This window comes from Diplotaxodon limnothrissa, linkage group LG19, assembly GCF_057381915.1.
Source record: "Diplotaxodon limnothrissa isolate DT_005_m linkage group LG19, D_limnothrissa_male_GT1.1, whole genome shotgun sequence".
Lineage (NCBI taxonomy): Eukaryota > Metazoa > Chordata > Actinopteri > Cichliformes > Cichlidae > Diplotaxodon > Diplotaxodon limnothrissa.
Genome location: NC_140614.1, coordinates 32,267,008 through 32,817,553, shown reverse-complemented (window position 1 = coordinate 32,817,553; position 550,546 = coordinate 32,267,008). Strand labels below are relative to the sequence as shown.

The following is a 550,546-nucleotide window of genomic DNA, read 5'->3' as shown; positions in this document are numbered from 1 at the left end:
AATGTGTATTCTAAAAATGTTCTGTTGGGACCAGCATCAACTTTTCCATTAACTTTTTCTGAGCTACAGTAGCTGGTCAGTTTGATTAGACCAGCCTTCACTCCCTATGTGTCTCTGGTTCACAACAATCCCTTCCTTGGATCCTTTTGATAGATGCTCGTCTAGCCATCTCAGTTTGGTCCTTGCCAAACTCGCTCAGATCCTCACACTTACCCATTTCTTCTGCTTCTAACACTTCCTGCTTCTTTGAGAACAAAATGTTCACTTGCTCCCTAATCTATCCCACCCACCACACTGATTTGCACTTTCACTTCATATATATTGTACATTACTAATTTATGTTTCTTATGTAAAAAATAATTGTCTTTTTTACTTTTCACATTTCTGAAACAATGAATGAAACAAAGGTGTTGTCACCAGAAGCCCCGCCCCCTGGGAAGGGATGCTGGAGGGATGCTATTTTTTCCCTCTGGAAAATTTCTGTGGTCTGGAGTTCTACACTTTACATGTGTAGATGTTTTTTGTTTGTATTTTTATATAGGATGGTTGTCCAGCTGGTTATGTAAGGCAAATGTAAGGCTTCAGTTAGCTAACATTAACTGTCTGCAAATGATAAGACAACAAAATCAGCAGTAATGAAGTATAGTGTGAGCTAAGTTTGATTTAATGTTTTATTTTTCTGTGTACATTAGCAAGGTAACAAAGTTGTATCACTGTCTGTAGTAAGCGGAGTAGTAAGATTTAGTTCACATGTTTTTTTGTTGCAAATCTTTACTGTTGGTTTGGCTGCTCTGTTAGAAGTGTGTGACCAGTTACATTACCAGCACAAAGCCATAGCCACTGTAAAAGTGCATACTAACACATTGATGTAGCTACTATAATATGCCATGTACACACTGAGCTGCAGTGATTAAGAAAGTCATCGTGGTTTGGTGCATGGATTTAACCTTCCTTTTATTTTGTGGGCTTGTAAAAGACACATAACAAAAACATTTGGAAAGCTGTTATACTAAAATTTTGACCTGTTCAAATGGCAGGCAGTTCACAGGGGCTGTGGCTATGTGCTGGAAACGTTACTTCTCTCACAAGAGAAAGTCACTCACTTCTTACAAAAATGTGATAGTAACTATGCTGTAAGTCAGTTTCACAAATACAAATATGTAACATATGCATGTGTTTAATTGAAAATTTAGTTAACCATTATTTTAAGAGAAATCTGTGTAAATATAAGTACCATTAAAAGGTCAAAGGTTTGATGAGTGCTTTCCTTTGACTGATCTGCGTAGGATCTTCGTATTTGGTGAGTATACCTCAGACGTCTTCACACTTTTCTTTAAAGTCATTTGCATTTACATTAAAACATTTTGATGAGCTGCCTGAATAAAAGAATTTTGGTCAAAAACTGAATTTTATGCAAACGCTTAATCTATTAATTCATAACTATCTGTAGTTCTAGTATCTGTATTAGTTCCCTTTGCTGATGCTTTTTTTTTTAATGTAATAGCATCTATACACGTGCATAAGTGTGCACGTGAGCCTGAAAGTCACATCCAAGTATGCCAGTGTATTTAATTCTAATGAAGAATTCAGCTATAAACTACACCAATAAGCATTTTCGACTCCACTCCCCCCCCCCCCCCCCCCCCCTAAATATAATACAAGAAAAAGGAAAATAATGCGTCAAAGGAAAGTTCAAGAAAGTTTTCTAGCGTGTTGCCAAAAGTCCCAGAGTTGATCTGTTATTAATAAAATAACTTATTAGGATAACGGGCATGTTGTAATTCACCTTACTTCTAATTTTTTTGTTCTATAAATCTCCTCTCTTAACTGTGAGCAGGCTGCGTGATAGATTTTCTCCTAATGTGGCACCCACCGACAGGAGCCATGTATTATGTACAGTATAAGGATTTTTGTTTCTAATCCTGTTGAGTTTTTGCGTGCTAGGAGAGCGGAGCGGGGATGAGCTTGCGTGCCATGCCGACCTGGCATGCGCGGAGCTAGTTCACTGAACTACGGCTTCCCCGGGGAGCGGGGAGAGGAGGGGAGGGTGATGCGAGGCTGCGCTGGGAGATTAAAATGAGACGAGGGAGAAAGCACCGGTAGAAATGGCTTCCAGATTACCCCGACTCGGCGTAGATAGCCAGCAGACAGTTTGTTATGCAAGTCTTAAAGAAAGGGGCATGCCACTGTCCAGAAATAATTTTTTTCGAATAGTATAGACTACAGAAAGATTAAATGGAACAAGAAAATTGGAATGTGGCAAGGTAGGGATATTAGTCCAATTTGGCCTATACAGCTTAAAATAATTGCCAGTCGGAAGCTGTGGTACTGTCTTTTGCACCTTTGTCTCAGTCATCAGTTTAGCTTTGTACAGTGAAAATTAAGGGAGACATAATTGTTAAGCTCAAGAAAACTTTTGCAAAATCTTGCTCAACTACAATTTAATTTTATACTAAGATCCCATCCCTTAGGCCAGCGGTCCCCAACCTTTTTTGCGCCACGGACCGGTTTTGTGTCCGACAATATTTTCACGGACCGGCCTTTTACGGTGTCGCGGATTAATATAACAAAACAAAACCAGTACCAAAAAAGAAGATTTATTGATAACACACAGGAAAAGACCAACGGGAACCGAGTTAATGATAAAAACGATAAAAAACCCCGAAAAATAATTTTCACACCCGAGCCTCAACTGTCTCGGCCCGGTACCAAACGACTCACGGCAAGGGTGTTTAGGACGCTGCCTTAGGCTATGTGCTGACTTTATAGTTTTATCACAGGATTTAAATTTAAATCTAAAATGAAGGATTTCCATGTATTTTAAAAAATGACTTTAATCATAAGATAAGATAACCGGGTTTTATCTGTCATCCAGGAAACATTAAAATTAATCTCAACATGAATAAAAGATGAAGAAGATGGGCGGCATTACTATTAATACAAAAATCTGACATTTTATTCACTGGGACTGTACCAGTGAAACACCCCCTCCCCTTCTCCCCTTTATATTTTATATATTTTTAATATAAAATCTAAGATTTTATATACACTTAAGATTATTTATCATGTTTTAAGTGCTGGGATAATACCCAAAGCATTAGTATAACACATAACAGAACTGCCTTTACCACAGCTTCAGTGAAATACTGCTCATTGAATGACAATCATTACTTGCCAGAATTTTATTTTATTTTTTTCACATTTTTGTTCTTTTTACTGACTCTGCAGCACATGGAAGGCTTTAAAATATCATCTTTGGGGCCCTTCCAAAGACAGTCTGAGCAGAAATCCACCTTGAAAAATAAATTACTTGCACATGGAGAAATTCCTTGAAACGCTTGAAAACTACAAGACAACACCTGCTGATTGTTTTCTAAAGATGGCTCAGGGATGTGAGGAGAATCCTGCTGAAGTTAATTTGGCAGAGTAAATATTTATTTTAAAAAAAAGAATCAGAAGTATGTTTTCCTTTTTTATTTCGTAATTAGGCGGAAAACAAAAGAAGATGTTCTTAACAAAGACGGACAGATTTTGGCATTCCTCGGACGTATATAGAACTTACCAGAGGTTTGGACAAATTGGCTGATGGGTTAAAAGTAGCAGGAGACAGACTGAGACCTCAAGCTTCAGCTCGTGTAGGTGTGATTATGTTTTCCCAGGTTGAAAATCCAAGCCAACATATTTGGAAGCTACTGGGTTTATTTTTCCAGATCTTTTACAGTCTCCTAAAGACAAAGAACTCCAATTGATTTTCCAGAGTTTTGGTTAGCTTCACTCTCCTTTCACATTGTTCTAGCTGACATTCCTCATTCAGAATTGTTTGAACTTCAGTAATGATCATGCAACTTTTACCAACTGGATTATTACAGCATTTTACTAACAAAACCCAGTGTATATTGTATCTATGTTATACTGTATATTCTCTGTACAAAGTACTTATTGTTGTTTGTCTAGAGAGGTTCTTATGAAAATTATTGGCATGTTCTCTTCTTTCACCGTTAGATGCCAAAACATTTCACCATGACAGCATTTTGTCTTTTGAAATAATCTCTGCTCTGTTTTGCAGTTTAATAAAAAAAGTAACTTTTTTCTCTTAGGATATGAAACAGAATGTTCCTGGGTTTTTTTCTCTATTCTTTTTACTGGCTCACATATTTATGAGCTGCTTTGTCTCTGGCTCTCTTTGAGACAGCCTGTCCCAGGCTGGGATCACTGCAGGTGGGGAGGTTGAACTGGTCAGATTGCGGCTGAGGCAGCCAATGGCTCATCCACAGGCTCACTGAACATTATGTGCAGTATGGATCTTACCAGTGAGTTGCTCTTCTCATTGTGTACACTCAAAAAAATAAGTCATTGGATGAACTCAATTGGACTGATGGCAGGTTTTCCACGTAATACATCTATTTTGGTCCAACCTAATCTACATACATCATGACAATTCAATTAAATTGAGTCAGTAGAACACAATTTCGTAAATACTGCTAAAATGAAAAAAAGTACATTAAAATGATGTGAAAGGTTTTGGTTGGTCCAACTCAATACAATGTCATTCACTTGAGCTAGATTTTCATTGCATTGAAATCATTATTTTGAGTTCAACTAAATCATAATTTTCATTACCAGAAAACTAATTTAATTATTAAAATAATGACAAAATGAATTTGTTTTTACAACTCAGGTTTATTCACTTGAATTAAAAGCAGAAACAGAATATTTTGTAAATAAACATACATGTCACATGGTCAAATCAACCTTAACAAAAATCAAAGTGCTCACAAAAAAGTGCTGACGTACATTTGTAATGAATGTCAAATCTGAATAGCACACACCTCTGTACTACTAGGCAATACTGAAAACAAACTGGAATCTGTAAAATCAGATTTCACTTCAGAATCATTGTATATATTTATAGTGACACTTGCAAATTCACAATGATAACCTACTAAACATTGCAATTCACACCATAGTATGGCAGTCACTGAAGATTTGAAACAACCCAACAATACATAAATACACACACATATACATAAATACACACACACACACACACACACACACATATACATATATATATATATATATATATATATATATATATATATATATATGTGTGTGTGTGTGTGTGTGTGTGTGTGTGTGTGTGTGTGTTTTCATGACGAACATTTTTCTGTTACCAAGGGGGAGGTATTTTAATAAAAAAAAAATCTTTCAACTTTACTTCTCCAAAACCAATTACATGTAAACATTTACAAGCTTATAAGAACGGGACGACCAACTTTAAAACACTGGAAGACACAAAACTTGTCAACATTTTTCTATTACCTTTGCAAATCCCAAAAGCAATCAAAAAGAAAATGGTGGTTACAACCATGAAACTTTTTCTGAGCTAAATCCCCAGTCTTTTCATCCATCTATAGTAGTACAGATTAAAGGTCACATCACTCACAACAGAACAGCAGACAAAAATAGACAACTTCCATTTGGCCAAAAAAAAGAAAGAAAAAAAGGTCACAGTTTGAACAAAAGATATAAAAAGGCCAAAATCAACTTTTGTGCTGGGTCTTGTTTGCCTAAGCAAACATCTTCATTTTCATTTGCTGCATCTTTGTACTGAGCCTTTGTCCATCCAGATTCATCAAAATCTTCTGACAGAACTCAAACGTGTACTTGTGGTCATTTGGATAGCTCAGATCAAGTGCATAAATCAGTCCAAAGAGGACGATGAATGCCATGATGACACTACCGAGGTTGTTCATAACTGTAGTACCTTCAATGACAACTCCAACATCCTCTGGCTCCTGAATCCCTTCTCTTCTGATGGTGTAAATACAGTGACAGTTGCTGCAGTGGACCTCAACCGTTCATCCTCAGTGGAGGAGGTCTGAAAAACAGGTTGTTTCAGGTTTAAGGGCTCTGTCACTTGGAAGGGGACATATTATGCAAAACTCAGCTTTTGTATCCTTTTGTGCTGAAACATGGGTCTCTACCGCCTCTATAAACACTCCAAACATAAATAAAACCCGTCAATCTGTTTCCTATCAATAGTTTGGGTTCAGGTATTATGTACCTCCCTTTGGGAGGGGCTTGATATAGAGCAGGAGCTCCTCCAGTGTCTATCAGTGTGTGTGTGTGTGTGTGTGGGCTGGGTCAATTTCCCTTATTTCATCACAATTGGGAACCTTTTGAAACAGCTTGTTTTATGCACATTATTGCTGAAACCAGGAGATTGCTGTAATGGCAGTGACACTAGTTAGTGTCTTGATGCAATCTGCTGTGTTCCTTATAATGAAGACTTTTTACTAATTGGCATAATAAACTGAACTCCACTGGAGTGTTTACTTTCTGAAGTGCCTTGAGATGACTGTTGTTGTGATATACCGCTATATAAATAAACTGAATTGAAACACTGACAGAAAATGGATGAATGTTTTGTCCACATTTACTGTGTTTATAGAGGCAGTAGATACCTACATGGCAGCACCAAAAGAATGAACAATTGAATTTTTGCTGAAACCGTCCCCTTAAAAAGTGCTCTCCAGTGCAAGTTTCAACAATGACTATTAAGAATAATACTATTTCACAATTATATTGTCTCTTTTGAATATATGAGGATTTTGTGTGCGATGAACCTAACTCAAATTGAATCTAGAAAAGAAGGTGTGATAAGCGTACCAGATACTCCTTGAACAGTAGGTCTGGATCTTCATTAAAGTAGATCACCAGGCTTTTAAGAGTATGCTCCCTCTTTATGTCGATGTCATCATACTAATGCAAGGGTGGAAAAAAAGGGTGAAAAAAATGGAATTGATTGATTGCATTTAATTGATGGGTTTATCATTAGTACCGACCAAACTACTGATCGCCATGATATCCTTGATCTTTTGGCCCTTTGCTCCCCTGAAATTTTTGCATCAGCTTGTCTGTTAAATTGTCCAGCTGAGCCAAGAACTTCGCCTGCAGGGGTTTTGTAGTGATCTGCAGGAACTCTGCATTCACCTGGAAATAAAACATACACAAATATAATAAACTAGAAGTTTAAATACAGACTGCTGAATCAACACACTGAAAGTTGCTAAACATTTGAACCATCAGTGAAGTTTGTCAAGACCTAAACTGTTTTTAGCTGAGTTTAGGAATATATCGCCACCTGTTGCTTTGGCATGTTCCTAGCAGCGTTTTCCTTCATTTTTGCGTTTACCTGTGGACGGGATTATTTTTTAAAACGAAAACGGAAAATCTCCATTTTCAAAAATACCTGTGTAAGTGTGGACGTAGCCGAAATCTTTTATAATAAGAAATAGGTTTGAACGTCATGGGAGTGCGCATTGTGCTGCCTGCAGTTACTCTTCCGGCCACATGGTTCGCTTTTGGTAGCACCCTCAGTAAACTATGTAGTGCTTTTAAAGACACCTCAAAACGATACTTTCTACTAGAAAATGGCATTATATAATAATAAACACAGAATACCATATTTTTAGATTATAAAAAGAAAACAGTAAGAAAGAAGTTAGCTATAGGACATCATCTTTCATTGAGCACAATGGCTAGCTGCTAATAAGCTAGCACACGCTCCGACTTAAAAGTTGGCAGCTACACAATTTCTCCTCTAAAACAAGGCACTTTTGAAAAGACCTGGCTATATTGTCAAAAAAAAATAGTATTCAAGCAGAGAAGAGAATGGTAGCACCACCAAAAGTTCAAAAAACAACTGTTACAAGCTTCTATGATAAATAGCATTATAGATTTAGCTGATAAAGAAATACACAATTGGATATATGGAAAAATAATATGTTACCTTACCTGAAGGTGTAGTTTTATCCAAAAAGTACAGAGAGGCCAAGAGCAGCTGGATTCATTTAGGTGATCCTGAAAGAGCGCAAAATTTTCAAAGAAGGCGGACCGTTGTGTAACTCAGTAACTTTGTTCTTGTGACAAAGACTGCTTTGAGAGAAAATAATTTAGGTTCACCACACGAATAATAATTGCAGTAACGCTGGAGTGCTACATTTGCGTTGAATGAGATTAAAAATAATGTTTAAGCTTAAAGAGGGGCTTGAATTGATTTCTTTGAGTTTACAAATACTTAAGTGCAAAAATGTACTCCTCCTACCCCCAGTGCCCCAACAAACTCATTCATTTTGTGTTCAGAATCAGCCTCTGCTGGTTTTGAATAATTTTAGGTTTACACAAAGAAAATCAAATTAATTTGGTATTTTTTAATTGCATTTGTGAACAACTAACATAATTTGCATGTGTTCTTTGAAAGGAGGACCTGAATCTGTTTTTTGAGTGTAATTGGGCGGATAATGTTCCGTGATTCCCTCTTTTTTGCACCTCATATGTTCCGCCTGAGTAGCTCGGTTCATTTTAGTATCCTGAAAATGGAGCCGGGTCAGCAAGCGGTCAGGTTACCCCCTTCAGTGCTCCAGTTCTGCTGATGAGCCGGTCGGTATTACTGCAGCAGTGGGACAGATTCCTCTGAGGTTATTATTCATCAACTGTTTTAGACCCAGAAGAGCCCGGCTGTAGTGACGCTGGTGCACATGCAACTTACTCTCTGTCAAATTTTGCTTATACTCCAATTGTTTAGCATTAGGAGAGTGAGAATGTAACTATGAAACTAATCTTTGCAATGAAATCAGATATATATTAGAAGCAAATCAAGTCTTTTTATTGTGCTGAAGTGGGAACAAACGCAGCTCTGGTAGAACAAAATAGGTTTGTGTGGATGGGCTTTTGTGCTTTATGTACCACATGCCCACTTGCATGCCATTGCTTTGTGTTTCTGGAGCTGTAAACTGTGACGCAATTACCATGGAGAAACTTTACTATGACTTTACTTGACTTAATTTTAATTATGTTCCACTTTGGTCACTTACCTGTGAAAACCTCTCTCTCTTCACTGTTGGGGTGCATGGTGTATTAACGTTTTGTATGAAGCCTTAAAAAGCTTCTTTTTTGGGTATTTTTTCATATTTTTGAATACTGGTTGGGATGGGTTTAGTAAGGAAAGTCGTTTTGACTTTTAATGCGTATCTTTAAATTATTAGCAACTCAATGATAAGAGGTCAGGGACAATAGTTTGGGATTTTTTTTGCCCACTTACTGAAAAGAATAGGGAAAATAGGGAACTTGTGTGGCTGAATTGTTTATAATAGTGTTGATGAGCACAGACAGAGTGATTACAGCTCTTAGTGCAAACTGATCAAAAGCAAAACTGTGATAATTGGAGATGATAAAACTCCAGCTGGCTCTTACCCTGTGGTGTCCCTCAGAAAGGAGAGTCGTCATATTGGGTGACAGATGGCTCATGGCTGCGTTTCATTTCTAGGGGCTTAGCTCTAGTCTGTGTCAGAGAATGTCTTTATGCTTCAGAGAAAATAATAGTGCGGTTACCAGATGAATGAATGACATTTATCAGCAGTTTAAACCCTCTGTTCTGACAACATCCTCTAATTTACACGTAGCAAATTAATCCCAGATATTTAATGTGTTCTGACTTTTCTGTGTGATGTCGTTAATGTTGTTACTTCTCTCTCTTGACTTCTCTGCCTTTTCTCTACTTGAGAAAAATAACCCAGAATTAAAGCTGACATCGCAGCTTCAGTCTCAATGACCCAGCACAGACATTTTTATACCTCTTAGTCTGATAATATTTTGGAATTCATGCAAATTTGAGATACTCGAAGAGTGAGCCAGCAGCTCCATTTACTTACTAAATGCAGTGCTGCTAACAGGTGGATCCTGTAGCATAGTTTCATGTAAATCACCTCACAGCTTCTCGGATTTAGCTCATTCTGGCACGTTCTGCAGTCCCAGCTGCAATCGTCCTCTCTGTCAAGACTGCAGCACGCTGGAACTGCTGACCTGCTCAGCTGTTTGACTGAAACAAGCTGCACAGACATGCATGTTCACTGTTTTTGCAATCTGTTTGCATAAGGAACATTTACCAGATTCACCTATGTGTTTGTGTAGCAAGATCCGCTGTCATGACCAAGCACATTTTGAATTTTATAATTCCGTTCTGCGCATATATATATATATATATATATATATATATATATATATATATATATATATGCACTGCTTTTATCTTGGTGGTATTTAGGATTGAGACAAGATCAAATGGATTTTGTCTATATAGGGCATGATCTTTTCAGTGCTGCAGTCATTTGTGGGGGAATGTAAACACATAGCTGTCAGCAGGGTAATGACCATTAGCAGTGATATCGTTCAGAGAGAGTGTTTAAATGGTGTCCATTGTTGGGTTTGATAGAGTAATGCTGATTTTTGCACCAGATGAATAGAAGCACTGTTGGTTTATTCTCATATTTGGTCTACAGGTAAAAAAAAAAAAAAGCCAATTTATCATTTTACTCTTTTTTTATTGGAGTAGTCAAGCTTAGAGTGTTTTTTAGCCTTTTAAAACTGTTGTTGTGAGAAGCTTTTGCAGCCATGCACAGCGACACTGACCTCGTGTTTTATGTTGGATGATATGTCTTTTCCTCCCATTCGACATGCTTTGTCAATTCATTATTATGTAGAGCTCAGTGAGAAACAATGCTTGAGTCAGATGTGAGGATATCACATGTCACATTATTCTTGAGCAATGCAGTTCCTTTAGCTCTTGGCTACACGCAAGATACGTTTTCTTTCTTTAAGTAGCACTCCTCACATGACTTTATGAATGGTGTAATTTGAGACACGAGCTCTACCAGGCTTCCCATGGTGGCTGACTTAGACACAAACAGTGGCACGTTTCTCAATCACGCAGTTTCTGCAGGGGGGAAAAAAGCTAAGGTTGCCTCACAAACTAATGAGCTCAAGAGAGAACAGTGTCAAAGTAGTCCCTTATGGACGATATATTCCATATGCTTACTCGGAGGCCAAGAGGCACCCTATACCTCACATCTGGCACAGACCACCAATAGCTGACATATTCTTCCTCTGACCATCGAACCTCTAAGACAGAGGCTGCTCCTTTCTTTTTTTCCCTTAATGTTTCTAATCTTGTTCTGCACTATCTATAATCTGGGACACGGATGTGATTATTTTATTACCAAAGCCATTAGCTCGATCATTTAATATAAATACATGGAAATTGTGGATTTCTTGTTCCTGCCAAATATGAGTATCACGGTCTTTGACTACCTGCAATTCTGTGTAGGGCAGGCTGTATTTAACAGCGTTTTAAACTTGAACCTTTATCTGACAACATAGAAAGACAGCTTTTAGTATTTTTTTGTGTTTGGGCAAACCTGAATATTAGAATCAGAGCTGCTAAAATTCTTCCTTTCCGCAGTAACTTTTGGTAAAATCAATGGGAAGAGATGCTGCCATATTTCTCAATATGTCTTTCATGGAAGGTTAACTGAGGACATGTGTGTGTGGCTGACTGCAGACAGCCTTTCCACTGTGGGGTGTAGTGAGGCTACCAGAGTTGTTTTGTAAGACTTTTCTAAAAGGTGAGCAATATATCCTCCCTCTCACTTTTATACACTCTGAGGACAAGGAGGGGATTGCTTCGCTCCTCTCATTCTCCTTCTCTGCTCCTTCGCTTTATTACTTCCGTCAGCCCTAATTTGGGTTGATGGGGTGGCTGTTGCATGACAAGACACATGTCTGGGCCCCTGCGTGAGAAGGCTGGCTGGCTCTTGCTGAGCTTGTTTTCTTTGCGTGACCATGTCCCTCCCTCTGTCACTCCTGGAACCTCCCAGCAAGGCCCCCCCTGACCCTGTTCATGCCCTCGTTAGCTGGCATGTGGCTGGTTTATTTGCTTTGGCCAGCTGCCCGTGTGAAAGGCTAATTTTGACTATGCTCCGGGAGGGGCTATCTTTAGAGCGGAGCAATGGTAGAGGTGTTTGGTGGAGGTGGTGTGTGTATGTGTGTGCAGATAATGCAGGTGGGGTGTCAGGATGAGCAGCAGGAAGAACTCAGCGCTTTGTTTGTGCATAGCAATGTGCAGTTGGTATATTTTAATGTGTGACCTGCGTGCCTGGTCAAAGAGAAATTTGCCCCACTGTAACTGCTTTTGAAGAATGACATGCAAAGACAGGTCACCCAGAGTTTACCGTCCCAGTTGCAGTCCACAGAGGGTGCTGGAGAAAAAAGGAGCATGAGGATCAGGGCAGTGTATGCAAAGTTCACTTGTTCCCACTGATGTAATGTATCGAAATGCTCACGCTAACATGCATGTTTCTGCATATACTCTCTCCTGCCAAACTTCCCCTATAGTTTTCTAACTGGGTGTACAGATTTACATATTGAGCCAGAGAGACAGAAGGATGCAATGAAACCCTTTCAAAGGGTTTCCAAAGCACCGTGTGATCATACAGCTGGGAGTAAAACTTGTGTGAACACTAAAAACAACTTTAACTTTGAGGTCACTTCATCACACTGCAAACACCTGCAAAAGTGGGTCATTTTGGGTATGCTGCTATGAGCAGAACAGCAGCTTTACTTTGAACATCAGCCAGATACAAAACTTTTGTTTTAGAAAGTCTTGTATCATGCAGTCTTTTTGTTGTTTCCTTCTTCCACTTTCAACACGAGGGTAGTGAAATTAATCAAACAAAGCTGAATAATTTGAAATAGTTGGTGTCCGATCTATTTGGAAGTGAGAGAAAAATGACACTGAACCAAACAGTTTTTTGGCTTCTACTAATCTATCTTATTGTGGATTAATTAAATTAGGTTAATTTTATCTTTAGTCATATAGTGCCAAATTACAACAACAGTTGTGTCAAAACACTTGTAGGGTAAAAACCCCTATAAGAATACAGAGGAAACCCCAACAAAGCAAAGTAAAAGTACATCAAAAATTTGACTTCAACCACTTGTTACGCTACCAAAACCCACCCAGCCTCCAAATGCAAGCTTCCACACCTCCGAATTTAAGCAGTTAAGCTACAGTAGCCAAAGAATGACTAGTGTGTACCTTTGTGACCTTTGAATTTTGCACTATCTATAGATAAAGATAAGATCCTCGCTGCCTGAATGCATTTCCACTGGTTGTGTTGATTGTACCATTTGTCTATTATAATTTGACAGAGGTTACAGGTTAAAGCACATGTACCCCTATGCAGCTGACATCACTTCCTCCTAATCCTGTAATTCAGTGAAGTGATAGAGTGAACAGCAGCAAGATGACGGACCGTAAATCAGAATACAATGTCAGAAAAGCAGGATAGTACAACCCCACAGAGTCACAAGTATGTTCCAGATTAACCTCTGCCGCCCCGTCACTCAATACCTCTGCTGGGATGGAATCACTTGAAGCCGTCTAGGTCTGCACGCTGGAAGTTATGCTTTGGCTGTAAACACAATACAATAGGAAGGAGACATCACAGCTCCCTATAACTTGCAGAGAGTTGTGAAATTTTCATTTGAAGATTTTTAAACATGTTATTAGTAATTACTGCATCAAATATATTTAATAGACAAAATCAAAGTGGTGTGGGAAGAAAATTTATTTGCTCCAAATGAACGTTCATCAAGCCTACATTTTGTGGTTTGTCCAATACCATTTTGTGCAAGAGCTGGACCACATACTGGGGCAATACACAAATTACTTTGAAGACCCACATCCTTATGTTCTGAGACTCATAAATGACAAACAAGACACATTAAGAATGCGCCATGGAGAAAATGAAGAAAAAAAAGCTTCCACTGCTGTTCCAGGAAACAAACTTTTCTGGTGGTCCTTCACATTAAACTGCCACTAACCCAAATGCAAACACACAGATACAAACAACATTTGATTAGGACTGGCACAAAAGTGGATGCTTTCCGAATTTGTCTCCTCATGTGATCTTAGCTCATTTATTTACACAGAAGAATATATACTTACTCTTGGATGTCTTGTGGGTAAGATGATTAGGAGCTCCCTACGGAATTAGACACAGGAAGTAGAATTTATAATGCTAAAGCAAGAATGTGGCTAAGCTAAAATCAGATCCACATTTACCAAGATACATATGTACATATTGATAGCAAAAGTATTTACTGCATGCTGTGTAATACTAGAGGGCAGTACATAGGAAGTACATGCAAATCTGTGAACTTTGAAAGAAGGTAGAATTTCCAGCTTTAAGCATGATTTAGAGTTCTTTGGGAAAGCTGTCTTAAGTTATGATGTAATCTTTAACTCTATGCCGTAACTTCCCACTTAACCTGATGTGTACTAAGGTTGGGCGATTTGTAAACATTTTCCAACCAACAATCATCAGTACAATAACCGATGATGGCGATATATTTGCACATGTGCAGACTTTTTGATGGGCGGAGCAATGTAATCATGCACGGATTGATTTGCGCGTTTACAACACAGAAGTCCGAACATGGATGAACTAGTTGCCAAAAAAATATAAAGTCGCCAATTTGGGATTTCTTTGGCTTTAAACCGGATGAAAAAGGTAAACCTAAGGATGTAACCAAAGCAGTGTGCCGCTTGTGCAGACGTAGAAGTGCGAGCAAAAGACTCAAACATGACTAACTTGCATGAGCATCCAAATGTCTTTTCCTGAACATAAGCTACTGGCTTTCTTTCTTTCTTTCTGTCATGAGTTTGAGTAAATGAATCGCTGCATTTGGGCACACACTGAGGAGGTGCATTTGTTCACAGATGAAAGAGGGTGTTGTTAAAACTACTAAGACTGCTTCTATTCGCTGCATCATTATTAACAAACTTACTCATAGGCTGAGCCTGTTGTCTATTCGCCCAACCCTAATGTGTACTACATGTCAGGTCAACACAGCCTGGAACAGTTGCGTTGAGTCCACTTGGAGGATGTGTCCACACTTGGTGCATTGCATTGTACAGGGAGTGCAGAATTATTAGGCAAATGAGTATTTTGTCCACATCATCCTCTTCATGCATGTTGTCTTACTCCAAGCTGTATAGGCTGGAAAGCCTACTACCAATTAAGCATATTAGGTGATGTGCATCTCTGTAATGAGAAGGGGTGTGGTCTAATGACATCAACACCCTATATCAGGTGTGCATAATTATTAGGCAACGTCCTTTCCTTTGGCAAAATGGGTCAAAAGAAGGACTTGACAGGCTCAGAAAAGTCAAAAATAGTGAGATATCTTGCAGAGGGATGCAGCAGTCTCAAAATTGCAAAGCTTCTGAAGCGTGATCATCGAACAATCAAGCGTTTCATTTAAAATAGTCAACAGGGTCGCAAGAAGCGTGTGGAAAAACCAAGGCGCCAAATAACTGCCCATGAACTGAGAAAAGTCAAGCGTGCAGCTGCCAAGATGCCACTTGCCACCAGTTTGGCCATATTTCAGAGCTGCAACATCACTGGAGTGCCCAAAAGCACAAGGTGTGCAATACTCAGAGACATGGCCAAGGTAAGAAAGGCTGAAAGACGACCACCACTGAACAAGACACACAAGCTGAAACGTCAAGACTGGGCCAAGAAATATCTCAAGACTGGTTTTTCTAAGGTTTTATGGACTGATGAAATGAGAGTGAGTCTTGATGGGCCAGATGGATGGGCCCGTGGCTGGATTGGTAAAGGGCAGAGAGCTCCAGTCCCACTCAGACGCCAGCAAGGTGGAGGTGGAGTACTGGTTTGGGCTGGTATCATCAAAGATGAGCTTGTGGGGCCTTTTCGGGTTGAGGATGGAGTCAAGCTCAACTCCCAGTCCTACTGCCAGTTTCTGGAAGACACCTTCTTCAAGCAGTGGTACAGGAAGAAGTCTGCATCCTTCAAGAAAAACATGATTTTCATGCAGGACAATGCTCCATCACACGCGTCCAAGTACTCCACAGCGTGGCTGGCAAGAAAGGGTATAAAAGAAGAAGAACTAATGACATGGCCTCCTTGTTCACCTGATCTGAACCCCATTGAGAACCTGTGGTCCATCATCAAATGTGAGATTTACAAGGAGGGAAAACAGTACACCTCTCTGAACAGTGTCTGGGAGGCTGTGGTTGCTGCTGCACGCAATGTTGATGGTGAACAGATCAAAACACTGACAGAACCCATGGATGGCAGGCTTTTGAGTGTCCTTGCAAAGAAAGGTGGCTATATTGGTCGCTGATTTGTTTTTGTTTTGTTTTTGAATGTCAGAAATGTATATTTGTTGTGTATTTTGGGTTACAACAGGATCCGTAGTGGGCATGCCCCGATGCATTATGGGAAATGATGCTTTTCGGCTGTTGCTCGGGCTAGCTCCATGTTAAGTTGCTCCGTTATAATAAATACCGCAAGTTACGTTGTGGTCCGAGTATCATTGTTATACTAGTAACCCGGAGTGAAGATATAACAAAAGTGGCGACGAGGACGTCTGGACCGACGCTGCAGTCCGCTTTGGAGTTTTACATTTTTTTTTCCTGCTGATGCCTCGCGCTAACCTGGTGTTAGACAGCGCCGGAGGTAGGACGACGCTACCGGTGTGCGAAGGTGGATGCCGTTTTTTTTTTCTCAGCGAAACGGGGAGGAATGTACAGCGGACAGGACGACGAAGGCAGACTCCGTAAGTGACGTTAACCAAAACATAAACGGATAAAAGAGACGTTACGAAAAGGAACAGTTGTGAGGGGAAGAGTGCCATTCAACCAGGAGCCGAGTAATGGCTGGAGTTACTGGCCCTATCGGTCCCTTCGACGAAAGCACGGAGCAATGGAGCTCATATACGGAGCGTTTTGGATATTTCGTTGCGGCTAACGACATACAGGATGCTAAACTGGTGCCCATTTTTTTGAGTGTGATAGGCCCAAAGACTTTTACCCTGCTAAGGAGCCTGCTACAGCCAGCAAAGCCAGGCAGTAAAAGTTTCACAGAGATCGTGGACACACTGACCAAACACTTCTCGCCCAAGCCCCTCGTGATCGCTGAACGGTTCAAGTTTCACAAGCGAAACCAAGAAGAGGGTGAGTCTGTCACAATGTTCGTTGCATCGTTACGCAAATTAGCTGAACACTGTGAGTTTAAAGATGTTTTAAATGACACATTAAGAGACAGACTCGTGTGTGGTTTAAGAAATGAAGCTGCACAGAAGAAATTGCTCACGGAAAGTGATTTGACTCTTGAGAAGGCAATTAATATCAGTGTGACCATGGAAATGGCATCAAAAGAAGCCCATGCGCTACATGCTACAGACAGAGTACACAAACTAGACAATGGTAAAGCAAATGCACAGGGACCATGCTTCCGCTGTGGCAAGTTAGGACACCTTGCTAGTGATTGCTGGTGCAAAGAAATGGATTGCAACAACTGTGGAAAAAAAGGTCATGTAGCACGGGCATGCAGGAACAAAAGGTGCAAGGATAAGGGCTCAAAGCCTGGGAATAAAAGAGGCACTGCAAGATTCAAAAAAGAAAGACATGTTCACACAGTTAAGCTTCATGAGGATAGAGCAAATGACTCCTCAGATGAAGAAGTGTTGTCTGCAATAAATACTGTGCGAATACTGAAGGTGGACGAAACCTCAGACGGCTTTTGGGTCACGCCCAAACTGGAGGGACATGTTGTAAAAATGCAGATTGACACTGGGTCAAAAGCATCACTAGTGTCATATAATGTCTATAGGACATGTCTGAAGCACCTTCCACTCAAACCCTCCGACACAGTATTTAAAGGATATACTGGACATCGAGTGCCTATGAAAGGAATGGCAGAGGTGACTGTTCAATACAATGGCCAAACTGCTAAGCTGCCTGTGTATGTTACGCAGAAGAACTGCCCTGCTATAATGGGACGTGTGTGGCTCAAAACAATCAGACTCAACTGGCAAGAGGTGAGAAAGCTGTCGCATGGTTCCTCTCAGCTACAGGCCATACTGGGAAAACACCAGGAGGTTTTTCGTGAGGAACTGGGCAGCATGAAAAAAATTACAGTGAAGCTGCATCTCAAGCCTGACTCCAAGCCAGTCTTTATGAAGGCTAGACCTGTGCCGTACGCCATTCGGCCCAAGGTGGAGTCTAATTTAGACGCATTGGTCAAGAATGGTGTTCTGGAGCCGGTTACGACCAGCGAGTGGGCCACGCCCATCGTTCCAGTTCCTAAAAAGGACGGCGGAATCCGGATCTGCGGAGACTTCAAGGTATCCGTGAATCCTGTATTAACAGCAGAGCAGTATCCCCTTCCACTGATTGATGACTTATTTGCTGGTCTGAGTGGAGGACAAAAGTTCAGCAAAATAGATCTCAACCAAGCTTACCTGCAAATGCACGTTGAAGAGCAGTCACGTGACATGTTGACTATTAACACACATAAGGGACTTTTCAGATTTTGCAGGTTGCCTTTTGGCATCACATCAGCTCCAGCATTGTTTCAACGAGCGATTGATCAAATCCTGAGCGGATTACCTGGTGTGCAATGCTATCTGGATGATATCCTGTGTACAGGAGCAGATGATGAAGAGCATCTGCGCAACTTGGATGCGACCCTTCAGAGGCTGAAGGAATACGGATTGAGAGTCCGTAAGGAGAAATGTGACTTTTTCCAGTCATCTGTGGAATATCTAGGGCACGTGATTGATGCAAATGGACTTCACACTGCACCTTCGAAGATCACAGCAATCGTGGATGCACCCCCACCACGAAATGTCAGTCAGTTAAAGTCTTTCTTAGGGCTGTTGAACTACTACGGACGGTTCATACCCAACTTGGCATCACTCCTGAAACCACTGCACAACCTGCTACGCAAGGAAGAAGCATGGGAGTGGACAGCAAGCTGCCAAGACGCCTTTCAAAAGGCAAAGGATTCACTGACTGCATCTGAGGTGCTAACCCACTTCAATCCCAAGTTCCCAATTCAGCTTGCTTGTGATGCTTCTCCCTATGGGGTGGGGGCAGTGATTTCCCACATTCTCCCAAATGGCGAAGAAAGGCCAATTGCATTCGCATCAAGGACATTAAACACAGCAGAGTCCAACTATGCTCAGCTGGAACGAGAGGCGCTGAGCATTGTATTCGGTGTTCGGAAATTCCACCAGTACCTGTACGGTAGGAAGTTTACACTGTTTACTGACCATAGGCCTCTCACAACCATCCTGGGACCCTATACAGGGATTCCATCTCTTGCTGCTTCACGTCTCCAGAGGTGGGCGTTGATATTGTCAGGACATTCTTATGACATCAAGTATCGCAAATCGGAGTCTCATTGCAATGCAGATGGGTTGTCCAGGTTACCCCTTCCTGTTAAAAAACCCCGTCTCTGACACAGTTGAGATCCTCTACTTCAGGGAGGTAGAGACAGCACCTGTTTCGGCTGTGCAGGTGAAAAAGGCGTCCAGAAATGACCCTGTGTTGGCAGCAGTGCTGGACTGGATCATTAAGGGTCTGCCTGCAAGTAAGGGTGTAGACCTGAAGGCTTTCCTGGGAAAGCGGGCGGAGCTTTCTGTTCAGGCGGGATGTTTGCTGTGGGGGAGGAGAGTCATCATTCCCATGTCACTGCGACCAAAACTGTTGAAGCAACTGCATGCAGGACATAGTGGAATAGTGAGAATGAAGGAAATAGCGAGAAGCTATTTTTGGTGGCCAAATATGGACAAACAGATCGAGGAGATTGCTAAGAACTGCTCTTCGTGTCAGATGGTCCGGAACAACCCACCACTTGCTCCTCTTCATCCCTGGGAGTTCCCACAGGAGCCATGGCATCGGGTACACATTGACTTTGCAGGTCCATACGAGGACAAAATGTTTCTTGTAGCTGTTGATGCACACAGTAAATGGCCTGAAGTGACCATCATGAAATCAGCCACCACTGAAAAGACCATAGAAGCTCTAGGAGAAATGTGCAGTAGGTTTGGATCTCCTACTCAGATAGTCTCTGACAATGGACCTCAACTGGTTTCACAGGAAATGGAGGCTTTCCTACAGGCTAATGGAGTGCAGCACATTACGTCAGCTCCATACCATCCTGCAACGAATGGTCTTGCAGAAAGGTTTGTTCAGACAATGAAACATGCACTGAAAACATCACAAGGCCAAGGAACACTGCATCAGAGACTGCACAAGTTTCTGCTTAACTACCGGAATAGTCCACATGCGACCACAAGGACATCTCCTGCCAACGCAATGTTCAAAAGAGATCTGCGCACTACCTTTGATCTTTTGAAACCCTCAACTGTGAAGGACACTGTACAAAAACAACAAGAGAAACAAATCATGTACAGGGGTCAAAAGGTCAAGGGCAGAGTCTTCAGCACCGGCGAGTCAGTGCAGGCCAGGAACTACCGAGGAGTACACAAGTGGGTTCCTGCAACTGTCATTGCTCAAACTGGTCCAGTTTCATATACAGTTCAGGTGGCCGATGGAGTCTGGAGAAGACACGTGGATCAGCTACTCCGGTCCGCACCAGTGTCTGCAGAAGGGTCTTGCGGAGATCTTGAAAATGCACTCATCGACTCGTCAGCCCCTTCACACACACAAGTAGAGAACTCCACCACATCAGGAACAGTGGTTCCACCTGTAAAGGAGACTGTAAGAGAGACTGAGACATCTTCGGTGTCAGGAACAAAGGCTCCACAAGAGAGCACACAGACTGACGTTACCACAGACCGCCGATACCCCAATAGAGAGCGGCGGCCTCCTGTTCGTCTGAGTTATTAGATGGCACCTGACCCAAATGAACGGGGCAGAATAATCCCCATGGGTCATGGGGGAGGTTGAGGTAGTCCACCCTCACTCCCCAAGATAGCAATTAAAAGAGTTGGTGTTGTAACCTTACAGTTAATAAGAGGTGAAATGTTTGTGAGGCTATTACTGTCATGTGCCAGTGAAGACTGAAGTTTGTGAGTAGATCACCTGTTTATTTCATAGTACATCCTTTGTAAGAGGGGAGGAGATGTTGTGTATTTTGGGTTATAACAGGATCCGTAGTGGGCATGCCCCGATGCATTATGGGAAATGATGCTTTTCGGCTGTTGCTCGGGCTAGCTCCATGTTAAGTTGCTCCGTTATAATAAATACCGCAAGTTACGTCGTGGTCCGAGTATCATTGTTATACTAGTAACCCGGAGTGAAGATATAACAATATTTGTGAATGTGGAGATGTTATATTGGTTTCACTGGTAAAAATAAATCATTGAAATGGGTATATATTTGTTTTTTGTTAAGTTGCCTAATAATTATGCACAGTAATAGTCACCTGCACACACAGATATCCCCCTAAAATAGCTAAAACTACAAACAAACTAAAAACTACTTCCAAAAACATTCAGCTTTGATATTAATGAGTTTTTTGGGTTCATTGAGAACATGGTTGTTGTTCAATAATAACATTATTCCTCAAAAATACAACTTGCCTAATAATTCTGCACTCCCTGTATGTCTTTTTGGTGAATAAGAAGAAAGGCTGCTCAGTACTTAACACTGTGTGGTAAGGTTTTACTCCACTAGCCCCATTGAGCTCAAGCCTTTCTTCTTCTTTATGAAAAAATAAATAAAATCTTGTCCCTCCCAAGTTGAAGGAAGTTGTTTTTTGTAAAAAGAAGTGGTGTCATCTGCATAGACGTTTATAACTAAGTTTGCATGAACTTGTGCAAATAAGCTGAAACCAAAACATTTTTACCCCCAACTTTGCAAAACATTACTCATTTGCATTCACAGCATTATCATGGGGTCATTTTTCTGTGTTCATCTGGCAGCAGGGTTTTTTTGTTTGTTTGTGGGTACAGTAAGTGTGTACATAATATGCTATAAAGCTTAGTGATGCAGGGAAATACTTGTTTGGTGAGAATCCTATGCAAATTCTTTTCTATTTGTAATACAAGCATACTGGGGAACTCAGCTAAAAAGTAATTTCTTATCTGCAGCTGCAATAGTCTGCAATAGTGTCCTTAAAAACGTAGAACCTGTTTAGCAACTAAAGTCTGCCTTTTATAAAGGTTTTTAAGTGTGCAGCATTAAACCAGGAAGTTAGTCCCTGTAGTAAAGGATTTGTGTGAAGCAAAATACCACAACTTCAACAAGTGTGAATTTTAAAGGCCCAAGCAGCAGCCAAGTCAATAGCAAGCAAACCAGGCATGAGCGAACCCAGAAGACTTTAGAGTCTTAACCATAGTTTTTTATGTTGGTAAAATGTGGTACCCAACTGGTGCTTATGAGGTCTGTTAAAACCCTGGTTTAATGAGGGAATTCTTCAGAGTGAGATGCTGGAAGCTGCTTTTAATGAAGGATGGTAAGGGTCAAAAAGTGGAAATCTAATGCAAGAATTATTATGGAATTATTATTGATTAATCGCATTTTCTATGCTGTTCCCCGTTATTTAACCTGCTTTAAAGTTTCTACAAGAACTGAAACACAACTTTTACAGCTGCCACTTTAACTTCCTTTGCTTGGAGTTTCACTCAAACATTCTATGTACGGTAGTAAGAAACAATACATTTCCACCTGTTTTCAGTTATTATTTGTCTGCTTTCATAGCTCACAAAAACATATCACAAAATTCCTTTTGCACTTTTTCATGCAAAATGTGCACAAAAAAACCTCAGACTTCAAGTGTCAACTGAATGATTGAGTAATTTTGATGAAGAGTGACATTTGATAGACAGATCAGAACATTCGAGGGTTTTTCAGTTCTCCAACTTTTCAGGCCTTGTGCATCACTAAGCTGTGAGTGATTGAAGAGACTGATGAGGAGTTGCTAAGGTCGTGGGGGGATAGGGGGAACCACGTTACGTAACATTAAAGGCAATGAACCTTCCTGGTGTTGCACATAACGTGAGAAGAGTGGACAGGAAAATATAGGGAGGAGAACCTTCAAATTTAGAGGTCAAGCATTCAATCTGAATGTTTCAAAAGGTTGCGCCCCTTAGACACCCCCTCCCTTTTTTCTTCTCCTCTTTCATGACCCCTCCACTTTCTCCATTCTCCCCGCAGCTGATGAAAGACGCTGATGAACAGCAAAGACAGCACTTAAACTGATTTCCAGGACTCGGGAAAGGCAGTTCATCTCAGTCAAATCCTCTGTGTGTGCGTGCGTCTGAAGCCATCTGGCCACCCCACCTGAATTATGGAAGGCAGTGTTCTATTTGGAAAGTTTTCCAAGTCATGGTCAGTAACCTGAAAGCACCTTTAATATTCCCCCTGCTCTCTCCCTGTTTTCCTGTAGGAAGAGGCCTCATTTTGTGCTCCCTGCAAAAAGTAACACAAATTCTCTGACACACCCATAATAAATCTGTACACTTAACTATGGGCATAAGTGCTTAGAGTCACACAGAAGTGGGGGTGCTCACAGGTGCCCCTCCACTAAGACTTATGGCTAGTCCTCCCCCACTCTGCAGTCACGCAAGCGCTGCCCTGCTCCTGGACCTCAGCCTGATTTTACTGCAGCCTGCGGAGAAACCAGACACTACAAAGGCCCTGGGTCCACATCAATTTCATGAGCAAAGTTACCAGGAAATAAATCATTTTCAGGATTCTTTTAAAAAGCAAGGAAAGGAGAAAGGGTCCTAGCTAGCGCGCTACCCAGACCCATTGAAAACAACATAGCAGGGTATGGGGCGCCGTTTGTAAAGTGAAACATGCTGAAATTAACGGCAACATTTTTCCACATTTAGCTCAAAACCTTACAAAAACATGTTTTTTCGAGTAATTTTTTACAACATTTAGTAAAATATTTGTAACTTTTCATCAAATGTTAAATATTAAATCTAAATGTTAAATCTAAATGTTAAATATTAAATCTAAATGTTAAATGTTAAATATTAAACCAAAATAAAAGCTTCCCGAAAACCTCCGGTGCAAAATTGTGTCTGTTCTCCTCACTTCTCCCCGCCATGTGCTGCTTCACTTCTTGCCTACGAGCGTGCTGCAGCGATTGTGAAGTGGAGACTGCAGCTGCTAAGAGTGCACTACTGCTGAACCTTTGGATGGCCGACAAAACGGATCTTCCGATGTTTTCAGCTAAATCTCCTAAAACAGTCAGTGATCACTGTTGACCTGCCTCGGCTTTTATTACCGCTAATCATTTATTTAAGCTCAGTTTTTAAAACCTTAGGATGTAACTACAGCCCAGCCCATGCAGCAGTATATGAATGACTAACCTCGTATTGTGGATGGATTATCTCAGTTGTTCTCCTGGCTGAAGTTTGGTCCTTTTACAGCATCCTGCCATGCGATTACATTTGTTCCTGACCACCGAGAACACTCACGTTAACTTTTATCGAGTGGAAAAAAAGTTAGCTTGTTTATATTATGCTAACATAGCTGTGTCGCTAGCGGTCATGTAGCACATCATTATATACCAGCTAGCCCAACTTCAGTAACCCTACAAACGTCACTGCTGTTTAGTTTTCTGTCTTCATTTATGCTGGAAGTGATAACAGAGCTGTACGTTTTAATTTGTTTCCAAAACCCCGCAGTCAGGACATGCTATATTGTATTTAGATCAGTGGTTCTTAACCTTGTTGGAGGTACCGAACCCCACCAGCTTCATATGCGCATTCACTGAACCCCTCTTTAGTGAAAAATAAAATGTGATTTTTTTTACTGGTGCACAAAATGAGCCATGCATGTCATGGCGGAGGCTCTGCCGAACCCCTGAGACTGAGTCACTGAACCCCTAGGGTTCGATCGAACCCAGGTTAAGAACCACTGATTTAGATAGAAGCTAGCGAGCTAACTCCCTGCTAACTTCTAACTCCGTTAAATGTCATAAATTCCGTTTTCATGGATGCCTGGATGTTAAACTCAATTGTTACACCTGGTAGAGCAGAACGCTGATCATTTTATTAAAGATGAAAGACTTTAGAAAGTTTTTCAACTCTCAGTAATGCCATAGTGATCGTTTGATATATGGACCTGCAGCGGAGTTTAGGCCCAGACACGGCTAGTGACGTCAGACTGAACAATCGGATAGACGTTCCAGCCCTAAACCTAACCTTATCCCTAACTATAACCTTATTCTTAACCTTTACTAGCAGTTAAATGACGTAAAACAGTGTTTTCCAAAGTAGAAAATGAATGAACATGTGTAGATTGAGTCCAAACGGTTCTCATGTGCTCTCCTTTTCCCGATGCCGTCATTTATTTATTTATTTTGTGCCTGTCCCGTTTGGCTCTTTTGCATCAGAATTGTTGTCTAAAGGCGAAGAAAGATGCCCAACGGATTTACTTTACCAAATTGACCATCCCAGCCTTGCCGTAATGGTCCATTTGATTCACCTTTTATTGTTTATTTTATTTTCACTTACTGAATACGGGACAGACTTGACTGGAGGAAAGAAGGGGAGAAAGAAAGAGGGAAAGAGAAACAGCTGAGAAGAGGGACGGGGGAGAAGGGCAAAAGACAAAAACCAACAGAACGGGCAGAGAAAAAAAAACATCTATCGATCACCTGGATCACCTGTTGAGAAAGAAAAAAGAAAACAAGCAGAAGAGAACAAGAGTAATAGAATAAACAACATCACAATGATATATGGGAATATGACAGTAAATACTAAATATTAAACATTATTGTGCAGCACATAAGATCAACAGAACACAGTGTGCTTTGAGGTAGGAGCCAAAAAGGGTGTAGTTTGTGGGTGCGATCACCCGTGTGTACACCTGTGAGCATGGACGCGCTTGTTTTTAAAAGGTTCCTTCATGTAATGATCTGCTAGAGGGTGTGGGGGGGCCACAGCCCCGTCCTCCAGGGCATGAAGCAGGTATGGAGGAGATCAAAACTCCAGACATCCAGAGGCCCCCAGAACACAAGAGACCAAGGAAGACCAACAGAGGGGCAGCCGCACCACTGTCCCAGAAAGAGCTGAGGAGAGTCCCAGATGAGGGCTCACTCAGCAGCCGCGGAGCAGAAGCCAGGGGGGGTTGCAGTGACGCGCCCGTGAGCTCCGCCGGCAGCCAGCCGTGCCTGAGTGACCGAGCCCCAGGCCGAGAGGCCGAGGGCACCCCACCTCCGAAGTGGCCCGAGCGAGCCCCAGGCTCCAGGCCCCGATAAGGAGTGAGCCGGTGTGTACCTGGATGTCCACCCCCAGACACAAAGAACCACCAACGCACCGATGTCTGAGGGAGTCCGCCACTGGCAGGGGAAGTGGTGGTGCCGTCATTTAGGAACGTGTTGGGTACCCAAAAGCATAAAATGTTGACAATTTGTCACCTAGTGAAAATTATTACGCTTAGGGAGTGAGAACGTGTCTGACCACTACCGGCACACTTTTGCACCGGAGGTTTTCGGAAAGCTTTTATTTTGGTATTTCCGCTGATCCGTGCAATAAATTTGCATGTTAGCCTAAACATTTAGATTTAACATTTAGATTTAACATTTAGATTTAAATATAATATTTAGATTTAACATTTAGATTTAACATTTAGATTTAACATTTAGATTTAGATTTAAATATAATATTTAGATTTAACATTTAAAATTCTGTTTTAAATATCAAAAGTTACAAATATTTTACTAAATGTTGTAAAAAATGACTTGTTTTGAGCTAAATGTGGAAAAATGTTGCCGTTAATTTCAGCACGTTTCACTTTACAAACGGCGCCCCATAGCAGGGGAGCAGAAAATGAAGTCGACCGTACGTTTCTAAGAGTCAACTTTGCTTTGTCACACATTTGCTAGCAAATAGAATTGATGTTGTGTCATCTCAAATTTGATAAAAGCCAGTGTTAACCAGTAACCGGGCAAATAAAAGATAATAATTTTTCCCTCTTTACACGCAAGTCTCCGGGAACAAGACCTCGGGTTTTATAGGTCATTTGAGATTGAAAATTTTGCTTTTACAGGCCAGGATTCAGTCTAGACTCCCTATAATAAAATGCATAAAAGCTCCTGCACACAGATTGTGGTAATAATGCATCCAGTCAGTCTGGTGATTGGAAACTTTAACTATTCTTATTCCACAGAAACTGAGGTTAGGACGACCTTTCTGGAGCAGATTTTGTATTTTATGCACTTTTTTCTGCCTATATTTCGATATAGAACCAAAATGTTTTCCAACTTTAACGTGCATGTTGATGCTAATGTCTTTCTCTGAGCCACTACTGTACATGTGGTATGACACTGAGAGCAATTAAAAAGCACTTTCTTAGTTCCCATCTACTAAGTGAAACACATTAACACGTGTTAAAATTTTATTTGGTTTTTCACTCTGGTAAGGGTTTTGTTGAATAGCGTGAAAATGTAACATTCCCTGTCATTTTCATTATGAAATCATCTAGACTGACGCACAAAACAACAATCTTCCCAGAACATTTCTCAGAGATGCCTTGATTTATGTTTTTAGGAAAGCAGTAAAACTCTGCTCCAAATCTGTGCGGGGACTTTTACATACTTTTGATTTAGTAAGTTAATGAATCAAAAGCAGTTGTTTTTTTCACCCTCACATTCTGGCCTATCAAATCTTTTGCTATTGAGATTAATGTTCACAACTGCTTACCACAGAGCTATGAGTTGTGATCCTGCATCTTAGCCTCTGCTTTTTAATTTTGCATGTTCTAACATAAGGACACACACAGGTATACCACAGAAGCCTGCTGTGCTTTGCGTAAAAGCCCTTCTTTTGGAGCAACACAAATCAGACATGCATGGCAGTAATTACCCCAGTTTTTGTCTGGCACACTGTGGTCATTTAGGAGATTAATCAGTCGTAGATAAATAAACAGTCCTTCCTTTCTCAATGTCACTCATCGAGGCTCAAGTTCTGAATAAGGAAAAACTTTATTATTCATTTAAACAGCTCAGACTTTTATTTCAAGACTATGTTGTGTACATACAACAGTTTCTTTCACAAGACAATTTGCTTCTATGTATGAAAATCATATTTTGTCCTGATAAAATACAAAAAAAGTTATTACGACATTTTAGTCAAATCATTTATTTTGTCAAATAAAAGCTTGACAAACTTCATATGATATAGAGTACATGCAAAGATTTGACTTTAAGGCTACTTTAATAAAACTGAGAAAAGCAAATCAGGTTCCCTCTAAATGAAAAAATAATATGATATTTTTTAAGGTAGTATAATAAAAATAAGTACTAACGAAATCCACAATTCCCAAAAACCACTAAACAAACAAAACAGTTTGCCAAGATACACTGCACTTATATATATGCTAGTGAAATACAGTAAACTTTAGAGAATAGTTTCAACATTCAAATACCCTCAGGGAGCTTATCACTATAGGTAGTCATGAGCTCATTTCTTGTTTGCCAGTTAAGCTTCCCGCACAGTGGATACTGGTCTCTCTGGACTCAGAGTAATTATCTGAAGGCACGCAACACACTAACTGGCGAGTTCAGCCCCGACACTGTGTAGGATATGTGAGACAAGCCTTCCTTTCACCTTGATTCTGCTATTTTTAATCACATTGAGAAGCACATCAGTCAAAAAAAATAAATGTTTAATTTCTTAAACGTTTAAACTCTGCATTCCACTCTATGACTGATTCAAGAGGTCTGTAATACAACCTTAGTCAATGATTTACAAAACCCATATTTTATTTACAATAGACCACAGAAAACATTTTTAAGTTTACTGGTAAACGTGAAAAATCTGCTTTTTAGCAACAAACTAAACAAATGACAGATTTGTCATAGAACCATTTAATGTGACAGTTACAGTGTCAGGATTGTTTTTGCTATGGGAGAAGCATGAAGCAAATTTCAATGGATAATATATACATATTTTTAAATGTTTAAATTCAGACTTTCTACTGTTTCATGAAAAATAACACTCGTTTTGAATTTGATGGCAGCAACATTGCTCAAAAGAAGTTGGAGGCGAGAAAAGGCTAGAGAAGTAAGTAGTACTGAAAAGAAACAGCTGGGGGAACATTTTTTAAATAGTTAGGTTAACTAGCAACAGTTCAATAACGGGACTGGATATTAAAGATAGGCAGAGGTTCACCAATCTGTCATTGTGTTCACACAGTTCACAGTGCCATCCAAAAATGGAGGTTAATGCTTTATCATGCAAAGAAGAAGCCATATGTGAGAATTATCTAGAAAAGTTGCTGTCTTCTATGGACCAAAGCCCATTTAAAATGAACACAGCCAAAGGGGAAACTGTTATTTGGTCAGACAATTCAAAATTTTAAGATTCTGCTTGGAAAAAATGGATGAGGATGGAAGAGAAGGAAAATCCAGCTTACCAAAATTCAATGACTATACATCTCTGATGGTATTGGGCTGTGGAATTGGAAGCCTGGGCATCTGGAAAGGCACCATCATTGCTCAGAGGTATATGCAGGTTTTGGATCAACATATTTTCCCATGCAGATAAAGTCTTGTTCAAGGAGTTGCTTGGATTTTTCAACAAGAGAATGCTGAACTGCACAGTGCATTCATTACAGCAGCTTGGCTTAATAGTGGAAGAGTCAGGTGCTGAAATGGCCAACCATATCACCAAATAAAAACGTTTGATGCATCATGATAATAACTCAGAAGACAACCCAGCTAGGATCCTATATCCAACAAGATGGAATGTTCTTCTACCAAACGTCCAGCAGCTCATCCCAGCAGATGTTTATGGATTTCTGTTTAAAGGAAGACAGGTGCTACACAGTTGTCAACATGTCCCTGTCCCAACTTTTTGAGAGGTGTTACTGCCATCAAATTGAAAATGTCCTTATGTCTTTGACATGTTTCACTTTCCCACTTTAACATTTTACACCTTAACATCCTGACATGTTTACAATTGTGGTTGCGTATTCTGACTGAATCACAGCCTTCTATGAATTATTTGGCGTGAGTAAGACAAGTTTGTCTGTTAAAATATAAAAGCATGGGAACAAACAGAGTCGTGCTCTGAAATGACTTCCAGAGTACTGACTCGAGCTCTAGTCCACATGAGTATTTGCGTCAAAGAAGGTAATCTGGGTTAGTGCTTTCATGTCAGAAAAGCCATTCAGCGGAGAGCACATGGGAAGAATGACCAAGTTGTTTCTACACAGAGCAACCTGCTGGAACTATATGAAATAAAATGCTGCCCTCTTGTGTCAAAATATGGTAAAACAGCAAGCCTTATGCATAAGGAGACGTTACAGCTGTGTTTGATGTAGCTGTGCTGCTACTTTGTGTGTGGATTTTGCCGTCTCCAATAACCTTGCTGGATTTATAATAGTAGATGAACAGGAAGAAACCTATACAAATAAAGAAGAAGGTTAAGGACTTTTAATCCAATAAAGAATGAAGTCAGCTCACTGTGACAGTTTTAGATTTACCTTGAAAGGAGTTGAGGATGGTAAAGATGTAGTAGGAAGCGATGAGCAAAGGTCCGTAGCTGAAGAAAGCAAAAGCCCAGGTGATGCCAAGAAGGAGGAACAGGCTCAGAATGGTGGAAGTGTTGCTCTTAATGGAACTATTGTCTTGGGCCTTTCCTGCTTTTGGCATTAGAACGATTTGCCTTACAGTTAGAATGAATACACTCAGAGTGAAGACGAACACTACAGCATAATAACCAATGTTGACCCCCTGGTGGATACCAGCATCAGAGATCCAGCACCTGAAAAAGGGAGTACAACGTGATCCTCTGATGAAGATGTTTGTGTTTTATCCAAGAAATCTATTATCAGATTTACAGACTTACATTGTTGCTGCTTTCCCCTCATTTGTATTAATATTAATAGAATTATATTTCTGGGAGGCAAGAAGAGCGATCACCACCACAGCCGGTATGACTAAAGAGAAGATTAGGAATATAAATTCTCCTGTGATTATTATTCATAATATGAGAGCATAAGTATCATTTTTGGCTCAGGTCTCTTACCCCATCCTGTGATGCAAATCTTCAGCATGTAATGTTTCACTTCAGTGCAGATTCGACGTAGACTGAGGTACAAGTGTAAAGCCTGCATGAAGAACCAGGTAAAAGTGGCCAACATCCCGTAGTGCAGAACTGCTGCTATTGCCACACATGCACCTTTGATACCCAGATTTGAAATGCTCTCATTGGTCAAGAAGGACAAGTTCAGGATCAACATGGCGACAAAGAGGTTCATCAGAATCTTTGTTGCTTCGCTTGCTTTCCTCTTTCTGTGGAGCAAATTAGTGTGCGTAAGAAAAAGGACTTTACTGAGGTAAAAATCCAAACTGCCTCGGATCTCTTACCTGACGAGAACGTGCATGAAGAGACCGACGATCAAGAAAAACAGCGACAGTCCACAACCGATTGAAGTGATGTAGGTCAGAGTATTAACATCAGAAGTGCTAATGTTTGCAGGTGTAGGTGACTAGGTTCAAATAGTTATGTGTCAGTATGTGCTGTAAAAAAAATAATTTCTTATTTCCTATACAGCTGTCTTACCATGAGTATGGCAAAAAAGGTTAGATGTGTGCACTGGCAGGTGATGCTGTTATTGGTCTCCACTGTTTGACAGCCATCTGTGATCCAGAGTGATTTCCCTGTTGGACAGCAGTAATACAAAGAAGTAACTGTTAAAGACAGACTTTATCACAGTAATCAGCGTGTGTGCAAAATGTGAGTGAACACTTCAAAGGTCTTTAATTCCTGTGGTTTTCATATTAAAATTAGATATATATATAGAGAGATCTATTTGGGGTTTTTTACCGTTTGCATCTGTGCTGTTTCCATCCCAAGACATGCAAGAAGCATTCGCTCCTTTCTTTATCAAAATAGAAAATGAAAATCAGAATAAGTTTTCCTCTGAACTTAAATTGATCATTATTTCTGTTATGACATCACACTTACCTTGTCCACATTACTGTACTGAATCTCGATGGGTTGTGAAAGGTTTTGTGTTATGGCATGCATAGGTTCTTTCTCTTCAGCACCCTCTGCTGGTCATAGTGGAAATACTCACCAGCTTTTATTTTGGTGGGGTTTTTCTGTGTTCCTGTGGGTAGAGGAAACAGGAAGCTGGTCGCTTGTTAGCCTGCAGAATATGTTGTTGCTCTTTAAAACGTTTCTGCCTTGGAGAGTTATTGCTTGTGAGTATTAATGTACAACATGTTTACAAGTTTATTTGGTGCATTTCTATTACATAGATTTGTTTAGAAACCAGTTATTTCATGTGCTATGTTTATCTTTGAGGAAGCTAAACTCGCTAAGTTGTATTGTGATCAATACTGAGTCGCTGTTGATTACACATACTATATAACAGTATAGTTCATATCCTAGAAGTGTGTGTAAAGAGGAAAAGACATCTTGTGACATTTACTTTGTGTTTGTTTTTAGTTTTACGGGAAGAAAAGGATGTCAATCATTGAACTACTGACGAAGTAAAAAGCCTTAAACTTACTTCCGCCTCCAATGTTCATTGGAACCGTTAGCTGTCTGTCAAGTTGGGCAAAGGGACGCACAATAAGGACAGAACAGTAAAAAAGCAGCTTCTCAGCGGGCAGAGATAATCAAAGACAGCAACTTCGTCTGCCAGCACGTCTCATCTCTACTACTGCTTACGCTTGCCACACAGCAGCATTGTGGGATGGAGGACACACAAGCCACAAAAGAAATAACGCAGCTGTCGGCTCTAGAGACCAGGTCAGTGGCCTCTATAGCATCGAGTGGATCATCAGCCAGTCGAGCCGCTGCTGCAGCTCGTGCTAAACTGGAGGCAGCTCGCGCACGAGCCGATTATGCCAAAATAGAGTCAGAAATGATGATTGAAAAGGCTCGCATAGAAGCCAAATTGAACACTTTACAGTATGAAAAGGAGGTAGCAGCAGCTATGGCTGAAGCCAGCATCCTTGAGGTTGCAGCAGAGGAGTCTGTCAAAACTGAAAGGAAACCAGCCTTTGAAGAGACTGCTGAAAGGACACGGCAGTATGTGGAGCAGCATCTACAGCCAACCGAGAGTGCTAAACCAGAGGAAGAGCATAGAGAGTCAACTGTTCATGAGCTGAAGCCCACGATTCAACCCAGGCAAAGCTTTGGTACTCCATATGTTGAATCTCACTTGTTCAAAATGAGAAACAAAGCCATTCCAACATCAGGGCTATCTCAGGAACCAAAGTCTGGTATTTATCCCCACTCAACACCGCACCCACCAGAGAGCACAAGGGAAAGGTCGCCTGATCGAGTCACACCTCAACTCCTACCAGATGGCAGTGCTCAGGTGGGTGATATAGCAAGGTACTTGGCACGGAGGGATCTTATTAATGCTGGTCTCACAAAGTTTGATGACTGCCCTGAAAATTACTGGGCGTGGAAATCCTCCTTTCTGAATGCAATCAGTGGACTAAAACTCAGCCCCAGTGAGGAGTTGGACCTCCTTATTAAGTGGCTAGGGCACGACTCAGCACGGCATGTGAAAAGAATAAAGACGGTGCATGTCTGTCGTCCTGAAGTTGGACTGGACAAAGCCTGGGAGCGCTTGGAGGAATGTTTTGGCTCTCCAGAGATAATTGAAAAAACACTGTTCGACAGGCTTACAAACTTCCCAAAGGTCAGTAGCAAAGATCCTGTTAAGCTGAGAGAGCTTAGTGACCTGCTGCAAGAGGTTGAGGCAGCAAAATCAGAGGGTTATCTCCCAGGGCTAAGCTATCTTGACACTGCACGTGGTGTCGCTCCAATTGTGGACAAGTTACCACACAATATCCAGGAAAAGTGGCTCTCTCAGGGTTTTAGGTATAAAGTTGACCATAGTGTCATTTTTCCGCCATTTTCCTTTCTCTGTGACTTTGTCTGCAGAGAGGCACAAGCCCGCAATGATCCAGGCTTCAGGCTCTTAGCATCTACAACAGACCACTTTAGATCAGATACTACAGTGAGGAAGACCTATAAGGGTTTGGTCTCTGCTCACAAGACGGAAATATCACAGGGGAAAGCTGGCCAAGACAGCGTGAGAGAGCAAACCTGTGATGTGGAAAGGCAGTGCCCTATTCATAAAAAGCCACATCCCCTCAAGCGCTGCAGAGGGTTTCGCAATAAACCCATTGAGGAGCGTAAGACCTTCCTCAAGGACAATGGTATCTGTTTTAGATGCTGTTCTTCCACTAGTCACATGGCCAAGAACTGTAGCACAACAATCAAGTGTACAGAATGTGAAAGCAGGAATCATATCTCTGCCCTTCATCCAGGACCACCTCCTGCAACTCTCTTTGGTCATGGCGGGGAGGGCACAGAAGAGACAACTCAGCCTGCTATAACATCGACTTGTACCGAAGTATGTGGAGAAGCTCAGAGAGGAAGATCCTGTTCTAAGATCTGCTTGGTAAAGGTTTTCCCAAAAGCGCAGCCAGAGCGAGTGACAAAGGCTTATGTCGTGCTCGATGATCAGAGTAATCGGTCACTTGCCAGGTCAGAGTTTTTTGATGTTTATGGCATAGAGGGGTCAGAGTCTCCATTCACACTTCGTACATGTGCGGGAACAACAGAAATGATGGGTAGAAGAGCTACAGGCTTTGTAGTGGAGTCACTAGACGGAGCCACATCAGTCACGCTGCCGACAATAATTGAATGTAATAACATTCCGAGTAACAGAGCTGAGATACCTACCCCTGAGGTGGCAGCAGAACATGCTCATCTAAGGCCAATAGCCCATCTCATCCCACCACTCGATCACAAAGCTGAGATCCTCCTTTTACTTGGACGTGACCTACTTAGTGTCCACAAAGCGAGGCAGCATAGAAACGGTCCTCACAATGCCCCATATGCACAGAAACTGGACCTGGGATGGGTCATCATTGGTGATGTCTGTTTAGGTGATGCTCACAAGCCTGCAGCTGTGGATGCCTATCATACTAATGTGCTTGAGAACAATCGCCCATCCTATTTCAGACCATGTCCAAATATGGTTCATATCAAAGAGAATTATGGGTCCAAGTCTGAGCGTAAAGCCTTCCCTACCACCGAAACACCTATAGTTAAGGCATGCACTCTTGGAAGCACCATCTTTGATACATCCGAGGACGATAACAAAATCGGCCTTTCTATTGAAGACAAACTGTTCCTAGAGGTCATGAAGAGAGAGATGTTCATAGATGACAGCAACAGCTGGGTGGCGCCACTTCCATTTAAGGGACCTCGCCAGTGGCTGCCCAACAATCGCGACCAGGCCGTCAAACGCTTATCCTCTCTTCAGCGCACCCTTGAAAAAAGGCCTGAAATGAAGAGGCATTTCTTTGCTTTCATGCAGAACATATTTGATCGTGACCATGCTGAACTGGCTCCTCCACTTGAGGTGGACAAGGAGTGCTGGTACTTACCTACGTTTGGGGTGTACCATCCTCAGAAGCCGGATCAGATTAGGGTTGTGTTTGACTCAAGTGCAAAGTGCCATGGCGTCTCTCTCAATGATGTTCTCCTCTCTGGACCTGACCTCAATAATAGCTTATTGGGAGTATTGTTGAGGTTCAGACGTGAAACTGTTGCAGTAACCGCTGACATTGAACAGATGTTTCACAGTTTCATTGTAAGAGAGGACCATCGAAACTATTTGCGCTTCCTCTGGCATGAAGACAACAATCCTGCCAATGACATCTGTGAGTATCAAATGAAGGTTCACGTGTTTGGCAACAGCCCCTCACCATCCGTAGCTATATACGGCCTTCGATGTGCAGCAGCTCATGGTGAAGAGGAATTCGGATCAGATGCACGACGCTTCATTGAGAGGGAGTTCTACGTTGACGATGCGCTTATGTCAAGGCCCACAGCCAGTGAATCTATTGATCTAATGAAGAGAGCACAGGAAATGCTTGCCACATCTAACCTTCGCCTGCATAAAATAGCATCAAACAGCTCTGAGGTTCTTGATGCGTTTTCTCCAGATGACCGTGCAAAGGGGCTTAAAGAGCTAAATCTGGAGACTGATGTGACACCTACACAGCGAAGTCTTGGTCTGATATGGGACCTAAAGAAAGACGCCTTTACCTTTCGAGTAGCAGAGACAGTGAAGCCCTTTACAAAGCGAGGTGTTTTAGCTACAATCAATGGTCTTTTTGATCCCTTAGGATTTGCTTCACCGGTTACAATCCAGGGAAAGATGCTGCTGAGAGAACTTTCAAGTGAGGCCCTAGACTGGGACACTCCACTGCCTAGAGAAAGGGAGGCCGAGTGGGATACATGGAAAGAATCTCTTGTCGATCTCAAGAATGTACATATTCCAAGGACCTACGCTTCTGCTACGATGTCAACAGCAATCAGAAAAGAGTTACACATCTTTTCAGATGCCTCCACTAAAGCCATTGCAGCAGTTGCTTTCCTAAAGACCACTGGCGAAAATCAGAACCATCAGGTGGGCTTCGTTCTAGGGAAAGCAAAATTGGCCCCACAATCTGCTCATACAATTCCAAGACTGGAATTGGGAGCTGCTGTTTTAGCTGCAGAGCTTGCTGAAGTCATCACAAGTGAACTGGACCTAAATCTTGAGGCAGTTGAATTCTACACAGACAGTCGTGTGGTTTTAGGCTATATAAGCAACCAGACGAAGAGGTTCTATGTATATGTTGGCAACAGGGTGCAGCGAATCAGGAGGATTTCAGGACCAAAACAATGGCACTATGTCCCTACGAGCTCTAACCCTGCTGACATAGGCACACGCTCGGTGCCTGCCGCCATGCTTGGTGACAGTGCCTGGCTTAAAGGACCTGCCTTCTTGTTACAAGCTAGTGTTACAAGAGAAGCTGAAACCTATGACCTTGTGGACCCCGAGTTGGATGATGAAATACGCAGCTTTGTCACTCACACGAGTAATGATGGGTCTCTGCTTGGATCGCAAAGGTTCAGACGTTTTTCCTCTTTGAAGAAACTCCTCAAGGCCCTTAGTTTGCTCATTCATATTGCAAAGGTCTTCAAGAGCAAAGATGAAGGTCCTTCTTGCAGTTCATGGCATCATTGCAAACAGTCTCGCACAGCAGAGGAACTGACAAAGGCTGAGATTGTCGTCATCAAAAGTGTGCAGAAGGAAATGTTTGAGGAGGAACTTGCCTGTATTGCTAATGGTAAAGACATACCAAAACACAGCTCTTTACAAAAACTCAGTCCCTACTGTGATGATCAAGGACTCTTGAGGATAGGTGGAAGGCTCAAACACGCCAACATCGACTACAAGGAGAAACATCCTCTCATTATTCCAGGTGGTAGCCATGTTGCCAAGTTGATAGTAGAACACCATCACCAGCGAGTAATGCATCAGGGACGGGTGTTCACAGAAGGTGCAGTCCGTACTGCTGGATATTGGATTACAGGAGCAAGGAGGCTAATCAAACAGATTATCCACAACTGTATCACCTGCAACAGACTTAGGAAGAAAGCAACTGAGCAAAGAATGGCAGATCTGCCTTCTGATCGTATCAGCACCGAACCTCCTTTCACCTTCGTGGGTTTGGATGTATTTGGCCCTTGGTCTGTGGTCACAAGGCGCACAAGAGGAGGCCAGGCAAATAGCAGAAGGTGGGCTGTTCTTTTTACGTGTCTTAGCACACGTGCTGTGCACATTGAACTGATTGAGTCGATGGACGCATCAAGTTTCATCAATTCCCTGCGTCGATTCTTCAGTTTGAGAGGGCCTGTTAAGCAGATTCGATCCGATTGTGGGACTAATTTCGTTGGTGCTTGCCGGGAGCTAGGTTTCACACTGACAGATCCCGACGTGTCAAGCATTAAAACATACCTGGGAGAAGAGGGATGCACCTGGATCTTTAATCCACCTCACTCTTCTCATATGGGAGGAAGCTGGGAACGTATGATAGGATTGTCCCGACGTATCCTGGATGCAATGCTTCTCCAAACCCCGCACTCTCACTTGACACATGAGGTGCTTTCTACTCTAATGGCAGAGGTAACAGCCATCATTAATGCTAGACCTTTGTCTCCTATCACAACAGATCCTGACACACCCTTCCTGTTGACACCTTCCATGCTTCTCACTCAGAAGGTGTGCACTCCTCTTCCCCCTCCGGGAAGTTTTATTGAGAAGGATCTCCATCGACAGCAGTGGAGGCAAGTTCAACACCTTGCAAACACATTTTGGACCAGATGGAGACGGGAGTACTTAGGGACACTGCAAAGCCGGAACAAGTGGCAACGTAACCATACAAACCTCAAGGTGGGAGATTTGGTGCTCATCAAAGACGCACAAGCGAGGCGGAATGAATGGCCAATGGGACTTGTCAACCAGATCTTCCCGGATAAGGATGGCAGGGTCAGGAAGATTGAAGTGAGGGTCTCGAGAAATGGAACTATTAATACTTACCTGAGACCTGTGTCAGAGACAGTGTTATTGATGTCCCCAAAGGACTGAGAAGTATGTGTGTCATGATGGTAAACATTGTATTCAGATATAATCTGTAAAATCTTGCAGTTTATGATGTTTCAGTTGGTTCATAATGGTATTTTACAATACCAGACGGGGAGTGTTATGGCATGCATAGGTTCTTTCTCTTCAGCACCCTCTGCTGGTCATAGTGGAAATACTCACCAGCTTTTATTTTGGTGGGGTTTTTCTGTGTTCCTGTGGGTAGAGGAAACAGGAAGCTGGTCGCTTGTTAGCCTGCAGAATATGTTGTTGCTCTTTAAAACGTTTCTGCCTTGGAGAGTTATTGCTTGTGAGTATTAATGTACAACATGTTTACAAGTTTATTTGGTGCATTTCTATTACATAGATTTGTTTAGAAACCAGTTATTTCATGTGCTATGTTTATCTTTGAGGAAGCTAAACTCGCTAAGTTGTATTGTGATCAATACTGAGTCGCTGTTGATTACACATACTATATAACAGTATAGTTCATATCCTAGAAGTGTGTGTAAAGAGGAAAAGACATCTTGTGACATTTACTTTGTGTTTGTTTTTAGTTTTACGGGAAGAAAAGGATGTCAATCATTGAACTACTGACGAAGTAAAAAGCCTTAAACTTACTTCCGCCTCCAATGTTCATTGGAACCGTTAGCTGTCTGTCAAGTTGGGCAAAGGGACGCACAATAAGGACAGAACATTTTGTATTTTTGCCCCCATTTCTATTCCCACTATCTCACTGTTTAAATAGTATTTACTGCTGTCATCCTGTTAAGATTAAAAGATTGTTAATAGATCAGGTTTGGTCAATATGTTTATACATATGAAAAGTAAGTTTTTAGTTGAGCTGTACTATTACCACATGCTGCTGTGGAAACAACAGAATTCCAAGAAATGATCCATTTCCCTCCACCGCCATTTTACTGGCCTCTTTAGGAATTTTCATTAAACGAAATGGGCCTGTAAAATTGCTGTTTTCTCCTTTAACAATCTTTCAAAATGAGAAATGTTTATCAGCAAAAACAATTATAAAATAATGATGTCATGCATATGTATTATACAAATTAAAACTAATATATGCAAATGAGCATTAAAGTATCTTTTGTATTTCATCAGAATGTTCAATAACCAGAGTAATTTTCACTGAACTCAGAAATATGATTTTTCTGGCAATTATTCCATGCCTCAGACATTAGAGAGTTAGTAATCCACAGTCTTAAAATTGTGTCACGCTCTTTTATCAAACACCTTACCTTCACGCCAGCGTTTTCTGTGAAGGCAAAGTTCATGTTGGCTTGATTTTTCTGGGAGAGTTTGGCAATCACTCCTGTGATGTTGCCCATCTTGATTGTTGCTGTGCCAAAATTACCCATCATTTCAAGGACAAAGGATAGATTTTTCATGACGTCTCTGTAACACGGAGACACAGTTAGTTTCTTAAAGTAGATTTCAAAAGTGCACAATATTGCAAAAATATTTCTATGAAAACTGAGATATCTACACTGGGTTAGGAATGGTATGGTTGATGGAAATGTCAATAGTGTCATTGTCATTGCTGGTGGTTGTTGTGGAAGATTCGCTGGAAGAATTGATGCTGGTGGTTGTTGTGGATGGGTTGCATGACACAGTCCATGTGTCATTATCACTCACGACATATTCTGTTTTATGTAAATGTACACAAAGTATGCAAACACACACACACAAACACAAGCGGGCTGTTGTTACACTTGCTAACATTAAATATTTGTTTTTAACTGATTTGATAAACAAATAATTATACCTGTGAGGTTTTCACGAAAGCTCCCTTTGCTCAGTTTCATATTCATACTCATATTCTTCATACCTTGAACACATAAAAGTATGAAATTAGAACTTGTGCACTGTCACTGCTGTCACATTGTTTCATGTAGAAATTAAGAGGAAAAGGTTTGTGAATTTACTTTCACTCAAGCAGCGGTTGATGTTACAAAAAAAACCTGCAACAAGATGGAAAGTGCATCAGCTCATTGGTTGGAAACCTTTTCAAACTGATCAAATAAACTGAAAATTTGACCACTGTGCACTAACTCACTTCTTAGAGGCTTACCAGGGCTGCTTTTGTTGTAGAGCTGGGATGGCATACATGAATAATTATGCTCTGGATCCTTCATCACCACAATATCTTGCTTGGATAAAATCTCTTCAGTTAAATTTAGCCTGTATTTACCTTGACTATCTATTTTTACTTCAATATTGCAGTTGAAATCCGTGTCGTTACAACACTCTAAGAAAAATTTAAAGCACAAACACATTTAGCAAATAACCAAGACAAATGTTTTTCCCCAACAGCTTGAAAGCAAAAAAAAAAGAAAAGCTAAAAATTAGATAACTGTACCTGCACGTGTATTATTTGGTTGGATGTTGAAACAGAGTTTAGTTCCATTGTCCTCTTGGTAGATACTTTCTAAATTAAAATATAAAACCCCAGATTACTAAGTTTGTCCTTTAACCTAATGATGATTTTTTCCTGTATTGTTTTTAACTTACTTGATGGAAAATATGAATCAGCTAGTGTTTTGGGACTGATAAAGAGGGTATTATTGGGTTTACTGTCTCCATTTGTGCCTAAAAAATTTCAACGTAAAAATATGAGAAAAATATTTTGAGAAATACTGGTTTCTTTTAAGCTAGATTTTGTTACTTACCTGTGCTGTACAACAGAAGCATTAGCTCCACGGCAAACATCAGGCAATGGTTTACAGCCAATGGTAACATTATCCTAAGGAGAAAAGGGAGCCTGCAAATGAAAATGGAGCAAGCTTACTTATCACAACCTAAAACTTAATAAGTTCCAGCTTCTATTTCCCAAATGAGAATATGTTCTGCGTTGTTGAGTTTCACAGCAACTTGAACTTACAGTCATTATTTTTGCTGACAAATATACCTTTGATATCTTCCTCTTTACTTTGACTTGCAAATAAACTGGTCCCCCTTTTTAAATTATATGTTTCCTCAGAAAAAACACTGCCAGAATGCTACTCCCCCCCCCATGGGCTGGACTGTAGGTCTGAACATAAATGCTCCAGTAATACTTTATCCCTTGTACTGATATGAAATCTAAAGAATGTGCAGTTTTTAAAATGTATCTGTGCTCATTTCAGGTTGGATGGAAAACAGGAAGTCATCACTCTGATTGTGCTAAAACCTTCTAGGTATCCGCAGGTTTCTAAAGATGTGCAGTGTATAGGATTATTTACAGTTGTAGTCAGATGTTTACATACGTTCATCATGGGCTTGAATGTTTATGCAACAGACATCTTACTTTAAAATATAAGATTTGAGTGCACAAATTATGATTTTATTTTGGATTTTTTTCTAATCCACAAAATGTCAAAAGTATACATACATTCTAATATATGTACGTACGCCCAGTAATATTTGGTTTAATGTGACGTGGCAAGTTGCACCTCAGTGGCATGCTTTTGGTACCCATTAACCAACATTCTTCTTGGCAGTGTTGGCAGAGTTAGTTTAAATCTGTTGGTTCCCTGGCATGGGCCTGGCTTTTAAGCGTACAATGGTGTGAAAAAGTGTTTGCACTTTCCTGATTTCTTAGTTTTTCACATATTTGTCACACTTACATGTTTCAGATAATGAAACACATTTTAATATTAGACAAAGGTAAATAAATACAAAATGCATTTTTAAAATGATGATTTCATTGATTAAGGGAGAAAAGTTATACAAACCCATCCATCCATCCATCTTCATCCGTTTTATCCGAGGCCGGGTCGCGGGGGCAGCAGCCTAAGCAAAGAGGCCCAGACCTCCCTCTCCCCAGCCACCTCCTCCAGCTTATCCGGGGGAATACCAAGGCGTTCCCAGGCCAGCCGAGAGATATAATCTCTCCAGCGTGTCCTGGGTCTGCCCCGGGGCCTCCTCCCGGTGGGACATGCCTGGAACACCTCACCCAGGAGGCGCCCAGGGGGCATCCTTGTCAGGGGTCGCCACTTCAGCACGCAGTCAAGTTCTATACTCTTGCTAATGACCTACTAATTGTATTCAGGTGTGTTGCACCAGGGACACATGGAAAAGTTTCATGACACTGGCCCTTGAGGACTGGAGTTTGAGACCCCTGTCATATGGAATATGACAGGTGTGGTTGAACTGCATGAAGACTCTGAAGTTTCTCTTCTCTTCTGGCAGGACAGGAATGTGGCCTTGTCCTGTGAGCTACAGTAAGGATGTACTTAGAGTAGAACTGGACTGTCACCGGCCTCAGGCTCTTCACCCTTTTCAAAGACAAAGCAGTCATTTAGATAAAATATTAGATATTGTTTACCTGTAAATGCACAAAGTCAATTTAGAAATGTAATTATTGTCAAGAGTGAACAAGCACTGGTAGTGTAATCTACAGCTGTGGCCAAACGTTTAGAGAATGAGAAGTGTTGTTTGCTTATTTACAAAGTTTGCTGTTTCAGTGATAGTTGTATATCATATTATATCACTTCAAACAGAGGTGATCCAGTAATGCTGCACAAATGAATTAGACTAACTATTCACTTTAGCTAAAGTTATTCAGTTAGCTAAAGAGTTGGGATGCTGTGTAAGATATAAATAAAGCTAAAATACAAAGGTTTGGACAGTTTTGCATGTTTCCCTACTGTAGGGGTCTCTGCAAGCATACAGAGGGGCACTCTGAGAGGGTCCAAGATGACAACTTTGGAATTCTACTAGAAACAGTCGATCATATTTGTTGTCAAAGCTGAATTCAGGGCAAACTACGCTAAATTAGCGTTTTAGCTAACAGCTACAATAAGCATAAAAGTTACTTCCCCTCAGTAACACTTTCGGTCCGCTAGTAAAACGTAGTTCTATTAATCTGCACTTGAACCGGAACTGGATGTAAGTTCCAAAAAACTGAATTTTGGAACTGAAATTGAATTGTAGAACTGAAACTGAATGGTGAGAAGTGAAACTGAAATTATTCGAGAGCTAAATTTTTAAAGGATAAAATGCAGTTTCAAAGCAAATCAATTCATTTTCAAAATATAAAATTCAATTTCAATTTAGTTATGATCATTTTCAAACCAATAAATTGAATTTCAAATTAGACTAATTCAAATTCAGTTTTTAAAAGCATTTATTCAAGTTACAATTCAGATTCAAGCCTAGCAATTCAAATTCAAATTTAACTTATTCAAATTCAGTTTCAGATGGCACAGATTTCTGCCCATAAATGTCACCGAGCAGTGACTCAGTTTGTGGTCAAAGGCTTGCACCCATTTACCACAGCAGATGCCCCCAATTTTCGGTAAGTGAATGTGTTTAATTGTAGGCAGGGACATTACTGGATATTCTTGTGTAATTGCTACAGAATAGTTTATGTTCCATCCATCCAACTTGACCAACACTGATTATGACTGAGTTACAGCAACTGCTTGATTGCAGTTGTTGCTGCTAAGAGAGGCCCAACCATTTATTAGGTTTAGGGGCAATCACTTTTTCACGCAGGGCCATGTAGGTTTGGATTTTTTCCCCCTTAATAATAAACACCTTCATTTAGAAACTGCATTTTGTGTTTACTTGTGTTGTCTTTGTCTAATATTTGAATTTGTCTGATGATCTGAAACATTTAAGTGTGACAAACATTAAAAATAACTTTTTCCCACCACCAACTATATGTCGAATAGTGTTGAGGTCAGGGCTTTAGAAAGGCTGTTCCAGAAGCTCAATGTTAGCCTGCTTTATTTATTCCAAAACCAGATTTGATGTGTTTGAGATCATTGTCCGGTTTGAACACCCAGTTGTGTTTAAGTTTTATGCTGCTGAGTTGAGGTGAAGTTGAAGACTTTAGAGGTAGTCCTCCTTCATTATTCTATCCACTTTGCGCAGTCTAACAGTGTTCTGAAGGCAGGACTGTGATGCAGCTTTCTGCCTCGCCACTAGAGGGCGCGGCCGTTTTGTGAGTAATGTTTGACTGGGATGGAAAATGGTGTTCATGAAGGCAGTGTGAATCACAAGTTATGCTCGGGAGCAGTTTATGTGGGTTCAGTGAGAGTGTGCGTCCATAAGACTGGTGAGTTACAGGATATTTCTTGTGTAAGAAGGATAGCCTGTATGTTTTCTTGCTCTGGACGTCCTCTGTTTGTACATTTTCTATAAGCTAAATTATCGCTAAGCTAAGCGGGCTAAGCTAAGCTAAGTTCGCCTAGGCCAAACTGAGTTCAGTTTGAGTTGGTGATTTGTTATGTGTATTTGCCTTCTTTAGTTGGCATCATAAGTGAGTGGGGCACAAGAGTTAAGTGATGGGAAGATGTTTATTATTTAGGTGTGCTGAGAGAAAATGGAAAAAGGACAAGCTGCACATTTCTTTTAATATCCTCAGAGACTCTCTTTTAACCTATCAGAAAGCCGTTAAAGAGGCCAAGTCCTCCTACATATCAAACCTGGTTAGCAGTAGTGTCCATAAACCTCAGACTCTGTTTCGTGTTTTAAATTCCATTGTTAATCCTTGCATATCCACCAGCCTCACACCTTCTGCCACCCTCTGTAATGACTTTCTAAAGTTCTTTGTAAACAAGATTTCCTCCCTGCAGTCTGTCATTCCATCTCCACCTTCCAATCCCTGTGTTTTTTCTTTGTGCCATTCTGCCTTTAATCAGTTCGAAACAATCTCTCTCTCTCAGCTGCATGAAATAGTCTGCAAGGTTAAGACTACCAACTGTTCCACCGATGCTATCCCCTCTTGGCTTCTGAAGCAGGTTCTGGACTCAGTCGGACCTTTCCTTCTGGTCCTGATCAATGCCTGCCTCAGTTCTGGTTGCTTTCCAACACCCTTCAAGCACGCTGTTGTTCAACCTCTCCTTAAAAAGCCTAATCTAGATCCATCCCTACTCTCTAACTATAGGCCCATTTCCAACCTCCCTTTTCTGTCCAAAGTACTGGAACGAGCCGCCCTCACGCAGCTCCAGCTATTTCTTGACAACAACGATCTCTATGAGAAGTTCCAGTCTGGTTTTAGAGCTCGGCATAGCACAGAAACCGCCCTACTGAGAGTTTTTAATGATTTGCTTTTAACTGTTGACTCTGGTTGTGCTGCTGTCTTAGTAACCCTGGACCTGACAGCAGCCTTCGACACTGTAGATCACAACATACTGCTAGCCCGCCTTCAACATTGTGTCGGTTTAAAGGGCACTGTCTTAAAGTTTTTCCAGTCCTATTTGAATAATAGGAGTTTTTCTGTTCACCTTGGTGAACTGTCATCTCCCAGAGCTCCTTTAACCTGTGGCGTACCTCAGGGGTCCATACTAGGCCCCCTGTTGTTTATTCTGTACTTGCTCCCTCTGGGCGATGTGCTCCGTAAACATAATGTGTCCTTCCACATCTTTGCCGATGATATTCAGATCTACCTCCCTCTGAGGTTGAACTGCAATGTTTCTTTGCAGCCGCTACTCTCCTGCTTGTCTGACATTAAGACTTGGATGACTCTTAACTTCTTACACCTTAATGAAAGCAAAACTGAAGTCATTGTGTTTGGGCTTCCTAAAGATCCCAACTTCTCTCTTGACTTTTTGGGACCCCTAACCTCCGATTGCACTTCTTCCATTAAGAGTCTTGGAGTTATTTTTGACAATGCTTTTAAACTTGATAAACAAATCAGCTCTGTAGTTAAGGGATCTTTTTATCATTTACGGATTTTAGCCAAAGTCAAGTCTTACCTTTGCAGGAACGATCTAGAAAGAGTGGTCCATGCTTTTATTACTTCACGGCTGGACTACTGTAATTCCCTCTATGCTGGCCTAGATCGTTCCTGTCTACATCGCCTTCAACTGGTGCAGAACGCTGCCGCTCGCCTGTTGACCGGTTCAAAAAAAAGAGACCACATCACTCCGGTTCTCTGCTCTCTCCACTGGCTCCCAGTTGCTTTTAGGATTGATTTTAAAATCTTACTGCTGGCTTTTAAGGTTTTAAATGGCACTGCACCTTCTTACCTGTCAGAACTCCTTAGTACTTATCGCCCCAGGAGATCTTTGAGGTCAGCCGATCTGATGCTTTTAGATGTTCCCAGGTATAAATTAAAGACAAAGGGAGAGAGGGCGTTTGCTGTGGCTGCACCCAGACTGTGGAACAGTTTACCTCCTCACGTCAGATTCTCCAAAAGCCTAGAAACTTTTAAAACTGCTCTTAAAACTCACCTCTTTTCATTGGCTTTTAGAAAGGTTTAATTTATTTGTTTATTTATTTTTTATTTGATCAACGAGGTGTTTTACGAAATTGTGTTCTATTGTATTTTTATCTGTATTTACTGTACAGCACTTTGGTCAGCCTTGGTTGTTTTTAAATGTGCTCTATAAATAGACTTGACTTGACTTGACTTATTTTCTTTGTTGCCAAATATGGTTCAGACTATAAGTAAAAGCCGCCAGCTTAGTATTAGGGCCTATAAGACAAGTATGTGGCTGTAATATGTTATATGGTGATTGTTGTTGTCTATAATTTGATTGTAATTTGTGTTCTATTTTCCATTCTGTTTGTAGAACCACACACATACCCACACCCACGCTAAATCTGCCATTAAAGAGCTGAACGGTCATCCCCTGTCCTCGTTATTGTCTGGAGGGTCATAGTGGCACTTGACCTGTGCACACCCTGCGATCATCACCGTAGAACTGAACCTCATATCAGAAATCATCATAACAAACAGCACTGTGCCAGAGAATGATGCTCATCCTACAGGATGCATCATCGTGTTTGACAGCTGGTACTCCCCTATACTCCTCTAAATGTGCTTCTCTTCATTGTGACCAAATAGCTCAGTATTTGTCTAGTCTGACCATAAAACCCTTCTCCAGAATGCATTTGGCTTGTCCATGTGCACTGCTGCAACTTTCAGTTATTTTATAAAATCACTCTAGATATGTGCGGTACAATCATTACACACTGTAAAAAGAGTAGTTTGAAGAAATCATTAATAACCAAAATTTAAAGAAAAGCATAATCTTTTATTTTAAGACTTTATTGTGTATACACATCATTTTTTCCCACAATACTTTACTTATATGTATGAAATATTGTGTCCTGATCAAATAGAAAAAAAGTTATTACAACATTTCCATTTACTACTACAATAAAACCACAAAAATGAGAACTAAAAAAGCCAATCAGAAGATTTCTGAATGAAAAATATATTAACATAGTAAAAAGTCATTGAACAAATCAGACCTTAATTTACCTAAATATGGTAAATTTTAAAGAATTGCTATAATTTTTATTTCAAAAAAGCTATTTTATAAATAAATACTAATGATTAACTTGACAAAAAAATCTACCACAAGCAAAGGAGTTTGTCAAAATACACTTAACATATTTAACTCTTTATTGTCATTGCACAGTTGTACTTTGTATATATGGGTACAACAAAATTGTCCCACTGTGATACTAAAATAAGGCAGGCAAAACACAATAAATAAGTAACATATATACAAAATAAAATATGTAGTGCAGAGAAAGAAAAAGGGAGATAATCCTATCCATATGCTCATAAAATGTGGTACATTTTAAAGAATAGTTTCAACATCCGAATAACTTCAGGGATCTTATCACTATAGGTAGTGTTGAGCTCATGTCTTGTTTGCCAGTTGAGCTTTCCCCACCGTGGATGCTGTTGTCTTCAAATTGTGGGACAATTTCAGAATAGTGAATAAAGAATAATGATCCTCACCATAAATTTAATGCCTAGCTTTTACATCTGAAAAGGCACCATCAATCCTGAGAGGTACTGTATGTAAAGGTTTTATATCAACATGTTCTCCCATGCAGACATCTTTTTCGAGGAATTGCTTGGATATTTCAACAAGAGAATGCTAAGATTATTAAATAGCATTTTTCTACTCTCCCGGGGTACTCAAAGCACTCAATGCAACATGCACCATTCACACAAGCACTATCTTCTATGCTTTAATCTCTGCAGGAGTTTGCTTCATTCTTTATGGCCACTGTTTACATTCTGCCAGATGCAGATTTGCATGCAGCTCAGTGTGCCCTCGAGGAGCAGGTACTGCACATGGATCAGGCATACCCGGACACTGTCATTATGGCTCTTGGGGACTTTAACAAAGCCAATCTAAGCCAGGAACTTCCCAAATATAAACCGTATATTAAATGCCCGACCAGAGAGGAGAGGACACTGGACCAGTGTTACCCTGCACTGCACTCGAACTTTCTGACCACGTCATGATCCATCTGATCCCTACGTACAGACAGAGGCTGAAGCTCTCCAAACCTGTCATGAGGACTAAAAAACTGTGGAGCAATGAGGCTGTGGAGGAGCTTCGCACGTGTTTGGAGTCTACAGACTGGGACACAATGAAGGCTGTTTCTAACAGCTTGGATGAGTTTATGGACACTGTCACCTCCTATATCCACTTCTGCAAGGACAGCATTGTGCCATCACGCACCAGGGTGAGTTATAACAATGACAAACCCTGTTTTACTCCTAAACCCAAAAAGCTGTGGCTGGAAAAGAGAAAGGCGTTCAGAAGCGGAGACAGGGACTGCTACAGAGAGGCCAAGTACAGGTTCAATAAAGAAGTGGACATTGCTAAATATCAGCGCTCTGAGAAGATGCAGCAGCAGATCTCAGAGAATGACTCGGCCCCTGAGTGGAAAAGTTTTAGGAATATCACTTGTAGTGATGGGTCGGCCGCGAACGAAATGGCTCTTAGAGCCGTATCTTTGAAGTGAACAATGCGAGCCGGCTCCTTATTGGGAGCCGTGGGGTTTTTTTTTTTTCTTTCTCTTGCCCTCTCTTTCACTTTATGCTGCAAGTCACCCTTGTGTTTGCGCTGAGCAGAGACGGCAAACAAAGCCTTGTGTTTGCGCCCCTCCCTGAGCTGAGGGGGCGGGGGCGGTAGTTACACTCGCAACAGCAGTAGCACCAGTGTTGCCAACTTAGTGACTTTGTCGCTATATTTAGCGAGTTTTCAGACCCCCTTAGCGACTCTTTTTCTAAAAAGCAACTAGCGACAAATCTGGCGACTTTTTCTGGTGTTATTGGAGACTTATTTATGACGACTTTTTGACTTGAAAGCGGGTTGTCAACATGTCCCTGTCCCAACTTTTTGAGAGGTGTTACTGCCATCAAATTGAAAATGTCCTTATGTCTTTGACATGTTTCACTTTCCCACTTTAACATTTTACACCTTAACATCCTGACATGTTTACAATTGTGGTTGCGTATTCTGACTGAATCACAGCCTTCTATGAATTATTTGGCGTGAGTAAGACAAGTTTGTCTGTTAAAATATAAAAGCATGGGAACAAACATAGAGTCGTGCTCTGAAATGACTTCCAGAGTACTGACTCGAGCTCTAGTCCACATGAGTATTTGCGTCAAAGAAGGTAATCTGGGTTAGTGCTTTCATGTCAGAAAAGCCATTCAGCGGAGAGCACATGGGAAGAATGACCAAGTTGTTTCTACACAGAGCAACCTGCTGGAACTATATGAAATAAAATGCTGCCCTCTTGTGTCAAAATATGGTAAAACAGCAAGCCTTATGCATAAGGAGACGTTACAGCTGTGTTTGATGTAGCTGTGCTGCTACTTTGTGTGTGGATTTTGCCGTCTCCAATAATCTTGCTGGATTTATAATAGTAGATGAACAGGAAGAAACCTATACAAATAAAGAAGAAGGTTAAGGACTTTTAATCCAATAAAGAATGAAGTCAGCTCACTGTGACAGTTTTAGATTTACCTTGAAAGGAGTTGAGGATGGTAAAGATGTAGTAGGAAGCGATGAGCAAAGGTCCGTAGCTGAAGAAAGCAAAAGCCCAGGTGATGCCAAGAAGGAGGAACAGGCTCAGAATGGTGGAAGTGTTGCTCTTAATGGAACTATTGTCTTGGGCCTTTCCTGCTTTTGGCATTAGAACGATTTGCCTTACAGTTAGAATGAATACACTCAGAGTGAAGACGAACACTACAGCATAATAACCAATGTTGACCCCCTGGTGGATACCAGCATCAGAGATCCAGCACCTGAAAAAGGGAGTACAACGTGATCCTCTGATGAAGATGTTTGTGTTTTATCCAAGAAATCTATTATCAGATTTACAGACTTACATTGTTGCTGCTTTCCCCTCATTTGTATTAATATTAATAGAATTATATTTCTGGGAGGCAAGAAGAGCGATCACCACCACAGCCGGTATGACTAAAGAGAAGATTAGGAATATAAATTCTCCTGTGATTATTATTCATAATATGAGAGCATAAGTATCATTTTTGGCTCAGGTCTCTTACCCCATCCTGTGATGCAAATCTTCAGCATGTAATGTTTCACTTCAGTGCAGATTCGACGTAGACTGAGGTACAAGTGTAAAGCCTGCATGAAGAACCAGGTAAAAGTGGCCAACATCCCGTAGTGCAGAACTGCTGCTATTGCCACACATGCACCTTTGATACCCAGATTTGAAATGCTCTCATTGGTCAAGAAGGACAAGTTCAGGATCAACATGGCGACAAAGAGGTTCATCAGAATCTTTGTTGCTTCGCTTGCTTTCCTCTTTCTGTGGAGCAAATTAGTGTGCGTAAGAAAAAGGACTTTACTGAGGTAAAAATCCAAACTGCCTCGGATCTCTTACCTGACGAGAACGTGCATGAAGAGACCGACGATCAAGAAAAACAGCGACAGTCCACAACCGATTGAAGTGATGTAGGTCAGAGTATTAACATCAGAAGTGCTAATGTTTGCAGGTGTAGGTGACTAGGTTCAAATAGTTATGTGTCAGTATGTGCTGTAAAAAAAATAATTTCTTATTTCCTATACAGCTGTCTTACCATGAGTATGGCAAAAAAGGTTAGATGTGTGCACTGGCAGGTGATGCTGTTATTGGTCTCCACTGTTTGACAGCCATCTGTGATCCAGAGTGATTTCCCTGTTGGACAGCAGTAATACAAAGAAGTAACTGTTAAAGACAGACTTTATCACAGTAATCAGCGTGTGTGCAAAATGTGAGTGAACACTTCAAAGGTCTTTAATTCCTGTGGTTTTCATATTAAAATTAGATATATATATAGAGAGATCTATTTGGGGTTTTTTACCGTTTGCATCTGTGCTGTTTCCATCCCAAGACATGCAAGAAGCATTCGCTCCTTTCTTTATCAAAATAGAAAATGAAAATCAGAATAAGTTTTCCTCTGAACTTAAATTGATCATTATTTCTGTTATGACATCACACTTACCTTGTCCACATTACTGTACTGAATCTCGATGGGTTGTGAAAGGTTTTGTATTTTTGCCCCCATTTCTATTCCCACTATCTCACTGTTTAAATAGTATTTACTGCTGTCATCCTGTTAAGATTAAAAGATTGTTAATAGATCAGGTTTGGTCAATATGTTTATACATTTTATAAAGATCATGAGTAATTAGTTCAGCTGTACTATTACCGCATGCATTTCTGGAAAGAGCAGAATCCCAAGAAATGATCCATTTCTCTCCACCGCCATTTTACTGGCCTTTTTAGGAATTTTCATTAAACGAAATGGGCCCGTCAAAGAATTGCTGTTTTCTTCTTCAACAGACTTTTAAAAATATTAGTAAAACAAAAAAAATAACAAAAGAAGAACAAAATAATATTATTAATTGAAGGTCATAAAATTGTGTTGCACAAACACCTTACATTTACTCCAGAGTTTTTTGTGAAGACAAAGTTCATGTTGGTTTGGTTTTCCTGGGGCAGTTTGGCAATCAGTCCTGTAATGTTGCCCATTTTCACTGCTGCTGTGCTGGCGTTACCCAGCTCTTTAAACAAGCATGATAGAACATTCATGGCATCTCTGTAAGACACACCGTTAATGTTTTAGAGCAGATTTCAAAAGCGTGTATTTATTTTTATTTGCTGTTATTGTTCTGTAGAAAACTGAGATATTTACTTTGCTTTGTCTGGGCTGGTAGGAATTTTCTCCAGGGTATAATTAATCTCTTTGTCTAGACTTTTCAAGACTGGTTTCTTACATAACACACATGTTTTATTGTCAAAGATAACGTAGTGTGTTTCTGTTACATCTGCATAGCACAGGCACATACAAACATTCATGGAAAAAAGCAGGAATTAAATTTTCAACCCCGTGCTCTCTTATTATCACAGTACTTACTAAAATGTTGTTTTTTTAATGATCCTGTTAAATAAACAACATAATACCTTTGCAAGCCACTCTGGTATTGGTTTCATTATCTAAACAACTGTCAGCATTCACTCTAATGCTTTTGGAACCTTCAACACATAAAAGTATGAAATTAGAACTTGTGCACTGTCACTGCTGTCACGTTGTTTCATGTAGAAATTAAGAGGAAAAGGTTTGTGAATTTACTTTCATTCAAGCAGCGGTTGATGTTATAAAGAAAACCTGCAACAAAGTAAGAAGTGCGTCAGATCACTGGTTGGAAACCTTTTCAAATAAACTGAAAATTATGACCATTGTGTGCAAAGTCTCATGTCTTAGAGGCTTACCAGGGCTGCTTTTGCTGTAGACCTGTGATGGCATACACGAATAATCATACTGTGGCTTCTTCATCACCACAATATCTTGCTTAGATAAAATCTCTTCAGTTGCATTTAGGATGAATTTGCCTGGTCCGTCTCCTTTTACTTTAAGGCTACAGGTGAAATTGTTTTCGCTACAACAATCTAAGACAAATACAGAAACAATCAAACACTTTTAGCAAATACCCAAGACGACTTTTTTCACCAACAGTCCGAAATATAAAAAACAAAAATTAGATAACTGTACCTGCAAGGCTATTGTTTGGCTGGATGTTGAAACAGAGTTTAGGTCCGTTGACCTCTCGGTAGATAGTTTCTAAAATATAACAATTATTTATTATATGTATTCTTATTTATTTAATAATCATTTCTAAAAACACAGGGTACTATTGTTTTCTTTGAACCTTTCAAAGACTATTATTTTTTCCTTCATTATTTTTGAACTTACGTGATGGAAAATATTGTTGAGTTAGTGTTTCATTACTGATAAAGAGAGTATTCTTGGGTGTGCAGTCTCCATTTGGACCTGTGAAAACTGACAACATGAAAAATCTGATTATGAGTTGATATTGAGAAATCTTTTAAGCTACATTTTGTTGAACTTACCACCCTCACTTATGTGGTTGCTGAGGAATATCCCATAAAACAGAAGCTTCGCAGCAAGCGTCCGGCGATGATTTACATCCATTGGTAACATTTTCCTAAAGAGAAATGGGAATCTTCAAATGAATCTTAGCTTATCACAGCCTGAGAGTTTAAGTACCTTCCGGCTTCTATTTCCCAAATGAGAATACGTTCTGCATTGTCGAATTTCACAGCAACTCACGTCCAGCTTACAGACATCACATGTTACTGACAAATATACCTTTCATATCTGCTTCCCTGCTTTGACTTGCAAATAAACTGGGCCCACGTCTCAAAGTTTATGTTTCCACAGCTGGCAGAATGGCACCTATTGTCATGGGCTGGAACAAAATGTACACTGTAGGCGTGAACACAGATGAATTGAGGTTGAATGAGAAATAGATGGTTGTAATTGTGATAGTGCCTCAGGGATGCATATTAAAACCTTTACTTTATATCCGCTCCTCATGGGCTTGACATGGTAATTTGTGGTTTATAATAATTTCGTCAATACATACATCTTTAATGACTACGAAACAAGAATTGGGTGCTCAAGTTTGAATATTTTTTGTATTTTCTACAGTGTTCTTAAGTTCAAAAGCCTCACCTTTACTCCTCCACAAGGCTACATCTACACTAGCCCAGATAAATTTAAAAACTGCACCTTTCTTGGCTGCTACTTCAAAGCACATTGTGCGCTGTCGGTCCTGCGTGCTGCACAACAACATTGAATATTTAGTATTTACTGCTGTTTACACTTAGCTAGATTAATGCGATGGTTTTGTGTTTAGTATGGTTTTTTTTGCTTGTTTCTCTTCTTTTTCTCTCAACAGGTGATCCAGGAGATATTTTTCTCTTCTTTCTCTTTTTAAGTGCCCTTTCTCAATAAAATAAGATATAAAATAAAATAAAATAAATAATAACAACAAAGGTCAATCAAATGGACCAGTATGGCAATGCCACAATGATCCATTTGGCAAAGTAAATCCATTGGGTATCCTTGTTGGTTTTCAGACAACAATTCTGATGGCTAATGAACCAAATGGGACAGGCAAAAAAAAGAAAATTAAAGAAAGTCATGTATGCTGTACCATCATTCCACTTTAGAAAAAGAACAGTTCAAAGAAACCATTAATATCCCACAATTACCATGACATCCATGCCCATTCTGACCACAAATGCAGTTTGTGTCAAAGATGGGGCTGTAAGTGGGCACCGATTTAGCTTAGAGGCGACCAGGCGACAGGCCACGTGCCGTGTGGGCAGAAAGCAGCGGCAGTAGCCCCCTGCTGTGTTTCTTCCTGTCTATCTTCACTATCGGTATCCAACAGAGGCAAAATGCTAAAAAAAAGGTTTGGCTACATGAAATACCTAATAACGTTCCAGTCATTTTCCTTTACAGTCGCACTGAACATAGATAACAATAACTGTGTAATCTTTTTTAATTTTGACACCTTAAGGCATAACTAAAAAGCTCAAAGCAACCTTTTGGCTTGCATAATGCAGAATGCAAATCCTGACTATTTATTCCCTATCACAAAGCCACGCTTGTGTCCTGAAGGTTGCATGAGGGAAATAAACAAATTACTTTCGCAGCCCGCCAAGCAATGAAAGCAAATTACGAAGGTTACCCAGTTAGGTTTGCATTTCTGTTGACGTGCAAAACATCATGACATTTCGAAAACCTCATCTAAAAGATTTTCATGAATTCCAATGAATGGCTATAAAGGTATTAGTAAGTACTGTTTTTATACAGTATTTTCTGAATACTGTATTGTACTGCAAATGTGCAAAAAATCTCTCTAACAGTATAAATATATAAAATAAGTTATTCTAATAAACAAACTACTATAAATATGTTAGGTAATCTGCCCGTCTGTCATCCAGTAGGAGCCTGAGCTGTACCACTCGGAGAAGGCAAATAAACAGATGTGAAAATGTTTTGCTTGTGTTTTTTTTTTAGCACAGTGGAAATCTTTACAGTCATCATCCAAACAGATCCGCTGGCTAAATATGCCGTTGAAGGCATATATTATCATATTTCATGTAGGACTCTCTCGCTTGGAAACTTGTTTATCAAGAAGGTTACCTACTGACTTTTCTAATCCAAAAGTATTATAATTACAATACAGATTCCCCAAATAATTGAATAGATTTAACAATCTTCTGTGGTAGCAACTTGTGTATTGACATTTGATTGTTTTTATTTAAATGTCAGTAAACAAGTTCCACCAAGTCAGTCCGTCTGGTGGGTGCTACATGGAAAGCTGCTGTCAAGATTCAAACGTCTTGATATGATATTCTCTCAAACAATATTAACCATATTCACAGTGCCAAAAAGTTGATTCTGTTCATCTGGACGTCACGTTTTCAGTGGGGGAAAGGTTTTTCACTAATCCAAGCAACAACAGGACCAGTATCAGCAGTATGTTTGCTCTGGAACTGTGTCTTCATTTCGCATATTTCACACACAAGGGTCAGTATTACAGGCAGGAACATGGGTGTGCCATGGGTTCCCCAGTTTCACCCAATGTGGCAACTTGTACATGGAAGAAGGGGAAAAGAGGGCTCTATTATCCTGTGCTGGAACACCAGATATGTGGATAAAAACTGGGTGAAAATGAAATCTCAGATGCACCAAAATTCACTGATCACATTAACTCGGTGGACTGCCGGGTCGCAGGGGCAGCAGACTAAACAGAGAAGCCCAGACCTCCCTCCCCCCAGCCACCTCCTCCAGCTTATCCGGGGGAACACCAATGGATGGATTAACGCGGTGGACCACACATCAAGTTCACTAGGGAGGATATGAAAAATGACACGTTAGCCTTCTTAGATTGAAGGATTTGCACAAATCTGAATAGTTGATTCTGTTCATCTGGACATAGCGTTTTCAGTGGGGAAAGGTTTAAGGGGCATTTAAAAGTTCATGTGTACCGTAAACCAACGCATACGGATCAGTATTTAAGGTTTGACTCTCATCCTCCACTGGAGCACATACTAGGTGTCATCAGGACGCTACAACACAGAGCGAACACCATCCCCACAGACAGAGCAGCTAGGGAAGAAGAAGAACATCATGCCAAGAAGGCCCTGAGTAAATGTGGTCATCCCAGCTGCACATTTGTCAAAGCTGGGAGGACGCCTAAAGAAAGCTACACGCGATCCAGGAGAGAAGTACAACTGCTGCCTAAGCGAAATCCATTAGTGATCCTTTATGTGTCCGGATTAGAACAGCTGAGATGCATTTTCTCGAAACACAGCACCTCTTTAGCTTTCAAACCTCAGAGCACATTGCGCCTAAAAACTGGTCCACCCCAAGGGTTCCCCAACACAAACACAGTAATGTAGTGTAGCACTGTGCCAGGAGGATTGCCACCAATACATCGGAGAAATCAAACAACCGGCTAAGCAGATGGCGCAACACAGAAGAGCTAACTCGTCAGGCCAGGACTCCGCAGTCTATTTACACCTACAGACCAGTGGACACTCGTTCAGTGATGAAGATGTACACACCCTGGACAGGGAGGAACGCTGGTTTGAGCAGGAAGTCAGAGAGGCCATTTATGAGAAAAGGGAACGACCATCTCTGAATCGAGTAGGGGGCCTAAAGGTACATCTTTCACCATCTGTGACTGCTGCCATTCCCCAACTCTGTGAATGTTACTCACGGTCATTGATTAATTATCACTGATCAATGCTTTGATCAGTGTTTGTTGATCAAAGGTCATGACAGTTTGCATATTAATGATCAGGAAACTGACCTTACAGCCTATTCGTCAGTGATATTAGCTTCAGTCATTATGCAAATGTACTGTTTATAAAGTCCGGGAAACCTGCAGTGAGCTGAAACTGAACAAGTCACTTGGATTAGTGATGAAATGTTTCTCCCATTGAAAACGCTGAAAACATCCAGATGAACAGAATCAACTTTTTGGCATTTCCTTACCTGAATTACTGAGCATGCATCAAGACATGTTCAGATTGGATGTATCATATTGGATGTACATCTACATGGTATCACTGGGAATTTTTAACAAAACTGTGTTGCATTTTTTGTTTTATGGACATTTTTGTCTGCATTTTCTCCTTCAAGGCCACTTTACATTAACAACCAGGACTGAATGTGAACTTAAGAACTATAACGTGCGCTGATGCTGCCCTCTGGTGAACATTTGAGAGAAAGCATGTTATACAATTAGGTCCACAAGTTTTTAGACAAAGATGCAATCATTAAAAATTTGTTTCTATGTTGCATTTGAATGAATCACCTAATAAACTCACCTAATTTTAAATATAATGATTGTTTTTATTAACTCAGATGAAAATCCTTTGCTGCCGATGACTTCCTACAGTCTAGAGCCCATCACCAAATGCAACCTGCCTAATGCAACCAAATTATCATAGCATAAATAATCCTATTTTGTTTTGATAATGTTTGGCCTTTATTTCAGAAGGGTTAGTTTTTGTGATAGTTTTTCATTTTCTAAGAATATGAAATGTTTTTTGTTTGGGGGGGGGGGGGTTATAGTCTAATGCTACAGAGCTTTATTTTTGTTTCTTCATTTATTTTTACTTGTATGTTACATTTATGTTTGGGGCAATGTAAACCCGATAATTACAATACAATATATTTATTGGGTTCACCTACAGTAACAAGTACTGTGTTGGACCCTCTCATACCTAAAAAAACTGTCTTAATCCTTTATGGCAGAGATTCAACAAGGTGCTGGAAATGTTCCTCTGAGATCCTGGTCCTTATCACATAGCTGTTGCAGATTTGGCAGCTGTACATCCATAAGGTACGCTGTTGGATTGAGAACTCGTTACTGGAGGCTGTTTGAGTAAAATTAACTCATTTTCATGTTTAAGAAACCAGTTTGAGACGATTTGAGTTTTGTGACTTGGTTTGTTGTCCTGAAAGAAGAGGCTTTTCGAAGACCCTTACACTGTGGTCATAAAGAGATTGACAAGGTCAAGAACAATATTCAGGTAGGCTGTGCATCTTGTGTATCACAGCCAGCGTCTAAATAATAAGGGAAATCCCATTCAAAAACATGAAAGACCTAGCCAAACAGCACTCTAGATAAACTCCACTGCAACTCACCGCACACTGATGGATGACAGAGCCTTTAGAGAAACGTCTCGAGCTCCTCTGTGGTTGTTAACGGTCTGATAATGTAATTACAGCCAGCCTGCGAGGATCCTAAGCAAATTAGCGCCCCACCAGCAGCACTAAACACATTTTAAACCCGGTCACAGCTCTGAATAGGCCTGGTTGGATTCATTGATGGAGTTTTTATTGACAGCTTGGAGTCAACTCAAGTTATTGGACCATGTGGTCAGTCTGGTGATGTCATTGTTATGCTCATTGAGTGCTTTATGGACATTAGTTGACATTGCTGCACAATGTGGACCAGGTGAGAAAACAAACGTCCCTTTGAACAGGAACAATTTTATGATTGAAGCTTATTGTGAAGATGAGGCAGCCATTCACTTAATGACGGTGGTAGTTAGTATGTTACAGTATTGCCTTTGTTTCTGCCACTGTTCATCAATAAATAAATAGGTGTTGCCTGGTGAGAAGTCCAAGATAATTAGGGGCTTTCCTTTACTTTCTCTTCACAGCATTGTTGTTGTTTTCAGGACAGGTTTTCCTGGTGGATTTTCACACTGCAGGGTAGAAATAAGGGCTCAGTGCCGTATGGCAGATGAATATTTGATGGCCCTTAATGGAGCCTTTGCCGTCATGGCATAGCTGCACTGTTCCCTCCGCTTACACTCCGCTCCACTGTAGTGGAGCCGTGTGGCCGGCATCCATTTTGGAAAGCTTCCCTGGTGGATTTGGTTGCCTGACTTGCTGCACACAACAGCTGCAGAGATTTCATCATACTGGTTGGTTTGCTAACTATGAAAATCATAAAGCAGACAACTGGCAGCGATGCTGATGCTCTGTAGGATACAGCGTATAAGATATCCACATCCGTGCACGCAGCACCTCCTCACACGCAGCTGTTACCCTTTGTGCTGCACTGCGTCTATGAGCTCGTCAGTACCAAAGTCAGCAGATCACCTGTCATGTGCGACACAGCGATAGCCTCATGTTACACATCATCCCATATACATCAAGATACGTGTCAATATTTATGCCCTCTGGGTATAAAACATTGTCGGCATCAATCCCGTTTGAGGAGATTAAGATCTTAACTTTGGAGAAATATGACCCCGCTTGTCATTCCAATTAGAAAAGTGACAGTGAGCCAGAGCAGCTATGCATTTGCCTGGTGACCTCATCCTCTATACAGCACAATCCATAACTATCTGACAGAAGAGCTACTCCCACTAATGTTTCACTATTGGCTTGGTGGCATGAGGGGATCAAAGTGTTTGAGAGTCTTAAGAGTTATAGATAGAGGGTGTGAGGGAAAGGACTTGGCCTTGTGTTGGAATGCAGAAGTTCAGATGTTGTGTGTGCATGCTTTAGGCACCTGTTTGTGTTGTTTTTGCATGTCTGAGCCATGCATCCATGCACGTATAAACAAACACGAACAACCATAGGTACCGTTCACATTATCAGTCAGTTATTTCTGCTCAGTAAGTGAGCAGCTTTGGGTGGGTGGAAGGTACAAAGGGTTCAAACAGTGCACTTTCTCTTTTGATAAATTGCAAAAGGAACATTCACAGACATAAGCAGCAGTGACCACAAATCAAAGCTAATCCCTTTGTGGTGTCTTTAAATGTAGAGTGCAGCATCACTGAGTCTTGATTCATCTTACTGGCTGTCTGCCACCACTCACAGCTTTAACCGATGTGGCGGAGCGCTGAGCACTCTGATCGCTCTACAGCCTCAGTCTAAAACCTTATCAGCTTGCAATTAAAATATTTCACAGTGCAGACGTAATTCAGTTTTAATGCAGTTTGGCTGGCTGCAGCTGAAGCTCCACTTTTGTTTCCTTTTTGCACAATAAGTATCATGTAAAAGAATGTGAAAGCAAAATATCGAGTAAATATAATGAATTGCAGACATACTAAATAGAGCAAGAAAAGCAGGCGGCTGAATTTCTCCCATTAATTTTTCATCACTTCTCTTTTACAAGGTCACCAGTGGCGGTGCTCGGCCTCCCTGGACCTCCAACAGCCAACAAAATAAACAAAAACACGGTTGGATGAATACTGCAAATATCAGATGGGAAACATCTTTGTGGTTTACAGACATGTTTGCTAATTCATGATTACCTCGGGTCTGTGTCGGGACTTTTCCGATTTAAGAGCTTCACTGCTTTTGGTTGCCGTGCCAACTATGACAACAGGAACCAAAATGTTGTTTTTTTAAATAGAAGAGATAAACACAGTGATGGCTGCAGACCAATTGTGAATGACATTCTTTTCATGAAGCGCATCAGATATCATACTGTGCTTGCACTTTTGATCCGATTCATTCATCCTCCTTCGCCCATCCTCCAGATTTCTAACCGTACTATGACATCACCGGTCTGCAGTCTATTACTGAGGCAATTCGCCATGACATCAACGTCTGCGGCCAGTGTCTCTCTCGTTCCCATGACCCAATAACTTACCTCTTCTGGTGTATCAGCGACCCCAGTACAGTAACCTTATCCTGGACCTCATGCTTGAAACTGAAGCAGTCTAATCAGAGGGGGGTAAGAAGGACCAGTGAGGAGTGAAAAGAACCGCAGACTAAACTAGGGTGGAGGTGGGGAGGTGATGTCCAGCTAATCTGCTTTCAGGTGTGGAGCGAGGAGGCCGCACTGAGGTGTGAAGGGCCCGGGAGGGTGCCAGGGGCACCAAAATGACACATTCTTGTGTCACAATAGAGATGTAAACGAGGAGATGAGTCTTGCAAGAGTGTGAAAAAAGCAGGGAATGAAAAGAAAGGAATGCAGTGGTTCAGTTGATGACCTGGTGATGACAGATCATTGGGTGGTCTAGTGCAATTGGCAGGGAGGTGAGAAAGGGGTAAGATATTGGGTGAGGTAAATGACTATTTATTTACATTTTTGAAAGGGTCAACTGTTTACTTGTTCCTTTAAATATCACCCTGCACAGCATGTTAATATATTTAAAAGAAAAAGACATATCAAAAGTGCACTTAACCACCTTTATTCTGTCTCATTGACAGAATTGTCTGAAGGATATATAAAGAAAGGAATGATCTCATTTTGAGAAACGCCCATGGATCCACTTTCATCATGAATTAATAGTTTCATTACCCAAGGGCAGAGTAATGTGCGGCCGATATTTCTAGGCAGTTCAATTGAAATAAAGAATAGGTCCTTTGTGGTACGCAGATTCTTTACAAACCCTCTATTCTGAGTACTTTGTGGTTTGTTTCCATCTTTAAAATAGGCGATGCTTTTCCATGTTGTTCTGTTAATAGTAGTAATTCTGACTGCAAAGGAAGGAGACAACATGACATCATTGTCTTTGTGCTCAGGTACTGGGTTGGTGACTGTCTGCTCTGTCTGAAACGCCGCCGGCAGCTTGATTTGTCTGTCTGCCCTGTGTTTGCCAGGATTCCCTGCCTGGCACAGAGCCAGTGGGACAGAAAGGAGGGCTGGTTGCGATCAAGAAGGACGGTTAAACAAATAGCTTTTAAACAAATAGCTTCACATTTTGGGGGAATAAAATATGGTGTCTGTAGCTCAGGTGGCAGAGCAGGTCAGCCACTAATCAGAAGGTCGGTAGTTCGATCCCAGGCTGCACCCTGGCTGCATGCCAAATATCCTTGGGCAAGATACTAACCCCGTGTTTGCCTACTGGTGGTGGTCAGAGGGCCCGGTGGCGCCAGTGTCCGGCAGCCTCGCCTCTGTCAGTGCGCCCCAGGGCAACTGTGGCTACAATGTAGCTTGCTATCGCCAGTGTGTGAATGTGTGTGTGAATGGGTGGATGACTGAATGTAGTGTAAAGCGCTTTGGGGTCCTATGGACTAGAAAAGCGCTATACAAATGCAGGCCATTTACCATTTACCATTTGTTAAATGTTAAAGCAGAAAATCAATGCATTTCTTAGACTGCAAGCAGTTTGCTTTGCATGAAGACTTAAATCGAGGGCTTACCTGGTTATACACATCTATAAATAATCTAAATAAAAACATTGAAGCACTTCAGACTGCACGGCATAATTGTGAAGATTCTTTTGTCTTTAGAGAGGACTACATGTTAACACAAAGCAGTAAGTCTCACACAGCTGATAACACACCTAAGACTGTGCACTGTTTGAAGACTCTTTGTGTAAGTTATGGTCATCAAAACATCCAAAGGAAGAAAATGAGAGTTCCCAGATGGACCTAAAAGAGGTCCCTTTGTTAAGGACCACATATTCAACCCTGGACATTCCCTCAACTGCAGGTGGCCAGAAGCTCCCCGCTGAGAGCCGGAGAATCCCAGAGTCAGCACATTAGCCTCTGAAAAGGAGAAGATTGGGGATTCAGTGACAGCTGCAGTGAGAAGCTCTAGCATGCGCGGAAAGCCACCTGATAACTGCTGTAAGGATTTAAGTTAGCTTTAGCATCTAACACTTCCTCAGATATGTTGTTGTGCATTAGTTACACTGTAACTTTTTTTTGCTCTGTTATTTGTCAAAGATTGTAAAACTTTACATTAATACATTCTCAGACTTCGGGGAATGAAGAGGCTACTTTCATTGACCAGCTGGGTAGAAACAGTCACAACCTTGCTCACACAACCTGTGCAATAACAGAGGTGGGAGGTAAAGTTTGAGGTGTGAGCAGAGTGAAAATTTCACAGTTTATTAGGTCTGGGCTGAGAAATCAATAAAACTGCTTTCATGTGAACTTCACGGGGAAGAACAATCCAGACAGGTTCATTAGTGAATTATACTTGATTCTTTTTCCCCTCACTACAGCAGGGAGGAGACAGCAAGCAGCTGCCTCGGGGCAAAATGAAAGACAAAAAGTTTGTACTTAATGCATGCTATATAGTAGATTTCTTTTCCATATGGGAATGCTAACATAAAATATGTATGTTGATCCATATGTTGATTCTTTTCCTATGAATATTTAAAATTGCAGCTACGTTGAGGGTTACACTGCTCTGTTTTGCATTGTGTAATAAAGCCGCAGGGCTCTTAAATGCAGTGCCAACATCTCTTTTTCTTATCAGAGACATGCTGATCAATAAATCATATCACCTGACAAGCCGCATCAAACAATGTGAATTTCAAAGTCAGGTGGGATAAAGCCAAACCCCCCTAAAAAAACTTTGTTGGCTATCACAATCAAAACATGAAAGAACAAAGCCACTCTACAGGGAAAAATATTGATCGAGAGCCACGGTGAAGTGTGGAGAGGATCTACGCACCCACAGTTAGGCTGGACAGATGCCGGGGTTACAGGAAGGTGAAGGTTATAAGTTCAAACTGCTGGCAGCTGAGGAATAATGTTGTCCAGAGGTTGCAGAAGGGTTACTTCTTTTGTTGCTGTGCGAATATTGTTTGGAAGCAATCAGGATTTCACGTTTAAACCGCACCAACTGCATGCGATGAAATCTTTGTGTCTGTTAAGTGACTTGAAAGTTATTTTGAAAGGATTTAAATGCCTTGAGGATGTTATTTATAGACAATGGATTCTGTTTGATTTCCACTATCTAAATTCTCTTCCACTTGAAAGGGGACCCTTCCCCTCCATTAATAATTGACATTTTATTACTTATCCTCCACATCGTGGCAGGCGTGCGCTTTGATGTAAGCCATATTCTTTTATCAGCACTGTGTAACGTATTGATTGCCAGGCAGATAGGAGTGCTATCAAAGGGATTCCTCGTGGGGCAGTCAACGCTGGGTCGCCTCATACTCCTGGAATTTGGTAAAGCACGGGTCTCTCTCACTTTTCCATCTCTTTGGGTCCTCTTGCTTCTTCTTTGGTTCATCCTGCATGCGTGCCTGCTGCTTATCTGGGTTACATATTCACAAAGAACAACAAAACTGTTGAAATGACATCATCTAAAGAGGATTGGGTTCATTAGGGGGGCAAGTTGCCAAAGAAGGAGGAAGGGTTTCCACCAAAAGAAACTGGTATTGCTGGGTGGACTGGCTCCCCAACCCCCCACTATCTGTTAAGTCTCGTGCTCTGGCTGATGATTACAACGGACGATCTCATTCATAATGCTCATTGTAGTTTGCTGGAGATGCTTATCGTCAGCTGAGTGACAAACAACAGTGTGTAAATACTGTAGACTTCAGTAGGCTGTGGTGCATCAGACAAACACAGTATAAGGGAAAAACGTGAATAGCTCTCACTTGGAATTCACCCAAACAACACCCAGAAGACAAAGTATAGGAATCGCGTGCGAGCAGTGGGGCAAAATACTCAGTAGCATTGTGAGAAAGATAAGCGCCATCGCTTTACACATGAGACGGATTTACAATTTCAGGAGATTTGTATAATCCATCCATATTGGCAAACACAGAAATCCTTTGTTTATTCTATCAGAAGCTCTCCTATTTAAAGATGTTTCATACATCGGAGTCCCGCGTGCAGATGCAGCTGCTTTAACAGCCAAGCATTGATTGTTATTTGACACTGGCAGGCCAATTGTCAGAAGCACTCACAGCAAAACACAGACAGCAGTCGTCACGAGCCTATCGTATTTAACTCAACAGAAAACACATAGTCCATTTTCACTAGTGAACACTTAGAGACCATTAGCATTAGTAGTGTAAAAGCCCGGCTCCTTTCCATCATCAATATCTCATAATTGAAGGGCTGCATGAGGCCCAGACTGGTGAAATTCTCCCACACCGGCGGTTCTGCTGTTGTCGATGACTTGTCCGCTCTGACTGACTGCACTTTTGTTTTCCGCGGATTAGGCAATCTGACTTCATCGAGGTCCGTGAGGGGGTTCGCGTAACGCTGCCTGGAGGTCACTGCACCCATGTGACCCCCTCCTCCTGCCCCGACGACAGCCCGTCGGCTCTCAAGACTCAGACTGTGAACGTGGTGACCCCACCTTCCTCGAGCACGCGCACACATGCAGACCAATGCTGTCCTCTGCGCAACAAAAAACCCCAAGTGCACGCACGCGAACACGTCCGCGCACGTACTCTCAGACTAGAGCGTAAATTTTTAATGGAATATACATTAAGGAGCATTCATGGACTGATACATGATGTTTCCCCACAGCTAATATTTCAGCAGACCTGTATCGGATCAGGATTGAATGATTGATTTTTCTATCAGGCTGCTTTGCTCGAATGAATAATTCAGGATTATAGCTTGTGACACCTTAAGCATATTGTGTTACTTGCTTTTCATCACAAGGTTGTGTTTGATTTTTTATGTGTTGTCTAATAAAAAAGTTTAAAAGAGTATGGCTCAAATCTGATGAAGGTTCATTGGATTTGCTATAAGGTCACTGCATTTGTTGCCATTGTAGTACAATTATGCATACATGTGTCTGTGCACCAGTACATACATACATATATATGTATTTGAAAATACTCTGGGCACATGAGCGTACGTGCTTGCTGATGACTTTCTCTTGGCCTCCTGTCTGTGATGAGAAATGTCTGAGGTCACACGCTGATTACTTGTCTCCACAAGGGGTCAAATGACTCTTAAATGTTTTGTTTACACTTCTAAAACCATGGCTGGGCTCTGAACCAAGTAGAGCGAACTCTCAGAATTCTACATAACTGAAGCTGAACTCTCCAGATTCGGTGCGGGTGCGTATTAGCCAGTGTGACGAGAGAAAAATGCAAAAATAATTAGAATTTAAATGAATCCAAAACAAATGTTTGTTTGTATTGGTAATTACATTTCTACAAATGACTTTGAACTGTAACTGTGAACTCGCAGTGATTTATTTACACTTAGTGAACTGCTGATTTCTTAAAAATTGCATAATAGCTACAATTTTCTGCCCCAGATTCAAAGAATCGCAAAGTGAGAAAATACATAGCAGTGTGTGTGTTGATTCACAGCTTAAAGAAAGATGATATTTCAGTGTTTTTTGTTTAAAAGCTCCTGCATCTTTCAGGAGCATCTCCTGTTTCAGCTGGCTACAGTCCTAGACCTTGACAAACAAGTGCTGGATAATTATTCGAACCAGTGTTAAATACAAATTGCGCAGACCTGCACTTGAAAGGACTTGCTGATGCACATCAGATACAGTAACTCGCTGGGCTGCGAGGCTTGCGCCGATAGCCTCGCCGAATGCAGCCGATTGAACCAAACGAACACACGGAGCAAAATCACAAAGAAAACTTGACCCCATCATGAAACGAGTGAATCTCATGACTCACTCTACTCTGTTTCACCCCGATGACAATAACGAGGGCAGGTGGCTCCAGCAGTCATATTTGATGTCCCACATCAGACTACTTACACCTGAGGAGTGTGACATCATGATGACTCTAAGCTGATAACCCGGCAACAGACCAGCGGTTGTTGTGAGGATAAAGGATTAGCCTCCGTTTGCTTTTGCTGCTCTTTGAACCAGAAAAAGGCTGAAAAGGCTCGCACATGAAAGGACCATCTTGCTGAGAAAGCACCGAATTGGGGCGCTACCTCTCATCAAAGAGGTTGACTCACTTCAAGCACAGAGAGCTCTTTTCCATTGACTGGGGAAAGAGGGGGGTGACGGCTAATGTGCTGCTTCTATTTGTCTTTGCAGGTGTCAATACGTGTATGTGTAAGATTTTTGTTTGGTGCGTGTGTTGGCCGTGTCTGTCTGCCATATCAGGTGCGGTCTCTGTCGCCTTCCTACATTGTTAGTGGATAATGAGTTGTGATTAAATATGAATGCTAAGTGTTTGGTGGCTGGAGCCCAAAGCTGAAACCGGATCCAGTCAGGCCCACGGGCAGCATAATTAGTAGCTGATGATAGATGCCATTAATGTTGTTTTTGCACACGCTGTTTGCGGGGCTCTAAGCTGGACCTCCTCAAGCAGTAGGCTGCCTTAGCCCATCCATAGTTAATTAAGTGGCAAATAAATAAATCCTAAAACAGCCGCGGTTATTCCGTGTTGCTGTAAAAACAGATTCTAATCAGCTTTATTTCAATTGTTTAATGAACAACAGCGATTAAATAGTATGCCATTTGTGACTTTTATTTGATCTCCTTTATTATCACCTCTGGGGACTTTGTGTTGAAAGCGTGACGAAAATCCTGTGGAAAACAATATCAGCATTTCAAAGATTTGAAGGACCAGTGTGATGTCTTTAATGATGGAGAAAAGCCCTTTGTGCACGCTTGAAGGGCTGTGTTTGGTTTTGAGTGCTCTTTGGATTGTCATATCCCTGGTGTGAGATTGACTCATTCATAGCGAACAGACTCCCTGTCTTCACGGTAAGCTTCTGGGCCACATCGCAGTGGACACCGCCGCGCTGTCTTCTCTTCCGAGGGAGGCAGAGGCATGTCCACGGCTGTAAGGACTCGTCTGGCTTTGAGGTGCCGTGGCTTTAATGTGTGGAGCAGATTAAACAGCATGGTCTTTGTGAAGTTTAGATAGCTGGTCAGCTCTCCCACACAGCTATCCGCTCTTATCTGTCTGTGTGCATGTTTGTGCATGAGCGTTACGGGCTGGGGCCCTCGCCGTGCACTCTCTCAGATTCTCCGAAGGGCTAGCAGAACAACTCGGCACACCAGTCAGTCTCATTAACTGAAGCTCAGACTTTTCAGGAGGATCCTGCCTATGAGTAGCCAGCAGGCAAAATATTAAGAGAAACGTGAGGGACCAGCTCCTGCATTTCAATTAAATCTTCTCGCTTGACATAAAAGCATCACCTGCAGCCAGTTAACTGCTGGACTTCAGTATGTCTCAGCTGTGATATAAAGTACATCACATCGCCCAGTGAAGTTCAGACAGTAGTCGGTTCAACAAAGGGTCAGAGTATGTGAAAATGTTCCCTGTGCCATTACGCGTCAGATTCCTTCTTCTCCCACAGAGACAAATGAAATAAACGTCTATACGCTTTGGACTGTACAGCCACGTAGTTGCAATAGGTCTGTTGGTTGGTATTATAATTATATCATTTGTTGACAACAAATAGAAATTCATTAGATTAATAAAAATGTTTTAGACGGAAACTTCTTTCAGAGGCAAAGTGATTGTGTCATCATCCTGAGTCTAGACTCACAAAGTGGGACGTTGCACACTCTGATGCTCTTTTAAAGAATCCTTTAAACCAAACCAATGCCACGAGGAGAACTATGGGATTTCTAGATTTCTCTTTAGTGTCTGTAAGTTTATGTGTGCACCCACGAAAACAAAGGCCTTTTGTATCTGGGTCACCCACGAGAGTGTGAGGTTTGGCCGTCAGTGTGCAAGCCAGACGGGGATGTATGATTACCAGACGGCCCTTACAATAGGTGGCCATTTGTGTCAGCGCTCTCAGTTACGGCGGTCAGATCGGATGTCATTGCTTCATAACTAGCTTCACCTTCACAATTTTTGAAAGCGGCCGGGTTCAAGCACAAAACTACCCCACTCCTCCTCTCCACACCTGCTACATTATTCAATGTGTCTTCACCTGAGAGGACCTGTGAGGGGTTGTAGACTGACAGAAAATAGACTTTGGTTTCTAACAGTGGCACTGCCTACCAGAACAGAAAAACACAGCTCATACATGGGTAAACACATGTAAGGACATAGGCAGTAAACTGTATATCCTATATACTTTGATTATGTTAAAATACCTGCAAAAACAATCACAATTCATTGTATTTAATTTTGCCTTTGACGATACTTAGATAAACAATTAAAGCAGTAAGAGTGAATTACACCATAAAAAAGCAAAGCTCAGCTCAGTTTAAAATGGTATTTTAAAAATCGATCAAATGAAACAAATAGTATACAGCTAACGCCGTCAAAGTGACTAAGCTTAAGAGTCCAGCTCTTGGATGTGAGGGGGTACGGTGTTCCAAAGTTTGGATACAGTTAAGAGAAAACCCTTGCACCCATAGTTCTCAGATTAATGGGAGGTACAGTAAGCAGACATGCTGATGAAGACCACAGGGAGAAGGAGGGAGTGTGAGTCTGGAGAAGATCAGGGAGATTTGCAGTGCAGAGACTATGTCAAGCTTTAAATGTTAATGGCAATATGCAATATAAATGGTTATTCTCATAGGAAATTTACACATTCATATAAATATAAATGCATGTGTGTGTGTGTGTGTATGTGTGTGTGTGTGTGTGTGTGTGTGTCCAAGGATTATTTATGCCGTGGAGAGCTAAGTTTGTTTACTAAGTCGCAGCATGGTCATGTGTCTTTTTTACGAGTTTTCAAAATCCAAAGTATTCTTAAGCAAAGACGTTTTAAGGTTTGTCTTAGGTCAGTTTTATATATTTAACATTATTTATATGTTTTACCGCTTCCAAGGCCAGTGTTATAACTGAGAAATTACCTAATGTGTAATACATGTCTAATTAAAATGTAATTATTCCTGAATATTGGTCGAGAATAAGATTCTTAACCAAAACTTATAAGCCAGTAGCAATAACAGACAACTTATAAGCTCAGATGTTTATGGCCACAAGAGACAACTAGTTGACTTGGAGATTTAAGGGAATGTTTCTCAAAATCAAAAACTATTCCCATTTTGTGCATGCAGCCAAAGAGGTGATATGTTTTAGCTTATCCTTATACTACTACTACTTTGGATGGATGTTCATTTAGGTAGTTTCTTGTGTTAAAGTGACATAGTTCATGTATTTATAAACAATAATTATCATAATTACGTTTTCTCTATTGTAATTACATAAAAGGTTTCACAGATTTTGATTTTAGTAAGTATATGTACAAATATTTTCTGCACTTCTGTTAATCAGATATATATGTTAGATATATGGAATTTAGTGATTTGATTTGCTACATGTAATTTTTATATTACATGTTAGATGTCATATTTTGAACAATATGAACATGTAAAATGAAGACTATATTAAAATATATATTATAACATTAACCCTCGAGTGACCCTAGCGAAAAAAAGGGACCATTTTGGGTACGAAGGGCAAAGGATGGGTATAAATTTTAAGGGATGCTCAAGAGTTAAGTATTTTTTGCCTATTAAAAAACATTCAACTGAAGACTCATTTCACTCACTTATATAAAAACAAATTAAGGTGCAATATGGACATTATGAACCATGCTGGGCATCCTCTGCATCCCCTGCACACGGCCATAAACAACCAGAGGAGTCTGTTCAGTGAGAGGTTGCTTCTCCTAAAGTCAAGGACCAGCAGACTTAAAAAGTCCCACACGCCAACAAACTGTTTAACTCCTCGCTGGAGGGGAGAGGGAGGGGAAACGGGGACAAAGGAGGGGGGAACAAGTAAGCTGTAGCGCCTTTTCACTGTGCAATAGTTTTTGTTAATATCCAACAGTGTAATAGACTCACAATACTTGAAATGTGCCGTTCCCTTGTATTCTTATTCCTATTTATTCTATTTATCCCTTTTGTATTCTCTGTATTTATATATGTGTATATGTGGTATATTTCTGCTCACATTCTGCAACTTCTGTCGGTGCTGTGCTACTGGAAACTGAATTTCCCGGAGGAACCCACCCGAGGGATGAATAAAGTTTCATCTAATCTAATGTAATCTACAGGGCAGTGCAGGGCTTTGTATCTACCACTCCGCTGTGATATAACGAGCGGTCACGGTCACGTGGCTTTCCGTTGCCCTGGAGATCCACCCATTTGTAGTTAGAGCAACAGAAGATGCCTGGGACAGTTCAGCCATAACTTTAAACTTCTCCTGCTCATACATGCTTGGAGCGATCTTGTCACACTGAAGTGGACACGCAACGGGATATCATAGCGTGGCTCAAGCACGTTCATCACAGTTTAAACCGCTTGTTTTGCACAACGGAATACGGCCTCCCGTCTGCAGCTAAACACCCCAATAGCTTTTGTAATAGCTTTAGCCCGGTCGGATTAGGCAGCAAAGGGCTGCTTAAACTCCTCTGCTCCTCCACTTGGACCGCTAGCGCTGGCCATAACTGACCACGCACACCATGCACATACTTTTAATTCTTTTTCGCATCTTCGGATCACGTGCGTACCGAACCGTGGAGTGGGATCGGTCTGGATTTTGGATCAACCGTGATCCGTTGCACCACTACTGAACATACATATACACGGTATAATCGGGGCGACCGTGGCTCAGGGGGTTGGGAATCGTATCTGTAACCGGAAGGTCGCCGGCTCGATCCCCTGGGCTCTCTGTCCTGGTCGTTGTGTCCTTGGGCAAGACACTTTACCCTATTTGCCTACTGGTGTTGGCCAGAGGGGCCGATGGCGCGAAATGGCAGCCTCGCTTCTGTCAGTCTGCCCCAGGGCAGCTGTGGCTACAACCGTAGCTGCCTCCACCAGTGTGTGAATGTGAGAGTGAATGAATAGTGGCATTGTAAAGCGCTTTGGGTGCCTTGAAAAGCGCTATATAAATCCAATCCATTATTATTATTATTTTACTATTATTATTATTACTATTTGGAAATTACATTTTAAAATAGGCAGCAGCACAAAAACTACTTGTTGGCCTGTTTTGAGGAAATTCATATTGAGGTTTGAGTAAATATCAAGGAAATAAATGTAAAACAGTGTAAATCCAAGTCATGAATGATGTGTGTATATGTGTGCGCCTAATATTCCAGCTCCAGATGCTAATTCTATGATCTTGATCGTGTTGTCCAGATAAAATCTTCAGAGGAAAATCTGAAGAATACAAGTCATATTAAACAAACATGAAGGACTACAGGATGAGATTGCTGGGTGTCAAGGAGGCAATCCCTCTTTTGTTTTCAGGTCACCTCTGCCATTGGGTCATGGTCCTGTGCAAGTCTCATCTAACTGGCTTGTAGTCAGGATGTGGTTGCCATGGCACATGTCCAGTTGAAACAAATGAAATCCATCCTTCTTAGTTTCCAGGCAGGATTCACATGCGGAGCATGTTTTGCGAGATGCTCTGTGTGTGTGAGTGTGTGTGTTTGTGATGAATTGCGTGTGCACATTCATATAGAGAATGAGATATCAAGAGGGAGAATGGGCTTTTGAGGTTACAGAGGAAGTAGGGCATGTGATTGTGCAGCCACGTGCATGCTCGTGCGAGAAGGAGTACTACTGTAAGTGTGTGTGGGCGTGCACGCATCGCTCTTCAGAAACAGTTTTCTGATGTAACATGAACCGATGCCCGCCTTCTCTCTCCCAGGCATCTCGGGCGTTTGTGGGAACTTATTTCTGAACACTTGCTTCCACCAACCAAACAGGAGTCAATGACTATCACACCAAAGAGACAATAAGGGCCAAGAGCTGTAGGTGAGCACATCGCTACAGAGCCTTAATCCACATACTGATAGATGCGACTCAGTTAAGTCAACAAGGTCTCCAATTTAAAATGCATGTTTCTAGATGATGGCGAGAGTAGCAGTGAATACATCACTGCGAGTCACTATTTGTGCTTTAGATGCCCGCGTCTGTGTCCCACTGAGAGTTGGCCTATAGCTTCAATGATTGCTGCACTTCTACACTGCACACTAATGTTTATTAATGAATAACTTGGCTTTGTTTTCCAATGATATTTTAATGTCATCAATATGTACTTAGGTTTTTCATTAATAATTAACGCCAGATTCTTTCAAATACTAAACCATTTAAATGCAAGGTTATCTAATATACATGCCTATCTGTTTCTTTTCCCAGCTGACATGAGAATGTATTGTAGCGCTAGCTTTCATACAGCGTGTACAACAATGACCTGTACTTAACGGGATTCTATAGTAATTACAGGTGTTTTAAGTGTGTGTGTGGTGGTGGTGGGGTCGTCTTTGTTTGGCAAGAGTACAAAAGGAAGCAGCAAATAATGCTCATCTTTGAGCCTTTTGTTGCCGCTCATGCAAGAGGTGATCGAGTTTCCAATATCACTGTGCATGAGGAAACATATCCCCTTTTCATGCATACCCACCCCTTCGAAGAAACTGCAGGTGGGACAAAGGCCAACCTAGCAGTCTATCCAATTAACGCATAACAGAGGAGGCAGAGACCCGTGGCTTCTCACACAGCTCAGTGGTGGGACATGATCACAGCTGAATGACAGTGAGAGGGAGAAAGAGGAGTTGGGGTGGGGTGTGTTACGTGTGAGAGAATGCAGAGGGTCGGCCCCAGCTCCAGCTGTCCCAGGGTTCATTGATCAGTGATTGGAGACAGCTCTGCTGACAAGAGGGGGCAAATTACCAGTATCTGCCCTGCACTTGATAACAATATGCCTACTGGAGACAATTTAGCATAGACCTGGATACTGTATACGGATAATAGTATATAACAAATTCAAGTGTTTTCAGTCCCATCTGCCACGGATGTGTAATATCAAGCACCTAGCCATGCAGTCTGCCTTTAAAAACAATTGTGAAATTATGGGTTGTTCACTGAATTTGAATGTTAGGACGCCACCAACAGGTCGGTTCCAGGATCAACTTTAAGGCCTGATTTAGACTTCTTGGGGGAGTCTTTATAGAGCCTATACATTGCCTCACATCATTGTCAGGATTTGTGTGCATGGTGTATTATGTGTTAATTACTGTGTAATTGTGCCCCAGGGGTTTATATGCAATGCTGTCCAATAGAAACCGGGGTCATTGCTCTTTGTTGCTTTCAGTTTTATTCAGGGACAAACATATTTGTTAACTCCACTTCTTTGAACATTCCCTCGCATCCATTCCGATAGCTTCAGCATCGTAAGTTAAACATTTTTATGATGTATTTGGATTGCCAATTACTCTGTAATTTGTGCTTTTTCTGAGATGACCTGATTTAAAACCTCTGATAATGTGACAGTTTCAAGAGCTATCATACTGTCCCAGTTAAAGCATCTGTGAAAAGCCTCTGATTGTTGTTTTTGTGATAAAAAACAAAAGCGTGAGTATTCTCTGCAGGTGCCTAATTAAACTGATCAAGATGCAGTCCTCTTCCAGCTGAATCTAGGTCATTTCTACCGACACTGAACAAACACAGGCATAAAAACTTCTGAAATTATAGTCTGTAAATGTAACCTGTACTTTTGTTCAAACACTGTGGCGATCAGAAGTGGAAAACATAATAAATTACACTTGGGCAAAATGTTGACATGAAGCCCACCTTTTGTGGATTTATAGACCCACAATATAGTGTCACATTAACATAGAGGTACATAGACCACAGTTTTAAAGAATACACTTATCAGCAGCATCAACAAAAGCACAAATGACACGGTTTAGATGTCTTCAGCTGCGAGTGTGGTACACAGATCTCTCATAAAGCCTTTCATAGATGTTGACTTGTCTCTTACACTGTTATACAGTTTCACATCCATTACATATTGAAATCATTCTAAAAATGACTTCTTTACTGCAGAGTCTATGACAGGTCAGAGTGACCAGCAGAAATGAATATAATCAGTGTCTGACAAAATATTTAACTAGTCTACCTTGGTATATATTTCACTTTTAGCAAAAGTCTGGTTTCTCCACTAAAGTGTACTGCTCTCTAAGGTACAGGATGTGACCTGCCTTTTCAAGTAACTACTGAAACATAGATATCATACTATAGTGACTTGATGCTGTTCAGTATATTATTGTCCCAGTAAGAAACTGAGTCTGTGAATGTGAATACACCTACAGTACTGTGCAAAAGTTTTAAACCAAACCTCATTTCTTTATATTTTGCTTCCAATGAGCCAATAATTCTTGTAATTCTGCTTTTGCTCCAAGCCCTCCATCCTGGACCCCCCTCCACCTGCTCGGGCCTGGTGGTCTGCTGTTTTTGGGACTGTCTGGAGCCAGCCCTTAAGAGGGGGTACTGTCATGGTCCTGAGTCAGGGACCCAGTAATTTGTGGACAGTGTCTGAAAGTCAAGTACTTAAGAAAAAGGGGGGAAAATCTAGCAAAGACCTGACACAGGATCAGAGAGATGCATCTGGACCTTAAATGCATCTACTGTTTGCTAAAGCATCATCGGAAATGGCTTCAGTGGAGTGGTGTCTGTAAAGAAGCCATTCTTAGGGAAGGGAAATGGGGAGAAAAAGGCTGAGGTGTCCCAAATTACGCAAGAACGAGACTGAAAATCAGCGATAACAGGTTTTGTGAGGTGAAAATCCAAATTTAAATCCCTATCAATAATGTACAGACGAGGTCAGGAGGTACAACGGTGAATATCTACAGCTGTCTGTAAAACACAGTGGAGGCTCTATCATGTTTTAAAGCCCCACTTCAGTCAATGATTTTGAATATCGCTGCCATCAGATTTCAAACCTGGCTTAATTTTTCAGTTTCCAAACACAATCTGAAACAGGATTGTGCAGTAAATGTATACCTTGGGTAGAAAAACACATCAGTCATGGCTTTGCTGAGCCTGGACCTCAACATCAGTGAACCAGTGTGGCATCATCTTGACAGAGAACAGAACAACAGGCAGACAGCATCCAAAGAAGAGCTCTGAATGTTCTTCAACAAGCCTGGAGAACTATTCCTGTAGACTACTTTACATAAAGAGAGTTCAGGCTGCGGTCAAGAATAAAGATGGTTACACCAAATATTGACAGTCAAGCTTATTAGGATTACAGAACCTCTGTTCTATAATCATAATAAGCTGTGCTTCCACACATGTGTTTGCGTTGCAGTAGATCACTCTACCTATTTCTCATTTTCCTTGCAAAATATAAACAAATGAAAGACGTTTGCACAGTACTTACCATAGAGAAAAACACAGGATGCAGCATACTGTGATATATGCTTCGAGCTGTAATCAACTTTAATTGTGGGCTGAATTATTTCAGCAAATGTCAGGTAAATATATTAATATACAGCTGTCAGGGCAAAGAACGGCTGAAAAACACCACAAGATGACAGCGCTATCTGACCAGAGCAGCCAGATGATCAACAGTAGTAGCGAGAAAGCGGTCTCGTGCTCTGGGGAATTTCCCCTTCCACGTGTCTGATTACACGACCGAGAAGGCCGGGTAACAACAAAGTCGGCTATTGGTTGCAGCACCCATATGTAGCCGGCTCTTAAAGGGATATGCTTCCTTCGCTTGGAAGCAGTGCAAGTGTGCCGGAGGGAAAGCAAGCCTCTTTAAAGAGGGTTTGTTTACTAATTTTTCGCGCCACGCCCCGTTGGCGGAGTCAGCTGACATGCCTGCAAAGACATAGGCTGCTAGCGCTTTTCCTCGCAGAATGGAAGTAGTCGTGGAGGCGATAAGGACTAAAGTCGTTTGACTCAGCGGGATTCTGAACTCTTAGGCTTTTTTCTTTTGTTTTCTTTTTGTTTTCCGGTTATAGGACAGTCGTTACAGCGAAGCCGATCTGTGTGGTAAGTTCACGGGAGACACTTTTAAACGCTGTTAAATGTCCTCGTCCAGGGCACACTCTGTCCACCGGAGCGAGCTGATTACATGCGCGTCCTTAAAAATAAGAACCGACAGCGCAACGTGCCGCTGCCTTCCATTCGCGTCTGCATTCATTCGCCCTATGTTACTGCACATAACCACCGGGCTTGTCTGCTCATAAACGCGGTTAAATGTGCTGCCTGTCATTCACCCAGCGCAGATTTGAATTACACCGGCTTTCCCGGTTTGCTCAGCCCGGCTTGGTGAATGGACTTCAGACCGCGGGGCGCCGAGTGCGTCCCCGGGTGCTCTGTTAAAACGCAGTAACGACTGTTTTCTTCCTATAATGAAATGAATCAGCGTATTACACATATGCCCACGCTTGTCTTTATTTCACGCCACTCAAGCTGTATTTTTGCATGTCTTTTCGGTCAAATGTCGGTTTAAAACGCGCTCTGCTTTATTTCTATATGTTATAAAAGTGTGGCCGAGCTTGAGCGTGAGAAGGCTTCATTTCTCGGTGTGAGTAATGTTACATAAAGCCGATACTGCGTGGTGGAAGGCTCTTAAAGCCGTTGAATTGAAACTGTGTCAATAACAGAGCTCCCTCGCCACCACCGCATCTTTCCCTCCTTCCCCTTTGTTAATTTGTCTGCAGCAGGGGGAGCTACTGTCTGACACAAACATGCAGCTCACTGCCTGGTCAGTAGAGCAGCACAGACAGCAAGCCTGTGTATCTGGAAGTTGAACCTAAGGTTTTCTCTCACACACACACACACACACACACACACATGTTCTTTCGGTGTGTTTGTCAAAACAAAGCATTAAGTGGTTTTACACACAGGGTTTATTGTGAACGCACACAGTATATCGTGAGGTCTGGGCATGCTAGAGCCAGGCCAATCTGCTTATGCTGGGTGAAGAAATGAAAACTCCTTTCTCCGGGAGCTTGGCAGGCTGACAGACCAGGGAAGGGAGAGTGGCGTAGGATTATCCTCAAAGACTGTCATTACCCTTTTGCTGTGGATCCTAATTTGGAAGTGTGGTAGTAGTCTAACCCCGTAATACAACTGCAGTGGTGACTTTGAGTTTTGCCAGTGAGGCCAACTTGAATTTCACCCGTATTTTGATGACTGTTTGACCCACTGTATTATTCAGAGTTGAGTGCAGTCTAGTATTGACTCTGGAGAGTTTGCCAAGTGCTCCTTGAGATTCTTGCCACACTGCGGTAAATTGGGTATGATGAATCATAATGAGGCATTTTATTATTGGCATCAAATATCTGCTCTAATATCTATATAACTTTCATATTTATATACATACGGTGCAGCAGTACTGTTAAAATACCAACTATTAGCAAAGTTAGTAATTATGGGACTGTTATTGAAACCCCCATCCATGTGCTTAGCACAGACAAAAGATAATCTACCTCTTATTTAATCTAGGCAGCAAAGTCCTTTAAATGTATCTGTGGCTCAACTGACTTGCCTAACCACAGTGAATTATGTGGTTTCATCACTGAGTTGAGCAGAGCTATTTGTCTAAATAAGCACTGAGATCTTTGCCACAAATTAAGGCAGACCGTTTGCTCATTTTCTCTTCCCCAACTTATCCACTGTGGTTTTATTGATTTGAGGGCACTCATTATAGGCCAGACAGGTTGTCTATAATGATAATGAATGCTTTGGAGGAAGGAACGACTAATGAATGTGTCTGAGATCATCTCATCAGCTCTTAGTGTGGATTTCTCCAAGGTTGGATTCATTAGCGAAGGGAACTTGGGACGCCGTGCCCCGCTGGAAGATGAACTACACGTGTTCGGCTTTAACCTTTCCTTTGTTCTTTTCCTGTCACGTTACTTTTAAGGCTGCTCGTTTCAAAGCGCACCCCGTATGGACGATGAGGAGGACGATGTGTTTGAGCCAAAAGCCAACTGTTGGCGCACCACATTCAGGGAGATAAAGTGTGAACATCGAGGCACACAGACACCCGGTCCTGCCCTGGTACCAAACAACGGCATGCTGCCCTGTGGAGTCGCAGAGGAGCCCAGACCACTCTTCTACGGTGAGGCTGACAACATACCATATTTCAAAAGAGGGGAGGAAAAGGGAACACTGCCTTGTGCGTGATAACCGGTGTTATAAAACCGACGCACGAGAGCACAATGCGAGACTCACCGTGAGGGATGGTTAACAGCGTTACTGCGCTGATCTCACCTCTGGCGCCTCATAGTCGTCATCACATTCACTTTTATGGTCTGTATGCAGTGTACCCAGCTGCTTTGCTATTCAAAAGGCGCCAGACTGGCATTGTGACTGAAAGGATGTGACAGAAGTGCTCACCTGTGCAGCAACGCTTCAGAGAGCTGATTATCAGTGACAGCAATAACTCTGGTGCCATAAACAAGTAACCATTCCAGAGGAGCTCTATAACTACTAGTCATGTGGGTTTATTTTGTGAAACTATTAAAGGTCATTAAAAAAGACAAAGGAATAATCACAGCTGGGTAAACTGTGGATATATAGCTGAGCAACCTGTTTGCTGAAAGGCGCGTTCGGCAGTACTTCAGGAGACTGATGGATCTCCTTACCTGTGTGTAAAAGACTGGCACGCTCGGCGTCATTGCTGTATTGAGATTATTTTGCTGAGCACGTGTTGTTTACAAAATAATAAGCATGAGTCCTGACACTCGACAGGTAACGCAGGTTTTCGATTGCACTTCCCGGCACGCTTCGAGCTCGTCGGGGATCACAGAGCGAGTCGACAAGGAAGCACGGAGCAGCAAAACAGCATGGAGCGCCTGCCCCGCCAGCGACCCGCGGCTCGCAGCGTGGAGGCCTGCATTGGACAGAAACTCCAGCTCATAGGAGACCAGTTTCACTGGGAACGCCTGCAACTGGTGAGGAGGATGGATGCGTTCGGCTGATTGTGCAATACTGGGAGACAAACGGTGGTGCCGAATGGTAGTGAAACAAGCATGCTTTTAGTGCCTCACATTAAGTGTGGAGGGCAACCCGATTCTTTTGACAGTTTTCAAATTTGACTAAATTGCAGATTGCTCCCTGTGCCTGATAACAGGCAAATACACCTATATTGTTTTTTTTTTGTTGTTGTTTTTGTCAGATAGTCTCTATGTGTCCTATCTGAGCCAGTGAGATGAGAGCAGTAAAGCCAGGAAGATACGCCAATGTTCTGTCAACAATATAAGAAACAAAAGACTCCATAAAGCGTAAAGTTAAATTTGCTGCCATCAAACTAGAGACGAAACTTGTGTCCGTGTGCGAATAAGCACCACAGGTTAAGTGTTTATAAAGTCGGAGCAGGGAAAAGTTAAGTCCACACATTAGCCACATCATCCACAAACCTTTTTTTTTTGCTCTTTTTAAATCAATATTTGGATCTCATTTTGATCTGACAGAGATTAATTGTGGGTCAAAAGTTTCTTCTCTATTACGGTGCTCGCTTTATATTTGTTTTGGAGAGGCTATACACATGCAGAACTTTACCCCAGTACCTAACCCCCACCCCCTCTGCCCCTCTTTTCCCTCAAGCCAAAGACATTTCAGAACGAGGACAGCCCTTCACCCCCCCCACACACTCCCACCCCACCCCCTTCCCCTGCCTCCTCTTCCTGTTTATTTCTCTCTCTTTTCCCCTGTTTCCTTAATGTGCTCTGAAGGCTGTTGGTGTGGAGGATGCCTGCACTCAAACAACACACGGTGGTCACAGCGACAGTGTCCACTGTATCGGCATATCACTGCTGTTTGGGTGTGCTGTAAAACCTGTGACATGCTTTTATTTCTTTGTCTTTAAATATGCACAAAATATGCACAGACCCCCCCCCCCCCTCCAGGGAGATTTCCTGCAAAGTGCAAGTACTTTTGTTGCACAGGTGGTTAACAGTCTTTACACACATATTTATTTCACACATTTATACACGCACACATGCACGCATGCTGATACATCCAGGAAAAAAAGCAGAAGTGGTAGAAGTAGGTAAACATGTTGTAACCCGAAGCTCCCCACGTGAGCCCAGAGGGGAACAGCTGTGGTTCCAGGGAGTCTCAAGGCAGCCCCTTCCCTTTGCGAGGCGCAGCCACAGGAGACACACGCACACACACACCCAAAAAATACGTTTTCTCAGTCATAGGCAGACTGCGGAGGTGAGATCCATAATAATGATGGTTTAAGGATGTATACGGGGGGGGGGGGGGGGGATGGAGAATGGAAATTGAACTTCACATGATCAAATAACAACTGTCCTAAGCTGTCTTAAAAACTCCCTGTGGGGAAATGGGATGACCCGTGCACATAAAAATATGTATACATTAGGGCTGCCACGATTAGTCGACTAGTCACGATTACGTCGACTATCAAAATCGTCGACGACTGATTTAATAGTCGACGCGTCGTTTGAAGCTTTGTAAGATCCCAAAAGACGCAAGAATAAGAAGCAGGATTTAAGAGTGTAATAACGGACTGAAACAGAAGATGGCAGCACTGCATGTACAAGGATGCCAGCTGCCGTTAAACCCCGAAGAAGAAGAAGCTGTGTCCCAGAATTCATAGCACAGCCCAGCTCAGTTTCCAACAATGGCGGCAGCTAGTTAGTTTTAATATTACTCTTATTATTCTTTCTGGGTCACAAAATAAACGTTTAACATATTTTCAGGCGAGAATGTAGCTGTGTAAACCTCAAATATCTGCTCAGTTTATCAAGACACCACATATTTTCAAAAGCGCTCCGACGTTTTCGGAGACGTCTGTTACCCACTAGCTCGATAGCTAGCCGGAGCTAGGTCACTAGCACCGTGAGAACACCGGACTCCCGGCAAATTGTTTTCAAACCCACCGCCGTCTTTCGCTACTCAGGTTAAACATGATATATGAGTCACTTAGATAAATTAAAAATGTTATTGTTTGACTTTTTTCAGTATTTTATTTGTTCCTGAGTAAATCGGTTTGGCTGAGATTAAAGTTTTTACACAGCTGAATAAACGTCAAGCAGACAGCTGATTATCAGAAGTGTGAGATGCTCCAGAATATACTCCGGTGTCCTGTTATATTTTAGATAGCAAGGAGTTTATTAAACTTCACCAAAACAATCTGCAGATTTCATTAAAATTGAATAAACTATCATCTTGTCTTTATTTTTAGTTAGCACAGACCTTAAACACTTAAAGCTGTAAGCTAATGATAGTTATATAAGAGCAGATGCTGCTGGTGCAATAAGCTGTAGTTTTACGTCCAATGGATGATGATCTGATTAGTCGACTAATCGCATAAATAATCGGTGACTAGTCGACTATCAAAATAATCGTTTGTGGCAGCCCTAGTATACATGTATATATATATATAATCTTTTTTTCTTTTTAAATTTAGACTCTAACCTATGAGACAGCTTCTGATTTTTCTCATGCACTTTGTCAAGCAGATGTTATTTATACCGCCGCAGCATGACTCATGTATTGTGACACGGGCAGACACACACACAGATAGGGTTGCCAACTCCCTGAAAAATAAATAAGGGACACCTCGTGGCCAGGGCCGGGCGACCCAGTTGTCTTCACCCTTCCCAGTGTGGTGAATTTTCTAGCTCTTTTTTTGTGTGTGAAATTATTTTTTTAACCATTTGACTTGAAGTTGATTTAAGTAGATGCATATTCTATTCTTTGTGATATGAACACATGTGAAACAAATGATCATTTAGCCATTTATTTTTAGCTCAAAATGACAACATTAACACAGTAAAACAGGTCTCTTTCTTAAACAGAAGCCTGTCATGCTTAACTTTTGAGAATATAAGTAAATCTTTCTTTAAAAGCACTCTGTCCTGCTTAACTTAAAATAATAGAAAACAATAGAAAGAAAAATATTCTTGTAACAGTGCACATTTAGTGCATTTAGTACAATTGGCTTCAGTTGAGGTATTATTTCAGCTCTTCTAATGCTAATCAGCTGCTCCTGTTTGTAAACCCGCTTGTTCCCATGATTACGCATCATAACTCATCATCATTATTCATCTATGTATTACTTTTATGTATTAGTCATCTATTTGTTGTACTCATGTATCCTTGCAGTTGTTTATTACACAAAATAAATTATATTATCACACTTCTGGCCACATAGCGCTGATATTCACTGCACATGCCCATATTAACGTTTTCCAGCCAGGTGTTTTCCTTTTCCCATTCTTCCCTTTCTCTGAGGGGAACAAACATTGCTGCTCTAACGCTGGGCTTACACTGTGCGATTTTTGGCCCATTTTGAGCCGATTTTTGAGTGATCGGACCGATTTTGGCCTTCATCGTGCGTCGTGTAGTATACGTGGGGTAACGAGAAGTGATTAACACCTCACGACCAGCTCCCGATCATCAATCGCTCGTGAGGGTGTCACCACAGCCGCTCACACTGCTCGCGCGCAAACGTAAACGTTGGTGAAAAAGACGGCGCAGCACAGCAGTGCAGCGTGCGATCTGGACACAAGCGATGGAGGCACTACTTGTAGAACTTTGGAAAGCTCATCCGAGCCTTTTCGATGTGGCATCACAAAATTATCACGACCACAACAACCGTGAAAATAGTTGGATTTACATGCTGCTCAATCACAGCTGCCTGATCATGTTTTTCATTAGCAATTTAGCAAAGTTGATGGTGGTGGTGTGTCTGTGTGAGTGAAAGACAGAGAGCGAGCGACAGATTTTCTGTTATAACCTTCATGTTATGGAGGCACAGTGTGAGCACTCAGGTCGCATCAGAGCATCGGGTGGTATAGTGTGAGAGTACATCGTGACCTGCAAACTTCTAACCCCTGCGAGTCAATCGTGCAGTTTGAGCAGGAGCTGAATAACGTGACTGAAAAAAATCGCACAGTGTTTGCCCAGCTTTAGGTGTACTGTCATCCGAGACTTGCACCGCAGAGTCGGCGTTTGTTCCCCTGTTGGCCATGCTTCTTGTTGTGGTCATCTGTTGTCTTCCGGTATTTTCTCCGCAAGCGACCTTTCCTCGACCAATGAGATGAGCAGTAATCTGAATTGTCATACTCGAATTGTCATAAGTGTGCTGTCAGCTCATTGGTCACAAAGCAGGAGAGGGGCTGGGAATTATGTTTTCAAACAAAGTGTTAATTCCATTAACATTTATAGACTACTTTTGATTCTCACTGTATTACGGGACAAAGTGCGTCCCTTATTAGCTCAATACGGGACGATTCCGTATTTTAAGGGACGGTTGGCAACCCTACACACAGACGGTCAGACAGGAGGGTTGCTATGTGTGCGACCAGGATCTACTGACGCACATCGGAGGCAGGCCTGGGTCAAGAGATGAGGAAGTGGTTTGTGCTCACTTTGCTGGTTGAGTAAACAGCAGAGAGGACAGTCAGAGTGAAAACCATCCTGTAAAGTCATATCCTGAAGACACATATGCCTAGATAGTGAATATTTGATAAAGGCCAAAAAAAAAAAAAGTTTTTATTTTCTTTTGTTCTCCGAGCATGGCTGTGCTTCTGCTACTGTGCTAAGTGTCTTCGTGGTTTGCTGTTATTGAGGGATGTTTTTACAACTCAAACACTTAAGTGTGGTTTTGGATGCGTGATTCCACTGAAGCCTCTGTAATTACTATTTCTGGTTCTGGTTGTGCAAGTTATTGTATTGTGCGTGCATGTGTACATGCTCATGCATGAATACACCCATACTTGTTTTTCTGCTTTCTGCTCTTTTGCCGTCTCTCACTTCTCAGTATCGCACGGTCTGGCAGTTAGCACAAAAAAAAAAGAAAAACTCGCTGGATAATAGCGGTACTGTTTGCCAGGTCTCGTTCCTGTTGCTCCTGTCAGTAGGCGAGTTATTCAGCGCAGACACTTGTCCCAGAGCAATCTAAATGCCTTCGACTGCCATCGTTTTTGATGGATTTTGGTGCAACGTGGCTGCCGGTGCTCTCTCCATGGGAGCCCGTGGCCCCTGGCGAAAGGAGGGATTAGGTGGCGGAGGGAGTGCTGGCGGATGCTGACAGATAAATTGCTCCTCAGTCAGAAAGTGCTGGAGGGGACTCTAAGGTCCCCAGAGGGATGGCTGACATTAGCCGGGCCTGCCATTTGAGACACAGCAATAATGGCATTCACAATGGCAGGAAGACTGCTTCAGCCTGCGCAGGGCAAGGAGCAGAGTTGGGTTTCATCCCCATGTTTTTTTAAGGGAGACGACTCCTGGTGCTTTCCTTTCGATAGGAGGTGTTGAAAGCAGGGTTGAATATCTCCTCCGTGTGCGCGCCTGCACACTTACACGCAGCGGTTGTCGCTTTATCTCGTCACTGTTCCAGTGAGGGCACGGCCCTCTCTCCTTTCAGCACTTGTGGAAGGGGAGGGAGGAAAGTGGTGCTGGGAGCAATGACAAATGGTATTTACTTTTCTTTCATTGTTCTCTGATTATTTGTGTTGACGGGAACGTCTGTTTGTGCTGTTGCCTATTAACTCATGCAACCGCTATGTTCGCATGATACTCGGCCCTTCTCCGCTCGCCGATATGAACAACGCGGGGATTCTCGCTGCAGAGGCTGGCCTGTTTGCTCAAGCGATAAGGCAGAGCTTGCGAGCAGCTGGCTTGACAGACAGCTTGCACTGATAAAGCACATCAGGCTGGTGTCAGCGTGACGACATAGGGAATCTGGCTCCACTCTGCTTCTCTATCGCTGGCTAAATTTAGAGCCTCATTTTGACAGTTGGTGTCGTGACTCATGACTAACTTGCAGCAGGCCTGCACACCTCCTTTTGTCACTCTTGCTGTTTTTTATTCTCTCACTTTCTTTGTGTCTAGCTTGATGGAATGGAGGGTGAAAGGTCACAGGGGGCATTCTGGTTTGGACTGTAAAGACGAATTCGCTTCTCATGGAACTTGACTCATTTTGAGATTTACGCTCTGACAGAAAAATCCTCTGTCGTTAAATATTGACATACAGTATTGATATAATTGCATACCTGCATCCCCCCCCCCCCCCCCCCCGCCCGCCCCCCTTCCTTTCATGGCAGAGCCGGCCTTGTGTAACTTAATAAACTACAAGACTTCAAGCATGGCGGCTTCCAGCGATGCAACATTTTGTGCTTTCTAATAAATACCCCCTTTGTTTATTCGAAGTAGACATTACACTATTATTATATACTTATCAAAATATCTCCAGGGCAAAATTTAGACATGTCATAATGAAACAAACAGCTTCCTGGTTGTGTTTACCGTAGCGTTTTTACCTCTTTTTTCAGGTGAAAGCAAGTAGAATACAAACATGCTGGCTGGAAACTGCTGAAGCTTATGCAACACCCTGCAAAGTTCACCACAGTGTGATAACGGTATGGAAACCCAGAGGCTTATCACAGTGGCAGTTCTTGACTGTTAACTAGGTCAAGGTTTGGACACTAGTCGTGCAAATATGGCGTATCTAATCGCTGCCTTAGGATATTTTGGCTTTTCTAAACAGTAATACAATGTTATCAAGACAACGTAGTACACTTTCATGCATTGTTTTGAAAAAGTAATCTTAACCCCGCCCCCCAGTTGTTTTCAGTTTACGGCCCTCTTGGTCTGAAAATAGCCTCGGAGCTATCAGGTGTAGCGGAGTCTGCCTTCCGTCCGGGGCATGAGATCTTCAACTACTGTAGCCCTCTCGTGCAGACACGTGTGTTTTTCCACAGACTCCCTGCCTCTCATCAAGAGCCCTCTAATCCCATTTGGTGCAATTATCTTATCTCAGCTTCTCAATGGCAGAGATAGCATTATCCTCCTAATCGCACACAATCCAATTGGCTCGCAAACCTGAGAGAGTCTCCTCCTGAGCTGCTGGCTGCTAGTCTGTGCCAGGAAGATTAGAATAAAAAAAAGTGTGACCGTGCGATAAATGTGTTTATGGCTAGGAATGTCTGTAGGGAAAGCCCGGCTCGCGTAAAGGATCCTGCACACAAAGGGAATCCTCTCTGCTAAGCATCGCTGGGAAGCGGAGCGGAGTGCCCTGAAAATATCGGCGTCTCGTTACGTTTTATGCTCGCTGTGAATTGGCGTCGGTCGCCGACAACAAACACGACGCGAACCCCAAATAATGGCTGCATCTGGTGCTGTGTTTTGAGTTTCTAACTGTTGTGCGTTTTGTCTTGTTTTTGTTTCAGTATCACCGAAACCAAAGGAACCAGGGGCCGATGTGGTGGCGCCTGGCCGCGGCCATTCTCAGCCTTCTGTTTGATAGGGGGTTCATAGCCGGAGGAGGGGGTGGAGGACGGAGGTGAGGCGACCTTGTCCCCCGTTTTTCATTCATCTCTGTGAGGAACTGGACTCCTACTGGCACTGTCTAATCTAACACGGGTCTGTTTGGGGAGAAAACAATTGAGGTCACCGCGGGACGGAGACAACCAACTTTTATACCAGGTTGTGTTTTGGGGGTTTTTTTGTTGTTTTTTTTCCTTCAAAGAAGATGCCATGTTGCTCTGAGATTCCACTAATGGGCAATGTTCTTTCTTTTTTTTTGGCATACCTGTGGTGTAGTGGTTTTGTACAGTACATTGTTCTTGTTCACTTTAATGACCTCTCACAGAACCTGGGAATGCCTTATTCAGTGTCTTCTGCCAGAATGAGTATTGAGCAGTTTTGACAGGCAAGAGAAGATGGTTAGGAAGTGAAAGAAAACGCAGAGGAAGTTTCCCAGGTGACCAGTCAAGTCGATTTTTACTAACTTCCAAAGAGGCGACTTCTCAGAACAAAAGCATTTTGCACCTCACCTCAGTGGAACATTTATGTTTTCTTCATTTTTTTTTTTACTTTCAGTTTGTCTTTTGTCCCTCCTTGGTTTTCTTTGAACACGACCTCTTGGTATTGTTCAGAAATACTGGGAACAGTAGTTTCCGCGCGTGTGAAAGTGAGCGCACGGTGATATGTCATCTTAATATGCAAAGAGAGTCACGCGATACATGTCAGATGTTTGGGTCTGCTGACTCTCTGGGTGGAGTCTGCGCTTCTTAACGTCACCGTCTGGTCAAACAAGCCAGGTGACTGCATGCAAACTTGCCAGACATCAAAAAGAAAGTGAAAAAGGAAAACAAGGCATGTGCACTTGGACATCTTGTGTTGTTATTGTTAAAATCCTTTCACTTAACCTGGGTTTTTACTGGGTTTACTTGTCATTTTAGCCTTTTTCCTGCAACATATCGGGGGGCAAATGACATCTGACATGTAGCGCACGTCAACGTGCCGACTCTTGCACGCATGTAAACAACTATTAGAGGTCTTGCACTATATTAGAACACAAGTCAATCACGTTGTTGCAGATATCGTAACACCTAAACCAGCTGTTTTATTCATTTCACTTGACCCTTGTTCCCAGTATATTACTCTGATATTCCCTTTTGGGGGGTTTTTCCAATGTTTTTTTTTCATTTGATTGTTTTCAGACCTCCATGCCCTTGAAGTGGAGCTGTGGATCCACTGTTTTTGCACTATACCACCCTTCAAAAGATCCGAATGTTGACAAGCTAACCTCTGTCTCGTATGAAGGTTGATTTTTTTGGTTTGTTTATTTGTTTTTTTCATTTACCACCTGTTTCCTTACCACCGCATTTCACATTTATCCATTCGCATTGTCTTGAGACGTGCCTCAGTGTTGAGGCCTGACTGAACACAATCTGGATGACACTTCTCGAAAGATCGCTCACGCAGTTTTTCAGACCACACTGAAGAGTTGGAGAGAGACACGTTGGCTCGGTTAAAAAGGTTTTGATTTTTTGTTTTGTTTTTTTCACGGCCCCGCTGTATCTTCAGAACATCGAAACAATATGCCGAACCCAGTGCGTAAAACAAAATCTCTCAGGCCACCTTTTATGGGGTATAAATATTGTCGTTGGTGCTGAGATCCAGATTTGGGATGTTTGAGCACATATAATCACCACTGACTCAGCAGACGGGCAGTCTCTGAAATGGACAAAAAAAGAAAAGAAAAAGTGAAAAAGACTGTAATTATTGTTGAAATATGAATATGTTTAAAGACACTGTCAAAGATGCTGTTTGTTGTTTTGTTTTACTCTTCTTTCATTGCTGAACCCAGGCCAACTTTTGGACCCAAGGAGCAGTACATATCAGGGGTCTGTAATTACATGCTCCTTACAATGTGTCAAGTTTATCACTGCATGACGATTAGGTTCTTTCTCTTTTTTGTTGTTGGGCTTTTTTTTGTTTTTTTCTCAAGATGTCTCAGGGACAGACTTTTGTGGGCTACTGGTAACCTTGAGAATCTGTTACATGGTTAGAAGAAGAGCTGTTCTCGCCGATTAATACGTGACGAAACCCCCTCGAGGTGTTGTCGCTTCTCCCATCTCCATTTTAACCTAGATCTCGGCCAACTTTCTCAGCACACGCTTCTTAAAGGTACCGTTCGACTGAGGAGTTTGAGGCTGACTTGCTGGCTGTGGTGGGGACGGAGCTACTGAGCGTAGTAGTCATAGGTGGTGCGAGGTGCACTGAATGTGGTTGTAGTTTCCTGCGGATCGTGAACGCTGAGCCAGTCCGTGTAGCTCCCCGTCTCACCATCAGCTCTTGACTTCCTCTTTGTGCTGCTCCTTCATTACATGGTTGTTGTTCATCGGTTCACTTTCTTTGTAATTTATTTTTCTTTCTTCTTCTTTTATTTATTTCAGTGTATTTGCCCATTTCTACTGTATACACCTGTGTGTGCAATTACTTCATTGTTTTCCTTTTTTCTATTTTGGTCTCCGGACTTGTATACGCTTCGGCTGTTTGGCTCTGTGGAGAGCAGGTTGGCGATCGTTACGCCGTCTTCACCTTTAGAACAACTACTGTAAACGTGTAGTTACGATTACTTTTTAAGTGGCGGCAGGTGTCACTGCTAAGCCAATCATCTAAACCGAGCAAACATAAGTACAGCTGCTGCTCTTCACAAAGAAGAAAACTACAGACTGCAGATGAGTGTTTGATACTCAAAATTCCACCTTCCAAAAATGACGCCTTCCCACACGACCTCTCCCTCATAACAAGTAACGGCAGACATGACATTAGACACAAAAAGGTTGCCTTCTTCCTCAAGTCACAGGGCGTCAGTTTACTCGTATGTGTTCAATTCTTTAATCTTAATCATTGTGTTGTAATCAGTATGCACTGGAAAGTACTTTGTATATGTAAATCCCTTAGGTTTCTTATCTGTTGAGTGTTGATGTATAGTATTTACTCTGATTTGTTCTCCTCAGTTGATCTCGCCACGTGTCAGGCGTGTTCAGTGCAGCGAGCAAGTAGGCTCGGGTGCGATGGCCCGGTTTGATTTATTGGAAAGGGAAACAAGCCACCGTGGTGCCCTGTATAGTTTTGTTAGAATGAGGTTCCCGAGCCTCAAACGGCATACGTGAGCGCAGAAAATCCCAAGAGAGACAGTGAGAAAGAGACATGCGTATTTTATTGAAACCGTCAGTGTCTTGAATTTTGTAGTCCACTTTATATAAATTTGAAGTTTTTTTTTCCTTTGAGGAAAGTTTTGAATTTTTATAAGTAATAACATTTCTTCTTCGTGGTTTTTCTTAACGTTCTTTTTTTAAAATTGTATTTTCTTAAGAAAAGGGGTCTGCTTTTATAAGGACACTTCACGCTTGTAAAATGACTTTTAATACCAGTGTGATCCTTTTTGAAGTCAATGAGATCAAGAGCATTTTGGGTTTTTTGTTTGTTTTTTTTAAAGACAAATGAGCTTGCGACATTCCTTGCACATCTTACTGTCCTGTATACACAAAACCAAATGAATTCATGGTTGCGGTTGATTTTGCTCATGAGCTCGTAACCATGAAACTGTCCTTTCTTTTTACAGAACTGATAAAGTGTAAATGTATTTCTAAAAAAGATTTAAAAAACAAGACAAAAAAAGAAAGAAAGAAAAAACCCTGGAATATGCCTTTAACTGCTCAGTTTCAATGAAGTCTTGATTATCACACACTCTCTGTATACCAAGAAATGAGACCCAGCGAACATGTAGCATTTTTGTAACATTGATTGTGTGTTTTCGAGACTCTACTGTGCACTCATTTTTATGTTTATATACATTTTTTTTCTTTTTTTGGTTGTTGATATAATAATGGAAGTAAAGACAATTTGTTATGTAGTGCAATATGCTGTACATGCGGAGCTTTGCTCTACAAATCCTTTTTTTTTTTCTTCTGGATTTCTTGTTGCTTATTGGTACTTTTTTCAATAAAATTTTATTGAAGGTGTCTACTCGAGTCACGTTTATGTTTGCAGGTCACCCGCAGCGTCGGAGGCTTAACATCCGCTTGTTTTAAAGGCGAATGTACGGTGGCCTGTGAGGTCAAACGTTCTGCAGCGTAAGAACAGAAAGCAAACAAAAAAAAGTACAAAACACAAAGGAAATCGAGAAAACAAAAGTGTTTTGGGGGAGACAATAAAGTGCAGCTGCAGAAGTGACAAGCTAACAGTAAACAGCTAATAGCAGGTACATTAGTTTTATACGAATCATGCGATTATAACATACATTGTTTTGCATGTTTTTCTTACTCCTAACACCCTCCGTGTCTCTGCGCGATCCTTCGCATATTTTCCGCAGCTGTTCCGTCACATTATTGTCTCCTCAAAGACACTTGTTTTGTTCTATGCGGGATTGTCTTTTAACATTGTGTTTTATTCACACGTTGTGTTTTTGCAGCAGTTTTCTATTTATATTTTCTATATATTTCTGCTTTCTTTTGGGTGTCTGTAGCTCAGGATTTAGAGCAGGTTATCTGCTGATCGTGAGGTTGGTGGTTCAATCCCGGGCTCCCCCCACATATCTGTGGGCAAGATGCAAACCTCAAGTTGCTCTCCAGTGCATCCAGTGGTGGGTGACTGTTAGTTAGAAAGCACTTAAAAGCATAGAAAAAAGTGAATGTTGCATGTTGCAGTTTTCTTGCAGTGCATTTGACCTCTCAGGGCACGTACTAGTGATGTGTCGGTCGGGAACGAAATGGCTCTTAGGGCCGGCTCTTTGACGTGAACGACGCGAGCCGGCTCCTTATTGCGAGCAGGGGGGGGCTATATTTCTTTCTCTCACCCTCTCTCTCTCACTTTTTTACCGCGTCACTCCGCACGCGAGCCTTGTGCTTGCGCTGGGCAGAGGGGGGGGCGGTAGTTACACTCTCAGTAGCTCAGGAACAGAGCGGGAGGGAGAGAGAGAGAGAGCCAGGGACAACAACGTCACATTAGAAAGGTATAGTAATCATCCACAACTATTTTCAGTTGCAGATGATAAAGGACTCAGAAAGTTTATTCATGCAGGTCCATATGACAGAGAATGTGCATCTTCTTTTTGTTTTCATATTATAATTTATATTTAATTGTGTTGTGGTTTGGAGTGTTTTGTGTTGTTTCATTTTTAATTTGTTTAAAAGGAAAAAGCTGAAAATTTGAATAGTTATAAGTTGAACTGGGAATAGTTCGTTTTTGTATTATATGATTTGTTTATTACATTTTATGTGGAGTGAATAAATAAAAGTATATTTACGGTGGCCCCTACAGACAAAGCACGTACAAACTCCAAAACACATAAAAAGACAGCAGACGTGCTCCAGGATGCTGGGCGCAGTGTTGAGCTTTTGTTACCTCGTGGCTACACAAGCCAGCAAGTACCAACGACTGGATTTGGTGTGTGGTAGTAACAGGTAAATGAACATTTTTTTTAAATTATTTGAATATATATGAGTGCTTGTGTATAAATACACAAACAATACACACATGCTTTCAATTGTGTACTTTAAGTGATCTAGGTAGCTGTGTTTTGTAGTTTGTACGTGCTTTGTCTCTAGGGGCCACCGTAAATATTTATATATAAACATATATAAATAAAACCACTTTTTTTTACATTAGTAATTCCTTTTGTGCGTAATTTTATATTATTGTTAATAATAAACTAATTAAAGCAACAAAACAACCTGAAGAGCCGGTTCGGAGCCGAAAGAGCCGGCTCTCTAAAAAGAGCCGGAAATCCCATCACTAGCACGTACAATTGCCCATAGCATGTAAAAACTGTGGGAGCATGGTAAGAGAAATCTTATCTCTGAAGGTGAAAGTAAAAGGCTTAGTAAGACTTAACAGAAACTACATTCTTGTGAAATAAGCTGACATTGATTTAAAAAAAAAAAAAAAAAAAAAAAGTCTCTCACATATAAATCTGTTGTTAATATTTTCTCTTCACAGCAGCCAGAATCTGACCTGTGACACACAAAAAAATGGAGAACTGCTATTTTAACCCACTCCCACTCTTTTCTTAAGCTTGAGCTTTAAGTAGTTCTGCGTTGTGAAATAGAAACCACTGATAGATTGGTGAAGTGTCTCAGGCCAGCCAGTATTTTAATCCGCCCAGGCGTTTGGCAGCCTGTGCCCATCATATCCCTCCTGCTGTTAGGTCATTAATTTGGTGGGAGCAGTGGGTCTTCCAAAACACTCTTAATAGAGGCTGTCTGATTCACACACATGCACATATGCAGAAAAGCAAGCACTGCATGACAACTGAAGACAGAAAATGAAAAAGAGTTACAGTCATATCCTAAAAGGTTAAAGCCAATCCTGCAGCTCCTGCAGATTTATTACACCGCAGCATGGATGCCCCGAAGTCATGGAAGAGACTGATTACTCCTGACACATGTAAATATCAAAGTTAATTGTGCATTCCTAGTCTGTGTGCACAGTGTTTAGAAACGGAGCATTCATTTATATTAAAGATCTATATTTTGTCCAAGATAAAGGTTTAAGTACGTGTGAAGTGAGTCACACCGAAACAAAAGGTGCAAGTTTTTTTTCTCCAGCTCTTTCTTTCAGGAGAGCAGACGGCGCACAGTCTGCTCCTCCAGGGCTTCACGCGTGGCACTTCTATTGTCAGGCATGCCAGGTACAGTTTCACAGTTTCCCGACACCTGACTCACCTGTTTAGCTGCTTGTAGCACAGCAACTCCCTTGTCTGTGGCCCCCCTGACGCAAAAAAACATGCATGCAATGAGTGTGTCAGAGGATGTGGTTTAAAACAGAACAACAGCGCCTATTCCAGTCACAGTTGGTTGAGCATACACAACTGTTCAGCACTCCCCTCTTAATCCTGTGTCTTATGTGCTTTAAGTGGAGGAACTCCATGCCTAAATAAGAATTAATTAACAGTGCAATGTACATGCAGCTGCCAAAGAATAACAGTCATATGACTGCAGGCCTTAATGCCATCTCTGCAGAGGAGGTTGCAGAGGTTGGTTGCTTTTTTTTTTCATGGATATTTTAGTAAATTGGAAGCAGTTTTCCAAGTATATCCCCAGTCTCTCTCTCTCTAGCTGTTTACCTCAGCTCCTCTAGGATCAACACTTAAATGGGGAGAGCATTGGCTTTCCCTGGCCCAAACAATGGCTCCTCTGTTCCTCTAGCTGGACCGCCGGCTGAAAGAGACGCCCATTAGTGAAGCGTCTATCTCTAGGGTCAGGCCCAGTGGTCACACACAAGTACGGCTCTTGTTTATGTCTACAAAGCCAATCAAAACACTCCAGCCTCCGCTGTTAACTCCTGCTTGCCCGGCTCTCTGACTCGACAGACCTAAGAGTAATTTTTTATTTGAGCTAAAGCCACAGCGTGCAGTGAATTCAAACACATCTGTTGTGTTTCACTTCAGTGGCCTGTAACAAGGACAGTAAAATACCTGCATAAGGGAGAACAGCAGATTAGCACTAATGGCACCTGCTCTGTATTATGAGCCACAGATTCAACCCTCAGCCTGAAGCCTGCTATAAATATCTCATCACTACATGGGTAATAACTTAATGGTCACATGTGGGCTTCTTTTACATTGAGTTGTAATTGAATGTGCTGTATGAGTGAGCAGAGAAAATGAAAACAATGGCTAAATTCAAATTACATTAATGAGGTTGCGATTAGCTAGCAAGCTTGGTTATGTTTCTTTGCCCAGTTTTTGTGTCCAGTTGGAAGTGATGGGTAACAGTATCATTTGTCAGTTACTTTTATCTAAAAAAAAAAAAAAAAAAGTCATTTGGACAAAAAACAACAGCAGCATGAAATTTTTGCCATATCTCCTGCATGGCGTTGTTAGCCTGTTAGCATCCTAATTGCTGGGAGAATGTTAGCACACCATTAGCATTAGCATTTAGTTCTGACTGTAAACACTCGAGCCTTATTGATGACAGGTGTCTTCTTTCCAGTAAAACTTTACTGGGAAAGTTTCTCTGTATCATAAGAACAACAGAGACGTTATCTAGTACGTCACAGAGAGCCAGCAATAACAGAAAAACTACACCTACGCCTCTTCTTTCAGCTTCTTTCAGTAGTGACCAAAACCAAAACACTACAGGCACACATCTCCACTTCAGATTAGTAAGTGATACTAAGTGATTACTAAGTGATAAGCGAGTGTGCTTTTCTTTCCTTTCTGCTGCATAAATTTGCTTGGTGTCAAATGAAAAACAACATTTTGGATGATCAGCTGACTAAATACGTGTAGTTAGCAAACAGTATAAAGATGTGAATGCTTAAAAATACACATGTAAAGATTATAGAAAAAGACACCAACTCCTCTCAGAAGAAGCAGATCTGTGCCACTGTCTCAGTTTTACTTTTATTTAAACTCTTTCCACTCTTCTCCACCACCCTCCCTCCACCCCTCCCCTCTTTACACACATCTGGTGCTCAGGCAGGCAGTTGTCATGGGAATAAGCAGGCAAGCCAACAGTGTTGCATGTCACTGTGCTGAGAGGGGGGGTTGGGCGGGGGATCAGGGTTCAGCTGGGCATGCTGTGGGCGCAGCAACTCAGCAACCATTCCCGGCCATCCCCAACCCCCCTCTGTCAGCTGTGACTGAACACAGCTGACCTCTTCTGAAAAAAAGAAAGAAAAAGAAAAAAAATCTATCTCCCCCCCCCCACTCCCCCTGCTCTTCGCTCCCTTCTCGGCTGGGCCACCCTATGAAAACTCAGAGGAGAGCGAGTAAAAAATTGATCTATTGACACTTGGTAGCTGAAAATTAAATAAGCAGTCCCGCTTTTTTTGCCATTGCATTTAGCTCATTTTCTCACTTTTTAAAACTCCTGGCTGTTGTGCCGTTTCCAGCTTCCTCCTTAATCCGCCGTGCTCCGCTGGCTCTTTTCTTTCTTTCTCTGTTGAAGGAGAGGTTGGGCAATCGCTATACAAGGCTACGAGTTCCCTTTGTTTACCAAGAGCAACCCAGCAGAGCGCAGTGCTTTGTTGAGCTGCAGTCACTCCCGGCCTCACAGCTGTGACGCACACACGCACACGCACAGAAATCTCTGACTCACAAACACTAGCAGTATCCTGTGGTCAAGGGGAGGGATTAAAATCCTCAGAGCACAGCTTATGAACCTGCTGAACTTGTCCTCTCCGTCCCCCCACCTCCCCACCCCTCCTCCTCTGCACTTCCAACTTTATCACTTTTTCAAAAATCTTTATACTTCATCCACCGTCATTTGGACCCAATTAAAAGATACACCCCGTAAAGCCTGCGCGCAGTAGGCAGCTGTCTTTTTCTCTCCATGTGTAAAAAAGCATCAACCCATGCAGCATACTGGCATGCAACTTAGAAAGACACAAGCCCAGCCTAATTAAGATTGAGGTCGGGGGGTGGGATGTCACTCAAAACACAGCACATAAATAGGCAGGGTCATTGTTGGGAACTAAATGGCAGGAAAAAAGCTTCCTGTAGCAGTAACTGTGGTTTTTTGCGGCCTGTGCAGCGGCAAACCCTAAGGTGCGACTGTAATGAGAGTAGAGCTCGCCTCAAGCCTCGTTTCCACATGCAGTGCAGGCAGCAAGTGCAAGGGGCAGGATAAAGCCTCGGAGCTACAGAACCGGGCCAGTTCAGTGGGTGCGTGTTGTGTGTTTTTTTCCTTTACCCAGCAGGTTGGCGGGAAACCAGAGACGTCAGGCAGCCAGCTTGTCTTGTTAGCACGCCTTACCTTGATAACAGGAGTGTGGAGAGAAGGATGAGGCCGGGGAAGAAAAACAACCAGAGCACCAGGGGTGGGGCTCCGGGACAATTGTGTGTACGAGCGCAAGTGTGTGTTTTGCAGGCTTCGGTGAGTGCGTGCGTCGGCTCACGCAATGGACCTCCTCCAAACAGTAACAACTGGAAAAACATTGGGTAGAGTTTTAAACTCTGAGCAGTTTTTCCGAGCTCGAGTTTCACAACAGAGCGCCGGGTCCTCCCTCCCTCTTCTCTCTCTCTCTCTCTCTTACTTCTTCATTTGCACCCCCACCACCCTCCTCCCACCCCGCTACTCTTTCCCTCCTTTTCTCGTGCAAATGTTATGCACTATCTCTATGTCTATCAGAACCACAAGCACACACACACACAAAACTTAACAACCCCACATCCTCCCTCCCTCCGTCCTATCTCGGCCCCCTCCCTCTCTTGCTGGCTGTTGTTGCTGACTGACAGTGCTGATTTACTCCAGGTTTGGCAGCCTTCCAGCTCATGTGGCATGAGCCACAGGGCCGAGTTTGGACGGCAATAAACAAAGTCAGCAACCGGCTCCTTTCCTTTCACAGTCCAACCCTAATCTATCAGTCAAAAGTTCAGAAGAAAGAAATCTAGCAGTCATTCTATCTCTAGCTCTTTTTTTATATTACTCATCACAAATGTTTTGAGACACTGGGAAACCTTAAAGAGATTCAATATAGTGACTTATAATTTATTTAAATAGCCAATACTAGTGAGCATAGCAAGTCTTTTTTCATTATTGCTATGATATTACCTTTTTGGTGTCTTTTTGTTTCTTTGTTTCCTCTCTATCATTAAGACAGTCCAGACACTGATAAATGAGCTCACTTTGTGTCTTCACACAGAGCTGTCGCTGCCATGGCCGTGCCACCAGCTAGCTGACTGCTGATATCCCTGCATGGCGATTGGCTAATGCGATTACCCAGAGGACTGGGGATAAACTCCTGAACCCGTCCTTCTCAAAGAGAGCCTGAGACATCTGGAATTGAGAACCACCTGGGACTAAACATTCCAGTCATCTTATTTCTGGCCGTTCATCATTAACCTGGTGGTCACCTCCACCGTACCACGGGACGACATGAAAACCGTGTTTAAGATAAACAAAACAACAGACGTGTGGAAGCTCGCTAATAAGTTTGGGGAAATGGGACAGTGGGATGTTTTGTAAAGGGATTATTATAATATCTGTAATGAAGCTGTTTTATATTCCCGTCTTGAAAAACAGCTAACTTTTATTTCTGCTGTTTTGGCTCCTTTAGATGAGATGAGAGTCTGACAGGCAGTCCCAAAAGAGGCGCATCAGGGGAGTGTAGCAAAGAAGAAAAAAACAAAACAAGCCATTCCAAATGAACAGATTTGCTCATAAATAATTCTCTTCCAAGACAGCTGAATGAATTTCAAATGCAGACAGACATGAGGGGTGGGCTGGAAAACAAACTAACAGCATAATTTGCAGTTGTGTGCAACATTTGTCTTTGTCCAACCCAACAGTTAGACTGATTTAAAGTACATCCCTGACAATAAAAATAGATTGCCACGCCTGCGTCACGTCTGATGGGCCCCGCAGTACACTGAAAAAAATGTTTTGTTCAATTTACTCAATTTTTTTATGACAAGTGGTTGCACGAAATAAATTTGTTTGAATCCAGAAATATTTTTTAAGTACACTGAATTTAATTTAAGCGAGTAAAACCAACATATATTTTTAAGCTACTTTAACTTAACTGTTGTGGATACGTCTTAGTCAAATATTATTAGTAAGTCCAACTAAGGTCGTGTTAAATGTACCAGAATAATTTGTTTCCTTTACACTTATGTCCCAAACTTATATTCAAATCAATCAAATTGTTAATTTCTCTCTATTTCAATTAAGTTAAGTTTACTTAAAAAATATTGCTTACCCTGATTTGTAGTTTTTAAAAACGTCAATAATGAAAACTACAACATTCTTTCACATCATTTATTAATGCAAAATTTGTTGCAAACAGAATAAGAATCCACATCTCTAAGGGAAATTGCTGCAATTTGTATAATACAAATTACAAAACTTTTGCCTATGAACTAGTAGCTTTAAAAAGCTGTATTCAAACAAAACAGAAACAACAGACAAGAGAAATGTTAACCAATGTTTCTCTTCCTCTAAAAAAGAAAAAAACAAACAAACTCCTTACATAAAAGAATAAAACACTACCAGCAGTATAATGTATCACAATTAGAAACTGATGCATCCACAAACTAACCAGTTTCAGACTTGCTGTTCTGCGATCCATATTTAGAAATTGCATTTTAATAAGGTAATTAGACTTAAAATTAAACTTGTGTTTTCCTTACTGCTTATTGACCACTGTCTTTCCATTCTAGTCCTTCCTTGAAGATTCTGAATGTTTTACATATTTTCTGACCTAACATACTCGCTTCAAAACAATTAATAGTCTTTAAAGTGTTACCAGTGTGGTAATCATGAATGTTTTTTTTTGTTTTTTTTATCCGGTTGAGTTAACACTGATTATACGCAGGGCAGCAGCTATAACTGAATAATTACAAAGTTGCTCTTCAAGCTACTCAAATGTACCACGCGTGAAACATTCATTATTGAAAGTTAAAATGTTCAATCGAAACATAACACAGAACAAATGATGGTTGTACAAGAGTTTCACTCCTATTCACAAGAGCACCAGTCATTGGTAATTTACATAACAGCATTCTCTTGATGTGTTATTTTAGAAATCTTCCTATCCAGTAGCAATTTTGTTCTTCAGCCCAAAGACTTTGGGGGAGAGCTTTTCACCATCGAATCCCATCAACACTTTCTAAATGAATTCATAATAGTCCTTCAATTCCTTGGGGAAGGCTAGGTTTAGTGCATAGATTACTCCAAGCATCAATGCACAAGCTTGGGCCAGAGATCCAATGTTGTCCATGACTATCTCCCCTTCAACAAATATTCCAATGTCATCATAATGTCCATTTTGTCCATCCTCCCTGTTGATGACATAAATGCCCATGGTGTGCTTCTTCAGGTCTCTCTGGATATCATCTCCTTCAATGTCCTAAACATTTAATAAAAAGGTAAAAGAAAAAACAATTAACTCTACAATTAAATTCCAATCTAGTCGTTTGTGTGTGTGTGTGTGTGTGTGTGTGTGTGTGTGTGTGTGTGTGTGTAATACACACACACACAGATATCTATCTAAAAAGTGTGTGTATAGATGACTTGCTTACAATGACTTAAATGACTTACAAAGAACTCCCGAATAAGGCTTCCGTCCTCTTCACCAAGGTAGAGGCAAAGTGCCCTGAGAACTGCTTCCCTTTTCACTTTAACATCACTTTCAGCCTGTTTAAAGAGAGTTGCTGATTAAACCAATTTGGAAAAAAGAACAATGTCTGACATTCGCAATAAGTAAATTTTATCATATGTCAGTTCAAACATAGTAAATAAAATTTATATATGAAATTTCAAAATTTAGATTGCTTGGCTGGTCACCTAAAACGGCTTATTGGACTCACCAGTGACCTGCCACTTAAGACAAAAGAAATCCAAATAGAATTTGCAATATTCAGATTTACCTCTTGCATGATCTGCAAGTGGTGGGCAAGTTTCTGCCCAGAAACACCGCCCTTCTTCTGGAAAACTGTCATCAACTGAGGTGTAATTCTGTCTAACTGTGCCGCGAAGGTCATCTCCAGTTGAAGTGTTGTAATACACTGGAATTCAGCATTTACCTGTATCACACACACACACACACACACACACACACACACACACACACACACACACACACACACACACACACACACACACACACACACACACAAAAAGAAGACTGGTGCTTAATCATTGGTATGATTATTTTGTTATTTCTTCATTAAATGCTACAATGCAATTGCCATCACTTCATAAAGCATGATTATCATATGGGTTAGTATACAGTGCATGAAGGATGTTACTACTGTTAATCAAAGAAGAAATGAATGGCATCAGTCCATTTAACGGGTTTAAAGGGTTTTAAAAAGCAGATATTTGTCTGTTTCAGGTGGTTGGCAACACATTTTCCTGTGCTCTTTGTCCACTGGTGGGAGTGTCTCACCTGTGAGGTCAGCGGGGCAGAACTCTGCCATCAGCAACAGAGAGCAGAGAAAATTTAGATGTGCAACTAAAAACATGCTTGCCATGTAAGCCCCAAACATCTCTGAAATTGCTCTGCAAACTTCAGAGTACTTATACTTCAGGAGTCCTGTGGGTACCGTAAAGACTCATGTATGCAAACAAACCACTTTTTTTTTGCAATCTGATCCTTTTTCTCTTGGCTGTTTCCTTCAGGGATCACCACAGTGAATGATCCACCTCCATCTAACCCTATGCTCTGCATCCTCTTAACTCACAAGAACTAAATTCCTGTTTTTCATTTCACTTTCGCAAGTTTTTTTTTTTTCTTTTGTCCTGGATAAAAGAAATGTAATCATATATATTAATTGATATTAATTAATATCAATATTAATAATCACAAGAACCCTTAAGATGAGATAGATAAACTTGTCCCTGCAATACTGTGACAAATACTGTTGTGATAAATATGTAAGGAATTTGCATGTACTTACCAAAATAACACCATCTTCTTGAATAAACAGTAACACATAAGGGGAAGAAAATCTGCCAGAAAAGGAAGACAAATAAAAAAAATAAACTTTAGAAAGACAAACAATTACCGTTTCCAAGCCATTAGTGCATTACTTCATGATACTCCCTTGTAACAAAACAAATCTTACTTGTGCCTCTGTGCAAACTACAGATGGCACGATACCACTTTTTTATGTCCGATACCGATATCATAAATTTGATTATCTGCCGATGCCGATATGAATCCGATATAGTGTATTTTATAATAAATAAAACTGTTTTTATAAATATTTTGCTGCATTTTGTATAAGTTCATACTCAGTTTTAAAAACAAAACATTAAAGCTATTCTGTTATACCTGTATGCAAAAAATACACTGCACCCAAAATATTTTATACTTCAGCAATACTGATCAACCTAAAAAACTTACACCATCCTCCTTATTCAGGTATTCTAAACAGTACATAGAAATATTAAACTAACTAATAGGACTGCCAACTCCCAGCAAAAATATTAGGAAACCACCCCGCACCCTTCGCCTGATAATGCTTAATTGACGTAATCTACTTTAATGCACAGAAATCAATTATTTTTCTATAATAATTTGATTCAACATTTTTCTTCAATACAGTTGCAGACAGCGCAGACAGCGTACCTTCCCAAAGGAAAAAGTGCTATATGTACTACTATTACTAGGGCATATATTAGACTTAATATTTACTACATACAATAATGGATCTCTATACATTTAACCAGATCACCACTTTGGTAGTAAGATTTAGAATAATTATTTATTAAAAGCTAGACATTTTAAATGAGAATAAGAAAGAAAATTATGTCTTTGTGTCTCCCTTTCCCTGTTAATGCCCTACCTGGCCCCCTGGCAACACTTTGCTAGATCCGCCCCTGCACAGTTACCAGATGTCAGCTACATAGAAAAGGATCCTGGTGTTATTTGTCTCTCAGAAACAGTTCATAACTTCCCTTCAACTCATTCATGTGACCTAAAATGTAAACCTGTTTCTTCATTACCTGTTCAGCTCTAATGATTCAGTAAAAACTTCTCCTGGTTTCACCTTCATGTTTCCTTCTCACCACATATCCAAACTATCATGACCAGCAGCTATTACGGCTGTGGCTCCAGAAAACACAAGCGGATACTAGAAGTAATATTAAAAAAATTCTAGCAACAGCTTATCAAGCTTAAACGTGCTGCTGTTGTTTATCTGCCGTTTTCCTCTTTCTAGCGCAAACTGGGTGACTAACAAATGAGAGAGACTAGCGACAGAAAAGCCGATCACCTGATAATCGATCAGTTTCATGATTGAAGTAGCAACAGGAGAGGGAGGGGGGAGAATGAGGGAAGAAGTTTTAGCTGTTCAGCATGAAGACACCGAATAACTCCAGCTTTGTGTCTTTTTTCATTCTAGCTGAAGTACAAAACAAATCGCTTCCTTTCCCCCTCAATACAAAACTCCGACAGCCAGTCCAGCTGTGGCTCCATACATCGGTTGTTAAGCTCAACATGGAAATACTATGCAAACATAAAGAGATGAACTTACACACTTGCTTTACTTCTGTGTTAGTTTTCTCTGAGATTAAATGCAGCGGTTTGGAAGCATGTAGCGAGGCTTTAAATGCTAAACCAGACCGCTGACAGGTCTTGCACTCAACAGCTCTATCAAGTGAAGCAACTTCTTTTCTGAGTTAATTTCAGTTCTGACAAACATCACTCTCAGTGCCTTTTGATCTCACATTTTTGGCAACCACTGAGTTATTCTCCTCCACAGTTTACAACCATTATTTTTTTCTGCACAAAAGACGTTGTGCAACGCCAATCCTACTTATTTCCTACTGCACCCCTGACTGTGCAGGTGCGTTCAGAAGCCCCCTCCCCCGCCCGACTATTCCTTAATGCCAATGTTGTGGCGGGAGGGACGATTTCTCAACTTAAAACTGCAGGCGACTGTACAGTGAACTTTACAGCTAACTACAGAGAAATTGCCTCGTTCCATAATTTGTTAGTACAAAGTGTGCCACAAGAACTAAGCTAAAAACATATGACATTTTAACGCATCAATACAATTACTCTTTTAATAGAGCAGTAGCTAATAGAGCACATAGCTAGCTTAAGTCAAATTCATGACAAAGTTCAGAGGTGTACAACTACTTAGACTTCTTTCTCCATGTGCACACGTCTTAAAGAGTCAACATGCTTTGATTGAGGTAAAAAAATAAAACAAAAACGACCGTAAAAGGTTTACTTACCGAAGCTAGACCACCTTTATATGAAGTTGTGCGATTAACTTGAGCCCGCTTGCAGCACACAAAGAGTCCGCTTCTTCAGTCCGCGTGCAAAATGGTGGCCTGTCCTAACGCATGCGCAAAATGGCCCAGCAGGAGGCTATGAAAAACATACTTAAGCATTTTGAGCTACATTTAATTAACTAAAATTAATTGGATTAAAACGCAGGGAATGTATTCTGGAGTTACTCGAATTATATATGTAGACAGGAATTACTCATTTGAATTGAAAAGATATACCAAAATATAATATGCTATATTTAAAAGGAGACAATATCACTTCTTTCAGTGTAGTTCACCAACAAACAGTATTAAGGCCACAAGCGGTGACCTTCCCTTCCCTGATCTTTCACTTTGGGCTTCACGCAGAGCAGCGAGTCGTCGCGTACCGACTGCACATGATGTGGCTGAGGTGACCCCGTGATGTTTATGTCGACTTCTATTACAGATAACTTCCCAGAAATGACCTTCATGTTCAGAGAAACTAGTGTGTGGTCTGAAGTTAATCCACATGCCTGACACTACACATGCACTAACAATACAGCAACTGCAGGTTGATGTGAAACTGCTGCAAGCTTGTGAAAGCGCCACCGCGGTGTACTTTCGCGGCGTGCACTATGTGCCACTCTGCACAGTGACACCGAGGAGACACAGCCAGCAGCTCTCCAGACTTGTGAGGGTTTCATGTGACTGCGTGCTGTGTTGTGGTGTGGTGAGGTTTGCTGAGGATGGGCTCTGCCTAACAAACGGCTGCGCCGCTGGAGAGAGACGGTGGTGAGCCTTGTGGTCGCAGCAGACGAAGTGCGGTCGCAGAAATTCACCGCACCAGGCAAAAGCAGGCAGGGGCCCTCAACTGTAGCCTGACCTCTCTGAAAGCCACCAGCACACTGTGTTATTACAACTTGCCGAGCACTATAACGCTGCTTATTGCTTGAGTTTAGCATGCATGTAGCTGCCAGCTTATCACATTCGAAGTTTGAGGATGGGGCGATGTACGAAAATCGCAAGTCTGCTCTTGCTGTTGGCAAATGTTTATGTAAACCTGGGTTATTTTGGCAGTGAGACTGTCTCGATACTGTTTTTAAAACGTCCTAGAGGAAACAGCAAGCAGGTCAAAGAAGATAGCACAGATGTAAATAACTCCTGTGTGAATGACAACAAAGACCTTAACGCCATTGTTTTTGGCAAAGCCTGACCTATGACATTTATCAGCGTTTGACAAGATCACAGTCAGTACAATAAACCCACAGAAGTTGGCTTATACTCAAAACCACAACGTTTTCTGCAAGTATCTTATCTTCAGGATGTCCCCTAATAGGCTTACAGTGAAAATCAAGCAGATTAACAGCATTAGGGCTTAATAAATCCAGTCATGGACACCATAGAGAAGCAGGAGAGGAATCTAAGTTGTAACTCCCTGCTGGGCTTTAATATGGGAACATTGCTCTAATCTGGTTACCAGCAGAGGGATTTGGGGCAGGGAAAAATGATTTCACCTCCTACCCTCGTACTGATAAAGGTGAAAAATAGTTGCACTAATGGTGAATATTTATAACATTCATAGTATTTGCAGAGAGAGGTGACAGTGAACTCCAAAGATTGGACTATGGCGACTCTGATGTATATATGAGCATAGATTAGCAACCATAATGTTAGTAACTTTATATTTGAAGCATCACTGTTAGCATTTTGGGCTAGGCCAATCCATATTTGGATGAGAAAGGTGGACTGTCAGCTATTGCTAGCAATCTTAGCTGGAAGGTACATCCATAGATCATAAGTGTGTGTCAAACACATCCAACACTTGGAAAGTAATGCTAACAAGTAAACACAAACAAATGATTAAAATTAGCTTCAGTGACAATTGAGCAAAGACTTTTTGGGTGGTCTGTAATTAACCACATGTTTAGTCACATGATTTGTCAGATCATTGTATGAAAAATGCTCCAAAAGGCACCAACACCACAAACACAGTTAAAAGGCCCAGTTCTTGATTAGAAATGGAGCAAATGAACACTGGCAGACAGGTCAGCTACAGCTGAATGTGTAGGTTTGCTCACTTGCAAACAAATGAACAGTCTCTAATTTGTTTATGATCGTTTCATTTTAACGTAGAGAGACAGATTATCAACCAAAAATCCAGGAAAAACAAATTGTATAAAGTTCTGCACATGGATGAGGCCAAAATGCTACCAGTGAGGCTTCACGTATAAAGTTGCTAACGTACTCCTATAGACATCTGAGTTGCTGTAGTGCACAATGTCAACTCTTTATGCAAACACTATGAATGTTATAAATCAATCAATTAAAATACCGATCTCAATTTATTATGTGTATAAATGAGAACCTCCCTCCCTCAACCAGAACACTGAAGATGGGCCTTCCAGTCTTCCAGCATGACAATGACAAAACATGCCACCAATGCAACAAAGGAGTGTCTAAAGAAGAAGCATGTTAAGGTCATAGAGTGACCTGGCCAGTCTCCAGACCTCAATCCTTCAGAAAGTCTGTGTGTGTGTGTTTTGAATTTTGAGTTGCTAAGCGACAGCCAAGAAACCTAGAGGATTTTCTGTGTTTCTGTGAAGAGGAGCGGACCAAAATCCCTCCTGACACATGTGCAAACATGATGACCAACCACAAGAAACATTTTACTGACTTACTCCACCGGACTAAGCCATGTTTTGCTTGGGGATCAAATACTTATGTGACTCAGTGACATGCAAGTCAATTTAAAACATTTATGTAAAGCTTTGTTTTTGCGTAATATTCTATCTTTCTTCATTGAACTGAAAATGCTATAAATATTAGAGACTGTTCATTTCTTTGTGAGCAAACTTGCAAATTCAGCAACAACTATTTCCCCCACTGTATTTGTAAGTGTGCATTCATTTGTCAGTTAGCAGTCATGCTCTAACGGAGAAAGTCCTAATACATTTTAAATCCGAGTTATTAAAAAATGTCCTCTAAAGTTGCTATCGAAGAGAAAATTTTATATTTTACACTTCCTCTTAGGCTTTAACTGTCAGCCTCAGGGGCTCTCAGTTGGACTAGAGAAGCTACAAAACTAAACATTTATTAAAGCATGATACTGTCACATTAATGCTAAGCTGACTTTTACTTTTAACAACGTTTAGCAACTTTGTAACTACAGCAGTACAGTAACACAGAGCCATTAATCCTTTTCATTTGAGCTGGCTATGCAAAATTGTCACAAGTTATCATTTCATAAACCTTTCTCACTCGCCTCAAAAACAGATTTCTTGCAGAGTCCATTGCACCTCAGTAAATAGAGGGCACCCAGGGATGAATGGTGGCTGGGCTCCCAGACAAAGCTGACTTCGACAATGCCTTTAGCTGGCACACAGATTTCAGTAATTAGACTGTGACTGTTGCTGGCAGGGGGCCATGCAAGGTCAGAGCTGGAGGAAGGGGGTAGATGCAATGTTCCCTTCAGACACATGAATGCATTTTTATACACCCTGTCTACACACATGCACTTTCCAATCTACCAGTGTATCCCCCTCCTACACACACACACATACACACACATTTTCTCGTGTATCTATCTTTATGGCCTGCGTTACGGTCCTGGGGTTTGTTTGGTTTCTTTACCGCTTGGTAGTTTGGTGGTGGTGGGGTAGTGGTGGTGAAGTAATTACAATGATAGGGAAAGCAAACAGGATGGAAAACAAAACTGGGACTTAGCCATTGTCACATGGGAGCTATTTTTTTCAATATTGGTCCAATGGGAATCTTTGTTTTCTTTGCTTTAGGATGTTTAGGTGGGGAGGTGCAGATAGCCCCTTGTTTGTGTTATATAAGGTGCACCAGTAAATCTGCTGATTCATTAGTGGCCAATAAAAACCGTGGAGTCTTCTTGTCTCGTGATCTAGTTACCGTGAAGTAGTACCACACCAACTTAAAGACAGTCCTCCCCAGATTCCACCAACATGTCTCCTGTCACACCAGAGGAGACAAGACTTTAGACCATGTGTATTCCAACCTGGCTGGAGCCTACAAAGCCACACCCCTCCCCCACATTGGACAATCGGACCATCTCTCCCTGTTCCTCACACCTCGGTATTCACCACTCATCCAACGTGTGAAACCTGCTGTGAGGACAATTAAAGTGTGGCCAGAGGGGACAGACGCAGTGCTCCAGGACAGATTTAAAAACACAGACTGGAATATGTTCACCCACACAGACCTGGACCAGTACGCCTCATCTGTACTGGATTACATCTCCAAAACCACAGACAGTGTCACCACCCAGAAACGGATCACCATGTACCCCAACCAGAAACCTTGGATGACCCGGGATGTTCGTCTCCTCCTGAAGGCCCGCAACACCGCCTTTAGGTCAGGAGATGCACACGCCTACAGTACAGCCAGGGCTAATCTAAAGAAGGGCATCAAAAAAGCCAAACACCATTACAAAAAGAAGGTAGAAGAACACTTCTCCAACTCCAACCCCCGACGCATGTGGCAAGGACTCCAGACCATTACAGACTACAGGACCACCAAACCCTCCCCCGCATCCTCTGATGTCTCCTTCCTCAACGAGCTCAACAACTTTTATGCTCGTTTTGAGCGAGGGAACCCCACAACCACAACCAAAGCAGACGTGACGCCAGACGTGACGCCAGACCACCAACTCTCTGACTCTCTCCCCCACCAATGTAGGAGCGGTGCTGAGCAGGATCAATGTCCACAAGGCTGCAGGTCCCGATGGCATCCCCGGGCGTGTTCTCAGAGCGTGTTCTGGGGAGCTTGCAGGAGTGCTGACAGACATATTCAACCTGTCCTTGGCCCACGCTGTGGTACCGGCCTGCTTCAAATCCACCTCCATCGTCCCGATACCCAAAAACTCCAACCCATCTTGCCTCAATGACTACCGCCCAGTAGCACTCACCCCCATCATCACTAAGTGCTTAGAGCAGCTGGTCCTAGCACACTTCAAATCCTGTCTCCCCCCCACCCTGGACCCCCACCAATTCGCATACCGCCAGAACAGGAGCACAGAGGATGCAGTCTCCATCGCACTGCACTCTGTCCTCTCACACCTGGACAACAACAACACCTACGCCAGAATGCTGTTTATAGACTTCAGTTCAGCGTTCAATACAATCCACCCCTCACAACTCATCAGGAAACTGACAGACCTGGGCATCAGTTCCCTCATCTGCAAATGGTTACTGGACTTCCTGACCAACCGCCCCCAACATGTCCAGCTGGATAACCGCTGCTCATCTACCATCATGATGAACACTGGTGTACCACAAGGCTGTGTGATGAGCCCTTTCCTCTACTCCCTCTTCACCCACGACTGCAGACCTGCTGATGGTTCCAACACCATCATTAAGTTTGCAGATGACACCACGGTGATTGGCCTCATCAGTGACAACGATGAGGCCGCCTACAGGGAGGAGGTGGATCGTCTGGCTGAGGGGTGCGACAGAAACAACCTGCTGCTTAACACCGAGAAGACCAAGGAGCTCATCGTGGACTACAGGAGGAATGCTGACCCACATCCACCCATCCACATTAAGGGGACGGCTGTGGAGCGTGTGAGCAGCTTCAAGTTCCTGGGAGTCCACATCTCCGAGGATCTCACCTGGACGACCAACTGCTCCAAGCTGGTCAAGAAGGCTCACCAGCGCCTCTTCTTCTTGAGGACTCTGAGGAAGAACCACCTGTCCTCAGACATCCTGGTGAACTTCTATCGCTGCACCATCGAGAGCATCCTGACCAACTGTATAACAGTCTGGTACGGGAACTGCTCTGCCTCGGACCGGAAGGCGTTGCAGAGGGTCGTGAAAACTGCCCAGCGCATCGCCGGAGCACCACTTCCTGCCATAAAAGACATCTACAGGAAGCGGTGTCTGAAAAGGGCTGGGAAAATCATCAAAGACCCCAGTCACCCATCACATGGACTCTTCACCCTCCTGTCCGGAGGCGCCACAGGAGCCTCCGGACAGGTACCGGAACAGCTTCTTCCCCACAGCTGTCAGACTCCTGAACTCTGCCTTCTGACATCTGACCCACGTTAAAACATGGACTGAACATACACACACCCACAATGGACAACTGTACCCTTAAACACACAATAATAACATGGACTGAACCACCACTCACAACCACTAGCACTTTATATAGCCTCTGTAGGAATTATATCTCACTTATCTTAACTGCACTACTGTATAGCTCTATGTAAATAATCATTCTGTACATTTGATAAGTTTTAATCCTACAACTGTTTATAACTTGCATAGTTCCCATTTCTGTATAGCTGTATATCTCAGATTCTGTAAAGTTATTTATTTCATATTCTGTATAGTTTTTCATATTTATATCCTGTTCATATCCTGTACATAGCTTGTACTCACTACAGCCTGTACATACTTATAGTTATAGAATATTCACAACATACTTCATACCGTGTACATTATAACACACCATAATAGACCCATTTCTGTAATATACTCACATATCTATATTATTACTAATATATATTGTAATAGGGCAGCACGGTGGCACGGTGGTTAGCACTGTTGCCGCACAGCAAGAAGGTCCTGAGTTCAATTCCACCATCAGGCCGGGGTCTTTCTGTGTGGAGTTTGCATGTTCTCCCCGTGTTTGCGTGGGTTCTCTCCGGGTACTCCGGCTTCCTCCCACCATCCAAAGACATGCAGCTTGTGGGGATAGGTTAATTGGATAATTCAAATTGCCACTAGGTGTGAATGTGCGAGTGAATGTGAGTGTGAATGGTTGTCTGTCCCTGTGTGTTGGCCCTGCGACAGACTGGCGACCTGTCCAGGGTGTACCCCGCCTCTCGCCCTATGACAGCTGGGATAGGCTCCAGCGCCCCCCGCGACCCTGAAAAGGATAAGCGGTAGCGAATGGATGGATGGATGGATGGATGGATATATTGTAATATATCTATATCACTAAAGCACCTCTGGATGGATGCAAACTGCATTTCGTTGCCCTGTACCTGTGCATGTGCAATGACAATAAAGTTGAATTCTATTCTACAGTGTATACTATTCGCTAATTATTTCAATTAAAGAAATCAGATCAATGTGCAGCAGTTGAGTTCGGTGCACTGCAGCTGGCCCTACTTTCTGCTCGCTCGCTATTCCTCTCAGACTCCCGCCATGAACTCAGGCTGAACCATCCCATACTGCCGAGGTTTTATGATGTACATATCATGGTCAGTCACCCCAAACCAGCGCTGGTTGGCAGAGTGGCGTCGAGTGGTTAACAGCACAAGACAAACTATCCAGATACAATCTTGAACTCTTGAACTTATCACAAATACAGAGAGAGAGTGAGCGGGCAATCAGTCTCACTCTGTCTCTTTAAATCTGTCTGTGTCTCTTTATCTCTCTTTCTTGTCTTCGGGCTCACAGCAATTAAACTTGGCAGTGAATTTCCTAGCTAAATCACACAGAAACCTGTATGTCTGTGTTGTTCCAGTGATGTTTCGTTGCAAGCCATTGCTTCGCATGATGGCTTTCTTTTTTTTTATGAGTTTAAGAGAGCGAGAGTCTGGACAGCATCTTACCAGTTCCAGCCTAGCGTAGCTTGGAGTTTTCCCCAGGGGTGCATTTGGACAATGGGGGAAGGGAAGTTGGCAATCCCCTGCTCTCACAAACCCCTTAGATTAGAACATTAGAAATCACAAATAGGGAACAAGACTGAAATACCCTCATAGCCTAAAACCCCTCCTTCACCCTCAGTGACCCCCTCGGGTCATCTGCTTTGTAATAAACTCTGCTCCCACAGCTCGACACATGGATTGGTTTCTCATGTCAGTGGAGTTGTTTGGAAATGAGGGCAACTGGTGCAGCTTTTTAGGAGAAAATATGAGCAAGGGGGAGAAAAAAAGTAGCTATTAATGAGAAGGTAAATTAAGTTAACGGGAAACACTGGAAGCACTGAGCGAGCTCGGGGCTTCTGGCTTTGTGGGGTTTGATCTAATAAAGGAGTTTGAAAGGCAAGATTTTGTTAAGTTATTATCTCAAGCATTCAACGCAGGTTCATGTTTAAACAAGAGCTCCTTAGAACAATACATGTGAAATTAAGATTTAGTTCATTTTTTTAAAGTAACCCAGGTCAGCTGGAAAAACTTAACTGTCTCGTCACATCTTCCAGCGTTTCTTCCCTGTTTTTCTTTCTCAGCAGACTCGTTTTGCTTGCTTATTTGCGTTGGCAGCCTAAGCAGAGGACTGCAATGTTTGTGGCATAGACCGTCGCGCAGCAGTGTTTACCAGCGGCTCTATCAATTCAGAGTCATGCTGCAGTGTCCGAACAATGAAAGCTTGCGGCAGCTGAGGCTCTGAGAGTAAGAGACAAGAGACCTCGTCTCCCTTTTTCTCTGACTCTCTCTTTCTGTTTTTGTCCTCTCAACAGCTTTCCTCACGTGGTTCTCACACCCCGAAACCTCATGCTTTCAATCACGCCCATGAGGTTTAGGCATGTTACAATGGCTTGCACCAATTCCCCACTGTCTACAGAGCCAAGTCATGCTCATGTTGCTGCATGGGACAAGGAGGTTTGTGTCTGAATTAATGCAATAATCACCACAGAGAATCCACATTAGTATTAGCATAGCCTATGGTTTTAAAAAAGGTTTAACACGTCGTTTTTGTATAACTGAAGATTAAAATATTTAATTTGCTATGCTGCTAAACTTTTGGAGTATGGTTCATAAGCACTCATGGATATTTACATGTGACACACGGATGACTTTATCCACTTTATCCACAGCAGTAAGTCTGTTTATCAAAAGTACATTACTGTTTGGCACAGTGTCAATGCCTGAGGGCCAAACTTGTACCAATTATCAATAAAGGGTTAATGACTTGACCTCTGGGTAAACCATGCTTGGAAATCCCCCTCAAAGTGGCACTTCATCTGGACAGCTTAGATAGATGCCCTTCCCCCGGTCACTTTCAGTCAGCCACAACCAATGTCTATCTGACTCCCCGCAGTCAGCTTCGTTATCAGCTGTGGCGCTAGAAACATCCTTATACTAGAAGGTCCATAACTCAACCGCTATCCCAAAACACCCAGAGGCCTTGTTAGGATGTGTCAGCCAGAGTTCAATTACATGCTTAAGCTGTGATGGCTCACTTATCGAAGTAAGAAGCCAACATGTACCTCCTGTACCGTACGTCGCGTTTCAAAACCAGTTTTTCTAAAAACCAATAGCTCCTTCCAAAACAGTCATTTGCGAGGATTGTTTACACCCACAGTGGTGCAGATTGCTAATTTGTCTGTAATTTGAGACGCCAACAGAGATTTTGTGTGCTTATAAATAGGTTGCATTTCTTTTTATTCGTGTAATTCAAGAAATCAGAAGTGGTATTGGAGCCAGTTTGGCCCTGCCAACCAAACAAGACTTTCCAGTGCAACCCTGCTAACTGTCTGCAAGACCCCTAGGTCGATTGTATTGACAGGATGATGTGCAAGAGTGTTATGACAGCCTTTGTAGTTCAAGCCAACGCTCAGTTTAGAAAGTGCACAAGTCATTCATTAGTACTGCAGCTTTGTTAGATAACGTTACATGGTCTTCAGGAGAGAGAAGAATGTACACGTAGGGATTGAGTCCAAGATCAATTTGAGTCAATTAGCAAAAGATGAAAAACAACCAGCTAGTTCTGCTTAGGTCTTTTTGTAATTTTGATTATCGCTGACAAACATGATACAGATTACACAATGCTGTTTATTTGAATTTGGGTCTCCTCAATGCCCACAGCATGCTGTTTGTCCATACTATACCAAACCCCGATCATTTGAGTGTAGATTCGATTCACTCCTGGTTAACAGGTCAATACTCAGATCGGCAGGGTTTGTGGCACAATAACTGCTTTACCATGAACGCTGACCTTTTGCCTACAGCTTTCTCCTCTATATTTAATCAGAGCACTCGCTTAGTGGGATTACAGTCACCCCTTCCCCTTTCTTTCTCCGCCTGCACTTTTTTTCTTCTCTTTTTTTCTCATTTTTATCCTCTGGTGTGTCTCAGCCTGATTTGCAGAGTTAAACTAAACAAGCTGATGTCTTCCTGGCCAGCTATTACTGCTAGAGGAAGCAGTGGAGGCTCCGGTCTGAGGTAATCACGCCACCGGGATAATTGCACTCTGTAAAACACTAACTGGATGTTTATGTCCAGGCCCAGGGGGAAGTCATTAATGCCATCTTAATTAAGGGTAATAAAGCTCTTTTTCTGCCTTTTGGGATGAAACGACCTTGACTTGATCTCTGATGCGATGTTTGGGTCAATTAGGAGACTCTGTCACTTGCCAAGCATGTTTTCACAGCTACACACAGCATTCGTTTTCACCCTCACCTCTCTGTCTTGAATCTCGGCGCTGGGGAAAGAAGACTGTAGATTCTATGCATTTGTTCACAAGTCTACCTCTGCACCGGAACATATGCATGGTTGTGTGTTTTCTTCTGCTAGTTAATCTTTTTCTGCCAAACCATAAAGTCCACCCACCTACTCAGAAAACACACGTGCAGTCAGACATACACAACACGAGTTTTCTTGACTTACTAGTTTCATTCTGACAATGTCTGTAAACACCAAAGCAGAAAGCAACGAAGAAGTCGCCAACAGGCCCTCTGTAACTTTTCAGCCTGCGCAGTTAAAGCTGAAATAATCTCAAGAACAACGCTAGTGGAAAATGATTAAGCTAGACAACTATTTCAAATTAGCTGCCCCAGCCACTGCAGTAGGAAAAACAGCTATGCCAGGGTTAGGCCAACCCAGTGATACAGTGACTGTAACACCAGCGGCTTACAAAGAATAACATTGGGTCAGAGAGGGAGTGAAGGAGTGCACGCTGATATGAGTAATGGCAAACAGCTGCACAGTCCGGCCGCTAAAAATACACACACATGTGGCGTGTGACAGGTGTGTGTGTATATCTGTGCATGTGCTTGTAGTAAACTGCAATTTGCTGCAAGCTTGATTTCATAAATGAAAAGATTAAAGCAAACAGATGATAACGCTTACTGAATTAGCACCGCAGTGTTACCGTGCACAATTTTGTGGCTCTATTCTCCAGAGGTGGGAGAAGTTCTTAGAAGTAAAACTTGCACAGTCATAATGTAACCCAAAAAAACCAAGCTCCACTATGAGTGAATGTACTGCTTCAAAAATGTGACTCAAAGGTGTACTGCGAATTTATGCTTATTTCAGTCTTGCTATCCAAAACACATTCCCCTTAAGGTCAAATAATGATGACTTCAGTGGAGACTGATTCATTAACCCCTAACCCTATGGAAACCCATGCCATGAAACTCCCAGCGCACACTTGTTGTGCTGATGTCAATGCCAGAGGAGGTCACGAACTCTGCAGTAACTGAGTGTTTTGCATATACTTTACGTGGTTGTAACTTTACATGGTTGCCTACTTGATGTTTGGTGCTGCTGTGGTTCTAAAGATTTAGACTTACAGTTGATCATGGAATAAGTAGGAGGGAAGCAATTTCACAGCCTTGTCCCATTGGTGGCATCCAATTACAGTCCCACGCTCGAAATGAGTTAGCCCTTTAGAATGACCCATTCTTACACAAAGAGAGAGACTGCATTTTATGGTACTTCATTTTATGCAACTGTGGCAATGGGACTGAAAACACCTGATGTCCGATTAAGTTTAAGAGGTGTGGCCCAGCAATTTCGTCCATATCTTTGAGGTCGAAAAAATGAAGACCCTTCTTATTTTAGAGATCACAAGGTTCAGTTTATACATTATGGTCCCCATTAATGTTAAAATGGCAATACAGCAGAGTTTGCTTAAGGGGAGGACCCCCTCATAAGTCACTACCATGAATGCAAGCATGCAGTTACACAGTTTCTCAGCCTTCGCTGGTTACGTGCAGTGTGAAAACAAAGCAGCAAGGTGGGTGTACAGAATACTCAGGTCACATCAGAGCGGCTGCATCATTTAAATATATACTGTCTTTGTTTAATCCCAGCAGCTAAAAGCAAATGAAGAGGTAAACTTTTAGTGTAAAAATATGTCCAATGTGAGCAATGGGAAGCATCTAAACACTTCACGAGTACTATAAACAACTGATAACTGGAGAAAATAATCACCAGATTATTCTATAATCAAACAATCATTAGTTTACAGCTGATTCAAAATAAGCTTCACTTCAACCAACTGCACCAGAAGAACTCTTCCTTATCTTAAAAATGCACAACAATAAACTACTGATGCAATATATGATAAATTTAAAATAGTTAGCTTTGACTTGCAGCACATTTATTTTTGCAGTGGTTGGACTACTTGGTCAGGGATGCAGTTTCTTTCTGATTCCTTGTTCTGTGTTCAGTTACGGGCAGAAACCCTGTGGAAAGGTCCAGAGTCCTAGTAACAGGATCTGAAGAGGCAGGGTCTGGACCCCAGGCAGCAAAAACAATCATCTGGCTTCTACTGGGAGTTAGGAGCAGGCCCTTCGCCAATGATAACAACTCTCTCATCAGGCGAGGCAAGGGAGAATGAGCGAGACAGAGAGAGAGACAAAGAGAGAGCACCGAGGGGGAGTAAAAGTGTTTACCTCTTGTGTGTTGTGTAGGTGGCTATCAGCGTTTTTGGCGATGCCTCACTTGTGGGATTGAAACATTGTAGGGACTCATGTGCAACCACAAAGTCAGCTCGTGACCTTTTGTTCTGTCACTCTCTGAAGCACACATACGCAAACTGTCAAACAATAAAAGCAGCAACAGGAGGTATTTTTCACTGCCACTGCCAACATCCTCCATCACACACACACACAGACACACACACACACACAACCATATCAACGGAAAACAAACACCCTTTATCAAGGACATAGGTTCTTCTCGTAATAGTTAGCTCAGTTTTGATCCTCACAAGCCATCACACAACACTGCACACACCAGACAGCACTGTGCTTATCTGTCTGCTAATACTATAAAAAAAAGGATGATAAGGTCAACACATCAAACAGGCTATAAAAAAAGCTATAATTTGACAAATGGCTGCAGTGACATTGCAAGATGTTGGACCCCCAACCTGCTCCCGCATTCTGAAATGCAAAAGTGTTTTGGAAATTCTGAAGTGGAACTGAAAAATAAGGATAACAATGCACACGCAGAAAAACAAACACAGATGTAAGCAAGCAAACAAATTTGGTGATATCCTGTTTTCTTTGCCTAAATATAGTGCATGCGCGTGTGTGTGGGTGCGCGCACGCGCATATGTCTGCATGCATGTGTGTGTGATTTCCATCTAACTAAAGGGATTAGGAAGGCCTGTCTTAAATATTCTGTCTGGTTTCCCCTGAGGCCTTCTGTTGAGGACAGATCCCTGCTGGAGACTGACTCTGTTTGCATGAATCACAGCGTGGTTTTGTGTATGTGATCTTGTGTGTTTATATGTACTGGCCCTTGTTTGTATGCCTGCTTGTATGCCTGGCTGTCCAATTTATTCCTATCCCACAGATTACACCCCCTCCCCTCACCCCCACCTTTTCTTGTCTTTCTGTTCCACCAGACAGCTACCCGCCACACAAAACCTCACCTAGTGGCTGTTATTTACATTTATTATCAAACGGCTAGCTCTTGTCTTTACTCCTGATTGTCTGAGTCACAATCAAACCTGCTGCAAAACACCCCATTAGTGCACACCTGTGACCACACAACAGCCACCCCGTAGCAGTACTTATGTGTCATTTGGCTACTGTTCAGGAAGAATTGTATTCAAAGCAGTTTGGCATGATAAATTTCACCAGTGGCACGTTGTTATTCTCCCTAGAAAAGTGGCAAAAAGACAGCTGTTTGGGATTTTAAACACAACATGATTACCCAGAAATCAGCAAAGTCAACACTGCTTGCTCCTAAGTGTGTGAAAGGGGTGGGTGTAGGAAAAGCAGCCGTGTGAACGAGCCCAATATAGCCTGGATGGGGTCCAGTTTTCTGCCCTGACACTACCAAGCTTTGACTGATTGTTGCAAACTCACCACCATTATCAGTACTGTTAAAGGCAATTAGTTCAAAGTGGCACTTGGAAGTTTACAGTAGGCCAAAGAGAGGGGCAAATTTTTAAATAAACACGCAGCGAACATTAGCTTTGAGTCTCGGGCTTGCGTTTCTTAATGCAGTAAGCCTTTCTTCCCTGTGAATTATAGCGATTGCAGAGCAGCCACAAGTGGATTTTCTTTCACTTTGTGTCACTTAATCGCCCTCCATTGTGTACAGGTGAGTGTAAAATACAACCTCTAATGGTTCAAGAACAGAAAGACTAAAGAAATTCTCATGCTGCTCCCCATATGGAAAAGTGTGATTACTCATGAAAGTGGCCACTTTCTCATTACTTTCATATGTTGTTTTAGTAAGTATCCAAAACATACAAGTTTCATTATATAATTCTTCAAGGGGTCTTATATCTGTTTTCACTCTTGTATGCTTTTCATACAAGTTTCACACAAGACAGATACAAACTTTATAAGATTTATATATATCTTTTTCATATGGGTCTTGTTGAAAGAAAAAAGGAAAGGTTGTTAAAAGTTCAGCAGCCAGACAGATAGCGGTTGAACAAGGTGGTGCTGCAACAAAAAAAAAAACCTCTGTGGCCAAAAAAGTTGTGACAGCGTTCCTGAATATGCGTGTGTGTGTGTGCAAGCTGCACGCAAAGGCAAAGTGCGACCTAGTTAAACTCGCAGCAGACATCTTTCTTGTGGATCTTCAAGAGAGACGTTTCCCCCTCTGTCATGGATTGAAGTTTTGTGGTTGCGTCTCTCTTTTTTTTGACACCACTGAGGCGCTGACCTGAGGTCGGCTTCCAAGTCTCAATTACGAAGATAACTTGTTTGTTGTGACACTTTGCTCTGTGAATCTATAATGTGAGGGGAAATGGCTGGTGGTTTCTAATCAGCAGTGCTTATCCTGATTCAGCCTGCCTTACCCCCCTTACTTCACAGAAACACCACAGACTTACGATCCAGAAGCAATCATCTTTATTTGCAAGTTTAAGAGGTCCTACAGTGAAAATTTTAAAACAGGAAAGTGTGCTGCAAAATGTTTTGTAGTAGGAGTGGCATAGCAGCCTGGCTGAAAACCAGGAGGTTGTAAAGGCATTTTTGGAGCTTGCTCAGATTTGGAGCGATACAGACCTTTCCTGAACAACACCTGCGGTCTGTTTCTGGTTATTTCATGAGTGTCAGGTCACAGTGTTCCACTCAGGGTCACGATTGCTGAAAGGATTTGTCACCACAGCAGGGATACATCCTGCTGACTGACTGACTCAGGGCTCGGGAGGGAAGTGTAGTATTTGAATTTCACTGTGTCTCTCAATGAAATCTGTACTGTGTCACTCTGTGCCTTTTGAAATAATTGCACGGATTTAATCATTTGCGCGTTTTAGTTAAATAATCGCCCAAAGTGTGACTGAAATGTTGTTCGGATACCTTTAATTTAAACATCACAATCAATGAGACTGGGTATTGGTAAGTTTAATGTGTAAGTCATTTGCTGCAGGAGCTTAGACAACATCCATTTTTGTTTAACCTCCTTTCTTTTCATCATTTTCCAGGCAGGAAAAATCCTGTGTGTAAAATCTGTTTAGAAAGTGTTCATCTGGTTGATTTTTTCTCCTTCCCTTCTTCTCTTCTTCCTCCTCTGGAGCCTGCAGGGTCTGCCCAGGCTGTTTTGATTTCACAGCGGGTGAGTGGCAGCCTCGACCCCACCTGACCCCCCAAACTCAGCTTCTGCTGATGTCAGCATCTTGCAGCAGATTGGAGCGTGCAGTTTTTAAACAAAGCTCCAGTCTCTGCCCTCAGGGGGGCTCATCCACTTTATTTCTTAAAGGGGCCGTGCACCAGTTGAGCTGCTGGTTGTTTGGAGTTTTTTAAGTGAGCTTTTTGGATTTTGCTCTCATTTTCTCACAACTTTGAGACTGTTTTCTGATCGATGTCATCAACCCTGCGCGGCTAACAGTTTTAACCGCTGTAAGTTGTGATTAGGATATTCTGCACAGTTTGTGGCAGCGTATTGCTGGATGCCGTGCCTGGTCAGGATATCCTGCCATGCCCTCTTCTTGTCTGAATGAGCTCTCTGTGGAGGAGGAACAGACAGCATTATGAAACCTACTCATAACTTGTCCTCTTATCACCACTGTCTTTCTTCTCTCCCATCTTAGACACACTTACTCACACTCAGTGCATTCATCAGATTTATTGGCTTTTTATACTTCAAAGCCAGAGTTAGTCAACAACTTCTTGGTTTTTTTTTGTTTTTTTTCCTGCTTTCCTGTCTTGGCCCAAATTCTCACAGTCTCACTCAATAAACGTTTAATCGCAGTGAAGCTTTACCAATTAATTTCAGTTTGACAAAGCCTTCTCTGAATTTCGGTTAATTTTCTGGCCTAAACGACAGGCTCCATGAGGCAGGTTGATGGCACGCTGTGACTGAAATGAAAGCAGTTGCGATTTGCGGCCTTGCACGCGTCGTTTGGCGTCTGTGTTCAGCCTCCAGCTGGAAAAGACGCACTGGTGGCCAATCAATGCAGCCACTGTTTTATTGACCACTAACTTTGGGGCTGATGTGCTTTGCTGTAGTTACAGATATCAGTGCATCGGATTTTGCAGTAAAAGGCACAAGAAACAGTCTGCACGGGAGCAGGGCAGGATGAGACGGCGCACAATGAAGGGAGTCGGCTTTGTTAACTCAATGTAAACATCCCATGCAAAACGTTCTATACACTCCCGCGTGCACGCACACACACTCGCACACAGACTGAAGTCATAGTGCTCGCACGCTGCCTGCACCTGACCTAACTTTATTGCCCCTGTGTGCCCTCACCAGCCGACTCCGCTGTGCGAGGAGGTTTTGTGTGAACAGCTGGCTTGAAGACTCCAGGCTCCAGACCCAGATCATCTAATATCTCCTGGCTTGCCCTGAGGTCTCAGCTCCTGAGGCAACAACATCTAAAAAGAACTTCTTATCTAGACTAGGCCCCTTTACATTATCCTGCTTATAAAACACTGCAGAGACTCTATGGCTGTATTCTAAATCCCAGCTGTATTTTAGATAACAACGCCACATCAAAGAGTGAATCATCAGGGGGTTTTGCCGTCTTAATTTGAATTTGTTTGGTTCAGGCTAATAAGAAAGAAAGAATAATATAAAGTCAAATTGCACATGATAAATCAGTTCTGTCACCGGCAAACGTCCTCTTCGATTACCCAGGCAAAACAGCAGGGTCTTCATCGCTTTGGTGGCGTTAGAGTTTCAAGCTTTGGTACGTAGAATGAAACACATCGGTCAAATTAACTTTGACGCACTTTACAACCTTTCAAATCCAATTAGTCACACGGGATGATTTAAGGAGTCACCGCTTAAGTGTAATGGTAGTAGCACACAGATCTATGTGAATCACATAAGAAGCCATTATCCCACACTGGCGCCACTGTCTGTGAAAACCACACAACTCTGCTGACCATCTTATCATGCGATTCACATTAGGTTTTGATTAGAGCACTTAAGATTAGGGCACATGTATCGTAAATGAGGAGAGTAAGGCAGCAGCAGTAGCAGAGATTTGAGGGAGGAATTTCGTGGTATCAAAACTCTGTTTGACGATATTTATACATGTTTGATATACTTGAATTCCTTCATCCACGGGCTGTCTACGTTTCTGCAAGTTGTGCTCTCATGCACTGAGAAATGATGAAACCACATGACATGATCGTTAGCTGCTGTCCTTCACTTCACTGGAGAACTCCGAACAGATGTTCTTCTTATGAACAAGGGGGTTCAAGCACCGTCCTTCTGACAAGCCATCAAGTCATTATCACAAGCTGCTCAATAAAGCAACGTTTAGATTTGGAAAAAGAGCAGATCTGTCTTCTTTACTGGACCACCCAAGCCAACCAAAGATCGACAGTGTGTCTAGGCAAGATTCTGACACACCAGTCATAATCGCGGGGGTGGCAGTTTCACATCATCGGCTCCTCAGCCGAGCACATACATCAAATGGCTGAACCTGCTGTTCCTCTTGTACTGAGCAGAGTTTCTATTGCAACAGCACATCATCAGTAGGGTAAAACTAACCCGTCTCACAACGGTCTAAACCCAGCTCACGTTCCCTATTAGTGGGTGAACAATCCAACGCTTGACAGGAAGAGCCGACATGGAAGGATCAAAAAGCGACGTTGCTATGAACTTTTGGCCGCCACAAGCCAGTTACCCCTGTGGCAACTTTTTAAACACCTCCAGCTTAAAACCAAAAAAAGTCAGAAGCTATCATTCTGAAAATATCAAAATCCCAACAGACAACAAATGGAGCTCAGACTGCTAACCGTGCAACCTGCAGACAAGCTACTCTACCCCCTCAGCCCCGTTATCTACTCAAGAGCTGCACAATGTATTGAACAAGATATTGAGCTTATACGTACCATTTTGGGTTTGTTTTTTTGGGGGTTTTTTTTTTATATATGCTTCTGTGTTAGCATGCCTGAAACAGGGAACTTGCTACTAGCAGAAAGAGATAATATGTCATTTTTGTGGTTGCATTTTGTTTCTGCTGCCCCCAAGTGGCAAAACAGTTATTGCAAGTCACAATAGTGAGATAACCCAATCAATGCAGCCACTGTTTTATTGACCACTAACTTTGGGGCTGATGTGCTTTGCTGTAGTTACAGAGCAAGAGAAGTGACACTTGAACTTGTGGTCACAGCCTTGTTTTCCTAGCCTTCAGGCTACTGCTTCCTCATATACAATACATAACTCTTTCATGTCTAGTCTGCCTTTCTTCCTCCTGGCTTCTCTCCAGTCCCTAAAGCTATCTGAATAGTCACAGGAGATGACTCTGTCATCCAGACTAATCTCTAAGGAGGCTGGACGATTGTTTTATATCCTAATGAGCTAGCTTGTAAAACTTGCGCTTCCTGTCTTTTCTTGGCGTGTTTTCCCCATCACAACTCTTTTAAAAGTGAATTCCCCCCGACTCCAAAAACATTCTTTGGGAGTGCTGCTGGAGCGTCAGATGAACAAAGAGACGATGACAGAAGAAGTGAGCTGAGGTAAGGGCAAGTCACCGGGAAAGGGTTGCTGCTTGTGTCAAAAGTTAGAGATACTGGCCTAAAATGTCCATAGTTGGGCAATAAGCCATTTTTGAACAAAGGGCCAGTTAAATATCTTCAAGCTGTGAAAATACAAATGGGTAGAGACACTGTTTAGCCCAACACTTGTGAACACAGACAGCCTTTGCATTTGGATTGACTTTAGAGTATTATTTAGCAGTTATATATAACTGCCATATTTAAGCTCTGGACTACTTTCTCATATTTTTGTCCTGGTATTTATATTGCTGCTGTGATGTTTTATTGTCCCTAAAAGCTTGGCTTAAAACAGCTTGTCACCATTTGAGCACAATTAACATAATAAGCATCTAATATTGAGAGCCATTACAAAGGGGGCTATTAAATGACAGAGGTGGTAACCACAAAATGACTCAGCAGACACAGATGGAGTATGCACACACATTGGAGTAATTAAATCTTTCAGTACAGTGAGCAGTAATAGTGATGGGTCGTTCGCGAACGAAATGGCTCTTAGAGCCGACTCTTTGACGTGAACGACGCGAGCCGGCTCCTTATCGCGAGCCGTCACGTGGGTTTTTTTTTTTTTTTTTTTTCTCTCAGCCTCTCTCTCGCACTTTTTTCCCGCTTCACTCTGCACGCGAGCCTTGTGCTTTACGCTGGGCAGAGGGGGGAGGGGCGGTAGTTACACTCAGTAGCACAGGAACAGAGCCAGAGAGAGAGAAAGAGAGGCAGGGACAACAACATTAGAAAGGTATAGTAATCATCCACAACTATTTTCGGTTGCAGATGATAAAGGATTGAGAAAGTTTATTCATGCAGGTCCATATGACAGAGAATATGCATGTTCTTTTAGTTTTCATATTATAATTTATATTTAATTGTGTTGTGGTTTGCAGTGTTTTGTGTTCTTTTCACTTTAAATTTGTGAAAGGAAAAAGCTGAAAATTTAAATAGTTAAAACTTGAAATGTGAATAGTTGATTTTTGTATTATATGATTTATTTATTACATTTTATGTGGAGTGAATAAATAAAAGTATATTTACGGTGGCCCCTAGAGACAAAGCACATACAAACTTCAAATCACGTACGAACTCTGAAGCATGTACAAACTCCAAAACACGTAAAAACACGTACAAACTCCGAAGCACGTAAAAACTCAGAAGCATATAAAAACTCAGAAGCACATAAAAACTCAAAACACGTACAAAAGACAACAGAAGTGCTCCAGGATGCTGGGCGCAGTGTTGAGCCTTTGTTATCTTGTGGCTACACAAGCCAGCAAGTACCAACGACCGGATTTGGTGTGTGGTAATAACAGGTAAATGAACTTTTTTTTAAATTATTTGAATATATATATATGAGTGCCTGTGTATAAATACACAAACAATACACACATGCTTTCAATTGTGTAATTTAAGTGATCTAGTAGCTCTGCTTTGGAAGTTCAGTTCATGCTAGAAATGTGTTTTGGAGTTTGTACGTGTTTTGTCTCTAGGGGCCACCGCATATATTTATATATAAACATATATAAATAAAACCACTTGTTTTTACGTTAGTAATTCCTTTTGTGCATAATTTTATATTATTGTTAATAATAAATTAATTAAAGCAACAAAACAACCTGAAGAGCCGGTTCGGAGCCGAAAGAGCCGGCTCTTTTTAGTGAGCCGAACCGAAAGAGCCGGATCTCTAAAAAGAGCCGGAAATCCCATCACTAAGCAGTAATATAGCTAGAATCATGTCCTGACATGTACCCTGACCTCAGCAGGGAGGGAAGCAGCCTGAGGCATTGATCCAGATTTTAATAAGCTGTAACTGTATTGCGCTGCACTGCCTACAACCTGCTTCTGAGAACCATTATTTTAGTTAGCGAGAAAGATACTCGGAAATCCTTCACTTTTCAAAGGTAGCCACCTATAACGAAGGTACAAACACACACACACACGTCTCCTCACAGATTGGTGTGTGACTAGCACCCGCTGCATTTGAAATAAGCTGTCTTTTGGACTGCCTCCTCCAGCTCCAGCACAATGTGCAACATAAAAGGCAGCCACTTCAGAGAGCGTGTTGAGCTTTCAACTTCGGCATGCGCCTTCTGAGACCTCCACTCACTGTCAGAGCACTCAGAACAAAGCACAGCATCCACACAGCAGCCGCTGGAAACATTAAGTTTCAATGTGAGTGTGTGTGTGTGTGTGTGTGCTCGCACGAGTGTGCAAAAAAGGCAGTGGGGTTGGCACACTGCATAAATGCTGAGAGATATTGTTTCATAAGGCTGCTGGCACTGACTTGGCTTACTCGTATTTGTGTCCAAGTGCCATTAGACACATTGTGTTAGAGCAGCCATACAATGATGAATAACTTTGCAACAATCACATACAGATGTGCTATCTCTATGCTGCAGCGATTCTTCAAGCACGGCAAAACTGATGAAAGACTGTTCTGTAAAAAATAAATAAATAATAGTACAGCCCCCACGCTGAAATGCTCTTTGTTTCCCTATGGTCAGTTGAAGTACAAAATTGCCATGGCAAAGCCTGAAAGCAAAAATGACTAAGAATACTACAAACACACCTAACTAAACTGCAGTCCATGCTCACTCAATCTAATTTGTCTCTTTTGCTTTTATGTCGTCCTTGGACAGAATGCAAACACTTCTTCAAAGCGAGCATTTGACCCATGTTCTAGCTTTCTCTACCACACACACACACACGCACGCACGCGCACGCATGCACACGCACACACACACACACACACACACACACACACACACACTCTGTACCCTGAGCCAACACACTCTGCTTTTTAAATCTCCTTGAAGATGGACACATCAAAGACATTCGTTGGCAGCAGTGACCTGGTCTGACCACTATGACTGGAACCTAGTTTCTTTAAACAAGCACTTCTCCAAGCTGTGATTCTGCAGGTCACCTGCTTCATCGCAGCCTGGGGGGAAAGAGAGGATGAAGAGAACGAGGGAAAGGGGTGGGGGCGGGTGTGAGTGCGTTTTTTTCCCCTCTTCTCGCACCTGGAGCGATGCAGTTTCCTTTGCGCTGCTCATGTTTCTCTACTCACATCTTTTTTAGACGCCCCTTCTCCTCTGTTCACCCTCTCTTCGCCTCATCTGGGCAGCATTAGCGGGGCGACTGACTCATGTGACGCTGATAGGCGATCAGCATCAGAAGTGTGCCAATGGAAAATTCTACTCTGAACCCCTTAAACAAGGTTACAGCAATACTGCCACCTGGCCTCATAGCAGTTTCTTGGAGACGGAGGTGGTTGAAGGGATGCCTCGAAGGATAGGGGAAGCTAAAGAAGAGTTAAAGATGCAGCACTTTCTCCAAACACAGTGTTCAGAGAGTGGTGGAGTGAGCAGACACGAGGTGGGTCCTAACCTGTCACTCAGGTTGATGCATTAATCTGTTGACAAGCCCAGCTGCTTCCACAGCTCAAGCCTCCCCCCTCCCCAGTGCAAACGAGCCTTCCTGGCTCAGAGCAAATTAGCCGTCCTCTCCAGTCAGAGCTGCTTGACTCAGATCTATGGGCTTAGCTGTTACCTGAGGCAAGTCAGGCCAAGAGGCCGCCTCCCTCCCAGACTGCTCCCCTAAATTACAGCCTTGCTTGGTTCATAGTGCCTGAGGCCATGTTTGTGTGTACAAATGCAGTGGCCAACTTGTTGCTTTACACATCATAACACACACACAGAAAAACACAGGAAGATACACGGGGCAGATTTTTGTCCACTTATCTTCGAGCAGGCTGTTGCAAGATTAACAGTTTCAGTGGCCTTTGACGTCCTCCGCCTGCAGACAAAACTGTATGCTGTAATTATCCTGTAATATGCCTGCAAACATTAAACGAGCTTAGCTCTGATATATGTTCCTAAAGAAGCCTTAGGCCAAAGCTTCCAAGACTAGACGTGTGTAAGTGCATCACATTGTAAACTGTTTATATTTATCCTCAGTTAGGGGCCTGTAATGTTGGAAATCTGCAGCTTCAGTGGAAAAGAAATTTGATTTTGTGCAGATGTTCTGCCAATTCTGTGTTCAAATGTTAGTTTGTTTTAACAGTTTTCTACAGCGAAGACATAGTGGTTAATTTCTGGCACAGCACTTGTGACAGTTGAGCAAATGGCATGTTTAGTTCCTCTTGAGTCATTCGGCCATTCTAGCTATCACTTGGTGATGATAAATGCTGTCACTATTAGTAAGCCACGTATGAAATGTTTGTGTTTCACTTCAGATAATGCTGTTGTAGTTACCACAGGAGCAGGAGCCACATGGATTTCAGTGCATATCGCATGATTTATTATAGATCACTGATAATCACAGCAAATAACACATCAGCAAATATTTAATGACTCCACCTACTTGATATATCATGTTCACTAGTACTTTGCACCAACAGTATGACACATAATGATACATAATGACTCCAGCAGTATTCTTATCTCTCACTGTACACCAGTGATTAGCATGCAATATAAGACAAATTATGTTATGTTAAACAAGAATCAAACCATATATACTGTAAACTTTGCAATTTCTTCTTCTCTGCTTTTTCCTTGCTGCCATAAGTGTAGGTGTGATGTTTTTTTTTTTTGGGGGGGGGGGGGGGGGGGGGTTATTTCTATGTCTAAACCACAGTAGGAAATGAAACTTGCATATAGTGCATGACAATTGATTGGAAGGAAAACGTCACATTAGACTCAAAATTGTGAAAGATGACTGTGTCTACTGTGATGTCACTCATTTAGTTTTTTGAATTTCATATTATATAGCAGTGGTGGGGGAACTCCAAGCCTCAAAGGCCGGAGGTCTGCAGGTTTTAGATGTGTCCTTGATCCAACACAGCTGATTTAAATGGCTAAATTTGCTCCTCAAGATGTCTTGAAGTTCTCAGAGGCCTGGTAATGAACTAATCATTTGATTCAGGTGTGTTGACCCAGGGTGAGATCTAAAACCTGCAGGACACCAGCACTTGAGGCCTGGAGTTCCCCACCCCTGTGTTATAGATTTGGCATTTTGGTCATCAGTACCATTTATATAGCTTTTTTAAAAAGTCAGATGTGGTTGTATTTAGAAAAGAAAAGTGATGTATCAGCTAATACTAGCACTGGCTAGCTAGCTTGATTAACAAGGTGTCTGATGGTCAGGCTTTTTTCTTTCTTTAGTCATTCATAAATAATTTATAATCATACAGGAATATGTACATGCATACACACAGAAAGGATCTAAAGTGAAATGAAAAGTAACCACCACAGCACAGCTTAACTAAAAAAAAGCTTTTTCATATTTTGCTTGCTAATGCTGTGTTTAATGCATTCGCACACACACGCGTTGTTGTCTTCTTCCTCTATAATTCTCTGTCTCCCTGAAGATTTCCCCCTTTTCCTCCTTTCACCACTTCTTGCCAGTAACTCTACTCTCCCTCTGTTTGTTGCAATTGTTTTAGTCCCACTCCCAGATGAGTGCTGAGAGATTAATTAATGCAAGCAGAGCTCAGAGAGCTTTTCTCAGGAAAGGCACACTTTGGGGATGTATCCGCTTAGAATAAGAACAAACAAATTTGTCTTCCCTTTGTTGAAAAAAATCATAAAAATGCAGGCAAAGCAGAAATAATAACTCGCTTCTTTGGTTGTGGAGGGCAGCGGGCCCTCCACTGATGGGGCCAACTTGGCTGCTTCATTTAGGCCCAACCACAGTTTCACTGAACGTTTTCTTAGCAACTTTAAAGTTAACCTCAATGTTTTCACCTTCAGTTGGGGGAAGTCCCAATTTGAAGCCTTTTAGATTAATTCTTTTTTTTTAGCCTTGCTATCCTGGCTGCAGAAAGCGCATTTGCTGACAAAGGAAGGATCTAACATTAAACCACATGTGAACAGATATCTTCCGTTCTGACACATAACATGACCAAGTTTTACAAAATAGGCTTCGTGTTTTATTCAGTGTGACCCAAAGGGAGTGACTGATCGCATAAACTGAGCAGAAAAGTGTTTACAGAGGTCAAAACAGAAAGCAGTGCTGCCATAGACTTATATAGGACTAGAAGTCTTTTTGCAACCATAGCTACTGCCATCCAGTGGCCTTCAGATAGGTTTATGACACTTTTGCATTGGTTTCATTTTCCCAGCCCACAAGCTACTTCCATGTTTTACACTGTCTACGAGACTGACTCCCATTGCCTGCACAGAAAAGGTCCGAGGCATGGAAATACATACCGGATGACTGTGGCTGACGCTTTCAAAACAGCAAGTACTCCCTATTATTAAAGTTAGCCTCTTGAATAGACCAGCTTATAAAGCCACATAACATCAGGTAAAACTCCACCTGCAGTAGCTGCTATAATGCTAGAAAATTGTTTGACTAAGATGATAATAAATATATAAGATAATGAATATATAACAAGGAACCATGCTAAAAACCATTAAGTCTGTATAGGTCACATGTCATCATTATTTATAGCAATAAACAAAAGTATTAGTCAACACATATATAGTCAGAGCTAATTTGTTTCACGATGACAGTGATTAACCATCCACTCAAAAGCGATTGCCCATGACCCTTAACCAAATACAGTATGTTGACAAGTCCAGCATAGATACGACTTGTTGTTATAGCAACACATTTTGCTATCTCGACTGAGTGACTCACAGTGAGGTCAAAGTTGTCTTAAAGCCTATATTCAAAACAAAATGTCATCACTTGACTTAGTAAGAGCCTCTATATGGTTTACAATGACAGGAAAATAAACCTACAAAAGACACAGCTTCAGCAAAAAGAAAGTGAAATGGCAAAAGAAACCTTGACTTGAAAAAAGAAACCCGTACCAATAGTTTCACTACACTGAAACTCATTTCAGTTTATCTCACTTTCTGTCTTATTTTCCATTCCGCACCTTCATTTGCTTATAGAGGCTGCTGTCAGTGCTGGCACAAAAGTGCCAGATCTTGCAATTTAACTGGAAATGTCAGCAAATTGAAAAAGAAAAGGAGGGGGGTAACAACGATATAAGAAAGAGGGAAAAATGAGACAGATACGAGTAGAAAGATGTCACAAAAAGAGACAGAAAGAGTGCATCTGTATAGTCAGTGTTCTTGAGCTCTGGTGTCTTTGATGTCGGCCGAGTAGTGCCCACATGTCCAGCCCCTCTTTGCCAGGAAATTACAACTACGTCCCCCCGGAGCCCTGCTGACTGGTGGGAAAAAAACACTCTGTTTGATGTTCTAAAGAGAGATCTCCAATGCAATTTAGCCTTTCATCTCTTCTCGTCTCTTTTGTCTGTGATTCATCCAGACTTTAAAAGATACCAACATTTTCACAAGTCAGAAGTGATGTTATATTGCTTCATAGAAAACACGTATTTGTGATAAAAAGAGGGAACTGCAACAGTAAACTGAAAAACAGAAGACATGTGGAACCCGCCACAATCATCAGACCGTAAGTGATGATAATTTGAAAAATTATTTCATCTCTATTGAATTAGAATGTTTTTGCTGATAAAAAAAATCCTATGAAAGTTTATTTAGCAGTAGTTGTGCAGCTTTGAATCTTGATTCAATATTGGTAAGACTATTTATAAGAGAAAGTGATTTGCTGACTGTACTTCCTCTAAACTCAAGAGCAGGGACAGTTGGAAGAAAAAAATGGACGTAGCTGGCTTGTGAAGTCAAGTTTTGAAACCGTGATTGCAAAAATAGCCGAATGTGATGAGAAGAGGCGGGTCTGACTGTTAAATCACTCACCCATTGGCTAACAACTCCTTGATAATACCTTAGTCGATACCTTGTTATTCAATATTCAAAAAGTAAATGATGACGTTGCTTTTATATCTTTATATTAGTCACAGGAGAAATGGATCTTCATCAGCTGGTGTTTCTCAGGTCAAACTCAAACATTGATATTGACACATGGTGCTAGATTTTTTAAGAGCCACTGAAAATCAGCTGAATCCTGCAGATTTATTGTCAAACTTAAGATTGTATATGCGGCTCTAAATGTTCTGCCTTCACTGTAATGAGCTGACCCTGGTAATTGTGAGACAGCCGTTAAGTTAAAAATACAGCTCTCCTTTTCCCTTCCACCCTTTCAACATGTACAGTTGTTTTTTTCCACAGAGCCTATGTTTGGACCATCACTCAGCTGATCTGCCAGGATACTCAGTATCCAACATCTGTCTTATTTCTGTTGGCACTGGGACTCTGGACAGGGCTTCATTTCAGATTTTATACCCAAACCAAAAACAGAAACTGGCTCCTTGAGATTCATAAGCCATCAAGGATGGATTCAGGCAGGCACAAACAGCTGTTTTGCGTTGCCCTTCATTTGCTCTGACTTTTATTAATCAGCTCTTGGTGATTTATGATACAGTATCAGTCCTGAATGAGAAAGGAATACTTATAGACGGCAGACGCAGCTGGGGGTGTTTTTCCCAGCACCAGGTCAGATTAATGTTTAACAGGCTGTCGTTTGGCTAAAGACTTTTTTTTTTTTTACTGTAGCACCAACCTGATCACTTGGTATTACCACCACATCCCACTGCTCTTTCTCTGCAAATAAAGACTGCTACATTCATTGCAAGACAAGCCAACGTGATAAAAGCAACAGTGAACTTTCATTTATATAGCAACAAGCACTGTTTAACCATCTTTTCTTTCAGTTTGGTTTATTTCTTTTTGCAGTCAAGTAAAATAAATAAATGTGACCAAAGCAGATGATCTGATTCTTTTGAAGAAAAGGGAACTTTTCATGACATGACCACAATGTCACCACCACAGCTAACAATGCTTTATTCTGAGACCCAAGTTTTTCTTTTCCCACTGGACCCTGAGCTGGCCTCACAAGAGTTAAGTGAATGTGAGCCAGGCTCTGGTTGACCCTGGAAGGCATTAAACCCATCCCCTCTGACTTTCCAAAGAGGAGCCTAAACAAACCCTAACCATAAAGCAGAATCCATCAACTAATAGTGGCCTTAGAGGTGAGACAGCTGCCTTTGACCTCAGCTGCTAAGAAGTCTCAAAACCCATGCACATATGAAAACAAACAGTACCTGCAAGCCCAAAAAAACCACCTCGAGAGCATAAGCCATGCTGTCACACCAGCATGGGGCTTTTGATGACTGTAAGCTTGACCCACAACACTGCACTCTGAAATTTTAGAGACAGCGACAGTGGTGTCTCAGCCCCTTTGATTTGTGACTTTGACGCCCACGAGCTTACCTAGCATGTTTTGGGGTGGCGGTGAGAGGGGGTTAGACTAATTAAAATGATGAATTACTTGTCATAAGATGCATTACAGTTGGATAAAGATACAGCTTGTACAACCTGAAAATCTGGGTGGTTTGTTACTCAGAACCTAAGTCATCCTTGGAAACTCTTTGGAAAACCACATCAATGAACCACAGGACAGGCGAAGTGCAGAAGAGCAAAGGCTGAGGAGCCTTAGAAGGAGTTAGTGTAGCTAGCAACTGTAACAGAAGGAATATTTTAATATTGCACTGTTGATCACCAGTTAGTGGCCAATCTGATTATATTGGGCTACTAGAAATAGTAGCTGCCATCTGAGCCTCACTCCTTCACCTGTTGCCGCACGAATCCGGGCCTTTGGTCACCTGACTTCCCTAGCTGTTACAGAGATCACCTGTAGATCATTTCCTCTGAAGTCTTCCATCGATTAGCTGCAGAAGCCTCCTATAGAGAATCACATGACGGCGTTTCATCAGAAATCCCGGGCCTGGGTGAGCAGCTGATACCTTTATAGTGTTTTTACGGGCTACATTTACATTTTACTTTGTTTTCTCTGCTTTGTTGTTTTTGCTTTGCTTTACCTGCTGCCCTCTTTGGTTCATTCTTTGGTTTCATTTCAGCCGGCTGGGCAGTAATATTAGTTTGAGAGTCGGCACAGCCGTCTTGGATTTTTGCAGTGACCCAGAACGTTTGATCTTTGTGCATTGCTCTGGCTTTTTAAGTTTCCTGTTAATGTTCATTTGATGTATTAAATTATTTTATTAGAGCAGTTTGTGTGTCTGACAACCTCACAGAGCTTTTAGTTATCTGCTCTAAGCTGGAGATTTAATTTGTTTTGTGTTTGTACATTTGGTTTCTGAATGATTGTTTCATCTGTAAATTTTCGTTTTTGCGTTACACCACTGGAAGCTGCAGAACCCCACTGTGTTTCTGCAGCATGGTTAACCACAGAGGGTGTATTTGATATTTGTTTTGCATACATTAATAACTTGTGTTCCTTTGTATTCTAAAGCTGAAAGCCTAAAGTGGAGGTGACTGTGTGCCTTGGTAGTGGGACCTTCCCTGTGCCGTGATTATTTATGCACCCCTGGTTTGAGTGAGTGAGTGTGTAAAGGTGAGTTGCATGTGTGTACAGCAACAGGTGAGCGAGTCAGGGATGGCAGCTACTGTTTATAGCAGCCCAACATAATGTGATCAGTGATTAACAATGCAATATTAAAATATTTTTTATGCTATACTACGCTAACTTGTCAGACAAGACGAAGCATGTGTGAGACACCCATAGCTTCAGCCATTTAGGCCAGGAGTTTATTGAGGAGCTAGATTTAGTGTAAACCAACTGCAGACTGCTTGAAGGTGGACTGAAGATAAAAGTGGATTCCCTTGTAATCTCACAAGAATCCTGTGCCTTGCAAATTTAGCTTGTGTGAGATTTCACAACAAACAAAGTAAATAGCAGGTCTTTGAGAGTACTGATGACTGATGATCAAGCTTACAATATTTGACAAAGTGCATGTATATCATTATTACCTAAGCGGAAAAAACACCAGTCCATCCATAAATGAGTTGTATTTCTTCTAATTGTATATGATAGCACTGTGCGGTCAGGGGATTTGTTTTGACTTAGGCTCAACCTGAAACATATGGAACGCCATAATTTCTTGGCAGGCATAAGCCTGCCAAGAAATTATGCCTGACCTCTTCCTGTGGTTCTTTTGTTCAGAGAGGGCCTGAGAGGTATCAGGGGATTGCTTATCACTCTGACACAGGATGCCAGCAGGGGTTCATGGTTCAAGAGGGGAAGTGACAGTGTGGCACTTGTTTGTTTTCACATGGAATGAGGCGATATTGTGACACTCGGCTGTGCACTTCAGTGAAAACAGGAACAGCAGTGCTGTCCCCAAAGATTGTCAACTGTAATAAGTGGTACAATTGTCTTCTGCATATTTGTTAAGCTAGAACGTTTAGTTAAAGTTAGAGCTTTTTTGTTTCTGCTTTGTCTGCTAAGTACTTAACAGTGGGGAATGGGGGAGACAGGGTGATGTGTTGGTTTTGGGTGTACGAATGTGTATGGTGAGGGGATGTGGTTCTCGGGTCAGGCTTAGACACTTGCACAGGGGGGTTGATAATCTTACTCAGTCACAGGTGCATTTCCCTCGAGTATCTGTGGTTTTACACACAACTCTCACAGCTGTGCATGTTTGCGTTCACTCTGTACGACAAATACGGCAGCTGGCGGGGTTTCAGTAAGAGCAGTTGTGCAGTTATCGTGACCAAACTGATTTCTAGAGTTTGCGTTGAGATGCACAACTGGCTGCACAGAGCTGCTACTGTGCACTGGAGATATGGCCTTGAGTCGAATATTGTTATTCGGTTCTGAATGACCAGAATCAAAAATCTTCTTAACAAAATGTTTAGTGTCAGCATAATGTATCAAACACACTACAAGAAGCTGAAAAGAAGCTAAAAAAATCTATTTGATTTCATTTAGTAATGATTATTAAACTTTACTTATCCATAAAATAATGCAAAATGGATTCATTTAAAAAGCCTTTCAGACTGTCAGCCATTTAAGTGATTCAGTATAGTAGCAGGCACTGCAGGGGTGAGAGTCAACAATAAATACATAACCTACCAATAGCATGAAATGACAATAATCATTGTCATAAATATAAGAGTAAACGAATTAGTCATCCTTGAGGTAGTTTCAGTTCACATGCAGAAAATAAAAAAGGTGGAAGTCAGATCAAAAGCTAACCAAAACTGTCACATTATCTGTAGTAAAAAATTAAAATTAAAAAAGGCCCTTAGCTCATAAATCATAGTTGACTATGTTTGTCTTGTGACTGGTCTATGCAGAAACGAGAACAGAGTTTAAAATCTGGTCAAATGCCTCCACCCCTGTGAACTCTTGACTCTTGCAATCCATGTCCCCTCCAGACGTCAAGACTTGGAGGTCAGCTGTTTGACCTCACCCGCTTTAGGCTCAACGGGTTGATGGCCTGCCAGTGTCTCTGCCTGCTGCAAACTGACAGCTCTATCACGCCGAAGCTCACGAGCCAACAAGCAAGCAGAGGGGTTTCTCTCTGCGTTTCACAAGTCTGGATGAATTCGTGTCACAAAACGCTGACTGCTGTTGTGCCAGAAACATACATGCACACAGAAGCTCATAGTTGAAGACACGTTCACAGAGGGTTTGTGTGTTTGTGTGTGTCAGTGGAAGCATGTAACCCACAGAATATTAAAACAAGGCTGACTCTGGTGGTTCCACGAAAGGCTGTGCAGAAGGAGAATTGTGTGTGTCTGTGTCAAGAGGTCCTGTGATGCTGAACAATGGTTCCTCTTCATCTGGTCATGTGGTGTTTGTGTGCGTGTATGTGTGTGTCTGTGTGTGCACGTGGGATTTTGTATGCAACTGTCTGAAAGTGTGTGTGGTGTATGTGTGTGGAGTGGGACGGGGGGGGACGGGGACGGGGGGGGGGTGTTGGGTGGGGGGAGGGGGGTGTGGTCCTTGCGGTACAGCTTAGTCACATGAAAATAGTGCTAATGAGCAAGTACTGTTCACAGTTGGCACGAGTGGTCAAACCTCTGCACACACACACACACACACACATTAGAAACTGGCATAAATAATGACAGTGTGCAAGATTTAAATCAGGCCTCATGGAGTAGGTTCATCCTGTTAACGTGACAGAGATTACAACTTTCGTGAAGTTTTCTGCACACAGAGAAATTGAATGTGCAGCAAGTATCTGATCATTTAAAGGTGTAATTAGCAATTATTGTGGAGAACTAGGGCGGTACAGTGGCTAGCACTGTCACCTCTGTGCAAGAAAGGTCCGAGCCTGACGGGCAGCTGGGGCACGTCTAGTGGAGTCTGCATGGTCTGCTTGTGGCAGCGTGGGTACTCTGGCTTCCTCCCACAGTCCAAAAATATGCAACGTCCATACGGCTTTCGCTTTCCCACCCCCCCTGAATGCCTTGGCTCCAATACTGCCTGCCTAATCCTAACCCAAATTTAACAGGAATCTGTAAATCAACTCTATCTCAAGAATTGAGGAAAGTATCATGAGTTATTGACATATATTCATGAGCACACCAACTTAGTGTGGCGCAAGAGGGGGACAAAGTCAACTTAACACCAGTGTTGGGGAATAACTGAATACATGTACCGGCGTTATGTATTTAAAATACAAAATATGAGTAACTGTATTCTGTTACAGTTACCATTTAAAAAGGGGATAATTAGAATACAGTTACTTTGTTGAAATAAACAGATTACACAGCGGTCTTTTCCAGTTTCATATGTTAAGCTATCCCCTCTCTAATTTTGGTAATTCCACACATTGCTGGAAACCCAAACAAAACACGAAATTAGAGGCTCTAATGTAAGCGTCATGTTAATGTTAGTGGCGTCAGTTACACAAAGGACCTGAAGCCATCACAACAGAGCCAGCAGTGCACGAGCAGGAGTGCATTTCTTACTTGGAAATTCCAATACCACTTCACATTCAAAGAAGAAAGGGATGGGAGAAATCTGACCGTCCAATGCAAACTCTGTTTACCAGCAAACAAGCTGCTCTCAGCGTCAAAAGACTCCACCTCCAACCTAAACAAACATCTGGAAGTGAGTTCTTTTTTTAAAACTAACATTAGCCTACTGCTACTACCTTGTTTTAGTTTGGGTAGCTACCTAGGTTATGTGCCACTTAAGTATTTTCAGTATTTAGTGATTTATTACTATTACTGAAGGCTACTTGCCACCGAGCTAACATTGTTAGCTAGTGTTAGCTGAGGTTGGTAAATAGATTGCAGACTGTTAGGCTACGTTGACACTGCAGGCAAAAGCGCATCAAGTCCAACTTTTCTGTCCCTATGCGACTCATATCCGATCATGGTATGACAGTGAGAACAGCACAAATCCGATACATATGAAGCGACCTGGGTCACTTTATCAGCGCCGGAGAAGCGCCTGAGAAGACATCGCGAACGCTTCCTGGCCATCCAGTGTGGATGTTGGGAAGACAACGTTGGAGAAACTTTAACATTTTATTTGTACTGTATAATCTGCAGATTCTGACAGAAATCGGCAACTATCCTTTGAAGCGCCGCTCCTCTAAAACAGCAATAAGGATCATTATTAGGCCATATGTAAATAACTAAATAACTTAAAGCAAAATTGGAAAACGTAAAGTTTGAAACAAGTCTTTATATTAAGGACCATCAGTCAAACAATACTGTTGTTCTGGGTTTAAACAGAGCGCGTTGTGTGTGACGTCTTCTTTTGTGCATGCGGCCACTTTGAGGGTTCACGCTAGAGCGCGTTTGCTGTCGCATTTTATTTGTAGTGTGAACAAGCAGACAAAAAAAATCGGATTTGATCAAAAAATCAGAATTGAGCATTAAGACCTGCAGTGTGAACGTAGCCTTAGACTTGATGGATAGCATTAACAACCTGCTAGCTGCAAATAATGAACTATGAACTAACCTCAGCTAACGCTAGCTAACAATGTTAGCTCGGTGGCAAGTGGCCTTCAGTAATTGTAATAAATGACGTAGCAATAGTACATTCATGAAGTTGCAAAAAGCATGACAATATATTCAGTAATCCAAAGTATTCAGAATACGTTACTCACATTGAGTAACTTAACAGAATATGTTACAAGCCACATTTTGGGCCCTGTATTCTGCAAACTGTAGTCGAATACTTTTTTTAAATAACCTTTGCAACACTGCATAACACACAATGGTGGTGGTGGTGACCAAGAACTTGAAAGCTTTAATGTTAAAAAGGAAAACCCAACAACGGAAAACTGGGAATTGTACTCAGGGAATATTTACTTCAAAACTGTACCAATCACCAAGAAGGCATTCAAGTCTTACTGCTTCACAGAGATGCGGTTCAGATCATTAAGGAGTTGTTTTATTGAAAATGATTAAAAACACCAAATAAAAGAGCTGTTAGTCCATTCACACATATGCTTTTAAACATCAGCTCAGAGCTGTGGCCTACCAGTGAGCGTAGGGGTTGCCAAGAGAAGAGCAGTCCAAAGAACCACCCGATTCACACTTGCATTTCACCTCCTACACACATTCACATTTAGGTGCAGCTCAGACAAGAGTGAATAAATAACCACAGCACACAGAAGTGCAGTGCTGTGAGAAGTATTTTTTCCATCTTGATTTCTTCGTTTTTTTATATTTTTGTTACAGATCAAGGTTTCAGATCATCAAACATGTTTTAATCTTAGTCAATGACAAACAAAGTAAATATAAAATGCAGTTTTTCAATGATTTTGATATTTATTTACTGCCAGACGTGTTGAATCAAGATATCACTTAAAAAGCCTGTCTGACAAAGTGAAGTAGGCTGAATGATCTCAACACATCAGACCACGATCTTAAAAAAAACAGCTGAGAAACAAAATCATTGACATTTAGTCAGTCTGCAAAGGGTTACAACGTCAATTTTAAGACTCTGGGACTCTAGTGAACCCCGCTGAGACCTATTAACCACAAATGGAGAGAACTTGGAACAGTGGCGAACACTTACTCCTTCATAACTCCAAGAGCGTATCAACAACCCACCCAGGAGGTCCCAAAAAACACCAGAACAACATCTAACAAAAACTGAAGGCCTCACTTGCCTCAGTTAAGTTCAGTGTTCATGATTCAAAAATAAGAAAGAGATGGGGCATAAATGGCATCCATGGTTAAGTTACAAGGAGAAAACCACTGCTGACCAAAAAGGCTTGTCTCAAGTTACTCTTACTCAGGTTATCTTTGTCAAACTTTAAAGTTATTTAATGATCTGAAGCATGTAAGTGTGACAAATATGCACCTAAAACCCCAGAAATCAGGAACGGGAACCCACCACCAAAGGTACCCAACCACTTTAGCGTCTCGGCTTCTGAATGAGATAAGACACAAGTTATTAATATGTCCCGAACAAAAGGAAACTCATCAAATACACTTTTTCTGTTGTTAACCCTACTGCTGAAACACACTGGTGATCTGCAGCTGTAAAAAGGAGCCTCCTGTCATGGTCCTGGGTCGTGCGACCCAGTGTTTTGTGTTTTAGCCTATTTTGATGTTTATTCTTTGTTTAGGGTCACTAAGGCAGTCCAGCCATTTGTACATATTACCCGTGTATTAAGTCTCCCTTGCCCTTCGTGTGTTTATGTCTGCGTGTCTTATATTGTCAAGTCCATGCTGTCGGTTATGTCATCTCCCCTGTACTACGTCTCCCCGGTTCATGTGTCTTGTCTAATCTCCATGTTTCCTGTTTTACTTTGAAAGTCTGTATTCACGGTCAGTGTATTCAGTTTCACTCCTTCTGTCCTGTCGTTAAGTTCATGTGTGTCAGCTGTGTTCCCATGTGTGGCCACTTCCCCTGATCATCCCTCATGTGTATTTAGTCTCTGTGTTTCATACAGTCTGTCTCGCGTCGTCTGTGTTACCACCTCCTGTGTTCTGTACCTCCAGCCATAGTCTTTCCTTAGTTTTGTCCAGTTTAGGTTTTCTGTTGAGTACTACACGTATGCTGCCCTCATTCTGTTTTTGTTCTTTTCATCAGCCATAATAAAAGGCTCGTTTTGGTTGGAATCCACTCCTGCATCCTCGTTTGTGTTCGCACCTGGGTCCACCACACACCTTTCCGCACGGTCTGCCTCCGCAGACCTTGACACCTCCTTCCAGTGGTGTAGGACAAATTAAAAGGCAGTTGCATAAGTCAAAACAACCACTCAAAAACAAAGTACAGGAACTAAATTTGAACTAAATTGGCTTCAGTTTAGAGCAAAACAAACCAAATATTAGTAGTGCGAGATGATTAACCATACACCATTTACTCTAAAGTCAACAACAGTTTAATATGTTGAAATTGAAGCAAACTTTCATGTACAATATGCATACATATGGCCCATATGTAATTCTAAAAGAGGACTCAAAGACCCGACAAATTACACCAAGTCTAAGAAAACATTTAGGGTCACCAATTAAATGGAAGCCCGCTGTGACTGAAGCAAAAAGCTGACTATAAAGCTAGCTGGTGCCCAGACCGTTAGGAAAATGGTAAAGGATTGTTTTCAAGGACACAAACCAAATGATGGGAGATGAACAATAAAATTAACCAACAGCGCAAAAGAACCAGTATGCCAACAATATGTGAATCTGTGGCTTCCAAGAGTATAAAAATCCACAGTGAACTTCTACAAGACCATGAGCAGCAACAATGTAACCACTGTAACCAGCGGATGCATAAACGAGACTCTTACCTGCAACAGCTATGCAAATCAGGTGAGTAGACACCTCAGCATCAGGAGAGCTAGAGAGAGCTAGAAGCTCTAATGGCAGCTGCCATTTATAATGTGACCACACTGGCAACCCATCAAGCAAATCAGCAGTGTAACACTAAACTAAATATTCATTCTTCTCACATTAACAACTTGTTTGCTCATGTAGACCACAGTGTCCTAAGAGTAAGGCTTCAGGCACATAGGCCTTAGAGACCTGCTGACAACCAGCTGAGGGAAAAATGTGTATCCCCCAATCAGCTGCAAGTGGTTGCTGCCAGTTCCTGTGGAGTTGATTGCTAAAGACCCATTCATGCAAGCCAGAGACTGGTCAGTGAACCCCTAGTAATCACTTGCCGACTGGTCATAGTGTATTCTATGACCGGTCAGCAAGATTTTGCTGTCAGTCGGTAGGTGAAATCGGTCACAAAGATGTATAAGGTTGTGCTCCAGAAACCCTGCAATTGCTTTGGTCACTAGCAGATTGAGACACTCATTTGTGGTTTGCATGGAAGATGCAAACTTGTCTGCAAACACTTGCAAATTACTTTCCAAGTTATAATGAAATGTGTGTGTGAAATATGCACAAACAGAAACAGTTTACCTTCAAAGTTAAAATTAAGCCTTTTTTAAATGTGTTGGTTGCAGGATGCTAACAACCAAAGCAATCCCAAGGTTCAGCATCCTCTTTGCACCCGATTTTACCTGTTGGTAGCCAGCAAACTCATGCTGTCACTTGTGAACTGGTTGGGAATACACACAAGTGGAGGTCACCAAGGGTCACCAGTGGGCTTCTAGTGCAGTTTGACCAAGACCTAAAGATAGAACTACCACACCTGACTTGTTCATCATGTTTGTTTTTAGTGACTGGATCATACTGGTTCCAGGTTTTGCGAGATATTTTAATATTCCACAATACATGGATTTCTACAGAAAGCATTTGGGTTTTTATTCATGCATTGGAAGAAATGGCAAACTAATTTCCAACAGGTCTTCAGTAATAAATTTAAATGATTTACTGCTTTTGTAGACATAAGGTCCAAGAAGATTACACAGCTAGAACAAAGTTAGTACTCGAACACTGCAGATAAATCTCTTGACTTGCCTTCTTCCACTGCTTTAAAAACTTTCCTTTCTCATAGGCTTTTTATTGTCTTTTTTTTTTCCTGGTGCCATTTTTATTGTTTGACCTTTCTTAGGAAGGTTGCAGATGCATTAAAAAAAACAGAAACAGTCACACACATGCACTTACACAACCACTAATTTGGACATAAAGGTGTTGAGATATATTCACATGTGAATCGCAGTACACTTACACACATACAGAGAGTTGAGGGCCTTTAGTGCCAGCCAGTAATCACAGTCTCATTAGGACTTTTGACAATAAGGAGGTGGTTTAAACTCTTAATCCTCTGTCACAGAGGGGAGCTTTTGCTGGCCACTGCCCAGCATCCAGGTGATGCATTATGAGAGTGCACTGGATGCTATGTGCTGTGCTGTATGACTGTATCTGGCATACAGAGTTTCTCATTGGAAACTAGCCAGCTGAGAGCATTTGGCAGAGCCCGCTGAGTCTTTGTGTGAAAACTTTCCTCAGCTAGAGAACTAAACACACTGTGTAATTGTTGTTCATGTCAGACACAATCTACTACGCTGTACGTTTATTGCAGCCAGATGAAGATGGATATCCATGTCTGAGTTTTTTGTTTTTTGGAAAACAAAGCATTTTATTTTGGCTCTTTTTTTTTTCCTTTCTTCATTTGCTCTTCTTCTGCCTAATTAGAGAGTTAGATAAAAGCAGCCAGCATGACTCAAGGACCGCCATCTCATCCTGGCTTCTTTTGGTGGAGGGGATCCGCTTCTTTAATTACCGGTCTTCATCCATTCGTGTTTCACTCAAACTGCTCCATGGTCACATGATGGGGATTAGCCGCAACTTGTGGTCACGGTTGGTTGTTTGAAGATTACACAGCTTCTGAAGCACTGATCACACAAACACACCAACTAAAAAAACACTCCCCCCCCATCAGCTCTCATCAGCGCGTTCTGTCTGATGCAACACCGTTACATTTAAGAAATCAAGTTCATCAAAGTCTCGCTTTGTTTATGTTATCTATGTTTCAGTTATCAAAGATCATATTTAGGAATCTCACACTGGTGCAAGATTAAAGAGTGGAAACTGTACCTAAAGCATCTTCCTATCAATATATGTTTCTGATTTTATGTATGCAAACTTAAATGCAGCACTCTGGTCACTACTATAAGAATGATTGGTCTTTGGCAACATTTTTTTGATAATGAAAACCATGCAAATTTCCTACTGCCAGAGGGAGGACGTGCAGTGGAAACAGTAGATGAGCCCGAGGCAGCGAGTGATACATTACTGCCTGACCTTGAAGGACTGCTTCGTTGATATTGGGATAAAAAATAGTGCAATCAGTGCCACATGCTGCGAGGAGGGGAATGCATGCGGAGTGCAAATACATCACATTTCTGTGACACGATTGCCTAGAAGTTATGTTTCCGTTAAGAAATGGCGTGGTGTGGAGTTACTGCGTGTGAACGTACACATGTGCACTGAAACAGAAATGCAAAACAAGTGGATCAAAAACAAGAGTGAGTGAGGAAGGGGTATTAAAACCATATGTTTGGGGCAGTGCCATGTAGCTATTGGTGCCTCGAAGAGAAGGCAGAGTGTTTTTTTTTTTGGGGGGGGGGGGTTTGCAAGCCTGTGCGTTGGCTCAAGGTTTCAATTGGGCAGAGCAGTGACAAAGACTTAAAGGAGCAGAGATGCATGGGGGAGAATGGAGGCTTCGCAATCTGTGGGCATGGGGATGTGGAAATAAAAGTTTTACATCCCCAGCTATGTTTATAGCGGCATTTACTAGAGAGCAGGTGCGAGGCTTTTAAAATCTCCCTTCACTAGTAAAGTCGCATCAAAATGAATTGCAAAGTCAGTCTGGAGTTGAAGCGAGGGCAGTAGCAAGGGAAGACGAGGAGCGGGGAGCGGATGAGTAGTCGAGGAAGGGTAAGAGGCGATTGGAAGTAGAGCTGAGTTCACAAACCTGGCTGTTATTCTGCAAAAACTCTGGTTGTTTCTTTTTCTTTTTTTTTAATCTGACTTTACTGCACGGAGAACACATGCATGTGTATCTCTTCGCACACAAATCACTGAGGCGCGGAGAGAAAGGCACTCCCTCTCACGCAAAGAGCTGTGATTGTGTCAGTGCATCAGGCATTCTGCCAAAGGGAGGGGAGCCGGGGGTGGGGTGAAAAAAAAGTTTAGTGTGGAGGGGGAGGGGCACACAGGTGCTGAGCCTTAAGCCTGGGGGAGGAGTGGGGAGGGGGAAATTAGGGAGAGGCAAGTGGATGCATTAGGAAAGAGAATAAAAGAAGGAACCTTGTCCTTTGGGCTGTTATTGTCCTCCAAGGACGAGTAAGTTAGGGCAAGCGCACATTTTAACGACCCTATGCCAGACAGTGGCTTCAAACAGGACAAGAAGGAAAAAGAGCATGCAGAGGCCAGTGGCAGAAAAAGCTCAACGAGAATAGCGTGCCATCCGAATGTGTCAACAAAAGGAGCCTAAAAATGGTTTCTAAAGATATCCGAGCCATGCCATGACATATATTGGCTTCCATGAGCTGTTTCATAAAGTGAATCTGTGAGAGAAGCAGGGCTAACTTTTTTTTTCACACTGGTGCTCTCCTTCTTCTCTGTCTCCCACTCAAGAGCGCACAAACTAAATGAGCTTCTTTCAAAAGAGAGAGAAAAAAGAGTGTGTGTGTGGGGGGGGGGCATGCTGGTAGGTTGTATTTGCTCAGCAGAATTTAATATGAGCAAGTTGGAGGCGCTTTTCTTCGGGGGCCAATTCCCTGAAGACACATCCATCTCTGGGAGATGGTTGGGAGGACAAAGGAGGGCTGCCCCCAAGGCTCTCTCCCACTCACTCACACACACACACGTACAGAGCGCTGTCACGCACACAGATATCAACAGTTGCAAACGCACACATAGACACGCACATATTCACACAAGTGCAGTCAGACAGAGTCCGCCTTGTCTGACAACAACAGAAGAAGGAGGAGGGAGCTGGGCTGAGGAAGAGTTGAAAGGGACTGAGAGGTATAAGTAAATGGATGGACTAAAAGAGACGGCATTTATCAAAAAAAAAGGTAACATGCTAGATGCTGGAACCTGAAAGCAAAAAAAGAGTTGATTTGGTGCAAATGGGTGAAGCAAAGAATGGAAGAAACCGAGCAGGAGAAAAAAACAAAGCCAGGGTGTAGTGTAATGCCCCGTGACAGCCCTGTCAGACTGAGGAAACAGCATGGAGACATGTTTATAAGTTAGAGTTGTGGCAGGCTCTCCAGGCACCTTCTGCTGAATCGGCTTATCCTCAGTAGCTGTCAGTCATCTCTGGCTTATGTCTGACAGCCCAGTTAACATGGTTACGTATTCCCTAAATTAACAGCAAACCTGCTATTTTTAAAAGCAGACTTTGATAATGAGTAAGCGAAAAAGTCCAAACACACGCTCCATCAAATGGACCCGAGAAACCTACCTCGCTCTGCGTCTTAAAGCCAACTGCAACCTATTATATAAATGTAATATGTAGTTTAGGGAATTGGATAATTGTGTTTTGGTTAGTTGGTATAAAAAGTCGCTTAATCACTCTAGTGTGAACCCCCCCAGCCCTGTTTAGTTCATTTCCTGTTCCTGGCGAAGGCAATGAGGGATAATAAGCTCTACGCTACGCTGACTGCTCTCGATGATGTTGTCATGCAGTTTCTCTAATTCGCCAAACAGAGGAGAGCCATAGAGAAATGACAAGATACATGGCTGTCTCATGTAATCCCTCCAAGTTGTATGATGGATGAGATGGATGCATAGTTCCTCCAGAGAAAACTAGGAAGAATGTGTTGAAAACATGTCATCAAAACCACAATGTGTGATGCAACCGAAAGGAGATTGCTCATCTTCTTGTCTGAAGTGATGGGTAGAGTGAAACACTAATCTGATGTGGTGTAGTGTAGTAAAAGCAGCAGTCCCCTTGAGGGATACTGGCAAGACAGGCTGTTCTCAGCGGAAACTTAAAAGAATCATATTCCCGGCCAGCGGGGTTTTACGACGGTGTCAGACAATTGGGACTGGTTGTGAAGGGAGATGAGTAGGAGTAAGTGCTGTCAGTCAATAAACCCTATATCCTACCAAGTCACATGTTCTCATTTTTGGTTCTTCATAAACAATGACAACAACCCGTAGCACACAAAGTGCTGCTGAGGTTGTTAAATGTAAAAAAGAAAAACTCCAACAAAGCGTGATTACACAGAAACCAATAAAATGGTGGATGTGAGTGATTCATATTACAGTCGCACTGCTTGAACCAAACTAAATGCGATTGCTACCGCAACTCTGCTGCGTCCCTCCGCCCTCCCCCCGCACCGCTCCCCTGAAATCATAAACAGATCCTCGGTTATTTCCCAAACTGTGCCGCTGCCTGGGTCACATTTACCCGGTCGCAGATAGCCATGACCAACCATATTACACACTTACCCAATTACCTAGTGAAACTGAGCAGGTGGTGGAGAAGGTGCACAATTCACATATACACATATATGTGACTCTACATGGGGTTAACATGAGGGTACAGGGGTCGTCAAGTGCGCAGAGAGTGCGAATGGATAGCGCACGGATAGCTGTGGCCTCTTCCCAGCTGGCTTTCAGCCATAGTACAGGTGCCTCACTGGATCACTACCCAGTCCTCTTTTACCCTACACACACATTACATATAGCTCTCCAGCTAGTGTAAGCTTCCACAACAGGTGCACTAAGTTAGCCTGCAGGCCCCAACATGCAAGGAAACAGATTGTTATTGTGGACCTTCTTTCCATCAGCTCCACTTTTTTTTTTTTTGGCTTTGCTTTTTCTCCCTTCTACCTCTTCCCAACATCCCCAGGGAGCAATCGAGAGGTCCAACCTGAATGTGTAACCTAATCCCAACTCTTATGTATTGTGCAAGGATGTTGAAAAGAAGAGTGGCAGGGGAGGAGGGAGGGGGGGGGAGAGATGGAGTATATGTTGCACATGCAGAGGATTTGAACAGTGTGTGTGTGTGTGTCAGAGGTGGGACCAAGTCATTGTTTTGCAAGTCTCAAGTAAGTCTCAAGTCTTTATCCTCAAGTCTCAAGTCAAGTCTCAAGTAATGTCAGGCAAGTCAGAGTCGAGTCTCAAGTCACTGGTGTAAAAGTCCGAGTAAAGTCACAAGTCTGAAATTTTGAATTTCAAGTCCTTTCGAGTCTTTAAAAAAAACCCCGAAAAAAAGCATGTTGCAGTTATGCTAAATGTAAATATTAGACCATCCATCCATCCATTTTCATCCGCTTTGTCCGGGGCCGGGTCGCGGGGGCAGCAGCCTAAGCAAAGAGGCCCAGACCTCCCTCTCCCCAGCCACCTCCTCCAGCTTATCCGGGGGAATACCAAGGCGTTCCCAGGCCAGCCGAGAGATATAATCTCTCCAGCGTGTCCTGGGTCTGCCCCGGGGCCTCCTCCCGGTGGGACATGCCTGGAACACCTCACCCAGGAGGCGCCCAGGGGGCATCCTTGTCAGATGCCCGAACCACCTCAGCTGGCTCCTTTCGATGTGGAGCAGCAGCTGCTCTACTCTGAGCCCCTCCCGGATGGCCGAACCTCTCACCCTATCTCTAAGACCATGTAATTTTTAAATCTGTGTTTTTCTCAACACATGACAAAATAGTGAACTTAGAAAATATACACAAATTGTGAAATTGTGTTACACACTGAAGGACGACAGGGTTCATTCAGGTGCACATGAAGATTTATTGCGCTGAAACACAGCAAAACAATTCAGTGTTACTGGCGGCTTCCATTGTAATAACTGGCCTGCGTTACTTTTGTGTCATACGTGTAATGGCCATGTATTAATCAGCCCTTAACACACAGAGAAAATGACCAGTAACAATAGACAACATAACATGTACTGGCTGGTCTATTTCCTATAACTTTAACTGAAACCAGCTAATAGTTTCCTTTCACCTTACTGATGGGACAACACGGTTACAGAGATTAATGCAGGAGGCTAACATGACTTAGCTAACGCACAAATGTTACTAGCCTTACCCACAGATAACGTGAAACAACTCCCTTATTCGCTCACATTAAACACCATATAAACAAGAATTACACTCCAAACATGTTAAATAAGCATCAACTTTACATAAATGTATGTAGTTCTCGTATATTGCTCTCACCTGAAACACAGCAAAACAATTCAGTGTTACTGGCGGCTTCCATTGTAATAACTGGCCTGCGTTACTTTTGTGAAGGATTATTTTGCCAGTTACCCGTTTGGCTGAGCCGCCACTGCCACCTACTGGCGAAACTAAATATCGCCCTAACATCACATCAGGTGGGAGCAAATGAGCTTTTCGCTCTGTGTTATGATGCAAACTATTGTCACAACAAATAGCAAAAAATGATGATGGGGGGTGGGCACGAACACATAAGGAACACATCTGAGACTTGTTCTTAATGCTCAAAATACTCAGGGCGCCACAATTGCACCTCTTTAAAATGCAGCTCAATTAAACCTAGCTCCAAGGATAATTTTCACCGACGGTTCTGAGATAAGCTGCATGTTATTCTTGGATGCGGTTGTAGGACTGGCTTTAAAATCGCATGACAAAAATATCATACATAAATAAATGATTTTTTTTTTTTAAATATCATTTTTTTAAAAAAAAACTGCATCACCAACGTAGCCTGGAAAACATTTGCTAGTTAGATGAAGTCAGCTATCTCATTGTAGCATATTTATATGCATATTTATAATCATACGGTTCTTGGAGTGAGTGCATACACTCATGAAGTTTAGTAACTTCCGGTCACTGCAACAAGCCCAGGTACAGTTTACCGACGGATGGGTGCAGGACCTTGAAATGCACCGTGTAGAACGAAAGACCATCGTACGTATCATAAGTTTACCAGTCTCACAAATTGTCGTCATAAATACACATTCGTTAACCGTTTATTAATATAACCTTTGAGCTCAACGGTAATTAATTAGCAGTGGAAATAATTTCTGGTTCATCACAGAAATGTAGCAGTGACAATAATACTGTAATCGCACTGGGCAATTAGTGATACAAAACAACTGTTTTATCCTGTGAATAAAAGTATATGTTTTTGTCAGTGTACCATAATAACAGAAGCGAAACGCAATATTGTGTCAGGACAATTCACTATTTATGCACAATAAATAAAGGAGCATAGCGCGACAATTTCTGTTCAGCGCCAGACTTGCTTGTAACCTATATCACCAATTATGTTATGAAAATGACGTATTAACTACTAAAAAACACTGACCTTCGTGTAAATGCTTGGAGCAGACTAACCTGTGAGCTGGAGGGTTCTGGGACGTTATATTTTGTCTTTGAATGGCTGCAATCCAGGCCATCCGTCGCATCTTTGTTACTTCGGAAACATGGCTCGAACAATTTCTCTTCAACGACGTAATCCGATAACAACCGATCTCTTTACCCGTCGGCTTCCCGTGGCTGTCATGCGACCGGCTATTGCAGTTAATAATACAACAGCTTCTTGACATTTTTGTGTTTCTTTTTATCGCTGTGTAACTGATTTCAATTGAAAGCCTGCGTGCGCTAGTACCGCTTGCCACGAGTTCCCAGAATCCTTTGCGGTTCTACCCGTGAATGACGTCACATTTTCAATCTCTATATAATATGCATGTTAAATTTTATATTTGGGGTAAAATATCAAGTCTTTTCAAGTAAACCGGTTCAAGTCCAATTCAAGTCCCAAGTCATTGGTGTAAAAGTCCAAGTCAAGTCACAAGTCTTAGAACATTTTTTCAAGTCAAGTCTAAAGTCATAAAATTAATGACTCGAGTCTGACTCGAGTCCAAGTCATGTGACTCGAGTCCACACCTCTGGTGTGTGTGTGTGTGTGTGTGTGTGTGTGTGTGTGTGTGTGTGTGTGTGTGGTGTATTTTGGAAGCAGTTGACACATAATAAGTCCATGAAATGATTTGTTCCTAACCTGGGGCAGGCCCTGGCACAATCTGTCACAGGATTGGAAACCGTTCTTTCACTCAATAAGGTTGCCAGAAAAATGCCAATAAATGCCGTCTGTGCATACAGTTTGTATGCATACGCATGTGCGTGGAGTTAAAGCTCTAGTGCCAAGTTTTTAAAAAAAGACCCACACACACTTAACACTGACATTCGCTGACTGCTCTCTCTACTGTTTTGCACAGGAAAACTTTGCAGCCTACTGCATTTCATTATGAGAAACCCAGATGTGCGTTTTGGCTGCCAGTGAATGTCTTCAGCTGTGTATGACACTGTTCTTGGCCTCCCTACACTGAGTGCAGACAGAGAAATTATGCCTCAGGGCAATACTTTCTGCTCTCTCCCTCTCACTCTCTGTGGCTCTCTTTCTCTGCCATTGCTGCCTCTTTAGCTGATCTCTCTCTCCTTTGTCTCCTTCTGTCACCGCTGTCTACTGACTCACATCGTTACCACCCTCTCACCTGGTTCATTTCTTATCTTTTTTTTTTTGTCCTCACCCTTTATCCTCATCTCATTTTTTCCTTCTTCCTTTTTTTGTTGCTCTGTCTCTCTCTGCCACTCTTATCATCATCGCCTGCTTGGAGAGATGAGGTTGGTCTGACCACTGATAGGTAGTCAGAGGGCATGTGGGAGCTGGCTCCAGAAAGTCTGCCCCTATACCTACTTTGACACTGTCTCTCTCTCTCTCTTCCCGTCATTCACACACACACATATGCACAAACACACACGCTCATTTACAGCTTGCATGGTGAACCATGAAGCATGTCAAATGTCATCTTACAAATTACTCAAAGGAATAACGAGGCTTCAAAGACAGCGAGGTACTGCTAGCATCTGTCAAGTCAAAAGCTTTATCAACTTAGTCACTGTTTTGCATGAGTAACACTTTACAAGCTCTCCGGTGTTGACACACGCAGTTAGAACATGACATGAGTAAGATCAGTACTTCTTGGTGTTTGTGCTGAGACATCACTAAACTGCCCAAAGCATAGTCACACAGTTCGATTCGTGGCTGGTGGAGGTGATGGGGGGCAGCTGTTGTAAGCCATTCACTCTCTTTCTCTTAGCCAATGTTTAATGTATCTCAGTGGGTAAGATGCAAAATTAAAAATGACTTCTGTTTTCTTTCTAATGCTCTTACTGATAATGGTAGTTATCAAGTAGTGCCATGAAATGCTCTGCTTGCTTCTTATAGTTCATTGTGACCTTAAAAACCCCTTAAAGTTGGATAGTTGTGTCACTCTGCCCTCTATCGATCAAAGTATGTCATTACGTAATGATTTTAACTTTAAACTTTCACTGATGTATTTTAAGCAAGACTTAAAATACACAGTTTTTGCAGAATAAAACACTCCTGAGCTGCAGCCAAAGGTTGTTTGCCTTTTACATTTATAAATGCTCACATTCACATATCCTCAACAGGTAGGATCATTTTGCACAAGCGCAACATGCAAAGGGTGAAATGCACCCGAATTCACCTAAGCCAAGCAGTGCTCTAGTAGTCTAATTGACCTCACTCAGACAGGTCACTTGTCATAGATCCTTTCGGGCTGCACACTGAATCGGTTTATACGCAGCTGACAGACCATCGTCTAGACAAAGAGCAGAACCCCTTCCTAGTATTGTTTGTTGGTTGTTAGCGGTGGGAGAAAAACAGGAAGAGAGCGTGACTAAGCCAGTGAAAGCCTCTGCCCAGGAGGGATAGAGGCTTCCTGCCTTTAGATGTTTCTTTTCACATGAGCTGACTGGCAGCCAGAGTGATTGTCTTACAGGTTGATGGTTTGTGTGATAAAACTGTGTGAGCTCAGAGCGCTCTCCACATTGTACTGCCGCTATTCAACCACATGGTGGCAGCACTGCTTTAAGAAACTTATATTTTTGCATTCAAGTACTATTTTTCAGTCCTTTCTCTCAAAAATGGTAAATAAATGGTAAATGACCTGTATTTATATAGCGCTTTACTAGTCCCTAAGGACCCCAAAGCGCTTTACATATCCAGTCATCCAGCCATTCACGCACACATTCACACACTGGTGATGGCAGCTACATGTAGCCACAGCTGCCCTGGGGCGCACTGACAGAATGACAGACAAAAATGTTTAATTCCAATAATCACTTCTATACTGTGCACACTGTGGCTGCCCCACCCAGAGCCTGATTCTGCTGGAGGTTTCTTCCTGTTAAAAGGGAGTTTTTCCTCCACACTGTCACCAAGTGCTTGGTCATAAGGGGGTCATGAGAAAGTTTAGGTTTTCTGTCTACTATTGTAGGGTTTTTACCTTATTTTGCACTGTTGTTGTGATTTGGTGCTGTATAAATACAACTGAATTGAACTAAAACTAAACTTAACAAGGAAAAACAATGGCGAGAGCTTTGAAATGATGAGCCACAAGTCTGAAAGTTAGCAACATTTGTACTGACAAAGGAGTCAGTACACTTATTTGTGTTCTTTATGGGAGTTATTATATAGATGCACAGACTGATATGTCCCTGCCTCTTCAGAGTAAAAGGCTTTTGCCTTTCTTTAGCCTGGAAACATGGAAAACCAATTAGCTCCTGACAATCTGCTAACCGGTACCTCTAAAGGTCATTAATTAGCATGCAATAAACTCAATCCAGAAAGGAGTAAGCTTCGGTTTTACCCCATACCTAATGTTCCATCCTGCTTCATATTAGCCTGGTTCATGATGATGAACTGCAGGTAGTCAGCTAGTGAGTTTTCCAGGTGTGCGTGGGTGGATTTTACTGCCTGTGGACAGAGCCAAGGTAGTTGTTTCCCCTTCCTGTGTCATGTTAATTCAAACCATCTGAATGCTGTAGCATCATACTAAAAAAAGCACATGAGAGCAGTTTAGTTTGTTGATTTAAAGTGAGTGAACATATCCAAATGGAATTTCAATGTCCCCAGTCCCAGGATGTTACAGTTAAAACAATTTATACTGCTCACTCATGTTATATTTGTCAAGTATACAAAAAAGTTTATGAATTAACATAAGTATTTATACAGCACATACCTTTCACTCTCCCCTTCATCTGACCTGTGTCTATACTGTTCTTTGGCCCGTGTTGCTTCAGGTTTGCACATGTTGGCTGTGGTAATGATGTCAGTTTGTTGCCTCACCTTCATAAAGGTCAGAGAACTCACACATTTCTCACATTCCTGCTCCTGCTGCCCGTCCTTCCCCTGACAAAGACGGGAGTAAATCTGTGTCCCAGACACGACATTAAGCAGTGATCATCCCCCTCCCCCCCGCAAGGCGGTTGTTTTGCCCCAGTGTTTGAGTTATTGGCACTGTAATTATGATCATTTACAGCTGAAACACAGGTTGTGACATTCCTCTGCCAGCTGGAGGTCTGCCTGTGAAACTGGCACCTTTAGCTGAGGATCCTCCCCCACAGATCGCACAGGAACTGCGCCATGTATAGTAGCAGGTGTATATTTTTTATGTTAGAATGCTTTTAATCAAGCATATGACTCTGTTTTACTTGATGAAACTGTAGATTTATTGTGGATAGTGTGTTAAGATTTAATTGCTGTAGAATACTCATTTCCTTTCATTTATTTATTTTGTGTTTCATATTTATAGTTATCATCACCAGCTAGGTAAAACACTACATGAGGTTTGAAGTTTTAGGAATCTAAAAACAATGTTAATATATTCTCATTCCCGTTCACAGAGTTAAGATTGCCCATTATATGTATAGAAACAGCAGACAAATGTGTAGTCGCTGATATGTACTGAAAACCTGCAAATTACAATGTAATATTCTAACAAGCCAAGCACTCTAAGGTGACTTAGAGTGCTTGGCAGATATGATACATCAGATTTTTAGGGTTTTGGTAGTACCCAAGTTAAATATGGGGGGGAGAAAGAATATTGAGGCTTTCAGGACACACAGCCATTAAAATGTGACCACTAACACAAGTATGACATTATATGGCCAAGTGTTTTGAATGTGGGATAATCATGGTGATAGTGTGGGTTCAAGTGAGTATGACCCCAGTCACACAGGCCTAGAAATTGGTCAGCAACCAACAGGCAACAACTGGTTCTGAGGTCAAAATGTGTGCTCCCTGCACTCCTGGCAAGTGGTTGCTGGAGGTTGGTTGCAGTTGTTGAGAAATCGGTTTCTGGAGCATCAGTTGCACAAAGTTAGAGCCCAGTCAGCAAACTCCTGGCAACCACTGGTCACTAGCAAAATAATGTGTCTTGCCAACCAATCAGGGAATGCATATTTTCCCCTCATAAACAATGGATGTATCATTTTCAATATGGTGGGCACTATTAAGAAATGAGTGACTGATGCCATGTGAGAAACGTCTAGCATCATGTGACCAGAAACCATTGATTCTGCATGTATATAAAGATAGATGTAGCTACCAGGACATCACCCTTTGGTTTCTGAACGCATTTTGTTTTCTATCTGTACACATTTTACAAGAATTGCAACTCCCCCTCGATTATTTGAAAGATTTTAATCATTATTGCGCACAATGTCCTCAAAAAGGTCCTCACCCAAACTGTGCTCTGTGTCGAGGTCACATTTGTCAAGCTAGGTGCCGCTAGGTGAAATCAGTCGTAGGCTTTAAAATGTATTAATAGGTTTTACAGGCAGTCCCCTATGAATTGTTAAGGTTTGTCAGGTGGATAAGGTACTACTGCTCACTGATGTTCGGGTTTAGAGTTCCAACCATCTTTCAATGACAGGATGAAGTGCTCAGTTATCAGCTAACACTAGCACACTTGGTTAGCACACTTGGTTAGCACAGTTGGTTAGCCAGCTGTACCAGTAAACTGTATGGATGAAACACAAAGATGCCAATATCTGTCGATTTCAAAATGCCCTCTCCTTTTTTTTTTGCTTCACATCTGCTGAATATTTGAATAAGAAACTTTTTGCCAACATTTTTCTTGCAACAACTTTATCATCTAATAATATATTGGTGTCTGTGTACATTTTTTGCTGTGCTTCTGCAGGTGGAGGTGCAATAATGCAACAAAACACAGCAAGACAACTTAAATGGTCTGTAAGAAGCATTTTTACATGCACGTGTACAAGAATACAATCATGCAGCATCAAAGTAGTATATGACTTTGCTTTGCCTTCTACTCATTTGCTGTAACCATAGACCTCTCGAGGCATGCTAGTTCAATTGTCTCAATGATCTCATGTGTAAAAGGGAAGATTACACTGGGCAGGTGTCATGGGTTCTGGACACAAGGGTTCTTTCAGGCTTCAATCCACTGAGGAATTCACCATCATCGCATAGATTTGAAGATTAAAACTTCTGAGAGGTCCACTTAACGTTCCACTGGAGCACAACAGGGGTGAGCAAGTATGCCACTTGTAATTGTCAAACAAGCAAGTGGCCGTCTGCTCTGCAAGGTCACAGGATCTCCTGGTAAAAGGGTTGAAGGGAAAGTGAGAGGCCCAGAGCTGGGCACAGTCTGGAGCCAAAGGATTTGAGCCATGAATGTAGGAAGGGTCTGGGGCTGAGTCATAATGACTCCTGATGCCAATCGAACCCAAAAACCTTATGTGTCATTGCAGCTCTTGCAGAAAGTGTTGATCTAGCTGGTAACAGAAAGGGGCTTTTCAGACTGTGTGTATGTTGTTGGGTTTAGAGATAATCTGTTAGCAATTTAGCAATTATTCTTTGTTATTTAGTCCACAGCTGATATGTGCATTTCTGTGAAACTAAACTTTAGCTTAGAGATGCTTTGAGTTAAGGATCAGTGTGCTAACAGACTAGTGTTTAGCTTTACCATTAAACATGCTTGTTTAGAATATAAGCATGATAAGGCTGGTGGGAATGCCGTCACTGTCATGAATAAAAGTACTGGTTGTAGCAAGGCTTTATAAAAACTTTAACTATATGGAAAAGAGGATCACAAGTTATTAATGTATATTATCTGAGAAAAAAAAGAATTAGTATTGGTAATAGTAAGCTGTCTATTGTAAAGCATAAGATGTAGCGTTTTCTTTGCCGGGAGAGAAAAGGTCAGAGGAAGTCTACTATCCGTAGACCCATCCCAGTAGAAGGGCTGAAAAAGGTTGATTTATCCCAATGATTTAAGTCGGGTAAAGGTTTCATGTCTTTCATTTGTATCTCCTCATGAAAATATGCAAAAATAAGTGAGAAGAAGCTTTTGTCAGTTTACACAACAGTGATTTACATGTCAGTATTTATGATGTACCAGTCATTAGATGATCAAGCATCGGCTAAAATTTATTTCCTCTTAACAGAAAACAGCCATTTCACAGACTACAAACCAAAGTGGCATACCTGAAGCCTCAACTATCCTCGAGGCTATTTGAACCCACTGAACCTTTAAAAAGTTCAAGCAGGACTTTTTAGAGCCAGAAGAAGAAGAAAGAGGAGGAGGAGGGGACTTGCAGTTTTGTGTATCACTATGTTGCCACTCTGCTGGTGGTGTGATGACTCTAGGGGTTTTTTTGCAAGACAGAGACAAGAGGACTGCAGGAGACCCGACAGTGTCAAAACACATTATTGTAGTCCCCACAAGAAAAACAGCAACTGGACCAGACCTCACAGGGAGGGAAAACGGACAGAGGGAGCAGAGAGGTGAAAGAGTAAGAGAAAGCAAGAGAGGAAAATAGAGCACATAGATACTATGGATGAGAGAATATGTTAAATGATGTTAAACTGTTCAGTGTTTTCCTGAACTTGATCTACCACAAGAAAAAGAGCTTCTCTTTTTTTGTGGGACTGGCTGTTTCCAAACTCTGCCTGTCTGGTCCAAGCAAATTAGGAGCCCAAAACAAGAAACAAAAGCACTTGTGAGTCCTTCTGGATGGCAGTAATGGAAAAGAGATGCAATCATAATTGCTGAATATTACCTCAATATGTTGTTTCTTTCTTTTTCCCTTTTTTTCACTTTTGTTTTGGATATGTTAACCTTGTTTCGGTTCATTTTCTAAAAGGTTTTTGTTTGTTAACGCCTCTTTCTCATGTATTGCAAGGTTTTTCTTCCTGCTTGTTTAAAGAAGCAGATGACCTCATCTGTCCTGAGTTGAAAACAGGCCATTCATTGGAATATATGCTGCTTAGCCTCCAGACTAAATGCTCCATTTTTCTGTTATTAGTCGCAGAAATATGGCGCAATGAATTGCTTCAAAACTGTTTAAGCGGTGAGTACACATTGCTATTATGCTCCACATGCCCCACTCCACCCCCACCCAAAGGATGCATGGTCCAGTCTATCACTCTGAGCTCAGAGATAAGTCAAATGAGAGTGATACTCAGCAATGAACAGTGACACTTGGGTAAAAATCTCCCAGCGCTTCCTGGGGACTTGTAATCAGGTGTGCCGCATGCTGTCCACTCGACGTGCATTCAACACTCCATGTCATGCGCTACGTTTAGCCCGGTGTCACCACCAGCCTTTTACTGCTGCCAGCAGTTCACTTCCAAAGCATCATTCACACCCATCTCCTGAAACACCTCCTCACCACCAGCCTGACGCCTCCACAGCAGCAGTATGTAATTCAGTCGTCTGAGCAAGCAAGAAGAGACAGGGGCACTGGAGGCTGGTAGTCATCTAAATCTGTTAAGCCCTCCCCAAGGATGATTAAGTCTCCAGAAAAGGTGCATCGCAGCCTTGTCTTCGAATGAGCGAGGGAATCTTTTTGAACCTCTGTTGTGTTTTCTTGGAGATCCGTGACTCAGAGCATTATTAGTACACACACGCTACAGTTATTCAGCCCCTGCAGCCGCCCTTCACTGCCCCACCTTTTCCTCCCATTTGCTCCATGCAGAGACTCACATACAAAGCTACCAACACTGAGAGTCCTGGAACTACAGAATGAGCTCTGGTTTTAGAGAACACGCTGCTCAACAGAATCTGTATTTACACCAAATCGTGGCTCAGTGGATACAATAGCCAAAGAGATGGATAATCTGAACATGGTGCTCGAGTCCAGACTTAATCATGGGAACATTTTCAATTCAACACATTTATGCAGCATTTAAACCAGGGCACATGCTCACAGTGAGTTTAAATGGGGAGTATTCTAGTTTGGTGCAGTCATTGTACTGTTGATTTTTACCCTACTTTGATTGCTAAGAGTATGTGGAAATGTAATACAGGAAGTAAAGAACCTGGAGGCAAAGCTGTGACCATATGAAAACCCCTTACTTGTCTATTATAAGAGAATGAGGGTCCTGTGAGATCTTAAAGGCTGTCACCCAGGCAAATAGGTCAGTGCAACTGGGCCAAAATCTGTGTAAGTGCATGGAAACTGAAGCTCAGTGTGATGGTCTGTGTCATCAGACAGCATGGGTGTCCGGCCAGCGGTCAGTGGGTCTCATTTGAAGAGAGCTCTAAGTGTGGGTGAGGGAGGGTGGAGGGAGAGGCAGAGGACAAGAGCTGAGTTGTGTTGCAAGAGCTGATTATGCGTGCCGCAGGGCTGGTTTCCTGGATGTTGTGTTTGTGTTGGAGTGGGTGGCTCCAGGCAGATGTTGCAAATGAAGGAGGCGCTGTTGTGTGTTGACGTTATGGAGGGAAATCATACCGGAACACACCTGATTGATGTTTTTAGAGGTAAATATTTCCAATGAGAGCAACAAAATCCACTTGCCGCTGAGGCAGTAATATTCACAAGTTGTTACATGATCTGATGACCCCAGTGTGTTTCACCTTTTGGAAAAAATGACTACTTTGTGCCTGCAGCAGATAATAGGAGGGCAACAGATTTGGTTTTCTCTCACAATCATCCTTCCAGCTGTGCTCACTGCCCACACACAAACACACATCCATCTGGCCACGAGCGCAGAAACACTGCTTCAGCAGACATCAAATTACTTTTTTACCTTCCCAAAGCCATCTGCATACACAATCAGACACCTACAGACACAGGTAAGCTTCACACAAACACACAAAGCAAAGCATGGGAATGAAAATGAAAAGATGAAGACAGCTTATTATGAGATAAGAGCCGGCCATCGCCCCCAGCTATGTTTCAAATATAAATTTAATAAGACTGCCTCATATTATGAAAATGCTCACTCGCTTTTTTTACCCATATAACTTAATATCTTAATTCTTATATTATGATGTAAGATCCAAATGCAAAAAAGCCGCTACCGTTATTTTATATGACAGGACCATTTATTATAACGCTGCTTCCATATGAGAACGCCTGGTTTGTTTGACGATGAGGCTCTAACAGACTTCGGATGTATCATTAAACAGAACCGATAATGCTGCGCTTTATAATAATTAGAAATTCATAAACATTTAGATACTGATTATTAGTTATTAATGACTAGACTCATAGCGCATTACAGAATTAACTACAGCAGGGAGACTGACTCCTTCATGCTGATCTCACTTTGAACACAGACGACTGTTGCTCAGCTAAAGTGTTTTAAGAACCGCTTTTTTAAAAGTAGAAAATGGTACATGAATTCTTTAGATGCGACCACAGTGAAGCAGAAAAAGAAACTCGCACTGAAGACATTCAAACTTGTGTCATTGCGCAACACACAGAGTCGGGTTGTCGAGCAAGCGTAAATCAGTTCAAATCCTCCCTCCTTTCGTTCCTTGTGACTGGTCGCTGCCTGTGTCAGTCAGGGGGAGGGGTACACCGCTAATTTCTATATGCTTGTATGTCAATTTAGGACTCAGACTGCCCTTTTTTCTGTGTGGCTGACAGCAGCAGGAAACCTCAGTGGACCTCCACTACCTCGGTTCTTGGATTTCTGCGTGTGTTTAACCAGATGAGACGCTTGGGACGCGCAACTGCTTGCTTAGATTGAATCATTGTCTCTGGATACTGGTGCCCCTTAAGACGCGTCCGCACACTTCTGTCTCGTGGTGTGTGTGTGTGTGTGTGTGTGTGTGTGTGTGTGTGTGTGTGTGTGTGTGTGTGTGTGTGTGTGTGTGTGTGTGTGCTTTTGAAGAGAGCTGCTGGGTAATAAATCGCACGCCCGAGGGAAAGCTCGTCACAAAACTTTTAAAGAGGGCTTGACAACTTTGGAGATACGAGTTCATGTGGCTGATCGCCTGACAGAAGCGGACAGTTTCTCTGGAAAACTTATAAACGGGGGGGTTTCTCTTAAAACATGTTCTACAAATGCTCCGTGGTGTTACTGAATGTCCTCTTTCTCGTGCGTGCGCTCTCGGCTCACGAATGCACGGCGTGTAACCTCCGGACTTGTCCCTTTAAACCCCCGCTTGTCTGCGAAGGTGGTCGGACAGTGGCCAAGGATCCGTGCGGATGCTGTGATCAATGCACCCGGCTGGAGTGGGAGCCCTGCGGCAGCCAGGACTGGGCGCACGGCTACTGCGCCCTGGGACTGACCTGCGCCTCTGTAAACAAAACGGGAGCCGCCACTATCCCCGAAACTGGAGTATGTAAAGGTAAGTGGGACTCGGTCGTGTGAAGTCAGTTTAAACAAATGGCATTTTATTCAAGAAGTAACTTAATAGGAAAAGAGAGAAAATCTATTAGTGAGTGTGCAACCTTTCCCTTTTTTTAGGCACTTGAAGCCATCACTTAAAAAAAAACGTCATTGAGGGCCCGACTGCAGTGACAGTGTCACTGTTTACTTACTTCTGGCTGCCTGGAGCGCACATGGTGGCTGTTGCCAGACATTCGTGGTTAACGTCACTGAATGTTTTGTTTAGGCGTTTAAAACAAACTATGATCTTTTCCCGAACCTGATTTTTTTTTTTTTTTTTGTTGCCTAAATTTAACCAAACCCTAACAAAAAACGTCATGTAATAAGAATAAAGCTTTCAGACAGAGAGCTTGAAGGCAACATTCTCCCACTAACACCTGGAGAAACCTCCCAGGTCAGAGTCGCTGTTGATTACATGTAGAGTAGTCCTGTTCAGCTGCTTTTTCTTCCCCCCCAGAGCTTCATTTCACTCTCATCTAAGAACCAACAGTGATTTGGCACTACAATAGAAGAAGGTCCTGCTCGCTTTAGATTGATGAAAGGTGCATTTAGAAGTGATTTAATATACAATAAGAGATGTGACTATGTCCATGTGTGTGAGGGCAAAATTGAGGTTTACTAATGTCTTGACAAGAAATTGATTGTGTTTTAAAACCTGGAGTACATTTGAATGCAATAAATAAGCTGCCATTTTCCTGTCTCTTCTGTTTACACCACTGGCTTCATTGTGTTCCTCAGAGGTTTAATAGATTGACAGCGTGATTGCAAAAGTCCCCAGAAGATTTTCATTTGCAATTCTGTGAATTTCACAGTGCAGCACCGTACTATTCTTTCCAGGCAGAGCTGGACCTGGGTAACAGTGCATGTGCTCGTTTTGCGCACAGTTTGAGCAACAGTCTGAACTTCAAACATATGTATAGGGTATCAAGTTCCCCAGTAAGAACTGAGTTGGTAGCAGTGGCTTTATCCTGAGAAACAAATAACCAGTGGATGGGACCCCCTTTTACCTGCACTGTGTCTAGGATGATTGAAAAGGACTGAAAGGATTGTAGGAGAGAGCAAGCAGCTCTCAGTGGGGGTCTGGATGTCCTGACCCTGCTCTTCCATCATCCCTCTGTGGGGTGGTCCAAGTCAGAGCTCCACAAGAGTTTTAGAGGGGTCTCCCGCCTTACCATTGGGCCTCATGTACAGGTTAGACTGGTGTCTGGAGGGCATTTCCTCTTAAGCTTTGGAATGAGCTGGAGACCTAGTGGCTCCTTCATTTGAGTCATGCCTCAGCTCCAGGGACCTCAGAGCATGCTGCTGACTCCAAATACAGACACATGTACACAGCCTAAATATCCCAAAGGATCTTGGCTGGGCTAAAGCAACACCTCCCAGTGTGTTTTCAGGGGCCACAGTAGGCAGGCTGCTGGAGGCTGATCCCAGATTTCCTTCAACCTGCAGCACTCTTAAAGTGATTAGACCTGCAATCAGGAGTTGGGGGTAAAATGTTTCCGCTTTTCTGATCCCCTGCTTGTCTACTGATAGTCTGGATTTTCTGGGTGGTCAAAATCTGTTGGTGTGGAGACTCAGCAGCATTATAACACAGGTGACATGTTGCATGTTGTGACAGATGGTTACCATGGTTATCAATCAGTTGTTAATGTGTTATATTTGGTGTCCGGTTCCTAAACGAAAGCTGACACAGGCGCTGCACTACTGCTTTCCAGAAGTGGTATTGTTACAGAGACACTGAGATCCAAAAAGAAGTGGAACTTTGCTGGTATTACAAATTTAATTTTCTTCAAAGCAGGGGACGTGTTTCATATCATTCTTTGTTGCCAACAAATTTAACAGTTTTTTAAGGTACAATAACCAAAAGTAATTGCATGAACCCAGAAAAGTGTGAAGCTTGCCAAAAACAATAGTAGTTATTACAATAAATTATTCTCATGACAGATTTTGGTATTTAAGCATTGAACCTGGCAGTTAGCACATAAAAGGTTGAACGCTTTGTGGATATACAGGTTCCATTTCTGACAAAACAAAACAACAATCCTCTTGGCCATTCGCCTTGTCCTATCTGCTTCGGTGGTCAGCCAGGTGAAATCAGCCATTCCTACCTAAATGAATTCTGTCAATGTTCTCATTTTATTCCCGTGTCTGTTCTTCCACACCGAGCTTCCTCATCCTTCAGAGACACTTAACATACCATGTAACGGAATGCCGGTCTTACAAGGACGCTATGTCCACTGCACCGCTTCACATACCTTCTACTTCTCCCTTTCTCTGGTATTATCTAACGTTTCAAAGACTTCCTTTATAGCTCGCTATCAGCCACAGGGCCTCTAGATGTCAGCTTTTCTATCCTGGCTCTGGACGCCAAGCCAAGCAGTCTCAGTGACCAAGTCAGGAATCCCCCTGGGATGAAGCCATAGGCTTTGGTTAGAGTCACGCCAGGCCAGATAACAGATGACCAGAACACATTAGTGTTAGGCTAAAGGAAACTGAGGCAGCCTTGCATTAATTGTTTTGAGTAGCTCCTTTTCCACATTTCAGATCTACCATTGCATGCAGACAGGAGCTACTACCATCTTAAATGAAAATACACTTGCAGGTACAGGAAAGCCTCAGGATGGAAAAAATTCTTCGACTCAGGATCGTTTTAGGGTGAAAGGAAGTCAGAGAACGTTTGCTGTATTGAAAAGGCCATTTGTGCTCTGCCAGTTCAGTGGGCATGTGAGAGAGCTATTAACAGTGCTGGCTGGCTCAGGTTGAAGGTGCCTTCACTGCTTCCACTGGCCGAGGTTTACCCTAGCGCTCGAGAGCATCAGCCATTGCCAAGCAGTGATCGGCATAGCCCGCTCTAACACGGGGAAAGCATTTACTAGGATGCTTTCTTCTGCAGCCACATTGATTCACTTCAGCGGTAAATTGTTTTATCACAGTAAGAGATTTTTCTTTTTCCCATTGTGGAATATCTGTTTCACATTAATATGGATCAGCACATGTGTGCTATTATCATCTGCGGCATCTAAAAGCACAGTCGCGGAGTTCGGTTTCTTTCTAGTCACTTTGAGTCATCCTGTTATTGTTTCTCCTACCCCCAACTGAGCGTTACCACGACTCTCATTTACAGGCTTGATTTCAGGTAGGATCACTGCAGTAGTCAGGTAAACTATGACGTGCTTATGTTTATGTTGGATAGTTGAACCTTTAACACCTTTTCCTCTGGCGCATTGTTCTGGTATGTAGCTGTTTGGAGAAGAAAGCCAGAGTATTTTGATAAGCTCCAGTCACACATCCACACTGCTAATTTGAGGTCTTTCAGTGCAATCTTGGGAAGGGGCCGCTCTGTGTTGGAGTTTATCTCTTCCTGTTTTCTGAGCAACCAATTCCTACTGCTTTTAAACTACTATGAGGGGAAGGTATTTTGAGATGTAGATGTGGGTTTTCTGAAAGGAACGCTATGTGTAATGTGTAGATTGGCACTCACTCTCAGTTATAAGTCGCTTTTATAATGTTTGATCCAAATTGAGGCCAAGTCTCGAGGTGCCATGTCAGGAGTGGGGGGTAAAGCTCCCTAGTAGAAGTAACAATGCGTGGGTATGGTGGCCTTAGTTCAGAAAGGCGTTGCAGCAGCCAGCAGAGATGGAAACCCTGGGAGGGCCCCATGCTGTGGAACAAAAGCAAACAAATGGGCTCAGTAGCTGAAGCAGCGTGGCACAATGAGGAGGGAGGAGGGATGGCAGCCCAGCAAACACACTGGTCAGTTCAGTATCTGTGGTGCCCACATAATGTGTCGCAACAGATGCTGCAAGCTGGCTAACCCTTAAGCAGTTCTGGGAAATATGGCTTGGTTTCTGGCACATTTTGGCCTGATAAAGTTTCACCTATAAATCTGTCCAGTATTTATTTATCCATTTTATATGGGACTAAATGGAGTCATAAGCTGATTACCACATGAACTACAGACTTCATCTTGGGAGAATACAAATTTAAGATCGGATATGAGACCTGTATTAATTCTGTGTGAGGGGCCGTTGTGTTGATTTGAGCCAATGTGAAAATAGCCGAGGTAATGGTCTAGCAGATTCATGCATAGTGGGTAGTCACACTTGTACACTCTGGTTAAGCAGCTTCCTAAACCATGCAAGGTATTTCCAGGAGTAAGAAAGCAGCCGAGGCAGACATCTGCTGTAATGACATTTTTCAGAGTTGTGTGAAAACAGCTAATTCAAGTTTTTTCCCTTTGTCTTACTTATATTTTTTTACTGTCACTGTTATTTCCCACAGTACTGCCTGACAATCCAGATGCAGGTCTTGAGGATGAGCGCTGCCCACTGATGACAGGCTGCGACAGAGCAGGAGGTCAATGTGTCTGTGATGCCCGTCACTCCTGCTTGGGCTCTTTTACCTACCCAGACCAAGAAACCTGCATGAAGGCCAGTAAGTCAGGTAAGCCCTCTCTCTTCATCCCTTTCCATGTTAAAAGGCAGATGTGTGTTGCACACGCACGAGCACAGAAACCCTTCAGAGGGGATAATGCTATCTATTGAGAGGAGTTAATCCATAACAGATGTGGCTCTGAGGTGGCTAATGCTACTTGGATGTCATAGTGATGACACACATGCTAAGGCTTTGTGTTGCGGTTCCCCACTCACCCTTGAGTGGTGCCATTGTCTGTGACTCATTGATGAATGCGGTTTATGCCTGTTCACGGCCGGATTTCAGATGGTCGGAGGCACGAGCACCGGGAAAAGCACAGAGAGAAGTATGTGGGACCATCCAACCCAGCCTGTATGTTCTCTGGCTGTAACCTGACCGCCGAGGGCTGCGTGTGTGAGTCTCAGAGCTGCCACCACCACTTCGCCTACGTCAACCGCAGCCAGTGCCAGGAAGCTGCAGGTAACCTTCAGATGACCTGCAAACAGAACCCACAATCACACAGTAGCACTGCTCAGCTCGGGTTACTTGGGGTTTTTTAAATAGCGTCTAAAACAGTCGAGTTACATTTGGATTGCAGTATTTAATAATTATCTATTTTTAATGAACATATTTATAAACTATAGGCTTATTCTGGGTGAAACACAACCGCATCATTCTTCATGTTCCGGCTCGTTATTATGGCTAAAATAATGAACTGTAAACATTCAAAATTCTGTCTTCCAAAGATTAAATGCACTTTCTGTTACAGTATTTGCATATTAGTTACATATTTGGTGTCAGCTTTCATTTCACAGTCTTCTTGTGCAGTTTCAATAGGCACAGCAAAACTCCACTGATTATGAGAGCAGGAAAAGTAGAGGAGGGATGAGGGAATGTATCAGATTAGCCTCAGATGCCGTGGAAAATGATGTGGAGAGTGAAACAAAGAAGGTGCAAATCTGAGAGAAGGAAATACAGGGACTGTTAATAGAAATGTGGTGTGCAGGAGATCCTCAGGTGCAAGGCAGAGTGCATAAAGTGTAAGTGAACTGAGTATGATTGGTTCCCCAGTGCTCTGAGGTGAAGAAAGGGGATCCTAAGAATATACAAAAACGTGCCTCTCTCTGTGATTGACACTTTACTAAGTGGAAAACGTTCTTGGCAGAGTGAGTGCAGTTTTCTCGTTTGGATTGTAAGGTGTGCGGCAGATAGGCAGGCGCTAAGTGTCGGCTGCCTCCTGAGTGACATTTGCAAAACAGGATGAGATCGGCACTCGGGGAACTGTTTGTGTTGGGTAGAACGTGTCCTCCGTAATCTGCTTTTCAAAGACAGAAAGCAAGAAAACATGAATGACACCTGAAGAAAAATAGTCTTGATGGTTAATGGACTGGTACTTTTCTACTCAAAGCACTTTGTTACCGCAATCCTTACTCGCCCATTCATACAAGTGCTTTATTTTCTATGCTGAAGCACTTTTAACTGAACATGTACACAATCAAATTCACATGGATTGATCAGGGGGCAACTTAAGGGTCAGTATATTCCCCAAGAATATTTCAGGGTTGAATCACCAACCTCCCAGTAAGTCAGGGGTGGGGGACCTCCAGGCCTCAAAGGCCGGAGTCCTGCAGGTTTTAGATGTTTTCTTGATCCAACACAGCCGATTTAAATGGCTAAATTACCTCCTCAACATGTCTGTAAGTTCTCCAGAGGCCTGGTAATGAACTAATCATTTGACCCAGGGTGATACCTAAAACCTGCAGGACACCGGCCCTTAAGGCCTGGAGTTCCCCACCACTGCAATAAGTAGACAACTTGCTCTAACAGTTATGGCCTGTGACTGTGTTACGAGTGACTGTGCTTTTTTTTATGTTGCTCTGCTCTGGTTCTCACTCAATCTCTTTGCAACTTGCTGATATTTTTGGTGAGGAATGGCTCTTAGGATAGACAGTACCGTGGTTGGCAACACGCCATGCAGACATATTTAAGTTTATTTAGTCTCCGGATAACATTAAGGTTACTGCCGAGCATCTACAGTACAGCTGCGTGGATGTTTGTCTTGAGCTATTTATGCAGCAGATTCCACAGGAAGTGTGTTCACCAAATATCAGATTGTTTAGACGTATCATCAAGTCTAGTGTTTCAATGAAAGACTGGCTGCTGCGCTCCTATGTTTGCAACTCGCTCATCAAAGTATGAGCCCAGCGGATGACGGTTTAAACTCGCACTAGTGAAAACTGTAAACAACATTTTTCAGCAGCTTATGACTTCAGCACCGCAACACACACCCACCCGTCTAATGGCCCCTCATTAAGTAAGCGAGCAGAATACGTGCTTCTACTATGACTTAAAGAATACATGTGCATGTAGAGCGATGCACACACGTCGACGTGTCCTTCAAGCGCACAGTGAGCCTTCGAATGGGAGCAAGTAAGCCTGCGTGCTTGCATCTGTGTTTGCGCATGTGTCTGTGTGTGATAATTATCTTGTTTGTCTAGATGTCGCGGCAGAGATTTTCCTTTGTCTGTCATCAGCAGGAGTTTCCTCTACGACCAGACCGGGACTCTGTGGTTAAGATCCTGTTTGCTTTGTCCCGTTGGGCTCCATGGAGACTGTGTCTATCAACCCCTCGTTGCTTTAGACACAAGCAGCTATTAAGATCTGTGTAAGCATGCCCCTCTGGAGTGTGACAAAAACTGTATTCTGTAAACTTAATCTCAGGGTACAAGAGCACCACTGATCGCTCCAGTCGCCACAGCGCCAACAATAATACTTATGATGGTGCTAAACATAGAATATCCACCTCTAGGGGTCACTGTTGCTATGCAGTAGCAACGCAATGGCCATTCCGAATCCCAAAGTAGTTGCACTTTTGTTTCTGCGTCCGACTTTCTTTCATTTCCGCCACATGTGGAGCGACAGGTGCTCATGTCTGCCTTCGGGATGATCTGCTGGAGAAACTGCATGATCTCGATCCCCGGACCTCCAGTTCTGGGTGCGACTTGATGCCAGGAGTCAGAGGAGAGGACGTCAAAGCAAATGTGCAAAGCGGTGTTTGGTTGAAAACAAACCGCAGCTGCTTGACTTGCATGTTAATCTTGCTCTTCAGTGGTCAAATGCCCAGAGTTTCACTTCTTGTTTTTAATCCTTCAACACAAATGACAAGAAAGAATCACAGATCGTACGGAAGAATAATAAGATCTCTGGGCAGCTCTGCCTTCGCTTCTAGTCACATTGAACGGAGGACAGACTTGATGCTAGAGTACCTCTCTGTCCTATCCTGAGCTGCAAAGTGTTATTGTGTGAGGTTAAAAGGATACATAAATGTCAGGGTTTTTTTAATGTTAACTGTTTTTAAAAGAATATTCTCACACATTCCATCTTTAAAGCAGACCTCATGTCTCAGCACTTAAAGAAACACTCTTTGCCTTTCCTCAGAATTTATGTTCTCGTCTCAGGACCTGTACACTCACACATGGTAATAGTTTGTCCCGTCCTTCTTTTGCTTTCTGCTGCTCTCTGACTCATACTGTGGTCTTGTCTGTGACTCATCATGATCTGTTGAAATTCAACATCTTTCTTGTTTCACGGCTGTTGATGTTCCATTTCCTAATCGCACCTCTTGTAGATTTGCTCTCCTGCTGGACTACAAAACACTGATGTAATTTGGCTGAATATGATCAATTAGAAGCAACGCGGTGTGTCAGACTTATTTCCCCACGTGGGAGGAAAGACGATGTGACGTGTGATAGAGAGGAAATGCAGACGCAGAATAGGAAGTCACAACTTAGTCCAACTGCTTTTCTGAGATATTTGTGTCCCTGCCCCAAGGATCTTGGTCATGTGATGTTTAGCAAATTTAAACTTTAGGATGGTTTACATAGTTCTTTCACGATAAGGTTCCTGAGTGGTTTTTTTAGAAGAAGAAGCAAGATTCCTCTGCACTTGTTTACTGATAGAAACTAGCACCAGCAATCTCTGCATTCTGTAAGTCAAAAGCCAAAACCAGTCTGTGCTGTAGCAGTCAAGCCATCTAGAGCTGCTTTCACCGACGAATTCCCAACAATTTTTGGAGAACTGTGCAGGGACAGCGACCTTGTCCTTTCTGACAAGCAGCGCTCACTGGAGATAGTTTATATCAGCTGCATTCTTTCTACTGAAAATAGTTTGGCTAAGTTGAGAATACTGCCTGGGAATGGTGCAGAGATGGCGTGACATAGGATGACCACTTGTGAATCACACATGGACTTTGTAGTAGGGAGCTGGCTGCTAAATGATGTCCGATCCAGCTACACTGGGCATTAGTTTTCTCACACAGGCGTTTGTGGGATTGTGAGGAAAAACGAGAATGTGTGTAGTAGTTCACAAGCGGTTAACCAAATTGGCAGCATCCAATCTAATGCCATGGCACAAACTGGCCTCACTCTCGCAAATCTGCTTGTCCACCTGTGCCACCTCCATCCTGCCTCTCTCTACACTTGTAGAAAGAATGGTGGTTCTGCTTGGCTGCAGCTTCTTTGTGGCAGGGCTATTACTGGCTGAGCCAGACCGCCATCGGCTGGCAGGGGCCACGAGACGTCTCAGTGCTGAGTGTTTGTGCACCGTCTGCGGAAGCTGTGGCCCGGTTGTACCCTGCAAGCTGCTAGTTTCCCAGCGAGTGCTTATTTCTGTGTGCGGAGACTGATTTCAGAGAGGAAATAAAACTCCTGTGTAGCTGGAGAGACAAAGAACTTCCCTTAAAGGCATGTTGGGATTGCTGTCAACCCACTCACTATTCTTGGTCAGCCACTAACCAAACCAGGCACATTAAGCCAGCATGAAAGCCAAAGCCAAAATACATGCACGCACACAAAGAGCCTTTCTGCATGTCCAGCTCTAAACCTCAACCCATTAATTAAATCAAGGCCTAAAACCTCAGCTTATTGACTCAACCATAACTATTAACAAATCAAACACGCCCCGACCCAAGCCTCAGTCAAATCCTGATGTTCCCAGGCCCGTTTCTTTCATCAACACTATTTTGCTTTTTTCCCCTGAAAGAGAAGATCTCTAAGGCAATAGTCCATAAGTAACCCTCATGTCTCTGTCACAGTTTATTTAACAAATGTGTACAACCCAGATCTCCCACAGACTTCTTTTCAACAAGACTAAGACTGACGGCTAGAACACATAACATGATAACATGATCCTTTCCACTGCTTTATGTTCAGTACCCAGCATAGGCTTTGTACGTACAAACATGCAGTATATGAAAATACAGATGTGCAAACGTTGGACACAGGTGGACATTCTCTTTACCTCACCCAAGCACACTCATTTGAGGTTTTTCATCTGCAAATATTTAGCCAATGATTGAGAGAACAAAGCAAGCAGGCAGCACATGGCGGCTGCGTCCCTATACCCAGCCACCTCAAGCCTCTGATCATGGTGTCAATTTCCTGTCTTTTGGCTTGGACATCCTCCTAGAGCTGCTCCTCGATCCTTACACATGCACTGACACACACAGCGAACAATGCCGACTTTCTCAGTAACTGCTGGTGGGCACCGGGCCAGGCCCCCACAACTTTACGTGAGAGACGGCCCTGATGTGTCCCTTTGCGGAGCAACTTTATAAAACCTGAGGACAGACCAGAAACCCACGGAGGGCAGCTGGACTGAGACAGCTTTGTTCTCAGCTGACTTGTTTCCAAAGTCAGTCAGCGAACAGAACTCACATTGTGTGCTTTTTTCCATGAGTAAACTCAGGCTGTCAACACAGCCTCCTCTGCCTGCTCGAGCCACTCGGGTTTGGGTAAAGACTGCGCTCCTTGTACCCCGCACTTGAAAGGAAGAGAAAAAAAACAACATTTAGAATGAAAGATTTTTCTTTCTTCAATGAGCTGCACCAGAATGCATTGTTTACAAAAGGCACCCTTCAGTAGTAATGAGGTAATTTCCGCATTTTCTTTTCTAGATCAACATCAGGTGTGGTGTGAGCCTGCATGAAGGTGTGTGTGTGTGCATGAGAGAGTGAGAAAAATCGCATATTGTTGCAGGCTGTTCATATGGGTCAGACATTGTCCAATCTTTGTTATCTTACAGTTGTAAAAGAGCATATGTTACCTAATCTGCAGAGAGAATTTATCAAGCCTACCAAATCAGTGCTTTTGTGTATGTGCAAGCTGGAGTATGGCCACCATTATGATACAAATACTGGTTTTGCGGTCGCTGACTCGCTAATTACAGCCATTTATGCAAAGAGATAGAACACAAACAACGCTGGATAAAATCCATTTACTGCTGACTTTTTCCATCCGCCCTGTCTGTCTATTGTGTTTATAATTGTGCCAGCTAAAAATTGTATTAATTGGACCTGCAAGAGTTGGACCATTTCCACTGATGGATACAATTCCATTCATTTAAATTACAATGGTATGTCTGCCAGCTGCTTTTCCCAGCGCACTCTAACCCCAGCCATTATCACGACCGAAAGAGTAATCACCCTTCTCTGGGGCACATACAATGCATAGAAAGTGTTTTTCAGTGCAGAACTATGTGCAAAATTGTCCCAGTGCATTTTTTTTTTACAGCTTTAAAAAGCTTGAGGCTTTCATATGCAAAACTGGTCTTTAACTGAGCAGCCTGCGTTAGACTTTATTGTAAGTAAAACATTTGCCAATCAGCACTTCCAACTGAAGTTTATTTAACTCCAGTATAGGAATTAAGCCAAAAACCGTTAAATGGGTTGTAGCCTCCCTTAATTCAGGGGTTTTCCCTCATTTTCTATGACACTATTCAGCTACAAAGTTTATCAATGAGAGCTTTGTGGCACTCCTCACTGTTCCCAGGTTGCTTGAGTAAACACTACAGTACAGATACCTAACACTCCTGCTCTATTTATCCGGAGCCAGAAAAATTCAATGTTCCCCTTATCCTCAATTTCATGTGTCAGTTATGTTACCCCCACACACCAAAATAGAGCTCTCACAGTCTTAGAGGGCCTCTCCTCCATGTTTATTCTTGGTCAGGCAGACATCAAACAGTTACTTAACGGCACTGCCATCAGAGCATCATGCACGCTTGTTTTCTTGATTTGAGGACCGGCAAAGTCAAACCACTATCAGAGCATGAGCAGACTGGAAAGTAACCAATCAGTTTCCCCATCTGGTGGCAAAACTCAGAGGGAGTTTTCAAATGTCAGTGATGAAGCACATCCTCTCAGAGACTCGTGTTGCGCTTTGGAGTCAGCACCCGTCTGGGAAGACCATCAACAGAACTGTCTCTCTGGAAACATTACCAAACCCCAAGCATTGTTATGCAACCTCAGCCAGTATCATTCCCTCTCCTCAAAAACCAGATGTATGCAAAGATTGCAAAGCATTTCTCATAAATAAATCATAGTCCTTCATTTTAACGTTCTTATAAGGCACTTATTTATTTACACGTTTTCTCCTGCACTTGTTAATACTGCGTTTACACACTTTTCCCCAGGAGATCTGGGAAAATAACTTCTGGGACCCAACATGAGTCTGCTTTTCACAAAATATCTCTTCCACCCTATGTGTAAACATTACAGGGACACTGAGGACCAAAATAAACATATCCATTTGGCCTCAGTCATCCACGTCTTGAAAGGTAGATACTGTTCTCCTAAAATGCAGTATCTGTTAAGAGGGGCACTTTTCTTTTCCTGAACAGGTTCCAGAATACACTCCTCCCCCAGTTTACCAGTAACCCTGCACCTCTTTCCCCTCTAACAAGGGGTATCAAATCTATTACACTGACTCTGGCTGATGAGTTAAAAACTGCATCCTGGTATTCTAAATGAAGGAGAGATTCAAAACTGGAAAAAAAAATCTCTGGTAAAGATTGGCTGCTATTAATAACTGGTTTTAGAATGCAAGGTTCTGTTTGGATTGTAAGCCATTTAAACCAGGCAAGGTGGAATCTGAAGCCCATAGGCAAGATGTGCAGACCCACCAAACATATCCATGTGGGCCCTCCGGAGGTAGTTGTGGGACTGTGTGAACAGGACAAACCCACACATGGTCCATATGGGCCCCAAGTGGGTGGGCTCGTGTAGACTAGTACATGTGAGTAGCCCACTGTCAGCTGCCTGTACAATTCAATTTCAATTCAATTTTATTTATACAGCGCCAAATCACAAAAACAGTCCCCTCAAGGTGCTTTATATTGTAAGGTAGACCCTACAATAATACATACAGAGAAAGATCCAACAACAGTGGATTGGCGACAGTGGGAAGGAAAAACTCCCTTTTAAGAGGAAGAAACCTCCAGCAGAACCAGGCTCAGGGAGGGGCCATCTGCTGTGATTGGTTGGGGTGAGAGAAGGCAGACAGGATAAAAGACATGCTGTGGAAGCATACAAACCAATGTGGTGCCCATAGCAGTTTTGCAGGTAGGTCACTGTAGGTGAGGAAATTCTGTTGGTAGCCCACTGTGGGCTGCCCGTAGCATACCCATGTGGGGGCCACAGCAGTTTTGCCTTTTACCCATTGCTTTGTGGTGTAGTAGTTATAAATTTCCCTGGAAAGAAGATTCCCAGCTCAAACTTGAGTAGGTTATGTCAGGAATGGGGTAAAAATCTAGTGTGAAAATCAGCAAAAGTCAAATATGTGACAGTAACTGCTTTGGCTACTCCTTGTTATTAATGGACGTTTTAGTCCACAACTAAGACCAATTGGTGGCAGCAACGTAGCAAGGGGGACATGTGGGCAGTGCACCCCATGATCACAGAGGACAGCCAACAACTACTGTATGTGCATACTGTGGGTACATTACAAGCCTACACTGTGGGCCTTGTGGATTTGCCTAAAGTGGCGTCAAATGTACCCCAAGGTGGCATGTTTTGGGGAGAGCCTTGTCATGTGTAGAGAGGGGCCTTTGCTTCTCTGACAGGATGCTATAGAGCTGTCGTGGACTAAAGTGGGGCTCTGACTGCACAGTTTATGTTGGATGGCTATGTGAGCTCAGCCATTAGTCTGCCACACTAGCATAGTGGCTCATGTTGGTAGCAATCACACATAATTGCAGCTAAACCTTCCACCTTAGCCTAGCAAAAAAGTGCTGACAGAGTCAAATGGTTGAAGGTGCTAACAATGTTAAACCTGTGTCCATTTCACTGTGTTAACTCATATGCAATAGAGTCACCAGTGTCTAAACATGAATGCGAGTCCATGTTTGTGTGTGTGTTTTTGTTTTTTACAGAAGAGCTGAGGTGTGCTGGGGTGACGTGCCCCAATCTGCAGGTGCCTTCCTGCCCCGAGGGTTCAGTCCTCACCAAGAGCTACAAGCCTCCTGCTGAATGCTGCCCCTCCGTACCACCCCAGTGCACTTGCGACTTCAGTGCCTGCCACAAGCCCCAGTGCCCGAGCGAACAGCACCCCGTTTCACTTGGTCAAGCCAGCGGTCAGCCAGGAGACTGCTGTGATGTCTACGAGTGTCAGAAAGGTAATTTCACTGATGAGCAAGCTACACACTGCTCTTGCTCCAACAATAGCAATTTCACAGTTGATGTGCAAATTATTTTGTTCAATATTTTGCTTTCTTTTTGTTTTTTTGTTGGGTTTTTTTGTAGACGCAGTCATTTCCTCCTCCTCTGTGAGCTAATTTTTTAAGGGAAAATGAAAACTCTTAATTGGATAACTGCTGTCGGGCTGTTTATCAGGCTGGAGCAATGCTTCCAACTGGTTTTCCAAGACATTTTTAGGGGTGTACATACAAAAACGTTTAGTTTAATTCCTAAAGGGTTATTAGATATAACGGCTTCTTCGTCCATTTCCTCACTTGGGTATTAAAAAGAGAGAGTGACGTGGTAGCAGGCGAGCAGATGCTGAATGCGCGTGAGAGTATAACACGTCTCTGTCGTGAGGCAGAGGCAGCCAGGAGCGCTAGGAAGGCAGGGAGGGGACCTGCGGTATTGGTCTGTTTACTCTGCACGCCCAACAAATATTCACTGTTTTACCAACAGAACAAATTCACATTCTGGCCCCTGCACATGTATAAATGAGTGCTGTGTCCCAGAATTAATGGTCTTAACAAGCCCGGTGACCAGAAAAGTGCTTAGGCTATGAATTTGCTCAACAGAAGTGCAGTGTCAAAGGGTTCCTGTCTGGTCACACGTCCAAAGGGAAAAGGTTCATAAGTTCATTGATGGGAATGGTTTTTATGTGCTCCAGTCTGCCAGTGGGGAGGGTAATCGAGTCCGGCAGGCCAGCGGGGGCTGAATGGCAGCCTTGGGGGCCATGGGATCAGTGTTTTGATAACAAGTGTCTGCTGTTCTTTGGGTCAGGGGCTTGATGCCTTTTGTGCTGCTCCTACTGTCCGTTAGGCTTGCATGACTGCATGCCGTGTCAGAAAGCTCCACCGGCAGGGACAAGGACACGCACCAGAGCCCTCGTCAGTTCCACAGTCCTGCATAGGCCTCCGTAGCACTCACTACAAATGCAGAATCTTAAAAAAGTCTTAGGTAATGTCAAGTACAAAGCCTATCGTCTAATGGAACACATTTCAGCATGCCCTTGCAGTGTCTCTGTGTGAGGCTTGGACTGATTATCTTGTTTCCATTGCCCACTTGGCTGAGGACTGATGTTTAGTCAGGGTTAGTGTGTGCAGTGACAATAAGCTCCACCTGTGTGTTTTGGCCTCGTCAGCAACGGACTCTGCTTCTTCATTGGCTACAAAACAGCAAACCTGGCAGTAACATCCTGACCTGATGTCATCTGATATTATAGAGGACCCTGTTTGATCCTGTTTGGCTGTGGTCTGCTGTTTATCAACACTTTGCCTGGCACATATTTTGCATATGTCCCCAGCGGTGGATCCGGAGTAGGTTTAGTGCTGTTGAGATTTCTGGAGATGTTGAGCAATAAGGCTGAGATCACCGCACTAATCGTTCTTTGGAAACTTAGCTTGACTTTGTTGTAAACACACAGCCAAAAGCATCCGTGTCCTCACAGCTTGACAACTGTTTGTGTTGGTGACATGAGATATACTCATATTTCTGCTTTGCAATTTGAGTTTTCAAAGCTGATGACTGTAAAGTTGATTTTAATAACTCCCATAATTGTTTGTTTCTTGGAAGTTGAGTTTTTGCCTTCATATGCCTGTAAACCACAAGAGAATGACAGTCCATTATGAATGATTTAGAAAGGCTTACTAGCCAATGGATTCATCTCTGCATCCAGTCCTCACCTCAATTTAGAAAAGACTGAACATCACCAAGCATGACTGGAATTTAGACTCTCTGTGCCCCAAGTTGTTTTAGGGATTACCATTAACAAACATTGCGGAAATCACATGTGAGCATCTCCTCATGTGACTTCCTATTGCTTCTGTGAGCGTTAAAAACTCGTTGCCTGCCTTTTGATTTTGGGCAGCTAAAAGCCCTTAGTGCATTTTCTTCACTTAGTTCTGCTGCACGCAAAGGAGGACAGCGGGAATACTGAGCGATAGGGGAAGGGGGGCTGAAAAATGGCAAGGAAGAGAATAAAAGTTCACCAAATCCCTGCTCCACTTTCAACTCAGCTGGCACACCTGATTTGTATTAGAGTGCAGTGCTGGTTGTCAGGAGGCATGGGGTCATTGGCACAGACACTTTGACTCAAAGGTATGGCGTACAGATGCTGCCGTAACCTCTGCTCTCATTTATAGAAACCACTGCCCCCACATCTGCTTGCATTTGTCCAATACATTTATTCACTTAACTAATCCACCTACTCCTCTATACAGACTTTCTTACATAACCACATTGTTTCACTTCCCTCATGTTGGCTTGTGTTAGATTAAAAGCTTGTGGCTAGATGAGATCTTTGAATGTTGAGTGACCCAAGCGACTGTGATACATATAAATGTGTAATATTACCATTGAGATGTCATACCTCAAAAATTCTTAAATTGAGTATTATTATCTATATTTGCTATTTCTTCAGAATTGTGGTTATTTTTCAGCATTTCTTGTTACATGTTATTTCATAGCAAAAATTGCAGAGATTCCCAGCCATGTTCTGGGTGTACTTCCGCAGTAGCTCAGGTTTATGTCGAACTCTGTTTGGGTAGAAAAGTTAAAATTACTAAAATAATAGCTAAGCAGTTGGAAACACCCAAAAGTGATACAAAATTTTAAACAAAAATGGATAATTAATGGGGGAAATGTTTAAAAAAGTTAGCTAAACCTATGGTTAATAGCTAGCCACTAGCCAGGCTAGTGGCTAAATTTTAAGCTAATATATATAATATTATGAGTCAAAATAGCTAGGTAAAATTATAAACAGCACAAATTCACCTTAACCTAAACATAACAGATGAGCAGTTAAACTGGTCAGTAAGGGTCATGATATAATTAGCTGTTAAATACTAGAGTAGTAGGCTAAAAATATATGCTAAATAGCTGACATATATGGGTCATTGATAATTGTGGGATGAAAGGAGTCTGGATTCAATTTAAAATTACTTCAGTTCAACACATTTGAAGATTAGACATGTTGGTAATGAGAACGTTGCTCTTTCAGGGGAAAAAACACTGAAGACCACTGACCAGTTAGCATGTGAACAGTATTCAGAGCTAGTTGACTGTGCACAGGATCAGAGTGCAGTTTTCCAATGTTGCTGCAACTAAGCTAATTCTTTTCAAGGTTTGGCTAAATCCAGCCAACAGAGTCTAAATGCTTGGATGCTTTGTGGGAATGGCAGGCCAAATCATTGATTCACTCCACCTGCCACCAGCACGCTGCGCCCAGCTTCTGCCAAAACGTCAGACCCACCACTGCTTTCTTTTAGTCTGCATGGCAAGAGTCCAGAGCCATCTCAAGACTGGATAGGTCCCTGTGAAATTCCTCCTCCAGTTTCATTGTCTGATAAATACCATTTTTGCCCCATGGGGCTTATCTCACCCATCAGTCTACCGCAGCACCATTTGGTTCAGATAAATATTACTATAGTAGACAATGAACAAATGTTTACGAATTTGTAATTAATTGTATAAACTTGTGATAACCTCTCACTAATCAAGCTTGACGTGTCTATTTTTTTTAAAGGCATTGTTCTCTGGTGGATCTGATGAAATTATTCTGGTGTTAATCTTAGCCAAATGTAGGACAGCTGACACAGCGTAGTGCACTCGTTTATTAGAGTGTATTGTCTTACTCAGATGGAGTCCAGCTTAAGGTTGACAGCCTGTGTCTGATTTTTCTTTCCCTTAGTCACTCCCAAGTGTGTCCACAGTGGGAAAGAGTACTCTGAGGGAGAGGTGTACCGCATGGACCCGTGCTGGCTGTGTCAGTGCCGGGGAGGAATCTCCTTCTGCTCCAAGGCAGAGTGTGCTGAGCTTAACTGTGAAAACTTCTACATTCCTGAGGGAGAATGTTGCCCCGTCTGCATAGGTACACACATTTGCTTTATTATTCAGTTAAACTGTGTCACCTTTCGCTGATTATTACACTGTTAAAACTGGTAGCCGTAGACATGGTTGTGCCAGAGGTTTCTTCCTGTTAAGAGGGAGTTTTTCCTTCCCACTGTTGCCAAAGTGCTTGCTCATAGGGGGTCATATGATTGTTGGGTTTTTCTCTGTATGTATTATTGTAGGATCTACCTTACAATATAAAGCACCTTGAGGCAACTGTTGTGATGATTTGGCGTTGTATAAATAAAATGGAACTGAATTGAATGGTGGCATCGACTAAAACGCCTATATGCCCAAATGATGGGAAGAAAAGATGATTCAGCAGCAGTGAAGGCGATATTAAGACCTACTTTAATGTCTTTCTCACATAACCAGCTTTCAGAGTCGTTAACATACCTGACGAAAAGCGGTGCAACAAAGAGTCATCCCCCAGTCTTTTCCGCTGGGGAGATTTAAAAACACAAAAACCTTTTTTCACTGTGTGCGCCGCAGCTCTGTGAGATCTGGATCGTGGTTAATGTTTAAAAGAAAAATGGCCTCGTATGGCAACCACATTAGTCTGCCAGAAGCCTGTGGATGGAGACGGTAGCCTTTGGCCTCTGACTGCGTGGCTACAGTCGATCAGATGCATAAAAGGAGGAGTGGGGGGGAAGACGAAGAGAACGAGTGCAGAGGAGAAATCATGTTAGGTCAGTGTTAGAGGTACAGCTGGAATGTGCAAGCATTTAGATGGCATGGAATGCTTTCATCTTTTGTTTATGGAAATCTGTACTTTCTTACTGCACTGGATGCAATACTTAATCTAGGTGAAAAGGTAAGATTTTCTGTGTGTGATGATTCTCAATCAATGTTTCTTTATAAACAAAGGATAAAAGGACCCATTTGAAATGGAAAGCTATGCTACATAATGTTTGGTTCTCAAATCTGTTGATATTTAAAGGGAACCGTGACAAAATTATAAAATTGGCTGTGGCGCGAGCACAGGGACTATGTCAGTGGAAAAGGAAAGAAAAAGTCCTGTTCAGGGTCATTACATCCGACCTCAAACACTCAACCTCTCAAACTCAACTGGGACAACAACATTAACGTTTTCATACTTTCACCCCGTTTTAAGGCTAATGGGAATGGATCCCAAATTTCCAAAAGTGCTTTCTTTGCTTTGGAGTGAAATTTACATGATGAAATGATTTCTCAGCTATTGAACGAAGGAATGCTTTTACCCCATTATAATGCACAATCTGGACACTGTGGACTGTCTTTCTGATGTGAACCTAAACCCCTACGCAACGCTTGTCACAACGCCAGGAGCCTTTCTCCATTTATAAATGTAAACGAGTCATTGACATTCATCAGTGTTTTCTTCATATCTCTTGTTTAACTCCTTCATTAAGTATCCAATTTACCACAGTTAGGCTCTCACTTGTTGTTAATACAAACCCAGTACAGGATCTGAGAACCTGAGCTAAAAATGATGTCAGCCTTTCTTTCCTTCGTACCTAAACCCACACTGTAAACATCTCTTTCTTTCCTCTCAGATGTGTCAATGGCTAGCACCGAGGCCAGCTGCTGGGTGAATAATAAGCTGCGAGCCCACGAGGAGCAGTGGAAAGAGGATGACTGCACCTTCTGCCAGTGTGTGGATGGCGAGCCGCACTGCACAGCCATGGCCTGCAAACAGAGTTGCCACAACCCGGTGAAGATCCCCGGAGAGTGCTGTCCCTTCTGTGAAGGTACGGTATGCAGAGTTGTGTTGTCCTTCAAATGAGTTACGCATTAGCACACATACCAAATGCAGGGCACTCCTGCGTCCCTGCAGCTTTTCTACAGAGCCCACTCAACATGGGCTCATTAAAGGGGGAGGCCACAGTTGTCCTGGTTCAATCTCTGTCTGCCTCTGGCTCCTGGGGGGCGTTATTGTGGCTTCCCACCCTCATTATCAAGAACATTTGTGACACACGCTCTCTCGCTCTCTCTCACACTCACACTACAAAAACATTTGTTGATTTATGTATCTGTGCATTGTCTAATTTATGTGTTCCTGGGGCTGTATGTTTGTTTTTTTCTTACAGGAGCAACAATGTGCATTTTAAATTTGTAGTCTGTCCTTTTATTTTGTTTCCCACCACCCTCTTGTCCTGAATTTGACATCCTCATAATAAACCACATATAACTGTAATAATAACTGAAACAAACAGAAATAGAACAAATTTTAATTGCAAAAGGTGCCAGAAAGGGCAGGATTTAAAAAAAAAAAAAAGTTCAGCAGCACAGAGCATTTTTCTAGCCATGGGGTTCTTTCTGTTCTTTTTATTACCTTTGCCCACCAAAATGAGACCCACCTGTCTGTGTGTGTGTTTGTGTGTATGACATTACAGCATCCTTTTAACACAGGAGGCTGTATAATTGAGGTAGAGGCTTTTTTTTTTTACTTTAAGCATACTTAGTTACAGCTCATTGGGTGCTGTTCCTCCCACCGAACGTGGCAAAAAACGTGCAATGGGAACAGTGGTGTTACGGGTCCGTGCTCGTCTTGTTCCATCCTCATTTATTGTGGCACCACAGTGGAGTTGGCTCAAAATCAAGGGGCAAAGGATGCTTTTTAGACCCATTCAGCTTATTAATAGGAGACAGTTCAGCACAATAAGACAGAGAGGTACAATCCCCCTTAAGGTGCAACCCACCCCGGTGTAATTGCTCTGCATTTATCCGTAATTACTGTTTATAAGTAGGGCAGCGTAAATAGGTAGCTATTAGACTTGGCACAAAAAGCTCACATGGAGTAGAACAACTAAAGGGATTCAAGCACACAAACATAAAAAAACAGGAATACATTCATAACAGTACCTTAAAAGTTCTCACTCTCTATTATCTCACTTTTTTTTAACAGAGCCTTCTTATGAAACTGTAAGCCCTTTGCTATGTCCTCCCCTGGACAACTGCTCCCTGTCAGTGAATGACTGCCCCTATGGTTTCCAACAAGACAAAAATGGATGTCTTCTTTGCCAATGTCTCAACAGTAAGTCTTGATTTTTTTTTAGCTCACCGTAGAGGGTTAAAGTTACTGGGAATGACTTTTAAACGCGTGACGAGATGATACATTTCTTCTCACGTGCCGCGTCTTGCAGTCCCACATTAAAGCTGTGGACAGTGCTGTGTTTACCCGTTGCAGCCACTTGGTTTTGACAGCAGCGTAGACATGTTGATGTTCATCACAGCTTATTGGTGTTTTACTTTGTGAGCAGGAATGTTGCTGCGAGCGGCTCCATGGCAACTCGTGCCTTTTGCCTTTAATGGATTGCTGTGGTCGTGATCAGATGACCTCCTTCTCAACTCTTTCAGATGACTCCTGCCCTGACCTGGGAACGTACTGTTCCCTGCAATGCCCAATGGGTTACGAGAGGGATGATTTTGGATGCGAGGTGTGCGAGTGCAGCGTGCCCGTGCCAAAGTGCCGACCTTTGAGCTGCACTAAGACCTGCCCCTATGGATATGTGTGAGTACACCCACTGATCCGCTGAGTCCAGCTGTATGTTAATTTTTTCATTCGTGTTTTTGAGTCTGATTTAAACACATGTGTCTGTCAGTGCTGCGCTTAAAGTTTCAATGGCTTTGAATCTTTCAAATATTTTAAAATTACGTCAGCGTCTTAATGATCACTTCACAGTCCGTAGCTGCGTTTACTCCAGGAAAAATGGCTTTTAAAGAGTTTTAGTTTTCATAAAAACTACAAATCATTTTCTCCCAGCCATCCCTCCACTGCATATTTGTATGGTTAAATAAGATTTTCAGTACTTAATAATATTAAGTGATGCCCTTCCAAAGAAAGTATACCAGGCAATTGCAACAGTAGTCATCAAAGTGCCTACTTTGGTGGCCAATCCCGGGTCTCTGTGTTAGCTTGTGTGTATATTTGTGTGTGAGTCATTTGCTGTGGGGTCCGCACTAGCCGCTCGGCCCTCTACAACTCCTCTCCTCCTAATCCCATTTAACCCAATCAAACATCTGGAAGTGCTCTGTACTGGGACGCTTGGTCCCCAGGCACCATTCTCATTTCATTAATCATCATCCTGTCTCAAAACAACGATCAAAAACACATCAGGACAAAAGCAGACTTTAGGAAATATATACAGTTGGGATCCTTCTGATATCGCCACCGTTCTTTCTGGAGCCACAGCTCAAGAGGGGCACAACAGGAGAGGAGGATGAGTTGGATCCTGCAGGGAGGAGAAGAGCAGGAGGTCCTGGCTTTATCCTTCATAAGCAGCTGTTTTGGTCTAGCCTTAGAAGTCTGAAATCCTCTGAGAGCTTGCCAGTCTTACAATGCAAATCTTTCTTCTCACACACAACCCTGAATGCAGCCACCGCAGAGAGATGAAAAAGCACAAAGGATCTCTGTGTTTATACTGGGTGTATTGATGACATCCTGTGAGCATTGTAATGTACAGTACGTGTTCAAAAACAAATGGCGCTGGCCTGTGAAGCGAGAGGAATGTAAACCGTGTGTTAAACATTCCTAAATGAAGGACTCTGCGGATACTTCTCATATCTGAAGTTTTTGTTTGTGCCGTCAGGATTGTTTTTTTTTTCCACCTTTCATAGCTCAAACTCACAACTGGGACCACACAGGTTATGAATGGCATTCTTCTGGCCATTAAGGTTGCGGCCTGCTGGAAATGATCCCCCCTGGAGCCCAAAGTGCTGCTTGGCATTCAGCATACTATCTTTAAACAAAGCCTTACTCTAAGAGTGCAGCGCTCTCTGCCTCTGTGTTTGTACAGTGAGGCTGTAGCCAACCCTTCACAGTGTTGTTTCAATAGCTGTTATTGCTGTTTCAGCATAGATGGGGTCCCCTGTTTGCTGAGCCTGAAATCCTGTGTCCTCTTTATGGGACACGGCTCTGCATCACAGGGTCGAAGGCTTCTTTAATTTTTCACCCTGGCAGACGAAGATTAATAGAGTAATTATCCGGGTATAATGAGGCCACCGTGTGAGGTAGGAATCATCACGCACCTGGAGGGTAAGACAGAGAGGAAGTGGCTGGGCGAAGATGGATGAGACAAGGTTAAACAGGACTAGTGTCTAGAAGGAGACAAGTGCAGACACACAGGTTGTACTTTCACTTGGGTTTTTGCCAGTTTATCAGCGTGCAGCTCATTCGTGTTTTATTAGGTGGAATAATTGGATCCAAGTGGTCTATTTCCAGACACTGGAAGCAGATCAGATCAACAAAATGTATGTTTGTGAAGAAGTCCCTGTCCCTTCCTCTAATTATTGGACCATAATGTCCTGGTGGGAGCAGTAATTTGTAAATCAACCAGAAGTTTACAGTGACAAGGACCCAGTTCTTATTTTTTTCCATCTTTTTCGATGAGATCGATAAGATTTTATTATTCACAGTAATGCTAATCTAGCCACTCTTCTTATATGTCTTATACGAGGCTTTCAGAGCAATAAGAAAGGCAGGAAAGTGAATTGTGCTCTTTTTTTTCCAGAGGCTTCGGGCTGGTATGATGTGCAAACCACAGGGATCTCACATGTTGGCCCTTTATTTGCTCTTCTTCAAAGCCAGCTAATATAGAGAGGGGAAAAGCAAGTCCAGATGTTGATTATTCATGACTGAAACATCTGCGTTTCGCTCTATCACAACACCATGTTTTCCTCTATGTGAAGCAATTTGAAACCACGTTTGAGCTACACAGGAGTGGCATTGTTTAGTCCTGACACTTTGTTTACTTCCTCACACACTCTTGCAGTAATTAAGGCTTTTTCGTGTGCACTTCATCACGCGTATGTTTGTTCCCCTGCAGCAGGAACAAGCATGGCTGCGAGATGTGTCGCTGCGTCAAGTGTCCTCCCTTCACCTGTGACAAGCACTGCGTCAATGGCTACCGACAGAACAGGAAGGGCTGCTCCATCTGCATGTGTAAAGGTAACCGAGCTCTCTTATTAATCAGGTGTGCGTCGTGATTAAAGGGATGCTTCGCTGGCTGTGTTACTTAAGCAAAAGACACAAAAGAGTCTGTCGTTTCATGCAGAAGTTTGTAACTTTATTTGTCTAAACATTTAGCCAGAAATGAGATGAGACACTAAAAAGCACTAACTGGAAATTCATGTAAAAAATTTTTGAAATGACCTGATGAAGCTTAATCATCCAGGTAAGGTAAGCAAACACTACGTCCAGGTGAACAGGATCAACTGTCTGTGATTTTGTAATGACCTTTAAACAATCGAAGAGCTTTATGAGCCAATATTTATTACTGAATAAACATTTGAAATTAATGATATGATGATAGATTCAAGATGGATACAAGTGGTGACACAAAACTGTGAGATATTACTAATAATTGTACTGTGAAAAAGTCTTGAACCACTCTTTATTTCTTTATATTTTGCTTCTAAGGAGCAAGCCTTCATTGTAATTAAAGTGGTCTTTGGTCAGAGTTTTTCTTTTGGCACTTTCTGCTTTTTCAAACTGGAAGAATTAAGCTAGAGATGCTAGAAGACACAGAGGGAAGATGACTTGATGATCTGACAAGAGACAGGGGAAGACCGAGACAGTATATACACATGAGGGTGATTAGAAGTGGAGACACTTGGGAACACAGTTGGAGCAAACTAGACATAACGAGAGAGGGGAAGGAAAACTAAACGTAACACGCATGGGACAAGAGACTATCACAATAAAACAGGAAACAGACAGACACCAGCCGCAGGAAAACATGGGGAACACAATGAGACTCAGACTGACTACATACAGAAACACAGAACAAGAGAGTGCGAGCGGGGAACAGATAGAGAGAGGGCGAGAAAGAAAGAGTTAGACCGGATTTGACATTCATAAGCAGACATGGTAGACTAGCGGTCCCCAACCCCCCGGCCTACCGGTCCGTGAGTCATTCGACGCTCAAGTGTGAAATTTATGGTTTTCGGGTTTTTACCGTTAACTCGGTTTCCCTGGGAAAGAAAGAAATATTTACACGTTACCATAGCGACCAGAGAGCATTGAGGGGCAGAGAGGAGGATGTTACTCTCAGTGTTGTTGCTGCATTTCACGAGGACGCTGCTAATAAAGTTGCACAGTTACACAGTGAATTCACGTTTGTTAATACCAGATTTTGTCTCGGTCGTATCATTAATTTTGTTGTATTTATCCGCGACACCTTAAAGCCGGTCCGTGAAAATATTGTCTCCGATGCGCAGGGGAAGACACAGCAAGGAGACAAGACAGGGAAGACAGACTGGACACGAAAGAGCACAAAACAAACAATAACAAAGAACTAGAAACATAACAAACGGTTCTCCAAACTGAACGTTAACATTTCATTAACCTGCAAGAAATGAACAAAAGACTCAAAAGCCTGGGTCAAAGACAGAGGACTATGACAGATTGATCCACAGCTCTCTAAAGCCTCAGAAAGGGTCTCAGTGGAAGGGCGTCTGCCAAGAAGCCATTATTGAGGAAGGGAAGTAGAGAGAAAAGGCTGAGGTGAGCCAGATTACACAAGAACTGGACTGAAAATCTGTGGCAGCAGGTTGCATAGAGCGATAAATCAAAAATGTACAATTTTTTGTTTAAATCATCGTCAGGAGATAGGAGGAGATCAGGATAGAGGTAGGAACAGCGAGTGTCTACAGCATCTGTGAAACAGCCAGTGGACCTCGACATTAATGAAGCTCTGGGATCCTCACAACAGAGATGAAGACAAAATACATCAAAAGAATAGCTATGAATGTCCTTCAAAAAGCCCGGAGAACTATTCATGATAGCTACTTAAAGATAGGACCTAAAAGCTGGACTACGAGACTTTAGTGGTTAGTAAAAACATTGACTTTCCATCTCATTAGAATTGCACAAACTCAGTTTTTGCTTCATATCCTGTATTTCTATCTATGTTTGCACGTTTCAATCAATGGCTGGACCTAATTAGCATTTCCGTAGCAAAATATAAAGAAGTATAGAGAAAGAAGAAGGGTGAGTCAAGTAGTACAAGATGAATAAAACAGTTGCCTTTCAGGTTGAAGCCAACATAGTTTCTAATTTTAATACAACAGGCCACTGTAATATTGCAGTAGTTTAAAACAAGTTGTAGAAAGGACATTCAGGGTACTCTCAACAGCCAGTCGATGTAAAAAACAGAATTGTTCATTTTAATCTCTAAATTCACTGATCATGATCACCTTCTTCTTTTTTATGAGTCAGAGGATAAGCCCTGCCTATTTTATGCAACCTCTTGACCTTTAATGTTCAACCGATCAACCTTCATATCATAAGTTCAAAGATTACTGAGACTTTTGCTTGTGTGCTTGCTTGTATATGTTTCACCCATCTCTAAATTGTTACATAGAGCTACATCCTCACGTTTAACTGCAGTTTCCCCACATGGCCTGAAGTGTAAGGGGGAGAACACAGGAGAGCTTAGTTTCTGATTTTAACCTGAGCTTTGATTTCCTGTGACCTTTTGCTTTACTGCCGTGAGACTGATGCTTTTATGCGTGCTTCTTGTTGATGTTAGCTTTATCCTGGGGATGTGTATGCAACTCTAATTAGATTCCCTCAAATTCCTGCTTTAAAAGTTAGTATGCAGAAGCCACTTTTATGCCTGCAGCTGTGTTTACTTTGCCATTTTAGAACTAGTATAAATATCTCATCCTCAAATATACTTAACCTTTTCTTTGGTTTACGAGGTAATCTGTGCACCTACTGCACAAACACAGTAACACACACAGAGATGTTCCTACTGCAAATAATCCACTGTTTGCCTGATTTGAAAGTCCTGAAAGACTCTCTTTGTAGACTAATAAAATATTTAGTGGTAAAAACACTTTTTTGGGAAGTCAGTAAAAAAGAAAAGAGATTTGGAAATTTCCTATAGCTCTTAGGCATCCCAGTAATGCCTGCACCTTGTGTCTCCAGAAAGTGGTCACGTCCCGAGCACCACTGCCCCGGCCCCAGTGTCCAGCTATTGCCTCACATCCAATGGACAGAAATATGAGGAAGGTGAGGGCTGGCATGATGGCTGTCGCGACTGCTACTGCCATTCCGGACGGGAGATGTGCGTGCTCATATCCTGCTCAGTGCCCAGCTGTCTTCATCCTGTTGTCAAGCCTGACCAGTGTTGCCCTACCTGTGAGGGTATGTTTCTGTGCTGTTTATAGCAAGTGTTTTCTTATTTTCATAGTTTGGGCTCATCAGTAATAATCTATGACATCAGTGACATTGCTCAGAGGAAGTCTGGTGAGTCAAGAAAAAACAAGCAGACAGATTTAAAACATCCCTTCCACCCACCCTCCTTATTAGTTGCACATATTTGCAAAGCCAAACAAGGGAGAATAGTGCAGTTATTCCCAAAGCTATTCATATAAAACAATTATCCCTATTTACACAAAGACTTTCAAGTCTCTCAATCATGCTGTAGTTGCCCGCATCTAGTTTTCCAGTCCAATAACAGTTTATTACCATCATTATGGGTGCAGCCACGTTCAAATCTTTTGCTGTCTTGCTAGATCTCAGCATTTACTCCTGGTGTTGTTGTGATCACTAAAATTAATGTACAAAACTAAGAAAATAAGACTAAAGATTGGTTTAAATGAAACACTTTAGAGATCAGAAATAGTTCCAGTGACGTTATATAGTCACACACAGCAGGCAGAGAGCTTTGACTCAGAATCTAGCTCTTAAATCTCGCACTTTCTGGCCCCTTAAACATGCAAACACCGTCTCTGTTTCTCTAAAAATGGAAAGGATGCGTTTTTTTCTTTTTTTGGCCTCGAATCTCCAAGTGTAGGGATATTTATGGAGGAGTGATTCAGTTTGCTCTTCAAATATTTAAAGGGGAATGTCTACAACTTTCAGAAGCTATGCACACTTTAAAGTCAGGGGGACAAAAAGTCTAATATCTTGCAGATGTCTGCTGCTCTGTTGGACAGGAAGATGTTTTCATTAGATCAGTTAGTTGACAGTGGTTAATAGACAACGGTCTCCATAGCATCTTTGTTTTTGCAACTTCTGTTCATATATATATATATATATATATATATATATATATATATATGGGAACCATGAAGAGGCCGCTAGAAAAGCTGCAACCACCAAGTACCTGCAGAGGGTCAGGCAAGTCCTGAGGAGTCAGCTGAATGGTAAGAACAAGATCCGGGCCATCAACACGTACGCCCTGCCCGTGATCAGGTACCCTGCTGGGGTAATAGGCTGGCAAAGGAGGAGATAGAAGCCACTGACATAAAGACAAGAAAGCTCCTTACCATGCATGGAGGGTTTCACCCCAAATCCAGCACCCTGAGGCTGTACGCTAAGCGGAAGGAAGGGGGCCGGGGACTGGTGAGTGTCAGCACCACAGTCCAGGATGAGACAACGAACATCCAAGAATACATTGGGAAGATGGCCCCAACTGACCGAGTGCTCAGTGAATACCTCAGGCAGCAGAAACCCAAGAAAGAGGAGGGAGACGAGGAACCATCATGGAAGGACAGGCCCCTGCACGGTATGTACCACCGGCAGATAGAGGAGGTGGCTGATATCCAGAAATCCTACCAGTGGCTGGACAAAGCTGGACTGAAAGACAGCACAGAGGCACTAATCATGGCAGCACAAGAACAAGCTCTGAGTACAAGATCCATAGAGGCTGGGGTCTATCACACCAGGCAAGACCCCAGGTGCAGGCTGTGTAAAGATGCCCCAGAGACAATCCAGCACATAACAGCAGGGTGCAAGATGCTAGCAGGCAAGGCATACATGGAACGCCATAACCAAGTGGCCGGCATAGTGTACAGGAACATCTGTGCCGAGTATAACCTGGAAGTCCCGAGGTCAAAATGGGAGATGCCCCCAAGGGTGGTGGAGAATGACCGAGCTAAGATCCTGTGGGACTTCCAGATACAGACGGACAAAATGGTGGTGGCTAACCAACCGGACATAGTGGTGGTAGACAAACAGAAGAAGACGGCCGTAGTGATCGATGTAGCGGTTCCGAATGACAGCAATATCAGGAAGAAGGAACACGAGAGGCTGGAGAAATACCAAGGGCTCAGAGAAGAGCTCGAGAGGATGTGGAGGGTGAAGGTAACGGTGGTCCCCGTGGTAATCGGAGCACTAGGTGCGGTGACTCCCAAGCTAGGCGAGTGGCTCCAGCAGATCCCGGGAATAACATCGGAGATCTCTGTCCAGAAGAGCGCAGTCCTGGGAACAGCTAAGATACTGCGCAGGACCCTCAAGCTCCCAGGCCTCTGGTAGAGGACCCGAGCTTGAAGGATAAACCGCCCGCAGGGGCGTGCTGGGTGTTTAAAAAAATAAATAAATAAATAAATAAATAAATATATATATATATATATATATATATATATATATATATATATATATATATATATATATATATATATAAGATAATTGTTTCACTGTGTCATGTAGCAGCTGTTGTTAAAGGCCGAATGAATGAATGTTTCGTCTTCTCCTGCTGTAGACGACTCTGGCAGTGGTCAGCCTGAGGGGATGGACATGGTGGTGTGCAGAGCACCTGGGGGAGAGTTTTATGTGGAGGGGGAGACCTGGAACCTGGACGAATGCACGCGCTGCACCTGCAGGAAGGGACGCGTCCTGTGTGACACCGAACTGTGTCCCCCAGCTCTTTGCCAAGCGCCGATCAGGAACAAGGACACCTGCTGCCATGTATGCGCAGGTAATTCAAATTAAATAAGTTCTATATAATTAAAATATTTTAGAATATTTTCAAATGTGTCATCACAGGTTTGGATGGTAGGCAGGGAGCTGTAAAGCTGTTTTCAGTGTTCTACCAGCATGTGGTTTTGGAAGGTCTTGCACGTTGCACTCTGTTGGGCAGTTTTATGTCAGGCACACAGGCTCATAAAGAAACCAGCCAAGACCGGTAGGGTTTACGCAGAGATCCTCGAGGCCAGCGGCAGCACATGTGTTCTGCTTTTTACCCTTCGGCCCACACTGGAGGCGCTTCTAACTCTATTATTGGACGGGCAAGAATGCAACTGATCTCGCCAAATCTATGCTAGCTCTCCGGTCACGAGAACGTCTACAAAATGCATAACCGCACGCATATTTTATTTACAAGTGCACCCAAACAATTCCCTCACAAACTCATAAACAATGTGTCCCGAGCACTCCCCAGCATGAGGCTCACAAATCAGCAATGCATGACTGCAGCCTGAGAGCTGCTCCTTGAGAATGCCGGTGTTCCAGATCAACTGGCGTTTAGATCAACTGGCGTTGGTCGAACAGATGTGTGGCAGTCTTGCGTTTCAGGAGCTGCTACCGACAAACCAGCAAAAAAACGCCAAATGTGTCACCTGTGACACGTGTGAGGTTGTCTCAAACACACTCCGTCAGTCTTGATGCTGTTGAACAACAAAATGTTTAAAAATGTGGCGAGTTTACCTGGTGATATCCTCATGCGCGACGCGATCGCGAAAACAGCAAACAAGTAACACCACGCCGATGTTGTTCACAGGACACAAAGAGTAAACGATCGGGAGACTTTTGTCGTCGTTATCGTTCCACTCGCACGGTTTATTTCTCCGAATTCAGCGTTTTTGCTTCACAACTACAGCGTGCTGTTTACTTTGTGCACTAACATGGACTCGAGTCAACCAGCGCCACCTCTGGCCAAGTGCCACAGCCTACAGCCAGATCAACCTGTGACACACATCTGCACCACGTTTGAATTCGTGTCATGCACATTTGTACCTTTCAATTGTGTCTGTTTGTGCGTCATGCAAATAAACCTTTGGAAAGAATGAAATGATATCATGTATTTATTATCAGCCTACATTTGTACAAAATTCCAAATTATATACACAAAGTCATAGAAATCACCACTCCAATTGGTCATCATGATTTTAATATTCTCTTTTTCCATAACAATGAAATACGCCTTGGACAAATATGACACATCAATATTTCATTAGTGTTGTCACATCACATCCTGTAAGCATCGTCTGTCTGTGTCTTTTCCCTGAAAATGAATATTTCCAGCCAATATAGGCAATCCATCAACATGGCTGGAGTTATATACAGTCTGTATAAGTGTGGTTAATCTAATGAAGATTTGTAAGGAGACGGCAGTTACTGTGAATTCACAGCAGTTACACAGTGATTAGTAATAAACAGCCAGTGAGAGTGAGTGGATATGACTGTTCCCACCACTAACACATGACCATAGCCCACTACTAGATTAACTTGTGACACATCTGCACCTGCTGCTATGATCACATTGAGTAGAGGCTGAGTGGCTGCACTTACCCCTGGTACATCCAAATCTACCCACAAACATGTTGAAAGATGCAATGCCAGCAATGTGGATTGTCAACACTAAAAACAATCAGTAAGCAAAGACAACAGGGATCAATTTTTTCTGTTTATTTAGCACCCACAACATTTGTAGTCGCCTTCTGCACAGGGGAAGTCCACACACACCGTGTGGTACCACTTTCCACAGAAGGTGCAATCTGCAAGATTGAATGAGATTGTCAGGGTCATTGTCTGACTGTTTATTACTAATCACTGTGTAACTGCTGTACATTCACAGTAACTGCCATCTCCTTATAAATGTTTATTAGATTGACCACACTTATGCAGACTGTATATCACAACCAACTCTAACATGTTTGTTTGCAGAGGGAAGACACAGGCAGACTACGCTAACGACATGTGATGTTACAACACTGGTGAAATATTAGTGTGTTCACGACATTTTTCGTATGGGCAAAAGTATTGATATCAGGATGGTGATTCTTATGTGTATGTCATTTGGCATTTTGTACAAATGTAGGCTGATAATAAATACATGATATCATTTCATTCTTTTCAAAGGTTTATTTGCATGACGCACAAACAGACACAGTTGAAAGGTACAAATGTGCATGACACGAATTCAAACGTGGTGCAGATGTGTGTCACAGGTTGATCTGGCTGTAGGCTGTGGCACGTGGCCAGAGGTGGCGCTGGTTGACTCGAGTCCATGTTGGTGCACAAAGTAAACTGCTCGCTGTAGTTGTGAAGCAAAAACGCTGAATTCGGTGAAATAAACCGTGCGAGTGGAACGATAACGACGACAAGAGTCTCCCGATCGTTTAGTCTTGCTGTCCTGTGAACAACATCGGCGTGGTGTTACTTGTTTGCTGTTTTCGCGATCGCGTGGCGCATGAGGATATCACCAGGTAAACTCGCCACATTTTTAAACATTTTGTTGTTCAACAGCATCAAGACTGACGGAGTGTGTTTGAGACAACCTCACAAGTGTCACAGATGACACATTTGGCGTTTTTTTGCTGGTTTGTCGGTAGCAGCTCCTGAAACGCAAGACTGCCACACATCTGTTCGACCAACGCCAGTTGATCTAAACGCCAGTTGATCTGGAACACCGGTCTGCCTTATCACTGCATCTGCCTGCAACAAAAGCAGATTGTCAAGGCCAGGCTTTGATATATGTATGGGTCTGGTCACCAGGAATGTGGGAATAATACAAATCTCACAACAAGCCCTGTGATGTATGTGTACATTAGAGTAGCGCTGTGTGGACAAGCTAACTCAGGATCATGAAAAAGCCATAGATCTCTTTTTCAGCAGGGTTTAGGTTGAACATCTGTTATAGATATTCATATGCACACGTTCTACATCTGAACACAACTCTGAAGACCTAACAACTTGTTGACTGATCTGTTCAATAGCAGGGTTAAATACAGTCGTCATTTAGGAGCAGAGCATATTAGAAACGTGTAGAAGCACGCTGTAACCCGACATTACCAAGTCCAGTTAAGAGAGGAAAGAGCTGTAATGCAGTGTAACTTTCTGCTTTTTCATTAACTTATTCCCCTGTGTGCAGAAGAGACGCCCCTCCTGCCAGTGAACAACAGCCAGCAGGAGTACTGCATAACCAGCGATGGAGACGTGCTGCTAGCTGGAGACTCCTGGAAGGCCAACGTCTGCACCAGCTGCACCTGCAACAACGGCACTATTCAGTGTTTCTCTCAGCACTGTCCAGCTGCCAAATGCAGGGTGCCTGTTTTACGCAAGGGCCAGTGCTGCCCACACTGTCTCGGTGAGTGGTTAGAGCGGTTAGAGTTTTAAAACGTTGGTGCCAAATTTGTCTTTAGACCCAGCTTTGATTGTTTTTTATTATACTACCTAAAACATGAGCTTATATTCTATTCTAAAATTAAAGTTTACATAACACTTCTAGTCAAAGTGAAAAGCTTGTTGATGGGGGAAAAGAGTAATTCATAACCCTGCACGTCAAAAAGGAGGGAGGAACTGAGGGAATGCCAGCGTCTGGACCGTTTGTGTGTTTGTTCATTAGTCGTAGCCACTCTGGCGCTACATAGGCAAACACCGTCACTTGCAAAATATTCCATGTGACACATGCGCACACACACATACTCTGCCTGCTCCGAGCATAAACATTCCTCGAGCATCTGCACATTCACGTTTCCTCTGCAGTGGCACAGGAAGGCAAAGTTCCATGTCAGCTTTTCCTATAGAGGAAACCCTCAGCATAGGCTTCCATTGTTCACCTCCATATTTTACCAGGGCCTTTGTTTTCGTGATATGCCCAGAGGAAAAATGCTCTGTCTTTTTTTTAAAGCAGACACAGCATATAAACACAGCTGAAACACAAGGGAGTCTATACACTTACTCATGGTTAGACATATTTATGCCTTTTTTATTGCGTTACACCATTCATATTTGTAATGGATCTCATTTCTTGTTCCTGTCTGAAAAGAAATGACGACATCAGTGCCGGTGATAGTGTCGACAAGCCGCCCCAAGGCGAGAGTTACCACGACAGCGGAGAGTGCGGTGTGGCTCACCACTGTCACTGTGCCGCCCATCATTGCTGTTACAGGTACCTGCTTTTACAGACTTCTCCCCCCCACAGCCGTCTCCACTGACGTCCACTCCCCAGTTCCTTTAGTGCACTACAGTAGTAACCATACATGAGTAATTTGGCATATTTGCCAATCCCAGTGAGTGTTTATACTAATAGAGTGTGTTAGGAACAACTTGATAAATGAATGAAATATATACTAACTCATGTTGAAGTAAACAGTAATGATGAATGGGCATAAGCAAAACATGATCTCCATGGAACAGGAGTTAATTCTTCAGCGTTAGCGTTTGAGGGGCGATACAATGAAGTCAACAACAACAGAAAAAAAAAGACCTGTTTTCAATTTAGAGTTGGTACATAGTGCTGGCTCCATAACGAGCACGCTGTCATTGGGATAAATATTCAAAATAAATGTTGTCTTTGTTCCACAGATGAGCCACGTTCAGGTGAGAATTACCCCAGCCAAACAGAGATGGCTCTCATCTACCAATCAGCCGCCTGGATCCTGGCAGGTCTCCTCTTAGCCATCGTGATCTTTCTCATCGTGGCGCTACTCATCAATAAGAAGAAGAAGTGGGTGCAGATGTCTTGCTACAGTGCGCCAAAGAAGGTGAGAAGTCTCTTGCTGAGGTCGACACGACTTTAGGATTCTTTCAAATGAAACACGATCAGGTCGTTCATAAAGTCTCTACCATGAAATGTGACTGTGGTAGCTGATTCTACACTGCAAGAAATGAAAACATCAGAACTCAATGGTAAAAAAAAATCATGTTGATATTTGCACTAATATGGACTGGCTAACGTGTTGGGAACAAAAGGATGCCACATTGTTTGGTGGAAATGAAAATTAACAATCTACACTGAGATGAATTCAAAGACACCCAGAAGAAATGATTCACCAGGCTAGTCCACTTTGATGAAATCTCACTGCAGCAACTCCACCAGTTGTGGGACTTGCCAATTCTGGTATTCTATGGCAAGTGCCAGTCAGGGCCGACGCTGTTGGGCAGTGATCCTACTAGAGGATGTCAGACCTGCAAGCCACTCTCATGAAGTCTGTTTCTGATTGTTTAGCCAGAGACCTTCACACCAGTGGTCTGCTGGAGGTCATTTTGTAGCTCTGGCAGTGCTCGTCCCGTTCCTCCTTGCACAAAGGAGCAGATACCGGTCGTGCTAGTGGGTTGAAGGCCTTCTATGGCCTTATCCAGCTCTCCTAGAGTAACTGTCTGTCTCTGAAGCTCTTCCATGTTCATGAGACTGTGCTGGGAGACACAGCAAACCTTCTGGCAATGGCAAGTACTGCTGTCCCATCCTGGAGGAGTTGGAGTACCTGTGCAACCTCTGTAGGGTTCAGGTATCTCCTGCCAGCAGAGACACTGACTCAGCCAAAGTGCAAAACAGGCGAAAAAAGAAAACCGTAGGAAAAGTTGAGGAGGGAAAATGTCGGTGGCATCCAGCCTGTTTGGGGACACTACAGTGCACCTGTTGTGAATTTCATTAACACCAAAGCAGCTGGAAGCAATTAACAACCCCCTCTGCTACATAACTGACCAGATCAATGTCACAGAAGTGGAACTGAGTGTTCCTTTCATTTTTTTCTTTTTAGCAGTGTATTATTTTTAGTGCAAACAGGTGCAACATGGCAACCTGTCACTGCTTATTAGCTATGATCTGAACTACAGCAGTAATCTACCAACCAATGATTTTGGTCCTTTTGCACCACAGACAGTGATCCTGAAGAAGCACGTCAACAAGAATTCAGTGGTCTACATGGAGCCTTCGAAAGACAACAAATTTCACAACGTGAAGAACGACTGCGGCATCATTCACTTCTCTCCAGAAATGAGCTCCCCCTGTACGGAAAAGTTGACCATCCCCAGGGCCAAACTGAGCATGGGCAATGACTGGACGCCATGCTAAAAAACGAACAAAAAAACACCCCTCAGACTCTGCAGATCAGAGCTGTCTGGCACATCCCTCTCATTTCTGTTGCATCCAAGGTGGTTAATGTAACAGCACACACACCTTGGGCGCTGCCTTCTTCCCACCATTCTCTGTGTGACAGTAAAAACAAGGATGCTCTTCAAGACTAAGCAAGTTACCACTGACTCTTACATTTTATGCCCTCATTCTTCTGTATTTGAACGCTCGGGCGAAGGGACTTTCTGTGAGGTAGATGGACGGGTGGACATATAAAAGCACGGAAGAATGCGGCAACCAGACAGATTTCTCTGTGAAAACCAGACTTTGACTGTGAACACTGTAATATACCTGCTTATTATTGCCTCCTTTGGAACTGGAACTTTGGGGCAATAAGAGGAGCATAAAAAGCTTTAGGACAGGGGTTTGGGCAGTAGTTTAAAGGGAGCATAGGTGCTGCCCTCTTAAGCAGTGCTTCATTGTGGTTGTAATCATTGTCATTAGCAGGGAGGCCAAAGGAACTTTTAATCCAGCTGGATCGAAATTGGTTTCTGCATCCAAATCAAAACAAGTCCGTAGGCTTCATATTGACCTCCAGATCCAAACCCCTGCTTTTCAATGTGTGATTTCCATGTTTTTTTTTTAACTTCTAAAGCCTTTTTACTAGATATTGTGTTTTCCTTGCCCACTCTTTGCTTTTAGAGTGGGTGTCTATGTGTGGCCAGAGTGGAACATTTTAAAAATAGTAGTCTAAACACCCACCTGCCAAAATCAATGACAGGAAGGACACATATCCCAGCATTATTTCTTTCATTCCAGTCAAGTCTGATAACAAACTGCTTTTATGCAAAAAAAACACCCAGTTTGGGAATTGTGTGAAATCTGTCTAGACTTGTCTTCGTTATATTAGCCAAGAGTCATAATCTTCGGACCCAGCCTCATCTGATTTTGGCTCTTTCCACGGGAATCTGCCACTCCAACTCCCAAATCTCAGAGTGATCTTCATCCAGCTAGAATGTTATTTTATTGATAGCAGGTGAGACAAAAGGGTGTCAGACACTTCATCTGGGCCTGTAAGGAATGTCTTTGATACCATGCCTCACTTCACAGCTGTGTGCGTTTGTGTGTGTGTGTAGGGAGCTACTGTTCTTACTTGCAAGTGACTGTTAGTAGTAATTCTTTTAAAAGCCTTAATTTTATAGCCTTAACTAATTTCTCTGTTGATGTCTTGCAGTTGGTTAACAACCATAAGCCCGTATCAGGAAAAAAAGAAAAATCCCTCATTGTTACTGAGATCGTGTTGTGCCGTTCTCATTAGCTCTTCAAATAAGAGAAAATTACGTGATTTGTAAGAGTAGCTTGCTAGCATCTGTACACAGTGGTACATGTTGCAACATCAGAGCATATTAGAAACGTAGCACTTTCTTTAGAGCCAGTGTTTTAGAAAGCCCACTGCGGGATTCTTGGTGGGATAAAGGCCCTAATCAGGGATTTGATAGGCGTATTAAGGACACAGAGATGTTAAACCACTCAAGCGAACATGCTGTTGCAGCTAGATTCTCCATATCAGTCTGATCGGTATGTGGTCGGACAGTATCTGAGAAGCGTTATGAAATATGTTGGGGTTTCAAAGCAACGTGTTTCGGATCAGAGTCCATTGCCAATATCTCGATACAAAGATATATTTGATGCCAAAATTGGTCGGAGACCAATTCATAATGTGTTTTAGCAACTGAGTAGATCTGTGTATCTGTTTTAATCAAGAGTATGTGCTTTAAAATGAAGCGGTGACTGTAAAAGCTTACGCAATTCTTTGTTCTTCTACGTGTAAAAAAAAAACAAAGTAGCTTAAAAAAAGTAGAGAAGAGTACCTTATTTATTTTTTCACATAGCTTTATTTATTAATACTTAACTCTAGTTTGAGATTTTTTTTGGAAAATGAATTTTTAGTAGCCAAAGCTGCTGTACATTGTAGACCATTTACCGTTTCTTTCTACTATATTCTGTACAAGCTTATTTATTTCTGTGTTCAAAATCCTGTAAATATGTTTCTTAGGTGATGAACTGTAACATTTACACTTATTTTGAAAAATAAATGTGTGAACCAAAGTGGCACTGAGAAAAAATTCAACTGCGCTGGAGGAACAATTCTCCAAGGTGCAGTGATGTCATCCGTTAAGTGGTTTCTGCTTCTCTTGCAGGCACGTTTACATCCGCTCCTGGACTTTAAATTGAGTCTTTGGTACGGGTCACAAGCACAAAGCAAAAAGACCTGGGATAATAAAACACCAGAAGACATGCAGGCCAGACCAGAAACTCTGGGACTGTGCTGTTGTTTTGACTTGTCTGATAGAGCTTGCTGATAAACTGCAAGGTGCTGAAGCTTCTCCAGAAAGATTACTTGGAGGAAAAGTCAGAGTCCCATGCCAAAAATATGTCAAACAATGCATCTAACAAGTTGTGTTACTTCACTTAATGTTTTGAGCATTACAAAAATATCTAATCTCTTAGGCATTTTAGTGAGGGTTAGAAATGCAGTCCTGTGCAAAAGCCTTGTGCTATGTGGAAAGGGTTTGATTGGCAATGTATTCTTTTGGCAAAAAAATCAAAATCCTAAAAAGTGCCAGTGCAGGAAAACCATACGTGGGTAGGCCTCCCCAGAGCCTGGACCTCAACGTTATTGAAGCAGTGTGGGATCATCTTGATAAAAAGAGAAGGTAGTCAACATTTAAAGAAGAGCTTTGAATGTCCTTCAAGAAGCCTGGAGAACTATTCCTGTAGACTACTTACAATTACAAGAAAGCTGTGTAAGAGTTCAGGCTGTGCTGAAGAAAAAAAGGCGTCACGTCAAATATCGTCTTTCAACCTTATTGTGTTTTTGCCTTGGATACTGCATTGCCTTGCATATTTCCCTCCATTTTTAAATGAAGCCACATAACTGGGATGTGGCTCAAGAGTTTTGCACAGTATTATACATTTCAAATAATTATTCATCAGCATCCTTTGGCGTTAGATTCCCATCGGGTTGAAATAAACACACACAGGTCACAGCATGTGGGGAAAAATATTTATTCACACTTTGCATCCTGTACCTAAGAAGAGATGTATCTGTACTCATGACACATTCAGTAAAAAGCCCTTCCTCTTAAATTCTATAGTTCTATTAAGGCAATAAAGTCCAGTGAACCTCTTGTCAACCTTTGTTGAGGACCACGAAACACTGAAGGGTTTTGGGAACGTTGGGAGAGATTGGATCAGATAGCTGGTTTACCATTCACCACAGTAAAGAAGTTCATTTGTATCTTTGGGACTCACACCTTCCAAATGGAAAGCCTCAATGTTCTAAGCAGATTTTGTTGGTCCAAGGATAAAAACTGTCTCTGGGAGTCTGCTGCCGGAAGCAAAGTGGAATATCTCCCAGGCAATCCCTTGGCTTTCACAGAAGAATCTTGTAGTAGTCGTATTTATAGCTGTACAAGATCACCATAGCCACCCTGTAACAGAAGATTTGTTTGCAGATTTCAAAAAACATTAACAGAAGTATGCTTCAGCTAAGTATCCAACCAACCAAACATGAAATATGCTCCCAGGCTTCCATCCCTTCTGGTCCCAGGTTATGGTGTTCAATAACGGCCTTTGACCTTTTCTGGATGAAATCCCATAAACATTTTGTGAAATGTCAGAATTGGCATCTGAATTCGACAGTTATGGTCAAAAACAGTCCTCGACCATCGAATCAGGTCACCTGTTAGTCACTGTGAATGTTTGTACCAAATTTAAAGCAATGCCCATAAGGACATAAGGTCACTGGAAACTTGACCTTTGACCATTAAATTCTAATCAGCACATCCTTTAACGTACATGTTAGTATGTAATTTTAAGTAATTCCCTTAAGGCCTACAGGTAGCATGGACATCGTCACTCTTGACCACGGCTGTTTTGGGTTTGGAAGAAATTTGAACTGGAATGTCTCCAAATCCAGACAACGTGATTCACCCAGGATGTTTTCTAGAAACGTCCAAATTTATCCCACTCCTTTGAATTCATCAGTGCACTCCATACAGACTCAAATTACCTGTACTGTAAAGCCACTAGAGGGCGACTGTGATGTTTTAGGCTTCATATTTGTAAGGCTGTCAAGCTATCCATGCAGTAGTGTTGAAGTGTATGGAGTCCATGGCAGGAGAAATGTTTCTGAATATATTTCAAACATGAAAAAGTTCCAGTCTCGAAGAGCCTTAAGCGGAGAGTTGAGGCAGAAAACCGCAGCTTTAATGAACAGTAGACAGGTATGTATTAAGTGGCTCATTTGCAACAATTCATTTGCTCTGAAAGCTCAACACTCCCAGGCTATTCCTGAATTCAGTAATATTCTGGAGGCCAAATGGAAACCTCTGGCAGGCCGGATGTGGCCCTCGGGTTGACATCCACTGATGTGCATGCTTCCTCTATGTCAAATCTTTCATTGATACAAGGCTTATCAGACCAGGAACAAGACTGAGACTGTCCTATTAGGAAACGAAGACACGCAGTGTTAAGGTGAGAGGGCTACATCACTAATTCTCAGTTCCCCGACTGGCTTCCAGTAAAATCTAGAATTTAATTGAAAGTATTACTTATAGTTTTCAAGTTAATAAATGGTTTGGGGCTATAACATATGTAAGAGAAGCCTGATAAAGTCTTCTTCTAGATCTGGTCAACTCCAGATCCTCCAGAAGTATTTAGAGTGACTGTGGCTTTAAAAGAAATGAAGCTGCCATTCAGCTCGCTCTTGGGATAACACTACCAAAAGATCGACTCAGCTTTGAGATGAGGGAATGGCCTCAAAAACCTGAGTCGAACTTGACACAAGCTATCACAAGGACTAAAGACAGACCCATAATGATGAAGTTCAGTGCATCTATTTGGTTTATTGAAATATACCTGAAGCAGACTCAGCTGCGCTTTGTGTTTAACAATAATTAGCCGATGTTGGCATTTTAAAAGCCTCAGATGGGGAACAGGGTAAAAATACACAGTGGTGGGAAAAAGCTTTGTTTGATCTCCATCTAACTCACAAATATATACAAACACAACGAGACTAAACTAGTAAACTGTAAGTAGATGAATGTCTCATGTTGCTTAAAGTGCTGATTAAAAAAAGTAAGTGAGCGTCTAACCTCAAGATTTCTCTGGATTCAGTTGAATAAAGAAGGAATAACTAATAATAAGGTGTAACTTCAGGTCCTGCTACAGCTACGTAGCTGGTTGCATGTGCCCCACATTCAATGAAAACCACTAGACAAAAGAATAAAAACACATGCCGACTCCATCCATTGCTGCCTCTGCGACGCTCATTTATCAGGAAAGCCTTTTCCCCCCCTTAATGGCGACTCACACAGCACAGACAGGAAATTAAAACCAACTGTTCTGGAGAGACGAAGAGGAAGCCAGAATGAGAGGTTTTGATTTTTCTTGCTGCCATCTCATTCATGAAAGAGAAAATCTGCTGGATCCCATCACAGGCTTTGGGCACTCACAACACTAGAAGCTCAAACACAGGATTTACCCTGGAACTTGGGCGGGACATTACGTTTGGGAGTATGGGAATTTAAACTTTTCCATCTACACTAGAGAAATGGATGGAGCTGACTCGCCCCTTGTCAGTCTATTGGGGTGCCAAGAGCCAGACGTAAGACCAAATATAGCAAATCCTTCTCCAAATTCTATGTCAGGAAATGGGATCAGCTGAGGATTTAACGTTCTTCTAGGCGGTAGTTATCTGTCTGAAGACTCCTTTTGTTGTACTGGCAGGCACTGATACACCTGGAGTGTGTGGGCTTGGTTGAACTATTGCAAAGCAGCTTCCCGAAAACGTGTTTCACTGTCTGCATCAGGTTTCAGTTAAGAAAAATGGCTGGACTAAAAATAACTAGCAAGAGGTTTTAGTTAGGAGAGACTTTAAAAAACTCAGAGAGCTACTGAGTAAAGCCTGGATTATGCTCCTGTGAGGGCACGGACACATGGAGACCTGACGGCAGAAAACTTATTCAGGTTATACTTCTTTGAAGTTCGCTGCCTGGGGCACATACGCAGGATGGTGCATTGTACTATAAATTTTCAACAGACAAAAGAAGGGAAAGCACGCTCATGCTAACCGTGCAATGATAAAAATTTAAGTCACTCGCACCATGGCGGATTAGAAGAGGCGCAAATACAGTGCCGACTTAAGGAAGTGAAACAAATGTCTATTATTCATGAATTATATCAACAAAACCAGAGAAGCGATGTCGATGACTGCCAACCTTTGAGGCTACAATGTATGGGCATCCAGTACTGCCACCAGAGTGGATGCAGCTTAATGTCAAAAGGTTTTAAATCCCAGTTTATATCACATGTGATATAAACTGGGATTTGTTAACACGATATGGCATGGAAAAAAGTGATCTGTGAACTGGCCTCTGTATGTCTACATAGACTGTATATGAAGGATGGACATGGCCAAAGAGACTTCACTCCGACTGTCAAGTCTTGAGCTGAGTCACATCTCGGCGTTTTAAAACCAGACGTAACAAGTAATGGGCTGGATCTGGCAAACCAGGGAACACTGCGTGCTCATATGGTAGCAATAAAACTAAATACAGCATTCGATAAAACCTAAAACATGAGAACGTAACCTCATGAGGAAAGTGTGTTAACTCAGGCCACACAGGAGGAACTGAAGGATCATTTCCCTACAATGAACAAACACAGGAGCCAAACCCTGTCAGCAGGGCTGCTTCCATCTTTTATATACAGTCTAGACTTAAGAATCACAAATAAAGGATTTTGTCGTGTTTCTGATCAATTCAATGTTACATTATATTGATCAAATGTGCTTTTCTTTAAACAACAAGCACATTTCAAAGTGAGCCCAAATGTCTGAGCTAACACACTCAACCAATATGATGCACAATTTAACACCACTGCACCTTTTTGTAATCTTGAAGTGGTGGATCTCATCACAGATGGCCTTCAGGTAGCGCTGCTTGGGCAGACGAGACAGCAACGTCTTCACGCTGTTGTTGAACTGCTCTTCGCTATCAAACTGGACGGAAAGGAAAAAAAATGTTTCATTCAAGCAAACAAAACCATCAACAGATGAGATTTAATATCCGAAGCTTTAAACAAAGACCAGCCAAATGGCTCACAGGCCTCATGTCTGTTAACAGACTTCCGAGTCAAAAAACAGACAGCATATCAGAGGAATCAAAGGCTTTATTTTTCCTCTTTCCCCATCTTCAGTGTTGAAGAACATACCTGCTTGTCAAGTGTTTGGTTTCTTGTGTGCCTTGAGGCAATTTCACCTGTTTAAAACAGGCCCTTTCTGCCAGCGTGGCTGTTACATACTATGCATTGTTTTATAAGTTTTATAAACTCAATGCGCTGTCAGTGACACATGTGTGCTGCAAAAGGACAACTACATAGGTGGCCCGTTCATTTATGGAGTGGAGGCTTTAGCATTTTCCAGCTTTCTTCACAATATAATTAGTCTTTTTTTCACTTTCCTTAAAGGGAAGCTGGGATTTTATAGCAAGGTCTTGGTAAGAAGTTTGGAATGTGAATATTAACACCTCCTCAGAGTGCGTTTTGGTACGTCTGTCACATGTGTGAGCCTCGTAAAAGGCCTGCCAAGTTCGAGTCTCACAGGTCTCCCCTGCTTTGGAAAACTGTAGCGTTCCTCATCAGACTGTAAGGAAGGCAACGGGATCCTGTCTTCCTGTCTAGGAACTTGACCTTTATTGGCCGTTCTTTCCACTCCCCCCACCCTTTCAGTGCGATGTTGCCTTTTATTAACTCGGCCGTGCTCTTGATGAAGCTATAGTAGGGAACCAACCTCCAGAGACAGGAAGTTGATCAGCGTTTCCTTCTGAAGGTCCACCTGCGGGATACAAAAACAAGTACGGTTACACAATAAAGCCTTGCCTCACAGTCGAAAAATTCTACACCACAGCTTTTTACACATTTTTAAGCAATTTTGTAGCAAAACACAGAACTGTTGCACATTTCGTCCAGAACGTTATGTAATTCCGTTTCCCCCAACATCAGCAGTCCAGTCAGCACTAACATCATAAAATTACATTTTCACAGTGATATCAGCAGAAATGAAAGCACCACAGTTTCTAGTTTACAGCAGGAGGCTAATCACTCTCCAGGTTCATCTGTAGCATCAGCTTTGCATATCAGTCTGAGTGACAGAAAAGCAACACCCGAGACTCACAGGCCTGTGTAACTGCTTACTGGCATCGAGATGATTGTTGTTACGTTTCAGTGACACTGCAGTGTTTATAGAGTCCAGATTCCAACAAGGATGATAAATACATTTGGACCATGCAGCGAGATGGTAAATAAGACAAGAGGGGTGAGTGCACTTTGAGAACGTGGCCACAAATGGACAGCGCAACTGGAAACAAACACCAGCGACCATTTATGTCCCCTAGAAATGCCACGTTAGCTGCTTTCTGTTTAGCGTTTGTTGTTCGATAGGCAACTGGAATTTATTCGCAGTGATCTTACTTCCAGCAGGGGATCTAAAAAGCAGCTATAAAAGGGCAGATCCTTAGATGTTTGTTGTTTTAGCTATCAAAACTATTTCCTTCCCCTACGATTTCACACATGAATTCAACAGATAAGGTGGGACGGGGGGGCAAGTAGGTTAGAAATAGGGGATGGAGGGACATAAACACACAAATGACTTACAGCAAGAACCTCAATGTCATTGCTCTTGTTCTGCAAATTGCTACCCAGGTTCTGTAATCTGGTTTGGATCTGAAATGAGAGGAGACGGAGAGAGACCCGTTTAAAAATGACATGGTTACAAATATAAATCATCTTCACAAGCGAAAACTTGTCTTGGTGTCACGTTACAAACAGCATATTCTTCAGGATAACCACAGGAACATTTAAGGCAGATGGATACAAGAAAAATAGGAAACAGAAACAGCAGCAAATTTCCTGGAAACCCATTTTAGAGGTTTGAAGTTACTAATACTGAGAAACGCAGCTCTGGAGAAAAGCCGGAGACGCGGTTACAAAGATCGCAAACCTGAGTCTCGTAGCGTCGTCTGGCGCTGGCAGAAACTTTCTCCGGGCTGATGAGGCTCACATTCATGTTTATGGAGGTGCTGCTTCCATGCTGCTCTGAAGACCCTGGAATCAGAGGACAGTAAACGGGACAAATGAATCGTTTTATCCGACTGTAAATGTTTTTAAATGTCCAAAATCGAGTGTTTAATCGCACACATACAAAAAAAGCTCTGGTTTCAACTGCTGTTCAGTTTAATTAGAGCGTGTTTGTGCCAGAAGGGTGTGAATCTTAATAACTGAGCTCTGATGCACAATTTCACACTTTGTGTAAATCAGGGAAATAGCAAAAAGGAAATCCAACATCATAAGAAATACTTTGAAATTATGTCTAAATTACACGTTTTTACCACAGGAAAGCGATTTGTTAGAGTCAAATCAGTGTGTGAAACACGAGTGTGATGCTTTCATGCCGTGTGATGTTACAGCCTATGAGAGGATCATCAGAATAAGCTGAGCGTGGTACCTGTGCTGGTGAGCAGTGATCCTTTGGGGTTCTGTAGAGTCGTGCTTTCAGAGATTTCTCTGCTGAGGAACAAGGAAGACATTTTTTAACCCCTTCTGCATCCTTCACACACATCTGAGCGACTCGTTAAACCAAAACCTTTTTTTTTTTTTTACCTGATGTTTCTCTCATCGAGGAATTTGTACCGACATTTCTGAATGACGTGATCCACCAAGTCAGACTCAAGAATCCGTTTCTCCAACTGTCTGTCTTTCTCAAAGCATTTTACCTGGAGGACAGAAAAAGCGACAATCTGCAATGCTACCGGCAGGTTTCTACAGCATTTCATTTCACTCAAATCCTGAGTGTGTTGCTGGGAAGTGGATGTGCTTGGATGGTGCACAGATGGTGCTTACCTTCACATAGGATCCCTCTTTGTCAGAGACGAGGGCCATGCATGTGATGCCGCCTAGCTTGCAGTGTTCCAGCAGTGTGTCCTGAGACTACAAACACACAGAGAGGCAATAATCATCATTCTCAACACACAAGCTGAAATTTAAATGCATAGCTAAGCTATACTCCATTAAACCTTTATGATGATAATGGTCAAACATAATCAAACACATATGTTGACCAATGAAGTAGCATGCTGAAGATGTTGGCTTGTTTGAGGCCAAATTCTCTGAGAACAAGCTTTTCTTTCATTAATTACTTAAGAATCACAAATTAGGCTTGGAAACATACAGTAATTACATAATTACAGCGTCACAGTTGCCAATTTCAACCCTGACTGATCTAGTTTCTGAAACAAAGGGAGAAAAGCATGCTTGAGTTACCGCTGAACACCAAGCTGAGGCTTTAAAATTCTCCTATTGTGGCACTGGTTCATTTGAGTTTCACTTAGAACTAGAAGAGTGATCATGAGCTTTGATGCACATCCAGGTAATCCATTCAACCGTAACAGTGAACATGTATGTTTGCGATTCGTGTCGGCCTAATTCATTCTGATTAACTTTAGTTTTGGCTAAACGAACTGTTGGCGGTGCGGAACAAAGCCCCAGAACAGCAAGTGTATGTTTATGCGCGTCACTTTTCCTTGTCGTCACACGAGCGTTTACACTTCCATTTTTCTTACAACTTTCACACCGACAGATCAAATCATGTCAAAGGTAAGTTATTGGCTGGAGCCAGATGGGCAGCTCCACTACTTGGCTGCCTGCCTGCGGAAGGGGTTTGCCATATTTGTCTAATAAAAACTAAAAGAGTGGAACCGTCTCCAGGGGATGAATTAAGGGCTGTTAAGAGGCCGGCATGGGAACAGTGCTAACAAAAGCCTAGTGAGCGGCAATGACAGCCGAGCGGGTTTGGACGAGGTCTCCTCTGGTAAAAACCTGCGTGCTGTGCTCAAGTCTAAGCCACGTCTAACTCTTTATACTGGTGCAGTGATTAATTAAAGCATACATGGAAATACGACATATAAAAAGGTAAAAACAGAGTTTGTACAATTCTGATGAGCTAGAAAGTTATAATATTTGGTGTGAGCACCTTTATTCATCGACACAGCCTGAACTCTCTTAGAAAAGTTTCTCATCATTTCTTTAAGTAGTCTTCAAAAATACTTCTCCAGGCTTCTTGAAGGACATTCAAAGCTCTTCTTTGAAAGTCGGCTGCCTTTTATTTCATTCTCTTTTAAGATGATCACACACTGCTTCAGTAATGTTGAGGTCCGGGTTCTGGGGAAGCCAATCCATGACTCCGTGTTCCTTGGTGTGTTTTTCTCTCCATGTATGCTTTTACTGCAGTGGGTTTGGGATAACTGTCATTATTGAAAAACTGAAGCTGTTACCAATTAGATGCTTTCCAGATGGAACTGCAATAGTGGATCAAAATGTGACAGTACTGTTCTGCAAAATCCCCAAAATTCAGCCGCGAGCCATGACAGAGCCTCTGCTGTGCTTGCTGTTGTACCGCTCTCCTGATCTCCTCCATACAAGCACATGGCTTTGAGATACTGTTCATCTGCTGCAGAGAGATGCGGGGGCCCTAAAAACTATTGTCCCCCACTTGGTGAGTTTCCTCAAATCTGTGTTAAAGACACACTCGCACATGTCATGTTTTCAGCTAACAGCTCTGAATGATTCACCTTTTTGGTAAAAAATGACTATTTAATGCCGGTTTTTCATAGATTTAGCTACAGAAAACAAAGAAATGATGTGTTTCGTCTAAAGATACAATTTCAAATTGGTTCTTTGCTAAATTACATGTTATGTGTGTAGACAACACCGGTTCATCCCTTTAGTTAGGCGTCTTTTTCTGCTTGAACGATTCATAGATCACTGCGAACACAGAAACGGGTAACACAGATCGACGTGGCTCGAAACTTTTGCTCAAACTTTTACATAATCTACAAAAACACACTTGATAATTTGGCTTTCATCCAAACTCAACTTTTCCTAATTGCTTGTAAGAAAACAGAGGGGCCAATCGCTCGTGTCCTGTGCCGGTACATAAGACAATGAAAGCCGCTATAAAGCAAACACTCACTCACCACAGCAGTGGAAAGTTAAGACAACAATAGGTTATAAAGAGCAGAGCAGGAAAAAACAGGAGGGGCATTAAAATGTGGGCACACAGCTATGCCGGAGAGGCCGTTCATGCAAACGTGCACAAAGGGGACTGAGATCAGTTGGTCACATTATCGTGAAGAATGTGACGGAGCCGTGGCATCGCGAAGTTTTGGACGGCTTCACTTTGAGGGGGTTGATGTCAGCTCGGCTATCATCCAATCACAGCTCTCAAACTGCTAACAAGATCTCATCAAAAGACTTTATAAGAAGTGTGTTTAACATATGTTGTCTTTGTTTGTAGAAATTGCCCCATTATATTGCCCCAGTATGGCCAGTAATGCTCTTTGAAAAGCAGCCACAGAGCTCATTCTGTGGCGCATTTACCATTTTTACTACTTGCTGTCACACTAAGGCTGCTGGCAACAAGTGAGGGTTTTTCCTTTAAAATAGAAGTCAAGTGTTGCCCTCTATAGGAGGGATGAGATTACTACACTCCATGAGGGGGTCTCAGGGTTCACCTTTAAATCAAAACTGGTTTGTTCTGGTTTTATGAGTGGAACCAGTTAAAGACGACTAACCTGTGAAACATCGTAGTTGATGTCTGCAGCGATGCCGGTGCTCCACAATTTCTGAACAACCCTGATGGCTTTGGACATCGAAGAATGGCCCACAGGGACCACCAGCACATCATAGGAGCTCACTGTTGGCTGATACGAACACAAACAAATACGGTCGCGCAAAGCAACTACGTGCAAATGCATTTAGTCTAATATTATAGAAGCAGGGAGCTGCAGTTAAAGCATTATGTGTTCAGCAAAGGAGTCATTCCAGGTATTTATATGTGCACGAAGCTTTCGGGGCACATCATTTCACAATCTCCATCTAAAATATAGAAAATGATGCACCTCCAAAAATAACTCCGTGGAGTCGGGAGCAGCGGTGATCATAGTTATTAACAGGTTTCTAAAAGTAGCTGTGTGGCAGCCCGACTGCTCTATGAAGCCATCATTAAATATGAAACCATCTGCTGCTCCTTCATTATAATAATTAGCAACGTCAGATTCAAGCGTGTGTCTGTGTCTCTCACTGGCTCCTCCATGCTGACTATAGCAGCGCAGACTTTGTCCACGGCGACACTGGCCCCCACTGCGCTGGGGACGGGTCCTGTGGAAACCGGTCCACGAAACTCCAGGATCTAGAAAGGCAGGGAGCAAACTGCATGATATAGGCCCATGTTTTTCAAATAAACAGCTACAGGTGATTAGTATTAGTGGTGGCCTGGCTTTACTTTGTGGAATGACTGTAAAGCCTACCAAGTGGTCGTAGCGTCCTCCGGCTGCCAGAATATCTGGTACGGTTCGTCTGCGCTTCCTGATGAAAGCCACAAACTGGAAGATGACTCCTGAGTGGTGTTGCACTTTGTACACTAAGCCTAAGTTGATCACCACCTATAAAGGAGATACAGCTTTATTTAAAAAAAAAAGCTAAACAAAGTAAAGCAGATACAGCAGGTGTTTCCTTATCCTCCAGAATCTGTATCACCATCAGTTTAACTCCAAGTTTGGGCAGAAGCACAGTCAGCTCCTCCAGGTCCTTGAGACCCTGCTTGGCCAGCTGGGTAACGGCAGTTTTTTGCTTGGTAAGTGATGACAGCAGCGGCACCAGGTCCTGCAGATTCCCCTTCTGTTCTATGTACTTGTACAGAGTCTGCAACTGAAAGCGAGAGGTGAGGAGAGATGTCAGTGCGACTGAGCATGAGCTTCCCTCCATGACTTTCTGCCAGAAAGCTCTCTTTTCAGTTTTCAGTAGCAGTTTTGTAGACAGCAAAACTACAAGCTCAGGTTCAGGACAGGATCACCGTGTGAGTTCAAATACAGCTGCTGAAAGGCTGCAACCATACCTTAGAGAGCCAGTCTGGCACAAAGCCTTGAATGCAAACTTCTCACATGTGCTACAAGTGTGCTGAATATTTTTTACAGAAGGTTCATACACCAGGTGGACACTCACACAGTTGGCTGACAATGAAAAGTTGCAGAACTTTGCCTCCGCTTCACGTTTGCTGAGTTTCTCACTCTGGAGCAGATGCAGACAAAAAGGAAAACAAAAGAAAAAAGGTGATAAAAATGTCACGACTGCATCTGCTCAAAGAAGCATATCAATAACAGACGTGCAATGTGTAACCCGGACTGACCATAAGGTCACACAGTATGTTAGAGGCCTGGCTCAGTTTGTCCTCTGGGACGCCGCTGTGCAGCAGGATGGCCTTAAACAAGCTGGTGTGGTTTAGGTAGATGTTGTAGTTCCTTTCCTGCAGTCACAAACACACCTTCAACATTCTCAGACACAATTACAGTCAAGATTTAAGAGCACTGCTTCACAATGAGCACTGCGATGAATAATGACCCGCTCGTCCGGCTGCCCTTTCATTCTTTCTGACTCACAGATTCCTAAAAGCTTTTACACAAAGAGCCGAGCGATGGAGAGGATCAGAAACAAGACCTACGAGGCCAGACACAAAGTTGGACTGGCTTCATGAAGCATGCGAAGAGTAGCGCCACTGACGGGGCAATGGAATGAATCGGGACAGGAAATGGACTGTACTGGAAGGGAGGGAAGGAAGTTGACAGAGCGGTGCATAACAGATTTACTAGATAAACAATAAATAGAGTGTAAATCTGTCAGGCTTACACATACTTTGGAACGTTAGGAATGTGAGTGGGAAGTAAGGGGGGACCAAAAAAAATCCCCAACGGCATCTGTCAGAAAAATTATTACGAATCGTGGATCTGACCCAACAGTCTGATTAAAAACATAAAAATATAACAACAACACGAGCAGCTTGTGTGTAACCTGCAGCACGGGGAACTCCTGGATTATTTCAGAGATGGTGTAAATGATCTCGGCCTCAGGGAGCAGGCTGTTGCTAACAGGAGTGATGATGTCAAAGGCGCACTCGAGGAGCTCCCTCGGGTGTGCGCGGTCCAGCTTCTTGGGCCGGAACACTCGTTCAATGCTGTACCTTAAGAGAGATGAAGAGAAACACACGTCCAGCATGAAAACAGGCTTTTTCAACAGATACACAAAAACCTACTTGGTACACGCTTCAGGTGTTAGCACGACCCGTGAGCACAGCACTTTCAGCTATAAAGTGGAGAGGTTAAAGGTTTACCGAGGTAATGAAAAATAACATAACTCGACAAATAAAAAGGAACACTGTGCGTTCTTGTACCTGACTGTTTTCAGAGGAATATTTTGTTTAACCCTAAGATACAATTTCTTCCCATTTCTTTAGCTGAATCTATCAAAAATACTAAAGATAACAGTTTGACGGGCATAAAACATTTTTTGCACCAATAATAGCTCTTTGAAAATCACCTGATACCAAAACTCGCCATGTCTGCATGATGTACAGTGTGTCCTTAAAACGATGAGGAACAAAAAGCCAAAAAAAGAAAAATCTACAGCAGATGAACTGTATCTTAGAATCATGTCAAATAAAATATAATAAAGACTCGACACAGGACTTGGTAGAAATGCTCATTCCTAAAGAAGGGAAACATGGAGAGATGCCTGAGGTAAACCAAATGACACGAACAGAACTGAAAATCTTTGGCAGGTTTTATAGAGTTATGGATACAAAATGAGAAACTTTTAGTTCAAATCAAAGCCAATATGTACAGAGGAGGTTAAGACAAATGTGAGTGTCTACAGCCATCTGTAAAACCAACAAGAAGAGGTTTGAATGTCCTTAGAAATGAATGGAGAACTATTCCTGACGACTATGTAAAGAAAGAATAAGAAAGCTTACCTACGAGAGTTCAGGCTGTGTTCAACAATAACTTTCTAGCTCATTGGAAGTGAACAAATTGAGTCTTTTCATAAACATGTTGCCATGTTTCAATAAACCGCTGCACCCATTTCTCATTTTCCAAGCAAAACATAAAGAGTAAGGGGCGGCGCAAGACTTTTGCACAGTCCGGTATGTTTAAAGAAGGGGGGGGGACTTGATAAAGTATTGATTGCAGACACAAAAGCATATAACTTTCTTTAAACACATTAAAACACAAATTACGTTTGTTTTTTCTTTCACATTTTCTATTAAATATTTTTAAGAACATTTTAAATGAAAAGATTTACCTCATAAACGAGCATCATTATAATTACTTGTGTAGCCCGGATGGGAATTTGGGAGTAGATACTCGTAATTCCCATGGACTTAAACGCCACAGTAACATAAGGTGTTCACAGTTAATATTATGTGATTTAACTGTACTCTGAATGTAATTTGCCCTGTAATATGTCACAAGGTAAATACAGGTAATTAGAGCAATGAACCTGTTATGTTAATCATAAAGTATTATTTTATGGTATGTAACTCTGAAGAGAGTTAAAGTATTGTTCAGAGTTCTAATTTTCTGGAGGCCCGTGAAGGTAGCATGAAACGGGACCTGTGTATCTGTTGTAATGGAGGAAGAGAGGAGAACGGCATGGAGAGATGCACGAGGTTAGCTGAACCAAAGTGAGAGACTCAGCTAGTTTTACTGAAGTTACCTAGCACAAAAGAGTGTCGGACTAGAAAGCTAACCGTGTGAGAGCTTCGCAACAGAGTGTGGGGGAAGTGACTTTGTGTTCAATGGTCGCACCACCGTGAAAAAACTGTGTTTCCAGCTACGACCGCCGAGGCTAAAGGCTAGCCCGGACTGCCTGGCTGCGCCACGGATGCAGCCGCTATGGACTGTCGGAGAGCTGGACAGTGACTGGCTAACGCGTTGTAGCCGAGACAGCATCCGGTCCGCAGGGAGAGCGGAGAGTGAATTTAGCTTGGGACTGGCGAACGGAAACCTACCGAGCAACTGAACTGTAAGTTGGACTTTCGTGCTCTTACTGGGGAGAAGAGGATTTTTCTCCATCGTCCGGCGTGAGCAGCAAACAGGCCTGCAACAAGTGTGAATGTGAGTGTGTGTGGGGCCCATGTGTGAATATTGTGTATCTAGTGGATTATATAGCATATTTTTGAGTGTACATTCGTGAGTCACTTACCAGGAGGTGATAACATAATTTGTGTTGTTTAACATAATTTCAAAGGGAAATATTTCATTTACACAGCATGTTTTATTTGTTTATGGAGCTGGATATCATTTGAGTTGAGTTAAGAAAAGGGTGTTTTATACATTACTTTTTCCTGCCCTTACATTCAGTAAACGTTTGGTTTGTGTTAAAGAGTTGTCTGGGGTTGATTCTTTTACTACTGGTTAAGTCTAACTTGCAGGCAAAGGTTTACTGATAGTTTCCCTGATTCCTGTCTATACCAGAACCTTTTTGTGGTATCTAGGCTGTAACGAACCTAACACCCCGCCTAGGGGGTCCAAACTGAGGTAAGTGGATTTAGACTCCGTATCACGGGTGGGGTGCTACATAAAATGGAGGCACCGCTGGGATAAAGACTGGTAGTAATTAGTATTAACTTGTGACCCAGACAACCTTTAAAGAGAGGGTGATTTGAAGTTATAGTAGGTTACAGCAGAGCAAAATCAGTTTGTTTGGTATTGTGTTACACTATACACATACAGTAAGATTCACACACTCAACACCAAGAAATGGCTCAGTTACGGCACTGGTGTAAAGGAGAAGGCCTTAACCCTTCGCATGCCATACTACTTAAAGATGTTCCCGAGGACACAGAGATTGAAGTCATAGAAAGAACTCTGCAATCCATTAAAGTTCTTGGACGTGTGAAGGTTAGAGGACGTATGTATGATCCTCAGAGCAAGTGTTTGACTGTACTGTGTGAATGCAGAGAAAAGGTAAATACTAAAGCCATTCCTCTGGACATTCTAGCTGATGGCAGCAATTCACCCTGGAGAATCATCGGCCACTTAGAGGAGGAGGATGGTTCAGTTGACCAGCTGGTTGCAGATGACTGGCAGGCATCTCAAACTGATTTGGGACCTGCCGCCACACTTCAGGCCTCCACTCCTGAAGCAATCATCAGAGCTGTTGGTGACCTTCTGCAAAATACCTCTAAGCCTGCCAGTGACAATAGCAGCTACAGGAGGTTGCGCACCTTCTCAGGGGTTGTTCCCACACCCCCAGGAGAGGAGCAGTTGGAGAACTGGATACTACAGGCTCGACTGATGATAGAGGAATATGATCGGCCTGACAGAGAGAAGAAAATCAGGATAATGGAAAGTGTAAAGGGTCCCGCGTTGGAGATTTTACAGGCTGTACGATTTAATAACCCTGAAGCAACACCTCAAGAATACATTGATGTAATTGAGAATACTTTTGACACACCAGAAACAGGAGAGGAACTCTATTTTGCCTTCCGAATGCTATGTCAACACAGAGGGGAGAAACTTTCTGAGTTTCTGAGAAGAATGGAGAGATCTCTCAGCAAGGTGGTCAAAAGGGGAGGTCTGTCTCCTGCCCTAATAGACAAAGCACGTCTTGATCAGCTCATTAAAGGTGCAACAGGGTCTGACCTGATGCTGTTAAGTTTGCGTTTAAGGGAACGAAAAGATAATCCCCCTACCTTTCTGCAGCTGTTAAATGAGGTCCGCATTGAAGAGGAGCATGAAGCTTCTCGGCGCAGACTTAACCTCAATAAAGTCGTGCATGTCAAAAGCGCTACTGTACCCACAGGGGCACACGTGGAAAATCTCAGACTTGAGATACAAGGTCTGAAAACCCAAGTCAGTGATCTCACCACTGCTGCCGGGGTGCCAGGTGTCCATTCACCTGGGGCAGCATCCACAGAGAATGTGGAAGCAGACGGCTTGGGAGAAGACAAAAACTTCCAAGCATTAAAGAAAGAAGTGGTGAGGCTAAGAAAACAGATCTCTGTCATGTCAGTCAACCCCAGCAAAGGGGTTGCGGTGCCCTCACCCAGGCACCATGGTTCTCCCACGCACCTTCAGCGGGGAGCAAGAGCACTCAGAGATCCCAGTCACTTTTTCTGTTATCGCTGCGGGGAGGATGGGCACATCTCTACCAAGTGTAAGGCTCCAGAAAACCACCCTAAAGTGATACAGAAATTCATTCATGCTCAACGGAAACAGGGAGAAAGTAATAGAACTCCCAGTCCTGCCAAAGAACCGACCACCACCAATGTAGGTGTTAACCGGAGTGTTGTCAATGTCAGGACGCCTAGTTTCCCTGAAGGACTGGTAGGGCCACCCTCCACAGCCGGTGTGAAGGTAGATGGTGTACCTTGCACCGCTCTCTTAGACAGTGGCTCTCAGGTGACCATCATTTTTGACAGCTGGTATTCAAAACACTTGTCTCATGTGCCTTTACGCTCTGTTACGGGCCTAGATATTTGGGGACTAAGTGAATCAGAGACCAGCTATCCTTACAGGGGGTACATTCAAATTGAATTGGAATTCCCCGAAGAAACACGAGAGAAAGTTGAGACTATCCCAGTCCTCGCTTTGGTGTGCCCAGACCCTCGGTGCTCAGATACCATACCTGTCTTGTTGGGCACCAATGTTCATAAAATCAGACCCATTCCTGCAACTGGAAAGAAAGTGAGGGTGGGGAATGTTTGCTCTGCCAAAGTGAATGTTCAGCAGCCTCAGAACCTACCGACTATTATGTCTGAGTCTGCCAAGGATGATGACAGTCCAGTAGCTAACGTTAAGTGGTCTGGTCCTGGCCCACTGGTCATTCCAGCTGGGAAAGAACGTATAGCTGTCTGTAAAGTCAAAGACATCCACACTATTGGAGACAGCATCCTCATCACAGAACGGGCAGCTTCACATGCCCTTCCCCCGAGTGTGCTTGTGCAGCCAACCGTACTGTTCTCCAAGATGCTTGATAGAGACAAGTTTCTGGTGCTCATGCGCAACCAGTCACTAAAAGACACTGCCATTCCCATGGGCACTGTGGTTGCACATCTGCATGTAGCTGACATAGTGACTGATGTCCCCGGCCCAAACACAAAAGCTTCTACTATGCTTGACCCATCTCTGTTTAATTTTGGGGACTCTCCTATACCAGCTGAATGGAAACAGAGGCTTAGTCAGAAACTTGCAGAGAGAGGCAAAGTTTTCTCGACGGAGGAATGGGATGTGGGTTTGGCTAAAGGAGTGCAACATCACATCCGTCTAGCTGACCATACCCCCTTCCGAGAGCGGTCCCGCCGTGTTGCCCCAGCTGACCTGGATGACTTACGCCGCCACCTGCAAGGACTTTTGGCAGCGGGGATAATAAAAGAATCAAGGAGTCCCTATGCTTCCCCCATCGTCTTGGCACGAAAGAAAACGGGGCGGTTGCGCATGTGTGTGGACTATCGGACCCTGAATCGCAGAACTGTCCCTGACCAATACACAGTTCCTCGCATTGACGAGGCGTTGGACTGTTTGTCTGGCAGCAGGTGGTTCTCTGTCTTGGATTTGCGTAGTGGATACTACCAAATTCCCATGGCAGAAGAGGACAAGGAGAAGACCGCTTTCATATGTCCTTTGGGATTCTTTCAATTTGAGAGGATGCCCCAGGGGATAACTGGAGCTCCTGCGACCTTTCAAAGAGTAATGGAGAAAGCAGTGGGAGACATGCACATGATTGAGGTCATAGTGTACCTTGACGATTTGATCGTGTTCGGAAGAACTTTGGAAGAACATGAGCAGAGACTAATCAAAGTTCTTGACAGACTGGAAGAGACTGGCCTAAAATTGTCCATTGACAAATGTCAGTTCTGCAGGCCACAGGTGACATATGTTGGACACATAGTGTCAGAGAAAGGGATTGCCACTGACCCGAGCAAAGTTGAGGCGGTAGCTCGCTGGAAGCAACCCACCGATCTCCCATCACTGCAGTCTTTCCTAGGGTTCTGTGGGTATTATCGTCGCTTCATAAAGGACTACTCCATCATTGTCAAGCCGTTAACCGAACTATGTAAAGGTTACCCACCAACCCAGAAGGGAAAGCGAGCTGTCAGAGTCCCAGAAAAGACCTACCATCGCGTAAATGAACCGTTTGGGGACAGGTGGGATGCTGCATGTACAGAAGCTTTCCAGAACATTATACATTCTCTTACAAATGCACCTGTTCTAGCATTTGCAGACCCAACCAAGCCATATGTGTTGCACATTGATGCTAGCCTTCAGGGGTTGGGTGCTGTGCTCAACCAAGAACACCCAGAAGGGCTGCGACCAGTTGCATTTGCTAGCCGAAAGCTTAGCTCATCAGAGAAAAACTACCCCGTGCACCAGCTTGAGTTTTTGGCGTTGAAGTGGGCTGTAGTTGACAAGTTTCACGACTACCTGTATGGAGCACAGTTCACTGTGAGGACGGATAACAATCCCCTCACATATATCCTCACCACTGCCAAGCTCAATGCCACCGGGCATCGGTGGTTAGCTGCTCTTGCCACTTACGATTTCACTCTCCAGTACCGACCTGGGAGCAGCAACATTGATGCTGACGCGTTATCGCGCAACCCCTTACCAACAGAGGACACTGATTGGCAAACTCTACCCTTGGACAGTGTCAAAGCTCTGTGTAAGCAGATCTCCTGTAGAAATTCAGCAGGAGGGGGGGCAGTCAGCTTTGCTGAATCGTTAGGAGTTTCCCCTGAGGCACTCCCAGAGTGTTTTGTTTTCCCCACTCATCTTGACTATGGGTGTTTGACCCAGATAAGCAAGGCCGAGCTTATCAAAGCACAAGACAATGATCCAGTGATCGCTCCTGTAAAGAAATCTATGAATGGAGCGATTCCCTTTACTTTCGACAAAGACTCCAATGCAGAAGCCATGTTGCTTCAAAGAGAGGCAAACAAGTTGGCAATCACTGATGGAGTACTCTACAGGAAAGTACAGAGACAACCTGGAAAGGAAATCCATCAGCTTGTACTACCCCGAGAGCATGTTGCCATGGTGCTCAGATCACTTCATGATGAGTCAGGTCACCTGGGGGTGGACAAGACTGTGGAGCTCATACGAGACCGATTCTACTGGCCTAGGATGAGTGCAGAAGTTGAGCAGTACATCAGGAATTGTGGGAGATGTGTTGCACGTAAGGCACCCACACAACGAGCTGCACCATTGAACCAGATCACCAGTAGTGGGCCACTAGATCTCGTGTGTATTGATTTCCTATCCCTAGAGCCAGACTCTCAGGGATATGCTAACGTTCTGGTAGTGACTGATCACTTTACCAGATATGCACAAGCTTTTCCAGCTAAAGACCAGAAAGCCTCCACAGTAGCCAAGATTCTCTGTGAGCGGTACTTTGTGCATTATGGACTTCCGACCCGGATACATTCCGACCAGGGACGTGATTTCGAGAGTAAGCTGATCCACGACCTTCTGAAAGTGTTGGGAATCCGGAAATCCCGGACAACGCCTTATCATCCCCAGGGAGATCCACAGCCAGAGAGATTTAACCGGACGTTACTTTCCATGCTGGGAACCTTGGATCCCAAGAAGAAACAGGCGTGGAATCAGTCCATCAGTCATTTGGTACACGCGTACAATTGTACGCAGAACGAAGCAACTGGGTACTCACCCTACCTGCTTATGTTTGGCAGGGAGGCCCGGCTGCCTGTGGACATCTGTTTCGGAACCAACGACCAGACACACAGCAGTCTGACACATCACCAGTACGTAGCTAAGCTGAAAGCTGATTTGCAACAAGCTTACCGCCTAGCGACAGAGGCTGCTGACAAAAGTCATCAGAGAAACAAGAAAGCACATGACAAGCATGTGAAAGAACAGACCTTGGCACCAGGAGACCGGGTGTTGCTAAAGAATTTTGGTGTCTCTGGAAAGCACAAGTTGAAGAATAAGTGGAGAACTGCACCCTATGTTGTGCTTGACAAAATGCCCCGTCTACCAGTATACAGAGTGAAACCTGAGAAGGGAAGGGGGGTGGAGAAAACGGTGCATCGTAACCACTTATTACCCATAGGGTATCTAGTGAGACTTCCAAATGATAGTGAACCAGAGTTGTTTGATAGACCTGTCACTCGATCCCAAAGGGGACTCGCCAAGGCTACACCAGTTGACAATCAGGGAGATGCAATATCTTCTTCAGAGTCGGAATCCGAAGATGCATGCCTGACACAATTCCCATACATGGATTGTGAAAACCTTCTGTCACTGTCAGAACAGCTTCTGAGGGACCAAGGTCAAAAGCCAAATGTGTTGGATCTTGAGAGTTCAACCACTGATTTGGCAGATATTGAAAGAAATTCAGATGATCATAACCCTCCAGCTCTCCAGCTAGACCCTGAGGCAGTTACAGTGACTGGCCCTGAGGAGGGAACCGAAGAGAGTGGGATGTCGCTGGAAGGAGAGGAGCATCCAGTGGGCCGCCCACAGAGACTAAAGAGGCCTGTGGTGAGACTGAGTTATGATGAACTCGGGCAATCATCAGATCACCCTGTAGTGGTTTTGAGCCATGGGGTTTTGGTGGGAAGTGGCACTTACAGACATTCACGAGATCACACTTGCCAGACTTCATGGTGTCACCCACTAGCACTATGCCCTTCCTGTGTTAAATTAGAGCTGGACTAACAAAGCACAGATTTTTGTGTTTATAAATCTGTGGGGTTTGATAGGGGCATCAAACGCATTTAGAAGGGGGAGGGTGTAGCCCGGATGGGAATTTGGGAGTAGATACTCGTAATTCCCATGGACTTAAACGCCACAGTAACATAAGGTGTTCACAGTTAATATTATGTGATTTAACTGTACTCTGAATGTAATTTGCCCTGTAATATGTCACAAGGTAAATACAGGTAATTAGAGCAATGAACCTGTTATGTTAATCATAAAGTATTATTTTATGGTATGTAACTCTGAAGAGAGTTAAAGTATTGTTCAGAGTTCTAATTTTCTGGAGGCCCGTGAAGGTAGCATGAAACGGGACCTGTGTATCTGTTGTAATGGAGGAAGAGAGGAGAACGGCATGGAGAGATGCACGAGGTTAGCTGAACCAAAGTGAGAGACTCAGCTAGTTTTACTGAAGTTACCTAGCACAAAAGAGTGTCGGACTAGAAAGCTAACCGTGTGAGAGCTTCGCAACAGAGTGTGGGGGAAGTGACTTTGTGTTCAATGGTCGCACCACCGTGAAAAAACTGTGTTTCCAGCTACGACCGCCGAGGCTAAAGGCTAGCCCGGACTGCCTGGCTGCGCCACGGATGCAGCCGCTATGGACTGTCGGAGAGCTGGACAGTGACTGGCTAACGCGTTGTAGCCGAGACAGCATCCGGTCCGCAGGGAGAGCGGAGAGTGAATTTAGCTTGGGACTGGCGAACGGAAACCTACCGAGCAACTGAACTGTAAGTTGGACTTTCGTGCTCTTACTGGGGAGAAGAGGATTTTTCTCCATCGTCCGGCGTGAGCAGCAAACAGGCCTGCAACAAGTGTGAATGTGAGTGTGTGTGGGGCCCATGTGTGAATATTGTGTATCTAGTGGATTATATAGCATATTTTTGAGTGTACATTCGTGAGTCACTTACCAGGAGGTGATAACATAATTTGTGTTGTTTAACATAATTTCAAAGGGAAATATTTCATTTACACAGCATGTTTTATTTGTTTATGGAGCTGGATATCATTTGAGTTGAGTTAAGAAAAGGGTGTTTTATACATTACTTTTTCCTGCCCTTACATTCAGTAAACGTTTGGTTTGTGTTAAAGAGTTGTCTGGGGTTGATTCTTTTACTACTGGTTAAGTCTAACTTGCAGGCAAAGGTTTACTGATAGTTTCCCTGATTCCTGTCTATACCAGAACCTTTTTGTGGTATCTAGGCTGTAACGAACCTAACACCCCGCCTAGGGGGTCCAAACTGAGGTAAGTGGATTTAGACTCCGTATCACGGGTGGGGTGCTACACTTGTGTGCACACAAATGGTCAAAATGACTTCTCAATATAAACTTTACCGTTTCAGATGTGTTACATTGTTGCGAGCGACGAATCTTGCAAACGCGATCTAAAGCGGAAGAAGGAAAAAAAACAAGAGTTGAGACATTGGGTGCACTTGTATAAAGACAGTGAAGTCTGTGCATACCAGGCTGTAATCAATCAATGTGTGGAAACAAGCATTTGGTCCTCGGGGTTCCTGAGGCAGCGGGATCTTAAGGCGGCTGCTGATTGCAGCCTCACACTGTGTGTGTGTTTGCATGTTCCTATGTAAATAGTTTTATGATTGGCGCTCTGTGTGCATGTGTGGACACGTAAACCAGACTCCGTGTGTGTGTTAAACTCACGCGAAGGTCATAGGGCAGCGTAACCAGCATTCCACTATGGTCCATGAAGCAGGCCAGCTCAATGCCATCGTACAACTTCCTGTTCCTGGGGAGGAACAGCGGGGTCTGGACACGCACGGCACCTGAAATCAACACACATTGCTGCTCCATCTTCATAAACCACAATGACCCTGTGATAACTGATGCATGTGAACAGACAAACTGCGCATAAACAAACAAGTACAGCTGGACATCATCAGCAACGTGCCCAAAAACAACACTCGCACATGCACAGAATCTGTGCTGCCCAACAGTACGCTTATTGTTTAGCTGCCTCTCACTGCTGCAGATGTTGGGGTCTTTAAAAAGGAGTCCACGTAGTGTCAACAAAGGTCGCGTTCACATGCACGCACTCGACAGACACGTGCACTCACCGTGCTTCTTGAAGATCCTGGTGATGCTTTCGTACACATGCTGCTGCAATTTGGCATTGTTGAAGCTGAAGCTGCCCTGAAGGGAGAGCAAACAAACAGCCTCTGTCAGGGATCAGGAGACATCGACTAAGCACTAACAGGCCTTGTGCTCATCTGTGATAGACCAGATGAGAGAGCCAGCTTAGAAAGAAAGAGTGCAGCTATTCCTTTGCCTACAGTGCCATCTAGAGGTAGAGAAGGGAAGAAGTGGATTTTCTTCCATGTAACCCTCCTGTTATGTCCGATTGACCCAGAACAGAAGAGATGTCACATGTCATCTGCATCACTACAGAAAACGAAAAAAAATCACAATTATAAAAGAAAATTGTAAAATAATCAATGCCAGTGTTTCTGACACTTTTGGATGAGTAAATTTGCCCGGGTCAAATTAACCCAGGAGCATAATTGGTGTTCCTGGAAACCAACATAACAGGAGGGTTAAGCATTCCTTACAACAGATAGTATGAATTGTGACCTGAAAAAGCACAGGTTTGCAATCATGTTATTTAATCCATACTCTTGGACTTGTATGTATATATATCTTATAAACACGAATCCAAAAATTAAAGGAACACTTTAAAAACACAACAAATCTCAATGGGAAAAACATGCTAGCTGTGTACACTGATACGGACCGGGTAAGAAATAAATATGATCAACTTGCAGTGGGCTGAATTCAACGACACGCCTAAAATCAAAGTGAAAAGTGATGCAGCAGGCTAGCCCATTTTTGCTGAAATTTAACTGCAGCAATTCAAAATGGCACTTAGCATGCATGGACCACGTGTGCTTATGCCTGACAACACTGGGGCGTGCTCCTAATGAGATGACATATGGGCATAACTGAGCTCTAGGCCTGAGGTCCAACTTGGTGGCGCTGGTTGGACTGAAACCAACGTCCCAGGGATGCGTTATTGCATTTAGATTATATGAGCATGTTATCAATTCCTTCATCCGCTGGGAAATGCCTGCATCCTCTCGACATATGATGCTGGGTATTGTTGTGTACTAGGAAGAACCCAGGAGCCACTGCACCAGCGCAGGATCTGACAATGGTCCATCGACTTCATCCAGATAACATTTTTATGGTGATGAGTTAAGGACCTTCTACGGCCCTGTCCTGCTCTCCTAGAGTAACTGTCCGTCTCCTGGAACCTCCTCCATGCTCTTGAGACTGTGCTGAGAGACACACCAAACCTGGCAACGCCACATATTGATGTGCCGTTCTGGACGAGTTGGAGCACCTGTACAACCTCTGTAGGGTCCAGACATCACCTCATGCTACTAGTGACACTGATCCTACCCTAGGCATCGGCAACCTTCAACATGAAAAGAGTCACTTTAGCACCTCCTACCTTCTGGTGGACAGAAGGGCAGATGACTGGGAGAGGATAAGTTATTGCAGGGGACACAGTATATGTAATAAAAGGGTAAGGGCTAACCACAGGTTTGCTGACCTTGCCCTAGCTAAATGCAAAACTAGTCAAAAAAAAGTCAGTGGCCTCTGCCTGTAAAACCATTCCTGTTTTGGGGTTTGTCTCACTGCTGTCCCTGTAGTGCACCTGCTGTTAATAAACACTGAAGCAGCTGAAAGTGATTTACTGTGTTTACTTTACCTTCCCACTCCCTTTAATCCATCTTTCTGATTGGGCACTCTTTACCAATAGAGCACTTGAACAGCAGGTGAGTGACCTCCGATTTGCCAAATATCAACTTTCAACTCAGCTGGGCTTTGAATAGGAATTATCTGTTACACCATCTGAGCACATTATTTGAAAATCTCACATGAATCACAGCTGTTAAAAACAGTATATTAAAAAAATCTTCCAGCATAGTTTTAATCTGACATCCAGCAAAGATGAAGAACGGCTACAGTAAAATAAAATCCACTGGCAAACGCTTGGTCAGCTCAATCAGCTCCTCACCTTGTAGAGGTCTATATCATAAGCGTAATCCATGACTGGTGAGGTGTTCTGGGCGAACAGCTGGGCCACCATGGTGCGGTAGGATTTGCCGTTGATATTGGCCATGGTATGCTGCAGCACTTCGTGCAACTCCGACTCCTCCATCTGGGGAGGAGGCAGAAGTTCGCTCTTTAGCAGCTCCAGGGCAGTCGGCCGAAGAGCCGGGTCGTGCTTCAGCAGCCACTCGATCACCCTCTTCTGGTAGACATAAAGAAAAAGGCAGAGAGAGAAACAGACCGCTGTTAGACTGAGATTTATACAAGGAGAAGAAAGCGCTGTGCAACAGTCATCCTCACCTGTGTTCCTTGCTCACGTAAAGTAAAGTCCTCTGGGAAGATGATGGGTTCCTGTAAATATGAAGGGAAAAAAGAAAATCATGTAAGTAAGGCACCAGGTGCAAAACCCCCCCACCCAGCTTGTTCTCAGTCTCTGTCACAAACACACCCCACGCAGCTGACTCAGGACAGCGATGCGCTCGGCCCCCGTGGTCATCGGCCGGTAGGACATCTCAAAGAGGATTATGCCCAAGCTAAACAGGTCAACCTTCTGCAGACAAGAACATGAATAAAAAGTTCTTTAAAACTCGAGACGTTCTCAAATATCAAGTTTTAGCAACTTCTAATTCTCATGCATCCAGACAAATAAGTGAATCTTTAAATTCCTACTTGGTTGTATGTGGCTTTTGTATTTCCCTGAACCTCCGGACTGACATACAGGGCAGTACCGACCATCCCTGTCATGTTACCTGGAGACAGTGATGCAAAATCAATATAGAGCGCCAGTTCAACAGGAATATTATTGCACGGCTATCAAAGGTGTTATGAGTGTTTTCAAACTCTCTTGCACCTGTTGGGTCCGGTTTGGCCATCACCGCAGAGCCGCTCTCCTCCACCTCAAATTTCCCAGCAGCCTTTGAGAGATAAACAGTTGCTTTAACAAGTTATAAGAGCTTCACGAGGAGTTTTACACGTTAATCAAAACAATGAGGCAAAAATCAGTGCCGCCTGTCAGCAGAGCGAAACTGAAAGCTGCACGCCACACTGTAATAATGCGTACCACGTTAGCGGGATGATCTGTAGCCAGGCCGAAATCGCCAATTTTCACGTGGTCCTGTGAGTCGAGGAAGATGTTGACAGGCTTCAGGTCCCTGTGAATCATGCCCTAGAACGAAGGGGGAACATAAGATATTCAAATCTTGGCTTTAGTCACAGTTATACTCCGTCCAATCAGTGCAGCCGCTCCATACCTGCTCGTGGATGTAAGCAAGGCCGTCCAGTATCTCCCTGAAAAGCCTCCATAACCGATTCTGATCCTGATGCAGGCCTTGATCTATTGTGTCTCGTAAAGTGCTCTTTTCACAGTATTCCATCTGTCAGGAACGGAAACCTCGGATTAGACGTAAAACAGGTCTTTGTTGGTAAAAGTGAAGCACGTGGGGGAAGCTTACTTGTATGTACAGGTAATGTGCCGTAATGAGGTGTCGATCTGACTCTGTGCTCTCCGTTGTGTCGGACGCTGGCCTTTTGCTTGGCTCTACCTGTGGGAGGAAACACCAGCTGGTTGGTGCACCACGCCAAACGCTAACAGACATAACAAAACTAATAAATGAAGTGAAAATATTGGAACCTTTGACATCTCGTCCATGCTTTCATCTCCATTATCAAAAATGATGTCACTCCTTGAGTCATTGTTTGATGGCCTGAGTGGGAAAAAAAGAAAAAGAATGTGATGCATGAGCAGTTGGAGGAGTAAGTCGTCCTTTGGAGGAAAAATAAAAAACGTACAAAAAAGAGGCACCAAAGACATCTTCTTCATCATCGTCGTCGTCATCATCATCATCATCATCCTCATCATCACTGGACTGGCGTCCGCTGCACCTTGCGCTGGAGGACCTCTCAATGGAGGTGGACCACTCGACTGAGCTGGACAGGGCGGGAGGCGGAGCGATGTCCTCCACGTCGTCAGGCAGGCCGAGCTCGTTGAGGCGCTCCGGTGCATTTTTGCGCTGTGGCGCCTTGTCGGCTGAGCTCAGCGGCTCGGAGCTGTCGGTGTTGCTCAGCACACCTGTGGCAGGCAATTCGTGCCTCTCGATCCACGCGTTGTAATAACGGACGATATTCTCGTGGTTCAGCCGCGACAGCAGCGTCACCTCGCCTTTGATCCGTCGGAACTGCTTACTGGCTGGGTTCACCTGGATGCGTTTCACCGCGTAGTAACAACCGTCTAGTTTGTTCTGAACCTGGATGCGGGCAAAACACAAAAGACAAAAACTTTACTGCCAGATAAAACGAGCGAGAAAGTTCACACAGGGTAAGTAAACTATTTCAACCCACTTTAATTACAGCACCGAAAGCTCCTTTTCCCAGAAGCTGCAGCTCCTCAAACTCGGAGACAAACCGAGAAATCTGCCTGTGCTGCAAGACCGAACTGAAAGGAGCATTGAGGATGTGACTCCGGGGGATGACTGATGACGCAAAGTCCACAGCTAGATCTGAGAGGCAAACAAATCAACATCTTGAGCAATTTTAAGAAGAGAAATATAAAACTGTTAACGGCTCCTTAAATGCAAGCACTCCCTCAGTATAAAAAATAAAAAAATAATCCAAAAAAGGAAAAAAAGAGTTAAAATTAAACGTTGTTAATTTTTATTTATCTTTATTATTCGAACATTTTCGACCCCAACTTTTATACTGTAACCAATTTAAATAACGATTTCACTGCATTTTTTGTCATCTGTGTTTCCATTTGTGTCACTGTCACCTTCTGGGCTGTTGTCCTGGTACTGTGAAAGGTGCTTAGGCGAGGAAGGCTTGAGGAAAGAATGGTCCAAGAGCTGCTGAGCTGTCCAGCGCTCAGTATCATTCAGACATAAACACCTACAACGCAAAGACACATAAAACCCACTATTAAGCAATATCTGGCACATGCAAAAGAACAGGAACACAAATATACTGCACTGTGTAAAAGTGGGCCACCCCTCATTTCTTCAGAATTTATTCCAAGGAGCCAGACTTTTTTTTCTTTTTTAAATGGTCTTGAGAAATAGTTCTCTTGATTTTCTGATGATCTTTAAAAGTTTTAGAAGTCCAGTCCATGTGCCTCCCTTTTCCTAAAGCATTTTTTTGTTAAGTTGCTCAACACTGACCTATGAATCACTCAAGCATAAGGCATCTAAGTCGAGCGACGGCCCAGTGTTAACACCATAAGAAAACTGTATCTTTAGCCACTTTGTTACTTCCAAATCTTCCCATTTCTCTGGCAAAGAAAAAAAAGGAAACTTTTTCCAGGCATAAAATATAAAATAAATATAAAACTGTATTTTTGCATCAACAAGTTGATTCTCAAAGATCAATTAGTTAAAAAAAACAACAACTTTGTATCTCAGCATCGGTCCTTAAAAAACTAATGTTAGGAAACAAGTGGAGGGGAAAAGAAAAAGACTTGGCATGCCTAAAAACCCCAACATTATTGCAGCAGTGTGGGATCATGTTGACAGAGAATGGGGGGAAAAGCAGATAATATTCAAAGAAGAGCGCTGAACGTCCTTGAAGCCTGGAGAACTATTCCTGAAGGCTAGAAACAACAAGAAAGCTGCCTAAGAGAGTTCAGACTGTGTTGAAGAATAAACGTGGTCACACCAAATATTGATTTTCCAGCTCATTAGAATTGGAAACTGCATTTCCATGTACGTTTCCTTGCAAAATATAAAGCAATGACAGGTGAGCTCAAGACTTTTGCACAGCAATGCATCTTACTCTACAGGCTGCAATGCAAGCAGACAGCAAAACACCAAGACCCAAAGGAACAAATCAGGGTCTCTGCATGTTTGAGCCCATTTACAACAAATCACATCTGTTTATCATTACTGAAAATCAGACCACAGCAAACTGCGTGGAAGAGCCCGTCCTCCGCCTCTCCTTGCAGGCAGTCGCTGTTTTTTGTTCATTTTGTTTTTTAGCAACACAAGATTTGAGCTCCCATGATTTAAACAGTTGATTGATTAGTCAGTCAAAGCATCTGGTAACCATTTTTATGATCGAAAAATTTAATTAAGCAATCTTTCGTGCCAAACATCTGATTGCCCCGAGATATTAAATCCAAGAACTGTTCAACTTTTCTACTCGTTTTATATTCTAACAAATTAGAGGCTTGTCGCAGCAAAACAAGACATTTTAGTGTAGTCACATTGTATTCTGGGATATTATAAGAGACCGATTTATACGCTTTTATTAAGTTAATACTTTCAAATCAACACACACTCACCGATTACCTTTTAGGTATACCGCATGTTAACTGCATGTTAGCTCAAATATACAACCCTATGACAGTAACATAATGCATTTCAGCATGCAAATGTGGTCAAAATAACACGCTTAAGTTTAAACTGAACAGCAGATTTGTGATTTAAGTGACTCTGAATTGGCTTCTTGTGCCAGAAGTGCTGATTATTCTGAATATTTCAGAATCTGCTGTTCTACTGGGAACTCTAGGTTTTACAGAAAATGGTCCAAAAGGCAGAAAATTTCCAAAGAGCAGCTGTTCTCTGTGTGAAAATGCCTCGATGACGTCAGTGCAGAATGATCAGACTGTTTCGAGCTGACAGGAAGGCAAAAGTGATTCAAATAACCACAGATTACAACCAACTTATGCAGAAGAGCAGCTCTGAAAGGGGTCACAGCAGCAGAAGACCACACTGGGTGTCACACCTGTCAGCTAAGACAGGTTGTTCATTTGCATTATAAGTTGGTGACAACAATATAAATAGAAATTGTTTGTTATGTAGTGAGATTAACAGTAAAACTACAAAAATATACAACATTATGAGGAATTATTCATCGATACATACTTCTGAAGGAAATCCTGAAAATCAGCAGGCAGGCTACTCGGCACTGTCACCGGATACTCCTTCACTTCCTTGCCTTGACTCAGAGCCAGCAGCATCAGTCCCAGGTTCCACACGTCGCCTTTCTTGCCCGTTCTCGTTGGCATCGCCGTTTCCTCGGAGAAACGCACGCGAGCTTGTTCGAAAATGTCTTCTTTGCAGATGTCAGCAAACCTCTTTGATAAACTGTAATCGGTCACTCGAATGTTCCCCTCGGAGTCCACCAGCACACTGGAGGGCCCCAGCTGTTTGTGGACCACGGAGTTGGAGTGCAGATAGTCGAGAGCGGTCAGCAGCTGGGCCGTGTAGTGGCAGAGCTTATCCAGAGGGACCGGGCCGTGGGCGGTCAGGCTTTGGTTCAAGCTGTTCCCGGCCACGTGCTCCACCAGCATGTAAACCACGATGCATTCCTCCTTCTCGACCACGCTCAGCCCCAAGTATTGCACCAAGTTTGGGTGCTCCAGCCGCAGCAGGGAGTTAAACTCATTTTCTGCTGCATGGATCTGCACAACGCAAGTTGAAATGTGCCAAGCTTTAAGCATGCATGTTCGTAAAGGCTTTATAAGTTAAAATGCAAGATTTAATCAGCAAATTCTTAATAAAAAGCCCCCCTTCCTCTCTACTTGCCTGTTTTTTACAGTTTTCAATCCTTCCTCTCTCCTGGGTGGTGAAGAACTTGCTCATCTTTTTGTTCCACTGCAACGACCACTCATAGATCACAGCAAAATCGCCAGAGTTCACCTCAAACCCGCAATAAATGTTACGACCGAACCGTTCACTTACACCTGTCGGAAACGCACCAAAAAAGAAATACATTTAAAGAGACATATTACGTTTTTCGCCACGTGGCTGGCAGCGCCAGTCTGATGGCCCTCACCTAAGCTTTTCCCTTGGTGCACAGCAAGCTCTCCAAAAACATTGCTGCTGAAGTGAAGAACCTCCTGCGGGCGACTGTTGTCCTCATTAACCGTGTCCCGTCTGGTGAAGGAGACATATCGAAGCATTATTACTGCACTTTGTTAAACATGAGAAGCTTTTTCTGTATGTAGGACGTGTACCTGTGGCGGGAATTTGAGGTAGTCCGACGGCGATTGCCAGCTGCTTTCTTGGCTTCAAACACTTCGGGAGCTGCGCCTCCTGGGCTGGGTGGACTCTTCCCCATCACAGACATCGAATGCGCCATGCTCCCGAGTCGCTCCTGCAAATAGAAAGCCATTTAAAGAGTCACTTACAATACTGATGGCTTAGTTATACGGGTTGCTCTGACTGCGATCTATAACATCCCTGTGATTTTACTGATGATTAACGAAATCAAGTGAATCAAATCAAATAGAAATCAAACAGCGAGAACACCTGTTTAGCCATTTCCTTTCTTCTCTTTTCCTCTCGCTTTTCCTCTTCTCTCCTTTGGATTTCAGCCATGATTTCTTTTTCCTAAAGGAATAAGAAAATTCCATCACAATACACCTTTTGCAGCTTACTTAAACTGTCAGTGTTAAAGATTTTGCTCCAATTAAGAATTTAATTTAAGATACTTTGCATTTTTTGTGGTAAAACTCCCATGACAGGAACCTAAAAATGATGTTTTCCACATCAGCTGATAAATGCTATATTCCTATTATAGTCCTAAAGTCATAATAGCTGATATCTGGCCTAAAAAAATTGAAGGACACAGCATGAATAGTACCCCTATCATCATCACAAAAATATTTATTCATAACCAACTAACAACAGTAGAAAGCTGGAATTTGCCAGTTTTCCTAGTAAAAGAGTGAATCATCAGCCTGAACTGTTTCTAGAAATCACAGACGGTCAGGCTGTGAATGAATAACATGAAATGATCCTGTTTGTGACCGGACCACACAAATCACTTGGGCATTACACTGCAACCTAATCAGCGTTTCTTCCTCCTGTCCTAACCATCTCCTCCTCCTGCTTGCGTCGTTGGTCCAGTCTCTGCTGCTCCTCCAGCGCTAGTTTCTCCTGCTGCCTCCGCTGGTTCTTCAGCATCTCCTCGTGGAAGGAGCGCGACGGAGGCTTGTTGTGTTCGCTCAGGAAACCCTGAATGTGATCCGCTAGCTGGTAAATCATCACCTAAGTTCACAGGTAAATAAGTTAATGAAAATCTCAACACACATGGGACTGCACGTGCGTCTGCGAGTGTATGCTCACCTCTCCGCATCGTTCCGCCGCCAGCTTGTTGAGTTCAGCTTGGAGACTTTTGAGGTTGTCGTTTGAAAGGCCTTTGGCATTCTTCAGCTCCAGTTCTGGAGGCCTGTTAGTGCCCAATAATGTCAAGTTAGTCAGACATAATAATTAAAAATACATCCCTGCTTGCCTGTGGTAGTCATGGCATTAAGGTGACCTACTCATGAGATGAACTACTGTTATGTTTTTCATAACTCTCAGCTGTTCCGCTATATTTATATTCGTGTACGATTTCTTTTAAACAGATACTTGTGCTTTTTAATGCCTCTTAATGCATTTTAAATGCAACCTGACCCATAAGGCTCTCCCAGGATAATGTGCAATAATGTTAAAAAGTACTGCACGTGTTTTATTTAGCATTATTTGGACTTTCAAAGATTGTCACTAGTCTTTTGCAATGTGATAATTATTTTTATTAGTGTGTGCTAAAATATGTGACTTTACAGGACTGCTTGAATGGTATTTAATTTCGATATTTTATCTATTTAGTCACTATTCTAGCCATTTTTGATCCATACGTCCCAAATTACAGATCCTGAGTCCCTTTTATGGAAAGAAAGACTTTTATCTTTCATAGTTTTGGGGATATTCATGTTCAAGTATTGTCTGAGATTTTAAATTGTGAAAAAAAATAATACTCGAAGTGGGAAAGTGTACAATAAATAATCCAATAAAGAGGGCAAGTGTAAGTTCAAGTATATAAATAAGGGTGAGCATGGTGGCAACAATAGCGTTGCCTTGTAAACACGTGTTACTCAGTGGGAGTTGCACAGAGACCGTTAAAATAAAAGCGAGCTGTCTTCAAAGCTTTGCCAGCTTCATTCTTTCTTCTGCAAACTTTATCAAATAATATTCCAAAATCTGTGCATTCCTTCACATTTTCCAAAGCTGCCCAGTGGGCCAGACTGGAGTCTTTGCCAGGCCCAACTCTGGCCCGTGCACCTTATGTTTGAGCTGCCCTGTAGTAGATGGTCAGTATGTGAATGGACACCTTGCAGTGCAGCGACAATGATGGAGAATTGGCAAAGAAAGGGAGCCAGTACTCACACGTCCGGATACGTGGGAGGACATTTGACATGCAGGTCCACGGTCACGTAACACTCCTGTCCGTTGTTTAGCCCATTGGGCCGCAGACAGAGGTACACCTCTGGTGGCCTTTTAACCTGAAAACCAAATCAAAAGGAGCCTCGTTGATTTGCACTGCAGTTTACTCCAGTTAACACTCGTATATGCAAACACTTGGCAGTCCTCTGCATTCCGCTAACATGAAGATTGCACACAGATAGAAGGTGGATCTACCTTCCAGGGGTCGTTGCTCCGCAGATCCTTGAAATCATCTTCAAAAATAGACGCGAGGGCTTCTAGTTCATTTTCCTGCTGAACCGCGCAGTCGTCTGTCCCGTCCGCTGAAGTGCGCTGACTGCTCATTCTTCTGCCTCAGCTACATGGCAGTCTCCCCGTCCGCACGCCCACAGCCGTCAAACAGAAGGAGGAAGCGGATCCGCTCAGCGCGCAGCTCCAGCCCCGGACTCACCGCACTCAGCTCCCCCGACTCTGTAAGCTCGAAACTCCGCAGATACTCAGCTTGCCTGACATGAAGTACCGTCACATAGTGAACGCCAACTTACCACGCAGTCGACGGACGACCACAACAACGTTGTATCTGGCGCATGCCTGTTGTAAGTTGCGCGTCGCATGTGAAACGTCATCACGTAGCCGTGTCGAAGAGGGCCTCCAGAGAGCAGTAATCATCACGGTCTCGGTGTGAAGCCTGTTGAGAGTGGAATTTCCCCTTGTGGGACGATAAAGAATTTGAATTGAATTGGTGGAAAATGTTGGTTAGTTTTAATAAACATTTTTTTAAATATGTAGTTTAATATGTGATTTATCAGTTTAAGTTACAGTCTTCAAAAAAAGGAAATACACCATATTTCAATGCTAAGGTTTAATGAGGACGTATCAGTCATCAGTAGGTCTTAAAATGAGGGGAATGCAGTGAAATGAACGGTTCATGCCGGAATGCATAAGAAGTGTGGAAAACTGAGTACAGCCCACGAGTCATAACAAATGCAGAGGGTAAACTGTAGCTATGTGCTGCTAATCAAATGCACTCGCCTGAGTGTGAGCACCTCTTTCCTTATAAAGGCGTCATCTGCATGGAGGTATATGTTGATCTAAAACCCGTATATGCATGTTTTTAATTAAATGGTAAAATGTCTCAGGTTAAACAAATTATATGTTTTCAAGGATTTATTGTGAATAAAACATTGGTTTCCAAAGTTTGCTAATCATTGCATACTGTTTTTATTTGAATTTCACACAGTTTTCCAAGTTTGGGGGTTTTGGGTTGTAAATAAATAAAAATCCCAGGTTCAGCACAGGATATATTTCCACAGTCCGAATTAAGGATTTCATTAATGTGCACCTCACTCAGTTGTTTGTTTTTTATTTTATTTTACACAGCGCTCCACGTTTTCTGAAAAGGGATTTGTAGTTTTTTGCTGAGCGGGGAACCTTGGCTTCTTCCCAAAGCACAGACACATGTACATTAGTTTAACTTGTGATCCTAAACTGGGCGTGAGACTGATGAATGGATGGAGTGATAGTTATCCCATAATGTCCCTCTCCACCCATAAATACACCTGAGGTATTCTTTATTTAGTTTTTTATAATCCTCACAGTTCAAGACTGAATTCTGTTTCCTAATTTTGCTCTGTAACTGTCGCCCTTTGTTATATTTTTACTGTGAATCACACCCCTTACTTTCTTGTATCTAAACAATATAAATCCAGTCTTCTATTAAAAGTCCTCTTTGTCATGCAGATAACTATGTGATGCTTCGTCTGCATCCAGCTCCTATCTGTGGAGTACAGCTATAAATAGGAGGCACTTGTGTCTGCTGGGGCAGTGTGGAGCAGAAGAATGCTCTCACATTCCTTTGCCTATCATATACTGCACATATTTCTCTTTTAGATCAGAGTTATTCTTCCTCATATTTACTTAATTATTGTTGTAATCATTACAAATAAATGAGTGACATTTCCTGAGATACAGAAAAATCCCAAAGGGAACATTCTTGTGCTACACCAACGATTATGCCAAATGTTTGTATCATTCATTCACAGATGTGAAAATATTACATCACGAGGTTCAGTGGACATAAAGGAAAATGCACCTTAAGCAGTGAGTGGCGCTTATATGGAATTCCTCATTGCAAGCTGTGAAACCTCAGTGGCTGCTCATTAATGACTCTGTTCCTCACCATCACCCTATAAGGAGACAGCTGAGCCAATCATGATGGAGCGCTGACACAGAGAGCCAGATCAGATAGAGCCCATCTGGCAATACCATCAGCTGTTCCACACACTGAGGAGGCTCAGTGCACATACCAGCAGAGTGGTTGTTTTCATCTCCTTAGCGAGACACCAGTCACGCTGTCTTGACTGGATGGATCAGCAAAACCTGCGAGGGATGAGTTGCATTTGTTCCGCATTGGGAGACACATCATTTCAAATATTATACAGACACTTTATCAAGACTTTGACATTATTTGAGAGCTATTAAGAGATTGCACTGTAACTAAAATGCAGATGATGCCTTATGTTCCTTTCTTCCTTTCCTTTATTAATCTTGTTCTACAGTATAGTTATATAAAGAAAGACATCCGATGTAGTTTTAGTAACAATATAGAAAAATGCTTAATTATCTTAAAAAGCTTTTTTAAAGACCTACATATAACAACCATCTACACCAGTTTTTGAAAAAAACTTTCAGTAGTTCATATCAATAGTCATCTGTGGGTGCATCCGAAAAGCAAGAATAACTCAACTAACATGTCATGTTTAAACTGTGAGCGAGTAGGAGTGCACTGTAGAGAAGTCTCTTCCATGTATGTGAAACACACATTTCCAAGGGCATGAGGATTTTTGCTGGCAGCTCTTATTTGGACTCGCGTGAACTCTCAGCCCCGCCCCTTGTCCTTCGACCCATTGTGGGGCATATTTAAGGGGATCCTCTGACTGTGACCCTGCATCCCAGTGGAAGCATCTGTGTTCCAGCTTGCTTAGGTGAGTACATTTCAAAGTGTGTCTCTTTGAATCACTGAAGAGGTATCTGCTTGTGCAACTGCCTTCTTTTTACCTTCAGGAAAGTTACTACCTGTTATTTGAAATGAAGGATTTTATTTTTTTTACTTTTATGAGAGAATAGATTAGGTTATTTCAGCGTCCTCAGAAGTTAGAATCACTGACTGGATTTGTGGAGCACAGTGAAAGCTGGTGTTATTTCTACCTGTTTTTTGCTTAAAATGGTTTGATTGCATGTGATGCCACAAACGACTGACAGTGGGGTGATGTGTTTTCCTGTGATCGGTACACTTTGTAGTGTGCAAAGTCTCACAAAGTATACCGATACACTACAAAGTCACACTAGAGTAGTACTTGGAAAGTGCAACTCTGAGAGGATGTTGGTTAAATTTACCAGTGACTCAGTGGCTTAGGTTTAGAGGCAGCTGGGTCACAGAAGCAAGTAGTAAAACCCGAGTGTCACAGCGTACAGACAGATGGGTGCTGGCCAGGCACTTCTCTCTGACCTGAAATAGCAAGAGATCAATGTGTCACTTGTTTAACCCTGTTAACGGCTGTGGGGGTGCTGAGCTTAAAATAGCTCACAGGTCTCCCGGTTGTGGCCCTTTTTGGTGCTACCTCAGCAGCTCTTAGATACCCCAGGAACAATCGTGGCTGTGGAGATATGGTATCAGGGGTTTCTGACAAGGGTCGGACAAAAATAGCATCCATCCACATCGAATTAGCTCTGTAGCACCCACTGAATTGAGTTAGTATTCACAAGTGATAATACCATAAGAGCAGCTATCAGATAGTGCTGGCTGCTCTTCAAAGGACTGTTAAATCACAGCTAATACGTATCTATTAACCACACGAGTGACTGACTCTATCTCTAAAGGGTCTCATTTAATCAGCTGCTCCAACAATAAAGTCAGTGATTGTTCAACAATAACACATCCTTAGTTTACATGACGGAGAATTTAGGCAGATGGTCCTAACAACCAGCCTAAACCTTCTCATCAAATTTTAGATCACCCCAGTAAAGCCTCATCATGTGTGACGACGATGAGACTACCGCCCTTGTGTGCGACAATGGCTCTGGCTTGGTCAAGGCTGGATTTGCTGGAGATGACGCTCCCCGTGCTGTCTTCCCTTCCATCGTTGGAAGGCCCCGCCACCAGGTATGCTCCAAGCAAAAAACTATCTTAGTGCAATGTTAAAAAGATGTTTAGGGTAACTGTTTTCATGTGTTTTATACTCCAGCTCATGTGTCTTTTTTCAGGGTGTGATGGTGGGTATGGGTCAGAAAGACAGCTATGTAGGCGATGAGGCCCAGAGCAAGAGGGGTATCCTGACACTGAAGTACCCCATTGAGCATGGCATCATCACCAACTGGGATGATATGGAGAAGGTTTGTGCAATTTCACCTACACCCCACTTTATCTTTACAGCCATTATAAGAGCATTTGGTGCCTCGTTAGTAAGATCAGGTTGTTGCTTATTCAGTTATTTCAGATTTCTTCTCTTTCCTCGGTCAGATCTGGCACCACACCTTCTACAATGAGCTGCGTGTAGCTCCTGAGGAACACCCCACCCTGCTGACTGAAGCTCCCCTGAACCCCAAAGCCAACAGGGAGAAGATGACTCAGGTATTTAAAGCAACTAATCAATTGTTTTAGACCCCATTTATACGTAAGTTGTGTGTTTCTTCTCCCTCTGATTCTGCTTGCTTTCTCTTGTAGATTATGTTCGAGACCTTCAACGTTCCTGCCATGTATGTGGCCATCCAGGCTGTGCTGTCTCTGTATGCCTCTGGCCGTACCACTGGTCAGTAAACTTCAATCATTTTTCCAGGTGTTTATTTGAGTCTGAGATCAGTTATTCCAGAATGTAAAATACAGATCCAGTACTTAAGCAAGAGATGTGTATGATGTGTGTGTTTACACTATTATTGTGTCTGTCATCTGTCTCCTTGTCAAGTGGAGGTGCTAATCCCCCTACAGCAGCATGTGTTCTCAGTGATGTCAGCAACATTGTATAGTGAGTGATGTGTGACATAGCTGAACTGCTGCTCTTATTTGCTCGTTAAAGGTATTGTGCTGGACTCTGGCGATGGTGTAACACACAATGTTCCCATCTATGAGGGTTATGCTCTCCCACATGCCATCATGCGTCTGGATTTGGCCGGTCGTGATCTTACTGACTACCTGATGAAGATCCTGACTGAGCGTGGCTACTCCTTTGTCACAACTGGTAGGACTATGCCATCTTGATTAATTATTTTGCGTATTAAAAATGTATGAATTGGATTTTCCTAAATAGCTAAACGTTCTGGTCCTTAGCTGAGCGTGAGATTGTGCGTGACATCAAGGAGAAGTTATGTTACGTGGCTCTTGACTTTGAAAATGAGATGGCCACTGCTGCCTCCTCTTCCTCCCTGGAAAAAAGCTACGAGCTGCCCGATGGTCAGGTCATCACCATTGGTAATGAGCGTTTTCGTTGCCCAGAGACCCTCTTCCAGCCTTCTTTCATTGGTGAGTTCAGTCTCGATGCTTGAGTTACACTGTTTCTGTCTATGTTACAAAACGCCTTTTTAATCTTTTTACTTGTTTTCCACCAGGTATGGAGTCTGCTGGTATCCATGAGACTGCCTATAACAGCATAATGAAATGTGACATTGACATCCGTAAGGACCTGTATGCCAACAATGTGCTCTCTGGTGGCACCACCATGTACCCTGGTATTGCTGACCGTATGCAGAAGGAAATCACAGCCCTGGCACCAAGCACCATGAAGATCAAGGTGAGAGAATTGCAGACGTTTTAAGTAAATACACTCATGGATGAAGTCAATTAACACATCATGAACATTTATTTCGTAAACTTTGTAATATATTGAATTATTTAATTAGTTCAGTCTGTTACTGTTATTGACCTTGAGCAACTGTAACCCAGATAATTTCCTTAGGGATTAAAGTATTCTGATTAAATGGTGTTTAACATTTCCTTAGATCATTGCTCCACCTGAGAGGAAGTACTCCGTCTGGATTGGTGGTTCCATCTTGGCTTCCCTCTCCACCTTCCAACAGATGTGGATCAGCAAGCAGGAGTACGATGAGGCCGGCCCTTCCATTGTTCACAGGAAATGCTTCTGAGCACACCTCCTTTCATCCATGCATTTTCACGTTGCTGTCTCATGTATATAAGTGTATGTTCTATTGTAATAAAGACAAACCTTTGTGAGAGAACCTCCTATGATATTGTTGTGTGAAACAAATATGGATCATTTAAGAAATAGTCTAACTGAGAAAATTAACTAGGTCATTTCTCTGGTATAAAAACTTTTACAATTCCCAGTCCTTAAAGTCCTTAAAGACTCAGGTGGTGTCAGTAAACATGTTGGTTATTTAAAAGTCAGGTTATATTTAACTTTACTTATTACTAGACATGTTAGACACAGCATAAAAGAGGGACTGTCTGTGTACAGGCACGAAAAAGCGGAAATTTCCTTTTCAAATGGTTGACTCATTTAAACTACATGGCCTACCGGTTGATCGCAGCGTCTGCTTGAGTTTTGCTCTGCCTTAACAGAAACTGCACCGCCCAGCGAGGCTGCTCTGGGTGTTAAAACAAACAAAAAAGCAAGCACGTTATTCAAAAGGATTTCAGCCAATCACAGCGGAGAGAGCAGGGAGCGCTGCTGTTTGAATGCATTGCGGAAACAGTGGGCAACCGATGTGAGGAGCGAACCTTATTACAATGCAGTTAGCTAGCTAACGAGTTAAACTTATTTAATTTATAGAGTTTGTTGTTTTACAGGAGGTAGGCCGTTTTAGACCGCGTGCAACTTAGATGCTGTGTCGGTTATTTCAGAGTAGGGGAAAGTCAATGTGTTAACCTAGCTGGCTAATGTTAGCTAGCTAACTGCATCGCAACGTATGCATGAAGTTAACCTTTAGATAAGTGCTCCATAATGTAACTTTAGTCGAGTTGTCTATTCATTAGGACTAAGTAAGGTTATTCTCCATACAGCTGATCAACGGTTGTGTTGCTACAGAGCTTTATGGACGCTTAATATTCACGCTGAGCATGAGTTATCGTCCGGAGGTCTTGGGAAATTAACAAAGTCAAAGAGGCTGCGGTCAGGCCTGAACTGTTAGAGCTGTGAGTGCGAGTTTGCTGTGGCAGAGATAAGTGATCAGTGCAAAATTTCGAGGTACGTTTGCAAAAATGAGAGTCATGGAGAAAAATGTGATGCGTCTAGTGGCCGTGCAGCACCTCCGCTCAGCGTACGGGATTAAAACAAAGAACTGGAACAAAAACAAAGCGGCCAGCTGCAAGTCAGCAGCCAGCAACTCGGTAAGTTTAAATAAAACGTTTTTACTAATCTTCAACACCACTCACTTGAATTATTTGCAGCGATTCTGAAATGTAGGACTTCATCATAATCGTTGTGTTGGTGTAGTTAGACGACAAATCAGCAAGTTCACACTATTAACCTTGGGCATTGTGTTGGTTAGACTCTTGAATCAGATTAGCATATTATTGAAAGCTGACGAGTCCCATTTGTTCGCAGACTGTTGTCACCCAAGCACTGAAGGTGTTTTGTTTGGGTCTTGCCGTCATTGTTCACAGCATAGATTTTGTTAGTCTAAAGGCCAGTGTTTTCTTATATAGCTTCATATTTGTGTGGGTTTTAAAATATTTCTTTAATACACACTTTGACATTGTGACGGCACAGATGATTAGATGTAAGTTGCTAAAGTGAATGTCAGTTAATGTGGAAATGAGTGGAAATAACTACTGAAGCCCTCCCTTCTACTTATAAATGGGTTACAGGAGTCACAAGGTTAGTTGCAACACACTTTGACTTTTCAAATGAAGGCTGAACTTCTGCATTTGCACGAATAGTCCCTCTTGTGGATAGAGAATTAATAGAAACAGTCCAACCTTTAGGTCAGAAGGAAGAAGGCAGGTACTAAAGTTCTGCTCTGCTGAAAAAGGCTGGACAGTTTTAAACCAACAAAGTGCCTCTGTGTTGCTCTTAAACTTAGGAATGCTTGGCATCCAGTCAGTCAACTGGTCAAAAGTAATGGCAATTTTGGCAGTGGTTTTGGTCTGTAAGGAAGACCACACTAACTGTATAACCACAGTGTTGCAATGGATGAATATGTGAGTGGCTTTATAGATTGTTAGTTTTATTACAGCAGTATAGCTCCGTTTCTGTTCCTCCCCAACTTTCAAGCCTTGTTGTTAAAAGTTGTAAAACTGAGCAAACATAATGTTTTATTGTTTATTTTTTCCCCAGACAAAGGTTTTTGGTATGTCCCTGGAGAATTTGCCATATTACAATATGGAATGTGGGAGTGTTCCAAGGTAGGTAATAATGCATATTTTAGGCTATTCAAACTTGCAGCTGGCAAGTTGTTTCATGTCCCATCTTGTGCATTTGATACTAATGATTTTTTTGTTTTTGTTTAACTGCCCTTAGTTTTCTGGTTGACGCGTGCATGAGGCTGCTAGCACAGATTGACACAGAGGGCCTGTTCAGAAAATCAGGCTCTGTTGTTCGTCTGAAAGCACTCAGGGTGAGTGATGGCTGAAGCTGACCTCGCTTTCACCGAGTGACCTTGACACTGGGGACTGTCTAACACAACAGAGCTGTGTTTTGTCTGTCCAGGCAAAATTGGATGCGGGTGAAGAGTGCCTATCTACTGCTCTTCCCTGCGATGTGGCGGGTCTGGTGAAGCAGTTTTTCCGTGAGTTACCGGAGCCCGTGCTTCCCACAGAGCTGCAGGAAGCCTTCTTCAAGGCTCAGCAGCTCCCAAATGAGGAGGAGAGGACCTCTGCCACCATGTTGCTGTCTTGTGTTTTGCCAGACAGGAACTTATGTGTGCTGCGTTATTTTTTTGACTTTCTTTACAATGTATCTAAAAGGTAAGTTAACGTAAAACCACCTTTTTTCAAATTCTCTTTATGCTATTTATTACATAATACTTTTATATTTAAAGAATTGATATTTTACTTTTACTGCTTTATCACAGGAGTGCAGAGAATAAGATGGATAGCAGTAACTTGTCTGTAATCTTGGCACCCAACCTCCTCCACTCTGGTGATGGCACAGAGAAGATGAACGCCAACACTGAGAAACGCCTCAAACTGCAGGCCGCTGTAGTCCAGTGTTTCATAGAGAATGCTCACAGCTTTGGTATGACCTGAGGCGCTGATCTTAAAAGCATTTCTTCTATATGTCAGGTTTCACTCTTCTGTTTTACCTCTAAATATTTGACTGTCTGTGCATTGAAGGTGTGTTACCAAAGTTTCTTCAAGACAAAGTTCCTGCCATGATGGGCTGTGAGGCAGGGGTTCTGTCTCCTGCTCATGATGAACTAGAAGAGCCGGAGCTGAACTCGGGAATGAAGAGGAAAAGCAGGCGCAGCTTGGGTGGTAAGGCTATATCAGATTTACAGTAATTCTTTGCTTATTGGTACAATATGTGAATATTTGTAGTTTCAGTTCAACTAGAATATGTCACTCAAGACATCAGACAAATGCAAGTGAAAGTAAGCACTGCATTGCAGTGCATGTTATTCAATAATGTTATTTTTAAACTGCTGTAGTCAGTAAATGTGTATTTGGCTCATATTTCAGATGTGGTCAATGGTGCACTGAATAAGATAAAAACTAATAGAACACCCACAAATGTCCCCCACACAGACAGTCTTGGTATGTACCGTGTTGCCTGCCATGTAGCATGATAAAACTGTAGTAATCCATCTGCTATACAAAAGAAACGACAAGCTAAAATTTCCTTAATAAAATAAATCAATCTGGGAACATATTTGATTTCGTGCTTAAATCTTCTTTTGCACTTGGATTAAAGCAGTTTGCATCTACCGTGATAATGAATGAATAATGCACAGGCTTGCTTGATTGGCTTTTCACTCTTCTGCCTTTTTTTTTTTTTTTTTTTTTTGCATCAATGATTTTTTTTTTTTTTTTTTTTAATTTTATTTACAAGCTTCTGCCAATATTTCTGAGTCCGTTTGGCATGTTTTCAAATGGAAATGATCAAATCCTGCATGTGTGAAGACATTAATTCTTCTGTGATTTTTGCCAGTCTTTTCTTCTGCAACTCCTGTGATTTCAACACCAGCCTCCAAGCGAAAACTTCCTCTGGAGTCTGGCAGCTCTTTTGGCTTTTCAAACAAGAAACGTAGATCTGTCAAAAAGAACCTTGGGATAGAATTGCTTCCTGATATTTTGTTCAACGGGCCCTCCACACCTGGATCAGGTAGTAAAGAATGTTTAATTACTGGGCATAAACTGCTATGGTATCTCTTGATCTTAATACAGCTTTAATTTTCCTCCTTAAATATTGTAGCCTGCAGTACTTTGGGGATGCTGGATTCTTCCCAAAATGTCCTGTCGTCAGCAGGGAGGTCTAGAAGGCAACCGACCACATCTGCAAGGAAGAAGAGCCGACGACTCAGCAGCAGACACCTTATCAACAGGTACAGATGTGATCATTCATTTCTCACTTTTGTTGCTTTTTCTATTTAAAATCATGTAAAGTAGAGGCGGGCAATTCATTTTCTAAGTGGCAACATGAGAAACTGGGACTGTTGTGAAGGGCAGCACCAATAAGCTGAACTATGTATTCATTTTCTCTTTGATTATCGGTGTAGCCCTCCACAACAGTCCCAATTTCAAATGTTGCCATTTGGGAAAATGAATTTCCCACCCCTCATCCAAAGGAAGATATACTTGTAAAGCCTTAGCCTTTAATCTAAACTATCCCCAGCTTATCTTGCTAATAATTGTTTTATTTATTTATCCTTTTCAGAGTTGAGTCTGGAAAGGCTGGTTGCTTTTCTCCTAAAACAAGCAAAAAAGAAGCTCCACACAAGTCCCTGCGCTTGCGTTTTAGCCTCGGGGGGAAGAGCAGCAAAGACGCTGTAAGTGTGTTGGCCTGATGGAAATCAACCACTTCTCTGGTTTTCCCATAAACACTGAAAGATTAGTCAAGTGCATTCATGCATAATCTGCAATTAATACATTTGCACATGAGGAGTAATGTGGCATGTATTTGTGCACAGTAGCACTTTTTTATTGTTGTTTTTAATGTACTAAGTTTACTTAAAGTGACTAACTCTAAAACAAGTAATCCATGCAGGACTTTACAGGTAATCGTAATTGTAATATGATGTAATATTACTGACCAAATTGTGATATTTGCATGGTACCAAACAATAGAATGGTGTTTGTTATGCTTAGATTTCAGTGATTTTACTACACTAAGCACTCAGGTGGACGAATGTTAATAAATGTGTGTGTGTGTGTGTGTATATCTATCTATATCTCTATCTAGATATAGATAGATAGTAACCAGTGTTTGAGTACATTGTGTAGGCTGTTTAAGGCTCTATACTAATGCTTTATAGTCATTTGTGTATTCTTGATTTAATAAAAACTTTAAAAAAAAATCAAATGGATTGTTTCTTCTGAGTGATTTTTATCATCCTCTGAAGAACTAACCGCAAAAGTCATGATATTAACATCTTAATGTTACTTTTTGGGTTTTTTCTGTGGGATCCTTTTTAACAAAATACTACTCTGACATTTCACCCTCTTTCATTTCTCATTTCATGCTGCTCATAAAGGCTTCTGAGTCCATTGGTTTGCGACTTGCCAAACAGGAGAGCACCACCAGTTTCCGTTTCACCAAAGAGACAGAGTTCATTCCATCAGTTCAGCCTGGAAAAACTGAATCCAAGAGTAAGTACCAGACAGCTGAACTTTATGCTTAAAATAAAATATTAAATCTTCTTGTCATGTAATGCATATCAAAAATGTACCTTTCCAGGCTCCAAGTTCATTAGTAAGTCTGAAGACAACTTGCTGACGCCCAGATGTGACTTAAATGCCCACCGAAGCTTGTGGTGTGCGGAGACGCCCGTAAGAGCTCAGGCCTTGAGCGGCGGGTCTTTCACGGATACGCCAATGAACCTGTGCCTTAAAAGCAGCTACATGTCTGAGCCCGCCATCGTCGTGTCCAAGCCCCCAGCAGTAAGCAGCCTTCCCATGAAGTTGTGTTGTGCTTCCAGTGCAGAGAGCCTCGAGAGCGAGAGCTCAATCCCTGAAGCCCAGAGACAAACCGGTCCCACCCTGCTGAAAATCAAGAAGGCCTTCTCAGAGTCTGGAAGTGATCTCCAGGCTGTCATACAGGAGTCCCGCAAAGCCTCAGGAGCAAGTATTTCAAAACCATCCAACATGATCACAGACCCTCCTCCAGAGACTTCAACAGCCAAATCTCTGTCTGTGCCAAGTGAAGCCCCCAGCTTCTGTATGCAGCAGAGCCTTCTGGCTAATGAACAGAACATTACTTTTGGCCAGATTGAAATTGCTGCTTTGTCTCCTTTGCATATTGATAGTGTAGTTCTTGAGGCTGCTGAATCCCACAGCCCAGTCATCCAGGATGAGAAAGGTTCTCTCTGTGCTGCTCCTGCTGGTGGGAATAACAGCTTCACAGTAGGAGCAGGAGAAAGGGAGATGGAGGAGATGAACTGCAGCAAGTTGATTGATGCTCTGGATATCCAAAGTCCTGCTCACTTCAGACTAGGTGTCTCTTCTGGACGGCAGTCAACTCCATACAAACCAGGTCTTGAACTCCGAAATGAGTTTGTTACACCACCTAAAACTGACGCTGTAGTCAGTGTGTTACATGACAAGAGGGAACTTTCTCAAGAGATTGGTACCAAAGTCCAAAAACAACCAACGTTTTCATCACACAGTCAGGAGGCTGAAAGGCGTCGTGTGGCAGACCACATTCAGCACTTCAACAAGCTCACCATTTATTCTCCCACAGGCTCAAAGAGCAATCAGATCAAGTCGCCGCTTAAATTCCACCGCACCCCTGTGCGTCAGACTGTTCGCAGGATTAACTCTCTCATGGGAGAGAGCAGGAAACCTGTTAGAACTGCAGGTACCATCACCAACCAGCGTGGACAAGTAGCAAAGGCTGTGAGTCTAGAGAGTGGCCTTTCCCCTCACCCAAAACTTCAACCTCACCACGGAGAACACGAGGTGCCATCCAGCCACACGTGCCCTTTACAGAAGCCCCCTCCAGTGCCTCCAAAAAAGTCACGCACCAAGTCCTGTGTGCTGGGCGACATGACCAACAAGGTCCAATCAAAGACCCAAGTGGACTGCTCAACCAATGAGCCATCAGGAGCTCAGAAGCCTCTGCAGCAGCTAGCTGGGAAGGACATGAACTATTACAGAGGTTCACCCAGAAACCCTCTCAACCAAGGAAGGCTGCTGTCTGCTACGAAGCCTGTCGATTTATAGTGAATATCCATTTGGCCTCTTCTCTCCTTTAACTATGCAGGTGTCTGCTGAGAGTGATGTTAAACGTCCTAACCTATTCATGTTTTCAGGGTCTTAAATTATTGTCAGCTGTCTAGATGCTGTTTGTGTTATTTTAGGGCCTTATTGGGAGATGTTTGTATGCCTTACATTTGTTTTACTTCAGTAAAACCAATTTAGAAGTTAAGATGTCGACACATATCAGCCTGTAAGATTACGTTTAGTTAGTAGTGTGCAGGCTAAATTGTGTAAAATGTGATTGGTGTGACTGGGATTTTTTGATTGAGTCATTATATTTATGCCCTTTTAATGTTAGGTAGATGTTTGGGGGGGGGGGGGGGGGGGGGGGACTTGACTGAAGTGAAAGGGTTTTTATTCCATATTATTATTGTCATGTCTTGAACAGGGGAAGAAAACATGCACCTTTGTTGGATTTTGTGGGGAGGAAAAAAGCAAACAGTGTTCATGAAATCACATGTCTATTGCAGGCCATTGTTTTTCAAGTCTTCAGCTATTTTTCTTTTCTTTTTTTGTGCTAACTGCATCAGACGAATAAAGTCAAACAACATGATTTGTTTTGTGGTTGAATAATTTTTGGACTCCGTGCAACCACCAGGGGGAGTGCTACAGCTACTGCAGACAGCTGCAAAGTGAGATACGGCTGCACTGGGATGTTAGCGCAGGCCTCCAGAATGTGTCAGCTGGAAGTTTAGAGTGTTTACACTAACTTGTTGAAGGTCTATCCAGATTTAAAATATATTACTTGAGAAATATATGACGTTATTTACAACATTTATTTAAACGTAGTTGAGTTTATATAAAGATTTAAAAAACCGGTTACTATTTTTATTTTATTTTTTTGTCCAACATTTTATTTTTTGAGTCAGCAATCTGACTCAAACTGAGAACTAAAGCCCCAGATACTATTAAAAATGTAACATTATGTACTTGACTAACCCGGCATGAAGAAAGCAAATTGACATTGTATCCCCCCTGCAGATTCGGAAGCCTTTCCCGATCGGGTGAGGGTTAAAATCATTCCTGGAGATTTATTCCTCAGCCCATTTGGAAGCTTGCCATCCTTCATGTGTGTGAGGTATGACTGGACCTGGGGCAGAATGCCACGCTTTAATCTCATGTTGCACTGACCGGAGCGCATGGTCTTTTGGGGGGTTGTTGACTCATGACGTTGTCATGACCCCTAAATACGTCAGATTGGGCAATGTAATAAGCGGATGGGTTTATGCTGGGGGAGGTGGTGCGGCTACTTATCAGCTTCCTTAAAGTTCCCTTTCACAGGGCTGGAATGGTTAAGAAAACTTTAGGGATGCCAGGTTTTTGACAATAAATAAATAAAAATCCGTCAACTGGGTCATTTTAGAGTCACGTCAGCAATTTCTAAAACCATTTACTTTTTTTAAAAAAAATAAATTGAAAAGGCAAACGTTTATGCCTTCAATAATGCCAAACATGAAGGATACAACATCATCTATGAGACTAATCCCAAACTTCCTCTTGAAGATGACTGATTTAAAAAAAACACACAAAACAATTGAGCTGATAAAATATGGACTAAGCCGAGATCACGTGACTCGTTTGGGTCATAAATGAACAGGTATTAGTGAAATGATTAAACATATACTCTGGCTTAGGCTACACCACTGCGCTTTTTCTGCGATTGTACGAAGCAATGCAATTTTAAAAAAAGTGCCTTTAATGATTTTTGTTTTTCTCAGGTCTGTGATACATGAAGAGCTACCCTTGTTTCAGGCTGGACGTCTATCACCCTGCTGAATGGATGGAAATGGAGTTCGACTAACTGGTGTCAGAGGTGCTGCATTTTGGCTCATCTTTTAAAGTTTGTCTGTAACTGCATTTGTTTGCTTTAGCAGCTCGAGCTCCGCTTTTCATTTATAGTTGCACATTTACATATAATGCACCGTATTATGGTCGTGTCTTCTTGAAACATGTAAACAAAAACAAACAAACAAAAATCGCACTTTTACTTTTTCCCCCAGTACGCACTCAGCTCCCTCTCCCTCCCTGCCTGCCTTCTTTCACTGTTTCTCGGTTGTCTGTGGGCTAAGGGAAACTGTTGAGGGGGCGGATAGTCTTGATTTTCTCTACATCGTGCTTAGCCAATAACTGCTGTGCACATCTCAGCTGGCAGACATTTAAAAGGGAGACAGTCCGGCGCTGTAGCAATTTGTATTAAACCCCCTGGCCCCTGTCTATGGAGCGCTTAGTCTCCCACCCATCCACAGTCCCACCAGTGCACAGTCGACACCAGTAGGTACCTATCATCTCGAAAGGTGCCGCAGTGAAGCTCGAGGACCAGATCATCGCACTTGTAGCAGCAGTGTTGCATAGCAGGTATTTCTATTTGTTTTTTAAACATCATGATATATAACTTATAGAAATGGTAAAACTGCATGCTTTTCTATCTCTTGCTGCGCAAGTGTGGAGCCACTAACGGTTTACAGGACATGTGACATGGTTTATTACTGTTTTTAGATAAATTCGGCAGGAATATTTTGGAGAATGGATAATTATGGGAACATAATTATATTATTCTGTCATTTATTTGGACTGAGGTGACTCAAATGAATGACTGCTTTTAAACGTCAGCCTCCTTTTCATGTTGTTTCAACAAAGAAGAAATGATGGGGGAAAAGTTCCCTCGGTGCGTTTTTACGCAGCGTAAAAACTATGACAGCTGTGCGTAACCCATGCAGAGCCGAAAACTGTGTGAGTGACGAACCATTTTCTTTTTCTCTACAAGGATGGCCAACTCCACGCATATCTTCTACAGTATGGTTTTCATCATTGGGCTGCTCTCCTCTCCGGTGGATTCAAAAAGAAACAGAGGTTCACAAGGCGCCATTCCTCATCCTGACAAAAGCAACCCAAACGAATCGGAGCAGCAACCGCAGACTCCGCAGGCGGGCTCGGGCTCTCGCCAGAGGCCGGGCTCATCCTCACCCGCCGACGAAGTGCTGGAGTCCAGCCAGGAAGCTCTACATGTGACGGAGCGCCAGTATTTGAAACGGGACTGGTGCAAAACACAACCTCTCAAACAGACCATCCACGAGGAGGGCTGCGTCAGCCGCACCATCATCAACCGCTTCTGTTACGGACAGTGCAACTCCTTCTACATCCCCAGGCACATCCGGAGGGAGGAGGGCGCCTTCCAGTCCTGTTCGTTTTGTAAACCGAAGCGTTTTACCACCATGACTTTCACATTGAACTGTCCGGACCAGCAGCCGCCCACCAAGAAGAAGCGCATCCAGCGCGTCAAACAGTGTCGCTGCATATCCATAGACCTGGACTAAAACACAGCGATTATGTGTGTGTGTTTCATGTCTTCTTTTTCTTCTCCTTCTTCTTCTTAGTGGACTTGATAGCTGTCTCACAGCCAAGAAATTGTGCTCATCTCCATCTGGAGATAAGCACCGCACACGCTGATACTTACGTCTCTCCTGTACAGCACGTGAGCCAATATGGACATGCAACTTAAAACAAAATAATAAAAAAAAAACGTCAAAAGCAACTTGTTACACATCACCAGACTAAAAAAAAGATCACTGCACGGAAACTCTTACTTGGAATGGGCATGCTTTACGCACGGCTTCCTTGCCCCCACAGGACTGCAGAACACCGGTTTTATTTAACTGCTCCAAAACAGTCCTTGTGACTGTTAAACGTCTCCGTCCATCCTGCATTTTACGCATATATGTTTGCTAAACTGGATGTTTCCACTGTGTGGAATTTGATAGGCGAACGACTTTATTTGTAAAAGGAGAAAAATGATTTTATTTCGATATTTCAAGAATCGTTCAAGGTTAACCTAATTGATTTCTGTGAATTTCGAAGTCCATTAGTGAAGTTTTCTTTCTATTTTATTTTTTTTTTTTTTTTGAAGTTGTGAGCTTAGTCAAATATAGAAACTATGGCTTCTGAAGTTAGTTTAAATGGAAGTGTACAGTGGTGGCTTATACATTACCGAGGTGAAATAGTTGTAAAATGTTAAGCCATTTTTGATGTAACCCATTTGTTTATTCATTTGATTAAATTATCCACGAAAACTAAATAAATGGATGCTGGAATACTGCGAAAATTATCTGCTGTGTTTAAAAACAAAAACAAAAACAAAAAAGCTGAATCCCTCCATTCACCGTTTCCTGCTCCCCTCCTGCACCGAGCCAGGATCTTACCGAGTTACTCGCATTCAGACCCTGGAATATATTTTAAAGTCCGTTTTGGGAAAAAAGCTGCAAGTCAGCTATTCCAGCGATCTGCTGAAATGATGGGATTCAATTTCACCGCATCTGGTTACAAGGCTCGCAAATCTGTCAGGTTCTTAAGGGAATTCTCAAGTGTAAATGAAAAGATGTTCTACTAAATGAACATATTTATAAATAAGTGGGTGATGGGGGGAAAATTTTAGAACTAGAGGCTTTGTTCTTTAGCCAGTCTACAATAAATACGACTGATGTATTCAGTCACAGTTTGCATTACTTTGGTTCACATAGATGTCAGTTACAGTTGAGGGAGGTCCCAACATTTCATTAAAAAAGGAAAAAAAAAATCATTTGGAAATTTTCTGATTCTTATTTGATCAACATAAAGTTTTTTTAAATGAATATGTAATAACAGTTTTAAATCTCATTCAAATTATTAAAATACCAACCTCATCCAATTTTACATCCATTAAACCGATGTTATGAGAATTTCCTCCCAATTATTTTATTTCAGGAGATTTCCAGGAACTGGCACAACTTCTGACTCAGTTTATTGAACAGTCTGGCTGAATTATGAATCATCGAATGACTCAGGTTCCTTACATAAATATCATATTTTCACAGCGCGGGCCTAAATCGAGGCGTTGACAGCAGAAAACTGAAAGAAGCCGCATTAACATATCTTTCAAAGTCCACGTCTTCGTCCAAAATAAGCCCCACTTATTCAGCATCCCACAGTTTATTTCTTGAAATTTAAAACAATTCCATAAAATTACAAAGCATTCACATGAGAGCTACTGAAGGTCACATGAACCAACATACATACAGTAGAGGCTACAGCAATTCCTTGGTCAGCATCTGCTCATTTTCTTTATTTTTTATGTTTCTGGTTTTGTTTTTCCAACTCCTCTGGAGTAAAATATAGCAGTTTTAAAGTTTCGACTTATATAGATTTGTATACAAAATAAATGGCACAAGTGAAAGACTTTGGAGGGTAAAAACAAGTAATCGATCGAAGGGGCAGTTTATGGATAGTGTGACGATGAAATCTGAGGTATAACATCCCGCATGGCTCCAGGTGATCATCTTAAATGTTCACAGTACCCAAAATACAGTCATCATTACTCCAAAATATAAACATTAAACTTTCTGTCTTTATTCTGTGCAAAGCACTCGACTTCCATGAGCACGCTGGAAATCTTTACAACATACATTAAAAAAAAAAAAAAAATACCCATGAATCAACTGACCTATCAAGCAACTTCTTAGTCAATTCAGTTACCAATCAAAATATACAAAACAAAGCTGTTTTTTTTTCTTTTTGGGAGGGGGGAGGGGGGGGGGGGGCATAAAATAATTATTTTGTTACATAAATACAATTTTCTTTAGTGATACAGGAGCATAGCTACATCTTACATTAGTGAAAATAAAGCATGATTTTATTACACTTTTTCTATTTGTTCAAAAATAAAATAAGATTTCATCATGAAGAAATATAATTTATACATTTTCTAACGGGAAACGTTACTCTTGCATAGGAAAAAGGAGGTGCAAAACAGTGAAAGACAGCTGCAAAAACAACGCATGCGGTCAGCATGGGGGGTAAAACGACGTGCAGCAACATACAGCTAAAGCAAGCAGCTTAAAACTGTGTTGGGACAACGTCATGTACAGCATTCACTGAAGGATTAATAAGTTCTCTTTAAAACTGCAGGTGAGCCCAAAACCTGTTGTGTCATTCAAAACTATTACTATTATTTTTTCTTAGTCCAATTTTGTGTGAGCCGAGGCTCCGGGCCACATTTGTTGCCAGCTTCTGCTCTCCTCTGGCCGTCACCCAGGAGAGGTCAGTCTGGTGCAGTACAGCAAAACCTCACATTCTTACACATAGGCCCCCCCGCCCCTTTTAAACACGCACTCAACTTCTAGACGACGTGTCTTCGTCCGCACTTAAAGCCCAGCATAGATAATCTATCATATTTCCCAAAGCTGTACAGTCCCTGCCAGTTCTACTACATGACATATTTACAAGAGTTTTAATGAGCCGTGGTGAATGAAAAGCTACCCGCTACAGCGAAAGACACAGGAAAGTTCTTTCTCCCTGCTCCAAGTGAGAGATCTGTTTTGTCAACAGTGATTTTTTTTCTTTCCCAGCAGACACTTGCAGTAAAGCCATATCTGTTTGTAGGTCGACAACAACGTCTAAGAAACACAGCCCGCGCTGGGGCATCGTTTTAACACATACGCCATCTGATACAGTTTGGAAAAGAAACTGTTTCTCGTGCTTCGGAAGAGGTCCAGAAGGACGTTTGTGGATGTGTCAGCTGGCTCTGCTGTGCATCCCGCTGAACCCTGGAGACCTTTCACAAGCTGGGCACTCAGGGGTCACGCCATGCTGCATGAATGAGGTCAACCCTTTGGCCTTTATGACTCCCCTCGCTGCGGCTGCGGCGGCCAATCGTCTTCGCTAACTGGGGTTGTGCCAAAAAAGCCTCGAAGCGAAGGCGGTGGAGAACAGGGGAAGGGGAGGGGATGTCCAGTGCTGTTAGTGGGGCACAGATACGGTAGTGGGAGTAGTAAAAGTCTGACCATGTTTTATTGTGGGTCCGTACGGTGAACAGAGGGTAGGGTCCAGTGCTGCTGAGGCAGGTGGTAACTGCAGGATGGATGGGCCCCTGCACCCTTCCTGGCGCACCACCGCCGGTCCGTGCTTCTTCTGCTCTGCCACTTATCATTCTGCTCAGCTGGAGGACACGCTGGCTTCCTTCTGTCGCAGCCTCTCCTTCTGTTGGCAAGAACCACAAAAAGATTCAGCGCATTGATTTCAGCTGCGACACAAGAAAGAGCGGCTTTTGGGAAATTCCATTTGGTCTCTGAATACAGATCAGCTCTCACCAGACTGTTGGCATTGATCTTCTTGGTTTCGACTCTCTTCTCTGCTGTGATCTTCTTGATGTTTTCTTGGGCTTCCTTCAACCTATGGAAAGAAGAAAGAGACCAGCAAGGCTCAACATTATCAGACAGTTAAAAGAAGTACACAATGAAACTTCTGCAAATCAATTGGGAACCAAGTGTAACCAGATCAAATACAAAGCCTCTCATCCTTGCACTCTTGTGAATTTGTTTATAAGAGCAAGACATTTAAATATCTTCCTGGGGCACCACAGAGCCATGCAGTGCCCCCCCAGCCACACAAACACACACTCTCTCTGATCCACTCTGGAGTTTGCGGTCAGTGAAAGCCCTTTAAGTGGGAATGAGCAGAGAATGACAGCAGCTTGATGAGATAATGAGGCAACCTTAAAAAAACAAAACACTTGGCTTTTTAATGGGATCACAAACAGTATTTAAAATAAAGTTAAATGTACATAAGCACAATCAGCTGCGAGCAACAAGCGGCACGATTACCTAGTAAACAGGGAAACCATGTGATACTTAATGTGGCATAAAAATGACCACACAGTCTCTCTGGACAGCGAGAGCTCACCGCCTCCTTCGAGCTTAGCATCGCTACGGTGTTTATCAGTTCTCTAATAACACGCAGCCTTTAAACCACCACAGGCCACTGTCCGCTTGCCGGTCCTTTTTCTGGAACCCCCCAGCCCACTACCAATTACGCCTCAGGTCAGAGGAAACATAAATTCAGGCCCCTGTTGCAGGACCAAGGCCTCAGCTACTCCCCCATTCACCTCCTCTTTGATGGCCTCCCTCCTTGCTTTAATTACAACCCAGCATCTGCACATCACCCTTGTACAATTAGTGCTAATTTGACATGATGTCCAGAGGTGTTAAGCACCAATCCAAAGGTGACAGAAACAAAGAAGTCTAATCTGAAATGATTATGTTTTGAGTCTTGCAAAGTTTTACATTCCCTTCCTGACATTAGTTTTTTTTAGAATGATTATTTCTAGCATACTCACAGAAAACAGGGAAAATTCAGTCATGTGTTTTTGTTTTTTTTTAAAGATTGTTGGATTATTCAGTAACCCTAATAACGCCCTTCCTGACTCCTTTCTCCTGATTTCTTCTGAGACTTAACCCAGTAGTGGTACCAGCTCACCTCTCCTTGGAGATGTTCTTGCTTTGTCGTATCCAAGTGTTCTTGAAATCGTTGCAGAATTCGTACCAAAGCATAAAGATGTAACTCGGAGCTACTTCTTTCTCCCCGGACTTTGGCTTAACACCAAAGTAGTTCACCACGTCCTGGAAACTGTAGGGAGGGGTGGAAACACAGCAAAGGCTCAAACAGTGTTGTCTTATCACACATAAATAATCTCAGATTTTGACTGAAAGTATGTTTTTGTGAACTAATCTGGATTTTAAACAACATTAGAAAGTACAAGGCAGTTACGGTATGTAAACCCGTGAAACCAGAGAGAGCGAGAGAGGAAAAGAGTTTAAAATAGTAAAATGTAGAGAGAAAATGATGGATTTAGAGTCAGCAGGAGAGGTGAGAAACAGAGCTGGAAGGAGAGCGTCCACCCTGCTGGGCCACAGGGGAGAGCCAGTAGCGGCGGCTCCATTATCACATTGACCTCCACAGCCTGCATGGGAAGACTGCCAGAAGAGATGAAGACAGCCAAGAACAGGCTCCTATTCCTCCAAACACACCTTCTGTCTCTCTCACAAACACGTACGTTTTCACATATTAGTGAGGACTTTAAATTCACATATGCTTTTCCCAGCCTCCTACCTTAACCACCAGAAATGAATGCCTAACTCTAACCATAACTTAAATGTAACTTCAGCTGTAAAACCATATTTTGAGCCTCAAACATGCCTTCAAATTTGTGAGCTCAGCATTTTGTCCCGACAAGTGACTGTTGGTCCCTACAAGTATAGTGGTCCTAGAAACACATTTAAACAAGTATACACACGACACACACACACACACGCTACTATGGAACTCACAACCACAAAAACATGTTCACTGGCAGACAAATCAAAGACGGGAATGCACGCATAAAAACACAAAGACAAATCAGAGGAATAAATGTAGTCTGGATTTTTGAGGGTGTTTCTACTCACTGAGCTACAACACTGTTTAAGGCCAGCTCCTCAGCTTAATTCAATTGTAACCAAATCTGAAGTCTTCGCAAGGCTCTCAGCGGCACACACGAGGCAAGAAAAGCAGCCTGCTGCTTCAGATTCCCCCTTCTCTAACCCAAACATGAAAGACATTTTCTGGCCTGTGCCTGTCCAAAAAAGGGGGGTTGATAAAAGGGAGCCATGATTCAAGGGATGCTCTCCTGTCCCACTGACGCCCAAATACGCTCTGACCTCCAGATGCTAGGTGGCTTTTGTGCGACACTAATCTGAGACAAGTTCACTTGGAGTCAAATGGTGCACAATATGGTGACCAGACGGCCAGCTACAAGTTTGGAAAAAAAGAAAGAAAAGTTTTTGCATGAGTCTGCTTCCCATTTCCAAGTGATGCGTCATTTTTGCTGGGATGCACAAAAACAGGAGAGCGCTGTAGATCATCCTGTAATCTAAAGAAGCAGCTAGAAGAAGAAAATGTTCCAAGATGTTTAGATTGACCAAAACAGACGTGCTGTCACAGGCAGCTTTGTTGTCTGCTCTGGCATGACGAACTGGGTCTCTTCTCCACCGGCTCGTCTCTTGACCCTGGGTCATCATGTCAAAAGCGTGCACTTAATCAGAGCAACAAGCTTTTCTTTTTAGCCTCATGAGCAAGCAGAAACAAGCCGATACACAAAGCCTCACTCAAAACAGATGCAAACACTCTTGCACATACCTAGAAAACAAACAAAATCAAGCGGACCTTTGTTCATTTTGCCATCGCAGGCTGATTTCACTTTTGCACATATGACGACATGTCAGTAATCCACGCTATGATGCCATTGCCGTGAGAGGGTTTTACTGCAGCGCCCACAGCTCAGCATTCCTCACTGACAGCTATAAAAAAAGACCCATTACAAAACCATGAACAGACGTGAGAATCAGCAAAGTATTTAGACAGGCAACTCTGCATTCCTATGTTTTGGCAGCAAAAAGATTACAGGCGTAAACCCCCGTGTTGTTGGCTGATTCAGCAGAGGCACAAAGCGGAGGCCATCTTTTCATATGTAATGACGGAGTAGAGTAATATACCAACTAACAGCAGCAAAACCATAACTGCACAATGACTATAGAGTTGGCACTTGGGCCAAATGAAATTGAGCATGATGGGGAAGAAGGAGGCTTAATGAGACGGAACTGAGGACAGAACCAGAAAACCTCAGTGGAGCCCAAACACGAAGCAGACAAATTAGGAGTGCATGTTGAGGAAAAGGCTTCAGCGCTCACTATGGACAGATGAGAGAAAAAAAAAAAAACCAAACATTTTTGCTAAATTAGTTTTAAGTTACTTCATTAAAAACTCACAAGCCATTGCATCTTTTTGTGTGTGCTATTTTAACTGTTAAGCTGGCTCAAATGTTGCAACTTTTTGCTGTGCTCCAATCACATTTCAGGCGTCTAGGCTGTCTAGCATACATGATTGTTTACTCTATAAGTGGTTTTATTGGGTCTTCATTAAGTCTGTTGACTTTTTTTAAATGTATAAAAGGCATACTAGGGAGCAAATGCAGTATATAGGGCAAAAACAGTTGCTGTACAATTCCAATGAGCTTGAAAGTCAGTGTTTATTCAACCCACAGCCTCTGTCAGGAAGCTTCCTTGTCATTTCTTTAAGCAGTCTTCAGGCTTCTTGAAGGACATTCAAAGTGCTTCTTTGGATATCGTCTACCTTTTCTTTCATTGTCTATCAAAATGATCCCACGCTGTCTCAATAATGTGGCGGTCTGGGTCAAACCATTACTGATAGAGTTCCTTTGTTTCTTCTATGTAGGCATGCTTGTAATGCCGAGAGTTTCCTCAAAATTTTTTTAACGACACACTTAACTCAGTCACTGCCATTGACGTCTATAGATGTCAATTACGTTTTTCAATGGGAGGGGCTAGAATACAACCTCGGGCAGCTTGTCAGTAAACATCAGACTGCTTGAAATGTATTTTTCACAAAAAGCTCGTTTTCTCCCTTTTTGTGGTCAAAACAGGCATTTTTGGTGGAACCCACCTCTCTTCTACAGCTGATTACTAAAGAATGGAAAATGGTAGAAACAAGCTTTTTTTTTTTTGGATGGAAGAAGAGAGTCTGTTCTTCATTTTGGTAGGTTCAACGTTTATATGATCATAACACACAGTTTTCTGTGGCTCTTCAAAAATGAGTAAAAATGCTCAAAAACCCTGGCAGTGAATGAGTTAAGCTAACAGCTCTTTGCTAATGACCATGTTGGTGGTGCACAAATACTATTTTATGTCTGTCAAACTGTTTTATCTTTTTGACAAATTAAAGAAATAAAAGCAAATGATGTGTTTTTGCAACAGGCTGCTGTTTACAAAGTGCCTAAAGATGGAATTCCAAGTCTGCTTCCTTGAAAGCAAAAAGAAATGAAGAGTGGCCAAAGTTTCTGCACACATGTGTGTCGATGATACATTTGGTTTATAATTTTATATGTGCGAATTCTCAAAACCATCTTGTTTAAATAAAGGTTACATTAAAAAAAGAAACTCAAACTAAAACCTCATAACTGATGACAGCTGTTATGCAGCTGCATCGCTGTTAATAAAATGTATGTATATGCAAGTATGACAATGATTATGTGCATCAAACATGGTTATATTATATTGAAAGATATCTCTTTTTCCCCCTTTAACAAAAAGCGACAAGAAGCAATAAAGTCCAAATAACAGATGAACCATCATCACCAATGAATGTGAGCTGTGACTCATCTCAGGAGAGGGGACAGATTGTGATGTGCGATCTAACAAAATGTACAAAGTAATTGATCTGACTGCTCTCCGATGAGGGTTGTTTGTTCTTGTTCTGCTGTATGTCTACTGTATCGACACATTAGGTCACTGAGAGAAACAAATAACATGTGTTCACAAGCCTGGTTAATAAAAGCTCAACATTGTAGCCATGACAGAAGATTCTACACATCTTAAGCCACGAAACATAGAAGATCTGTCAGCCACCTGAGCCGTGAACTGGGTGAAAAACTTCCACCAATTACGTATCAGGCCAAATATGAAATATGGACACAATCCAGCCCTCTGCTGAGTTATAGCGGTCAGTATTGGCCACTTGACCCTTGATCTTTTGGGTATAAAATGTCATGGCATCATCACTTCATCCAACTGGACATTTGCTTGAAATTGTTTCATAATTGCTGCAAGAGTTCTTGCATTACAGCCAAAAATGTGTTTTTTTCTGAGGTCACAGTGACTTTGATTAACAAAATGCACTCGGTTCACATTTGAGGCCAAGTGGGTCCGTGTGCCAAATTTGAAGAAATGTACTTGTACTCATGACGCTTCCGAAAGGTTGCGCTCTCGAGGACGGGAGAGGGCAAAGGACAAGCCGGAAACATACGAGGCCGACATGGAGGCTCGGTGACCGTTAACAGTAACATCTTCTGTGAAATCATGCTCAGGTTTGACATCTAGCCCCAATTCTTGTCAAAATCCTAATTCACATTTCCCAGTCGATGCCTGCTGTGTGTGTGTGCGTGCGAGCTTCAACTCCGAGGCGTTTAAACTCTGAATCCTCATGAGGTCTAGACTGAGGTATTAGGTAGCACTAAGGATGTGTTGTCTATTTCTTTTATTAACACAAGCCATAATCTCAACACTGCTGCTGTTATGCCTTTGTGTGAGGATCCCTCATCCAGCACAGATGTGAGAGCCCACCCAGGGCCCAGAGAGCCCTCTGACGCCCATATTCATCAACGGCGTGTCACTTTTACGAGGTGGCTCTGTGGGAACCCGAGAAAGACCCCTGCCTCCCTCTCGCTCTACCTAGCACCAGTCAGCCAGCCCCCTCTTTAGATGAAATTAAAGGAAAACTTCATTAAAGCTAAAGGTGCTGTCAGCTGCGGGGCCCTTTTGATCAATATTCCCCTCCAAGTTCAACACCTTCATTACAGTGGTGTCACTCATTCACAAGGGGGGTGCAGACAAAGGCACGCGCGTGCGCACATTTTGGTCTGGTTCAACAGAAACATCGCTATATGGCGAGGGTGGGGCCGGGGAGGAGGAGAGGTGTAGCCATTCTCTTGGTGATTATCTTGGCTCAAAGCAGCAACATGAAACAGAACAGCTCGGGGCCATTTGCTGAGTGATAGTGTTGTCCAAAGCAATCAACTTTCTAATTGTTTATAGTTTACATTTACTCGCGTCCGGAGCCTTTCGCTTTCTCCTTTATGCACTTTTCTTGATTTATTTTGGAAGCGGGCGAGTTACGATATAAAGCAAACAATCCCGCTCGCTATCCAAACACGGTAAAAAATAATCTATTTGCTTTGTTTGTCTGCTCCACCATCTTTTTCCAATATGATACGTTCCAGATATGATTTCTCTCGGACGGTGAGCTCAGCAGCTGCCGGTGGGTCTCGCGCCTATAAATCAGATGCCTCTCAGAAAACTCTCAGGAGTCTTCTGCACAAAACATGGCAGATAAGAATGATTGGAACTGCAAGGGAGGAAGCACAGAGGATCCAGTGAAAGTACGTGGGTGATAAGCCCAAGACATGTTGCTTAACTGTCTTAAAGATGAATAACTCAAATAATCTCTCCTTGTGCACGTATGAATGTGTGCCCAATCTTCAACAATAAATGTGAAATATGCATCATCTTATACCTGTCCAACGAATGGCCGCCTCACTCATCAAAGTGCTTACATGCCGAGACTGGTGCATCTTTGCAGAATCCTTAATATGTGCATACAGCTATATGCATAGAAAGCATTAGTTATCAGATACCACAAACTTTATCTCCTCATATTGAGGCTTGCTACATTACTCACAGCTGTGTGGCGCCTGCAATCACTAACACTTGGCAAACTTCCCTGTGTTGATGGGAAAATATGATTTTTTGTTTGTTCCAGTGTAACTTTTCCTCCAACATTTATTAGCTTGTAGCTGTTACAGTGCATTTCCCACCTCTTCTGTGCTGCATTAAGTTGGTCCTCTTCAGCAGAATGCTCCTTTTGAGCTGCAAAAAACACAGAAAGAAAACATTCAGACAGGTCATGGGGCAAAATATGAGGCTTGTGTAGACACTGCTAACCAAATGTTTCATTAAAAGCGGATTCCAGAGGGGGGCGCTGTGTTCATTAATCATCCTCAAAGCTGAGGGGAGAAGAAGAAGGGCTGTGGGGGTTGAGATGTCACTGACGGTGAGCATGTTATCCAAGCAACTGTTAAGCACTTTGTAAAGTCTGACATTACTTCTGTGTGTTTGTGCACGCGAGTCCCCACGAGAGCGAATCCTCACCTCAGCCTCAGGATGGTGGTCCGTTTGCTGAGGTGTGCGTGTCTGTGTGTGTGTTGTCGATGCAGTGCTGAAGCCGGGGTGGAGGGCTGAGCGGAGAGGCTTGGGAACTGGAGGCTCCTGTGGACTCCTGCCATGTAAAAGTGTCTAAATGCAAGGCAGATGTGTGCGGCGGGCCAGGCCGAGGTGCAAGAATTTATCTAGGGCCAGAGAGTGCCTGTGATCTCAGATTTATAGCATTTTTCCAGATTCATCCTTTTTACAATGATGGGGGACCTTTCCTACTTGAAGATTTAAGAGGGGGAAGTCTCCAAAAAATTGTTCAAAGGCAGGTTTGGGGGTCTTCTGGGAGAAGGTGAACTAAAGCCTTCGATCAACCACCCGGTTTACTTTTCATCTCTCTCTCTTTTTTTTTTTTTTTTTTAAACATGTATGTGGGCAAGAGGGTTAAGGTAAACCTAATGAAGGGGGGGTGGCAATGTCTGGGATAAAGGGAGGTGGTGGGGGGGGGGGGGGGGGGGGGGGGGAGAGGAGTGGGGCCGTGACCAATGGCGTTAGTCTCAGTGGGGGTCAGGCTGGCGCCTGAGGTACCCCTCTGGTGCGACTTTGCAGAGGTGGCATAGGAGTCGGGAGGGAGGGTTCAGGGAGAGCGAGAGAGAGATTGGCTCAGAGAGGGAGAGGATGTGTGAAGTTTCTCTTCCTCCGCTCCCCCGTGCAAACATGAAACCACTAGTCGCTAACTAGAAAGTTATGAGACGCGCATGCTGAGAAGGACAATAAAGCGAGGCTTTAAAACTCTGACACACTTTTCCAAACTGCCGCTTTACCTCGCAGCCAGATGACAAAGAGATGTAGAGCAGTCTGAGAGGGGATGCTGGAGATATAAAAACAAACCAAACACCCCTTTTCACCCCTGAACAACTCCACTAACAGAACAGAGACACATCTCAAAGACTTTAGATTAGAAGTGGCTCCTTGGACAGTTGTTAAGCGCAAATTTCACTTCATCTACGTAATTCACAGGCAGTCTGAGCGAGTGGAGTTTTGGTTACTGACTCACTAACAACAAAGGAAGCGTGAGGAGGTGATGATACACACGCATTTTCCGAGGAGAGACGGTGAAACGAGATTTACGCAAGCCGAGATAAAAAAATGAAAAAAGGCGCAGGAATTTGTTTTTAATTAGTCACGGTGTATATTCAACATGAAAAATATGCCAGTGTCAGTATCCCCAGAGGTTTCAAAGAGCGTCCAATAAAACGGCAAAGAAAAAAAAGTGGTGTTTAAAAAGAAAAAGCGTAACCTGGATTTTTATTTTAAGATTAAACAAAGGAAACAAACAGAGGCATATTCCAGAAAATCAGTATACAGGATGAAATAAATATAAAATTTAAGGTTGGACATATGACGGAGAAATTAAAATAAAAGAACAAGCAAATTCCAGAGGATAAAGGTTACAGGATAAGAGCAATGGAGAATTGTTTATTTTTAATGGAAGTCTCGTAATTATGGTTACATACTGCCGTTCAGGTAGAAAGCCTTTGAGACAAGAGGGCTCAGCTGGCTCACTGCTCAGTTTCTAGAACCACAGTATCCATTTATGCAGGCACCACCAGGCCTAAGGATGTGATCACAATATTAAAGCTACCACTGTTGCCTCACTTCAGTTAGCGAAAGTGGTTTAAATCAGATGTGGTGGATTTCCCTACACTCTTCCTTTTGGGTCATTTCCAGGAATTCTCATCACCCTAAAGCAGGGATATCAAACATTAGGTCCACTCCAATCCACTGGATAGCCTCGGAAAATGTGGAGGGGGGTATACATTTTGGACTTTTTAGTTTTACATCTTTTTCTACTGATAAAGACCTCCCACACAGACATTTATACTATGCCAAAGTAATTAAGTAATGATTAATGAACCACTTAATGACAAAAAAGTTTCAGTTTTTTCACCATCTACTGTAGAAACGTATGTTTTTTTTAAGTGGATCCACAGTGAATACCATAATAAATTTTCTGGAAATTAATACAATTCCAGCATAGTTTGTGCAATAATATACCAGAACTATTTCTGCAGTTTTACACATGAATTTTGTCATTTCTAAGCTTGAAGAGTCGTGCTGAGAGATTTATTTTATTTACAGCAGAATTTGGTTTATCACATAGACGGAGATGAAATTGCACAGCTTATTCTTATATTAAGAAATCTGAAGCATTAAAATGTGCAGTTAAACTCTTTACACCGTCAAAAAGTGGAGTTTTACTGCTTCGGCCCACTTAAGTGAGCTATATGTGGCCCATTGTGTAAAATGAGTTTGACAAGCGAACACTAGAGGACTTTGCTAATGCGTGGGTCAGAAAGGAGACAAGATGGTCCGAGTTTGTCAGTGCAGATCTGCTCCTGGTCCCTAAGAGTGATCCACCGAGGCGAGTCGGCTTTATTAGGCCACAGCTAAGGATGTCCTGCCAGCTTTATGGAACCCACGAGTACATAGGACCCATGTTAAACGCAACGTGATCTCTTCTACAGGCCTGTAGACTCCTGTCCTCATGCTGTCTTACAGGGCACCGAGACGCCCCTTCTCAGCAAGAACAAAAACACCCACGTTCACCAGGAGACGGGTTCTCTACCAACAAGCTGACTGTCTGACGTAGCAAAAAACCCCAAAAAACAAAACATAATTACAGCTCCCCGTTTTAAAAAGGACTCGTGCTGTGTGTCAGGGTGAAAACGGGGCCTTTCTGTCTCCCGGAGCTCGGTTTTGCAGCCATCTCACTGGTTGTAAATCATCTCTCCAAATGATTGTTTTATTTTTTAAAACACCTTCACATGAGCCAGGCCCACTCATGAGCACGAGTGAGGGCAAACATCCATTATGGCTATTGGAGGGAAAGGACTTCAGTGTCATTTAAAGGGAGCGGGAAAGATTAAACAACGTATCCCTCATCTTAATTTAACAGCAGCAGGAAATGGTTACTGCTGAACATTTGGAAAGGAAAGCCAAGGTTTACACGCACATCACAATAGTAATTGTACTAATTTAAATAGTAATCTTTGTGTTATGTTTTGGCAAATATTTAGTGTTGATAATGAAGACTGTGGACATTATTTTTGGAGGATTCTTATAGGTAAAAGCAGCCATGTGAAATGAGACATTCCTCAGAAAAAACATCAAATCCACACGTATTTACATGATCATGGCACTTAAGAGTAAAACTACAAAGAGAAGAAAAATAAGGAACATTTCTTTCCTTGTTTTAGATAAACAGGAACATGTTAACTTCACCCACCAGCACAGACGAATCCCTCCATCCTGTCCTTGAAAGGCTGCAGGTGTTCTTCTGATGAGTTAGCGCAGACTTTCTGCACATCCTTCTCACACGCTAGAAGAAGGAAAGAACAAAGAAAGAAAAAAGAGATGAAAGAAGGGCCTAAAGTGAGAGGTACAGATATACGAATAAAGTTAAAGTGTGTCTATCATTCAGGGCTGAAATTTATTCAACTTGTCTTTCTATGAGTGTATTTTGTAACACATCTCATCTCATTTTAACACAAGGATTTAAAAGGAGTTCTGATTCCTGGTAATCAGGATAAAAAAATGAACTGACAGACATTAAATAAAAAAAACTTTACACTACATTTGCTTGGAACAACATTTTTTATAATAAAGTTTTGCACATGTAAGTAAAGTAAATGCCACTAGAACAGTGCTCTGAAAAGATTGCAATGCATTGCACCGTTTTTTCATCTTTATAAAATACAAATATTCAGAGTGTAATGCATAGATGTTTTTGCCTGTAATATTTGGCCTTAAACGAGTGCTTACAGTAAGCACAAAGCTGCGCTTTTATTTTGTCCTCTAGTTCCACATTTAAACCAGTTTTCTCACCCATCCTCAGATTTCCCACCCCGCGCCTCGATTTACGCATCAGGCACATGCCAGTTTGCATATTGTCGAGGTTTATTTAAAACTAGTTTACACAATGGTGACCATTTCATTTGTATTCTACCTTCAGCGCTGGCCACATGTGTGAGCGGAGCAGATGTGTTTGCTGTTTGTGGATGCCCCCCCCCTCTGCCGTGCCAAATGATCCAACTCACACAAGTTCAGAGGAAACAGCCGTGAGTGAGCGTGTTCCAGCCGAACCTTTCCCCATTTCCTCTCAACTGTAACTACACACACACACAGACGCCTGGCAAAAATAACTTTGCACAATCCTTCAACCTGTAAGTCATTAATGGCAGCAATAAATACCTAAACTTGCTTATGACAGCATAGCTAAATAGTTCTGCAACAGAACAAGAGCATTAACAGGTCTGGCCGCAGTCTAACTTCACTGTGTCGCCGCTTTAACATCTCAGTTTGGCTCTCGTGCGTTTGCATGCGGAGCTGCCGCACCTGTAGTCCGGTAAACCCGCTCTATTGCTTGGTTTTATTTACTGGGTGTCTTATTAAACGAGACAGGAAGCACGACATCCCAGCATTAAAACTGAGACGCAACTACGTCAACAGCCGCTCGTTCTGGAATCCAGGGCTCTATTTAAAAGTGGGAGCCAGCAGTTATTCAAATAAAAAGACAGAACTCAGCAAGCACACAAACATGACAACCAAAATATCCTGTTTGGACAAACCACGTTTCCTTAACAAAAATCCCCCGACTCAAAAAGACCCATTAAAAAAAAGTGTTCAAAACAGCAAGTCTACAATTTAGAGGCGGCTCGCTTCCAAATGTGGTCCAGACAGCAAAGGCCGCAAGGAGGAAGCCCACAAAAACACAACAGCTGTAAAGAATAAAAGCCCAGGGCTCGGGTTTGAGACATTGTCTTGGAGTGATAATACATTTTTTGGAAAAAAGTGCATTCAGGAGGAGGACTCTCCTGCAAGCAAATGACTGACGCCATCAGGCCAGAAAAATAAAGCCAAACTTCTGTTAATGGTAACGTGAGTGTAAGTGAGCTAATCGCAAATACGTACAAAAATTAAGCTTAAGTAAAAAAACTAATCTTAATGTTTGCATGCAAGTTTTTTTTTAAAGATAATGGAGTAATAGACGACTTAATCAGCTCTGTAAATTAATGTAAATTAATAGTCTTCTTGCATTACAAATGCATTTTTTAATCTTTAGTAAAAAAGTATAATGAAAGAAATTTATTTTAAAGTACGCACTGAAATTTACAGCACCTATTTAATGTACTTTAAATGGTTTCTTATAGGTGTACCTAATAATATCTTCTTAAATAAGACTTCTCATTTAAAAGGACGCTGAATAAACTAATTAAATTTAAATAATAATAATGTGAATTACCATCAGAGGTACTGCATATATACATGCGCACCATACACAATTTACAGAGCCAACATTGGGAGGATGTAGTAGAACATAAAAACAGGATTTTTACTCTTTGCTTTGTTGGGCTCTCTGTCCAGACAACAACAGCTCTGCCCTTTAAATCCCAGTTCCCACATCACTGATCAGAGAGCACTGGTTTTATGCATTGCTGTATTTTTTTTATTTTTTTATTGTGATTTGCTTCTAAGACTTTGGTGGACAATGTTTAAGCAGCAAAAAGTAGTAAAAAAAAAAAAAAGCAGCAATATTTTAAGAACATGCATGAACAAAGCCAAAGAGTCATAGGTACAGCAACGAGGAGGATGAACAGAGTTAACTCGAGCAACACTTACAAAAACATGCATTTCTAAGGAGACACTGTTGAATCCATTATATGCAAATGTGATACTTGCATAATATGAGGTAATGGGCCAACAATTGTGCGTTTAAAAAACAGAAATATTGAAAAAAAAAAAATTTGGGTGGTGGTGATGGGGTTAAGTGGGAAGAAAAACAAACAGAAAGACAGACTTTTGCTCCATTTTCCAACCCTGTGTGGTTTGGAAAATGGGAGCTTTTGATGTTAACATGTACTTATGATTTTTACTGTTGTAAGCAAGAGCCCCCGCTGAAGCTACCAGGAAATCGCAGCCAGCCAGGACAATTCACGACTACGGAAAGTCGACTTAAAGACAAAGCCTACGAGTGGACGGAGACTCTGCGGAACACCACAAGATCTCAACCATGGCTGTTTGATGGATGGCTCGGTCTCACAAATGTGCCCATTACACTCCACTACCTCCCATTTGTGAAGCTCTGGTTCATGAGGAAGCAAAATCCACCGAAGAAGCAAACAAATGAGACGAGGAGACGCACAGTAAACGAGAGAAAAGATAAAAATCCTCCTCAGAACATTTTAACTCATTTGATAATTAATTTTTTTAAATATTTTAATGTAAGTTATATTCAGAATGTAACAGTGAACTTCATAAACTTTGCTGCACTCTTTTTTCCCCCCAGGAGGTTAAACCAGTCCAGTGCTCCAGCCGTGGCACATTCTAGTTATTTATACCTGGAAAGTGAATTCTCTCACTGATCTCCAATTATCTTTAGTTCCAGTGGTCTGTCAGTATCCAGCTCTCCTTTCTATGGGATGAAAAATGCTATCACCTCTCAGCAAGGCCAGCCAGGAGACTGCCGTAGGGTAAGGCGTTCTCTCTCCTTTCCATCCCTCATAAATCAACTCATATCCACCTAACTACAACTCTTCTCCCTTTTTTGCTGGAAATACAGCACTGACAGGTAGAAGCTTCAGGCAGGACTTTGAATATCAGCAGCAGCACTGAAATATGGCTTCAAGATGCATTAAAAGGAAAAGGTGCTTTTGTCTATATCTTTACAGATATAGACAAACTTTACATTTCAAATGCATCCATCCATTTTTTAGCTCTTTGGGTATGTGACATATGGACCTGGGGTTATCCGGGTCTATGCAGCCATTCTGCAATGTGCTGACAAATTTATTCGTATTCAAAAAGCTAGAAAATCGCACGATTACTTGCAACAAATCAACCAACATAAAAAAGGATCCGATTTTAGAGTAATTTTTGCCTTGTTTGGTCAACAGAATTCACTCATTCTGTTCCAAGCTGAGGCTCCATCGTAAAACAGGCCTCAGGCTAAAGGCCCAGCCTGAACCTGACATTAAAAGGCCATTTAAAATCGGGACACTGTCTGATTTGCCACAGTGATGAATGCCTAACCTAGGCCGGGACTTCTGTGAAACACTAAACTCCCCTGAGCAGCAAATGAGCTCTGACTGTTTCTTTTTATTTGATCCCATTTCATTTGGTTGCATCCCTTCCCATCTGTCTGGTTCAATTATGTGGCCGTTAAAGAGATCTTTTAGTAGGTAGCCGCTGGTCGAGAAGGGAAAAGGAATTCTGGGAAGACTTAAGAACTTTGAGTTGTGCCAAATTTTAATGATAAACTTAATCTTTAGTGCCGAGTTCTAAAGACTGACGCACAAATTAACCACAGCATGGTTTGTCTCACTGGGAGCTCCGAGTCCTACAGTAGGTTTAAGTCCTTATGGCCTCTCACTCATCCCTCTCCCTCTGAGAGCAGCACAGAAAAGGTCATCACCCTCTTCCCAAACAGGAAGCCCCATCAAAAGAGGATCACGTTTCTGCACAAGCCAGTGAAGAAGAGGGCAGCCAAGTGGACGGCAAGCCCTCTCCGGAGCAACTCAGCTCAAAGCTCAGAAACATACAGTATCCTAAATGTGCCCATGGCCCACGGAGGTGGACTAAGCTCAGCAGGGATGAAGTTCTCACTCTCAGCATCACAACTCCTTGCCTCTGACCCAAGGCTGCAGGGCAAGACACCGGCGACCACTGCAGTCACCACCTGAGGGGTGGGCTGCTCTGCTCGCCAAAGTCAAACAGTGCGAGTAAACCAAAGCGTGATCCGATGTTAGCTTCTCAGTGTCAGGCAGTGCTCTCGATGTGGATGGAAGTGATCTGTGTTAGCTTTATAATTAAGACCAGTTGCTTTCTTTTGGCTGGTTTATAATAGCCTGGCATAAATATTTATTCCTGGCGGCTGGAGAGGATAAAAATGGTGGGAGTCATAGGTGGAGCTCAGCAAACATCCAGAATCCAGGGCTTGCCCTGTGATGCAAATACCCCTAAGGACTACTGTGCCAGACTGCGTTGCAGCAGAGATCAAATACGAAGGCCCTCGTGTTGCATTTATTGTCTTCAGGTCTTCCATTTTTCCTAATAAATGAGTGACAGCTTGAGGTGGGTCTGGGTACTTTAGTAGACTCTTTGTATTTTTCCCTCGGGTCAGAGAGGAGAGGGCTTTAACAGCAATCTGAAAGACGCAGGGGAGAGCTGTGGAGCATATCTAATTGCTTTCATATGCCGTATTATTGGTTGATTTAAATAACGGCAGACACAAGGGGCACCGGGGGGCATCGCCTTTAACCTCCGTGTGGCCCTGGCCAAGACTAACTGGCTGCTTGGCTGGGTTACTGAGTGGCTCGGCGCCCAGGACACTACCAGCACAGAACATCAAAAGTGTATTTAATTTTTAATCCCCCTATTGTCCCTCTGATGTATCCTCAGTGACCTGGAATTTGTTTTTTGGGTTTTACTCTAGCTTTAAATGCTGCACAGACAAAGATATAAAGATGCCAAATGTCTTGCCACTAGTCCTGTAACAGGAAAGCCTGTCGTGTTATGATGACACGGTTGTTAAGATACAATAACTGGGAATTGGGAAAGGCTCCCTCGGGCCATTCGAGGTCCTGAATAAACCCAGAAACCTCCCTGCAGAGGGAGGGGAGAGTCCACGGGATGTGCATTTACATTTAAACTGCTCTGGTGAAAGATGGTAATGTATACAATTACGCTGACTGATTTACTGGGGAACAAAGATAACCTAAGCAATAAATTCAATGTGGTAGAAATGAACCCGCTTATACGAGTGGGGCACGTCGTACCGGTCAGATCTTTCTTGAGTTTTCGGAGGTCTTTGGCGAGGTCATCAAACTTAACCTGAGAAGCCTGGAAGACGTTCTGTGGCTCTGGCAGAGGGAACACACTCTTTTCCGTACCAGCATGCTGCAATAATGAAGCAACGTGTTACTTAGGAGACATTTAAAAGCTGTTAAACTTTATTTTTTTTAAAATGATTAATTTACCTCATCAAAATTACGCAAGTAGTATAAAACCACGTAATCCACCAAGTTCATGCGATTGTCCTGAAGAAAGAAAACAGCAAAACAGACAATTAAGATAAAGGGCATGAATCAGCTCACTAGGATATTACTCTACTTTTATAAGACTTTAGAGCCTTTAACGGTTTTACCCGGCTCTTGACGTCCTTTAGCTTGGGGAGGATCTCCAGCCCAAAGCCATCAGCCTGCCCTCTCGTCCTGTTCCCTCCATTCATATAGTTCCCAAAGGCCAGAACGAGACCTATTATATCCCGCAAACTGTTGCAATCAAGCAACTCCTGACATTGACAAACACAGTTTGTTTGGGGTTAGTTCTTGTAGGCGGACACTTTTTAAGCAGTTTGTTGTCGTGACGTTCTTACTTTGCTGACGTTGGAGATGATCTCCACCTTGCGACGTATAGAAGAGACGGTGTCGAGGAATACCGACTGGAAGATGATGCATCGGGCTCGGCTCGCAAAGTCCGGAATGTGAGAGAGTTCATAGAGAAACCTGAAAAACAAAAGGGGAGGAGGGGCAGAGAGAGGATGAGAAGGAGGTGGAAGAGTATGGGATGTGATGTGTTATGACAGAATTAAACAAAACGTCTAACAGGAAGAACTATTTTGGGTCCTTGGCAGGCCCAGCTTCCCCACGCAGGCTGACTGAGTCAACGTTGCTGTTCGCAGGCAGGCAGCTGCTAGTCATGAGCCGCGCTGCTCGGCTGGGTTTGAAAGGTCCGCGGGGTCGGGTGGAGGAAAGCGGCGAGCGGCGCACGGAGACTGATCAAAGGTAGCTCTGGCCTGATGCGGGACGACTTATGTAAACAGTGCCGTGTCGGAGGGGAGCGGAGTGGAGTGGTAACATCCTGTGTGATTAGACCCTGCTGATGGAGGTAGACACTGAGTAGGGATGACTCAGGAGGCTATAGTGACAGCTCTGGTCAAACATGGAAATAGGAAGGCCAGGCTGAATGGCACCGCTGGATCCAGGCCTCGTTAACTGCTTAACCCTGACAAAAACTACTGAAGCAGTGTCCATTAATGCACATTTTTGCACGTACGCAAAGGCTATGTAAAAATGCACACTTTGTGCAGAAACTAATGACGAAGCCCTGAGATAGATATCCATAGCTCTATATCTCTGTATCCTTTCACACATAATCAAATTGGTGAGACCTGATTCAAAACAAAATCTTACTGTTCAGGTTTGTCCAGCAGTTTCACTTCGTCTTCTTTGGATGTCTCATAATGTCTCGTTATCTTTTCCATCTCGTCACTGGTGGCCCTCTATGGAGAGACAATGCAAAGGTCATTACAAAGATGTGGCTCAATACTGTGATGAAATATACGCGATTCAACTTTTTGTTAGAGAAGATTTTAAGATGCATCTGTATAGAAACCTTATTTGCTTCGGTAACACCATATATAGTGGGGGAAATATTGATATTCTGTATCTCGCCATTAAAATGAAGCTAACAGAAAAAAAAAATTAGAGAAAACGTACAAATTCAGCAGGGAGTCGAATGATAATTTCCCCTGATGTAGATGTTATCTAGTTTTATTTTAAACTTGTGAAAACTTTAGAGCCTTTTGTTTAGACATTTAAATGTCACACACACGCTACTTACGTTTTCATATAAAGCCTCAATTGTCTCCAAATCCACCACAGAATTGTCCACATTAAGAACAGCTGGAAAAGATAACAGAAGCAGTCGGTGTTATAAAGAACAGACCCACAACAGCCCTTTAATTTACTTACAGGCTGAATAATGGAACATTACATTTGTGGCAGCTTTATAGAGCCTATATTCATATTTGACAGAAAAAGATTTCCCAAACCAGTAAAACAAAGAATGACATTAAAAAAAACAAACAAAACAAGTGAAGTGCATAACTCAGTTGCCATTTAACTGAATTATACACCTAATTTACAATATTAGCTTGAGGTAGTAAAGCTGGGAGTGTGGCCAGGCTGAGCACACTTGAGTCTGAGACCGCAGATGCTGAGTGTACGCCGAAGCTCCTTTCCCCCCTCTTGTCGTGGACAAGCGAACTGGGGGACGAAGCCCGTCAGCACGGCAAAGAAAGGAAAGCCTGAAACTGCTTAACCTCAGAGCTCACAGCTAGAACCACCAACAGCCAACTAATGAGTTTGAGGTGGGCAGTAGATGGTGCACTAAGGAAAAACAAAGGATGCCAGAGCAGATAGGAAGTGAATGCAACAGGCAATCGTTTAAAAGGTTTTTGTACGTTCGAGTGTGTAAACAGAAGGCAAAATGAAACGATCACAGAAAGAGACCGTGTCGTAGGTTTATAGCTTAGTGATGCACGTAGAAGTGGGTACGGTCAACACTGCTTTTGGATCAGCTCATGGTTGTCTGGTCGCTGTCAGCCGAGAAGGTCTGTGCACGACCTGCTCCTCTGAAATGCGCTACTCAGTTGCCGTGGCCACAGAGGAGACGCGTCAATCAGTCGAAAACTAATATCAGCAATTTATGCTGCAAATTTAAGCTAAAGTTTGCAAACATTTGCCATCATAAACTACACAACATACCACATCAGCTAAACCTGCTGAAATTTACAAAACTTATGACACTTATTTGACCCAAAAGAAGAAAGCTGAACATCATAAAATCTAGTTTACATGTGTTTCTGCTGGACTACACGGCTGCTTATTCATCCTGATTGTTTTGGTGTGAGCTGCTCAGTGCAGGAGAATCTGGTGCTTTGTCCTTGTCTTAATTATACTGAAACCAATGGAACTAAAAAGGCACTTCTGATTATCAAAACACATTAAAAACCAAACAAAACAAAAAAAAAAGGTCTGCAAAAATGTCTTTAGAACAGATTTCTTTCTTTTTTTATCAGTTGAATGTCTCGTGTATTAAACTTGCACAGGTAATGTTAACAATTTTGGCCAGCGACTACTTCCACCTAACAAGGTAACAATTTGCGTTCTGGTTCCCAGCTGTTCTGTTGCAGAGAAGCTGTCAATGTGGTCCCGACGTCTGGATCAGAGAAAACGCTGGAGGTCCATTTCCTACATCTTATTAGAGTGGATTATTCAGTCCCTCAGCCACGCAGCCGTCAATCACCCACCAAAGGGGGCCTGCTTCAGTGTGCACAGGAGCACTCTGATCCGAGGGGAGCCGGATATCTCTCCACACCGACAGATCAAAGCGTGCCTGCCAACGGCTTCACACCCTCTCCTTCCACTTTTCACTCGTGTGTGTGTGTGTGTGTGTGTGTGTGGTGTGTGTGTGTGGTGTGTGTGTGGTGTGTGTGTGGTGTGTGTGGGGGGGGAGAGCCTCCCTTTGCCCTTGAACCATGGTGGCCCTTGAGGTCGCCCAGTCACTTCCACGGGTGCATTTGACCCCCCCTTGCTCTTAACCCGAGTACTGCCTTCTCTAGTTCCCTGCTTCCCACTCTCTCCCTCCCTAGTAGCTGTAATTACATTACATGTACCATGTCCTTTTAATTTGGCAACAAAGGGGAGGCAAGCAGGCGAAGCAAGGGACTAGCGCCCTCAGAAGTGCTTATTAAGGTGCTGTCCTTCATTGTCAAATTCAAATTGTCCATTTCGCATACACCTCCCATTAAAGCACAAGGAAGCAGCCTCACGCTGGGTGTGAGCCGGCCTTTTTTTTTTACCAAACTGACACTGGAACAGAAGAGAAACTGAACTGAAAGGGGGGAGAAAAAAAGAAATCGAAACAGGATGGTTGTCCTGGTGTATCCGCTTTTCTGGCTTGTGTTTTGAGTTGGTTTTATGTGGTAGCGCAGTGTCTGCTAACTGTGGAACGTGGTTTTGTACATGCTTAGATCATTAGTGGGGTGTCAGTCCCATTAGGCTTGTGGAAACCGTCACTGGCTACAATAAACAGATCTGCTGGCCGCCTGCTCAGACAAGCAGGCGGCAGCCATTCTCCGCCACAGTCCGAGGGCCGGACTAATTCCTGGCCCACCTATGATGTCCCCAACACACATACTATGCGTTTACTCACCCATGCAGGGACTTTAGACATGCACATGTATGCGTGCATTTTCCACAGAACCGTCAAGAATGCAATCAATCTATTCAGCTCTTAAAATGAAGGAGATGGCAATTTGACTTTAACCAGCACAGGAGGCCTGTCAGAAAAAGCGAAAGGCTGCTTTCATCGCGACGTGGCCGTCTCACATTTTGACAAATTGAGGATTTTTCTTTCCCACAGTGGTAACTGGAAAAATCATCCACTTTCCACTTGAAACAAATTAATCCAGAAAAAAAGTGTCTGGAGTTACAAATTAGTAGCTGTCAAGACACTGGAAATTATCCTCTGCTGCAGAGTTCACTATCTCATCTCTAAAAATAACTCCATCTGCATCTCCTCAGGAGTCCTGCTCACTTTAATGGTGAAGAGGAGAGTAAATTTAGTTTATCGCAGCTGAATCGGAATACGAGTTTGTTCTGTGAAAGGCAGGAAAATAATGTAGTGTTTGCAAGCTTCTAGATGACGCTGGAAAAGATTTTTTCACCTTGCTGAATGTCCTTCATCTCCAGATGCAGGCTTGATATCAGGATGCCAACTGCCTGGGAACGCTTCCCGTCCAGCAGCTTGATAATCTGGAGAGAAAGAAAAAAACCAAACAAACCACAAAATAATTTACATTATAAAGTATCGAGAGAGTTGGGGGTGGGGTGGGGGGATTCAAATATGAAATATGGGTTATAGAAAAATGCAGTTTTTTAGCTTAACATGACATTTACTCTTTACGCAAATCATCCCTCATTATTCAAAATGTGACATCAAATAACCTGAGGAACAGACGGTGAATAAAAAGTTCATTCGAGCAGCGAGAGGGTGGGTTAAATTCACCAGTTCCCCTCCGTGGCAGGTGACGGACGACCAGCGAGAGAGCGCCCAAAGCCCCAGTTAGTCCCAGCAGTCGGCGAATCACCCGGGATTGACCCAAATGACCGAACTAATCAGCACTAATTGTGATAACCCATCATCGTGACGCAAACTACCGGGAAATGTGGCGCGCGCACACACATAGCCGGGACCCTCTTTATCAAGTTACATTAATGAGAAAGCGAAAGTTAGGAAAAGCACCTCCTCCAAAGTTTACCAGAAAACACGTGCGAGATATAATCAAAAAATATCAAGTCGCAGTGAAAGTACAAAGGCAAAAAGTGGCACCATAAAAGGACAGTCTTGAAGAGCACGGCAAAGAGAAGCAGTAACTATAAATTCACAGGATTTTTATTTGTGCCTACACATGGTCACAATTACTTATGACTGAATTAGCCGTAAAACCAGAGAACGTTTTGGCAAGGTAAAGCCCCGCTCTAAAAGTTAATGTGTCAGGCTTCTTCATTAGGTATTATGGTGTTGTCGGCTACTGGGCTGTCCAGTGGGAGCTGGAGAGCAGAAGCCTTAGAAGTTGGTATTGCATTACAGGGCGTTAGTGGGTGCCATGCTGCTTCCAGCTCTATTACCTGGATCACTAGGGATCTCCTACACTGGGGACTATGAGACGGCTGAGTACCAGGCTTTCCCAACACCTCTAATTAACCACTCTGGATGGGCCGCACTAAAAGCGGCGAGGAACCTTTGCAGAAGTCGCCAATTAGCCTAAACAGTTAAGTTAATGAGAAAAGACAAGTGATGTTGGATGCTTGCCTCGAGACACGCAAACAGCTCGGGGTAGGTGGAGAGAGCCGGGAGATGCTGATGCTGAGACAGGTAGACACCAATAGCTAATGGCTCCCTCCGGTGGAGAACAAGAGAACTGACCCGACACGGCTGAGGACGCTCGAGTAACGGAGACGAGTCAAGAGAAAGAGGAAGAAAGGGGGGGGAAAGCGAGCAGTCTAAGAAAATAAACAAAATCATGGAAGGAGACACTGAGATGTCAGAGCCTTGAGCTGAAGCAGGTGGCCGGTGTTAGGCGATGCGGCCTGGGTGATGCAGAATCCGAGCCGAACGGATAGTTTACACAGCCACGTCTGAGCGAGCGGCCTGCTCCGCAGTGATGTCTCTCTGACTATCTGTCTGAAATCACCCAGGCAAATGTTACAATAACAACTGGTTCGAGACTTCCCATCAATAACCAGTTGTGATACACTCAGCAACCCCAGTCTCGCCCAGAAGTGTTAATCTTACGCCCACTCTCCCACGTCATAGCCACCACTTCAAATATGTCTTTAATAAACGTAGTACGATTGCTCATAAGTTATTCCCATAAACCCGTAAAGCTGCTGTTTGTTAACTTGCCATGTATAAACTTGATAGAGCTCTGATTTATGTGCATAAAAGAGACCTCAGTTTTTGTGTTTACTAATGTGCATATTTGTACACGCACACGCCGGCATATTTAACCGGAATATTCCCTCATCATCATCATCATCCCTCCCTCCCCTCCTCGATCCTCAAAAATGCACCGACGTGCCCATCGCCTGCTCCCCCGCTCACATAGGTGCCCATACTTTATCGCCTCCACCAGCCATCGGGGTGAAGCCACATGCGTGCAATTATACCCCCGGTCCCGTCTTCCCCGGTGAGAGAGCTCCCCTCAGCTTTGATATGCTAATCGGCGCAGAGAGACGAGCTCCAGAGTAAACAAGAGCTTTGATTTTTCTATGGCACACATGATAAAGATTAACTCACTCATGTAGGCATCGCCTGCATCCCCCGAGTTTCAACTCTTGGCGTGTGCAGTTGCTGGAAAACGGGGAAGTGGCTCATATGCATAATGTACACACACATTCCTTTCCCACCCACTCATCTCCTCTCGCCGTCCACAGCCCCCGGGGCTGTGGTGTTAGCATGTTCTGGCAACACTTTCTGAGCAAGTGCATAATGACTTGCGGGGGACGTGCCGTCACCACACAGGTGTGTTCAAGCAAGCGGGCACACGCAGACGCGCAAATAAAAACAGACGCAGAAACACACAAATGGAGACAAACAAAGACTCCTTAATACAGATACGTAACCAGATTCGCTGGCAACGTTGACTGAAAATGAGTGTGCTGACAGATGGGAGGCAGGTAGCCCACATGTGTGTCAGCCGGTATTGCGCAGAGGAAGACGTCACGCCAAACTGAGAAGCTATCACCTACATCCCTGTCCAATCAGAACCTCCAGAATAAAAGAGTCTTTTCAACAGTCGTGCTTAAATCTCTGTTCTGGGCAGACATTTATAAAGCTTCCGAGTGTGTTTAAAGAACCACATGGGGAGAATGATTTTTGCGAAAACTACAGAACAAGACAGATTTATTAACAAACCTCCTACAACTTAGAGGGAGGTGAAGGTGCAGCGCTGCCAGAAGCTTACAGGAAGACAGACAATCAAAAAAGGGAAGCATGTCCCACTGCGCATGAAGTTTCTTGATCTCTTCTACAGAAGTCTGTTTATTTTACTTATTTTATTAAGAAACAACTATTACAATTTGAAACAAGTAGATGAAGAAAGAACAGGTCAGTTATGGGAAATACAGTACAGTGAAAAACTCTTTATATTTTACGTCTAAGGAGCCAAACACTGTTGTATTTTTGAAAGAAGCCCTGCAGAATATTTCGTCCTGGCTTCTTCGCGGCCTTTCAAAACGTTTCTTAGCTGTGGCTGTGAAGCCACTCAACACTGACTTATGAATCCTTCAAGCATAAAAAAAAACAATGTGTCTGCACATAACAGACAATTTGGCAAAGAAAGAACTTTAAATTGAATCTTCAGACACTTTTCGCTTGTATTTTAGGGAATATTTAAAAAATGCCAATGAAAATACAGTTTGAGAGCCATAAAAATAGTATTTATGCATCAACAGTGATTCCGATTGGTGTGAATTGTGAAGAAAAGAAATTGGACAAGTGGAGGATAAAAGAAGAAGTGCTCGACTCAAAAGCACCGACAACAGGTTTCATGGAGTGATGAATCCATATTTGAAAATTCTGGTTCAAATCACTGTCGATACAGTAACAGCGTTACAACAGTGAGTATCTAAAGCCATCTGTAAAACACAGTTGAGGCTCTGTCAGGATTTGGGGCTGAATTTTAGCCAGTGGATCTCAACGTTACTGAAGCAGGGTGGGATCATGTTGACAGAACGGAACAAAAGGCAGCCAACATCCACGGAAGAGCCCTGAATGTCCTTCAAGAAGCCTGGAGAACTACTCCTGAAGACTACTTACAGAAATGATAAGAAAGCTGAAAGAGTTCAGCCTCTGTTAAAGAATAAAGGTGGTCACACCAAAAATATTGACTTTAAAGTATAAACTGTTTTTGCCTTATAAATTGTATTTCCATGCATGTTTGCACAGTTTAATAATTGCTGCACCCATTTCCCATTTTTTCCGATAACTGAATAATGGCTCAAGACTTTTGCACAGCAGGTCAAGTAGTAGCTTAGCTTCTCATATGAATTTTCTTAGCAAGTTTTTCGAATACTTTATTTCTGTTCTGTGATTCAAACGCATCACTACATTTGCATAGATTATTTAGCCACTTCCTGACATTTATTAAGCTTCAGAATAACTGATAAAATCAAACCGCTTGCAACCAGGACTATGACGGTGCGCTCACAAAACTAGGTGGAAAGATGACGCAATGAAAATTGTGGAAGCCCTATTCCTTTGCACCCCGAAGGAATTTAAACAGTGTGACATCCTCTCATAGAAGTCTAAGCAGATGCAACTCATGAGCCAAAAATACTTGCCTGTGAATCACATGTATCACTTAATGTAACATGACTAATGCTACAATGTCATCCAAATATCCTGGAGGTTGTGAGCCTGCCTCTGTTTCAGTACTGCAGGACTCTGTCAGACAACAAGTAAACAACGTGTACTTTTATACTCTGCAGTTGCTGGGGGGCCTATAGCGTTCTCTTTTGCACCATCTAAGATATCCTTATCCATTTTCTTTCCTCCTTCCGCTCAGAAGCAGCTAATCTTCTGTTATACTGTTTCCCCTTACTCCCCAGCTTCCCAAAAAGATGTGGCCCGCTTTCCTTTCTTTCCTGTACTTTAACCAGCTGAACTTCTTGGAAACCATCATCTGCTGGTTATTATTTAGATGATCTCCCTCGCAAATTATTTCCCCTCCAGTCACTCAGAGTATAAACTTTCAGGGATAGAAAATTATTAAGTAAACAAGTTTCTATTATTCCGATGACCTTTCCAGTGAGCTGAACGTCAAGGCAGCCGGAAACAATTCCCCCTTTAACCCCAGAAATAACTGCATAAAATTAAATTAAATAAAACCACAGTACTGAGAACAAAAAGTCTAAACACAGATAACAAACCCAGCCGGTGTAGCACAAACGTCCTTCTTTCAAATACCGGGGGGAGGGGACAAGTGTTATGTTGGACATGGGATTTTTTTGATTGTTATGAATTTGCTTCAACATGTTGTTATTAATGGGGGCCAAACCTCCTTTAGAATGATGTAAGCCCAGACAGGACACAGTTGGCGAGATCTGTGTCTGGATGTGGCTGTCTGTGTTGGATCAAATGTTGGACAGTCTGAGTGACCCGACTGAATCGGGAGATCTTGGGATGGACACACACATATACACGTTCTGGCCCTCTGGAGCCGAGTGGAGCCTTAACAAATTGATCAGAAAAGGGGACGCGTATGGATTTAGAGGTTAAAGTCTGGGGCAGCGGCTGATTTTTAACTGCTCGGACGCCTTGGCAGGGACCGCGAGGCAGCCGGGACGCTGACGCAGCGCTGGCTGCGAGAGAGAGAGGGGTGCAGAGTTGCAGGATTTAACACGACGGCATCGAGGAGTCTTTGGTGGGGTAGAGGGAATAGTGGATCAATTGGGCAGAAAGCACATCTGTGTTGATTTTTTGTTCTTGATTTGAAAAATTTACCTTGCACAAAAGGGAAAAAGCATAATCCTGAAGCCCTGGTTACACCACACTGCAGAACTCGATCATAGGGGGGGGAGAAAAGCACACACCAACACACACATAAGGGAGTGAACTTGATAGCCAGTGTAGGACCTGGCAACTACAGACAACAATCTGGAGGAGGGCTTAATGAGGCTCGCAATCAATTTTTTTTCCCTCCTTTTGTTTCACCTTTTGTTATTTCTTCCTTGGATTTACGAGTGAAGATGACGGCAGACAGAAAGCCTCTATTAAACAAAGCTAGATGAAAGAAATGAAAGAAAAAGCCTGCCCTCAGCTGGCAAAATGTGCAAGATAACCACATGCAAAAGAATACAGTGATGAATTAAGCTTTCAACACAGCGCCCAAAGTCAATACAACCCAAGCCGGGGAGTGAGTGGAGCCCAATGATGCTACCTTCTTAGTTTTGGCTTTCTTCTCATACGTGTCCGACAGCGGCTTCTTCTTCGGTTGCAGCGTGGCCTTGGAAAAAAGGTCCTCAAACTCTTTGGCGTTGACGATGTTTGGCTCCTCCAGAGAACACCATAAAGTGTTGTTGCTACAAAAAAAAAAAACGGATCATAAATTTTTAAAATATAAACAGACCATGAAAAACTGAGGTTATAGCGTGTAAAACATTAGATCACAGTCAAGGCTTCTCATAGAACGGCTAGCAACATGGAGGCTACTTGAATCAAACAAAATTGAGTGTTCTCCATGTTTGGAAGCTCATTTGATGTTGTCCATTTTGCTGTTTGGACAAAAACCTGGCAGCCACGGTCGCAATCTTGACTTTTAAGAGCGCCGTTTATAACCCGGGTGATAGAAATAAAAGTTTAAAGACAAGCCTGTCTCTGTAATAAACCACCATTTCCAGGCAAAGGACAAAATGCTGTGTTGCAGAAGTTGCCGAGTAACGTGGAAAAAGAAACAAACGGAGGTGCAAAGTGAGAACGAGAGGTGTCTAAGAGCCAAGAGGGCGTTCAGCAGTTTGCTGTTAAAAACACATCTACTGTTTAATTCAACTCAACCTGCCTCACTCTGCTTCCCCCCCACCCCCATCACGTCTGGTCGTCAAAATGACATTAACGCCACAATCAGCAGGCTCCTCCCACCCGAAATGTATTCTATTATCTCCTCACACGTCACAGTTCTTCTTGCAGGTCACCATTGAACGATATTACAGCCGGCAGGCCACCTGAGAGAGCCTGGATGTAACCGCACTGGGTGCAAGTGCTTGGAGGCTTATCGTGGCTTAAATACCAGAGCAATCAACTGCCTTTCAACAGTGACTAGATTAGGGTCAGGCAAGTTCAGCTGCGTCTCCAAAGCATGCATTTGCAGAGGTGAGCATATTTATCTAGGGCAGCCAAGAGGCTTTATAATGATACCGCCTTAAAAACAAACTAACAAATCCTTGGATTTTGTTCTCTCCCACCTCGAGTCCAACAAACATCTGATGGCTCTGATGCAGGAACGTAGCTTACTAAAGAAACTCAGACCCGACTCCCCCCCCCCGTCGTACACGCTGCCCACTGTACTCCACATCTCAGGTTACATTCAGACACTGGGCACCATTTCAAACCTCACACTGCATCCCCCCCTACAGCCCCCCCAAACCTCATAACTCAGACCTTCACACCATTAACACAGATCACACAGCTGATCCAGCTACAGTTAAACATCTGACCCATTTAATGCCCCTTAACAGTTAAATTTATAGCTGACACGAAACTACTGCAGTGCAGACACTTAGTCCTCGAGCGCTGGCCACAACTGGCGAGAGAACACGAACCGCAGCTCAGCTTCTCCCCACTAATCCAGCCATGGAAATACAAGGCCATAAAGCTGAAAGGCTGGCACTCAAAGGCAACAACCACAGCCACAGTAAATGGTCTGGATAATCCACTTACTATTACAGAGCATCTCAATAGGGCCTTTAGATGAGGGAGTGCGGTGCAGCAACCATATCGCTGAAATCTCTTTGAATAGGAGCATTCAAGCCTTAGACTGAGACCCCATTAGCCCAGAGCCAATAATGCCTACAGCTTCATTTGCACTGGGATGACAGGGCTACTCCTTTGACTGCAGGATATTTGTGTATCTAACCCATGCAGTCCTTAACAGTAGCATGTTTACATCAGTAACAAAGGAAACAGCAAAAGCATCTTTAAAATCATCATACTGAAGTTTGATTTTGAAGTATTAGCTTAAAGTTTAACATAAAAAAACAAAACACCCCCCACAATTTACAATATAATGGCTAAATCTATGGTTATAGATTTTTTGGGGACCATGACACACAGTGTGGGACATTTTAAGAGGCAGTAAATTCTGTAGTGTGGTGTGGTGGACAAACCCTGTAAGTGCACCACAGATTTTCAATGACATCAAACCTAGTTTGGCATTTTTTTTGCTTCACTTTCACTTGTTAGAGTTTGCAGATCTATAAAAAAACCTAAGCTGTAAACTGAAGTCCAGTGGAGCCCCAGTGGAGTGGATCCTGTCTTATACGTACTTGTTGTCCTGTATCTGGATCCGGGTCCAGTACAGAGGCTTCATGGGACACGCAGGCTCGACGGCAGGTTTCCGTGGGGCCATGTCTGCTTTCTGGCCGAGACCGAATCCCCCCATAGGTGGAGGAGGCGGGGGGCCCATTCCTGGAGGAGGGGGAGGAGGAGGTGGGCCACTGCCAGGTAAGCCGGGAGGGGGAGGTGGTGGAGGAGGTGGGGGCGGTGGGCCACCCCCAGGGGGAGGAGGAGGTGGTGGAGGGGGTGGCGGCGGGGCTCCAGTGTTGCCCGGCAAAGGAGGAGGAGGAGGGGGTACTGGTGGCCCTGAGAAACCTGGTAGAGGAGGAGGAGGTGGCGGCGGCGGCGGCGCAGAAGGCCCTTGGTCCATTTCAGCCTTTAGATTCAGTCCGATCGAGTCCAAGTTGAGTTTTTTCGGTAGGTTCTGACTGGGGCTTTGAGCGAGCCCGCCTCCATCGCCCTCGGGGCTCTTAATGAACGTCTCCCGGTCCGTCTGGATACCCACAGTGCGGCAGGTCTTGGTTATGGGGTCATCTCCGGTGAACACAGCAACATCGCGGACCTCACGGCGTTCCCGTCCTGCGTTGTACGGCTTGTCTCCTTCCAAACTGGCAATGACTCCCTCCAGGTGTGATATGGAGACCGCGTGCTCACCACGCAGCTGGAACATCTTAAACTCAAACTCTGACTGTAAGAAGAAAATTGCCATGAGAACAAATCCAGAGTATCAGCAACTTTAGTCATTTCCCACCATCCAACAGAACCGTATCAGGTGGTAGACGGCGTTTTCCCCGAGATGAATTTGGACTAGAGTGCCTACTTATTCTTACACGCTTCTTTATTTAAAGAGGGTATTATATCGCTTCATCTTTGTTTTTAGCTTTATTCCAATTAAATGTTTCCCTCAGGTTAGTTTCCAATTCTTACAGTAAAATCCCCAAAGTCCAATTTTTATTTGACATTTCAAACAAGGAGAACCAAACAAAGCAAAGCACTGATTTTAAAGATAAACTGTTTTGCAATAAATCTTACACATGTTCCTTATTAACTCATGTCAGTTTAGAAATAGAATTAGCCCAGCCTTTGTTGTGGTTCGACTACGGTACATGTTTCTCTGTGTCAGCAGTGGATTTGAAAGATTACAACAAAATTAATGTCTTTCACCAGAAATTCAGGAGGTCAGACTTTTTCGTGGGAGTGGCCCAGAGAGCAAATTATCATCAGTGGCACAAATTCTATAACACAGCCAGAACTTTAGTCTGTCTCTTTCATTTTTCTAAGAGCAAATTTGTTTAAATAGGCAGATAAAACATATTTCAAATTCTTCCAAATCACCGTTTTTGAAAAATGATAAACTAAAAATTTTAAGGGACATTTGATGGGAGCCATCTGTGTGTGCTTGTGTGTGTGAAAGGACTGAACAGCTGGAAGTTGTAATAGTACACATTAAGTAACCCAAGTTTGCCTCAAGACTTATATTATAGCAAGCGCTTTTAAATTGGTTTGTTCATTTATAATTGCTTCATTTTTCCCACCATCTGAGATCTCTGTTCTCTGCATAATGTCAGGATTGTAAAACTCCAATTACATTTCATATATCATATGAACATACGTTTGTCCATCGAAGTTTGACAGGCTTGATGTTAGTTCATCACCTGAATAGCTCAAAGGTTCCAGCCTTTTAGTTTGCATACTGAAGCTCCTCCAGCTGAGTATTTCATGCTTACTTAGTGCCATCTTGTGGTCATAACCGTCATCTGCTATGAGAACCCAAATTCCTACAGCTGAACTTGTGATTCATTTATATATCTTGCACAAATGTACAGCTAAAGCTCGAACCACACTGAAGTTTAATTCCCTAACTGTGTGCTATAACACGCCTGTCATGACTCAGATGTAAGACCACACTGTCTCTGTTGCCTGCATCAGTATTAGTTTAGTTCTTTTTTGTCCCTTGACCTTTTTTGCTCATTTTTCCCTGTGTCTGGTTTACTGCAGTCATGAGAAAACTTACATGCATCTTTTCCAGCTCTTCCTTGCACTCTCTCTTCAGCTGCAAGAGGGCAGCCTGGTGCTCTGGAAGAATGCAGAACAAAGGCACATTAATGAAGCATATTCTACATATACTGTGGGGAAAATAAGTAATGAACGCGTCACCAATTAGACCACTAAAAGTGCTCTTGACATGAAATTTTCCATAGACGTCGGTAACAACCCGTCCAATGCACACAGGCAAAGAAATCAATCCATAGATGTCCAGAAATTAAGCTGTGTGTCAACATCACCAAATTGGTGATGTCTTTAGTACTTTACTTTTACAAGACTCAGTAATCACTGCTCACTGTTTTCCAATTATTTTTATAAAAGGGTGTTGAATTATGAATTGATTCAACATATGAATATTTCAACATCAACTTCATCTGTGAAACAGAGCCAGCTCAACAACGTGTACAGCAGCCTTTAAACATGATAAAAATACTAGAGAAGGGCGGATCGCTTTCACTAAACAACTCAACCAACCAGTTTCATACCATGCTGCCGGCTAAAGAAACACCAATAGAAAACATTTAGATAAAAGATGCTGGTCTGGTTTCACTGACAGAATGAAAAACAAACAAAACTTGCTTGAGATTCATAATGTTATAATAATGTAGCTTATGTGCAAGCTCATTAAGGCAGACTGGTATTCACTCATCCAACCGCCTGCATTCTGGGGCACTTGTGCCGCTAGTTTATTCTTTACATCACTTCCACTTTCCCACACTGTTACACTGGGTTCTGTCATCTCTCTGGCTGGATCAATTTTCCTGCCTTCAATGAGCTAATCAGTCTCTGTTCCACATGCCTGAAATCTAAGAACTCATCTGTGACGCTGCCTTTTCAGACATTCATTTGTGCAATTCGCCTCCTTCCCATCTATATTTTCCCATCTAATGCTGCCCAGTTTTGAATCCTGGGTCTCCACCTGCTTCTTCTCTGCCATCACCTGCATCCTAGCAGGGCTTTAAAACCTAAGGGCCAGTTTGTCCTGACAAACAGTCTAATCCGGCCTTGTGGACTGCTTTGAAAAACATAAAGGAGTACAAAACTTTGCACTTTTACCCATATTTTCTGAATTTTTACAGCTTTTTCTACCCTCATGGCCATTTATACCACACCAACATAATTAACTAACATATAAATAATTAAAAAGACAGAAAAGAAAATAGTTGAAACTGTGCTTCTTTTTTTATATCAACACATCTGTGGGATTAAAGGTGTAGCTGAACTTCTGTACAGTGACAGAAAAAGGGTGTTTCACTGCTCTGGTCCACTTAAGATTAAAGTGGGCTGACATCCCTGATCTGGGATCTCCAGAGTCTAATCGCCAAAGAATATATCACTCCAACTATGTCCGTCAATAAATCAATTCTTTCAACTGATCTCTTCTCACTGACATATTTATGGCCACATGTTTATTTTCAGATTATAACAGAATCCAAATACAATATTAATGTTAACTTTCAACGCTACTTGATCTCACTGTCACACGCACGCACACACACTTGTTTATTAACTACAGCTATAACTGTTCTGTTGAACGCTTCTGCTGACGAGTCAAGTCTTAGTTTAAACTAATTTCTGTCCAATTTGAAGTTAGTTGTAGTGACTAACAAACAACAAACGCTAACCCTAAACACTACATGCCAAAAAAAAGAAGAAGATTGATTTGTGGCTCTCATCAGCGACATAAAGACTTCATTTCCAGAGTCTGTAATCTGTAAATTAACAAATACTTTAAAGATATGATTGCATGCACGGTTTATACAGTCTATATGGCTTATAGCCTGGACTTTGCTCTGCTTCTTAAATTCCACACACACTACTGTATTTGACAAGAGCAAAGCTGGAACACGGGACCCAGATCACTGCACTGGAATAATCCATTTTAGCTCGTCTTTCTCTAGGATGAAGCTACATCACAGAGAACAGCCAACATCTGTTGCACTGCTGCTGTGATTTAATCACCTTTAACTTGTGTGTGTCATTGCACCTTTTAAAGAACACATCAGGCTAAACATGGCAAGTTGCCAGGACAATCCTCATTTTCCCCCTTCTCCACTTTGAGCCACACATGGTGCCCTGTGGTGCAATAACAACAAAAAAATGGCATCATTAAGGTGCAGACACAGCCTCATAGTGCTCTTAGATGAAAGGTCTTACACACCGACACTGAAGCTTTTATCTCAGACACGTAAAGCGTGAGCATTCGAGGGTTAGATGATAGGGGTGCTGTCTTTGTTTCTGGGTTTTAAAGTTGAACATTGACATCATTTACAAGGCTAATCAGCGCGAGGCCTGTTGGTGTAGGCTTAGCTGGTGTGACTCTTAGTCAGCATTCCTGGTTTTAAGTGTAAATACAGGCAGCACCGCCTGAGGCGACGTCCACACTACATAGATTTGAAAACAGCGTTTTCAGACAAAAACGCTCCGCGTCCACACCATCCTTTTCAGTCATTTTCACAGAGTTGCGCGTCCACATTGTAACGGCCAAAAACTCTCACGTTCCAGTCCTGTGCATGCATGAAACGCAAGAAGATTCAACCTGCCTCATTTCTGTCTGCCGCTTATTTACTTTCTGTCTCTTTGAAATATCGCAGCAAAATGTTGAGGAAAAGCAGCGAGTTGTTTTAAATGGACTAACAATGAGGTGGAGTTGTTGCTGCGAGAAACACAGAAGTACAAAGGTGCAAAAGCGAGCGAGAATTAAAGAATTTGAAGAAAAGCTCTCTGGAGCGCGTACAGACTGTCAAAATTGAGAGCAAACAAAACAAGTGCTGTATAACGCCCTCCGCTATCTAGGTTTAATTGGTCACATGACTGCATCTTATGACTGAAATGCATCGTCGTTTTAGGAAGTCTCTGTTTTTGCTGTCCACACTGCAACGTGAAAGCACCGTTTTCAAATGTACGCGTTTTCGAAAGCGTTTTCAAAACGCTGCGTTTTCCATCAGCGAAAACGCCGCCTCAGTGTGGACGGGAGGCCAAAACGGATGCGCTTTCAAATGAAAACACAGTGTGGACGTAGCCTAAGCCTACAAGCTTGTGGTTCTTACCTGCTTCGGTGTACTTGAGCCCCACCTTCTCTTCTTCATCCTTGGGTTTGGGTGGTGGCCACACAGCCTGAAGACGCCCTGGAGTCCGGTCCTCACTGTCTGTAGGAGACGTGACTTCTGTCTATGAGAAGAAAACAAAGAAACAAAAATCTTTAAGCTATGTATTTATTATAAAGACATGAAATAAAGTCTTAAGACTTAAATTCAACAGTACATGTGACTTAAAATATAATAATTGTGTAACTACATACAATAGCTTCTTTGGGACTTTTGACCTCCTTGCCAGGAGATTTGGTGGTTCTCTCAAATATCGACCTCAGGTTTTCCTTATCGTTTTTTATTTTCTTTTTCACCGCCTCCAGATCTACAGCTTCTGTCTTCTCCTTTTTGGTGGTCCTGGGCCCGAGGAGGTTTTTGAAGGTTTCGTAGGCCACGTCTGAGGTCGTCTTTCTCTCAAGAGTGGAAGCTGGAGTTTCTGGAGTTTTCGCTCCTGAAACAACTTCTCCTTCTGCAGACTCTTTTTTGCTTTCTAAAGAATCTCCCTCCTGCCCATTGACTGAGTTTTTTGGGTCATCATTGTCCAGCTTAAGCAGATGACTGAGTTGTCCCACTATGGTGCTTTTAGTTTCTGTAATAGATTTAGGTTCAGTGTACTTTTTCATAGGAGAGCCTGTCTTCTGTTCAGGGAAGAGCTTGGCTTTGTTCACAGACTTCTTGAGGTTAAGCAGAGCCAGCTCAGAATCCTTCTCCCTCTGCTTGATCTTTGACACAACCTCCCTATCTTCCCCTGCCCCTCCTTTCTTCAGCACCCGCAAACCACTGAATAGAGCAGGCATTTGAAAGGACAGTGGTGAAGAGATTTCTGCACCTCTGGATGGAGATGAGGTGGACGAAGCCGATGATGTGCTTGTCTTAGGAGTTTTTGTTAGCTTAGCATCTGGACCAGAAACTGCCTGGCTGTCACTTTTAGTCTTTTTAGATGGAGAAGATGGCGACAAGGGTTTTTTAAAGCCAGTGTCTGACTGTTCCTCTGGAGAGGATGTTGGGACCGATGCTTTATGAGTCTCAGGGCTGGAGGGAACAGAGGAGGATATCTGGCTGGAACGAAGTTCAACCGTTTGCTCAGCTGGTTCTTCCTCTTGTGTACTGTCCGTCTGTTTTGTAGGAGAAGCCACATTAGCATCACTGTCTGCAGATTCCAAAGACTGATTTCCAGAGATTATTGAGGGAACTGGTTCAGAGCAATCTATTCCATCATACTCCTCACTCTCACCTGTTCCCACATCTCCAGCAACCAATGGTTCTGCACTCTCAGACACTGTGGGAGCACTTTCCTTGGGAGTGTAGCCTGTTCTCTGTTTGGAAAGTGAAGAAAGCTGAACTGTCTTAGAGATACTTCTGCCAGCAAACCTGCTGGAATATAACATAGCCTCTACGCGGGATCTCTCTGTACGTTTGTGTGTTCTAAACATGGGCACTTGTAGCGCTGCTTCATTGGCATCTCCGTCCTCTTGGTCTACTTTTTTACCGTCCTCCTCCGATAGAGTAGACTTCTTGGCCTCATGAGCCGCTTCGTCGTCCTCATTTTCATTGTCACTATGCGTTTCCACCCTAGTGACCTGGACCAGATCTGGGTCAAGCGGGGCTTCAGCTGCTGCTTTAACCTGCTCGCCAGAGTCGCTGATTGATGATTCGACCTTTTGCACTGTACGACCGGTAGCAGTCACATCACCCTGAGCCGAATCCTTCCTCCTTTGGAGTTTGTTCTCAGCGTTAACAGATTGACTGTCCTCAGCGTCATACGTCTCCCCATCTGGAAGCTCTTTAAATGAGACCAGCACAGCACACTCTACATCCGAAGAGGGAGAGCGATCCCGCGTGAAGAAATTGCTCAAGACACCTCGGAGACTGGGCTGTTTGCCCTGTTCAAATAAGTCACTACTTGCACTGTCCATTTTTGTTACTCCAACTAAGAGCAGATGCAAACCAGCACAAGTAGACGCTCCAGCAAACTGTCCGTTTAAAATGTCACACAAAAAGTTTGTCACCCCACCTCTAGTTAGCCAAGCTGCTCCTATTCCACCTCTGGCGTTGGCTGGGAACAAAAGGGCTTTGTGTGGACAAAACTCCACAGCTCCTCTTACCTTCTCCTGGAGGGTGCCAATAACAAAAACTATCCTGTAATCCTGTTTAGTGACACACTCACAGGTTCCATGTGGTGGACTTTACTATTTTCACATAAAGACGTCTACTGCCTTTGTTTTCAGAGGTACAGCCAAGTCTCCCCCTTGCGAGCGAGATTCCCATGACGCTGCAAGTGAAGTCAATCTGTTCAGTGGCTGGAAGCATGTCCTGCTGTAATCTCCCTGGGACAGCAGGAGAAAACTGTTCACCTGCCTTTCACAATAGCATTTCCTAGTGTTCAGCGAGTCGGGAGGTATTTTCCCATAAAACTGCAGGACACAAGTCTCTGCTGTGCTGGTGTACAATCCCAAACCTGTGACTTGAACAATGTTTCCAAGCTGAGACTCTCTTCTTTTGCGTCGATCTGTCTTGGTTCACAAACAAAACAAAACCTTGTGTGTGCTGCTGTGTGAGAAAACGCTGTCAGACTTCACTGCTCTACCCAGTCTGGGAATGCCTTCCTTCAGGCCCCTCCCTTACTGGGAGGAGTGCCTTGCTCTACAGGTGTCTGATTACCCATGCTCACTTCCTTATGGGTAGTGAGATAAGGCAGAAAACAGTCACTGTGTGGTCAGGTACAGAGAAGCAGAGGTCCAGCTAGGATTACACTATTAAGCAGTGAACTACAGCAGCAAAGTGCTAAAGATGAGATTAGTCAGCATGACCACTGCCAGCTCTAATATGCTAATATGCTAACATGATTAGCAGCTTATAAATGGGACCGAATTTGGCAAGAAAGCAATGCGATTTTATTCACCTACCTTAAGTGCGAGCATGACACACTGTGTGTACTGAGCGCTGACAATTTAGACCCAAACTGGAATATTAGCTTTGTTAACAGTTTCTAAAGAGGTTTTTAAAAACTGTAAAGTGCTAGCTGCAAGGTAATGCTAGCATTCTATTAATAATATGTGATAAGGTAGAAATAGTTGAAAACAGGACAAATGAACAACTTTCTGGGCTTTGAACCGTCTATGTTGGTCAGCCTAAAACTGGTTAGAAACGCTCTATAGGGTTTGGATCAAGGTCAGCAGGTGGTGGGGTAGAAAGTTCAAATTGCTGTTTCCTTAGCAACCACAGGTCCCCCTTCCTGCATTCCTTCAGACTGCTGGACTTTCTCTCTCTTGTTTATCTATATGTGCAAAAAACTGTTTGTACACATACAGTAACATTGTAAAGTGTCGAGCACTGCGCTATGAAAACTACAAACAGTGACCGCTTCTGTGGTTGTGGCATTATTTTATGTAAGAGTAGTGGCATTTCACCCCACAGTAGGCTGCTCGGGTTGGCTGTGCTAGAAAGAGCCCCACTGACAGACACTGTGACGTGAACTGATATGCGATTACAGGCCGAATATCATGTAAACGCTACAGATAAAAATACTTTTCCCCATTCACATAACTGGGTGGTGTCCCTGCCTCCCTGCCTTTGTGTTTTCACCTGTACACACACTAAAAGCCATTATGCACAGCTGAGGTGCGTTTTTCTAATACCATAAACCAAACCGAATGACAATGAAGCCACGCCACACATAATGCTGTCACTCAAAACAACACACAGGACCTAATTATATGCAACGTGCCCTTATGCTGGTATGCCATCTGATTATGCCCACAGGCAGATCTGTTATGGTGTATTAGTAAACAATGCATGTCTTGAGCTGATACACTACCCACCTAAAACCGCACCCAGATAATCTCCCACAGGAATGTCTCTGCTCTGGAGCACTTCAAGTACTCCAGAAGTTTTACATATAATGTTCTGACGCACACTGTTCAACAGGATTACATATTTCACATACTCAGGAAAATAATTTGTGTTGCCATTTCTCTTTAATGGGAAAATGTCACCAATTACCTTAAAAAAAACAAAAAAAAAAAACATGAACATATAAGAGCATACCAAGGCTGAAATTGAAAGTCACTTTCATTTCTCTTAATGTGAGAGTTTCAAGTGGAAGGCTTCCCACTCAGCTTTGGTTTAGAACTGTAGTCTACAGATTAGGATTCATGATCAGGTGGTTAGATGCCAGAGTAGACACAAATCCCCATGAGTCCCCGGTGGGTGGGGTGGGGGGGTAACTGCTGGAGAACATTGTTCTGGATGTGGAAACAGTCAAGTGTGAAACTGGATTTTTCTGAGTTGCCAAGTATATCAGAGCTCTACTGAAGGCTGGAAACGATAGGCTCATCAGAGATGTTTTTTTCATAATAAAACATAAATTAACAATTTTCAACTTTTCAGCCGCTGACACTGATAAATGCCACAATACACTAACAGCAGCCAAAAAGCCCAACATCACCTCATACGGATATTTGGCTGCATTTTACAAAAAAAAGGAATTTGTTTAACTTTACAGCAATGCGTTTGCAAAACTGGTTTGTGAAAGCACTGCTACACTCTGCATGGATGTGCTGCAAACATAATGCTGGGAGTATTTTAGATGATGGAGCAGCTCTGCGGGACAAACTGTGCAATGTAACCATTTCTAAATGACTTCAAGCACCTTTTTCTTTGTTAGCTTCTGTAAGAAACGAATAAAGAAATGTACCAATACAAATTTGGATCCATGACCCATTTGTAAGGATTCATGATCCGGATGTTAGATAACAATATCGATATCATCTGTACTGAAATATTACACCAATACTGGCACATATTTGATAACATATACATATTTGACTATCACTCATAAATTGGCATCTATGTGCAAATGCTTATAAAATAATAATAAAAAAAAAAAAGAAATCTCACCGTGCATTCCAGCTTGGGATAATATGGAGTATCCCCAATAATGTCATCCTCGGGAGGTGTGATGCGTAGGAAATCCAGGTGATCAGGCCGTGGAACATGTGAAAGGGTCTCCTGAGGGTCATCGCCATCCAGCGTCCAAATATCGTCCTGACGCAAGAGGGACTCTTCTACGAAGACACAAAGAAGCATGCAGCCACAGGGCTTCGTTAATGGTCGCAGCTGTGTAAGACATCGTGCCGCAAATTAATTGGAAAAACAGGCGCAGTCGCATGTGTGATGGGTAAATAAGCAGCTCTGACTGTTTTCCTGTGTAACCTTCAGGGAAACAGCAGTGATGAGAGGTAGGAAGCAGACATCGAAATCTCTTAGCATCAAAGAAACAACAAGTGAGACCCTCTAATGTGCAGACTGGAGGGTACACAGCTATTTTAAATCAACTCTTGGCCCAGTCTCCACCAACAACACCACCAGAAAACTACATTGATCCAATTATGAGAAAGGCTAGAGAAATCGAGTAGCCTATACTAATATTAATGTGCATTCACAGCATATTCCCTGCAGCAGACAACATTAGATCAGTCAGCATTCCTACTGTACTGCAGCAGTGAAGTCAGTTGTGGGTAGGTGTGATTAGTGTAAAACCAGTGTTCAGTCATCCTAAGGACCTGATGGAGCGAGAATAAAAGACCTGGGGAAGACTGCCCTCTGCTGGCTGTGCAGTGCAATGAGATCATGGAGAAACAGATCTACAAAGAGACAACGTATATTTTAAAATGCAGGCAGGAACTCAGCATCTCTGTGCAGTGTTGTGTGCATTTCAAACCAGCTGACAATATTTGCTTCTCAGAGGCGCACTGCACACACAGAATCAGCAGCAGCCTGCAGAACTCGGTACTGACTACAGGAACCATGCAGAGAGTGCCAACACAGAACAAAAAAACCCCAGTGTCACGTTCTTACCAAGTGCACAGAAACATGATATATCATGCCTTGATGCATGAATTCACTACCTCAAGGGAGTTGATCAAGCAAGCTAAAAGAGGAAAATAACACACACACACACACACACACACACACACACACACACACACACACACACACGGCAGGACAAGAATAAAAGAGAGAAGGAGAGAACACAGAGAGGAGGAGGGTATAGATCTTGGCGACCTCAATTTCCTTCAGCTGTAAGACAACACCTTGACCTGCATGGGCAGAATTATGAGATCGACAGTGAGAAATATATGTGAATTCCTATCCAGCAGGAAGCAATACATCCCCTATCTTGTGTATGTGATAAGTAACCTTGAAGAGAACATGCAGCACTCATTTCCAAGAACTTGGAAGTCCCCTGGAAAAGATCCCCGAAGTTTTTAAATTTAGTTATTCGAGCGCACACATAAAAACTAAATGGGAGGCCTCGTTGAAATATGAAAGAGCTGACACACAATCATTCATTATGAGACAGCAGCGATGGCTGCAGTCCACCAACTGGACTGAGAGCAGTGTGTGTGTGTGGTAGTAGGATTAGATTAATAACTTTTCATTATGATAATGCTGCACTGCATGGTCCCGCAGTAGGAACTGCTGACTGTGGGCTGGTATGGTTCCAAATGCAGACTTAAGTCCAGTCTGAGCCAAGGAAAGAGACTACTGACGAAAACCAGCTCTCCCCATAATTACTGCTTCATAGACGAGGGTTTAACGGACAGAACACTATCCACCTGCAACACACACAAACATCATCACTTTTTTTTTGCTACATTCCTCCACGTCTCCAAAAATACTTTTTACCATAAAACAACATTGAACACTTTCATGTTTACTGTTACACTTCACCTGGTTGACAACCAACAAGTGTTTGATTGCAATATTTGTAAAGGTGGCCGACACTGCTACCATCTGTACAGGAAGAGGAAAGAACACATCTGTCTCCCTGCCAGCAGACACACTACAGTGGAGCTCCAATGCCACTGATGTATGCTATAAATGCAATATGAATAAATGCACAGACACTGCAAAGAAATAAACAACACAAATACTGATGCAGGACTCTTAGATGCATTAGGTAATAAGGCATTTAATAATTGGGGAGTTGATATACTACTAGCATGCATGCACACAGTTTACCATCCCTGAGGAAAGCTGCCCACTTATTACATTTAATCTCCTTCCCTGCTGCTCTAAAAGCCAAGACTGAATCAGTGTCCATAACTGAGTGAACACAGGCTGCAGATGTGTGTGTGTGTGTTGTGTCTGCTGGCTCACATGAAATGTGACATAAATAATGCACTAAACTGGATAATCCCAAGCCTAAGACAACATAAGTGCACCAAATATACACACAGCACAAAGTCTGAATGCAAAGACTTGAATTGACACCACCTTTTGGACACCATCAGAGGTTTCTGAAGAAAAAGCAAAAAGGTGCGGACGACCAACCTGCTGAGAGCAGCAATTTGAAGATGATGTGGTTATGTAAGCATTCTGATTTTAACAATAAGTGTGTGCTCGGTGTGGCTCAGAGACAATCTTATGTCCGAACCTGACAGGTGGATGCTGTTGTCAGGGTTGATGGATTTATCTGCCAGTCACTCCGCCAACTGTTCATCCGGTGGTCAGAGATAGCACTGTGAAAGCTGTATTGAGCACTCCAGAACAGACAAAAAAAGCCCTAAAACCACATTTTAAAAAGCCTTAAACGAATGACATTAGATCAGCCAGATACTCCATCTGCCCACAACAGCTTAAATTCACATTCTGATTTAAGGCTCAAAACAGATTTGGTCAGTGTGCCCTATTTTATCCACTAAAGTCTAACCTTATCATTCATAGTAAAAAGAACTGGGCCATATGGCATGGTGAGTACATCTGGCAGCCTCCACCCCCATCAATCACTTTTAGCCAAGAAGGAGAATCATTGGCTTTTATATAAATCATGAAAAATTCACGATTCTTAAATCACCCGGTCTCTTTTCTGCCCATCGCGGCCATTTTTCTCCCCTCTACACAGGCTATTGGCGGGACATGGCCATCAGGATGTCCGATTGATTGGTTTGGCAGCATTAGAGACCATAAAGACGGCCACAAGCAGAAAACTCTGGGAGGACTACTGCAGTGTCCTGGCTTAGAGCTGAAGCAGAAATGTAGCATGACACAATGCTCAGAGACATGCACTGCACAACTGAAATGCAGTAATTGCTCTGCTGAAGCTGGGTGCTTTTCATTGTGCCTGGCAAGCCACTAATTGGGAGATGGGGAATTTGGTCAACTCCCACCAGCGAGTGTTGGTTTTAAAATAGCAGAAACACTGAGGAGGAAGCCAGTTAGAGCTTCACATGGTAAGAAGCAACAAGAAGCATTAAGATGGAACATGGCTAACGCTTGTTAGCGTGGGCTTGTCATTTATTAAAGCAGACAAGTTATAATTTGTAAGACAGACCTTTGTGCCCAGATTCCCTGTATGTGGTATGCAGCTTAAAGTAACTATGCAAGGAAGACTTCATTATCTGAAAACAGCTGGCCCTTGTCCTCATTGGGTGTAACAATGCTGCATGGTCATGCATGCCCAGTTGAATGACAGCTAGGAGCAGTGATACGCGCTCAGTTTCATATGACCTTGGTAAAACATATTGGGTAATCAGATTATGGTATTGGCTGCCATATGTCACAGGAATTGAGGAAGGGAACTGAAGATGGGAGTGGGGTATAGAGAAAGATTAATCCCCAAACAGGCTGAAAGCTGCATAATCATGTATTAGCAATACTGCCATAACAAGAACTGGATCACAAAAATATCTGAGATGTGACTGGAAGTGTAGTTATACTCAGCTCTATGCAGACTTAAATCATTGTCCAAGCTCAGCTCATCATTTCTGCCCAGATGCAGTGCAGAAGCTCTACAAACCACCTCAGCAACCAATCACAGACAGCTAAGCTAGCTAAAGTCTACTTTCTTCTGAATCAGGGCTGATTGTACTTTTTAAAATATTAAGAGGTGAAAGTCAACACCAAGATAACACAGAGAAAAGCAAATTTGCACCTTAGTAAATGCATTAGGCATTACATTAGCCAAACTGCAGGGCATGAGCATTGGCACATGAAGTAAACAATAGAATGTGTCACTTTAAAATTACCACCCGCATGATCACACTCATTAATAAGAACAAAAGCATCAATAAGAGGGGCCAGATTAAAGAGCCCAGATCATAATTAGTTCGACATTTGCAAACCATGAAGGTCCAGGCTCCACACTGACCCACTTAGCGCCTTTTGGCTGTTCCCTGTGATGTTCATTTATCTGCGTTAACATCTAAAGTGTATTCAGTTATCAAAAGGGCAATCGAGTAAACAGCAGAGGGAATTCATTTAAAATTAAAGCCTTCGCTTTGGGACTTGTGGAGCACGTGGACAGTATGATGCAAGGTCTTGGTTTCAATATTACTTTGGAAACCTGCTTGAAATATAAAAACCGATGAGGAAAAAAAGAAAAATAACGGCAGTCAAATTTCATACATTTTATATTGTGGCTACGTAGGGAAGCACATAAAACAACTTCCTTTCACTGGGTGTTGATCCTAATCACTTCCACATGAGCTATTCTGGACTATTTATTTCTCTATCTGCCCCTTAGTTTGGCTCCAGCTCATCTCTTTTCTCCCATCAGCCACCGAGCTGAGCATTGTTGGCCTGTATGTGATGTAACTTAAAGACCCCAAGTTCCTTAAAAAAAAAAAATTCAGCACTGTCGCTGAAGTGTGGGCAAAGTAGCTGCATAGACCGACATAAAAATAGCTAAATATTGCCTGCAGTCCACGAGTGCATTAAATAATCAATGGAAGGCCATCTGTTTGCTTTTGGAGATTAGAGTGAGGATTTTCAATGGGCTCTTTAACCATGTTACAGAGATACTAAATTTAATAAGATGGAATCACTGAAAGCAGCATAAACTTGGGTCGTGCAGTCTGGAGCAGGTAAAGCTGAAACCCACACTGAGGGTAAACGGTGACAGAATAGCATGACCACAGAGCTAAACACAGGCTGGAGGAAGAGAGAGAAATCGTCAGTCACACTGACATCACTGAACTCAGCTTATACCACGTACGGCTTTGCAAAGATTACACAGGGAACGCCGTGGGTTTTCAATCCCATTATTTCCGTCATTGTCAGAATCTCATACAAGAAGACAGATTATTACAAGAGGAAATGAGATGTACAAATAAGGAAATCCGAATCCATTCTGTTTTCTGTAGCCCTTCCTGCCTACTGAGTCCCTGATCCAAATTGGCAATGCTTGAGTTACTACTACACTCATGAGAACTCTGCTCAGGTTGAACTCTGTGTCAACTTTATGCCTTTGATCCAGGACACTCTTACTAATCTTCCCCACAGTGCTGAGAGAGTTAAAATAGATCATTAGTGAAACTATTCTCGAGCCCAGCTTGCCCCTTGTACAACTCTGTTGGGGAGGTTTTAATTTGTGGCCACACATCAAATCCCAAAGCAGAACCCAGCAGTCACAAACTAAGAGGACTAAGAGAGCCTGGCCTGTTTATTAGATAACAGCCTGAATGGCAAATACATCTCTCTGTGTGGAAGATGTTTGTCAGTTACAATGCTGCAGATTGACTCAGCCTACATCTCAGGCACTGCATGTGCCGCTACAGATGCACAAAGAATGCCTTTCAAGGTGTCTTTTTGTTGTTCTGCTCTTTGAAATTAGCGTCTGCAGCGCCAGTCGAAGGGCATCTTCTAACAAAAAATGGTTTTAAACTACTGAGCGAGTAAAAGCATTTGCATCAAGGCAGGGTGTCTGAGCATGAATCGCTGCATTAAATGCTTGATTTCTGACAGCTCACCTGTTGTTGTGGAATTGCTGGAGGAGTTCCACTTGCAGTTGCTCGGCGGCCTGCTGAGGTTCAGATCCAGCCGAGTGACGGCCCGTTTATTGCCATTTTTGTCTATGATCTCAGAGAAGATTTTGGGTTCATCTGCGTTACTGGAGCTGTCTTGATCAGGGTCAGTGTCCTTATCTGAAAGGAGTACAATGCGGTGATTGAGTTGCGGGCTTTCCTGTTTGGAAGACAGAGGGGACAGGACTGGGGACATGCTCTGGAGGCTGTTGGAGGCTGGGAAGGAGGTGCTGAACACCCCAGCGAGGGAAGGGGAAGAGGGGCTATTTTTGTGGGATTTGGGCAAGGGCTCAGTGGTATTGTACAGGGGCAGTCGCAGCCCCTCAGAGAGTTTGTTACATGACTTTTCCCCCCTGACCCTGTTTGGCCCTCTCCACTCTTTATAGCCTTGTTGGCCTTTGCTAGATTCAGGGTGTGGCACAGCCCCGTCTGGACTTGTGTGACTAACATGTTGCACCCTCCCTTCTACATCCTGCACTCTGGCAACAACCCTGACTCCAACATTCCTCTGGTTGATTTCACTATAAAGCTGTTGAGCTGACTTGATTGCTGATGCATCCTCAACTACCATGTCAACCGGAGAATCAAATCTTTTAAGCGGCCTAAGGTTACTCCCACTTTCTCGCCGGGTCAGACCCTCCATTAGGCTGCAAGAAGATGACTGGTAACCCAGTTCTCCGTCACACTCTGAGAAACAAAAATCCATGTCGGGGTCAAATGTGCGATTGTCCTCCATGAAGTCCCAGCCCTCACGGGTGATCTGGAAGGGTTCCTCCACTGGCAGGATGGGGTTACTGATCGGACAGACACAAGAGCCAACGATTGGGCTCTCAGACACATGGCCAGAGGCCTTGGTACCTGGCATCTGCTCCACTTCCAAATCGGCACATATAGACAAACTTTTCTCAGCTGGAAGCTCAAGACACGGCTCTCCACCTGGAGTTTTCTTCTTCATCTTACTGTGCAGGAAATTCTCTGCGCTGTCAAGCTTCTTCCCCCCTAACTTCTTCATCTTTTTACTTTTAGGCACACCTCGCGTCTGCTCTGGAGACTGATTAAGGGAGTAGATGCTGCCGCTGAGAACCTGACTGCCAAGATGAACGTCTTGACCCTCCATGTACTCCTGGAGTTTCCCCTCCTGGTTACCCATCCTGACTTTGTTCCTGCAATCCTTACACAGTGATAACAACTGCGCCAGCAACTGGTGGTGCTCCGCCACCAGCCAGCAGAGCTCTGCAACTGCTTTCTTTGTTGCCTGCTGGGAGGTGAGCAGTTCGCCTGGAAAGTCAGAAGACTGGCCTCTTTGTTTGGACACTGCAAGATCCTCCTTTCCTCGGTCACAGTCATTACCAGCCTTGTCTGAACGAGGGGCGCGGCTCTTGTACTCGAAACTTGGGGCCCGCCTCTTGGGGAAATAACGGCTGATGTTGCTTAGCTCATGGATGGGTGCATACAGAAGCAATATAGTGTGGGTGCCCTGCATGATGGGTGCCATATTAATCACTCAAGCACTGTGAGTATGCGGACGGACTCAGCTCGGACTGCAGAGGAGGATCTCTGGCTATTCATCACTTGGTCTGTCCAGATTCTGTCAGAAAGAAAGTAGCACAGAGTGATAAATCTGCTTTTGGATGGACACTTTATGTTCAAGTAACATACCTGTCCTGCTAAAGACACACATTACCTCCACATACCACACTTTATTTTCTTCTTTAGGATAAAGCTTTAACTAAATGAAAGCCTTTAATCTGAGACGGGGCACTGCTAGGGTAGGCTACATCACAACAGTCCTTTCACAAACAGGAAGCTTCCATATTTCAATGTCACATTAAAAGCTGGACACAATCCAGCAATCATGCATTTAAGAAGAAAGCTCCTAACCCCAGCTCCACCTCCATCCTCCTGTCCATTGTTGTGTAAGTGGATGAAACATTTTTAAACCGCAGTTCATCAACATTTCACAAGCTGCGGCATTTAAAAAAAAAAAAAAAAAGAAAAAGCCTTGCTAGTGTCACACAAGGTGACGACACACGCCGAGCCCCGAGCAGGCGGCCAGCAAAGATGTTTACAAGCAAAACAGGCTTCCACACGCTCGCCCCCGCATGTCGCCTCATGTCTCAGCAGTTTATATGATATTATAATCCGATGGGTTACTGTCACCTTGCAGGAAAACACGAGTGTTAAGATGGCAGCGTAACTACACTGCCCTGAAGGCTTTCGGGTTACAGCTGCCCACTTACAAGTGAAAACCAGCGAACATTTAGTTAAATTAGAATTTTAATTATCTTGAATTACATTTTTTTTTTAAAGCGAATCTTCTTCATAAGAGCTTCGGTGACGTTTAATTATCGTTAACCAGAAGCTGAAAGTGCGCTACAACCAACAGCACCTGCTGAGGGTTGAAGCAGATGCTAAAAGATAAATACTTACTTACCCGTTTTAGTGGCATGGCAAATATTTCTTCACATCTTCTGCGGTGCAGCCAGCCAGTGCCGAGTGCTCACCGCTGCTTCTCCGGGCTCGACAGTCCTGATGGACTTCCGTTTAGTCCAATAGGGAGAGCCGCCGCTGGCTCTCTGCTCTGTGATTGGTGCCTTAGTGTTTATCCACAGCCCACATTTTGAGTCAGTGCAGCTGCGGCTTGCAAGTAGGCCATGTGATGGGTTCGGTGTGTACTTCGGACAGGGAATAAATAAAGTGTGGCTGTGCTTCAGCTATGGCAACGTTGGCAACAAATGCTACTGTTTTCTCGGATAACTTTGAAGAAAAATAAGCGAAAGCGTCGCAATTGGCCTTTGAATGACTTAACTAATATTTACAAAACAGTGACACCGGGTGGCCAACTGTGAAAAAAATTAATGAAATTTTATATATATGACAAAAGTGTGTGTATAAAATTAGATAGAATATTCAAAATTTATATTAAATTAAATTCTAAGCGGCATGTCCAGGATTCCTTCTTTAACCTATTACAACTGGGATAGAGCAAGACAAGTGTTTTCAGCGTAAATAGTCTGGGACCTACGCAAATAAATGGCCACGGAAGTCCATGCATGCACGGGGAAAGCCATTTCGTAAAATTTCTATTCAAACACCAAAACAAGCCAAGATTCTGATAATAAACACATAATTAGAACAAGTGTCATAGCCTCGGTCGAACATGTTTAGAGTCGGACTTATGTCCAATAACTACCGTTTTGAAAGCTGCCATCCTTCTGGATAAAGTAATGTGCTCTCTCACATTTCCTGTGTCGTCTAAATGGGTTGTCGCGGTGAGTGAGGTTTCGGAGAAACAGGCGCGTTTGGACATTTGCATTTGTTGCGAGTTAGATTTGCATTGTTGGGAAACTGGAGAACTGCAGAATGGCTGTTTCTACAACGGTTTGTATCCAACGATTTTAAGGTTTATCATTAAAAACTTAAATGGGCGTTAATATGATCATGATTGATTATATTAATGCTAATACAAATACTTCTGCATAACTTTGAAATATTACTTAATCCTTCGGATGTACTTTTTAAAACATCACAGGAAGAATAAGATGAAGAATAAAGTAACTAAGTATATATGGTGCAATGAATGGTGGAAGGACGCCATGTAGAGCTGGTCTTAGCAGTTTGGCGCACTGACGCTAGAGGGCAGCATCTCATCGTGTTGGGGCGCCTGCGTGTTTATTCGCTGTAGATGAGATGAGCGAGCTTCATTATGCTTATGACCAACCTTTGGGTCACCAGAACGACCGCTGTCACACATTATAAGTGAAAAGTCTTACTTTGCATTCATTAATATGTAATTGAGTTAATCAAATATCTGATAAATAATTTACAAGTGAGGTAGTAGTTGTGCAAGAACCCCCTCCCCCCCCTTTTTTTTGTAATAATAAAAAAAGAGCTCTGTTAAGACATCATAGCAAATGAGGGAACGTTGTTCTAGATTCAGGCTGATTTGGAAGACGTTTGCACTTCAGCGGTAGCAGTGACATATTTTCTATACAATAGTCATATCCACACTTCCTCAAACATTTAGAAATGATCGGCAACATAAAAAAATAGAAAAAAAGGAAAACAAACAAATAAATAAATAAAATCCCGTCCTCTGCAGGGTGAGTGCAGGACCCTCCACACTGAAAGCCTGTGCGGGTAGTGGGGTGCTGACCATGGTGCTGATCTGGAAATGGCAGCTAGCGTGAATTTCTTGCGTGCGCCGTGGTGGGAGGGCGCGCTATACCCCACGCTTTAGCATGCGTGTCGGGAAAGAAATTAGCTTTAGACGGAAAGCGCGTGTCGATTTTTTGAATATTCCCGCTTGTGCTAATAAGGTCTGACGGTGACGTCGAAGACACATACCCCCCCCCCCCCCCCTCTCCAGCATCTTTCGCTACAGGACTCGTCTTCTCCCCGTTTCCCCGCCACGCACCCGTCCCCAGTTGCTCCAGCCCTCCGATGCTGACACACACTCCTCCTCCGGGCGGCGAGCACAGGGGCGTGAGCGCAGGGGTTTTTGAGTGACACATGCTGCGGTAGTCTCCCGCTGTATGGCCGTGGATTAGCTATATGCTAATTTCGACAGGAGAAGGCAGCCAGCGGAGTCTGAACAGGCTCCTTTGCAGCCATGGCTGAAGGTGGAGAAGGAGAGGATGAGATCCAGTTCCTCAGAACTGTAAGTACATTACTTGTAAGCGCTGCTCTGATGGCTGTGGGAATATGTGTAGCTCTCTGTGTGAGTGTGTGAGAGATTATTCCTGTCGATTGGCTGCCACTTTGATTTACTGACAGATGTTATTCTGTCATGTAGCTTTCGATAACCCTCTCCCTTTGCACATCTCACAGGCGTTGACAGTGCCCTATTGTTTTGCGCATCGTTCACTGACAGCTATTGTGTTTCGTACAATCTCTGCCCCTAAGAAGTTCACAGCGGTATTTTCCCCCTCTTCTGCTGACAAACTTACCTGTTATCATTATGTGGTAACAGTTTGGCAGTTCGAGCTCTGCGATCCAACTTAAAATGGCTCACTGAATCAAGAGGCTTCATTGTTCTGTCAGCGTCAATTGACTTGTTTTTGAAGAGAAAAAAATGGACCTCTGAACCAGTGTGCTGTATAATGCACTAACGTGGTAGCCTGGCAGCCTACACTGCCTGTCCAGACAGTCGCCCCAGGGTTCCTGTGCAGCAGCAAAGGTCTATGCAAATGAACTAAGAAGGAGCATCTTTGCAATAATCACAGTCTCACTGCAGCCAGCCCAGATTACCAACGCTGTCTTACTCGTCAGAGACAAAGCTAACATAAACAGACAGTATTGTATGCTCATTAAATAGTGTATGATTAGGATTAAACGGGCTGAAGACTATTTTCTCTCCTTGGCTCTAGCTCCGCACTACAGTGGAAATATTTGCCACTTAGTGGAAATGGATTTCTCTAGCTGAGGATGGGTGTTTAAGCTCGTAAATATCTAGCTGTGTTTGGACTGAGAGGAACGCTTTCTACTGCTGACAATGATAGATGTTGACACAACCCGCTCATCCACAAAAAAACGCACCGAGAGGCATATCATACCCGAAAAATTCCACGCTAGTCTCGGATAGATGAAGGAGCGCAGCACCTGGAGGTCTTCCAGATAGACCCAGAGACAGTAGGAGGTGTTCGGTTGCACACACCACTGGCGCTGCTGCTTGTGGTTTCCCTTTATTAAGCTGCTTACAGATGCACAACCTGCTGTACTTGGAGGCACACACAGTAGCGACGTTGTTGTTGTGTTATGCAGATTACAGCCTTTTTTAAAGACTTGAACAGAGGTGTTTTAAATGACATTTTAATTAGTGATTAGATATTTTACAGCAGCGTCGGATAATTAGAGACGTCCAGCTTTAAAATGTGACTTTAGAGGCATGAGCAAGACTGGAAACCACAATCCAAGACTGCCCCTTCCTTTTCACTCAGAAGTAAGCTTATACCCCCTGCTCATTTGCCCTGCAGCCCCCCAACCTTTTAGCCACAGCACATAGAGGTCACCACATCAGCATGTCTGCCACTTCAAAATAGAGCTGACATTTCAGCACTGTTTCTTCTCTTTTCCGGCCTTGAATTTAAATGCCACAAATCCAGAGTTAAGATTTTTAAAGTCAACCTCAGGTGAGAGTTTTGGAATTGGCGGATTTTTCCTTGCTTGGCTCTTTGTCCAGTTTGTTGGCGCGTCACTGAGCAATTTTCGTAAACTCTGGAAGCAGAAGCAAGATGACACTGAGTAATAGAAAGCTGCTGTTGCTTTTTTTTTGTTTTTGTTTGTTTTTTTAGCGGCTTGTTGCATCCTCCACACAGGGAAGCGTCTGGCAGAATGGACGGTGTCGGGACGGCGGGCGCATGCTTGGTGCTCATCAGTGTAAAAGTGTGAGTGTGTGCGTTTTGAATGCAAATGCGGAGCTGTAGCTGTGTGGTGCAGTCAGGCTGCACCAGACGTGCCACAGCAGAGCACAGTGCAGAAATTATTCAAGGCACAGCTGAACCGCTCGGCGTAGAGGAGCAGAACAGATATGTGTGCGAGGATGTACGGGCAATGAAAGCAGTCCTGCAGAAACAAATGCACAGTTGGATGCACATATGCCTATCCAAAACATCACACACACACCCACGGTGACTACTCTTGCCTTTGCACTGATGCCACTTAGCGCACTTATAAGCACAGATATGCTGAGGCTGTATTTCTTCCTTGCGTTGAAATGTTGACTGTTACTTGAGACGGGGAGCTTGATAAAGCAGTTCGCAAACTGCCTTTTCTCTAACAACACAAAGTAATTTCCCTGGAGTGGTAGCAGAAATTACCCCTGCCGGACTGCTGCCTATAAACCCAACACAGTGGGAGGAAATAAAAGGAAGAGAGGGAAAGAGCAGGGATATCTCAGCCACGGGTAATTTGATGTTACAGGAAGAGGAACGGTGCTGATTGTGAGCCAGGAGACTCTGACAGAAGCTTCCCCCACAAACTGCTGTTTAATGTCCAAGGGTGCGAGGGGCTGTGCAGAGACTTTAATAAGTCTGCATATTCCATAGGCATTGTGTTCGCCCTGTTTGCAAATGTCCTCAAATGCACCGGCTCCATCAGCAGTGGCTTTGTAATAGGCCCTATAGTGAAAAAATATCAGCTTATGGTCACATTGCTCAGGCTGCTCATTATATAAGGGTAGTTTTTTTAATGAATTGCTTGCCTGCTTGTGTCATTAGTGCAGAAAGAAGAGGGGGAATAAAGCAGGGGGGGCCTTAAGAAACTTTCGGTCCTGATGCTCGCCGCTCTTCTCGCTTTAATTCTCAAAAACCACCCTGTTAGCCGCACATGAGGGCACTCGCACAGCTTCGCTGATGGATGTATCCCTGCTAGGCTAATATCAAATTCTGGGGCTCTATTAGCAGTTTGAGTAGGAGTAGCGACTTTGAAAAGGCCAGACCTGAGCTGTGACTAATGCGCTGTGGCAGCGCTCGGCTTGTTTATGTGAAGGCACTGGCCTCACTTTGCATCCAGGCGATGACTGCCAGCGCAGCAGCACAGAAGAAGCAAAGCAATGAGCCTAAACAAGCAGCACCAGAGAGAGAAAAAAGAAAGGAGTCTGTAATCTCAGTAAAACACTAATTTTGAGTGTGCCGTGTGCCGGCGGCCTCGGTGCCAGAGGTCGCTCGTCCTGTGCGTCTCCTTTCTGCTCCTTCGCTGCTGTTGCTCTTTTCTCCTCCATGTTTTTCTTCAGCTCCTTTCCCCGCAGATGAACTTTCATTTCCCTCTAATCGCATAGTTGTGAATAACTGCAGCTGTGCACGTTATTATCACGTGTCTTTCCTGGAGGATGTCATCTGCAATTTGAGATAGTAGCAAGAGTGCGAGGGTGAAGGAGCCTCACGCTGATCCAGAGGCAACCAAAGGTGCCCTTGTTCTGCAGTCAGAAACTTTCAGAGCTGAGAGTGGGTCCTTGCCAACCATTCATCATTCATATATCCATACTGGGGTACTTGTTTGTGCAGGGTTTGAGTGCCACAAGTATGGCAGGCTTGCACTGTCACTCACTTGGTCTTTGTATAATTATTAGAGATGACCATGAAATTATTCCACGGACGGGAAGTTCGGTTCAGCACATCACCGCGTTCTGTGTGACACCAAGGAGGCGAGCTTTAACGCTATTATGATGAGTGCTTCTGTCATTTCACGGTTGAATTAAAAAAGTAATAGCTCACTTTTGTTAGTGAGCGAAAGGCATTTCGAGTATAATGGTGCAGATTTTGAGCGCAGGGAAAAAGCTTTGTAAGGAAGCGATTTCGAAAAAATGTCTTTGTTTGTTGCTCCCCATCGTGTTGCCTTACCGGTGTTTGTGTTTTTGTGTGTTCGAAGCAGAGAACTGATGTTTTGTGTGAAAGCTTGCCTTTCCACGTTTGCATACTTAATTCTTATTTCTGGCCTGCTCGCTTGGCGCGCGTGAAATCAAAAGGATGTGATGCATTATATACATATCACTGCTCAAATACGCACACGATCATAAAGCCTCATCACACTCCATCTCATAAAAAACTCAACTTACAGAGCGATAAGTTGGTGTGAGGTTAAGAGTGTAATTGTTGTTCAGCAGGAGGCTGTTTCTCTGTGATGAAGATGGACAGATCAGATAGGCCTGGAATGAAGCCAGAGGGCCTGCCCAGAGACAACACAGTGTAAAGCTGCAGTAATGAGCTATTGATTGTGCCACCAAATGAAGAAATTTCCTCAGCAATGTCAGTGGCGTGCGGTAAGCAGGCCTGATTGATCTGGCGTTTCGGATATTGAATATTTAATAAGGCAGTGTAGAATCTGTATTGTGACTGCTGGAAAACATCAGAGGGAAAAAGCATGAAATTCAATATGCTTGAAGTTTTTTTTTATAATTAAATTATGAAAGGATGTGAAAAGTGATCTGTTTTATCTCTCGATTTTCTTAATGGAACTAGCATACGTAATAAAATTCACTGCAGGGTTTTTATCACTTTCTTTTCACATGCTTGTTTAAGCCACATTTGTGTAAAACAAACAAATTTCCATTTAAATCCACACTAACGTACACTTTATTCCCCTGAACTGCGTTTTCCCGACACAGTTCACTTTATCCAGAAACAAAATGATTTTCTTTCTTATCTTTACAAGCAGCATAGATGTATTTGAGTCACGGCCCAACAATTGACTGGAGTTAAGCAGCAAAAGCCTTAAACACCATAAGTCAAAGGAAGCAGAAGCCTCATAGGTTCCACCTCCTCCAGCCACTGTTAGCCTGTTGGTTGCTGTTGCCTCCTCCATCATTACCAGGGCCGTCTCCCATCTCTCTCTGGGCTTCTCTTTGCTGCTGCTTCTTGGCAGTTAATGTTGGCTCGCACACTCGAGCATATTCTGTGTTGCGGGATATGCTTTACTCTAAAAAGCTGTAGCTATCTATTAGTCATTGATTGTAGAAAATCTGTGATACAGATTTCTGCTTGTGAGGCAGTTCTTGGCTTTTCCTCTTAAGTACTTTTTTCTGAACTGTTTTGTCTCAGAGCAGAATATAGAAGATTTCTCTTCAGGTTAGCATAAAAACTGAAATCTATAAAGCCCCACTGGTGACTTTGGAGGTCACAATTTTGTTAGTGTGTAGCAGAAACTGCAGTTCATTTAAGAGTTACCTGAGCCTTGCACCAAAAACAGGTCAATCTCCATAAGTAACGTGAAAATGCCCAAATTAGCAGCACAAATAGAGATATTTACACCCTAATATCAAAAATTTGTTTTGCTCTCTTACAGCTAATGTCATAAAAACTATCCAGTGGATGACTTTGTATATAGAGTCATGTGAAAAACTAAGTGCACCCTTTGATTCAGCAGTAACTTGAAATAATAATTTTCTGTTATAAGGACATTTTCAGTCTCTCATGTCACCGTGTTGGATTTGGCCCACTCACTGCAGTCACTCTGTTTGATTCAGATTTGCTGGTGTTCTTGGGATCATTGTCCACTTGCACAGCCCCTTTTGGGCCAAGCTTTAGCCCTCCATCACTGTGCTGATAGTTGATATGCGCTAATATGCTGTGTTTGGTTTTCATTAAATGTGGTGCTATGGCCAAACATCTCTATTTTGGTCTTGTCTGTCCAAAACATATTGTTCTGGAAGTCTTGTGATTTGTTCCGGTGCATTTTGGCAAACCTAGCCTGTGCTGTCATGTTCTTTTTAGAAAGAAGAGGCTTTCTTCTGGTAACACTTACAAACAAGCCATACATGTTCAGTCTTTTTCTACTTGTACAGTCAGGAACTTTAGCATTTAATATTCTGAGGCCTGTAAGAGCCTGAGATCTAGCAATTGGGCTGTTTTTACAAAAAAAGCTTTGCACGGTTTGACCTTGGGGTGAATTTACTAGGATGTCTACTCCTGGGAAAATAGTGGCATTCTGTTAACACACCTTTAATGCTCAAAACCAACAACCAACTCCAGAAACTGCTGAAACTTCTGCTTTTATAGAGGTGCTTACACTTGTTTATGATCAGTTAATTAAGGTCATTTGATTAGCAGCACCTGGCTGCTGCTTACTCTCCTTATTCTCATGGAAGCATCAACAGTGCACTTAGCTTTTCAGAGAACCCCGTGAAAGCTTTCTTTTTCACATGGCTGTAACTGTGTAAGTTGGCCACTTAAATTCGGTTAATACAGTCTGAGTTAAGACCAATGACTCTAAAAAACGTTGCACCCCACTTTAAAAGCATTATGGTAGTAATTAGAATCAAACTTATGAGAAAGAAGACCCCTTGAACATAAATCAGCGTAACTACTGATAATGAACGAAAGCATCTTTGGAAAAAAATTATCTGAGGAGAATTTTTAATTTTAATCTGACCCCAGTCCCATCCGCTAACATGCAGGAGGTGGGGTTTATGACCTATACTGCAGCCAGACACCAGGGGGCGATAGAGACGTTTTGGCTTCAGTTTTGGGAAGCTGTCGCGTCGTCCATGTTTTCTACAGTCATTAACTGTGTCCAGTTGGGACACAGCTAGGGTTGCCAACTCCCTGAAAAATAAATAAGGGACACCTCGTGGCCAGGGCCGGGCAACCCAGTTGTCTTCACCCTTCCCAGTGTGGTAGCTCTTTTTTTGTGTGTGTGAAATTATTTTTTAACCATTTGACTTGAATTTGATTTAAGCAGATGAATATTCTTTTTGATATGACCATATGGGAAACAAATGATCATTTAGCCATTTATTTTTAGCTCACAATGACAACATTAACACAGTAAAACAGGTCTCTTTCTTAAACAGAAGCCTGTCATGCTTAACTTTTGAGAATATAAGTAAATCTTTCTTTAAAAGAACTCTGTCCTGCTTAACTTAAAATTATATAAATTAATAGAAAACAATAGAAAGAAAAATATTCTTGTAACAGTGCACATATAGTGCATTTAGTACAATTGGCTTCAGTTGAGGTATTATTTCAGCTTTTCTAATCAGCTGCTCCTGTTTGTAAACCCGCTTGTTCCCATGATTACGCATCATAACTCATCATCATTATTCATCTATGTATTACTTTTATGTATTAGTCATCTATTTGTTGTAATCATCCATCCTTGCAGTTGTTTATTACACAAAATAAATGATATTATCACACTTCTGGCCACATAGCGCTGATATTCACTGCACATGCCCATATTAACCTTAACCAGAGGGTTTAAACAACAAACCAGTGTTTACATACCATATCTGCTTCTGCCGTGGCCTGGTGGACAAAAAATTGGTTAAGGGTTCCCCGAGCTTTCACGCCCCTCATGTTCTTCTTGTGCCCACCACTAGAAGCATGCCTATGGAAAAAGTGCGCCGGCACACAGTGCAGTGCGCTTTAAAGGTGTTATCGTGCACTTTCCCAGCCAGGTGTTTTCCTTTTCCCAGTCCTCCTGTACTTTTGCAGCCTTTTTTCTTTTCTTTCTCTGAGGGGAACAAACATTGCTGCTCTAATGCTGGGCTCACACTGTGCGATTTTTGGCCCATTTTGAGCCGATTTTTGAGTCGTGCGACCGATTTGGTGATCGGCCCGATTTTGGCCTTCATCGTGCGTCGTGTAGTATACGTGGGGTAACGAGAAGCGATTAACACCTCACGACCAGCTCCCGATCATCAATCGCTCGTGAGGGTGTCACCACAGCCGCTCACACTGCTCATGCGCAAACACGTAAACATCGGTGAAAAAGACGGCGCAGCACGGCTGTGCAGCGTGTGATCTGGACACAAGTGATGGAGGCACAACTTGTAGAACTTTGGAAAGCTCATCCGAGCCTTTTCGATGTGGCATCACAAAATGATCACGACCACAACAACCGTGAAAATAGTTGGATTTACACTGCTGCTCAATCACAGCTGCCTGATCATGTTTTTCATTAGCAATTTAGCAAAGTTGATGGTGGTGGTGTGCGTGTCTGTGTGAGTGAAAGACAGAGAGAGCGAGCGACAGATTTTCTGTTATAACCTTCATGTTATGGAGGCACAGTGTGAGCACTCAGGTCGCATCAGAGCATCGGGCGGTATAGTGTGAGAGTACATCGTGACCTGCAAACTTCTAATCCCTGCGAGTCAATCGTGCAGTTTGAGCAAGAGCTGAATAACGTGACTGAAAAAATCACACAGTGTCTGCCCAGCATTAGGTGTACTGTCATCCGAGACGTGCACCGCAGTGTCGGCGTTTGTTTCCCTGTTGGCCATGCTTCTTGTTGTGGTCATCTGTTGTCTTCCGGTATTTTCTCCGCAAGCGACCTTTCCTCGACCAATGAGATAATCTGAATTGTCATACTCGAATTGTCATAAGTGTGCTGTCAGCTCATTGGTCACAAAGCAGGAGAGGGGCTGGGAATTATGTTTTCAAACAAAGCGTTAATTCCATTAACATTTATAGACTACTTTTGATTCTCACTGTATTACGGGACGAAGTGCGTCCCTTATTAGCTCAATACGGGACGATTCCGTATTTTAAGGGACGGTTGGCAACCCTAGACACAGCTAAGGTGGCAGTTCAGTTTTTGTGTGAGGTACATGCCGTTTTAAGCTAATCGCTCACTAGCCAAAGTAGCATCCCATGTGACATTTAATCTAGCATGAACCTTACTAGCCAAGTTAGGTAGCTAGCGCGATACCTTAGAGAAGTTTACTGTTTACTGCCTCATCCAAATATGGTCGTACCCAATTTCAAAAACACTACAGTGACTAAAATCCTGAACTCTAGGCTTCAGAACAGCAGTCTGAAAAACAGTGGTAATGACCATTTTTTATACACAATTATATAGAGTCATTCACATGCTTAAATTATAGCTAATTATAGCTATAGGTTAATCAAGGCTGTTTCCTTCTTCCTGTTAAGCTAAATCTAGTGTTTAGCTAAATATTTAAAAGGCATAATACCGGAAGCTACTTTCTCATTTAAATCTCGGCAAGAAAGGAAATACAAGTTTAAAAAGCACTGCTTGTAGTGGTCCTTTAGTTTCTCATTCACTTCATGATTTTAGTTGTTTTACAGTAACATGTGTGCTGCATGAGTTCTATCACTCTGCAAAGAGTTTGCTGCCTCAAAATGTATTGAAAAAATATCATCTTCCCATTTTTAATTACCTGCAGGAATAGCACCAAATCCACCCAGTGAGAAAACATTTGGCTCATTTAAAGTGTTTGCCAAACAAGACAGATGTTCGTCTGAATCTGTAGCCATGAACACAGTGCAGTATTCACTGAAGATTTATACATCAGGTGCATCAGATGGAAAAAAAAATAAAATGAAAACAGATGTACTGATGGCCTTTACTGCTGTGTCTGTGAATTCAGTAAAAAAAATGAAATGGTACATTTGTCAGGTGACACAGTCTGCTAAGATGTTTTTAAGATATTCCTACCTGTGCAGCTGATAGGCCTGTTACCACTGTTAGGCCTTTAATAAGCCATTTAGAAGAGTGTTTACTGCTGCAATCTGCTGCTGTTGAGGCTCACTTTGCAGAAGTTAAGATCCTTTTTCCAGATTTATTTTAAAGTGAACCTTGACGGTTATCTGAACTGTAACGCCAGGTCTTTATGCTTTTGGGTAATACACTTCCAGCCGTGTCACCTGAGCATGTCAGTGAAGAATCTTGATTGAGTCGACCGAGGGAGTGTAATTGGGTAATTTGCGGGATGGCATAGGTGCATCCAGGCGCAGCAACAATTGCTATGCTGAGAAAATCCCACCTCGAGGCGGGTGCCAAAGTCTCGGCCCTTTCAACTGATATTGACCGCGTTACTCATAAAAGATTCATACCTCTTTAACAACCCCCGCGTCGCACCACGCCAATACAGACAAGGAGGCATCACTCTTTTTATTGGGTCTTTTTGCTGCAGAGTCAACAATGTGTGTTATAAAAACATAAAGTACTATTCTGCCCCGGCAGCAAGCGAGGCAGGAGATTCATGGGCTCCAGCAAAGACAATCACAGCAACACACATGCTTGCTGACACATATCCAACTTACCAGTGCTGTGTTATATTTTTAGTTTTCAAGTGCATTCTCTGCATTATACTGTAGCTTTTTTGTGTGCTCTACTTTCTGCTGGGACTCTGCAGTGCTTCAGTAAAGAGGCAACCTTTATAGCTAGGTCTGTGTCTAAGCCTGCAGGTGAGAAATGCTGGAGCTTTTGTATCCTTCTGCCCTGCTAAATATCTGCAGCATTGCTCAGCCCTCAGTAACACTCACTCCCAGCTCAAAGAAGCGTTACTGTGGCAGTATAACTGAGGAGCTGACACTACAACTTTCCCTTAATACGCTCTTAAGAAGCTCTTCCTTAAATGTATGACAAGTCAGAGTGCTATGGGCTGATTCTTTTTATGCAGTAAAAGTTACCCTACAAAAGGCTGCCACAGAACGTTGGAATTAGATGCTGTTTTCTGCACCAACACCTGCATTTTCAAGACATGCACTGAGGTGTCCTGACTCCACATTTGGTAACTGCTACTAATTCAAGTCTCTTTACCTCAGGATGCTTTTCTCTACTCTTGTACGCTCCTCTACTTTGAATCACAGCGGTGCTTTAGCTTTGACACCCAAACCCTTCACCTGGTCAGCATCACAAGTCCCTGAACAAATCGAGTTTGACACAGTGATGCCTCAGCTGTAGTTTAATCTTAACCCTCTCCTGTGCCAGGGGCACATTATGGCTATGCTCACATGCATGGAGATGAGCGCTCTGAAGAATTTTCATCAGGTCAGGCCTTAAAGGACAATGGATATTTTTATCCTGGAGAAGCTGACACTGTGACCACTGTTAGAGCATATACAGTGTAGGAGACAAGTGGAATACTGTCAGTCTCTCCAGGATTATGCAGAACAGGTCAGAAGTCTGTTTCTCAAAGTTTGAAATTTGACTGCATTTGTTTGAATTCATTAACAATATGAGAAATAGAAAATTTGCCTTGTTTAAATGTCAGGCACACAGTTGTCCTGCACATCTGAAGTAAAGAAATATACACGTCATATCTTATTTGTCTGATTATAGAAAAACTCAAACTATTTGTGAGGCAATGGTTGGCTTGCATAGGAAGCCAGTCATTGGAAGTAACTGCTACTGGCCTTGAAATAGCAACACAAGTAGAGGTTTCTTTGCACATAAAGCTGGACATAGTCACCATGACATCAGTGATTAGGAAATTCCCATTATGAAACCTTAAGTTGTATATTTTTCTCACTGCCACCTTGTTGTTTTGAAAATGTAAAGGGGTGGATCAGACTGTGAAGTAGTTTGACGCGGCATTCAGTTGATTGACAGTTTGTGATTGTCAACAAAGGTGTTAGCATATGAGAATACACCTGTTTATCCTCCTTTCTGACTAATTATGTGGTTTGAAGCTAGAACGCTACAAGCAGTGCTTTTCATTTGGGCCGATAAAGTCATCAGGAAAGTCTTTACTGAAGTCAGAGAGCAAGAGAGCTGAGGGACACTTACATAGACTTCTATATAACCGGAAGTGTTTTTGACTGTCTATTGTACGGTAAATAGTATATGGCTTTAGACTAGTTATGGCTAATCTCTTTTTCCAGTTTATGCTAAGCTAAACTAGCTAGCGGATGTTGTAGCACAATATTTACCATAGACATGACGCTTTTCTACTCTCCCAGAGTACTGAAAGCACCAGCACTTTCTTCTGTGATTTTAAGTGCTTTCTAACTAACATTCACACGCTATTGGATGCATAAGTGTGCAACTTTATGGGTTAATATCTTACCCAAGGTTATTTGGCATGTAGACTAGAGGGGGGCAAGGATCAAACCACCAACCTTCCAATCAGTAGATGAGCTGCTCTACCTCCTGAGCTACAGTCACCAGTATTTATTGTCATGTCTAAGTGACTGTATTTCTAAGGCGCAAATACAGACAAAATCCTGAAAGTTACAAACGCATTAATGCAGGCTAACATGTGTGTGTATATTGCTAACGCTAATTTCCAATGTAAGTCCAATGTGGACTTCAATAGGTCAGGAGTCATTAAGGACACCAACATGCTTGCAAACACTCACCGAGTGGTAGTTAAACCCTAAAAAGTACAACAACCTGAAACGGAGAGATTCACAGAGAAAAGGTGTGCGGTTTAAAATTTAATGGTTGCACAACTTTGACTTTGAAGGCCAACGTTGTCCTTTTGCATTTGTGTTGCATTTTTCAAGTTTCACTACAGCTTGGAGAGTGAGTGTTTGGAGACAAGTCATATAGGGCAACAGCCAGCAACCATTCAGCAACTGTTCTGAGAGTACACAAATGAAATCAAAGCAAATCACAAACACAGATTTTCAGCAGGACTTGATTGTTGGAGCAAAAATTTAAATTGAATTTTCTTAGAGGTCTCTTGATTAGCACTTACAGTTCAACTTTGCTTTTTATGTTTTTGTCCATTTGTGTCCACAACAACTCTGAGCTAGTCTGCTGCTGTCAGAATATTGGCAGGTCCTCAAATGTTGAATTATTTACCATACCATATCATACCACCTTTATTTATAAAGCACTTTAACATAAAACCAGAGTTCACAAAGTGCTGTACATGCTAATAGCATAAGTAAAGAAAATTAAAATGAGATAAGATAAAATAAATAACTAAAAAACTAAAATAAATTGAAACATGTTAAAACATAATTTGTGTTTATGTAGAGCTGAACCAGGTTATGAAATTGCAAAATTAACTGCAATCACTGCTCTCTTTTATATTGTAGGTCACATATCCAGCACCTCCCGTTCTTGACCTGAAAGCAAAGCATAATTTCCATCCATCCCACACCACTTGGGACTTTCTTTAGTGTCACAAGTTGAAAAAGTGAGTCAAAAATCATGCTTGACTTGCTGCACATAGAAAGGTTATAGATGCACCTGTTAGTGCTGCTCTCCCTTCGGACCTCCAAGAAGGTTCTTACCCTAAAAATAAAACACATTGCTTGTGGAAGGGTAGAAGCAGCCTATTTTCCTTTACCGTGTGCTCTGCCACAAAGAGTCTCAATCCCCTTGTTAAGTGACGCTGCTTTGCAGAGAGGAGTGGAAAAGAGTTTGTTCCTTTTGATTTCTGGTGCAAGCCCGAGCTACAGTGCTGTCACATCTTGCCCCCGAGGCTCCCCAGTGTCATCATGTAGCCAGGGGAAAAATGCAATAACACCCCAATCTTTTTCCGTAGTCACTGTAATGCTTCAATGCCAAGCATGTAGAAACATTGCAAGGTATTTTTTTCATAAAATAGCCTGCATAGACCTAAAGGAAGGCAAGAAAGGAAGGAGCGAAAGTGCTTGCTTAGCTTTTCAGATTAAGCCACCGCCAGAGAGGCAAAGTAGTGCTGCAAGGTGCAGTCAAACATTTTATAGCCTCCCTGCTTCGCTCCTTTGCTACAGAGGCATGTAGACAGTCTTAATATCTCCAGACCTGAGTAAGGTTGGTTCTGCCTACAGGGCTTATCTCTTATATAAACTTTATCCTCAGGTGAACTGTAGCGTTCTGCATTTTCAACTGAGTTTTCTACACAGTACCTATACCATGATATACACACTTGCATAGAGCTAACACTGTGCTACAAGCAGGAGATGCCATTTTTTACCTCGTGCTGTTTGCTTCACAGTGATAGCCACACCTGTCTAATCTTCAAGATGAATTGCCTTGGTCCATATGGTGGCTACTGTTCACAGCTGTATAGTGCGAGTGTATGTTGATTGGGTAATTAGAGAGTCCAAGACTGAATCCGAGGTGGCCATATGTGGCAGATGACACATGAAAATCGATGGGCCCATTGAACCACCGGATATTAGATTATCTTCCCTTTGATGGTATTTTCTCAACTTTTTACTCTTGGAATGTCAGATGAACTTGTTGGATTCACTGATGTGAGGCTCTATCACTTAATGAGAGGCTATGTATACAAATGGCTTGACTCTGAGACTTGTCGGGGACTATCTGGCAACAACCAGTCACACTGGAAAAATGTGCGCTCCCTGGCTGGTTGCAAGGGGTTGCTGTAGGTTGTTGGTAGTCAATATGAAATCGATTGCCAAAGCCCCATTCATGGAGGCTTAGAGACTGGCGGGTGCCCACCTGGTATCCAACAGTTGGTAGGGAAAAATATTTATTTTGCATCTGGTTGGCGAGTTGTTGCTGGAGGCTGCTGGCAGTCACTAATGTGAAACTGGTCACCCAAATATGCTGGTTGCAGTGGTAAGGCACAAATTTCACATTGAGAGTGAATTTTCTCTATTTCTGAATTGATTTCTGGGTTAACTGCAGCTCAGAAAGCTAATGGCAGTTGTCTTCAGACAAGTCTGAGTTCATGTAAATTAAGGGCAATCACGTCAATCTGCTACTAAACAACGCAGTCACAAGGAGGTTCTTTGCAACTGATTTCACTCAGGCTAGCAACCACTCACCAGCCAGTTGTGAAAATATACATTTTCCTTAGTAACTGAAGGTTGCCAGTGGGTCGCTGACTGGTGTCTAGGCCTGTGTCACTGAGAGCTTAACTGATCTCATGTTGCAGAATGAGTCCAGGATGCAGCTGCACGCCGATTGTTCCAGGATCTGGTCAGTGACACAGTTCAAGAACATGCTGTAAGGCTTTTATCCTCAGCACAGCCTTAAAAGGAGGCTAAAATTTTAACGGATGTCAAGATTAATTTATGGCGTCACCCTGATTTCTGGGATTTTAATGATGTGTGGACGAGAGGACTTGATACTCTCTGTAGCTCTGTTTGCCTTCTGTCTATCTCTCACTCTCTCATTCGGTCTGTGCACTCGGGGCAGCATGTTCAGCAGTTTGCTTCAAGATGAGCATTAACACTCCCATTTACAGAGTAACACTGAGTCATGAGAACAAAGCTTCACTCCTCTTGTCCAAAGTGTTTCTCTCTTTCGCTTTCCATTTCGACTGGTGTCACACCACAGTGCGAGAGCACTAAGCTGCAAGTCTGTGAATCACCCCGACAGCAGAGAGCTTTAATCTCCACCAGACTGTTCTGGAACAAACATTTTTGGCCCACAGTGCTTCCTCTGATACTGGGGGTCCATTACAGGAAAGGATTTTACAAGTCTTGCAGTTATAGTCAGGCAGATACGCTCAGTGCGTTCGCATTGTATTATTGTAAGCTGTAGCATAACTACAGTTATTTTATTTTTTTGTGATGCATATATATCCAATTTATAATAATGTGTGTAAGAACTACATGTTTGGATTCTGATTGGATGCAGCTGCTCATGTAGATAGTTCAGATATGATTATTGATGATGAGTTTTACATAAATGACACAATCAGTACCAGCTTCAAAGCTTTATTTTCTGATTATTCACTGGTATATATTGCCTCTCTCACATATATACTGCAGTCATTCCCTCTCTTTTTACTGCCTACAAATAGGCTGGGATACACCGGGACTTTTTCTACCTGCACAGTGTGTTTCTGGGTGTAATACAAGAATCCAAGGCAGGAGAGTGTCCTTGTAGGGGGTACAACCGCTGCCCAGCTGCATTTAGTTCTGCATTGCCTGACCAGCTGTATCAATCTGTCCAGAACAAAGTCTCAGCGTATGAGCCAGCTTCAGTGCAATGTTGAGTGGCAGCAGGCCTCTGGTAATGATGGAGAATTACTACACAGTGTAATATAGAATGATAATAGGGGAGGCAAGCGCAGACTGCTGTTCGGTGTGGTGGTGCGTTTGGAGATGAATGCTCCAGGAGCCAGGATCTGCCTCTCTCCTCTCACCTGTAGTGCTCCACTCTTCAAGCTTCCTCCCAGGGGGCCACTTGGTGCCACCCTCAGATCCATGTGCTGTTGATTCACTAGATTTTTTGGCACATCAAGCTGAAGAAGACAGAACAAATCTAACCTCAAAGAATGAGATAGAAAGTGAAGATCTGCTGCAGCTGCAGGAGTGGAGTCTGGATTTATTTATTTATTTTTATCACCACAAGTCTTTACTTTGATGGGATATACTTAGCAAAGGCAATTTCTTCTTTATAGGAGGAGTAATTGATTTTGCTTTTGTGAAGCCATATGAATATTTACATGCTCCTGCATTAGTGCATTTTTTGACTATGTTGGTAATTTTTGCATTTAGCTTCACATTTTAGCTTATTTAGCTTACAACTCTGAAAATAATGCAGTTAATTAGAATCCATGTGGCCTGGTCTCGCATCATAGGAATCATAGAAATAAAAACTTGTGGTTTTAAACAGGAGACACAGTAGTGATGATGCTGCTTTTCGTGCAGGTTTTGTGTTGTACCCGTGCGTCTTACTTTCGCAGAAGCATGTAGGTTTTGGAATTGAGGTAGAATGCATTCAGTACACATTCAATAAGTGGAGGAATCATGATGTCATAAGCATAATGCAAGCAGTAGTAATACGAGGCTCATGGGAGCAAAGCATGAAATACTGGAGCAATTCAGTTGCCATTGCACCCAGGCTCACAGTGCCGCCCGCTAAACAGCACCGGGAGCTTTTTGCTCGCTTGCTCCAGTTTGTTATTGCGACTCGAGCTTTATAGTTGCTCATGTAGCCCCTTCAGGATGTATGAGTGAGTGCATTGCCAAAGCACTGCAGCCGCGTGTGGTGTATGATAAGGCAGTGAGAGGCTTTTCGGTGAGCTGAGGCATGCACTGTACTGCAATACCTGCTGAAGTACCTAAGGCATTTCTTCAAACCAAAGGCTTAAACGCTCCTCTTGAGAGTCTTTAGATTCAGATTGCTACTTATTCCAGTACCTAGGAGAGAGCCTTCCAAATAACATAAAGTTACACCCCGAATAAACCCTGGACTTCTCAGATTTGTTGTTTGAAGGCAGATAACCGGACGAGAGAACAAGAGATGCTCTTCACATAACTGCACATTTATGATGCCAGAACAAATTTTTTCCCTACAAGTCACTGTCACGGTCTGCAGAGACAGGCCGTGCGGTGGTGTGTGTAATGGACCCAGGTGCGTACACAAGTGAGTAGACGGGAGTGAACTTAACAGAAAGCGAGCCTTTATTATGGCTGGAGACAAGGTGTTCAAACAAAGTAAGGATAGCGTGGCTAGGCTATAACTAAACTGGGAAAACTAATACTGTGACAAACTAAGGAACCTACATGAACACACATGAACCTAACGACTGGACAGGAGAAACTAAATACACTGACATTGAATGCAGACTTTCAAAGTAAAACAGGAAACATGGAGATTAGACATGACATGAACTAAACACAACCATGCAGACATGACTCATGACAGGTAGACGCACGAACCAGGGAGACGGAGTACAGTGGAAGATGACAGAAGCGACAGCATGAACTTAACACAAGACACACAGACATAAACACATGAAGGGTAAGGGAGGCTTAATACAAGGGTCATATAATCACAAATGAGCTGGAATAACTTAATGAACCTAAACAAACAATAAACATCAAAATAGACTAAACACAAAACACTGGGTGGCACGACCCAGGACCGTGACAGTCATAAGGATGCATTACCTTCCTTTTGAGCTCAGTAATCACTCCTAGCCATCATAGGAGCCCTGTTGTTAGAGAATAAGTGTGGTGCATGTCACTAACACTGGAGCCTGATTTCATATAGTGTTCAAACCCGTGATTGGCTCACAGTAACATGACTATGCCTGCCTGTCTCCATGCAAACACCAATATTATGATTATCCTGAGTATAAGACGGGTGTGATTGGCTCAAAAGAGGGAGGGAAAAAAAGCCGCTGTCAGAGTCTGCTCATTGATATGCTATAGCATTACTCACACGATTTCTCCAGAACAAGGTAGATCTTTGTGCTATTGTTGTAGCGCACGCACAGATATACACAGTGGAGATGACAAACGCATGTGTTTGCACAGCACGAAGGAACACGAAGGAGGCAGCGTGAGCGAGGGAGTATTAGGATTGAGTCAAATTCAATCCCAAGGTGCCCTTGAAGGCTCAGCTCGCTCTCCTCATATTTGTTTTAAAACAGTTTAATAATTTATGTTTTCTTTAACACAGTCAATAAGTAGCTGAAGTCCTGCCTTCTTGCTGGGTGCATTGGTTTCAGGGTGGAAAAATATTGGTGTCAAAGTCACTTTGCTTAAATCATTACCTCTTCTGATAAATGATGCCATGATGACTGCTTAGCTCGCTGGGGTGGGGAAATTATTTCTTTTCTTGGTTTTAGTAGTCTGCTTCAAAGGAAAATTTATATCACAATGTTTGGGAAGCTTTGAGAAAGATACGTAGATATCTTTGTGTTTGTCTCGAGGGCTGTATGCCAGTATCCTTCAACTCTAAGTACAACATCATCTATTATATATTTAAACCAATTTCATTGTGCCAGTGTTGAATGTCTAACAATATAGCTGTAAAATGAACTCTCATGTCATCCTTTTAAACCTTTCCTGTAGTAATAGAGAGACTTTTGCATATAGACAACCAGGTTCAAATATTTTAAGAGTTTAAGAGTAAAAAGAGTACCTTCCATTCTTACAACCTGACTGACATCACTTAGTGCTTCTCTTTATGAATCCTGTGTAGAAGTCAGGGGCAAGAGGAGAAGAATAAAAAAACAAGGGGTTTGTGACACAGGGTGAGAGAGAGAAAGAGAGAAGGGGAGAGATACCCCACATTACTTCAGTGCAGGGGTGAGACAAGGGAAAAGGGCCAGCTGTGGGCTAGACTGAAGCAGAGACGTGAGAGTTGCCTTCTCTGATTAAATGCCTGGATCGATACTATCCTTATGTGGCTCAAATCAGCTCTGCTCTTGGTCCCTTAACAAGGAGACTGATTGCATGTTCTAACCCAGCTCAGAGCCGCTTTGCCATAAGGGCTGTTCATTTCAGTCTGTATCTGAGTCGAATACATTTTAATATCGATCTGAGATGGTTAGCATTATGCAAAGTGTTTCCCATAACAATCCCATGTTTGTCGTGGCATTGATCATTGACCAACGTAACCTGGATTATAATTCTCCCCAGTATCGAACAACCCCGCCAAGATTTATTAGTTCCTACAGTCAGCCTTAGTTTAAATATATAATCTCCCCACTGTGCAAACAGTACACTGTTTGTGTACTGACAGCATGCAGTGACATAACTATATTCAAGCGGTTTGAACTACCGGCCTTCATCAGCAGCTTCATCAGTTTCCTGTGAACTCAATGAGAAAGCCCCATCTGTTTTGAAAAGCTAGAGTATGACACACGGATGAAAGCTCTATAAAATTTGTGAGGAGGAAAAAAGTGTCAGAAGCTCTTTCTAAAGTAGTTCTCCACAGATGTCAAGCTCAAGTGCAACCGCTTAGTTTATTTGCTGTGGGGTTTTTATAGATCACATAAGCTGTTGCACAAACTTCTGGATTTCTGTGCTCAAGGTGGTTAAATAGATTTGTTGTGCTGCACCCCTCTAGTATCTTACACACTGAGTGGTCAGCAAGACTAAAAAAAGTCATACATATATATAAACTAATCAGGCATAACATTATGGCCACCTGCAGAGTAAGATCCACATAGATGACAGGATCCAAGGTTTGCCCAAAACATCACATTCCCTCTTCTGGCTTGCCTTCTTCCTACAATGCATCCTGGTGCCAGACGAGCGATGCACCCAGCCAGGCATGCGATTCTTCAGACCAGTCCACCCTATCAATGCTTAATCACTATTCCTTCCTTGAACAACTTATGTTAGATACTGACCACTGCAAACCGGGGACACCCCACCAGAGCTGCAGTTTTGCAGGTGCTCTGACCCAGTCGTCAAGGCATCACAATTTGGTCCCAGTCAAACTCACTCAAATCCATACACTTGCCCATTTTCCCTGCTTCTAACACATCAACTTCAAGGACAAAAGGTTCACTTGCTCCCTAATATCTCTCTCTCACTAACAGGTGCCATGATGAAGAGCTAATCACTTTGCCTGTCAGTACATGTAATGTTATGCCTGACTGGTGTTTTAGTCCATTTCATTAAGCCAGAAATGTCCGAACTTGTCTCTTCCTAGCTCCGTACGATGCTCGTCCAAATAAATAAAAAGTCAATATTGAAGGTTTCATTTTTACTGGTATCGCATCGTAATTAATGCTGCATGCTAGCATTGTGCTAGTAGTGCTAAAGCACGTTTTCACACTTCCAGTTAAATTCCAGTATACTGCTTCCATTGATAATGATAGTGCCATTAATAATGTTGTTAATAATGTTAATTGTCATTCCCAACTGTTAAATTTCATACCCACATTTAACCTTAACCTAATTTAATGCGAAGCTACAAGGCTGTTTGTAAGGGGAGGAAGACATCCGCAAACCACATAAGCTTTGCTGCTGTTGGTAGCCATCAGATGACACATAATAGTGGTAATATCATTAAGGACACCCACACACCCACAAACACAAATGCACGCACACATTGCTTTTTCTTTTTTTCACTAAAAGGAAAATATCTACACCGACAGAAGCACACACGAGCAACTCGAAAATGAATGTGTAACGCGTGCGTTGCAAAGGGGCCTCGAGGCTTCTCATATTTCTACGCACACAAACACGGACTTGCACCCGGTGACGTGCAGATGCTAGTCCTCTTTATCTCTCGCTGCTGTGCATTGTGCTGCACTGTAATGGAGTGCTTTACTGTTACTACTACTACTGCTGCACTCTGCTCTCAGCACAATCCCTCTCACATTAAATAATGTAGCTGGCAATTGTGCAGCAGCTTCCAACCCCCCCCCATCCCATAGCAGCCAATATCAGCAAATTTCTGCTTGCTCTGCTGTCGTGAAGAGTAACTATGCCCAATTCAGCGTTTACAGGGCCAACACTATAAACACCATAAGCCCATTTACACAGCAGTGGCATTGGATGTTTGTTTTTCGGCTCTTGTGCTCCCAAAAGAATTTATGTTTTTGGTGACGTCTGTCGTCATCAACTGCATTTGCCTTTACTCGCATAACACACAAAAACAATGAGCCAGCTTTTGTGTGTTATGCGATTAATTTAAATCATGAAATGAGTCTTATTTATTATGGCTTTATTTTCATCCTACTATAAATATGTAAAATTTCTTGTTTTCCTGCGAATTTCTCCTGCACAGTCATGCAGCTACATCTTAGTTCCCTGAAGGTTTTCATCTATGCCAGATATTATGACATCATCATGATGCCTAGCAACCACCAACCAATTAGCTAAAATGACACCTTATAAAAGCATTGTATAATTTTCCTTTCACAATTACAGCAATTTATTCTAATTTTTAACCATAAAACTTTCATTATGGACGATTGATTACAATATGTTGCCTAGCAACCACCTACGGACGATCTAAAATGAGCCATTTGTGGCCTTTATGTATCTGCAGCACCTTACAATAACATTGTAGTCTTTTAATTTTATCTAATTTATATCCACAAAACTTTCATTTTGCACACACACACACACACACACACACACACACACACACACACACACACACACACACACTGTTTAGTATTTAGTATTTATTTATTTATTGTCATTGTCAAGAACAATGAAATTGCGTTTGGGGCTTCCATACAACCCAAAAAAAGAAGAAAATAATAAATACCCCTTAAAACCCAAGTGTACATATTTAACCCAGTGTGACTCCAATGCAATAAGACAATCCTTAGCAATAATGTTCGTAGAAATTCAGACAAAGACCTGAGAAACATGACAAAATACAACAATGCAACCCATTCAATATTATTGTACTGTGAGATATGATATCAGATATGATAGTTATCTATTTAAGAAAGAGGGGGGGGGGCAGGAGGGGGAAGAGAATAAAGATATGATGCACCAATGCAGACCAGTTCATTGCTATTAAGAAGTTGGATATGGTTATTGTCCGTGAGAGGGGGGCAGAGAGTTCAGGAGCCTCACAGCCTGTGGATACAGGCTGTTGGCCAGTCTGGATGTTCTGGCCTGTATAGACCTGTACCTTCTCCCTGAGGGCAGCAGATGGAAAAGGTGGCGCGCAGGGTGATGTTGGTCCCGCAGGATACTGTGCACCCTCCTCAGACAGCGAGTGGGGAAGATATTACTGATCTCTGGCAGACTTGTTCCAATAATTCTGCCAGCTTCTTTCACCACCCGCTGGAGTGCTTGCTGATCGGCCTTGGTGCAGCTGGGGAACCACACTAGAAATCCATACGTCAGAACGCTGCTGATGGCACAGTTGTAGAAGTTCAACATCAGAGATCTGGGAATGTGTGCGCTCCGCAGTCTCCTCAGGTAGTAGAGGCGCTGTTGGGCCTTCCGTACAACTGAGGTGATATGGTTGCCCCAGGACAGGTCCTCGGTCACAGTTACCCCCAAGAATTTAAAACTGCTCACCCTCTCCACCGCCTCACTGCCAATGAAGAGAGGCAGATGGTTGTTATGACCCCTCTTCCGGAAATCTACAATGATCTCCTTGGTCTTTAAACATACAGTATCTGCACACAGTCAAATGCATTCACTTGTTTCAGCCATTATTTCTGTTTATAGGGTGAAATGCTCCAGCAAATAGCCTTAACCTCATTTGCACCATATAAACAGCGTAAATAGCCTAAAGAAGATTGGGTTGACTCAAAGGGATCAGCCATGGATAATTTGGAAAAAAGGTCTAAGAACGTCCAATTTTATGTTTGAATGCAACATAGTTTACTTATCTTTTAACAGAAATTTTAATAATTCACCTGACATTCATTCTAGATGCAAGGACATTTTATTCCATCCATTTTTATATGAGGAAAACAAAAAATAATGAACATTTTTGTAAATCCCCGCGTTAGGCAGCTGGCAGATTTGAACCCAATGTGATGTTAAAAATTACAGACGCCATAATAACAGAACAATCATTGCTATGGCAGTGCACAAGTTATGCAAAGAAAGAGCACGGCATTAGTTCTGTGACAGTAACCACCGTGTGGCCATTCAAACAACAATAAACCAACGATAAATGGACTGGTCCTTACATAACGTTTGTCTACTCAAGCGCTCATTAATGGCTCATTCACCCATACAAGCACTTTTTTCTCCATCTAAGTGCTTTCCATCTAACATTCACACTCCATTGAGCACAACCTGGGGTTGAGTATCTTACCCAAGGATACTTTGGCACATACACTGAAGCAGCCAGGGATCGAACCACCAACCTTCTGATTAGTAAATAACCTGCTCTACTGTCTGAACTACAGCTGCAAATCTGAAAAAGTCATTATAGACCTTTGAATATTGGTTAATTGTCAAAAGATGATCATCACTGTAACTTAAGCAAAGCTTCAAAGGTTTAAGGTTAGGCTCGCTTTTGCTTGCACTTCTAGTTTGCTTCTCTTATTCTGATGAACAGCTGTATGAACTAAACTGTGGTTGGTGTCGAGGTTCAGGGGAGAAGAAGGAGCACTTCTCAGGCCATGGTGGTTTGAGAGTTTCCTCCGATCAATGCACAAGGATGGGCATGTGTGTGGATGAACTGGGTTTCTCCCAGGATGACACACACATGCACACACACTGACAGCGTCTAAGCTTGCATGCGCAGACACAAACTGAAGTCTGTTTTGTTTTGACAGGATGATGAAGTGGTGCTCCAGTGTGTGGCTTGCATCCAGAAGGAGAATCGCAAGTTCTGCTTGGCTGCCGAGGGGCTCGGCAATCGACTGTGTTACCTGGAGCCCACATCTGAGGCAAAGGTAGGCAACACTGGCTCTACTGTTGCACCGTTTTATTCTCTCAGATTTGAACTGGCAGCACAACAATGCATGTCATCAGTGTGAGATGTTTCTATATCTTTATGTTCACACACTTGTGTGTGTTAAGATGCAAATAAAAAAATGGACCAATGTGACATGAAGCAGTTTTCAGAAGCGTGTACCGGATGAAAGGAAGCGTTCATCTATAAAAAAACCTCCATGGAAACCAAACATCCGCTTAGTCCGTTCGTGTTTGGGTTGAGCAAACCATCAGAGAAGCCAAGCAGACACGCACAGAAAAAAAAGCAGCACAGCAGCTCACATCCACCGCAGTCTCCTTGATGAGCTTTTCTTTCAAGGGATCAGGGACGGCGTCGCATCTCCGCAGGTCCCCCCGTCAGATGATAATTCCCTGAAATTACGCCCCTGGACGTGATTGATGGATTGTTTCATAAGCTGCACTGTTGTTAGCTGTAATTGCCCGCTGCTTTACTGTAGCAGAGCAGCCTGTTTGCAGTTTGTTTGAATGAGTGTAAAGTTTTAATGAGTTAAATGCAATTTCTTTTGCTTTGCTGTCAGTGGGGGTGCCATCATAATGCCTTTTTGTGTAATTAATCCATATGGCACACATTCTCTTCTTTTTTTTTCTTTTAAGTGATCCCCCTGTTAAGCGATTATTTATAAAGATTGATCGGCTGGAGGGATCTGTATTCTTTCTCGCCTTTTCATGGCTGCCGATGCTTTGCTGCTAATCTGGCATTGATGTTTCCCTGTAGCTACAGTTGACGGGCCTTAGGCTTCATCTGGATTGATTGTCTCTTAATAATAATCCATTAATATTGACTAATTTCACTCAAGACACTATGTGCATGGGCAGCGTGGGTGACCATGTAAGAAACGCAGAAATACTTTTCAGAGAAAGAGGGAAAAGAGTTGTTTTTTACTTGGCAAAATACTGACATTTACTATCATAGCTCACACAAAGAGTATATCTGTGTTTCAAGGGGAAGGTTAGGCCTTTACTCTATTTTGGATGGTAATTATACCTGACAGGTGTGATGGATGTTCTCCGTATCAGGCACTTTGTCTTCATTCCCTGTAGTTTTTTTATGAAAAGGCATCACCCCACCTTTGGGATCAGCAACATAGCTGTGAAAAAAGCCCAAGATGTCCATTTAGAGGTGGATGACTGAATAGGAAGCTTCGTTTCCTCGGTGAACTAGTCTAGTAATGAGGGACAGAACCAAAATGATGCAACGAGGCTGATTTAAGGCGTGCACGTTGTAAGTGGCAACATCAATCAGCTCGTGAGAAGCCGTTGGTGTGATATACGACCAGCAGCTTTCACTTGTCAGAGATTCAATATTATGGAGTTGTGCCCGCATACCATTATAGCTTTGATGCTTGTCTTTGTTGTTTGGAACCAGCTCATTTTTCTAAATTCCTTTTCATTACCAGCCAAAAGCTTTAGTGCCACCCCCAATTAAACTAAAGAACAATGGAAGCGGATGAAGCCACATCCTCAGGACAGTCAGCTTTAACCCTGCTTGACCTTTCTGTCTGGAGACAGAAATAAAGACGCGATCGATCCTCGCCCACGATCGCAAAACACTTGCTCTCTCATCACACAATTGGTCAGCCAAGCTGCCTCAAAACTATCGCCTTGACGGGGCTTTATAGTCGCCATCCCCTCCAGGTCACTTTGATTTTTATTTCCCCTGTGTCTCGAGGCTGTCCCTCCCCACCTCCTGTTTTAGTCCAGGCGAGGGCAAAGGTCCATGTGTTGTGACCTAGAGAGGTTTGAGGAGGGCTGGACGGCTTCTCAACAGATAGGAAAGACGTTTCACCAGCCCAGACTTCGTGTCATACCTTTACACTGCACACAGAATCAGAGACTTTTCTTTTAAAGCTGCGAGGGAATGGAATAAACTTCCTGAACATTTGAAAACTCTTTTTTGTTTTTTATGTTGAAAGGTGGACTCAGATCTGTCAACATTAACCATCCAACGCTTTGTAATTCTTTCTGTTCGTTTTGAAGTTCTTGATATTTATATATGACGATAATGGATGATGGGGTTTGGCTACTGTTGATATGTTTTTCAAATAATTTCATCTGCGATGTGCAAGGTTAGGGTGCAGTGCATCATTTTCCTTAGAAAAGTGAAATGAAAGAATGAAGATATAAGTGTATTTTTTATTTGCATTTTCACATAATTTATTAGTCAGTACTATTGAGATCTATCGATCATGTGAAACTAGCCAAGAGACATTTGTCTAAGCTTGTATTTAAACAGGAAGTCAAAATCTTATGACAAAAACGCTGTTTTGCGAGTGTTGTGTGCTGAAAGAAGCTCCGACAGACCCAGAACCCATGACTTGGGATTTCACAAGAGATTTTGTTGCAGATCAGTCATTGTAAAGTTGTCTATAAAGTTCATATAAACTACTGTAAAGGCTGATGGAAACTGCAGTTTCTGAGTTAGCTGCCAGTTCACTGTGGGCTCATCACCACAAACCTTTCACACGCAAGAAGTAATCTGCGCCTTTAGTTAAGATAGAGATATAAACTATATCCCTTTACCTTTAATGAGCATGTCATCAAGTATCGAGCTATGCACTTTCTCAATCTGGTTCTTTCAGTGCATTTGTGTGTGTGGTTCTTTTTCCTTCTGGAAAGCAAGTGAGTTTTTAAGACTCTTCGAATTAAACTAAATTCTCACCATCTCTCGACAAGTAGCAAATCAGTGATGTCTAAATTCAGCAAGCGTGTCAGTGGAAGTGTATCCGTAAAAACTATTTTTGAATTCCAACACGCTGGCTCGTGTTTCTATAAAAAGTCACGGCTGTTTTTCCCCCTGACTTGCCTGGAGCCTTTCTATTCAACACAGTAGTGGCCATTGTTAAGATTCAATTTGCCTTCTGAGTACTTTAGCATAACACTGGGTTGTGGGAAGTTTTTCAATGAGGTTAGATTTACCTGTGTGAACGAACCACTTTGGGACCAGTTGAGATACTCGGGAAGGAGGCCAGAGAGGGTGTTTTGGGTTGGTGTCATTTATCTCGTGTTTATGCCCTGCAATATCTCCATCGGCGCTTTCCGTGTCCTTTCTCTGAATCGTCTGTCTTTTCCAGTACTGCCCTGGTTCAGCGATTTGGCATCTTCCCTATTTTTTTAATGGTGCTCTTTCCAAGACCTGGCTTATCTGAGCGCAGACTGACCCGAAAGCGCTTAATCTGAATTTAAAGTACCTTTTAATGAATATCGCCCACTCGATTAAGACGAACTCGGTTCAAGTGGGGGTAAAAATGCAGCAGTCAGCAGAGATTTTATGAGTGGGCATCTAATCAGAGTATCCCTGTAGATTCAGGGAGCTGTTTTCCTTTTTTTCCAGGCTGTATGAAGATGTTTTGCTTATGGAGCAAATTCCTGAAGCACTAAATCAGAATCAGTTTTGATGGACAGCAGAATAACTGCAGTGGTGATCTTTTCATTATTAGCACTTTGGTGAAGGCTGAGTCACTGTAGATGGGATCTTTTGGAGCACGGTGGAGAACACGCTGTACTGAAGAGTGCTTAGTTTGATCTTTTTTCTTTGCTGTCATTTACTAAACATGAATTAATAGTTTGATATTTTTAAAAAAATGCATGCGAGAACATATCCACAAATTTGAATTATTGATTTTTTCCCCATCATTGAGCCTTTCTAAAATACTACCTACCAGTAAAGATGATATATCCTGTACAGAACCCGTTATTTTGCATTTTTATTTACTAATAAAATATAAACATAATGTCTATTTTTTCAAAAGAAAAAAAATGCTAAAAATGTTCATAAAATGTTGCCTAGAAAAATTAGATATTTCATCTGTGACTGTTTTTAACCAGAGATGCTTTTATTTGGTTACAGTATGTTCCCCCAGACCTTTGCATCTGCACCTTTGTGCTGGAACAGTCCCTGTCAGTGCGAGCCCTGCAGGAGATGCTGGCTAAGAGCGGACAGAACAGCGAAGGGGTGAGTGAAGATAGACACAAAAGCTCTTTGATTCTTCATAAACCATCCCCGAGTCATTTAATGTATGTCTCACTGTGCTCTGATATCCAGAGGAGGCGGCTGTAATAAATGCAGTCAGCTAAGTTGAATTTTCTTAACTGTTAGGAGCTTAATGGGCAAAATAGGCCCGTTTCAGTAGCCTGGGGACCCTGGCTGCAAAGAGGTCTGGGCACCCATGATGCTGATGTGGATGTATCCATTGAATGTTGGGAAATTACTGCAGGTTTCATGCGTTATGTTTACCTTTGCCCATTTGATTAACACTTAAGAAAACAGCGTGATTTTCTTTTGTACAATAGCAATTAAAAGCCTGCATGCAAAATCAGTCGACAGTAGATTTGGATTGTATTTACAGCGTTGTACAAAAGTCTCGAGCTGCTCCTAGTTTCTGTAGATTTTGCTTCCAAGCGAAATCCCTGTTTGCCAAATGCCAGCTGTCAAGTAGCCATTACGAAAAGGGCGGATTGGGGGAAAAGGCTTAAGTTATATTGGATAGAACAGCGATGAATAGCGAATCAGTGATGAATCTATATTTTAAACTTTTGATTCAAATTTTCTTCATTACATACAGAAGAGGAGGTTAGTAGAGGCAAGCAACACAGAGTGTATACGACCAACATGGCGGAGGCTCTGGCATGATACGAGGCTGCATTTCAGCTGGTGGTGTGGTCAAAATTGATAGAATTATGAATGCAGCAAAGGAGTATCAGATTTGATCCACTGTGCAGTACCATGTTGAAAACATCTGATTGGCAGTGGCTTCATTCTCCAGCATGACAGCGATCCCAAGCAGACTGCCAAAGCAGGAAAAGGATAACTGGATAGAAAAACAGATAGTGTAACACTCTCAGTCATGGACTGGCTTCCCCAGAGCTGGGACCTCAACATTACTGAGGCAGTGTGGGATCATGTTGACAGAAAACAAAGCAAAAGGCAGCCAACATCCAAAAAAGAGCTTTGAATTTCATTCAAGAAGCATGAACAATTCCCAAAGACTACTTAAAGAAATGACAGAGAGAAGAAAAAAGGTGGTCATATTAAATATTGACTTTCAAGTTTAAAAATAGAGTTGTACAAATTCTATTTATCTGCTCTTATATATTCTGTATTTCCTTGAATATTTGCACGTTTCAATAAATCAGAGCACCTAGTTCCTGTTTACCTAGCGAAACATAAAGAAATGAAGGGCTGCTAAAGACTTTTGCGCAGTCCTGTACCCACATAGTGAAAGTAAAGAGGATCGTGTAGTAGGGAGAACTGAACACGTTTCAAATTTTGCAGTAATCTGCACTCATTCGTCAACCTTTCCTGTGCTGCAAGTGTGTTTCCTGCTCTTTTACATTTCTATGATATATAATTCTACCATCTTTATCTTCTATTTTCTGTGTATAATCCATCTTTCACGTGATAGACACGCAGCCTGGATCAGTGGGTATGTTCACTGCTCATGCCATTCCCCTCTCATCCCTTTGCACACTGCAGTGCATCCTTTGCTCTTCTTTTCTACCCTCATTGATCTCTGGTTTGACTTTTACGACACGTCACCTGTGAAATTTGTCTTTAGAAGTCATAGTTTATTACACACCTAAATAATTTTCTTTGAAACGATGGTACAACTGGTTTCTTCAATCTAGTATTTCCGTCTGATTGAAACCCAATCGGTACAAAGTACCTGATTGGGTTTCATACAGACTTCCCAATAAGGTTTTCCATAAAGAATTACTTGTTATATAACTTGATTTTTGCTGGAGAACTAGAGCGTCTCCAATGTTGGATTAGCGTCAGATTAACATTTGTCTTGTCTTCGGGGGATTCAGATGAATGCTCAGTGCAGCATCATTTGTTTTGTGCTACCCTCCGCATAGAATAAGCTCTCATTTGTCACAACATCTTCTTCTAATCATAGCAGCTGTATGCTGTGAGAGACGCTATAGCATGATGCAAACAGCTGATCTGATACGAACATTTCTGGAAGGAGACTGAAAGCGATCACGATTGATTTAGTCTCATAAGCTCTCTGCATGATTTGGTCTGTTCATCCTTTAATACCATGTGGTTAAGGATGTGAGAATTTCCATAAATCTTTAGTTGTTAAGGCACATATTTAATGGCTTTACTTCAGAGATAAATGGAGATGTCAGGAGTGGATCTTGTCTGTGCAGCAGAATGACACGAGTCAAGACCATTGGTTCCACTGCTGCTGTGGGCGGTGTTAGCAGGAAATTGCGAGCTGCGGCGGAGAAAAAGGGAGCTCCAAAATATTAAACGCTAGATCAAAGCTCAAATGAACATGGTTGACCATCCTTCTTGCATCAGCACCTTTAAAAGGCTTAAAATAACACTGGAGTTAGCTTGCCTCTCTCTCTTCTCCTTTTGGGAAAGGAATTATGCACCGATTTACATTTCAGTCTGGCATCAAAACATCGTCTCCTTATCGCTAATTTGTTTGGCCTTCTGTTCGTCCCTCATCTCTGTAGAAGGCAAACTTGTTTCCACATAGCCAATCAAATTCGTTTTGTCAGCCACACTGACTCACTATCAGCCAGATGACAGTTTGAGCCATAGATTTTAAACAACCAAATTTAGCTGCTCAAGTCTCATTTGTATCTAGCTGGCAAACATAAACACACATCTTGTCCTGGGCTCTGTGCTGTGAATCAAGTTCAACATACTCTGAATATTTTTCTGTTATCTGGCTTCACTTGCACCGACACTGGCAGTCAGGCTAAGCAGACACAGGAAGGTGGTAATCAAGTCAATAAGTCAACCCAGGGTTTCCCAGTCGAGCTGTGAGTGCGTTCGCATGAATGGGGCTGCGTTGGCAGCATCTTGCCAATCACACACATGGAGAGATCTACTGGCAGAGCAGGCAGCAAGCAACACAGCTACTGCAGACAAAGCAGCTGTGTGTGTGTGTGTGTGTGTGTGTGTGTGTGTGCGTGTGTGTGTGTGTGTGTGTGAGGAAGATTGTTGAGTGAAGTGCTTTGGAAACATTTGGTATAAGGTTAACTACAACACGGAAGACGAATCTAAATGTCTTACTGATGCTCATCGGGGAGAGACAATGACTTCAGACTCGATTAAACGAATTGAGATGCTCTTACCATCTTCACCCTTCCAGGAATATCTCGCAGGTAATGCTGGAATAGTAGTGACACCATTTTCCGGAGAACTGATTGGTCAGTAGGTGGTGATTTCACACATGCTGATCGCTAATCTCAAGGATATCCTACTCAGTATCAGGTTAGATCTGCAGTATAAGTTGCCATGGTGATGCAGTCTGCTAAGAAGTGAACTGCCTTTGTAATACTGAAAACCCAAATCCTGCTTCGTACTACTGGCCTCTGCTCCTCCTCTGCACTCAATGAGAAAGGGGCTCTGCAGGCATCACTTTGCACCTGCTTTTTATCTGCTCAGCTGTAACATTGAAATACTTCAGTTCAGTTCACACAAATTCAGACCAAACAGAGGAAAACAGGAAGTGAACTCCAAAAAGACACAGGAAATAGCAACATGGGAAAACACAGAAAATGAAAAGGACAACATACAATACCACAAAGAGCAACACAGGACTATTTATACACTAAGATAAGATAAGATAAGATAAGATAACCTTTATTAGTCCCACACGTGGGAAATTTGTTTTGTCACAGCAGGAAGTGGACAGTGCAAAAGTTATGAGGCAAAAATTAGAATACAATAAGAATAAATACAGTACACAGCTGTACAGAATAGAATAAAATAATATACTATATACAGTAGAATAAAATAAAATAAATATACAATAAGATAAAAATAGAATACAAATACAAATACTATATACAACTGAGTAAAAATACAACGATGCCAGAAAGGATTATTGCACTTAGTGTTATTGCATATGTATGGATGTGTGTGCTTGATCAGTTAAAGTCTTTATTATGGAGTCTGACAGCAGTGGGGAGGAAAGACCTGCGAAATCTCTCCGTCCCACACCGTGGGTGCCGCAGTCTCCCACTGAAGGAGCTGCTCAGTGCTGTCACAGTCTGCTGCATGGGGTGGGAGACGTTGTCCATCAGGGATGACAGCTTAGCCGCCGTTCTCCTGTCACTCACCACCTCCACTGGGTCCAGAGGGCATCCTAGAACAGAGCTGGCCCTTCGGATCACCCTGTTCAGTCTCTTCCTGTCCCCAGCAGAGATGCTGCCGCCCCAGCAGACCACACCATAAAAGATAGCAGAAGCCACCACAGAGTCATAGAAGGTCTTCAGGAGTGGGCCCTCCACCCCAAACGACCTGAGTCTCCGCAGCAGGTACAGCCTGCTCTGCCCTTTCCTGTAGAGGGCGTCTGAGTTATGAGTCCAGTCCAGTCTATTGTTCAGATGAACACCAAGGTACCTGTAGCTGTCCACAGCCTCAATGTCCATACCCTGGATGTTCAGTGGTTGCAGTGGAGAATGCTTGTGCCTGCGGAAGTCTACCACCAGTTCCTTGGTTTTACTGGCGTTGATCTGGAGGTAGTTCAGCTGGCACCAGTCCACAAAGTCTTGGGTCAGACCTCTGTACTCCTTGTCGTCCCCATCAGTGATGAGGCCGACTATTGCAGAGTCATCAGAGAACTTCTGCAGGAAGCACTGGGTGGAGTTGTGGGAGAAGTCTGCAGTGTAGATGGTGAAGAGGAACGGAGCCAGAACCGTTCCCTGTGGGGCCCCCGTACTGCAGACGACCCTGTCCGACACACAGCCCTGAGTCCTCACATACTGTGGTCGGTCGTTGAGGTAGTCCAGGATCCAGGTAGTGAGGTGATGGTCCACTCCAGAGTTCACCAGCTTGTCCTTTAGAACCGAGGGAAGAATGGTGTTGAAGGCACTGGAGAAATCAAAGAACATGATTCTCACAGTGCTTCCAGCGGTCTCCGGGTGAGCGAGGGAACGATGTAGGAGGTGAATGACGGCATCATCCGCTCCAATGCCAGGCTGGTAGGCAAACTGAGGGCAAACTGAGGGCTGATTAGGAAACTGAAACAGGTGAAATTCAACTAACGTACAAGTGAAGATAGCCAGGATGCCACGACAAAGAAACACAAAAGAACCAAAGCAGGAGCACAAACAGAAACACTACTTCTACTACAAATAATAGACAAGGTGTGAACTAGAGCTCGAGATGTCACTCATCCATTCGCTTATCGTTTTTCGGGGTTTCGGCGGGGCTGGAGCCTATCCTAGCTGTCTTAGGACGAGAGACGGGGTAACACCCTGGCCAGGTCGCCGGTCTGTCGCAGGGCTAACACATACACATAGACAGAGACAGAGACCTATGGCCAATTAACCCACCCCCACTAAGTGCATGTCTTTGGACTGTGGGAGGAAGCCGGAGTACCCACACAAACACGGGAGAACGTGCAAACTCCACATAGAAACTGAACTCAGGACCTTCTTGCTGTGAGGCAACAGTGCTAACCACCGTGCCACCGTGCTGCCCACGGTAATATGCTGCTGATATGATGTTACATTACGATGCATAAGCATCTAAAACAAATGTTCAAACCTGATAAAACAGGAATGACAGGAAATGTTACTTAGGTCAGTTAAGCTGCTGATTTTGGTTCCTACTTTACAATCAGTTAAAAAAGGAATAAATAAATAAACGTTGCCTGCTCGAGTCTGAGCAGACTGTCAGTCAGACTGAGACTCTAACGATGCCTCCAGCTGGCTGAGAGTAGAGAAGTATTTTGACCTCTTTTCCTCCTTTAATCAATAAAAAAAAACTATAAACACTAAATTCAAAGATCAAATTGACCTTATTTTTGAGATGAATTCTCGTGTACATACACCTATTGGATTTACTTATCACAAACATTTATATTGTAACCCGTCTCACTTTACGTACCCGTGTAGCAAATACTCCAGAGACTTTTTAGACTTCTTGGATTGGCAATTTAAACCGTGTCACTCGAGTGCGTTCTCTCCTCTCACGTTTATCTGTTTTCGATATTGTCTACCTATTCATCATTCTTGCCTGCACTGAAATGTCACTGGAGGAAGCGCCATTAAAGGGGAAATGGAGGTTGAATATGTCTCGGCTGAGGCTCTGAAATCAATATGTCTTTGAACAGATGGGCTCATCAATAGACAGTGGCTGGAGCAAATGGTTGTTGAGTTCAGGCAGTTCAAGCGGTTTTAGCCGGAAGGCACAGAGACACAAAGGGCACAACAAGGTACCTGCAAAGACAACACACAGCAACTAGTGTAAATGCCAGGCCGCATTCAGATCAGTATCCACTAATAATTACTAAGTGCAAATTTGTCTTTACTAATATAAAGTATCCCAGCCCATATTGGAGGGTTGCTGGTCAGAATGGGCGAGTGGTAAGACTGGTCACTGGGGAATACCTGCTGCAGGCTCACACACCATGCAGTGGGGAAATAATTATTTGATCCCCAGCTGAATTTGTAAGTTTGCTCGCTTCCAAAGAAATCCATAATTTCTCTCAATTTTCCTAGTAGTTTCATTTAAATGTTGAGAAACAGTATATCAACCAGAGTTCCAGAAAAAAAACACATTTAATAAACTTGTAGGTTAAGTGGATAATCCAAATTGTCTGTCCCTGTGTGTTTGCCCTGCGACAGACTGGCGACCTGTCCAGGGTGGACCCCGCCTCTCGCCCTATGACAGCTGGGATAGGCTCCAGCGCCCCCCGCGACCCTGAAAAGGAGAAGCGGAAGTGAATGAATGAATGAATGAATTTAATAAAGTTATGAATTAAAGAATGATTTGCATGTCATTCAGTGGAATAAGTAATTTGTCTTAATGCTTCAGCTTCCTCCACAGATTTTCTGTAGGACTGAGGTCTGGAGACTGGCTAGGCTACTCCATAACCATAATGGTCTTCTTCTTTAGCTACTCCTTTGTTACCTTGGTGATGTGTCACTGTCATGCTGAAAGACCTATGTTAACTGAAGGAAGGAGGTTCTCATCTGATATATTATGCTACATCTTCCCATCCACTGGCTGTCAGTGTAGTGAAGTCATCCTGTAACTTAGCAGAAAAAGTGCCAAAGAGCATCGTTTTGGTTTCATCTGACTTCATTACTTTCTCCCAATCTTTTCTGAATCATTTAGATTCTTAAATGATTCCTAATTCATAGCTTAAGACAAGCCTGTACGTGTGCCTTCTTGAGCGGGGGGTGTTGCAGGTGCTGCCAGATTTCAATCCATTATAGTGTGTTACCAATGGTCCCAATTGCCTTCAGATCACTAACAAGCTCATAGGGCTAATACACTGCCTTTTTCATGATTATCCTCATCCCATGAGGCAAGATCTTGCATGGAGTTCCAGACTCAGGGCGATTGATAGTTATTTTATATTTCTTCTATTTCTGAATAACCAAACCAACAGCTGCCCAAGCTTGGTGTGAAGGTAACAGAATATCTGTAATTGATTGATTAATTGATTGTAATCTGTGTGCCACATGGACATACACCTAGTCTGTTGGAGGCAGGCTGGATTGTAAGAGATCAAATATTAAATGACGTGGAAACTGATTTATAACTTTTGAGTATTGTATTTTTTCTGTAGTTGCTCTCTATCATGAAAATCTGAGACTTTTCATTTCTACGTAAATGAACAAAATTGCAGTTTCAGCATTGGATCAAATAATAATTATTTCTGGCACTGGATACGGCGGTTTGTGATCTATAGTTGGAGACAGCATCATTCAAAAGTTTTCTCCCATATGGTTCATTCATCCAGGGGTTATAACAGCTTTGCTCTTTTCACATGCTTAAGTTATATTACGTTTTTGCTGCAATGTGTCTCTACATTTAGAAAATAACTTTTCTTGCTGATCATGCACAGCCCGTCATTGGGACAGGAAAGTGAGTTTGGGGTTTATCCGCTGTGGTGATTGCAGTGCTGCATGCCTCACTGCATTAGACTCAGCCCCTCAGCCAGCTTAGAGCAGTTACCAGCAGCACAGAAGAAGCCTGAAAGCCAGTACTGCAGTCTGCAGAACACAACTGCATCAAATCACAGGCCCGCTATTGTCCCAGTAGCCAACTGAGGGGGATAGAGAGAGAAATAGAAACGCGGCAAAAGAAGATGTAGGACCACACTATGATTTTATAAAACGAGCCATGATTCACATAGCGCTTGGATATTACGTAACTACAATTTTGCAAAATTGCATAGAATAAACTCAGCTTTGCTGGAAACATACTGTATAGTTAGTATCCTGCTTGGCTTGTAGAAAATATTTGTTTTCCAGTGGCTTCACTGTAAAACACACAAAAAAAGATTGTCAGCTTCTTTTTCTTCATTCCTTTAAATAAGTAACAGCTGTGTGTGGCCCTAAATTTGTACCACCTAAAGCAGACAGGCTCAGGAGAACAGTAGCTCTTTTCTGAATAATAACACTCTTTCTTACCTTAATGCTTCCTAGAGGCTCATAAGGAAGGTGAGTAACATGGGAGTTGATTGCCAAAGAGAAAAAAAAAACACCCCCTTTTGCATTTCTCCCAATAGATATATTAATTGTTCCCCCTCCTGCATCTTAACCCAATCCCCAAGGCGATGGAGTCATTGTCTGCTAATACTAGAGATGGACCGATCCGATATTACGTATCGGTATCGGTCCGATACTGACCTAAATTACTGGATCGGATATCGGAGAAAAATAAAAAATGTAATCCGATCCATTAAATATCACGAAAGCACCTCACAAAACTTGCAACACGCCGTAACTCACCTCAGAACGTATGCATCACGTGATAGAGCAGCTGTGGCATGCAGAACCTGTCGATAGCATTTGGAGCTTCGCTAGCAACCTGGCATTTCATCTCCGACAAAGTTATCCCCGAGAGAAGTAAAGCAAGTGTGTAAGTCCATCTCTGAATGTTTGTAAAGCATTCCTGCGTTAAGCTTAACAAGCGACTGCCTCTCGCTCTCCGGCTGCTACTTCAATCGTGAAACTGCTTAAATCAGCTGATCGGCTTTTCTGTCGTGAGTCCGTCTCTCTTTTTTGTTTTTGGCCCACTTTGCGCCAGAAAGAGGAAACCAGCGGCTGAACAACAGCAGCACGTTTAAGCTTGATCAGCTGTTGTTAGAATTGATTTAATATTACTTTCTACTCGAGGATCTTTTTCTACATAGCTGACGGCTGGTAACTGTGCAGGGGCGGATCTAGCAAAGTTTAGCCAGGGGGGCCGATAGGGCATTAACAGGGAAAAGGGGGCACAAAGACATACTTTTCTTTCTTATTCTCATTTAAAATGTCGAGCTTTTAATAAATAATTATCTGACACCCAAAGTTTTAATTTGATGTAAAATGAATAGAAGTCAATTACTGTATATAGTGACTATTAAGTCTAATATATATACCCTAGTAAGCTATAGTACTTTTTCCTTTGGGAAGGTACCATCTGTGCAGTCTGCAATTTTGTTGAAGAAAGATGTTGAATCTATTTAATATTTCTTGAAAAATAATTGATTTCTGTGCATTTTTTTTCACACTGCATCAAATTAAGGTTGATTACGTCGATTAAGCATCATGAGGTGGCGCGTGAGGGGTGGTTCCCTATTTTTTATTTATTTAATTTTGTTGTTGCTGGGAGTTGGAACCCTATTAGTTAGGTTGCTTAATGTTTATGCTAAGTACTCTTTAAAATACCAGAATAGGGAGGATGGTGTAGGTCTAAGTTTATTAGATTGATCAGTATTGCTGAACTATGAAATATTTTTTTTGTATACAGGTATAACAGAATAGCTTTAGTGTAGTTGTTGTTTTAAACTTGAGTATGAACTTGCAGACTTGCAAAATGCAGCAAGATATTTTAAAAAACAGTTTTGTTGATTAAAAAACACTATCGGATTCATATCGGTATCGGCAGATATCCAAATTTATGATATCGGTATCGGACATAAAAAAGTGGTATCGTGCCATCTCTAGCTAATACTGACATTGCATCCAGAGACTGACAGTAGTTTACAGTGTGCATCCTCCCACATTCCTGTAGCTGGAGTGCTGGAAAGATGAGCCCGTATCCTGCTCACTCACGGATACAGGAGCAGATTGCATGTGTTCATTGGAGAGACTGGGTGCAAACCCTCCCCAGGAGATGCGTGCCCCCAGCTTGAGGTCACCCTAGTCGTCGATGAGGTCAACATTCAGTGTCAGAGGTTCGATTGAAGCGGTTGGAGGGAGACCACTGGGGTTGTTCTGACAGAACACTGAGCTGACATGTAACTATGCGCTTGTGTACATGTGTTTGTGAATCGTCTCTATAGGCAGCGCAGAGTGGCGGACACAAGACTCTGCTGTACGGACACGCCATCCTCCTGCGGCATTCCTTCAGCTCTATGGTGAGAGATCTCAAACAATCCCCGCTAAACAAATCACGACAGATTATAACGGTTGATTTATACGGTATATCAAAAATGACCCTTGTCAAATACAGGAAGCGTGTGACAGCTCTGTCTTTTGTGGTTTGATGTGTGTGTTGACCACAGTACCTGGCCTGTTTGAAGACATCAAGGTCACAGACAGATAAGCTTTCCTTTGATGTCGGCCTGCAGGAGGATTCAACAGGTAAATAAAAGCTCCGGTGCAGTTCCCTTTTATCTTCCTCCGTTCCCTTTGTCATTGTCGCTACGCCTGTCTCTCTCCGCCTTTGTTCCGCCTCCGTCTGCTTCTTTAAATCTATCTAACCTCCTCTTCGCTGTCTGAAAGTCCCCTCTTTATCTTTCTTCCCGCTCTTCGTTTGTTTGCGAGTGAATTTCACTGTTTGTCTTTTCAGAATCTCAGTTGATACCCCCCCTCCCACAGTGAAGCAGTGTACACTTACTTTGTGCTTCTTGTTGTCAGCTATGATTTCATCTGTGCAGAATATTTAACACCCTCATGTGTGGCAGGCTGATACCTGGACCCACTTCTGTTTGCACTTGTTAATTGCATCATGTGATACGCTCGATGAGCAGTCGCCTCAATTTCACTTGAAAATCTTGCTGCGGTGACCCATGTGCCCTCATCTTCAGCCCACTGCGACAATATTAGTAATTACAGGGGGTATTTGGGCAGTGGTGTTTGATTAAAAATATAGAAGAAACGTGTTTGTGTATGCGTGCGCTTACTGTTGCAGGTGAGGCTTGCTGGTGGACAATCCATCCAGCCTCCAAGCAGAGATCAGAGGGAGAGAAAGTACGCATCGGCGATGACCTCATCCTCGTCAGCGTGTCCTCAGAGCGATACCTTGTAAGTCTAGTGTTTGCCGGTGTGTATGTGTGTGTGTGCGTGCATTTGAGTGATCATAACACAGAGGTCTTGGTAGGAGCGCATCAATTCTACTCCCCTGATGTGGCAAAATTTCAGATTATAGCAATCCTGTTACCACATGCTGCAGCTCTCTCCGTGACCTCTCTCCAGCTGGAGGCTTAACATTAAAAGCAACAACTTTTTTCCCCCTCCGGATGACTGCAAAAATGCATACAATTACATTAAGCAAAATTTGATCTGCACTGCATCACGTCTGATCTCTGGGGGGGATTATGATTTCTTTGCTTCCAGTGCCTTTTCAAATCAAGCTCCTACGTAATCATTCTGGTCACGCCCAAACATTCCTCTCCTCTGCAGCTATGATTCTAACTTTTTCAGCAGCGGGTAACTTTCACTTTTAGACTAACTTTGCCCACTGAGCACACGGACTCAGACGCTAACCCTGGGAAACATGTTCTCCATGATCCGTGAAGTTTGTGACAGCAGCCAGGCGGTGCTTACAGCCCCACGGCAGTTGGGGGCACGGACAGATGACCACTATCGCCTTACAGTCAGCAATGCCAATCTGGTAGTCTGTCCCAGCTGTCACACACACTGTGGTATGTGAAGACACACAAGCACCGAGAGGGCTGCAGGAGACTCTGGGGAAGGAGGATGATCAGGACACAGCTGCCACAAAATTTGTTTTTTGGATGCACAAACACTGTGGAAACCACACACACACACATATTCTCTACATTATAATCTGTTTGTGTATCCCTGAGCGCTCATCGATAAATTGGAGTCTTCTTCTGCATCAGTGGTAATAGACTTTCAAGCTCCAACTGACAACTCATCATCCTTTTCAAGTTGAATCAATACAATCATGCATTACAAACCCAGGTCACAAGCAAGTGCACTCCTAGTGTCGATCCCAAGCTCACATAAATGGGGGAGGTCACGTCAGGTAGGGCATCTGATGTGAAGGTTTTGCCAAATCAAACATGTGGCTCGTAAAGATGTAGATACATTGCTGATTGCTCATAAGATCACAGTGCTGTCACTTGCATATTTCTGTAGTTGTACACAAAAGTGAAAGCTGGATGTGCTCTTTCCTGCAGCATTTATCCATCTCAAGTGGCAACATCCAGGTGGACGCTTCCTTCATGCAGACTCTGTGGAACGTCCATCCCATCTGCTCTGGTAGCAACATAGAAGAAGGTAGAGACTTTACATAATCATTTGATATACCTTCAGGTAAAAAAGAGAGACAAATATACTTGAAGACAGTGTTGTGATGAATTTTGCAGCCCATATAATTTGAATTTTCTGCATATTCAGTCAAATCCAGGTGACAGTGGCTAAATTTGCAACGAGTTTAATGTTTCTAACTGTATTTAAAAATGGGTAAAACACTTAAATATGGCAGTTAAACACTTAAACCTCTGTGATATGGATTGTCTATTTTTCCTGATTTCATCTCTGAGATGCCAAATCTTTTCTTTGTCCTTCTCCAATAGGCTACCTGTTAGGTGGTCACGTGATGCGGCTGTTCCACGGACATGACGAGGTTGTTACAATCCCGGGATCAGACCAGAGTGAAGAGCAGCAGAGGTGCCTAACACAGCATCGCAGGGGCAAAGCTAAAGTAGTTACACAGCACATGAGAAGCTAATGGAGCTGCCAGCCCTCTGTTTCCACCACGCTCTGTGACCAGTGTAACCCCCGCCCCCCTCCCCACGGGAGCCAAAATGGCTGCGGTGTTATTTTTACCTACAGCATAGCTGCTTGGTGCCAACTCACATAAGGCAGAGCGCTGAATAATGGCACACTGGGCCTGAAGTGGGTCAAAACAGCGGGCACTACACGGGCCCGTACACATTCAGCCAGGTGCCAAAAGATGTGTGCGTCTTCCTCTGTGATACACACGATGTGCACACAGTTTCTGTTTTTAGACCGGAGCGTGGCAAATATGGGGGCAGGATTAGATTTAATTCTAATTTCTAGCTTTGGCTTTTACTCCTTGATATTTCACAGATGGAGCGTGCTTTTTAGAGGTCTCACATTTTTCTGGGGCAGATCAAACGCACTCCAAACTGTCACCAAGGGGTCGATGAGCGATTTCTTTTATCTTGGGACCTAGTCACCCATATCACTGAGAGACGGCGTAGCTGCGATTTATCGGGACTCGTCTGTGTTTGAAGGATGTGACGCTGCAGTCGGCAGAGTAAAAACAGCGTGCTTATGTGCCAAAGTCAAACATCTTGTCTGTGAATATCAGTGTGACAAATGAGAGGAGAGAGGGCCGGGATGAATGACCTTGAGAGTGTCCGTGGCAGCTAGACAGTTAAAGCATCTGCCCACACACACACACACACTCATGCTTCTCTCTCATCCTCAGGATAGTCAACTATGAGACGGGTAAAGCTGGTGCCAAGGCGAGGTCCTTGTGGAGGCTGGAGCCACTCCGAATCAGGTGGTTTTGTGTTTCATGTGATCTTTTATCTGTTGCCTTTCTTCCTGTAACTCTCTCCTTTGTTTTTGTTTAGTTCATCGCTGTCCTTTCCACCTTTCTTTTCTGTCTTTTGTTCATTGTTTCCATTTTATCTGTTCTCCTTTCCTCACTGCTGCACTTTGGCCTCTGCCTTATCCCCTCTTTCTCTTTCCCTCTGTCTTTGCTGCCGTTCCCCTTTGATTTCTGCCATGTTTTTGATGCTGTTTGTTTAGACTTTCCTGTTTCCTAAAAAGGAAAAAAAAGGTGCATAATTACAAAAATGTTTTCATCCGTTTCCAACTGATTCAATTCATATCTACTAGATAATTAACAGCTGGCAGCAGTTTTTTTTAGATCAGCTAATTAGCAAATCTCCCTGGGTTTGTGAACTGAACATTTTTGTGTATGCTTAATATTAATGTGCGGTTGTGGCGTTGACAGCTGGAGCGGGAGCCACATCCGCTGGGGTCAGCCCTTCCGGTTACGGCACCTGACCACCGGTCACTACCTGGCTCTAACGGAGGACAGGGGGCTGGTGCTTCAGGATCGGGAGAGGTCTGACACCGTTGCAACGGCCTTCTGCTTCAGAGCCTCTAAGGTAAGGACACATGCACACAGAAATGAACTGCATCATACAGGATCAGCCACACCCTTTCCCATTTAAACACCAGCAAGAAGGCTTTATGAAGGATCACCTATTAACCTTTTACGAATGAACTGCCAAATATCCTTGGGCTGGAAAATCACAGCTTTTTCAAGGACAATGAAAATTGCAAGAATTATTGGACGAGCGAAAACGACACCATTGAGGTTAATTTAGCTGAACTTGCCGACTCTAACTGAAGCGACCGTTTAACTACTCTGTTCAATATAGTTTCTTGAAATGAATAGTGATGCTGAACCAATTACTGACCCCCTTCCAATGTGGATCTGAAGCATGTCTTGCAGAATATGTTAAGCAGCTGACTTGATTTACATTATTTACATCTAATCCTAAAAGCAAAACAAATACAGCCTTCTTGCTTGTGATGGGCGGAGAGCTTTAAGTTGTAGATGCAGCTAATATTTGGTCGTGGTTTGATTAAGAGCAAATCTGGGTCTCTTTTCCTTCCTTTCTGTGCAGGAGAAGCTGGAGCAGAGCCCCAAGCGCGACATCGAGGGAATGGGAGTGGCTGAGATTAAATACGGGGACTCGATCTGCTTCATCATGCACGTGGCCGCGGGTCTCTGGCTCTCGTACCAGGCGCCCGATGTCAAATCTGCTCGTCTGGGTCCCCTCAAGAGAAGAGTGAGTGGCGACATACGCGAGCGCACACTGCTCTGTCTTTAGATGCAAGGCACATGGAGAAAACAAGGAGCATTAATAAATAAATCACACTCCTTTGAGTGGATAATTATTTCGAGAGTAATGACTTGATTGAGTTAAGATGATCCTCTGTTAGTTTGCATCTCATATCTCTGCCTCTGCTAAATATAGACCTCGTCTCCTGGCTACTGTTGCAGAGGGGGTGTGCGTGCGGCATGTAAACACAGCCAGGTGGCCTGTAGTGTCAGCACCTGTGTTCCAGACACTGTGGCTCAGTGCGTTCTCCTCCTTCATTTCTTTACTCATTTCTTTATATCGTCTCATGGCAATGTTTCTCGCCCTTTTCTCGCCCTGTGGCGTCCTCTCAAGGCATGCCTGCATTCTGAAGGTCACATGGATGACGGATTGACCCTCCAGCGCTGTCAGCACGAGGAGTCCCGCGCCGCGCGCATCATCCGCAACACCACGCTTCTCTTTAAGCGATTCATCAGGTACGCTACACGGTGACAAAACGGTGCCGTTGCTCACTTCAGCACACAGGGATGTGATTGCACAAATTAGCCAATTAAACCAAATTGCAGCCCACATTTGTCTTTCGCCACTTTATTAGGGTAATCTGCAAAATGTCCTGTCACTGGGACAAGTTTCATAAGCACCCACGTTGATGATGGTTTAGCGTAATTACGCCTGATGATAAACACATTCCAACATCGGCAAATTCTATCTGAAGGCTATTTTCGAAGCCCACAGACTCATAGGTGTGATATAACTCGTGATGTAACAAGAGGGGCCTGTGGGTTTTGTCTGAGTGGGGTGCCAGTGCCCCATGCAGTTCACTCAGTGGACCAGCCACATGTTTCCAAATAGAAATGCAGTGGCATCACTGCTATGTGTGGTGAGCTATGAAGCACATACGTGGATGCTTCCATTGCCTGTATTTGTTATCAGAGGGCTTGCTGTCTCCTGGGTCAGACTTAGGGGCAGGAATCTGTCAGCCCCCACCATCACCACCACCACACACACACCGCTCCCATGCATAGGACTAGAGCTATTTTTAGCAGGCCAGCGGAAATCAGCATTTCAGCATGAATGAACCGTTGGGTTAAAGATCGTGTTAGTCATCACTGCCTCTCCTCAAGTCTGTTCAGCTTCCCAGTCGTCGTATCTTTAGCAATGGTTTGTTTCCTCGAATGAATGAGAGAATTTGAGAAACGGCAAGTAGTGTTAAATGTGTGATTGAGTTTTTTTCTTTCTGTCTACTTCCCCCAGAGACCTGGATTGTCTGGGTGTTAAGAACAGGGCACTGGTCGCTCTGCCCGTGGAGGAGGTGCTCCAAACCCTTAATGACCTCATCACTTATTTCCAGCTCCCCGATGCCGAGCTGGAGCACGAAGAAAGGCAGATCAAGCTGCGCTCGCTCAAAAACAGACAGAACCTCTTCAAGCAGGAAGTGAGTTCATCCATCAAGGAAGGTTTAGTAAAAAAGAGCTCGCGAGGCAGTCAGGCAGAGCAAAAGAATCTCAACGTGGTTGCAATTGGGACACTTTTAGTGAATGAGTGCACGTGTGATTAAGCTAGCAGTAGTGGCAAACTTGCAGAAGGAGGTGAAAAAGCGAAACCAATTGATTCTTTGTGGTTTGTTTCAATGGCATCCTGTATTTGGACGCACTTTATATGACGGTGTCAGCAGTTTTCCTGAGGCTGGCATGAGCGCACTGAGCTTTCTGCTAAGCTTCTAGGCTCTAAATTGCTTTCATCAATTATAAAATGTCAACTGCCTCGCTGAGGGACCCTATGATGTCACCCACTGAAAAGCAGGTTAAATCTTACAGGATACAACAGCATAACTGTGTCAAAATGTCTTCGAGAGACCATAAAATAAGAGACTTGATTGCAATATATCTGAAGATTATCGACACATAGAGTATTGATTTTTGCAAGTTACATATCTTTTAAGGATTTTTTAATCTTATGTACCTTTCTATGGGGGACTAAAGGAGCACATTTCTATCTTAATTCTAATCTCGAAGGTCAGCTTGTCACAATAACTGGAACACTTTCCATTTAGCATATCAGATCTCAGGTATTTCAAGTCTGTAGAATAAACCAGTACAAGACCATCATGAAGCTGCATTACACTAACTGAAAACTGGGGGCAGATTTCATCAGAGGAAGCTCTTATACCAGTGACATGTGGTGGGTCATGTGACATGTGTCACTGCCTCTTTTTTAGGGCATGCTGACTCTGGTGTCCAACTGTATTGACCGACTGAACGTCTATAACAGCGCCGCACATTTTGGGGAGTGCGCGGGCTCGGAGGCTGGAGCGGCCTGGAAAGACATTCTCAACCTGCTGTATGAGCTGCTGGGTGAGATGCTGGTCTTAACAGCACACACACAAATACACACACAGACTCACTGCCAACTGCAATTAATCTTAAAATTGAAAGTTCAGATTCACATTTGCACACTGACACACAGGATGCGGCAGAAACCTCTGAGATTCTGCCAGAGGTTTCTTCCTCTTTAAAAGTGCGTTCTTCCGTCCCACTGTCTCCAGATGGTTGATCACAGCGGTTTTCTCCACATAATTTTAGGCTCTTTGCATCACAGTATAAAGCACCTTTCTGTGACTGTTGCTGTGAATTGATGCTGTATAAATAAAACTGAATTGAAGACACATGAACCATAAATACACTTTTCTAATACTCCAAAAACAAAACAGACAAACACATTGTTGCAGAAATGGCTCGGTGGCATGCGGCCCAATGCCAGGGCATCAACCCAACAACATCAGTCATCTCAGACACACACACACACACACACACACACACACACACACACACACACACACATAGAGTGTTTGGGTATTTCCCACTGACCTCATTTCTTTCTAGCTGCCTAATGTCAATTTTCATCTCTGTCCTCTCAGTTCTCTGTTTTGTTTTGCTCTCTGTGTTCCTACTGCCCAGTGTCATCACCGCTCCTTTTCAAATTCACTATAACCTCTTGCACTGCATCCATATGCTCCGTCATATATAGGACGTATCTCAGTAAAATGACCTGGCAGGAAAAAGCTTTTTTTTTGCTTCCCTCCTCTCTGTCTGTATATCCTGCCATCTTCCATCTGATGAGTACAATGTTTGTCTCGACTGTTATTTCAGCAGCTTTCACATAAAAAGATCCATTTACGAGCAGAAAATTGTGAGCAGGCACGATTTTCTTCCTGTCATGTTTGAAATGAGTTTCATTCTTAAGCTGAGATAGCCCGTATGTAGAGTTTATCTTTCATCTCGCCACACTGAAGCCCTCTCTGCCCTCCAAGGATGTCCTTCACGCTCTTATTTACACTGACTTCACCTGCTGACTCATATTAGTGTTCTAGTCACATCTCTCTTTCTCTGTTCCCCTTCCCCCTTCTTCACATACCTGGTTGAGCGCAGCGCTAGGTGGATTTGGGATGCCTCCCTCCTTTCTTCTTTGTCTCCCTGCATCGGATGACCCTGTTTTTTTCATGCTAGGACGTACATGTGGGTGTGTTTGTCCTCATATGTTTATGTCTGGTCCCACCTTCTCTCTAAGGCATCTTCTAAAACTAATATGTTTAAGAGTGTCAAAGCACAATGTCTTCCTTAACCGGCTTTGGGCATGAATTCAAAGTGTTCACCTTTGCGTGACATTGTTTTTCTGTTGTGTAAGTCGTCACATTAAGCAATGCGCTGACTCGTGCACACTTTCCTCGTGTCCTGCAGCTGCGTTAATCCGAGGAAACCGCAACAACTGCACACAGTTCTCCAACAACCTGGACTGGCTGGTGAGCAAGCTGGAGAGACTGGAGTCCTCTTCAGGTACACTCATTAGCATTCTGACACATACACATGAGCCTGCAGTGAAACAGCAGTGTGAGAGAGCTTTTGTGCAACATCGCAGAACTATTAAAATTCTTTAACAGGTACAGGAGTCTTTTTTTGAAAGGTGACACTGTTGGCTGAAATCATGGGAATAGCGACTTTTACTTTTTAAATGTGCAGTAAGGAGTGCACCAGCAGGGTTTTCTGTTGCTCTGTGCGGACAGAATGCGTCTTTGACGAGTGTCCTTTGGTGTGTCTTTTGCGAGTGTTAAGTAATTGATGAATTTTGCGGCTGTGCAGGGATTCTGGAAGTTCTGCACTGCATTTTAATCGAGAGCCCCGAGGCGCTCAATATCATCCAGAAAGGACACATTAAATCCATCATATCGCTGCTGTACAAGCATGGACGCAACCACAAGGTAAGCAGTAAGTGTTGTTGCTACACGGTGAAATACACATCTGGGTTATGCACATGTTGAAAAATAACTATGCAATACAAAGAACAGCAATTTATGTTAAGAAAAAGCGTAACACTTTATAATACGGCCCGTGACTGCAATGAAATTGAATTTTTATGTGTATTTTATTTGAAACTACAAGAAAAAATACCTTTAAAATTTGCAGGTCTATGTGACCTTCGTGATGATGGAGCCAAGTCTAACTAATTTTGTTTTCCTTTCACAATCACTGTTTACTCATAAAGGGACTGTTTACTTTCCTGTAGCCCTTGGAGGGTCTTAAGGACATTTATTGTCTTTTGCATTTTTAGTTTTAAACCATCTTCACTGTGTTGAGTGGAATATAGCCAAATTTGTCAAAGAATGTTTTTTTTACTTATTTTTTTTAATTGTGGTGTCAATTCATTAAATCAGCCTAAAATGGCTAAGTTACAGAAATCCATCCACCTTAGTCCCTTTGGACAAAAATGTCCACATTGAAACCCATTATAAACGCTATTTTTCACGCCAGAAAAATTACGGTCAAAGGGATCGTCAGGTTTCCAGCTTAGGTTTCGTTTTGGACTACAGGCCTTAGAGTTGTAATTTTTTTATTTGTCCACCGGGTGGCGCCCTTGCTTCACATTTGACCTCTGCTGGAAAACAGCGGGCTGCTTGGACAGACCTGCCGGAAATGAAGCCTCATTTCCGGCGTGCAGCAGCGGCTTCGCCCGCTGATCGGGCGGGACCATTTTTTGGTCCCTAGGACCATGAGAGGGTGCATTTTTTTTTTAGTCAACAGGAAATGACGTATTTGTTGTCACGTGGTACCGGACGTGTGGGCTGGAAAAAGCAGTCCCCGGTGATCGTGCCCCGGTGATCGTCGCGACTTACCCCGGCAACATGCACTTATTTCGGCCTAGAGGAGGAGCATTTGCCGCCTGGAGACCATTTTCTGGTCCTGAAAAAAAAAATAAAAGGCGATCGAAATGACTGTTGGTGCCAATCTTTAGTCCATCTAAAGGCCTAATTATAATAACAATCAAATATTACTTCAAATGTTATTTTTTTTAAATATTGAGTTTTTTTGTTTTTGGGGGCTAAAAAAACAGGGCGCTCATGAAGTAAAACTGGGATTTAAAGGGTTAAAACAACGAAAATATAATTAAAACTTTATATGAATATTTCAGGGAGAAGTAGTTTTAAAAGACTGACCAATTTAAAGTGAAAAAAAAATTAATATATAATATTTTTATTGCACTTTTTGGGGAATGGACATTTATGTCCATTAGGGACCAAGGTGGATGTCTTTTTTAGGGCTCTCCAAGGGGTAGTACACTTGGGACATTAGGCGAGGTTAAACCACTCCATACCCACCAAAATGTACAGCACACTTCTTATGTAAGATGGGGAAATATTGGTTGTTTTTCCACAAAATTACCAAGAAATTACTTAAAATTACTTACAATGGAATTTGTGTCTTGTTTTCTTTATTATAAAATATGGTTTAGAGCAGGGGTAGGGCAACTCCTGGCCTCGAGTGTCGGTGTCCTGCATGTTTTAGATGTGTCCTTGATCCAACACAGCTGATTCAAATGGCTAAATTGCCTCCTCAACATGTCTTGAAGTTCTCAGAGGCCTGGTAATGAACTAATCCTTTCATTCAGGTGTGTTGACCCAAGGGTGAGATCTAAAACCTGCAGGACACCGGCACTTGAGGCCTGGAGTTGCCCACCCACGGTTTAGACTGATTAAAATTACTTACAGTATAATTATTGCTTTGTTCCCTGTAGAAACCTGACTCGTTACCCCATTTTTTTGTGTACTTCCTTTTGTAAGTAGTTGTTGGCAAGTATAATTATACTAAACTTTCAAATAAAATACATTGAAATTAGATTGATTTACAAAGTAATACCAGAAAAAAAATGTAAAACCCCAATAAAAGCATAAAGGAATAATGTGATGTTTTCTTTGTTTGTTTATGTGTCTGTACGATGAATATGTCACAATAACATGCAACCAATTGAAGTTGTCTTATGACTTATGACTGGCTGCACAACAAATTACTCCTGCTAAGAAGTGCACTAGAACAAAGCATTCAAATAAAAACTGCAAATTAACTTGGTGTTTAATGTTTTTTTCAACAGTTGAAGCACACGACATGTGAACTTCACTGGTGCTTGTGTACCTAACTTGGAAAGAGCAACACTCTTTGCCACAGTCTCCATGCTAAGCTGACCATCTGCTGGCTATTAGCTGTACATACTGTACAGATGAGTGGGGTTCTTCTTGTTGAGAAGGCTCCTGGAGCTTTTCGTAGCCGCGTGCCCCTAACACGAAACAGTCTGTTTAACAGTGAAATAAGATCAGGAGCCGGCCTGGGTTGTAAATCAGCCCGACTGTACCGTTTTGCAGTGGAAGCAGGAGAAAAAGGTCAATGCTAAAGCGTAGGTGTTCTATGCTGTCACCCTTGGCTGAGCATCCTGGCCCATTTAGTTCTACAGCTTTGTTAAGCTAACATCAAAAGGGTATTCTTTAACATGTTTTTGTACCCAGTAACAATCGCAGAGTAATTATGCAGTGGTTGCATATAAAGGGACTTTCCCTCCGGCAGCATCCTGGACAGTGAAGTATAATTAGTCATTTTCAGGTGCAGATGCACATCTGGGGTATAATAGGGAAAATGAAGTAAACGTGTTATCATTAGTGAGTGTTAAGTGCTGTTATGGTCTTCCATTAGATGGTGTTGCTTATTATCCCTACCTCCTTCACCTTCTTTTTTAGATACTAGATGTGCTCTGTTCACTGTGTGTGTGTAATGGCGTAGCTGTGCGAACCAATCAGAACCTCATCTGCGATCACTTGCTGCCCAAGAGAGATCTGCTGTTGCAAACCCAGCTGGTCAATGATGTCCAGAGGTTAGAGAGCCATTTATTTATCTTGCTATCTTTCTCCTCCTTGCTTCTCTGATAACTCAGCCCACAGTTATTTCTCTAGAGTCTAAAGCTTACTTTCAATTTATTAATCTGGTGAGGATCTTTTGTGAAATCATTATATGTTTTTTAATCTCTTGTTTGTTTGTTTTTTATCTTAGTAGTTAAATAACTTTGTATGGAATGTTGCAATTTGCTTTTTTTAAGTGAAAAGTACAATATTGTAATTAAAAATGTAACTCTGGTGGTGATGTCACATTGTACTTCTTTGCCAGCATGAGACCGAACATCTTCCTGGGCGTGAGTGAAGGCTCGGCTCAGTACAAGAAGTGGTACTATGAACTCATGATCGACCAGGTGGACCACTTTGTGACCAGCGAGCCCTCCCACCTCAGAATCGGCTGGGCGAACACAAAAGGCTATGCACCCTACCCGGGAGGAGGAGAGGGCTGGGGAGGTAATGGAGTTGGTGATGATCTCTACTCGTACGGCTTTGATGGACTCCACCTCTGGTCAGGTGGGTGGGACAAGCCAGTGTCTGGAGTAACTAAAGCATTAGAAGATGAGCGGTAACCCTGGGTTACAGCCAAGTTGTGTCTAGACAGAACCAGTGCCCTGCAGGGACGATCTCCTTGCCCAGAGTCTGTGTCATTGTGCGCAAATGTGTGTATCCAACAGTATGTGTGTGTGAGAGAGGGAGGTAGAGGTGTGATTTGTGCCAGCACAACTCACTAGGTCGTATTTCACATAGCAGTTTGTGCGTGTGTCCCGATCAGGTCGTATCCCGCGGGCGGTTGCGTCTATGAACCAGCACATTCTGACCTCAGAGGACGTGGTGAGCTGCTGCCTGGACCTTGGAGCCCCCAGCATATCCTTCAGGATCAACGGACAGCCCGTCCAGGGCATGTTTGAAAATTTCAACACAGACGGACTCTTCTTCCCTGTTGTCAGTTTCTCTGCAGGTGTCAAGTGAGTGTGTATTTTTTCTGTTCATATGCTTTATTAGACGTTAACAGGCAGAAAAAACTCATATTTATATATTCTAAAAATTCTATCTTTATATTCTGACTTTCATTTTGTCTTCGAGGCTTTTAGATTAGACGCGGCTTAAAAAACAGGAAAAAAATTCTGTTTCCATGGTGACCACTGATAGTGTGATTGATGTGACTTGAAAATGGAATTTCAAGCTCCAGCAGTTTTCCCACAATTCCATGATCGACTCCGACTTTGAAGAGCACAGTAGCCTTTTGCCACGTTCCCTCTGAGACACCTGCCACAATGTTTGGTCATGTTAAATATTAGAAAATGAATTTATTTTAAAAAAACGTCAGAGTTCAATCATCATTCATTTAAAAAAAAAAGTGGTTCATCTGTGTGGCTAAGAAAAGGAAAGAAAAAGGCGTAACGCTCCGCTTGATTTCCCCGTCTCTCAAATCATTTTCATGCATTTTTTTCCACAAATGATGTCACTTTTAATAGCGTCATTGTTCTCACACTGTCTGTATTATCTGACGTGCAGAAAAGATTAATTGAACAATGTGTGTTACTGACCCAGTTGTTACGCTGGTTAACAGAAGTTAGATAAGGAGTTTATTACCACTCACACACACGCTCATGTGCCAACATGCTGCATGAGAATTGCTTGAAATATTAAACAGTTCCTTTTTAAGGGATTTTAGTGTTTTTTTGTGACAGCTTGCTGTTACTTTGCACCTGGTGCAAAATTGGAGCAAGTAGAGGATTGGTTGTTTCTGTTAGTTTAAAGGTTAAATGTATTTATGTAACATGTTTAAAACAGAGTTGACCAAAGAACAAAGATAAGTGATTAGACAACTAATGATTCATTGGCCCCTTCAAGAGGTCACTGGTCAGTTTCATGTTTTTTTTGTTAGTCTTTGCTGTTGATTGGAAGCCTAAATAACCTTTTAGATCATGAAATATGTTTCTTATTTTACAAGCATTTCATCTTCGGTCAATGCATTCTACACTCAGAAACACTGAGCCATACTAAGGATTGGCATGGACTCAGAAAATGCGCTCAGATGGGAGTTTGTGTGTATCAAGTGTTTATTTTCAAGTTGGCGAATAAGCATATCTAATGTGGTGGAAGTTGTGGGACTGAGCGTGCGCATGTGAGGTCTGAGGAGGATGAGGAACAGAGTTAGCAATGGTTCAACCGGAGGTCGTGATTTGTGGACTGGATTGTGGAACCTGGAAATGGTCTTATTTGAGTGGGAGGTGCTTTGGGGGAGGAGGCTAGTTTCCACAGTAGGGTGGATCGGTGGAGAGTGGGCAGGCAGGTGAGCAGGTGAGTCTTCTCCTTTACAGGTTTGTATTTGTATTGTATCTTTATTTCAGACATATACAGAAAAAAAACCCAATATATACACAACTACACATACTTGCATTTACAAATACGAATATATATGTAAATACACACACACACGTATGTGCTCAGATAAAAAAAAATAAAATAAAATAAAACAAAGTCTAAATGACATGAAATGACAATTATTAGGTCTGAAATGGAGTAGGAAGAAGTATAACATACTTATTAATCCCTACCCCATGCTCAACATTTTATTGAATGCCACTATTCACCTAATTCCCATCATCACTTACCCCACACAATAAACAAGGAGAACATGTATAAACATAGCTACAGTGATAGATATAATTTAGATACAATTTAGTATATATATACACACAATGGGTGATCAACTTTATCAGTTTCATATTCTTCCTAAAGCAGTTTTCGAAACATCTTTATGAACTGACTAATTCTTGAGCATTGCTGTAGGTCCACAGTAAAACTATTCCACAGTTTTACCCCATAAATAGTAACACAAAAGGTTTTAACCTTTGTCCGTGCTTTAAGAGTCTTCAGATTTAATTTCCCCCTCAATTCATAGTCCCCTTCTTTGTCAAAAAACATCCTCTGTACATTTCCTGGTAACATATTGTATCTGGCTTTGTACATAATTTTTGCAGTTTTATATTTTATAAGATCCATAAACTTCAGAATTTTTAATTTCAAGAACATAATGTTAGTGTGCTCTCTAAATCCTGCTTTAGTAATCATCCTGATTGCTTTTTTCTGAATTTTACATAGTGGTTGAAGTGAAGTTTTGTATGTATTTCCCCAGATTTCCACACAGTATTCCAAATATGGCAATATAAGTGAACAGTAAAGTACCCGGAGTGATTTGGAAGGCAAAAAATGTGTTTCTGAGGTTCCAAGCTGAAGCGGGCACATGTGTCTGAAAGGTTTTCACAACTCTGGAGTTCCAGACATTCCAGAGAGACACGTGATTCAATAGTGCATGAGATTGGTGACTGAAAAGAGTGGAGAGACTTAGGATCGCAAGTTCTACATCAGCCCAGCACACCTGGTAAAGGTGTGACAAGAACAAACCAGACAGGGGACGAGTCCTGATGCCAACCTCACAGCTTATAATAACAAAGAGGTTCAACATGCAAAGACCCTTGAGCTGCTTCATTATTACAGACCGAGTGAAAGAATCCAAATTGTCTACAATTTCATAAAACAGGCTGTTTGGAACAGATTTGTCCTTTTTAGTAGTTGAAGTGTTGTCAAGGTCTGATCTGACTCTTTCATTGGTCGGGTGATTGTACAGCTAACACTGTGTTGACCAGTCACAGCAGAGCGTGAGCGTGTGGAAGCTTGGAATTGGCCCAGTGAACAGGGTGAACGTCTCCACGGACTTAAACGTGCCAGAACATGACAGCCACACATCCTCAGTGCTTAATAATTGAGGGCCGCAGTGAGAATGAGCTTGGTTGCGTCACTGCTACTACTTGAACTGCTATTTTGAGGAGCCTCGAGAGACGGTTTTGCAATGTTTTTTTCATTCACAGAACTAAACGTGTCCCCATTGGAGTAGAACCTGTTTAAGAGAGTTAAGAATAAAAGTAGAGGATTAGTTTTCTTTTCACTAGTCGCTTCTTTTATTAACAGCATTTAATTTTCTTTTAGTGTGCACGTAAAACATTGCAATAAGCCAAGTCACGTGAGCAACTTTTCTCTGGTTAGGGTTCGTTTCCTGTTGGGCGGACGGCACGGTGACTTCAAGTTCCTGCCTCCATCAAGCTACGCACCGTGTTATGAGGCTCTGCTGCCAAAAGAGAAGATGAAGGTGGAGCCGGTGAAAGAGTATAAGAGAGATGTGGACGGAGTTCGAGATCTGCTGGGCACCACCCAGTTCATGTCGCAGGCCTCCTTCATCCCCACACCTGTGGAAACCAGCCAGGTAAGCTCACAGGAGGCGTGCAGGATGGTGATCATGAGAAAAACGCCCCCTTTTTCACAAAGGCTGTGATGCAGTGTGACATGTAAAAGAATGCAAATCAACTGAAAAAATGCTCATCTTGAATTTGATGCATCTTGTGTATTTGTTTAATTTTTCCAAAAGAATTGCATTACTTTGTTTCAACTACTGAGTTTTTTGCATTCTATAGTTTGCACAACTTTTTGGAAAATGCTCATTTGCTTACCTGTTCCTTCAGATTGTCATGCCGCCTCATTTGGAGAAGGTTCGGGACAAGCTGGCTGAAAATATCCATGAGCTCTGGGGCATGAATAAGATTGAGCTTGGCTGGTCTTATGGCAAGGTAAGGGTTAGATTGTTAATGAGATTTAGTTATTTAGTTGCTTATGTTGTTCTCCTACAAGTTCATCGCTCGGATCAAAAGATAAAAAGCATACTCCATGCCGTTTTCCATGTTTGTGGAGAAATAAACACGACAATTACAATTTTTTCTCGATGAGTGTGACAACTTACCATCACAGAGGCTTGTGTGTCATCTTGCTTTCTCTTTTATAATTTGCGGTTTACACCAAAAAGAGGGTAAGTGGAAAAAGAACACTGTCATTGTTCACATTCAGCGCTTTTCCACGCCACTCATTTACATCCTTCATTCACATCCAGTTTGTTTGTAGGTAGCAGAGTCATTGTGTCTGTGTTCTAGTGTCAGTCATGAATTACAAATTGTTGTTTCACCCAAAGGGCAGAACAGGATGTCTTGGCAATTTCATCACCTCAATAAACCCAGACTAAAATTTGCATTTTGTTTTTTGTTTTTCTCCTTTTCAAAGAAAAACTGATGGAGTTTCTAATTCTTTAAATGTTCAGAGGGTCAATCAAAACACATGACATAACCCGCTATGAGCCAGAAACCAATCAAAAGGCCTGTCTATATATTCGGAGCAGATGTTGTATCTTTTCTCCTGCTACTGATAGGAATCTGACAATGTGATTGTATGCTATACTTAGATTGGAAGATTAATGTGAAATTGAGATGAGGCTGTGTTAGTCTGTGTTATTCTTGCCTCTGCTGGCTATGTCCAAAAAATTGCCAGATTAACAGCCGATGTTTTCTATTATTAACTGGTATCAAGCCTGATCAAGCATAAAGACCAGAAGCAGTGGGAAACACCTAGTCTGGATCTGTGGGGCAAGTTCAAAAGTATATCTGACTTAGCTTTTGAGCTCTTTTATCATCGGAGAGCTTATGCTTGAGGTTTTTTAAGCTGAAGTCTCCTGGCTTCACCTGTAGTGATATCAAATTCTCATCTAAACTCCCTAAAAGAACAAATTAGTGTATTTCCCAATACAGTCAGCTGGAAACGCATGCTTATAATTACAGTGTACGCAGTGCAATCAGCAGGCTCCTGCAACAGAAGACAAAAACTGTACCTGATTTAAATTCAGCTCCATCCCACTTCAAGTTCTCCTGCTGTGTTTGTATTGTTTACTCTCTGCTCGGGTCTATTGTAAGTCACGGTTGCACAAGTGGTCAAAAAGAAGGCACGTCCAAATTTAAGTCGGTTATGGTTTCATCTGTTTAACTCCAAATTCTAGCTGATGGCTTTCTGGTTTGTTGTATAGTTACCACAGGATAACGCCAAAGTGACCTGTTTTGCTCTTAAAGGAAGGAAAAACAAGAAACCAGCAACAAGACGCAGCTCTTATGTCTATAATACAACATGAGAATTCTGCGCTAGCTTGTAAGCTTTCACTCTGTCCTCCTCCTCGAAAAATCTTTGATTTAGGACAAAGACAAGTCTGAGATTTGGTAAACAACAATAATAAACTAGTTTTATTGTCAAGGTTGTTTTTTTTGGTTTTTTTTTACATGTGGAGCGATAGCCAAGTGAGTTGGAGTCAGTTATACATGTGGTAGAGGTCACATAGCAGATAAAATAAACCTGTTTTTGCTATTTAGCACTGGTTGCATGTAAATATGAAAGAGGAGATTTCCCATAGTTCTTGTACTATTCACAAAAGAGCTGGCTGCTATTCATTGGACCCACGGAAACAGCTGCATATCTGTACACAGCCCTGCATGTTTTCTTGGTAAACATCCACCATTGCCATGCCACCTCCTCTGAGCAGCATTGCCAAAAGGATTATTTGGCTTAAAGCGCAGCCTCGAGAGAGACGCATTACGCCTCTCACTCGGTATTCCTGCCATACAGCTCTCTGGCTCTGCCAAGAAAACATGCTCTCTTGTCCCTCTCTCATAACATGTTCACTAGAGTAGTCTAATCACTGCAATTAGTAGCACCCAGGACTTAAACCACATGCCCACCCCCCTTGTTAGTTCACAGTGACAATGAGTTATGAGGCTGTGTATCTCATATGCATAGATCTAGTAGGACTTGATGTACATATGAATGCAGAGCTGCTGAACAGCAATGATGAGAACGTCAGGAGGTGTTTGATATGTGTGTTTTTTCTCTGTTTTCCTCACAGATAAGGGATGATAATAAGCGGCAGCATCCGTGCCTGGTGGATTTCTCCAAGCTGCCGGAAACGGAAAAAAACTACAATCTGCAGATGTCAACGGAGACTCTGAAGTACGGCGAACATGATGGATTGTTTTTGTCTTCATGGACAACACCTCTGTTATAAAAATAGCCTAAAAAACCATATCTGACATATTATTCTCAGATAATGCATTTTCTTTTTTCGTTGGATTTAAACTATGAGGAATATCACAAGTTTAGCTAACAGTTCACTGATCTCATAGTAAAGCTGAAGCGATGACGTGCTGTAGTTTAGTTGTTAGCACTGTTAGGACTTCTTAGCTTTTCTTTCTCTATTGGAAAAACACACACCAGCTACAAGGCTGTGGGCATTCCCATCCTTGACAGAGGTTTCCGCAACGCTGGCTCCACGTGTAGGATGACCTGCCTGTGTTGAGATTGTCATGCCCCATTTGATGAATAAATGGAGTATCTATTGCTCTAGACTACCAGTAGTCCTCTCTTCTTTAGAGAGACCAGGCTTTCAATACTTACACAGAAATGTGCAAAATGGAGGGGTAGGGTTAAGGTGGAAAGGCCCATCGCAGGTGATTTACATAAATGCTCTTCGAATCAAAAACATAAATGCATGCCGTCATTAATCTTGATCTGCTGCTTTGGGAGACACATCTGGGTGACAGGGACGAGTTCCTGAAAGACATCAAACTCACTTTTACTGTCGCTCCGTCCGATCACGAGGTGTGATTCACTTGGCGCCCGTTTCGTTGCCGTGGGTATTGCTCGGTCTTTCTTGTGTAACAGATTAGGACACGCGTAATTTAACCCATCGTGCTCTGTTTGGACACATTCAGCAGCCTCTCTGGTTCTTTGCATATACTGTCAAATCAGTTTGTTGGTCACTGTGGTTATTTTTTTCCCCTGCAGGACTCTGCTGGCCTTAGGCTGTCGTATAGTTCACATGAATCCAAATGCTGAGGACTCTCTCAAAAAGATAAAGCTCCCTAAGAAGTAAGTGGGTATGATTATAGCAGCGATGCGAGCACACGCACTACTCATGATATCGATTGTACATCACACAATTGGACAGTAATGACTAGGCCGCTCTATAGTAAGACAGTAAGAGAAATGAAATGAATCAAAATATTTGGTAACCCAATCACAGATCATCCAAAAATGTCCAGCAGTATAAGAAATAAAGGATATTTATTGTGTTTACTGCCATAGAGATTCCCATCAGGCTGTAAATATAACTAAACTGGTCCCTGTGGTTTAACTGTATCCATAACTGGGGGAAAAATTCCTTTTTCATTGTTTTTTCCTGTAGCTACATGATGTCCAATGGTTATAAGCCGTCCCCTCTGGACCTGTCCGATATCAAACTGACTCCAGGGCAGGAGCTGCTGGTGGACAAACTGGCAGAGAACGCTCACAATGTGTGGGCCAAGGACCGGATCAAACAGGGATGGACATACGGGATTCAGCAGGTATGCTCAAATCCACCAAAGAATCGACACCTTCGCCAGACATGTGAACAGCGCTGAGGTTTGGTTAGAAGTGAAAGACGAATAACAACCTTAGATCACTGTGAACACATCTAGGAAAACACATGCTTTAATGTTCAAATTTGATTGAAGAGATTTAAAAAAAAATAGCTTCTCAGAGAACAGGTACATTCAAAAGCAGACATTGTTGCTCTAAAGTGCTTATGAGTGCATCCCTATAATCTAAGAGCAGCAGCTTTACATTGTCCAGAGGTCTGTACAAATTACTCAGCCAGAAAGTACGTAATGTTCCTGGACATCTGGTGCACGTCTGTCCGGTTGTTCAGTCTGACGTCACTAGCCGTGTCTGGGCCTAAACTCCGCTGCAGGTCCATATATCAAACGATCACTATGGCATTACTGAGAGTTAAAAACTGTCTAAAGTCTTTCATCTTTAATAAAATGATCAGCGTTCTGCTCTACCAGGTGTAACAATTGAGTTTAACATCCAGGCATCCATGAAAACGGAATTTATGACATTTAACGGAGTTAGAAGTTAGCAGGGAGTTAGCTCACTAGCTTCTATCTAAATACAATACAGCATGTCCTGACTGCGGGGTTTTGGAAACAAATTCAAACGTACAGCTCTGTTATCACTTCCAGCATAAATGAAGACAGAAAACTAAACAGCAGTGACGTTTGTAGGGTTACTGAAGTTGGGCTAGCTGGTATATAATGATGTGCTACGTGACCGCTAGCGACACAGCTATGTTAGCATAATATAAACAAGCTAACTTTTTTTCCACTGATAAAAGTTAACGTGAGTGTTCTCGGTGGTCAGGAACAAATGTAATCGCATGGCAGGATGCTGTAAAAGGACCAAACTTCAGCCAGGAGAACAACTGAGATAATCCATCCACAATACGAGGTTAGTCATTCATATACTGCTGCATGGGCTGGGCTGTAGTTACATCCTAAGGTTTTAAAAACTGAGCTTAAATAAATGATTAGCGGTAATAAAAGGGGGAGGTCAACAGTGATCACTGACTGTTTTAGGAGCTTTTTGAGATCAAAAAGAAGAAAATACAAAACATTAAACATGTTAACAACACAAAAGCCATATTAAACGCAGACTACTACTAACTACTACTAACTACTTTAGACCCGGAAGTAGGATTCGTCACGTCATCACTGAACAACCGGATACAATGTGCTGGGAAAAAATGCTCAGATCAAATACAAATGGTGCAAAGAAAGAAAAATCTGTTTTCTTAATATGTGGAAGAATACGCTACTTTTGCCTGCTCCCTTATTCACAAGGGGTTGCCACAGTGGGTAGCTCCGCATGTTTGAGTTGGCAAAGCTTTTTTATGCCGGACCCTTTTCCTGACAAAAGCCCACTGGGATTTGTGTCTCCTCCCGGAATCAAACTGGGGATCTTTTACTTGTCAGGGAATTGTGTAAACCGAAAGGCTGATTTTGTTCTATTTCAGCTTTGTCTGTTATCTTCTCAGTTTCAGACCAGTCTATAGTTCACTTGTGGATTTGTTAACTAATAAAGTAGTAATATTGGACACATAACCAGCTGCAGAGCTTCAGCTACAGGCTCATCAAACAAACCTGAAATAAATAAAAGAAAAAAACTCTAATTTAAATTCACAAATCTGCTTTACAGCTGAATGAAATCCCTTCATTTGCCTTTCAACTGGTGGGACAAATGAATGTTTTTAAAAAAGGCTTTAAACTTTAACATTTCTCTTGCTGCTTCTCCTCCGTGCAGGATCTTAAAAGTAAGCGTAACCCTCGCCTGGTTCCTTATGCTCTGCTGGATGAACGCACCAAGAAGTCGAACAGGGACAGCCTGCGGGAAGCTATCCGCACTCTGATTGGCTACGGGTACAACATCGAGCCCTCGGACCAGGAAGGCGGTGAGTTTCACCCATGAAAGTGTGCTAATCAAAATACCCAGAAGTTCAAATTATACAGTGCATAATAAAATGCTCCTTACAAAGAATAAGGATAAAAAAATATGTCCTGATATGGGACTTTGCCTTCCATCTCCTTTCAGTTTAGAGTGAAAGAGAATAGCCACATGAAATTGCTGCCTTTACCTACAGCCACTGGGTTTTTGCAATTAATATTTCCATTGCTTCTTATTATTCTCCTTTCACCCAGCAGGACAAGTCTCGGAGCGCCTCAGCATTGATAAGATCCGCTTCTTTAGGGTAGAGAGAACGTACGCAGTGAAGACCGGGAAGTGGTACTTCGAATTTGAGGCCGTTACCGGTGGAGACATGAGAGTGGGCTGGGCCAGACCTGGGTGTAAGCCAGATGTGGAGCTTGGCACAGATGAGCTTGCGTTTGTCTTTGATGGATACAGGGTAAGCTGTCAACCAAATCTCAGTTAATCCCAACAGCGTATTGGTGAAGTTCACGTAGACTACTCGAAAAATGGCTTTCGCCCTTTATTCTTTCGTATTTAAAAACCTATTTAATTATTTGGTGTTAAGCTCATTTAAAGTAGTTGCTCACATTGTGTGTATACCATATGGTATTCCTTGTGTCTGTACTGTGCACAGGGCCACTGCCTGAACATGGGCAGCCGGCTGTTTGGGCGCTGTTGGCATGCTGGGGACGTGGTGGGCTGCATGATCAACATGGAGGACAAGTCCATGATCTTCACTCTGAACGGGGAGATCCTGATCACCACCAAGGGCTCTGAACTCTGCTTCACGGACTTTGAAACTGAGGATGGTGAGAAAGAGCGTGTATGAATGTGGCTGTGAGGAGCTGTTGAGCACACGTCCTTGCCATCCTGCCCTCATCTTTTAAAGCCTTCACATGTAGAGCAGAAGGCTTTATGCCAGAACAATCATGGTGGTGATATAAGTTAAAATTGAGCGGCTCCCTGTGTGGAAATCAGCCGTATTTGAAGTGCCACTTGTAAATTGCCTTTTGCAAAAGCTGCATTGATGTTCCATCCCTCCTGCCGTGTATTCTTAAAGACTTCTTTCTCTCCTCCTTTGCTCCCCCCCTTTGTCTTTATGTCCTTTGTCTGTCCTGCAGGGTTTATTCCAGTGTGTAGCCTCGGTCTGTCGCAGGTGGGTCGTATGAACCTCGGGAAGGATGCTAGCACCTTTAAGTACTACACCATGTGCGGCTTGCAGGAGGGATTCGAGCCATTTGCCGTCAACATGAATCGAGAGGTCACAATGTGGTTCAGCAAGCGTCTGCCTACTTTTGTCAACGTGCCGAAGGACCACAACCACATTGCGGTAAGAAAGAAGAAACTGTGAAATTGTTAAAAACGATTGAATTGGCCTAGACGATGAACGCGAAGATTGTCATCGTTTGTTTGCAGGTAACCAGGATCGACGGCACCATCGACAGCCCTCCTTGTCTCAAAGTCACCCACAAGACGTTTGGGACACAGAACAGTAACGCAGACATGGTGTTTTGTCGTCTGAGCATGCCTGTGGAGTTCCACTCCGTCTTCAAGATCAGCCCTGTGGTGGACATGAACGGTGTTCATGAGGAAGAAACCCTTAAAGTCAAACACAGGTGCTGAACTTCCCAAAACTGTGACTTTAAGCTCTTTTGCGAGAAAACCTTGAATCCGACATGTTATCTGCTCGCTAATGACTTTTTGAATATGGTTTCTGATAGATATCCACTGAGATCTGTGAGGCACAGCGATGAAAGTAGACGAGTGGACTACAGCAGCATCACTACGGTACAGAAGAAACATCTGTTTGCAGCTGCAAAAACTAAATGCGTTTTCATTTTTGGCTAAGTCTCTCTTCTCTGTTTTGTTACAGTACTACCATTCAGTGAGGGTCTTCGCAGGTCAGGACCCTGCCTGTGTGTGGGTTGGATGGGTTACTCCTGACTACCATTACTATAGCAACAACTTCAACCTCAACAAGAATCGTACAGTGACTGTAACCCTGGGCGATGAACGTGGGCGAGTCCACGAGAGGTGACGCCCTCTGTGTTCATATGTAATAAATGCTGACGATTATTTTTAATTACTAACCTTGTAAAGATTTTTATATATGCTTATTACTGACAGCGTGAAGAGGAGTAACTGCTACATGGTGTGGGGTGGTGATGTCACCAGCACTTCCCACACCTCCGGTCGCAGCAATGTGGATCTGGAGATCGGCTGTCTAATAGATTTGGCCACTGGCCTATTGACATTCACCGTCAATGGCAAAGATATCTCTACCTCCTACCAGGTACAATACACACAGCTGTGCAAGCAAGAATATAACTATTGCTATGTTTCTCTATAATTAAAAGTATCTAGTGTGATGAGTGCAACCCAAAATAACTATGCTACCGAACTAATAAAAAAGTAAATTTACAAAACTGTGCAAAAGTCTTGAACCTCTTCATCAGTTTTTTATATTTTGCTAGGAAAATAGAAATAAGGTGAAAGATTGAATGGAAATACAAAATATGGGGCAAAAACAGAGTTTGTACAATTCTAATGAGCTTGAAAGTCAATATTTGACACAACTGCCTTTGTTTTCCAACACATTTCTAAATAGTCTTCAGGAATGGTCCTGCAGGCTTCTTTAGGACATTCAATGATTTTCAGATGTTGGCTCCCCTTTGGTAAATTGTAAATGGAAAGTTATATTGTCTTTGGACTGTGGGAGGAAGCCGGAGTACCCGGAGGGAACCCACGCAAACACGGGGAGAACATACGAACCCTGGCCTGATGGTGGACTTGAACTCAGGACCTTTTTGAAGTGAGGCAACAGTGCTAACCACTGTGCCACTGTACTACAGTTAGTGGGGTTAGGTTGATTGGAAACTCTAAATTGTCCATAGGTATAGATGTGGGAGTGAATGCGAGTGTGAATGGTTGTCTATGTGTTAGCCCGGCGACAGACTGGCGACATGTCCAGGTGTAGAGCTTTTATCTACGCTTTCTATGCCTATTCACGTGCATCGGGGGCAACTTAGTGCATTTAGCAGGAGTCATGGATCGACCGACCTGACCTGCTCTACCGTAGCTTCTTTTTACTCCCAGTATGATCCCACTCTGTTTCAAAGTTGTTAAGGTTCGGGGAGGCCAGTCAGTGACCGACGGCATTCCATTGTGTGTTTTTCTATCCAGGTATGCTTTTACTGCTTTGGCAGTGTGTTTGGCATCATTGCGATGCTGAAAAATTAAACCGTTGCCAATCAGATCCTTTCCAGATGCTATTTCATGCTGGATCAAAATCTGACAGCACTTCTCACAGTTCCATCAGTTTTGACAAAATCCACAACACCACTGACTGACATGCAGCTCCAAATCAGACAGAGCTTCTTCTGTGTTTTACAGATGGCTGTAGACACTCACTGTTGTACCTCTTTCCTTACCTCCTCACTACACATTGACGAAGATTTGGAGAAAAACGTTCTTTCCATAAGACCTGTTCTCACTGATTTACATTCTAGTTCATATGTAATGTGGCATACCTCAGCTTTTCTTCTCGTTTTCCTTCCTTAAGAATGAAAAAGGCAATCTTGTGCCTGTCAGACTGTGTTGTTTTTTTGTACATTTTGTATATATATATTTTTTGAAGATTCAAGGAAAAAATTACATGTTTTTGCAAAAGGCTGCTAGTAAAAATGTCAAAGATACAATTTAATATTCGCTCTTTTTGTCTGTTACGTGAAGACACAACACTTGTTCGTCCCTTGAGTTATGTGTTTGTTATTGCTTGAATGATTCATAGGTTGGAGTGAAGTGTTAACTTTAAAAAAACCCAGAGAACTGTGACGCAAAACCAATTGAAAACTTTAAAAGAACATCTGGCTCATTGGAAACAAAACTGTGAATTTGGACATCAATTTCAGGGTCTGCAAGTGCAGCCATAAACAATTCCCATCACTCCCACTTTTGAATCACCCTTTGAATCACCTGAATACCTGCACATCACCATTGTGCCCTGGAAATGCTTCCACGAATGCTGCTGTTTGGTCTCTGTTTATCGTAGTTCTCATCATCACTGATGGTCCTTGACAGTGTCATGGCGACAAAAGTTTATATTTGATGATGATAGCAAAATCACAAATGTGCAAGTGGTCAGAGCTGGATGCTCAAGGAGAGAACCATGAGGGGCATGGGGAGCAGTTAAATTTAATAAATCAGGTCAGTTTGTACACTAAGGAGCTTGGAAAGAAAAGCGTCTGGACTTCTTTAAGTTGCTTGAAGACGTTTTACTTCTCATCTGAGAAGCTTCTTCAGTTCTAGGGTCAAATAGTGGAGAGTCCCAGATTTAAGCCCTATGGGAGTGACCCCCAAGAGAGACATGGACCCCCTGATGATCCTCTACCTAATCATATGAGCCAAGGTGTGAAAATCGGTGTGGGTCACAATCAGCCAAGGTTTTGGGTGAACCCGCTGTGAAACCTAGCCCCACACAGTTGGTGTCGTAAGCCACTGCATCTGTTCAAAGATGTTCGTTCACAGTGGACATAGATGGCTTCTTTCACTCTGTCCTCGAAAGAGTGACCTTTGCCCTTTAGATGCAGATGGATAGCTGGCTCTTGTATGTTGTGCCATATGTTTATGAAGTGGCTGTTTGGTCTCTCCGATGTAGAGGTCTAAGCGACTTGAGCGAACTGAAGAAGCTTCTGAGAGGTGAAACGTCTTCAAGCAACTTAAAGAAGTCCAGACGCTTTTCTTTCCAAGCTCCTTAAACTACGATGACCTGGATGATTGAGAACCTTCACAGACATTTTGTAGAGTTTTATGGCTTTAGTTGTGGATCTTTTTTGGTAACAGCTTGTAAAATGATTTATAAAGGATATCAAGTCTTTTGCGAAGAAGATGCATGCATGCATTAATATCCTTATTCTTCACTAGCCTAATATTGGCCATGCATATATCCCTGCGTCTCCAGTTTAATCTGATGACCTTGAGAGTAACTTAATTTAAGACTTAATTTAAGACATATTTACTGAACAGAGAAGTGACTGTGCATCTTGTTGAAATGTGGACTTGTTGTTCAGATGTCCGCTCAAAAGTAAATCCCAAAATAATCTTTCAGAGGGTATAATCTTCTTACGTTCTTCCTCACTGAAATTCTTTGAGACTTCACACAGTACTGACTCATCGCCGACACTCTTAAATGTTCATGTGTACTCACTCACACACACACACACACACACACACACACACACACACACACACACACACACACACACACACACACACACACACACACACACAGGCAAACTAAACTGCACTAAGTAGCAGAGTTTTCATGATGCATCATTAAGCTGCTTTCCTTAAGTCACGCTTTCAAGCTCCTTCTCAAGCTTTTGATATTTACTTCCTGTTTGGACCTTTTGTTTGCTTTCTTTTCACTTTTCTCTGTTCCAGGTGGAACCAAACACCAAGCTTTTCCCCGCTGTGTTTGTGCGACCCACCAGCCCCAGCCTCTTTCAGTTTGAACTGGCTAAAATAAAGGTGCGTGGCTCCTAATTTTACTTTTCCATTACAACAGGCTTACTTTTGTGTCTGCAATACCATAGAAATGAATGCTGTGCTCAGACAGGATTCCCATCAGCTGTCTCTGTGTGCTCTCCAGAACGCCATGCCTCTGTCATCAGCCATCTTCAAGAGTGAGCATAAGAACCCGGTTCCACAGTGTCCGCCCCGACTGGATGTCCAGACCATAAACGCCGTGCTGTGGAGCCGCATGCCCAACAGTTTCCTCAAAGTGGAAACGGCCAGGGTTAATGAGAGGCATGGATGGGTGGTTCAGTGCGTGGAGCCCCTGCAGATGTTGGCAGTGCACATACCTGAAGAGAACAGGTGTGAAACAAGGCTTAGTTCGCTTATAAGTTGGATTTGTTACTTTTTAAAGCACACTAGTCAATGCACACAGTATCTTAAATGTTTAATCTATACAGGAAGTTTCAAACCTTTTTTACCGAGGACCAGAGACAGCATGCAACTGCCTGTTGTAACACAACTTGTGTTCTTTATTCTTAAACAAAAGATGTACTAAATACTGATCTGCTAAGTTCTTTTTGTTTTGTGATCAGAACAAGGCTAACTGTTTTGCCCCATTTCTATTTTCTTAAAGCTAATTTCCTGTTTCATCTAGCTTTATTTTTAGCTTAAAGTAATGACAGTGGTATTCATATTCTCATTTAACTCTTAAAAAAGACAAGCTTCCTGTAACCATCAGCACACATTGCAATAAAGTGATTTAGTCATATTTTATTTTTTGGTAACACAGTAATTTTTTTTAAATCTCAACAGTCACTCAGGATTTTCTGCTTTCCTCAGTTTTGTCGCTGTGTATTAAAATGTCCTCGGCTATAAGCTGTTAGACAGACAAAACAGGTTTGAAGTTGTCACCGTGGGCTTCGCTAAATCATCGTGCTGATTTTTTAACTGTTTGTGACAAGTGTATTAAGCAACCAGAAGGATTAAGGGACGGGGAGTTTCAAGTTATTATCACCTTCCATTCTGACGTATAACTGTTAAGATTCTGGCCACTGAACCTTTAAAATTTAAGAGCAAGACGTGAGTTTAGAGTGCAGTGCCATTAGCTATGACTAGCAAACTTGGTTAGTAACCTACATCGCATAAACACATGATTCTTAGTTAATGGTAAGCAACAAACCACCAATAACATAACTAATAAATTACTGTAATTTCACCACACAGTTATCCATATTTTCTGTCAGACAGAAAAGGCACCAACAACACAAAAATGGTTGAGTGACTCAGATTAGCTAGCATGAAGCCTAGCGGCTAGCGGGCAGCCACCTGGGAGTGAAAGCAGCCATGCTCCTCACAGTTAGTGTGAAGGGGGGTAAATTAGCTGTAGAGGGAAAAATCATTCTAACCCTCAGCTGTGAAAGCCTCACCCAGCCGGGCAAGTAGGCAGCTAAGTTTGTGAACACAATAACTAGAGAATGAGGCGATGTAGGGTTTTCAAATTGATACCATAACAATAATACCATATCTGTTAGAAATGTCAGGCAAATTTGAATCTCAGTAACCTTGAAGGTCAAGTTTTCTGAAAATCTTGTGATGCGATAACTAAAGATGTAAGTCACCTTGGATTTTCACATTGATTGGAGGTGAGGAGTAGTATTTTTTTATACCAGGTTGTAAACCTTCCATGGTAACGTTGGACACTTTAAGACTGGGTTTTATTGAGAGTCACTCACTAATGCTGGGCAGACACTGCGATTTTTTCAGTCACGTTATTCAGCTCCTGCTCAAACTGCACGATTGACTCGCAGGGGTTAGAAGTTCATAGGTCACGATGCAGGTCTCACACTATACGGCCCGATGCTCTGATGCGACCTGAGTGCTCACACTGTGCGTCCATAAAAATGAAGGTTATAACAGAAATTCCGTCGCTCGCTCTCTCTGTCTTTCACTCACACAGACACACCACCACCATCAACTTTGCTAAATTGCTAATGAAAAACATTGATCAGGCAGCTGTGATTGAGCAGCAGTGTAGATCCAACTATTTTCACGGTTGTTGTGGTCGTGATCATTTTGTGAGGCCACATCGAAAAGGCTCGGATGAGCTTTCCAAAGTTCTACAAGTTGTGCCTCCATCGCTTGTGTCCAGATCACACGCTGCACAGCCGCGCTGCTCCGTCTTTTTCACCGACATTTGTGTTTGCGTGTGCGCAGTGTGACAAACTGCGGTGACACCCTCACGACGGTCGCGAGGATTTCAAACAGGTTTGAAATCCTCGCGACCAAGCGATTGATGATCGGGAGCTGGTCGTGAGGTGTCAATCGCGTCTCGTTACCCCACGTATACTACACGATGCACGACGCACGATGAAGGCCAAAATCGGGCCGATCGCCAAAACGGTTGCACGACTCAAAATGGGCCAAAAATCGCACAGTGTCTGCCCAGCATTATGGAGACATCTTTAATGACCATTTCAAGTCCAACTGCACTGAACTGGCTTTACTTTTTAGCTCTAGAGGATGCTGCTTGAGAATTTCACATTGGATGCTGTCACATGTAAAAAGCAACTTACTGACCAAGATAGAAAAATATGAGTTTTTAAAGTTTCTCCCAAGTAGACTAGATCACAAACTTCGTGTTATGAACCATCATGAATTCTGCTAACTCTTGCTCTTTTTAATGAAAGGTGCGTTGACGTCATGGAGCTCTCGGAGCAGGAGGACATGAAGAAGTTCCACTATCACACCTTGAAACTGTACTGTGCCCTCTGCGCTCTGGGAAACACTCGTGTGGCCCACGCCCTTTGCAGCCACCTGGACCAATCACAGCTCTTGTACACCATCGACAATCAGTACCTGTCTGGCACGTTACGCGAGGGCTTCTACAATGTTCTGATTAGCACCCACCTGGAGACAGCCAAAGAGGCACGACTCATGATGAAAGATGAGTTCGTCATTCCTGTCACGGCCGAGACACGCTCCATTCGTCTCTTTTCTGATGCTTCTAAAAAGCACCTCCCGCCTGGGGTGGGGCTTAGCACCTCCCTGAAACCACGCCTAAACTTTACCCCACCGTGCTTCATCAGCACCAAACGGGAGCATCTGTACAGTCCCCAAATCCCACTGGATGCACTGAAGGAGAAAGCGATTTCGATGTTGACAGAGGCTGTTCAAAGCGGAGGGCACCACATCCGAGATCCTGTCGGAGGATGCGTGGAGCACCAGTTTGTTCCAATCCTGAAGCTCATTAGCACCTTGCTGACGATGGGTGTGTTAGGAAGCGAGGACGTTCGTAAGATTTTACTGCTCATTGACCCGAACGTCTTCAAAGAGGCAAGAGAGGAGGGAGCCACGGGGGCCACAGACAAAGAGGGACTAACAGGGGCAGAGGAAAAGGCGGTGGAAGCTGGAGAAGAAGAGGCAATCAAAGAGGCTCAACAGCCAATGGAAGGACTGCTGGAGAAGAGGCTGCCAGAGCCGGTTAAACGACAGGTGATCGTGAAAACACACACAATTGTATACACAACAGACAAATAAAAATAACCAAAACATGTGAAATCGATGCACATTGTAATCTTAAAGTGACAATCCACAGCTACGAACTAACCACACAGCTGTCCTCTCAAATGCTCCGTAACTGCTCTAATGTAATAGGCCCGTTCAGAGATCAGCCAAACATGAAATAGCTCCGTCTCGTATCGAACAAATGATCTCACGAGTAAATATCTCTCTTTAACAAGTGGGATAATGTGAAGCCATAAGGCATTTCGATATGTTTCTGTCATTCTTGATAACTAACACCTGCTTTGTCACAACAGTGATGGAAGAGTACCTGTTTGTGTGCCTCCTCTCCAGATGTGCGAGCTGCTTCACTATTTCTGTGACTGCGAACTGAAGCACCGTATCGAGGCCATTGTGTCCTTTTCTGACAGCTTCGTGTCCAAGCTGCAGTACAACCAGAAGTTCCGCTACAATGAGCTGATGCTGGCCCTCAATATGTCTGCTGCTGTTACAGCGAAGAAGACCAAAGAGTTCAGATCACCGCCTCAAGAACAGGTGAGAAGAAGCACGCCGGGTCTAAGCCAGCGGATCCCAAAGTAGGAAGTAAAATGCAGCATTTCGATCACTGACTGGCCTGTTCCAGTTTAGATGATTATCTTTTACAGCCATTCTGCTGTAGATTTACTGCTGTGTTTGGGATTGTTATCCTGCTGTATGACAAAAAATTTGTACAAGCTTTAGCTGTTGGAGAGACGGCCTCACATTTGACTTTCAAATACTTCAGTACAGAGTTCATAGACTTTTTCCAGCTACACAATTTCTGTAGCTGCAAAACAAAAGCCAAATCATCTCCCTCCACCGCCATGCTTGACAAGTGGTAAGAGCTGTTATGTGCTGATATGCTGTGTTTCATTTGGCACTGTGCAATATGGCCAAACATCTCAATGATACACAGTGCATAGAAATCACAAAAGTATTCTCCTGATTTGTTCTTTGTAGAGAGAAATGGCTTTCTTCTTGCAGCTCTTCCAAACAACCCTTACTTGTTCAGTCTTTTTGTATTTATAGTGTCATGAAATTGAACATTTACCACAAGGCCTTCTGTGAGCATTGCACATCTGAAATTGGGCTCAATTTTCTTGGATGTCTTGAATGTTTGCTACTACTGAATAATCTTAATCACTGCAGAGTGATTGACTTCAAACTGTTTGGAAATAGCCTCGTGGCTATTGGCTATTGCTTCTCTAAGACCATTGGTGGTCTAAGGCATTGTGTTAACACACACCTGAAATCTCCAGACTAGTAAACATCTGCCTACTGATGATCAATGAGTTGAGTGTGTTTGATTAACAGCACCTAGCTGCCACTAACCCTCCTAATCCCAAAGGAAACAATAAGGGTGTGTTTAATTTTTCACATTTTACCTTCACTTGTGTCGTATTGTTTTTGTTCAATTGAGACTGTTTACCAAATTTTAAAACCCGACACTCACCAGATTATTCCATTTTTACGTTAAAGCATTAAAAAAGAGGTGATGTATTGCGCTTCTCCACCACAGCACCACTTTTCATCTGTGCCGGGGCTCCCTCGTGACAGCTTTACCCCGGCAGTTGTGTATCTCTGCTAATGGATTTCTGACAGTGCGCATATCTCCCGAGTGATCGTAGTGACGCTCGTGTGACGCAAGTGTGCAAAATAGCTGCAGAGGGTAAATGGCAGTAATTGTGCATCATTTAGAGAAAGAATAAAAAAAGAATATGTGACTCTGTAATAACTCAGTATACGGAAAACCTGCAGGCTCATGGCTTCAACTGATTGGTCAGTACCGTTGTTGTCTGAATACGTGACTAATTTGAGATTAATGTAGATTTTGGTTCAGTTCTTTCTGCCTCTTTTAGCCCAGAGAGAACCAGAGCTGCTTCTGGCTCCTAATGTTTCATAAAGCTCTCTTCTTTGTCTATATGTGAGAGTGTGCGAGCAAAGCTTCAAGGCAAATTCATTCCTCTTGGTCTTGGTTTGATGGCATTGCTTCCCCGGGAGGGCACACTCATCTGCACAAGAGTGCACATACATAGAGCATTTCTTTAAGGTCACGGCTGCAGACAGAATTCAGTGCAGCACAGCTCGTTTAATGGCTTGTCATGGTGTCCTTCGGCCTGTTAGCGCAGAGAGAGAATTAGCCACTCGAGCTGCGTTTTTTCTCTGTGATTCCTGCAATAACAACATTATAACAAAGCTGGGATAGTCTCCAGCCCTGCACAATGTACTACAGTAATTTGTATATAGAATAGAATAGAATAGAATAGAATAATCCTTTAATTGTCCCACAAGGGGAAATTTGGTTGTAACAGCAGCCAGAAAGACACATATACAACAAACAGGACACGGAACAGAAACATACACAATTTTTCTTACTTATTTACATTAAGGACAATGGTTACTATAAACAGAGTACTGTACAGTTATTAAATTAAATAAAAATAACTAACTATGCATTTTTTTGTATCTCTATGCATCTAATTTGAACATTTTCCCACATTTTAGATCAACATGCTGCTGAACTTCAGTATGGGAGAGGACTGCCCGTGCCCTGCAGACATCCAGGAGGAACTCTATGATTTTCATAATCAGCTGCAGCTCCACTGTGGTGAGATGCAGCTCTTGCAAAAAACATTATGAACCGCAATGCTAAACTGTTTATGTTTATTACAACACATATATCATCATTTTGCAACATGATGCAGCAATGTTACATTTCCCTGATTGCTTTTAGAATTCATTACAGTTATTTTACCGAGGCAGCACAAGCCGGCATTATGGCTGATAATGTAAGAATAATAAACAAAACAAACATCCTTATGAAAAATGCTTTACGTGCACATATTTCTTGGCACTGTTAGCTGCCGTTGCGTCGCCATCAGCAAAATTGTGCCTGTACTTCATGAGATGTTTCTTCCTCTCTCTCTGCAGCGCTTTCTGCCAAGGCAGAAGATTTGAACGTTCGCTGCTTCCGCAATTTCTCTGACATCTTGATGTTTTGATAAATAATTGAATCGCCCTCCCTTCCGTGGTGCTGCCGATCTAATGGCGGCCTCACCTGCGCAAAAAAAACAAAGAAACTTTAAATTGCTAAGAAATAAGAAGAGGGAGAGTTGTCCTGCGCATCATGCACATTGTGGTTGTTTTTTCTCTCTGTGTAATGCAGGAATCCCTATGGAGGAAGATGAAGACGAGCAGGATACATCGATTAAAGGTCGCCTCCTTATGCTGGTGAACAGGATCAAAGGCCAGGCGCACAAAGCAGAGGAGCCCACGAGGATGGAGCAAGCTGCACCCTGTGAGGAAATCACCGCTTTCATTGCACTGCATGAATGATGGAGCTGTGCCTACTGTATCGTTACACCTGAACGTGGTTAAGAGCTAACGATGATGCGGATTAAAAGTTAATTAGTGAGCAGGGGAACAACAAATTTGAGGAATATGACTGCAGAAGCATACCGAATCACAAGTGGAAGCAGTTTACTCTTAGGATGTGTTACTTCATAGTCAAGCTGTCCAACAACAAGAAAAAAAGGTGTCCTTGAGCAAGACATGGAACTGGTTTGGTTTGTTGTTGTTGTTTTCCCATAAAAGCACAAGTGCTGAGCTCACGCCTTGTACATTTAGTCCCTGCTACATTTTGCTCATTCATGGCCTTGTTCACCTCTTTCTGTACAACCTCTGTGTCTCTCTTTGTGTTCCTGGCACAAAAGAGAGGAATTAACAGGAGATGTTTCTGTATTGCACTTCTAGCGCCCTCAGTCTGCCGCTGCCACGTGGACTGATTCACTGGGTAGCAGTCATTTCCATTTCAATTTCCCTTCAATTTCATTATGGAAATATGCAGCCTGGTGGAGCAGAGAGGCTTCAGAGTGAAGAGGATCCTGTGTCAGCCGCTCCGGGAGATGAGAGCGGGGAAACGAAGGGGAAAAAAAATCCAAAATCGTCAGCGATAAAACTCAATGCTTAACCTGATTAAACTCACAGACACGTGCAGACTGCATGAGATCGAGCACAAACATAGCAACACAAACGTTTCAGTAGCAGGTCCAAATAACGGGTGTGCCGCAAGAGTGCAACTGCGAGATGTGTCTAATTGCCTCTCTCAGGGATCAGGGACCACCACTGAATGTGAGTGACCACAAGTTCTTATTTAACTGGGCAAAGTTCTGTTTAGAGTTGGATATTTTGTGCTTAAAGACAAATTGCACACTTAGGCCAGCCCTAAAGCATCCCTACTTCACCTCTCTAATGGTGACCATACTGTAACCTGCCCAAATAATCATCCTGTGTTCAAAATATCTTGAAACATCATGAAAGTGCCACAGACAAATCACATATACAAATATGATAGATCTCTTAAATGGTATACCAAGCACGGTTTTCCTAGATGTTAGGATATTCAAATGGCACAACAAAAAAAGATTCGATCCACTGGTGTCGTTGCTGAATGATTTTAGTGTGGACCAAAGTTGTGGACCAACTGACCGTTGTCCTCATCCCTGTTATCGTCCCTCTTTGTGCAGTTAATACAAAACTGAGCTGGCTCGTGCTTTGTTCTGTCCTTTTATCATACACTGATAAGCCACAATAACCTTCCAGATGATCAGCTGCATTTCCACAGAACCTCTTGGGCTATTTTGTGATATCCACTGGGGATTTAAATGACCATGGATGCTTGTGTGATGTGTTTAAAACAATCTGTAGTTGACTGATACTTTTCAAAGTAACATTCACATGAATCCCAGCAGAGTGTTGCACTGCAAAGAAACAATACTTTTTATTCACCTCACCTGTAAGTGGTTTTAATGTTGTTGTGTATATTATGTGTCTGGGATTGTAGATAACGTTTAAAACTAGATATATGCTTTAGTGCAGCAGTCTCCAACCCCTGGACCGTTACTGGTCCATGAGTCATTTGGTACCGGGCTGCGAGAGTTGAGGCTCGGGTGTGAAATTTATCGTTTTTTAACGTTAACTCGGTTTCCCGGGGTCTTTACCCGTGTGTTATGAATAAATCTTTTTTTTTTGGTACCAGTACTGGTTTTATTTTGTTGTATTTATCCGCGACACCTTAAAGGCCGCTCCGTGAAAATATTGTCGGACATAAACCGGTCCGTGGCGCAAAAAAGGTTTAGTGTGCTTTAGTGTCTACGGTTTGTCATTTGTTGGTGTGTTTCCTTTTAAGTGGGTTTAGGCTCCAAGGAAGTAGTAGGACACCAAGTGAAGAAGACACCTATTAAATTTTGGTGCTGCGATTCAGGCTGTAACTGCTCTTCATCACGTCATCTCTCTTTCTCTCCTGGAGTCCCTGAAGATACAGATGGCTCCACTGTCTCAACCATTATTTCATAAGAATGAAGTAAAAGGAGCACAGAAGCTGTTTGGTTTAGTTTATCCAGTAGGAGCATTTAATGGTCAGATATGAGGAGATCTGTGTGTGTGTGTGTGTTTCCGTCACTGTGACTCTGGATAGTCCAGCTTTCTTTACTGGGGCGTAGTAAGGGAGAAAGTGGGAGAGCAGTATATTTAACAGCAAAGCAGGCAGTGACTGTGTTTGATAGTGTGACAGCGAGTCAGGTGCTTGCTGAGAGAGGAAAAAAAATGTCGCTTCTTAATCTCGAGCTTTTGCATCTGCCCTTTCTCTGACACCCACGCAGCTCTCGGCAGCAGGATCTGTTACTGGTGCCATCCTGCTGGCTTCCCGCCCATCTCACAAAAAACCACAGACGCACACCCGTGCACTGACTGACAGTCTGCTGTCAAACAGTCTTTTGAAAACCAAGAGAACCAATCAACCAAACAGACACGTGGTCTTAAAAACGCAATCACCTAATTGCAGTACTGTTAAGGAAATCAACTGTGTGTTAATGACTCCATCGTTTATGGTACCGGACTGTTTAATTGATGTTTTTTTCCATCCTTTGTGTGTTCATAACCATAAAAAAACAAACCCACACACTCTATTGATCCAGTTTTAATGAAGCCTTAAGAGTAACCCACATATGAGCTGTCCAAACAAATGTTTCCTTTTAACCGCAAAGAACTATTAAAACCATATCCTGTTTCCTTCTTTATTCTTTACATAACAGTGGATCTTTCTGCCCCACTGAAAGTGTGGCTTTGGCATAAACTAATATTTTTCAAAGATTAGCTCATGTGACACAAGCATCCAGTTTTTTGTTGTTGTTTTTTAAAGCCACGTGAAGACTTCGATGTTGCCGTCTTTTTTCTTTCTTCTTTCTGTTCTTAAGGTCTTATTTGCCACATGGAGCAAGTTCTTTTGTTCAATATTCAAGCGTCAGTTGTGAAAAAGAAAGCACGCTGTCAAGTAGGCAGGTTAATGGAGGGAATTTGTGCATTAATGTGTGCCTACTGTATGTTAAGTGCCTCTTGCTGTGACCCCAGCTAATGGGAAGAGGGTCAAAGTCAATGTTCCTTTCAAGGCCCGTGATGTACAATAAGGATGTCGAAACGATACAGCGAGCGCTTCTGCCACGGCGAGCCTTTCTCTGCTTTGCTGTTTAATACGAGGCAATCAGCTTGTTTAATAAAAGGAAACTGAGTCGTCTTTGCTCATGTTTATTTCCAGCCAATCTGAAAGAGCTTATCTCTCAGACCATGGTCAGCTGGTCCCAGGAGTGTCACATCCAGGACCCTGAACTTGTTCGCAAAATGTTCAGCCTGCTGAGGAGGCAGTACGACAGCGTTGGAGAGCTCCTCCGAGCCATGAGGAAGACGTACACCATCAGCGCTGCCTCGGTCCAGGACACCATCAACCTCTTGGCCTCCCTGGGCCAGATCAGGTCTCTGCTGTCAGTTCGAATGGGAAAGGAGGAGGAAAAGCTCATGATTGATGGACTGGGGTAGGTCATTCGACTCGTATGGAACTGATTTAGATAGAAAAACTGTTTTTTTTTTCTTTCAGCAAACACCTAAATATTCAACGTTTGTTTCTTTTCATGTGCTTTTTAGTGACATTATGAACAACAAGGTCTTCTACCAGCACCCGAACCTGATGAGAATACTGGGCATGCACGAGACTGTCATGGAGGTCATGGTCAATGTCCTCGGAGGAGACAAGTCCCAGGTTTAACATCTTCTGCTTTACCCACATGGAGTCTGTAGCACCATCTCAGCAGAAACTGTGTTTTAATCCAGTCTTGCATGCTTTCCTTTGTGTGTAAAGCATGGTCGCAGAGCAGGTTTGCATTAATGAGGACGTGGTCCTGACTACGCAGAAGGGCAGAAAGGGCAGACTGAATCGGGCTGGCTTGCTGGCAGCGTGTGACGATGTCAGGCCTTTTACGCATCAATTAGAAGCCGAGACATGCGGGGGGAGTTTAGAGTAACACGCATGAAGGAAGTCATTACTGTAAACTCAGTTCCCCAGAGTGAAGCAACAGTTTCTCCAAAACCACTTATGATCAGCTGCTTTTCGAGGGACACTTCTGTATCCAGGGATAAAAGTAGTCATGTCCACTCATAAAAGCATGGCTGCTGCCTGCAGTCATTTCAAAACTTTAAAAGATGCAGTTTACTCTTATTAATATCCAAGTGAAGACATTTGAGCCTCTTAGGCTCTGTTTTATCCTACCCTTCAGGAAATTGCCTTTCCCAAGATGGTGGCCAGCTGTTGTCGCTTCCTGTGCTACTTCTGCCGGATCAGCCGTCAGAATCAGAAGGCCATGTTTGACCACCTCAGTTACCTACTGGAGAACAGCAGCGTGGGCCTAGGTGGGTACAGCCATGTTTAGAACAGGAGTGTAGTGGTTTACACATTCGTGTAACAAGTGAAAAATCCTCCGGTTTGGTCCCAGTGTTGTGGCAAAAAGTCATTTCTGACATTTCTGTGCTTTTTAAATATTGATTAACTTTATTTATATTGGTAAATACACTAGTGAACCGGATTAATGAAGGGGTCATATATAAAATCTAATCTAATCTAATATGTGAGCATTACGTGATGTATGACTTTATGACTCTACATTATGGTTCCCACATTATAATCAATGTTGTCCTTTTTGGTCACTTAAAGTATATTTATAAAACTGGGATGTCATATTTGTTACATTTTTCTGATAGAAAAATGATAACTGTATAGATAACAGTCACTCAGCCAAAAACCGTTTGCAGCTTCTGACAGGAATATTCTTTCTGGCTCAAAATAACTTAATATCAATTATTTATATTCTTTATCAAGTGACTTATGCCAGTTTAAATTCCCGCTATCGCTTTTTGGCAAATACCAGGAGGAGACACACATCCCTTCCTAGTTGCATCAGGAAGAATATCGTTAGCTTCATAGCATAAGTGCCTAAGTCATTGACTTAGTCAAATGACTTAGGCAATTATGCTATGAAGCTAACGATATAAGAAAACAATCTGCCAATCAGAAACAAGCTGACCTGACCACTGTGGCGACCCCTTTGTGAATAAGGGAACAGCTTAAAGTAGCTACGTGGCTGTCGAATTCTCTGAAAGGAGCCAAAGACCTCTTTCATTTCAGCCAGAGGATATGTGAAAGCTGAGCTGTATGAACTGACAACTCATTGAACTTATGTGTGTGTGTTTGTTCGCATGAACGACTTCACTTATTGCTCATAGGTTACAGCAGGTTATTTAGTACTACGGGGAAAAAAGCTAAAAAGGAAACAACTCTTGTGAAATCAAACAAGCTGTGATATAAATAATGTACAGTGCTATTAGAGCTGGGCGATATATCGAGTTTTTAAAACATATCGATATATTTTTATACGAGATATAAGATGTGACAATATCCTTTATATCGATATAGTCTATGTTACGTTATAATTATAGTTGTGGAGCCGCAAGTTTGCCTCTCTTTCGTCCACTTTTGTCTCTACGCAACGTTACTCCGCCTCGCCTTCACTGAAGACAACTCCCCCTCCTCCCCCATCGCTTCACGTGCAGGCAGCGACAAGATGGACACGGCAAATCTCCGTTAACGAGTTACTGTGCATCGCCCCATGCGTGGGGCTGGACAGCGTCAACGTGTTAACGAGCTAACCATGCTAACGAGCTAACCGCGCTAACGAGCTAACCGCGCTAACCCTAAAATCCTTTCATTCTCTCAAAAGTTGATAGCGCGCCTTATGTATGAATTCTGGTTGTGCTTGATGGCCGCGAACCGATTTTATGTGGTACACGGCGCTCAGCAATCTGTCAAAAATGTTTGAGTACGACTTTGGTAAGCTACGGAGCTGCACCGCTTGATAGATTGTCGGCGCATTACGGCTACCGAGGAGCTTCGCGGAGTGATACGTACTGTGCTTCAACGTAATATTACCGTATTGTGTGTGTATAAGGACCATAAATGGCACCTGTTAAGAGACGTGGTTACGAAGCGGATTTCAAACTCCAGGCTGTCAGTCACACAGTAAAACTTGGGAACAGAGCAGCTGTGAAATCTGTCTTTGTTATTACGCTCAGCGTCTTTTAGTTTACATTTTGACCGCACAATTGTGAGCTCTTTGTTTAGCACAAAAACAACATTGTTTTCTTTTATTTATGGAGCATTATTATTTAATGAATGCTCATAATTTAATTTTGAGTAATTTTTCATGTACATCTGTGCTGTATGTTAATAAAAGTGCCTGTGTGACATCTGGGACACAGCTTTGACTAAGACCTCTCTTTTTGTTCTTACTTTATGGCTTAAAAAAAAAAAATCGAGATATATATCTTATATCGCCATCCAGCTAAAAAATATCGAGATATGAATTTTGGGTCATATCGCCCAGCCCTAAGTGCTATGTTATGTCCTAGTATGACTGAATTGTTCAGTGCAAACTGGTAAGAACCCTAAAACTAAGGCAGGTTAGCTTCCTGTTACATTTTAAAAAGTGGAAATAGCACCCCCTGCTGTTTACACATTATTTTGAAAAGCACACGTGGGCACAGGGTAGCTGTCTGAACAGTAAGACACAACAAAAATGACACTAACTATCTGAGCCTGTGTGGGTGGATTGTGTTGCAGCTTCGCCAGCTATGAGGGGCTCCACTCCGCTAGATGTGGCTGCTTCCTCAGTGATGGACAATAACGGGCTGGCTCTGGCACTTGAAGAACCTGACCTGGACAAGGTGAGTTTAAGTCACTGTGTAGTCTTCCTGCTTGATTCAGAGAGAAAGACAGTTTGGACTTGAGGACCTATACATGCATATTAAGAAAGAGATACCTACGGTAAGACCACCAGGGAGGGAATGCACAGATTATTTGAGCTACATGATGTGTGTAATGTATCTTTAGGTGGTCACCTACTTGGCTGGCTGTGGTCTTCAGAGTTGTCCAATGCTTCTGGCTAAAGGTTATCCAGACATTGGCTGGAACCCCATTGAGGGAGAGCGCTATCTGTCCTTCTTGCGGTTTGCTGTCTTTGTGAACGGTATGTCTGCATTTATTGGTTTCTCCCTGATTTCATCTCTCACTTGTTCTGTCTGTTTATTCTTGTGCCACTCCTCTCTTTAAACGCACAGAGAAACGTAGCAGAGATTCAAAAGAACTGCCGTCACTTGCTTAAGGCGAAGTCTACTCAGATGTTGTCTACTCATGCTGAATGGCGAGCATCTCTATTCTTGCACGTATCCATATATGTTCGTGTTGCAGGCGAGAGTGTGGAGGAGAACTCGAGCGTTGTGGTGAAGCTGCTGATCCGTCGTCCGGAGTGTTTCGGACCTGCTCTGAGAGGAGAGGGAGGGAACGGTCTCCTGGCTGCCATGAAGGAAGCTATTAAGATCTCTGAGACGCCCGCTTTGGACCTCCCAGGCTCCGTCCAGGGAGTTAGCTCTGATGTGTAAGCCATAAAAATCAAGCAAATCTTGTAAAATCAATGCCAAGGCCTTAGCCTTCAGATTAACTGCTTTAACCAGCCCCTGTTGATTTGTGTCTTTGCTTCAATGCCCTTAAAAATGTTTCTGCTCTTTTCCCACTGTTAGGTCTGGTGATGGTGACGATGAAGAGGAGGTGGTCCACATGGGCAATGCCATCATGTCGTTCTACTCTGCTCTCATCGACCTGTTAGGACGTTGTGCCCCTGAGATGCATGTAAGTTTCTTAGAAAGTGTCACAGGTTGTTTTTCATGGAATTGCTTTGTTGTATTTTCCTCTGATTCACTTGCTTTTCCCGCCTAAAGCTCATCAACAAAGGGAAAGGCGAAGCTCTGCGCATTCGTGCTATCCTGCGCTCTCTGGTGCCTACTGAGGACCTCGTGGGAATCATTAGCATACCGCTCAAAATGCCCATTACTAACAAAGGTACTGGCTAACAACGTGACGTGTGAGCATGTGCATGTTACAGCATGTCACACACAGCGATTCCCAAACTATGCACGTTCAGTGCAAGGCGGAAAGTTATCGATTTCACTGCTCATGCCTTTTTAATCAGCGCGATGCTTTACCGCATGCTGCCGTGGCTCTGAGTGAGCCAGATCATTTCTATAGCGGGCTGTCTTGCTCTATTGATTGATCTGCTTAAGCATGGCAAGACTCGCCTCTTAAATTTGCTGCTGTGAGCATTGCCACACAAGCTTTGTCAGCAGGCCAAGAACCAAGACAACGAGTCAAGGGTCCAGAAAAACTGCTGCGTGCGTGCGGCCTAATGAATACGCATGGCTCTCCTAATTAGAAAAGACTTTCCATTATGAAGTGCATGCTGTTCCCTGGGTATTTCACTGCTTCATGCTTGCGTGGATCACAAAACTCCTCTTTGTTATGTCTGCTTCAAACTCCTAGATGGGTCAGTGACAGAGCCGGACATGTCGGCGAGCTTCTGTCCGGACCACAAGGCCCCCATGGTGCTGTTTTTAGACAGAGTGTATGGCGTGGAAGCCCAGAGCTTTCTGCTTCACCTGCTTGAAGTTGGCTTCCTCCCTGACCTGAGGGCTGCTACTTCTCTGGACACGGTAGGCGCAGCTGATAGCAGCGTAGGAGAAAAGTAATGAGTAGCCAGCCACCGTAACACGAACTTCAAGGAGTTTCTGGATCGATAATATCAGGCTCTGTTTTATAGCAATAAGAAGCAGCTCATTAAGCCAAAGCTCTGCTTTAAATTTGTTTGATTAATGTCATTGCTCTTTATTCTTATTAATCAACAGTACGCTTATAGATTACAACAAATAGCTGGAACACATCCATATGTTGCTTCTTTCAAATTGCCTCCTTAAAGTTTTAATCACTGTATATCTGAGTTTTGACATGTTGTGTGACCTTTTCCCCCTACAGGAGGGTCTGTGTACCACCGAGACAGCCCTGGCTATGAACCGCTACATCGGTTCAGCCATGCTGCCCCTCCTCACCCGCTGCGCCCCTCTCTTCGCTGGCACCGAGCACTACGCCACCCTCATAGACTCCACCCTGCACACCATCTACCGCCTGTCCAAAGGCCGATCGCTGACCAAGGCGCAGAGAGATGCGATAGAGGAGTGTTTGCTGTCTGTTTGCAAGTAAGAAGCGAAAGAGTTAAAAAAACCACTTTTCCAGAAGTAGTAAAGACTAACAACTTATCTTAACCATCTTTTTGAGTCAGTGTGACGCGCAAAATTGGTCAAAGTCTGAAGATGTTTAAAGGCAGCCCGAGTGCAGCAGAGCTCTTATCTCTCTCCCGCCCTGTCCCGCAGGCACCTTCGTCCCTCCATGCTGCAGCAGCTCCTGCGCCGCCTCGTCTTTGATGTGCCCTTGTTGACTGATTACTGCAAGATGCCTCTAAGGGTGGGCAACAGTTTCTTCGCTCTTTCATTCATTTAAATTCCTCCGTCATCCTTTATTTCAGATCCTCTGTCGCCCTGCCCTCGTGTTTTTGTTTTCGCTGCTTCCCGTCGTCCTAATTATTAATTACTTCTTAATCGCCGTCTTCTCCTTTATTTTAAGTTCTCCCTTTCGTTTCTACATGCTCTTTTTGTGTGGTCCATGTGGTCGCTGCATGGTCCCGCTTTGCTCTCATACGTTCATTAGATTTTCAGCTTGGTGCGGAGCTACCAACAGCTCATTTCCACTAACTCTAATCAATGTAATGGTGCTTGCATTCGCCCCTCTCACTCTCTTTCACGCTCACATAAACCCTCCCAAGGTGCCACAGCTGTAACGCACCTGTAAGAAGTGTTAATCAAAGTGGGGAGCTATAGGAGGGGAAAAAAACAAAACAAGGGGGTGAAGTAGTGGACTGTCATTACGGGCTTGTTGGCTCTACATCTCGACTCTGTCTCTCAGGCCACAGCAAAGAAACCCTGGAGATGTAATAGATTGCGGCTGGCCCACAAAAGTGTTTCTTACTTTAAGTTGTGCTGATTTTGGAAGAAGTGATTCCCCTGTGCGGTGCCATGTGTGGCAGTGTGCATGCTTATTACCTGTCTTTGAACTCGCTAAGCATGTGTGTCTTTCCTGTGCCCTCTAGCTGCTAACCAACCACTACGAGCAAAACTGGAAGTACTACTGCCTCCCTTCAGGCTGGGGCAGCTTTGGAACAGCCTCTGAAGATGAACTACTGCTTACCAAGAAGATCTTCTGGGGAGTGTTTGACTCTTTGTCTCAGAGGGTGAGGGAAAGTCCAAATGCTCTAAAAACACGATAAACCGTTCAATAAAAATCCCATAATTCATGCAGTCTTGATTAACATGTATGTTACTACTTGGGTATAAATAGGTTTAGATCTATTAGCAATGCAGATGGCTGGACTCAAATTCAAATTTCAAATTCAAATTTTTATTTGTCACGTACACAGTCATACACAGTACGATATGTAGTGAAATGCTTGGACAACTGCTCGTGACCTCAGCACATCTCTCTAAATGCCCACTCACGAAAGGAGGCTTTGCAAAGCGCCGATCTGAAAACATCAATATCTGGACAGCCGTCATTGATCCAAAGCCCCGAGCACGCCGGTCCCTCAGCTTTTAAGAATAATTCTTCATTAACGTTTCTTCCGCTTGCCTCTTGCTCTTTCTTTAAGACTGGAGTGGCTATACGACTTTATTCAAGTTCAGCTTAAATTAGCAGTGGAAGACATTACTTGCATTTGTTAAGTAACATTTTTATTTGCAGAGCTCTATAGGAGGAGATGCAATTTCACATTTATTCCTGTTGCTTTCCTTCTTTCCTCATGCAGAAGTACGATCCCGAGCTGTTCAAGATGGCCATGCCTTGTCTCAGTGCCATAGCTGGAGCTTTGCCGCCAGACTATGTGGATGCCTCCATTAGTACCACTGTGGAAAAGCCTGTTTCTGTGGATGCTCAGGGCAACTTTGACCCCAAACCAATCAATACGGCTAAGTAAGCCATTCTGAAGCCAGACACCAATTAGAAACCAATGCACACAAAAAAATGCAGCCACACACTCTGCGTAATTTCATTAACATGCATTTTGCACATACTTGCGACTAACTGTCAGCTTTTTATTCTAGCATCGCTCTTCCAGAGAAACTTGAGCATTTTGCCAACAAGTACGCCGAGCATACCCATGAGAAATGGTCTGCAGAGAAGGTAAGAGCCTTCGCCGAGTCAAATGGCTATTAAATGATGCTGTTTTAGAGCAGGCCACTGGTGTTATGAGAACAGAGCAGGGCACTGCGGAGGATGATAATCAGTGGAGGTGGATTTCAGCTACATGAAAGTGAATAAAAGTAACAAAATTAAGTCAGTGCTGTACATCATGATATCAGCATATCCAATCAGGGTCCCTGGAAGCGGTAGGTGGAGCCTAGCCCAGCTGTCTTAAGCTGATAAGTGGGAAAAAAGTGGATGGATGGTTATCATGATATTTTCTTTTCTTTCTCCTGTGTCACAGTAATGCTTCCCCCTTGGCGATGCCTCCTTCTTTGTTAGAGTGGAGGGATTGCTCTGGCATGCTGACAATAACTTTGGTAGAGCCATAGTAGAGAGCTAATGCGCTCTCTTGTGCCAGCTGCTTAGCCTGCATTGTCTCATTCGTTAAAGTTTTTAACAAAAGCTGAGAGCAGCAACAACCATGACACGGCAAAATATGATGTGTACTTAATCTCGTACTCAGTCTGTCAAATAGTAAATCTTGTCCTCGGGAGACTCTGAAGGCAATCAGGTTTGCTGTCACTCTCTGCTTGCGCCTCAGGTGCTGCTGGGGTGGAAATATGGAGACTGTGTTGATGAGAAGGCGAAGACTCATCCTCAGCTGAGGACCTACAAAGGCCTGACAGAGAAGGTACAGTATGAAGAATGTGATATTTGTAAATAATATTAACTTTAAAGAGATTAGGGCTTTTAAGGCTCATGAGGTTTTTTTATTTGTTCTCCATTTCTGTCTCTGTGCTTCAGGAGAAGGATATTTACAGATGGCCTATTAGAGAGTCCCTGAAGAGTATGCTGGCAATGGGGTGGAGTATCGATAGGACCAAAGATGGAGAGAGCATGTCTCAACAGAGGGAGACTGAGAAAATGAGAAAGATATCTCAGGCCTCACAGGTACGATGCAGGGATGGAAAGTGTTTCCAAAGATTGTACGGTGAAAAATTGCTCGTCTCCAGCACAGCTGTAGTTGCTAATTTGCTTTCCTGTTGAGGAAATCTTGCTTGACTTGACTATGATTGTCAGAGAAGTAGTATAGATGTATGTGATTCCTTACAGTCAAAACACTCAACAGCTACTTTTTAGCTGAATGAATTTAGGCTTGTACACATTGTCATGACGACCTGCTGAAGTTCAAAGTGGATTTAAGTGACTTGCCAGACAGTCTGGTCCGAGTATTTCAGAAACTGCTGATCTACTGGGATTTTACTGGCATCTACTGGGATAGGAACCATCTCTATGGTTTACAAAGAATGGTCCTAAAAAGGCAGAGTATCCGGTGAGCAGCAGTTATCTGGGCCTCTGTGATGCTAGAGAAATCTGGCAGACTGCTTTTAGTTGACAGGCAGCAGTGACTCAAATAACCACTCGTTACAACGACAGCAACATATGCAGAAGAGCATGTCCGAACTTGTTGAACCATAAAAAAGATGGGTTACAGCAGCAGAAGACCGCACCAGGTACCACTCCTGTCAGCTAACAGGAAAGAGAGGCTACAGTTCACCCAAGCTAACTAAATGTGAAGAACAGAAGATTGGAAAGATGTTGTCTGATTATATGAGTCTCAATTTCTGCTCATTCAGATGATGGTATAAATAATTTAAAGCATGGATTCTACAGCATGATCTTATATGGACGGTTCAGGTCGGTGCTGTTGCTGTAGGAGATATTTTCGTGGCATGCTTTGGGCCTCTTAGTCCACAATTTCATAGATGAACGTGAATGAATTCATCGTTAACGCATGAATATATGCCACATGCACATTTAAGCAGGTTAAAGGCACAAATGCAGAATCCCTGCGATCCTAACAGAACTTTGAATGCTGAACTTCTACCTGGTAGTGTTACTGTGCTGTTTTTTAGCTTTATAGGTTAAAATCAGTTAATTATACTGTTACCTTGTATGAATTCTAAACAAGAATTTATTTACATTTCAGAAGCGTGATCTTTTTTTTTTTTATCGAATCATTACTTGTAAATAAACTTAGCAATGTTAGCTGTATTTACTTTACATTTTCTAGTTTTCGTACAGGACCACCAACAGCACAGTACTAATGTTACTAATCACCTCCTTCAATAAGCCCAAATACACAAAATAATCCTTAAACACAGGCTATTAAGTCTTCTGTTATCCAACGTTCGATTTACAGATAACAGCACAATCAAGCTCAGACTCTCACCGCAAACTTACATGTGTTTTCAGGCTAACGGCTTCAATCCGAGCCCAATAGACACAAGCAACGTGGTTCTATCCAGAGAGCTGCAAGTGAGTGACCCCGCGTTTGATTTGTTGCACTTCTTCCCTTTTTCATGTATCAAAGGACGCCTCAATCTGAATGCGAGATCAAAAGCAATCCTTCCTGCATGCAAATGAGTAATGTGGGCGGGATGTGCGTCTCACTTCAATTTTGTCTTGTTTTCAAGGGGATGGTGGAGGTGGTGGCTGAAAATTACCATAACATCTGGGCCAAGAAGAAGAAAAGTGACCTTGGAAGTCGAGGTGATTTGCTAATGAAGCCGAACAGAAATGCGTACTGCTTAGAGACGCATGAAAAGCAGACAGGAAGAGTATGTGTGTGTGTTGGGTGGGTGGAAGTAAAGTGCTGGTTGTTGCGTTTAAATGTGTTTGGGAGCATATGCACGTGTCTGCCTCGCTGGTCTTGACTAACTCGATTCAGCCGAGTGGTGCTCTCCGGTTCGCCATCTGCCTTCACGGAGACGCTCAGCGGAGAGAGACGTGGCTAATCGTGTCTGAACAATAAGCTGCTTGTGGTTTCAGGAGGGGGAACACATCCTCTGTTGGTGCCCTACGACACGCTGACGGCCAAGGAGAAGGCCCGCGATCGAGAGAAGGCTCAGGACCTTTTTCGCTTCCTGCTAATCAATGGATATAGCATCACAAGGTCAATACAAACAGAAGCTCTCTCTGATGTTGAGTTAAGGTTTTGCAGAAAGTTTGAATGAATTTATAACTAGCCGTGGAATCCATCACCAAGGTTTTACCAACATTTCATTTATAGACATCTTCTTATGTTGCAGAGGTCTGAAGGACTTGGAGCAGGATTCCTCCTCCATGGAGAAAAGGTTTGCCTACAAATTCCTCAAGAAGCTGCTCAAATATGTTGACTCAGCCCAGGAATTCATTACCCACTTAGGTATGACAAAAATAATACTAATAATAATACACAAGATATGACTAAAGCAGACTTCAATTACATCAAATAAGCTTCTTTTTAAATAAATATTCTCAATCCAGAAGCCATGGCTGTCAGCGGCAAGACAGACAGGTCACCTCATGAGCAAGAAATCAAGTTTTTTGCCAAAGTAAGAAAGCGGCACAAATACTGCATGTGGAGAGCTCGTTCAAACATGATGCGATTAACCTGACCTGGCTTCTCATCGTCTTTGTTGCCCTTCAGGTGCTCCTCCCTCTCATTGACCAGTACTTTAAGAACCACTCTCTCTACTTCCTGTCCTCCCCTAATAAGAATCTAAGCAGCAGTGGCTATGCCTCCAACAAGGAGAAAGAAATGGTCACCAGGTACCCATTTAGTTGATGTACATTCAACAGTGCAGCATGTTGCATGATTATTTCTTGTTGCCATATTCTGCTTGAAATTAAATTGAACTCTTAACTTGAATTACTACTCCTCTGTTCATTTACTAACCCTGATTTTCTGATTTCATTGCTATTTCTTTAATTCCTCATGCCTCCAGCCTCTTTTGTAAACTGGCAGCTCTTGTCAGACATAGGATTTCACTCTTTGGTAAGCCGACTACTAGTATCTGGTCAGGTGTGTGTGTGTGTATGTGTGTATGTGCTGCCTTATGAGCTTTGTTAACATCACCTTGAACATTTTCAGCTTAAAAATGTAAACACAGATGTGAGAGAAAGAGTCAGGCCTTAAGGGAAGAGTTCTTGCCCAAAGCTACTGTAGCATGAGAACCTGAATGCTTTACTTATAAACATGAAATATGACACCACTTTAGCTCAATATAAATATTAGAAGCAGCCAGCCTGACTTTGCCTAGCATCTTTTTTTTGTAGCTATGTCGCTAACTTAGTTTATGTGCTGACCCAAAGTTACTATAATTCCATAACATATGCAAGAAGAGGAGCTGTTTCAGCAGCTGCTGGTGCCAGACTCTCTGCCTGGCGCCATGCATCAGACATGGCACATGGATTTGAAATGCAAGAAAATCTAATTGGCTGCTGGCTCTAGAGTGGGAGTAAAGCGAGTCTTTATTTCACTATGTTGGAACTCTATAAGTAATTATGCATATTCTAAGTCTTTGATGTTTAGTTATATTTATATTTTCATCCTCTTAAAAATTCTTTATGTTAAACATTATATTCATTTTATAAATGGATATAGTCTGGAAACTGAGCTGTCATCTGACAAATTGTCCTCTGGGGACAACAGCCAGTGTCTTGCTACTTCTAGTGCAGTGATCAGATAAATGTCTCCTGTGCTATACTTGTTACTATCCTATAAGTGAATCTGGATACATTTTAACAAGCTAAAAGAAGCAAAATCAGACAATATTCAGTAGCTTTGAGTCTGTATTGCTGTCACATGAATCAAATGGAAATTGTTTTGACTGCACATCCAGCTAAGGGGGCTTCTTGAATGTTGTGTTAATCTGAGAGGCTCAATACAGACGAATGAATCATTCTAAGACAAGAAAGAAACGAGCGTGTATCCACATCATGATGATGGCTTATGTGTTCTTGGTGTTTCGTAGGGAGTGACTCCACCACCATGGTCAGCTGTCTGCATATCCTGGCACACACACTCGATACCAGGTTGGTGCAAATTTTGGTGCTAACTTTAAAAATTAAAGGAGATCAATTTAGCCATTTCCAAGTTTATGTTTTTTCATTTGTTAGTCACTTTTTGTACCATAACTTGCACTTTTAAGACTAGTGGGAAATACCAAAATACATCATTTCATTTTGACTATAAGACACATAAAACAACAATAATGACCATGTTAAGCACATGTTTCCAATAGTAATGTCTGAAAAGTTATGATTTGATATGTTTTCTTCCTCATACTCCAAACCTTATTTGTGCTTTAATTAAAAGCCTGATATGTAGAGCATTTTATTCCCAAAGACAAAGATATTTTCTCTTTTTTCCTGGCTCCTGGCTAGAACATTTTATTTCTGGAAAAGTAGATTCCCAAATGTAAAAACAACATCCCCAAAACGTTTTTGAACCCAGCTTCACTGAATATTCACATCCTGGAATGCATTCAGATTAGAGCACATTTGGATACAAAAAAAGCCAATTTGCAAACACAAAAATAAATACATAAATCTCTCGCTCTGAATAATCGACACAGGAAGGTTTCATCATGATATTTTTTGTAAATATTTGCCTGTTAAACTCTGAAAAACAGAAGATTTTAAATGTTATCTCAGTTGTGCTTAAACAATAATTGGTTTGAGAGGCACTGAAAAGCAAATCTAACCTCTGCTGAGCCCTCGAGAGGCGTATATTTGTCTTTTAAACAGTTTTAATTCAGGAGTCTTATGGGAGGCACTGGCATTAACAAAGAGCCTCCTTTGCCATTTAAATAAGCAACACAAATTTCATGCAGCACATGTTGCCCAAGGCTCACAGTGTTCTTTAGAGGCAGTGCACTGTTTCCTAATGCAGCGTACACATAATGAGGCTAAATTTGCAACATGTTATTGCGCCCTGTTTGTGCAGAAGATGCCCACAGACTCTGTCTTTCATTTCTCCTTCCTTCTGGGATACGTTAAAGCTTAACAATAGGCAATTCATTTGCCAATGTTACGAACTGTGAAATGCTCAAAACAGACACACTAATCATCTTAATGCACCGAGTGCTGTGCCGTTTTTCTTAGGTCTATAACAGGCATGCTCACCTTGGACTTAAATATTCTCCTTAGTTTATTAAATAAATCATTCATGTTTGAGTGCGAGGGCAGTCGGGTCGATACTCACACCTCATATTTCATGACTAAAGCCTTCACGTGCTCTGAGAGTGGAATAATTGCGTTTGTGAGCGCGCTCCACCGTGGGTAAACAACGTCGTCCTTTGCATGCCAATCTGTCCCCCCTTGTGTTTCTCCTCATTCGGTTTCAGTTGTTCATCACGCTCTCGTTCACCCTAACAGGACAGTGATGAAGTCGGGCTCCGAGCAGGTGAGGGTGGGGCTGAGGACGTTCTTCGAGAACGGCGCAGAGGATCTGGAGAAAACGTTCGAGAACCTGAAGCTGGGGAAGTTCACCCACTCCCGCTCGCAGATGAAAGGAGTGTCGCAGAATATCAACTACACCACCGTAGCTCTGCTTCCCATCCTAACTGCTCTGTTTGAACACATTACTCAACACCACTTTGGAGTCGACCTGCTCCGTGAGTCCTGACAGCAAAGGAATGATCAAACGTGTTGTTTGAGAGGTTGCAAAGGAAGGAAAAAATAGTCAAATGTCAGTGTTAAGTTTATTGTAATTCATGATTTTATCTTTGTAGAGGTTTTTCACAGTCCATTAGAATATCATATCAGTTTAGCTTCACTTTAAATTTTATGTAATGAAGTACTTTTTGCTCTGACTCTGGTTAGTACCTCAGGTCACATTTCACTCATTCTGCTCCAGAGACATGCTCAGTCATGTGAACCGGGCTGTGTATAACCTTGGAGCGAGTATTTGTAACATATAGTACTATGCAAAAGTCACCTCACATTTCTATATATTTTGCTTTTAAGGAGTCGGACATTCTTAGAATTTTTTGTTGTCTTGATAGTTTCAGTATTTCTGAAGATTATTCAAAGTTTTCCTTTGGATGCTGTTTTTCCACTATTATCACTCCAGTCTTTATACTTGGCCATTTGCAGGAATGTTTACCAATTTCAAATCTTTAGGCACTTTGTTACCACACACATTTTCTTCGCATTTCTTTTAGCTGACTCTACAAAAAATGCAGAAACAGACACAGTTTTGTAGACATAAAATTATATTTTTTGCACCAAAGATCTAATTGCTGAAAACTTGGCATGTCTTGGTGTTGTCACGGCTGGGCAGCCGGTGTGTTTGCAGTGTGGACCCAAAAGCAGACTTGGGAGAACAGGAAATGAAGAGTACTGAAAAGCGAGTTGTTTATTAGGCTGAAAACCAAAAATAGAAAACACACAGCAAAGCAAAACAAGGGCGGGACTAAACTAAAACCTAAACTGGGAAAAGTTAAGCTAACTATGAAAACGATGACATGGGAAATGAACACGAAACTGAACAGGAACACGCAAAACGTAGACGTGAGATAATCCAAATTCATTTACAGATGTCAAATTTACTTCCTCCAGCTGAATTCTAATCGTTCTATTTTCCTAGTGGATGACGTCCAAGTGTCCTGCTATCGAATCCTGACCAGCCTCTATGCTCTGGGCACTGGGAAAAACATCTACGTAGAAAGGTATCCTAAGGTTAAATGTTGTATTCACTGATAAAAGCTCCAATAAAGAAACATGCTGACCTTTAATTAAACTCTCTTTGCGTCCCTCAGACAGCTGCCAGCTCTCGGTCAGTGTCTGGCAACTCTGGCCGGCGCCTTGCCTGTTGCCTTCCTAGAGCCGCAGCTCAACCCGTACAACCCCTGCTCAGTTTTTAATACGAAGAGCGCCAGAGAACGAGCCAGTGAGTCATATGTAATTATTTCAAAATAAAAGAGATTCTAAATTTATTCAAGCATTTATCATCATGACCTCTTTTTGCTCTCAAACATTAGGATTTATGAATCGCCTTAATTATCACAATCATGCGACACAAGATTTTATAAAATTGCAAATACCCCTTTTTTGTCTCTTTTTATGTCATCTTCTCTTATTGTCTAACAAGCATCTTATTGATATGAATGATGCCCAGCAGATGGATAGTGATGATGTTGTGGGGTGTTCATTACTGATGTTCGAAAGAAGAAATCCTAAATGTGCTGGTGTGAATTAAATCTTCAAATATCAGCCCCTGTTGTGTTTTAGCTCTAGGAATACAAGACTCAGTGGAAGAAATGTGTCCTGGCATGCCACGGCTGGACCGCCTCATGAAGGACATCAATGACATGGCAGAGTCTGGAGCGCGGTACACAGAGATGCCCCATGTGATTGAGGTGGTGCTGCCCATGCTGTGTAACTATCTGTCCTACTGGTGGGAAAGGGGTCCTGAAAACCAGCCGGCCAGCGGAGGAAGCATCTGCTGTACCACAGTCACCTCGGAGCACCTCAGTCTGATTCTCGGCAACATCCTCAAGATCCTCAACAACAACCTGGGCATCGATGAGGCCTCGTGGATGAAGAGAATTGCAGGTGTGGATCTGTGAATGCTGCCACTAAACACTAAATGACTGAGTCATGAGGAATGATTAAGAAAACGGGGAAATATATTTACCATAATTTTTAGCTATGCAGATGTTTGCATGCTAAATTTGAATTTAATCGTGGTAAACATTATATCTACAAAGCTTACATTAAAAAATCAAATATAAATTTTTTTCTGCCTTTCACCGTTCAGTGTACGTACAGCCCATCATCAGCAAGGCCCGTGCAGACCTGCTGAAGAGCCACTTCCTGCCCACGCTGGAGAAACTAAAGAAGAAGACGGTGAAAGTGGTGGCTGAGGAAGAGCTCCTCAAGGCCGACTGTAAAGGAGACACTCAGGAGGCCGAGCTGCTCATCCTGGACGAGTTTGCCGTACTCTGCAGGGACCTGTACGCGTTTTACCCTATGCTCATTCGTTATGTGGACAACAACAGGTCAGCTTGCTGAGCAGTAACTCGTGGGGTTATTTTAAAGATGCATTTTAAAGTTGGTTTAAAGTGTAATCATCTGTCTGTGCCACTGCAGGTCAAGGTGGCTGAAAGAACCAGATTCAGACTCCAACGACCTCTTCAGGATGGTCGCAGAGATATTTATCCTTTGGTGCAAGTCACATGTAAATGTTCTGATTTATTACATGTTATATCGTGTCTTTTGTCCCGTCTCCCACCCCTCACCCCCAACCGTTCATGGCAGATGGCCCCGCCCCTCTCTGAGCTGGTTCTGTTCGAGGTTTCTTCCTGTTAAAAGGGAGTTTTTCCTTCCTACTGTTGCCAAAGTGCTTGCTCATAGTAGGTCGTCTCATTGAATAGAATAGAACTTTATTAAACCCTATGGGGAGGACCCCTCAGAGAAATTATGAACACCAGTTCACCTGAAATACAAATTAGAAAAAATACCAAGCAGGTACAAATATTTAAGAAAAGAATTTTCAAAATAAAACATCAGAAGCAGCAAGCTGTTGGGTTTTTATCACTATTATTTAGGGTCTTTACCTTACAGTTTAAAGCACCTTGAGGAGATTGTTGTTGTGGTTTAGTGCTATAGAAATAAAATTGAATTGAATTATATTAAGAAAGGTCAGAGAATCTCTATGACCAATAATACATATTTATAATCTTTTTTTTTCACTCAGAATTTCAAAAGAGAAGAACAAAACTTTGTGGTCCAGAATGAAATCAACAACCTTTCATTCTTGACTGGAGATAATAAAACCAAGATGTCCAAGGTAGGTTTCAATAAACTATCCACTTGTTCTTGAATTGACAGTTCAGTCGATTAACGCTCTGTTACTACTCATCGGTGCGTTCACCAATCACGGCGCGGAGGAAAAGATATTATGTCTGTGTTTCAGAGACGCAGGTAAAAAAGAGCAGACGTAAGTAGGATCAGTAGGATGATACATGTTAACATCAGCCGTGTTAACAGATTCATTTTTGCGTACATGTGCTCATATGTTAACATGTTACATGCAGTGGAACTACATGTGTAAATACGCAAACACACAGTTCAAAGTCACAAGTGGGAGGAGTACAGCAGAAAACCTTGTTGCCAATAACAAGACTATATTGACCCAAACCTGCTGCCCCTCCCTGAGCCTGGTTCTGCTGGAGGTTTCTTCCTGTTAAAAGGGAGTTTTTCCTCCCCACCCTCGCCAAGTGCCAAGGATCTGATTGTTGGGGGGACTGTTGTTGTGATTTGGTGCCATATAACAAAAACTGATTGAAGTTGAATAGAACTGAATGTTAAAATGGAATTGTGTGTGTGTGTGTGTGTGTGTGTGTGTGTGTGTGTGTGTGTGTGTGTGTGTGTGTGTGTGTGTGTGTGTGTGTGTGTGTGTGTGTGTTAGGCACATGTGTATGAATGTACTTGCTTGTTGCAATAACTTGAGGAAACTAACATTCATCCCTCACTAAACAAATATTTCTTCATATTTTCAGGCCCTGTAAGCATTACAGGGGTTAGCGCGTTTTATTTCTTGTCTGCCTGCTTTAGATGTTTAAAGGCAAACAAATGGTTTTCATTGCAGTGCACGTCCACGCGACGACCGTGCGCTTCCATTAATTGCCCTCTCGTCCTTTTTCTTCTATCTGTCTTTCCCTCTCTGTCTCTCTCTCTGTCTCAAACAGTCCTTTAAGGAAAAGGTAGAGTGATGCAGTGCATGAGCTGTTTACCTGCCAGCTTATTGGCTTACATGCTCTAGTCGCCAAGCAGAAAAGCCAATAGCTTGAGCCCCTGTGCTATATAGTCTGCAGTGCAGTTATACATTATGTCACCCAATTATTTGTGGCCTCCATTCATCACCTCGTTTGACGTGGACACTTTGGTCATTCCTCATTGCCGTGTGGGTGAAACGTGTCTCATCTAGAGTAATGAAGCCCAGCCCGTGTGTAGAAAGTCTTGTGGTGTGTTTGCTGTTGATGGATTGTGATCCTCCGGTGTGTTTAGCCCATACTATTTATATTTTTGTCGATGTGTGATAACACTGTGCGTGTGCGTGTCAGACTATATATCTATGTTAGTATGGAGATTAGCGTTCTCTCAGAGCCAGCATCTCCAGTTTGGCTCAGCCTGCTTTTCAACTGAGGTGTGAGACTCCATTCTTAATGCTTCAGTAGCACCCATGATTTAGTCCAGTCACAGATTTTTGCCAAGGCTGAAAAAGTAAACGCTTCAGTCGCCTCTGGCTTTTGCTCAAGCACAGTGTGAATGCTCCCACTGTGGCACAAAATACTGTTAAGGTATCAGTGTAAATGTAGAGGGGAATTGTTTTGGGTGTAGCATTAGTCTCAGCAAAAAGAAAATAGTGTGCTCCACCTTTTAAAGACTAAACATATTAAATGCGGAGAGCTGTTGGCTTTTATTTTCTAGTGTGTGTGGTCTAAGATTAACACTGTGAATTCACAGTCTGGGGGACAAGATCAGGAGAGGAAGCACAAGAAGCGGCGAGGTGAGTTCTACTCCATCCAAACCTCACTGATTGTAGCCGCCCTGAAGAAGATGCTGCCTATCGGTCTTAACATGTGCACCCCGGGAGATCAGGAGCTCATCTCTCTGGCTAAGACACGCTACCTCATGGTGAGAAACCGTCTGTCACATACTGTATATAATTGGACACGAATAAGTGATTTACACACTTTCACAGTAGATTCTTATTGTTAACATGACCCCTGCTAACTTTTTTGAGCTGTCGAGTGAAACACATGCATGCAAAAACACAACCTCCTCGGCAGAAGCAACAATTACTGTGAAACGATTTGAAGAGCTTTGATATGAGGCATTGTCCAAGGTTTTCTTTCCCTCGTTGAATAACAGAAAGATACAGATGATGAAGTTAAAGACCACATTCGGCAGAACCTGCACCTTCGTGAAAAGGTGAGCAAGTCGAAACGAGGTTCATATCTGTGAGTAGATGCTAGCTTTAGTATATTCCTCTGCGTCTGACTTGCTCTTCTTAAACATACTCGTAGTCTGATGACCCTGCCGTGAGGTGGCAGCTCAACCTGTACAAGGACATAGTGATGAGAACTGAGGGGCTTTCAGACCCTGAGAAGGTGGTGGATCGTATCCAGAGGATCTCTGCTGCCGTCTTTAACTTGGAGCAGGTCAGGCTCTAACATTTCTACAGAAACAATATGAGGTGTGTAATTTTATTAGAAGTATTATAAGTATTAGTCGTATGTAGCCTGGTGGTAAAGTTGCGGGATTAAAGGTGCACGACTGTCTGCTTCCAAAATTTGCAATTATTTCAAATACACTGCTTGGAACAGGAATACACTTTAGATATGGCTTTTGTTCTTTGTGCCGAGATTGTTCTCCCTCTGTTGTCCCCAAAAAAATCTTACATGGGTGACAAATCCTGGAGAGTAAAATTGCACCTGGCCACTTTACCATTTCTGACTCCCACTCTGCTGTGCCGTGTCCTTTCCATTACAAACAGCCAGGTTTAGGATGAGTCAGCAGAATACACTGAGAAACCAATTATGTGTCTGATCAAAAGTTCTAAGCTGGTGTGTGTGTGTGTGTGTGTGTGTGTGTGTGTGTGTGTGTGTGTGTGTGTGTTTTCCTCTGGCTCGCTCGGTAGAGAATGCCATTTGAGTGCGTTATAGAAAAATCTTACCCCTCAGTTTCTCTCCCCTCATTAGGTGGAACAACCACTGAGATCCAAAAAATGTGTATGGCAGAAGTTGCTGTCCAAGCAGAGGAAGCGCGCCGTTGTCGCCTGCTTCCGAATGGCTCCGCTTTACAATCTGCCGAGGTATGACTGCGGCGTAACAGTTAAACCGACATTGTTTAAACCTCCCATCGTTGTCTCCAGGTCTCCGAACATTTGAAGCAGCTTTGTAATGATGAAACCAAGGTGACGCTCCAGCAGAGGGTAGCACAGACCTTTCCGTGGTACCAGTAACAGATAGGAAAATGCTGCAGAAAGGGCATCCACGCACTCTGCCATCACACTTTCTCCTTCTTCTGTCTGACTCGCTCTCTCTGACCCTGCGTTAATGCGTAGCCTCCCCTCGGTTTGTAGGACAAATGTCTCGCCTATAGCTGTTATCAAAGAGTAAATAAAAACATTTTTAAAAAAAGGGACACAAGCAATTTCACGCCCTGCTGCTCTGTAACTCAATCACAGGAAGTCGGGCAGGGTGCTACAGTAAGGAGGAAAACAATTACGAGGCCCAACCTCAGGGTGGCCGTCCTCAATATGTTCTCAGACGATGCCACCCGCCTGCCTGACAGCATGACTCATTTATTCAGAGTTATTGACAGTGAAATATGCTGCAGCATAGCAAATAATTACTAGTTAGTATTTGCAGTACGGGAGCAATGATTGTTTTTCTTCAGATTAATAGATTTGGGTTAGGGGGAAGTGTGTGATGGCAGCTCTTCCAAAGTTTGACACATTCAGATGTCATTTTTCTCTATTGTGTCTCTGTTCAGTCTCTATTCTCTCCTCAGTGTCACATTCTATTGTACGTCGTCCCCTTAGGCACAAAAATAACAATTACTTCCTGAATTCCTACCGACACATTTGGCTGGAGATTATGCACGAGAACGCAGACCGTGACAGTCTGCTCTCAATGCTGACGGTAACGTAGCGCTGATCTAATGCTGTTACTATGTGGCCTGCTAACCCTCGCTCTCCCCTCCCCCCAGAGGCATGATTTCTGCCACATTTTAGCTTTCCTTTTTCCACTGGTCCATGTATGTGCAACAATTTAACGAGCCACATTGTAAAGAATTGGTTCAAGTAGTTTGAATTTTTGCCATTTTTATTTCTTGGCTGACTCAGATGAGAACAATGATGCTACTCTTTCGACACCTCTTAGGTAAGGCTCTCCAGACGCTGCTGTGTTCACAGACAGAAGCAGTTGGCTTCAAGTCATTCGGAGTGGAAGCTACAAACTAACATCCGACACTTGTAGCTGTGTGATGGCGTCTGACTCGAGGCGAATCAAACTTGAGCTGGCCTCAAATTTTTTCATTACTCTGCCTGTGTGAGAAGAAAAAAAATGTAATGTGGGAATACATTATCTCCAGATTTAGGCCAGAAATAAACAAAAGGAAACAAAAAACAACAAAAAAAGTCAAGATTTCCTCACAGGTGGCCTGTTAGATCAGTGCTCTAAACTAACTGATATTAACCTCTCCTGAAGGGACTTCTACCATCCTTCTCTCCAACTTCTTCCGTCCTTTGCTCTGCTCATCTTTAACCCAGGCTTCTCTATTCTTACCCCTCCCTAGGCATCGCTCTATTAACCTCTTCCTCCTGGCCTATCAGAGAATATGGATAGAAACAGAAGAGTACTCTTTTGAAGAGAAACTAGTGCAGGACCTTGCAGTAAGTACTTGTGCTGTCCCTTCGGTGCCCTTATGTCGGCACCCATGTGCTGCGGGAAGCAGCGCGTAGCTCACACCACTCTCTTCAGTCATCCGCAAAGTGGTTTACAGCTAGGCCCATTTGTGGTAAGCATGACATCACTGCTGATGTCAGAGCCAGCAAAGTAGTTTGATCACTGTGGCCCATCCAAGCAGAGGCAAGAAAGCATCCTGTCAGGATGCTTTGACTTCCATTTAAAGTTGATGAAAGTTCAGATTCTTTCCTGGACTTTCATTTCCATTAAGCTCCACAATCAGGACAGCAGCTTACTGTTAGACATGCGATATATTACATGCGGCATATTGGAACAAACTAGGCTGTGTTTGTTTATTAAAAAAGAAACTTTTTGAATTTATAAAGATTTAAACTATAAACTTTCTTCTTAGCATATTCGTATCAATGTCTTACTGTATCTTTATATTACTGATGAAGTTACAGTGCAATAGATGAAGAATGTCAAGATTCAGCCAATCAGACGCACGTATTTATAAAAACATTTAAAAAACCAATTGTTCCAGTAAGTAAAATAATTATAAAATGGTTATATATGAGGGTAAACTGGGCTTGTGGAGAGTCATGCTTAACTCCACTCACCTTTAACGCTGCTTAACACCATCAATCGTGTGTGTGTGTGTGTATTTGTGTGCGCTTGTACCAGCGTGTGTGTGTTTGTTGCATTTGCATGCATGTTTTGTGCATGTCTTTTTCTCCCATAGGAGTTAACAGTTGGACCTATTATGTTTTTCCACCATATGTATGTATGAGATAGAGATTTCTCATATTAAACGTAGCCAAAGTTTCAAATAATCAGCTCTGGAGATGTGCAGGTAATCCATGTGAGCCAAAAGCTTAGGCTTCAAATTCTTCTCTCACCCACCTGCTGTTCAAACCTTTAGTTTGTCAGGGGCAGCAAGACGATGACCTGAAGGGATCCACCAAGATCCAGAGATAATAGGATGTTGTGCTAATCATGTGACTCTGGGAACGAGCATAATAGGTCCCCTTTGACATGAACTTGTAAAATAGTGTTGTGATACACATTTGTTGGGTTAAACGTTAGCCTGACTCATGTGGCTGTGTCCAGAAAATACAGCCTAAAGTGGAGGAAGAGGAGGAGGAGGAGGTGAGAAAGCAGCCAGACCCTCTTCACCAGCTCATTCTGCATTTCAGCCATAACGCTCTGACTGAATGCAGGTAAATATACTCTCACACACCTGGCCACCTGGCACTAACACAGGTTGCTCCATCTGTGCTACATAATTGTTTTGGCATGCTTCTCAGCTGCTACAGAGAGCAATAAGCTAAACCATCGTCATATTTTACACTATGAAGAAAACCGAAGCAGCTTTTCAGTGTTTCTCTGGTTTATTTGCTGCAGTGGCTATAAATGCGATCACTGCCACTTATTATGTACAGATTTACAGTAGAGATGTGAAATATACAAGGTTCAATAAAGAGATATTTATCTCTCTTCTTTGTTAGTTCTCTGGAAGAGGATCCCTTGTATATTGCCTACGCAGATATGATGGCAAAGGTATCTCATTGAATCTCATTAAATTGCTCTTGTCAGCTTCTTAGCAGAAACATGCAGCTCTGATAGTCGTTTTTTTCTTCCCAGAGTTGTGCTGAAGGCGAAGAAGAGGAAGGAAAAGAGAAAACATTTGAGGTGCTCTAAATATTTGAGGGAATGTTGTTCAAGATTAAACTTTTTTTCTGTTTTCAATCATATTCAGAAGTGGTGCATGTCATAATGTCCTACAGGAAAAGGAAATGGAGAAGCAAAAGATGCTGTATCAGCAGGCCAGACTTCATGACAGAGGGGCTGCGGAGATGGTGCTTCAAATGATCAGCGCCAGCAAAGGTAAGAAATCAAATGCCTGACCTGTCTGCCTTCCTGCAGTCTATGTATTTAGATCAACGGTCATCTATGATCATCAGGTCGACTGGGTGCTACGGTAACTGTCACGCTCAAGCTGGGCATCTCCATTCTCAATGGAGGGAACATCCTGGTTCAACAGGTAACACGGTACTCTTCACGTCTAGTCTCTGCAGTTAACAGCTTCATCTTTTAGCCTGACTGTACTTTTCCTTTCATGCAGAAAATGCTGGATTATCTCAAGGAAAAAAGAGATGTTGGCTTCTTTAAAAGCTTGTCCGGACTCATGATGTCATGCAGGTACTGGAGCGATGAGGGATTAATACACAGTAAACTTGCTTTTTATTGCAGTTGCAGTTCAAACAGTTATCTAGTTTTCCTGACTCAGAACTAGCCATTTTTTTAACATCCATTTTGACCGTTCTGCTTTACTTTCCCACAGCGGTAAATTGTTATCAATCAGCTATAACATTATGACCACTGACAGGTGACGTGAATAACACTGATTCTCTTTATCATGGTACCTGTTAATGGGGGAGATATATTAGAGAAGATTTTGTCCTGAGAGGATGTGTTAGCAGGAAAAATGGGCGAGTGTAAGGATTTGTGCAAGTTTGATAAAGGCCAAACTGTGATGCTTTGACAAATGAGAATCTCCAAAACTGCAGCTCTTGTGGGTGTTCCCAGTCTGCAGTGGTCAGTATCTATCAAAAGTGATACAAGGAGGGAACAGTGGTGAACTAGCAACAGGGTCACTGATGCATGTGGGAGACTATGGCTGGCTTGTGTGGTCAGGATGAGCTACTGTAGAGCAAATTGCCAGAAAAGTTCATGATGATTCTGAAATAAAGGTGTCAGAATACACAGAGCATCACAGTTTGTTACCTGTGCTTTGGCATAGCTACAGACCAGTCAGGATGCAAACTGCGAAAAGTGCCAACAATGGACACGTGAGTGTCAGAAATGGACCATGAAGCAATGGAAGAAGGTGGCTTGCTCCTATGACCAGGACACGTGGATGGGCCGGATGCATGCGTGTGATTAACTGGGGAACACCTGACATCAGGATGCACTATGTGAAGATGCTAAGCCTTTGGGATCATTTCTGCTGGGAAACCTTAGGCCCTGCCATCCATGTGGATGTTACTTTGACATGCACCACCTACCTAAGCATTGTTTCAGACCATATACACTCATTGAAATGATATTCCTTGAAGGCTGTGGCCTCTTTCACAGGATAATAATGGAAAATTGGTTCAGGAATAGTTTGAGGAGAACAACAACGAGTTTGAAGTGTGGACTTCACCTCTGATCTCCTCACTGCTATGCAGCATCTGTGGGATGTTATGGACAATCAAGTCCAATCCATAGAGGTCCCACCTTGCACTTTACAGGACTTAAAGGATCTGTTGCTAACATCTTGTTGTTCGATGCCACAACACAACTTCAGGGGTCCAGAGGAGTCCATGCCTCAATGGGTCGGGGCCATCAAACAGTATTATACAAGTGGTCATAAAGTTATGCCGATCGGTTCATTTTCCAGAAATTCAGGTTACTTAAATCGTTTTTCTCTTTTGGCAGCGTCCTGGACTTGAATGCTTTTGAAAGGCAAAACAAAGCTGAAGGTCTGGGTATGGTAACTGAAGAGGGATCAAGTAAGTGACTAAAACACAGTTTTAGTGTTCCAATTCCTTCTCGTCCCCTTTCTTGGAGACTTTTAATCACCTTAATAGGAAAAGCAACAGACGGCATATTTGCAAATTGGCAATGTGCAGAAATGTACAAATTTTGCAGCTTTATTTGTGCAGCAGATTGACCTTTATCTTCTTCCTCACTCCATCGTGGACGATGTCTCTTAGCAAACAACCGGTATTGTAACGTGTAGTGTCCTACTTAGTCTCATTTTGCTGTTTTTCTTAAAATGACAGCCACAAGGTTAGCTTGGAAAAAAAAAACTGCTCTTTAGTTTGTTGTTGTACATCTCCATATCACGTGGGTCCTTTGTGTTACGTTGTCACATCATCATGCAGGCAAACATGTGCTACTGTATGTCTAAGTCCTGTCTGAGCCTCGTCTGCAACTTAAGAACACTCAGTTTGCATAAAAGCTCACTTTTTATAATCAGAGGTCTTTATTTAAACCGATGGGTTGCATACAGTATATAAATATGCTTTAACCATACATATCCCAGCTCATTTTCACCTCATAAGCTCAGGCATAAGTGATGGTAACTGCTAGTTTGGTCCTAAACACCGGCCCAATAAGCAGACTGTACTCTTTTTAAGACTTGGTACTGCATGTCAGTGTCGCAATCCAGTGTGAGTATGTAAAGATATATCTACAGCCCTATCACTCTCCTGTTCCTACTTCTTCTGATTGACTCTAAATGTCTTCTCCTTTGCTTATGTCTGCTTCTGTTTTGTTTGTTTGTTTGTTTTCTTCTGATCATGTTTTTATGTCATCGGTCGCAGTCAACGTGAGTGAGCGGGGTAAATACACGGTTTAGATTCTACTCATTCTATGAAATGCTGACATGTTGATTGCCTCCAGTTCAACTCCCTCATCCCTCTACTCATCCTCTACCAGCCCTCCCCCACTTCCCCCCCTTCCCTCATTCTGAATGCAAAATAACCACCTTCTTTAATCTGGACTTGGAGGAACGCATGCATGCATCCTTTGACATCTGGATAGATTGTTTACAGTCAGCTGCCCCAAACTGACTCAGATCTTTCCACTTCTTCTTTTAAGCAAAATTAATGCTTGTTATTTTTGGACCCCACCCCTCCTTTTTTTTCCTTTTTTGATCATACTAACCAGCGTGTATTAAGCAATAAATCTCCCAAAGCTTTGTTTGTACTAAACAACAAAGATTTGCTGGTATTAAACAACAAGGCTCAGTTTGGTTCCTATTATAAGCCTTATTTTGACTTGTGAGATGATGCACTATACCTCGTATGCGTGTGTGTTCCGAACCGTCAATATAGTGCACATAATTTGATGCCGTCTGACAACTAAACAGCAGCTTTATGAGGATGTGCAACAAGCTCTGATGCCTGTGCAGACATTAAAATGATGGGTGCTTGACCTTCCTGTCACTGAGGAGGACAGCTAATCTTATTTCCCGTCCTCAGGTTCCAAGGTACTGCAGAATGATGAATTCACTAAGGATCTTTTTAGGTTTCTGCAGCTTCTCTGCGAGGGACATAACAATGGTAGGTGGATGCTTTCCCATAAGCCAATATTAAAGCCATGCTGCCTCAAGCTGCATAGAAATGACTAGAAAATAAATTCCTATAGTATCTATCTGCAGGAAATTGGTGTTTAATCTTTTTTATCTTCTGTTTTAGATTTTCAAAACTTCCTAAGGACGCAGACAGGGAACACAACTACAGTCAACATAATCATTAGTACTGTGGACTACCTACTAAGACTGCAGGTATCACATTGTTACATCCAGAGCTTTAAATTTCAATAAAGTAGATATGCTATTAATTTTAGTGCTTTCTCTTTTAGGAATCTATTAGTGATTTCTACTGGTACTACTCTGGCAAGGATGTCATTGATGAGGCCGGTCAGAGGAACTTCTCCAGAGCACTAGCAGTGGCCAAACAGGTGTTCAACTCTTTAACAGAGTATATACAGGTACATAATCACAACTCTCCACAGTAAAAGCTGCTTAAAATGTTCATTACAATATCTTAACGGTCTTTCGGCGCTTTAGTGACGAGAAAGGCTGCTTGTCATCGTCTGAGCGTCTCTTTTCGTCTCTGTTTTATGTGCTCCAGGGTCCGTGTATAGGGAATCAGCAGAGTCTGGCTCACAGCAGGCTGTGGGACGCTGTGGTGGGCTTCTTGCATGTTTTTGCCAATATGCAGATGAAGTTATCTCAGGTATGTGTTTGTCTGCAGTGACGCAGATGTGCCTTAACTTAAACTAACTTAAACACTTGCTTGAGTTGTTTCATTCTGTGTTGACTAAACTGTTTACTTGTGTTTTGCTCATCTTTACTTTCACTGTGAAGGATTTCTGCTTCACATTGGAAAGCTGGTACTTTGCTGATTAAGATTTAATCCTATTATAAATGATTTGCCTTAAATTGACTCCACTTAACAAAATATATGGTGTAATGGCCTTTTTATCTTTAACTGAGAGGATTGTTTTTCTCCATTTTAGCAGCATATAGAGTACTATGGTATGGCCTGTATTTGTATGTACTACGCCAAAGTATTGTTTCTTTCTATTTGGCTTCCACTGAGCCGCTGTTCCTTAGAGTAGTCTTTGAAAATTTCTCTTTTTTACTCATTTGCTGTCGCGTTCTTATACCTAACCATGTTCAGTGGGGTTTTTTTATGTTAATGCTTAATGTTTTTCAGTCATGTTTCAGGAAACTACTGTACCTGTTTCCCATTTCCCTAAAAAAATCATGAAAGGAAGCGTACCTCAAGACTTTTGCACAGAAATGTAGATCTAAAAATAATAGGAACCAAAGGGATGGCAGTGTAAATAAACTAGCATATGTATAAGGTCAACCACCTGCTTGTACAACTACATTAAGTCAAGTGACAGTTTTTTAAAAGAAAATGGGCTGCTTGTTTTAATACATGCCTGCTTAGCTATAGTTAATAGTTGTTACTTAAGTAAAGATTTGAAATAACGGCTTGTACAGATGTGAAAATGTGAACAGCCCCTGGTGTTTTATTCGTTGCCACTAGAGGTCTCTCCAGGCTCATTGATAATCAGAAGCAACTCCAGTACAATTACACATGTTGTTCACCTCAGCTACATGATATATGACTCCATCATTGATATGTCCAATAAGCCAGGAGTGGGATGAAATCCACCCACCTAATCTTATCTCGTGGTCGTCACAAAGGGGCTGGGTCTGACAGCAGCAGCCAGGATGAAGAAGAGCACAGGTGCATCAAAGTACGCTTCAGATTTATGGCACATTGAATACAAAGCCCATAGAGACATTAAACGAGTCAGCCTGACCTCGCCATCTGTTCCTAGACAGCAAAATAATATAAACCCTGGTTGTGATGGATCGATGTTACCTAGAAGGACCTTCTGGGCCACAGCAGGGGCCATTTGAGGTCCCTACAATATTAAAGCCTTGATCTCTCCATCACAGGGATATTAAAGAGCCTGGCTGTACCCTTACAGTTAGACTATCAGTGGTCTGTGTGACATATTGTACTATGACTTTCTGTCTTTTTTCTAACAGGACTCCAGTCAGATTGAATTACTAAAGGAGCTGCTGGACCTGCAGAAGGACATGGTCGTCATGATGCTCTCGCTACTTGAAGGTGGTTTTTTTGTTTTTAATAACATTATATAAGCTTTGTATGCTGGTACTTTCATAAATCGGATTTATTTGCCTGATATAATCAAATGTGTAGCAGAGCAGATTAGTCTGATCTGCATGGGGAAGTGTTTTTTTTAATGAGTTTACTGATAAAATTTACCGCTTTATTGTCTCACAGGTAATGTTGTGAATGGAACTATCGGCAAACAGATGGTGGACACCTTGGTGGAATCTTCCAGTAACGTGGAGATGATCCTGAAATTTTTCGACATGTTCCTCAAGTTGAAGGACTTGACTACTTCGGACAGTTTCAAGGAGTACGACCCCGAGAGCAAAGGCGTCATCTCAAAGAAGGATTTCCAGAAGTCCATGGAGAACCAGAAGCAGTATTCTCAGTCTGAGATTGAGTTTCTTCTCTCCTGCGCCGAGGCTGACGAGAACGACATGTTCAACTACGAGCAGTTTGTTGAGAGGTTTCACGAACCGGCAAAAGACATCGGCTTTAACGTCGCCGTGTTGCTAACCAATCTTTCAGAGCACATGCCTCACGATGCCCGCCTCTCAACTTTCCTGGACCTGGCCGAAAGCGTCCTCAGCTACTTCGAGCCTTACTTGGGCCGCATTGAGATCATGGGCGGAGCCAAGCGCATCGAGAGAGTGTACTTCGAGATCAGCCAGTCGAGTCGCACGCAATGGGAGAAGCCTCAGGTGAAAGAGTCGAAGCGGCAGTTCATCTTTGACGTGGTCAACGAGGGCGGAGAGAGCGAGAAGATGGAGCTGTTTGTAAACTTCTGCGAGGACACGATCTTCGAGATGCAGCTGGCCTCTCAGATTTCAGAGCCAGACCCCGTTGAGCGCCCGGAGGAAGAAGAGGATGACATCCAGACCATGATGGAGAACCAGGAAGAGGAAGACGAGGAGAGCGCGATGATGGAGTCTTCCTCGGCATTTACAATCGCATGCATCTCCATGAAAAAGAGCTTGTGTCACTTCCGCCAGCTGCTTACTCTTAAAAGCATGCGGCGGCAATTCAGGAAATTCAGGAAGATGAGTGTGAAGGAGATGGTGCGGGGCTTCTTCTCCTTCTTTTGGATGATCATCACAGGCCTCTTTCACTTTGTTTACAGCCTAATTTGGGGATTCTTCCACATCTTGTGGACCACGATGTTTGGGGGTGGCCTCGTTGAAGGGGCTAAGAACATGAAGGTTACAGATATTTTGGGAAACATGCCTGACCCCACTCAGTTCGGGATCCATGGAGACGTGTTAGAAACAGAAAAGATGGAGGCAAGCGAAGCGTCAGCGTTGGCTGAGTTGGGTCAGATGGCTCAAGGGGAAGCAGCAGAGGCAGATCTGATGGCTGAGCTACTCAACATACAGCCGAAGAAGGAGGGCAAGCACGGGGCCGAGCCAGGTTTGGGGGATGTGTCTGAGGTGGTGGTGGGAGATGCCCCGTCAATAGCCAGTGCAGTCAAGCAGAAGAAGGCACAGGTTAGTGATTTTGTTCAGAAAATAGAAGAAGAACACACCCTTATTAGTAGAACCTGAATGTTAAAGTAATCTGCTGATTCCAGATGGCTGCAAAGACGAGGGCTGTGAACGGAGACTACAGATCTGATACAGAGAAGGGAGAGTGAGTGTAACTTGTTCATTGTTACCTACATTACCACTTGCATATGTTTATTTGAGGATTGTGTTAGATTAGTTTCACATAAATAGCAGTTATCGTATCCATGCTTACTCCTGTGCTTGTCCCTTTGCTTAGTATCCACATTTTGTTTCTCCATATTAAGTATACATCTGTGTCTATGAACACAACACTAATGTATAATTTATGCTTGCAGTTCAGAAGATGGTGAGAAGAAGGACCATGACAAGACTAGAGACGAAGCTCCTCCAGAGCTGTCAGTGGAGGAGAAGAAAGCCCCGAAGAAAAGGCTCGGCTTGAAGAAAGAGGCACCGGAGGCTTTCATGGCGAGCTTCTTCGCCGGCTTGGAAGTCTACCAGACTAAGATGCTGGTCAGATGTTTTCCTCACTGCAGTTTTAAGATCACAACTGTTACATTAAGCACAAATACAAACTTGTTAGACATAAAAACAAAGATGATGATCACGATTACCTTTTCACAGAACTACCTGGCAAGAAATTTCTACAATCTCCGCTTCTTGGCACTTTTTGTTGCCTTTGCTATCAACTTTATTCTTCTCTTCTACAAAGTAAGTTTGGAGCTAAACTACCACTTTATATACTCACCTTAGGGTCCCGCTGTTTTGTAAGCTGGGTGTCAAATTTGGTGTCGTCACCTTTTAGGTGACCGGTGATTACTCGGATGATGAAGACCCCTGGAAGGGTCGAGGCAGAGCTGGGGAGGAGGAAGACGAGGGAGCGCTTGAGTATTTCGTCTTGCAGGAGAGCACAGGTTACATGGCACCAACACTTCGCTGTCTGGCAATACTACACACCATCATATCTTTCCTGTGTGTAGTGGGATACTACTACCTGAAGGTATGCACAGTTTTTTAAGGTGGTCTAATGAATTTGTTAAGCATTGTAGGTGCAAAAATAAAACTGCACACATGTGGAGCATTAAAAAAATCAAGTAACTTCAAATATCTTGTTTGGGTATATGTACATTTTATATTTCAGTACACTTGTTCATTGTTAACCCATGCACTCACGTGCACACACACACACACACACACACACACACACACTGTCTCAGTGATGCAGCCCGATTTCTCGTGTGTTCAAGGTGCCTTTGGTAGTGTTCAAGCGGGAGAAGGAGATAGCAAGGAAGTTGGAGTTTGCAGGCCTCTACATCACCGAGCAGCCGTCTGATGACGACATTAAAGGACAGTGGGACAGACTGGTCATCAACACTCCGTGAGTCTGCCTTTTATCAAACGACGAATCATAATCTTGTGCAAACAGACGTTTAATTCTGTTTTTGTTTTTTTATCAGCTCCTTTCCCAACAACTACTGGGATAAATTTGTCAAGCGCAAAGTAAGTAGCTCATGTAATTTAAGTTTAATCTGCTGTGCACACAAGCTATAAATGGAATCTGGTTACACTTACTAAATGTCAGCTGCCGTGTCTCTTATATATTTCCGTGCGGCTTCTGTTTGTAGGTGATAAAAAAGTATGGAGACCTTTACGGAGCAGAGAGGATAGCAGAGCTGCTGGGGTTGGACAAGAGTGCCCTGGATTTCAACCCTACAGAGGAAACTGTTGCCAAGGAGGCTTCACTGGTGTCATGGTGAGAGATTGGGCTGATAAAAAGCAGACAGCCCAGGGCTGCTTGGAGTAAAAATAGAGGTCAAACAGAAAATACGAGCCCTTCATATCAACTTTTCTCTGTTGCCAGGTTGAGCTCAATCGATACAAAGTACCATGTCTGGAAAATGGGGGTTGTGTTTACAGATAATGTAAGTTTAAAAATAAGTTTGGATGATTAATTGCTTTGTTTTGTAGTTTTATTGATGGTGGTTTACATTATTTGACAGCTGAGGAGGTTGATGGAGGATTTTATAGCAGGGCGAACGGCTTCTGATCCATTTTGTTTCTCCACCAGTCATTCTTGTATCTAGTTTGGTACACCACCATGTCCATCCTGGGTCACTACAACAACTTCTTCTTTGCCGCCCATCTGCTGGACATTGCCATGGGCTTCAAGACTCTCCGCACCATCCTTTCATCTGTCACGCACAATGGCAAGCAGGTGAGGAGGAAACACATACAGCTCTTCTATTGAACAGCAGGGGTCACTGCAGAGCTGGTGGTGAAACACATTTTTTGATCACAGTTTGCAGTGATGGCATTTGAAGTATGCCATTCAAAATGTGCTAAATTCTGCTTTCTGCACGCCCAAAACAGATTTCAGTTGAAATCATTTTAATGTTGCTTTAAATGTTAACACAGTTATTTAAATATTATGTATTTACCGTATTTTCACGACCATAAGAAGCACTGTACTAAAAGGCGCAGTCTCAGTTATGTGCGCCATTACTGTATTTAACACACACATAAGGCGCACTGGATCATAGGGCGCAGACAAGTACCGTATGCGTATTTAAAAATAAAGCGGGAGCAAACCCGAGTTCGGTACCTTACTCACATTTCTATTACCAGTAATCATCATCATCAACAACACACAAGCATACAAGTGTGCATATTTAAAAAATAAAGCAGGAGCAAAACAAAGTTTGGTACTCACATTTTTATCATCAATCAAACCCATCGAAGTCCTCATCCTCTGTGCCTGAATTGAACAGCTGCGCTAAATCTCCACCAAACATGCCAAGTTCACGTTCTTCACTGTCAGAGTCACTTTCCGTGCCGTGCGGCTCCTTGGAAATGATGCCGGCTTTTGCGAAAACTCGAACAACAGTGCCAGCAGACATGTTAGCCCAAGCATCTACAATCCATTGGCAAATTGTGGCGTAACTCGCCTGGCGCTGCCTTCCACTCTTGGTGAAACTGTGGTCTCCATCGGTCATCCATCGCTCCCAGGCCGCTCGCAGCCTTACTTTGAACGGGCGGTTCACACCGATGTCCAGCGGTTGGAGTTCCTTTGTCAGGCCTCCCGGAATGACAGCAAGCTCACAGTTCATTTGTTTCACTAGTTTTTTCACATCGGCTGTGAGATGGGCACGCATAGAGTCACAGATTAAGAGCGATGGTGATGCGTGGAAAAAACCACCTGGTCTCCTTACATACACCTCCCTCAGCCACTCTTTCATCATTTCCTCATCCATCCAGCCCTTTTCATTTGCCTTAATGATGATTTCTGCTGGAAACTTCTCTTTAGGCAAAGTCTTTCGCTTAAAAATCACCATAGGCGGCAGTTTCTGTCCATTAGCATGGCAGCCAAGCACAACAGTAAAAGAAGACTTTTCATACCCCGTTGTGCGTATCGCTACCGTGCTGGTCCCCTTCTTCTCCACAGTGTGACTCACCGGGATGTCAAAAGTGAGCGGGACCTCGTCCATGTTTGTGATGTGGCTGGGCTGGATGTTTTTGTCGCCGATGTGTTTGCTGCAGTAGGAGCGGAAGATGGCCAGCTTTTCATTATAATCCGCTGGAAGTTGCTGCGCTACCGTAGTCCTGGTCCGGATGGAAAAATGGCACCGTTTCATAAAACGAAAGCACCAAGACGGACCTCCTTGGAAATGTTCAATGTTCATCTCTTCAGCTAGTGAAACTGCTTTTAGCCGAATGTTGACCGTCGAAACGCTTCTCCCGCTTTGCTCGATGATCCACCGCTTGAGTCTTTCGTCCAACTCGGGCCACCTCGCCTTATGTCCGCGGAAACTCAGCTGCATTTTCTTGACCTGCCGGAGCTCGTTTTCTAGCTTCCTCCATTTGCGAACCATCGATTCGTTAATCTTAAATTCTCTCGCCGCTGCTCGATTTCCATGTTCCTCCGCGTAGCTGATGGCCTTCAGTTTAAACTGTGCTTCATAAGCGTGTCTCTTTGCCATTTTCAGGGTTGTTAAAACAACGATGTCCTGCATAATGCACATACCTGTTCTTTTATACAGGTATGTGTGATAAAGTCAACGCATACACTTCACCCTTTAGCGTTCTCATGGTGTTCTCTACTACGGCCTCATTACAACACACAGGGCGCACTGCGCTATAGGGCGCGCCGTACGTTTTGAAGAAAATCTAAGACTTTTAAGTGCGCCTTATGGTTGTGAAAATACGGTATGTCCTTAAAAAATGGTAAATGGTCTGCATTTGTATAGCGCTTTTCTAGTCCATAGGACCCCAAAGCGCTTTACACTACATTCAGTCATCCACCCATTCACACACACATTCACACACTGGCGATAGCAAGCTACATTGTAGCCACAGCTGCCCTGGGGCGCACTGACAGAGGCGAGGCTGCCGGACACTGGCGCCACCGGGCCCTCTGACCACCACCAGTAGGCAAACACGGGGTCAGTATCTTGCCCAAGGACATTTGGCATGCAGCCAGGGTGCAGCCTGGGATCGAACCACCGACCTTCTGATTAGTGGCTGACCTGCTCTGCCACCTGAGCTACAGCCACCCACAAAAAGCTACTTTAAGCGCTAAAAGACCCAGGCTTGGTTTTATAATAGGTTAAAGCCAACATATTAACAAATATGATCTTTTTATTAGGCAGTTTCTCTTGTCATTTAACTGATCTAATTGACCATTTAGGTCTAATTTGGTTCATCAGGTTCTGAGAAAAATGATCTCGCTTGTTGGCAGCTAATATGCAGGTGACATGAATCACAAATGTGTCATCTAGCAGATCCTGTATGTGTCGTGTGAGATAATTGGAATGTTCTCAGCATCCTTTGACATTTGAGTTCAAATGGCTCACATGGCTTAATTTAAATCCCACTTTGGATTGCCAGTTCTTCCAATAATTCCCATGTTAACTGACCAGAGGGACAAATCAGAATTTAATGTCACCTCAGTCTCCAAGGGCGGAAATGCACCAAAATGGCAAGGCCACAAGGAATCAGCGACATCTCCCAGACTCAGCCGTCTGTGGGCTGATCAATCACGCTGTCAATCTAAATGCGCTTTACGGCGTTGTTGCCTTTCAGGTTTACAACCGGCTGAGCTGTAGCTGAATCCATTTTTTATTATATGTGAAATAATAGACTCTTTTTTTGTATTTACTATAAATAAATAACTCATGTGAGTTTTCTTATTGCACTAAACTTTCTCTTCGTTTCCACGCGTTTGAACTTTTCCCCTTCTCTCTACTCACTCCTCTCTTGCTGATCTAATTTTGTTGCAATTTTTTTATAGAAAACAAATGGAAGCCAGCAGCTCTGCCCCTGCTGCGTCCATTGTGTGTCTAAAAGAAATACATAAATAGCAAAAAAAGAGCGAGTCTGTGAATGCAGATTTCATGTGTCTCTGTAGCTGGTGCTGACAGTGGGCCTGCTAGCTGTTGTGGTCTATCTCTACACTGTGGTGGCCTTCAACTTCTTCAGGAAGTTTTACAACAAGAGTGAGGATGAGGATGAGCCGGACATGAAGTGCGACGACATGATGACGGTAAACTGAGTTACGCTTTCTTTTTTAAGGAACAGATTTGGGCTCGCTGCTTAAAATAAGCCACGACTTAATGCTCAGCCTCAGATTTCAATTAGACCTCCACCTGTGTTCCCGCAGTGCTACCTATTCCACATGTATGTTGGGGTAAGAGCAGGAGGCGGGATAGGGGATGAGATCGAGGACCCAGCTGGTGACCCCTATGAGCTCTACCGCATCCTGTTCGACATCACGTTCTTCTTCTTTGTTATTGTCATCCTCTTGGCCATCATCCAGGGTACATAAAAAAAATCCCAATTTCAACCTTATTTATCAGTAATTAGACGAACCCACAACATATATCCATTTAAATATTACAGTCTTTATGCTTAGGGTATGTATGTCATGCTCACAGCAGTTCCTTTATGGTTGCAGGTTTGATCATTGATGCCTTTGGAGAGTTAAGAGACCAACAGGAGCAGGTCAAAGAGGACATGGAGGTGAGAGGACAGATCATCATAACTTGCAGCACTGAAGGAAGTGGCAGGAGTGTAAATCATATAAAAGATGGACTTAGCTTATAGGTCTGTGAAGTGAAGCCATTGTAGAAGTCGTCCAGTGTGGCCACTCCGTGTTTGTTGACTTTGGTCATGTTGTGGATGATGTTCTGTGGATTCACGTAACGATGGTCTAAAACCTCTTCAAGAGACGGAACATCCAGAATCCTCTGATGGTGGGTCAGCGTGATGTCCTTCCAGATCTCCTGCTCATCCCACTGTCAGCTCTCGTCTCTGTTTCTGCTGCTCTTCTGTTGGCTGATTGTTGCCTTCCTGCTGTGTTTGGAGTGCAAATTCTACATTTTCCTGGTTCTCTGTCTCCTGCCTCCTCCTTCTGAACCTCCTCTTTGAAGGTCTCTTTTTTATGGATCTGGAGTCTGAGGGTCAGGGGATAGAAAAGTGGAGGGAAACCCGTGCATCACATTGTTGTCCTCCAGGTCCTCTGTTCCCCAGCATCCCTTTACATCTTCAGTCACATGGTTCTTCAGAAACTTCTTTAGGAGGTGAACTGTCTGTTGCCTAGTAACGTCGGGGCCAAGGCTACTGTTACAGAGCAGCTGGTGCAGCCAATCAACAGCAGCAGAAGCGGTGAAGCAGGAAGCATAGTGCCTGAAGTTCTATCGATGCTTCCTGAGGGGTATGCAAGCTCGAAACAAACGTGTCACATCATTCCACAGTTTTGTGGCTCTGTACAGTCCAGGACAAATAACATGAGAACTCATATTTATCACAAAAGGGCAGCAATAAAGTTTATCTTCATTCGATGTAGCGACAGGTAATATCCATCACTCGAAGAAATATTTATGCATGTCTCGCTACAGGCTTAAGGGCCATCAGGGGGCAACTGTTAAAAAAGAAGACTGGATGAGACTCCACAGTAACAGCGCTCGGCTCTCTTGTTCTATGACCTCAGTTAATACTCTCTTGGTGAGCAACTGTTTGTTTCACAGACTGCTGAAAACAACATGATGTTCATTTTTGCAAATGATTACACTCTTTACCATCTGAAACCGGGTATAGTTTATGATGGGCCAACCTCATATCTGGAAAGTTGCTTCGAAATAGCGAGACAGTTGAACACTCAGCTCGACCCTTCATAACAGCACCTCCCTAACCATTAGACGGCATAATCGCGCTCACGTCCACCTTTCATGTACGAATAGATTTAATGTAGATCTTCTGGAGATTACGGCCTTATTAGTGGACTCTTGTGTCTCGTCTCGTGTACTTGTCTCTTTTTTTTCATTAATATTTTACTTTGTCTGGGTTACTTTATGGAAATTGTACCCCCTAACCCCCCTATTTGATCACGTGTTGAGTTTCAGAGATGTGACACATTTTTGTGAGCTCCCTATCTCTCTTGAGTATTTAAACAGTCACTGTGACAGGCAAGTGAAGATCAACGTGCATGTGGGAATATAAATATTAAGCCGAATTTTGGAAGCATACTTGTTGATGCATAACCTTGTCGCCTAAGAAAGGGCAGATAACCCTTAATGAAACTGTCAATAATAAATAACTGTGTTATTTTCTCAGACTAAAAGGTCCCTGCAGAGCTTCTGTTGTTCATAGGCTGAGTGGGACTGAGCGTGATGAGTAACTTGACCTTAATATTGTAAAATATGTCCAATCTGGTGTTGCTTTAGGCAAACTCTTGTTTACTGTAGTTCATCAATGAAGCACAGAAAAAGAAGAAGGAAGCGTGCCTTCTAATTTTCATTTTCTGTCCTCAGACCAAATGTTTCATCTGTGGGATCGGGAACGATTACTTCGACACAACCCCCCACGGCTTTGAGACCCACACCTTACAAGAGCACAATTTGGCCAACTATCTGTGAGTATCCTTTTGATCAGCAGTGTTTTTAATGTTTTTTTGTTTTGTAATCATTGCAGTAATCTTTTACCATTCGTGTCAACGCTTTTCTGTAATTTAACCACATGATTGATGGCTTTAGCACGTTACTGCAGCATAAACACCAAAGTCACTAGTAGCAGCATTGATCCAGAACACTAGATCCCTTCAGGTATCCTGCCTGTGTTTCCCTCACACGCACCGCTTAGCCGGTGTTTCTGAATAATACCAGTAACAATAGAAAGTCTCAGTCCATTTGCTCTCACAGTCAGCTGGCCGGAGGATATCAGAGCGACCTCATTATGTTGCTTCATTACTATTTAATGCCATGAACTTTATTGGAAAATAGGTTTGTGATAGCATGCTCTCATTCAGTATTCATTATGATTTGGCATGCTGCGATGCCCATAGAGATACAGCGGCTCATTGCCATTTACGCTTGATTTGGGGAACAACAGGTGATTCTGCGATAGAGACGAGGTGGTGTAACTTTACTTAGACACTAGCATCGGGAACTGTGACACCCAGTGACGGAGAGTTTGACATTTATGTGATTAGTGTTGCAAAAATCAAATGTGTCACAGAAAAGCTTCTCATGTCCCTGCTCTGTGCTTCAGCTGTGGTGATGGGCTTAGATACAAGACTGCGATTCCCCTTTAATATTTTTTTCTTTGTTCTCGTTTTTCTTATAAAGGTTTTTCCTGATGTACCTCATCAACAAGGATGAGACAGAGCACACTGGACAGGTAGAAGACTATTTTACCCTGATTAGCTTAACCCATTCAATATTTCTCCTCTTACTGTCAACACCTATTTTGGTTTATTCGTTTTTTCATATCTACCCATATTGTGGTGGAATTAAAGTGTTGTTTGATACTCTGTGGTTTACATAATATTAATTAAGGTCATTGTACTAAACACATAGAGATTCAATTTTAATTTTAGGTCATATTTGTGTGGATAAAGTGGTAAGATTAATACTGCTCAATAACATTTCAAGTAGGTGCTCATCTACTAGCTAACTGTTTTGCCTCTCTTAGATAAGACAGTAGCTATGTCCCAATTCATAGGCAGCATCCTCCGAACACCGAGTTTAATAAACTCAGCCGTCTGCTCCTCACTCGCTAACATATAACTTGACATTGGAGTAAATTCTCGACCATCTCACACTTCTGTTAATCAGTTTTCTGTTTGACGTTTATTTAGCTGTAATCTCAGCTGAACCGATTTACTCAGGAACAAATAAAACACTGAAAAAAGCCAAACAATAACATTTTTAATTTATCTGAGTGACTTAGTTACATGTTTAACCTGAGTAGTAAAAGACCGCGGGGGATCTGAAAGCGATGTGCCGGGAGTCCGCTGTTCTCGCCGGCTCCAGTGAGCCTTGAACCCCCGGCTAGCTATTGATCTGGAGGGTAACAGACGTCTCCGAAAACATTGGAGCACTTTTGCAAATATGTGATGTCTTGATAAATCGAGCAGATATATGAAATTTACACAGCTACATTCTTGCCTGAGAATATGTTAAAAGTTTATTTTGTGATTACAGAAAGAGTAATCAGAGTAATATTAAAACTAAGTAGCTGCCGCCATTGTTGGAAACTGGAATCGGCTGGGCCGCGCTATGAATTCTGGGGTAGGGTACAATCCTTCAAATTCGGGGAAATGAAGGACGCATTTGTCGACCGCGTTTGGAGCAGCCTTCAAATTGGGACGGCCTTCGTCTCCTGGCTGTGACGTAATCAGCCTTAAAATGAGGTGGCCTAGGTTTTGGGACACAGCTAGTATACTCACTAAATACCAAAACTGTTTTAATGATCTTTCTGTTGATACGTTCACTTGGTATTAACTGCATGTTAATACCAAGTATACCCATTTCAGCTCATTAACACACCTGTAATTATGTAATGTTTAAATTTTGGATATTTAAGTTCAAAACATTCAGCCTTACTTTAGGCAAGTTAAAGATTTCGAGCTAAACTCTGATGTTGGCTTGTGTCCAGGAGTCCTACGTGTGGAAGATGTATCAGGAGCGCTGCTGGGACTTTTTCCCAGCTGGAGATTGCTTCCGCAAACAGTACGAAGATCAGCTTGGATAGAGCAGATGCATCCTCCTTACCTCTATCTACGTGGCCTGCTGGAGCATGTAGTCCCACCTACAACTGCTGGAATACGACACACACTCCCACACTGGTTTGGACTGGTGTGAGGAGAGGCAAATGAAAATGATGTACCCTGTAACTGTCAGTACAGCACCCGTCTATGAGGAAATGACCTACAACTTGCCCAGACATTTAGGTTTTCTTTTGGTTTGGGGGACTCGTTTTTGACAGCGTGTTGCCTTTTACTCCACATAACCCCAAATCATTGCACAATTTTTGTTTTCTTTTGGTCTTTTTGAGAAATATTGGGTTGTGTGGGGTTATGGGGACAATGTGTGAGTCATATTATGCACAATATATGAATGTTGAACTTGAGACTTAATGCCAAAAGAAAAGCAGTGGAGTATAGTAGATATACATAGTGCGCAAAAATGTGATTTAAGAAAAGATTTTTTTTCGTCAGATGTTGTAACATTTATCTATCGAGATGGAATCTGTAGGATGACGTGACAAAAGGTTTATTGTGTAGGATTTATTTTTAAAAATGCCTAAAGTTCTTCATGAAGTGCCTTACAGTACTGTATCTACATTACAATGAAGCTATGCAAAACTTTTGTTTCTTTTCTTTATTGTATGTAAGTACAGTAGTTTTCCTGGAGCAGTAACAAGTAGCTGTCCAGATATGTAGTTTGTGGCTGAACACTTTCATTTGAACGTGGAAGAAGAGCATTGGGACGATTTCTTTTGTTGCTGAATGCAGCGTAACTGCAAATGTTCAAGATACAGTGTATACATGACACAACAGAATTTCCTGAAGACTTTCAAACAAGAACAGAAAAAAAATGAATTGCTATTGTATGGCCATTTGTATGTAATAGCTTTGCTGATCTGTGCATTTCTTTTGATGGAAAAAAAATAAAGAAATTGATGCAAGAAACGTTTGTGTTTACATTGTGGTTGTTTATTTTTCAGATCTTTGAATTTATTTCTTAAAGCAATTAAATACAAATATATCTCCAAGTCTAAGATCTCTGAGTCATTTCAGACACGTAAATTTCACACACCCCAAACCTCAAAGCTATATCATAACTCTGACCTTCCTGTAGCTTTTAATTATGATTTAGTAATAAACAAGTAATGGCCAAGTAGGTGCGTACTTCTGGTGGGTTAGAATGGCAGGACGGGGCCTCAGCAGACTACATGATGGGAGTTTTAGACCTATTACCCATGGTGCCAGCTGTCAGCTCACATCACGTCACCACACCTTGGGCACCACACAGTGCTGAAGCCTGCCGCTGAGAGCAACTCTACCACCTCAGCTTACAGCTCTGGCATTCTGACTATTTTGTATGGTCCCAGCATGTTGTGTGTGTATTGTATTTTTGAAATTAAAACGTGACCCATCACTATCGGTCTTTCTACTGAAGACTATTGCAAAGCAACAATAAAAAGCTATCATTACCTCCAATTGTTTTATAAAGCTGCTCTTGTCATAGTGCAGTAAATATTTAACATGCAGTGTTTTGAGTGGATTAAAGCAAACGCAGTCTCTGAGCTAACTCAGTTTAAAGCTTCGTATGTAATGTCCTGTGCTCTAAAAAGCAAATGGGCTCCCACATTATTTAGCATATTATGCGGCTATAAAGGCAGCAGAAGGAAACTGTAATGTGCAATATCAGTGATGACTTCCATGTGAAGCAGAGCCAACATGAATTAGCAACAATTAAGCCATTCGTGATGACACACACAGAAACACACATATAACAAAGTCGTGTTACCAACAAACAACCAAGTTATAATGGGTTTCATGCATATAGATTGTTTCTGGCTACCACTTTTTAAAAACTCATAAATTTGTAAAACTTATAATTTGGTTTAGGTCAAGTAAAACTGATATGACAAATAGTCTACGTCAAGAAATTTTAACTGAGCTTAACTAACCTTGAGCTAGTAGAAAGGAAAGGAACTAGTGTGCTGCAAAAGAAGGTTCAGGGTCAAAGCGGCAATAAGGAAGTCTGTTCATATTTAAACCTTAGCGTTAGCATGATTCATGAGTAGTGTAAAGTGCGTAGAATCAAAACAACAAGTTAAACACTGCCTATTTTGGGTCACTTTTTCCAGTCCAAAGCCAGATAAAGGAGGAGGGATGGAATTGTGACATTAAAAAAACAATAACTACTGAAAGAAATTTAATTTGTAGTTCTAAATATATTCTAAATATATATAAATGCATTTAGGGTGTTTTTTACTGACTTTATGTCTCTTCCATGATGTTATTTCTCTGTCGTACAGCATCGGTTACAATTACATAAGCATGACCAATGAAGTCATTGAGCGACTTCTAGCCAACAGCCAATAGCGATTTTTGTTACTGAGGAGTTGGCAACACTAGATCAAGCTACCTGGTTGAGCTACATTTGCTAAAGCTAAAGCTACTGTTAAAGAAGGAGATATTACCCATATGGAAAAGAAATAGAACAAACTTATAGAAGACTTGCAAAAGATGTGGCCCACTTCATATAGTGAATCATATAAGGCTTATATGATTTACTCATGAAAGTGGCCATTTTCTCATTACTTTCATATATTGTTTTAGGAAGTATCCGAAACATACAAGTTTTATTTATATAATTTTTCAAGGGATCTTATATCTGTTTTTACTCTTGTATGCTTTTCATACAAGTTTCACACAAGATTTATATTTATATATATTTATCTTTTCCATATGGGTACATAGCCTTGCTCAGGGTTTTTTTAATCTGCCAAACCTTTTTAATTAATTATTATTTATTTATTTAATTTGATGCAGTTTAGCATGAAGCTGATGGGCTTCAAAGCAAATTTATAGCTTTAGCTAGTTCGCAACTCTTGTCCCTAGTTGGGCTTTTATATACTCAGTGCACAACCAAGACTTTACAACATCACACACATATATTACATACTTTGTCTGAAAGTAATGATACCTTTTTTATGAACAAAGCCGGGGTAAGTGTTTATCATCTTTTTTGCTAGCACAGAAGCTTTGCTAGCTTGAACCTTTGCTAACATTAGGCCAGCTGATATGATTGCTATTGTTCTTTTCTCCTGACTCTTGTTGAGAGACCCTTTTCCTTTCCTTTTTTTTTTTTTACCAGCTTAGTGGTAAAGTGAAAAATGTTTATTTATGGAAATGTAGAGCAGGGTTAAGTTTTAAACAGGAAAGACAGCTAACTCCCTAAAGAAGCACTAATGTGTTAAAGTGCCTTTTACACAGTAACTCCATTATGGTACATGTTTGTAAGGAAGGAAAAAAGGTACAGAAAGTTCATTTTATCGGGCAGAATTACTCTGGGCTTTTCAGACACATACCCAAGGGGCTTGTTTTCTAACATAGAGTACAACATGACCGGAGCCTAAAGGTAGAATGACACATTTTACACCTGATTTCACTTGTTCCTTAGGGGAAGACCTGACTCACAAACATCAATAAAATACAAAGCTTCTGGGTTTTTTCCCTTATTGTTTGGGATGTACTATTGTTTTCAACTTGGGGAAGTATCTGCTCCCTGTCTGTGTTGAATTTGGTCTGCCATTTGGTGTGCCTTCTGTAATGCCCAACCCCTGTTCTTACCACAAGTGACCTATTGCTGATGTAATGTAGCTGAAAGTTGTATCCGGTCGATCATGCCGGGTCCCAGCGTGGAGCGCGGCTGCAGTGGAGTGACAGATCGCTCGAGAGAAAAAAGAGAGCAGCTTGAGTCACAGTGTGCGCTGTCACTTGCAGCTGCCACCTGCAGACAAACCTCCAACTGGTGACAAGATGCTACATATGGTCTGTTGTCAGTGTTTGAACCTTTTATTCAACATTACACAACAGCATACACTCTAATAGTTAAAGCAGGTTGGCTAGGTTTGTCACAGTGAACTCGATAATACCAAGATTCAGCTCTTGTTGCATTTAGTGTACGTATTATTGCCGTGTAGTTGTGTTTACAGACTCTGTGTCCATCTTGTTACACTCATATTTTGAGTATAATTCGTTTGACAAAACTCACAATAGACAAACTTTTAAAAAATTAACAGATATACCGTTAAGTCCACAAGCATCTGAACAATCAACACGTTTTTGCTGATGCTGCCATTATTCTGGTACAAGTAAAACTTGGTGTCAATAATTATTTTAAGGGCTGTCCAGGCTTTTTAGATGTTTTCTGATGAAGGTTAATCTGGCCTTCTTGTTCTTGAGTATAACCAGTGATTTTCACATTGCTTTAAACTACTTTCACGAAGGTGTCTCTTGATTATTGACTCTGATAATGATACACCTACCTCCTCAAGAGTGTTATTTTGTCCTGTCTTCCTCCCTTCACCCCCAACCAGTCACAGCAGTTGGCTGCCCCTCCCTGATCCCGGTTCTACTGGAGGTTTCTTCCTGTTAAAATCATGTTTTTTCTTTCCCACTGTCGCCAAGTGCTTGTTGAAAAGGCATCATTTGATTGTTGGGATTTCCTCTGTGTCACTGTTGGATCGTTACTTTAGAATACAAAGTGCATTAAGGCGACTGCTGCTGTGATTTGGCCTCATATAAATAAAACTGAATTTAATTGAGCTGACTTATATAAAAGCTATAAAATACAAATTCAGCACTTTGACTTTGGCCATTAAATTGTGATTAAAATGTTCACTTGATTTTAAATCTCTGAAAACTGTCAACTGGTTCGCTGTAATTCCTAAATAGTTACTTTGTGAACTAAAACTGAAAACTGCACTTCAATCAAATACTGACTGTTTGAGTTTAAATCCACAAAAAAAAACCCAAAACAAAACCTACAAAAATTGTGTCTTCGGCCAACGAATTATTGATCTGTACAGCTGTGTAATAACTGTATAATAGTATAATTTTGCACACATCAGCAAATCCTGACATTAGCTTTTTAACTCCAAAAGAGTGGTGGGGAAGACCATTAACGTGGCCCCAGTTGTGGATAAGAACCTCAAACTATTCCCAGTAGTTTACCAACTACTTTTGTAAAGACGTCTTTTGATTGTAGACTTTGATAAAGATAGACTTATTTCCTTGAAAGTGTATTGACTTGACAAAATCATTTTGTCATCATACCCTTTAGTTTCAGTGTCTTTAGTGGTCTTTCAGGCCATCATTGCATTAATTCTTTTTATGAAAGGGCCCGATGTTTCGACCACTCCTGAAGATTTTGCAGTCGCCTAATGACAACCTTCTTCAGTTACATCAAAATCTCTTCGGGCTTCAAATTAAGAGCTCCGCCGAACAGCTAACCAAATGCAATTTCAACACATTTTTTATCAGCTTAATTTGTCAGGGAATAATGAGGGAACTGCGCTGACCTGGCCAAGAAAGTGCTGACGGATTAATTTTCAAATTACATGTAAGGCTTTGAAAATGGGACACTATGCATGAAAATGGCTGTAATTCCTAAACATTCATTGCTGAAAGTCTGCGCTTCAGTCACATCTTCATTGTTCGTTTCAAATCCACTACGGTGTAGAGGAAAAATCACAAAAATGTGTCCTTAACTGTGATTTTTTTTATGTATATATAATAATAATAATATTGTGAATTATTTTGGCTATGATTATTTTGCAGTGAAAAATCTCATACTTAAACATCTCTACCAGTTAAAGCACTTTGAGTAATCAGTTATATAAATGCTGGTCTCGTTTCTTTTCTAGTTAATCAATTATAATATGAATAAGTAGTAGTAATATATAACATTTAATATATTCCTAATAAATGTTCATTTTTCCTCAGGTAAAGTAAACGCTTCTCCTCATCTGAGAACTCAGCTGCCTCTGAACAGAAGCGATGCTAACTGTAAAACCCTCTGTGCTCTGTCCAAACACTGCAGCACTGGCATCCATACTGTGGGCAGATGTGTTCCTCCCTGAAGCAAACTCTACAGCAGTCGATTCCGTGTGTGACTTTGTGTGTGACAGAGAGCAGCTGAATGAAAGGGATGGTGACTAAGAATAAAGGCAAAGAGCAAACTAACAGCAAATTTCAAAAGGCACCAGGAGGTGTAAAAGCAAGAGAATGAAGCCGTGTGCTTTATTCTCACAGACTGTAAATCATGACATCTGTCAGCTGAGTCATCCGAACTGAATTTGATTGCAGCCTGCAGTAAGTTTTAATAAGAAGTCAGTCGAATGGGGTAAATAGTTTTATCTACTGGTATCACTGAGCCTTACTGGGGGGCCAGATTGGATGTAGCCTTTATTATGTGAAGACCGCAATTTCTATCACAGCCCCTTTGTAAGGTACATAAACCACAGGATTGATGGATCTGGGATATTCTATCTTAGAAACTCTTTGTGTGTCCAAACCACACCTATTAATGTTTCATGTGTTGTTTTTCTGTGTGCTGTTGGACTGAGGTGCTGTTTCAGAGTGTCTTCCTTTATAAAGTTTGGGTGGGAAACCCTTCACTCAACATTGTTCCAAACAGAAAAGATCTTCCCCTTTCAAATCTTATGTAATGTACTCTGAAGACAAATTAGACAGCCCCAATAAAAGAGCTAACACATGTTTTATCTGTGAGTACGGCCCAAAAAGTGTTCAACATGAAATTGAAACGACAAACTTTCTTGCTATATTGAAATCTTGATAGATTAAAAAATGCATTTATAGTTTCACCTCTGGTTTTTGTGGACTCTCATCCTTGATTTTTCTTGCTTGCTGTTTTATGGAGGGTTTTTTTTAAGAGAACTAGGTTCTAGGCTCTTGTCCAGGGATCTGTTACATGTTCAAGGTCAGACAAAGACATTTTAGCCCATGGCTGTTGAGCAAGTGAAGGCTGCAGGGCCAGCAATGCAGACATCCAGTGAGCGAGTGCTGAGCGAGGGGTTGAAGTGAGCTGAACAGGCTGCTTCGTACTCCGCGGGTGTTCTATTGCGCTGATATGGCAGGGGACAAGTCAAGTACGAATCCAGCGCTGACACCAGGCTAAACATCCCTGGATAGGACGAATGAGAATCCAAAGAGATTATGCCTTTATAAAATGAGTAAAGGTCTTGGAATTTGCTCCTCAAGTGGAAAGTCTGTGTTTGCATATAACACATAATCTACAGTGTTGTTATTTCCTTCTTGCTGAGCCTCATATATGTATTTCAGTTAAAGAGAAATATGAAGCTAGCGCTAGTCCGTCAGATAAGCAGATTGGCAAAAGCAAAAAAAAAAGCTTAAGTCTGAAAACAAATCCACCCACTATCTCATCTAGAGCCTATTATTTTACTCATTCCTGTTTGCTCTTGTTGGGTTTAGTAAAGTACAAAACCCTGCTGGAACACAAGACCAACAACTGCACGGCAAAACCAGACAGAGCTCTTTTGTCTTTAGACTCGCGAGGGAGGCCGGCCGAGGTCAAGAACTGTTCCCTTCATTTGAACCCAGCCAACCTAGGAACAGACTCCCGGGACCGCTTCTTTTTTTGAGCACAGGCAGTTCATACATGAATATGCAATTACAAATACACATGACAGTCTTAGCCCTTTACCCCACCAGCGGGCCCATTTTACAAGCGCTCTTTAAACAACTGTAACTCCGTCAACGTTTAGGCTAGAGCGAAAATGCAAACGGTTTTGAAAAGAAGAGAAGCTGCGCTTTACAGGGATATTTGGTGTATTACGGTAGCACAAAGCGTTCACAAGCTACTGCTACCTGAACACAGAAGGAAAACTCAACTCCGCCTAAGTTTTAGCATGTGCGCTTCGCACTACCATAACTCATCGACCATTTGAGCTAGAGAAAAAATTCACACGGTTACTGAAAGAAGCGAAGCTGCGCTTTACAGGGATATTTGGTGTATTACGGTAGCACAAATGGTTTGCAAGCTACTGCTCTGGAAAAAGAAAAGCCAACTCCGCTTAAGTGCGCTTCGCACTAGCGTAACTCCTCGACCATTTGGGAAAGAGAGACATTTCAAACTGTGACTGAACGACGAGAAAAACTTTATGTGCATCATTAGGAAGCACGAGCTGCGACGGTCCAATCACAAGCAGAGATGGGCAGTAACGCGTTACTGTAATCTGATTACTTTTTTTCAAGTAACGAGTAAAGTAAGGGATTACTATTGCAAAAAAGGTAATTAGATTACTGTTACTTTCCCGTAAGAACGCTACATTACTGCGTTACTAAAACCGTGATTTTTTGCCAGAATGTCTCATGACAGTGACACAACGTTCGCGACAACAGCTGTGTGCAGATCAACAATGGATCACATATCGAGTGCAGAGAGAGTATGAGCGTGCAGCGTTTAAAGCGTGGAAGTACTGACCTTACTTTGAGTTTGATTCCATAAAAAGTGACAAAAACATTAGTGTCCGCTGTGCGTGGGAAGAAAACTTCTTTTTACAGAGAAAAAAAACCCCTAAACGTCCGAGCAAGCACCGAGTAGCTACGACGTAATGGGAAACTCACAGAGACACTCGCGGATTCTTCAACTGACCGCGGCACACCTGCACCAGGGTAAACCTCCGCCTACCCCACTCCTGCTTTACAGGTGAAAATAGAGCAACAGGACCGCTGAGTCTTTGACTTTATTTATCTTCTGCTGTGTTTTACTTGCATCTATTTGAAAGACTGAGTGTAAACACAAAAAATATTTTATTTTATGTGCTGGAATGTGCAGAAAATAGGTTTAAATGTTAAACGAATTTATTCAAGTCAGAGAATGTTGCAGATAATTAAATTTTTGCTTGATGCTTAAAGTTAAAAGATTAAAACTGATAAACAAGTTTTAAAAAGAGACTTTTCCATTTGATTACATTTTGTATGATGGATTATGTAGAAAAAGTAGAATTGGGCTGAAAGATCTATCACTTTATCACCTATTCAGGGTGTAAATCGTGTTTTTAAAAAGTAACTAAGTAACTAAGTAATTAATTACTTTTGAAAATAAGTAATCAGTAAAGTAACTGGATTACTTTTTGGGGGAAGTAATCAGTAATTAGTTACTGATTACTTTTTTCAAGTAACTTGACCAACACTGATCACAAGTAAGAATTGATGACTCACGGAGCAGAGTGATGAGTGTGGAGAAGTGGCAACACCCCCAAAAGGCCTGGATATTTAAAAAAAACTGAGTGACCTAGGCTCAAAAACTTTATTGTACATATTTAGTATAGCTCATATTTAAAGTTGATGTTGTGTTACATTTTGTTCCTGTTGAATATCAGTTTCAATTAGCTATAAATCTGAAACAACAGAGTCCGATTTTTATTTTTTTCCACTTTTAACTGTTGTTTCATTGTCACAACAATACAATCATGTAAAATGACTGCCAGATATTGAAACCTGAGGTTATTCTGAAAAAAGGGGCAAAAGAATTCACTTTTACAGCCAAAATTACCAAATAAGTCCAGGCGGCTTAAATGATGCTTGGTCAATAAAGGCAGGCATATGTGTCACTTCCTGTCACCATTTATGGCATGACCCTTTAACGAGTGTGAGCATCTTGCTGAACTATAAAAATATGAACTTGTAGCTGACTATACTTTCAGTGAAAATTAGCAAAGCTTAAAATAAAGCTTCTAATCGGCTAGAAGATTTATGGTGCACAATGACAACTGTATTAGGACACACAGAAGCAATAATCATGTGACTTCCTCTAACTATCAGCATATTTAGTCTTGCAGAACATGTCTTTCTGGTGAGATGACAGGAACTGGCAGGTGCAGTCGTGGTTTCAGTTCCTCGATCTTGCAGGACTCTATGGGTTTAAAAGGTTACAACATGAAACGGTCTGGCAGGTTCAGTAGGTCATGTGTTAACAGTTTATAGCCATTTGTTTTTGATCATGTATTCTTTGCACACAAATCATTCTCATTAATGACAATCAATTTCTCCAACAACTCTATTTATACAACAAATATTGTGGCATGAGGCACGCCAACATAGACCAACAGCGTGAACAGACAGCGCTAATATAGCTACAATTATTTCCTTTTTGAGAGTTAGTGTGTGCGTGTTCAAATCACAGCAAAACCTGGTCCTGCATTTACACACACACACACACACACACACACACACACACACACACACACACACACACACACACGCGCAGACAAAATGGTTTTGAGCACAATGGCAAGTGTGGACATTTGACATTTATTAGATTTTGGAGTTGAAATCCCATCGTTTAATAGTTTCTAGTTAAGTTAAGCCTTCAAAACACAAAATCAGCTTACTGAAGAAACCTACAAAGGTCCTGCGGATCCTTGGGGGATTTGTTAGTGGAGTTTATTACAGAACAACTCGCAATGAAAGAGGTTAAGGAAACAAACAGTCCTTCAGCTTTCTGTCGTACTGGTGTGCCAAACAGAAACAGAAAGACCTTCTAAATTATCTGTTAGTGAGAAAGAGGATAAGCTTATGTGCCAAAACATGTTTTTTTTGTCTTTTTGATGGCTGCAAACTCTTAGATAAGATCAAAATTGCAAGATAGGATCACAAAGAGTAAAAGGTGAGAGCATCGCTGAGATGATGAGACAGAATGCGAGAAAGAAAGAACACACGTGGCAGAGAAAGTGATTAAACGATAGCACGGATAACGACATGCTACCTTATCTTCTGCCTGGCGCAGAAACAAAGGGATGGATCTAATCAAGGTAATCGTGCTGGAAGTAGCAGTCAGCGAGTATAAACGTGTGGAGTAATTAGCCATTTGCTTCTAATTACCAGGTTGTCATTCAAAAGCTTCCTGAATATAGTTTTTCAAACCAGGATGCAACCTCTTTACAAAGAAGAAGCTCGTTATGATTCACCGTCTGCTTCACAGTTAGTGAATTCCAATGAAAAACTTCACAAAAAAAAAAAAAGCAGCATCACTTAGCATAAGTAAAAACAGACTATTGATGACGACGACGATGATGATGATGATGATGATGATGCTCAAAACAGTGATTGTATAATTTAATCTTGAGCTGATCCTCCTAAACATGAATAATACATGTTATTATCACCGCAGCATATGAATGGGGTTGACACTGATGCTGACTAATGCAAGTGGAAGAAGCTCGCAGAGGTAAGTCTCTGAAAAGCTTTTCATGAAGTCCCTCCGTTCTTGTAAGCAGTTTTGGATTTCCACTTCATGGCCCATTTCCTTTTCCCGGGATGTGAGCCAAAATCAGCATGTGACATTTGGAACGTCAGAGTGGAACGCATTGAATAAGGGATGTCCCTGTGGACCTTCTGTCATCAGATGTAGCATTGTGCATAGCAGTGGATAAAAGATATTCCCTTTGACTGGTTCCTTTTATAATGGTGGCACAGGTCATATGGCGAGCAGAGAAAGTTGGCAGTTGTAGACATATCTCTACACTTCCTGACGAATAAAATAAATCTAAGACACCAATGCCACCATGCCAGAGATGGTTGTGTTACTAATGCAAAGCAGGGCTTTGAGCTAAATGCTAAAATATCTGCACATTAGCATGTTTGCATCTTCATATCTGGCTATTGTCAGATGAGATATTTAGAGGGTCATAAAGGCTTGATGCGACTTGGCAGGCACAGACTGCATGTTGCGAACTAGAAGAAGCATGCTGTTTATTATGAGCTGTGGCAGTGGGAAGGAGGTGTCAGAAACAAATTATCGGAAATAAGAATAAACGCAAACGATGGTGTGAATAACTCCGCCTGCCTTGGAAAAAAAGGAAAAATGACAGACATCTGTGGCTTTGACCATGGGTGGTAGAAGTAGGTCAGTGTTGAGTATTGAAAGATGTCACATGACAGGAAGATTTTATATATGGCTGATGCAAGCAAGTTCTTCCAAGTCAATATGAATATTTCAGATATTCACACTGGCATGCTCCCAAGGACAAATGACTGAATTCTAGTATGTGCAATGGACTTTCCATTGTGGTTGCATTTTCCTGGTTGGCTATCTAAAATGAAAAAGAGTACCTTTTTTTTAAGGGTTACACTTTTATGGGCATCTAGTCTCTGTCTGTCCTTGTGCTCCTGCCCAGCTTAGTTTCTGTATTTGCCTTTAGTTTTTAATCACTTTTTATAAGGCAAATCCAGAATTTTTACAGTTATAATCAGCTTAAAAGTCAGTATTTGGTATCACCGCTTTTATTTTTCAACATAGTCTTTAGGAATAGTTCTCCGGGCTTTCAAAGCTCTTCTTTGGATGTTGGCTGCCTTTTGCTCTCTGTCAAGACCTCACACTGCTTCAGTAACGTCTCCCTTCCTTTAGAATGGCTTCTTAACAGCCATCCTTCCACTGAGACCATTTCTGATGAGCCTTCAGTGAACAGTAGATGGATCAACGGAAAGGCCAGAGGCGTCTTTTAGCTCCTTTGTCAGCTCTTTGCTGGAATTTTTTTCCCCCTTTTTCTCAAGGACATGATATTCAATGTTCATATTCTGTGGATGGTTTTTAGGCCTGCCACTTTTATCCTCCACATGTCCAGTTTCCTTATATTTGTAAGGTTACACTGCACACCATCTCAAGATATGAGTTTTTGGAAATAGAAAGTGCAAAACTACAATTATTTGCCTGTCAAACAGTGTTACCTGTACTATATTTCATAGATTCAATGAAAGAAATGCCTGAATGGAGAACTGTTGCTCAAGATCATTTTTATTTTTAAATCCAAGAAAGTATAATGCATATAAAATGAAAGAATTATGGGTGGCTTGAGACTTTTGTGCAGTACTATAGATTTTTAATTGTAACAATTTACTGCCACCAAGCTGCCCTATTATTTTATCTACCCATTAGCTTTCTTTGTCTTTATGGGTTAAACACTATCACATATTCCAAGCATCCATCCATCCAGCCTTTTGTTTGCTAAACCTGTGTAGGACTTGCAGCTGTTAACCACCTGGGCTGCAGCTGATGAGTGGTGGCTGCTGCAACGCATATGGGGGTAGAGCATATGGCACAGGCAGATCTTAAAGCTTTTGGCTGCCCCCGGGTTAAAAAGGTGTGCAAATTTTGCTCTAGACAGCACTGAGAAGGGAAAGCAGGTACAGATAGTGACATTTGATCCATTGTTGAAGCCTTAAGTGTGTTCCACGGGTAATTTCAGAGTGGCTCAAGCTTATAAAAGCAATTTACTATTGTTTTTCCACACAGCTTTATGAAATGTTGTGCCTCAGGACTTGGCTGTTTGCTTAGACAGCTTTGGGTTATTGTGTTCATAAAAGTGTCCAAAGCCAGTATTAAAGTTTGCTGTTATCTGAAATGGGTTTTATGTTGACAGAATTATCTTGAACTAAGATACAATAAGTTATTGATTAAAGATACAATCATGTTGTATTATTCTATCTTGCAAATCTTTAATTCTGTTTACTCTGTTATTTTTGACTGCAGATGAAACATTAGGGTTGGAATACAAAAGCCACCTTGAGGCTGTAATCACTGTTAGAGATTGGACTGTGATTGCCACTACATCTCTGCGGCTGATAACTGGCCAGCAGTGATTGTGACAGCTGCTGTTTGAGCTCTGATGCTTCTGATTTTGTTCTGCTCTCCTCAGCCTGTGCATGCAGTGTGTGAAATAAACACTTTCTTACTGCATTACTTCAGATAGTAAAGGCAATCATTTGTAAGGATGACAAAACTATCATTTCAAACTACAAAATCAAACTGGGGGTCAAGTTTCCACATAAGGACAGTAGTTCAAATAAGCACCAACTACTTAAGTAGTGCACAAGCAAGTGAAGCGAAGGTGCTTTGCAATCACAAACAGACATTATTAAAATTGAACAAGTATTTCAAACTACTTAAAGGATAAAAATGACTGGCTCTAAACTGTGGCTCAGGCAGGGGAGCTGTGAATGCTGAATCCTTTCTTTAAGATCTGATTGGACACATTAATATTTTAATTTAATGATATTAAACAAAAACAAACAGATTTATTTAGAGCCCAACTCTTAAGCATGGGGCTACAGGGCATTAGTCAGTTTGGATCGATTGAGATGCAGTTGCACCACACTTTAATCAAGAAAAAGGCTTCTGGTATAAAACAATTCATTCTCCTCAGATCTCCCTTACCTGCACAAATAAGTTATCTCATACATTCAGCAAGCCCAGACCAAGCCTAATCATCCTATTAATATTATTTAAGGCAAGCATCCAACAGGTCTATTACCACTATCTCTTTGGCTGGATTATGCATAGTAAATTGCTTAAAGGGATAAATGGTAAATGACCTGTATTTATAGCGCTTTACTAGTCCCTAAGGACCCCAAAGCGCTTTACACAACCAGTCATCCACCCATTCACACACACATTCACACACTGGTGATGGCAGCTACATTGTAGCCACAGCCACCCTGGGGCGCACTGACAGAGGCGAGGCTGCCGGACACTGGCGCCACCGGGCCCTCTGACCACCACTAGTAGGCAACGGGTGAAGTGTCTTGCCCAAGGACACAACGACCGAGACTGTCCAAGCCAGGGCTCGAACCGGCAACCTTCCGATTACAAGGCGAACTCCCAACTCTTGAGCCACAATCACCTAAGACCTTTTCATCTACGAAAGTACCTGAAGATATGCATTTTTGTACCTTCTTATGAATATAAAGTATTCTGTCACATAGACAATCGCACTTTAAACACCCTTTGCACATAAATTTTCTAAATTTTCTTTATAATTTCAACATAAACAAACACCTATTGCTCACAAATGTGTAAATTCATATTCAGTTATATTGAATTGAATTCATTTATATAGCACCAAATTGCAACAACAGTCATCTCAAGGCTTTATGTATTGTATGGTAAAACCATGCAATAACAGAGAGAAAATCCCAACAATCAGACAAGCCCCTATGAGCAAGCACTTGGCGACAGAGGGAAGGAAAAACTCCCCAGGAACAGGAAGAACACTCCCGGAAAAACCAGGCTCAGGGAGGGGCAGCCATCTGTCGCGAGCAGTTGGAGTGAGTAGAGGGAGACAAGATGAAAGAAAAACCATTGAAGAAAACCTGAGATTAATAAAAACTAGTGCTGTCAGTGTTAATCACGTTAAAATGACGTTTACGCTATAACCGCATTAACGCGGCAAATCTCCTTTAGCGAGTTATCACGGATCGCCCCGTGCGTGGAGCTGCACGGCGTCTACGCGTTAGCGCGGTTAGCTCGTTAGCACAAGCGCTGTGATTAAATGCAGAGTGGTGTAGAGAGCGTGAAAATGGGTGAGTGAAGAAGAATTTCCAAACTGAATAATAATAACATGATACAAAAGCAGACATGGAAAGCTAGATTTCCATGTCTGGCACATTACACTACCATGCAGTCTGTGCCACTGACACTGTTGTATTGGCAGTGTATAAAGATGCTAGTAGAAAATTTTGCACGTGCTACTTGTAAAGATGTCTGACAGCACTTTCTGCACTAATGCTATTCAAGACCTGTAGTAGCACAACCTGTGTAAGTTATCCAGAGGAGCTGTCTAGTCTTTATTTTCTGATCATTCAACTCAGGGGCTCCGTGCAACTTCAGCCAATTAGCACACAGCACCACAGGAAAGTGAATCTCATTAATAAACCGAGGCACATTATTTAGGATAGAAATGAAAGATTCATGTTTGAGACATCTTAAAAAGACAAGTTAGGTACTTCAGACCATCAAAGTGCACTTCATGAATTAGCCTCCGTTCATCCTCAAACTTTGACGAGATGTCACTTCTAATATCTTCTCAATGGCCCAGCTGTATGAGGCCATACCTCTGACAGCCAATGCATTGGGAGTTCTCAGCAGTTGAGGAAGCCATCTGTGTTTATTTTCCATTAAGAGTAGCTCTCTCATCTCCCCCTCTTCTCTTCTCTCTTCATCAAGGATAAACTTTACATTATGTGTATTAATTATTTAAGGATGCTGAAATGGGATGATCTACAACAAGGAACCCCGTTTCATATTTGAAAGCATTCCAACACACATATTCACAACGAAGTAATGCAACACTGCTTCTGACTCACGTTACTGAAATTGTCCACTTCTGACTGACATTATATGGAAAGACTAGCTTGAGGTAAAACGGCGCATGGTTCAAGCAAATGGGGAATTGTGTGATTTAATGAGAAAGCCACGTGATAGGCTGTGTATGTGTGAGCAGTTATTTGTTGGTGCATGCCGGGGTAGTAAATTGCCTGCATAAATGATGGGGGGCCACATAAAGGGCACTGGCTGTACGCCCAAAATAAACACCTTAGCAGAGAGTTGGGGTGGTGCTGAGAAAATGGCTTCCAGGTATTAGCCCGCTGAGGATTCCTGACAGACATCTCTCCCAATGGGTGCATTAGCATGGACGCATTTGACGCCCATCCTAATGCTTTGGGAAACAAACACTACATTAATGTAATGTCATTTTGATCACGATCAAGCAGGGTGACCACTGCTAAGTATAAAAGGACGTTCAGCAAGTCTAGGCATGAACTTAAGCACACAAACACTTGGAGATATTTCACTTAACACTTATTAACAGTTTTTAGAATTCAAAGACAGATAAAATGGTGCCTCTGGTGGAAAATAGAAAAGCATGAACATGCACTAACACTGAGGAGCACACTAGTTTTACAGGGATAAGGACAAGTCCCATCAGGTGTACCTGGAACCAGTTCACCTTTTCACAACTTCAAGTCATCTGAGGATTTTGTGAAAAGCTGCACTATTAACTTATATCTCTTGGAATCGAATTGAATAAATCACAATGTGTAGTGAAGAGACCAAAAAGTGTCTGGAACAATGGCTTGTGTGGGGCAACATGGTAGCGCAGTGGTTACTTCTATAACTACTGTTTTCACTGAATATATTAACAACATAAATCATAATGGCTTACTGTGAATAAAAAAAAATTAACAATCTGGCAACTTATGCTTTTCTTTTGCTTGTTTCACTAAAATACATCTAAATATTTGGGACAGGCTCCTGCCTTCCAAGATCCTTACTTGGATAGGCAGAAGAAAATTTGTTTATGGATGGACAGCCCATTGTCACTCCCGACGCGTAATATCCCTAACCCTAACCTTAACCACCACCTTAATTGTGTTAGATGGTGTTTTCCAAAGCAATTTAAGTCAAATAAACGTACATGTGTAGATCAATTCCAAATGGTTCTTGTGTTTCCTCATTTTTCCGAACTTGTAATATAGGGAGATGTTGGGTGGCCGAAAGCATAATATACCGACGATTTGTCACCTAGCATAAAATGTTACGCTTTGGGAGTGAGAATGTGTTGGGATGGACGGATAGAAGGTTAGATCACAGCAAGCTTTGACCTGAAGTGTCAGGAATCGCTGTGCGGCAGGCAGGAGTAGGACCCAAAATGCAGGACTCACAGGCACGAGGGAATGAACTCAAAAGGCAGCTTTATTGCGTAACAGAAGATGATAGGCGATACAAAACTAGACTGGGAAAAACTAACATAAAGCTCACCAGGAAACACGGGGGAATCACACACAGCATGAGGGACGACGTCACGCTGAACAGAGGGAGACGCAGACAGAAATACACAGAGGGTTAACGAGGAAAGTGGGAACACACGGGGAACACAGGTGACACTGATAATCATAACGAGACAGGGCGGGGTGAACTGAACATGACATGTACGGGCGTGAGAGTCACAAAGTAAACAGGAAGTGCACAGAGGTTCAGACAGGAGGAGAGAGAGCACGGGGAAAACACAGACATAACGGGCTGGGGAAACATGAAACAACCACAAAGGGAGACGAGGGCTCATAAATACATAGAGGGCACACAGGGGGAAGAGAGAGCACGGGGAGAACTTAGACATAATGGGCAGGGGAAGCATGGAATAAAACATAAGGAGAGACGAGGGCTCACAGATACACAGAGGGGCACACAGGGGGTAAAAGCCATGAAGGGAAAACACTTAGGGAACAACACAACAGGGCAACTCAGAAAACATGGCCTAAGCAAGGAACAAAATACAAACATACAAGGAAACTAAGAACACTGGGCCAACATGGCCCAGGACCATGACCTGAAGTCTCAAGTCACTTCAAAAACTTGAAAAAAGCTTAGCAGTTAAAAAGACAGTGTGCAGGTAAAGAGATAAACCGTAGCAAAACTGCTAGTATAGCCTGAAATAGAACCCGGCTGATATATAGGTCACCAATATATCAGCCAACCCGTTCTCACTCCCGACGCGTAAAATATGCAGATATTAGCTATTTGTAAGAGCCAATGAGTGGCCATTTAAAAAGTAAAGAAGACATGGAATAAAAACCCTTCAACTATATTAAGATTGTTGCATAGTTTGTCAGTCAAATGGTCTTTTGCAACTTTCCTGCTGGCATCACACATATTTGGATTGCTACAATCACAACAGCCGCTGATCCAAGAAGAGTTGGACAGAGCGTGAATGCCTTGTACTTTGTTATAAAACAAGTTTATTTCTGAACTGTGCTGTTATATAATCTTAGTAAGAACTTAGAAATGACTTAACATATTAAATGTTTCCAAGAGAAAAAGAAAAATATTGGTTGATATATCAGATTTTTAAATAATCAAATATCTGTATTGTGCCAGCCTTAAAAATCCTATTTTGGTCATGCTCCAGTCTGAAGTACAACTGCACGGCAAAACCAGACAGAGCTCTTTTGTCTTTAGACTCGCGAGGGAGGCCGGCCGAGGTCAAGAACTGTTCCCTTCATTTGAACCCAGCCAACCTAGGAACAGACTCCCGGGACCGCTTCTTTTTTTGAACAGCGTGCCTTTTTTGAACAGTATCCAAGTTATTGGAAGCTGGTTGTTATTGGAAGTTTTTCAAATGCCTACGTTGTGAGCAGAGGAGACTGGTGTTCAGTAGTTATTAGTGTCACATCCCTACTGTGATAAAAAATGGCACAATTTAAATGAATAGTACAGCCCCATTTATATTCATAATATCACGCACCTTTTCTACTATGGACAGTCCATTTTTTACCCTCATTAACAGTCTTTTGCTTTCTTTCAGTTAAACAGAGGGAAAAAAGTAAACGGCTATGAAGTGAAATAAAAAACAGAAGAATGAGGCTCAGGCCTGGGAAAAGGGCATTGTTCTTTGATAGCAGCTTTTGCTTTAGGACTTGAGCTTTTAAATGCAGAGTTGATTACGGTGTCACTATAAAGAGCACGGGAAAAATAATTTACTTCAGAGAACAAATTGATATTTACATATTAAAGTTCACCCTAATCTAAAAAGGTCAATTAAACTAGCTGAAGAAAGACGTAGCATAGCTAATGAAATATTGTTAGCGGAAATTAATAGACTGTGAGGCATATTAATTTGATGATATCTGATGATGTTTCCATCCCTGCTGGGTTGGCTGTTTTTAAGCCATCCCCAGGTGAAATTCAAATTCGGCCACAGTCTTGGCACGAATGGACAAAACTTTATTTCCAGCTAACTGTGCTGGCAAATTAATCCCAAGCAAAATGAGAGGAAAGTCACAACAGAAACTGTGCTGAAAGCAGACACTGCTGACTTTAGTGTCAAAACTTGCTATATATTTTCACCGAGTCAGTGGGGACCACATCCCCAAATTCACGCCTCACATCTCAAAGTTTCACTCTAATGGGACTGACAGAGGAGTTGCCTATTAAACTAGTTTTGACCAAACATATGTCTACGTACAATTCTGTGTCCCTTGGGCGCCATTAGAAAGGGCGACGAGCTTGGCCTCTGTTCCCAGCGAGGGGCTAAGCTGCTGTAATTTGCGGCTTCAGAACAGTGAGTGGAGGCAGACCCTCCATGTGGCTGTGTCGGGGGCCTTGCAGAGCTTTGATAATGAGGCAGGTTGCCTCATTAAAAGCCATGAAGCTTGCACACAAAAGAACCTCACATCAAAAGCCTCCATGCTGCCTTTAGTATGTCTCTGCACACATGCTTTTGACCACAGCAGTAACGCTGCAATATTAAAGTCGCACAAAAGACCTCTGCGCTTCTGTACTCACTCACTTTTGCTGTAGTCTGGCACCTAAAGGCAATTGTGTGTTTTGCTTTTGCAAATAATTAATCTTTCTTTCTCTTTTCTTTTTTTTTAATTAAAAGGAAAAATACAAGAACACAAATGGGCTCATAAAGTCTGTGTAGCGGAGGTGGCAGAACAAGGATCAGAGAATTCCCATGGTGGATGCGGACGTAGGTCATGCATGTAAAGCAAATGCTTCACTTTATTTTTAACCAAGCTAGCAGCGTGCCTCCATAAAAGCCGAGACGACAGACCACATTTTTGGACACAAAGTTCTCCCTACAGCTAAGAGAAGGAATGCAATTTATTATAGACGCATGCTCCCCTAAAGATGAATTTTATTTACTTTGGTGAGCTCCTATACTTTTTAGACATTATTACAAATACCTTGAGTTCAGGGGCAGATCTACAGGGGGGCAAAGGGGGCAACTGCTCCCCTGCTGTAGAGCCTTGCCCCCCATAGCTGCCTCCCAGCTTTTATGTCCATCACTCTCCTAAAAGTCATGGCTGAAATTAGTCATGTACAGTAAGCTACAGTTACAGTAGCTCTTTTTCTGTATTTATTTATTTTGGTCTCATATATACCAAAAATGTCCTTGTTTTCTTGGAAGAGATAATAACACAATAAATTGCTTTTTGTGGATAGTTTGTTGACTCCAGGAAATTTCACATACTTTAATAAAAATATATGTGCCACCCTGCCTGGACCTCTTTGCCCCCCGTGTAAAATTTTCTAGATCTGCTTTCTAGATCCACTGCTCGAGTTGAAATCTTTTACTCATGTTTGATGTGTCAAAGCATGCCAATATGTCTTCTACGGCATCATAGTCTAGTTTGCTCATTAAGTAGAGGGAATAAAAACCCCAAACTAATCTGTTCCTTACTGTTACAGCAATTCATTTCTTCCACACAACAATCACGGTCAAATCATTTTCTCCACAAAAAGAACAACACTTGCAAATAATCCGTTGCCATAAGGTCGTCATAGAACTACCGACAAAGTATGATATAAAAAAACCAATAAAATAAAACAAAATAATAGTAACTTTTTTCTTAATTTGTTTCTATTTCTCTAATCCCACTGCTGTTAAGTGGACCGATATTATTTTGGGAGAAACAATATTACAAAGCCAGGTACGGTGTCTGTGGATGATCATTTATCACACTTTTCTCATTCTTAGATACACTCATAAGAACATAAATCATGTTCTTGATCAAACGTGTAATAGAATTATAGTTTCTAAATGCAAGAAATCTCATAACGTCTTTAGTTTGATCAAATACTGTTAATAAAATAGCTCTTTTCTAAAATACTCAACTGATTCTCACACTGTGGAGTGTGTGTCTGTGTCTAAGCCAGGAATGCTTTTTCCGCATTATCACCATGTTTGGGATGATTATCATGCTGAAAAATGAAGCCAGTTCCAGTCAGATGTTTTCCAGCTGGTGAATGAAAATCTGCCAGTACAACCCAACACCACAGGCTGAAATTCTGCTGCATTTGTCATTTAAAACTTGAAACAGAGACTGTGATACTTTGTGATTGAGCCATTAAATAATTTCTCTTATTCCATTTCATCCTCTGGCATTTTGCCATTGAGCTTTATGGTCTCCCATGTTGACTGATGCTGTGTGACTGTGACAGGTGGCAGATGAGATGCGCTCTGACAGTTGCCAGCAAATGTCAGGTGTCAGACATTATGCATACAGACAAGACTGAGAGAGAGGAGTCAGGGCTGAGTTTTACCGGTCTGATAGTGTCTATGTTTTTCTCTCCCCGTGCACACATTTAACAAAGTGAGTACCATGTACAGTAGGAAAATTTAGAGTACTTTCACTGCTGCTTTGTGTCATACACTTGGGCTCTTTAAACACAGAAGCCCCAAAACATGGGTCCACAGGTGCATCGGGGCGAACTGAGGTAAGTCTTTAGAGCTCCTCGGGCCATGAGGAGGGCAACGAGGTATGGATGAGAATAAGCAGACACACTTTGCTCAGGCATGAAATGCTTTCCAAGGAATGTGGACAGAGATACAGAGAGGGGCAAAAAGATAAAGAACGAAAATGACAGAAAGAAGAAGAGGAGGCGGAAAAAGCGAGTGAGTCACCATGCAGAACACAAAACGTATTCTTTTGTTGTCATGCAAATGAGTCACCATGTATTAATTTAAAATGCTGTTTCTGAACATTTTTTCATTTGGTCGTATCAGTGTATGATCTATGATATTTTGGGGAAAGTAACTTCCATGTTTGGAGAAATGTCAAATATTTTGCAAATCTAAACTATGGCTTTATCTCTACTTCTTTGCCCAAGAGCCAAAGAGACCAAGTGTAGTGAGCATGATGACAGCCCTGGGGCCGCAGTATAGTGAAAAGCCTCCTTATGGCATGTGATTTGGGTATTCTGTGGAAGTGGGTCCAAGTATTCCACCAACTGCTGTGTTAACTCATAACATGACATTGAATTGAGTTGAGTTGTTTGAGCATTTTTATTTTTCAGTTGAAGCACTGAGCTATTTCAAACTGCTTTTGTGGACCTAGAAATGCAAAAAAATGCACAAAAAAATCATCTATTTAAATATATAGAATAGTTCATTTAACCTGGGTGTATAGTACTAATGTCAGCTTGAAGCATGGTTTGGGAAAACCATGGTTCATTCCAGATTGGAGCACAATTTAGGCTTCAACAAAAAAAAAAGAAGAAAACCCCTTATCAATTCCACACACTTCATTACTGATTCTACTCATTATTTAATAGACAGAATTTCTAGGAGGAGCTAAATGATGAAAGGATTTGCTGCCCTCATAATCTCATCTCTGCTTTTTGCATACGATGTGCTTCCATTGGCTTCATCATGTGCTGGTTTCTACTGAGCACTACTTCGTTCGCAGGCAAGTGCAAAGTTGTGGAAATAAGAATTAGCACCGCCAAGTCTGAGGCCATGTTTCTCATCTGGAAGTGGAGTACCCACTTATGGTCAGAGACAAGATGCTGTCCCAAGTGGAAGAATTTAAATATCTTGTTCAAATGTGAGGGGAGAGATACATTGGGGCTGTACCGATCTGGCATGGTGAACAGAGAGCTGAACTTACAAGTGAAGCTGTTGATTTACCGGTCCATCTATATCCCTGTGCTCACCTATGGTCACATGCATTGAGTAGTTACTGCAAGAAAAAGATTGGAGGCACAAAATAGTCTTTCTCTGAAGACTGGCTGGTATTTCCCTTACTGAGAGGGTGAGGATAGTCATTTGGGAGGGGCTCAGACTAGAGCTGCTACTCCTCAACATCAAAAGGACCCAGTTCAGGTGGTTCAGCCATACGACAGGGATGCCTCCCGAGTGAGGTGTTCCAGAAGAGGCCCCAAGGTAGACCCTGAACATACTGGAGAGATATTTGTCAGCTAGCCTAGGAATGGTTTAGTGTTCAGGAACAGGAGGTGCTGGCTGGGGAGTGGGAGCTTGGGTTTTTGTTTTGTTTTTTTGCCCCAGGTAAACAGAAGAAAATGGATGGATTGATGGAAATAAACCATCAAATAATAAGACTGGTTCAACACAGTCATCAAAGGTACACCTTTCATGAAATATTGCAGGGAATTGATACCACTGACATGCCCGCACTAGAATCCTCATTTGGAGTACACCTCAACTTTATCAGGCATGCATACAGGCACGTGGTAGACATACAAACTACTGAATACTATTATGAGTTGCTGCAATAAAATTTTGGCCAAATGGACCAGCCATAATTTTTTTTTTTTTCATTATGAATTTCAGGGTGTCTTTGAATTCAGTCCTCTGCAGGTTGGCGATTTCCATTTCCATCAAACACTTCACCCAGTCCATCAGCATAGATACCCATGTGTTCTTTTTTTAACATGTGCATATGTTATAGCATTTTGTGCATTATGCTCCCATTATTTAGAAAATGTCCTGCTGAATGTGTTAACAGAATTGCGGCTGATATGCCATCAGATATATGCTGAATATAGAAAATATTACCGCTCACTCTCAAACAGAATCTTTTTGACATAGTACAGAGAATTCAGTCTTTATAAGCACAAATTTGCTTTACAAAACACATTTATTATAGTAAATGTCAACAATATGCTTCCTCTGATAAAGATAAAGGTGTGCTGCTCTTCTTCTTTTAGCACAACTGTTAAAAAGGCTCAAATATAAGGATTTCTGTGTCATGCAAAATAAGATTTGAGATTAAACTCAGCTGTTCAGTACAAAATATGAATTAAAACAATACTTAAAGTTGCTACAATTTGTAACTGTGTATGCCAACAACACAGTGAGCCCTCATACACTGAGGAGGAGTGTCCAATGAAAAATGTTTTATTGTGAAATGGCCTCTTATTAAAATGATCTGGCAGGGAGTATCGAACCAGCCGAAACTTCCTGGATGCTGTACTCGCAGCAAAAAGCAATCCTGGCTCAAATCCACTGCAGTAATTTGAAACAAAACTTTTTAGAGAATCCATCTCCTGATCCTCCATTTTAAATAGCTTCAGCTAATGCACTTCACTTCTTGCTCTCTTGCATGGATGTTTTCTCTGAGGTGCAACACTTATGGTTTGATTAGGAAGAATAAGGTGCGCCTGAAATCGCTGTGTGATGTACACCATCGAGCCTGATTGAAGTGTACATATCATTTATAAAGAGAGGAGAAATAATTTGAGGAAGATCATATTGTCTGTCAAAATCATTGATCGTTAGTTCCACACGGCCGCAGATAGACACTGTTCATTATCACAGATTAAAAATGAAAAATGATGAATGAAGAGGCACATCAGCTCACCCAGTGCAGCTCAGTATCAGCTTATTCTTTGATTACCAATCAGGTTTAAACACTTCCCAAAACCATTAAATCAAGAAAATGAGTTCTTTTCTTTTCTTTTTATCAACAAGCACGATTACTTTGATGTGGACAATTTCCCCATGGGATGATATTCCAACCATTTAGTGGATGCTGATTGCAGCGTTCTTGATCAATATGAAACCATAATAGACACCCCCTCCCCCAAAAAACAAAACAAAACAAAAAAAACAAAAAGGAATGAAAGGGACAGCTTTGGAGTCTTAAGATGGCTAACACAAGCAGTGAGCACTTTCATTTTTTAATTCTCTTTAAACCTCAAATGTTGCAACCCAGTATCAAGATATCAAGATATATATATTTCAGTCACAGCAACTACTTGCAATCGGTTTGCAGAACATGAAAAAATTCAGTGAAGTCACTTTTTTTTTTTACCCTAATATGATTATTCCATCACCCACCTCATTGTTTTTATAATTCACGTGTTCTTTGGGCATTAAACAGACCAGATACAGTATATTAACTTCAATTCAGTTGTATTTATATAGTGCCAAATCACACAGCAGTTGCATCAAGGTGCCTTATATTGTAAAGTAAAGACTCTTTACAAAGAAAACAGGGAAAATCCCAACAATCATATGACCCCCTATGAGCAAGTACTTTGGCAACAGTGGGAACGAAAACCCCCCTTTTTAACAGGAAGAAACCTCCAGCAAAACCAGGCTCCAGGAGGGGCGGGGCATCTGCCTGGACTAGGTGGGTATAAGGGAAAAAAGACAGGACAAATAAATGATGTGTGTGTGAGAGAGAGACAGAGATTAATAATAATAATGATAATAGCAACAGGGTAGATATTACCATTGAATACAGTATATAGATCTGCCTTTGCTTGCTGATGTCATGCTAAGTCACATTAACCAGCTGCCAGTAATATGAAAGAATTCTGAATTGTTCCACATTTAAACAAACTGTAGAAATTCATTCTGAATATAACATGTTTAGGTTTTCCAGTTTGTGTGTGACAGCGAGTGGTGTGGACACACGTGTCAGCGATGATTTGTTATGTGAATAGAACAGTCCCAGTGATTTGCCAGTAGGTGGGGGGTGGGCTCAGATGAGGGGGACAGCTCAAAGATGTGTCATAAACTATGAAAGTCATGAAAAGTAAAATATATAAAAAGAGCAGTCTCGCGTTCAAATGAGGATACCAGCAAAGAAATGCAAGACGCCATCACCTGCATGCATCTAGTCTTCTAGTTACGGATGTCATCATGAGGAAGAAAGAAAATCTTCCCAGCTGTCTTTTAACTTGAAACTTTATCGGGCATTCTAACTCAGGCGTTAGCGAGACATCTGTTTGTCATGCACTTCCTGCCTGCCCTTCATCTGACTCATCATTGTTAATGCAGCTGGCACAGCAGTCTGTCAGCACTGGTGAACAGGTAAGAGACAGCCCTCTGAGCATTTCTCTTTTATGTCAGAACAGAGGTGTCAAGACAAGAATAATCACAGGTTAACAGCAACACCAGCATTCAGAAAAGTCACACACAAGCATAACCAAAGTCAACCCCAGTGCTAATGTATCAGTAGGTTATATAAGCAGATTTTACTGTGGAACAAGAGTCATTTTAAGTGTCTGAACTACGCTTGCAGGTCAGCTGGCGCTCTCAGTGCTGTAGGCAGAAGACTCTGTGTCATTTATTCAAACCCACATTCTAAAGTGGGCCGTGCTGTTTTTGGTAGCATGAGCTAATAGTGTCTTTTAGGACACATGCACATGTTTTATCTATGAGAGAGCAAAGATTGTTGCGTGGAAAGCCTTCTCTTTGTTGAACAGAGGTCTTTGATTTAGTAACAAGTAGCGAAAGTGGATGGACTTTGATGTGATGTGTGCCCTCTTCCTTCAGAGCTTGGATATGTTCCATCTTTGAAGCAATAATTTATATATTTTAATCAAAAGATGCTGGCAGGCCATTTTTGTTTGTTTTGAACGCAGCTTGGCTTTGTAGCAAGCACGCTGATATTGCAGTGGCGCAAAATTGGTTTGAACAAGCTTGAATCTCGAATCTTGTGTTTGCAATTAGGTTAGAAGATGCAATCTGGATGTGAGCAGAGATGTTCCTGCATCTTTGCATCGGCAGACTGAATGCATGGAAAGTGATGACTGAGGTCATAGATCAAGTGAAACATAGGGTTATCACCATAGATTTCCATACATTCAGACTTTGTTGTTTCACCATGAGGTGGGACCCGTTGTTGGCCACTAGAGAGAGTGCAGTTTTGAGGCACCATTGCGGTGGCTTCACTTTTCAGACCTGCAAATAATTTCCATCTTTTACATACAGACTACGTCTAAGAAAAAGGGTTTATATCTGCTATCTGTGAAGGTTCTCAGTCATCCAGGTCATCATAGTCTAGGGAGCTTAGAAAGAAAAGCGTCTGGCCTTCTTTAAGTTTCCTTGAAGACGTTTCACCTCTCAGCCGAGAAGCTTCTTCAGTTCTAAGAGCAAGTGGTGGAGAGTCCCTCTATTGATCCTATAACTAATCACAGAAGCCAAGATGTGAAAACGGGTGGGGGTCACAATCAGTCAATTGAACCCATCGTAAACCTAGCCACACCCTATCATGTGATTTCCTGAGGTCAGATGGCCCAGGATGTGAGTGGGTGTTAAGGCGTCTGGGAAGGGATCTCAAAACTGGATTATAGATGGCAGGCAGTTCAAAGATGGTCGTTCACAGTGGACATAGATGCTTCTTTTACTCCTCTTCCAAATCATCTGGCTTCTCTGTCCAAAATGTGAACACCAGCATCCTTGAATATCCTCTATATCTGCTGTGGTTAAAAAAAAAAGAAGTAATAGAGGTCTATAGTTTACATAAAACCCTGTAAAAAACAGAGAGAACAAATTTCACATCATGCTTCACTTCCTCTTCATTTGTCCTTGTCATAAATAATTAAAGACGGTCATAAGAAAGGCGGCAGGACACCAGTATAGCCCCTCATGGTGTGAAGGATCCTGCTGGCAAGTACTGTGTGTATATTTGTATAGCATCAATTATCTCAACAATACGAGGAAAATATCGATACAGGATTATTTTATATCACAATATTTTGTGTTGCGATATTGTATCGCCATGGATACCAAATATCAGTATTGTATTAAATAAATTAAAGTACTCTGAACAAGAGAGCTCATCTCATGCAACACCACCCTCAGATAATGTTGATCGGCTCAACCAAACAATCATCCAGCACTGAACAAACTTAACTCAACAGAGCTACCTCCTCAATCAGATCAAGCTTATGGCTCAGTCACATGACTTCCTAAGACCTGAACTCTTCCACGGCGTGCATTTTTAATTTCTCTTTGATATTTGGTCACATTGGGACCTGATGAATGTAACAAAAAAGAATTACCAGGTTTTTTTAGCCTTATTTTTGTTTCTAAGAAAAATGAGAGCCACATATGAGGATATTCGTTTAAAATTTTGAAAGAACAGTGGTAGTATAATGTCCTCGTAAGTGGATATCAGGCCCTTGTAGAGCAAAATTGAGTATTTTAGTCTAAATAACCCAAAATGTGATGTCCACATATGTGGACGCAGGTCCTAGGAGGTTAAATTAGTGCAGCAACCTCAGTCCTTACATCTACAACAACAACAAAAAACTTGGTGAGTTATGGTGATTGGATTGGATTGTTTTTTTTTTTTCAAGTTGTGGACTAAATAGTTCCCCACACAGCAAAATCTCCAGTGTTAAATTAACACTGGAGAGTGTCTATATGTTTAAAAGTAACCTAATTCATTTTGAAGATTAACAAAGACTAACACTGAGCAGTGCTGATTTTCTAACACTGGAAAATAACTCAAAATGTTAGAAATATTCCAGTGTTAGAAAATCAGCACTGCTCAGTGTTAGTCTTTGTTAATCTGCAAAACTGACTAGGTTACTTTTAAACATATAACACTGTCAAAAGTGTTAATTTAACACTGGAGATTTTGCTGTGCAGAGCTTATGACTGTTGTACATTCAAGACAGAAAGCAAACTTGTCTACAAACAGTTGCAGTCTGACAGGCTGACTGCGTTCATTCTCTGAGATTTTGGAGGTCTGCAAATAATTGCTGTCTAATTTATCAGACTGACTCTTTCTCAGTGACTCCTATATTATATTCTTACAGAACAGGAAGACTTAGTGCAAATAGTTAAATGTACGGTGGCCCTGAGAGGCCAAATGGACTGCAACTTAAGAAAACACCAGCAATAAGAAAAACGCTGCAAAAGCACACAAAATACAACGGAAATAGGAAACACGACAACGGAAATAGGAAAAAACACAAGGGAAGTGTTTCTGGGGAGACAATAATCCGACGGATCAGTTGCAGGAAGCCAAAACATGGTAGGTGTGTTTTATCATGAGGCTCATAGTTAGGCTAACACGTTTCCCTCTCATCTTTTCTTTCCTCACAAAACCAATAGATCCTCCACTTCTTTTAAGTGTCTCCCAGCGCAATTCTTAGCATATTTTGGTTTCTGTAACTGGTCCGTCGGGTTATTGTCTCCCCAGAAACACTTCCCTTGTGTTAATTCCTATATCCATTGTCGTTTTTCCTATTTCCATTGTGTTTTGTGTGCTTTTGCAGCGTTTTTCTTAAATAGATTTTCTGTGTGAATTTCTATCTGTGTAGACAGAAACAGATATGTGATTTTCAACAGCTTATCATAGTTATTCCTTATTATCAGAAACAGATTACATGTAATTGCCAAATTGACCCCATTCAATCACAGACTGGTATGAGAGTGACAGACGACTTGCTCGACTGAGTTTTAACAGGTTCCCTCCTACTTTCAGAGCTTTATGTTAAGTTAAGCTAAATGAACTGATGGCTATAGCTACAACACATTTTAAGTCCCTCCTGTCAAGAAAGCAAATAAGAATATTTTTCTGAAATGTCAAATGACTTCTTTAGTAGATACAGACAGAGGATTTTATTAAACCCAAGGGAAATTGAGTTGTTGCGATGGCCAAGTCACATAAACCACAAAACGAAGAGATACTTGAAATTAGATAAGAGATAAAATTTAGAAGGTGCGAGACAGCCACACAGACTAGTTTCTACGAATGTGAGAAAATTTAAGATCAGTTCAAGAAGATAGTGACCATTATTGAACAGATATAGATTTCTTATGTTACAGTAAATATCTACTCTTTTTTTAACCTCTGTGTAATTCTTTTTCCATCAGTGACCAATAGGGCTGAACGATATATCGCATTTGCGATAATATCGCGACATGATCAAGTGCAATTTTCTAACCGCAAAGGCTGCGATTATACTGCGATTATAAGGCTGTCCAAATTACTACCATATCAGAATCAGAATCAGAATCAGAATACTTTATTGATCCCTGGGGGAAATTATTTTTTGTTACAGTGCTCCATTTTAAACCAACATTAAGACAAGACAGACAATACACTAACTAAGAATAGTACAATATATACATATATATACATACATACATACATAAGTCACTTATAAATAAATAGTTGGAAAAGAAACATGTGTAGTTGTAGCAGCAAACAGTGTGTTAAGTGGATGCGTTGTACAGGGAGCCACAGGCAGGAATGATTTCCTGTGTCGTTCAGTGGTGCTTTTCGGTAATCTCAGTCTCTCACTGAACGAGCTCCTGTGACTGACCAACATGTCATGGAGTGGGTGGGAGGTGTTATCCAACATTGTCTTTATCTTGGACAGCATCCGCCTCTCCGACACCACCTTGAGGGAGTCCAGCTCCATCCCCACAACATTGCTGGCCTTACGGATCAGTTTATTAAGTCTGTTGGCATCTGCGACCCTCAGCCTGCTCCCCCAGCATGCAACAGCATAGAGGATCGCACTGGCCACAACAGACTCATAGAAAATCCTCAGCATTTTCTGGCAGATGTTGAAGGACCTCAGTCGCCTCAAAAAATAGAGACGACTCTGGCCCTTCCTGTAAAGTGCTGTGGTGTTTTTAGCCCAGTCCAGTTTATTGTCAATGTGTACTCCAAGGTATTTATAGTCCTCCACAATGTCAACACTGACCCCCTGGATTGAAACAGGGGTCAAGTGTTTCCTGGTCTTCCTGAAGTCCACGATCAGTTCCTTGGTCTTTGCCACGTTGAGCTGCAGATGATTCTGCTCACACCACGTGACAAAGGAGTCGACCACAGCCCGGTACTCTGTCTCATCATCCCTGCTGATGCATCCAACCACCGCAGAGTCATCAGAAAACTTCTGAAGATGGCAGGTCTCTGTGCAGTGGCTGAAGTCTGTGGTGTAGAGGGTGAAGAGGAAGGGGGAGAGGACAGTCCCCTGTGGTGCCCCTGTGTTGCTAATCACCTTGTCAGACACACACTGTGGGAGACGTACATATTGTGGTCTTCCTGTCAGGTAATCAACAATCCAGGACACCAGAGAAGCATCCACCTGCATCGCTGCTAACTTATCACCCAGGAGGGTCGGCCTGATGGTGTTGAAAGCACTGGAAAAGTCAAAAAACATGACCCTCACAGTGCTCGCCGGCTGGTCCAGATGGGTGTAGACACGATTGAGCAGGTAGATGATGGCGTCCTCTGTTCCGAGACGAGGCTGATAAGCGAACTGAAGGGGATCCAGATGTGGTCTTACTATGGGTCGCAGCTGGTCCAGGATGAGCCTTTCCAGGGTCTTCATGATGTGGGAGGTCAGTGCCACGGGCCTGTAATCCTGGGGGCCACTGGGACGAGGCGTCTTTGGTACAGGGACGAGGCATGATGTCTTCCACATCACCGGGACCCTCTGCAGACTCAGACTCAGCATAAACAGTTTATGAAAGACTCCACACAGCTGGGGGGCACAGGTCTTGAGGACAAGGGGACTCACTCCGTCTGGTCCAGCAGACTTGCCTGAGTGAAGTCTCCTCATTTGCATCTCAACCTGGTATTGAGTGAAGGTGATGGGTGGGGGAGGGGTGTCAGGAATCTCACAGGAGGCAACATGTGAAGAGAGAGGCTGGCACAGTGGTGTGGCTCTGGATTCCAGGCTGACTGCAGGTGAGGTTGTGGGGGTGGGAGCAGACACTGTGGTGTCGAATCTATTGAAAAACAGATTCAACTCGTCGGCTCTATTCTCACCTCCCTCAGCTCCCCTGCTGTTGGTTGGCCTGAATCCAGTGATGGTCTTCATGCCCCTCCACACCTCTCTCATGCTGTTCTGCTGGAGTTTCCACTCCAGCTTCCTCCTGTAATTGTCCTTAGCCTCTCTGATCTTGTCCTTTAGTAACACCTGGACCTTCCTCACCTCCTCTTTGTTGCCCCCTCTGAAAGCCCTCTTCTTGTTGTTGAGGAGGGCTTTGATGTCCTTAGTCACCCACGGCTTGTTATTTGGGTAACAATGAACAGTCTGAGCTGGAACAATGGAGTCGGTGCAGAAAGTTATGTAGTCTGTGATACACTCAGTAAGCCCATTGATGTCCTCGGCGTGAGGCTCACAGAGTGTTTCCCAGTCGGTCACCTCGAAACAGCCCTGTAGTTCCGCTATTGCCTCCTCTGACCACCTCCTAACAGTCCTGGTGGTCACAGGTTCCCTCCTCACAATTGGCACATAGCGGGGGGTGAGGTGAATCAGGTTATGATCTGACCTACCAAGTGGGGGGAGGGAGGAGGAGCTGTATGCATCCTTGACATTAGCATACAGTAAGTCTAAAGTTTTCTCTCCCCTGGTGGGACAGTCCCAGAATTCATAGCGCGGCCCAGCCAAACTCCAGTTTCCAGCAATGGCGGCCGCTACTAAGTTTTAAAATTACTCATACTAATCTTTCTGGGTCACAAAATAAACTTTTAACATATTTTCAGGCGAGAAAGTAGCTGTGTAAACATCAAATATCTGCTCGGTTTATCAAGATATCCCATATTTGCAAAAGTGCTTCGACGTTTTCAGAGGCGTCTGCTACCCACCAGCTCGACAGCTAGCCGGGAGCTCGAGGGTTACTGATGCGGCCGAGAACGGCACAACTCCCGGCACATCATTTTCAGATCACCGCGGAGTTTCGCTGCTCGGGTTAAACGTGATATATAAGTCACTTAGACAACCTAAAAATGTTATTGTTGGGCTTTTTTCAGTGTTTTGTTTGTTCGTGAGTAAATCGGTTTGGCTGAGATTAAAGTTATTAGATTAGATAAAATAAAACTTTATTAATCCCCCGGGTGGGTTCCTCCTTGGTTTTCACACAGCTGACTAAACGTCAAACAGAAAACTTATTAAACAGACGTATGAGACAGTCGAGAATTTACACCAGTGTCTGGTTATATTTTAGATAGCAAGAAGCAGACGGCCGAGTTTATTAAACTCCACCGAGACAGCGGTGACGCTAATCAGAACTAGACCGTCCAATTTCACGCCTTTAAATTTTAAAGGCGTGTTTGTGTGTGTGTTTATACAATTGCTATTATGTTTGCACTTTATGTGTAATGTTACTGACTGCAGAGATCAGTAAGATGTGTGTATTTTTTATTTATTAGTTTTATTTATTTAATATTATTTTTTAATTGAATGACTGTCTAGTAGTTCACAGATGTCGAAAAACTGAGTGTGGTAAAGCCACTGATTTTTTTTATGTATATTTCTGCAATCTGCACATTGTACTGACTTTCATTTTAATGTTTACACCAGGGTTCCTTGTCAGCACTTTATGCTCAGATGTTTGTAAGCTAAAAATAAACTATTGTGTATGTTCAAATATACTGTTGTGATTGAAGAAGTTAAATAAAAATGTCAGTCATCAATTCATGCATCACCTCATGTCATCATAACAGAGGTCTGTCTTCCAGGAAAGAACAGTTTAAAATTAATGTAATATAGTATTGGCCATACTATATGATGTATTGCTTGTCTTTGTTTAATAATACAGAAGACAAAGACCTTAAAAAATAATCGCATATCGCATCGCAATCGCAATATTGGGGCAAAAAATCGCAATTAGATTATTTTCCATAATCGTTCAGCCCTAGTGACCAAGCAGAGTGAATGCTCGCATGCAAACTTTCCCTTGCAGTAGAAAGCCTTCATTTCTCATCAGAACCTCTGGCTTCTGAGTTTCCACATTCACACATAGTGTAATCGTCCAACAAGGCGTGTTTCCCTGAACTATACTATACCTCAGGACACTGCATAAGAATTCAGGGCTTCTGTTATGGTTAACGTTGCATGGAAAGCACATTAGAAGGACGCCCTGTGGCTGAATGCAAGAACTCATCTCACCAGGGGTGATAGTACTGATGAACTGTGAGTATAAAGACTCCCTGAAGAATAAAAAGACTCCAAGTATCAGCTTAAGAAAGAAGATTTATTGCAGTAGTGCTTTGTTCTGGACATCTCCTCATCCATAGAGGATAGTTACTGGCGTGATGGTTCTATTTTGCTGCTGTTATGATGTGCTTTCCCTTTTTCGGGATTTTTACATCTCTTACCTCGGATAGAGGCAGATGGAGGCATTCAGCGGGCGGCCCTGAATTACAGTAATTAAAAAGACACAGACAGACCTGCAAGGCCAACCCCACATGAGAGCAGGGCAGCGCCAAGGGAGGCAAGCAGAGGCAGAGCAAAACACATCTGATATTTATCGTTTTTCATTCTTTTTTTTTCACGTTCTCTTGTTTTTTACTTTGGGGTTAAACCGAGGCTAACTGTGTTGAAAAGGTGTTTAACTTTTTCTTCTCAGACGAGTCTCTGTGACATCGACCTAGCATATTTGAAGCCTTGACACCCATTTTTGGCCCATAATTTAAACGGACCGTGACTGATAGCGAGTCTGGACATCTTGTACACAGTATGTGCCCAGCAGCATCTGCTTCAGTATGCACATGAGCACATACATAATTCACACACCTGCACAAACAAGGACAATGTCGAGTCAGTGAGCCAGCGGTGTGAAAAAGGGGGAAAAAGTCGAATCCAGCTGTGCTTACTTGTTATTCTCCTTTTCATTTTGTAGGGCTGTGTGTTTGTCAGGCACATTCGCTCCTAACTTTAGTTCAAATCCAGATATTTTACGCCATACGAATAAATTCTGTGCAGTCATCCACGTACTGTTTACGCTTTGAAGTTCATTTCAGCTATTTCGAAACAAATGCCAAGTGCAAAGTTTAGCATATTTATTCTGGTGATAGACAGTACTGTGCAATAAGAAATACATTTTACAGCCAACATGAAAAATGCTTCACTGTCACAGAAAACTCACATCACTAATTAATAATTAGTAAGGCAACAAAGCTACAGGACGTCATTGTGCTTATCAAGAAATAATCCATCATCATATGACAACACAAAGTGTAATGTTTATAACTATATAATATATTATTATTATTATTTTTCTATGGCTCAAATAAACAAGATATCAATTTGTGTCGCAGGTACAAAGTTTGACTCTTTATGGTAAGCTCCACCTTCATGCTTTAGTTGCATATAGCGACAGACAGATGTAGGAAAGAATTCAATAAAGCCACTATCTATATACACGCACCACAAAGCATGCATGTGTTCAGCCATTCACATGGCAGCATCTCAGTGCATAAAGGCATGAAGACGGGATTCAGATACTGCACAAGTAAAACGAGCATCACAGTGGTGAAGAAAGGCGATGAGTTTCAATTTCTTCCGCAGCATTCGGACGGTAGGGTCAGAATTTGGTGTAAACAACATGAAAACTTGTATCCGTCCCTCCTCGTATCAACATATCAGGCTGGTGGTGCTGAGGATATTTTCTCTGTACAGTTTTTGCCCCTTTTGTACCAGCTGCGTATCATTTAAACACTGAGCATTGTGGCTGACCATGTCCGCATGACCGCAGTGTACCCATCATGTCACAAAGCTCAGATCATTTCAAACTGCTTTCTTGAACACATCAATGAGTCACCAGATCTCAGTCCAACAGAATACTTTTGGGTTGTGGTGAAACAGGAGATTCACATCGTGTAGTACGTGCACTTACCTGCACACCAACACATGGGCGCAAGGGAGACGCCTTGGAAATTTGCACATTCTGACTCTTAGGATCATTTCTACAAGCGTTCACGTGTGCAGGAGATGTGTGAGAAAAGGTTTAAGAAGCACGCTAAACTTACACATATTGTGCTAGTGTTCAGTGATAACAATGTCGTAACATCTGAGTCTAAAGTTGTGCTTTGGTGCTATGAAAAAAATGCGAGTAACTGTAATTTTAGTGGAGAAAGTTTGACAGGACGGCTCTGTTTGACTGCTCACTTGTATGGTGTTACAGACAGCCTCACATTTGAAATGCTATATTCTAATGGTAGTGCACTGTCGCTTGACAGTAAAAAGCCATTAACTACTGCTATTAGTCATGCATGCTTTTGCAAAATAAATAAACAAAAAAATAAGTTGTTTACATGTAACGTAAACATAAAAATGCAAATGCTATCTGTGTGTTATGAGCATTCCAGTGAGCCTCAATTAATGCTGCTTCGAAGTGAAAGTGCGCGGTATATATTTGGCTTCTTAATTAATATAATTATAATATAATTATCCTGTACTTTGTGGGGCTGCGGGATAAACCTTTATCCGGTTGGCTTTCTCTTTGCATGACAAACACTCACACCTGCACAGGTTGGACCCGGTCTCATCCAGACAAGGTCATTGTTGTTGACGCAGGAGTGTCTGAAGAGTCGGTGTTGGATGTCCTTAAAGGAGTAGAAACCACAGGTCTGCAAGAAGAGCTCAATCAGAGCTGCCTACCACCTAATCTCCTCTGTCAAGGCAACATTAAAGTTGCAGTGGAATGAGGGAGAGCTCATGTGCCACCCAGCTCCGGCTGATTGAGGAAAGCCAAGCCCTTGACAGACACTTAATTTAGAGCCTAGTTTTAACATGAAATGATCCAGAGCTCTGATGAAATGGTGGAAAATTTCTAATATGTCTTTAAACGTTGTATGTGTGCAGTCATTCGCTTGGAAAATTAAAAGCTCTGTGTATCTTATCATCTTAAGAGCACCAAAAAGGACAGCCTTTTTCTTCTCTTTTCACTTTTTTAATAGGGGATAAAGGAGAGTGCCGCAGCAGGGCGACCTGTAAATCCGCTCAAACAGTGCAAGTTATTGGCAAATCATTTTGTCAAAAAGGAGTTGTTGCTTGGGGATGTAGGGAGAAAAGAAAGGCCTGACAAGCAGATAAACATTTGTTGCACATCTAAGCCGGGACATCAGAGGAGTCGATTCTTTCAGCCAGAGTGGAGGGCCACGCATGTCAGAGATCAGCTAGATTAAAGAGGTCTCCAAAGTGAGCTATTAATCGCTGCGTCTTTATTGTTTATATTGATAGAAGCTAATGTGATTTGGCTAAAAAATAATAATAATAATAAAAAAAGAGGGGATGAGGGCAGTAATGGATCAGTCCTTAACTCCTAAAACACTTCAATAATAAGCTTGAGGATAGACAGAGAGACGGAAGAGATATTAGAGCTGCACAAAGTAGAGGCTGATCTTTTTTGCCAGCATATGGGTGCACAATTGGGTCAGGAGATAAGCAAGCCCCCGTGGACTTTGGACAGATGCAATCCATCTCTCGCTGCGTTGATGTCCTCCCCCATCTTGTCTCTCTCGCAGGCAGGCAGGGACCAGACCATGACCTGTGGAAAAACGGTCGTGCCTTTAGGATGCAGACGAACGGTGAGGATGATGCCTGGATGCTAGCGAGGTTTCCCTGCTTTCCTGACATCTGCTTTCATGAGATATCAATAGGGAGGAATGTGATTTTGCTGAGAGGGTTGAGGCGAGTCCAAATCAAAAAGATATCCACTGCAGCTCGCTGAGGTGCGCTGGAAAGTCATCATATTTTAGCTTTAAAGGCAAAAGGTCACATTTTAAAGTGGATATAATTCAAAAGTTAGACATTTCTAACCACCGGTAAGGCAATGATGCACATGTATGCAAATTTGCACTTTTCAGTGTGTGGATTTGTCACGTAAAAATGATGGCTGCACTGTAAACTTTGTGCAGGTCAGCGATTCTGTGGTAATGATGAGCAAGGCGTCTGTCCTTTGTCCTGCTGCCTGGAAATCACATTAGATTAGACTGTCAAGCAGGGCGGAAGGTGTAGCGGTGGGTGGGGTGGGTGTATGCCGTGCTTTTTTAGAAGGGACGTGGTGGGATTTTCACAAAGCACATCAGTCACGCCACTCGCATCTAGCTCTGATCCGGGAGTAAAATCATCTCAGTGTGAGAGCTGCATTATAATAAATGTCAATATGAAGTGCAGGAGTGAGTGTCATCTGTATATTATCCACTCGCCAGCCTGTATTGCTCCACAGGGGGAAGAGCGGCCCTATTCTCTGCAACGCAGAAGTCTAATCATTTCATAGCTGGGTAATTAATTTTCAGTTTTCGCCTTTGCTTTATTTATTACTTCCATATTCCTGATTATGGATTTTGTTTCCTGTGAGGGACTTTCTATTAGCTGATATACAGACATGGTGAAAATCAAAGATTCACTCAGTTTGTATTACTTGTATTATTCCAGTTTGTAAATAAATTAGTATGAGCCGATGTATTCAGACTGCTTGTTCCCGAGCTTTCTGTTAGGTGCCTGCTGTGCCAACTATTTTGTTACAGTTAATAAGATTTAAGAAGCTTGAAATGTTAAAGAAGAAAAAAAAGAAGAAGGAGAAAAAAAACAGCGCGTGATAGTGAAATCATTTTCCTTTCTTTCTTTTTTAATCGATCATGTATGAATCAGCTACATGTACAGATTATGACAGAATTCAACAACAAGTACAATCTTTATTTGCCACACACACAGTCATGCAGTGTACAACATGTAATGAAATGCTTGTGTCCAAACTGTGGACAGGCTGCAGACGTATCCACGCCATTCCAGGGCCTGGTTTTAGCATGGTGGGGGTCTAGCCAGGACCCTTACTGGATACAGGGTGGGAATGGAACTTGCGACTCTCGCTCCAAACATGTAGTCTTCCAGCAGCCATGGATTATTAGCCGTGAAAATTTCATTTAAAAAAAAAGCATTTCCCAAGTCCTGTTAAACAAAGCAAGGAATTTTTTAACACAGTTTTTATTTTGAATACTGACATTATGTTACAGTAGTCTGCAAACAGAAACAAAAATTTCACAGGGTCAAAATGCAAAAAGTCAGTTTTTTCTCCTTTTAGCTGGACAACAGCTTGCAGTCATTTATTGTAGTTTCCATAAATGTCTCCTGAACAATCTCAGGCTGTTCCTCCTCGGTCACCCCACAGATTTGCTTCGCTACCGTCAATAAGACCAATGTTCACTTTGGTTTCCTGAAGCTTATTCTTCATCCTCAGCGACGTATGTTTTAGGTCATAGTTGTGTTGAAAGACAAAACGATGAACAACGCCCAGTTTTGCTGCTGACTGCTTGAAGTTCTTCTTTTAACATCTTCACTAATTCTTTTCCCTTCCAGCTTTACGAGATTCCCTGTACCAAACTCACTGAAGCATCCCACAGCATGATACACCCACCGCCATGTCTCACTGTGGGGAAACAGCTCTAGTTTCATCTCATGACCAAAGGATGTGCTTTCAGTCACTCTTTGTTCAACTTGTCTTTAAAATGCTTCTGCAGAAGTGGAGTCCCAGCTCAAGTAATGACTGGAACCATTGCTGAAGTTTTTATATATATATATATATATATATATATATATATTAAAAAAAGTAAAGGAAATTTTTGACAGAAACTTTACATTTCTAATAGTAATTTTGTCCTCATCTGCATGTTTCCAAGCAGGGTGCTGACTCGCAAGGTGAGTCAATTTTCTCCTGCAAGCTAATCAATATGCAGATTACAGATGAACTAGATAAGGAAAAAATGTGCTATTTTCTACTGTTCAAAGTAACACATTGGCAGCAACTTGATTTTATTGGTGTATCTCTCTGGTGATCTGATTGGAGCTCATGGGACTGATAGGCACCCTTTATCCGGATTAAAGCATCTCGACTGTACACCCATCCACCAGTTTGCTAATCCCAAGCAAATAATTCCCTAATAGCCACACACGCATAGACACAATCTCACACACAAGGGTGCTGGTAAAAAAAACAAAAAAAAAAACATCTGTCACTTTAGTAGTCTGCTTATCTGGCCCAGCCATGGCAGTACTCTCCCAAGTGAGCACAAAGGCAGCAGTGGTGTTTTATGTTCTGCAGATGAGTTTGCTGATAGCCACACTGCTTCAGCCTCAGTGCTGTTCAAACAGTGAGAGAGCCGGGAGCAGCGATAACCAGGGTCACTGTCTCTTATTGCACTTCTGTAAAACACAGACAAAGGACATACCATTGGAGGTAATTAATGGTTCGTGTGACACATGTAGCCACACAGTAACAACGTTTGGTTCAATTGGTCTGACTAAACACCACCCTCGCCGCCACCTCCACACACGCACTCCCTCTCGTGCTCTCCCTCCCACACCCACACCTTCCAAAACGGACCCCTTCAATCCACCCGGCAACCTCCTCCCCCCCTTTTCTTTTCTTCTTCTCACACTTTGTGGGCTAAGCTGCATGCTCACTGTCCCGAAACGTGATGAACCATCCAGCCCTATGGGAATTTCTCCTCCCAGTTTGCTAGCGTCAGCTACATCTGTGTCTGTGTAGTTCCAACAGCAGCAGCAGCAGCAGCAGTGTGGCAATGGCAGTGACTTGGCTCAGGCATCAGACTGGCTCTCAGTGACATTCTGCTTCAACTTGACTGAGAGGCAGCACCGTTTCCACTCAGCTCAGACAAGCAGGGAAACTTCTCTCCTGCTTTTATTCTTTGGCTCTGGCTTAGATTCTTATTTAATTTATTAATGCCAGAGGAAGGATCCCTTGCAACTTTAAGGATACTTGTCTCATCTGGACAGACCAGACCGCTTTGGACAGCTGAGAATAATGTGATGCCGTACGCTGCGCCTCTTGAGCAGGGATGACCGAAATCTTCCGGTACCCACCCTCCTCCTCCCACTCTCCGTCAGCTTTCTCCTGAGCCTCTGCGTTCACACTTTTCCCCAAGACCCCTCCGGCACGCAAGGGTCAAGTCAGCAGGATTTCTCATCCACCACAATCCTCTCTCCAACTGTGTTGTGAGCCTGTTCCTCAGCACCATACTTGAGGAGAAAGGCTTCCCAAGCAAAACAAAGGGATTAAAAATGAACTTTGCTCTCACCAGGAGACACGGTCTTCCCTTAAACAGAAGACTGTGAGATCTGATGAAAGTCAACTGTGAGTATTCCTCTTTTTCCCCCCCTTTACATCAGTGGTTTGTTTCACAGTCTCCTGAGAATCATGCCCTTTCTGATTAATGCACAAAGGCATGACCTGGATTCAAGAGGAAATAGCATCATGTGTGCACAAGTGCATGTCTGAGAGGTCTCGGCATGTTTTTTTAATGTAGCCTTTTACCTTAATGAATGCAGCAGAGCTCCCAAAAAGATTTGTACATTTATTCTTCAGGCAGACATGCTGTCCAGAAAAGCACCATACACTACATTATATGTGCATCTATTAGCCATATGTCAGTTGTTTTAAAAAAGTTGCTGCTCCTAATTATTGCTAAGTCAATAAAGCCTTGACTCTTCACATATCTTAATTATTTTCTCCTTAATTGCTTTGGAGTTTTAATTTTAGATTCCTGAATGCTTTGATAACCTACACACATTTTTATGTAGACGCTTAATCTGTCTGTAGTTGTGCTGTTTTATTGCACAATCATATTTCTACCCCACACCATCTCCTCTCCAGCCCTCCAATCACCGTCTTTAGCCTCGTCTTAAAACATCTGATAATAGCGCATATATTTGATTTTCTTCTGCACACTTCTAAAATGTTTAATTCATCTTCTTTAGTTGAATTAAACAAGCAAAGAAAGAAAAAAAGGCATTTTGATTCACTTCCACAAAGCCAATCGATCTTTTCCTTCAAAAGCTAAAGCTCTTTTCTTCCCTTCCCCTCTCTGATTAACTGGAAATGACAAAACAGAGAAGGATTAAGCAGTGAAGCGTGATTTTAACGAGTCCTTCCTGTCCCCACAGACCTTGTGAGGTGTTACAACAAACGTTGAGAGGTGCTCGTGCTCTTGAGAAAAATCCTGGAAGCAGTTACCATGGAACAGTAATGGCAATGTTATGGACGAGTAGTCTGTTTTACCACAAGAAACATCCACTATTATATTAGTAAAATTAGGATTTTATGGTGAAACATTTCACGTTTTCAACTTGGGAGTTTTCATGCTCAGATGTACCATAAAGAAACCTGCCATCATCCATGTAATGGTGTGCAGTCTCACATGTGTTCCTCCCTCAGCTGCTTGGTTCTTCCAATATCTTTTGTTGTGCAGACAAAAGTAATATCAGCGCAGAGGAAATGGGGCGAGTTGGGAACAAACATCAGAAAACCCAGAGGCACAAACGATATTTAGCAAATTCTTCACACAAGAATTCAAATGAGCCAGATCATTATCCAAATGATGGGGTCTTAATGAAATGTTGTAGTCACTCATAAAACAGTACTCACTGTTATTGTTTTATTCCCTCCAGTAGCTGCCAAATCTATGCACATCACAATATTCGCCTAACGATCGTGGTCCTCATTTCTCACGGGAGGAAAGCTGTAATTTAACTTGTGCTGGTTTGAAGAACAAAACTGTTAAGCAGCAAAACTCGTATTTTGATCTTTTCCTTTAGCTGATTTTATCCTACACAATCATCCTTTTACCGCTAATGCTTAAATATCTGTGCTTGGCAGCAGTTCTTAATGTGAATATTTTTATTTGTTCTTTCCCCGTCAGTGGCACAAACGTGATTCAAGCAATATCGTAGAGCCACCCTCCTCTTCCAGAATCGAGAGCTCTTAGCAATAGTCCAGTGAGCTGACTGCAAACCATCAGCTCTGGGCTGATTTGCACATCGCCCATCATGCAGATGCATGCCCTACAGTATGGTTGCCTCTGTTTGCTTTCCCTTGACTTGTCTCTGTGTTGCTTTCTCTTCCTTCTGATGATCACTCTCATGTCCTTTCCCTTTTACTAATGCCACACACGCGCTATTTGAGTTTGTGCTTTTCGCTGTGCTGTGCATTTGTGTTTCCACCAAAGGACAATGTAAAGAAAGGTTACATGTGACTAGGAGGCTCGGTGGGGGCAGTGTATGAGGCTGCTGCACAGGAGCCCTGATGGCGAGGTGCCAGAGGACCTGCAGGAAGCCAGCCTTCGACCAGATTTGTGCTACCTGTGCGGACTCACACTGTTAATCACTGGATCAATGACCATTACTTATGCATACCAACACAATATTTGAGAGAATGGTCTGATAGCCTTAGTATGTATAATTAATAAGGGAGACTCAGTTTCCTTGGCAAGAGCAACACGATTTCTTTGCACCACTGTTTGGAGCTGATGCACTCTTTTCTCCTCTTGTTTAAAACCATAATTTAAAAGCTTTTTGTAAGTTCAAATCAAACATTTTTCAAACCTCCCCTGTGTCACGGGGTCACAAAACTTGCCTACTCCCCAGTGTACGTCACATTTGATAACAAGCTTCATCCATAAAAAGCTCCAAAAACAGGACACAACAGACGATATTCACTATTTATAGTGAGGCAGAGGCCATGTTTACTCCACAGTCTGAGTTCTGAGTGTACCATTAAAATGCTTCCTGCTTCGATTTAGAAGCTATTAGCGGGCTGTAAGCCTAGAACACATCAGTCATCAGTGAGTCAGAAATATCTCTGTGCACCTATCATCATTAATTCATTCTTTTCTGAAAAAGGGTAATCAGATTGCTTGCATCACAAAATTGGAAAAACTAACAGAAAAACCAAAGACAGCTAAGAAATAGTCCACGCCTGTGCGTTTTGAGAGTGTACCTGACTTATCTGGGCTCAGCAAACATGTTTAGAGAGGGTAATATTTTCCAGGCCACATTAAATAGCCTATGACCATTGTAATAAAAAATGTATCAGATGACTATGTGGAAAGAGTGTGTGCCTCTCATAGTGATTAATAAAGATTTATTAGCTATGGGCAGCGCTGCTCAGCTTTATAGCTTCAACCAACCGTTAGGGTGTCCACTAGTAAATTTAACATTTATACTCTCACTTACCATCATTTGTGGCAAAAACACACGGCTGTTTCAGGAAGAAATGGGAAACAAAATAGAAGATGTGACCATAGATTGGATATTGTTTGCAGGATTAAAAAGTAAGCAATGAGAGAAGCGTCTTAAACCCGCATTCTTCTGCAAGAAGCTAAAAGTACCCAAAACGACTTCCAGTTAGTCATGGTAAAAGTGCGCCCTCTTTCTCTCATAAGGTTTCACGGATCAGGACATAATAAAAATCATCTGGCCCTTGGCGGATGAAAATTGGGTAAATACAACCTTAGATTAACCTTTTTAGAGGAAATTTAGCTAAAATGCACAGAGACCTTATGAAAAACTCAGTACAGCCTTACTGTTTCCATAGGAGTTAAGAGGGTAAGTAGCAGCCAGGTACTGCTTATTAAATACACTTGATTAACTGATCATCAGAAATTGTGAGCACCTCTATAAAAGAAGAGATTTTGTTTGCTGGTCAGATGTGTTAACAGAATTTGCAAGAAGGAAAGACGTCAGCAACAACATCAGTCTGGATATGAGTATAAGGTCATTTAGAACCAACTGGAAGTCTGTCATTCGACAGAGAGAAAGATTATTCACAAGTGAAAAACAATCAAGACAGTTGCCAACTTTCCACGAGTGGACGTCACAGCACACGCCAAGGTCAGACTGTGCAATGCTCAGAGAAATTGCAAAAAACCTCCCAAAGGCTACATCTCACACCCTACAGGCTTCAGTTAGCATGTTAAATGTTAAAGTTCCTGACAGTACAACTAGAAAAAGTCTGAAGAAGTACGGCTTGTTTACAAGGTTTGCCAAAAGAAAGCCTCTTTTCTCTAAAAAGAACATGGCAGCATGAGTTAGCATGACTTGCAAAGTTGTTTCTGAACAAACTAAGACTTCTGGCACCTTTTTCTATGCTTAAGTGTTTTCTAACATTCACACTCTTATGGATGCATCTAACTTAGGGTTAATATTTTGCTCAAGGATATTTTGCCTACAGACTGGACTGAGCAGTCAGGGAGTGAACGACCAAACGTCTGATTCCTGGGGGACCTGCTCTGCCTCCTGAATAACTGCCACCCCAAAGTGATGTGGCTCAAAGACCCCAACAGTGGAGATGTTTGGCCATAATGCAAAGTGCCACATTTGGTGAACATGAAACACAGCATATCAGCTCATAGTGTCCGAGTGGCGGAGGGTTTGAGGGGTGATGATTTGGTGTTGTTTTGCAGGGACTGGACCTGGGTACCTTGCAGTTAACTATGAACACCTGTGTATACCAAAGTATTTTAGAGACAAGTGAGAGGCCATCCAAAGCGTGCCAAAAATGAGTCAGGAGAGACCACCTACAACCAGCAAATCTCCAATAGAATGGCTGAAAAACAAAAGAATCAAGATATTGCAATGGTTAAAGTCCAGACAGTCTAGAGTTAAGCAAGGACCTTCAGAGAACTGTGCATAAACAAATGCCTCAATGAAATGAAGCATCGCTGTATAGAACAGATGGCCAAAATTCCTCCACAATGATGTGAGAGACTGTTACAGTCACACAGAACACAAAAACTCCAAGTTATTGTGGCTAAAAGTGATTCAACAAGCTATTTAATCATGGGATATAGTTCGTTTTTCATTTTTCGTTTTAGTCTTTGTTGAATAAATAATTACATGGTATAATATGTCATATGTTGTTGTTTATCTGGGGTTATATTTGCCTAATTTTAAGACCAGCTCAGAACCAGATAATTTTTTATCATATCCTGATATGTGAACCCTTAGAATTAAGGGTCGGTGCCCGATACCATGACTGAATATAGAAGTCTGATTAGTTCGTGGTCTCAGTTGCCAGCTTTTTGTGTCGTGACAAGTTGTAATATTGATTTTCCCAAAGCACTTCCATTTACAGTAAAATAGATGATGAAACAGTGTATACTTTAGGTCAGGCCTACCTTGTGATTGGAAAGCTCTGACTGTTTGACACCTGGCTTCAAAACTCCAAGATGCCAACATTGGAAGCACTTAAAGACTTAACAGGACTTTACAAAATGACGCATGGCATCAAGGTGGCAACATATGTGCTGTTTTTACAGTCTATGAATGGGGCTTAGTTAATACCTAGCTTGTGAACGTGTTGGAAGTTTGAGCAGCAGAATTACTTTGTGTTTAGCAGACCATAAAAAGAAACCAACAGGGAGTGAATATGGACTCCAAATGACAGTGATGCTATTCAACATGTTACTTTTGTCGTGCTACATTGACACTAACATGATGTTATCTGGAAGATGTTAACTGAGGCTGACATTAGTTTGTGTAATGAACATTGACAAATTGATCCATCTTTTGATGGGATCACACTAGCTGCAAAGTCCATCGTCAATTCAGTGTCTTATTTTAGCATGTTAGTGTCTCCAGTCTTAGTATATTGGCTACTGATAGTTGATTGATGCTATAAAAGGTCTAAAAAAGGAAGCCAACAAAGAAATTCCATTAACCTACATTATTTTAAATGGCCCACAGGGGAACACTCTGGTTTCCAAAGACTTCTGGTTATATTGAAGTCCAAGAGGCACCTTGCTCTATAATCTCAATAAATAATTTCATGTTGACTTTATGGATTAAATTACTAGTCATAGGTTGAAATCACTAGAACTTTAGGTTGATTTTGATTACAAGAGTCAGAAATGTGAATTATTAAGATTTGTGACTGAAGTCGTTAATCCTCAGTTTCACAGGAGTCACTGGTCACTCATCACATCAAGATTAAAAACACTAAGATGGTGATGGCAAAAACTCTCTCAGCTTGAGGCTTGTTATGGGAGTGGGTAATGTCTTTGGACTTCGGGAGGAAACCAGAGTACTAGAAGAGAACCCACTCAAGCTCAGGGAGAGCATGTAGTCTCCACACACAAGGGCCCCAGCTGGCCGGTGGGTTTGAACCCTCTTGCTCTGAGGCGACAGCGCCAACCACAGCATGCCGCCCATATTTGAAATTTGTAAATAGTTTATTCAAAGCAGGGTAATGATGCAGGGATTCGAGTAATGTGATATGAAATGCTATTCTATAACAAGATGAGGGACATTTGAAGTCCTGCCGGAGGACTCCAACTGTCGCACCGTCACTGTAATGTTATTTGTGCGGGCCTCAGGCTACCACTGGCACTCCTGCTTACCTGGCACTGTCCAAGAAATGCCTGTGAATAAGAACGTTATTTCTCAAGTGAGGTTGTGATTATATCCAGAGAATTACATTGCGGACAGCGATACATCTCTTTCTGGAGGAGTTATCCACCTGAGCGTGACGTTAAGAGAAAGTTTCCTTTTACCCGAGCTCAGACTCCAGCAGCATTTTCAGGATCACAAAATAATCTCAAAATAACTCTGACAAAGTCATTTTAAGTAAACTGGAGTTTAACGACTTTAGATTCAAAGATTTAAACAATTTTTTGTGCCTAAACTAAGGTTACCATTTGGGATACTGTTAGATATCTACATTTGGTTATTTACTTAGTAAATGAAAGTAGTCTTTTAGTCCAGGCTTAGTCAGCTAAAACATAAATGCTTGTATACGTGTCTGAAACCCAGTTCCACAACACTGACTGCTGTCCTAGCTGTGCCTGTGTTTTGGAACAGGCTGGCTGAGAGGGTAATATGTAAAGCTGTCTGTACCTACATGTGTGCCAGTACTCTGGCTGACAGCCTGAGGCTGCATTTGCTGCTACCCACATGGAGGTTATCTGCACTGAGTTCATTGTTGCTCTGCACTGAGAGTCTCAGAGCATCTGCACCTCCCCGATGGTAGATTCACCATATGCCGTAGCTGTATTATTTTCAGTCGAACAGAATAAGTGTGAATTTGAACATAAAGTTTTAGAGTTTGGAAGGTCGTACACAGGACACAGATGCTGGGCTGTAACATGGCGATTTCCTAATTTTAAGCAGACCAAGTGGCAGGGATGAAAATACCAGTGCCGTGGTGCCCAGTTGGCTGCAGCATTTCCTGAGGGAAGACTGACCGCTCTAGAAAGATAGAGGGAACGACAGCCTATTAACTCGTAGAAACAAGAGAAAAACTAGTGCCTCACAGCCAAGTAGCATTTATATATAAACAAATAGTCTACATGAATGGGTATGAATCTGTATCAGTTGTATATGCAAATATATTCAGTTTCACAGGATTTAATCTTGCTTCAGTAGATTTCAAACTGATCAAAGTCAGTGCAAGACCGCACAGATGTGTTTGTACTCCATGATAGACGAGGCATCAAGCCATAGCCATTTCCTACGGGCTTTGGGTGGATAGCCTCACACTCGCTATTAACTGTAGTTTCCAGCACAGAAGAACATTTTCACCTGGTCTAACCTGAGAGGGAGGAACCCTGTATGTTGTGAGCTTCCATGTGCATGTGCGATTTTTCACTGTGATCAGTTGTGAATTAATAGCTGTAGTGGTCACTTACTGTCCCTGCATTCATATGCTACTTTCCCCCCTACATCCAAGAAAATGCATTAGCAGGAGAAACCAAGCTAATGATCAAACATCAGGTTTGCCTACTTGCTAATTAAATGCGGTCCATCCTAAAAATGACAACAGACTGATACATGCAAATAAGCTGACAGCAAGTCTCAAGTGTATGCAGGCAATTACTACCTATACTGGATCTGTGAAATGATATATAATATATGTATAAATTAAACATCTTCCAGCAGATTAACGCTCCCTCCAAAAACATGTTAAATTGACAATCATGTCGACTACACACAATGCATGTGACTAGTAGCGCCAACAACCTTTCCAAGCATCTGACAATTGTTTGTAGGCTCGGGCCAATCACAAGCAGCAAACGTGTAACATAGTAAGTACACAAAAATAATAGATCATCACTTGATAGGTCTGCTCCATTCTGTTGGATATAAATTGATATTGCTTTATAAATAAATGTACTTATTTACTTAAGCAAATATATTAGGCGCTTCGAGTAGGGATATTTAAAATACTGTTTTATTTACACATGTAAAAGAAACTTGTTATTACAAATAGAACATATTTGTATGTGAGCGAACAATTCGTTTCTCAACAAGAATCTCAAAATGCAGTGAATATCTGTCAGAGAAGGATGATTACTAAAATATTCACTCTCTAAAATTGCAATGGCTGAATGAATAACAAAACTACAATCCCCATCATCACTTGTCTGTTTCAGAATTTCAGTTTTAACACAAGATAAAATCATTTGTCCTTTTTTGCATTTTGTCACAGACACAAACATATCAGCCTCAGTATTAACACCCCAACATGAATTTAAGTCCAGGTTTGACTAGTTCATGTACACTGAACTGCTGCCATCTAGTGGCAGACATACAGAGTAATGCTTCTTTTCTTCTTTTTTTCAGGAGGGCTTAGTGGAAATGACAAACCTGGTATTAAAGACTCCTGCGATACTTGGATGCCAATAACCAGGAGAAGGCCATGGAAGGAGAAAACATGAACTCCACAGTAAATACCAGCACGATGGATATCCACCTGGTCACCCACAGTCTCTGGGAGGTGATCACCATTGCAACTGTCTCGGCTATAGTCAGCCTCATTACCATTGTGGGGAATGTTCTAGTAATGGTCTCCTTTAAAGTCAACAGCCAGCTGAAGACAGTGAACAATTACTACCTGCTGAGTCTGGCAGCTGCAGATCTCATCATAGGTGTTTTCTCCATGAATCTATACACCTCTTACATACTGATGGGTTACTGGGCCTTGGGAAACCTCGCCTGTGACTTGTGGTTGGCATTGGACTACGTAGCTAGCAATGCCTCAGTCATGAACCTGCTGGTGATCAGTTTTGACAGATATTTCTCCATCACCAGGCCTCTAACTTACAGGGCCAAACGGACTCCTAAACGAGCTGGGATCATGATAGGTTTAGCGTGGCTAGTGTCACTTGTTCTGTGGGCCCCGCCTATTCTCTGCTGGCAGTACTTTGTTGGAAAGAGGACTGTACCCGAGAGGCAATGCCAAATCCAGTTTTTCTCTGAGCCTGTAATTACTTTTGGGACAGCTATTGCAGCCTTTTACGTCCCTGTATCTGTCATGACAATCCTCTACTGCAGAATCTACAAGGAGACAGAAAAGAGGACCAAAGATCTTGCAGAGCTTCAAGGGATTAACTGTTCTACAGAGTCTGGGGTGGCTCAGCCTCAGAAAACCATCATCAGATCTTGTTTTAGCTGTAAACTAAGTTCAGCATCACAAGACAGGAACCAGGCCTCGTGGTCCTCCTCCACCAGGAGCAACGCGGTCAAATCAGCGGCCACCACCAGCGATGAGTGGTCCAAAGCTGGTCAGCTGACCACCTTTAACAGCTACGCCTCCTCTGAGGACGAGGACAGGCCAGTGTCTCCAGGAGGCTTCCAGACCTCTTTTGGGAACCAGGCTTGCAAAGCCACCAAGAGTGGAGTATGCAGCGAGAGCGAGCAGCTCAGCAGCTACGATGAAGAGAGTTTCTTTCAGACGCCACCCAAAAGCAACTCCCAGAAGAGCAGCAAGTGTGTGTCCTACAAGTTTAAACCAGTGACCAAGGAAAGTCACACGGAGCACCAAAGCAGAAACGGAGACACGAAAATCACATCGCCAACATTCTCCTCGGCCGAGTCCATGAGCGTTCCGTCCACCTCCACCATGTCCAAGCCCATAGACACAACGCTGAAGAGCCAGATCACCAAGAGAAAAAGGATGGTGCTGATCAAGGAAAGAAAGGCAGCTCAAACTCTCAGCGCCATCCTGCTGGCCTTCATCTTAACATGGACTCCTTATAACATCATGGTGCTGATTTCTACCTTCTGCTCTCAATGCATCCCCGTCTCCCTCTGGCACCTGGGCTACTGGCTGTGCTACGTCAACAGCACCGTCAATCCCATGTGCTACGCCCTTTGCAACAAGACCTTCCAAAAGACCTTCCGCATGCTCTTACTCTGCCAGTGGAAAAAGAAAAGGATTGAAGAGAAACTATACTGGTATGGACAAAACCCTGTGGTCAGCTCTAAAATGACATGAAGAAGTTGTGAGACAGTGGCTGTAAATCACATGTTTGCACCAATAACTTTATGAACTTGTGCATACGTATTAGGTGATATCAAAAGATATCCAGAGCCTAGTACATCTTATAGTGCTGCTCATTAATCAGTAGGTTTGCTATAGTGTATGGTAATAGCTAGGTTTCATTTGACGTAGACGTGACGTCGACGTAAAGCGCGAAATTTGACTGGCGGTCGGAAGTGAAAAAGATAAGCGCAAAATCACAGACAGACAGTACGCAAAATGCCTATGTCCTGTTGTGTTTACGGATGCTCCAGTAGGTCGACCCGAGAAACTGATAAACGGTATTTTAGGGTACCAAAAATAGCCCAACGAAGAGGAGAAAAATGGAAAATTCTAACCGAAAAACGTAGGAAAAAATGGATTTTAAATTTACGTTTACAGTCGGGAGGAGCAGAGTCTGCCAATGCCCGTGTCTGCAGCGACCACTTCGTCAGAGGTAATGTTATGTTTGCAAACGAACTTATTAGCATTAGGTTGTCGTTAAATTCTCGTTTACTTAGTGCTTTTAAGTTAGTAGTCTAATATTGACTTGATTGGGACTATAGGCTGCCCAAGTGCTTTGGATGACGAAGAGTCGGAGGACTGGGCTCCGACGGTCAATCTCGGCTACGAACGAAAACCCAGATCGGAATCAGTTCTCAAACGAGAGAAAAGAATGAAGCTTAAGGCAGAACAGCATCGATGTGCAGAGGCGATTTTGGATATGCAACAGACGGCTGAGAGCCCGGATTTGAGCCTACTTAATTAGGCTACTAACCCTGCCATACAATTGCAATGAGCTGCAATCACTTCTCCATCCTCCTTTGCAATTACCCAAGTCTTCAGAGGTGTCTCGTTAGACCTCTGAGAATGGTTTACCTTGAAACAAACAACTGTCACTCTAACGAAGTCCTAAGGATGTGGCATGTTTGTTGACGTTAAAGCCGCTACCGCTAACTGTTAGCGTGTTTAAGATAAAGCAATATAAGAACAAACACTCACCCTTGCAAACACCAAACTGTATCCATCACGGAGACGTTTTGTTCCAAGGTTGTGGACCCACCCGCTGACAAAAAAATTGTACGCCTCCAGACTCTTGAAAGCTTTCATTTGCTGCCTAGTGTAGTAAGAAGTCTGGAGGACCAAGTAGTTGGTGATATCCACAGCCTCGATAGTAGGCAAATCCTTTACTTCTGTGGTGTATTCGGACATTTTCAAAGAATACGGATCACGTCCGATATATTTTTTAACTATCTGTTTATATCTCTCCCGAGAAACGGGGTCTAAAGTTGCACAATAGCTGCTCTCCTGACTCTCCACAGTGTCCTCCATGTTTACTTCCGCCCTCCACTCAAAAATCGCGCTGCCTCCGCACGTCATCAGAACCACGTGACCGCAACCCAACTATTGCTGCTGGAAGAATATTATATATTTTGTACACTGTATGTAGGGTCAAAAATATACAAAACAAACCAGTATTTTTCTCCAAGTTGAAGCACATTTACGCCATTGATTTACACAGCAGCACACTTTGATATATGGAGACCATCGTGAAGTTGCTCCAGTCTAAAAAGTCAAGCTGATGCACTCATACCCAAAATGTCACAAGACACACAGAGCTCTTTAATTCTTAAAGTATTGTGCTTGTACTGATGAGGTGTATTTCCAAATGGCTGTCGTTGTTTTTATTTAAAAGGGCTAATATGCTTCATCGTGATGTCGGACTCTTGCTCGTTAAGTCAAGACACTTACTTGATGTTCATGAAAGCCTTTTAATGTGTGCCACTGTAATTTGTCCAATGAATAAATGTGTAGAGAGTCAGCTTCATTGTTTTGTCATCACTTGCTATGATTTTCATGTCGTGCGAAATCCCAGTGCAAAATACGGTTATAGGAATCATGCGTAAAAGGCATTAATGGATCACTTGAGTTTACCGATTGGGAATAACTAACTTGTTAATAATATCAGTGTTTACATTGGAAGTTTTGTGGAGGATTTAACAGCTCACACTGTTTATGAATTCTCTTTATTACATTTTATTCTCAGGATATTTTCGTTTTCATTAAGCATTGAACTACAGTATGTTTTACTGTGGCTAAATCAATATCACTGTATTTCTGGCAAACTTGTAATGTACTGTGGAAAATATGTTGGTGCGCTGCTCCTTTGTGTACCCACTGAATGGAAGATGCCTTGCACAGGCTATTTTTTTTTTATTATCTGTCATAAGCTATAATGCCATGAAACACTTCTTGGTAACTGTGATAAACCAGGAGTCTGCACTTGCAATTTTCAGAAAGAAAAAAACAAAACTAAAAAACATGCTTTGCTTCAAGTATACTGACTTGGTGTGTGATGGAAACAAAGCTAGAGCTAAATCTGTACTGCGACTTTTTACTGTATTTCAAGTTTGTGATGCGTTTTTGTTTCTTTTCAGTATTTTGTGATCATGTCCATGCATTTTTGAATAAAATGTGGTCAATAGAAGGTCCAGTAGTCACTACAAGAAAATCCCTGATATCACCCATTGTTGTGTTTAATGACAAAAACTCAAATCTGGCACAAATCCTGGGAATGACGTCCTTATAGCTCATCCTTCTTGCAGTCTCCACTCTGAATCAGTTTCACTGTGTCAGAAGGTCTCACCATCATCCATGCATACTTGCACAGCCGCTCCTTGTTGCAGTCTTTTTGCCAGTAGATGACATTTCTGCGATTCAGATTGGCGCCGGCGCAGGCGTCGTACCACCAGCCTCCTCCCGGCACCCCTTGAAACTCCAGTTTGGCACAGTTCTGGAAGTAGTTATCATTGTCTCTGTCTTTAGTGGTGAATTTCTGGTTGTCATGGAGATAGTTCTCTGTATCCAGCGTCAGAGCGTCTACGGTCGTTCCCTCAAACAACCCCAGTCTCAGTCTATAAGCTGATGCTTCATCCTCCACCAGGAATGGATCATACTCTCCCATCTTTGTGACAGCATCTTGGTCCACAAGTTTTATTCCTAGTTTATAGCGTGCAGGCCCACGGGTAAGCTGATGAAGGTAGTCATTCCCAAGCCAATGATCTCCAGTGATAAAACCAAAGCCTTTCTTATATTCAGCCCAAGTGCAATCAAAATTCACACTGCTATTCACAGTAATGTGCTGCACCACGGTCCAGCCTCCCTCCTGCATGGCACAGTAGGCCACAATGGGGGAGTCCCCTGGTTGGATCAGGTACACTCCGTCTCTGGCCCGGCCTGAAGAGGCCATCAGCATTTCATAGCAGTCTCTGGGCAGCACTGTTGAGCAATTAAACATCAGTCATATCAATCAGGGCAATCAGAATTACTTTATGGCTAAGAATTAGGCAGGTTTATCATATACATCACACATCGAGTCTATTACTCCATTACCAGCTTTTTTGATAATTACCACATATTTGTTTTGTCTTCATTTAGTACAAAAAGGTTTAACGTGTGAAAATGACAGTTATTTCACAAAGTTTATGTACTGATCCTCGACTCAGTGGAGTAGCTTTCTAAATTCTGTAATATTATCGTGATTGAAATGTGAAATTTAAATAACTTAAACAAATTACAAGCTGCTAGTAGGTGAGCTTTTCAGCTGCACATTCGTTTTGAAGTCTTCAAAAGGAGACGCAGAAGCTTTGTTTGCTTTTCCCAGTTTTTACACCAAGCTAACTAGCTTGCTAACATTAGCGTCTAGCTTAGAGAAACAGAACCGCCCCCCAACTGTTTTTCAAATTGCCAAACAACTTCTTTAAACCCAATCCATGCACAATTTGGTTATGTCTAATTTAAGGACCCCTCAGGTGTTCAGTGAATAGTTGCGGTCTGGTACAAACAATGCAGGTCAGGAATTGTAGTGATGTCTGAAAATTTGCTTACCTTGTATTACTTTCCACCCAAGGCATGATTAGATTTAAACACAAGTGCTAAAAGTCTATAAAAAATCCAGTACTTTATGAAAATGATCATTTTATTTATTTGAGGGACAAAATATCAGATCTTCTACTTTTGGAATCTGGTTTATTGTGCAGCTGTTGTGCAGCAATAAATAGCTTTAAATAAATTTACACATGGCCCAGATGGACTACAACATGTCCAAACCATCCTACTCCTTCAATTGTGCCTTGGAAAACATTTTTATGATGTCATGTTTCTTTTCTTCAAAGATAATCTTTCTAATATTACCAACAACCTTACGTGAACAGAAAGCTGTAGACAGGCAGAAATGTTGCTTTGAGAGAGCCGTGGCTTTCTGCTTGCAGCACTTGCAATGCACACTGCTCTTGTTCACTGTTCTCCTGATAATTTTCTTAAGAACATTGATATTAACCAATGTGAGAGAGGCCTTTACTTACAAATCACACTCTTGGAATAAAGTCTGCTGATCTGCTTTACATGGACAGGGTAACAATTCTGTCCAACATTTCTGAATGTGAAAGGACCGTCTGTCTGATCACATTCAAAAAATATGTTTCTGTACAAAATAATTTCTCAATGTTTCCCAGGTAAGCACAATAAAACATTGCTTTTCTAAAAGTTTTCTAATAGATTGCCTTTTAACAATGCACAAATAACCTCAGAGGACCTAATGCTTATCATCAGTGAGTCAATAAGCGATTTGGATCTAGAGGTTGGAATTAAACTCACATCCACAAGAGTAATCTTCACAGATAATCACAGATATGAATGTATTCAGCGTTTAAAAAAAATCAAATGATTTTCCAGACTAGTGTTTTGAAAATTCTCCCAAATCATGTTCAGCTTTTGTCCAAATCCACAACTGAAACAGACAGGAAAGAAAAGTCAAACAGGAAGTGAAAGCCTGCATAAATAAATACCTCTCATTCCACGGTTCAGGACCAATTTATGCTCATCTGGTGAAAGGAGATTTAGGTTTTCAGCTTGGAGATGCTCCATGTCAAGTCCAGTCACACTAAGCAGCAGCAAAACCACTGCTGGCGACAGGCATCTCAAATACTTCATCCTTTACTTTTTCTGTGATCAAACCAACAGCATTTTTTTAGTGATATGAGCTGATGTAACAAATACAAAACTCTATCCATCCATCTATTTTCCTCCGCGTATCCAGGCCGGGTCTCAGGGGCAGCAGCCTAAGCAGACAACCCCAGACCTCCCTCTCCCCGGCCACCTCCTAATACAAAACTGTGCTGAAGAAATATAAAATCAAAGCGCTTACATTAAGTAGAGCCACCTGTGTCCTGAAACACAGTGTAGAAATGTGTTGTCTGTACCAGAACCGTCTCCCACTCTGTATTTGTCTCCTCTGATCGAATGACAAGCAGCAGAAACACAAACACAATGGCCGACAGCTGAGTTCGGATTGAGAGACTGAATTGCAGTGCCCGTGCCTAGCTAGAGTTGGACTTTATCCTCAGGTTCACCTTAAAATGATAGACACCAGTCCTCGACTTATCTGTGCAAAGTGAGATAAAACCCACATTTAAACACATATCTCTGCCTTACTTAAATCACTTCAACTGTGAATGAGGTTTAAAGTCCAGCTGAGACTGAACTCTAAAGGTTCAGCCTTTGCTCATTTCACTCCTCCTCCTATTGAGTGTTTTTGTGAGTTAATTGGAGTGTGAAAGCCCCTGATCTCAACTGGTGTTTGCCCTCTGCTTCAACACAAGCCTATTATCTTGATTTATATCTAACAAGCGTTGTGTTCTGCTACAGTACTTAACGTTGGTGATTCTGTAACCTCCTGTATCATTAGTAGTTTAGACCCTTGTTATTTGTTGGACACTGGGATATGTATGAGAAAAAAAAACTGCCCCATAGGACTTGTATATATCCAGAAGTATTAGAGTAGTACACAGAGTACGGTTTCATTTTTGAGTTAGCACGCTGCACAGAACTGAAGCATGTTCATTGCATTTTACACATAGAATTGATTAAATGACCTCTTTTTAAATTCTGATCTCTTTTATTTCTTTATGTCATGTAACATCCATCAGTCTTTCCTCCCCATGTGAATTCTGCTGATTGTTTTTGCCTTCAAATTTTACCCATTTCAGAAGCATAAACACTAAAGAGCCAGAAACATCTGGTTCTTTAGTGTTAGTTGACCTTTTTCAAAGAGTGTTGCTTGTAATCTGACAGTTTAGTTCAAGAGTAGGGGAGACCGGGGATAGTTGTAACGTGGGTCAGTTGTAACACTTCCAATTTCTCCAATCAGGGCTAAGTTTCAAATGATGTGATTAATCCTGTGCATGCCCAACTCAGTTGTGCTATCACATGTGAAAAATCAGCACATTTTGTCAAACACAAACAATTTAACACGAAAAAAAGTAATTTGTATGCCAAAAAGTAAGATTTTCTACTTTATTTCAATTTGTAATAGCATTATCTGCTTTGCAGTTAAACTCATCAAACTTAAATTATGTTATTTGCATGTCTATGGGGATATATTCTGTGTAAGTCTTTAGTGCTAATGTTTTAGCCGTTGGCTGTAATGTTAGCTAGTTCATGGCTATAGGAGTCTGGGTCAGTTGTAACAGCTACAGTCTGGGTTAGTTGTAACAATAATGCAGATGTTACCACACTATTACTTTAACTTATATTAAACAAGTTGGGGCAACGACATCAGCAGAGAGAGGTTCACTGGTTGCTTTTGTATATGCGGTTAATGCCATTGGCAACACAATTCCTCCACTGTTTGTGTTCCCACACATACACATTCTCACACTGTGTCAGAGATGGACCAGTAGGAAGTATTGGTAGTGGAAATAAATCAGGATGGGTGCAAGAAACAGATTTCCTCATCTTTCTGAAGCACTCTGCAAACCACACCAAGGTAAGCCATGATAAAAAGTAATGGAATTGCGATGCTGGTGAACAACTACATTTTTTCAGCTTCATTGTTATGTTCAAAATTGGTGCAAGAGTTGTAGGTTATAATGCCCACTGGACCAATGAGGCCAAACGCAAGGAAGACCAACCAAAATTAATGAAATATTCAGTTGCAGAAAATTCCATAATTTGTCTTTTTTGGGGGGTTGGAATATGTTCAAAAGCTAGATTTCTGCATTCTGTCACACACACACATAACTACATAAATGGCTCTAAGTGCATTCATGTGTTGAATAAACAAAGATTACATGTTAATGTTTTGTTAGTACCCTTATTTCATTGTGTTACATTTTACCCCAGGATGTGTTACAACTAACCCAGACTATGGGGTTAATTGTAACATTTCACTCTTTGTGTTTGAGACCATACCATGCAATGGGTAATTGTGCTGCAGAGAAAATAGCTGCACTATTTAATAGCCGAGACATGTAAATACTTTGCATTACATTTTGAATCCACTACCTTAAAAGAGCTCCAATTTACAGACAGAAATGTCAAAAATGTTACAACTATCCCCGGTCTCCCCTAGTTCAACTTAAGGTAAAGACAGTCATATACAGTTTTACGGAAGATGCAATTGTTGTTTTTGCAGCCATAAAACAGAAATATTAGTGGCATCCCTTTTTAGTGTTTTTGTAACATATCATTATAATATCAATCACAAATGACAAAAAAGTGTTAATCATTAATGAAGCAGTTAAAAGGACAAAAATCTTACAGTCATCACAATATCTGCGTTGTGAAAATAAGTGGATAATTATTTACAAAATACTACTTTGCTACTTAAGAGAGAAATTATCGGCCTTGTCACACCATTGCTGTTGTAGACATTGCTCAATTCTTTAGTTGCTTAAGCTGCTCTGCAAATACATCCAGCCCACACTAAGAGCCAGTCAGTGCAAACGTCAGCAGCTACTATGAATAACACTTTCAAAACTAAGGAGACTGTTCATGCGCCCTGAGGCGAATAAAATTGAATTGAACTGTTAACGGAGAACGATGCGTTCAGGATCTTCACTGCTGACATGTGAGTTTAGACAGGAAGGAATCGATGACCTAAGGGGCAAAAAGATGTACATAAAATGCAAAAACATAAACACACACATATATACACATATAACTAACAGTGTTAAATTCTGCATGTTTACCTTTGCCATGTCTCCTGCAGGTCCTGGAACAGACTTCAAAAAGGGTTCCTGCTGCCACAATTCCCATAACTGCTGATTAAAAACTTGAAAGTTTCTGCAACAAAGGAATAAATCATACAACTCTGGCAAATTAATGTCAAAAGATTGTGCTTTTTTTTTTTTTAATTAAAAATAAATATATTAAACTTACTCATCCAGCAGAGAGTTTGTTGAGCCACTGAAGCCACTATCTTTTAGATCCTCCCACCAGTTTTTTAAAACTGAATTTACCCACTTTAGGCCAACAGTAAGATGCCTATAAAAGAAAATACAAAAAATAATTATCCTGCTGCTAAACACAATGTTATTGTACATGTGTAAAGTGTTTTATTCAGCAGGATTACTCACGCTTCATATGGACTGCTGAGGACTTTGCCAACTAAAGGAAAGAGGTCGACACAACAGCCGATGGTTATCTTTGAAGAATCCTCATCAATGCTGCAGGGAAAATATAAAAATTATTGTAGTAACACTATAATCTCAGTGTTACTAGGATATTTGCAAAACTCAGTGCTCACCATTTGCTTATGAGCGGGAGAAAGTCAACAAACACACCAGTATCTTGGATACTGTACAAAAAATATGATGTAATCAAACTTTGGAAATACTAGCAAACAAGCATTGGCGCATGTTTGAAAGCAGCCGCACGGCGCACACCTCAGAAAGTATGTCAGCAGCTCTCCAACATTTCTCTGCCACAACGTTAAAGCCACTTTGAGTCTTAGATTTCTTCCAAAAAGCACGTCAGTCAGCGTGTTGTGATCCCTCGTGAGCTGGAAAACATAGTCAGCTTTAAGTAGTTTCAGCTGCGTGTTTGCAAGAAAAGTAATTCATAAAACAATGCAAACGTCTTACTGACCTCAGTCAGTACACAGTAGTCAGCCTCTTCACAACCAGTTCTATCAGTTCCTTGGTTGTTATTGATATTATTGACATGAAATGGGAAATCCCAGGGGTCCATACTGAAAATATCCTGCTGTGTGCCCTGCAAGACTTTTGTTTCATTTTCCTTGTTTGGAGCATCACAAGTTCTCCCAGACCCAAGCTGCTTTCTTCGAGCCACAGTCAGATGATGAGTCTTCCTTTTACATGACACTACCCGCTTCACTCTGCCTGGGTTGTTCCCAGAGCGGCTAACCGGGTATCTGGATGGGGTAAAATTCCAAATATAGCTTTTAATCAAAAACAAATGGCTGTAAAAAAAATGCAAAACAGGCAGGAAATACCTCTTTTTGTTGCACTCTTCATTTGCAGCATCATCCGCCTGAATTTAAAAAGACAAAACATGGCGATGCACAAACACAGCTAGAGGCATAAAAAGCACCAGGAACCAGAAATAGATTTGTGCAACATAATGACCAACCCAGCTCACCTGTTTTGTGTTTCTCCCTTTAGGATAGCTCACTTTGTACTGTGCTGCATCATGATGCAAGCGATCCTCAACATTTTGGCTCTCTGCATCTTCAGTGTTGGGGTCCATTATATCTAAAAAGAAAGGATATATGAATGAGTTAACAAATTTATAAACACGACAAAATACATACATACCTCACTGAACCTTAGAGCCTTTGCCTGAAAATCATCTAAGATCAACTTAATGTATTATTTATATAATTTTTGCTCATTTCCTAACTTTTACCATTTTTGTAAGACAAGATAAAAACTTTTAAGGCGATTAAAAAAATGCATATCACAGGATTTTAGAGGTTAACAGTGTATGAATCTTGTGTTTCTGGCCATAAATGGCTACACATTGTGGACAGTGTAAACATTATCTTGTCCCCACAACATACGGGCTACACATGTCCAAATACACCGTTTACCACTGCAAACAAAGTAAGATAGTAATAATACATTTTTCCCAGTAAATCAATCATTAATTATTCATCTAATATTCTGTTTATAACGCGACACGCTGAAAAACAACATCTCCCACAATCCACTCGGCCATTGTTATCGTTCTGCACATGACGTGGTCAGGAAGCGCTCTCCAGCCAAAACAGCTGGTTGAGTTTAGCTTAGCTGTAACTTTTTATTTTTCTGAATATATGTAATTTATTCAGAACAGAAGTCGTTTGCGCTTTTGGAGACGATCATTCACTGCCTTTAGCTTAACTGTAAGTGTTGTACAGAGGCATGAATTTCTTTGTTTCCTATTGCACTTAATGCAAAGTATTAGCTTTGAATTATCGCTAACAAGTAATTAAGCCAGGTAGCTAACAGTCAGGTAGCTAACAGCTAACCAGACAAAAAGAAAGAAGCTTTTTAATTGTGTTCCAACCAGCGGTCGAGGAAATACATGTGAAAATAAATGCGTCACAGCATTTAAAGTGAAATAAATAAACAAACCTGTAAGCGTTCACAGTAAATATGATGTACTCACTTTGCGCTGCTTCTCCAAACAGAGATATGACAGTTAAACACTTTGATTCTTTTTACGCAACTAGCCGGCGGTACCGCCCATCATTGGAGAATAAAGCAGCCTATTCATCATTCAGCTGTTGGACTGTGCACCCTCTATCGGCTATTGACACAGTGTTGGTGCACGTTTCACAACCAAAACACACAGCTAAGAGAATCGTCAATGATCAGCCTAACTGACAATTAATGTAACTGATAGATCAGATCAGCTGGTATAGTAGATTTTGACTCAATTAAAAAGCACGATTTTGTCTTCATGGGCTGTGACACTGATAGTGTCTTTGTTCTGGTAAGTCCAGCATAGCAGCTGCTTGCCTTTGCATTTAATTGATCTGAGGCAAGCCATAGCATGTGAGCTTACCTCTTCTGTCTTTCACTGCAGTACTGCACAATGAAAAGCAACATCACATGCTTTTATTGTCACATCATCTATTTCTAAACTTGTTGCTGACTCTGCTGTTTTGGTTCTGCAGTTTCATGGGCTGAATGGAGGTTAACTGATTTGGACATACTCAACAGAGACCAAAACACAGTATGTGACTTTGTTTATCCTAACTACTCAGCATGTGTAAACCTCCCCTGAGGTCATGTCATTTACTGGAAGGCTTTAAATATCGTCAATATTTCCAAATGTTTTTATACTAGTGCCTTTAGAGTCATGTGATTTTTGTTATGAGAAGTCGGAGATCATGTGATTCAAGTGTGTGTGTGTGTGTGTGTGTGTGTGTGTGGCTTCTTTAATCAGACGTTTGTTCCCTGAGGTCCAGCATTAAAATGTCGCCTGTTCACGCTGCCTGTGCTTTGCTATTTGCTGCACCCCTGCTGGTGCTCAGTGTTCCTCCTATTTGGACCCAGCCAGAACAGGTGCACCTCTCCTATGGAGGTAAGTGTTTGACCTTTTCCACCTGACACATGTGGGATACAGTTTTTCCCCTTGGTCAAAGGAGCTTGCAAAGAAAAGCGTCTGGACTTCTTTAAGTTGCTTGAAGACGTTTCACCTCTCATCCGAGAAGCTTCTTCAGTTCTAAGGTCAAATGGTGGGGACCCACACCCAGTTTCACACCTTGGCTCAGGCGATTAGAGGATCATCAGGAGGTCCTTTTGTCCCTCTTTGGGGGGAAACTCCCACTAGGTTTAAATCTGGGACTCTCCACCATTTGACCTTAGAAGAAGCTTCTCGGATGAAACGTCTTCAAGCAACTTAAAGAAGTCCAGACGCTTTTCTTTGCAAGCTCCTTTGACTACGATGACCTGGATGACTGAGAACCTTCACAGACATATTTTTCCCCTTTGAAATACACACAAGTATCCAGGTCACTTGCAGATTTACAGATGTTTTGTACAAATTGCTCAATATTCTGTTAACTGACTACATCTGACTTTTTTTCAGGCAGGTTCACAGAAATATTCCCTGACTGTATTTTTTGTCATGTAGGTTGAGGACACCGTTTAATTACCTAAACTTCCAAACCTGTATCTAATGCAGCATAAAAACCCTTTTGTTCTTTTCTTATGAAGGTGAAACATGTGGTACTCATTATTGAACTGATGTCTTTATGCAAGTACCTGGCCAACTCAAGTCTGCCTTTATAATGCTTCATCTTGCCAGCAGCAAGATCAAAAGTTCCACTCTTGTAAAGTCAGCTTTTTCACATCAGCATCTTTTGGCTTTAATAAATGCACCAGTAAGTGTATCCAATGTTCCTGTCAGACAAATCTGCATCACATTTCAAATAAATGGACTTTTCTTCTTCAGGAATGCCAGGCACTATGGTAGTGACCTGGACAACCTTCAATGAGACAGAGAGCAAGGTGGAGTATAGCCTTCTGGGGGCTCGGCTCTTTGAGATGAGCGCCATAGGACACGCGACTCTGTTTGTTGACTCGGGAACGGAAAAGAGGAAGATGTTCATTCACAGGGTCACACTCAGAGGCCTCAAACCGGCAGCTTCGTATGGTGGGTGGAGTTTTTATATAGCTGACATTAGGGTGGCTGTATCTGTAGGTCCTTTATTAATTAGATGGTTGGTGGTTTGATCCCTAGCTGCTCCAGTGAGTATGCCTAAAATACTGAAACCCACCTTGGTGTGTGAAGGTTAGATAGAAAGCACTTAGGTAGAAAAAATGCTTGTACGTATGGATGAATGAGGGATGTTATATAAAGCTTTACTTTAAGTACTCATGTAGAGTAGAAGAGCACTCTATACAAACGAATCTATTCTCCATTTAGCTTTTGGCTCTCACACCATCTCATGGATCACTTAACTGTGAAACTTTTTTCCTACATTTTTTTCCAGTCTACCACTGTGGCAGTGAAGAAGGCTGGAGCGACGTGTTCTTCTTCACTGCTCTTAATGACAGCACTACGTCCAGTCCCAGGTTTGCTTTTTATGGTGACCTCGGCAATGAGAACCCCCAGTCTCTGGCTCGACTGCAAAAGGAAACTCAGCTCGGAACGTACGATGTCATCTTACACATAGGTAACTTCTACCCTTCTAGATATTTTATCATTCATCATTGTAAAAGAGGCATTAAGTTATATAAACCGCAGCTTAAGGCATTAGTCATCCACAGCTTGTATTAACATAAATCAAATCAATTAAGCCAGCTGACATCCGACAGAGATATCTAATGAGGAGGCAATATATCATTGTGGTAATTACTGTAATTACCACAATAACACATAGTCATCATTTGCACTTATTTGCTTTGAGCATTATGGGATGGATTCTGGTCACTAGCCTGCTATTCATCACTTCACTGATTAAACTGCAGAGTGTAGGTTTTTGTTGTGCCAAAGAACCTACTTTTGATTCACTGGATCGCCAGCTTTTATAATCTCTCCATTTTTAATAATAGGAAATAATGTTTCTTACCTTTTTATTTCTCCTCAATGTAAACACTAAGTGAACTACCTCTCCCGCTGGTTCAAGAAGGCACAGCAGTACAATTTGCAACACAACTTGCTGAGGGGGTTAATAATATATTAGTTCTTAAATATAGACATCTGAGTGATCTTAATGCTGTGAAGTCATAATGTATGAATAATGGGTGAAGCAGTGCATTTAGTTATTTTGTACCAGTCAAATGTCATTCATAGATTTTGTGTTTGTGTAATATTGGTAATATTAAAAGTGGGGAAAAAAACCTTTACCTCACATTTTGCAATATTTCGCTAGATATTCTATTTGGTACAGTGACATCAAATATCAATATTTTGTTAAATAATTCACGAACAAGAACGCTCATGTCATGCACCACCAACCTGAGAAAATGTTACATTAAACTGGTTCAATCAAAAAACCATCCTCCTAATTCAGAGCAAGCTAATGGCTCAGAAACAAAAACACAAGTATCAATTTTTGTGAAAAAAAATCACGAAAGAAAAAAGGAAAATGCATGAAAATCATCAAATAATAATCAACCAATCCTTGAAATCTAGTTCCTCCAATAAAAAACAGTAAAGTGTAAACTTTACTGTTTTAAACATATTGGCCTTTAAGTTGACATTTCTTGTTCTTGAGTTAAAAAGAGTCAGGATTTCTAAGGATCATCTGAAGTTTAAAGTGAAAGAGAGCAGCTGTTGACAAATGGCGCTTTATCACAAGCAGTTACACAAAGTTAGAGATCAGCAGATTTATGTACATCTCTGCTTCAAATACCAGTTTACATTTTTCAAGTGTGATGACTGATGGCTTAAAATGGTTTATTTATACTTTTACAATAATTCTGTCATCGCTGGACATGTTTGCTGTTGTTCAACATCTAAATCACCAAACTGTGGAAGCAGTTCTTGTAAAGACTGGTGCAGCGATCGTGTCTGTGCCGGGAATAAGAAAATAGAGAGAAACTGTTTAATTTAGTTTCCCATAATAACAGAAAGCAAGGAAAAGCAAGATGATGTAATCCCCCGTGAAACTATAAACTGTCATTTATACATTTTGGGGTTTTGATGATAGGCACAGTCAGACTAGTTGTCTCCCAGTTTCTAGCTGCGTTGTGGTTTTAGCTTCATTATGTTTAGCTTCTTTATATCTAACACTAGAAACGAAACAGCAAAATGCCAAAACTACGTAAGAGTTCAGCTCTCTTGAAATAAATTCTGACAATATAAATCTAGTGAAGCTGATTAGATGGTACTGCTTGGGGAAACTTAATCTGCACATCTTGTTTTTACATTATGCTGGCAAAGAGTGAAATCATGTAAAAGATTCTAATCTATAGATTTTATGTGCTTGTTTTACAGGAGACTTTGCCTATGACATGCATGAGGTAATTTACCCTTCTATCTTTCCAGTCTTGTGAAATGTGATCAAACCTGCACCTAGTTTCAATTAAGGTCACTGACAGCAAAGTTCTTATACTCTTAAAATCACTCTGATATATCCCTGATTCCAATAAGACAGAAGAGATAAGCCACTTTACCTTTCTCTACTGCACACCACTGTTTGTCCTCAGGGCATGTGAGAGCTTTCAGCTGTGGTTGGGACATTAGCATTGCTGTGAAACGCCTTAAGCCCGCAGTGAAAGATGAGAGTACGGATTGTGTCGCCCAAGTATTTCATGAATAAAAGTGGTGCTACTCAAAACCACAGATCTTAAGTCCCAATAACATATTGGCTCATATGAAATCCTCACAGCTGTCACCTTTCATATTAGAGGACATAACCTTGTCTCGGATGCTAATATCATTTTCCCTTAAATAACTTTTCGCGTTATTAATGCTGTTTTTTAATAGGGAGAGAATGTAAAATGCAATCATCAGGCTGCTGCAAAAATTAATAACCATAATTCATCTGAGCTGTGTTCTCAGCTGGAATGTGCAGGCACCACCTGCGGCTTCGCTGATATTATAAATAGAAAAACAGAGAGAGAATTTAGCCTGAAAGGTCGTTAATGGCTGTGGCAGGTAAAAGCCATCAGAGGAGAAATGAACCGCGGTGTGCTTTTAAAGCACCGCAGACAGTATTGGGATATTTAAGACGAACTCTTCAAGTTCCATTGAGGTTTATTTGGTAGCCTGTGCTACGTTCCTGAAGCATTCTGGAAAATGGACTGAATGTGCAAAAATGAACACTGTCTTAACAGGAAGTTCTTTGACATCATGTTTAATGGCTCAATGACACTGTGTGATTCCAGGATAATGCCAGGATTGGAGACGAGTTCATGAGGCAGATCGAGTCCATAGCTGCCTACGTGCCCTACATGACCTGTCCCGGCAACCATGAAGCTACATAGTAGGTGAAATTCAACTGAATCTCTCTGCTGTCTCTCTCATTCATACGATGCATCCATAGGTGGAAGTCAGGCACACGTTCATTACAAAAACACGTTCTTTCTCACACAGCATCTGTTTGTCTGCTGTCTGCCTTCAGCTCTGTTTTTCTTTTTCTTTATATTTGCACCACATTCTGCTCACAGAGCCAGGAGTGTAATTAATGGGTTTTGGACAGAAAAACAGCAGTGCATGCTATATCTCAAGGCTAGCCCCATCAGCTGCACTTTTTCTTCTGCAAAATAGAGAGCACACTCGGTTAGTCCTGAAAAGTCTTTACTGTACCGTTTGAACAGATGGGAGCTATTTTTGTCTCCGAAGTCTGGAGCAGCATTAGGAGCCACCAAGTTCTAAACAAGTCAACACTGTCCAAAACTAACATTAGTCTGACTGGGAATCATCAGCTTAATATCTGTTTTTGAGTTTCCAGAGATGGCCTGCGGTGGTGGGAACTGTCAGTATTTTCACTCACGGTTACCAAATGTGCTCTTTGCATCTGAGTGTGGGAACTTATCTGGATGAAAACACAAGACAAAGCCTTAGTTAAATGGTAAAATCTTAAATTAAAGTAAACTATTTCATAATTTTTCAAACAAAACCCTGAAACATTGCTTCTTCTAGCTTCTTAGATGTCAGGTTTTACAGCTTTCCCTGATTTTATCTATAACACTTTAGTAAATCACATATAATAAAGGCTTTTGTGCTGTTTTGGAGATACCAAGCAGTCTGAAGGAGTCAGCTTGGGTTAAAGAAACTGTGCAGTAAATAGTCAGTGAATGTTTTAGAGCAAAAGAGCCATATGTAATAAAATAATCTGCAGATTAATTGATGATAAAAAAAACCCCAGCTTACAGTGCGACTCTACATGCAATCATGTATGCATAGATATTATTCAGTGGGTTGCCCCCCATTAGCTTCATAATTACAACTTGACAATTCTCCCTTATAAAATAAAAAAACACATTATTACAATATGTCACTTAACTGTTTCAGTACATTAAATTACACATTTATTAGTTATAGTTAAAGTCAGACTTCTATAGACATTCATATGGTTTTTATCATGAGGATCAGCAGCGAATGGATCCCTGAATTCCAACAACATCTGCTGGAGTTAGAAACTTTCAGTGGTGTCTGATCCTGCACCATAATATTTACTTGCCGCTTCTATACGGGGACCGTTCTCACTCTCTTGGCTTTGCCATGTGTAATAGGACTACTGTCTGCCTCTTTATTAAGGAGCTGCTAACAGTAGTCTCTTTTTCTTGGCGCTGCATCCCGACATAAGAACCTGATATCAAAAACCAGCTCGGTGCATTACATAACCAGAAATGCAGCTCTCCCCCCCGCCCCCTCTTCTTCTATACCTAAATATGTGTTTCGTTCTGTGGTGTCGTTCAGAATCCAAGTATACCCAGCAGCTGGGCCCTGCTTTTCTTCCTCACTTTCTGTTGTGCTCCGTCTCACTGTACTTCTCTGTTACTCTCGCTTTCCAACCTCAAAACCTAATGAGTTAAAGGCGATTAAAACGGAGCCGACCACAAAGGTTTTCAGTCAGCATTCCAGCTGCATGAGAACAGCCGGTCCACGGAAGATGCTAAGGCCCCAGTCAAGGCTGTCTTTGTTCACCAAGATGAGCACATGGTTCAGCAGACCAACGGTCATCATCTGAAACAATGATATGCTCCATGAATATTACAACTGGATCCTTTAAGTTGTCATACTGCCTGGATTTAGCCCATCAGATGATGAAAGGAAAGAGTTGACGAGCAGGGAAAATCTTACTGGGCCAGTTGAAGCAGACGGGTTGTTCTGAATTTGACATCCAGATTTCTATCTCAGTGTTAATTTAAAAAACCCACACATTTAGCTGGAAAGATGACAATCTGACTTAGAATGACTCACATTTTTTGCTGAACTCCTATACAGATCAATGACACAAATGAACGCTTGTCATGTCTGTGCTAAATTACATTTCCACTGCTGAACTACAGACTTGATAGCTTGTTTTTGATTTAGTTTCAGCCAGTGAATACATTTCCTGTATGTCTAAAAATCCAGTGATTCAAAACTAAACAAAACAGAACAAAAAACCTTTTTCTGTGTTCCCAGATCCTTAAAATGCCTGCTGATACCATTTTTAGCCACAAGATGGGAGTATGAACTTATAAGATAAGATAAGATAACCTTTATTAGTCCCACACGTGGGAAATTTGTTTTGTCACAGCAGGAAGTGGACAGTGCAAAAGTTATGACGCAAAAATTAGAATACAATAAGAATAAATACAGTACACAGCTGTACAGAATAGAATAAAATAATATACTATATACAGTAGAATAAAATAGAATAAAAATATACAATAAGATAAAAATAGAATACGAATGCTATATACAACTGAGTAAAAATACAACGATGCCAGAAAAGATTATTGCACTTAGTGTTATTGCACATGTGTGGATGTGTGTGTTTGTTCAGTTAAAGTCTTTATTATGGAGTCTGACAGCAGTGGGGAGGAAAGACCTGCGAAATCTCTCCGTCCCACACCGTGGGTGCCGCAGTCTCCCACTGAAGGAGCTGCTCAGTGCTGTCACAGTCTGCTGCATGGGGTGGGAGATGCTGTCCATCAGGGATGACAGCTTAGCCGCCGTTCTCCTGTCACTCACCACCTCCACTGGGTCCAGAGGGCATCCTAGAACAGAGCTGGCCCTTCGGATCACCCTGTTCAGTCTCTTCCTGTCCCCAGCAGAGATGCTGCCGCCCCAGCAGACCACACCATAAAAGATAGCACCACACCACACCATATATTATATATATTATATTAGGACTCTTCCTTATTCACCACAGTGATCACATTTGGCTGTGAAATTTCAATCACAACAGATTTGTTTGGGATAAAGAGCTCATCCTTATGCTTTTACGTTAGGGTGAATGACTTAAGTAAAGATTTTTTTGTATTATCTATACTAAAAGATGAAAAAATGTCCTTCATATAATAACTTTGAAATAAAGTTCGTACCTATAGCTATTTTTAACATTTTAAAGGTGCCATCTGTAGGATCAGCCTGCCATTGTGCACATGAAATGATGTTGAAACAAGCGGCTCACAAACTGACCTTTGCTGGGTTATCATGCTGACCATTTAAACCTGACCTCGGTGCCCACCCAAACTACAGGTGACATTACTTTAAGACTTATTCAGCATTAGTTAAGAGCTCTGTGATCCTCCTTTTGGGTCCTGAATCCTGGCCTTTAACCTCTGACCCTGCTGCTCTCAAGTTACCCCTAACTCAACATTACCCCTAGCCCTACATTAAACTTGTCAATTCAGGGATCTGCTACCCTACTCTGGCTGCTGCCGAGGAAATTGCCTCTTTTTCCCACCTCCCCTACGTAAGATAAGAAAATAATTGTTCCCATCACCTTGCTTAGTTAATGGCCTGTTGAGAAGACTGGCTCCTGCCTTCTAAATTAAAAACTGTGAAAAGAGTCTGACAGATTGGAGTCTGGGAGAGCTTCCCATGAAATATTTTTTTTAATTTTTACTCTTTTGCGTTGTAAAATTTGGAGATGCTGGTTTGATAGTGTTTTAGCATCTCTCGAGTTTCCAATTAGTATGTGTCTGTTTCATGTAGTGCAATGAGCAGCGATGGACTGATCACTTTAAGTGTCCGGCTATATCTAGATCAATAAAAACCGCCATGACTCGGTGGTGAAACCACTGCAGGACTACCTCAAAACTGGATTCCTCTGATGACTGCTGGATGTAAAATTACAGTCTTCTTTTAAAACGATGTCATGGTTTTAAGAGAGGTATATTTAGAGACATGTTCTTGATTGACAGCTGTGGCACTCTCGGTCATGGTGGCTCCTACTCGCTTATCCCATGTCCGGCTCCACCCAAGCTCCCTCATGTTGACCAGAGTTTGATTATCTGGCTCCACTTGCTGACCATGATTTTAAGCCTCAGACTATTCCATCACTAAGCTATAGGTTGATGTCACAGAGGCTACTTTGCGTTTCTGCCCAGCCTTTAATTTAGAGAGGGATCCTCTGATAGCTTGCATGTAGCAGTGTTTATAGTTCCTTTAAATATCTATGACCTTCCAGGAGGTCTTAGAGGTTGATGGTTGTTTTCAACCGATGAGGTATAACGCCAAGTCTTCTGCCAGGTTTAGATGACAAATGAAAAAGCACATAAATCAAAAGAACTGCACCAAATGCAGGGGCTTTTTTTCCACGAACAGCTGGTTTATTGTATTTCAGAGAAAGCTTGGAATTATCTTAAATCTATTCTGAATGGATTGCAGTTTTTCCAGGCGCTGGTATAATCATCTCAAACTATGAGAAAGCAGCAGTTTGAGGTGCTAAGTGCTGCTTCTCATTTATTCAAGGAATGTAGAGTGCACGATCAGTCCATCTCATTGCGTTTCTCGCTATATTGTTTGTTCACAGCAACTTCTCCAACTACAGGAATCGCTTCAGCATGCCAGGCCAGACCGAGAGCCTGTGGTACAGGTAAGGGAGCTGCTTTAACAGCAATCAATTAATGCACCGAAGCAGGTGAACGAATACGAAAGCATGTCATTGCAAGCCCTGCACACACCACTCGTGATGAGTAATTCATTGTTTTCTAACAGCGGGCCCATGTGAAGTGTCATGTTAAGTGTGTCAAACGTCCTGCTGTATTTCAGTAAGCATTAATGAGTCAGCAGAGGAGTATAGAGCTCTCTTAGTATAGCTTACTTCTCCTATCTCACACACTGAGACTACACAAAGGAGCTATACATCTGACAGGTGTGACTCATCGCCCACCACAGGCCTCCTTCTGTCAGACAGTAAGATAATACAGTACATTGCTACACCACAGGCCAGCTGCCCACTCTCTGGGCAGGGCTGCTGGCTGAGAGCCTTCCACTCATGTGCACAGTTAGGAGGCAAAGAGAAACTCCATCCAGGCAACTGACTGCAACTGGAAACTGTTCATAACATTAAGCACACATGTACAGTGGCACTCTTCCATTAACCCTACAGCACGGACATGTAAGCACTCACAGTACAGTGCGGCCTTTTAAAGAGCAGTTTAGTCTATTTTATAACAACATGTGAGTGACGCAACGTCGTCTGGATCTCGGAGTATTTTTCACACTTTGCGGTTTAAAGTGAGACCTGCTCTTGCTTATCAGATGACTTTTAACACGCTTCCTCTCCTGGGTCAGTGCAGTGTATTATTTTAACAATGTCTCCGCAGCTGGAACCTGGGCTCAGCGCACATAATCTCCATTTCCACCGAGGTTTACTTCTATCTTGACTTTGGCCAGGACCTCCTCTTCAAGCAGTACGACTGGCTGGAGAAAGACCTGGAGGTTAATGACCACAACAATTCCATCTGTCCACTGTGGCTAAGTCCTTTCTTTTGTTCCCACACTTGCTTTGACCTCTTTTTTTCTCATTTTAAGACCAAGGTCATTTTATATCATTATAATATTCAGAATTCTCATTTCAGTGAAAGTAAGAGCATGTTGCTGAATTTGTTTCCCTGTTTTAACGTGGCACATGTGTGGCTCCACTTTTGTTTCATCTAGGAGGCCAACAAGCCCGAGAACAGAGCAGTGCGTCCTTGGATCATAACCATGGGGCACCGGCCCATGTACTGCTCTGATGATGACCAGGATGACTGTACTAAGTTTGAATCCTATGTATGTAAGAGTGTTGTCTGTTAATTTACTTACATTGCTACAGTGAGAAATGGTTTATATTATATAATAATTTTTCACAATTAATTGTGTAGGGCACTTATTAATGTAACTCCCAGGCTGATGTTTTTATTGTTGGACTAGAGTAGCTTTGGATGATTTACAATCCCCACAGATAATACAGTGTGTGAAAGAAGATGTTTTAACTCCTTCACTCCCCCTTTGAAGATTTTTTCTGATTGGTTGTCCTTTGCAAATACAAGATTGAACAAAACAGAAGTTGGGCAAGCCCGACTTGTGTTCCTCATATGACAATATTAAACATTCAGATTAATCTGAAGGCTGAGCTTTGGTTCACATAAGCTGGGCTCATTATTTAAACCTTTGACTATGTCTAAAATTTTATAGAAAAATGAATGTCTAGCTTAGTAAAGGGTGATAGTGCCACCCATACCAGTGCCTTGTGGGGTATGAGTGTGGTGTTGTTTAGCTAAATTCCAGACTCTTTACTAGTACTATTCTGTATTACCATATCGGTAATTCACTCTATAGGTGTGATGTAATTTTACTACTGCAAACGTCATGTTGTCATTACCTTAAAATACCGTGAGCCTTGGCTTTAAAGAAGCTGCTGTTAATTGGGAGCTGTGTTCCCGGTTATGTAAACAGCAGCATGTTTGTGTTGTTAAACATTTTATTTTTATCACATAATGTTATTTGCAGGATTTATTTTCACAGCCTTGCTTTACACTTAAATTGCCCCTGCTAGGAGACATGACAAGCATGTTGCAGACTGGCCAGTCCACAGAACCCATAAGCAGCACGGCGTGCTGGCATAATCACTGTAATTTGGAGCAAATAGTTTCCACCGGGGCTTGCTTCTCTCAACACTTGGCATTGTTGAGAGTGAGGCAGGCACAGGTAATGGATGCCTGCCAGATAGTGTTTCACCCAGCAGGTAGTGGTTTGGATGTTAATGTCAATTCATATTGTCATTATACCTCTCTCACCTATGTCTCAGGTCCGTCTGGGAAGGAATGACACAAAACCACCGGCTCCAGGTCTTGAGGATCTATTTTACCGTTATGGTATGCTACCTAGTCTGTGTGCTGCTAATGGGTGTTTAATATTGCAAATTTGCACACTTAGACTAATGTCCTAACAGCAGAGCAAACCAAACACCAGGCCTTCTGTCTGGCTGAAATGCTAACAGCCTGTTTTCAAAATGTTTTTCCTGTATTACGTTTCTCAGACTTTTCGCTCGGTTTTAATTATTTAATTTGTGATGAATCGCTGTCAGGTTTTGTTTCTCTGATCGTAAGGTTTTGTTGTTTGTTGAGAAATCTGCAAATTAAATAGGCACAGGTTCTGAGGAACTTTCAGTTGCACCACTGAGCTGTTTGTGTATGCTTCTCATCTATGAAAGGGTTTTTTTTTTCCCCCCCACAGGAGTGGATGTGGAGTTGTGGGCACATGAGCACACGTATGAGAGGCTGTGGCCTGTGTATGGTGATAAGGTCAGCTGGTGCATTCTTACTTCACCCCATCCTTCATCCTTGCATTCCCCTGTTGTAAACTAGTGTTCCAAACTTATTGTGCTTTGCTCCTTGAAGGTATTCAATGGCAGCAGAGAACAGCCTTACGTGAACCCCAAAGCTCCAGTCCACATTATCACAGGCTCTGCTGTGAGTAGTTTCACGTCACTGTGTCACTGTTAACATTTTTGTGTGCAGGTCAGTGCGCAAAGTGACAGTGAAATCAACAGAAATGCCGTTATGTATGGTAAACAGCTCTGTCTGTGCAGCAGCTGGTCTGCTACATGAGTTTAGTACCATCTGTTGGTCTGGTTAACTCTTTTCTGATGTGGTGGTGAACAGTGCAGAGTACACTTTGTCATCCAACCACAGAGGGATTAGTCATTGGGATATTAAAATGCAGACAGACTCACACCGAGGCACAGCCGCAGTTGTAAATGTCAGAGTCTGAGGAAGGCATGTGGCTCCTATCTTAAAGGCTCTGTGTAATTCCTGGTTAATCTTCTGCAGGGCTGCAGAGAGAAGACTGACAAGTTCAATCCAAACCCCAAAGAGTGGAGTGCTTTCCGCAGCAGAGACTACGGCTACAGCCGTATGCAGGTGGTCAATGGAACCCACCTGTACTTGGAGCAGGTGTCTGATGACCAGGTGAGCACACGAGGAAGAATGTGTGAGTGCGATTCATTTTACGACCAAGGAATATTGCTCGGATGATGACAAAGACTTTTCTGTGTGTTCCAGAATGGGAAGGTGATTGACAGCATATGGGTGGTGAAAGAAAAACATGGCTTCTCTGCCCGGGTATGAAGACTGTCTTTCTTAAAGCAAATGCACTTTGAGCCCAAAACAAGTACTTTTTGCCTCCAAACCAATTATGCAGTGATCATAAAACTTATTCCTGCTCATTTGATTTCACTGAGCCTTGTGCAATTTTAAAAACACCTACCGTATTTTTTGGACTATAAGGCACACTTAAAATCCTTTAAATTTCTCAAAAATTGACAGTGCACCTCATAATCCGGTGCGCCTTATGTATGAATTCTGGTTGTGCTTACTGACTTTGAACCGATTTTATATGGTACACGGTGCTCAAAAATCTGTTAAAAAACGTTTTAGTACGATTTTGGTAAGCTACGAAGCCGCAACGCTTGATGGATTGTCGGAGCATTACGGCTACCATAGTCAGGAGCATTGTGGAGAAATCTGGGTCCAAAACTCCGTCTTCTTCAGGTCCCAAAGTCAAACGATCACTATGGCATTACTGAGAGTTGAAAACTGTCTAAATTCTTTCATCTTTAATAAAATGATCAGCGTTGCTGCTTTACCAGGTGTATCAATTAAGTTTAACATCCAGGCATCCATGAAAACAGAATCTATTAAATTTAACAGTTAGAAGTTAGCAGGAAGTTAGCTCGCTAGCTTCCACCTAAGCATGATATAGCATGTTCTGACTGAGAGATTTCTGAGAAAATTAAAAGGTACAGCTCTGCTATCACTTCCAGCATAAATGAAGACAGAAAACTAAACAGCAGTGACTTTTGTAGGGTTACTGAAGCTGGGCTAGCTGGTATATATTGATGTGCTACGTGATTGCTAGCGACACAGCTATGTTAGCATAACAAACACAGTGAAGCTGGAGGATGAACGCCAACCTTTTTCCACTCGAAAGTTAATGTGAGGGTTCCTAATGGTTAGAGACAAATGCAATCGCATGGCAGGATGCTGTAAACGGACCAAACTTCAGTCAGGAGAACAACTGAGATAATCCATCCACAATACGAGGTTAGTCATTAATATACTGCAACAACATGGGAATAGAGCAGCTGCCAGAGAATTCAACATTAATGAATCAATGGTACAGAAGTGGAGGAAGCAAGAAGAATGAGTTCAGTAAAGTTTGACTTATCTGACTGGTTTGTTTTGCTTAATGCGCAAAATCCGGTGTGCCTTATGGTCTGAAAAATACGGTAGTCTGATACTCTACTGTAAATTTGCTGTATATAATGTGACTGTAATTTACTGAAAGGTGTTCTGATTTTCTATGAACATTGGAATAAAAAAATGTCTTATGTTTGATTATATTTGGATTTTCTCACTGTAATTCATCCACTGCAGTAAGCTTCCGTTGTTAGTTGAACTTTCCTTTAGAAAGTAGATGTAGGTCCCTTTATTTCTGCCTGAATCGGACAGGATGAATCTGGCAGACAAAAATCTGCATTCCCCTTAGAGAATATTTTTCATTTCAAAAACCTGCAAATGCACTTAGACATATCAGGTCTCTTCTCTATCAGGCTATCAAGAGGACAGATTCTCCCTTGGCTAATCCTATCAGGTTATTGGAACCTTATTTGATAGCACATCTGTGTGGCCGTCAGACAGAAAGACACATGGAACCTCACGCCTGCACAAAAGCACTATTATGCAACTCAGGGATGCTTGTGGCTTTGGCTAATACAGAGTGAGACAAGACTCTCCAGAATGTTTCTCATGCCGTGACGCTTACCACTGTGGCAGTATTAGTCCCTAATAACACCATGCTGCTTCTGATGACTACTGGCAGACAGCCATTGCACATCTGCATAGATCTGTGTGTTGAGCCGTCTAGCTGTCTGTTAGCGCCAGAAGGCAATTATTATCTCTCTGTACAATTCTGTTGACACAACGTGCTCTACATGCAGAAACGCAGCGATCCATGAACGCTACAAACGACGTAAGATACGCTTTCATCCAAAGCACATGCAATGCAACGTGTGGATGCACTGATTTTATTTTAGACAAATGAAGAACTTATCAAAGAAAAGACAAAATGTGAGCAGGGCCGCAAGATCTGTCAAAGCAAATTAGTGAGAAGCTGATAGTTGTTGTGGAAACACAAAAGTCAGGCGTCTAGCCAACCGAGAATTTGTCACTGATGTCGACACTGCACAGTGCAGTGTGTCTGGCATAGGAAAAAGACACACGGGGAACAACGATCACACCTCACGCTCACATGCTTTTTGGCATGTCTACCCACTGCTAACTGCCACTAACACACAGCTTCACGGCTGTAAAAGTTCATCTGTGGAGTAGGCCCTCCACTACGGAGTTCCTAACCTTTGACCTTCTCATTCCATACTCACCCCAAACCAGGAAGAGGAGGAGGCCCTGAGTGAGTACAGGCTGTCTAGACCAGCTTGGAGCTCGAGATCACATGGAAATAACCAAATATATATGATCCAGCAAGACTTTGTTGTTTTCCAGACAGTTGTTTATGTGCAACATATGATGCAAAACTGGACGAATGGAAAATTCTTGCCCTAAATAATGAGCAAGTCCTGTGGCGAACACATTCCTCATCAATTAGTTCATGTGATTTCCTTTTCTTTGATCACAATCCAGGAAAAAAAGACCAAGAAGAAAATAATATGTGACTTCAGACGGCACGTTTTTTGCTTGAAATATGGCTTATTACAGCAAGAGGCACAGCAGGTTTCTAGTGTTGTGGTCAAAGACGTTTGTTAACAGATATCATTCTTGCCTTACACATTGCAAAATATTTTTTTAGAGGCGAAATTGTCAGAACGATGGAAATCAGATTCATTTGCTTAGTTTAACAAGACTTAAGGAGACTGATAACAACCGTTTAAAATACCTTGCTGCTCACTGATCGTATAGATACGTGTGTTGTAAACACCAGTGCAAGAGGTCAAAGGGCTACAGTATGTGTTACATTTGACTGGAATTTGCCCTTTAACTCAGCTGAAGTTCATGGCAAGTTGATGACTGGAGTAAAACCGGATCTTCTGTCTCGTTAGATAACTAACCTGACACTGGCAGGGCCACTCTGTCTTCATGCTTAACTCCATCACAGCAGGCTAATTCTAATGATACACAACAGCTATTTATCCAACCCCAAGCTTATTGGTGAGTAAACCCAGAAAGTAATGAACTCTCCTTGGACCACATGTGAGATTGGGAAGCCAATGTCTCTTTCTATAAAGCAAAAAAGCTGTGAAGCCTCTTGAGAAGACTCTCTAAATTTTCTTCAGCTAAATTCTGTGGCTTACCAATAATATTTATCTATTTTCAGAGTCTCTAGTAGCTCTCACTCTCAACAACAAGCTTCCTCAGGAGACAGGAGGGCTTCTGTGTGGTATTTCTCCCCACGGGTGATCAAGGCCCGGCAAATGATCACAGGGAGACTGGGAACATGTGTAATGAATTCAAGCTTCAGATGCTGGATCTTGGCGGTATTTCATCAATCCAGAGGCTCAATGCTCTTCCAGAACCAAAGTGCCAGTATTAAGCAGCCTCAGACCACCACCAAAGCAACAGCCAGAACAGCCTGCTGTTGCTTTGGTGGTATCGTGGCACATTCTTACCATAATTCCACTCTCAATATAAACACCACAATAACCTACAGGGCTTGGCAACACAGCATCAACCTAAACAGGAGATGTGAACCATGTCTATTGCCACAGTAAATCTGGACTAAACAAGATAGCACCCATGCTTAAACAGTTCTGTTTTTCTACTTGCACAAAGTGAAAGAGGGAAAATACAAAGCACATTTTCTCTAAAAGAAAAATGTAAACCAAAATAGATCAGACTGGGCGTTTGATGAAAGTAATATTCCTAAAGCCACGAGGAGCAGGTTGGCTGGGTTGAAATAACACTGAAAGCAAAGTTTAAAGCCCCAAACTGATAAACCTCTTTTGGAGCCCAACTGCGTGCACTCTGTCACCACAAGATGTCTGAATGACATTAATATAACAAGGTCAGGCACACATTAGTTTTTTTTTTAACTGCTTATGTAACTCAGGGCCACAGGGGAGGCTGGAGCCTATCACAGGGCAAAAGATGGGGAACACCTAGCAAAGGTCCAGCACAGACAAACAGAAACCACATGCATACCTTTGACTAATATAGAATCACCTATTAACCTAAAGCCCCAGCTGAGCAGGAAGTTCAAACCTACTTGCTATGAGGCAACAGCGCTAACCACTGATAAAAATAGTCAGTGTTACCTTTATTACCTGATTGTGTATTTTCATATTATTTATGCAGCTTATATTGTGGGAAAGCTAAAACTTCCTTGGTGGGCACCAGAGTTCTTATATACAGGAAATGTGTAAGTTTCAGTAGCCTACAGTTAGCTTCCCCTTTAGCTTTAGCTAAAGGAACATTTTAAAGCAGTGATACCAACCAGCTAACAAGTGCTTGTGTTTTCTTTATTGTGATTAGCTAAGCAACGTGGCAACTGAAAATATATCCAGAATGCATGTGCCAAAAACTAGAGCAGGAATGGCCAATAGCAACCACCTTCAAACTATTTAACCGCCCAACAAAGAAAAAAAAAAGCTTTGTTCCCAACAGATAATTATTAAGGCAGTTATATGAGAAATGTGGGTAAATATGCTAATAGACATTCTAAAAAGTCTAATACATTTTTAAAATTATTTGTGTACTGCAATAATTTACAGAGGATCTTTGTCTTTGCAATGTACCCATACCTAAATAAGCAAACCAGCTGGGTAGCAAATACATTTAAAATATGGACTCTTCTCATGTTCTCAACAGCTACATCAAAACAAAATTGCACCATGGTTTCGACCCAGCGTGCCACCATGAAGTAATCCAGTCCAGAGATATAGTAAACTTCAACCATAGACATAGTTAGTAATAGTACCGTATAGTACAGCCAACCTTATACGGTCTAAGGCTTGGAAATCAGTTCATGGCTCTGCTTATATAGTAAGTAAGTAAAATTTATTTATATAGCGCTTTTCACAGATAAAAATCACAAAGTGCTTTACAACACAGGAGATGGAAATATAAAACAATGTAACAGTAAATAAAACAGTAATGTAAAACAATAAAAACAACATAAGAGGAAATTAATATCTTGATGTAAATCTGCACAGAGCAGTAAATCTCAGAGCAGCAGCAGCAGCACAGGTCAACTGTACACAAATCTATTGGAGCGCACTATAGAAATCTACACCTTTCCTCACCCATAAAAACCAACTTTAACCCCTGACTGTACTTATTTTTCTGTTTAGCTGTGGAAGAAGTCACTTACCTACACTATATTTTTTTAAATTCCCTTTGTTCCTTTCTGGTTGTCTTCTACATAACAGTGTTCAAACTGTGTGAATTAACTAGAATTAGAATTCAGGTTGAAACAGAGTTTGTATTCACTTGTATTATTTTATTATCATATTAATAGGTCATGAAGTTCAGTTAGCTTTTCACAAAGATAGTTGGTAAAAATGCCCCCCAAAAATCTAATTTTTACTTATACTTGGAGTACATTTTAGAGCCTGTACTTCTTCACTTTCACTTGAGTAAAGAAGTTGAAAGAATACTTCAGTTTTTACTGAAGTATTACTTGAATCGAGAATGTCTGACATGATTAATGGTTGTAATGGGGTTTGCACTTTTAAACTCTTATCCCCCTAAAAATGTCACATACAGTGCCTTAGGTCTTTTTGAGTGTTTACAGGCTGCCAGGCACATGTACAGGACATACTTCATATTCCTCACATTAGGAAACAAATAGAAGAGTAGAAACCGCAAGACCTCTGGGGCTTTTTAAGCACATGCCTGCTGCTGCTATTGGACACAACAATCACCCAGTGGTAAGCAATCCCAGCAGTACCCAAAGGAAATTATTTAGCTTTGTAGGAGTGTTATGACAAGGGCATAACCTGACTCTAGACGTAAGACAATATTTCAACACCTTATTTCCCATTGGGAGTTCGTACAGGTTATTACTCAGTAAACTTTGTTGGTACTGAGAACGTTGGTAGGGAAGCAAACACTGATGGATCTTTCAGCACTCAGCAGAGACAGCAGCGTCTCACAAACCAGCCAAAGCTTGCATTTTTCCTTACCCACCTTAGGTGAGTCTGGCATAACAGGCTCTTTTCTCAGATTGACTTCATGTGTCAACAAGGCAGACCTCCCCTGACTTGGAGAAGATTCAGATGGCCACAAAGTTGTGCCCTGTGTGGCCTCTGGCTTTCGCCGATGCGTTGGCCAAAAAGGGTGCATGCACGCACGGTGTGATGCCTGCCATTGGGCAAACGATAAAAGAGAATAAGATGTGGCATCTATATCCTCCAAGCCACATTTCAGACTGTAAAGGTAATCATCATGAGGAAATAATGTCCAGCATTGCTTTTTAAAGCATATTAGACCTCTCCACCGAAGGCAAGGTGGTTTTAGCATTTATTAAGGAATCAGAGAATCAAATAAATCCATAATGTAGATCTCCGGTGTATTTTGGAGAAAAAAAAGAAACCCCTCCTCCTTACCAGCCGCTACTACACCGCTACTAAAACACACATGTCTCAAATCACAGAACACAAAGCATTCAGAGAATTTGACCAGCATAGCAGATGGTTTTTCCATGAGAGGACATTGATGCTCTTGGTCTGATGACATGCTACAACTGGACTCAGACAGAAAGGTATGTCCTCCGTCTAGACCTGTGAGGATACCTTGGAACTCAATGTACGCCATCTGAATCATTCTTTGCACTTTTTGCGATGGATGAAACGTAATCCTGTTGACTTTGGTGAAACTGAACTAACCTTCTATCTAGGTCAAAGTTTCCCTTTACTCCTCAAAATATCTCTATAAGTATTGGAAAGAAGTTAAAGCCTAGTAGTTCTTCAAGTCTTGCTTGGAGTGCTTGAGTGAAATGTCGTCACATCACACAAGGGGTTTATGTCCTATTTATGATGAATAGTAAAAGGTTTGATGACCTCAAAATGTTTCAGTTAAGCACTAAGATCAGGTAAAAATGTCATTCTTTCTTTTGTTTTCTGTGCGGCACCACAACTCTGTTATTCTAGGCTTGTTAAACCAGTAAATATGTGAGGAGTCTGTTTCAGAGTGACTGCGTAAAACCAAATTTAAGCCACACACTAACAACACATTACATTCCCCGTGGGTGATAACAGAAACAGGTGGATACAGTTTTTGCACTCTTTCAAGCCAAGGGAGATAACACAAACATGACTTGAAGTGTTTATTCTGCCTTACAGTAAGTATGTTTGACCACCCGTTAAATGGACCAATGCGTGACCACGGGTAGAGAGAAGGAAATCATCCCGTGGCTGGGAAATGATTTCGTGCGGCCACTGAACGTCAGAGGAGCTTGTTTAAACAGACCCAAATCGAGAGACTTAATGATCATGCTGACAGCAGTCAAACGAGATGTCTATTGAAGCTGGTGTGCCGCAGATGAGAATTGTGCAGCTGCTGAGAGAAAGGAAGGCACGTTGCGGTCGCCGTCTCTTTATGCAAGTTCCAGAGAAAAGAGGCGTGCAGGGTTCATTTTTAAAGCTGAATTCAATATTTGTTCTCCCACCAAACCTAAACCAACAGAATATAGGATATGCAGTCCCCGTGGCAGCCTGCTGTGTTATTCCTGCCACCTCAATCGTGTTCTACCATTAGCACTAACGTCATCCCAATTAGACGTCGGCATCCGGACACAGAACAGCTCACACTTAAAGGCCAGTTAGTCGTTTTGTAAGGTAGTGGTGAGTTTAGATTGGATTCTTAATGTAATCACACCTTTTTTAAAGCACTTTTTGCTGATTTGATGTTTCCCTAAAACTCCAGGCTCTCTCTGCACATGCCTAACACGTGCTGACCAGCGCTTGATGTGGATATGCAAAGAAAGCAGCATAGGGAAAAGACTTACAGTTCTGTCTGTATTCTAAAATAAAAAGAATTCACACTATTCCAGCTGAATTGATCTTTGGTAAGAAGCCACTTCCTTGCTATTCTTGCTGGATAATTTTGAAAGGATCCCTGGAAAAACTTAAAAAACTTAATGTACTTCATAGGCTTTGACCTGCCCTCTGGGTGTTTCTTATGTTCATACCCAGCATTCCCTGGGCTTTAACTGTGCTGAGACCGCATAGTGTGTAAAATGTTCTCAAGTCTTTGGGCCTCTTTATCTGATAGAGACTTGGTCTGCTGCTACATTTTGATCCCTCTAACTTAGACCAGGCCAAAGCAAAGACGACAATCCAGATATCAAAAGCTCTGAAGAGTCTCTGTACTCTGTGTTCTTAGGAAGGGTTCACTTCGGTTGGTTATGCAACCAAGCATGTCCATCACCGTAGATGTTTTCTTTTTCTATTCCGTATAAAACTAGCACAACATGTTACGGAATACTTCATCCTCTATGTTGAAGTACAGCTCATTCAGAACTCTGCTGCTCGAGTCCTCACTAAGACCAAAACAGTGGACCACATCAGTCCAGCTCTGAGGTCTTTACACTGGCTGCCTGTCCGTCAGAGGATAGACTTTAAAGTTCTGATGCTGGCCTATAAAGCTCTGAATGGTTTAGGACCAAAATACATCAGTGACCTCCTGACCCAGTATGAAGCTTCCAGATCCCTCAGGTCATCTGGATCCGGTCTTTTATCAGTTCCCAGAGTCAGAACCAGACACGGAGAAGCTGCATTCAGCTTTTATGCTCCTTATATCTGGAACAAACTCCCAGAAAGCCTCAGATCAGCTGAAACACTCAGTTTATTTAAATCCAGGTTGAAGACTCACCTGTTCTCAGCTGCATTTGAATAAAGCACCAAATCCACACTTTTAAGCTTAAATTTCAAAACTTACATTTAACTACTGATTTTATCTGTTTTGATTTTATATACTGTTGTTTGTTTGTTAATTAGTTAGTTAGTTTGTTTGCTGGCTTTAATCAATTTTAAATCATGCTTTTTATTTGTTCTTGTTTCTAATGTCTCTGTAAAGCACTTTGAATCACCTTGTTGTTGAATTGTGCTATACAAATAAACTTGCCTTGCCTATGTTTGAAATGGAATATTCTTCTACATTTAAATGATGATGATCAGGTTTCTAGAAAATGATGTGTCAAAGTCAGAAAATATTAGAAAAAAGACAGGATACTAACCTCTGAGATTCCCTGGCTACCAAATGCAATGCACAAAATCTTACTGCGGATTTTTTTCTGAAAAAGTTACAAATGATGCAACATTTGCTTCTTGCATGAGAAGACAAATGCCCATCTCAGTTGGACCTGATAACTCTCTAATGCATGTGAGACTGAAGGAAAAAAAATAGAACAGACAGAGGGTGTATTTTCTTTTACTGTAATTGTCCAGGTGAATTTATGGTAACAAATGAACATCACATATTCTGCCTCACCTGTATGCTCTCCAGTAGCACCTTTTCCTGAATCAAACTGAGAATTTTATGTGAGAAAGTCTGAGCTTTGAACAATGTCCTGACCTGGTTTTTTCCAACACTGACTGGAATTCTTGTGTGAAACTTGCTGAACCAAACACCAAACCAAACACTGCATAAACAATGTTCTTATAGTCACTAAAAAGCTTTACAGCTTGTACCTTATACTCAAATAATAAATCTCCTTTCAGTTTGAGTCTTGTTTGTTGTTCACTAAGACCAACACTTTTAAAATGACATCTAAGAGGCTTATAAGGCCACGATATGATTGCATAAAGGGAAGAAAGAGAAGGATGATTGTGCAGAATGAAAAAGCAAACCTCTGCCATTGATTTAAGACTTCCCAGTCAGGATAACTATGGCTATCCTCCACATTTCAGCACATGAGAGAATAAGATAAAATATTTTGGAGGGAATACTGGCCGTCCTTCCTACTGTGGTTATAGAGCATTTGCTTTCTGAAGAAGGTCACAAAGGTTACTGTGATGAAACTTGTGGAAATCTGTTTTGTTTTATCTCAAGGGTCAAAAAGCACAACCCTGCTTTTACAAGAATGACTTCATATGACACATTTAATATTATGCCTCTATTCACTTTTGGGCATCTGATTATTGTGGAGAAAGAAACAGGCTGTCTCTTCAGTTGGCCTTTAAGCAACAGAAATCTCACGTGGGATGCACATGATGGTTCAGACAAGCAGTAATCTGAGAGCAACATCAGACAGCAAACAGTACGTCTGACCGAGCGACTTTCCCAAGCCCACAGGAAGTGATGGGAAAAATAAGGGGCAGAAGCTCATCTTTTTTCATCTAACACAGTCGTCTTATATCCCCTCCGTGTCTAATTTTAGCTTCGTCAGTCCCAGTCTGAAACTGGCATTAGGTCAAGTACAGCTTTAGCATTAGGGTGAAATATTCCTCTTGTGTTTGGATGTCGTAGTTCCTGTCTCTGCTCTGTGTGTCCACATAATCTGTCTCATCTGTGGTATGTAAACCATCTTAGACAGAGCTTGTTTTTTGGAAGTTTTCTCTCCACAAACACACACTCTTCAGATCCCAATGTAGCGATTACAAAAAGTCCCGTCCTACCCAGAGCTACAGATCTTATAATTATCTTGACAGTGAAAAACGTTGATAAACACTACAATTAGGATTCTATGAATAGGAAAGATTTCATTTGCATAATGCCCCTTTTAAATTTCACGTCTATGTTCAAAAGTGACTTTTGATGCAAGTGCATGTGGCCCATCATGCACACACTCCTGTCAAGTATACACATGTGGAGCGTCTTCCCAGTCGCGGCGTAGATTGCAGCCATTTCCACGCCTGTGATGGATCCAAACACGGATCAGTCAATCAGTCTGTCAGCCAGTCCTGCAGAGAGGTGTGATTCACTCCTTTGGGCTGCGTGACTCAAAGCCCTCTCTTCCCTGCCCCCTCACGTCCCCCTCTTCCTCCCACTGTCCTGAGCGGTCTTGAGCTTGCCATTTGACCTGCTGCCAATTTGGATCTTCTCCCCCAAGGGTCAGCTGTGGGATTGTATACAGCATTTCTACATAGCAACAGTCTGTTGACTTACACTCTGAGGAATGCAGAAATGACAAACAGGTGGCAATGGACGTGGACCGATTTGTAATTTTCCATTAAAATGACACGTTGCACTTTTTCCTCACAGTTATTCCACATACTCTTAATCGATAGTTTAAGTTTTAAATCACTTTGATACAGGCACAAAACTGTCAGCTCTAGCGAGAATTAACACGTGCAGGTTGTTGTTTTTGGAAGGTAAAGAATCGACTCTTTCATAAAGTAGCTTTGAAAAAAAAAAGACTGTGAAATTCCTTCAAATTGGTCCAGAAATGAAAAAGAAAAACAGAAATTGCCATGTCCAGCTAAAGTATCACACAATGACTGAGCCCAAGTGGGTGGTTCTTCTGCCAGGCGTTAAAGAGGACCAGATGACGGGGTGATACACTTTCGGCCGAGGGCTTTCTGATATTTTGTGGGAAGATGGGAAAAGAGAAGCAGAGCTGCAGATGTTGATGCTTCTTGAGCTGACATGAAGTCATATTTCTGCTTGTCTCAATTCACATTGAGCACTGGCTGATTGCGATCAGACAAGATGGGCTCCACGGCTTGTCGAGCCTTTGTCGGTTCCTGTATTTACCGATCTCTCCGGACCTGCCACTTCATCATATTTATAATGGGGTGCGAAGCGATCCCCTGGACGGCCCAGACCGAGAGGGAAATGAGGTTGCAACAAAATGACCTCAGATTCTAAGAACTAAAGGAGTTTGCCCTGAGAGTTTTCCAATGAGACACATTCTGCCCCGAGGGTCTGTAAAACAGCTTTCCTGTTCCTCTCCGCGTGAGCTTTGAAATCATTTCTCCACTTTCTCACTTTCTTTGCAAAGTAGAATGTAAGACTGTAATAAAAGCAGTCACTAAAGTCAAACGAGAAGGAAAGTTAGGCTGGCCAGTGTACAGACGCATGGTGTCATGTAAGCTCGGGAGCCAAACACCACAGAGCAGCTCACACACAGGGAGGGGCGTCCGCTCTCTGCATAGCCCACAAGAACCAGAAAAGTCCCCTTAAACATTTGCAAAGGACCACGTAAGCTTTGCTGTGTTGCTTTATCAGTACCTGTTCTTAATGAGGATCTCAACCCCAATCGACCAGTCAAAAATCACAGTCAAGCAATGGTCTTGTGTTCATGGCTGAAAAATTACATCTGAACAATCGGGATTCACTCGGAGAATGGCAAGGCTCAGCCTAGACACCGTCATTAACCCCAGGCTGGAGTAAATGGCAATTGTTGGTAACCCTCATCATAGTTTCTTCAGAGACGTTATCTGATCCAAACCGTAAATCAGTTTACAGCAGTGAAGGATTTCTGGCATTAGTCGGAAAACGTTCTAATCAAGGAATGACGTGTTCCCTGTGTTTTCATATGGAAACTAATCAACATTTCTTTTTGTGTGTAATTAAGGGAAATCAAACATTTTGGGAAAGTGATTATTTATACTTTGAGTACCAGTTGCCAGGTAACTGAAAGTGTACTTTTTGAATGGATTAAACAAAGATAAGAGTCTCTGTCTTTTTATGAATCTTGTGCCTCTAAAAGGAAAGAAAAATCGGACTCGTCAGACGTGAATCAGCTCTCTGTGCAAGTTTCAAGTTCATGTTAAAATCACAAATGCTCACATGGAAGTCTTCAGAAAGGAGTTAATAAAGTTTTGTATTTTCTAATTGTTTTTTTAATTTTTAGTTCATTTTGACTTTTTGTTTGTAATTTGTTTTTAATTCTTTTTGTGTGGATTGCATATTTCAGAGTCAGGATTTAGGAAAATCAGCGTAGATGTTACAATAAAAACAGGAAGCAGTTGACTCACAGTCTTATCAGTATGTCCATCAATGCCTCATCGGGGTAGTTCTACTAAAATTTTCACCAGTCCAGTCTACTAAACCAAGTTTTAATTTTTCCATCCATCCATTTTCTTCCGCTTTATCCGAGGCCGGGTCGCGGGGGCAGCAGCCCAAGCAGAGAAGCCCAGACCTCCCTCTCCACGGCCACCTCCTCCAGCTTATCCGGGGGAACGCCAAGGTGTTCCCAGGCCAGCCGAGAGATATAATCTCTCCAGCGTGTCCTGGGTCTCCTCCCGGTGGGACACGCTCGGAACAACTCGCCCAGGAGGCATCCTTGACAGATACCCGAACCACCTCAACTGGCTCCTTTCGATGTGGAGGAGCAGCGGCTCTACTCTGAGTCCACCCCGACCGGTGAATTGTGAGCCGGGCGGCAGCCAGGAGCGTAGGTCCTGGCGGACCGATCCCCAGCTACCAAGACCAAGTTTTTATTTTTATTTTAGTTAAATAATTTATTTATTCACATCCAGTTTTATTTCTTAGTTTAGTTTTAATCAACTAAAGTAATCTTGTTTCAGAGGGGTACGCGGCGATGGCTTTTAAGGGGCTAGAGGGAAAGTTGAACTCAAATGTGCTAACTTTAGAGGTCCTAATTGGTTTTGTTTAACAGTGGATAAATCAGGCTTGTTGCTCTCACTTATCTTTTGGCACAAAGATGGGTGAGAGCTCCTGGTTGTTACTAAGTTCTTAATGGATGGAGATGACTTTATTGAGAAAGTGCATGAACATAGTTCGTAAAATGGTAGTCACACTTTGTTTAGATTTCAATTCTTGTTGATTTGATGATGCTTGTTGTTACCGCAGCAACAGCTAGTTTGTGTAAAGTGCAGCGCAAAGAGCAACTGAAGTATCTGTTTACAGTGAAGCCAAACAAACACGCCATATTTTACCGAACAAGACACTCAATAATCATTTGCTTCACTGTCTGTTCAGGCAAAGAACACAGAAAATAGTAACTGCTGGGCTGTTTATGTAACGTGTTTATTCCTACAGAGTCAAAGACCCACTCATACAGATGTTAGCTGTCAGCTAAAAAAATGCATAAAATGATAACTGTCTTTGTTTTGCAGATAGATTTCAGAAGAACAATTGTGGTAGGTCTCAATGACAAATACACAGTTTCCTGATTCTTTCTGATTAACAATACAAGCCACTGCGTGTTTCACACAATTGAATGGTTTTAACGTGACGCATTAGCAGCAGGAGAGCATTCAATGAGCAACAGCTTGGTATGGAAATTCTGCAACTAATACTGCAGAAGTCAAGACAGGATGTCGATAAAATAGCCATTTATTGCAAAACACAGTCCACGAATGCCATCAAAAACCTACCCGTGGCTGCTTGTGAAAGAGAGTTCACTTGAATTCAGTTTTTTTAATATAGTGCCAAATCACAAAAACAGTTGTCTCAAGGCGCTTTATGTTGTAAGGTAAAGACTCTACAATGATAAAGCAGAGACCCCAACAACTAGATGGCCCTCCTGTGAGCACCTGGTGACAGTGGGAAGGAAAACCTCCCTTTTAACAGGAAGACCCTGACAGCAGAACCAGGCTCAGGGAGGGGCAGCTATCTGCCACAGCTGGTCATGAGTGATAAGAAAAGGAATTTTATTGGTTTCACAATATTAGACTCAGTATGGGTTCACCCAGAAACGCTGTTGTTGGGCACTACTTTTAGTGAGGACAGGAATGATTTGTTGAGCTAAACAGTGTCCAGTCATCCTGAAATTTAGTGTTTGGGTTCAGTGAGTTTCTTCCCTTCAGACAACACAACTGAATATTAAGCTGGACAGTGTTGGTGGATTGTGCACTAAAGCTACAACCTCTTGCCAAAATCAATAAAGCTAGTTTTTTTAAGCAGCAATTCATAGCAATGTAGAGATTTTAATCTTGTTTTCGCCACATGACAAAACACATTTGCTTTTTCGCACTGGGGCTGCTTTTACTTAAAAACTGGGAACAGACGGGGTGGAGCGATGAACTGCTCAACAAGTACAGAAAAGGCCTTTGGGTGAGTCTCACACCTGGAAAACAAAACAGGTGAGAGGATGAAGGGGATATGTGCCTGTCTCCAAGAATTCAGGCCATATTTTTCTCAAAGCCTTGTGGATAAACATCAAGCAGAGTGGTCTGTCTCATCTTTGCTACCATGCCTGCACGGTTAAAATAAAAGGGACAGCAGATTCCACAGTGACTCCTCAAATAAGCAGCACTCAGCACGGCACCTCCCTTCACAGGAAAATGGGAAGGAAGATGAGATGGAGCGAGACACAGACCTGCCTGTCCCTTCAGCCACTGGAATGGGAAAACTAAACATCTTGGTTTAAACATTCAATAATGGAATCCACTCATCCGTAGTTGACAGCCCTGGCAAAAACAGGCACCTCCTTTTTGTTTTTGTGATTCACCTTTGTCCAGGGTGGTAGAATAATAAAAAGTACAAGTGTTCCAGCTCTTAGAATGATACGCCCAAAACAAAGCTGACAAGCGGTTCTTGTTGTTCACGTCCTCCACTTGAAGACACAGCACAGCTGCTTTGCGAATGAAAAGCGCTTTAGTCATGCATCAGTCCCTCACTTCACTATCATAGTAGTGGATTAAAACTACTCTTGTACAGCACATGTAGCATGCACCTATTTGCACAGCTGCTGACATTTAGTCAAGACTCAAATCACTGCTGTGAAGTTTGCTGGGTGCTTAATGCTATTTTACAAATGTTAACTTCGATGGTGAGCACTGGATGTCGGTTAAAATTAGCATGTTAGCATTGTCATGTCACGTTTCTATGGTTCCTCAGATGAGATTAATACTGGTTTCCTATACTTACAGGCATTTTTCTGTCATAGATCACATATACTCAAGAGTTGAAGGATAATATGAGACTTGTAACAGAAGGTGGAGCCGCTGCATAGATGCCATAATTTATGGAAGGCCCTTAAAGAGTTATTAAGGCTGTTTAACACGAGTCTTATATCATCCACCTGCACCTGATTGGCTCCTGTAAATGTTAGGGGTCGCACATAGAAAATTAGCACGATCTTTGAGGTCTACACTTTCACCTGACTTCTAACAGGGAAAGAAACTCTTTACAATCAGACACACAGGCTCTGCCTAAACAAGCGTATAAATCGCAGATTTACCAAGGAACAAAAATCTGATCATCAACCTGGTAGGTCTTTTGTCAACAGTCAAGTTTTTCCATAAAAGGACAAAGGGAAGTGATGTCGTCAGAGTGTAACGATGGCAGCTGGTCTCCTGTGGAATGCTAGTGATATTAGGGATGACAGAAACCAGCTGCTGACTCAGTGACTCATTTTTACCTCAGCGAGGGAGAGAGAAGGAAATGGAAGAGAGCAGCAGCTCCCGCCCAGACAAAGAACAGACAAACCCAGCTTCAGCAGGGCGGCAGCCAAAGCAACACTTCACTGAACAATTTAAAGTCCGCCATATCAGTTTGTGTCATTCGAGGTTCCTGTACCGTTGCCCTTGAATCATGTTGGAATGTAATCATCTGGTTTGAAAACAAAATATGATGAAAAAGTCCAAATAAAAGCGTTCATCTCTTGGTTATTTCAGCAATTAGTATGAGATCACTGAAAGCAGAAACTACAGAGAAACGATTGTTGTGTATATGTGTTTATCTTTGCGGCTAAATGTTGGCGACCCAAATGCCTGTTTCTTTTTCCTCCCTCACTCTGTCCTCGTTTCGCTCTACAGATTATGAGGACAAGCCTGTGTTGCGTCTGACGACTGGCAATAGCAAGAATTCTGTGTTCTGACAGATGATGATGATGATGATGATACAAACAGCTCAAACAAAAGCTCTCATAGTTTTCAGGACTATTAATATTATTATTAACCAACTAAGAAACTTACTATCCTGTGCAAAAGTTTTTGAGCCACTCCTCGTTTCTTTTCCTTCCAAGTTTCTTGTAATTTCTAAAAGTTGTCTTCAGCTACTCAAAGTTTTTCTTTGGGCACTGGCTGCTTTTTCACTCATTTTCAGCCCAGGCCTTGTAGCTGACCTTTTTCAGGGGAATATTATTTTTGTTTGCTAAGCCATTTAACACTGACCTATGAATCATTCAAGCATGAAAAGGGCACGTAACTCAAGGAAGGGAAAGGTATAAGTTGGCATTAGTACAGTGGCTTGCAAAAGTATTGGGCCCCCTTGAACTTTTCCACATTTTGTCACATTACAGCCACAAGACCAACACAAAGTGGTGCACATGTGAAAAGTGGAACGAAAATCAGACATGATTCTAAAAATTTGTTACAAATAAATAACTGCAAAGTGGGGTGTGCGTAATTATTCAGCCCCCTTTGGTCTGAGTGCAGTCAGTTGCCCATAGACGTTGCCTGATGAGCTAATGACTAAATAGAGTGATTACTGTGTGTAATGTCAGTACAAATACAGCTGCTCTGTGACGGCCTCAGAGGTTGTCTAAGAGAATATTGGGAGCAACAACACCATGAAGTCCAAAGAACACAGCAGACAGGTCAGGGATAAAGTTACTGAGAAATTCAAAGCAGGCTTAGGCTACGCAAAGATTTCCCAAGCCTTGAACATCCCTCAGAGCACTGTTCAAGCCATCATTCAGCCATCATGTGGAAAAGTTCAAGGGGGCCCAATACTTTTGCAAGCCACTCTATCCGAACTTGCACAAGAAATGGACTGACAATCAGTGGCAACAAGTCTAATAGAGCGATGAATCCAAATTTGACAATGTTGAGTCATATTATCAGTGCAGAGAGCCAGTGGTGTTGGGGATCTTGTCAAAATTGATGGAATTATGAACACAGATGACACAGACATCAGACTTTGATCCACCATGCATCCAACACCATCTGTAAGGTGCCTGATTGATAGTAGTTTCATTTTTTGTTTTTTTAGCATGGCAATGATCAGAAGCAGACTGACAAGGCAGTAAAAGCATGCCTGGATAGAAAAACATGTTCAAGAAGCCTGAAGACTAATTTTAAGAAATGACAAGAAAGCCTTCCTAAGAGAGTTCAGGATGTGAGAAGAATAAAGGTGCAAATACCAAATATTAACTTTCAAGCTCATTAAAATTGCACAAGTTCAGTTTTTGGATCACTATGAATGTTTGCACATTTACGCACAATCACATGAACAAGAATAGCTAAAATTAGCTGAGTCGTGTGTCATTGCTCTAGTCTCGCCCCCTGTTTCCTGTCACTATTGAATTGATGCCAAAGATACGATGATATATATTTTAAAAAGTTGACGCCAATCTTTCCCCTGGTTTCTCATGTGTAACTCTGTTTCTGTTTGGAAAGTTTGAATCAAGTCTGCTGGTGGGTAAACACCGCTGACAGCAGCTGAACCCAATCAAAAGGATAAACTCTGGCCCGCCACAAATTTGATACAGAGCCTTTCCCCCTTTGAATCCGGGAAAAGAGTGTCTCCTCCTGTGTTACGGACACATCATTTTTCAGATCTCTTCCCACTACAAGGGCGAGATCTGTTGAAGCACTATCTTAATCATCCTTAGACAATACATTAAAATGTCTTTGAAATTCCCAGTAACACATTGCCAGTAGCTACGGTTAATATGACTCTACCAATCAATCGTTTCGTAAGCAAAAAAAGAAAAAAAGTCTCGTGATGTCATCTGTGACCGCACTGGAAAGAAGCTCTTTAGATAAACAAATTTCAGGCTCACAACTTTCCTGTCTCACGAAGGGAAACTACTTAATCCTCACAGATGAGAGCAAAAAATAGATGCAAAAGAAAGAAAAAGCACTCAAGACGGCACAGGCAGAAGACAGCTGGAGAGTGGGAGTCATTATTTTTCATAGTACATACCAGTTGTGCCTGGGAAGCTATGGGACGTTTTTCGGTGACACAGTACCCCTGCCCTTATAAGGCTGCTGCTGTCCATGAAGTGTGTCCTGTGAGGGGCAACCACTGTAAAAGTCTTAGGAACAGCAAACTTGAATTACATAACAGAGTTGGCAGGGGTGTTAAGCATGTATGCGAGAGGCTCAAACGTTGAGTCACGCAGGATTTGTCAACAGTTGCTGGAATGTCTAGCGTGTCTGGTACCATCGATATACAAACCCAAGCAATCTGCTTATTGCTAATCCAGCAAATAAAAACCAGGCTTTTATTATTGTCCACAGTGCTTTATAAAGGCTGCGTGACCAAACAAAGCAGACAAACAAAAATAACATGCAAATCAACACGCCAGACTACGAGGAAACCAATAATCAGCCCGCAAAGACATAACGTCTATAATTGAGAGTCAAAACAAGTCAAATCAAGCTTTTCCCCTCTGCCAGTAACGACCTAAGGGGTTATTTGGTATGTGATTATCTTACGATGCGGAATGGGCATGAGTTAGAGTTTTTCAAAGGAATAATGTAATTTAAAAAAACACACGCTTCGAATTATGGGAATTTTTTCTGTGTGCGTGTGCTTGACTGTTCTTTGCTCCGACTGATACAAACTAATAGGGAACAACATGTCTGCATTGACTGATTTGTCATTCGATGATTAATGGTAAAAAATCCAGCGGACGCTTGTTCTGAAAAAGCAAATTACAAAACTGCATTTCTGATCCTTTATTGCAAGTTTTATTATTTAGTACCAGAGTCAAGAATGTGCTATTTTTTTCACACTGCTACATTTCTTATCACACATCTGCTCCAAGTTGGCCATAAAAGTACACAGCCAAAAAGAGTAATACAGATTCCTTGCAATTGTGTGGCCTTTGGGAGTTTGCGTTGACAGACAACACGGTTGCTACGCAGGAGAAACCAAACATAGCACTTCTTGTTCTACAACTGTATCGAGGCACACTATGGGTTTTTGTGGGATTTTTTTAGGAATTATTGCATTTTATTAGGGTCAGTATTGAAAGAAAATGGTTTCTCTTAATGGGCTATTTGATTTGGGGTATCACAGGCCAAATCCAGAAACCACAACAGGAACCCCAAAGTGCACTTAAACTGGTCATTTATTTGACTCAAAGAGCTTTAAAAGTTCCCACTGCTGGGTTCCCTTTTGTGTGGGATTCTGTCCAGTGCTGGCCGGTCAATATGATATGAATCACTGGGATATTAAAAAGCTTTTGTTTCCAGTTAAGATGCATTGTTTCGCCAGTGTGTTTCAGCTACAACAATTAAGAAAAAAACAAAGAAAAACAAGGAACAAAAATATGAAACAACACGTTTCATATTTTTATTGGACAAGTCACTCCGGTGCAGTTTTCCAAAAAGGAAACGCGAATGTTTGATGAAAAGAAGAGTGCAGCTGGCCTTCAGTCATTGTTTCATTGATTACTGGAACTGGGTCTCCTCAAGTCCAGCCACTTACTAAAACCTCCGTGTGAGGGATCACCACAAGTTCACAGTGTTCCGCAGCATCAACATTTTAAGGATTATTAATGTTGCATGGCTGTAAAGTCTTAAAAGTAAGGAAAAGTTAATGTAAGGAAAAGCATACTCTGATGAACTCACCAAGAATTTTCACCTCTTTGTCTGGACTAATTTAGTGCAGGGTTTGCAGACACTGTGGCCAATAAATTTTCATTTGTTTTCACTGTGAGGCACATATTTGACCTTACACTCTCTGAAACATCTGTCTATAGGTCAGAAAAGAATAAAAATCCATGTGAAAATTGCCAAAGTAGGAGTTAAATTGATAGCAAGTTATGTAAGAAAAAAAAATGTTGCTGCTACCACTGCCTCTAATGTTTGAAACTGCGATGTGTTGCTACACAGCCCACATTTTATATGCACTGAAGTCTTCTCTTCCTCAAGACATAACAAATGAAGACTGCAGCTCATGATCTTTGACTTTTATTCCATGTGGAGAGTAAAGGGAGTGATATACCCGAATTGCCTAGATTAACTAATGTTAATTTGATTTTAGCCGAACCACAACTAACAGGTTTTTCATGACCTTATGAACTCAGAGTGTCTGGTCTTCTTACCAGTGCACAACTTTTCTATTTTAGGCCACGCTCACACTCACTTTCCACGTGCACCTGGAAGCTGTTTGTAGCTCTAAAAAAGCTGCCCTACGTCAAAACAGAAAACACACACTAATGAACATATTGCATCATTTAGCGATTAGCTATGGAAAGAGCTTCTTAACCAACTACAAATGAAAATGTAGCAGGCCTCAGGGCACATGAGTAGTAAGTTTTAATTGAGTTTTGGGAAGTAGGGCTTAAAAGAAAAGAAAATACCTGGTGCTGACGTCGAGCTCGGAAACCCAAACTGCACCACGTAGTTTTTTGAAGAAAAACAGATGTTGAAAAATATAAATTGTGCGGTTTCTTTGCTGGGGTTGTGCAGGTTTGGGAGCTGTGTGGATAGATAAGAAGGTTTTGCGAGATAAACAGATTTATTTGACTGCAAACTACAAACATTAGCTGATCTAACCTGCTTGGTTTGGTTTATGGAAAAATCTGGGCTAGGATTAAAATGTGCCCGTGACCAACATCAACACGAGATGTTTGAAAAATGCAGTGCGTACATCCGTGCATATCTCTGAAACACCAGCAAAACTGCAGTACTGACTGAGCAGAGGCTTAATTTGCATTATAAAAGCTCTGCTTAATGCAACTACTTTTACAGGTATGTTTTGAGTGTTTAATTTGACTAATTATATTTTTCTGTACTAGACAAATTGTAGCAAATCGCCTGTTTAGCTAAACCAAAAGTTTTTTCTTGGTTTTTTTTTTTAAGGTGAGACGTGGCATTTGGCATTTATTCCGAAGAGGAAACAAGGTGCCAAGTTTGGGAACGAATGCAGAAATATGTTACACCGAGTCAGCGCTGCACACTTTCTGTTGAAGAAAGAGGCTCTATTTTCCTCTCCAGCTGTGGCTGTTCTTGCTGGCAGCACAGTTCTTCTTGAGAAGAATCCTGGCTGCAAGCTGAACGGTCTCCGCAGCTCAAATTTGAAAAACGGGGCTGTGATAAATGAGCGAGAAATGCTGTAATTCAGCATTATTCTCCGGTGGGTCCTTAAAGGCTGGTGGTAGCCCACAGTTCTACGCAGATAATTTGCCCAGTAGCTGTGATGTTGTCACAAATTGTACTCAGCATAGAGTTTAGCTAAAGATGAATAACTTTGAAAAAAAAATGTAGTGATCTATTACATCTATATAGACTGAAAGAAGTGATAAATTACTGTTTGTGAGTCAGTGCATCTGCCTGTGAACTTTGCACAGACAGTTTACTCAGATCCAGTGATAGGCCTGACATGATACATGCACTGTTGTAACTGTCTTGTTTGAATAATATAAAACTGGATTAAACCACGGCTACAGTGTTTATGTGAAGTTTCTCTCCACTCATAGTTGTGGTTAGCCACAGCATTCCTACCACAGATACCATTTTAGTCATACCTGCTTATATGCACAAGCTGCAGGAGCAGACAGTCACCCAAATAATTATTCCATTTGTCCAGATGATTATACCATTCAGCCACCTCTGAAATGGTAAAAAAAAAGAAAAAGGGTGAAGCATTGCTTATACTCGAGTACAGGAAAGTCACAAGGTTTGATTACAAAAGCTGGTGAAGTATTAGTAATAATTCCAATGCAGTCGTCACACTTAAGCTCAGACTACAAAGCTTTTTTTTTCTTCTTTTTTTTTTACAGTGGATTAATAGAAATGAGAATTGTGTAATTATAGCTCCATAAAGGGAGCAGTTTGGGGGAAAGTAAATCCTGCTGGTGTGATACGCCTTGACTTTAAAGATGGTGTGGTTTTTAATTCCTGGTGTGTGGCATGCTAATAAATGTCAGAAAGGATGTGCTATTGGAACGCCAATATGCTATTATTTGTGGTCAAATAAAACCAACTTCCAGACCATTTTACACAATTTATATCAAAGTATTCATTTTCTCCCATAAATTTATATAAAACAAAGAAAGCTGCAGTAGTAAATAAGTGAACATTCGTTGTAATAAACTTTAAACTCACTTGGCATTGGCTCTGTGGTATTCTGTCACTCTTTGTTCACGTTACAATGCACAGTGGTGTTTCGTCTAGCTTAATATGTGTAGCCTGTTTGCAAACCGGCTACACGTAGAAAACAATTTATTTCATTGTTTTATGTTCATGTTTTATCCAAAAGCACACCCTCTGTTAAATCACCTGTTAACTACGTTCAAAATACTCCCTCCCTGCATCTAGCTAGCTTAACTAGCTTAATGTAGCTATTAGCTTAGCTCAGCTCTTAGGCAAGTCACTAGCAGCATGGCTTCTTCACCTGTTCTCCTGTACTTTCCTGCTCAGTGTGTCAGATGTTTAGCTACTCCTCATCCTCCTTTAGTAATAATGATACCTGAATGAATGTGAAATAGCTAGGTGAATTGGAGACCCATCTTCACACCCTTGAAAATCCTGCAGTTGGCCAGGCCACTATGGACAGTGGGGAAGAAAAATGGGAGTTTTCTTATAGTGGGTCGTTTGATTGCTGGGATTTTCTCTGTATTACTGGAGCATCTTTACCTTACAATATAAAGCAGATTGAGGCAGTGGTTGTTGCACTTTGGCATTATATAAATAAAGGTAAATCAAACTAAACCATGTAAGATGAGGAGCAAAATGACTTCCTGCCTTTCTTCACTATGTAATGGACACATTATTGATGTTTGACAATGGTGTCATTTTTCTGATACCTATTACATAATTGGGTCATTGTTAGGGCTTGTAAACTAGTTAAGACAGAGGAGCAGTTGGCTGTTACCTCTTGGTCATCATTCACATGACTCAGAGTCACTAGCAAAAAAGTCTTCTGACGGGAAAGCTTGAGCATCAACAGTCAACTAGAAATGTAACAGCAGTGCTCACTCTTGCTTTATCAAATTAATTACTATAGAAGTCATGAGGGTGTAGTTAGTTTGTCATGAGAGTTTATAGAGTCCTGTGAAAACCATCTTTTTCACATGATTGTACATAAGCTGCAGCATTATGTTCATGGATATTTTGAATAAAATTTCACTGCAGTCCATTCAGTAGTTGTTGATATATTTCAGTCAGGACCATTCAAATAAAAAGACGATCCCTGCTGTCCATAGCATTTGTTGTTAATGTACTATTTATGATATACTTGAATGTTGTGTGGCAGTATTCACCTTTACAACTGAAGATGTTTTTTATTCCTCAGACTATTTTTTATGTAAATGAGGTAATGACCTAATAAAATTGAGGGGTTTTAAACAATCTGGAAAGCCTATTGAAGAGAAATTATGTAGGTGATTAGTATCAAAATTCAGTTTTAGGTCCTTGGTGGATCACGTCTTCTGCTACTGAAAGGACTGTTATTCAAGAAGTATTACCGACTTTGTTTTGGCTTTAAAACTACAATAATTCATGTGGAGTATTGAGTAACATGTGCCTCAAGACGTTTTTATTTCTGTAATACAACACTTTTATTCATGTATTTTTTTAAAAAAAGAAGAGAAAAAAGCACCATGGCAGGCAACAAATTCTGAATTGAACAGAAGGTTTTTGTTTATTTCCTTACTGATGTGAAGTGTCACATGAGAGCAAACTCTGGGGATGGGGTTCGTTATTGCAACACTACCTTCAGCACGGAGACCGGATCTGTTCATTTTATTAGCTCCGCCTGTGATTGATGTGAATATTTGAATAAAATATTCTCCTTTTTCACAGACGGACTCTGCTGTGCTTGTGTCGCGAGGCAATAGAAGGATATTAGTAACCTTACAGGTCTGCTTTTCATCATACTGACCTCATGTCTGCAAAGTCATTTCAAACTGTGACATTTTGAGGGTCAGAAAAACATCTTCTGTGGCAAAACACTGAAATATTAGATTGCAGCTGCAGTTTAATGATGAATTCAAATGGTATTTAAGATGCTTGACGTGTGTTTGATTGATGTGAGCCTCAAGAGAAGAATAAAAACATTCAAATTTTCTTAAATAATGTAACAAACACTCGCTGGCCACTTGCTAAGACAAATACTTAATTGGCGAACCTCATGGAAGCAACTTTGCATTCAGGCGTGTAAACATGGTCAAGATGACCTGCTGAAGTTCAAACTGAGCTGCAGAATGGTTAAGAAAGGCATTTTAAGTGACTTTGAATGTGGGACGGTTGTTGGTGCGAGACAAACCGGTGTCCTGTTTTGAACCATATGGTTCAAAAGAAGACTGGAAAAACACCGCCTGGTCTGATTAATCTTGATTTCTGCAGAAACATTTAGATCACAGGGTCAGAATTTGGTGTAAACAGCATGACAGCATGAAACCATCCTCCTTTTATCAGACAGCGGCTGTTGTGTAATTTTGTGAGGGATATTTTCTTGGCACAATTTGGGCTTGTTAGTACCAACTGAATATTATAAACACCACAGCCCAACTGAGTATTATATCCATCATTTTATGACCTTTTCAGATTTAAAAATAAATATTTGTATTTTCTGGTATAGTGCTAGTGTGTGGTTGTCCGTCTCTCTTGCATTTAGCCTAGCATGGGAGAGTTTTGAGCTCCCCGTTAACCGATGTTGGATAAACTGTTAAGAAATGATGGGATGGAAGGGATGGATGCCATTGAATATTTCCTGGCATGCACCTATATAAACCATTGTTACATCTACAATAAAACAATCCTGTTTTGCATATGTAACATGGTGCTCCAGACATTTAATTACATGCATTCTAAAATCCATTCGGTATGCCTTCTCACGAGAAGCACAGACATACTCCAAGAAAATGTACATGGTAAAACAGAATACAATTTCATGGAGAGAAGCCATGGAAAATCTCCTTGTTAAGGAGGATAGATTAGTTTCTGTGGTTGTCTTTTTCAGTGTTTCTCCTGTTGTATCTGTTTACAACGGGGCTTTAATAGAGAGCGAATAATCTGGATGTTGATGAGTGGAACATTTTATCAAATTCTGATGTGTTTATGGCTGTGCTCTCTTCCACTTAGTAATATAATGAATGCCGTCATTCTCTGAGAGGAAAAAGCCAAACCGCAGGCCTGTTCATGCACAAGCACAAACCTCAGTATAACCCTCGGGGCTGCACTGTCTTAAATAATGGGATTTTTTTAATTTATTGACCGATAGTAATACATCAGGTGAGGACAAAATACGTTTTGTTTTTAAATGCTTGAGATCATTTAATTTATTTCAAAGCATGTTACAAATTCTTTCTGGCCACATTGGTGCATAACTTATGACACATGTTAATATAAGCCGATTAAGGAAGTTAATAAAAGCCTATGGAAGCCCATTTCCGCCATTAAAAAAAAAAAAAAAGTATCCACGACTCAAAATTTCGAGTTATCTTTCTCGAAATTTTGACACGTTTAGAAAAGTAACTTGAAAATTTCGAGAAAAGTAACTCGTAATTTCGATTAGCGCTGCCAATCAGTAATCTACACGAATGATGTCATTTCCTTGTTACCCGGAAGCTGAAGCCCTCAGCTACAGATGCTACAGCTAAGCTACCAGTATTACAGCCAGTCATGAATGCATATTTGCTGAGTATTTTCAGCGTGGCTTCACTAATGATGAAATCCTCGTTTTATTAGCTGAATCACATGGCGTTACTATCAGGAAACGTACTCTCAAAGTCACCAATTTGTTGTGATCTGGTTTATCCTTCCGGGTAACAAGAAAATGACATCATTCACGTAGATTACTGATTGGCAGAGCTAACTTGAAATTTCGAGTTACTTTTCTCAATATTTCAAGCTAATAAGTGGAAATTTCAAGTTAATGAGTCAAAATTTCGAGAAACTAACTCAAAATTTTGAGAAAAATATAGATACTTTTTTTTTAGTGTCAGAAACGGGCTTCCATAAAAGCCTATTTAGATATTAGCAGATTTAAAGGCTATTTCTCTGTCACTCTGACCAATAAGAATGTCAGTTAATTTCTTGAACCCTTCTTTTGTTTTTTTGCCACCTTCTGAGAATTTGTGGATGATTCTGATAGACCTCTTCCACATTACATTTAGTCCATCTGTTATTTCATTTGGGAGAGATCCATAGAAAGAATGAACTGATTTACTGATGTACAGAATTTAGAGGTATTCGGCGGTTAGACTCTGATGGCCCGTTTCGATAGGGATTAGACCAGGACCGGAGATGGTGGTGGTGGAGATGAAGATGGAGTGATCAGAGGCGGTGATGGGGAGGACTTCAGCTGCACAAAGGCGTCTGCAAAGGAGAATGACAGATCCACAGCAAGATAGAGCATGCAGCGTGAATGCTGACGAAGGCGAAGGAGAAGATGACTGAACTAGACTGGTGAGGTCACAAACAGCTTGACTGCATGTTTGTCAAAATGCAATAATTTGCAAATCTCATATTTATTTTAACAAATTGGTGTGATTTAGATTTGTCAACCCAGGAGTTTCTAATTTTGGTTTGGTACCATGGAATCCCATTTGTTGGGAATGCACATACTCCTCAGAATTTGAATGAATTTAACTGAAACTGTGATGAATTTGAATACCTCATCACCTAAAATTTCACCATCTGATACATCATGAAATGAAAAATATGACAAAGAAGAACCAGGACTGCTAAGCAACAAGAGTGGTATGTCAGACAACAACTGTTCTCCTTAGTTCCCAGATGTTTACAAGGTTTTGTTAAGGGGAAGCTATACAATGGCCCTGTCTCAGTTTTTTTTTTTTGGATATGTGTTATTGTTAAGTATGTTTTTTTTCTTCTTATTAAATTTTTCTCAGTTTAAATATTTGAATTTTTCTGCTTTCCTCTGTGAATAAAATATGGGTTGTGCTAAATAAAGTCTTCCTTTATTTGAACCCTATTATGTCTTTTATCAAGGGCTTTTACAGGAACCACAAAGCGAAACACTGCCTATCAGCCAGCCAGTATTGGTTTGAATTAGGCTGAATGGTGACTTCAAGCAAACTCACAAGCAGCCACTGTGCAGTAATCTGTGAACCTCAGACATCACGTGTTGGAAACAACTTATCCATTGAGAAAGCTCCAAATGTTTATTAATGAGCCCTTCAGACTCACCACAGTTATGTTGCTGGATGCTTAAAAAGACATGATCTAACTCCATAACCCTCTCAGGCTGTCCGATTACAGCTTTACTCTTCCCTGCGCAGCCTGAAGATCACTTTGTAATGTCATCTAAGATGGTATTGTCTCAGATGTTAATCATCATAGTACATCGGGGCTATTTGAGAGTGAGGTACTGGTCACGTTCACTGAGATCTCCCAGCTTGCCGAGGAAGTTGTGTTGGAAATATTAACATTATTGTGAGTCCAAATGCAAGTCAAAATCATTAACGGTCTGATACCCAGTCTTTGTGGTATGGATATATCTTTCGCCATTTCTCAAGAGCAACACAAAGGCAGTGACCCTATCAGAGCACTAAGTGATCTAGCAGAAGGAAATTGGCTGTCTAATGTCTACAGAGAGGTTTGAGCAGAGATATGCTCCCAAGTTTTCCATGATTGCATGTTCAAATCACAATAAATATCTCTCTGTTGAGCCACTGAGCACAAGGTAAAATGTTCTGTTGCTCTGCTGCACGAGATTGCCGTTTAAAGAGCCTGGCAAAGTGCTTATAGTGTAAAATACCTGCAGTGGTGCTTACTGCTCACACCGCTAGATGGGGGAACCTGGAGCCTGGCTGCACTGCTGAAAAGCCTGAATCACACTGAAGCTGAATTCACTGGAGCACAATCTGCTCAACATTTATCCTTGGAAGAACAAGAGCCAAGAGTTACCCTCCACGTGTATTTATGTTATATCAAGTCTGCAGGAAAGTTCACAAAATGTGCAGCCATGTTTCCGATAATTTTAAGGGAATAGATGAATCCCTCGTTCTTTTTATTAACCTTGCCGTCTCCATGTTCTCCTACTGAACAACAGAAGAATTTTCCTCCTCATGCGAAAACTGTGTCATAAACCAAGCCTTTCGGTAAAAGAAATCATCAAAATTAAGAAGGAAACGGGGTCTGAAAATAGCTTAAAGGGCTCCTGACATTCTTTTAGCTGTAGATAATTTGCTGTGCAGACAGACACCACATGGAAATGTGTTTTTGGGCAATAATCCCAACACAACAACGCAGAAAAACGTGACAGCAATTTCTGCTGTTGGGATTTTTGTGTGCAACACGAAGATCAGAAAAAAAATAGCCTCCCACAATTTATTTTTTTGCTCAAACACAAGGTCGGAACAGCAGAAAAGAGCTGGATGCAGGAGGTTCAAAGCACTAATACCACAACTTTCCAGAAGCCTTTTTTCAGCTCAGTTTGTTGAACCTTTGGCTGTTAGGCCCCCTATTACTATAGAGGTATAGACACATTCAGCTTTTCCATGTGGTGGACATTCCAGGCCACATCTGCTTTCTATATATACACACATCCAGCTGTTTAAAGCCTATAGTCTAACAGTCATTTCCCAGTCAGTCCACCGCTGCTATAAATGTGAATGGCATTAAATGCATGCACTGCTGCGTCATTGTTTTAATGTAAGAAAGTAGAATAAGCAGTAATTACTGCATACAATACTATATTGGGAACATATGCAATCAGATATCTGTTTAAATGACATCACGCATTTCATTTGCTGTAAACATCTTACTTATCACTATAACTATTTCGTACTTAAGTATATTCGATGTATGTTCATTTATCATGTTACTTTTTGTGTTCATGGTATCAATGCATATAGTCAGATGGCAAAAACAACTGTTCATCAAAACCAAGAACCTGAATAATAAAAACTCCTCTTAGATGCATTTTTCAATCTGGGTGAAATTACTGTATAAACTGCCTGGGGTATGTCATAGCAGATCCTGGGTCTGCTGGAGGATCTTCCTGTTAAAAGGGAGTTTTTCTTTCCCACTGTCGCCAAGTGCTTACGCAGAGGGAGTCTTATGATTGTTGTGGGTTCTTTCTGATATTGTAGTGTCCTTACCATAAAACATAAAGTGCCTTGAGGTAACTGTTGTTGTACTGAAGATGATTTTAGATTTTATTTTTGTGTCCCCTGTCCACGTTTGCTATTTAAGTGTGGGGTGAGCATATTCTTTGCCTTGATTTATCAGAAAACCTGCATCTAATCAAGTTTCTACTTGATCAGCTTGATCTCTTTCTACAGAAAGGCCCAGTCTGTTTCGATTAGTCAGCTGGTTGCACGCTGTGAGTCAGAGAATTTACTTGTTGTCTTCTAATGAAATCTTACACATTTGAACCAGAACCAGGCCCAGAAAAAACAGACTGCAGAAGTTGTTAAATTACACGAGAAATAATGGCTGCCATCACGTTGCTATTTCAGGAAATACTTGCATCGTGATCATTTGTTCCTTAACCAAAGGTTTAAGCTTCAGCTATTTCAGCTATTTTTACAGTTCCGTTTGTAAGTCTGTTGGAAAGAATACACAAACCCAAATTCCACGAAACTTGGTGGAGGTGTGGGAGATGTGGCAAAAGTAGAATACAATACATTGTGGTATAGATTCGAATCACTTAATTTAAAACGGTGGAAGAGGTGAAGTGTCCCATCCTTATTTTGTCGTGTCTGACATCAAAGAATGCTAACAAAAAAGCCAAAGTTGAGTCAAGACACGAATAACAGTAACCCATACTCCGACCCTGTTTACTGAATTTGTGGACATGCAGTTAAAGTGAAAGGCCACATTAGCCACATTAGCTGCACGTCATCCTAACACTGAAAATCCACTGTTCCTAAAATGATTTTAGTGCATGGTGACTTCTATCCTCTCTTGCACCCAGTGGTTGTAACAGTGTGTCAGATCTGTCTGCATTTGCTTCTGGCAGGACGCTAAAAGAGGTCCTCTAAGAATTTGTTACACAGTGCTTTGGATAAAGGTAAAAACCATGCAATTTTTTGCACCTTTGTCAATTAATTGTGGTTTGTCGCCCATTTACTGTGCACAGTGCGCGCCAAAAGATAAAACTAAGTGACATTTTTGCATCTTCCCTCCCTAGCTGGCTGTCTGCATTCATGAATTGCATGTTTGAGTCTGTCTTATCTGATCTCGACTTGCTGTCAAACAAATATTTCCTCCCTTCATGAACCCAAAATAGCCTTTTGCCATCAACTCAAGTTGATAGAGTGGCCTTGCTGATGAGACCCTGGTTCTCATCTGAACTTCAGAACCGTGTCAAGCTGCCCTGCAGGCAGCGGGCCGGGCTGGAAAGACCCTTTTCCTGGACTGCTGCAGAGGGACTTCAGCCAGTTGTACTTTTGCTGTTTATTTGTCTTTCATGAAGCATTTGTTGATGCTTTTCTTGATTTTTTTTTACAAGTTTGTTGCTTTTGATTGTTAAAGATAAGATTAATTGTTGCATGGTTGTGCATATTGTGACCACATATCTTGTGGTCAAACTAAATAACAGAAGTGAATCCAGAGCCCTGATTTACAGCAAGTCTTTATCTGCTCCCAGGCTGCCAAAATGTTAAACTGTTTCACAGATGAAGAGCACAATGCTTGTTTCTCTGCAAATACGTGTGCCTGCAGGAGCAGCACAGGTAATTTTAAAATGACAGTTCACAGGTCAAGTTCTCACGGACAAGACATTGTCCTCACTGAGCCTTAAGGCCAAAAACAACCAGCTTCCACTGGTTGCTGGAGATGGTCAGGAATCACCCAGTGTTACTATCACTCAAGTAGCTTAACCTGTCGCACATATAGTTTAGTATTAACCAGTTAATCAAATCATTTAAACTTGGGTACCACACAGCTCTAAATGCATTTTAAACTTTCGTTCTGAACTTTAAAAAATGAGGATAGGCAATAGATGTAAACGGATTCTGAGAGACAAATAGAAGAACTATAAAGCAGCTGCTGTGTCAGCAGTTTGCAATTTGAATTCCAGCTAGAGTCCTCCCATAAGGGAGGGAATTTCCAGCTTGGAAACTGCTTGTTTTTGGCCCATTAAAGGGCTTGTAAATGTAGAAAGATGCACAGCAACAGTTTCCTCGCTCCTTATAGGGTCTATCTGCAGCACCCAAATAAAAATTTCTCTCATCAAAGTTTACCAACCACCATGGCCTTTAAACCAACACAGGCTCCGTTGCATAGTTTTTCAAGATATTTTGCATTCTCTTATTTCAAACATCACAGAAAGCTTTCCAAAGTTCTTCAGTGGATTTTTGTCCATTCATGTAATCAAAGAATGACTCGGTTATATTAAGACCGCAGCCAAACCAGTCTCTTGCAGGACTCTATGTTCTTCTTGTCACTGAAAATTGTTTGTTATGACTGAAATAGCACTCTTTTTTGCTGTCATGGACTGCGAGGAACTGCACGTCAATGGAACAATGGAAAAAGACAAGCAAAAGAAGAGAAGCGAGTTACGTTTTTCAAAAAATCAACGACTTATGGCAACTTATGACACACATCAAGAGCCTGGATAGCAGATTGGGGACATGAACTGAAACCGTATATGAAAGTAAATGTTTTGGTTGTGGGTAATGGAAGAGTGGATCAAACTTAGTCACTTCCTATTGTTATTGCCAAGCAATATCATTTATAAACCTGCTAAAAAATGACAGTGTCAAATGGAAGCAAAGACAGAGTTTAGTGATCATTAGAAACCTAGAAACCAGATCTAAAAATGCTAGGATACTGCTAGGATACTTATCAGTTACTGTGTGTAACTGATAAGTATGTACCATTTAAAAAAAATAAATGTTTCATGTGGTGAATTTTAATTTTTTTGGCGCCAACATGTCTCAAAAAAATTGGGGCAGAGGTGAAGTTAGAGACGCAGGCTTCGAGAAGGTGGCAACATTTTTGATCACGTCCACTTGTGGCTTTAACTTTGTGGTTGGCACGGTGAACTGAGTTGACAGCAGTCACTTGAAAATAGTAATTAGTGATTACTGATTACTTCTCCAAGAAAGCAATCCCATTACTTTACTGTTTACTTATTTTCAAAAGTAATTAGTTACTTTATTACTTTGTTACTTTTTAAAAACATGATACACAATCTGAATACGTAATAAAGCAACAGACCTTTAAGCCCAATTCTAATTTTTCTGTGTAATTCATCATATAGAATCAATAGAATCAATCAATGTAATCAAATGAAAAAGTCTCTTTTAAAAACTTGTTTTATTAGTTTTAAATCTTTTAACTTTATACACATTGCATCAAGCAAAAATTAAATTGTATGCAACAGTTTCTGACTGGAAGACATTTGTTTAACATTTAAACCTATTTTCTACATATAAAATAACATAATTTTTGTGTTTACACTCACTCTTTCAAATAAATTCAAGTAAAACACAGCAAAAACCTGTATAGCAGGAGTTGGGCGGGTCGAGGTTTGCCGCAGCGGTCATGGGGATCCGGGGGTTTCTCTGTGAATTTTATATTCCCGTGGCAGCGTGCGAGGTGCTTGCTCAGATTTGAGGTATACATTTTTGCTGTAGAAAGACGTTTTCTTCCCACAGAGAGTGGACAGCGCTAATTTTTTTTGTCACTTTTTAAAGAATCAAACTCAAAGTAATGTCAGTACTTCCATGCTTTAACACTGCATGGTCGTTCTGTCTCCCGCTCTCTATATTATCCAGTGTTGAGCTACACATGTCTGTTGCTACTGGCGACGTTGCACGCTTGTACGTCATTGTCATGAGACACACTCACAAACAAAATCACGGTTTAGTAGTGCAGTAACCCAGCGTGCTTACGGGAAAGTAACAGTAATCGAATTACTTTTTTTGCAATCGTAATCCCTTACTTTACTCATTACTTGAAAAAAGTAATCAGATTACAGTTACTGCCCATCTCTGATTGAGAGACGATGATTTCAGGAAGTTGAAGAACATTATTATTTGCACTATTTTTGTTCCACAATAAGATTTTGGGTTTGAGAACATCTCCTTGCTTAAAGGAGGTTTTTGACAATAAGCAGAAAAGGTTGCCAAACATTCCCAATCACATCCTTCCAGCAAAGACGCACTTTCATGTTGATGTTACAGTCTGCCCATTTTTTCTGTCAGCACATTCATTCATTCATTCATTCATTTATTTATTCATTTTCAGGCACAACAAATACCTATATTGAACATAAAATACACAAAACAAAACTTGCCTGAAAAAGGAGTGGGACGAAGAAAACTTATTAAATCCCACCCCTATACTCACTCATCAACAAAAAAAAAACAATAAACTTCCCGCAGCTACGCCCATCATTGCATACAGACCCATCAACAGCCCCGGGCAGATACAAGCATCTAAGCGGCAGCTCGCAACCAACAATTAGAGCCTTCATAACTGAATACAGAATATATAAATTATAAATTGCATTACCACAGGTAACAGGCAGTAATAACTACAAGTAACAAACACACATACATATACATACATATATATCTACACACACAAGTACATATATGTACATACATACACACACTTTATTTTTTTTTTTTTATTTTGGAATCCATACCAGCAATGGTAAGAGGACAGACATTACAGAGCACACTAAAACCCATCATTGAGTATACTGTGACCAGACCAACTGTTTGTAGAGAAATTTAAATCTATGAATATTTTTGCATTGTTTCAATTGTAAACTCAGACTGTTCCAGATTCTCACACCACATACAGACACACAAAAACCTTTACGGGTTGTTCGAGTTCTGGGTAATTTGAATTCTCCAAAGCCTCTCACATTATAAACCTTTTCTCGAATTTCAAATCTAGTTTGTAAATTTGCCGGTAAAAGTTTAGTAAAAGCTTTATACAAAATTATGGATGTATTGTAATTAACCAGATCCTGGAATTTAAGTAACTTTGCCTGAAGAAAGAATTTGTGAGTATGATCTAGATAACCAGCCTTGTGAATAATACGCAGTGCTCGTTTCTGTACTGTGACTAATGGATTAGTTGTATTTTTATATGTATTTCCCCACACTTCCACACAATATGTAAGATATGGAAGAACCAGGGTACAGTACAGAGTACGAAGTGCATCTTTATCAAGGAATTGTTTCACTTTGTTCAAAACTGCGAGGCTTCTGGAAATTTTGGTTTTTATGTGTCTGACGTGGGGTTTCCATGAAATTTTGTTATCAATTATAACTCCCAAAAATTTGTTTTCACTCACATTATCAATTGGTACACCTTCAATGATAATTGGTAATTCTATATTATATTTTAAATTACCAAAAAACATTGCTTTAGTTTTATTTATATTTAATGATAATTTATTTATGTCCATCCATTTTTTTATTAATTTTAGCTCCCTGTTTACAGTCATTACAAGATCAGTATAATCATCGCTACTGAAAAATATGTTGGTGTCATCTGCGAACAGTATGAGTTTAAGTACTTGAGAAACATCAAAAATATCATTTATGTATACATTGAAAAGTTTTGGTCCCAACACTGACCCTTGGGGAACACCACATGTAATACCAAGTTTCTCTGAATGGTAATGCCCTATGCTAACATATTGTTCCCGACCTGTTAGGTAACTTTTTAACCAGTTACCAGCTTTCCCTCGAATACCATATCTTTCCAATTTATCCAGTAAAATTGAGTGATTGATTGTGTCGAAGGCCTTTTTGAGGTCAACAAAAATACCAACTGCATATTTATTTTTATCCAGTGTATCAGTAATTTCTTCTACTGCCTCAATTATCGCCATTGAAGTGGTTCTTTGCGTTCTGAAACCATACTGACCAACATTTATTATTTGATGTTTTTCAAGGAATTTTTCTAATCTTGAATTAAAAAGTTTTTCTAGAATTTTTGAGAATTGAGGCAGTAGAGAAATAGGCCTATAATTGGTAAAACTATGTTTGTCATTACTTTTGTATAGTGGTATTACTTTCGCAATTTTCATTTTTTTTGGAAAACAACCGGACTGAAATGATAAATTACAGATATGTTAAGGGACTAGCAATATTCAGAATAACCTGTTTAACTACAGACATATTTATGTCATAATAATCCATTGAAGACTTACTTTTACATTTTAATGTGATATTTATTACTTCTTGCTCATTTGTAGCTGAGAGGAACAGTGAAAAGGGATTTGATTTTATATTACTGATATTTTCATTTTTATGACACGGGATGTCCGCTGCTAGTTCAGGGCCAACATTTATGAAGAATTTATTGAACCCATCGACAATATTACTCATGTTGTGATTTTCACCATTTGCATCAGTAAAATATTCAGGATATGATGTTCCAGAAGATCCTTGTTTAATTAAGTTGTTTAACACATCCCAAGTTCCTTTTATATTGTTTTTATTTTCATATAATCTTCTTCTATAATAAAGTTGTTTGCTCGTTCTTATAATATCAGTCAGTTTATTTCTATATGCTTTATATCTTTGTTCCACTTCTTTTGTTTTTACTTTGATAAACTGTTTATACAGATTGTTTTTCTTTTTGCAAGCATTAATAATTCCTTTTGTGAGCCAAGGACTTTTTATCTTTTTTTTCTTTGTCATGTGTTCGTTTACAGGACAATGTTTATTGTACCACATAGTAAAAATATCTAGAAAATTATCATAAGCCTTGTCCACATCTGACTCTTCATACACCGAACTCCAATCTTGTTGTGCTAAATCGAAATTGAAGGCATGAATTGCTTCTTCATTTATTGTTCGCTTTGCTATCATGATCTTGGTATCTATTTTTTTTAAATCACAGTCACACAAAGTAAAAACTGGTAAGTGGTCAGTTATATCACAGACAAGCAGACCACTATTAATTTGGAAATCCATGACATTAGTAAAAATGTTGTCAATAATAGTGGCGCTATGTGAAGTTATTCTGCTTGGCTTTGTTATTGTTGGATATAGTGATAAGCTGTACATCGTGTCAGTAAAGTCATCAATGGCTTTTAACCTTGTTGGATTTAGCAAATCAATGTTAAAATCACCACAGATAAATAGTAATTTTTGGTTCACCGAAGCAACGTTTTTTCTATCCATTCATTAAAAGTGTCAATACTTGAACTGGGTGTCCGATATATACAACTTATTATAACATTTCTCTTTTTGTCATTCATAATCTCAATAGTCAAACATTCCAAAATTCCATCAATAGCCATAGACATAGTTGTTACAACATTATATTTTATAGAGTTATGAACATATATAGCAACCCCGCCGCCCGCCTTATTTAATCTATTCATGTATTTTAAATCATATCCATTCAAACAAAAATCTATTCCTTTATCGACATTGAACCAAGTTTCAGTGATGGCTATAACACTAAAGGGGCGAGAAAATTGTTGCAAATAGTCCTTAATGAAATCAAAATTAGAGTACATACTTCTGCTGTTAAAGTGAATTAATGAGAGCTTCCCGTCTAGGTTAATTTCTTTTTCATATTGTTCCTGAGTGAAATAATTACAATTTTTAACAAAAGAAGAGAGAAAGTTACTTTCAGAATCTATTTCTGGATCTATTATATTATGCTCCTTATATTCACAATCTAGATCAATTACTTTCTGTTGAAGAACTAATTTCAACGTGTCCATGTCATTTCCTGGTGTAATTGATACATTGGTGTCAGTTATATGTAGCCAAGTGAACTAATACTACGCATGGAAAGGGTTTAAAAAGAGGGAATTGTGTTTTTGACTGGTTGCCTGTCTACCGGAGGTCTGTTGTAGGGTTGTCATGGTGATGACTAGACCTCGCGTTTTGGGGGTATACTGTCCCTTTAAGAGCCGCCGTAAGCCAGAGCACGCATGCACTCAAGTTTGTGTCACACTGAGCGCTGTGAGCGGGAGCACTGGAGAGTTAGAGACTGCAAAAGATTCTGTGGCTAGCTACACACGAGGTAAATGTGCTAAAAAGTGTAGCATACTGCAAAATATTGTCACCAGTGTTGTAGTAGACTGTAATTAGCTAAGTTTCTTTAGCAATGACTCCATGTTTGTGACCATTTCTGTACAGTTCTTAACGCGCGACGGGTGCATGTTTAATGGTCACGTGCTGTGAAAGGGACTGAAGAGCGGGTTGGCGTGAGTAGTTACAGTGTCCTAACAGATTTCAAAGTTGTTAAGTTTGTACTTTTACTCACTTTGCATAACTCTGTATGTTTCTGTTTGATTCAGAGGGGAGATTACTTGCTGTGTGATTCCTGCGTGTGTACTTGTCCTAGCACAGTAGCTGTGTGGAGAAACCGAAGTGAGTTCATGATGTTCTCCCATAGAAATGTATGTTTAAAAGAGAGTTTACAGTGCACTTTATTGCCAGTTGACCTGCGAAGTTGTGGGATGTAAACAATGTGTTTATTTGTTTTGTTTTCTCTTTTTTTGTTGTATTTGTTTCTTGACAGGTCACTACTGTTGTCTATACTGTTTGGATTTAACATGTACATATGATAGTTACTGTTGTCTCAGACCCTGAAAGGCAGTTTAGGCTGAGCCAGTGGAATAGTTAAATTTTGCCGTTTCACTCAAAACTACAGAATTAAAACTGTGCTCCTCCGAGTACAGTCGGAGAATAAAAAAGCCCACAAAAGAGTATTTCCTGTGTCCTGTCTCATTCCCCATGACCGGGCCACATAGTTTGGTGTCAGAAGTGGGATTCTCAGGTTAGTTTTGAGTTTCAGTATAGAGAGACACAGTGAGTGGGGCTTTATAGACAACAGTAGTGGCTTAGAAGATCCCAGTCCTTCCCAGAGGGCGGCAATCGCAGTGTGGACGTCCTGAGGTGGTTCGGTGCAGTGGCAGTTGGTACAACAGGAGCCTGCTTCAGCCATTGGACGAGGAGGGCGCCTGACACAGATTTTGGACTGTTGAATCTCATCTACAAGTGACTGTGGGAATCTGCTGCAGTAAAGACTCAGAGACATTGCAGTATGTCGCAAGAGGACGAAGGGGAAGGTCCTTCAGGGGCCGGAGCTATCCCCACTGAAGACAGTCAAGCTGCCTCGTTGTTTGACAGTGCAGGTAACCCGTTGGTGGAGCTACAAACAAAGATTAACGAACTGAGTAGGAAACATGATGCTGTTATGTCTAGTATTGCTAACATGGGTAATGTTCCAACCAGATCTGTCGTGTACATTCCAAGAGAAAAGGTGATTGTACCTTTTAGTGGGGAACCAGCTAAAGATGCTTACACTGTTGATGAATTCATAGAAGAGGTGGAAAGAGCAATAAGAACTAGGGGTCTGCGTGGAGAGGATCAAACCGACTTTATCCTCTCACAGCTGAAAGGGTCTGCCCTAGAGGAAGTTAAGTTACGTATGGCAGGCCAGGTGAAGCAACCGAGTGATCTCTTTTCATATTTGAGGGAGGCATTTAGAGAGAAGCGCACCACACCACAGCTCTTGCATGCTTTCTATGCACGCCGCCAACTAGATGGGGAAGACCTGCGAGATTATTCACATGCACTCTCTCAGTTGCTCAATGCTGCAATACAGCAGTCCCCTAATGTAGTACCCAACACACAGCTGGCACTTCGGGATCAATTCATTGAAGGTGTGCATGCCCCAAATCTTCGGCGTGAACTACGTAGGCTCACTAGGGACAAGCCTGAGTGTAGTCTCTTTGATGTTAGAGAGGAGGCAATCATGTGGACTATGGAAGATCGTCCACGCAGCACTAATGTAGCCAGACATAGAAATATAGTGAGTGACAGGCCAGATGAAAGCTGTGAAAAGACAACCTCCACCAGTGATGTACAGACAGACTTTACCATGGCTCTGCAAGAGATGGTTAAAATAATCACACAACAGGGTAAAGCCATAGGGGAGTTAACTAATGCAGTGAGGGAGCTCACAACACAGACTGCCAGTTCTGAAGACAGTAGAGGTGTTAAAGCTAAGCCCAAGCCTAAGTACACTAGAGAGGGTCAGCCTATTTGTCTCCGATGTGAAGGGGTGGGACATATGGCCAGACACTGTAATGCACCCCAACAACCTACGAGCCAGTCTGCAACCATGTCCAGTTCCTCGCTAACGGGAAACGGGAACCCTCCATTGCTATGAGCCGGGCAATGCGAGGCAAATCAGAAGGCTCAAAGGAAGCTCTAACCAAGGAACATTTTCTAGAACATGCTGTTGGTCAGTGCCCTGAAGTAGATATCCAGATAGGTGGTGTATCCCTTAGATGTCTGCTTGACACAGGAAGTAATGTAAGCACTTTGACAGAAAGCTTTTTCAGAAATCATCTCCAGGGAGAGGATGAAGATATGCACTGTACTGCCAAGTGGCTTAAAATCACAGCAGCCAACCAGTTGCCGCTGCCCTATTTAGGCTATGTAGAGTTAGATGTACAGGTCATGGGGCTCACTATACCTGAATGTGGTTTTCTTATAATCAAAGATGATAAAACAGAAAGAGACAATCCCAAATGGTTGGATTTGTCACCCCATGGCATTATAGGGATGAACATTGCAAAACGATGTAGACAGTTAGTACTCTCAGAGTTTGACACCACTCTAGGGGGAGAGCTGGAGTCCAGCTGGAGGAAGGCCTGCCACTGCGTACAAGCTGCTGAGCTTGTGGAAAAGGTGTCTACTGCCCGTGTTGCAAGCAAACACAAAGTGCGGGTGCCTGCCTCATCCCTGACCACTGTCTATGCAAGGGGCCATGGCAAGCAGTTTGGTAGCGCATTGGTTGAACCAGGGAATGTTCAGCTCCCAGGTGGCTTATTGGTGATCCCAACTCTAGTGTCAACTAACAGCCTGGTATTCCCAGTACAGGTGATGAACATCTCACAAGAGGATGTCTGGCTTCCACCTAAGGCTAGACTAGGCATTATTAGTCCTGGCCGCTGCATTGAGGGTGACCCATGCGAGGTGAAATTTGAGCGCATATCTGCCAACCACGAGGAGGTGACTCTTAACCAAAAGGACTGTCAGGGGGCCAACAGCTGCGTACAGGACTTATTGGGAAGATTACACATAGGTGGCACACCAGGACAACAGGCCGAGGTCAGAACTCTTTTGAAAAGGTATGCGGATGTTTTTGCACTTCATGATGAGGATTTGGGGTACACTGATCGTGTGAAGCATGAAATTCCTGTTGTAGATGAAGCCCCTGTTTCTCAGCCATACAGGCGCATTCCACCAAATCAGTACAAAGAGGTCAGGGAGCACATTTCTGAACTGTTGAGAAAGGGGGTGATTCAGGAGAGTTCGAGTTCCTGTGCTTCACCAGTTGTTCTGGTACGCAAGTCAGATGGGAGTCTTAGACTGTGTGTAGACTACCGCAGACTAAACGCGAAGACCAGGCGTGATGCGTTTCCACTCCCTCGCATTGAGGAGAGCCTGGATGCCTTGAGTGGTGCAGAGTTCTTCTCAACCATAGATCTTGCCAGTGGCTACCATCAGGTAGCGGTACATGAGAAAGACAGAGACAAAACAGCCTTTACCACACCATTTGGCCTGTATGAATACTTAAGGATGCCTTTTGGGTTATGTAATGCCCCCGCGACGTTTCAACGTCTTATGCAGGCCACAATGAGTGATTTGGTCTTTCAGATTGTATTGATCTACTTGGATGATCTGCTTGTGTTTTCATCAACATTCCAGGATCACATTGTGAGACTGGAGACTGTTTTGAAAAGGCTGAGGGATACGGGGCTGAAGGTTAAGGTTGAGAAGTGCCATTTCCTCCAGCCCAAGGTCAAGTTTCTCGGTCATGAAGTGTCGGCTCAGGGAATAAGCACAGATCCTGACAAGATAAGCGCTGTGGCAAAATGGCCCATCCCTAGTACTGTGAAAGAGCTAAGGTCCTTTTTAGGATTTTGCAGCTACTATAGGAGATTCATTGAGGGCTTTTCCCAAACTGCGGGGCCACTCCATGATGTGGTGAATGTCTGTGTTAAGGAGATAAGTCCTGTCAGGGCTAAACAGCTTTTTGCTTCAGCCTGGACACCGCAATGCTTACAAGCTTTTGAGTTGCTTAAGGGAAAGTTGACTAGTGCCCCTGTTCTAGGCTATGCTGACTTCAGTCTCCCTTTCACGCTGGAAACGGATGCTAGCAGTCTTGGATTAGGCGCTGTCCTGTCTCAGAAGCAGGGGGGAAGGAATAAAGTCATAGCTTATGCTAGTAGGAGGCTCAGAGGGGCTGAGAAGAATGATCAAAACTTTAGCAGCATGAAGCTCGAACTCCTAGCGTTAAAGTGGGCAGTCACCGAAAAATTTAGGAGTTATCTGCTGGGGTCCAAGTTCACAATCATAACGGATAACAATCCCTTGTGCCACCTGCCCACTGCTAATTTAGGAGCCATTCAACAGAGGTGGGTAGCTCAGCTGTCTGTGTTTGACTTCGATGTTAAGTATCGCCCTGGCCGCTGCAACACTGCCGCTGATGCCCTCTCTCGGCAACCAACAGTTGACACGGCAGAACCTGACAGTGAGGATGCAGAATATGATGGCTCTATAGCCATATGTAATGTGCTAAGGGCAGGTACAAGTCTAGGCTCAGATCTTGTCATGGCTGGAGTTGAGGCTTGTAGGATCAGACTGCTGCAGGCCTCCGAACCAGATGGGGAAGCAGTCAGTGAGGCTGTGCTGGGCAACACCCCAACGATGCCTGGTTATTCCAATGCAGAACTCTATCGCTTCCAAGTGTCAGACCCAACAATTGGTGTCTTGAGAGAGTTTTGGAGCAGACAGAAGAGACCCACCTACAGAGAGAGAGGGGGTCTGTCTAAACCGGTACGTTCTCTACTGAAGCAGTGGCCTCGGATCAGAGAAAAGGATGGACTGCTATACCGTGTAATTGAAGATGCTCACCTTGGACAGTGCCATCAGCTGCTACTACCTGCCTGTCTTAAAGAAAAAGTGCTCAGGAGTGTGCATGATCACATGGGACACCAGGGAATCGAACGCACACTGGGATTGTTGAAACAAAGATGTTTCTGGGGAGGCATGTTTGAAGATGTTGAGCACTGGGTGAAGAAATGTCAGAGGTGTGTGTTAACAAAGATGCCTCAACCCAAAGTTCAGGCACCCCACGCTCCATTTTTGGCTACCCGCCCACTTGAAGTTGTTGCTGTTGATTATACCACCCTTGAGCGGGCTACAGATGGTCGTGAAAACGTTCTTGTAATGACTGACGTGTTCACCAAGTTCAGTCAGGCATTTGCCACACGAGATCAAAAAGCAGATACCACAGCTAAGGTTATCCTGAAAGAGTGGTTCCTGAAGTATGGGGTACCAGAGCGCCTGCACTCAGACCAGGGCAGGAATTTTGAAAGCGCAGTGATTGCTGAGCTATGCAAACTGTATGGAGTGAAGAAAACGCGTACAACACCCCACCACCCTCAGGGTAACCCACATTGTGAGAGGTTCAACAGGACTTTACACAACCTCTTGCGTACGCTTCCCCCTGAGAAGAAGCGGCGCTGGCCCGAGCATCTGTCAGAGCTGGTGTATGCTTACAATGTCACGCCGCACTCAACGACAGGGTATTCTCCCCATTACCTGCTGTTTGGGGTCCACCCACATCTACCCGTTGATGCATTGTTGGGCCGGGAGGAAGTGAAGGATGACAAACTGGACTGGTTAGCAGTGCACCAGGAGCGTCTCCAGGATGCACATGCCAGAGCCAGAGAATTTGCCGAACGGAAGGCTGCAGAGAGAGTGGTTCAGCAGCAAGGAAAGGTGTTCTGTCCACCTGTTGACATCGGACAGTTTGTGTATCTCCGTTACCGACCACCAGGAAGGAATAAAATTCAAGATGCCTGGGCAGCCCCTGTGTACAAAGTGGTTGATATCCAAGGGACAACATACACAGTAGTGCCACTGGAAGGAGGGCCGGTGAAAAGAGTCCACAGATCTAACTTGAGGCCATGCGTGGGGTCTATACCTGCACCCAACCCAAGGCTACGTGACCAGGAAGTCAGTTCTGCAGATGAGCACCAAGTGTCTGATACGGAGCTTGAGCATCCAGAGTTTGCCTTGATGGAGGAGGTCCAGTACCCAATGGAGCTGCCAGTGGCTCAGGGACCTGGGAACTTGGTTCCGACGGTCAACGAGCCTGGAAACCAATTGGAGAATGGAACTGAAAATATGGGTGAGGATCTGCTAGGGCAAGAGAGCAGCGACAACCCTGATGACCTCGAGGTGGAGCCAGCAGCTTACCTTCCACCTGGGCCAGGAAGCATTGGATTCTCCAGTGAAGAACCGGTGGCAAAACCTGTTCCAGCTCCTAGGAAAGGAAAGAAAGAGAAAGCGGAGGCCGGTCCACCCACACCTGCTACACGCAGGAGTAGGAGAGAAACTGCAGGGGTCCACACAAACCCATTTAATCTACCTAGGTCAGCATGCAATGCAGTATCCTTCAGTCCAGATGTACTCTCCCAGGTGTTAGCCGGTATGGTTCTCTACACCACCAAACTCAGGGGAATGGTGGATGAGCAGGGGGTCACCGAGGACGTTGACTCGTAGCAGGGGAGAATGTAGCCAAGTGAACTAATACTACGCATGGAAAGGGTTTAAAAAGAGGGAATTGTGTTTTTGACTGGTTGCCTGTCTACCGGAGGTCTGTTGTAGGGTTGTCATGGTGATGACTAGACCTCGCGTTTTGGGGGTATACTGTCCCTTTAAGAGCCGCCGTAAGCCAGAGCACGCATGCACTCAAGTTTGTGTCACACTGAGCGCTGTGAGCGGGAGCACTGGAGAGTTAGAGACTGCAAAAGATTCTGTGGCTAGCTACACACAAGGTAAATGTGCTAAAAAGTGTAGCATACTGCAAAATATTGTCACCAGTGTTGTAGTAGACTGTAATTAGCTAAGTTTCTTTAGCAATGACTCCATGTTTGTGACCATTTCTGTACAGTTCTTAACGCGCGACGGGTGCATGTTTAATGGTCACGTGCTGTGAAAGGGACTGAAGAGCGGGTTGGCGTGAGTAGTTACAGTGTCCTAACAGATTTCAAAGTTGTTAAGTTTGTACTTTTACTCACTTTGCATAACTCTGTATGTTTCTGTTTGATTCAGAGGGGAGATTACTTGCTGTGTGATTCCTGCGTGTGTACTTGTCCTAGCACAGTAGCTGTGTGGAGAAACCGAAGTGAGTTCATGATGTTCTCCCATAGAAATGTATGTTTAAAAGAGAGTTTACAGTGCACTTTATTGCCAGTTGACCTGCGAAGTTGTGGGATGTAAACAATGTGTTTATTTGTTTTGTTTTCTCTTTTTTTGTTGTATTTGTTTCTTGACAGGTCACTACTGTTGTCTATACTGTTTGGATTTAACATGTACATATGATAGTTACTGTTGTCTCAGACCCTGAAAGGCAGTTTAGGCTGAGCCAGTGGAATAGTTAAATTTTGCCGTTTCACTCAAAACTACAGAATTAAAACTGTGCTCCTCCGAGTACAGTCGGAGAATAAAAAAGCCCACAAAAGAGTATTTCCTGTGTCCTGTCTCATTCCCCATGACCGGGCCACATATACTTGTCCAGATCCTCCATGTTCCTCACTATCAGTACTTTTGCCTCTTCTGGTGTCCCGTTTAGCTTAATGAAAATCTTACAGTTTGTTACCCATGTATGTTGTATTTTACCGTTCTTCTTCAGTTGCCTTGCCTTCCTCGCGATGTCTGCGTTTTTTCGTGTCAGATGCTCATTAATGAAAACGTCCGTGCCTTTCAGTTTGCGTCCTTGTTTCAGCAGTGCGACCTTGTTCTTCCGATTGACAAATCTCATAATGATGGCCGGCAGTCTGTCACTCCTCCTGGGCAGTGAGTGACATGCTTCTATGTGCTCCAGGTCCATCTCTATCCCCTTGCTTTGGAGGAAGGACGCCACCTGTTGCTCCACCGAGCGGGTCTCCTCGTCGCTGGGCTCCCCGACGATCCCGGCCACCGCGCGCGCGTACGAGCGCGGCTTGATTTTAATACCGCTGATGACCACGTCGTTCGTACGGGTGTACTGCTCCAGCTCATCCACCCGCCGCTCGAGATCCATGATCCGTCTGTCCTTCTCGGCATTTTGGAGGCGTAGCTGTTTTACCTCCTCCAGAAGCCCCAGAAGCAGCTCCTGCTGTGCCCTGACTGCGGCCACGTCTCCGCACAGCGCTCCGAGGGAGGTTTTAATGTGTCTGCTGGATGTGGCCTGCTGGCTGATGGTGGAGCCTGGCTGTGGCCTACTGGCTGATGGTGGAGCCTGGCTGTGGCCTGCTGGCTGATGGTGGAGCCTGGCTGTGGCCTGCTGAGCCTGGCTGTGGCCTGCTGGCTGATGGTGGAGCCTGGCTGTGGCCTGCTGGCTGATGGTGGAGCCTGGCTGGGTCTGCTGGCTGTGGCCTGCTGGCTGATGGTGGAGCCTGGCTGGGTCTGCTGGCTGTGGCCTGCTGGCTGATGGTGGAGCCTGGCTGTGGCCTTGGCAGCTCTGTGTGTTCCCGGCAGCAACAGAAAACAACACTCTCATCACATTATAAAATTTCCTGGACTGTTTGTACTTTTTGTGATTGCTATCCTAGTGGCGCTGAAGCCGGAGCTTGTCAAACCATCATCTAAACAGGAATGTCCAAAACTCCAGTAATTTCCACTTTGGAAAACTAAACAACTACAGCCACATAAAATCCCATCCCTGTATTTCTACAGTTGCATAAAAATATCACTCAGTCCGGACCACAATCTCTGAAACAATATTATGATGGAAAGTGAACAACGCAGCTGTCTAATCGTGAGACGTCGACCCGATGAGTTTTAAGGTGATATTTTCCATTTCTACTGGCTCCGAGTCGTTTCCTTCACAAACCTACAAAGCCATCCGTTTCAAAGAGTATTCTCAAAGTGCTTGTATTGATCCTGTTTTATCTAAGTTTTCCTGCCAAAGTAGGTGATGTCAAACTCCTATATACCTTTCACTTGAGCTCATTCAAACATCACACATCTGTTAGATGTGTTGCAGGGTGGATGAAAAAAGAGCAGTGATTGTCTGTAAAGTCATAATAAGAGATGTTAAAGTGATCCAGGTACTGATAAGGGATGCGAAAGTCATTTATGCATCTGCAGTGTGATAGCTGTATCAGGCATCTGTCCTGAAAAATAGGCAACGTTCCTTTTGGCTCTCCAAGAACAGGGAACATACATACAGCTGTGTTTTGCAGAAAGACCAAAATGGAGAAAAGAACCAAAAGCAGACCACAGTCGAGTGACATTTCCGTTGCTATACAATTTTGCGCGACGCTCAGTTGTTACTAAGTTGAACAATGCGTAAGCACTTGCAGATTCCAGGTAACCTTTCTACCTGCCAGCTTCCACACATCTCTCTGTTTGTCCGACAAAACTCTTCAAACCAGCAGTTTTCTTTAAATTCAAACCTCTGTGAAATGTAGTCTTAGCAGCTGATTGCTGTGCAGTAAAGAATCTTTCCAAGCTCTGCATTTCCATTTATGCAGATGATCCTTTATTACGTGGACATGGATCTCCTCCAAGACAAGTCTGGCATAGATTATGGCAAAGCCTTTACTTTTATTGTCGGGCATTGGCCTCAAACTCTTGCTTAACAGTAAGACAAAATTTCTCAAGTGCTATAAGATTTAAACTCAAGCAGTCAGGAGTGACTGACTCATCCTCTTTGCTCGAACTTTTATATAACTACAGATTAGATCGAGAAATGAATACGCACATTGGTATTGTAAAGTGGAAAATAGGCAGCCAAATTAGCCCGCGTGGCTTAATGATCCTGGAAAACAAAGACAAAAGTGAGTCAAGGACTGGGGTCGAGAGCAGGCCTCGCACAGTGTTGTGTAAAACAGAACTTATGGGTTATTCTATTTTTTAAGACGTATCTTTTGATTCTCAGTAAATGGACTGGTTCTTATAGAGCTCTACTCTATTATACATATTTAGACTTCATTAGCAACCAAGGAGACTTTAGCATGCAGGCTGGAGCAGCCAGGGATCAAACCATCAACCTTCTGATTAATAGAGGATGTGCACTAGCTCCATGCTCTTCTTTAGAAAAGTAACATTTCCAGCCTCTGTGGTAGACCACAACAACCCAACACATCTGTCAAACAACTGCTTTGACGGACACTACCTGAGACTAAATGCATATTGCATGAGCAATTAACAAGGAAGTGAGAAAGATGAGTGTTCCTGTGCACATACTCTCTCTTACAATTGAAACTTTACTCAGAACTGACTCAGTGAGGATTTTCTCAAGAAGGTATCCAAGTCTGGGAGGATATGTACTGTGTTACTCAGACACTAACTGTGGTGATTAATCAGTGGACAAGTATGTAATAAAAATACTACGCTTATTTCTGATAACTATCACAATATGAAATTGTATAACTGATGCTTATGATATGTTGCTGTTAATAAAACCACTTATCAAAATGAAAAGCTACATGCACTGACTTTCTGATTATCAATACTGTGTATTTGATAGTCTTTTCACTCAAAATGCCACGTCACACCTTACACTCGCTGAGCTTTGTTTTTCTAAGGTGTACAGTAGCAGGACTCCTGTACTGAGGCTGTGGCGCTGGCTGGGAAACATGAGAGCCCCTCAGGAGGAAAAGGGGATTCAAATAAATCCTTCAGCTGAGGGAGAGGGAGCTCTATAAAAACTGCCCTCCATTTAAAACACTCAGCTGTCACGGCTTGTCTTTGTGCTCGGCACTATGACTGATTGCACTCTCAGCCTCTATACTGTTGGTGCCATTCTGAGAGCAGAAACGAATGAGGGGATTTTAAATGTCTGTTTGTTTGGGCACTTTGCTTTGGCATAGAGGGCTGTTATATAATTCTGTGTGATAGAGTTTTGGAAATTGGGTTTACATTCTTCTCATATATAGTAAAACCTTTTTTACATGTTGGAATTTGCAGCCACAAAGAAGTTATATAAGCATTAATATTTGCATAGAAGCCCAGCAGAAAATAACCATTCTCAAACAGACGAGCAAAGTCTAATCATGCAAGAAGTCACACAGCAACAACTCGTTATGGAACGTACAAAAGCACAAATGCTCTGTCCAGCCCAGAAATCAGTAATCAGAAAAAGAATATCAATAAATTAAATGAAATAAACAAATATCATAAATAAATAAATAATATGAGAAGAAAACACAAAAATTAGGATAGATAAAATAAAGACATTAAAGATAATTGCTGACAGTTAGTAACTGAGACAATATCCAGGATAAATAAGGATGTTTATGCATGTTTTTGTGTATTAGAGCAGCGGTCCCCAACCTTTTTTGAGCCACGGACCGGTTTATATCCGACAATATTTTCACAGCCCGGCCTTTAAGGTGTCGCGGATAAATACACCCAGGGAAACCGAGTTAATGATAAAAACAATTTAAAAAATAACGATAAAACCCCTGAAAACCATCAATTTCACACCCAAACCTCAACTCTTGTGCCCCGGTATACCAAACGACTCACAGACCAGTACCACTGTATTAGAGCCCCGACTTCAGTTAAAGCTTTATGCAAGGAGGAAAAGGATGAAAATTTATTAAAATGTAGTTTTTTCCTTTATGTTTTCGCTTCTTTGGTAAAGGGAACCCCTTTTCTGATGATAAAACATAGCCACGAGTTTCTGAGGTGCAAATTTAAATGTCCCTCCATGACGAGCGAACGCCTATAACTATTATCTTCTCCTCGCCTTTGGTGTACTACGTATGTGGCTGGTCCCTAGCCATTAGTAGAAAGAGGGTCCTTCCTGAGCACTGTAGTCAAATATGGTGGGGGGGCATTAAGTGACCCAGACGACCCCTTGATTATTCAGCAGTAAGCTTTCTTCTGCTGGGGATCTGGAAGAAGGCTCTTCCTGTTAAAAGTAAGTTTTTCCTTCCCACTGTTGCCAGCTGCTTGCTCAGTTGTGTATTGTCTTTACCTTACAGTATGTGCAGCAGACAAATATGGGATGTGTATGTGCAACTATGTGCTGCTTTCATGTCAATATGACCCAAAAATCGGAGGAACATTTCCAGAACTTTGTTGAATCTATGCCAAGACGAATTAAGCAGGATCTGAAAGCTCGAGGATCCAACCAAAGGTGTACTGAATAAAGTGGTCGCTGAGTGTGTTTCACTCAAATTGTCTGTTTATTTTGCTGAAACATCATCCAAGATAGCAAAATGAAGTAAAATATTCCGAGTAGGAATATCACGAGTGACTTATGGAAAACTCCTTTTGTTTTCATTATTAGAATTACTCTTCTTAAGGGGCTAATTTGTCATAATATGTCTACCCATTGATATCTGCATTAACTTGGTCAGAGATGTTGTGATTCAGGCCCCAGAGGAGAGGCCTTTTGACTTGGCTGACTAATTAATTAACTTGCAATTATTTTCAGCAGTTGCACGGCATCATTTTGCCTGTTTCCACTTATTACATTTACATCATTTTCATCAGGACAGAATCTCAGTCCTGTTTTGTGTCAGTTGTGTGTGTGACACTCACTGAGGGATTTAACATTTTAAAACATAATTACAGTCTTTAAAAGACAAGATTTTTCATGCTTTTTACACCTGGATACGACAGATAGTTATTTCAAAAAAAATCATGGAACACAAATAACAGCTTTTTTTCCTACAGTGAATCTTAGGCGTGCTAGCAGCTTTTCTTGGCCCTGTTTCTGCCTCCTAGTGAAGTCTGGAAAACATATATCACTGCAGGAGGCTCCAGTAGATGCTGCTGCACACTGGTTTGGCCCAGCAGGCAGCACACCACTGTATTATGTCTCCTAATGGGAGCACCACCGGAAAGTGTCAGTCACAAGTATTTGGCACGTGCAACCCGAGGGAAGCAAAACTCTAAGCTTCTGTTTCTCCACTTTTCCTGACACAGCACATTACCAAAGGCTCTTGCACAACTTCGCAAGACCTCCAATGGAGTGTCACACAAAATGCTGTAGGGAAGAGATGGGGGGGGGGGGAGCTAGACATGAATACCGGCAAGCTTGCGTCTGGCTCCTTTGGAGAAACTGCTCTGCTGTACGTCGTTTCATATTTAAAGTCTCATCCATCAGCGGCCTCGGTTGGCTTGTGCTAAATCTCTTTTCAGCAGATGACAAAATATCCTAAAAGGGCCAACGCTCATAGACCCCACCATCTCCAAACACACATTGCATGATTGGATTGTCAGTTTAATCGACTTGTTGTGACACACGGAGCTTGGTACTGCATATCTCTTATCCTGGAGTCGCAATTTTGATGCTGGTGTGCACATTGGAAAGATCTTAGTGTAAATATCAAAATTAAACCAAAATGTTAGAGGAAACATCCTCAATAAATGACAGGAGGTGGAATGGAGGGGGTTAGATATTTCCTGGCGCGCTTGTCATCCAATCAGCAGTGTCTGAGGAAAGTTGTCAGGGAAAACAAAAGGACTTCAGTGCAGGGGTGCTTCTTGGTGCACTCTCTCTAATTGAACTGCCAGTTCGTCTTCATGAGCATTTCAAGTTTGTTGAAAGAGATTTTGACCTTTCTGTTGCTTTGGAACATTACTCATCCCTCGGCATGTCTTAAAGCTCTAGATGGAAGTTTTTCTTCCTCTCATATATCTGGAATAGTTAGTGAAAGAAATCCCGAGTTAGCTTTCAGAATTGGATTTGGTCAGTGAAGCTGCACTAATAACCTGTGCAACAGAGTAAAACTTGCTGACACAAAAACACATTATTCATGATTTCTTTATCTAGCAAATTAAAACCTTATACCTTATGTAAGCTGGTGTATACTGCAGCTTAAGAAACACAAATAAATGAAAGAAACCTCTTTTTAGAACCAGCTGGAAGCAATGGAGCAGATGCAGGAATGCATCTGAACATGTGTTTTTGTTTAGTAGCTTTATCTGTTACCTCTCCCCAGAAAGGATCACACCGATTCCTAATGTGTTACACATCTATGTCCACTGTCATCTTGCTTCAAGATCTAATAGCGTAAATGCAACTCTTTAGATCTGTTCACCGACTTTCAAGCAGATTCCCGTTTATACTGTCCAACTTGCCAACGCTCCCAAAGTGGAAAATGTTGCCTGCAGCTGTGTGGCGACATGGTTGCGAGTGTTCCTCGTGTGCAGAACAAATCACAAGGCGAAATAAAGTCCCTGACATTTGTTTCTGGCAGCTGATCAGACATTATCTGATTGCCTATATGAACTGCAGAAGTGCAACATGATATTGTTGCTGATAGTGTCATAAGGAACATGTGCGTATTTCCATTTCACGCTTGAAATACTTGGTTGCACACCGTAAAGAAGCTCTAACATTCAATGATCTGTATTTTACTCGTGGTGTGGTATGCAAAGTAATTATTTGCAGCTGAAACAACACTACATTCCTCCTAACTCGGTGAATAAACCTCCTTTTTTTTCATTGGGGGAAACCGTTTTGTCCAACCTGACATCCACCCTCACCTCTCTTCAGAAGTGCCGGCCAAAAAATGCAGCCTCTCCATTTGGTCCCCTGAGACATAACTTGAGCATAGTTCAGCTTTTACCGTGAATGCTCAGACATGACAGCAAGAGTTACAACTCCACCAGTGGAGGGAACCACCGATGTGGGGCATGGAAAGAAAATGTACAAAAGGAAGGGGGCGGGATGGGGTTCCCGTTACTCTCCAAGGGTGACGTCCCGATATTTTATGCCCTTTTCAGAGAAATCACCTCTTTTTGTGAGTTGGGGAGGTGGGGAAGTCCTAAAAACGTGTGGAAAATGTTGGAATCTTTGTTTGGCGAATAATTTCTTCTCTTTTATAGATGTTTGAAAAAAATGAAATAAAAACCCTCACCACGCAAATAAAATCGAATCTAAAAAACAAATATTTACTGACCGATATTTTGTGAAATAAACCTCACATGTGGCACACACATTGAGCAAGAATTGCTCACCTTTAAACCTGTACACACATAAAATTACTCTTGATGTTGTTGTTGTGTTTTTTTAATCAGCCAATACTCTTAATAAATAAATGTAGTTGTGATTATGGGAGAAAGTTTTGGCAACAATGAATCTGTGCTGACAGCGTTCCAGTCGGCCTGATGTGATGTACATGAGACACATAAATTTAAGCCCCGGGTCTTCGAGTGAACATCTGCGTGTTCTGGCGTGTCCCACATTGCGAGTGACTGGAAGTGATGCTCGCTCCCTCTGAGACCTGCTAAAACTTTTCGGAATTAATCTTTTTTCACAACATGCGTGTTACCCAGAATTTAGCCAGTACACAAGTCATCGGTTTGGCTCGATAAAGCACAATAACATAGTAGTAATGCGCTTTTAAGGACATTGGCTCAGTGTTAGTCAGACAATAGCAATGTACCATGAAGTTTAATTGGGATATGTAACACAAAGTCCTGGTCAAAGGTAGCACCTGCTATTCCTGTTAGTGGTGTGAAATCCCCACTAACTTCCATTAATCCCAAAAAATGGAAAATAACAAACATTAGAAATAATTTTTTGCTAGTGCGAGTCGGGAATGGAAATGACTTCAAAGAAGGAAAATACATGTATTATATTCTCCACATGTCTGAAAGTGAAGCCAGGGCAGAAAACATGAAGAGGCTCATCATTCTATGTGTTATTTTCATCTTAACAGGACTGATTACCCAGCAGCCATGTTCAGCTCTGTACTTATCGCACGGCCGTATTTCAGACGCTGTTGTGGCGGTTCACTGATGTTGAACCGTGGGGAAAACAATCAGTCACGGTTTGTTTTAGCGCCCTCCAGAGCAACCAGGGCAACACAAAAGTAAGCTCAGACCCCAGGCTGCTGCTGCTGAATACAGCTCAAGTTTAGACAAGTTATTGTATGTGACCTCTTAAACCTGGCATTACAATAAATCACCTGTTATTGACTTCATAATAATGCTATATGTTTCATTGTAATGGAGGTGTATGAGGGCCTCCGTTTGAATCATATATTTAATCGTTTGCTTGCAAAGGATTCCTTTTTCATCACTGTTGTTCAGTAAAACAAGTTAAATCACATTGGGCTTACAATACCAGAACCCCTTGTTGTAAGTCACTGTTGCACATACTTGATGCCTACTGGTGGGAACTTCCAGTTCTCAGAGACCCTTTGCAAAAGTGGCTGAAGGAATAACACCAGTGAGGAATTGCATTGATGGCTTTTCAAGATGCAGGGACTCCAAACAGTAGTCCGCTATTCTTCCTTTAAGTGCTCTCCAAGCTGTAAAGAGGTGCTCGCAGGCCTCGTGGTAACAGATTCAGTTAGTGTTGAAAACAAAAAAATAAAAAAATCCAAGACGATAGCTGTATTTGGGTACATTCTTCGGCAGCATTCCCAGACACCGACAGTGGCTTCAGTGAAGTCAGAGACACTGGTGAGTTTGCCAAGTTTAGCTAAAATACAGGAACAACTGACAGATTGTCCACGTTGGTGAATGATGGAAAGATTGGAAAGTAAATGGAATGAGATGGTAAGCACGGTAACCGAATCAAGGGAAAAAAAAGATAGCACGGATCTGTATACAGTATATTGAATACTTTTGCAAATGGTTTTTTTTGGGTGTAAAGGTGTCTCAGTGGTACTTTGCCTGTTTGGCAGACGCAGTTTCTGCTGACTGGAAGAATCATCACAAGCAGTCATAAATTTAAAAGGGCCCTTGTCTCTATCAAGCACAAAGAACATAATAAACAGAAGCTGCTGTTATTAATTAGTTTCTTCACTGTGGACCTGACAGAAACCGTTCATCCGTTTCCAGGAGAAGAGCGGTGGAATGGCCTCAGATGGCATACGCCCCAGAACACGGTGGACACTTACCTTACTTAGCCAACCGTTTTGAATCAGCAGTAAATACTCCATGGTACATTTACAGACCCTAAAAGTGGCACCAAATGGAGAAAAAGAAAACTCTCAAAGTAAACTGGGCAGAATTGTAAGAGTGCGTGCCATCAGTCTTCACATGCAAATCTCTGCATAAGGACAGCATGCAAATATGGAAGGGTAATATTTTTCCAACGTATCCCCAAAAACCCCCAAACATACATGAGGTGTCAAAGATTTGCATATAGATGTTAAGTCATGTGAGAGATAAACTTATCATGTTGAGTCTGAGCCAGAGATTCCTGAACAAATGGAGCACGAACTGATGATCTATAGCTTAAGGAGAATCTGTGCAATGAAGCGTTTTGAAAATATGAAAACTGCACCTGGTTCTTCTCAGCGAAAACATGTGTAAGAATGTAAGGAATAGGATGACTTTTGCCTGACACCCCAGGCTTTTACATCATTAAAAAACAGCAACAAAAAAATTTAATTTAAATCAGCGTACTTGCTAGCATAGCATGCTAGCAACATGCTAACATACATGGACAATGCACCCTGGAAATTTGGGAGGAGCAGCATTACACTTTCAGTTTATTTATTTTGATCAGTATCAAGAAGGTTACAGCATCTAGAACACCGTGCTGTAGTGGATTTGTTGTTGTCTTCAAAGTAGGTCGGCCAGGTGCCATGACTTGCTAAAGGATAATGAATGTCCCTGTGCACTGGTGGGTAAAGGGATTGATGCCTAGCTTCTCCCTCTTGGCTCAATCCTCTCTGATAGTCTCACCTACATAATAAAGAATGTTTATCCCACACATGACCCATGCTTTCCAAGTGTGCATACAACTTGGTTTCCACACCCTCTTATCTCAAAGCACACACGTGATTAAGTCTCCACATGGGTCTGCAACAGGTCTGTGTAAAGCAATTCCACAAACAGACACGTGATCCAGGGATGCATGCATGTGTAACTTTGTTTTCTTGAACTTTCTGCTAGTATATTGAATTTGGAAGTGATATTTTAACCCTTATAAATGAGAACTGGTCTTTTTTACCCAATAATGCATTACTTTTACAAACATATTTACTTTATTGGCATCATATTATTTTGGTTTTACAGCCCACAATTTTTGAGTTAAGTGCTGGAAAAAAATTTAAAAATGCAAAATTCTAAATCTTTCTTGCACTGACACAATCCAAGTATACAAAAGGACAAGCAATTATACTGCATGTATTTTCAGTCTGGGTGGGTCAATAATGCTACTGCTTATCAAGTGGACAGAAAGGAAATTCTTCATTGTCAAAGCAAAGTTGAGTGCTTATCAGTTAACCCATCCGCCCATGGTTCGTTTAATTTTCAGGGTCATCGCAGTCTGGGACAGTAACAACAAGGCAGATATAAGCAGACACAACATCCCACGATATAAATGTTAAAAGGAATGAACTGCATTTAAAAACACCCTTTTTCCCTTTTTAAGACTTAAAACATTCAAAGTCAAAAAACTAACCACCGCCAATCTGGCTGCACATGCAAGTGCAGTGTAAAGGCCAGCGAGTATTTTGGCTAAACTTGGTGAAAATATATGGTGGGTGATAATTTACTTTATCTGTACAGCATGATTTAATTAGTCTGTCAAGATTGTATTGACTTAATGCCATGAGAAACTATTCATTCAATCTCTATTTTGGAGTTTAATGCTGTTTAGTTGAGAATTTGGAAGCCTATTTGGACTGACTTGCTGTTTGGGTCTTCCGAGTTGACTTTTTTCCAGATGTTGCAACTGACTGGTGTAACAGGACCGTCTGGGGTGCAAGGTAGCAGGAAGGAGTGAGGCAATGGTGACCAAAGTGTTGTGTATGATACTGTAGGATGTGTTGTAACCCATTTTGTAGAACACTTCCACAACTTTCCCAACACCTTTATACATGATATTTGGGAATGCAGTTGCTGTATTTTTCCACTCTTATTTACAACCAAATGTCTTAAAGGTCTAAAATTAGCTGGATAAAATCATGCAAAGAGCATTCTCTTTGTTTTGCTTTAAGCTGGACTTGTTATTAGGAAGTATAACTTCTGGTCAAACCATTTCGATACACTTTCCAAAAAGTCATTATCCATTTGTGTGGCCATCAGGAACTCCAGCCTGACGGGCCTCGGGGTCTCTCACAAACCAAACACTCTCTTGTTCTTCTTCCAAAACATCTTTAACATTCCTGGGTACAGTTCTTGCAGCTAAGGGGCTGATGATCTGTCAGCTCATCAGTCAAAGGTTTGCATTCAGCACCGCAGCAGAACAGTCATGGCACAGCAGCAAACATTCACCATCATCACTCACTGAAAGGGCCGCTTGGACAACTAGCGTGCCATGAGCAGCGTGACTGAGTCAATGTCCATCTGTAAACATTAAGAGGTTGTCAGAGCGCCTGTCCAACATAATCAGACTCTGACATCACTTGCCGGAATCATGCAGAGTCACTGAAACCAATTAATTATTTTCTTCCGTGCATACATCCAAGGACAATGTAGCTCAGTGCCACAAAAAAGTGGCATCTAAATCTGCCAAAGGTTCTTTGCAGTTTTGGTGTTAAGCATATTAACAAAACTAGTGATCAGTGGTGTGTTGCAATTGATGCAGAAATGCTTAAACATGTAATATTTTCTACACAACAGACAGAACAGGTTCTTATAAATTTCTCTTTCACAGAATATCATTTTTGCCAAGCTCGAAAGCCACCGGTAATATCCACATTTCCTTCTTTCATCCCTCCAAGGCCAAGCATGGATTATGATCAATGATTTACAACAGCCAGCGCATCCAAGTCATTTTCGTTTCCTGTCTTGTTCCAAAGACAAAACAGCTGAAAGAATTAAAACAAATAGTTTAGTTTGGCAACATGCATTCTGTTCTTTTCATAAAGATACTATTGATTCCCAGATTTCCTTGGAAGAGCCTTTAACCACTGTTAGATAAGATTCCTTGTTAAAGCATGTGTCACGCAAAATTCAATATACACCTGACGAGGCAAGAGTTCAGGATGAGTGTTAGTACTGTGAAGATTAATTACACTTTTTATCACGAACTACATTTTCTGACTAGTTGGCACATTTCCTTCTTACTAACACTTTATATTTTATTTATCCAGATTGGACGGGGGGTGTTGAGCGATTTTCGTAAGCTTGCACCACCCTGGGCATGTCTTGTGACAGATAAGATGATGACTGATACATCATCCTGCTAATAAATGAGTCTTTCATAAACATCTTTTTTTTCTCATTTAAATAATAGATTTTATTCTGTGTTTAAAAAAATAGCTGCAGGGAACACAGACTATGCCCAGGCTAAAGCTGGTATTTGACACTTGATGAATTAGTCATACAGAGTTTCTAGTGAAAGCCTCAACCTGTCAATACAATACCAGCGATGTGCTACGTCATACATTGCTTAATATCGGTCCCGTAAGCTGCCCGTTGTCAGATGTTA

At 42.2% G+C, this 550,546-nt stretch overlaps 14 protein-coding genes across 21 annotated transcripts; 8 read left to right on the top strand and 6 right to left on the bottom strand.

The window, feature by feature from the left end:
• Positions 1–29,930: 29,930 nt before the first annotated feature.
• On the bottom strand, positions 29,931–31,680 carry LOC146612619 (adhesion G protein-coupled receptor G2-like). The gene is made up of 8 exons (XM_085342657.1): positions 31,618–31,680; positions 31,477–31,531; positions 31,213–31,310; positions 31,017–31,138; positions 30,676–30,941; positions 30,496–30,586; positions 30,131–30,411; positions 29,931–30,049 (listed from the first exon to the last, which is right to left on the bottom strand). The coding sequence occupies exons 1-8, from the start codon at positions 31,678–31,680 to the stop codon at positions 29,931–29,933; spliced, it is 1,095 nt and encodes a 364-aa protein (XP_085198783.1).
• A 17,956-nt stretch (positions 31,681–49,636) lies between these two features.
• Positions 49,637–53,324, bottom strand: LOC146612618 (adhesion G protein-coupled receptor G2-like). The gene is made up of 17 exons (XM_085343309.1): positions 53,234–53,324; positions 53,076–53,162; positions 52,875–52,943; positions 52,595–52,771; positions 52,455–52,490; positions 52,286–52,357; positions 52,017–52,149; positions 51,764–51,920; positions 51,531–51,665; positions 51,324–51,434; positions 51,183–51,237; positions 50,919–51,016; positions 50,723–50,844; positions 50,382–50,647; positions 50,202–50,292; positions 49,837–50,117; positions 49,637–49,755 (listed from the first exon to the last, which is right to left on the bottom strand). The coding sequence occupies exons 1-17, from the start codon at positions 53,322–53,324 to the stop codon at positions 49,637–49,639; spliced, it is 2,100 nt and encodes a 699-aa protein (XP_085199435.1).
• A 23,130-nt stretch (positions 53,325–76,454) lies between these two features.
• Positions 76,455–90,182, top strand: bmf1 (BCL2 modifying factor 1). Of its 3 annotated transcripts, XM_085343384.1 has the most exons (5): positions 76,455–76,575; positions 78,458–78,655; positions 79,288–79,490; positions 85,845–85,931; positions 86,742–90,182. In XM_085343384.1, exons 2-5 carry the CDS (start codon positions 78,484–78,486, stop codon positions 86,856–86,858), a joined length of 579 nt encoding a protein of 192 aa, XP_085199510.1. In that variant the 5' UTR covers positions 76,455–76,575; positions 78,458–78,483; the 3' UTR covers positions 86,859–90,182. The 3 variants fall into 3 exon arrangements, with proteins under 3 accessions (XP_085199510.1, XP_085199507.1, XP_085199508.1); XM_085343381.1 differs by lacking the exon at positions 85,845–85,931; XM_085343382.1 differs by lacking the exons at positions 76,455–76,575; positions 85,845–85,931 and having other exon boundaries at positions 78,292–78,655.
• Positions 90,183–159,234: 69,052 nt separating this feature from the next.
• LOC146612616 (cysteine-rich motor neuron 1 protein) lies at positions 159,235–197,152 on the top strand. The gene is made up of 15 exons (XM_085342589.1): positions 159,235–159,656; positions 163,976–164,137; positions 164,414–164,587; positions 173,315–173,557; positions 177,307–177,486; positions 179,042–179,236; positions 180,394–180,522; positions 180,846–180,999; positions 183,314–183,435; positions 186,421–186,639; positions 188,981–189,196; positions 192,371–192,586; positions 193,268–193,390; positions 193,807–193,985; positions 195,101–197,152. Exons 1-15 carry the CDS (start codon positions 159,359–159,361, stop codon positions 195,293–195,295), a joined length of 2,805 nt encoding a protein of 934 aa, XP_085198715.1. The 5' UTR covers positions 159,235–159,358; the 3' UTR covers positions 195,296–197,152.
• A 1,203-nt stretch (positions 197,153–198,355) lies between these two features.
• eif2ak4 (eukaryotic translation initiation factor 2 alpha kinase 4) lies at positions 198,356–231,744 on the bottom strand. Of its 2 annotated transcripts, none has more exons than XM_085343554.1 (39): positions 231,429–231,744; positions 231,177–231,292; positions 230,094–230,196; positions 229,842–230,015; positions 229,275–229,355; positions 228,980–229,119; positions 228,799–228,899; positions 228,549–228,706; positions 227,886–228,424; positions 225,800–225,915; positions 225,373–225,530; positions 224,824–225,278; positions 224,666–224,738; positions 224,487–224,576; positions 224,286–224,408; positions 224,096–224,200; positions 223,886–223,949; positions 223,705–223,784; positions 223,484–223,585; positions 223,336–223,386; positions 223,001–223,237; positions 221,037–221,112; positions 220,624–220,745; positions 220,297–220,346; positions 210,260–210,428; positions 209,601–209,717; positions 209,417–209,482; positions 208,952–209,122; positions 208,723–208,857; positions 208,497–208,604; positions 207,988–208,116; positions 205,259–205,345; positions 205,019–205,131; positions 204,864–204,925; positions 204,360–204,463; positions 204,014–204,082; positions 203,151–203,195; positions 202,246–202,361; positions 198,356–198,789 (listed from the first exon to the last, which is right to left on the bottom strand). In XM_085343554.1, exons 1-39 carry the CDS (start codon positions 231,555–231,557, stop codon positions 198,732–198,734), a joined length of 4,992 nt encoding a protein of 1,663 aa, XP_085199680.1. In that variant the 5' UTR covers positions 231,558–231,744; the 3' UTR covers positions 198,356–198,731. The 2 variants fall into 2 exon arrangements, with proteins under 2 accessions (XP_085199680.1, XP_085199681.1); XM_085343555.1 differs by having other exon boundaries at positions 204,864–204,922.
• Positions 231,745–234,152: 2,408 nt separating this feature from the next.
• On the top strand, positions 234,153–237,440 carry actc1b (actin alpha cardiac muscle 1b). Its single transcript, XM_085343556.1, has 9 exons — positions 234,153–234,196; positions 235,224–235,374; positions 235,476–235,604; positions 235,732–235,842; positions 235,936–236,020; positions 236,285–236,446; positions 236,536–236,727; positions 236,814–236,995; positions 237,204–237,440. The coding sequence occupies exons 2-9, from the start codon at positions 235,246–235,248 to the stop codon at positions 237,345–237,347; spliced, it is 1,134 nt and encodes a 377-aa protein (XP_085199682.1). The 5' UTR covers positions 234,153–234,196; positions 235,224–235,245; the 3' UTR covers positions 237,348–237,440.
• A 982-nt stretch (positions 237,441–238,422) lies between these two features.
• On the top strand, positions 238,423–244,542 carry arhgap11a (Rho GTPase activating protein 11A). 3 transcript variants are annotated; one of them, XM_085343242.1, is made up of 14 exons: positions 238,432–238,551; positions 239,501–239,568; positions 239,684–239,780; positions 239,873–240,129; positions 240,237–240,400; positions 240,499–240,639; positions 240,844–240,918; positions 241,313–241,486; positions 241,577–241,706; positions 242,039–242,150; positions 242,856–242,970; positions 243,059–243,397; positions 243,440–244,177; positions 244,208–244,542. In XM_085343242.1, the coding sequence occupies exons 1-14, from the start codon at positions 238,432–238,434 to the stop codon at positions 244,540–244,542; spliced, it is 2,865 nt and encodes a 954-aa protein (XP_085199368.1). The 3 variants fall into 3 exon arrangements, with proteins under 3 accessions (XP_085199367.1, XP_085199366.1, XP_085199368.1); XM_085343241.1 differs by having other exon boundaries at positions 238,423–238,551; positions 243,059–244,542; XM_085343240.1 differs by having other exon boundaries at positions 238,423–238,551; positions 240,844–240,927; positions 243,059–244,542.
• Positions 244,543–247,343: 2,801 nt separating this feature from the next.
• On the top strand, positions 247,344–247,892 carry grem1b (gremlin 1b). Its single transcript, XM_085342900.1, has one exon. The coding sequence runs from the start codon at positions 247,344–247,346 to the stop codon at positions 247,890–247,892; it is 549 nt and encodes a 182-aa protein (XP_085199026.1).
• Positions 247,893–251,541: 3,649 nt separating this feature from the next.
• On the bottom strand, positions 251,542–298,042 carry LOC146612611 (formin). 2 transcript variants are annotated; one of them, XM_085343191.1, is made up of 18 exons: positions 296,494–298,042; positions 290,639–290,805; positions 285,701–285,821; positions 282,619–282,680; positions 280,595–281,292; positions 278,494–278,635; positions 272,716–272,803; positions 269,826–269,887; positions 269,396–269,484; positions 268,579–268,708; positions 268,348–268,494; positions 268,181–268,240; positions 267,980–268,100; positions 262,432–262,524; positions 258,809–258,860; positions 252,862–253,011; positions 251,697–251,778; positions 251,542–251,586 (listed from the first exon to the last, which is right to left on the bottom strand). In XM_085343191.1, the coding sequence occupies exons 1-18, from the start codon at positions 298,040–298,042 to the stop codon at positions 251,542–251,544; spliced, it is 3,858 nt and encodes a 1,285-aa protein (XP_085199317.1). The 2 variants fall into 2 exon arrangements, with proteins under 2 accessions (XP_085199317.1, XP_085199316.1); XM_085343190.1 differs by lacking the exons at positions 290,639–290,805; positions 296,494–298,042 and adding an exon at positions 285,952–287,655.
• Positions 298,043–301,159: 3,117 nt separating this feature from the next.
• On the top strand, positions 301,160–417,783 carry LOC146612610 (ryanodine receptor 3). Its single transcript, XM_085342496.1, has 106 exons — positions 301,160–301,207; positions 302,841–302,933; positions 324,605–324,724; positions 328,633–328,737; positions 337,197–337,211; positions 339,041–339,115; positions 339,263–339,341; positions 339,892–340,004; positions 341,126–341,225; positions 341,525–341,618; positions 342,406–342,480; positions 342,940–343,096; positions 343,622–343,786; positions 344,174–344,295; positions 345,074–345,254; positions 346,038–346,173; positions 347,557–347,652; positions 347,956–348,074; positions 350,877–351,010; positions 351,301–351,542; positions 351,802–351,994; positions 355,080–355,296; positions 355,553–355,657; positions 357,802–357,905; positions 358,740–358,823; positions 359,140–359,299; positions 361,077–361,224; positions 361,475–361,677; positions 361,876–362,050; positions 362,363–362,571; positions 362,658–362,857; positions 362,963–363,029; positions 363,115–363,275; positions 363,369–363,534; positions 366,684–366,770; positions 366,892–367,118; positions 369,446–370,250; positions 370,614–370,814; positions 372,804–372,906; positions 373,465–373,596; positions 376,891–377,164; positions 377,274–377,388; positions 377,903–378,035; positions 380,299–380,402; positions 380,569–380,704; positions 380,926–381,112; positions 381,255–381,363; positions 381,453–381,573; positions 382,051–382,220; positions 382,540–382,760; positions 382,935–383,025; positions 383,708–383,848; positions 384,419–384,582; positions 384,714–384,792; positions 385,397–385,486; positions 385,600–385,746; positions 387,052–387,114; positions 387,273–387,348; positions 387,628–387,751; positions 387,888–388,003; positions 388,105–388,172; positions 388,268–388,389; positions 388,566–388,615; positions 389,595–389,655; positions 391,000–391,238; positions 392,213–392,294; positions 392,385–392,515; positions 392,857–393,180; positions 393,386–393,626; positions 393,718–393,805; positions 394,325–394,417; positions 395,319–395,333; positions 396,097–396,267; positions 396,505–396,564; positions 396,660–396,794; positions 397,335–397,447; positions 398,935–399,031; positions 400,155–400,264; positions 400,553–400,604; positions 400,689–400,736; positions 400,832–400,931; positions 401,009–401,088; positions 401,170–401,246; positions 402,528–402,601; positions 403,418–403,435; positions 404,078–404,158; positions 404,294–404,382; positions 404,460–404,588; positions 404,732–404,836; positions 406,171–406,252; positions 406,430–407,742; positions 407,826–407,884; positions 408,096–408,270; positions 408,382–408,468; positions 408,563–408,757; positions 409,005–409,135; positions 409,215–409,257; positions 409,383–409,510; positions 409,619–409,679; positions 409,826–409,972; positions 413,162–413,296; positions 413,414–413,570; positions 413,708–413,772; positions 415,563–415,663; positions 416,376–416,427; positions 417,688–417,783. Exons 1-106 carry the CDS (start codon positions 301,160–301,162, stop codon positions 417,781–417,783), a joined length of 14,757 nt encoding a protein of 4,918 aa, XP_085198622.1.
• Positions 417,784–467,127: 49,344 nt separating this feature from the next.
• On the top strand, positions 467,128–468,735 carry chrm5a (cholinergic receptor, muscarinic 5a). Its single transcript, XM_085343197.1, has one exon. It carries the CDS (start codon positions 467,158–467,160, stop codon positions 468,733–468,735), a length of 1,578 nt encoding a protein of 525 aa, XP_085199323.1. The 5' UTR covers positions 467,128–467,157.
• Positions 468,736–470,807: 2,072 nt separating this feature from the next.
• Positions 470,808–474,272, bottom strand: LOC146612608 (fibrinogen-like protein 1-like protein). Its single transcript, XM_085343200.1, has 3 exons — positions 473,966–474,272; positions 473,607–473,763; positions 470,808–472,038 (listed from the first exon to the last, which is right to left on the bottom strand). The coding sequence occupies exons 2-3, from the start codon at positions 473,749–473,751 to the stop codon at positions 471,344–471,346; spliced, it is 840 nt and encodes a 279-aa protein (XP_085199326.1). The 5' UTR covers positions 473,752–473,763; positions 473,966–474,272; the 3' UTR covers positions 470,808–471,343.
• Positions 474,273–476,340: 2,068 nt separating this feature from the next.
• Positions 476,341–479,342, bottom strand: LOC146612607 (KATNB1-like protein 1). The gene is made up of 10 exons (XM_085343199.1): positions 479,212–479,342; positions 478,201–478,313; positions 478,055–478,092; positions 477,688–477,973; positions 477,486–477,601; positions 477,347–477,397; positions 477,177–477,266; positions 476,980–477,084; positions 476,790–476,883; positions 476,341–476,697 (listed from the first exon to the last, which is right to left on the bottom strand). Exons 2-10 carry the CDS (start codon positions 478,306–478,308, stop codon positions 476,656–476,658), a joined length of 930 nt encoding a protein of 309 aa, XP_085199325.1. The 5' UTR covers positions 478,309–478,313; positions 479,212–479,342; the 3' UTR covers positions 476,341–476,655.
• On the top strand, positions 478,812–493,767 carry acp7 (acid phosphatase 7, tartrate resistant (putative)). Of its 2 annotated transcripts, none has more exons than XM_085343193.1 (15): positions 478,812–478,945; positions 479,723–479,781; positions 479,995–480,132; positions 481,006–481,206; positions 481,547–481,729; positions 483,496–483,521; positions 484,389–484,486; positions 488,978–489,040; positions 489,774–489,888; positions 490,108–490,221; positions 491,240–491,306; positions 491,668–491,735; positions 491,832–491,903; positions 492,264–492,401; positions 492,495–493,767. In XM_085343193.1, the coding sequence occupies exons 3-15, from the start codon at positions 480,024–480,026 to the stop codon at positions 492,558–492,560; spliced, it is 1,320 nt and encodes a 439-aa protein (XP_085199319.1). In that variant the 5' UTR covers positions 478,812–478,945; positions 479,723–479,781; positions 479,995–480,023; the 3' UTR covers positions 492,561–493,767. The 2 variants fall into 2 exon arrangements, with proteins under 2 accessions (XP_085199319.1, XP_085199320.1); XM_085343194.1 differs by lacking the exon at positions 478,812–478,945 and adding an exon at positions 479,192–479,538.
• The last annotated feature ends 56,779 nt before the right edge of the window (positions 493,768–550,546 follow it).

Coding starts and splice junctions, on each gene's coding strand:
- LOC146612619 (XM_085342657.1), bottom strand. CDS start 31,680: ATGCATGCCATAACACAAAACCTTTCACAACCCATCGAGATTCAGTAC. Junction 30,942..31,016: donor TTCATGCACGTTCTCGTCAG/GTAAGAGATCCG, acceptor TTTGCTCCACAG/AAAGAGGAAAGCAAGCGAAG. Junction 30,050..30,130: donor CATCCTCAACTCCTTTCAAG/GTAAATCTAAAA, acceptor TTATTTGTATAG/GTTTCTTCCTGTTCATCTAC.
- LOC146612618 (XM_085343309.1), bottom strand. CDS start 53,324: ATGTTACCAATGGATGTAAATCATCGCCGGACGCTTGCTGCGAAGCTT. Junction 50,845..50,918: donor CCTTTTTTGCCATACTCATG/GTAAGACAGCTG, acceptor ATTTGAACCTAG/TCACCTACACCTGCAAACAT. Junction 50,648..50,722: donor TTCATGCACGTTCTCGTCAG/GTAAGAGATCCG, acceptor TTTGCTCCACAG/AAAGAGGAAAGCAAGCGAAG.
- bmf1 (XM_085343384.1), top strand. CDS start 78,484: ATGGACGATGAGGAGGACGATGTGTTTGAGCCAAAAGCCAACTGTTGG. Junction 78,656..79,287: donor GCCCAGACCACTCTTCTACG/GTGAGGCTGACA, acceptor GACACTCGACAG/GTAACGCAGGTTTTCGATTG. Junction 79,491..85,844: donor ACTGGGAACGCCTGCAACTG/GTGAGGAGGATG, acceptor CTCTTTTTTCAG/GTGAAAGCAAGTAGAATACA.
- LOC146612616 (XM_085342589.1), top strand. CDS start 159,359: ATGTTCTACAAATGCTCCGTGGTGTTACTGAATGTCCTCTTTCTCGTG. Junction 164,588..173,314: donor CCAGTGCCAGGAAGCTGCAG/GTAACCTTCAGA, acceptor TGTTTTTTACAG/AAGAGCTGAGGTGTGCTGGG. Junction 183,436..186,420: donor CTCCATCTGCATGTGTAAAG/GTAACCGAGCTC, acceptor TTGTGTCTCCAG/AAAGTGGTCACGTCCCGAGC.
- eif2ak4 (XM_085343554.1), bottom strand. CDS start 231,557: ATGAGCAGTCAGCGCACTTCAGCGGACGGGACAGACGACTGCGCGGTT. Junction 228,900..228,979: donor ACCTCAAATTCCCGCCACAG/GTACACGTCCTA, acceptor CTCCTTCACCAG/ACGGGACACGGTTAATGAGG. Junction 225,279..225,372: donor CTTTCGGTGCTGTAATTAAA/GTGGGTTGAAAT, acceptor GCCCGCATCCAG/GTTCAGAACAAACTAGACGG.
- actc1b (XM_085343556.1), top strand. CDS start 235,246: ATGTGTGACGACGATGAGACTACCGCCCTTGTGTGCGACAATGGCTCT. Junction 235,605..235,731: donor ACTGGGATGATATGGAGAAG/GTTTGTGCAATT, acceptor TTCCTCGGTCAG/ATCTGGCACCACACCTTCTA. Junction 236,021..236,284: donor TGCCTCTGGCCGTACCACTG/GTCAGTAAACTT, acceptor TGCTCGTTAAAG/GTATTGTGCTGGACTCTGGC.
- arhgap11a (XM_085343240.1), top strand. CDS start 238,423: ATGAGAGTCATGGAGAAAAATGTGATGCGTCTAGTGGCCGTGCAGCAC. Junction 238,552..239,500: donor AGTCAGCAGCCAGCAACTCG/GTAAGTTTAAAT, acceptor TTTTTTCCCCAG/ACAAAGGTTTTTGGTATGTC. Junction 240,928..241,312: donor AGACAGTCTTGGTATGTACC/GTGTTGCCTGCC, acceptor GATTTTTGCCAG/TCTTTTCTTCTGCAACTCCT.
- grem1b (XM_085342900.1), top strand. CDS start 247,344: ATGGCCAACTCCACGCATATCTTCTACAGTATGGTTTTCATCATTGGG.
- LOC146612611 (XM_085343191.1), bottom strand. CDS start 298,042: ATGGCACCCATCATGCAGGGCACCCACACTATATTGCTTCTGTATGCA. Junction 269,485..269,825: donor TTGAGGCTTTATATGAAAAC/GTAAGTAGCGTG, acceptor GTCTCTCCATAG/AGGGCCACCAGTGACGAGAT. Junction 268,101..268,180: donor ACTTGCGTAATTTTGATGAG/GTAAATTAATCA, acceptor TCATTATTGCAG/CATGCTGGTACGGAAAAGAG.
- LOC146612610 (XM_085342496.1), top strand. CDS start 301,160: ATGGCTGAAGGTGGAGAAGGAGAGGATGAGATCCAGTTCCTCAGAACT. Junction 355,297..355,552: donor CACCTGTGGAAACCAGCCAG/GTAAGCTCACAG, acceptor CTGTTCCTTCAG/ATTGTCATGCCGCCTCATTT. Junction 384,793..385,396: donor AGAAATGGTCTGCAGAGAAG/GTAAGAGCCTTC, acceptor CTTGCGCCTCAG/GTGCTGCTGGGGTGGAAATA.
- chrm5a (XM_085343197.1), top strand. CDS start 467,158: ATGGAAGGAGAAAACATGAACTCCACAGTAAATACCAGCACGATGGAT.
- LOC146612608 (XM_085343200.1), bottom strand. CDS start 473,751: ATGAAGTATTTGAGATGCCTGTCGCCAGCAGTGGTTTTGCTGCTGCTT. Junction 472,039..473,606: donor CCTGAACCGTGGAATGAGAG/GTATTTATTTAT, acceptor ATTGCTCAACAG/TGCTGCCCAGAGACTGCTAT.
- LOC146612607 (XM_085343199.1), bottom strand. CDS start 478,308: ATGGACCCCAACACTGAAGATGCAGAGAGCCAAAATGTTGAGGATCGC. Junction 477,974..478,054: donor GAAGAGTGCAACAAAAAGAG/GTATTTCCTGCC, acceptor TACCCCATCCAG/ATACCCGGTTAGCCGCTCTG. Junction 477,398..477,485: donor CTGCTGACATACTTTCTGAG/GTGTGCGCCGTG, acceptor TTTTTTGTACAG/TATCCAAGATACTGGTGTGT.
- acp7 (XM_085343193.1), top strand. CDS start 480,024: ATGTCGCCTGTTCACGCTGCCTGTGCTTTGCTATTTGCTGCACCCCTG. Junction 481,207..481,546: donor CAAACCGGCAGCTTCGTATG/GTGGGTGGAGTT, acceptor ATTTTTTTCCAG/TCTACCACTGTGGCAGTGAA. Junction 489,041..489,773: donor ACCGAGAGCCTGTGGTACAG/GTAAGGGAGCTG, acceptor ATGTCTCCGCAG/CTGGAACCTGGGCTCAGCGC.